The 576,716-nt window shown below is 38.6% G+C and overlaps 3 protein-coding genes across 9 annotated transcripts; 1 reads left to right on the top strand and 2 right to left on the bottom strand.

The window, feature by feature from the left end:
• The first annotated feature begins 137,189 nt into the window (after nt 1–137,189).
• PDE7B (phosphodiesterase 7B) lies at nt 137,190–474,367 on the top strand. Of its 3 annotated transcripts, XM_030853384.2 has the most exons (13): nt 137,190–137,517; nt 251,823–251,883; nt 389,942–390,025; nt 429,412–429,563; nt 431,558–431,621; nt 433,562–433,657; nt 435,708–435,808; nt 437,250–437,381; nt 452,593–452,684; nt 458,001–458,145; nt 460,284–460,380; nt 465,246–465,326; nt 470,736–474,367. In XM_030853384.2, exons 1-13 carry the CDS (start codon nt 137,497–137,499, stop codon nt 470,969–470,971), a joined length of 1,362 nt encoding a protein of 453 aa, XP_030709244.1. In that variant the 5' UTR covers nt 137,190–137,496; the 3' UTR covers nt 470,972–474,367. The 3 variants fall into 3 exon arrangements, with proteins under 3 accessions (XP_030709244.1, XP_030709243.1, XP_060139798.1); XM_030853383.2 differs by lacking the exon at nt 137,190–137,517 and having other exon boundaries at nt 251,802–251,883; XM_060283815.1 differs by lacking the exons at nt 137,190–137,517; nt 251,823–251,883 and adding an exon at nt 324,352–324,708.
• Nucleotides 474,368–507,545: 33,178 nt separating this feature from the next.
• On the bottom strand, nt 507,546–523,932 carry MTFR2 (mitochondrial fission regulator 2). The gene is made up of 8 exons (XM_030853393.2): nt 523,803–523,932; nt 523,065–523,177; nt 519,048–519,152; nt 518,481–518,593; nt 516,947–517,182; nt 515,123–515,474; nt 509,837–510,011; nt 507,546–507,735 (listed from the first exon to the last, which is right to left on the bottom strand). Exons 2-8 carry the CDS (start codon nt 523,125–523,127, stop codon nt 507,700–507,702), a joined length of 1,080 nt encoding a protein of 359 aa, XP_030709253.2. The 5' UTR covers nt 523,128–523,177; nt 523,803–523,932; the 3' UTR covers nt 507,546–507,699.
• Nucleotides 523,933–533,446: 9,514 nt separating this feature from the next.
• On the bottom strand, nt 533,447–563,082 carry BCLAF1 (BCL2 associated transcription factor 1). 5 transcript variants are annotated; one of them, XM_030853380.2, is made up of 13 exons: nt 562,935–563,082; nt 556,567–556,670; nt 554,692–554,805; nt 552,924–553,829; nt 550,980–551,645; nt 550,667–550,836; nt 548,198–548,303; nt 547,019–547,103; nt 544,380–544,555; nt 543,086–543,266; nt 541,856–542,002; nt 536,284–536,496; nt 533,447–536,130 (listed from the first exon to the last, which is right to left on the bottom strand). In XM_030853380.2, exons 3-13 carry the CDS (start codon nt 554,793–554,795, stop codon nt 536,125–536,127), a joined length of 2,760 nt encoding a protein of 919 aa, XP_030709240.1. In that variant the 5' UTR covers nt 554,796–554,805; nt 556,567–556,670; nt 562,935–563,082; the 3' UTR covers nt 533,447–536,124. The 5 variants fall into 5 exon arrangements, 4 of the variants coding, with proteins under 4 accessions (XP_030709240.1, XP_030709237.1, XP_030709242.1 ...); XM_030853377.2 differs by having other exon boundaries at nt 552,924–553,835; XM_030853382.2 differs by lacking the exon at nt 541,856–542,002.
• Nucleotides 563,083–576,716: the final 13,634 nt, after the last annotated feature.

Consider the following 576,716-nt stretch of genomic DNA (forward strand, 5'->3'; position numbering starts at 1 on the left):
GGAAGGTAATTTTTGTAACAGTAGAAAATATGCATTGGGTGTGTCAGGAAACTGGAAGCTTGCATGCAAGCTAGGACAGTATTTTCTAAATTTAAGGAAGTGGTGGTGAAGGCCTTGATCTGGGCTGGGACAGTAGGGATGCAGCAGAGGGCAGATAGAGATGACCAGGGCAGCATCTTGGACACAGAGCGAGGGCTCCATAAATGTTATGTTTCTGAATGAATAAATGGAATATCTAGGAGTGGAATGAATTGGGCTTGATGGCTGATGGGATATTATAACTTAAGGATAGAAAAGACTCAAGAACTATTAAAGTTTTCAGCTTCATGACTGATTGTACAGCAACGCGTAGGCCCAAGCATGAAAAATAGGGAGTGTGGCACTTTATGGGTGAGGATGTCAGGTTCAACTCTGGGCATGTCTCTGGGGCTTATAAAGTTGGAGTGGTACCTAGCATTATGGAGGTTCCTTAAAAAACTAAAAATAGAACTACCATATGAGCCCGCAATCCCATTGCTGGGCATACATCCTGAGAAAACCATAATTCAGAAAGATACATGCACCCCAATGTTCATAGCAGCACTATTTACAATAGCCAGGACATGGAAGCAACCTAAATGCCCATCGACTGACGAATGGATAAAGAAGATGTGGCATACATATACAATGGAATATTACTCAGCCATAAAAAGGAACAAAATTAAGTTATTTGCAATGAGGTGGATGGACCTAGAGTCAGAGTGAAGTAAGTCAGAAAGAGAAAAACAAATACCGTATGCTAATGCACATATATGGAATCTGAAAAAACGGTACTGATGAACCGAATGGCAGGGAAGTAGTAAAGATGCAGATGTAGAGAATGGACTTGAGGACACAGGGGTGGAAAGGGAAGCTGGGATGAAGTGAGAGAGTAGCATTGACACATATACATTACCAAATGTCAAATGGATGGCTAGTGGGAAGCAGCTGCATAGCACAGGGAGATCAGCTCAATGGTTTGTGACAACCTAGAGGGCTGAGATAGGGAGGGTGGGAGGGAGGCTCAAGAGGGAGGGGATATGGGGATATATGTATACATACAGCTGATTCACTTTGTTGTACAGCAGAAACTAACACAACATTGTAAAGCAATTATACTCCAATAAAGATATAAAAAAAATAAATTTGTAGTGGTTTTGGCAATGTGGTGTGAAGGCAGGGTCTAGGGGTCACTGGTAGCACTTAAGGAGTTGTTGGAATCATGTGAAGGGATATGATTGGTCAGAAAGAACTTTTAAAGCCAGGAATGGAGTCCAGTCCTTGAATACACTGATTTTTAAACAGTAGATAGAAGAGAAGAGGAAGCAGCAGTGTTTGTCAACTAAAAACTGTTCCTGTTTTAAAACTGTTAAAAATTTACCCTTCTTTGGAATGTCCCCTTTAGATTTCTCAATTCCCAGTTTAGCCATTCATCTACTTGGAGGGTAGGGAGATGAACAGAGCACTTTTGAGAAAAACTGCAGAAATCAGGTTGTGTGGAATGTACAGAATTCTGTGGATCTGACTCTTTGAAACATGGACTACATGTAGGTGAATGACCTTGTGACATGAGGGGACCTGAGTTGGAACCTAGACTCACCTAATTTCTGTGACCTTGACCATGCAACTTCTTTGAGGTACATATTGAGGTTAATTATTTCCACCTTAAAGAATTTTTGTGATTAGATGAGATAATTCTATATTATATATATATCGTACCATATATATGTCTATGTGCATATATATATATATATATATATATATGGCACTCGGTGGTCTCTAGCACACAGTTTGTGCTCAGTAAATAGAAGTTGTTATCATGAAAAGAGCCAGAAGAGTGACACACAATTTTACCAGATACAAATGGTTTATATTGCAAAGATAATCATGTGGACTTAATTTTTTCCCCTTAGTTCTTCTGCACTTAAGAAAAAAGTATTTTGCTTCAGTAAAATCAGTTTCGGTTTTTGTAGAGAAGAAGTTTTTAAAACTTTCAAAATGACATTTTATTATTTCTCTGCTTCAACATACATGCTTATCATTATTCAAAATTATTCTTAGAACTACCTCCTATTATGGCACCTCTAGGTAACAAGCATTTATAGGGTGCCTACCACATGTCAGTTACTGTGCTTGGCATGAGGATCCAAAGATAAATAAGGCTGCTTCTCTTGAGAAATTCGTTCACTCAATAAAATATTTATTTAGCACCTATCAAAGGGCAGAGGCTTGTCTTAGTGGTGGAAACGTGGCAGAGAATAAAAGCACTGAGACTCTGAGCTTTGCCAGGCTATGTTTCAATGAAGGGAAAGGCCAGGAAATAATAAACAGATAAAGAAGGTAAATGTAGATGGTATTTAATGAAGAAAAGAATAAAGAAATAATAGGTAGAGATCTTATTTGTAAAGCAGAAATAGAGACACAGACATAGAGAACAAACTGACGGATTCCAAGGGGGAAAGGTGGAGGTGGGATGATTTAGGAGATTGGGATTGACATATATACACTACTATGTATAAAGTAGATAACTAATGAGAAGCTACTGTATAGCACAGGGAACTCTACTCGGTGCTCTGTGGTGACCTGCATGGGAAGGAAATTCAAAAAAGAGGGGATAGGGCTTCCCTGGTGGTGCAGGGTTGAGAGTCCGCCTGCCGATGCAGGGGACACGGGTTCGTGCCCAGGTCCGGGAAGATCCCACATGCCGCGGAGCGGCTGGGCCCGTGAGCCATGGACGCTGAGCCTGCACGTCCGGAGCCTGTGCTCCGCAACGGGAGAGGCCACAGCAGTGAGAGGTCCGCGTACCGAAAAAAAAAAAAAAAAAAGAGGGGATATATGTTTACATATGGCTGATTCACTTTGCTGTACAGCAGAAACTGACACAGCAGTGTAAAGCAACTATACTTCAATAAAAAAAGAAAAGAGAAGAAAAAAAATAATAGGGAGTGACTGGACAAGACCAGCACGTGTGGCCAGGTGAGCCCTCTGGGCGTGGGGTGACGTGGAGGAGCATGACAGTAATGAGTCCGACAACTATTATGAACGCAACTATTGCATAGTTGGGGGCAAAGGAAATTATAGACATCATAAAAACAGCCCAGGGGGAGGAAAAGCTATCAATGCTTTAGAAATAAATTACTTTTGAAAGAAATTTTAGTCATTTTATAGGTTTTATATGTTCATGCCTTTCAGTTTACCCTCATTCTTGAACTAGGGGTAAAACTTAATATAGGGAAAAACATCAGCTTTCTTAGGTTCTCCCAAATATGCACTTTGGGTAAACATTCTGATTGTAGATTAACCTCAGGAATGTTGGATATAATTTTTGTTATAAGTGAGGTTTTTGTGTCAGTAAATCCCCAACCAAATAAATCTTCATCTTCTAGACCTTTAAAGTCTAGGCTGAGTATCTTTAAGATTCTTAATTATCCAACCAGCATGTAGAATCTAAGGTGATATTTAAAGTCATAGGACTTTGGCACTGGAAAGGACCATCTTGTCTAAGTCATCCTTATTTTGCAGAAGGTGGAATGGAAAGAAATAACAGAAAACAAAATAACAGAAGTAAAAAAAAAAAACACACACAAAACAAAACAAACAAACAAACCAACAACAACCATAATTGGCAGAACAAGAACAAAAACCTTGGTTTCGTTATCACCAAATCCAGTGATTGGTATCTTTCCAGTTTTCTCATCCATTCAGTGAACTGGTGCTTCCTATGTTCCAGGCACTGTATTAGGCTCTGGGTGCCTAGATGAGTAAGGAGTTCTTTGCAGGAAATCACTCTCTCATGCCCTAGAACTTCGTAGATTGGCAAAAGATGTCTTAATTAAGCAAATTATAGTTAACAACCTCTCCAATACAATAGGCATTATAGAAAATGTCAAACTGATACATAAGAACAAATCCTTGAACAGACTTGTTCTTTTTCCTTCTGCATTAAGATTTTTAAAAATGGTATTTTAAGGGAGAAGGCTTTTGTATTATAGATTTTGAGTTATAACGCAGACTCGGAGACTTACTAATTTCTGACCTATGCAGAGTTGCTGAGCTTCAGTTTCTAGAGACAAATTGTAAGTCACCAGCCCAATGCCAGGAACATATAGTAGGCACTCAATGAATGCTTACCTTTTATTTTCCTTTGTAATTTTATGATTCTGACAAGAAGAAACTGTGCTTGTAGAAGTGTTTGCAAGATGGAGCAGTGGTATCTGATCTATTAATGCAGGCAATGATTTTTACTGAATATAAGACTTAATCGGACATTTAATTTTTTGCCAATATTATTACTCAGTTATTTGGGTTAATACAGTGATAATTATGCTTCTGTGATTGAAAATTGATTGGATTTGATTGATTTTTCTGAATTACTAAACTTCTTTTAACCTTGCTATACCAAACACAGACCCATTTTGTTTGTATTTCATTACTATTATGCTTGTTTTATTCATTGCTAAGTCCCTGACACCCAGTAAGTGTTCCATAAATATTTATGTGATGAATGAATGGTATTATCTATAGAGGTTATAAAATATATATGTATATATTTTAATTAAGATGTTTTGTTTCATTCTAAGCTTTTTAAACCCATTTTAAATCTGTAGATAATAAGTGGCTTTTAGGTCAAGAAGGGAGTGGGAAGATATATTAAAACCACCTGCCATGCTCTGAAACGAACAAAAAAAATCACAGACCATTATTTTTACAAACGTTAAATGCAAGCCATTCTGCTCAAAAGAAAAGAGAGAAATTGTTAGGGGTTAGAAAAGAGGAAGTCTCAGAGTGGGGACTAAAGCTGTGTGCCGGACAGCAAGCCAGGACCAAATTAGGACAGAAGGGCCTGGGGTTTCAGTGTCTGCTCAGGAGGTGGAGCTGACTGTGTGCTGGCCACAGCGCGAGGCAGGGGGGGACCACCAGGGGAAAGCTGCGGGGGACCTTATAGGGAGTGGGGGCCTGAATTAGTTCCACTCGGTGAGAAGGAAGAGTCACCATGAAGGATTGGCTCCTGGCCCACATCCCTTACATGGGGTTCCAAATGATACAATTTGTGTAGAGCAGGATCCCCAAGGCTCTAATTTAAGCCCAAGTTTGGAGCCATGAAACCCAGAGGGCCAGACTGTGGCCCATCAAACTCATGCTAGTGGTTCCTCTCGGGAGAGGGAGGGGGAAAGGGCGGTGGTCAAAGAGGACTTCAACTTTATCTGCAGTATTTGTTGGGGAAAAAAACGAATATGAGAAGATGTTACCAATTTTCAATTATTGGTGAAAACATGGGTGTTTTTCTGTTATTCTATGTATTTTTCAGTCATTTTAATATGATAATTATTTTAAGAAGGAAATATTTTTTAAAGAAATAAGATAGCTTCCCAATCTTGTATAATAATTCTAGCAGCTTAGGTCTGTTTCCTATAGACTTCATTTGGTAGCATCATTAAAAAAAGAATAAATGCCAGTTAATAAATATAAATATATATTTCCTGTTTTTTGTAAGTATAATGAGTTACAGTCTGTTAAAAAGTACTCTCTTAGGATAAAAGTTTTAAAAAGTATGAAATCTAATCATTTTCTTTGCCTCGATCAATAGTGATAGCAAACTTGGAAGGTATTCAAACCCACAGGACTTCCTAAGCAATTCACATCATATGGCGTTTATAGTGAATGAGAATTGAAGCCAAAAGAAGCACTTAAATATTCTTGGACATTTACATGTGATTGTCAAGTAGACCTTATGTTGGCTGTGTGGTTTTGTGTCCGTGTGTGTGTTGCTTTAGATAAAAACTTTGAACTCTGTTCAAAAAGCAATCCAAGTTTTTTCTTACTCAGTGATAATTGCTCAAGTGTAAATCTGGAACATTTATTTGCTGTAGATCTTCCTGAGAATTTCTATTGGGTGCAAGAATCAATATGCTGTTAATCTGTTAATATTCTATACAAAGAGCAATGTGTTTCTAATAGCAAGTGGTCACTTATGCTAATACTTCGGGACTAAAAAAGCTCTTACATCTTCTTGAATGCTAATTTGGAATAAGAGCAGCTTTATTATTCTGCCTCATATATTGTGCTTTCAGATGTGTTTTGTCTCTTAAAATATTACCTTAAAAGAACATTCTCTGTGAGAAAATATTCTTAAAAGAGTATTCCCCTGTGAGAAATAATCTCCACTCAAAATGTCATTTTAAAAAATATGCTTTGAATCATCCTATTGCATCCCTGTTCATTTTTTGCTTTGGCTCACTGTATATTTGAAAGCAGCTAAATAGACCTTACTCAGATTTTCCAAAACAATTCTTTATTGGAAAAAGACCAGGAAGCAGAAACATAAATGTTTGGACCCAAAAATATTCTTCCAAATTTTAAGAATTTGATAAAACTGGATGTTTAAAATAAACTTTTTTTCTTTTATACATTGAACTGGTTTTTCCATTGTAATTACTTGACATCTCATGTAAATGTATGTAGAGTCAAATTTTATAATTTTTATAAATTTGACTTGCTTGGATATTATATCCAGTCTTGGAACTTGTGATCTGGGATGACAGCCCAAGCTTGCTTCTAAGAGAGTGATTATCTATTCCTCTGTCACATACTACATTTAGGGTATGTGGATATGTTAATGTCTGCAGAGCATTTTGAGATATTCGGAGTAAAAGTTTATTAATTCCAGACTTGTGACCAAAGATGGAGATCGTATAAAATGGCCGTTGGGAAAACCAGAAGATAGAATTAGAAGAAGCATTTTAACCAAGGAGTGATGAGGAAAGTTGTGAGAAGTAGAAACAGAGAAGGGAATATAAACAGAGAGCTGGATCTGACATAATCCCAGGAATAGCATGTCTAGGAGTTCTAACGATAGCTAATAATGTTTTTAAATTTGTGTTATCAGTCATAATTGTGTTTGAAAAATTATACAAAGCACTGATAATACTAGTATTAGTGATGGGCTTGGGGTACATGCCGTTCTCCTAGAAATTTTAAAGCATGAGTATAGTTTTCGTGAAATAAGTGTGAGACATGGAGGCTTCTCTTCAGGCCATCACAACTGATAAAGGTGATTATGTTAATAAACAGGAACGTAATTAGAAATGAGTCCTTTGAGATGAATTAAGTCACTTTGATTAATACAATTATTTTACTTATTGGATGCCTCAAGGTTAAACTCTAATGTACATCCCCAGATCACGTGCTAGAATTCTTGTCTGTCTGAAAACCAAATTTTGGAACTTAGTTCTCACATGGATTCATTATCCTGGTGTCCCCAAACCTAGCTAATCATCAGGAACAGCTGTGGAACTTAATGAAGGGTCCAGATTCATGGCCTCCACCCCAAACCGCTAACTCAGCATCTTTAAGATGGACATTGGGAATCTGGCTTGCTTTTATAAATTCTCCAGGTGTTTGAGAACGCTTGCGTAACAGAGATGTGCATCAAATATTTTAAAAATTCATAACTTTGAGTAATTTATTAACATTTGGTATATGAATAAAACCTATCACTTATTGTGTGTGTACTGTATACCAGATGTCGACATGGGTTTTCTTTATCTGCAGAGTAATGCTTCTAGGAACTAGAATAGAAGCATTACTATTCCCATTTTAAAAATTATAAGTTAATTAGCAGAGCAGGTCTGTAGCTTGTCTTACAGTTAGTAAAAGGCAGAGCTAGGATTCCAACACAGTTCTGCATAACTCCAGAGCTTGTGAGCCTCTCAGAATAGCACAGATATAATGTTCTGCTTTCTTACAAATGTCCTGACCATGTGTATTAACTCTTGGTTCTGGCATATTTAGTAAGAAGAGCTTTATATTCTAAAAAGTCCCAACAGTGGGGGCTTCCCTGGTGGCGCAATGGTTGAGAGTCCGCCTGCCGATGCAGGGGACACGGGTTTGTGCCCCGGTCCGGGAAGATCCCACATGCCGCAGAGCGGCTGGGCCCGTGAGCCATGGCCGCTGAGCCTGCGCATCCGGAGCCTGTGCTCCAAAAAAAAAGTCCCAGCAATGTTTAGTGTGCCATTTAAGTATCATCACTGTTCTCTCGTGCTGTTGAGGATTTTGAATTGTGACATGGTACTAGAATTTTGTGCCTGTTTCTCATGATCTTTTAGCTGGTAGATTCTTTGAGATTTGTACTTTGATATTGACAGGGAGAAAAATTTGGAAAATATGCAATGTACTTTCTCTTTGCATATGAAAGAGAGAAGAAATATTGTATATTTTTAGGAGCCTAACATTCAATAAAGTATCCCAGTGGTAACCTCCTCTCTCTTTGCCCATTTCCTACTCTTCTTCCCGTGGTGGCTAGGTTTGCGTCCATTCCTCACAGTGCTAGGTTTGGGTCCATTCCTCCCAGTTGAGGAGGTATACTTCGACTATGGGGAAGAAAGCTCACTTAGTAATGTTCTCTCATCCTTCTATGAGTAAAGAGCACTCAGGCTTTTCTACAACTAGGCAGAACTTTGAAGATTGGCAGGAGGGTTGAGACCTCCCTCATTTCTGGGTAATACCTTTAGGTTTCCAGCAGCTCATTTCAATTTTTGTTCCCATGGTCCATTCTGTGTAAGGTTATTTGCAAATTTGATGTAATCTCTGTTGTATTGTAACAAACCACAAACCAAGAATTTCCTAATGTGCATTCCTTACAGAAAGGCAATGCTGTGAATAAAAATCCTGTCAGAAATAAGTCATCATGATCAGGCTTCATAAAAGCAATCAAATATCCTCATCCTTTAACATCAGTGTCCTGAAATGTGGAATCAGAAGATGCAGGAAAATTGAAATGAAGAAATTATGCTTGCTCATGAAGGAAAGGCACTCTTTAGATCTTTAGATAGATCCTCCTGCATCTATGTCCAGGATTGCGTCGTTTAGATTTTTATCTCTCTGCTTCATGCTGTGCACCAAGTAGACATGGACAATTCTGTGTATTAGAGGAATGAAAATGCTTTCTGGCAATCTGGCCGCCGTGCTGGGGAAGTGCATTTCGCATTCACTTATTCACTCTCCCAAAGTCATTGTCAGGCTAATTTCATACAAGCTGATGTTTACAGTTTGGGGAGGAGGGGAAAATAATTTGGCTAATGTGTGCTGACATCAGTGGCTTAAATCCCAGTCAGTTGAGGTACTCTTCTTGCTTAGCAAATGCCTGCTTATTTTCTGGTCCAGCTGAAAAAATGCTGAAAGTTGTCTTGCAGATTGTATTGGGAAAAAAGTCTCCATCTTTGAAGCAAAAACCCTTCTGAGCACTAGCACAGTATATGTGTGGTTAAATTACATGTGTCTCTCATATAAATATACAAACTTAATGGAATAACAATCAAATTTCTGTGTGAAAGAGGAACAGAAATAGCATTTATTTATTTATTTTTTGATGTGGACCATTTTTAAAGTCTTTTATTGAATTTGTTACAATATTGCTTCTGTTTTATGTTTTGGTTTTTTGGCCGCAAGGCATGTGGGATCTTAGCTCCCTGACCAGGGATCGAACCCGCACCCCCTGCATTGGAAGGCTACGGCTTAACCACTGGACCGCCAGGGAAGTCCCAGAAATAGCATTTAGATTGCAGCCTGGTTGTGTGGCATATATAATAGAGCTTCACCCCACCCACCTCCAGGCTATCAGTATAGACTTTTCTTTTCTTGGTCAAATTTTTGTATCACATGAAAGTTCAATATTTTGAAAGAATAAAGGACTTCCCCTTCTCTGGCCTTCTTCCATGTCCTGATCTAACCTTTGGTAATATTTCTTCTTTAAGGATCTTTACTCTGGCATCGTTTGAATTACAGAGCAGAACAGTTCAGCTTAAGATGCTCAAGAATAGAATAATAAAGTGTGAAAATGTCAACTTTTCAGAAATAGATGCAAACGTTCACTTCTCCATGATCACAGTTGAAATTAGCAAAATAAATGGAAAGTATTGCTCTTTATTTTGTTCCTTTTCAAGAAACCTAACCACTGCATAGAGATAAAAAGATGTATAAAGACATAATTATATTACAAGCCAGAATATGATGAAGAAAAACTATAAAAATGTTCAAGAATATAGGAGATTACAGAAGGTAAATATTCATCTTAGGGGGCCTCCTTTCCAGAATCAGGGTGGATAATATACAATAAATATTTTCCACACAATATAGTAGAAAGCTGGATAAAGTATAACAAATATGTTTTAAAATACATAGTTGATCATGCAAGAAAGTAAGGTAAATTTACGAATAGCAGAGGATTAAAGGGGAAGTTTGAAACCAGAATGAACTGACACTCAGCATAAAGCTATCTTGGGGAAATAAACTGCTCTCAGTAACTGAGAGTGTTGAATTTTAATGGGTGCACTTGTCAAAGCTTTGGGCCAGTGCAAGGTGGAGAAATGTATCCCTATATAAAGCCAGAATCCTTCCAAAGCTACATATTCAGTCACTGAAGGGGTGGATTACAAAAACAAACACAAAAGAACTTTCAATTACCAATAAAGGAAGAAGACAAGGAAATTCACTGAGTCTCAGTGGGTGAAAATCCCCTTGTAAAAGCTGGTGACTGCCGGCGTGTCCTTATAGCGCAATTTGGAGACCCCCAAGTGAAGATACTGACTTTAAGTGGTGCTGAATTGGTAGTTCCCCAGAGTTCCCAGTAGAAAAAAAAAAATCTTACTAGGTCCAGGAGGAATGCACTACTACATATGACTTGCAGGATTCACACAGAAAAAGCTCAGAAAAACATGAACTAGCAATATAAGAGCAAGCTTACACAGAAAAACAAGCAACCTTGCACTTGTTTGCGCAAGAACGATTTGACTCCAAAGACTTTAGATACTGGATTTGCTATAGCCAAGATAAAAATTTTAAAATATTTAAGTAAATTATATAGAAATTTAATAACCTTAGCAAGGAAAAGGGTATTATAAAAAAAGACTGACAAATGTAAGAACCAAATACAACTTCTAGAAATTAAAAACAACTTATTAAAATGAATTTTCCATTGAGTGGGTTACACAGGTAAGATATAGCTGAAGAGAATTAATTAGATATAAGATAAATCTAAATATATTTCCCAACGTGCACCAGAGAGAAATGGAAACATGGAAACTATGAAAGAGAGATTAAGGAACATGAAGAATAAAATGATTTAGTGCAATAAACATCTCAGTATTTTAGAAGGTGAGAATTTAGGAAAGGCAATGAAAGACTTTAATCCTCAATTCAGAAAACAGAACAAATCCCAAAGAGGACAAACTAAAAGAAATGCACACCATGAATAATTATAATTAAAATATGCAGAATATCAGAGGCAAAAATAAAATCTTAGAAAGACAAGATGGATTATCTACAAAGGAGTGACAATTAGACCAAGAGCTGACTTCTCAATAACAATAATGGAAGCCAGAAGACAGTGTAATAGTGGCTTTCAAATTTTGAGAGGAAAAAACTGTCAACTTATATTAGCATACGCAGAAAACTAACCTTCAAGATTAAAGGGGAAACTATGACATTTTCAAGCAAACCAAAACTTGAAAGAGTTTATCACTAACAGTCTCTTGTAATTAATATTTTTCTGAAAGAGGAAAAATAATCCCAGAGCAAAAGTCTGAGATGCAGGAATAGGGAACAAAGAAATCTGTAAACTTGTAGGCAAAGCTAAACAAGCATGTTATAAAGTGTACAATTTTCGAAGTTTAAAAAAGACAAGCTATCGTGGTAGTCAGAATAATGAACTCCTAAAGATGTCCATGTCCCAATCCTTGGAATCTGTAAACATTAAGTTATATGGCAAAGGGAAATTTAGGTTGCAAATGGAACTAAGGTTTCTGATCAGCTGACTTCAAAATAAGGAGGTTATCCTGGATTATCTCCAGGACCCAATATAATCAAAAAGGTCCTTGAAAGTGGAAGAGGGAGACAGAAAAGAGAGTCAGTAAGAGGGAGATGTGACTATAGATAAAGTAAGAGTGAATGTAATGTGAGAAGGACTTGACCAACCATTGCTGGCTTTGAAGACAGAGGAAAGAAAGGGCCATGGGCCAAGGAATATGGGTGGCCTCTACAAGCTGACAAAAGCAAAGAAAAAGATCCTACTCAGAGCCTGTAGGAGGGGGTGCAGATCTGGCAGCACCTTGATTTTAGCCTGATGGCATCTGTGTTGGACTTAAGCTCCCCAGAACTCTAAGATGATAAAATTTTTATTAAGCTCCTAAGTTTGTGAAAATTTGGTATAGCAGCAATAGAAAACTAATACAGATACCAATAATGTAAAGGAAAGGAGGAAGGCATTTGAAACAAAAGCATTTTAAGGTGCGCTTTTTTGCAGAAAGGTAGAAACCCGATTAATTTGTTAAATGAAGTATGCATATTAAACTTCTATGAGCAACCATGGCAAGGATAGATAAGCTATATAATTTCCTAACCATAGAAGGAAAATATATATAAAAGATTCTAAAAGTGATCATGGATGGAGAAAATAAGAAACAATAAAAGCAGAATGAAGTGGAAATTACAAAATAAGATGGTAGAAATAATTACAAATACATCAGTAGTGATCATGAAAATATAAATATATTAAATTCACCAGTTAAAAGAGATGATCAAACTAAGTGAAAAATCAGAGTCCAGCTATTGCTGTTTACAGGTGACATGCCTAAAGTGTTTGATCATTTCAAACTTTTATATACCTGATGGCATACCTTTGAAACACCCAAAGCAAGCCTTGACAAATTGCAAAGAAAACTTAACAAGTTTACCAACATAGTAGGAGGTTATAACATACTTCTTAATGACTAACAATTCAAGCAGAAAAATTCAGTAAATTGAACAACATAGTTAACAAGCTAGATCTAATAAACATATAAAAAAGCCAGCAACCGAAAATGAAAGAACACATGTTACATTCCCAACCACACATTAAACATTTTATAAAATGTTACCATTTATATTCATACATAGATCATAATAAATATAAAATATTATAGTATGCAGAATTGATTACCTGATCAACTGAAATTAGTAATCAACAAGACAATTTGAATAAACTTATTCATTTGGAAGCTAGAATTTAAAAATTCATAATTAGTTTATGAGTTAAGGAAGAAATTATAAAGAAATTTAGGAAGCACTAAGAACTGTACAGTGTTATAGACACTCAGTATTGAAATTTCAGAGACAGAGTTAGACCATTAAATGCTTGCATTAGGAAAGAGGAAAGCCTGGATAGTAATGAGATAGACATTCAGATTAAGAAATTTCAAAACGAACAATGGAAATTGCCCAGGGGAAGTTGAAAGAATTAATAAAGGTAAGGACAGAAATTAATTGAATCTGTGACAAAGGAGAGGAGAACAAAGCCAAAGCTGTTTTATTAAAAGAAATACTGATAAGTAGATAAAGCTGTAATAAATTTGAGCCAAGGAAAAATAGGAAATAAAAAACACAAATAATATTAAAAATAAAAAGTGCAACATAACTACAGAAACAGCAGAGATTTACTGTTTCATAATGTAATCCTAAAAAACAACTTTATGGCACTATATTTTAAAAATTAGGGGGAAAAATCCCTAGAAAGATATAGCTTATAAAACTGACTCAGAAAGAAGTAGAAGGCCTAAATAGAATTATAAGTAATAGGGAAACTGAAATCAGTCATATGACAGAGATTGGCTGGATGCTCAGCAAGGCCATTTCCTTTCCCTAGAAATACATCTGCCTTTGAGTTAGGTTGAATCCGTAAGTCTGGTGCTAGCTGGTAGAATGAGTACAAAAATGAGTATAACACAGGCCTGTCACCCAAAATCTTTCTTAGGGTTCTTGGCTTGCTTTCACTTGCAGCTGAAGGCAAAAAAAATTTTAGGTGGTAGAGCCATGCAATAGAAAAAGCTGAAAGAGAGCTACCCAGGAGAGGCACTAGACCAACATCCAACTGCTACACGAGTGAGGAAAGACAAAGAAACCTTCTGTGTGGGAAGCAACTGATATTTAGGGAATGTTGACAGTAGCTGCTGTTATAATCCTCCCCACCGAAAAACACACAAACACATCTCAGATAATTACACAGACAACTTTGACCAATGTTCAAGGATCACCTAATTCCAATCTTACATAAATTATTCCAGAGAATAAGAGAGTGATGAGGCTAAAATAACCTTAATACCAACACCAGAAGAAAACTGTATGAGAAAAGAATAATATGATTTATGAAATAGATGGAGAAATTCTAAACAACATAATAGCAGATTGAATCCAAACAAAATATATTTGTGTTTATACACATGAACAAAATCATTCATCATTTAACAAATATTTTTGAGCCAGTATGTGCCAAGCAGCAACATAACAACTTTAGACACATCAGAGAACAGGTACACAAAGATCTCTTACAGTCTAGCAGAAAGAAAGAAATGAGAATCTGTAAATAACAGAGTTCCTAGTATCAGCCTTGACTGAGACAGTGTTTTCCTTACTGCTGCCCAAGATTGCCTTCGTTCTGTAAAACCACATCTTACTGATGACTCATACTGAGTTTATAGTTAAAAGGGATTCCCCAACTTTTGTTTCACATGAGCTGTTACCAGGTCTCTTTCCAATGAAGTTATTATGACATATATCAGATATACAAAACATCAAAAAAAGGATAAAATAATGAATACCCAGATATCCACCTTCAGCTTAAAAAAACGAAACTTTAAACTTCCAGTTGGACCCCCTGTGTTCTGCTCTCTGCTTCTGTTTCCTTCTCTCCACGCAGAGCTACCTCTAACCTAAATTTATTTCCATTTTTACTACGTATTTATGTGTATTTTCAAGCAATAGAAAGTATTATTCGCATATTTTAAAGCCTTATATAAGTATGTTTGAGGAATGTAACAAATGCTATTTGTCTAGAGGGTTTTTAGCGTGAAATAAACACTATCTACCAAGGTAAGCCGGGAAAGTTAATTCGCAAATTTGGTAAAACCAAAATGCAAAAGGATAACAATTATTTGTTCCTTACAAGAGCACCTGAATAAAAGGACTTTAAATGTTTAATCACAACTATAAAAATATAAACTATATAAGAATATAATAAACATAATAGCCACAACTTACGGAGTGCCCGTAAGGGCCTGCATCCTCTCTAAACTCTGTGTGGATTATTTTATTTAATCTTCACAAAGACAGCTATGTTTTAGGCCTTCCTAATGACCTTCAAAAATGTTTCATAATTATATCTGTAAAGACCATGCTCATTTTTTAGATTCCTAAGTACTTTCTGATTCATTATGATAAATGATTATCACAGTATATTGTCATTCGTTTTCTATTGTTGTTGATTTCTGTTGATGTAATGGATTCCTATACTGATATATATCCAGCCACCTTGTTGAACCCTAAAATTCACTGTATTGATTCTAACGATTCTTTGGTAGATCCTCTTGGGTTTTCTATAGATACAATTATATTTTCTGCAATAAGTGACAGTAATGTTTCTTTACGATCTTTGTATTTTTTACCTCTTATTCTATTCCTACTGAGATGAATCCTCCAGTTAAATGTTTAATTGAAGTAGCGGGTGTATAGAGGGTGTATTAGTTTGCTAGGGCTGCCGTAACAAAGTACCACAAACTGAATGGCTTAAATAACAGAAATTTATTATGTTACACTTTTGGTTGTTAGAACTCAAGGTGTTGACAGCGATGGCTGTGAGGAAAGGTTTTCTTCCAGAATTCTTTCCTTGGCTTGTAGATGGCTGTCTTCATATTAACACTCTCCTTGTAAAAGTGTCTGTCTCCAAATTACCCCTTTTTAATAAGGATACCAGTCATGTTGGATTAGAGTCCACCCTAATGACCTCATTTTAAGTTGATTGCTTCTGTATAGACCCTATCGCCAAATAAGGTCATGTTCTGAGGTCCTGGGAGTTAGGACTTCAATTAACTTGGGGGCACGGACACACAATTCAACCCATAACAGAGAGCATCCTTGTCTTATTCCTGATTTTAAAAGGAACACTGTTAACATTCACTTTTAATTGCATTTGTTATAGATTTTATCAGCTAAGAAAGTTCCCTTTAGTCTTTTATTTGTCAGGACTTTTCCTCATACATAGTCTTTTAATTTCTACTGCAGAGCCAGGACATCAAGTAAACCATGTGACTCCAGCACTCTTGCTGTGACTGCTGTCCTAGACTAGCTCTCCACGTTAAGCCCCCACTTGGCTAAAAATGAAGGCACAAGAGATGTTTACTTGGGAAATATCAATAGGAAGCAGTGGTTAAAAAAATAAAAATTAAAAAAAAAGCAACAGGTAAAAGAAAATAAAAAAGGAAGCAGTGGTAGCAATATGAATTTCAGACAAAATAAAATTGAAGCAAACAGCTTCATTTAATCTTATGACTAAAGAGGGTCTTCCCGGACCAGGGCTCGAACCCACGTTGACTGTATTGGCAGGAGGATTCTTAACCACTGCACCACCAGGAAAACCCAGCAATGCCCTTTATTAATGGTAGGCATCTGAGCAAGTCATTTAGCCTTCCTACGCCTCAATTTACTCTTGAAAGGGGGGATGATAGTATTATCTACCTTCTAGGGGTACTACTTGTAATTATTAAGAGGGTCCACTACGTGAAGTGCTTAGAGCAGCCTGTTAGGTAATGTGGGAAAAATTTTACCTGCTATCAATTTTATTACCAGTGATTACTCTCAAGGTTTATGACAGCAACTCTGAAATATGTAACTAATTCCACACCCTAGGAAGATATGTGGAGTGTCCAGTTCATTCGCAGAAGCTGTTAAGATCTTTGTTCTATGTAGTTTTTTTTTTCTTTAAGGAAGAGAGAATCAATAACATTATGTCACAAAAATGTGGACTTCCTGTTAAGTACATTTGCACCAGCCCTGGGACTGGGTATTCCTTCTTGGGCTGCATCATTCCTCTCCTAAAATTGCTGCTCTACTAGTCAGTTCCTCTCCTCCCTCTGAGGTTCTGCTTTCTCAGAACTTGGCTTATGGATACAGCTTCATTGATCCCCCCCCCCACCCCCCCACTCTTTTTCTTCCACAGTATCCTTCATCATCTGTTTGAGCCTTCTTCTAGTTCATATTCCTAAGAAGGGAATATGATTGGCTCAGGTCATCATATTCTGCCCTTCTTCAGATATTTCGGAGAAAGAGTCACAGTTACCAAGCATGATCACCTAAATCCCAGGAGCTGTGGCTGGGACAGTTCCCTAAGAGTGTGCTGTGATGAGCAGGCAATAATTTATGTCTGTATGAAAATATGTATGTCAAAAAAGCGACAGAAGTAGCACATAGAACATCAGATTCATTTTGCTTAAGGATATGAGTGGAATATTCCTCAGTAGAATCATGATCTATGTGAACGTCGTCCCTGCGGTTGTGCAGTGCACAGCAGCTTTACGCGGCAGTCCTGCCCACAAGCCAAGACCCAACATCGTATTTACTGGGTGGGCCAAAAAGTGCCTTCGGTTTTTTAAGTAAAGATAAAACACACGTTTTTCATTTTCATCAAGAACTTTATTGAACAGTGTATTCACCCTTCTGTTCCACTACCTTCTGCCATTTTTCAGGCAACTTCATAATTCTGTCTTCCCAAAACTTTTTATCTTTTTGAGCAAAGAACTGTTCCAGGTGCCTTTTACAGTCTTCCAGGGAATTGAATTTTTTTCCATTAAGAGAACTTGTAAAGACCAAAATAAATGGAAATCCGAAGATGCCATGTCTGGTGAATACGGCGGATGAATCAGAACTTCCCAGCCGAGCTGAAATGGTTTTTGCCTGGTCGTCAAAGAAACATGCGGTCTTGTGTTATCCTGATGGAAGATTATGCATTTTCTGTTGAGTAATTCTGGATGCTTTTCATCGAGTGCCACTTTCAGTTGGTCTAATTGGGAGCAGTACTTGTTGGAATTAATTGTTTGGTTTTCTAGAAGGAGCTCATAATAGAGGACTCCCTTCCAATCCCACCATATACATAACATCACCTTCTTTGGATGAAGACTGGCCTTTGGTGTAGTTGGTGGTGGTTCATTTCACTTGCCCCACGATCTCTTCCATTCCACATTGTTGTACAGTATCCGATTTTCATCACCCATCACAATTTCCTTTAAAAACAGAACGTTTTCATTATATTTCAGTAGAGAATCACATGCAGAAATACAGTCAAGAAGGTTTTTTGACTGGGAGAGGCCACAACAGTGAGAGGCCCGCGTATCCCCCCCCACACACACACACAAAAAAGAAAATCATACATTTGAACCACTATGAATCTAGCCTAAAAAAAACCAAAGAAGTATATCAAGACTTGTATATATGATCCTATTTTTATTTATGAATTAAATCAGGAATAAATCATTATGTTCAGTGATAGAATAATCGAGAAATAAATTATAATGCCATGTGATAGAAGTTTTAGAATACTATTTAGTGACAGAGAAATAGTATTTAGTGAAAGAAAAAGCAGGATACATTTGCTTTATACGGTGTATACAGTAGACTTTTTTGGCATTTAAAAGTGTAACAACTGATTATTTAACATTTGACTTATTTGTGAGGGACTTCTATGGTCCACGATTTAGAGTATGTTTTCATTTGGGGAAACTACATGTGAAAGATTTCAGCTTCTTTTCTAGTCTGTGATTGTTTATATGTCTCTTTAACTGTCCATCAACTCATTTGTTTTTATGTCTCTACAAAAAGAGTCCTAAATTCTTTGATATCAAATACTCAACAGATGTGAACATTTAACATATTTTGCTTTTTCTCTAGTATATCATCATCCACAACCACCATCTCCCTTGCAGGTTAGGGTTAGAGGTGCTGGCTTGGAGAGAGAGCATTAGGCTGACAGAATTTGACTGTTATGAATGCAAGAGACCACTGATGGCGCAGCGCCCCAGACCAAGTCACTGAGGGTGTGACTGCTTGGGATATGGGCAAACAGCTGTCCCTGCAGAGTGCTCTATTTTACCTTTTTTTTTTTTTTTGCGGTACACGGGCCTCTCACTGCCATGGCCTCTCCCGCCGCGGAGCACAGGCTCCAGATGCGCAGGCCCAGCGGCCATGGCTCACGGACCCAGCCACTCCATGGCACGTGGGATCCTCCCGGACCGGGGCACGAACCCGTGTCCCCTGCATCGGCAGGCGGACTCTCAACCACTGCGCCACCAGGGAGGCCCTGGAGTGCTCTATTTTAAAGCACAGCAACAAAAGGAATAAAAGAAGTCTCCAGGACTTCCCTGATGGCACAGTGGTTAAGAATCTGCTTGCCAATGCAGGGGACACGGGTTTGAGCCCTGGTCCGGAGGATCCCACATGCTGCGGAGCAACTACGCCTGTGCGCCACAACTACTGAGCCTGTGCTCTAGACCCTGTGAGCCACAACTGCTGAGCCTGCATGCCACAACTACTGAAGCCTGTGCACCTAGAGCCCGTGCTCCACAACAAGAGAAGCCACTGCAATGAGAAGCCCACGCACTACAATGAAGAGTAGCCCCCACTCGCCATAACTACAGAAAGCCCATACGCAGCAACAAAGACCCAATGCAGCCATAAATAAATAAGTAAATAAATAATTAATTTAGAAAAAAAAGAAAGAGAAGTCTCCAAAGCCAAGGTCTCTTACTCATTATTCCAAATCCATTATAGTTATATAATGGATATAGCCAATCCATTATAATCTCAGGGCTATATTAGGAAGCAAATCAGTTTTTTATGAATAATTAATTTGGGTGAAATTGAGGTCAGAAACACTTTGAAATCTACATGAAAGCTAAACATTCCTTACCAGCTAGTTAGCCTCCCTAATTCCACCTCAGACTTGCGGTCTCAGTTGAATGCCATTTCTTCTAAAAAGCCACCTTTTACCCCCAAGGGAAATTATTTTCCCTTCTCACACTCTCTAGTAGCACCCTACTTTTCTTCTGTCACAGCACTGGTTTGGAGGTCAAATAGCCTGCATTCAAACCCTGTGCCCTTGTATACCCCTGTATGGGCAAAGTTCTTGACTCTCTGAGTCTCAGCTTTCTCATCTATGATACCTACCTCATATGGAAATTGGGAAGAATACATGAAATCATTTATTTAAAGCACTCGATGTATTACATGGTACCTGGTAAGCATTTAGGCAATGTAAGCCATTTCTGTGATAGGAATATATCTGTTCATATGCACGTTTATTTGTTTAATATTTTATCTCCGTGAAGGCAGGGGCCATGTCAGCTTTGTGCTCTAGTTTATACCTTGCACCTAGCACACTGCCTGCCACCTAGAAAACACAAACAAATGTTTGATGAATGAAGAATGAATGAGCCAAGATTGGAATGAACCTACCTTAAATTTTAGGATCAGCCATTTGTGTAAGATGAAATCTTTCATCTTCTTGGTCATAAGCTTTCAGTTTTATTACTTACACCTCCTATCTTCATTGAGACCCAAAATGTGCATAGAATGAAGAAAGGGTGGACATAATGCTGTTATTTAATGGCTCCCAGTTTCTGCCATGGTATCTTGGACAGACCTATTCTCGGAATTTGAAGCTGGGGTAGGTGTTTGGTCTCATAAATTCTGTTCATTTATAAGAGCGTAAAACTTTTATTTTAATGGGAAATGACCTTATTATTTGGAGTGACAAATGACTAGGAGGCATTAGGACTGAAAAACCAACTGAAGATGAAATTAGTATTGTTCAAGTAGGATCATAGAACGCACTTAAATATTTTGCTTGTGTTTTTCTGATGATCAACCTCATATGAGCTCATTTAGAAAGAATATAACATGTAAAGAGGAAGAAAAAACTATACATACTCCCTTATCCAGAACCAACCAGTGTTCAGCTTTTGGTGTATTAATTTCCTTTCAGTCTAGAATAAAATATTTTCAGCACTAAGAGAGCCCTGAGAATGCATCTAAGGCTCATTCTAAGTTAAGTCTCCTATCTCCCTGTCTGTTGTCCTTTCTAGTATTTCGTGCTGCCTTATGAAAAGAATGAAGGAAAGAACAAGTTGGGGAAGATAAATCAGGCTGGAAATATGGAAAGCATAAAATGATAAGAAAGAAAACACAACCTTCCAACATTTTAGTGTCACAGGAACTTGAATTTGTATAGAGTTTGAACTCCCCTCAATTAGAACCCACTGGTAAATGATTATAGAATTAAAAATCCGAACTATATCACAGCAATCAAACCAACCAAATATCCTGCCCATTCCCCTCATTCCCACCAAAGTGATCTATGAGAATGACCTGCTCAATTTATACTACATCTTGATTGGTAAGTTCTTAGGTGAAAAACACTGGAGACAAATTTAGTTATCTTGCTTTTTTATATTTACATGATATTTCATGAGCAAGTAACAAAGCCTTTGATTCAGACTTAAATGTTCAATTGGTTGGCCATTTGAGATGAAGTGATTTTAGAAGATGTAAGATAAAGTGATTGTGGTAAATAAGCATGGATCATACAAACAATTATTTCCATAACAGCAGTGACTGGAGAAGTAAAAGATCAGAAAAAACAAAAATGTTTTATAATAAAACTTAGTTAAATAAATTATTGAATTTTGATAAAATACAGTGATATCACTGAATGTTTAATAGCATAGGAATATGATCACAATATTTGAATTAAAAAGCTATAATAAATTACTATGTGCAATATGATTCTATTTGTGGAAAAATGTATTGTTACTTGGAAAAGAGACTGGGAGAATACACATCCAAATGATAAGCAGAGTAATGGAATCATGGTGATTTTCATTACTTACATGGGATCACATGGGATCATTTGTGCTTTTTAGTATTTGCCAGATTTTCTACAATGAGTATATATTTCAGTAGATTGTCCTATTCAGACAGGCTGACATTCTGAACTCAGTTGAGCCATCAGGCATTCTTCACCCAGAGTGCTTGGGCTCCAAGAAGGTCCATGGATAGGTGTCAAAGAATTTGTGAATCCTATGACTTGCTGTGCACGATGTTGTGTGTGTGTTTGTGTATATATTGTTCTTAGAAGAGGATCCGTATTTCACCAAATTGTCAAAGTGGTCTGTGACCCTCTAGGCCTAAGGAAAAAACTGCTTTCCAACAACCTGTTCTAAATCCTGTCATAATGACATTTCAAAGTAGGTGTCTCCACACTTCTTATTTCAAAGACCGTGTTTATAAACTCTTTGGCCAAGTAGGCCTTTCTCATTAAATTTTAGTGTTCTCTGTGTATTTGGAGCAAAGCCAGAATATTCATGGGTGTAAATAAAATTAGCATTTACTGGAAACTATAACAGAAAATGTAAGTTATCTACTGTGTGATAACTATATCTTTAATCAGAATTCTAATATTCGATATAGCTTGACTCCTATAAGAATCAAAATTTCATGTTACCACTTAAAAGCATAATGACTTAATTATTAATCTTTCTTATTAAATACGTTTTGAACCATTACTACTGAGGAAGCATTCAACTTTGCTCCCTCTTGATTTTTATTTAAATAACCATATGACGATGACTTTACAAGACTTCAAATGATCTTCGGCTGATAGTGATAAAATCCTAAACTGATCTTTATAAACTTAGTTGTATTTCCCTCTTGTGAATGGAGATAGAGAGGTACTCAGAGCTGCCCTGTGCTTCTTGTTCGAGGAGGCTAAAATCTTATGGGGGCAGTGCCAGCACCACCAGCATATGTGAAACCCTGAAGGACATTAATTTGTTTTTTGTTCAAAATTTAAGTTTCTTGAAATATTTTTTCACTTTGTTCTTACACTTTCATTTTGGATAATTACACACACAGACTCACAAAATACTTCTTTCATTCATTAACTGATGAGTTGCACTCTGGCTACAAAGACCACATCATAAGTACTTACTAAAGTTATAAGGAAAAAGAAGTGGATTCATTTTTAATTTATTATTCAATAAAATTATTATTTCCCATTTGGGACAGATACAGAATTTGTGGCTTTTTTGAAATACCAACCTGCAGCCTCATTTCTGTCCAGAGAACAGTACAGCCTTTTTGAGTCTGACCCTATAAAGTGTTTTGTTTATTTGCTTTTTAATTCCAGGGTTGATCTTGCAGTCTTTACACACACTGTTTCATGGTGAACATTGGAAACTTGCCTCCATAGTCTTTGGGGGAAGAAGGTGTGTGGTGGTTCTCCTTTTTTAAAAAAAAGTTCTTCCCAATACAAAGCAGCCAGTTTGGATTTTGAAGAATTTTGTCTAAAACTTTGACATTTTGTGGATTTTTGCACATTGCAATGTCCCCTTCACTAACCCGTTGATGAGGAAGGATGGTGCTGCCTTGCTGTGACACACTTCCTGTTTCTATTTGGTGACTGGCCAGGCCCTACAGTAGACAGCACTAAAGTTTTTGGTATAAATCTTTAACTCTTAAAGATTAAAAATGCTGTTCTAATTGACATCGATCTAAGAATTAGTCCCCCAGGTCTATAATAAGGATTATGATCAGAGGATTCTGATTAGGCCACTAGGAATAGCAAGGCAGAAAGGCAGAAACCAAGGATCTGAGAACATATGGAAGAAGAAGTTTCTTTAAAGATACTGCTTGTAATTTTGCTGTGTTTGGCAGGATAAGTTTTAAGAGTAGAAATAGTTCAACTTTTCAACTTTAAAGAAACCTTTTAAACTTTTTCCTAAGCTTTAAACTTTTGAAAATCTGAGACACAGGGAATCAGAAGCAATGTATGGAAAAGGCATACATTTGGTTAATATATTCCATTATATGTTAAATGTAGTTTCCAACTACTGATTTCAATAGATAGAAAATTACTATAGTGTTCAAAATAAAATGGGATCAATATCATGTTATAATCATAACAAACAATAGCATATAAATTAATAGCAGTTAATTAATATCAGTAATTAATCAAAATTATTATAATTTTCGCTGTCATGGAATATTGCAAAAATCTTTTCAATGGAAATATGTCTCTTTCCTATAGACTCATGAACCATGGAGATGAGGTTCTAATGCCCTTCATACTTTGCCCAACCGTATCACTAAACATCCCAGACTCTTCTAAGTGAATTCCACCTAACAAGAGAGTACTCATCTTTCATTGTCACAGTCAGCTGACATCCAGGAAACACTCCAGCATTTCTCTATAGCTTCTGTATGGAAGCACACATCTGCTCTTCATTCTTCCTGACAGTACAATGACTTCAACACTACTCTTTGTTTTTCTTCCAACTCTCTGACCTTACCTCTATCTTTACAAAAAGCACGATTTCCATCTCCATTCTATTTAGCCACTCTCTCATCATAACTCTCATCATCATTTAGAACTATTTTATTGCTAATACCCCAAACTCTAACATTTTTCCCCCCCACAGAGGCTTTTTTTTTTTACTCCACTTATTTTCTTACCTCTGCTGATCAATTGGTTATCCCTGTTTTCTACTTCAGTTCCTTAATGATCCTTCAGTCTTCTAGTTCAGTGGCTCTCAAACCCTAGTGTATATCAGAATTGCTTGTTGAAACATAGGCTGTGAGCCTCACCTCCAGAGTTTCTGATTCCATGGATCCGAGATGGGGCCTGAGAATTTGCAGTTCTAGCAAGTTTCAAGTGATGCTGATGCTGCTGGTCTGGGAACCACCCTCTGAGTCACTGTTCTTGTTCAGTAACCAAACTCTTATTCTATTAGAGAAATAAGTGGTTAAGAGCAGGATCTTTGTAATCAAAGAGACCCAAGCTCATTCTACCTCATCCATTTTCAATATTTTAAATTCTTTAAAATTTTAGGTAATCTCTTGGGTAAAAAAATTGGTATCTCACTTAGTCAGTTGGAATATTATTTTATTCCATCATTACCAGTATGGCTGAGCATGGTTTTTAATATTATCATTTGTTTGCCTTTCGTTTGTGTGAGCTGACAATCAGTCTCACATCTGTTTGTCTCTTTCGCAGTGATTGTTAGGAATTTTTATACATTCTGGGTGCCAATCCTTCATTTGTTACTATACAATAATTTTATTTTATTGCAGTCTATTACTTGTGTTTCAACCATGTATATGGTATCTTTTTAATATAATCAAGGTCATCAGTCTTTTACACTATCATTTTTTGGCTTTTGTTTACTATTTAATAAGGCCTTTTCTACCCTGAGGTCATGAACTGATACTACTGTCTTCTTTTGATGCTTTTCAGGTTTAAACACTTTTTATTCTTTATTTATACTTGCTGAAATTAATTTTTCCATATATTGTAATGTAGGTATCTAATTTTTATTTTATCCTTATTAATGGTCCATCTTTTACCATTTTTTGAAACGCTGCCCCTTTCATTTATCAATACCATTATAGGAATGAGTCTGTTTTCTTGGGCCATTTTATCTAATATTGCACCAATGCCACACTGTTGCGTATATGTTTTGCTACCTAGTAGAACAAGTCTGCCCTGCCCCACCCTACCCCCACTTACTTTATTCAAGAAAAATTCCAAGAAAAATCTTGTTGGGATTTTTGTTTAGTATTGTGTTGACTTCGTATATTAGTTTGGAGAAAACTGATATCTTTAACATGGTGGGTCTTCTCATCTGTGCACGTGATAACCTCTCCACTTATTCAGGTCTTCTTTTATCCCTATCGGGGAGGTTGTAAAATTGACTCCACAAAAATTGCACACACTTCTTTGTTGTTTGTATTATTAAATTCATTCCTAGATACTTAGTATTTAATTGAAAAAAACCCCTTCCTTCAACGTAGTTCCCTCTCCTACTCTCATTCTGCTACTGTAATTCCCTAAACTGTCCATTTTTTGAATGACCAGCTTGGAGATTCTGTTTCCCCCATTTCCACGCTATTTACTTTATTCCCATGCAGTGTGGCTTCCCTTTCCATCATTGTAAAAAGCTACTCTATATTATTACTGATGATCCCTGAATTTCCAAATCCAATCATTTTTTTCTCAGTCTGTGTCTTCCTCAGTTTCTCTACATTGACTCCTACGTCCATCTCAACATTCCTCCATTTGTGTCTGTGGCATTTCAGTCTCCTGGCTTTCCTTTTTATTATCCTCTCTTTGCCTCTTATTTAGCTTGCTATTCTCCCAATTTGCAAGCATAATGTTGTTTTTGTGACCTCCTTCTCTTTCTGTGTGCTTTCTTCCTGTGCGCTCCAGAATGGTAGGAATTTCCATGTGCTTTCATCAATGATATAAGCACTTGGCATATTGTAGGTGACGAATAAAGGCTTCTTAAACAAATTAATGACTCTAATGACAACTTCCAAACTGTTATCAACACCAGTGTCAGGCAATTATTGTTCAGATTTGAACTCTACTTGCCATTTGCTTTGTTAGGGTCTCATTCTACTTTTAGTCTTATTTCACTGTTATATTCTAATCAAACAAGGTATTCACTATTTCCCTAATGTTGTCTTTGTTCCTGATGTTTTCTCTATCTGGGATCCCTTCCATTTTTATTTGTTGAAATTCTATTACTTAAGGTCTTCTTTTCTTGGCAGTCTTTTCTCATTCTCCTTGATTTGATGTAATCTCTTCCACTTTTGAATCTTCATAGATACTGTTTGATTTCTGCTACTCTTATTGCATTTATATTCATTAATAATAAAAATCTATCTTTAAAGCAGGGACAGATTAAAAAGAATGATAATTCCAAATCTTGGTAAGGGGAAGTCTCAAGCCTTGTTGGTAAGAATTTCTAGAGGATAATTTAGCAACATATATCAAAACCTTAAAAATGTAAATAGTTTTTGGTGTAACAATTTCCATTTCTGCGAATTTTTCCTAAGGAAAGTTTTAGTTTGGCAAATTTTGGAACATAGTATAATAGAAGACAGTAAAACCAAAATAATCACGTAAAAGAATATTTCCTTACCTCAGAAAATATTCACGGTATAAAAAAACAGGACATGAAATAATTTTTCCCAGTATAATGCCCTTATTTCAGAGGAAGATAAATATGCTTAAAAATACTAGAAAGACATATAGCAAAATGTTAGCAATGGTGTTATAGATTGTGGTTGATATAAATTTTTAAAATGTTGTGCTTTTCTGTATTTTCCAAATTGTCCTGTGCGTGTATTTTGTTTAAAAATTTTTTTAAAGTGGCAGGAAAATTGATGCTAACATTTAAAATGGACCATGTGGTATGCTGCCCAGATTGCTTCTCCTCTCTCCCCACTACTTCATCGTTTAGGACCAAAGTGCTCATTCCCCTGCTGCTAGAGGTACTGAAGGCTGGCCACTACCAGCTGGGACCCCCTGCCCTCGATTCTAGCAATTGCCCTTTACCAAAACTAAGCTGCAGCTGAAAAGAGTTGCCTCTTCCAAGGTTAGGTCCCTGGCCCTTGGGTAGTTTGCCTCCAATGGCTGCAGTTGTAGAGTTCTAAAGGCCTCACTCCCCTCCCTCAATTTGAGAGATCGCTGCAGGGCCATCCAGCTCCAGAGGTCCCTGTGCTGAAGTCTTTGTTGGAACTGCCTCATATCCAATCTTCTTCCCCTGTCCAGTCCTGCTTCCTTCACTCCCCAACAGGTGTCAATTCTGAGAGCACATCGTAATCAACTTCCTAGGTGGACATTTCCATTTCCGAGTCTCTTTCCAGGGAAACTAACATGGAACATCTACTGTTTGCTGGGCACTTTACATCTGTTGCTCCCCAAAAGTCTTGCAATAAGATTTTAAGGCAATCATTGATATCCCTGTCTTGCAAAAGAGGAAAATTATGTTCAGAAAAGACACACTATTACCAAATGTCACAGCCAAGTTTGAAAGCAGTGTGTTCGGGTATAAAGACTGTGCTTTTTGCATTAAGCCAAATAGCTCTCTCTAGTCCACCTTGTGTTTTACTATTTTTGTGCTTTTCTTGTTCTCTCGGGTAGATGGTGAATTCTTTGGCTGCAGGGATTTTGTCTTATTTATATTTGAACCCTCTACAGAGTATTTCATGGTACCTTGCGCATAATAAGTGCTCCACGTTTGTGGAATTGACTTGAACTAGTCAAGGTTTAAATTGTAGTCAATTCTACTTCTGTTCCATAAGAAATGGATTTCCTAGCAGGAAAAGAAAATCATAATGGTAAGATGTAGCAACTGTAATTCAATTTATGTTTCATGAAATAATTTTCTATAAAAAAGCGAAACTAATTTTCTTCTCCTCCTTCCTCAATATTAGACAACAAAATACTATTTTCCAAAACTTTGCCTTTAATTACTAAAGTAAGCAAACCAGTGAGGTGTAATAAACTTATATTGAACTTTGATGACAAATATCGTAGTTAATGCCTTACACGTTTGATTCAGACTTCTGCGAAATCTAATTTACTTGAGAAAAGAATCTACTGAGTAGAGAAATGTAACAAGGAGAAGGTAGTTTCTAACACAAAAATTGAAAGTACGTATACTAACAGAATTGAAGTTTTTGCGGCAGCAGATGGAAACTCCTGAATGAGGTTTCCAGCACCCATTAGAATTTACAATTGCAAGTTGAATTTTTCTTAAAAAGCAATCTGCCAGATTTATTACTTTAAAAATATAAAAAATTAATATATCAACGATGGGTTGTGTTTTTAGGAATAAAATAGCATTAGATCCAGCTTTATGTTTAGGGAAGGGAAGTTTAAAAATAAACTACAAAAGGAGAAAAGTGGAGAAAGTTTTCCTATTTGAATAAGTTTTATTATTCTTGCACTGCCAGAGAATCAGTGTGAAAGGATATTTCTAACACTTTAAGGGTCAATAAAGTTAAAAATTGTTAACGCTGTAAAGGTCCAGCAAAGAACATAATGAGACCATATAGTGCATTACTGGTAACTGACCCAAAATATGTTACAAAAGTGATCAGTATAATAACCTGGATGTTTTCCTAGTAGGTGAGTATACAGCCATGTAGGGGTGATGCTTTCAGGTGCCACCACCCCCATGAGTGGGTCCAAACACTTGAATTCTAAAATGCCAGTTGGGAATTTATTACTTCGATTGATTACTATTTGCTATTAAAATACACATCTCCCTAAGAAGTTAATACTCATCAATTCTTTAAAGTAAATGTGTCTTTTATTGGAGTAAAGCACAGGAACAGAGGCTTGAAGGCATAAAATACAGCTTTGAAAATTGAATAAAATAGACCATAGTTATAGTTACATATAGTTTTGATCAGTGTTGAACCTTAAATTCTGAAGCCTAAAATCAGTCTAGCCTTCAAATAACTTACTTTCATCTGTCTCATATACCTTCCTTTTTTATTTTGCCTTATTCTAGATGTTCTCTGAAAGTTTCCCTGTAAAATATAAGCAACCATCCCTAATTCTGGAAGATCAATTGTGTGACAGTGTTTTCCCCTGGACTCTTAATTCTTCCTTCTGAAGAAATATTATGGTCTTTGAAAAAAGCACCATACCCTCTTCCTTTGCCCATTATTATAAAATTCTAATAACAGGGACCTCCTGAGTACATAGGTATTTATGTTAAAGTGATAGCAAGCTTACACTTTAACATTTACTTATTTACTTACAAACTCCATATACTTTTTTTTTTAACATCTTTATTGGGTTATAATTGCTTTACAATGATGTGTTAGTTTCTGCTTTATAACAAAGTGAATCAGTTATACATATACATATGTACCCATATCTCTTCCCTCTTGCGTCTCCCTCCCTCCCACCCTCCCTATCCCACCCCTCCAGGCAGTCACAAAGCACCGAGCTGATCTCCCTGTGCTATGCGGCCGCTTCGCACTAGCTATCTACCTTGTTTGGTAGTGTAAATATGTCCATGCCTCTCAAAGGACCACTATTGGGTTGCCTCCATTCTGTTCCCAGCTTCACCCTATCAGGCTGAGATTGATGAGATTAATGTCTTCCAGAAAAAGCTTAGAAATGTTGAAATTTCTATTTTATTGCATAAGTTGAAATATCTCAAATTCGTGAACCATTTAGACTAACAGGCCTCTTATTTTAAAATCGCAAATATCAGTCAAATATAATTTTATAATTATTTTAACTTGGTATAAAATATTTTAAGCAATCGATTGATCCGAATTCCTACCTGAGATCACCCACTGAAAGAATAAGATTTTTACTTTGATAGAAAGAGAGAACATGGAAGATGGGATGGTAAAAAGATGTTTGTGTGTGAAGTTCTTAGGGTAGCGCACACACACACACACAAAATAAGACTGGAGTATAGAAAAAGGCATGAGGTAGTTAGTGCCAGACCAACTTCTTATTTCCATATTTTGTCTTAAATGGGTTTTGATTCAGATGAGAGAAATTCCAACTTTTATCTCTTCCTGCTCATTGATTTCTACTCCATCTCCACCCCTTTATATCCTCACCTGGGTCAAGTGTCCCTCTACCAACGGGAGACAGACTAAGCCTAGTTTTTCTAGAAATAAATTTAAACTACTTTATGGGTTCATCGGTTTTTGCAGTCTGGGTAGCCTTCATGGTGCCCACTTTTTACAAAAGATGTCTTTACAAATCTGAACAATGAACGCACAGGAAGCATTTACAACCAATTGATTTCTAAATCAGGCACACGGTTACAGACACCATTTTAAGCAGAGGAAGCACCTACAAAAGAAAGATGATTTAAACAACTGTCTCTACTGAGCAAGTAGAAAAGAGGGTGAGCTCGTTGATTTGACAGAGCATCCCCATACGGCAGGGCAGGCCAATCAAAGAGGGAAACGTGGGCTGGCAAAATTTCGTAACTATTTAGTGTGTATAAACTTTAGCTATGGAGATATTTTATCAGTTTAAAATTATCAATGAATTTTATTGGAGTTCCAATGATGTGTATGCACTTGGGGATAAAAAGTACAAAATGTACATACAGCAAATAAAACGAAACAGTGAAAACATTGCTCCACACACTCAGAAAAGCTACTTGGCCGTATTCTGTGAACTTTCAAATATATGTTATGTTCATTGAGCCTTTGGCTTCTGTACCTTGTTCCCTTGTTGATTATACCCCTTCCTCCCCCAAAAGAGCCCCCTCCTCTTTCCCTTTTCTTAGAGGGCTATTTTCCCTAAGATAATTCTGCAGTTTATTGCTTCATCCTTGCACCTTTCTAGGGAGGATGATATATGAGAATGGTGGTTTTTTCCTGCTCAAGACATTAACTTCATAAGAAACACACCAGGTAAAATCAGTGGGAGTCTGCCCTTCCCAGCATGACAGCTGTCAAGGTTATGTTTTCAGGCAGAGTTTATGGTTGGTACAGAGAGGTTCAGAGTCTTAACCATGACATTATGGAGCATATGGAAACTGAAACTTCCGAAGGAAACTTTCCACTCCAGTTTTTGGCAAAGAAAATAAGACTGAGAGAAGAGAGAGAATTAGATCATGACACATGTTACTTGGCAAAAGAGAAAGTTAAGGAAAATAGGATGAAAAAAAGCCTAGGAGACAAAATGCTGGCGTCACTTTTGTACCTACGACTCTCCTCTTTCTTTTAGCTGGCTTCTAAGGTAATTTTTTTATTATTCTTACTGTCTTTATGTTCTTCAATACTTCATACTTAATGAAACACATGTTGAAAGCCATTTAGTTATTTATTTTTCTAGGGAGTTCTTCCTCCAGTTTTGGAGCTCTCTCTGATATTTGTGGTTATTCAATCTACTTTGATTTTTAAGAATTTGACTAGGTTCCCAAAGGCAATAGATTGTCTTATTTCCACTTTTCAGCTGTGCTCAATTTTTGGATTATTCAGAAGGCGGAATATTTTGTTTCCTTTTTGGTGCTTTCAAATTGTATATAATACCTTAAAAACACAAAAACTAATATTGTAACGTATTGGCTAAGTAAATCTGGCAACAAGAAGAAAAACATAAAAACCTGGCCCTCCAAACAGTAATAAATTATTTCTGAATGAAATTACATTTTCAAGAGGGTGAAATTATATCCCAACTATAGGACCAAGAGAAAAAAGAGAGTTGGTGTGTGCCAGTATTTTAGGGGATATGAGAAATAGGAATTTGAGTAAGCTTTTTTGTTTTCTCTTTATTATAGAAGAAAATAATTCTGTACATGCATTGAAAATTTTCCATTGGAACACATATTTTACATAATAGTGTATAAAATGTGTATGATGCTGATAAAGATTAGTCTGTTAACATTTAATGAATAGAACTTTCATAGAATTACAGAATGAAATACTTTTGCCAGTAAAAATACAGAATTCACTAAAGTCAGAAAAAGTACATAAATAGTCTCAAGATTCAGAAACTTTTATGTAAAATATTGGAAAAATAGAGCTGCATGTTGGGAAGAAATTCTGTAATTAAAACTATAGAATAAGGAAGATTATCCTGATAATCTTGGGTTAAAAATTATATATTTATAAAATATTTGGCTTTTTCATATGATGAAGGTATCTACTTTCGTCTAATGAGGGTGTGTGCTTTAGCCTGAAAAACACATTTTTCTGTTATTATATTCTCCCTTTACTATGACTGTTATTACTTAGATCACCATTTCTCTTTTTATCATGATTTTATTTTAAAAATTTAGGTAGAGAGAGTATTAATTCATTATTATGGTATGATATTTTAAGGACAAGTATATTTTTATAGGAACGAAATCTGTGAATATAGCAAATGCATAAAACTATGGAAGGGAATGTCAGCAGTTTACCAAAATATATCTCCTCTTCTTCATGCGCACGGAGTTATACTACATTTCCCAGCTTCCCTTGCAGTTGGGTGCAGCCATGTGACTGATAGAGATGCCATCTCTTATGCCAGTGCTGAATGTAAAAAGCATCTCTCTTGGAAAGATAGACTCAGCTGATTGAAATACACTGAGTTATGAATAAAACTGTCTTCAGAGGATTCTCAGAACTCCTTCTTGATCTATTCCATTTTACCCTTCATGCTATCAACTAAGAACAATAGTACCTCCTTGACTATATGATAATATTAGTTAAGTGAGCCATTTACCTTTAGTGCTCCAGTTCTGTCCAGCCAAAAATGATTTTCTGCACATCAGTAAGCATGTGCTGGTTGTCTTCCCTGCTACCAGCCTCCCTCCCTGGGGAGGCTGGATTAAGTTGGCCCATGCAACGGGGTACCCTTGACCAGAAACAGAGGCAGAATTGCCTCTTTCCTGGGGGCTGTGGATGTTAGGATCAGGGGAGAGGAGGATTCCAACTGAATCCCAGACAGGGAGCCAAAAGAAGCCAAGGAAGCGTGCTCAAATCATCATTACATCTGCAAAAGCTTGGAGTTGGCAAGCCGGGTGAAAGGAGCACCAGCAAGGAAGGATTGAAAGAGAGGAGAAGGTGGATATCTAGAGAAGTGCCACTTGGTCAAATGGAGTCCAATCAAAGGCCAGTTATTTGAGGAGGACAGTTTCAAACTAACTCAGTAAGCTTTCTGTGATTCCAAGTTTACACGTACCTCAGGTATAATCAGTATTCACAATTTGGGCTTCCCTGGTGGCGCAGTGGTTGAGAGTCCACCTGCCGATGCAGGGGACACAGGTTCGTGCCCTGGTCCGGGAAGATCCCATGTGCCGTGGAGCGGCTGGGCCCGTGAGCCATGGCCGCTGAGCCTGCACGTCCGGAGCCTGTGCTCGGCAACGTGCGAGGCCACAACAGTGAGAGGCCCGCGTACCGCAAAAAAAAAACAAAAAACAAAACCAAAAACACAATTCATTGGTCATCCATATTAAAATACTACAGGGACTATGAGTGAACACCAGAAAAGGTAATTAAAGAAATACTTCAGCTACTCTGATGGACAATTTGAAAGCAAGAAGAAAAATATGCACTACTAATCAGCATTTTCAGAAGTATTTTACTCAGTCTGCCAATGGAAAGATAAAGACTTCAAAGGAAATATGGGATGTTGTTTGGTGGGTCAAAGTAGTAATATTTTCTTAAATGTTACTTCTAAGCATAGAAATGTTAAACCTGGTATTGTCATACAAATAACTTTGGCCTCAAGAAGCCAGAGACCTTGAGGATTGGAAGAAATTTTGACTAGTACTGTAAGATTCCGTCATCACCTATATGTAGATCTTAGCACCAAATCACAAGGTGGAATGCCCAGTAGGGAATTTCTGGGACATGTGTCCATTGGTGCTGCAGTGACATGTTCTATCATGTAACACTGCTGGCAGGAGCGAGCACAGAGCATGGAGGATTGCAGAGCCACAGTTCTATGCTGTGAACACTCTCATCATTCAACTAATCAATCCACAGAGATAGATATGAAGCACCAAACATGTAGACGGGGACCAGAATCACACTGGTTTGCCTAGCAAAGTGTTTAAAAGAAAAAAATAAATAACTTTATGTTTTGAGATTGGACGGCAGATGGTGAGAAAAAGAAAATTGTGGGAAGAGACAAGTAGAAATAATTACTCCAACCTTTAAAGAAGAATCTTCATGTGCAACTAATGTAGGAAGTAATTTGGATTCAATATTGTAGATAGAAATTATCATATAAGTTCAAATAAAAAGAGAAATGCTATACTTCATTTTATTATATAACCAAGTGTCATTCTACATTTGCAAGACACAAAGCAATTTTATACTCTACATGAATACTTTTAAGACCTTGAATTTGGCCTGACTCTCTGTGTAATATATTTTATAGCTCTATCTTTGAATGGAACTAACTTCTTACATGGGATGCTTGACTTAACTGTGAGCAGATTTGTTATGTCTCAGTATCTCTTCCAGCCAATTTTTCTTTGCTTCATGTGTCTAAGTTTCTGTAGACTCAAAGGCCTAAGCTCAGTTCAACTGAGTCAAGGGAAATCTTGCCACTAATAACATAGTAAACACAGGGCATCTACAGGGATTCTGGCTGAAAATGTTCCTCCCTCGAGGAAGGACAGAGTCTGTGTCACTTATGATGGCACTGTTTGTGAAAAGGCAACACTTTTATAACATTAACCTTTTTTTTTAAAAAAAAGTCAAAGTTCATAGCTTCCCACACATTCTGAATTTATAGGACCTGGGAATATATAGTAAACATCCATCTAATCCCAAAATAGCCCTAAGTGTGTGTCAAATAATTCTACAAATTTCCTACCTGCCTTCTGCAGGTTTTTCTGATTTGTCTTTGAATTTTCTGGAAACTCAATATGAAAAAAAAACTCTTTATTTTTCAGCCATATCTTTATTTTTCCTGCCCTAGAATTTTAAGACTCAGCAAGGAAAAGGTACCTGCCTACCACATTCAACTCGCATTTGAACATCACACCAACGAATATACTGAGAAGCCACCCATCACTAAGGATGTCTTCTGTTCTCTTTTGCTATATGTTTTAGAATGTACCCAGGATTTTGTTTTCATTCAGGTATGATGAGGCCAACAGATCAGGAGATGATTGCCATTGAAAAGATGGGTTTTTTCTCACAGTACCCAAGAGGAGCGGGCCCACACACCATGCAGAGCCCCATGGGGAAGCACCAGGATCTGTCAGGAGGCAGGAGGAGTGAAGGGAAAGCATGCGGGTTTTGCAGAAAGAAATGGGCGAGGCATGGTAGGCAAGCTAAGCAGGTTTAGGGTTGACTGGTTTGAATGATTTTGGCTAGATCTGAGCTATAGTGGTGGTCCCTACTTGTCTAGTGCCTGGGCCATGGGTGATTTAGAGCCCCAAAGCGCAGTATCCTGATAAAAGAAAGCAGGTACAGGTATGGACTCCAGATTGGTTGGTCTGTATATCAAAAATATGCTCACATGTGTTATCTCTGGGTAGGGGCAATCCCTCCCCAGTCAGCAAGGCCCCAGATATGAGAGCATCAAGAATACAGAAAATAAGGGGGCTTCCCTGGTGGCGCAGTGGTTGAGAGTCCGCCTGCCGATGCAGGGGACACGGGTTCGTGCCCCGGTCCAGGAGGATCCCACGTGCCGCGGAGTGGCTGGGCCCGTGAGCCACGGCCGCTGAGCCTGCGCGTCCGGAGCCTGTGCTCCACAACGGGAGAGGTCACAACAGTGAGAGGCCCACGTACCGAAAAAAAAAAAAAAAATATATATATATATATAGTTAATATACGTCATTATCAGAGAACTAAGCAACATATTAGAAGCTTCAATCCTTGAAAAATTAATTGATTAATACATAGAAAGTAGTTGCTAATTCCACAAACTTCATGCGTTTTGTCCTGTATATTTAAATTTCCACTCACTATGCTCAGTATATGTAAAAAGTAGAAACTCAGTCTATCAGTTGGCCTTACCTGTCTAACAGATAGTCTCATTAAGTCACCATATCTCTGATCTTTCCCATAGTTAGAGTTCCTCCCTCTACAAACCATCTTTCTGATGACATTTATTCAAATATGGGCTAGGAAGATTAGTTTAAGATTTTACTTCATTTCTTGATACATAATAGATTAGGAAGCCTGAAAAAGTTTTGAGAAAACAAAAAGTAGTGGTGAACAACTTTAGATAGCAAAAGTTTAGTAATAAAGTTTGAGAATCTCTTAGCTCGTCTCTAAGTTTTTAATCTTACAGTTTCACTGGTCCCCTTATGGGTACAGCAGGTTTAGAGGAAATTATGTGCAGGACCAGGAAGAAATAATTCATTTCCTCAAAGCCTGTTTTTCACTTATGCACAAGTATTATGTTTAAATGTTAAATAGGTCTCCTTGGACCTAATCATATTTCTGTTTCTGTTCTACAAATTTGTCTTTCATTTTTAGTTGTCTTAAATTATTTTTGGACAAGAAAGAAATACAAATAAAAAAATACAAATAAACATGTAAATATGTAAATATGTATCTTTGTATCCAAGAAAAAAGTGCCTTTTCAGAAAGAAGATGTTTTGGTAAATGAGTAAGTCAGTGATGGAGTGAGAAGTAGAATTATTGATTTTTAAAGAGTTTATACTAAATAGGAGCTGATTTGTAAGCTAGAAAAGGAGCCACAATCAAGGATGTGGAATTGGGTTCCATTGGGGTTCTGGAACTTTCCCATGTTTTCCTTAGAGTTACTACAGCAAACCATAGGGGCCTCATATGGGGCCTGGCACATCAGATCAACATGTCTTGGGCCTGCTTCACATAGAGGTTTGGTCTAATCACCAATAATTTCCCAAGAAGACCCCTCCGTACCCAGTTCTGTGGCCCAGGTGTCCCTCACCAACAGTGGTAAACAGAATAATGCTCCTCCCCCACCCTTGCCAAGGTGTCCATGTCCTAATCTTCAGAAAGTGTTAATATGTTACCTTATATGGCAGAACCACAGGCACAATTAAGTTAAGGGTCTTGAGATGGGGAGATCATCCTGGATTAGCTGGATGAGCCTTAAATATAACCATAATGGTCCTGTAAGAGGGACTCAAGAAAGTCAAATGCAGTAGTAGGAGATGAAATGACGGAAGCAAGAGGTTGGAGTGATGTAAGGAAGAGGCCATGGGCCAAGGAATGAAGGTGGCCTTTAGGAGCTGAAAAAGGCAAGGAAGTGGATTCTCCCCTAGAGCCTCGAGAAGGAAACAGCCCTGCCAATAATTTGACTTTAGCCTCATGGCATAGACTATTTGTGTTCCCCCAAAATTCATACGTTGAACCCTAATCCCCAAATTGATAGTATTTGGAAGTGGGACTTTGGGGAGGTGATTAGGTTATGAGGGTGAAGCTTGCATGAATACCATTAGTGTTCTTACAAAAGAGACCCTAGAGAGCTCCCTCACCCGTTTCCGCATGTGAGGACAGTGAGAAGATGGCCATCTATGATAGCTGAACCAGGAAGGGAACTCTTACCAGACACTAAATCTGAAGGTGCCTTTATCTTGGACTTCCCAGCCTCCAGAACTCTGAGAAATTTCTGTTCTCTTTAAGCCAATCAGTCTATAGTATCTGTTACAGCACCTGAAACAGACTAAGACACCTTGTAAGACTCATTCTGGACTTCTAACCTCCAGAATTGTAAGAGAAAAAATTTGGGTTGTTTTGGCCACTAAATTTGTGGTAATTTGTTACCACAGCAGTAGGAGACTAATACACCAGCCTGACCCCCATGCTCAAATGATAACACTCAACTGTCCTCTGGTAAAATTTCAGGTGATACTTTATATTTTTAACAATGTTGAAGAAAAGACATGTCTTTTACATGAAGAATCTTCTGCATCCTGTTTCCTCCATACTTCAAACAACTTTCTCCAATTAAATATAAGCTTTCATAATAAAGAACAATCATCTGAAACATTTGAAGTTCCCAGAGAGGAGACTCATGATTGTATATAAATGAATGCAGAATCGATTCTCATGGAGATTTGGAGATTTTATGTAAACATACACATATTTCATTCTAAGTGGTACATATTATATTAAAGAATATAAATAGATGTGCTTTAATTTATGTATGTGTGTATAAATGTGTATGTATCTATATCTGTATTCATATATTAAGCTAAGAGGAATAAAAACCCAAGCTAAAAACAATTATCAACTTCCATATAGAGGCCATGTTACTAGTAATTATTTTATTTTTTTGTGGTACGCGGGCCTCTCACTGTTGTGGCCTCTCCCGTTGCGGAGCACAGGCTCCGGACACGCAGGCTCAGCGGCCATGGCTCACGGGCCCAGCCGCTCCGCGGCATGTGGGATCTTCCCGGACCGGGGCACGAACCCACGTCCCCTGCATTGGCAGGCGGACTCTCAACTACTGCGCCACCAGGGAAGCCCTAGTAACTTTTATTCAAACATTATTTCAAGAGGAGAGTTTGGCAGTGCCTGTCAAATTTGAATATGTGTATATGTGACCCAGCAACTCAATGTTTAGGAATTTAATCTAAAAAAATACTTTTAGGGCTTCCCTGGTGGCGCAGTGGTTGAGAGTCCGCCTGCCGATGCAGGGAACACGGGTTCGTGCCGCGGTCCGGGAAGATCACACATGCCGCGGAGCGACTGGGCCCGTGAGCCATGGCCACTGAGCCTGCGCGTCCGGAGTCTGTGCTCCACAACAGGAGAGGCCACAACAGTGAGAGGCCCGTGTAACACACACACACAAAAAATTAAAAAGAAAAGAAAAATAAAAAAATAATAATTTTAAAGTTGTAAAGATACATGTATATTAATGTTCATTCCAGCACATTGCCTTGTAACAATAAATTGAAAACATCTTTCATTATTTAAATATATTTTACTGTATCTCATTAAAAGCAAAGAGAGAGGTTAGAATGAACTGGCATAGAAGCAAGCCCATGATATATTGTTGAATAAAAAAGGATATTTTAGGTTAAAATACATCATATGAGCCATAAAAATACATTTAGATGTACTGAAAGAATTTTCTCAGGAGCATAATTACTTTAAAAATATATTTTAAAGACATTAGTATATATTGCTAGTGTCAAGAGCAGAGTAAAAGAAATCTGAAAGTAAATGGATTTAAATTTCTGTTTCCAAAGTTAAAGTCACAGAAATACTGTTGTCTATTTTTTTTTTTTAAAGAGAGCAAGACATAGATTTACACTGTGGAGTCTGGGAAAATGTTAAGTCTCTGAGTAACACTTTGAACATTTTAGTCTCTTGATCTCACCAAGAGTCGTAAAATAATATGTTTATTTCTCAAAAAAATAACTTTTTGTTCTTTATTTCTAAGTTTTAAATTTAAGAACAAAATCAAACTGTAACTTTGGGAGAAGGGTCTGGGAGGCAATGCTTTACAAAGATATACTAAACAGATGGATGTACAGTTTCTTTTTCCATTAACTTTTTTTTAACATCTTTATTGGAGTATAAGTGCTTTACAATAGTGTGTTAGTTTCTGCTTTATAACAAAGTGAATCACATATACATATGCATATATCCCCATATCTCTTCCATCTTGCCTCTCCCTCCCACCCTCCCTATCCCACCCCTCTAGGTGGTCACAGAGCACTGAGCTGATCTCCCTGTGCTATGTGGCTGCTTCCCACTAGCTATCTGTTTTACATTTGGTAGTGTATATGTGTCCACGCCACTCTCTCACTTCATCCCAGCGTACCCCTTCCCCTGTCCGCAAGTCCATTCTCTACGTCTGCATCTTTATTCCTATCCTGCCCCTAGGTTCTTCAGAACCATTTTTTTTTCTTTTTTAGATTCCATATATATATGTTTGCATATGGTACTTGTTTTTCTCTTTCTGACTTCACTCTGTATGACAGAGTCTAGGTCCATCCACCTCACTACAAATAACTCAATTTCCTTTCCTTTTATGGCTGAGTAATAATATTCCATTGTATATATGTGCCACATCTTCCTTATCCATTCATCTGTCATTGGACACTTAGGTTGCTTCCGTGTCCCGGCTATTGTAAATAGAGCTTCAATGAACATTGTAGTACGTGACTCTTTTTTTTTTTTTTTTTCTGGTATGCAGGCCTCTCACTGTTGTGGCCTCTCCCGTTGTGGAGCACAGGCTCCGGACGCGCAGGCTCAGCGGCCATGGCTCACGGGCCCAGCCGCTCCGCGGCATGTGGGATCTTCCCGGACCAGGGCACGAATCCGCATCCCCTGCATCAGCAGGCGGACTCTCTACCACTGCGCCACCAGGGAAGCCCCATGACTCTATTTGAATTACGGTTTTCCCAGGGTGTATGCCCAGTAGTGGGATTGCTGGGTCGTATGGTGGTTCTATTTTTAGTTTTTTAAGGAACCGCCATACTGTTCTTCATAGTGGCTGTATAAATTAACACTCACACCAACAGTGCAAGAGGATTCCCTTTTCTCCACACTCTCTACAGCATTTATTGTTTGTAGATTTTTTGATGATGGCCATTCTGATGGGTGTGAGGTGATACCTCATTTTAGTTTTGATTTGCATTGCTCTAATGATTAGTGATGTTGAGCATCCTTTCATGTGTTTCTTGGAGATCTGTATGTCTTCTTTGGAGAAATGTCTATTTAGGTCTTCTGCCCATTTTTGGATTGGGTTGTTTGTTTTTTTGATATTGAGCTGCATGAGCTGTTTATATATTTTGGAGATTAATCCTTTGTCAGTTACTTCATTTGAGACTATTTTCTCCCATTCTGAGGGCTGTCTTTTTGTCTTGTTTTCCTTTGCTGTGCAAAAGCTTTTAAGTTTCATTAGGTCCCATTTGTTTATTTTTGTTTTTATTTCCATTTCTCTCAGAGGTGAGTCAAAAAGGATCTTGCTGTGATTTATGTCATAGAGCGTTCTGCCTATGTTTTCCTTTAAGTGTTTTAGTGTCAGGCCTTACATTTAGATCTTCAATCCATTTTGAGTTTATTCTTGTGTATGGTGTTAGGGAGTATTCTAATTTCATTCTTTTACATGTAGCTGTCTAGTTTTCCCAGCACCAATTACTGAAGAGGCTGTCTTTTCTCCATTGTATATTCTTGCCTCCTTTATCAAAATTAAGCTGACCATATGTGTGTGGGTTTATCTCTGGGCTTTCTATCCTGTTCCATTGATCTATATTTCTGTTTTTGCGCCAGTATCATACTGTCTTGATTACTGTAGTTTTGAAGTATAGTCTGAAGTCTGGGAGCCTGACTCCTCTCAGGAATCTTTCTCAAGATTGCTTTGGCTATTCAGGGTCTTTTGTGTTTCCACACAAATTGTGAAATTTTTTATTCTAGTTCTGTGAAAAATGCCATTGGTAGTTTGATAGGGATTGCACTGAATCTGTAGATTGCTTTGGGTAGTATATTCATTTTCACAATATTGATTCTTCTAGTCCAGAAACATGGTATATCTCTCCATCTGTTTGTATCATCTTTTTTTTTTTTTAACATCTTTATTGGGGTATAATTGCTTTACAACGGTGTGTTAGTTTCTGCTTTATAACAAAGTGAATCAGTTATGTATATACATATGTTCCCATATGTCTTCCCTCTTGCGTCTCCCTCCCTCCCACCCTCCCTATCCCACCCCTCCAGGCTGTCACAAAGCACCGGGCCAATATCCCTGTGCAATGCGGCTGCTTCCCACTAGCTATCTACCTTACTACGTTTGTTAGTGTGTATAGGTCCATGACTCTCTCTCGCCCTGTCACAGCTCACCCTTCCCCCTCCCCATAACCTCAAGTCCGTTCTCTAGTAGGTCTGCGTCTTTATTCCTGCCTTACCCCTAGGTTCTTCATGACATTTTTTTTTCTTAAATTCCATATATATGTGTTAGCATACGGTATTTGTCTTTTTCTTTCTGACTTACTTCACTCTGTATGACAGACTCTAGATCTATCCACCTCATTACAAATAGTTCAATTTCATTTCTTTTTATGGCTGGGTAATATTCCATTGTATATATGTGCCACATCTTCTTTATCCATTCATCCGATGATGGGCACTTAGGTTGTTTCCATCTCCGGGCTATTGTAAATAGAGCTGCAATGAACATTTTGGTACATGACTCTTTTTGAATTTTGGTTTTCTCAGGGTATATGCCCAGTAGTGGGATTGCTGGGTCATATGGTAGTTCTATTTGTAGTTCTTTAAGGAACCTCCATACTGTTCTCCATAGTGGCTGAACCAATTCACATTCCCACCAGCAGTGCAAGAGTGTTCCCTTTTCTCCACACCCTCTCCAGCATTTATTGTTTCTAGATTTTTTGATGATGGCCATTCTGACTGGTGTAAGATGATATCTTCTTGTAGTTTTGATTTGCATTTCTCTAATGATTAATGATGTTGAGCATTCTTTCATGTGTTTGTTGGCAGTCTGTATATCTTCTTTGGAGAAATGTCTATTTAGGTCTTCTGCCCATTTTTGGATTGGGTTGTTTGTTTTCTTGTTATTGAGCTGCATGAGCTGCTTGTAAATTTTGGAGATTAATCCTTTGTCAGTTGCTTCATTTGCAAATATTTTCTCCCATTCTGAGGGCTGTCTTTTGGTCTTGTTTATGGTTTCCTTTGCTGTGCAAAAGCTTTGAAGTTTCATTAGGTCCTATTTGTTTATTTTTGTTTTTATTTCCATTACTCTAGGAGGTGGGTCAAAAAGGATCTTGCTGTGATTTATGTCATAGAGTGTTCTGCCTATGTTTTCCTCTAAGAGTTTGATAGTTTCTGGCCTTACATTTAGGTCTTTAATCCATTTTGAGCTTATTTTTGTGTATGGTGTTAGGGAGTGATCTAATCTCATACTTTTACATGTACCTGTCCAGTTTTCCCAGCACCACTTATTGAAGAGGCTGTCCTTTCTCCACTGTACATTCCTGCCACCTTTATCAAAGATAAGGTGTCCATAGGTGCGTGGGTTTATCTCTGGGCTTTCTGGCTTTCCTGTTCCATTGATCTATCTTTCTGTTTTTGTGCCAGTACCATACTGTCTTGATTACTGTAGCTTTGTAGTATAGTCTGGAGTCAGGGAGCCTGATTTCTCCAGCTCCATTTTTCGTTCTCAAGATTGCTTTGGCTATTCGGGGTCTTTTGTGTTTCCATACAAATTGCAAAAATTTTTGTTCTAGTTCTGTGAAAAATGCCAGTGGTAGTTTGATAGGGATTGCATTGAATCTATAGATTGCTTTGGGTAGTAGAGTCATTTTCACAATGTTGATTCTTCCAATCCAAGAATATGGTATATCTCGCCATCTATTTGTATCATCTTTCATTTCTTTCATCAGTGTCTTATAATTTTCTGCATACAGGTCTTTTGTCTCCTTAGGTAGGTTTATTCCTAGATATTTTATTCTTTTTTTGCAGTGATACATGGGAGTGTTTTCTTGATTTCACTTTCAGATTTTTCATCATTAGTATATAGGAATGCCAGAGATTTCTGTGCATTAATTTTGTATCCTGCCACTTTACCAAATTCATTAATTAGCTCTAGTAGTTTTCTGGTAGCAGCTTTAGGATTCTCTATGTATCTGCAAACAGTGACAGCTTTACTTCTTCTTTTCCGATTTGGATTCCTTTTATTTCCTTTTCTTCTCTGATTGCTGTGGCTAAAACTTCCAAAACTATGTTGAATAAGAGTGGTGAGAGTGGGCAACCTTGTCTTGTTCCTGATCTTAGTGGAAATGCTTTCAGTTTTTCGCCATTGAGGATGATGTTTGCTGTGGGCTTGTCATATATGGCCTTTATTATGTTGAGGAAAGTTCCCTCTATGCCTACTTTCTGGAGGGTTTTTTTTTTTTGGTGGTACGCTGGCCTCTCACTGTTGTGGCCTCTCCCGTTGTGGAGTACAGGCTCCGGACGCGCGGGCTCAGCGGCCATGGCTCACAGGCCCAGCCGCTCCACGGCATGTGGGATCTTCCCGGACTGGGGCACGAACCCGTGTCCCCTGCATCGGCAGGTGGGCTCTCCACCACTGCGCCACCAGGGAAGCCCTCTGGAGGGTTTTTATCATAAATGGGTGTTGAATTTTGTTGAAAGCTTTTTCTGCATCTATTGAGATGATCATATGGTTTTACTCCTTCAGTTTGTTACTGTGGTTTATCACATTGGCTGATTTGCGTATATTGAAGAATCCTTGCATTTCTGGGATAAACCCCACTTGATCATGGTGTATGATCCTTTTAATGTGCTGCTGGATTCTGTTTGCTAGTATCTTGTTGAGGATTTTTGCCTCTATGTTCATCAGTGATATTGGCCTGAGTTTTCTTTCTTTGTGACATCTTTGTCTGGTTTTGGTATCAGGGTGATGGTGGCCTCGTAGAAGGAATTTGGGAGTGTTCCTCCCTCTGCTATATTTTGGAAGAGTTTGAGAAGGATAGGTGTTAGCTCTTCTCTAAATGTTTGATAGAATTCGCCTGTGAAGCCATCTGGTCCTGGGCTTTTGTTTGTTGGAAGATTTTTAATCACAGTCTCAATTTCAGTGCTTGCTCTGTTTATATTTTCTGTTTCTTCCAGGTTCAATCTCAGAAGGTTTTACTTTTCTAAGAATTTGTCCATTTCTTCCAGGTTGTCCATTTTATTGGCATACAGTTGCTTATAGTAATCTCTCATGATCCTTTGTATTTCTGCAGTGTCGGTTGTTACTTCTCCTTTTTCATTTCTATTTATTTTGATTTGAGTCTTCTCCCTTTTTCTCTTGATGAGTCTGGCTAATGGCTTATCAATTTTGTTTATCTTTTCATGAACCAGCTTTTAGTTTTATTGATCATTGCTATTGTTTCCTTCATTTCTTTTTCATTTATTTCTGATCTCATCTTTATGATTTCTTTCCTTCTGCTAACTTTGGGGTTTTTTGTTCTTCTTTCACTAATTGCTTTAGGTGTAAGTTTAGGTTGTTTATCTGAGATGTTTCTTGTTTCTTGCGGTAGGATTGTGTTGCTGTAAGCTTCCCACTTAGAACTTCTTTTGCTGTATCCCATAGCTTTTGGGTTGTCATGTTTTCATTGCCATTTGTTTCTAGATAGTTCTTGATTTCCTCTTTGATTTCTTCAATGATCTCTTGGTTATTTAGTAGTGTATTGTTTAGCCTCCATGTGTCTGTATTTTTTACAGATTTTTTCCTGTAATTGATATCTAGTCTCATAGTGTTGTGGTCAGAAAAGATACTTGATACAATTTCAATTTTCTTAAATTTACCAAGGCTTGATTTGTGACCCAAAATATCTATCCTGAAGAATGTTCCATGAGCACTTGAGAAGAAAGTGTATTCTGTTGTTTTTGGATGGAATGTCCTATAAATATCACTTAATTCCATCTTGTTTAATGTATCATTTAAAGCTGTGTGTCCTTATTTATTTTCATTTTGGATGATCTGTCCATTGATGAACGTGAGGTGTTGAAGTCCCCTACTGTGATTGTGTTACTGTCGATTTCCCCTTTTATGGCTGTTAGCATTTGCTTATGTATTGAGGTGCTCCTGTGTTGGGTACATAAATATTTGCAATTGTTATATCTTCTTCTTGGATCGATCCCTTGATTATTATGTAGTGTCCTTCTTTCTCTCTTGTAATAGTCTTTATTTTGAAGTCTATTTTGTCTGATATGAGAATTATTACTCCGGCTTTCTTTTGATTTCCATTTACATGGAATATCTTTTCGATCCACTCATTTTCAGTCTGTATGTGTCCCTAGGTCTGAAATGGGTGTGTTGTAGACAGCGTATATACGGATCTTGTTTTTGTATCCATTCAGCCAGTATGTGTCTTTTGGTTGGAGCATTTAATCCATTTACATTTAAGGTAGTTATCGATATGTATGTTCCTGTTACCATTCTCTTAAGTGTTTTGAGTTTGTTATTGTAGGTCTTTTCCTTCTGTTGTGTTTCCTGCCTAGAGAAGTTCCTTTAGCGTTTGTTGTAAAGCTGGTTTCTCTTAGCTTTTGCTTGTCTGTAAAGTTTTTAATTTCTCCGTCAAATCTGAATGAGATCCTTGTGGGAGAGAGTAATCTTGGTTGTAGGTTTTTCCCTTTCATCACTTTAAATATGTCCTGCCTCTCCCTTTTGGCTTGCAGAGTTTCTGTTGAAAGATCAGCTGTTAACCTTATACATACAAGGGGATTCCCTTGTATGTTATTTGTTGTTTTTCCCTTGCTGCTTGTAATATTTTTTCTTTGTATTTAATTTTTGATAGTTTGATTAATATGTGTCTTGGTGTTTTTCTCCTTGGATTTATCCTGTATGGGACTCTCTGTGCTTCCTGGACTTGATTGACTATTTCGATTCCCATATTAGGGAAGTTTTCAATTATAATCTCTTCAAATATTTTCTCAGTCCCTTTCTTTTTCTCTTCTTCTTCTGGGACCCCTGTAATTCGAACATTGGTGTGTTTCATGTTGTCCCAGAGTTCTCTCAGACTGTCCTCAATTCTTTTCATTCTTTTTTCTTTATTCGCTCTGCAGTAGTTATTTCCAATATTTTATCTTCCAGGTCACTTATCCATTCTTCTGCCTCAGTTATTCTGCTATTGATTCCTTCTAAAGAATATATAATTTCATTTATTGTTTTGTTCATCAGTGTTTGTTTGCTGTTTAGTTATCCTATTTCCTTGTTAAATGTTTCTTGTTTTTTCTCCATTGAGTTTCCAAGATTTTGGATCATGGTTACTATCATTACTCTGAATTCTTCCTCAGGTAGACTGCCTATTTCCTCTTCATTTGTTAGGTCTGGTGGGTTTTTGCCTTGCTCCTTCATCTGCTGTGTGTTTCTCTGTCTTCTCATTTTGCTGAACTTACTGTTTTTGGGGGTCTCCTTTTTGCAGGGTGCAGGTTCATAGTTCCCGTTGTTTTTGGTGTCTGCCCCCAGTGGCTAAGGTTGGTTCAGTGGGTTGTGTAGGCTTCCTGGTGGAGGGGACTGGTGCCTGTGTTCTGCTGGATGGGGCTGGATCTTGTCTTTCTGGTGGGCAGGACCGTGTCCGGTGGTGTGTTTTGGGGTGTATGTGACCTTATTATGATTTTAGACAGCCCCTCTGCTAATGGGTGGGGTTGTGTTCCTGTCTTCCTAGTTGTTTGGCATGGGGTGTCCAGCACTAAGCTTGCTGGTCATTGAGTGGAACTGGGTCTGACCCTTGAGATGGAGATCTCTCGGAGAGTTTTCGCCATTTGATATTATGTGGAGCCGGGAGGTCTCTGGTGGACCAATGTCCTGAACTTGGCTCTCCCACCTCCGAGGCACAGGCCTGACACCCCACTGGAGCACCAGGACCATGTCAGCCACACAACTCAGAAGAAAAGCAAAAAAAAAAAAAGAAAGAAGGAAAGAAAAAAATAAAATAAAGTTTATTTAAAAATTATTAAAAATAAAAAAATTTTTAATAAAAAAAAGAAAAAAAAGAAAGAAGAGAGCAACCAAACCAAAAAACAAATCCACCAATGATAAGAAGCGCTAAAATCTCTACTAAAAAAAAAAAGGACAGAGAGAACCCTAGGACAAATGGTAAAAGAAAGCTGTACAGGCAAAATCACACGAAGAAGCATACAAACACACGCTCACAAAAAGAGAAAATGAAAAATATATATATACCTATATATATATTGAAAAATAAGGAAAAGAGCATCGAAATCAATAAACAAATCTACCAATGCTAATAAACTCTAAATACTAAACTAAGATAAACATAAAACCAGAAACAAATTAGATGCAGAAAGCAAACCCCAAGTCTGCAGTTGTTCCCAAAGTCCAACGCCTCAATTTTGGGATGATTCGTTGTCTATTCATGTATTCCAGAGATGCAGGTACATCAAGTTGATTGTGGAGATTTAATCCGCTGCTCCTGAGGCTGCTGGGAGAGATTTCCCTTTCTCTTCTTTGTTCGCACAGCTCCTGGGGTTCAGCTTTGGATGTGGCCCCGCCTCTGCGTGTAGGTCACCAGAGGACGTCTGTTCTTCTCTCAGACAGGACGGGGTTAAAGGAGCAGCTGCTTCGGGGGCTCTGGCTCACTCAGGCCAGGGGGAGGGAGGGGTTCGGGGTGCGGGGTGAGCCTGCAGCGGCAGAGGCCAGCATGACGTTGCAACAGCCTGAGGCGCGTCATGTGTTCTCCCGGGGAAGTTGTCCCTGCATCACGGGACCCTGGCAGTGGGAGGCTTCACAGGCTCCCAGAAGGGGGGGTGTGGATAGTGACCTGTGCTCGCACACAGGCTTCTTGGTGGCAGCAGCAGCCTTAGCATCTCATGCCCGTCTCTGGGGTCCGTGCTGTTAGCCGCAGCTCGTACCCGTCTCTGTAGCTTGTTTAGGTGGTGCAGTGAATCCCCTCTCCTCGCACACCCCAAAACAATGGTCTCTTGCCTCTTAGGCAGGCCCAGAGTTTTTCCTGGACTCCCTCCCAGCTGGCTGTGGCGCACTAGCCCCCTTCAGGCTGTGTTCACACCGCCAACCCCAGTTCTCTTCCTGGGATCCGACCTCTGAAGCCCGAGCCTCAGCTTCCAGACCCCGCCCTCCCCGGTGGGTGGGCAGACAAGCCTCTCGGGCTGGTGAGTGCTGGGTGGCACCGGTCCTCTGTGCGGGAATCTCTCCACTTGGCCCTCCACACCCCTGTGGCTGTGCTCTCCTCCGTGACTCCGAAGCTTACCCCCTCTGCCACCCCCCATCTCCACCCGTGAAGGGGCTTCCTAATGTGTGGAATCCTTTCCTCCTTCCCAGCTCCCTCCCACTGGTGCAGGTCCCATCCCTATTCTTTTGTCTCTGTTTTTCCTTTTTTCTTTTCCCCTACCCAGGTACGTGGGGGATTTCTTACCTTTTGGGAGGTCTGAGGTCTTCTGCCAGCGTTCAGTAGGTGTTCTGTAGGAGTTGTTCCACGTGTAGATGTATTTCTGATGTATCTGTGGGGAGGAAGGTGATCTCCACGTCTTAATCCTCTGCCATCTTGAAGGTCTCCCTCCTCATCTTTAAAATGAGACTAATAATACCTTTGAGGTCCAGAGCTGATGGTCTGGGGTTCACCCACAGTGGCCAGCAAGGGATCTGAGAATTGCTCCCTCTTTCCAACTCTGGAATGATAAAATGGAGCCCAGGAGAAGTGATGTTGCCAGGCCAGGTTTATTCCATCCGCCCAGTTTAAAGACCACTGCTCCAGGAATTCCAAATATTTCTCAATTTATCTCTCTCAGTCTCCTCTCTCGGCTTCCATTCTTCTTTTTCCAAATATATGAATTTGTACACCACAATTAAAGGCCTATTCTTTTTTCCTCTCTTAATTTTTGTTTGTTTCTTTCCAGTATTTTATACCTGGTAGTGGGAGCCGGCTCTGCGTGTCGGACATGGGGGGCCGGTGGGGTGCCCCAGCTGGAGGGCTGCTGGCTGAGGGGAGGTGTTGGGGGCGGCCCACTGGGTGGGGGTGAGCAACAGCCCCCTCCGTGCTGTGCAGCCTCCGGCCAGGGGTGTGCATGTTCTCCATTAACTTTTTAGGTGAGTTACTCTCGCATTGCAAGACAGCTTCTAAGAATGCTGTTTAAAGGAAAGGAGAAATATCAATTTGGAATGTTTTTCTTAGAAAGGAAGGAGTAAACATAAGTGGAGTGATGCTATATGCCTGGCAATTTTAAAACATTACTGTATTGCATGGTTATGAATGCCTATTGACCATTAGTCACATTTTTCTGAGGAGGTACAATTGTCCAGGAGCACAGGGTCACCTTGTCAAATGTTCAGACATAAAGCTCATTACTCTTTCCCTGTAACACAGGACATAAAAATATTCTATGGTCTTATGCAAACTACTAGTGGAATTATTTTTCTGAAACATGTATTTGCTAAAGCTGAGCCTTATCTTGGGCAAGTCCTGTTAGGAATGTACGAAGTGGTGTAGCCATTTAACATATCTAAGTTGATAGCTTGTGCTTGTGAAATTTTCTTGCTCTAAAAAGAAGAGTTCAACTTAAAGTGTATACCTTGAGCATTTTTCTCTTAAAGACTATCATTAGATATTTTATCTTAGGTGCCAGGAGATTAGAGCTTTATATTATCTGTTTGCAAAATCTACATCTATCAAAATCTGAACTTAGGCCTATATCATGGGCATAAAATAGGCATTTTTAGACAAAGCTCACATTATTTTCTAATGCTAACCACCCTGTGTTTCTGTTGTGTAGTTTGGATCTTATATTTGTGTTGTAGTCGGATATACACTTACCTGAAATTTAGCCAGGAATATGTAAACAATTGAGGATGTTATTGATATGAATAATACCACAGCTCCTTCTATAAGAACTGAACATTCTCATTTATGGAAGAAGAGTTGTTGTCTAATATGGGCTAGAATCTCCTTAAAGAGTGCTGTCAGCACAAACAAAAATAAATCCTGCTGCTGTCAAGGATTTCACGGTTTAGTGAGAGAAAACCCTTTCCATTAAGGCAGCACACTTATTGCTGAATATATGCTAGGCATCATCATGAGTACCTCTGAATTCGCTCATTTGCTCACAATAACCTGATTTGGACAGGGCTTTTCCTCTCCTTAGAATGAGTGTGCTCTTTTAGCTCTTGGAAACTCCCATTCACCCTCCAGAATCTTACTGAGATGGTTACTCTTGAACCTCTGTGTATTTCTATGACATAAATCACATCGAACTGGAGTTTCTTGTTTATCTCTCTCCGATACAACAGTGAGACTCTTAGAGGGAAAGGATTTTGTCCTGTTTTGTTCATTCAAGTTATCCCCTCACACTACTCCACTTGATTAATTACTCAAATCTTCAAAGTCTAACCAGCTGACATCACTCATATCTCTTCTCATCCTCACTGCCAGTACCTGAGTTCAACATATAAAAATCCATTTCCTTGGGCTTCCCTGGTGGTGCAGTGGTTGAGAGTCCACCTGCCGATGCAGGGGACGTGGGTTCGTGCCCCAATCTGGGAAGATCCCACATGCCGCAGAGCGGCTGGGTCCGTGAGCCATGGCCGCTGAGCCTGTGCATCCGGAGCCTGTGCTCCGCAACGGGAGAGGTCAGAACAGTGAGAGGCCTGCGTACCGAAAAAAAAAAAAAAAAATCCATTTCCTTTTAGGAAGCTTCTGTGATTCCCCAGGCTGACCAATGTCCATCACAATCTTCTGAAGTCATCCATTTGCTCCCTTGCATCCTCCAGTAGACAATAGGGTAAGAGCCAAATCTCATTTGACTCTTTCTCTGTCTGAATAGTTAACTGAAGCCTAAGCGTTCATCAGACTAAACACTTCTCCTTAACCTATTCTATTTTTGAAAAGTAAATTTTATTGAGGTATAATTTGCATCTGATAAAATTCACATACTTTACATGAACAGGTAGATGACTTTTGACAAATAGATACCTCTGTGTACCCATCACCCAAATCAAAATATAGACTATTTAAATTTCTCCAGAAAGTTTCCGCATGCCCTTTTATAGTCAATCCCCTACCTCTTGCTCCAGAAACAAGAATCTCCTTTCTATTACTATAGGATAGTTCTGGCTATTCTAGAAAATCATATGAATAGAATCACACTATGTATACTTTTCATGTCTGGCTTCTTTGACTCAGTGTAATGTTTATGAGGTTCATCCAGGTTGCCACATGTGGAAGTAGTCCCTTTTTCTTGTTGAGTAGTATTTCACTGTGTAAATATAGCACAATTTCTTTAGCCATCCACTTGCTGGTGATATTTGATTCATTTTTATAGTTTGCATTTCTCTGCTGAAATTCCCCATCAATTCATTCATTAAGATCATATTTTTCTTTAATTATTTAACATGTTTTCCTTTAAATTTTGAACGTGTATAAAAGCAGCTTTAACCTCTTTATCTATTAAGTCCATTATCTTGTCCATCTTGGTTTTGGTTTCTATTGTTCCCTTTATTTTTCCCTTGACTGCTTCTTTGTATGTCTAAGGAACTGTTTACTGAACACTGGGTCTTGGAAATAATACATTTTAGGGATTCTGGATTCCATTATATTTCCACAAAGGATGCTGATATTGTTATTTTAACAAGGAATTCAGTCATTTTGAATTCGTGTAGGGTTTGGTTTAATTGTAAGTCTTGGATGGTGCTGCCTGGTGCAGGTACAGCCCAGCCTCTGCTAGGTACCTGCAGAGAACCCACTCATAGAATTTTAAGATTCCTTCTATTCCAATGCCATGCTTCTCAGATTTCAGCTGCTTAAGCTACCCCACCCTCTTAACTCAACTTCGTTGGTTCAGTGGGACTGATGGGCTAGAGTGGCACCCTGCTGTCTGTGTAGCAATCAGGAAATTGTCTTTAAGCAGAGATTCAAGGACGTAATGGAACTAACCTCATGAGCTATTCTTCTCCAGAAGTCACAGTACTCTCTTGGCCCTTTGTCCACTCCCTGAAAACAGTTAACTCATATACATTGTCTAAGTTTATAGATGTTTGTCGTAGTAGGGCTAGTCTGGTACTAGTTACTCCATTCATAGCTGGAAATGAAAGTTCCCCTACTCTGTTATTTTTCCTTTTTTTTTAAACATGCACCTCTTACCTTCTAACATATTAAATAATTATTTATCAGATATTCATGGATTGTTGTCTGCCTCTTCCCACCATCCTGCCAGAATATAAGCACGATACAGTAGGGGTATTTGCCTGTTTTGTTCACCAGTGTATTTCAAGCATCCAGAACAGTACTTGGCATATAGTTGGTGCTTCATCAATATTTGTTAAATGAATGAATATATTATCTTAGCCATTTTACAGATAAGGAGACTTAGATTCAAAGGTCATATATATATAATATATATAATGTATATTATATATATTTATATACATATGAATACATATATGGTATATACATGTATTTAACTGTCACAGAGCTAGCAGGTGATAAGACTTGTTTCTGTGCTTGTTCTCAAACTTGTGACTCAAAAGCCTATGCTCTTCCTATGGCACTACTCTTCTGCTTCTTCTAGTTTCTAGCATATGACCAAGAAAGGGAAGAGATTGAAGCAGAAAATGAGTAGGAGGCAAAATACACCACTGTATATCTATTAACTTAAGATGCTGATTATTGGTTATTTACTCATTTAATAACATACATTCTGTATTCTATATGTAAAGCTTTGTACACACTGATGAAATCTTACTCCTGGCTTAGGATATTGTGCTTTTATAATATCATTTGCTTGTGATTTTATTTATTTTAATTTTTAATTTTTTTACCAAATGATGCTTCTTTGAATGAGAAATTGAGTTCTAGTCATGATTCTGCTATCTACCAGCTCTGAAACTTTGGAGAAATTGTATCTTTTGTAGATCTCAGTTCCTTCCTCCCTCCCTTCCTCCCTTCCTTCCTTCCTTCCGTCCTTATTGCTCTGGTAATACTTTTTCCCACAGCTCATTTTAAATGTAGGCCAAACAAGATAATGATTTTTAAGTTATAAACTCTTATATAAATATTAAGTATTATTTAGCTATTTAGAATTTGAAGTTAGTAAGCGTATATAATGAGTTATAGATTACAACTATAGTGATATGTAAATAGCAGCAGCAATATCAAAGAACATGTATCTATTTTTGTGTTAAATTGTACTTTGTAGCATGCCGTAATAAATCAAACCAAAAGAAACATTTCTCTGACTTACTAACTTAAAAAGAATATTATGATACAGATTTACTTCAAATCTCTTCAGATCCTGCCACTGAGCTTTTTTTTTCTTGGTATAATTGGGGATTCTTGTACTAGTATAAAAAGAAGATAATAAAAATAATTACAATAAAAATGAAAACCTAATTTAGAAAATAAGGACTTGGATCGTGTTTTTATTTGAGAAGCTTATTCAAGAGATTGGAGGGAAATATAGTTTTGCTTCCAGTTACAAACTAGTATGTTATAAAGTAAAAGTTACATGAAAGTGAAACTCTTTCAGTTGTCCAAGAGGAAATGCTTTTCTTTCACATATAAACACACTTTAATAATTTTCTTTATTGATGTAAATACTTGGTCTGCCTGCTTTAGAAAGTCTTAGGTGGTTAATTGTAGTCCTCTTCTCTTCCTTTGGAAATGCAATGAGGAGCTGGTTATATGTACAGTTTGTAAGCAAAATGTAGTATCTTAAGCTGAAACTATATTAGCAACCAGTAGTTGATGAGTTAGCACTACCCATTCCAGAGACATCAATTACATAATTCTGGATTTAGTAAATACTTCTTCAAGATCACATATTAAAGTGTTAAAATCAAGTTGTGTCTTGGGGATGTTGAGGAAGGGATAATTTTTTTTTTTTTAAGAGAAAAAAAACAGAGGAAGGACGGGCAAAGTAAAATCTAAATATCTTGACAAAAGTACTTTGGGAGCAGGAATAATTAACATTTTCAAACTAGTGCAGTAACTGAGAACTAGGTAAATCTGTTGAATAGGAGATACATGCACCAGGGCTGGTAAAAGTGATTTATAATTAGTATATAAATTATGTGTAAGTAAATATATGTTTTTAAATTACTTGAAGGTACCTTAAATAGTTTCTTTTAAATAATTTTGAAAATCCATTTAAATATTCTCAAATATTATTTTCCTCACTGCGTGGTATGTTTGTGTTTGTGTGTGTGTGGAAAGCCCTTATTCCACAAAGAATGACACAAAGGTATATGTATCATATTTGTTCTGGTCCTTTGAAGTTAAGTATCAATGGAACTGTGATAAATAATATTCCTCTAAGGGAGTCTAAATCAGCATTAACACCTTCTCCAGGATAAGAGTAAAGGAATCACTGATTATAATCTCAAGATTTTAAAAAGTCATCATGGGTATAGTCAAAAGAGTTGTAAGTCACAGTAGTCCACTGCAAGGTGTGGTGGTTCAGTTCAGAATGTAGAATGTCATAGCACATCTGTAGCAGATACTGCTCACTCTATACTCACTTGCTACAGAATCTCAGTTTTCTACTGGTGTACACCCATACTTCGTGTTATTTGGGAAGCGCTGATCCCATCCTTGCCTTGGGTAAAAATTAATTTGGTCAAGCCAGTTATGGTAGTTAATCTCATTCCCCTTGCCACTGACCAGTTGGATGATGGACATGGGACTCATTTCTGGTCAGTGTGAACATGGGGGACTAGGTTTTGTTGTTTTTGGAAAAATATCCTTCTTTTTCAGTTGAAGATACCAGAAGAAACAGTGTAGCTCCTGTACGGATGTGATGCATAGAACTGTGGCAGTATCTTGCAGCTCTGAAGAAAACCACCTGTATTCATTCGTTAGGGCTACCATAACAAAATCCCACAGACTGGGTGGCTTAAACAACAGAAATTTATTTTTTCACAGTTCTAGAGACTGGAAGTCCAGGATTAAGGTGTTGGCAGGTTTGATTTCTTCTGAGGCTTTTCTCCTTGTCTTGCAGACAGCTGCCATCTCACACATCCTCACGTGGTCTTTTCTCTAAGCACACACAGCTGGTGTCTCTTCTTGTGCATTCAAATTTTCTCTTATATCAGTCAGATTGAATTAGGACCCACCCTGAAGACCTCATTTTAACTTAATCACCTCTTTAAAGGCCCTGTGTCCAAATGCAGTCCCATTCTGGGGGATGGAAGGTTAAGGTTTTAACATGAATTTGGGGAACCACAATGCGACTCATAACACCATCCTGTGGGCAAACCAGCTCACTGACAATAGTAGAGAAGATCAATGAAAATAACCTGGGTCTTGGACATGAGATAATAAATATTTTTATACTGTGTAAGCAAGTTGAGTTGGTATTTTCTTTTACTTGAAATTGAAGACATCTACTAGAATCTAAGAGCCATGGATTAACTGTAAAACCCATTAATGTCACCCTTTTTCTTAGACCATAGAATCTCACTAGTTATTCTATAATACTAAAATATAATGTGGAATCTCTTTAATTGAAGAAAACACCTACAAGAGTCTTCTGAAGCAGCAAGAAATCTTCCTCTTACAGCATTCTCTAAGAAAGGTTTTGTATTCTTTGGACCTAAGGACAATTCTTCAAATTTTCCACAACACATCAAGACTCAAGATAGGTACATATAGATTTACACTATGCCAATGGAAGTAATTTGATATTTGGAAAATGTTATTTAGTCCTTTTATGTGTTTTTTTCCCCATGGCAATACAATAAAGTGAATATTAATAGTCAAACAGTTCTTTAATGGTTGGAGAGCTAGCAACCAGGCTCTGAATGTTCCAAGTAAACAAAATTCTACATAGTTATTTCTTGTAAATATTTTATTAAATAGTTTAATGAAAAATTAATAGCTTGCATGTTTTAGTTCTTGCACAAAACATTTTCTCACACATTATTCTATTGAGTCAGGACACCAGAATGAGATTTGTAGACTTATTTTGCATACCAAGACTTAAGTTAAATTGTTCATGATCAGTGAGTAGTAAGGATTGGAGCCAGGAACCACAGGCAGATTTTCTGACTCCAATAGGTAGGAATTCCAATTTGTAGTACAAACATACAAACAAAAACATAATTCTGACCATAAGCATGCTATTTAAGATTCTTCTATGAAGTGGTAGACATTTGGCCAAGTTGGAAAAAAAAATGAATATACAGACATTTTATTTGGCTATAAGAGAAATGAAAGTTATTTTTAAAAGAATCAGATGAAATTTCTAGAGTTAAAAAAAATCTGAGATGAAAAAATCTCTGAATGGGCTACATACAAGGCATATTTCATCATTTTTTGTAAAACCAGTAATATAGAAACTATCTTTTAAAAAATGAAAAAAAAAGACATATTACATACAGGGGAACAAAAATAAGAATGATCGCTGAACTGAATTATAAGCTAGAAGGCTACAGAGTGACCACTTTATTTACTTTTTAAATTTTATTATTTTTTAATTTATTTTAAAAAATTTATTTATTTTTGTCTGTGTTGGGTCTTTGTTGCTGTGTGCAGGCTTTCTCTAGTTGTGGCGAGCGGGAGCTACTCTTTGTTGTGGTGCACAGGATTCTCATTGCGGTGGCTTCTCTTGTTGCAGAGCATGGGCTCTAGGCATGCCGGCTTCAGTAGTTGCAGCACGCAGGCTCAGTAGTTGCAGCACGCAGGCCCTAGAGTGTGCGGGCTTCAGTAGTTGTGGCATGTGGACTCAGTAGTTGTGGCGCACAGGCTCTAGGGTGCGCAGGCTTCAGTAGTTGTGGTGCATGGGCTCAGTAGCTGTGGCTCGCAGGCTCTAGAGCACAGGCTCAGTAGTTGTGGCGCACGGGCTTAGTTGCTCCGTGACATGTGGGATCTTCCAGGGATTGAACCTGTGTCCCCTGCATTGGCAGGCGGATTCTTAACCACTGCGCCACCAGGGAAGTCCCTGGAATGACCACTTACATGCAATAAAAGAAAAAAGAAATTTGTCATCCTAGAATTCTATATCCAGTGAAAATATCCTTTTTAAGATAACATAAAGGCATTTTAACACAAACAAAAGCAGAGAGAATTTGTTACTCTTCTTCAAGCTGAAGAAAATGATACCAGATGGAAATTTGAATCTACAGAAAGACATAAAGAACCTCAGAAATGTAAATATGTGGGTAAATAATAATTTTTTCTCTTTCTATGGTGTCTTTAAAATAAAATTGACTGGTGCATAAAGAATAATAAGACTGTATTATAGGTTAAAATATATGAAAATAATACTACAAAGAGCAAGCGTAGAGAAACAAATACAGTATTTTTTATCACATTGTCTCAAATATTGCTATAATATTTGATGGTAGATTGTAAAAAGGTAAAGGTTGAAAATTGTAATCTCTTGAGTAGCCACCTAAAAATAAAGCAGTGAGGTATAGCTAATAATCTATAATAGAGGATAAAATAGAATACTAAAAATAATTCATTGAAAATAAGAAAGGAGGAAAGAAGGAGCGAAAAACAAATGAGACCAATGGACAAAAAGGACACTATAAGATATTCTGTATCCTTTGTAATCAGGAGAATGCAAATTAATGCCACAATGACATACCATTACATACCCACAAGAATGGCTGAAACTTGTTTTTTGAAAATGCTGGCACAAATGTTGAAGACATGGAACAATTGGAACTCTCATTCATGGCTGATGGAAGTGTAAACTTTTACAGCCACTTTGGAGAACTCTTCAGCAGTTTCTTATAAAGCCAAATATGTACCTACTTTTTGACCATTTCTAAGTATTTACCCCAAACATATGTCTATTAAAAGATTTATTCAACAATATTCGTAGCAGATTTATTCACAGTAGCCTAACTGGGAACAACTCAAATGTCCATCAGTAGGGGAATGGATAAAGATTTTTGGTATATTCATTCAATGAAATAATACTCAGCAATAAAAACAACAAACTATTGATACATGCAGTAACATGGATACATCTCAAGGATATTACAGTGAGCCCAAGAAGCCAGCCTTAAAAGAGTCCATCTTCCATGATTCCACTTAAATATAATTCTACAGCAAGAAAATTAATCTGGAGTGACAGAAATCGTATCAGTGGTGGCCTGGGGCTGAGAAGGAAATGGTATGGAATTGACTTGAAAGGGATGGGTGAGAACCTGGTGATGTGATGGATGTTCTGTAACTTGATTGGAGTAGTGTTACACAAATGCTTACATTTGTCAGAATTCACACTGTACATATAAAGTGGGTACAGTTTGGATTTTTTACATCGTTTTATTGATGTAAATTATACCTCCATAAAGTTGATTTTAAAATCATAATGAATCACAATAATTAAGGTATATATAAACTAATATTCTATATTAATATTACCCACTTGTTATTTGAATCAGAAACTGCCAATCTGGAAGAATTCCATGTTTACCTGAGGTAGTCCCTTTAACTTCCTCCTGCCCCAGTAGTCCTTCACTGAACTACCGATTAATATCTTTCAAACCTTCGTGTTAGTTAGAAATAAAGTCACAAATTTATAGAAGATTTTTATAAAGTCACACATTTCCCAAAGTGTCTCACATAGTAAGAGTTACATATGTGTGTGGTATGAAGAAGTTGTAGTTACAGCTGCTCAGCTTGCAGTGAACTAAGCTTTTTTTGACTGTTTACAATGCATAGAGAGATGAGAAGGAAATTAGCTGAAATTTTACTTCTCAAGATAAGTTTGATCGGCCTCATGGTATATAATAAGTATTATAGTTGTTTGGCAGCTGAGTCTGAAGTAAGACAAATGTCATGAATCAGTCAGATAGCAAGAGGGTTTCCCACATTTAGTTTGAAAGTAAATTTTTTTAAAAAACACACATCATTTGGTTTGCATGTGACTCTAGAATTAAAGTTTGTCATTGTTGGCAATAAAAAAATACCAGGGGACTTGTTTGTCTGCAAGAATTACTTATTTCTGCCCCCTGGTTCTGATTACTTATTATGAGCCAGAGTCTCATCATTCCGCTTCATTCCTATCGTCTGTATCAACAGGAAATGTGGAAAGTAAAGAAGTTATTGAATTCATGCTTGACAACAGTAAAGTTTAACTGATCATTGAAATTTCTCTCATCACTGCCAAACAAGCTATTAGACTTGTGATCAAAGATTAAAACTTAATAATTAGAATTTTATTTTGTTCCCTTTCACAGGTACTAAATGATAGGTACCAAAGAACCAGAAATCAGACTGCTAAAATCTGCTTTTTCCTTTCTCAGTTAACTGTCTGTCAGATCTCTAAAATTAGGTAGTTGAATTTAATCTTGAAAGACGTTTTTACTTTAAAAATTCTCTCACTAACTGAAATTGTGATGTAGAGTAGAAGAAAAGTAATATCAAAAGTAACTGCTTCTTACTGAGCCTTCAAAAATATTTTCTAACATGCACATCTGATGAAAATTTACTTAGAGAATTTATTAAATTATCTAAACAAGTTATATTCAGACACTTTATAATATATACAGATGGATAACAATTTTAACAGTCAAAATGTGATCCATGATATTGGAATAATTTTTTTATATTGAAGTAGATGTTAAATTGATACTGATTATATTTTAGGAAAAAACATATAGTTTTATAGTAATTTCCATTAATACCATTGAATTATGTAAGATTGTAAAAAGTATAGGCATGTCACTTTTGTTTTTATTTCAGAACATACTTCTATGCAGATGAGTAAATAATAATCTTATATTTCTTTGTGGTAATCAGAAAAAATGCAGACTACTCTTATTTATGCTGATTTAATTGTCATATTTACATATTTTCTGCCTTTTGATTGGCTCATACATCTGTTCTTAATGTTTCTATGAAAATTATATTAAAACCACAAAGTCAAGGTTTTGATGAGTCGCTGAGAAGCAACCCAAATACAATATAAACACTAGAACATAATGCTTCTCATGGCTAGTAATGGGACAGGGCCATTTTGCATGGAGCCTGCAGAGCCAAAGAAGCCAAAAATTAGAAATAAGTCAGCCTCAAAGTTTAAGATTTTTTTAGATAGTTAAATGCTTCCAAATGTGCAAGTTTACTCAAAGCTACTTTCATTTTATTCTGTTCCTATAGCAGGAATAAAACTTTCCAAGGTAGATTAATACTTTCTTATAAAAATTCTAAATCATCATAAGAAATGTCAGGTCAAAAATTCTCTTTAAAGATAACTTGGTGGTAGCTATGTTCTTGCATGTGAGGAAGGTGAAAGCATAAAGAGAGATCTCATGAGCCATTCAGTGAACACATAATGAACAATGTGCTGGAAATTGAGAAAAGATACTTCACCATATTTTGAATCTAGACTGATTCAAATGGTAACAAATAAATTTAAGAACCATTGAATAAGAGAATTAAGTAACATATAAATCAGAAATTATAGATAGTGCTGATTGTTTAATGTAGACTCAGGAATAAGCATTTATCATTTGTCTTTTTGCAGTGGCTCAAGTGCTTGTCCCAAATAGACATTAAAGTGCTGGCCTGTAACCTCTTTGTTCCTTTGTCTTCACATCACTAATAGGTGGCGACTCAACTAGTTAGGTTCAGCGAACTCAAATATATCATTATTCTATTATCCTAAAATATGTAGTCTAAAAATGGAATAATGAACCAGAGGACATGTCCATGTCACTTTCAATTATGAGATTCTTGGTCATTATCATTGTTTGATTTTGTTTTGTTTCAATATTGAGACCAAACCATAAAGAATATAAGCACCAAATTGACAGAAAATTTAGTATTTAATGGTATCACTTTCTAGTCACCTTTCTTCCATTCTCCACCCTCCAATAAGATAGATCAAGTAAGAGAAGATAAAAAGGAAAGAAAATTCATTATTTTTCACCTCTGATTCCCTCCCTTTTTGTATTTAATATAAATAGCATAAATCATGATGTTTTTAAAAATACATAAAGGTGTAGTGGTATAAATTGGTTCCACCAATTTGGATAGTAATTTGGTTCAAAACAAGTATCTCAAAAACATTACATTGGAAACACAAAGTTGCATGGAGATACACTTGGCATGATACTATTTTTATGGTTGAAAACATTGAAAACTATATCTTTTTTTTTACTAGGGACATACACATGTAAGGATAAAAACATGCATGTAAACAACAAACATGTTATCAGAATCGTGTTTATATTGGGGGAGAGAAAAGAGAATTGTATCTAGAGAGAAAGACAGAAATATGCAATTATATTGATAACGTTTAACATTTTTATAGCAAGTGGTAGATTTGGGGGTGTTTATTACAGTAAACATTTTATAACTTTTTGCATTTCTGAAATATTCCATAATAAGAAAGTTTAAAGAAAGCGAGATTATTTAGCTTGAAGCTAGAAAAGTGATTTAATTTTTATATGAAACATGAGAATCAGCTGTTTTCTGCCTTCATAACAATTAGAAATTTAGTTAGGGCTTCCCTGGTGGCGCAGTGGTTGCGAATCTGCCTGCCAATGCAGGGGACATGGGTTCGAGCTCTGGTCTGGGAAGATCCCACATGCCGCGGAGCGGCTGGGACCGTGAGCCACAGCTACTGAGCCTGCGCATCTGGAGCCTTTGCTCTGCAACAAGAGAGGCCGCGACAGTTGAGAGGCCCGCGCACCGCGATGAAGAGTGGCCCTCGCTCGCCGCAACTAGAGAAAGCCTTCACACAGAAATGAAGACCCAACGCAGCCAAAATAAATAAATTAATTAAAAAAAAAAGAAATTTAGTTAAATATAAGTCTCGCTTCCCAAGTTTTATGAGTTCTTAAATATTACCACAGGTTGCAAAGACAAGCTTCTGTGGCTCTTTCTGTGCATATTGAAAATGAGGCTGGATTCTTATCTTTCTCAGCAGCTTGGATGGCCCTAGCTAATATGGACTACGTTACTTCCCTACTTCCTCTAACTTTTCAGTTCTTACTGTAAGATGATAGTAGCTCAAGATGAAAAAAGAGAGGAGGGAAGAAGGAACATTTGTGAGTACAAATTATCAGAGAGCAAAGCCCATAAGGGAGATCAAATAAGAAACATCATTGGAAATAGTCTTCTTTCATTTTTGTCCTTTATCATTAGAAATGATTTCTGAGCAAACCATCTATATCTTCAGTGTGTTTTCAATGTTTTAAATCAAAGTTTTTATTTGTATAGGAAGTCTCCTGGGAAAGGACATTTCAAATATCCCCAAATAATCAGCCAGATGATAGACTCAGTTGGAAAGATCTTGATCTTTCACTTTGCCATTTTTGTGTCCAACTGAGATTGTTGCAGACTATCCAGGTTCGTTACCTCTTTTACTGAGACAAGATTTAACCTGATCCTACATCTCAAAATGGGATTAGATTAGACCTAACACTAGTATTTCTGGATGAGGTATGACATTTTCAGGGTCCATTTTCTAAGTATAGAAAGAACAGACATTTCTTCCGTATCGTTTATCAGTTATTAGCGTGTAAATTTATGTTTTGGTGTGACAGATATACTGAAATACTGCCACTTCTGTTACAAATTTAGGAATCAGCCTGCATGTTTGCATAGATGGGGTGAAATTTGGTTTCTTTCCTTCTGAAAATTTACTTCCTAGGGCTGCTAGGAGACCTGCCAGTTAGGAAAAGTAGGAATCGTGATCCTAAGGTTTTTTACATTGATCCCTTATATAGACACACTTCCCAGAAAATCACTTTTGCCAACTTCGATCAGAAAACAAAGCAAGCTCTGTGACTACCAGGATTTTTGTCTGTTTTGTTCACGGCTACGTGCCTGATACCTAGAACACTGACGGCACACAGTTCGTGTTCAAAACGTATTTGTTGACTAAGTGAATGGATTACAGTCGTGTTTCCTTGCAGGAAACCTTCCTAAAGATTCCAAAAGATTTCCTTATTTCTATAAATGTTAGGATTTTGGTGGATCTCTTTTTGTTCCCACAAGATGTAAGCAAAAGTGCTTTTGACCTCTCAATAATAAATGTTTATAGAATAAAATTTTAACCTAAGTGTTATGTGGTGAAATAATTTTTTTAATGTTAATGGAATTTGGAGCTTTTCCTACAATTTCAGTAATTTCTACAGTAGTACAAACATTGTCATTTACATGTGTGTTGTACACACACACACACAGACACATCTGCTAGGGAAGAAAATAACATATACCCCTAGAATAATATACTCATCTATAAAACCTGGCTAACAGTATCTATCCTGTTTTACTCCAAAGTCTATGGTAAGAATCAAATGTAATTAAGTATTTTAAAACTCTTTGAAAAATGTAAAATATCAAACAAATGCTAGGCACAACATATGTTCTTTACACAATATCGTGAGGAAAAGAGTTGCAAATAATGAGTATATTCCATAAAGCTCTTTATTTTAAAAATGAAACAGGTAAATTTAATCCCAGATTTTTTTTTGGTTTTTTTGGTCATATGTTTTAAAAAGTTAACCTATTTCAACTATAATTAAGGAAATAAGAAGCTTCATTTTTTGACCACACCCATTTTGAAACTAGTAAAAACCAGAGCTTTTTCATATTATCAAACCAGTTCCACAAGTTGAAATAATGATCTCCATTAATGAGTAATGCCAACTTTGAAAGTCTGTATGCTCTAAGCCAACATATTCAAGGAGTATTATCTATTTTACTGACAAATAGGGATTTCCCCACAATGCAGTGCCATTGCAGGGAAATTAAATTTATGGTTAGTATACTTCTCAATTGTGAACATTTTGCCTGGCTCATTAGGTTATATGTCATAATATTGGTTTCTATTTCTGACTAAAAAATATGGATCTAATACTTCTATTCAAAAAGACTGGGATTTAATCCAACCTATGATAATTTTTTTTCAAAACACACACAAAAAATATATTTACTAGAGAGTTATTTAAATAACAAGTTTTTAAAATCAGTATTTTATTATTTCAATATCAGATTTATAGCCAGAAAGTTGGATTTTAGTTAGCTGTGCTTATCTGTGCAGGATTATAGCAAATAGAATCATAATAAAATATTAGCATGTTTTTATCTATTCATTTATTTACTCAAAATAATTTATTTTGAAGAATACCTATCACCCTGCTAGCTAATGCTCAATTATTCGTTAATGGAAAATTCTGTATAACTTGAGTTTTTTTATTTGCATTTTAAGGCAACAAAACTTTATTGCATAATAACTCAGACTGTGAAACTCCACTAAATATTCTCATTAGTAAATCCTCATATTTTGGATGTAATAAGAATAGTGAATTCTAAAATTATCCCAGGTGCTGTAATCATTTGTTGAGCATGCAGAACAGGCTTGGGAGCTACAGGTTTCTGTAAGCACAAAGACAAGAGAAATTTGCTTTAGAAAATTTGTCTTCTGTTGTCAGTTCAACCGGAACCATGAGTGTGTTAGCAAGACAAAGACATTTTTTTCTGTGTCTAGTGATTTAACTGCATTTTTAAGGTTTCAGAACCATATGGGACAATTTCCCTTTGAATTAATATAAATTAGCAAATCTCTCTACATGCTTTGTTTTTTCCCTTCCATAGCACAGAATCTCACAGCAGTTGAGTTCTTGGAATTGTAAAAAGTATGTAATTCTTTTTAAAACAGTTTAAATAAAAAGATTGTATGTGCAAAAATGATTCTACTAAACCCATTAAAAAATAACATTACCTTTTCTCAGAAAAAGCAAATAAAACTGGCTGAGATTACAATTACTGGATGTAAAAGAATCTAATCTTGGAGGATTTGAAGACAAATATTTTCCCAGACACATAGGAATAAGCATATCCAAATGTTGTCTTTCTAGCGCAGAATGAAGTAAAGCTACATTCTACAAACCTAAGTATGTAATGTGTCAACAAAAGGACTAATGTGTATTTCAGAAAATAATCTTGAAATAGTTTAAAAAATTATTTAGAAAAATTCACTTCCATAAAATTTATTTATATATTTTATTTGTTTATTAAACGAAAAGGCTTCACATTAACATTACCACAAATATTTAGCAAGAATGCCAGCTGCTGATTATAGGCCTATGACAGAAAATTTGGCATATTTCCAATCAGGTGCCTCTACTGTATCCAAAACAAAGCATTTAAAAATACAGTGCTTCTCTACTGAAGATGTTAAATCCACAAATGAGCATATTTGAGAGAATGCAGTCTAAGCATTGCTGCTAAACGATTAGACCAGGATGTTTTTTTTTTTTTTTTTTTTAAACATCTTTATTGGAGTATAATTGCTTTACATTGCTGTGTTAGTTTCTGCTGTATAACAAAGTGAATCAGCTATACATATACATATATCCCCATATCCCCTCCCTCTTGCATCTCCCTCCCACCCTCCCTATCCCACCCCTCTAGGTGGTCACAAAGCACCAAGCTGATCTCCCTGTGCTATGCGGCTGCTTCCAACTAGCTATCTATTTTACATTTGGTAGTGTATATATGTCAGTGCCATTCTCTCACTTCGTCCCAGCTTACCCTTCCCCCTCCCCGTGTCCTCAAGTCCCTTCTCTACTTCTGTGTCTTTATTCCTGTCCTACCCCTAGGTTCTTCAGAACCCTGTTGTTGTTTTTTTTTTTTTTTTTAAATTATATTTATAATTGACCTACAACGTTATGTAAGCAACTTTTACACGACACAGTGATTTGATATTTCTATACATTTCAAAATGATCACCATGGTAAGTCTAGTTACAATCTGTCATCATACAAAAATGTTATAGCTATTGACTATATTCCCCACACTGTATATTTCATACTCTTGACGCACTTATTTTGCAACTAGAAGTTTGTACCTCTTAATCTCCCTTACCTATTTCTTTACTTCTCCCACACCCAACGCCTGTGGCAACCATCTGGTTTTTTTTTCTCTGTATCTATAATCCTGCTTTTTGTTTTATTAAGCTTGTTCATTTATTTTGTCTTTTGGATTCCACATATAAGTGAAATCATACAGTATTTGTCTTTGTCTGACTTATTTCACTTGGAATAATACCTTCTAGATCCATCCATGTTGTTGTAAATGGCAAGATTTACATTGTGTGTATATATATATATGTGTGTATGCATGCACACACACACACACATACACACACACACACCCCACATCTTCTTTTTCCATACATCTATTGATGGGCACTAAGGTTGCTTCCATATCTTGGCTGTTTAAAATAATGCTGCAATGAACATCGGGGTGCATATATCTTTCTAATTAATGTTTTTGTTTTCTTCATGTAAATCCCCAGGCTAGGTCATGTGGTAGTTCTATTTTTAATTTTTGCGGGGACTCACCATACTGTTTTCCATAGTGGCTACATTAATTTACATTCTCACCAGAGTGCACAAGGGTTCCCTTTTCTCCACACCCTTGCCAACACTTATTTGTTGTCTTTTTTGGTAATAACCATTCTGACAGGTGTGAGGTGTTACCTCATTGTGGTCTTGATTTCCATTTCTCTGATGATTAGTGATGTTGAACATCGTTTTGTGTGCCTGTTGTCCATCTGTATGTCTTCTTTGGGAAAATGCCTATTCAGGTATCTGCCCTTTTTTTAATCAGGTTGTTTGTTTTTCTGCTTTGTGAGTTCTTTGCATAATTTGTATATTAACCCCTTTCCAGATATACTGTTTGCAAATATCTTCTCCCTTTCAGTAGGTGGCCTTTTAATTTTGTTGATAGTTTCCTTTGCTGGGCAAAAGCTTTTTAGTGTGATTAGGTCCCATTTGTTTATTTTTGTTTTTGTCTCCCTTGCCTGAGAAGACATATCCAAAAAAAAGAAAAAAAAAGATTAAAATTAATGTCAGAAAGCTTACTGCTTATATTTTCTTCTAGAAGTTTTATGGTTCCAGGTCTTATATTTAAATCTTTCTTTTGTGTTTCTTGCCTAGAGAAGTTCCTTTAGCAGTTGTTGTAGAGCTGGTTTGGTGGTGCTGAACTCTCTCAGCTTTTGCTTGTCTCTAAAGGTTTTAATTTCTCCATCAAATCTGAATGAGATCCTTGCTGGGTAGAGTAATCTTGGTTGCAGGTTTTTCTCCTTCAACACTTTCAATATGTCCTGCCACTCCCTTCTGGCTTGCAGAGTTTCTGCTGAAAGATCAGCTGTTAACCTTATGGGGATTCCCTTGTGTGTTATTTGTTGTTTTTCCCTTGCTGCTTTTAATATGTTTTCTTTGTATTTAATTTTTGACAGTTTGATTAATATGTGTCTTGGCGTATTTCTCCTTGGATTTATCCTGTATGGGACTCTCTGTGCTTCCTGGACTTGATTAACTATTTCCTTTCCCATATTAGGGAAGTTTTCAACTATAATCTCTTCAAATATTTTCTCAGTCCCTTTCTTTTTCTCTTCTTCTTCTGGAACCCCTATAATTCGAATGTTGGTGCGTTTAATGTTGTCCCAGAGGTCTCTGAGACTGTCCTCAGTTCTTTTCATTCTTTTTTCTTTATTCTGCTCTGCATTAGTTATTTCCACTATTTTATCTTCCAGGTCACTTATCCGTTCTTCTGCCTCAGTTATTCTGCTATTGATCCCATCTAGAGTACTTTTAATTTCATTTATTGTGTTGTTCATCGTTGCTTGTTTCATCTTTAGTTCTTCTAGGTCCTTGTTAACTGATTCTTGCATTTTGTCCATTCTATTGTCCATTCTATCTCCAAGATTTCGGATCAACCTTACTATCATTATTCTGAATTCTTTTTCAGGTAGACTGCCTATTTCCTCTTCATTTGTTAGGTCTGATGGGTTTTTATCTTGCTCCTTCATCTGCGGTGTGTTTTTCTGTCTTTTCATTTTGCTTATCTTACTATGTTTGGGGTCTCCTTTTTTGCAGGCTGAAGGTTCGTAGTTCCTGTTGTTTTTTGTGTCTGTCCCCAGTGGCTAAGGTTGGTTCAGTGGGTTGTGTAGGCTTCCTGGTGGAGGGTAGTAGTGCCTGTGTTCTGGTGGATGAGGCTAGATCTTGTCTTTCTGGTGGGCAGGTCCACGTCTGGTGGTGTGTTTTGGGGTGTCTGTAGACTTATTATGATTTTGGGCCGCCTCTCTGCTAATGGGTGGGGTTGTGTTCCTGTCTTGCTAGTTGTTTGGCATAGGATGTCCAGCACTGTAGCTTGCTGGTCGTTGAGTGAAGCTGGGTGCTGGCGTTGAGATGGAGATCTCTCGGAAATTTTTGCTGTTTGATATTATGTGCAGCTGGAAGGTCTCTTGTGGATCAGTGTCCTGAAGTTGGCTCTCCCACCTCAGAGGCACAGCACTGACTCCTGGCTGCAGCACCAAGAGCCTTTCATCCACAGGGCTCCTTAATTTGGGATGATTGGTTGTCTATTCAGGTATTCCACAGATGCAGGGTATATCAAGTTGATTGTGGAGCTTTAATCCGCTGCTTCTGAGGCTGCTGGGAGAGATTTCCCTTTCTCTTCTTTGTTCTCACAGCTCCCAGGGGCTCAGCTTTGGATTTAGCCCCGCCTGTGCGTGTAGGTCACCGGAGGGCGTCTGTTCTTTGCTCAGACAGGACGGGGTCAAAGGAGCCGCTGATTCGGAGGCTCTGGGTCACTCAGGCCCGGGGGTAGGGAGGGGCACGGAGTGCGGGGCGGGCCCGCGGCGGCAGAGGCCGGCGAGACGTTGCAGCCTGAGGCGCGCCTGTGCGTTCTCCCGGGGGAGCCGTCCCTGGATCCCGGGACCCCGGCAGTGGCGGGCTGCACAGGCTCCCCGGAAGGGCGTGTGGCTAGTGACCTGCGTTCGCACACAGGCCTCCCGGTGGCGGCAGCAGCGGCCCTAGCGTCTCATGTCTGTCTCTGGGCTCCGCACTTTTAGCCGCGGCTCGCGCCCGTCCCTGGAGCTCTCTCAAGCAGCGTTCTTAATCCCCTCTCCTCGTGCACCAGGAAACAAAGAGGGACGTAAAAGTCTCTTGCCTCTTCGGCAGTTCCAGACTTCTCCCCGGACTCTCTCCCGGCCAGCCGCGGCGCACTAACGCCCTGCAGGCTGTGTTCACGCCGCCAACCTCAGTCCTCTCCCGGCGCTCCGACAAAAGCCGGAGCCTCAGCTCCCAGTCCCGCCCGCCCCGGCAGGCGAGCAGACAAGCCTCTCGGCTGGCGAGCTCCGGTCGGCCCGATCCTCTGCGCTGGAATCTGCCCGCTTTGCCCTCCGCACCCCTGTTGCTGTGCTCGCCTCCGCGGCTCCCAAGCTCCCCCACTCCGCCTCCCGAAGCCTCCACCCGCGAAGGGGCTTCCTAGTGTGTGGACACTTTTCCTCCTTCACAGCTCTCTCCCGCTGGTGCAGGACCCGTCCCTATCCTTTTGTCTCTGTTTAGTTTTTTCTTTTGCCCTACCCAGGTACGTGGGGGGTTTCTTGCCTTTTGGGAGGTCTGAGGTCTTCTGCCAGCGTTCAGTAGATGCTCTGTAGGAGTTGTTCCACGCGTAGATGTATTTCTGGTGTATCTGTGGGGAGGAACGTGATCTCCGCGTCTTACTCTTCCGCCATCTTCCTTCTCATCCAGGATGTTTATATAAAGCTGAAAAGCAGGGACATCTCTGCATGATGTGGCACCATTAAAGACCAGAGAGATTATAGCTGCACACATACAAACTCACATATACACACATACAGAACAATAATAGCTAACATTTTTGAATGCTTACTCTGTTTAGGCTAAGTGATTTACATAGACTAACTCATTTAATCTTCACAGCCCATTCTTCTCACCATTTAAGAGATAAAAAACTATGTGGCACACTGGATGTCACATTATATGTCCAAGGTCTCAAAGGCATTTTGACTTCTGAGCCCATACTTTAAATCACTGTGTTATGCCATGCTACCTCACATACATGCACATACAGATGCAGAGAATAAAGATACCAACCAGACAATCCTACCATCAGATTACGCGTATATTACTCAGGAAGTGGCCTCTCCAGCATGATGTCACAAACTGGACTGTATAGGTTTTATCACACAAAGCCTTTTGTCTTTCGTTTAATCATCACTGTGCCTAGGATTGGCATTTATCATATGGCTACCTTTAACTGCTATAAACAAACACCCATAACTTCAAAGTTGACTCCTGCAAGGGAATACCTAAGCAGGAACAGAAAGGCTGCACATGGGACTGTTCTGCCTCCCTGAGGTTGCTATCTCCTTAAGGTTTCTGGCTGTCAGATGCTGCTTGCTCCACTGTGGCCTCAAATTTTTACACTACTTTTCACACCGTGGTCCAAGTGTGCACAGTAGACTCCTAACAAATATTATAACAGCCACCACTTATGGAGCACTATTCAAATTATCTACATTTATACTGACCATTTGTCATACACTATTCATTTAATCCCAAATGAGGCATTATTTTCACTTTTCCAGATAAGAAAAAAAGACGTCCAGATGGCTTCACAGGCAAATTCTATGAAACATTTAGAGAAGAACTAACACCTATCCTTCTCAAACTTTTCCAAAATATAGCAGATGGAGGAACACTCCCAAACTCATTCTATGAAGCCACCATCACCCTGATAGCAAAACTAGACAAAGATGTCACAAAGAGAGAAAACTACAGGCCAATATCACTGATGAACATAGATGCAAAAATCCTCAACAGAATACTAGCAAACTAAAAGGATCATACACCATGATCAAGTGGGATTTGTCTCAGGAATGCAAGGATTCTTCAATATACGCAAATCAATCAATGGAATAAACCATATTAACAAATTGAAGAGGAAAACCCATATGATCATCTCAATAGATGCAGAAAAAGCTTTTGACAAAATTCAACACTGATTTCTGATAAAAACCCTCAAGAAAGTAGGCATAGAGGGAACTTACCCCAACATAATAAAGGCCATATATGACAAACCCACAGCCAACATCGTCCTCAATGGTAAAAAACTGAAACCATATCCACTAAGATCATGAACAAGACAGGGTTGCCCACTCTCACCACTATTATTCAACATAGTTTTGGAAGTTTTAGGCACAGCAATCAGAGAAGAAAAAGAAATAAAAGGAATCCAAATCAGAAAAGAAGAAGTAAAGCTGTCACTGTTTGCAGATGACATGATACTATACATAGAGAATCCTGAAGATGCTACCAGAAAACTACTATGGCTAATCATTAAATTTGGTAAAGTAGCAGGATACAAAATTAATACACAGAAATCTCTCGCATTCCTATACACTAATGCTGAAAACTCTGAAAGGGAAATTAAGGAAACACTCCCATTTACCATTGCAACAAAAAGAATAAAATCTGTAGGAATCAACGTATCTAAGGAGACAAAAGACCTGTATGCAGAAAACTATAAGACACTGCAGAAAGAAATTAAAGATGATATAAACAGATGGAGAGATATACCATGTTCTTGGAATGGAAGAATCAACATTGTGAAAATAAATATACTACCCAAAGCAATCTACAGATTCAATGCAATCCCTATCAAACTACTAATGGCATTTTTTACAGAACTAAAAGAAAAAATTTCACAATTTGTATTGAAACACAAAAGACCCCGAATAGCCAAAGCAATCTTGAGAAAGAAAAACGGAGTTGGAGGAATCAGTCTCCTGGACTTCAGACTATACTACAAAGCTACAGTAATCAACACAGTATGGTACTGGCACACAAACAGAAATATAGATCAATGGAACAGGATAGAAAGCCCAGAGATAAACCCACACACATATGGTCACCTTATCTTTTATAAAGGAGACAAGAATATACAGTGGAGAAAAGACAGCTGGGAAAACTGGACAGCTACATGTAAAAGAATGAAATTCAAACACTCCCTAACACCATACCCAAAAATAAACTCGAAATGGATTAAAGACCTAAATGTAGGCCAGACACTATCCAACTCTTGGAGGAAAACATAGGTACAACACTCTATGACATAAATCACAGCAAGACCCTTTTTGACCCACCTCCTAGAGAAATGGAAATAAAACCAAAAATAAACAAATGGGACCTAATGAAACTTCAAAGCTTTTGCACAACAAAGGAAACCATAAACAAGAGGAAAAGACAGCCCTCAGAATGGGAGAAGATAGTTGCAAATGAAGCAACTGACAAAGGATTAATCTCCAAAATTTACAAAGAGCTCATGCAGCTCAATATCAAAAGAACAAACAACCCAATCCAAAAATGGGCAGAAGACCTAAATAGACATTTCTCCAAAGAAGACATACAGATTGCCAACAAACACATGAAAGGATGCTCAACATCACTAATCATTAGAGCAATGCAAATCAGAACTGCAGTGAGGTATCACCTCACACCAGTCAGAATGTCCATCATTAAAAAATCTACAAACAATAAATTCTGGAGAGGGTGTGGAGAAAAGGGAACCCTCTTGCACTGCTGGTGGGAAGGTAAATTGATACAGCCACTATGCAGTACAGTATGGAGCTTCCTTAAAAAACTAAAAATAGAGCTACTATATGACCCAGCAATCCCACTACTGGGCATATACCCTGAGAAAACCATAATTCAAAAAGAGTCATGTACCACAATGTTCATTGCGGCACTGTTTACAATAGTGAGGACATGGAAGCAACCTAAGTGTCCATCGACAGAGGAATGGATAAAGAAGATGTGGCACATATATACGGTGGAATATTATTCAGCCATAAAAGGAAACGAAATTGAGTTATTTGTAGTGAGGTGGATGGACCTAGAGTCTGTTATACAGAGTGAAGTAAGTCAGAAAGTGAAAAACAAATGCCGTATGCTAACACATATGTATATGGAATCTAAAAAAAAAATGGTTCTGAAGAACCTAGGCACAGGACAGGAGTAAAGACGCAGACATAGAGAATGAACTTGAGGACACAGGGAGGGGGAAGGGTAAGCTGGGACAAAGTGAGAGAGTGGCATGGAGATACATACACTACCAAATGTAAAACAGATACCTAGTGGGAAGCAGCCGCATAGCCCAGGGAGATCAGCTCGGTGCTTTGTGACCACCTAGAGGGGTGGGATAGGGAGGGTGGAGGGAGGGAGAGGGAGGAGTTATGGGGATATATATATATGTATAGCTGATTCACTTTGTTATAAAGCAGAAACTAACAAACCATTGTACAGCAGCCATACTCCAATACACATGTTAAAAAAAAGAAGAAGAAAAAAGGCCCATGAAGTTTAATGAACTTGCCCAAGGTTACTGAACTAAGAAGTGGTAGAACTGGGTACAAATTCAGCTTTATTTTATTTCAGTGCCTGCATCCTTCATTTTTACACTTGAACTTCTTCTTCCCAAACTTCCCAAGGGATTACACCGTAAAAGAAACTTACGCAAATTTATATTTTAAAATGTTCTAGGTGCCAAATACTGCTCTAGGAGTTTAGGCGCTAAGAATATATCAATATCACTCTTTTTAAGTTTAGAGTCTACCAGGGATGAAACACATAAAACAAGTACTTAATAATGTCAAATGATTTGATAGGGTTAGGGCTGCTAGTGGAGCAAAAACAGGAAAACTATTCCAGGGTAGGAAGAGCTGACAAATGACGTAATCAGCCAGGTAAAATGGAGGGGCTGAAAGGAGGGAGGACTGAAGTATAGGTACGAAGGCCATAGGTACGAAGGACCTTAGAGAACATGATATTTTGAAGGAACTTTTATTTTTTAGCATTTTCCACCACTTATTCATGTTTTCAAAAACAGTTCAACTCTTCTTACAAAACAAAGATAAAATAGTACATACTAGACACACGTATCACATTTTTCCTCTTATGGCTTTAGCCTACTCCTGCCCCGTCAAAAGAGACCAAAAAAAAAAAGAAAGTCCCCAAACAACTCTATCTGACCACATTCACAGAAAACGATGTCAGAATATATTGCAGAACAGAAGGATGTGTCATCTGTTTTGTATCCAAAGGTTTCTTCTCCATTTCTCGTACTAGGCGAGTAACCATCATTGAACATGCTGTGTGCCAAATTAAAACATAACTTCAACATATGTCAGATTTCACTAGAGATAGTAACTATAGTAGAAATTGGCATTTTTTCAGCAATATTTTTCTTTAAGTAACAGGTATGTCCAGTGCCGGATCATAGAATGAAAGGAGATAGCACAGTGAGTGAAGTTCAGTAGTGAGCAGAGGCCAAATCATGTGGTACCTTGTAAATAGTAAAAAGGATTTTCTTTTTAAAAAACTAAGTGAAGCTGGTCACCATACGGCAATGTCCTGATGTGTTGCATCTAGAAGGTTATTTTTGTGATATTCCTGCCAAAAATGTATAACCTGAATCTAATGAGGAAATGTTAGACAAAGCCAAATTGGGAGATATCCTTGAAAATAAATGACCTATGTTCTTCAAAAATACCAAGATCATGTGAGTCAAATAAAGACTAAAGAACTGTATTAAATTAAAGAAGATAAAGACATAGGTTAAAGATTAAAGACAAATGCAAATTGTGACTCTGGATTGCATCCTGGATCAGGTATGGTGGTTATGTACAAGAGTATTCTTGTTTTTAAGAAATAGTGTGGAAGCATTTAGGGATAAAGTGTTATTATGTCTATAACTTATTCTCAAAAAATCAGAAAAGTTACACATACACATATATACACAGAAAGCAAATATAAAATATTAATTGGGAGAATCTGAGTGAAAGTATAGGAGAAATCTTTGCACTATTGTATTTTTTCTGTAAGTCTAAAATTATGTCAAACTCACGTTTTTTCAAAAGGTAAGAAATTATTTGAAAGCACGGCTTGGAAGCTGAAATAATCAAGAAGGCTTTATTAAGAAACAGCATCAGGGAAACAAATACTAAAGTTACAGATATAGTCAGAGTGGCATATACTGATAAGATAAAGCAACTTCATTCATTTTCCTCCATGTGTAGGAGACTGTCTTTAACTCTACTTTTCTAGAGCATTTCTTAGACATATATAATCTTCAATCTAAATTGGAAGAGAAGTTTAGACATAGATTATATTTTTCTTTCTAAGGTCTATTGTCTCAGTTCTAGGTTCTTCTTTGTGGGTTTTTTCCCCTCTATGTACTCCACACACAAAATCTCCTTTCCACAGGATTGAGTTGTCCTTGAAAGTTTTCTTAGGAAAAGCAAATCAGAATGCAGTCCACCCCGGTATCTACAAAAGACATACAAGAGACTCACATTTTACCTTGGGGCTAAAATTGAATGCATTGTAGTCAAAACTACCCTAGAACAACCTTTAAATATCCCATTAAGTAGGGGATCATTGATTTGTATAGTCATTTTTATGCACTGTAAATTTTGACAACCACTGAGCGAACAAAAGGAACAAAATAAAAACTTACATGCAAATATCTGAGCATTCAAATGGTTCTGCTTTTAAGATGATCAAACCCTCAGCAGTTTGGGGTGAAGAGGGGGATGAGAGACAAATTTTAAGTGATTCTGCTTGCTGTGGAGTTTATTCCATTTGGTTTAATATTAAGTCTCTAAAAACATAATATATGTAAATAGATTTGTTTGTTTTAAGGATTAAACAAGAATAGAGCAAATAAATTTTACTTCTAGCCTTGATGAAGGAACTGGTATCACAGTAGGCCTCCTGCCATAAGCAACTATAAAACTGGAAAAATACATGTGAAATCACTTCTTTTAGATGTTGAACAAAAGGCAGCACAAGACTGTGACCCCTGAAAGAAGGGCAAAAAAATGAGATGAGCCCTGCAATTTTACTGGCTTTCTGCCTGGCATCACTTTCTAGACTGTGGCTCAGGAAAGAGGGAACCCAAACAGAGCACCCCAGTCTCCCTGAGCTGAGGAGACAGAGGTCAGAACTCACAGCCAGTGAGGTGGCTGGAATGTGTATGGCAAGGTTCTTGAGGGAAGTGAGCTGTGCAGAGAAGCAGTTCCAGAAATCTGCATAGGGGACCCCTTGAATCTTTGGCTGAATAGTAAGCAGTGTATACGCAGGTTGAAACTCCCTGAGGTGGGACAAAGTATAATGCTAGAAAAGAACAAATACTGAAGGGCAGAGAATTGATCTCCCAGAGCTAGACAGAGCAGGTAGATATTTGTGTGCTGACCTGCCAAGATGAAAGGACTTTATGAACAGTGCAGATGCAGTAGAAACTCCAAAAAGGCTAGGCTAGTCCTAGAAAAAATGTTACTCTTGACCTATTTATCAACAAAACTTGAAAGAATCAGATTCTACTGCAAGTAAATTAACTGCATAGAGGAACAAAACTCAACACTCTATTAAGGAAAACAATAAAATTCAGTCAACAGTAAAGCATCTGTAATGTCCAGTGTATAATTAAAAATTACTAGACATGCAAAGAAGTAGGAAAATGTGACCCATAGCCATTATAAGAAATTATTCAATAAAAACAGACCCAGGAATGACACAGATGATGAAGTTAGTAGACCATGCCTTTACAAGCGCTATTATAAAAATACTCAAGAATTTAAAGGGAAAAAAAGATTTTAAAAAGAGAAATATGAAATCTCAACAGAGAAATGATAACTATAAAAAAGGGGATACTAGAGGTAAAAAATACAATATCAAAAATTAAAAACTCACTGAATGGGCCTAACCTCATGTTAAATACTGCAGAAGAAGCGATCAGTAAACTTGAAGATAGAGCAATGGAAATTATCAAAACTAAAACATGGGAAAGCAGCTGAAAAATAATAATGGAATTTCCATAACTTATGGTATAATTTCAAGCAGATCAAGAAGCTCAACAAATTCCAAGCAGAATAAACACAAAGAAGTCCATACCGGGGCATAGCAGGATCCAATCAAGTAAAAGAACTACTATAAGTGATATACATAAGAAATTTATTTTGAGGATTAGACCTTGTGCATTGTGGGAGCTCGTTAGCAGTCTCCATAAGGCTGTTGCCTCTGTGCTGGTACTGGGCCTGAAGTCAGCAAGGAAATAATAGACATGAAGTAGAAGAAAGCAAGGATGAACCTTGAAGGAACCTGTGGCAGAAAATTGAAATCTATGAGGAAAAACTAGAACCCACTAGAACAAATAAAACGTGTGTTTATCTCATCCCCTTCAGTTTTGATGATGTGAGTGAATTAAACGCTAAGTTGTCAACTTTTTTAATGAAGATTTATATGACCCGGCCTGGGATTCACAGGATCTGAAAGAGCGGCTCTGGTTAGAACTCTAAGCCCTCCTGTTGTTCCCCAACACCAGTAAGGTGGACCAGCAGATCAGTAACTGCACACACGAGCTGCAACATGCCTTGCCCTATGCCAACCTTCAGTGTGTGAAAACTGGCTGTTGCCTCTTTTCCACCTTCCTAACCTCACGCATATCTTTGTTGTGGCCAATGATACAGTGAATGTAATTCTGAGAAATGGTTCCAGTTTAGCTAAATTGACACAAAACAAAACTACCACAGTCCATCCCTTCACAACTTGGCACCCATATATACCTCTTTTAACCATACTTAGTTTCCAAATAAATGTAATAGTAAAAACATCTTTCTCCATAACATAAAAATATCTGATACACAAATAAAATCATGCTAACACTCTCCCAAAAAGAAGATATAAAATCCCTTTACTCAATTTTTGTTAATGTTCATTTCTCTTCTAGCTGAATCGCATTCCCTCTTTGATATACTCTAACTTAAATCCTGAGATATAAGTTTAGCTACTCTTAACACATCTTATATGTTGGAGGGTGAGGGGAGAAAAAATATAGCTGGTTAATAAAAATACAAATTATTCATATAAATATAACGAAGAAATACTCAAACATTACAGTCTTCATTTCTGCTACTGGTCACATGTTTTCACTTAGTATTTGTAAGCTTCATTTTGCCACCCATATCCTCTTTGCGCCTTGCCTGGTCATAATTCTTCGCCTAGTGGGATAAACCAATTCTTCACCCCTGAAAGGTATAAACCATTAGCAGTTTTGCTATAGTTTTTCACTAACTTTTACCACAGGGCATGGAAGTACTAAGATGTGTCCTGAGAGATTTTATGAATTACGGACACACTCCTCCTTACCCTCCTAATGCAGTGGAAAATTCACATCCTGTTGATAGAATCAATCAGTCCAGCCAGATTAAAATCCTTCTCTACTCACTGGTTCACTACCATGAATATTTTTACATGGCTAAATGACAGTGTCAAATTCCCATTTAATGGAACCATTTCTGTGTCCCCCAGTGGAATCATACTTTTCTTGAGAACTAAGACCTTTAAACCAGAAGAACCAAGTTTGTGGAGATGAGAAGCAATATTTTTGTTGGTGACTCTTTAGCAGTTAATAGTGACATGAACCACTCCTACTTCTCTTCTGATTCCCAGACCTGTGAGTCCTGGCTATGAGAGGAAAAGCACCATAAACTGAACACTGACCCAGACTGTATACCCCATCCTGGATGACGTTACTCCAGCCCTTCAAGGTGTTGTCATCCATCTGGCATGGATGCCAGTCTTCAAAAGGCCATTCTGTCAGGTCAGCTGCTTCAGAGTGATGGACAAGATAATAATACAAATGAATTCCATGCACACCAACCTAGTGCTGCCCTTCCTTAGCTGTAGAATGATTTCCTTGGTCAGAAGCTATGCTGTGTGGAATGTCACGGTGGGAATAAGGCATTCCGTAAGTCCACAGAGGGTGATTTGGCAGAAGCGTTGCAGGAAGGGAAGGCAAATCTGTATCCATAGTAAATTCCTCTTCCAGTGAGAACAAAGTATCCACCTTCTAGGATGGAAATAATATAATCTACTTACTACCCTGTAGCTGGACTGATCCTCCTGGAAATGGTATCCTATTGGGGCTCAGTGTTAATCTCTGACAGCAGACTGGGCACTCAGCAGTAGCTGTTGTCAAATCAGCCTTGATGCATGGAAGTGTACATAGCTTAGCCTGTGCAAAACCTCTTTCCCTGCTGCCCACCGCCACTTTGTTTATCAGCCCACTGGACAAAGACGGGGGGAGCTGCAAAAACAGGTTCACTCATGCCCACAGAGTGGATTATCGTGTCCTCCTCTGCTGCTCAAGTGGCTCTTGTGGGAGGAGGTCATGAGAGATTGTGACCACCAGTTGACCTGCTGCAAGCTGGACCCAGACAATCTGCAGCTCCTCACTCCTTCCCCATCCTTGGAATGTGCATTCTACTTGCCTTCCCTGCGCTAGAAGCTGTCCCAAGGACACAGTCTTGAGAGATAAACGCGTCATTGAGCCCATCTGGACAGTTTACATGACTGAACCTGGTTAAGGCCTCTAGGTAAACTTTTAAGGTTATGGCAGGTGGATGCAGAGACAAATCTCCTAAGTAAGTTCCCTTGTTGATTAAAACTACCACCTCCCAACCTGGAGTGGTCTGCTTCTTTCTTTGGTCTCTCCTTGCTCTCTGTGTCCAGGGGCCGGTTTACAAATCAACAGCTCTTTTGTGAGCATTGACGTGGGACTGAACTATCCTCATGATCTATACCCAAAGTCTATCTACATACCTCTTCCCAGACCTCACTATTATCAATTTTCCAATCACATTCCTTTTCACTGATGATCATCCAACCAAGCCGTTAGCCACAGCCCATGTATCAATATATATCTAGCCATCTCTTTCACACAGAACTTTCCCTAAGGATTAGGAAGTAGGCAAGAATGTGTTCTTTGTTCAGTAAATTCAGCATTCTACTAAAAGTTTCAGTCAGTTCTATAAGATGAGCAAAAAAGAAAAGACAGAAAAGAAGTATTCTAATTTCTAATATTAAAAAGAAAGAAGTAAAGCTATCTTTATTCACAGGTAGCATGATCAAGTGTGTAGAAAACACTAAATAATCTAAAAAAATACAACTGACACAAGTGATTTAAGCAATGTTGCAGATACAAGGTCAATATAAATATATCAATTTTATTTCTATATACTAGCAAAGAACAATTGGAAAATAAAAAACATAATACTATTTATAATAGCATCGAATAAAATAACATGCTTAAGAATAATAGGTGCAAGATCTGTTACACTGAAACTAAAAATATTACTGGAAAAATAAAAGACCTAAATAAATAGAAATATATATCATGTTCATGTTCAATATTTTTAAGATGTGAATTGTGTCTAAATTTATCTATAAATTCAAAGTTCCCAAACTAAATCTCAGCAGGGTTCTTTTTTTTTTTTTTTTGATAGAGGTTGACAACATAATTCTAAATTTTATGTGGAAATATAAACTACTCTACCCAAAACAATCTTGAAATAAAATAGTACTTTGGAGTATTTATACAATTTGGTTTCAAAAGTTACTATAATCGAGATTGTGTTATATTGCATAAACAGAGACTTGTAGATAGATGAAAACAAATATTGAATCCAGAAGCAGATCCACATTTACATAGTCACTTGATTTTTCTTTTTTAAACCAAAGTACCAACATTACTTAATAGGGTAAAGAAAGTCTTTTTAACAAATGGTTTTGCAAAAGATAACAACTTATATGAAAACAAAAATACCTCAAACCATACCGAAAATTAATTCAAGATAGATCATAGTCCAAAATGTAAAGGATAAAATTCTAAAACTTCTTGACGAAACAGAGGATTTTTTTTTGCAACCCTTGGAGAGAGAAAAATTTCTTAGAGCACAAAATGTTCTAATCATAAGGGGAAAATTTGGTAGAGTGGACTTGATCAAAATTTAAAACTTCTGCTTATCAAAGCTAACATTTAGAAAATAAATATGAAAGCCACAGATTGGGGGAAATATTTGCAACCCAACGGACTTTTATTAAAAACCTACAAACACTCTTACAACTCAATAATAAGACAACGCAATAAAAATAAGTAAATGACTTGAATGGATACTTCATAAAGAAAGATATGCACAACAATTTATAAGCACATTAAAAAGTGATCAGTCCTATTAATCATCAGTGAAATGTAAATTAAAATGATCATGATATAGGACTACAAATCCACTAAAATGGCAAAATTAAAAAGACTGACAATACCAAATGTTGGAGGAGATATGAAGCAACTGAAATTGTCATACATTGCTGATAGGACTTGTAAAATGGTATATAACAACTTTGCAAATCTGTCTAGCAGTTTCTCATATACCCTACCGTAGGACCAGCAGTCCTATACTTAGGCATTTATCCAAGAGAAATATTTTTCTCATATACATAAAATGACTCGTACAAAAATGTTCCAAGCAAATTTATTCATAAATAAACAGAAACTAGAAACAACTCAAATATCCATGTACAGGAGAATGGATAAAGAACTGTGGTGTATTCATACAATATATTGATGTAACTCATCAATTACAAGAACTAGCTCCTGATACTAACAACAACACGAATAAACTTCAAAAAATTATGCTGAGTCAAAGAAGCCAGAGCAAAAGAGTACATACTGTGTGATTCTGCTAATCTATGATTGAAGATATCAGAATAGTGGTACCTGTGGGTAGAGGGCATAGAGGTTGATTGGGAAAAGGCATGAGAGAACATTCTGGGATTATAGATAGGATTATAGACTCAATAGAAATTTGAGATTCATGGTTATATACAGTTGTCAAAACTTATCACAATGCATAGGCCTTTCATTTAATCTTTGTCATTTTACTGTATGTGACTATATTTCTGTGAGGTTCATCATATAATAAGTGCTCAAATATTTGCTTAATTTGAGACTAAATTATTTTTTATTATGCTCCCATACACAGTTGTTTTTTTTTTAAGTCGTGAACTATCTTCAGCATCTGTTTCCTGCCTTTCTAAGTCAAAATTTCCTGTCCAGGCCCTGCTAAGCAGTTACTATTCTCATGCCCTTGTTTGTTTCAGGACCTCTTAACAGCTCTCACTGAGTTCTTGTGATTGACTAAGTATTCCAGAATAAGGGAAGTTACTAAGATCAGAAAAGTCAAAATGATGCAGAGAATGCATCTGCACAATAACTGTTCAAGTTCACCTGTGCACCAGGTTAGACTGAAATTCGAATTTAGGAAATACGTCCATCATTTGCAAACAAGCTAAGCAAACCTGGCGGGATTATCTAGCATGCATTCTCATTAGTTAGGCAGCTTTATGCATACTAAGATTCCTCTTGCCATGGTTACGTTTGACACCCAGAAGCAGACTCAGAGCCCATCTTCACGAGCTGCTTCCCTGGGCTACAATTTCAGTGACCACTAGTTTATGAGGGGCTGTTAATCTGTCGAACCTAATAATCACTAATACTGCCCATAACATCTGCTGGATGACCTTACCGTGCTTAGTCAATCAATGAATGAAATCAACTCCTAGGACAATAAACAAAAACTGCAATACTTCAATAAAAGATAGTGAGAGAAAATCTGAAGTTTTAAAAGAACGGAACAAAATAAAAACCAAAAAGCAAATTTAAGAAACAAAAAGAGAAACAGGATGAGGAGGAAAACACACGCATACTTATTATGAAGCACATAATGTCCCCTCAATCTGTGTTCTTACAAGATGCCTTTGAATAGTTGCATTGAATTTTTCTTTAAAACACATAACTCTGTTATCCACACTGAGAAACAATTTAGGCCTTTAGAACACACTTCCATGATTTGACTGCTTTCATTCAGAAAATTCTCTCAATAACGAAGAATAACATCTTTTACAAAGAATCAAGTGCACTAATAATCTAGTGAGTAAGAAACTATTTAAATCCTGGCTTTATGTCCTCTCATAAGCCTTTCAGTATGCCATGGTTTTTCATGCTACAGTTTGGAGTTTTCAAAAATTCCTGATTCATTCATTTAAATTAGTTTGAAATATTTGTAAACCCTGGAGCTACTCCGTACAGTAATATGGAGAATATTCTTACAGATTGCCTCCTGACCAAACTAAGTATGAACTAGGTATTTGCTATTTTAAAAAAATAGATTGAATTTACTAGGTGGGAGATTTCCATTAGGAAATAGAATGCATCATTTTCCGAAGGTCCTCAGGGTTTTCTTCACTTTCTGATGTACAAATGACCTTGAAGTGTGGTCTTCTTTCTGTCGTGTCTGTCATTCTGACAACTTTATCTGGCGGTATTGCATTCATCTATAGATCCACCAAGCTGTAGATACTCCTGTCTGCTCCCTTCCATTTGTTCATTAATCTGACAAATAGTTACTGAGAGCTCACTGCTGCAAGCACTGGTGACACAGCTGTGAACAAGACAGATGTAGCCCCACCCCAGTGGAGCTTAGAGCCTCTTGTCACACAAGGCATTATACAAATGCTTCTTTAATTGTAAATATGACAGATATCATGAAGAAAAAGCAAAGATATGCCTGAGAGTGTATTATTACGAGAGTACAAATTAACCTGGTTGGAGGTGGAAATGGCACTTTATCAAGGTCCCTTCTAGTACCAGCAATTAGTTTGAATTTGGCAGTACACTATTTCCAGGTATAGTTACTTTGTGACAGCATTGTCAGTTTTTGGTCATATTGGCTCCAGTCCATCTGCTGGTGTTGAACAAATACCATATTGACTTGATACTTTTGCTCAGTATGGCAATGAACTAGTTTTTATTGGTTGGATTACAATTATTTACAATTTTTTTTAACATCTTTATTGGGGTATAATTGCTTTACAGTGGTGTGTTAGTTTCTGCTTTATAACAAAGTGAATCAGTTATACATATACATATGTTCCCATATCTCTTCCCTCTTATTTACAATTTGATTGAAAATTTCATCTACCATTTATTTAAAACTTATTTATTTTTCGCTGTGTTGGGTCTTTGTTGCTGTGCGCCGGCTTCCTCTAGTTGCGGTGCGCGGGGCTACTCTTCGTTGCGGTGCGCGGGCTTCTCATTGCGGTGGCTTCTCTTTGTTGCGGAGCATGGGCTTTAGGCGCGTGGGCTTCGGTAGTTGTGGCACGTGGGCTCAGTAGTTGTGGCCCACGGGCTCTAGAGAGCACGTTCAGTAGTGTGCGTGGGCTTAGTTGCTCCGCGGCATGTGGGGTCTTCCTGGACCAGGGCTCGAACCCGTGTCCCCTGCATTGGCAGGAGGATTCTTAACCTCTGCGCCACCATGGAAGTCCCTCATCTACAATTTTTTAGGCTTGTTTCTCCACTAATTAAGTACAAAATTAATCCTTATTTTCTGACTCAAGAAAAAGTCCAGAGATAAAATACATAATTATTAAATGTTATTTCCTCAAAGACAGTATTTTGTGACCTTAGGAAAATTATATTTCTTCATTCTTTGGTGGAAAACAGTGGGAAAAAATTATTTCTTTATAGAATAAGATGCTAAAGATTGATACAGTTCTGAGTTTTATAACAACCAAATAATTTATATGTTTTCTTATCAAACAAAAAAATCATTACTCTTGCAAGTTTTGTTTGATGTCTCTTAGGTACAAATCATACTGCAAGTGCAATTGTTACTTAATTTGCTCAATTTTATTGACCTAATCATATAACTATATTGCTTAACTATGGAACTACATAGTTAATATTGCTTAACTATAAATAATTTAATAAATCTCAGAAAGCAAGATTCTTGTTTATAAACTGTCTAGAACTCATGAACGTTTTTTCTTTACTTTCAATTTCTTATCAATTTCTACAGATCTATATATGATAATGAACAGTCTTGCTACACCTTATCTGGAAGTTAAAAACTATGCCAGAACTTGAATGTCGTTGCTGAGATAGTCCTAGATAAGTTTTAAGTTGGTTTTAATGAGATTTCAACTGTCATGTTCATTTCATGGTATTTCACAGATAAATACCCAAAGCAAAAAGTGATCACAGTTTTGAATACCCCAATATAGAAATTTATTTTGGAAAACTTAAAGTTGTATTATCTTTATTTTGTGCATTGCCCAATTTACGAATAACTAGCTAAACGTTTTTCAAGAAAATAGGTTCGTCACTGTATTAGTTTTCTTGGACTACAATAACAAAATATCATAGACTAAGTGTTTTAAACAACAAAAATTTATTTTTTCCTAGTTCTGGAGAGTGGAAGTCCAAGATCAAGGTGCCAGCAGGATTGGTGTCAGGTAAGGCCTCTCCCCTTGGGATGCCAGATGGCAGCCTTCTCACACGTGCTCACATGGCCTTCCTTTGTTGCATGCATATGGGGAGAGAGCAAAGAGTGTGAGCTCTCTGGTGGCTCTTCTTATAAAACCCTAGTCCTATTGGATCAAGGCCCCAGTCTTACAACCTCATTTAACCTTAATTCCTTCCTTATGAGTCTCCATCTCCAAATACTCCCAAACTGGGGGTTAAGGCTTCAATATATGAACTGAGGTGGGGGAACACAAGCATTCGGTCAATAATGGTCGTGAAAATGTCAGTTTGGTGTAACTCCAAAATCAATAATGCATTGCTTTATGTAACAGGAATGGACCAACCTCTGATTCTCAAAGCTCAGGTTCTCATTAGGTCATTGGATCAAACAGAAATAATTTTATGTTCAAGATATTATATAAAAATGCTATAAACTGAATATCCTAGTAAGCTATTGATAAGCTTACCTTATTAACAGTACTCATAAAAAGATATTTTATTAACTTTTGTGTAATGTTCAATGTATTAGGGATTGCTATTAACGAAAGTATAATGACGTGCTACCAATAAGCCATATTGTTTTAGAACTATATCGCTCGCTTTTCTGGAGGAAGAGCAAAAAGAAGCAGCACTGTATAAAAAATTAGCATTTCCTAAATGAAGTAGTGATTGAAGCAATTTTATAGGTATCGCAAAAGAAAAGTTGTTAAATGAGGAAAATAGATTTGGGTGTGAATTAACTTCCATTTCAGCTTTTGCTTTCATTATAGAGTGCTAGCATAACTACCATAGGATAGAGTACTGTGGAAGCAGAAGCCTCAAAAAGTTAGAACTTAGATGTCCAAACATGAAAGACAAAAACAAGCCTGAAAAATAGTGCCCTCGAAGAAATTAGAACTACACAGAGATGCTTTCCAAAGTTAAAATTTCTGTGGTGGAATAAGCACCTCATTCTCATGAAAATGATAACTTCTTAGAATGGATACCAAAAAAAAATAGCAACCGGGTATAGCTGGATTGCTGCCTTGGTTTCAGTGCAAGAGTTCTGATGTTTTTCAACTGAGAGGCCAGTTGTCCTTAAGTTTTACAGAGAAAGACCCCTCAGCTCTGGTGGACCCCTCACCCACTTGTCTGTGTGTACATTCTTCGTGTAGCTCTGTTCTGTAACTGAGTGCTTCACACAAAGTCATATAACTCCCCTAGGAAAGGGGGCATGAGAAAAGATAAAAGGGAAGCCAAGCAGAAGGCCACCTGACAAGTAGAACATCAGTTAGGGCCCCGCTCAGTGGGATTTCACAGTGTGTGTTGACACAGGACCAAATTAGCTAAGCCGGTAATTTAGGCATCAACAGGACATAAATCAAGAGGATAAAGTGGTTAAAGTCGAGCTTTAAAAAAATGAGACATTTCCTTGCTAATGAAATATTTTCTAACAGGTAAAGGATATTATTATTATATATATATTTTAATGATACTCATTATGAGGTGTTTCTATGACCTGGATTGCCAGTCTGATAAAACTTTAGTGACGGAGCCAGTGTTGGTGTTTTTGGTTTGTTTCTTAAATAGAGCGTCAGTTAAGTAGATCTGGAGAAAAGAGAGCTACAGAAAAGTCATTAGCGATTTGATCCAGCCTTCAAATATCAGCTCTTGAAGTAAAAAATAAATTTCTAAACTGTAGTCATTAACCAACTTATAAGTTATAAGAGTGTCATTGCATATGAAAAAGTGTTTCATCTTTCCTGCAAAAGAGTCATGAAAATGAATAGAATGAATAAAACACAGTCTTATAAAAGTAGTCACTAGTATGCTAGTATGTCATTTAACATAATTTATTCAAAATTTTAGCATCTTTAACCTGAATATAGGAATATTGAAAAGTTTATGAGAAACTCAGTAGGAAAGATGAAACTCATAAATCAAGGCAGACGTATTGCAGCCTCCTGCACCGCGCTTGTCCCATAATAGCTTCCCTGTAAAGATTTGTTGACACGCCGACTGCTTGGCTTGAAGACCATAATAGTACAGCATACATTTTTTATGAGGTGCTTTCTAAATATCTTGCATTTATCTTCTAAATGTAACTTTAGCTGTGTGGTAGGACTGACTCTGCCCTTTATCGTGTTGTAACTACCAGACACAACCTGGAGTTATTAGCTTTGCTTTGCTTTGCTTTGCTTTCTGTATTTTCTTTTAAATCTTTATGAGGAATAGCACAGGAACTGTAACGTTTACATTTCACATCCTCTCAGCCCATCGTATGTTAGAAGAGGGTGGAGAAGGAGCCGTAGGAAGTTACATGAAGGGTGCCTCAGCTCAGAGCCAGAATTCGTGTTCAGACTTGGCTGGGGCTGAGAGGCAGGTAAGAGCTGTGGGAAACAAATGGGAAAGTAAGAGATCAAGAGATCCGTGTGGGGAAGGCTGCAAGGCTTCTTGCTCTGGAGGCAGAAAGGTGTGGGTTAGGATCCTGGTTCTGCCGCTTAAGCTAAACGCGTCTCCGTTTCTTCACTGATGAAGAGGAGCTGCTACTGAGTGTGAAGGTTAGAGGAGATATGCTTGGGTTCTAAATATAGTAGGAGCTCACAAATGTTATTTTTATTATTCCAAAGAACGTTTGATATAAAAATGTAATAATAGGGCTTCCCTGGTGGCGCAGTGGTTGAGAGTCTGCCCGCCGATGCAGGCGACACGGGTTCGTGCCCCGGTCCGGGAAGATCCCACATGCCGCGGAGCAGCTGGGCCCGTGAGCCATGGCCGCTGAGCCTGTGCGTCCGGAGCCTGTGCTCGGCAACGTGCGAGGCCACAACAGTGAGAGGCCCGCGTACCGCAAAAAAAAAAAAAAAAAAAAGTAATAATAGATGTCATCTAGGAAATATAGGGGATTCTGGGCAGGTTATGGTCTAAACACCACTCCCAAAGCCCATTCATGAGCAAATCACGGTGGAGCTGAAAAAAGCTGGGAACTGTTGAGGTCTTGAGCTTCAAGGGAGTCGTGGAGAGCTGTTCTCCCACAGGTTCTAAGAAACTGGCCAGGGAGCTGTTGCCCTCAGTGTCTGCTGAGTAAGGTCCAGACCCAAACGTGATGGCTCTCTGTGACCTGTGACAGCAACACCTACTGGATGGTTCTTAGCGCTTCAGGCGCCTGAGTTGGTAGCAGTCCAGACCCCTGGGACACTGTAATTTTCATTTCTGTCTGGGAGTGGGGAGAAAAGAGTACAGAAGGGACAGGCAGACTCTTCGCCCTCTAGCGAGCTTACTCTCCCAGCCCTGCCATCTCTAGCTTCCTCCATCCCAGCACCCCTCCTCCACTGACTCTGCAGACCTCCTGCATCTGGCAAAGGGACTCATGAAAGATTCTCATTGCTGATGCCCTAAATCCCACCTCTGGCTGCCAGCCATCCCCTGTCTCTCTAGAATTGGAACTTTTGCAATCTCCATCTAGAGGATTACTTTAAACATGGAAATTAGGTTAGTTGCCCATTTGGCATGTTTAAGTAGGACACTTACCAATGGATAAAGCCCTCATTTCCACCTGCAGCAGGTACATGTGTTGCTTGTTCCACAATTCAGAATATCTGAACTTGTAGTTTAAAACTGTTTGGTGGTGGAGCTGGAGTTCACTCATACCTAGCGCGCTCTGGAGTCTACGTTTTCATTTTCATACTGTACCACTTCCCTCTTACTCGGGTGGATTAGAGGGGATGGGGGGATGGGGCGAAAGAAGCTAAAAAGGTGGGTTAAAGTTGTATAGCGTCTTGAAAGCTAAACCAAGGAATTCCAATCTTACCATGTAGGCAGTCTGAAGTCAGAGAGATGAAACAAAGTGGTATTTGAGGAAAATTAATCTGATAGCAGAACGCAGGATTTAATAGAAGGAGGAAGATATTTAAAGCCTGAGAGAATGTCTAAGAGGGTATTACATTAATCTAGGGGTGACAGGATGGAAACTCAGCCTGGGAGGTAAGATGGGAATTAAAAGGAACCGATGGATGTGAACAAGGAAACATTGACTGATTGGAGTGGGAAGTAAAAATAATGACTCTGATTTTACGGCTAGATAATAAGGAGAACTACTAGAAGAAAAACAAATAAATCAACAAACAGCAACAACAACAACAACAAAAATAGGTAACTGAGAAGCTGTGGTTAATGAATTATTTAATCTGAACCTAAATTTTATATTCCTCAGTTTAAACTTCCTCTTGTGCTATCGTCAGTGTAAACATTGCTGTTTAAATTCCCATTAACTGCTTACCCTTTCAGCTAAACGATCCTGATATTATCATTTTTCTCATTCCCCATTTCCCAAATACATATTCATATATAGGTTTATTATGGGGCAGAATTAACATGCTGTACTCTCTGCCACCTCCCTGTAAGGGGAAGCACAAAAAGGGATTCTGGAGAGAAAAATGGTAGCTCTCCCTTACTGAACTCTTATTATGTACCTACCTCTGTGCTGAACTTCTTATATATATCATCTATTTAATGCCCATAGCAACGTTATGAGATAGGCACTACTATTATTGCATTTTACAAGTGAGAAGGCTGAGGCTTAGAGGAGTATAGGAACTTCCTCAAGGTCAAAGGAGCCCAAAGTGACAAGCCAATAGTGTATCCCTTGTCTGTCTCCTCAGAGCCCATACTCTTAGCCACTATTAATAACGGAATATGATCGTTGGTTCTAAATTCATTTGGAAAAATATCTTCTAACTGAAAAGAAAAGTCTGACATTCTTTTTTATATAATGGCTTATTTATTGTTATAGTTTACCTGTCAAATAAGAATGTTGCAGTCGTTTTATTTCAGACTTGTGTGTGAGGAAGACTGTCACCACACATTAATGTACTAGAACGTAGATGTAACGTATTTCCTATGAAAGAGAATTTGATATGATTTAGAAAATCTTGCACCCCATCCAATAATTTATCTTTTTAGCCCAGATGTAAACATAAAGTAGTTTCAAGGTGTGCACTTACGAACAGAATGTCAGTGTGTGACCTACCCCATGAAGAGGTCTGACTATATAAAACAATTACTATATGCCCAATTAAAGAAGTTTTAAAAAGACCATGTGAATCAGAAATCAGAGTGTATAGAGGTCAGTAACTTAAAGACAGCATCTCCAAAGTATGGGGATGGCTTCGGTTGATGATTTTCATGTTATCATTAATCAACTCGTCATTTGAAAAACCCTCACAAGGGAATTGTTGGAAGAGTAGGTATTCACATTTAATTTCTTCTAAAATGTCTTCCCTAGTTTCAAACACATTTTTCAAACCTGGTGTTCAAAGTTGCTACTGCTTTGGAATAGCGGTAACAATGGGCTTACGAGGCTCCTAAGTGGCACTTATTCGGTGGAGTAACTGGAAGCAGCAATGGTTATGCAAATAAATGTCCCTCCGAGGGAAGAATGAGAGATCTGCCCTGAAACTGCAGCTGTGAAAAGCTGGTGCTAAATGGAGAAGAGACTAGAAGATAGAGAATGGGAAATAAGGTAGAAATAACTAATGAAGATGACTGTATACAGCTGTAAGGTAACGGTGTTCAGGGTGGATAGTCAAGACTTTATGTGTGGAGCAAGTACCCATCTCAACCTGTAAAACAAAGTGAAGATGAAATGTAGTTTTGTTTTTCTATAAAGTACCTTTTAATTTAATTTATTGTGAACCCTCATTCTACCGAGACAGAGCATGGTCATATTCCTCAGCAAAAAAAAGCACTCCAGATGCCATGTCTGCAAGTCCTCACACTCACCGGGCCATCAGTTTTTCACTTCCTACCTCATCAATGACTTTGAACTTTCTTTTATGCATATTTTGTTATTTGTTAACACTCTCTTACAAGTGATTTTCAGATAATCAAAAATACATTCAAGGAAAAGTTTATTTGATTCATTTGCAAGGCAGAGTCCGTGGATTTCTTTCTGCTGGTCCCCTTTGCACTTTCAGTGGAACAAACAGTGCAATTTTTATCCTTTCCATTTTTAGAGCTGCAGCTGTAAAAGTAATTAATGGCTAAAGAAACTCTAGCACATCCTGCAGAAGGCCATTCTGCATTCAGCACGAGCTGTGAAACCAAAGCCGCTGCCTCTACATGCTAGTAGACCTCAAGAGAGCATCCTGGCGAATGCCAGAGGACTCCTATCTTAATCTTGGAACCTCCGAAGCACCCTGATTTATTTTGGCCACTGACACCCATAAAGGAAAACTTGTATCAACAGGTGTTTTCATTACTATTTCAAATGATTACTTCGGTGCATGTAAAAAATTTGTTTTAATCTCTGGAAGTTGACAGTGATGACCTCAGACTTTCTTTGCATTATTAGTTAAGAAATGAGGTTAGTCACAAATTTTATAAAAGGATGTGCATTTCCCTGTGATTAGTTTTTCTTTTCCTTTTCAATCTCCACTTTTTTCTTTTTGTCTCTCTACCTTCTTTGCAAATACACTTGTGCCAAAACATGCCTGCGGTTAGGTAATTTCAGATATAATGAGGAAACCAGCAAGGTGTACTATCTGCATAGTCAGTGGACCTGATGTGGGATTGAAATCAGATGAGCTGCCTTCCAGGTGTGGCAAAGCTCTTACTACCTGTGACCTTGGGTAAATTGCTCGACACTCTGGATTCTCAGTTTTCTGATCCATAAAAAAGGATAGCAATACTTGCTTGGTTTACTTCACAGTGTCCTTGAGAGATAATGAATGTGAAAGTGCTCTATAAACTGTGACATTCTATACAAACACAAGGAGCGATGGTGTTGTCGATGGTTTTTTTTTTTTGGCCGCACAGGGCGACATGTGGAATCTTAGTTTCCCAACCAGGGATGGAACCAGGCTCCCTGCAGTGGACGTGTGGAGTGTTAAGCACCGGATTTCGACAGAACAAGACTCTCCACAAACAGTGGTGAGAGAAAGGAGTCAGTCGAGATTCCTTTGTTCCATCTCATTGACTCATCTAATAACACTGAGGCAAGGACTCTACGCTGCATTTTCCCTGGTGTACGGGAGAGCACACATTTATCAAATATAGAGAAGGAAGATGAGCCTTCTGAACTCCTTCTTGCTTCTGCCTCTGGAGCCGAGCCAAGCTGCATCTCCAGAGGAGGTCACTGGTCCAAGAACACTCTGCCTCAGCTTTGCTGCTGCTCCTCTGCAATGCTCAGCAAAGTGATGTTCAGTTGTTATGGCTGTTGCTCCACCCTTGGGAGAATACCCAGGGGATATGGACGCCCCCAAGGCAGCCCACAGGAGGCTGGACCAGAAAGTGCAGGGTCACCATGCACCCAAGTGCCAGCATGCAGATCTCTTCTCCACCACATACACCTTCAGTGGCCTCTCCTGCTAATGTCCGCTATTTGACGTTTGAGAAAGATGGGGCTATGTTTTGTTAGTCTTTTATTCACCATTGTAAAAAGATAAGCTAACATATACCCAATGGGAATTGGATAAAATTGGAAAAATTATGACTGAACTCTAGACCCGGGGCCTAAAATTATTCTGACTGTGGCCAAGTAAAAACATTAAAAATTGAAAATAACATTGAAGATATTTGTGAAGATTCATTTTTGGTTTATTTTTTCCTTCTCTTGCTCAGATATGACTGTAAGAAGAATTGAAGAACCCTGTAAAAACTGTAAAAATGCCTCTGCCAAACTGTAAATAACAGTATTCACTTAACAAAAGTGTCTTACTTTTTGTAATGTCTCTAAAATAGCAGTTCTCAAACTTCTTGGCCTTGGAATCTCTTTTAAATTCATTAATTATTTAGTACACCGAAGGGCTTTTGTTTATGAGGATTATATCAATAAGTATTTACTAAATTAAAAGGTAAACTTGAGAAGTTTCTAAATATTTGTTTATTTACTCAAAATTAGCAAAAAATAAACATACTACTTGTTAACATCAGAGCACTGACATCATATGTCATGTAGCTACTGAAAACCTAAACTGTACATTCATGAGGGAATGAGAGTGAGAAAGGCAAATAATTTATTTGTATTTGCTTTTTGATAACCACTTTAAGAACTTACCTTCTGAAGTATTTTGATTTTCCTAAAAAGGTATCAAACCCAAATAAGGAACTACAATGTATTATTTTGTTTTTAAAGAAACAAAATAATTTTTACAAATTCTATTTTAGTATAGTTGATTTACAATATTATATTAGTTTCAGGTGTATAACATAAATTTTTATAGATTATACTCCATTTAGAGTTATTACAAAATAATGGCTATATTTCCCTGTGCTGTATAATACATCCTTTTTGCTTTTTTTTTTTTTTATAAATATAGTTTGCATCTGTTAATCCCATACCCCTTTCTTGCCCACCCCTTCCCTCTCTCCACTGGCAACCACTAGTTTGTTCTCAATATCTGTGAGTCTGTTTCTGTTTTGATATATACATTCGTTTGTGTTATTTTTTTAGATTCCACATATAGGTGATAACATAGACTATTTTTTTCTCTGTCTAACTTATTTCACTAAGGGTAATATCCTCTAGGTCCATCCACGTTGTTGCAAATGGCAAAATTTCATTCTTTTTTATGGCTAATAATCCTATGTATGTATATCACATCTTTTTTATCATCTGTTGATGGACACTTAGGTAGCTTTCAGATCTTGGCTATTATAAATAATGCTGCTATGAACATTGGGGTGCAGGTATCTTTCCGAGCTAGTGTTTTTGTTTTCTTCGGAAATATACTCAGCAGTGGAATTGGTGGATCATATGGCAGTTCTATTTTTAGTTTTTTGAGGAACCTTCATACTGTTTTCCATAGTGGCTGCACCAATTTACATTCCCACCAATAGAGTATTAGGGTTCCCTTTTCTCCATCCTTGCCAACATTTGTTATTTGCAGACTTTTTTATGATAGCTATTTTGACAGGTGTGAGGTGATATCTCATTGTGGTTTTGATATGCATTTCTATGATGATAAGCAACATTGAGCATCTTTTCATGTATGTGCCTGTTGGCCATCTGTATGTCTTCTTTGGAAAAATGTCTGTTCAGATCTTCTGCCCATTTCTAAGTTGGATTGTTTGGGGGTTTTTTACATTGACTTGTATGAGATGTTTATGTGTTTTGGATATTAACCCCTTATTAGTCAATATCATTTGCAAATATTTTCTCCCACTCAGTATGTTGTCTTCTCACTTTGTTGATTATTTCCTTTGCTGTGCAAAAGATTTTAACTTTATTAGGTCCTATTTGTTTATTTTTGCTTTTGTTTCTTTTGCCGTAGGAGACATATCCTAAAAACTATTGCCATGATTTATGTCAAAGACTGTACCATCTATAATCTCTTTTGGGAGCTTTATTGTATCTGGTCTTACACTTAGGTCTTTAATCCATTTTGAGTTTATTTCTGTATATGCTGTGAGAAAATGTTCTAATTTCATTCTTTCACATATACCTGTCCAGTTTTCCCAGCACCACTTATTGAATAGACTGTCTTTTCTCCATTGTGTATTCTTGCTTCTATTGTCATAGATTAATTGACCATGGGTGTATGGGTTTATTTCTGGGCTTTCTATTCTGTTCCTCTGATCTATAGTTTGTTTTTATGGCAGTACCATACAGTTTTGACTACTGTAGCTTTGTAGTATAGTCTGAAGTCAGAAAGCATGACACCTCTAGATTTGTTCTTTTTTCTCAAGCGAGAAATAAAATAATTTTTAAGTTAGTTTCATTGATCTTAAAAAGTAGTTTCCATTTTTATAACTGTGGGCAATGATGTTTGAAGCCCCATCCTGCCACCAACTGATTGAGTGATGTTGGGCAAGATATTTAAGCTTCCCAGACACAGTGTCCTTATCTGTAAAATGAAAATGGTAAAAGTATACCTACCCGTTGGGATTGTTGTCATGAAAAAAGTGACTCTATACATATATGTGCATCACAGTTCCCCAGACATACAGAAAGAGAGAGACAGAGGAGAAATATATTTTATTTTAAGGAATTGGCTTATGTGATTATAGAGGCTGGCAAGTCCAACATCTGTAGGGTGGGCCATCTGGCTGGATATCCAGGGAAAAGTCAGTGCCACAGACCTGTCCAAAAACCATCATGATGGAGACCAAAGGAAGAGCCAGTGTTATAGTTCAAGTCCAAAGGCCATCTGCTGACTGAATTCCCTCTTGCTCTGGGGAGGTCAGTCTTTTGTTGTAATCAGATGTTCAGCTGGTTGGATGAGACCCACCCACATTAATGGAGGGAAACCTGCTTTACTCAAAGTCCAGCAATTTAAGTGTTCATCTTATCCTAAAACATCCTCACAGAAACATCCAGAATAATGTTTGATCACATACGTAGGCACTGTGGCCCAACCAAGTTGACATGTAAAATTGACCGCTGCAATATACAAAGCACTTTGAATCATTTCTAGCATATGCAGACTCTCAACAAATGTTAGTTATTATGTATGTTAGTATTGAATTATCATTTTTCTTTTTATTTTTTAACATGTTTATTGGAGTATAATTGATATACAATGGTGTGTTAGCTTCTGCTTTATAACAAAGTAAATCAGCTATACATATACATATATCCCCATATCTCTTCCCTCTTATATCTCACTCCCTCCAACCCTTCCTATCCCACCACTCTAGGTGGTCAGAAAGCATCAAGCTAATCTCCCTGTGCTATGTGGCTGCTTCCCACTAGCTATCTATTTTACGTTTGGTAATGTATGTAGTATATGTACATGCCACTCTCTCACTTTGTCCCAGATTACCCTTCCCCCTCACTGTATCGTCAAGTCCATTTTTTTGTTTTGTTTTTTTAGATTCCATAGATATGTGTTAGCATATGGTATTTGTTTTTCTCTTTCTGACTTACTTCACTCTGTATGAAGGTCTCTAGGTCCGTCCACTTCATTACAAATGAAACTCAGTTTTGTTCCTTTTTATGGCTGAGTAATATTCCATTGTATATATGTGCCACATCTTTATCCATTCATCTGTAGATGGACACTTAGGTTAATTCCATGTCCTGGCTATTGTAAATAGAGCTGCAATGAACATTGTGGTACATGACTCTTTTTGAATTATGGTTTTCTCAAGGTATATGCCCAGTAGTGGGATTGCTGGGTTGTATAGTAGTTCTATTTTTAGTTTTTTAAGGAACATCCATACTGTTCTCCATAGTGGCTGTATCAATTTATATTCCCACCAAAGGTGCAAGAGGGTTCCCTTTTCTCCACACCATCTTTGCATTTATTGTTTGTAGATATTTTGATGATGGCCATTCTCACCGGTGTGAGATGATATTTCATTGTAGTTTTCATTTGCATTTCTATAATGATTAATGGCGTTGAGCATGCTTTCATGTGTCTGTTGGCAATCTGTATATATTCTTTGTAGAAATGTCTATTTAGGTCTTCTGCCCATTTTTGGAATAAATTGCTTGTTTTTTTGATATTGAGCTGCATGAGCTGCTTGTAAACTTTGGAGATTAATCCTTTGTCAGTTGTTTCATTTGCAGATATTTTCTCCATTCTGAGGGTTGTCTTTTCATCTTCTTTATGGTTTCCTTTGCTGTGCAAAAGCTTTTAAGTTTCATTAGGTCCCATTTGTTTATTTTTTGTTTATTTTTCCATTTCTCTAAGAGGTGAGTCAAAAAGGATCTTGCAGTGATTTATGTCATAGAGTGTTCTGCCTGTGTTTTCCTCTAAGAGATTGATGGTGTCTGGCCTTACATTTAGGTCTTTAATCCATTTTGAATTTATTTTTGTGTATGGTGTTATAGAGTGTTCTAATTTCATTCTTTTACATGTACCTGTCCAGTTTTCCCAACACCACTTGTTGAAGAGGCTGGCTTTCTCCATTGTATATTCTTGCCTCCTTTATCAAAGATAAGGTGACCATATGTGTGTGGGTTTATCTCTGGGCTTTCTATCATGTTCCATTGATCTATATTTCTGTTTTTATGCCAGTACTATACTGTCTTGATTACTGTAGCTTTGTAGTATTGTCTGAAGTCAGGGAGCCTGATTCCTCCAGCTCCATTTTTCTTTCTCAAGATTGCTTTGGCTATTCGGGGTCTTTTGTGTTTCCATACAAATTGTGAAATTTTTTGTTCTAGTTCTGTGAAAAATGCCATTGGTAGTTTGATAGGAATTGCATTGAATCTGTAGATTGCTTTGGGTAGTAGAGTCATTTTCACAATGTTGATTCTTCCAATCCAAGAACATGGTATATGTCTCCATCTATTTGTATCACCTTTAATTTCTTTCATCAGTGTCTTATAATTTTCTGCATACAGGTCATTTGTCTCCATAGGTAGGTTTATTCCTACATATTTTATTCTTTTTGTTGCAATCGTAAATGGGAGTGTTTTCTTAATTTCACTTTCAGATTTTTCATTATTAGTGTATAGGAATGCAGGAGATTTCTGTGCATTAATTTTGTATCCTGCTACTTTACCCAATTCATTGATTAGCTCTAGTAGTTTTCTGGTAGCATCTTTAGGATTGTCTATGTATAGGATCATGTCATCTGCAAACAGTGACAGCTTTACTTCTTCTTTTCCGATTTGGATTCCTTTTATTTCTTTTTCTTCTCTGATTGCTGTGGCTAAAACTTCCAAAACTATGTTGAATAATAGCGATGAGAGTGGGCAACCCTTGTCTTGTTTCTGATCTTAGTGGAAACGGTTTCAGTTTTACACCAATATGGATGATGTTGGCTGTGGGTTTGTCATATATGGCCTTTATTATGTTGAGGAAAATTCTCTCTATGCCCACTTTCTGGAGTGTTTTTATCATAAATGGGTGTTGAATTTTGTCGAAAGCTTTTTCTGCATCTATTGAGGTGATCATATGGTTTTTCTCCTTCAATTTTTTAATATGGTATATCACCTTGATCGATTTGCATATACGGAAGAATCCTTGCATTCCTGGGATAAACCCCACCTGATCATAGTGTATGATCCTTTTAATGTGCCATTGTATTCTGTTTGCTAGTATTTTGTTGAGGATTTTTGCATCTATGTTAATCAGTGATATTGGCCTGTAGTTTTCTTCCTTTGTGACATCGTTGTCTGGTTTTGGTATCAGAGTGATGGTGCCTTGTAGAATGAGTTTGGGAGTGGTCCTCCCTCTGCTATATTTTGGAAGAGTTTGAGAAGGATAGGTGTTATTCCTTCTCTAAATGTTTGATAGAATTCGCCTGTGAAGCCATCTGGTCCCGGTCTTTTGGTTTTTGGAAGATTTTTTTTTTTTTTTTTGTGGTACGCGGGCCTCTCACTGTTGTGGCCTCTCCTGTTGCAGAGCACAGGCTCCGAATGTGCGGGCTCAGCAGCCATGGCTCACGGGCCTAGCTGCTCCGCGGCATGTGGGATCTTCCTGGACCGGGGCACAAACCCGTGTCCCCTGCATTGGCAGGCGGTCTCTCAACCACTGCGCCACCAGGGAAGCCCCTGGAAGATTATTAATCACAGTTTCAATTTCCGTGCAGTGATTGGTCTGTTTATATTTTCTATTTCTTCCTGATTCCGTCTCAGAAGGTTGTGCTTTTCTAAGAATTTGTCCATTTCTTCCAGGTTGTCCATTTTATTGGCATACAGTTGCCAGAGATTACAGTAGTAATCTCTCATGATCCTTTGTATTTCTGCAGTGTCATTTGTTACTTCTCCTTTTTCATTTCCAATTCTATCAGTCTGCGTCTTCTCCCTTTTTTTCTTGATAAGTCTGGCTAATGGTTTATCAATTTTGTTCATCTTCTCAAAGAACCAGCTTTTAGTTTTATTGATCTGTGCTATCATTTCCTTTATTTCTTTTTCATTTATTTCTTATCTGATCTTTATGATTTCTTTCCTTCTGCTAACTTTGGGGGTTTTTTGTTCTTCTTCTCTAATTGCTTTAGGTGTAAGGTTAGGTTGTTTGTTTGAGATGTTTCTTGTTTCTTAAGGTAGGATTGTATTGCTATATACTTCCCTCTTAGTACTGCTTTTGCTGCATCCCATAGGTTTTGGGTCGTTGTGTTTTCATTGTCATTTGTTTCATTGTCATTTTGTTTCAAAATCTATTTTTTGATTTCCTGTTTGATTTCTTCAGTGATCTCTTGTTTATTAAGTAGTGTATTATTTAGCCTCCATGTGTTTGTATTTCTTACAGATTTTTTCCTGTAATTGATATCTAGTCTCATAGCGTTGTGTTCAGAAAATATACTTGATACTAATTTTCCTAAATTTACCAAGGATTGATTTGTGACCCAAGATATGATGTATCCTGGAGAATGTTCCATGAGCACTTCAGAAGAATGTGTATCCTGTTGTTTTTGGATAGAATGTCCTATAAATATCAATTAAGTCCATCTTGTTTAATGTATCATTTAAAGCTTGTGTCTCCTTATTTATTTTCATTATGGATGATCTGTCCATTGGTGAAAGTGGGGTGTTAAATCCCCTACTGTGATTGTGTTACTGTCGATTTCCCCTTTTATGGCTGTTAGCATTTGCCTTATGTATTGAGGTGCTCCTATGTTGGGTGCATAAATATTTACAATTCTTATATCTTCTTCTTGGATAGATCCTTTGATCACTATGTTGTGTACTTTTTTGTCTCTTGTAATAGTCTGTTTTAAAGTCTATTTTGTCTGAGATGAGAATTGCTACTCCAGCGTTCTTTTGATTTCCATTTGCATGGAATATCTTTTTCCATCCCCTCACTTTCAGTCTGTATGTGTCCCTAGGTCTGAAGTGGGTCTCTTGTAGACAGCATATATATGGGTCTTGTTTTTTAATCCATTCAGCCAATCTGTGTCTTTTGGTTGGAGCATTTAATCCATTTACATTTAAGGTAATTATCGATATGTATGTTCCCATTACCATTTTCTTAATTGTTTTGGGTTTATTATTGTAGGTCTTTTCCTTCTGTTGTGTTTCCTGCCTAGAGAAGTTCTTTTAGCATTTGTTGTGAAGCTGGTTTGCTGGTGCTGAATTCTCTTAGCTTTTGCTTGTCTGTAAAGTTTTTAATTTCTCTGTCAAATCTGAATGAGATCCTTGCTGGGTACAGTAATCTTGGTTTTAGGTTTTTCTACTTCATCACTTTAAATATGTCCTGCCACTCCCTTCTGGCTTGCAGAGTTTCTGCTGAAAGATCAGCTGTTAACCTTATGGGGATTCCCTTATGTGTTATTTGTTGTTTTTCCCTTGCTGCTTTTAATATTTGTTCTTTGTATTTAATTTTTGATCGTTTGATTAATGTGTCTTGGCATGTTTCTCCTTAGATTTATCCTGTATGGGACTCTCTGTGCTTCCTAGACTTGATTAACTATTTCCTTTCCCATATTAGGGAAGTTTTCAACTATAATCTCTTCAAATATTTTCTCAGTCCCTTTCTTTTTCTCTTCTTCCTCTGGGACCCCTATAATTCAAATGTTAGTGCATTTAATGTTGTCCCATAGGTCTCTAAGACTGTCCTCAATTCTTTTCATTCTTTTCTCTTTATTCTGCTCTGCAGTAGTTATTGCCACTATTTTATCTTCCAGGTCACTTATCCGTTCTTCTGCCTCAGTTATTCTGCTATTGATCCCTTCTAGAGAATTTTTAATTTCGTTTATTGTGTTGTTCATCACTGTTTGTTAGGTGTTTAGTTCTTATAGATCCCTGTTAAACGTTTCTTTCATTTTCTCCATTCTATTTCCAAGATTTTGGATCATCTTTACTATCATTATTCTGAATTCTTTTTCAGGTTGACTGCCTATTTCCTCTTCATTTGTTTGGTCTGGTGGGTTTTTGCCTTGCTCCTTCATCTGCTGTGTGTTTCTCTGTCTTCTCATTTTGCTTAACTTACTGTGTTTGGGGTCTCCTTTTTCGCAGGCTGCAGGTTCATAGTTTCTGTTGTTTTTGGTGTCTGGCTAAGGTTGGTTCAGTGGGTTGTATAGGCTTCCAGCTGGAGGGAACTAGTGCCTGTGTTCTGGTGGATGAGGCTGGATCTTGTCTTTCTGGTGGGCATGTCCACGTCTGGTGAGGTGTTATGGGGTGTCTGTGGCCTTATTCTGATTTTAGGCAGCCTCTGTGCTAATGGATGGGGTTGTGTTCCTCTCTTGCTAGTTGTTTGCATAGGGTGTCCAGCCCTGTAGCTTGCTGGTCGTTGAGTGGAGCTGGGTCTTGGTGTTGAGATGGAGATCTCTGGGAGATTTTCGCCGTTTGATATTACGTGGAGCTGGGAGGTCTCTTGTGGACCAGTGTCCTGAACGTGACTGTCCCACCTCAGTGGCACAGCCCTGATGCCTGGCTGGAGCATCAAGAGCCTGTCCTCCACACAGTGCAGAATAAAGGGAGAAAAAGAAAGAAAGAAGATAAAATAAAATAAAGTGATTAAAATAAAAAATTATTAAGAAAAAAATTGTAAGTAATAAAAAAAACAAAGGAAAAAAACAGAGAGACAGAACCCTAGGGCAAATGGTAAAAGCAAAGCTATACAGAGAAAATAACACACTGAAGCATACACACACACACTCACAAAAAGAGAAAAAGGAAAAAAATATATATATATATATATCGTTGTTCCCAAAATCCACCGCTTCAATTTGGGATGATTCATTGTCTATTCAGGTATTCCACAGCTGCAGGGTACATCAAGTTGATTGTGGAGATTTAATCCACTGCTCCTGAGGCTGCTGGGAGAGATTTCTCTTTCTCTTTTTTGTTCGCACAGCTCCCGGGGTTCAGCGTTGGATTTGGACCCGCCTCTGCGTGTAGGTCGCTGGAGGGCGTCTGTTCTTCGCTCAGACAGAACGGGGTTAAAGGAGCCGCTGATTCGGGGGCTCTGGCTCACTCAGGCCGGGGAGAGGGAGGGGTACGGATGCGGGGAGAGCCTGCGGCGGCAGAGGCCGGCGTGATGTTGCACCAGCCTGAGGCGCGCCGTGCATTCTCCTGGGGAAGTTGTCCCTGGATCACGGGACCCTGGCAGTGGCGGGCTGCACAGGCTCCTGAGAGGGGGGGTGTGGATAGTGACCTGTGCTCGCACACAGGCTTCTTGGTGGCGGCAGCAGCAGCCTTACCGTCTCATGCCCGTCTCTGGGGTCCGCGCTTTTAGCCGCGGCTTGCGCCCGTCTCTGGAGCTCCTTTAAGCAGCGCTCTTAATCCCCTCTCCTCGCGCACCAGGAAACAAAGAGGTAAGAAAAAGTCTGTTGTCTCTTCGGCAGTTCCAGACTTTTCCCAGACTCCCTCCGCAGCTAGCCGTGGTGCACTAACCCCCTGCAGGCTGTGTTAACGCTGCCAACCCCAGTCCGCCCCCTGGAATCCAACCGAAGCCTGAGCCTCAGCTCCCAGCCCTCGCCTGCCCCAGCGGGTGAGCAGACAAGCCTCTCGGGCTGGTGAGTTCTGGTCGGCACCGATCTTCTGTGCGGGAATCTCTCCACTTTGCCCTCCGCACCCCTGTTGCTGCGCTCTCCTCCGTGGCTCCGAAGCTTCCCCCTCGGCCACCCGCAGTCTCTGCCCGCGAAGGGCTTCCTAGTGTGTGGAAACCTTTCCTCCTTCACAGCTCCCTCCCACTGGTGCAGGTACTGTCCCTATCCTTTTGTCTCTGTTTTTTCTTTTGCCCTACTCAGGTACGTGGGGGAATTTCTTGCCTTTTGGGAGGTCTGAGTCTTCTGCCAGCCTTCAGTAAGTGTTCTGTAGGAGTTGTTCCACATGTAGATGTATTTCTGATGTATTTGTGGGGAGGAAGGTGATCTCCGCGTCTTACTCTTCCACTATCTTGAAGCTCCCCGTCTATCGTATGTTTTTAGATATTGTTGCATGAAAAATCAAGTAATCCAAAAAAAAGAAAAACCAAACCCCGTATGAGAATGTAGCATGAGAATATGTATACATGTGAATATATATGTACACATATCCATATATATATAAATACATATGCACACACACTCATATATATTTTTTTTAAAGTTTGGGGAAAAGTAATGTAGGTCAGCTTGGTTTTTCAGGCATAAAATAGTTCATACTTTTGTGTCAGCTTACAAGAGAATTCAGACAAACCAATGGGAAAAATATATGTAGCCCAAAGTACATCTTAATATATATAGTGATATGATGCAATAAAAATCACAAATCATTATGGAAGTTGAATCAATTATTCAGTAGACAGCATTAATAAAAATTGTTTAATTATTTGTCTAAAAATCACTTTACATCATCACTTTATTCCAAATGCAGAATTAATTCCAATAGGATTTAAGAATGAATTGCTAAAAAAAATTACACTAAAAATACAAAAGATAATCTATAGATTTATCTGTAAAGTCTATAGATAAATATTTAGCTTATCTCTGGGTAGGAAGGAGTTTCTTAGCTTAGAAATCATTGGAGAAATTACAGAACATCCATATATTGATTACATTAAAATTACCAAAGTTAAAATAACTAATTGAGAAGGAATATCCACACAAATATAACATACAATGGTTGGTGTATGTAAAACACAATGAGTTTGTACAAATTGATAAGAGCAATCTAAAACCCCAGGAGAAAACGTGGCAAAGGTATCATACTGGTCTCTCAGCTTCCTTTCATTCCACGAGGATGAAAGAAGTACAGGTTATTTATTATACCGGAAATTTCTGTAGGATTCACAAGAATGTGAAGTTAAAGAAAATATTACAGTCAGCTTGGATCTCACAATCACCTGAACTAGAATAGAGGGTTGGTTGTACAGATAATTATGAAAATTGTTCAGTTGGAGAAGAAAATCTTTTTGTTTACCTGCATTTGTACTTTATAAACATCAAACTTGATTAGATGGTTCAGTAACACTGGATGGATGAAGGAAGTTGATTTATGGGAGTGCATTCTGGAGAAGATTTGTAACATCAGTAGATAAAAAAGTGGATGTTCTCCTAGACTTTCTACTGTTCTAACTCAAATGAAATAACTGGTTTAATTTAATTTAATTCTCCCTCCCCCTGCTTTTGGTGAGATCTTACAGTCTCATCAGCTATGGTTCTTTTCAGGACGGTGACCCCATGACTGATGAGGACTCACTGTCTATGCCTTGCCTCTGTTAAGTGCAACACACACCCCCATGTCTCAGCACCACATATGAGAACAATTGTCTTGAAGGATAATTGATACTTTTCCAGAGGCGTTTGAAGAGAAAGCCAAATTCCTGTTGCTCCCTTCCCCTTGCATTTCCAGAAGAGGCATTGCACAGGTTGACTCTCACCTCCAGTTGCCCCATACCAGTATAAAAGGTCTGGCTTGACTCATGGAGATTGGCTTTGGCTGCTGGGCAAGGGAGCCAAGCCCTAATCCTGATGATTGCATAAGAGACTTCTGTGTGGTCTCGTGGAAGGAATACTCAGCCAGGAGTCAGGAAATCAGAGATCTGTTCCTGGTCCAGTTTTGAGGGCGAATGGCAGGGTCAACTTTGCTGGACTCTAGTGGGGCTTGTGGGCCTCGAGCCTTCGGATTTCAGTGCTCCTTGAAAAAGGAAGGCCTTTGAATTCACACATCTTTTCGTTTGAATCTCTGTCACTCATGAGCTTCTGCTTTCAGGTTTACCTCTCTGAATCTCAGTTTTCTCACTTATAAAATGGAGAAGCTACCTACATCATGCCATTTAAGTGAAAACTAAGTGAAATAATATACATAGCCTTGTACCATATTGATACAGCATTATGCTTGGCGTATAACGATCTCAATAAGTGAACTTCTCTGTTTTTCCTCTTAGAGCTGATCTCACCATCTTGTTCCCTAACAAATCCACTTTTGATTAATTTTCAGAGAAAAGGTCATATAAATTCAGCTTGTGTATTATTGGCTAATAAGGCATAATAACGGTTTCTTCCCAAGTATATTGGCATTTTAATAAGGAAAAATGAGAAATTATAGCTATAATGGTCATATTGAGGCAGGAAGGAGAAACCAATAGGGACTGTGTGTGGAGATACAGGAGAAATTATCCAGGAATTCTTTACATTATAGCATTTTTGATTCAGTCTTTTGAGTTAAGCCTTCTAAAACTTAAATGGCCAATGTTTTGAAACAGGTAGGATATCAAGATCATTATCAGTTACACCTTAGTATGGTTTAGCTTTTAAGATCCTTTTTCAGAAGGGAAATTTTAATCTGTGTGTGTTGAGGGGAGTAGGATGCAGTTCATATAACCTGAATAGTTGAGGAGTTAGGCAGAGCAGGAAGATGGGAAATGTGAAAGATAACTTGCACATAATTACACTTGAACCCAGAATTGTTAGAACAAAATAAAATGACTGGTATAAATCATTTTGTATGAAACGGTTTAAAATGTTAATGCATAGTATTTTTATTTATTATTCTTTATTTTGAAATTTTCTACTCAAAAGCACATTTCAAATACCCATAATCATCATTATGCTTCCCCACTTACCGTAAATGCCCACAGAAAGTCACACATTTCCTTCCTGTTGAACTATTGCTCTACAAATCATAGTATTTTACTAGGATTTTACCATTTAAAGTTTCATTGCAGTATTTGTGGTAAACTCTATTGTGTATGGTATTACATGACAACAACGCTGCATAGTGCCTAGATGCTATAATGACCAGCTATTCTGTGGTCAGTAAAAGGAAATTATATAACATTAGTTGCCAATGTGCTCTTAAGGGAAAAGTCTTCACATTGCTCCAGCCCACCCCCTGCTCCGTCACTTGCCACTAATAGTAGGTTTTACAAATAGGTTGAGGGTAAGTGGACCCTGGAGTACCGTTCACTGTACCCCAAAACCATGCCCAACCCTTCCGCCTGGTTATTTCAAATCAGTGGTGGGCAAGTTTTGGTGTATTTAACTCCCACACAACTTTACTCTGTTCCGTCACTGTGTGTGTCTAGTACTCTCAATCTAGGCATTTTCATTATTACGCTATTTACATAAGACATTTTTTAAAAGAATAGTTTGACCCAAGATACAGGTCTTCTCGAACTTTCCCATCATGTTCGTTCTGGTGGTGGTGGTTTTTGTTTGTTTGTTTTTCAGTTTTTGGAGCATTTACTGTTTAAGAGGAATGAGAGCAACGGTTACTGTTTCCACGTCCCTTTGAGATTTACCCTTTATATCCGCTTCTCTTTCACAAGTAATTGACTTTCAAATAAAATCTCTACCACTCTCCCCTGTAGAAGGAGCCACTCCTCCAGGAAGACAAGGCCCAGCCCTCCATCAGCCAGCGCTGGCCACATGCTCGCCCTGACCCTGTGTCTGGCTTGTGTTGCCCATGATTATGGCTCTTGCTGGCAGCTCAGTGGCGCACGGCTCAGAAAGCAGAAAAAGAATTTTGAATTACAGGGGAAATGATGCTTAAAAAGGCAACAGTTTACTGATGTCTATTTTTTTTCACTGTAAGATATTTTCATACAGTTTGTCCTTCAGTTCAATCAAGTATGGTTGGTCACCTTTCTTAAGGAAATTTATTTCATTACATAGTGAGTCTTGGTGAAATAATACAAGAAGACTCTACTGAAAAAAAAATTATATCTCCACAGCTTTCTTCATAGAACATGTGACAGAATAGATACTGAGGATGTTAATATTAAAAACTTTTTTAAACATAAGGAATAATGTATTTTGCTTGGTTAAAATGTATTGATTGGGCTTCCCTGGTGGCTCAGTGGTTGAGAGTCCGCCTGCCGATGCAGGGGACGCGGGTTCCTGCCCCGGTCCGGGAGGATCCCGCCTGCCGCGGAGCGGCTGGGCCCGTGGGCCGTGGCCGCTGGGCCTGCGCGTCCGGAGCCTGTGCTCCGCAACGGGAGAGGCCACAACAGTGAGAGGCCCGCGTACCGCAAAAAAAAAAAAAAAAAAAAAAAGTATCGATCACATTATGCTATACTTTTTGTTCATACTAATCAGTCATTTCTATCCATTTTATGTGCTCCTCCATGCAGTGAATCTCTTTACGCATTTGATTCAGTGCTTGAAAGGATATGGATGCCTTAAAAAGAAAGTTAATAGAGATTAAATAGTTATGCCCATTATTTTTATCACTGCTTGATTTTTTGAAAACTGCTAATAATTTCTTTGTTTATAGAATACTAAATGTAATTATTGGACCAATATTTCCAGTGATAAAAAGTTTAAAACAGAAATTCTCTCATTTACATTCCTCAAAGTTAATTATTCATTACTTTCCTTCTCCTCAAATATCAAGTATTATCAGTAGTGATGCATTTCCTTATGTGTTTCTTATCCTACCGGGCATGAATCAATTAGATTCACACACCTGAGATGAACCCCAGGCCCCGGGGCAGCTAGAAAATCGTTCAGGAATGCAGACTTATAAGTAAGCAATTAAAGCAGGCTCTGGAGCTCTGTAAGGCATGTGGCATTCATACTAGGCAACAGGTGATATATTTTCCATCACTCCTTCCTCTTGTCCCAGATATCTTCTCTCAAAATAGATGTTCTATTCTTTTATTCTCCCAAGTGTGTGTGTGTGTGTGTGTGTGTGTGTGTGTGTGTATAAAACCTTTTCCTTCCTAGACATTTTAATGGAAGTAGGCAGAGAGTAAACAATAACTAAATAAGAAGTCATGATTGCTCATTATAATTCATCACTGATTGTGTGATTTTGTAATATAATTCCTATTCAGGCTCCTGATGACTGGATCTTGTGCTTTTCCTGTCCTTCTTCCTTTTAGATTTTGTGTGGACCGTTTTCTCTATTGTTTTTTTCCTGAGACTTTCAAAGTATTTCTGAAACGTGCATCAAAGCCGCTTGTGTACTTGCCCAAAATGTTTCTAGTCCCCACTTCTTACCCACTGCCAACAGAATCAGGTTCTCTGGAAGAGGGACCTGGAAATGTGCATTTCCAACAACTACCCATCTCCTCCCCAGGTAGTTATCCTTCCACGGTTATCCTTCCAGTTGAGTCTTTTTTCTGCACTTTCTCCTTATTTGTATAACGATTCCTCCATTTTCAAGGGGATTTGTGAGCCAGTGCAAAACAGTATTGCTTGGTCTTGCCCACTAAGTCTATATCCAGCCTTAGACTTTATCAGTATTAGCAATCATCTAACCAAAAGATCCAGCCCCGATCTTACTCATTTAACACAATCTTAGAGAGGGCCTCAGGGATACCATGGCGAGAATCACACCATTGAGTAGATCACCGCTTAGCATCACAAAAGTCAAATTGTGTTGTGAGACTGAGTTGCACATGCCTGAAATAACAAAAACAAACAGCAACAAAATTTCATACTTGCTGAGTTTCTTCTTTTCATACCTATTTTCAAAATTCCACGTCCCCCCAGACTCCAGGTTCTGTGCTATGCCTCCTTCCCACTGAAGCTGTCTCATACCACCCTCATTCTCATATTATTTACATGGGAAACACTTAGAACAGGGTCTCTCACAAGTGACTCATCTATAAATTTTAGTTGTTACTGTTATTAATATTTTTCAAAACTACACTGAAGTAACATCTCGGCTCGTAGAGCAATCACAGATGAACTGTGAAAGCCCCAGGCCTGTTTGATTTCTCATCAGGCTGGTCCCACTTTCTGAAGCATTCTGGGGACTTTCCTCAGTCTTCACAGCTTTAGGAGGATTCCCCTGACCTTGTTCTGACCTCTTTACCCAAACCCTAAGGGCCCCTTAAGAGAGGACCAAACACCACATGTCCTTGTGAGTGTTTTCTGTCTATCGTTCTAACCTTCTTGAGGTCGTGAAAACACACTTTTTTCTCTGATTTATTTTATCTAAGTGTCTTGGACAGTTCCATAAATGGGTTTGTTGATAAAAACTATGAACGTGTTTTCTTTTAAACTATCTCTCTGATGAGTCTTTGGTGGCTTTAGAAAGAGAAGTTTTTGCATATTAGCATAGAGTATTAAAACCTGAAGGTTAAATGTATGAGGCTGACTTTGCATGACCTCGCTGAAGCAACACTGTGCAGAAAAAAAGTCTTAAGGTTTAAATGTCTTAATAAAATAAAATACAAAACAAAAAAAGTTTAAATGTCTTGTATTTGATAGGGCCACAGAAAGGCTTTTCCACCCAGTGCTAGACACAAGCTTATGGTTCCATATTGTCAATCCCAAGTCCATAAACTTTCCAGATTTTCCAAAGGGATAGATCTGTCGTTTAGGCTTGTTGGGTAGGTGGAGCAGAAAGGTCAGGTTTATCATTTGACTGGGTGATAAACCTATTTTGTATCCGGCCTGACCAAGAACATTTTTGGAAGGGACTTCTCTTTTATCATGTTTTTTCTGTTTTCTCTCAAACCGTCTTTAAAGACTGCACTTGGTTGGCATCAAGGTGGGCTGCCACTGAGACCCCCGACTTTAAGCAAACTTCTGGGCAGAAGACCCCAGAAGAAGATCACAATGAGCCCTTAATCTGAAAGAATTGGTGAAAGAATCCAGAGTGACAGGAAGAGCTACTTCCACCCAAGAGGGCTGGCCCGAGTGCAGTGAGTAAGCCCTCCTGGAACTCATCTGTGAGCACAGTGCAAAGTATTTGGTATGCATTCAGTCTTTTTCGTTTTTTTGAATAACTTAATGACTGAATGAGCAAGTTCATTCATGTTCATCTCTGATCAGGATGTAGGGCTCTATTGCTGAGCCAGACCTGGAGATGAGTTTCTGGATCTGGCGGTCAGCACTCCCACACTGTTCAGTCTTCAGATATCTCCTTGAGTTAGACCAGTAACTCCAGGAAGTGGCAACAAATGTCCCTCTGCCTAGCACGTTAACCATGCCGAGGCCAGTTTTGTGAAGCAGTGTATTACAACCCCCACCTGCAGGCGGGCAGTGAAGAAGCCTGCAGCTGAAGCCCTAGGTGCGGCTGAATGGGAGCTAAGATACTGGGCAGGGCCTTGTCTGTCTGGCCCTTGAAAGTATACCCGAGAGATAACTTGGTGAGGAGTGCTGCCGTTTGGGGGGCCTGGTCCCAGGCTGCACTTGAAGCCTTTCTTTCATGAGTCGAAGGACCCACGTCTTAAAGATGAGTGTCTTCTTTTCTGACTGATGGGCGGCAATTTCAAAGCAATGTCCTTACTGCACAATTGCTATAGATTTGTCAGGGCTGTTTGTGCTATTGAGGAAAGACCTGGCTCGGCTGTGGGCAAGTAAAGAGGACTTGCATGATCTCTAAGTCTCTAAGAGGCAGTTTCTCTGAGGACAAGACAAAGAAAATTGGAGAGCAAGACCTACGGCTCCTGACTCCTTTCTTTTTGTCTTTTTTTTTGGCCACACCATGAGCATGTGGGATCTTAGTTCCTCCACCAGGAATCAAACCCATGCATGCCCCCTGCATTGGAAGCGCAGGGTCTTAACCACTGGACTGCCAGGGAAGTCCCTGAGTCCATTCTTTTTTTTTTTTTTTTTTTTTTTTTTTTTTTGCGGTACACGGGCCTCTCACTGCTGTGGCCTCTCCTGTTGTGGAGCACAGGCTCCGGATGCGCAGGCTCAGTGGCCATGGCTCACGGGCCCAGCCACTCTGCGGCATGTGGGATCTTCCCGGAGCGGGTCACGAACCCGTGTCCCCTGCATCAGCAGGCAGACTCTCAACCACTGCCCCACCAGGGAAGCCCCCTGACTCCATTCTTAAAGTGGACTTGCTCCACTTAGGCCAAGGACTAAAATGTTAACACTATGTAGTCCAATGACTAAGAGTCAACTTTCTTAGGAGTTTGGGGGCATTCATCAGGCTTACAAGTTAATGTTCTTCCTCTTCTAGTCTATTATTTCAGGCTTACATATCAATGAATGGCTTTACTGTTTAAGATTTTAGTTGAAGGGAGGAAGGTAGGAATGTAAACTGGTGGGGGTGAGGGAAGAGCAATCAGCATCTATAAGGTACCCTGGGGGTTGGCAGGAGCTTGGACCACAGAGTGGAATGAGAAGGGCTGAATGAAGCTCTGTACATATCAGTTACTCTGAGGAGGGAGCCAAGAAGTAGGTAGCTGGCATGTGGGCTGTCATAGTATCTAGGCTGCTGGGAGACATGTTTAAAGAAGAGCTATTGCTTTACTAGAAGCACTGACCAGAAATGGCTGATGAAATAGAATGAACCCAGGGTAGCATTTGTATATATGTGGAATCTTTGAAGAACCTATGGAGAGGTCAGAACGAAAGAGGAGATGTTAGGAAGTTCATTTGAGAGCTAGGAGTGGGAAAGGTCGATTGCTATGATGATTCGAAAAAAAGGGAGATCTTTAAAAACAGCTACAGCCCCTTTTAAGTGTGACTAATAGCTATCGTAGAGAGGTGATATTTGCGAACCAGGCCATAGCAAGAGCTGAAGAAATTGCCTGCCCAAAAGTCAGACATCTAAAGTAAACATAATTTTATAAAGAGAGTGCATATATATGTGCATTTTATAAAGTATAAAGAATGTGGTGTGTGTTTCTTTGAAAACTTTTATTTATGCCGCTAGCATTCATAGACTTTTTTCCTCAAACTGTCTGACTCATCATATTTGGACTAGTTAAATTCAAAAATAAATAGGTATATTGGTGTGTGTACAGCTTCCTAAAGTTGCATCTCTAAGTATTTCCCTATCTCCCCTTCACCCATACACACACTCAACTGATAGCAGAATTGCTGTCTTGTGAAAGTCTGGTGATTTTCACTTCTTGGAAGTTGGGTGTTACCGGTTGCTCATTGCCCTTCTGGGAAATGTGGTCTACCTGTCATAAATGAAAATACTGTCAAAGTGGCTCCTACATTGCTAAAAAGCCAAAGGGGAGGAAATGTATTTTATAATTGACAAAAGAATAGAACCAGTTCTTATATCCTTGCTGGGGGGTTCAAATCCAGACTTAGCAACATACCCACTGACCATGCTGTTCTAATTAAGATGTATTATTAACATTAATGCCAACTGTGACTGTGAATATCCATACAAATGAGGTTCATCAAAACAAAGAGTGTGTGGATTCCACATAAATGTTTGTCACTATTTTTTTTCTGTCACTATTTTGATTTTAAATGAGCTATGCAGAATACACATAAAAATGCTATTTCTACTTTCAGTATTAATATCAATACTTATCAATATCAGTACTTTTTCTGGAGACACTTTAAAGGACTCTTGTGTTTGTCTCTCCATCACTCTTCCCCCTAGTCCCACCCCACTCCTCCAGGGCACCCTTTTCTTTTGAAAGCTGACCATTCATTCCTCCATGGTCACCTTGTGGTAACTGCAGGAGCTACCATGTTACAGGGTCCTGCCCCTCGTTTGGCCCCAACATGAGCCACCCAGGCTCTTCTTTGGTGTAACTTGGAATCAAACAGGGTATGAGGAAGACCCTCCCCCATGGCAGAAGCTGTGGAATGTAGAATTTAGAAGGTATAGGTAGCCATTGTTCCTGCCATGTATGGAAAACTGCTCCAAAGTGAGAGAGATTGACACTCCAGGAGAAACCAAGGCAGGACATGGAGGATAGTCCTGTTGGTATTCAAGGCCCTGGTTCCACTTATTTCTCTGGATCGCTGCCGATCCTGGTATTTGGTTAGTTCAACACGTCCTTGGGTTACCTGAGCCAATAAATGCCCACTTGTCCTAAGTGGGTATTGCTTGGGTTATTAGTCATTTAAATAAAGATTCCCATTCAGAGGATTTGGCAAAGTCCTAGGTGTGAAAATGGAAAGAAATTCTGGGACAGATTATTTCAAGGAACAGTAATCAGAAATATTAATCCATAGCCAGACCTACCCATGGCATGAAGTATAGATAGGATATGCGTCCTTGGCCCCAACCCACATAGGGTAATTTTAAAATATGTTGCAAATTCTTTGACATTCCACACCCCTTCGTAAAGTGGGATATAATTTCCCCTCCATTTGACTATGGACCCAACTTAGTGACTCGCTTCTAACAAAAAAAAGTATGGCGGAAATGATTATGCGTCTTCTGACACTAGGTCTTAAAATAGATAGTTTCCACCTAGCTTCCTCTCTCACGAGCCACTTTGTCTGGGAGAATCTAGCCTCCATGTCTTGCAAACACTCAAGCAGCCCTGGGAGAGGCCCCATGGAGAGCAACTGAGTTCTCCTGCCACCTGCCAGCACCAACTTGCCAGCCCTGCAAGTGAGCCATCTTGAAAGTAGACCCTCCAGTTCCGGATAACTGAGCTCTGGTCAGTACCTTGACTGCAACCTCATGAGACACCCTGAGCGAGAACCACCTCGCCAAGCCCTTCCTGAATTGCAGACAAACGGGAATAATCAAATGTTTGTCATTAGTTTAGGTCTCTACATTTATGGAATATTTATTAGACGGTAATAGATAATTAATCCTATATCCAAGACTAAAAGGGATTATTTTGAAGAGGTTAGTAAATCGTGTTCAGTAGTAAGTGATGGCAGGAGATCCCCCAATAAGCCACCCAATCATAGAAATAACTGGAGCTCGTGATTTAGAAATTTGGGCCCCTCTAGCTAAGGTTAAAGGTACAAAACACAGTTACTGAAGAACAAGTAGGAATAGAATCATCTGGTGTAATGAAAGGGAAATAGAATAATACAGTGGTCAAAATGCAGAGTTTTGTGGTCAAATATATTTAGGTTTGAATCTTGGCTCTGCTAGTTTCTGTTTGAACTTATTACTTGTCCATATTTTTTAGGGTTTTATTTCAGGGTAATTTTAGGTTTATAAAAATGTTGTAAGAATTACTGAAAGAGTTCTGGAGCATCCTTAGCGTAGCTTCCTCAGATGTTAACATTTTAGCAGTAGAAAATATAGCATAAGAACATAAGAAAAAAACCAAAAAATGAGTTCTAATACCATATCTCTGAATAATTTTTCTCATCAATGGCTGGAATCTCAGTTTGTATTCATACAAAAGTATATTGTGTTAACTTATCCTGTTCCCTCTTTCTCTTTTCCTTGGTCCTGCTTTTTACAAGGCACTTGGGTTGTTGTTTTCTCCCTGCTGTGTCCAATTGTTCTCTTCCAATGAAAATTAATGGGTCCAAGATAATTTCTCTCTTCAGAAGATGCAGCCGTGAGCTAAGAAGTCAGCCTAAAGTTTCTCAACCTTAGTTTCTCAGTATTTTAGCAAACACAATTTCCATAATGAATGATCCCTCTCCACCATGCCTCACACCAAAAAAATTTGAGTAATTGACCATAAACTTCTCAGAAAAATGATAATTCAAGAAATGTACAAAATATAATAAATTTTCAATATGTGTATCTTTTAAAGAGAGCATTCTTTTTTGTCTCATGACATAAAGGAATTTGTTTTCAAAACTTGAACTTAAGAACTATTCAAGCAGAAAAATGAACATATCAGAGTTAAGTCATAGATAACACCAGCCATATATACGTGTCAGCTGTTCACCTGTCTTCCCCACCCTGAATGTCAGCTCCTTGCGGGCAGGAAACATACACATTATTCAGTTCTGGGTCCTCTGTATCTAACATGGTACCTGGTACATAAAGGATGTGCTGATTGACCTCAATATGATAGAGAAATTTTCTCTTAAACATTCCATTTCTCAACAATTGATTCAAAAGTTTAATACACATTCTCTAAGATATCTAGCTCAAAAAGGGAAAAATTCTTTTGAAAGGATCATTTCAGATATTCATAAGTGAAGCTCAGCTGTCAGCTCCATGAACAGACCGGTCCACCAGTGTGCCTACAGGATCAGTTCATGGTGCAGGTCAGCCCCGCAGAAGCTCCATCCTTCAGTGCTCTCCTCAGAGTTTCCTCCATAGAGTTCATCCCTTGCTAGCTTGTCTTCACATCTGGCTGCAGAGTAGAACTCAGTCCAGAAGGCAAGTCAATGGCTCTCTTTTTACTTTATTTTAATGTTTTTTAGAAATATTACTGAGGAGAAATAAAAAGCAAACAACAGAAATACAAACATGGTGAAATGACAGTTACGGTCCACATGCAGTTTCCCTAACTTGTGGCTGAGAAAGAGCTCCCTGTCTTTGGCCGGGCCTCCCTTCCTGCACGCACCATGCTCTGCCTGGTTCCTTTCTTCTTAGGTTTGCAAGGTATCAAAGCACCTTCATGCAGGACAGGGTCTTATCCTTAGTGAACATAGCACTAGGCAGTATCCACAAGTAGTAATGATGCAATAAATAGTTGTTAAATGGCAAGAGAATGAACCATGTGGCTAATTTTTCATCGATCTGACTGGGTTAAGGGGGTGGGGGGCGCCGGGAGAATAAACGTAGTTGGGAGGAGAGACACAAGGCCGATCACTGACATTATAAATGCAAAACATTTGCAGCAGGAGTTTGACTTCCTCACGTAGTAATTCTGTGTCATATTGTGTACATACTCTATAGCTTACTTCTCAAAACATATTTGTGGGTACATTTTTGCCAATGCTACTTTCGTAAGACATGTTCCACACAAATAACCCAGAGCCGTCGGAAGCAAAACCCACCACGTCCTGATTTGTTTCTTTTTCTCTCTGTTAATACAGGTAAGACTCAAGATAACTAAGCTAATACTTTTCCCACCTCAAATAGAATTCTCGTATAAATTCCTCAGCTAGGCTACAAGAAATTTGCCTTCATGTCTATGGAGCAGAAAGCCAGTAGGACGGTCCTATTTTGTATGTGTGTGGTTACCGCTTTCTTGGCACCCAGTTAAGGATATTTTTGACTCTCTGCTGACATGAGCTATAGAGCCCAGTTGAGAAAACCCTCCAAGTGAAAACAAACAAAAACTCACCAGAACAAATTAGGGACAGGGGAACTTGGAAGCAGTGTAAGAGTTGTGAAACCATCAGAACGTGAGGATTTAGGATGCTCCTTTAAAGTTCTTGAGAATTTCTGAGAACACTCCTCGGGAAGTGTTTTGTTTTCGTGGAAAAGTTGTTCTGTGCCTGACAGCATGGAGAAGCACATGAAGACTAGAGGCTGTGAAAACATTTTCAGCAAAAGCCGATCTAGTAGCAAATGTCTAAAAATTGCACTTCCACAGCTCTGTCACAATGTGCAAACATTTCTTGTCCTTATCTACTTTATGAAATTAAAAATGATATAAGGCAACTGACACCTCTGTTTCCTCCAAGGCAAAAGTAGATTTTGCAGAGTTCTGGCATATATCAGTGCATGATTTCTTCAGATCATCACTTCAGCTGGAATATACTGTTGTAGCAAAGCTTACCTGATAGGCTTTTGTGCATTCATTCAGCAAATCTTCATTAAAGTCTCATCAGAGAGGATAGCCATGGCCAAGAAAGAGGTAGATTTAAAATTTTTTAAATTGAGATATAATTGGCAGGTAACATTGTGCTGGTTTTAGGTTACAACATAATCATTTGATGTATGCGTATATTGGGGAATGATTACCACAAATTTAGTGAACATCCATCAGCACACATAGTTACAGATTTTTTGTATGTGATGAAAACTTTTAAGATCTACTTTCTTAGGAACTTTCAAATACACAATACAGTATTGTTATAGTCCACAGACTATAGTCACCATACTGTACATTACATGCCCAGATTTTAAATTTTTAGCAAGTCACCATAGTGTAGAAGCATAATAAAGCCTATCCAATTCTGATTCCACCATTAACCTGTATCCGAAAGAACAGGCAGGATACATTTTAGTATATCAGTTAGGTAACCTGGATATTAGCCATTTAGGATATGAAATAGGACAAAGAAGATCGCAAAGATTTTGAAATTATAGATGGAAACAATCAGATATGGGAAAGAGCACAGATCGCATCTTTCTGGATTAGCTGCATTTTGATGCATGTGAAGTGAAACTAATTTAGAGAAAAGGAAAAAGGAGAATTTCAGCAATCAGGTTGCATGAGGAGCAGGTTGCAGCAGATCTGAGTAGTGCCAGGCTGGGCCAGGCTGGGCCAGATGTCCTTAGATAATCAAGTGCGGCTTTACTGGTACAGTTATTATCCCAGAAGGGACCTGCTCGAACAAGCCCATCTCTGCTGTCGTACAGTGTGACCTTTGGTGCTTTCATTTTCCCTTTCTTCCTTGAGAAGGCGAGAGCTACAGCATAATGGGAAAGGGCACATGCTTTGTGGCCAGCCCTCCCTGGATTTGAGTCCTGCTCTGACACTTACCAGCCAGCCATGTGATGTGTGTGAGCTTTGTAGCCTTTATGCCTCCAATTTCTGCTTCATAAAATGGGCCTGGTGATGCTCACTTCACAGACCAGAATGTATTTGATTCCTACTAGCTAATATCTCTTGCAGGGACATCAAAGACACCACCTGGCATCATAGGTCAAAAATCCCTCAGCAACTGGTTAGCACTAATTATAAGAAATCTTAAAATTAGTACTATCAACACAACATTGTAAATCCACTATACTTCAATAAAAAATAAATTAAAAAAAATTAGTACTATCAGCATATATTTAGGCAGTTACCAGCCACTAATTCTTCCACGTTTAAGCATTTCATAGTGGTGGTCTGTCTACAGCAGAGCTTGAAAAACAAAAATAACTTCAGATTTTATAAAGAAGCTGTAGATTGCTTTATTTATTTCAGAAAAGACCACTATCTGAATAGTGTTCTAAGAAAAATACAGGCATCTTTTGAAAGTACCTTACATGCACTGAATAGTGAAAGGGGAAAAATGTACATTATTGTTTTAAAATACAGTAAAATCATATTAAAAGCCACACGGTAAGTTTTGTGATGATTTCGCCACTGGGTGACTGCCAGGGTTTGTCTTCTTTTTTGACCCCCAGAGACCCCGGCACCTGCAATTTAGGTAGTGAGGTGCGTGGAGGATTTATTCTCTCACTTAAAAGACATTTCCGTTTCTTAAAATAAACAAATAACAGATCAAATATTTTGCAATCTGAAGTAACTCACTGGAAATTTGGGATGAACATAAAACTAGAGGTCCCCATCTTCCCTCGCTGTTTCCCTCAGGTTATAAACAGACTAAATTCATCCGAACCTAAAGTAACTTGATTATGACCTGGCAGCCTCCTCAAGCTGCGGCTGCCCTCACCCTCTCCTCTGTAGCCAAGAGAACTTAGTCCTCTTTGACTGTATCCATCTCGTCCGCTCCCATTCACTGCTCGACCTTTTGAGCTTCCTGCCACCCTCTTAAAATTGCTCCCCACAGCCCCTGTAGGCCTCCGCGTTCTCCTGAGCTGATATTCCAGGAACAGCCCTCTGTGAGCCCAGCCAGTGGTCACACCATCACCCCATCACCGACCCCTGCCCTCTGAGGTAGGAAGAGGGTGAGTTGGGCTTAACTATGGGATGCGAGCAGGCATCCGTGGAAAGACAAAGGACACATGCCCGGGAGTCACACAGTTATGCCCCAAAGGAAACATGGGTCATTTGTCATCAAAGCCTGTGTTCATTCTCTAAGAATTCATCTGTATTTTGAATGATCTGAATCTCAAATTATGTGAGTTCCTTAAAGTTACCACAATCATATTCGTTTAATTTCAATCAATAGATTAATCTCTTTGCTTGATAATGGTGCTTGGGTTTTCATTTGAAAAATTTACAGGAAGAGCCTCTCTGTCTTTAGTCGACTTCCTAATTACACTAATTTTATGTGATTGATATATTAGGCTCTGGGGGAAAGGGAAAACGGGCAGGGAGGCCACAATACAATCCCTTATTCTCAGCTCCAGACAGCACAGGAAATCCTCAATCAAATTGTACCACTTCCCTCAGCACTCAATTACATACACGCATTATATTTAATATCTTTAAACCCATTCGTAATAGTGATTTTTGTGAAATGGGTGAAGTGAATTCTTTCCTTCTAGACCTTCTTTTTATTATTATTACAAAGTAATGCATGCTTCCTGTGAAAAATAAAAATTTGAGAAGAATCAATCATGAAAAATTAAAGTTTCCTTCTGTCTCCCTGAGGTTTTCATTAGAAAACTTCCTGAAACATTTTCTCTCAGTTCAGGAAGGTAGATAAGAGGACCTCTACTCACTCACAGCCAGAAAACTATGCATTTAATATTGTGCTGGGACTTTTTCTTGACAGGTTTGAGAGGGATATAAGATTCCCCAGACCCAGGGAGGACACAAATGCGGCAGTATAGCATCTCAGACAAGGGAGAGAATCTGGCCATGCTTACGCTGTAGAGTTTTTTCTCGTGATGTGAGGTCTGACTGAGAACAGTGCTTGCCTGGTGCGTGCCCTGTCAGGAAGGGTTGGCTGGACCCTGACACTTAGTAGCTTGGCATGTAGCCTTCTGAGTCGGTGGCCCAATAAGGGTCTGGAATGGATTTTCTTCCCACTTCTGCTCCCCAGTTTGGCCTGGGCCACCGCCCAGGTGAAGGTTAGCTGAGGAAGAGCTGTTTGCTTTGGGAAGCGTTCCCTTCGCCCACCATCCATGGCTGAACAGCACAGGACCTAGAGGCCTCGGGGGATCACAGCTGTGGGCAGCACATTTACTTTGTGGTGAGCATCTGAGAAATGCCAGCCCCACCTCCAGGACTGGCTCAGTCTACCGAGAGGGGATGGACCAACCCTGTCTAGTTCCACTGTTCTCTTCCCTGACCTGTATCTGGGTGTTGCTTCCCCCAGAACTGTGTCTGTGACCCTCTGTGTGCTCCTGGGTACCCCACTGAGGTGAGAATTAAGGCCTCTTGGTCCTGACATCAACTGGCTCGCAGTCTTAGCTGCCAAACAGCATTAAGCCTGTACCCATCCTGGTAGAGAAAGGAGAACTTTAGGTTAGACTAAAGACAAAAAGGAGGCAAGAAAGGCAGAGATTCAGGGCAAAGTGCTTTCCAGAAGTGCTATTTATTTAGACAAGTATTTTATCTCTCAGAATGGCACTGAGTTTTGGAAGGGTAGAACCCCTGGCAAACATACCCCCTTCACACATTGTCAAAACATTCTCAGAGACTGTTCTAAGAAACCACCCTGATTCTGTGATAGTCCAAGTTTCCATAGCTTCTCTGTGGTAGAACTGGAACAAATGGCAAAAAGGACAGCATTTCTCAAAATTCTGTAATCCTGATTGTCTCTGATTGGATTCTGAGGAAGCAGAAAGGAAGGTGGTAACCATCAGGATCCGGGTACCTCTAGTGGTCCCGGATCAAGAATTTTAGATGTCCAGAAAACTCTTTAAAAATCTTCTCCAAGGGCTTCCCTGGTGGCGCAGTGGTTGAGAGTCCGCCTGCCGATGCAGGGGACATGGGTTCGTGCCCTGGTCCGGGAAGATCCCACGTGCCGCGGAGCGGCTGGGCCCATGAGCCATGGCCGCTGAGCCTGCGCGTCCGGAGCCTGTGCTCCACAACGGGAGAGGCCACAACAGTGAGAGGCCCACATAGCGCAAAAAAAAAAAAAAAAGAAAAAAGAAAAAAAAACTTCTCTAAAAAGTTCATCCATTTTAATGACATTTTTAGCCTCAGAAGTTTATTTGGATACAAAATTAGCCTAATGTTTATTACACGTATGAAGATAATATTTTAGCACTAAATCTGATTTATACTAATGAGAGAAAATTGCTGTTAGTCTCAGGATAGATTATTTTGACTACTTTAAAAGATGTTTGAAGTTCTTTAATCATCTTGATAGTATCTCGTTCACTCAGAATGTTGTGTTATCCGGATCATGGACACTGGGACTCAACTGCCCCTAGGAAAAGGGAGTAGACATTTACCTTCTTGTGCCCCATTGCATTGCAAATGCACTTTGTACACAGTGAGTGCTCAATAAATAAATTAATTGGTAGGGGCCACTTAAAGTGCCAAGAGTTTTAACAGTCTCACAACCTGAGTTCTTAGTGATTTAATCTTTATACTTTGCTCTTCTGTTTAGAGAGGAAATAGAGGGAAAGGTGTGCTGCTTGAAGAAGCACTCGAGTTTAAAATCCTAGTTCCTAGCCATGTGCATTTGGACAGGTTAGCATTCTCTCTGGGACCCTATCTGCTTATCTGTAAAAGGTAGATAATGATACTTTCTCACAGAGCCACCATGGTGATTGACTATGGTCACGTGTGAAAACACCAGCACAGGACATGTTCTGAGTGTGTAGCAAATGCCATTCCCTTCCTTCTACCTCTGCATGGTCCATCGACCCATCCTCTATGGTGTTAACAAAAGAGTTGTAATAAACAGTCAGGCAACGTGTTTTTTTTTTTCCCTAAGTTACAGTAGAAGGATAAAATACATATATTTATGCATTCACGCATTCCTCAGCTCATCCACTGAACCTCTTAAACAACGCTCTCTGGGTCCCTAAATCTGCCAAGCATGGTATGAAGCAATGCAAAGAAATATAAGACAAAGAAATATAAGACATGATTCCTCCTTTGAGGAACTTACCGATTCTCCTCACTGTGGTCCATCTGCTTTCCAGCTTTGGAGAGAAAGGAGAAGTAGACCAAAGAGTTGGGGGAAAAAAAAAAAAGTAAAAACAAAAAGAAAAATTTGCTTTTGTTACATTCTTGAAAGTTGATTGATATAAAAAAATGAATTTGTAAAAAATAATTATAATAGAGCTAGTTATGCTGTATATAATGAAACAGAGAAAACTGTGGCATTCACTTCTGTTTGGGAGTCAAGGCAAAGTTAAACTCACCTTTGATTTGTGGAATGTACTCTGCAGTTTTCAGTGAAGTGAATAATATACTGCTGTTTAGCCCACTCTATTTTCCTAGCATTTGTTTGAATTGTTCTTGTCTGAGTTGACAGACATTTTCCAGGATGTAATTAGTTGATGTCATCCAATTCATAAACTCTTCCTTTTCAAGAAATGTTCCTATCATTGTGGTGAGTACTAGTATGTTCCTTTATACTCACTGGGTGTGTTGATATTGAAGTCAGGATGTGCCCAGAGTGATGGCTTCTGAAGTTCCCTTTACACATTTTTGCTCTCTTTTGAGACTATCTTTTTCCCAGCTTTAAATTTTATACAGATCAGGAACGAAGCCCATGTCTCTCTCAGGCATATCTGATAGTGACCTGCTACTGAATAAGAAATATGTGGGGCTTCCCTGGTGGCGCAGTGGTTGGGAGTCCGCCTGCCGATGCAGGGGACACGGGTTTGTGCCCCGGTCCGGGAAGATCCCACATGCCGCGGAGCGGCTGGGCCCATGAGCCATGGCCGCTGAGCCTATGCGTCCGGAGCCTGTGCTCCGCAGTGGGAGAGGCCACAGCAGCGAGAGGCCCGCGTACCGCAAAAAAAAAAAGAAAGAAATATGTGGGCTTCTGTATTTGCCTGACTTGGGAGAAAAGGAGAAGAGATACTCCTTCGATTTGCTTCAAAATGTTGAAACGATGGCAGAGGCAAGAATGTTTCCCAGAACTCCCTTCTGCTCTGTCTACCATCCCTACAGTGTGGGAGGGAGCTTGACTCTGACAGATGTATGCAGGGAGGAATTTTTAGCCATTCTCACCTGTAGTTATCTGTCACTGTTGGTAGCATGATTTTTTTTTTTAACATCTTTATTGGGTTATAATTGCTTTACAATGGTGTGTTAGTTTCTGCTGTATAACAAAGTGAATCAGCCATACATATGTATATATCCCCATATCCCCTCCCTCTTGCATCTCCCTCCCACCCTCCCTATCCCACCCCTCTAGGTGGTCACAAAGCACCGAGCTGATCTCCCTGTGGGTAGCATGATTTTTGAATATGGAGATGGGTTCTTTTTCATTGGGAAAGCCTCTTTATATCCCAAGCTTAGCATATATTTTTGTGAGAAAAAAGAAGACAGTCTGATAATTAAAACTATTTTTGGTGTTGAACCCTATTCTTGACCCCAGCATAAACCAAACTGATCCCTAAAGAACATTCATTCCCTAACAGGTTGCCCTTCCTTCCTTCCTTCCATTAGAGTCCTTCCAGGAAGTCTCAACTGGCTGTACCCTGAGAGCCATGGGGACTGAGGTATACACTTGGCACCATGCCATGCTCAAGGTCACAACTGCCTGCAGTCCCAGTGGCATCTGTGGGGCACTCATCTCCTTGCCTTCTTCAGCTTTAGTCTCTTAGGCACCCATGCTCAGGCCCCTCAGTGCCTTGCCATGGGGTCTTTGAGCAAGGGCCGTCATATCTGATTCCTCACCTAACGGTCAGAGATCTACCTTCCCTTCTTCAGTTCAAAATAAACAAACAGCCAAGATGATAACATGTCAGAAATTACCTTTAGTGTCTCTGCTGCTCTTAAGTAAGTATAGGCATTAAAATAGAACATACCAACCAACAAAGCATTGGGTAAAAACAGTTATCCTCAAAGAAAATTTTTGATCATCAAGGACCCTTTTCTGTTTGTTAATGGATACTACAGTTTTGAAAGATTTCATCTGTAAAGAAAACTGCATACTGCCTTAATTAAGTTTGACATCCTCCTTAGGTTTCTCTTCATATCACATAAATATATCCCCTTTTGCGATAGTAATAGACATGTTTTCTGTTTTTATTATTTAAGGATAAAAGTAACAATCTATCACAGCTTTAAGCAGCACAAGATGGTAAACAGGGATTTGCTAACTAAGTTAATAATGTTCCAGCCAAATATGAAGAACTTTGACAATTTTGGGGGGCTGTGATGGCTTATTTTTGCAATTTAGCTTTTTTAAAGATATAAAAACTGCTCTAGGATTCCTTTCCTCCTCTGCAATTACTGTTCTTACTAAACCCCAGGTTTTTGAGCTTCTCAAGGTGGGGATCCCTGGTTAGAGTTTGTCAAAAATAGACTTAGACTTTTACTGTCCCATTTCTGGCAGCAGCTTCAGTTTCCAAGGGTTGATGCTCACAGCGGGGTCAAAAAGATACAAACATGATTCCCTGTGATCCTAATACAAGGGTTATCTATTGCATGAAGTGTGCCAGGATCCTTGCCCTACATAGACTGGGATGGAAAATGTAGGAGGAAAAAAAGGATTAGGAAGAGAAGGACCTGAATTGGAAAAATGAGCAAAATTCAGCCTCCCCCCTATAGATTTTTTCACTCGAAGAGCCATTCACAGAAATTTGGTATCCATGGAGATGAGTGCTGTACATGCTAAGGTTATGTATTCTCTGCAGATACAACAGGCTGGCTCTCCAATCTGATGCGACATTTAGGAGTAGCAGAGGGAAAGTGTTTGAGAAAAGTGTTGAATAATTAACTGAGTACCTATTACATGCAGGGAACCAGGATTTGCACAATGAAGGATACAAACTATACAACAAATGATGATAAATATGGACCATTTGTTTCTGTGTAGGAGTCTTGGCTATCTTTAGCATTCTAGCTTTTCTTAAAGCCATAATACTACCTATGAAAACATGTGAAAATGTTCCTCTCATAAATTTGCGTTTTATCTCCTGCTTTGGGAGAAAACAAAATGTTGTCATACGTAAGATGGAATGTCCCTGAGATTTATTTTATAATTGAGTGATAAACACGAAAGCAAGGATTCCCAGAAATTGAATAAGAAGATCATAACAGCCTTGCAGGCTGGTGACCAGAAATGGGGCAGAAGCGGGGGCAACGGGAAATAACTGAGAGAAGCAAGTGTTGTACAGCCTGACACTTTAATCAGGGTGAGAGAGCTGTCATGGCAAGAAGAAAAGCGTGTGTTCAGGGGAAGAGAGGGTAAGGAGTAGTTTGGAAACAAGAACCCATTCAAAGAAGTCAATGTAGATTATGACCAGGAATGGGAAGTTCACGGAGATTTCAGTGGGAGTCAGGGGAGGAGGACCCCTGGGGATGATAGGAATTCCCTGGGCTGCAGTTCGGCCTGAACTCAATAGTAAATCAGCTAGAAAGTTTCCGTTAACTCTCAGTGCAACTGGGTGAGAGAGTTCTGGCATAGCCTTGGGGAATAAGCCTGGGAAAGAATGGAAAGCTTACCATTGTTCAAATTAGACTCAGAGAATGATATATATATAGGATCAATTTTATAGCTTCTTAAGAAATGAGAAAGTTACAGGCCCCCCCTGCTTATTCATTGGTCAGCCATGTGTATGATAGGGAGAAGGTGCGAAAATCAGTATTGATTTGAGATTATGCAGCATAGAAAATGTGCGGATGGCTTGTGTCATGGCAGCCAGCAGACATGGGAGATAACGGGAAAAAAATGGACCACTCTAGAGAACAATTCACCCATATTTTCAATCTCTTGCTGAAACATGTCCCTAGCTATTTTTTAACCTGAGAATCAAGAATATTTTCCTGTTGACAGATGTCTACCTCAATCAGTAAGGTGAAAGAGCCATTCTAGGCATTGAAAATGTTGTATGCATGTGTCTGTATGTTCACATAGTAAACACTGGAAATAGCTTTCATGTCACAAAATTAATTTTAATGTGATTTACTTGATGTAAACATTTTAAAATAAATTTTACATAATACATGAGTTATAGCCAACATGGCAGGATCCACACTGTACCCGGGCATCTCCACTTGCCGCTCTCTTCAGATAAATGTTCAAAATCACCACAGTGTGATTGTAAATCTAAAGAGGGAAGTCATCACACACCCCTGGGGTTTTTAACAGAGGGATTCTGTAGTATATGTGGTAGGGACTTAGCCATATGTAGGTAGATCTGATAATATTAAAAGTTAGTCATCTCCTCGGTCATGAAGCTGCAAGATGTACACACTTGTTCTATTTCTTAAGTGATTGGTTAAAGCCAGTTAGTGACACTGAGTTAAGAGACCCGAGATGAATAAATTGGCCCCTCTAATACAAGGATCTATTCCTCAGGAAATATCTGGCTTGCTATCATTAGAATTATCTACTTCTCATTTTACTGTCTACACCCACATTATGCCAGTTCTGCATGTATTTCCATTGTTCTTCTGAGGTCCCCAAAATAAATGTAAAGGTGGAGTTTCCGGCTGCTAGCAACACTCCCTGAGACGTAATTTCTTATAGCTTTAGTTTAATGCTCAGTGGAATATTTGTTCCACTGCCCCTCCCCATCAAAACCTTTGTCCTCCTGTAAAATAAGAGCCCCATGCCTTGGCCACTCAGTAAAGTATCCAGCTTCTTTTCCCTGGGTTCACATAATCTGGACTCCCAGCAGAGTTTAACCGCTCCTGCGTTACTGGATATGCTGTCGTAAGGACCTCCTTGTAGTCTCTTTGAATTACATCCTTTGACACACATTAATTCTCCACCTACTCTCGCTTGTTCATCAGTTCAGTCATCAAAGAGAGCTACTTATTGATGGCATCAGGTTCTGTACTAGGTGCCGGGAACATATAACATATCTAGTTAGACTTGGTTCAATGACCTCATAAAGCTTACTACCTGATGGCGGTATATTACTGAATACTTAAGAAAGATGTGTATGTGCTTTCCTAAAATACAGGTAAAGTGTTTTCCTGCTCACTAGAAGACTACTAAAAAACAATATGTGAGTTGAACTTTTCTTAAATGGAATTCAGATTTTAAATGCCCTTGTGCAAGCTTGCTATTTTAGAGAATCCTATAAGGTTAATAATCAAACTTTAGTTTTAAAATTTTTATTATGAATCTGAACTTTTGCAGTAATAATCATTCTTAATGTTGGTCACTTTTATAAATAGCTCAAAAAATTCCAGCATTTAAAAAAATGCATAAAAGTAAACCTTTATAAATGGAATCTCTATTTTAAATGTTCCCAGGGTAATTGCGATTTAAAGGAATCCTGATATGACAATGCAAAGAAAGTAACTAACCATTAACTTATTTTTAATGTTAGGACTTTAAAATTATAATTTCTGTATTACAGAAAGCAAAAATTTTAGCAATATAAAAACTTAATAGGAAAAACAAAATGTAAATTATACATTTGCAAAAATATACATTGATACAATGAAAAGAAACACACAAGCTGCCCAATACAAAGGACCTTTATCTCTTGTGTTTGAGGAAACAACTTTCCCCAAAGTCTTTGCCATAGGACCTATGTTCTGCCATGTATCAGTCTGCTAGGGCTGCCATGACAAAATACCATGGACTGGGTGGCTTAAACAACAGCAATGTATTTCCTCACAGTTCTGGAGACTAGAAGTTCAAAATCAAGATGTCAGCAGGGTTGGTTTTATACTGAGGCGGCTTTTTATGGCTGGTAGATGGATGTCTTTTCACGTTGTCCCCTTTATACCTGTAAGTATCCTAATCTCCTCTGCTAATAAAGACACCTGATTTTAGATTGGAGCCCCATTTTTATGACCTCACTTTAACTTAATTACCTCTTTAAAGGCCCTAGCTCCAAATGCAGTCATATTCTGAGGTGCTGGGGGTAGGGCTTCAACATCTGGATTTGGGGCCACAATTCAGCCCATAACATGTCTCTGGATTAGACAATTCCATTTCAAAAATAAATAGCCATAGAAGTCATGATGCAACCTTTCTTTTCTCCTATAAAAACTTCAGTGTTGAGTAGGTTATCAGATAACTGCTACATTCACAATAGACACTTTCTGAAAATTGGTTGATGATGTGGTAACAGCTCCCACTATGGACAGCAGAGATAAGAGGAACGGAAAATGGGCCCAAAATGGGTGGAAGATGAGTGGAAGAATTGGGCTCGAAAATGCTGCCAAGGAGCTGCCTTCAAGAAGGTGTGCTCACGGGCGGCTGGATGAAGGCGAGGAAGGCAGAGCTGCAGAAAATGTCTCCTGATGCCTGCAGGCTGAGAAAGAGTCCAATTACACAGGAGGAAGTGTGTAATTGAAGCTAAATTGTAATTTACAAATTTGCCCTGGTGGGGAATGGTTAATGTTAAACATTAAATGGTAGAGTTTAGAAGTTCTTTACTTCTTGTTTTCCAGTCTTTCTATTTGATGTTTTTGCCATGGTTCTGAGCTGAATTAGCACTTTGGAGGCACGATCTCCAAAAACTGATTTAGGAAACAGTTTTGGTGAAAGGAGAGTAGTGGTAGAAGGAAAAGAGAAGATGATTTTAAATGCATAGGAGGAAATCTGGTAGTGGGGCAATATTTCTCTCTCGTCAAAATTTAAGTAATTCATTCTTAATGTATTTTGTTGTCGATGATATAAGCCCTGGCTCATAGTAGACGCCTAACTCAATAAATATTTGTAAATATTATTTACTTTATGCTTACCAATAGCTTTCCTGTAAAGAAGTAAAAATTCCATTTTCAAAGGCATTAAGATGTGCTCTTACTGCCCCACTATTCTATCACCAACAAGGAGAAGGATTCAGATTGGCACATAGGATTATAATGAAACAGAAAGGAGAGGTTGGTATGGAATATAGGTTCAGTTGACCGAAATGGCGAGTTGATAGATTTGGAAGGGTGGCGTGTGTCCAAAGGGTCAGGTCCAGGACACGAGGGTGAGGACCAGAGCCTGGGGACTTTGTACCAGGAGAGATGGGCTGAGAGGCTGAGGGGCTGCCCTGGACCCCCTGAGGGTGTTAGGGGTTATACCCATCTTACCTTTCTAAAGTCTTAAAACATGTGAATTTTGAAACCCTGGCTGTTTTACCTTTCTCAAAGCACACATTTGGGGGGTTCTGTGATACAACTTTCTTTCTTCCCATCTTAAATTGCTACCTTTTACAGGCTTCTCTTCCTTTGCCTACCCCTTAAATATTGGTGCTCCTTTTTTCTCCCAGACCTTCTTTTCTGGTTTATAAATCTGAGAGTGATATATTAATCTATAATATTATATATTATATGTTTATTACAATGCATATTATATATGTTTTATGTAGGTTGAAAATACCTTCATTTACTAAGTAAATTCTTTCTCCACTCATTTAAAACACCATCTTTGTCATGTACTAAGTTTTGGTGTATACACTGATTCTCTTTCAGACTATTCTGTTCCATTGGTTTATTTTTCTATTTCTTTATGTCTACAGAAATGCCATAATGTTATAATTTTTATAGCCACTTAGTAGATATAAAAGGTGTTCTTCTGTTTCCCTCTTAGCAGATTAACATTTTTACACCTTGAAACACATTTTTCCTTAGATTCTGTAACGTCACATTCTCTTCCTTTTTTTCTCATGTTGCCACTTTGTCCATATTTTTATAGGCTTCTCTTCCTTTGTCTACCCTTTAAATATTGGGGTTCCTTTTCAGTTTTTCCCCAGACTCACACTAGGCACACTTGCTGAATGATCCCATTGACTCATATGGCTTCTCTCACCAATATCATGGTATGAAAGCTTCTAGCCTAGTTTTTCTGCTGAGTTTTATAACAACATATCCATCTTCACTTTGATGTTAAGTTTGAAACTGAACTTATTATCTTCCCTGCCAGCAAGTGGCACCCATTTGTCACTCCTGGAACTTGCCATCCTTGACAGTCTCATTCCTTATTCTCATCTCACAGTAAATCTTTCATCTTTTTACCTTCAATCGATCGCCAAATCTTATTGATGACATTTCCTAACCAACTGTTAAATCTGCTCATATCTCTCCTTACACATCACTACCACCCTATTCCAAGCCACCATACTTTCTCTTCTGGTCTTCCTGTCTCCAGACTTCCTTCTTCCGGTCTCCACACAACTGTCAAACTAATATTTCAATAAACTAATACTTCAATACAGATTTGGTCATGTTCTTTGTTGTTTAAAACCCTCCCGTATATCCCCATTTCTCTTGGAACAAAGTCCAAATTTCTTAACACGATTAAAAGTCCCCATAGTGTCTTCACTGCACTACAGCCAAACTGAGCTCGCTTTGGTCCCTAGAATGAACCATGCTCATCTTCACCTGTCTGTCTTTGTGTTATCGTCTCAGCGTGCAATATCTTTGCATCCCTGGTACCCCCTCTTTTTATTGGCATTTCTCCTACTCATCTCAAGTATCCCTCCTTTTTACCAGAGTACCTTTTACTTATCCTTTAGACCTCATCTCAGATGTCACTTTCCTCAGGGAGAAGTCTTTTTGATTTAAAAATCTGGTGTTGATTTCTCTCCTACATACTCTCAAATCACCCTGAACTTCCCCTCTCGCATTACATATTCCACCATATTGTAATCACCATGTCTGTATCCAGCATGAGGCCATTTTGCTAATAGTATTGATAATACACTAGTGCTATTTTAATTCGCTATTCACAAACCTTTAGTAATCCCTCATTCCTTAATCAGTAAAAGTCAGATTCCAGATTTAACTTTCTGTAATTCTTCACTAATCTACCATGTTGGGGTTACAATGTATTATTCTTTTCATGTTCCCATTATATTTAATGTACAGGTCAGTCCCTCAACATAATGTGTGTCTTCTTATCCGGGACACACATTATGTTGAGGGATGAAATCTCCAACATTATGCAAAGTCTTCCCATATTCCCCCAGGTAAAAGTAATCTCCCTTTTCTCTTTGTATTGTATTGTATTGTACTGAATTTCCATTGTATCTTTTCTACTTTAAGAGCACTTGTTGCATCTTTCCTCTTATCACTATGACATCACTATGAAAAAACATGTGTCTTCTTTTTGAAGCCAAGTATATACCTTTTAAAGTTAGAGATCACATCCTGTTGATCCCTGTTGACCCCAATAGTATCTTGAACATATAGCACTGGATTTTGCCAGTAATATATACTCAGTATTTCTAGAACAAATTTAACATCTATAAGGTCATTGAGAAATTTATCTTCCTAGAGATACAGCAAGAGAAGGATCATATTTTCTATTCTATTAATAGAGAAAATAGAGAGTTGAATTGTAAAGCAGAGAAAATGACTAAGAGTGGTCATTACTATGAGTCATAGGCTATTTAAGAAGGGGATTTGGGAAGAAAATGAAGAGGCTGAAATTAGGTGGGTCCTTTAAGATTATTTTTAAAACTAATAAATTGGGGCCTTCCCTGGTGGCGCAGTGGTTGAGAGTCCTCCTGCCGATTCAGGGGACACGGGTTCGTGCCCCTGTCCGGGAGGATCCCACATGCCGCGGAGCGGCTGGGTCCGTGAGCCATGGCCGCTGAGCTTGCGCGTCCGGAGCCTGTGCTCCGCAGCGGGAGAGGCCACAACAGTGAGAGGCCCATGTACCGCAAAAAAAGAAACAAACAAACAAAAAACCTAATAAATTGTAGAAAATGTGGTCACTCCAAATCGTGTTTCAAAGAACATTCCAAAGTATGCATTAAATATTGATGCCTGAGAAAACCAGTTAGTATTTTAAACACAGTAGTCTCAGATGAATATTACTGTGTTTGGTAAAAATGGTTAGATAGATATAGATATATCCTTAAAGTTTTCTTGAGCTGCAAGTGCTGTAGTATTTATATCAGGGAGAGAAGAGTCACCTCCAGGAAACATTGACACTGTATATTGAATCTGTTAGGACTCTTCCTGTTGTAAGTAACAGAAAGCCAACTGAAATGGCTGCAGGCAAAAAAGAGAATTCATTGACTCCCATGATTGACTGGGTTAGTCCACTCGGGTTGTATAACAAAGTATCATAGTCTAGGTATTTAACCATTGAAATTTATTCTCTCACACTTCTGGAGACTGGAAGTCCAAGACCAAAGTGCCAGCAGAGTTGATGTCTGGTGGAAGCTCTCTTCCTGGCTTGTAAACAGCTGCCTTTTGGCTATATCCTCACATGGTAGAGAGAGATAGAGTGCCGGTGTCTCTTCCTTCTCTTAAAAGGCACCAGACCTATTGGATTTAGGGTCCACCCTTACGACCTCATTTAACCTTAATTACCTCCTGATAGACCCTAACTCCAAATACTGTCACATTGGAGGTTAGGGCATAACTCTGTGTTTTGGGTGGAGTGGGGACAGGGGAGACACAGTTCAGTCCATAGCACTGACTGTTGGAACTTGAATTCTGAGAGACCACTATCTTGGTTGTGCATCTACCTCTGTGGATACTCCTTTGTGGTTTCCGATCATCCTCAATTTCACAATATCTAAACATTGGGAGATCCCAGAGTTTAGACCTTGAATCTCTTCTCATTCCCTAAGTGATCTCATGCTCACCCATGGCATTCAATACATTTTATCTGCCCTTGGCTCTCCAGAATTATATCTAAATCGCCCACGTGGTCTTTCCATTGCGATGTCTCATGCATATTGTAAAGGTCACATGCTGTGTGGTATCATTTTTAGTCATGACAACTGAACTCAAATATGCCCTTACTGCTCTTGATCATTATATTACACTTCTTTGATAATTCCTGCACTTTACTCTCTGGATGACTACTTCACATATTGTCTCCTCAAACCTCCACCACTTCTCCTATCCTTTCTCTTAGTCAATGCTCCTAACTCTCATTCCATTGAGCAATTAGAAGTTACAGAGAACTTCCGTTCACAATCTTGTGATACCACCACAATGCACCCAGCACTAGCTCTGTCATTTACTCTGCCTTCTCTTCTGTTTCTATGGATGAATCATCCATGCTGCTTTCTAAAGCCAGTCACTTTTAATTAGTGTTTCATCACTGCTGTAACAAATTAACACAAACTTAGTTCATGGATCTGTAGGTGGACCTGGCTAGGTACTCTGCTTAGAGTCTCACAAGGCTGAAAACAAGGTGTCAGCTGGGCTGTGTTCCTTTCTCAAGGCTCTGGGGGAAAATCCATTTCCAAGTTCATTCACGTTGTTAGAAGAATGCGATTCCTTGCAGCTATAGGACTAAGGTGACTGTTTCCTTGCTGGCTATCAGTGGGATGGCCTTTAGATTCTAGAGGCCTCTCTCTGGTCCTTGCACATGGGCCCTACATCTCAGAGACAGTTGTGGTGTGCTGAATATTTCTGATACTTGGAATTTCTCTAACTTACTCTGCTGCATCAATCTTCTGCTTCCAGCCAGAGTGAGTTCTCTGCTTTTAATGGTTCATGTGAAAGCAACTATACTCCAATAAAAATGATTCATGTGATGAGATTGAGCACACCCAGATAATCCAGAACAGTCTCCTTCTCTTAAGATCCATAACCTCAATTGTATCTTCAATTATACCTCAATTGTATCTTCAAATTCCCTTTTGCCATGTAATATAATATATTCAACTGATTCCAGGGACTAGAGTGTGGACATCTTTGGAGGGCCATTCTGCCTATCCCACACTCCATTTGTGCTCCAACAATTTCCCCCTCTCTTCTCTTCAACATTGTTTCTCTCACCTGGATTTTTTTGAACAGCACACAAAATGCTGATATTTCTCCTATATTAACAATGCTTCCTTAACTTCACTTTCCCTTCCAATTACTGCCCCATTTCTCTGTTCTCTTTGGAGAAAACCACCTTGAAAGAATAGTTTTCTATCTCCAATTGTTCTTCCATTCTCTCTTGATCTTTCACCCTTTCTAGCATATTGAACCTGATTTTGTCATGCGCACAAATGATTTTACACATTTTAAATTCAAGGGTCAATTTTCACTCTTCATCTAACTTTCATTTTGCAAAACTCATCATTGAAAATTTCATTTGGCTTCCAAGACATTACCCTTTTAGGTTTTTTCTTAACTCTTGGAGACTCCTTCTCAGTCTCCTTTACTGGGTCTTCCTCATGTTCCTGACTACTTAGACTACCTGAGGCTTTTCTATCTGTGCTCATTTCCTTGGTAATCATATCCAATCTCATGGCGTCAAATACCGTGAATATACAGCGACTTCCAAATTTATATCTGTAGTCTAAAACTGTCCCCTGAACTCTAAGCTTGTATATTCAACTACCTTTTCAATATATTCATGTAGCTATCTTATAGGCAAAGGTAACATGTTCACTGTCAGACGCCTCGTCTTCCCTACAAAGGCTGTTCTTCCTACTGTCTCTTGGTCAATGCCAGCTCCATTCTTCCATTTAATGGAACCCAACATTTTGGAAATGTTACTGGCTCCTCTCACTAGTCTACCTCCCTTAATACCTAGTGTCCAAGCCATTTAAAAAACCCTACTGTTTCTAACACCAAGATATAATCAGAAGCCAAACCCTTCTAGCCACTTCCACCAAAGCCATCCTGGTTGGCACCACCATGATGTCTGGCTTGTTTTATTGCATTAAACCCTCCATCAGTTCCCCTTCCTCCAGTCTGACCTCCACACAGCTGCCACAGTGAGCCTGTTAAAATGCGAGTCAGATCACCTCCGTCCTCTGCTTAAAACCCTGCTTCTTTCAGAGTAAAAGCCAGTCTTTAGGATGACCAAGAAAGCCCTACATGATCTGCGCTCACTAGGCCTATTGCCATCTCCTGCTCACCTGCGACACCCCCCACCCCCGACTCAGAACACTTTCCCTACATCTTTCCTCATCAACTTCAAGTCTTGTTCAAATATCACCTTTGCAGTGAGACCTTCCCTAGATATTCAGTTTAAAATTGCAAGCCCCCTTCTGACCAGTAACCCTTCCTTATCATAATTTTTTTCTCCACGATATTATCACTATTCAATATCCTATTATAGTCTGTCTCCCCTCAGAAGAATCTAGGGAATCTAGTTTCATGAGGCCAAGAGCTTTTTGGTTAATTTGTTTGTATTTTTCACTGCTTTATCCCCAGCACTTAGAACAGTGCCTGATACGGAGTAGGCAATCAATAAATATTTGCCTCTGTTGAACGAAGGTCCAAAACCACTCTTTTTTTTTTTTTTTTCTAGTACTTGGGCCTCTCACTGTTGTGGCCTCTCCTGTTGCGGAGCGCAGGCTCCGCACGCGCAGGCTCAGCGGCCACGGCTCATGGGCCCAGCCACTCCGCGGCATGTGGGATCTTCCCAGACCGGGGCACAAACCCGTGTCCCCTGCATCGGCAGGCGGACTCTCAACCACTGCACCACCAGGGAAGCCCCCAAACCACTCTTTAGTTCACCTCAAAACCAGATTCTTCCCCTAGTCTCCCCCATGTCAGTAAGTGGCAACTCTATTCCAATTTGCTCAAGCCAGGATCCTGGGAATTATCCTTGATGCCTCTCTTTCTCTCACACCCCACATCTTGAAATCCTGCCAATTCTATGTGCACATACAGGAACAACACACACACACACACACACACACACACACACACACACACACACACACACACACACACACACACACACACACACACACACACACACACACACACACACACACACACACACACACACACACACACATCCAGAATCTGGCCCTCTTACCTTCACTGCTTTCACCCAAATTCAAGCCATTATTGCAAATGGCCTCATTACTGGTCTCCCTGCCTCTACCCTGGCTCCCCTAGAGCCGTTTTCCACTCAGAAGAGAGAGGAAATCCCATAGAATTTATGTCAGATCCTAGGCTTTCCATAGCTCAACGCACTCTGATAGGTTTTCCATCTTGGAATAAATTCTAGTCCTTTACATGGCCTGTAAGATACTTCCTGATCTTGTCCCAGACACATCTCCCTGAACTCATTTCTTCCCTTTGCTCATTGTCTTCCAGCCGTTCTAGTTCCCCTTTTGTTTCTTGAATATGCCAAGCGTTCACCTGTCTCAGGCCTTTACACTGCTTCCCTACCTGGCATGCAGCGCCACAGGTGACCTGCTTCTTCACTGCATTCAGCCCTCTGCTCCCAGTTGCTTCAAAGGTGTGCTTCCTTGATCGTCATTCCTGAAACAGCACACACACACCTCCGTGCCCTTACTTTCCTTTATTTCAAAGCCCTTATGATCAACTGACATTATATATTTACTTCTTTTTATTGCCTGTCTTCCCTCTGCCCCCAAATGTAAACTCCTGTTTCAGTCACTGCTGTATCTTCAGCGTGCACTACGGCTTGCTTAACCCTAGCATGTAGGATCGCAGGGAGGTATAAATACCTTCTTTCTCAAAGAATCAGCATTCGTATTTGGAAAAGGACTCACCTTTCTCGAACGTTGGGCTTACCCCAAAACATTTTCCGTGTCGAAAGCAACGGAAAAATTGGATTGATCGGTCTGGTTCACGTGCCCCTTATGGTTCTTTTGGAGGGAGGGTCTTAGGGTGAAGGCTATGCAATCTCTAGATAGAGGAGGGAACGGTTCCGGAAGAAAAAAAAGAGGTTCTGTTAGCAGAATGGGGTGGGGGGAGAAGGGAGAGGATATGGAGAAGGCAGAAACAACAGATGGCCACCGCCGAGATTTTCCAGAGTGGGAAGAGAAATACAGAGATGAGCTGGGGGCCCTGGTAGGGGAAATAGCCCTGAACAACTGTACCTTCGCACACTTTGGGAGAGAACGTGCTGAAGCCCCAGGCACGCTTGTGTGGCCCTGCTTCTTGAATGACTCTCTGTGGGGAGTTGCAGGCGGGATCTCCCTGGCATGAATAATCCTGACGCTTCACCACAGAAGCTGGAGGAAAGAGAGGAAAGCAGGACCAGCAGCATCAACATGATTTCTGTTTTTCACTGCACGTAATATTGTTCACCAGCTCGTTTGCGCAGGTCTCCCTCCACAGCTCTCAAGATTAACAACTCATTTTTAGGTAAGGGTAAAAGCGAATTAGTTCAAACACAGGCAACAGCTGGGAAGTGGGCAAAAGTACATACACTCACATTGGAGAAAAATATAAATCTTGCTGCTATCTTTTAGCTCAGTGTTTCTCGTCTATTTTGTTTTTTTGATACACCTCACCACAAGGTAGTTTCAATTGTTAAAATTTTTTCCTGAAAACAGAAAATGTCTCTTGGGTTCTCCCGAGAGCGGGGTGCCCAGGCACACACACATTCTTCCCATAGCACAGCACTTTAAAATTAATAGCACATGCAGAGGAAAACTAAACCCTTTGACGTCACTCCTGAAATGAGGAAACAGACACAGAAAAGGCTCCACTCCAGTAAGCTGCCAGAGTTGAAGCCGATTGGTCTCCGCTTTTCCTTGCCTGTGGCAACTGACAGCACCTCCCAGCCTAGCAGGCCGGCTGCCTGCTCCCCCAGCCAGTCGGTGGGTCTGGGCACTGCAGCAGGCTCGGCTCCATCCCAGCACTTACTTGCCTGGGAGAAAGAAACGTGTTATACTCACCCAGAGAGAATTTCTTTCTACCTTCCTTCCTCCCCGATCTCTCTGTGTGCTTTTGTGTTACTTTTTTTTTTTTTTTTTAATTATTTTCCTAATCCTGGATGAAGTTGCTGGATTCCGCAGCACAAGTCTTCATGAACAAGCAGCACCGCTCAGAGATTTCACGGCATTCAAAGGTCACAGAACTGCCACTATGGTTAAATGTCTTGTTTAATGGTTGAGGTAGGTACAAGAGATTTCAGCGGCAACTCATTTTTCTTGAGAGAACAGAGTCACAGAGAGATGGCAGGAGTTTTATTTTAAATGAACCTGTATGTATATATTTTTTGGTCTGTGATTGTTACTACAGCAACCAGCTTTTGAATTTCCTTCCTTTTTCTAGGCGAACTGACTAAACATTATCACTTACCCTGAATTAACTGTTTCATTCCAAGCAGCCTAATGAGATACTCTGGCCTTTTCGCTGCACTTTGAGCCCCTCCTGAGGAGGGTTGCTTTTTTTCCTTTGGCTTCTTTTTTAATGAATGCAATATTTCTTCTCCAATGTAAATCTTAGAGTTGAGTCAATTTTTCTTTTTGGTGGGACAGGACAGGAAAATATTGGTAAAGAGATTAGTGAGGGTTGCAGAACAGAGAAAAAGAAAATCCTTTTTTCTCTTGAGTTTGTCATGTTGGTTGATAGAAGATGAAGAAATTAGTAGGAAGAGAGGAGGAAGCTAATAATGAGATTGAAGGTAGAAAAACCTATACGAGGTGTGTCAGAAAAATGAACTCTTGAGGAAAATGCACTTTATCATTTTGTTGCATTTTTTTTAAATGTTCTGGATTTAGAAGTCAACAGGGGAGATGCAGGTACTGAGTTACATGACCAATGATTTAGATCTCATTATTTATAAAGGAGAATAAAACTTCTTTATTAGCACTGCAAATTTGCTAATTATCTTTTCTTACAATAGTTGAAAGCAGAGTGAGATATTTAATTAGGCACTTGAGTGATTGAGCCTGGGGACTAATTAATCTTCTATAGATTCTGTTCTTCATGTGTTCAGCCAGCATGACTATTAAAATGTTACAGTAAACCTCTTTGCCCCTGAAGGCAGGCATATGCATTTATATACAGTAAACCCCTAAACGTTGCCAGGGTGGGAAGCAGGGCAATTAAACCCAGGGCTAATATTGTTTTCAGTGACACATTATTATTATGGGTTGAGGGGGACCCCTGCTAAAAATCATTCCTATCTAGAGTCAGTTATTGTAGGAGCAATTCAAGTAATATATGGTTCACATGGATTTCCTTATTACCCTTCTCAAAGTTATAAAATAGCAAGTAAGACAGGGTTGTTTGAAACCCTTACTGTTTCCAGAATTGCTTGATTTTTTTCCCAAAGGTTTCTATTCTCAACGTTAAGAGAAATTTTTAAAACTGGGTCATGTTAGCAGTAAGATTAATAACCAAGTGTAAAACACATAGTGAATTTCAAAGAATTAATGAAATTAACTTCATAAGAGTGTAATGTACCAAGTTAAGAACTGCAAAAATATTAGGTCTGAAATGCAGAGGATGTGCTGTGAATGGACAATTGCTTTTCTGCAGCGCCTAGTGGGAAAACAAGGACTTTGTGTGTTGCAAATGCCTAACTGCAGCTCCTCCATTTCCTCTGCTTTATCTTTTATTACTGGCTGGTGAAACAAAGACGGGTGTCAGTAGTAACGTCTTGATTGACATTTTCTCTAATAAAATGAAGTCGCTTTTTGTCTGAAGTAGAAGCCCAGAGTTGACGAGTTGCAACTCCAAAGTCTGTATCCTCTTTATAAGGGTTTTTACCTGACACTGTAAGCTGTATGATTTCAGAGTGTACTCAGTTGACCATGAGACAAAATCAGTGGTGACTATATGTCAGCCAGTTAGCTGGGAGAAACTCTGTTTTGAATCAAGTTACTTAGGGCAAGGGTGGAAAAATCCAAGATGTGTCAGTAGCAGACACCAACTTTGGGAAATTAATTGCACCAGTACATCTTGTAAGGCCTTTCACGATGTTCAGCACAAAGTTACTCATTGTCAGTTCTCAATAAATACCTAGTTAAAATGTTCGCTGAGAATTTACTACCCTTCATATATTGTAAATTATTTAAATAAATTTCAAATATGGCATTTTCAACTGTCTTTGAAAAAAGCTTTTGTGTTAGTCCAACCTAAAGTATAATCTATGTAGGAGGGCATTGCAAACATTGACTGGTGTTCTTTTCAGCCAGAGAACCTTGTTACCCCAAACAGATGCAAAAGTAAAATGACCAAGTTTCCTCAAAGTGAGCATGTACCACATGGAAATGCCTCTGCCTAGTAATTAATCTTCCAAAGTTGAATTTGTTGTTAAGCAGGCTCAAATCACAGGGGAAGCTGCTTGTTGACTGACAGAACATAGTGCTGGAAGGAATTTATTAAGCAGTAAACTAATCCCAAGCAAGACTAAAAGGGCCTCATTATATTAAAATGAAGTGTCAAAATTAAGAATCAGAATAGACTTTAGAACATCTAAATGTAGAAGCTAACAGGTATTCTAAGTGGTTCAACTTACCTTGACTTTTGGGGGGTAACTCTTTGAAGGACCCTCAATGTTCAGAACTTTTTACCCAAAGACTCCATCATGCCATGGATTCAGCTTATATATCCCAGAGAATTCACAGACAAGTAGGAATCTCTCTTCTAGGAGGCAAGTCTAGCTAAAGAAGAAGAGATTTGGCATTTGGAAACGAGATGAGACCCTCTCTCTCAGCGCCGCCCCGTGGTGGCATCCCCATTCCTCCTCAGAGCTTCCCCTTGGACATCCTCACTTCTCCTGAGAATGTGTCTTGGGGAGCACGCCCATCCCTCTTGTGGGAGGAAGCCTTGGGGTGCTTTACAGGCATCAGCACCATCGGCTTTACAAGCATCCTAGGTGGCTTTGTCAACATGCTAACTTTGATTCCTGAGGTGATGCATACTTGGTATATTAGCAATCTTTAAAGTGGTCAATATGGAAATTTGGGGAATAGAAGGGATAAAGGGATGTAGAAACCCAAACTGACAATATCTACTACGTTCCAGGCATTGTTAGAGATTTGAACAAAGAGTACAACAAAATGCGTCAAAGTTCTAGTGTATAATCAATGTAGTTATACTTTCCCAAGAATCGCTTAGGTATCTACATGATTTAATTTGTACGTAGAAAGTGATTGCATGGAGCACACTAAAAAGAGCAGTAGATAGAGGCAGGGGACCAGTGGGCACCCTTATTCAGGATCTAACTAGTGGGATGACTCTGAGCCACTTGCTCACCCTTGATCTCAGTTTCATCACCTGTAAATGAAACTGGTTGTATTGGGTTATTTCTAACAATCCTTTTTTAGATGAAACTTTTTACAGTATTCTTATTTGGAGTTTTTTTTTAAAATTCCATTTGTATATAAAAATGTAAGTGTTAAACCTTTATTAAAAAAAAATTACTGTGTGCTTTCAACATGTCAAGGGCTATGTCTACTGAGGCAAAGTGAATAAAAAGACAGATAAGCAATGATTCCCACCTTCAGGAAACTTACATTCTGGTTGAACTTAAACAAATAGTGGAGCCTGGGCAGAGAAATGGAGGAACAGAGAGAATTTGGAAGGGAGGTGGTGATGAAGAAAAACAAAAGAGGTGGCTTTATGCAACTGAATTCAAGAAAAAAATCTAAATTTTCCATCTATATAGATATTTACGCCTATTATTGTAGTCTTTAATATGACCAACGGAAGCATTGTCATTCTTTTGAAATGATATATTTGTAATGGTGTCCTTAAAAAATATAATGTGAAAGGAAGCCAAAGTTTTCCCTTTTGTTGATTAAGCTACTGTATAGGTTTGAAATGGTGAATTAAATCAGTGCACTGATATCTTCTCCATCATCACTTGGACTTGGAACCCCTAGGAGTTCCAGAAAGCAGGAGTCCTTTGAGAACTTCGACAACAGCCCCAGGTTCCAGTAGCCATTTGGTGCAAGCAAGGAGGGTTCCCAGGCTGTGATGGGCTTGACCACTGATGCCTTGTAGTGTCGCAGGAATGTTCTTGGTGGCAGGAAACCTCCCAAAGTGGCTCAGAACTTTCAGAGAAGACCTGTGTGAGTTAAGGCAAATTTCTTAAACTTTGGAGGCCCTAACTGCCTCCTCTTTAAAATGAGGCTTTTGGAATACTTCTGGGATGCCTTTTTCCTTTCCAGATTCTGAACTTCACCCTGACAAGATTAATGTTGACTAGTTAGCATTAATTTCTTTTTATTCTCCCACCTCTCCCATCCTTTATTTCTACCATTTCCCTTAAAAGTTTGCCTTTACTCAGTTATCCAAATTTATGCAATTTCACCTCCAAAATACCCTCATTGCTAAGGAAAAACAAAAACAAGTCCCTGGGTTTTGGAGAATTTCTCCGCAGGAGGACTATTGCTCCCCAGGGAAGACCACCTGTCCTCGCCCCCTTTCTCTCCTCTGAGGCTGATGTGCTGCTCTGTGGCTGTAGCGCCCCTTCAGACAGTAAAGGGATGTGCTTTGTGTTCACTGTAGCTGGAGACTTTAATGTGACAAGTGTCTTTTTCCTAAGTGCCAATCATTGTCCTAGATTTTCTGTGCTATCTCACTTTAATATCTCTTCCGCTCCAATTCTGGTTTCTTTAGGGAATAACTGAAAACTTGATAATAACTAACTTGGAGGAATCCTCAGAAGAAAGATGTTTTTGGTTTGGTTGTCCATTGAGTATCTGCTCTGAGACCTGGGGCCTATGGTACAAGGTGGCTGCCTCATCCTGCTGGTGGAATTTGATGCAATTGAGTTACTCTAATCCAGGCACTGGTTGGATCCTACTTGGGTCAGAGCATTCCTCTGGCATCTCCTCTGGGTATGGTTTACAGATAACGTCTCAAGCTTGGAGAATAGGGGACAGGGTTTGTAGTTTTGGATAAACCTAAAAATAACATGACACAAAACACACATAAGTCTATTAAGCAATATATAATTCTTAATATATTAGTGTATAAATACCCCAGTATTGAAAATCAAAACCCTTTCATGAATGCTTTATAAATTTATTTGCATACAGTATAGAAGTATGAAAATAATAGCCTTAGTCAATATACCAGTAAAGAAAGTTTATGTCATACATACCCCCTCCATCCTTCACGCTCCCTTCACCCTTCCTTTCTTCCTTCCTTCCTGCCTCCCTTTCTTCCCTTTCTTGCATTTGTAAGGAGAAGATGGAAAAAATTAAGATTGGTAATGAGATTTTGATGGAGTTTCCTTTTGTAAAATTTGAAGTAATGTTTGTTTTAGTTTTTCTTTTCTAATTGTTGGTGAATATGTGCAAAATTTTTCATTAAAATTCCTGCTCAGATTCTTGTCTTATTAATACCTTTTTATGTTTTACATTCATATTTAACATGTAAATAAATATATAAGGTATCCTTTCTACATGATGAAAATCATCATTACCTTCTCACTGCTTCAGACATACAAAAAAGGATTCAGTTCAAAACAGGAGTTTGTACATAATTTAAATATACTGAAGGATATTTAAGAGTTTTGAGTTTTAAAAAACATTCTTCTTTTCCCCTGGGATGGGAGGTCGGGTCCAGGGTTAGTCTGGGGTGAGAGGTATTTCCATGGGTTCAGGTGTAGACATAAGGAGGTTAACATATACCTGAATTGGTCAAAATTTGATATCTAATATAAAGATATCAAATTTTCAATGTTTTACATATTCTTTGACCCTAGTAAATCTTAGTCTAAGAACATATCAAATTATGTTTATTTTTGCCTTTTTTGTAATATAAAAACTCAGAAACTACCTAAACTAATAATAGGCGAGTTGTTGAGTACCTTATTTTGAATCCATACAATAAAATGCTATATAGTTACTTAAAAGAATAAGCTAGATCTACATGCACAGTCTGGAATGATTTTCAAGATGTGTTAAGTGAAAAAAAGCTGCATTAACATTTGTATAACTACATATACACATTCACACACACTGATGGAAAATTTCTAGAAATTCAAATAAAAAACTTAGCAGTGGAAGCCTCTGGCAGGAGAACTTTGAGCATGGGATGGGGACGACTGTCTGTTCAGGTATATACTTTAGAATTGTTCAGCTTTTCTCCTCATAAGTTTATTACATACACAGTGGAAAAATTATGTATATTTATTTATTACTGCGTGATATTTAAATTAAAATTGAGAGGAAAATTAGAAAGTAAAAGAAGAAAGACTTCTGTTTTTTAATTGCTTCATTAGCTTCTTCCTTCAATCATATTGAATTTCTCCCGTGTGCCTTTAACACAGGTAGGGAGGCCATCGTGCCCCGGAAGAAAGAGTCCAGGAAGTGAGGAGATAGATAGCCCAGGTCTCCTGCGTGAGTAACTTTGGGCCAATCATCTCTCAGGGCACCAGTTTCCTCATGTACAAAAGGAGAGGCTTAGTCAAGCTCAAAGTTCCTTCCAGCTTTCATAGACGTTTCAAAGTTTTCATAAGAAAACTTTTTGGCCCGTTGCCTGCCCAACTATTTGAGACCTTTCTCCATAAACTAAATGTACATATTTGACTATGTATTTTATTGCTTTGAACACTTTAACTAAATTTTCTCTTTTAGAATTGGTCAATTTGGTTTAATTTTTCAAATTAATTAAATATGCACAATTTATATTTATTCAAATAGTGTTTAAGGAAACCACACATCATGGACTTTTAAAATTAAAGTATGCTATAATACCATTTATTCATAAAACAGTAGAAAACACTGTTTGTATTAAGATGTGTAGTTTGTGCAGTAATACAAGCAACTAATGCTTCAGTTTCAATATGATTTATACCTTTCTTAGTTTTTCAGGAGAAACAAAAAAAAGACTTTCATTTCCCTTTGCCATTATGCCACTTGCCAACTGTGTCCAGCCAGATGAAAGAACTCAGTCATTCACAAAAGTGTAGATGTATTCTCGTAAAAGGAGATGCTGCAGTAATACAGAGGTCTAAAGAATGCCTTGATTTAGAAAAGGTCATTAAATTTAAGGAAAAAGTTGTTTTCCATGTCATAGAAATATAGTATATTTCCATGTCTTTCAGACTAGTCTTCTTGCTTTTTCAATGAAATGAAAACAATTTTAATTTGGTTTTTAGTTTGATTTGGAAAATATAAGTATTAGTTATTTTAATTATTTAGTAATTTTTATTTTCTATTTTTCTAGACTTTTATTGTGTTTGGAGTAAAGAACAATCTTTAAGTTAAAACAAAAGGGATAAACACAAAACAGATCGGAATTTGTATGATAGGAGTTTTTTTTTTTAAACAATCTTATTGAGGCATAATTGACACACAATTGACTGTACATATTTGAAGTGTACAATTAGATAAGTTTGATACTCTTGTGAAACCATCACCACATTCAAGATAATTAACATATCCATCATCCCCCAATTTTTTCCTGTGCCTTTGTAGTCCCTCCCTCTACCCCTCTCTCCATTCTGAAACAACTGCTTATCTGCTTTTAATGTATGATAGGAGTTTTGAATGACATTCTAAATTTTTCTCTACAAATCCTTTTTAATTTTTTTAAAAAATTATTAATCATTTAAAAGTAATCCAATGGCTAATAATAAAGTAATTGAAAAATACTATCTTCTTTTTCATTAATATGTTGCCCCTGAGTGTCTCTGTGAGTGCATGAGAGAGACAGAGGGCAAACCCTTCTCAAACTTGAAGACAAATGTATATACAAACTATATACTGCTGTGGCCTCTCCCGCCGCGGAGCACAGGCTCCGGCCGCGCAGGCCCAGCAGCCATGGCTCACAGGACCAGCCTCTTCGCGGCATGTGGGATCCTCCCGCACCGGGGCACCAACCCGTGTCCCCTGCATCGGCAGGCGGACTCTCAACCACTGCGCCACCAGGGAAGCCCTATAAAAACTTTTAATGGTATTTGTGTCAAAAACAGTCAGTTGGAGAATATAGCCTACTTAAAATATGTCTCCTTTAACGTAAATCTTTTTAAAAATAGGTCAGATACATTTATTGAATTAATTGGCAACAATATGTAATTTATAAAAATGTGTATTTTATGTGGAGAGAGAAGGGAAAGCAGGAAGAAAAAAATGAGAATCAAACTTTTTTCAAGGAACACTGACCTTGTAACCTAAATCCCTGCGTTCAAGCTCCGGATGCTAGCCTTACTAAGTGTAATACTTTGGGCGAGTTATTTAGCATTTTTGACTTTTTAAGTCTCTTAAATGTGAACTTAAAATGAGGTGCCTTTATGTTCTAAACTTTCGAAGGTTTACTCACTACACACGCAGATGGATTAGCTTTCATATGTAATTAGTCGCTTAGTTCAGGGCACAAATGTCAAGTCACTTCTTTCTTACAACATTCCTATTAGGAGAGGATTCATTATGCCCACTTTTTTTTTTTTTTGCGGTACGCGGGCCTCTCTCACTGTTGTGGCCTCTTCCGTTGCGGAGCACAGGCTCCGGATGCGCCGGCTCAGCGGCCATGGCTCACGGGCCCAGCCGCTCCGCGGCATGTGGGATCTTCCCGGACCGGGGCAGGAACACGTGTCCCCTGCATCGGCAGGCGGACTCTCAACCACTGCGCCAACAGGGAAACCCCATTATGTCCACTTTAATGGCAAGGAAATTGAGGTTTACAGAAGTTAAAACTAATAGAGTTGAAATTCAACCCTAGCTTTTTTAATGACAGTTTTTTATTGTTTTTATACGTTTCAAATGCACTGTGTTTAAATCCATCTTCGATCATTCTAAGCATGAGTTAGGAAAAGTCTTTTTAAATTATTATACAAAACATAAAAATATCTATTTCAAAATGTTAAAGCAATCTACACAATATATTTATTTATATGAGGTTCCAGTGTATAGAGGAAACATTATTTCATTTTAAGTTCATCCACAGTGGGTGAATCTGACACTTTAAACTTCAGAAGTTTTGTTCTGAAAGGCAGTGTAACCGTAATGATGAACAGTGCAGAATCTGGCACCATTCATTAGCTCTGGGATCCTAAGCCAGTTAATCTCTCTGGCCCGCACTATACTTATTTATAAGATGAAGGTGTTTAAAATATCTGCCTCATAAGGTTGTTGAGAAGATCAAATGAGTTTTGTTTGTAAAATGCTTAGAACGGTGCATGAAAGGTAGTAAGCATCATGTGTGTATCAACTGGTATTATTTGCTTACAGTTATAAAAATTATTTCATGGAGTTGTAACTATTTTGGGCGTAGTCCTGTTGGATGTTTTAAACATTTAAGAGAAATATAGTTTTTTATTTTATTTTTAAACTATAACACACATACAGAGAAATACCCAACATATAAATGTACAGAATGATTCACTAATTTTAAGTGAACAAATATATAACAATTACCCAAGCCAAGAAATAGAACATTATTACATTATTGCCACCTCAGAAATCCCATCAAGCCTCCTCCATTCTTTCATTCACCATTATACAGTGAGACTTACTAGGTTGTTGCATATGGCTCTAATTTAATTTCATTATTGCATAGTGTCTAATTATTTGAATATGCAACAATTTATTCACCCATTCTACTGTGGAAAAACATTTCAGTTTTATCTAGTTGTTAATATTATGAATAATACTGGCCTGAGCATTCTTTTGATACACCTGTACATGTATTTCTGCTGAGCATACACCTAGGAATTAGTTGCTGGGCCACAGAGAATGTTTCTGTTCTACCTCAGTAGAAAATTCAAAACTGCTCAAGGTGGTTAAAATAATTTACACTCCCACCAACAATGTATGTATGATAATTCCCTTCCTCGCTAACCTTACATATTAGCATTTAGGAGGTGTGTAGTGATAGCTTATGGTGGTTTTAATTTGCATTTTCCTGATTATTGACAAGTTTGAGCACTTTTGCACATATATATTGGCCATGTAAATATCCTCTTTGTGACGTGTCTAAACAAGTCATTTATATATTAATTTATAGGAATTTTTGATATATTTTAATATCTTTGATTGCTATGTATGTTATCTCCCATTCATAAAATCTCTTGTTCTCTTCTTCAAGATTATTTTGTTCATTCTTCATTCTCTACATTGCCATATAAATTTTAGAATTAACTTAAGATTCTTACCTAAAACTGAAATTTTGGTTATTGATCAATTTTGGAAGATTCGACATCTTTCCTGAGTCTTTCAATTCATGAACATAGTATATCCCTCTATTTATTTAGGTCTTTGTTAATGTCTCTCAATAATATCTTCTAGCTTGCTTTGTGGTCATTTTACACATTTCTTGCTAGATATATTACTAAACACTTAGTATTTTGATGCTATTCTAAATATTATCTCTTCAATTTCAATTTTTACTTTTTGTTACTAATATATAGAAAACCAATTAATTGTTGGTGTGTCAATTTGTTATCAGCAGCCTTACTAAACTCACTTGGGAATTCTCAAATATTTTATCTGTAGATTCTTTTTATATTCTATGTAGGCAATCATGCTATCCAAGAATAATGGTAGGCATATATATTCTTTTTTAATACTGACAGTTTTGTCTTATTGTACTGGCTAGGATTTTCAGTAAATTGTTGAAGAGGTAACAGTGGGTAGTGTATTATTTTCAGTCTTAGAAGGAAAGCTTTCAACATTCTGTCATTCAGTATTATAGTCTCTATAATATTGAGAAATTTTCTTCTATTTCTAGTTTGCTAAGAGTTATCATGAATAAATATTTGATTTATCAAATGTTCTTTCTGATATCTACCATGTGATTTTTCTCTATTTTTCTGTTGTGGTGGTGACTGATTTTACAATGTCAACTCAAACTTGAAGTCCTGGAGTAATCCCAATTTGGTCATGATGTGTTATGCTTCTTTTTTTTTAATTCATTATTACCTTGTTTCTGGATTGCTAATAATTTTTAGGATTTTGCAACTATGTTCATAAAAAAATTAGCCTAAAATTATTCTTTCTGGTAACAACCAGGTTCCATTGACCTCATAAAAGTAGTTAGAAAATATTACCCTTTAAAAATTTGGAGGAGGTAGATTTATATAGATTCATGTTATTCCTTAAATATTTGTTAGAAATTGTAAACAAATCCATGTGGTCCTGGAATATTTTGTGGGCAAGATTTTAATTACGGTTTTAATTTCACTAATTTTTATGGGTTATTCAGGTTTTCTACTTTTATTTTCAGTTTCAGTAAGTTGTATATTTCTAGGTCAACTATCTTATCAAAATTTTGTAATTAGCATGAAGTTGTTCATAATTCCCTGCTTTAATATTAGTCTAACTTTCTATTTTTACTATTAGTTTACTGTGCCATTTCTGTTTTTATTGTTTTTCTCCAACAGTTTTGACAGGATTATCAACTTTATTAGATATTTCAAGTAAACAACTTTTGACTTTTTAAATCCTCTTTTTTTTTTTGTGGTACGTGGGCCTCTCGCTGTTGTGGCCTCTCCCGTTGCAGAGCACAGGCTCCGGACGCGCAGGCTCAGCGGCCATGGCTCACGGGCCTAGTCGCTCCGCGGCATGTGGGATCTTCCCAGACCGGGGCACGAACCCATGTCCCCTGCATCGGCAGGCGGACTCTCAACCACTGCGCCACCAGGGAAGCCCTAAATCCTATTTATTTATGTGTATTTATTGTCTATATGTATTAATTTTAGTCTTTTATTATTTCCTTTTTTTCTTCTTTTCTGAGCTTTTTTTTCTATTTTCTCAGGTTTTTTTTTTTTTTTTTTTTTGGCTCATAACATTTCAGTTTTTCTTCTTTTTGAATAAATACATCTAAACCAATAAATTTTTCTCTAACAGAGTTGCATCCCCAAATTTAGAGTTTCCATCATCAGGTAGCTCAAAACAATTTCAATTGTAATTTCTTTTTGGACTTAGATTATTTAGAAATGCATTTATTAATTTTCAGACATACTGAGGTTTTCTAGTTATCTTTTTGTCATTGTTTCCTAGTATAATTCTACCATGGTCATAGATCATAATTGATCATACCTGATTTAGATCTTTGAAATTTGTTGTATCTTATTTGTATGACTCAACATATTGCCAACTTCTATAAATGTTTCATATACATTTGAAATGAGTTTGGATTCTGTGGTTGTTAGGTACAGCGCTCTATACAAGTCAATTAGAAAATTATTAATTCAATAATTCAAATCTAATAGTTGGTTCTCAGGAAGCAAAAAAATCAATACATATCACAATGGTCTATGGCCTTCCAAAGAGGGCCATATGTATATAATCTGTACATAAACAGATATACAGTGTATATGGTATTAAACTCTTTTGGAAGGAAGTGATTAGGAGAAACAAATCTAAAAAGTCTGCTTAAGGAAATGGGATGATAATGGAAAAAAGGTTGACAAATACTTAGATACAAATTTAGAACTGTTATATCATCCTGTTGAATTGAAACTTTTCTCATAATAAAATATCCCTTTTTTTCTCTATTAATGATTTTGCCTTCAAGTCTACTTTGACTAATACTAAAATCTGTACCACTAGCTTTCTGTTAGTGTCTGTGTGACTTATCTCTCATTCTCTTAGTCTTTAATTTTCTATATGTTTATGGTTTAGATGTCTCTCTTTACAAGCATCAGATAAGTAAATATTGTTTTATCATTCAGTCTGATATTTGTCTTGTCAGTGGAGTATTTAGTCTTTTTACATTTAATGTCATAATGATATATTTGAGTTTAAATATGCTGATTTACTATGCTATTGGATTGGCCAAAACGTTTGTTCGGGATTTTCTGTAACATCTTACAAAAAACCTGGATGAAATTTTTGGTCAACCCAATATTTGCCCTTCCTGTTCTATATTTCTTTTTATCTCTTTGCTTGCTGTCTTTGGATTGAGTATATTTATAATTACATTGCCCCTTTCCTATTAGCTTGTTATTTTTACATTCTTTTACATTGTTTTACTGGTTACTATTGAGGTTACAGGATTCACCTTTGACCTAATGAAAGTACAATGCAAATTAGTACTTTTATCACTTTGTGGGAAATTTGAAAACCTTAGATGAATACCTTAACTACTTTTGTGACTCTTCAGAATTATATTCTGTTTTTAGGTATTTAATTTTATGTAATTTAAGCTCCATAATGATTATTGTTATTATGGTCTCATACAGTCATGTATACTCTTCTTCCTTCCTGCATCTCTGAGATTACATAGAGGATTTCCTTTAGTATAGTGACAATTTGGTTCAGTTTTGTTTTTTCTATCTGAAATATATTTATCTTTTTTTTTTAATACATGCACTTTTCCTGGGAAGAAAATTCTACATTGGTAATTTTCTTTCCCCACTTTATAGCATTATTACATTGTCTTATAACTCACTGTTTTTGTTAATGTCAGAAAATACTCTTTTAAAAGCAGTCTGTCCTTTTTTTTGACTGTTTGTAATTCTTTCTTTATATCTTTGAGTTCCAGTATTTCTACCATGATTGCTTAGGTGTGGTTTTCATTGTATTTATTATTATATATATACATATATATATATATATTTAGGTTTTATTTTATTTTATTTTTTAACATCTTTATTGGAGTATAATTGCTTTACATTGTTGTGTTAGTTTCTGCTGTATAACAAAGTGAATCAGCTATATATATATACATATATTACTATATCCCCTCCATCTTGCGTCTCTCTCCGACCCTCCCTATCACACCCCTCTAGCTGGTCACAAAGTACCGAGCTGACCTCCCTGTGCTATGCAGCTGCTTCCCACTAGCTATCTATTTTACATTTGGTAGTGTGTATATGTCAATGCTACTCTCTCACTTCGTCCCAGTTTACCCTTCCCCCTCCCCATGTCCTCAAGTCTATTCTCTACATCTCCGTCTTTATTCCTTGTCCTGCCACTAGGTTCATCAGAACCATTTTTTTTTTTTAGATTCCATATATATGTGTTAGCATATGGTATTTGTTTTCCTCTTTCTAACTTACTTCTCTCTGCATGACAGACTCTAGGTCCATCCACCTCACTACAAATAACTCAAATTCGTTTCTTTTTATGGCTGAGTAATATTCCATTGTATATATGTGCCACATCTTCTTTATCCATTCATCTCTCAGTGGACACTTAGGTTGCTTCCGTGTCCTGGCTGTTGTAAATAGAGCTGCAATGAACACTGTGGTACATGACTCTTTTTTTTTTTTTTTTTTTTTTTTTTTTGTGGTATGTGGGCCTCTCACTGTTGTGGCCTCTCCCATTGTGGAGCACAGGCTCCGGACGCGCAGGCTCAGCGGCCATCGTTCACGGGCCCAGTCACTCCGCGGCATGTGGGATCTTCCCGGACCGGGGCACGAACCCGTGTCCTCTGCATCGGCAGGCGGACTCTCAACCTCTGCGCCACCAGGGAAGCCCCATGACTCTTTTTGAATTATGGTTTTCTCAGGGTGTATGCCCAGTAGTGGGATTGCTGGGTCATATGATTGTTCTACTTTCAGTTTCTTAAGGAACCTCCATACTGTTCTTCACAGTGGCTGTGTCAATTTACATTCCCACCAACAGTGCAAGAGGGTTCCCTTTTCTCCACACCCTCTCCAGCATTTATTGTTTGTAGATTTTTTGATCATGGCCATTCTGACCAGTGTGAGGTGATACCTCATTGTAGTTTTGATTTGCATTTCTCTAATGATTAGTGATGTTGAGCATCCTTTCATGTGTTTGTTGGCCATCTGTATGTCTTCTTTGGAGAAATGTCTATTTAGGTCTTCTGTATTATTATACTTTTTTATTATATTATATATTCTTATGATGATGATGATGGTAATTTTCAGTCCTAGAGTCTGGGTTTTTTTTGGTAGTTTCTAGATCTCTGGAAAAATTCTCAATCTTGTCTATCATATCCTTGTATATATTATATGTATTATTTTAAAGTCTTTGTTTTATTTATATCTTATAAGTGTCTGTTTCTGTTGTCTGCTAGTGCTCCTGGTTGGTTCAAATTTCTTGCCTTTCTTATGCTTGGTTATTTTCGATGGGGCACTGGACATTATAAATAAAAAATATGGAGATAAATTGAGGCCTAGTGTTATATTATCTTTCTCCAGATAGGATTTACATTTGTTTCTGCCAAGTAACTGGTGGCACTAATGGTCCTGATTGTCTTAATAGTCCTGATTTTGTGTTGAATGAATGTATATGACATGCTTAAAACAGTGGTTGGCACATACTAAGTACTGTGCAACTGTCTCTTTTTTCCTTTCATTGCTTCCTCTAAAGGATGTGGAAAGAGAGAAAGGGAAGAAAGAACTAAGGATAACATACATGGCATTAAAAAACTCCAGTATGCACCAGAAGTAATTCTCATTTTTTTTCATTTTATTGCCTTTTTCTTATATCTGAAATAAATTTAAAAATGAGAAGTTGTATTCATCAAAATCATGAACTAAGTAGATAAAGATAAGTATGTGTTTACCTCCCATATTTCACTACGGGCATATATCCATTACGTAAAATTTGAAAACAGAATTACGATTGCATCAGTATAATTACCTTATTTTATAATTATTATTCGCCAGTAGTACTTTGAGAAACATTATCATTTTGGAGATTGCTCATATCCTAAAGAGATCTTGGGTCAAATAACTATTTGTTAATAGACAGTTTTCCATCTGCACCTCACATTTCCAATCAAGGATACCTACCAAAATGTATCATTTAAGTCTTGATTTATGGCTTTTTTGCATGGAAGCTAATGTTATCTTATATAGTAGCTGATATAAATTAGGTACGATGAGCTATTAGCAACTTTCTTCATTATCCAAATTGTTTCACAGTTTATAGCTCCATGCAAGCAAAATCTAATGTCTCTGAATGAGACGTTATGTGTTAGTCCACATGTGTTGTAAACACTCAAAAAATTTTATTTTCAGTACACTAGCTATGTCCTGTGGAATGAGCAAATTATTATTTAAATAGTTGCAAGAAAAATACTCTACCCAGGATTAAACTTAGCTACGCTAGAGTCAAATCCTCGTCTAGTTATGTAAAACCAGGTTTTTGGTGTTCTGTATTTATCTATTGCCTCTGCCAGTTTGCTGGCTTTTCTTGGGCATTTGTGTTTTCCTAGTACTACTTTATGCCGGTTTTCCAGTGCTGGGTTATCTTTGGAGCACAGGTGAACTTGAAATTATAGCTAATAAATGCAAAATATGCTACGTCCTTAACCTAGCGTCCAATCATTAATTATTTACAAGCAATTTAAAAATAGTTAGAAAATATATATTTTTAGAGAAAAAAACAGTAAACAGTTAAGAAAAATATGCTTGAAATATCCTGCTTTATTGAGTTTCTTTTTAAATAGGTGTGTTTCTAGTTTTCATGTCATTTTTTTCTTTTTAAAATAGAAATTGAAAAAAATAGGATTTAAAAAGAATCAGTGTTTAGCCTACTATATGTATGCTAAAGCATATTAAATTAAAAACATATTAAGTGGTATGTTTTTATAAAATATGCTGTTTTGAATTGATAATATCATACATTACAGGTAACAGAAAAGAAGGAGAATTGACTTAATATTTAAGCCAAAAGACTAAGTTTTATGTGTTACTCCGTGAATTTTTAAACTGAGAAGACATTTACGTTATAGAGTAACAACAAGGAGTGATTACAAACTGTTGAGTAACTAAATAGCACTTTTGCACAGTTTTTAATTGCAAATTCTTGTGAAAAGGTACATGAGTAATTTATTCTGTTTCTAACACAGGTATTTAGTTTCTTCCTTAAGGAAATCAAAAAGGAAGTCATAAATAATTTTTAAGCTAATTTAATGTGTTGAATTTAAAAAAAATTTATAAACCTGGTAATTTTGACCTGCATTTAAGTTATTCATGCAATCTTGAGCACACAAGATGACTTCAATTATTTTCTAGCTGTGAAACAGTCCTAAAATTATGTCCCTATTTCCAAACCAGAATCTGATATCATAGCTTTTTTTTTTTTAATTATAGTTTCAGGCTAGGAGAAGTTTTCCTGTATGGCTGAGATGAGTTTCATGTTCCACATAGTGAGGGTTCTCTGCATCCTTGCCCTCGTCCTGAGCCAGTGTTCTACTGCTTGATGCCAGGATGGTCATACCCATCTTTTGCCTCTGGTCAAATTACTGGTTAAATATTTTGACTATCATTCCTTTTAGTGCCTATATTTTATCAAGAAGCAGGCTTGACAAATCAGCATGTGGAAACGATTTAAGAAGAATATTGGTTGAGGGGCTTGCGTGAACACTCAGAGCTGTAATATGGTGGGTCTCTTCTGACTTTCCCATCATGCACAGGCAGCATCAGAACCGTGCCCAGTATTCAATCCAAGTGAATTTTTACACAGGCTTAACTGAAATTGAATTTTAGGCCAAATATTTTACATTTTCTCTTGTTTAGTTTGGCCTAGATGCCTTAAGTATGCTGGCTCAATTATTTTTTTTTCTATGAGTGCCTCAGATAATCATATGCTACAAGTTTATGTACATATGTGTGTGTCCATGTGAATATATATAGGTAGACAGGTATAGATATATAAATATAGATACAGATATAGCTAGAAATATCTATATATGTGTGTATATACATGTACACATATGAAAGTATATAGCCCGATGATGATTGGCACATAATATTAGTACTTTAATTAAGATAATCTAGAATTACAAGTAATTGGGTTAGGTCTTAGAAGTGGGATAGGTATAGACTTCTTTTAATTGATTTGAAACGTAGGCTGTGCACATATAACAAACTATTAATCAGCCCAAAACTTTCGTATATTATATTCACGAGCACTAAGGTCTTGAGAAAAATCCTAATTTCTGCTTAAATCTCTAAATATCCTCATAAAATCTTCAATACATAGGTATAATTGTCCCCTTTTAATGTGCAAACTATGTCTCCCATTGATTAAATAATTAGCCTAAGGTCACCGCTTTCAAATGACAGAGTCAGGATTCATTTATTCAACCAACAAGTATTTGGGGACCTAATGTGGTATAGGGACTGGGGATATAAAAGTAGAAAAGACAAAGTCCCTGTCTCCATGGACTTGCATTCTAGTGAGCCTGACAGTTAACATGTAAACAAGTAGATAAGACAGATCATTTCAGATATTGCTAAATGCTGTGAAGAAAATAAAGCAGGGTAGTGTGATGGCTAGCTGCTGGCAGTAGAGATGTGGGCATGTAACTGGGAGGTCAGTGGAGTCTTGTCTGTGTCTGAAATAATTAAATGTATGCAGCCATGCAAAGACCTGGAAGAAGAGTGATCCAGGTGGAGGAAGGAGCAAGAGCAAAGCCCTAAAAAGAAAACAAATTTCATTGTTTGAAAGACAGAAAGGCCAGGGCTGCTGGAGCAAAATGAGATGCTAGGATGGAGGGAGATGTGTGAGCCTAAGAAGGCAGGGCCCAGACCGTGTGCACCTTCACCAGGCATGGTCTGAGTTCTACTCTTCTCACAGGGAATGGGAAGCCACTGAAACCAAGGCGACAGGGAAGAGATTCAACTGATTTGTGCTTGAAGTGATGACTCTGGCTCCCGTGCAGAGAATGGATTGTGCAGGCTGGGGTATAGAAGCCGTCATGGGCAGCTGTCGGCTATTGCAGGAGAGGAGAGGTGAAGGCAGCCTGGATTGAGGCGGAGACAGTGGAGTGATGGTTAGTGTTCAGATGTGAGTATCTGACAGTATAATGGATAGGAATGGATGGCGGATTGGCTGTAAAGGAAGGACAGCATTACACAGTGCTTATGAGCCCAGATTCTGGAGCCAAGCTCCCTGGGTTTATATTCTGGCTCAGCCTCCTACCAGCTTTGTAACCTTGGACAAGTAACCTTGTTTGAATAATCTATTCTCCAACTTGTAAAATTGGAGGAAGAAGCTAACCATGCCTACCTTATAGGATTGCTATACAGATTGAGTGTGTGTCTGCGTGTGCATCTGTGTGTGTGTGTACTTAGGACTCGGTTCAGTAGTCAGTGCTACTTATATTGCGTACATGTCAATTAAATAAAGAACAATTGATGAATTCTAGATTTTTGGCTTGCATCACTGCAGGTACCGTTGACGAGATGGGGAAGATTGAGGGACGATGAGGTTGGAGAAGGGAGATGCAGGAAGAAAGTAGGAGTCCTATTTGGGACGCATTAAGTTTGAGGTGCAGTGTTCAGGGGAGAGATCAGAACTGTACTTAGATCTATCAATACATTAGCTATTTAAAGCCTTGGCACTGAATGAGATCACCTAGGAAGACAATGTAAATAAATAGGAAGAGGTTGGAGGACTGAGCCTTCCATCAACATCAAAAGGTGGGGAGAAGGGGAGGAGCCAGGAAATGATTCAAATATATACGCATCTGGGTTTTACATGGTGCTGCCTATATTATTGGAGCCTTGCCAGAGCTTGTGCTTCAGAAGACTCTGTAGACATGAAAGCCTCTTTATAAATTCCTAACATGAAGGGGCTGAGGCTTCCAGCTTGGACCCCGACGACAGGAATTTTCCATACATACTTGAGAGTAGCACAAAGAAACTGTGGTATAAATATGCCGCTCCATGTTCACTCGTAGATGTTTTTAGGTACAATCACAGTTACACGTGGCCCCTAATGAGAGCTCAGCTGCTTTAAATTGTGCCATTATTATATATTTTCCTTAGCATGAAAGTATGGCGCCTCCAATTTACAAAGACTTTTGATACAAAAGTCTAGAACTGGCAAAGAATCATTCCCTAGACACTATATTATATTATTGATTTCCAGTCAGCCCACCAAAGCCTATGTAACCCACAAGGATGTGAAATTCAAGTGCAAAGAATACGTAGACCCTAAACAACAAAAGGAACAACATTTATGGAAATATTTGCTTTGGTTTCTTAAGATACTAGGCATACGTTGTTCCTCTCCTCCAAGTAAGGATAGAGAGTTGCCTATTGGATGGAGATGTCGGGGGCAGATTACTGTGCTCCCGTGACCACGGTCACTTACATAAAAGATAGTCAGTGATTGTAAAAAACACAGGTATATGAATTGAGGAGAAGAATCCAGGGGAAAGATAGGAAGCTCAAAATCTAGTCTTGGCTTTGACATTCACCAAAGCTATGACTCCAAGGAAGTCACTAAGTGTTCTGTGGCTCAGTTTCCATTTGTTTTATATTGGCTATAATAATCCCTCAAAGTGTTATTTTAAAAATAGATTCATTATATGTATATGTATTAATTATCTGTATGTATATATAAACATATGTTGAGATACATATATATGTAAAATATGTATTTGTGTGTGACTGTGAATGGTAGAAAAATCTAAGTAACTATTAATTACTGTTTATCGTTATTGTTATCTCATATCCTCATACCATCTCTTTGGTTTTTATTTTAATTCATGACATTTAGGAAAATATGAATGGCTGGATTTTAATAATGTGGAACAATAATAACAGAAATGAAATTTGAAACAACTAATTCCAACAATACAGAATAAGTTCTATTCATAATAACATTTTTTTAACATCTTTATTGGAGTATAATTGCTTTACAATGGTGTGTTAGTTTCTGCTGTATAACAAAGTGAATCAGCTATACATATACATATATCCCCATATCTCCTAGGTCACCTCATTAGCTCTTCCAGTCTTTCCTAACAGATGGCTCAGTGAGTTGTCAAAAATGATCTAATTCCAGCTTTCTTAAGGGTTTGAGTGCTTGCAGAGAAGAGTTCAGTTGCCTTAGCAAGTTTTGTCTTATGTAAATATAATCAGTAGCAGCCTTATAATTTACCTCAGGAAAGCAATCTAGAATTTCATTACAAATCATTATTTAGTATTTTAGTGCTGCCCTGTGTACTCAGCCAGGGAGAATTACTGTTTAAGATTTCATAATTTTATCAATGACTTTCCAACATGGACACTACTTGAACTTTTCTCATACAGTATTGTCCACATCACACTAACTCTGCTGTTGTCTTTTTAGGATACTTTCGATATCATTTAAGGTACTGTCAGACATCAAGGACAGGTGTTCATAGAATATTTTAAAATGGTTAGAAATCAGATGTTTCCTTTTTATTCTGTCTAATTAATGCCCTTTGCTTCAAGACAACACAAGGAAGGAAACACAACTTTGCGGAGTGTCCGTAATTAAAGAAGTCTCATAGAGCAAATTCATTCTATGTTTGAAGTGGGTCTGTTAGATAAAGACTACCAAGAACTGTGTGTGTTAATTGAAGTCTACCACAGTAGTTTCACCTGGAATCTCGCTTTTCTGCCCACTTACTCGACTTTTTGGTTAGTTCATACGTAATAAATTGTACTCACTGTGCGTGTGAACTTTGGAAAACATAACCTGAGTTAACACCACCATTTACATATCACTATAGAGTGAACATGCAGTATTTCTCATTTCTTCATATCCAGATCTTTCACTTATATTGTTCTTAAAAACCTCACAATCAGCAGATTACAATTATCTTGGACTAATGAGGATTTTTCTCAGTTTATATTTTATTCTATGAATAAAAAGGGTTCTATGTAACAGAACCATTTTTGTGTCTTGGTGTATTGTCTAACGCATTAGTATTTTGATCATCTGATTTTAATTAATTTTCTGTCATTCTTCCTGTATTAATGAAAAAATTTTTCAAGCATGAAAAATTCACTCTGATAACAGTTCATGTACACAATCACTGCCTACAATAAAGGTATCAGATTATTGTACTTACACCGAAGATGGAAGGACAGAGCAGAGAGCAAAACTGATCCAGTGATCTAGCAATAAGTGGCAACTATTGTTTCATTTCCTTCCCTCTTCTCTACCACAAGCTTCTAAATTTCCCTGTCAGAAAACATATCTGAATTCCTGAACCATCAGCAAACACAAAATGACATGATAGATGAAAATATCTAAGAATGGGGGTAAAGATATTTTCCCTATACTTTCAAGTGACCCTTAGTTTCTAGGTTTTTTGGAGTCAACATTTGAGTCCACGAATGTTCTCAAAATTTTTTTCACTGAAATAATACAGTATCCTGTGAATATTTTGATTATGGAGTTTTTTGCCTAAAGTGTTTTTAAAGGATTCTTAAATGTTCTTTTATTGCAATCTTTAATATAGTATGATATAGTTCTGGAAATTTCACTAATTCTGGAGAAGAACAGGTGCTTTAAAACAGTAACAAAATTTATTGAATATATGAACTAGGCATATATGATTTGTTTTGGTGGCATTACTTTCATTTTGTTGTGATTATAGAAGCAATATAAACGTAATTGGAAAAATATGAAAGTGTAAATATTGGTAATCATTGTTAATACTTCATAGACCTAGATATTTTTCTTTTATTAAAAAAGCTTACATTTTTAACTACAAATATTACAAATGTACAGAAAAGTATAGAAAATGATGTGACAGACATCTGTATATGCACCACCTAGATAGCTATAAAATCATTTATTTAACAAACATTTATTGAAAACTGCTAAGCTAGACTGTTCTAGGCACCTGTAGACTCAGCAGTGAGCAAAACAGATAATGGGGGAACACAGACAATAAGTAAAATGCATGTGTAAAAGATGATAGCTAGTGAAAATTGCTGTCCAAAAAGGAGAGCAGGGAAGATGGTTAGGGGATATTGGGGAGCTGGGCATGAAATATTAAACAGGTTGCTTGAGAAATCCCACTAAGTGACTTTAGAAAAGACATGGGAAAGTGTTGGGAGAGTGAACCATGCAGATACCTGGGGAAAGAAAGTTCTAGACAGAGGGCACAGCAAGGCCAATGCCCGGAGATGGGTGTGTGGCTGATGTGTGGAACTTCTCCTTTATCTCTTTTATTCTGCCTCATTAATTTCTGTCTTTAATCCAGTGGTTTTCTTTCTTCTACTGACTTTTGGTTTACTCTATTGCTCAGTTTTAATCTTTCTTCCTTTCTAATTCATACATTTCAAACTATAAATTTCCCTCCAAGTGTATTTTTAGCTGGACATTGTAATCTTGGAAATATGATATATTCATTGTGGTTTCTTTCTAAATATTTTGTAAATTCCATGATTTTTATTCTATTCAATAATGATTTAGAAGTGGTTATTTTAAATTTCTAAGTGTGGGGAGTGAAAAGGAGATTGCTGTCCTTTATTGTTGATTTCTAAAATTGATGCACTGTGTTCAGGGAATCCTGCTTATGTAAAATGATTCTTAGATTATTTTTATTTTTAGAGAGTTTTGAGACTTCCTTTGTAGCTTAAGTTGCTAATTTTTGTGAAAAAATCAATATGAGACAGAAAAGAATATATTTCCTGTAATTGTTTATATAAAGTCGTCAGCTCCAGCCTATTAACTGTGTTGTCAAAATGGTCTATTCCCTTGACTAGTTTTCTGACTCTGATCAGTGATGGCAGTAAGCATGCTAATATCTCCTGCTGTAATTGTGGATTTGTGAATTTCTCCTTGTATTTCTGTCAATTTTTGCCTTGTGCACTTCGAGCTTTGCCTGGTAAGTGAATGAATGTTCAGAATGATTATCTTCCTGGTAATCGTTATTCTTATTTCTGCTATGAAGTCTATCCCATCTAGTATTAAAATAGTACTAATATTTTGAAAATATTCTAATATTAAAAGCTGCTATTCCAGTTCTTTGGGGTTACTATTTCCCTGACATATCTTTTTTTCATCCTCTTGCTTTCAACATTTCTGTGAGTACATATTTTTGGTGTGTCTTTTTAGATAACATATAGCTGAATTTTATTTTTTTATTTAAAAATAAAAAATAATTTAATTTTTAAAATTTTAGTTATTTTTAAACTAATTTTATTTTTAATGTATAATTTTAATATACATTAAAATTTATTTATTCAATTTAAACTTTGGTTTTCTATTCATCACATTTTTCTGTTACTTCTTATTTACTCTTTCTGCTTTCTACTGGATGGATTTGAGGATTTTTTTTTAGTTGTGGTATAGTTGATTTACAATGTTGTGTCAGCTTCAGGTGTACAACAAAATGACTGTTATATATATTTTTTTCTGAATATTTTTCATTATAGGTTATTACAAGATATTGAATATAGCTCCCTGTGCTATACAGTAAATCCTTGTTGCTTACCTATATTTTATGTATAGTAGTTTGTATCTGTTAATCCCATACTCCTAATTTATCCCACCCCACCCCCTGGATTTGAGTTTGTTAATTCATTTTCTCTCCACTAATTTGGAGATTAGACATTTCATTTTTTTATGGTTTCAGTGATTACCCTTAAATTTTTAACATTCACAGTAGAGTTAAAATATAAGTAAATTTATATGTATTCTCTATTAACATCACACCCCAGAATAATATAAGGAACTTACTTAAATCATCTTAGATTATGTCCACACACACCCCAACTATGTTATTTTATCTGTATTTGAGTTCTACCTCATTTTTAAACCCTGAGCTATCATCTTTTAAAATTTTTGTAGTGAATACTTATTTAAATTTACCTATGGTTTCCAACATTGCTCAGTATTGTTTCCTACATCTCATTCTTTCTTTTTAGGTTCACATTCTTTCTTTGAGGATCCGAAAGTGGTAAATACTTTCAATGTTTAGACTGTCAATATTCTTTTTAATCCTCACTCATGAATGATGATTTAACAGGATATAGAATTCTCCAAGTATGAGTCATTTTCTCTCAACACTTTGAGGGTAATATTCCCTTGCATTCTAGTCTCTATTGTTGCTGATAAATTTTTTCTGTGAGTCTAATTGTTGTTTCTTTGTAGTGCACTGTCTTTTCTGGTTGCTTTTAAGGTTTTTCCCTCTGTGTCTGCTCAGGCCCTCTGCAACGTACATTCCAAGACAGAAATACAAAGGATTTCTTGGGGAAAATGGATAAAGGGCCAAGGGAGCAGGAGTAGATGGTGAGAGCCTTCAAACCACAATACAGATCTGACTCTGCGAAAGGCGTTTGGTGTAGGAAGAGACTTAGCCTGCAGGGCAGCTCTGAGATCCTTGGCCAGGCTCGTGGGGATCTCCTAAGTTGGAAGAGTTTGGCATGGACCAGAAGGGTTCGGCTGTGGTAGCCCATCATGCCCCACATTGGCTGGGAGCCATCTGGAGAGAGTGGCCTCCGTGAGACCACTGTTGTAGAGCCTGAAGGTGCAGCCACTGGAGGCTGTCAGTTGACTGCCCTGCTGGTGGCAGGTCCTCTCTTGGGATGAGAGCTGAGGGTTGCCACCCTCTGTCTTTCACATTCTGCAGGCTCACTAAAACATCTAGATTTATTTATCTCGCCTTATACTCTTATTTCTCCTATCCTACGTTTCACATATGTCATCAAATATGGTACAATTTTAGCCACATTTTTTTTGAAAATTGTATCTACTACCCTTTCTCAGTTTCTTGAATGTCTGTTACAGATATATGTGCTGCATTCCCATTCCATTATCCGTTTTTCTCAAACACTCCTTCATATTTACCATATCTTTATTTCACTAGACTTTATTGTGAAAATTTTCCTTAAATTTCTCTTCCAGCTACATAATCTTTTGAGCTAGGTCTAAAGGCTTCTGACCCATATTTGAGTTTTCTCTTCAATTATCTTATTTCTCATGTCTTATTTGGAAAAGTTACCCATTCTTATGTCAGTGTTCATGTTCCTTCCCTATAATTTTGATCCTTTCATTAATCTCCAATAATGTTTAGCCTACTTGTTTTATGGATTCCTTCAAAACGTTCCAGTTCTCCTGTCTGCTGACTCTTTCTTGATGAATTTTCTTTCCTTTTTATTATATTTTTCATTGCTTAGCTTATATTCAGCAGTTACTTTTTTCATGTCTTACGTGTTTTGTGTTTTCTTCCAAACAGTGTCCTAGGAATTTTGCCATTGTAGAGCCAGTCCACACATTCATTTTTTACACTTTACGATCCTATACCATTCAAATGCCAGGCTCAGGTCTTGGTTTTCCATTTCTCATGTGAGTTTTTCTATATTCCCTTTATAACAGAAAGAGAAACTGGCTTGTCATTTCCCTGGAATGATGAGCCAAGACCTTTATTTCTCCTTTCCCCGAGGGACAGCCCAGCGTCATGCTACTATAAGCCTCTCGGTTCCAGTTTTCTTCTGAATAGATAGTAAAACCACAGTCCTATACCCTAGATCTTATAAGTCATTAACATCTTTCTTAGTTTTGGTTCCCTCAGAAGCAAGTCCTGAGACAAGGACTCAAGGACATATAGACCCTTTGGGGGGTACACAGAACCCCAGTAAGACAGAGGGAAAGTGAGTGGAAGAAAGGTGAAGGAAACCAATAGGCTGTGTCCACCAGCTATGTCAGTGGACAATTAAAGTGTTAAACTCTGGGAAATGGTTCAAAACACATGCCCACAATTAACCCACCACAAAGGGTGAGGGAGCTGCTATATTTATATGTCATATCTGAGGAATCACTGGGTGAGGGTTACTAGGGCTGGGGGAGAAGGAGATATCTTTGACATTTCCAAAATGCCATGTGCATTTAATCAGAGCAGCTTCCAGAGTTCTAGGGAAAGAAAGCCCGAAGTCAGAGATGTGGATCCTGGCCACTGAAAAGCAGCAGGAGCACCCTAAGAGGCCCGAGGGATGTGTCCTGGGAGCTCACAGCATCTGCTACAGCATCCCGCTGGTTGCCACAGTTCTCTCATGACTGGAACACCTGGATTCAGGTTCCCTCTTCACTCTGGTTCTTAGGGACTTTCATTTATTTATTTGTTTGTTTATTGATTGATTGATTGATGGCTAGCTGGCTGGCTGCATTGGGTCTCCGTTGCTGTGCACGGGCTTCCTCTACTTGTGGCGAGTGGGGGTCTACTTTTCATTGTGGTGTGCGGGCTTCTCATTGCGATGGCTTCTTTTGTTGTGGAGCACGGGATCTAGGCACGTGGGCTCAGTAGTTGTGACTCGCGGGCTCTAGAGCTCAGGCTCAGTAGTTGCGGCACACAGGCTTAGTTGTTCCATGGCATGTGGGATCTTCCCGGACCAGGGCTCAAACCCATTTCCCCTGCATTGGCAGGCGGATTCTTACCCACTGCACCACCAGGGAAGTCCTGGGACTTTCTTTTCTTTTATATTTCACAAGATATTTACAACTTCTGTTACATATTTAATCAAACTTTTATTTTTATATGTGTTTATAATTGGAAAGAGGTCTGTCTAGGTCAGATTTCATGTTGCTGAAACAAATATTCTAAGATACTTAAATGTACACTTTAATTTTATAAAATAAGGTCATACTAAATATGCCATCATAACTTGCTCTTATACTTAAAACAACTTTGACACTTTTTCCATAACCAGACATATAGGTAGGTCTACTCATTCTTTTAAATTTATTTCTCCAAATTCTTACAGTTAGATAATTTTTTACAGATGTCGCTATTACAAAGTATGCAATAAACATTATTTCACCTATATTCTTACATATTTATTGATAGTATATCTCTGGAATAAATTCCTAGTACTGGAATTTATGAGTCAAACTTTTAGCACAGTTAAATTTTAAAAGATATTACCAAATCCACCTAAATTTTTTTAACCATTTTTATTCTCACCCATAGCAAATGAAGGTTTTTCCCTTATCTTTACCAAAAATGTGTAATATCAATCATTTGACTGATGATCTTAAGAGTGAAAGTAATAGGTTACTTAATTTGTTTTATTTTAATTGTTAGTGAAGACAAGTAATTTTATATGCTTCTGTTCATTGGTATTCACTTGTATGACTTTTGCTAATATTTTTATAGGTCTTCTCATTTTTAAATTTGATTCATAAGAGCTTTTTTATATTATGAACACTACCCCTTTGTTATATATCTCAAATATATTTTTTGAAGTTTATATTTCATTTTTGAATTTGTTTATTGTGTTTTATTACCCATGTAAAATTTTATGTAACCAATTTCATCCAGTTTTGATTTTGTGGTTTCTCATTTTCATATCATGCTTTTAAAAAACCCTTCTATAATTATTAATTATAAAAAGAATGTAAGCAGTTATTGAATACTCACTATGAACTGTATATACCGTGGCATGAAGGAAAAGGACAAAGATGAATGAGAAGCCTTTTATTGCTTCAAAAAGTATCATATTAAATATAAAATATTTTGTTCTGTAGAAGGAATGAAGTAAATAGACCTTTTCCCCTCTACAAACAAACAAGGGAACAGATAACAATTCTCCAAACTTGTGTATCTTTTTTTAAGGAAAATCGTAAACCAGTCAAAACATCAACACTTGCAGTAAATAATAATATTTAGAAGTCATCAGCAAGAAAACCCAGGCCTAGAACTCAAGGTCTGTTTACATACTGATACTTTAAGACTGTCAAACAGTGCCACTTCTTTATGAGCTGAGGTAAATCCTGAAAGACCTACAAAAAGAGGGGTTTTCTCAAAATGTATTTTTTTGTATGTTTAACCCCAAGACTTATCTCAGTAGCATTTTTATACACCTACTGTAATGATCAGATTTCACTAAATGTTGATGAAAGGGAATACTGTTTAAGACACAATCCCTTCCCTTAAGGAAATATATAACAGGGGAGGCAAAATATCCATAAATGAAACAAAGAATAATTTGAAGACAAATAGTGTGGGACAGACCCTATGTATATACACATACTGACAGCTTAGGAAAACAGTACTCAGTGGCCCTGTAGCGATCGACAGTATTATACTAGTTCAATGCAGAGAATCCTTTAGTTGTATTCTTGTAGACCATGTTGACATTTGCTGACATAAAGAACTTTTGGACAGTGGGAAAGATATAAATATAACTAAGTTTTTATATGTATAAAATTATGTAAAAATATAAATATCTACCAAAAAATTAAAGAAATAAGGACAACCCCAAAATCTTGATTTTTTTATGTTAATGTAGTAGAGCAGAACAGTGAGTAAGCCATGAAGGCAGATGCCCTAGAAAACTCACTTATCTTTGTTTTTGTATATGTAGTAAAACTCCATCCCACAAATCACATAGTGACGTTGCTGACAGTCACTCCTCCTACACTTGCCCAGCCTGACCCTCTTTGGCTTGAGTTGCCTGTCAACATAAGGGGATTCAGAGGGAAGATCAGAAGGAGAAAACAGTGGACTACAGATAATCCACCAAACGGAAAATCTAATTGGGGAATTCTCTGCTCTGGGCCACATACTTTGGAAGCAGAAATGTTGGTGTATAACTGAGGGAGTCATGAGTTTATTCATCTAATAATCACTTACCAAATGCATACTGCAAGCACCATATGTTTAGATGGGTGGGATCAAGAGTCACTTTTTAAGTTAAGAAGTGATTTGTCAGGCAAGAGTAGGATAAATTGGAATGGTAAATTGGATGTGTGGATCTAAGGAAAACACCACAGAAATAGTCTGATGGCGGGGAAGAGGTTTCAGATTGACAGTGGGAAAACTGAAAGCAAAACAGTGTTGAAAGCAATGCTTGGAAGCTCCATCATGAATATGAAGAAGTGAATTTTTATTTTTCTGTCCTGGAGCTTAAGAAAAAGAGAATTTGGAGCTGATCTTCCACTGGCCCTGAAGTTGAGGAAGGCAGAGGGAGTTAACGCCAAGTTTCCAACATAAAAGAAATCCTTCAGCAAAGGGGATTTCAAAGAACTTAGCTGAATAATTTCCATTTGGGGCTGGTAAAGAGAGGGAGAGTTGCATTCAGGGGGGTGAAACAAGCAGGAAGAAGGCAGTTGTCTGGATATTTTCTTTGCAATCTAGATAATACTAGAGCTCAGCAAATGAATAAACAAAATTATAAGTTTGCTAATAGTTCCAATCCCAGAGATGCTGAAGAGGATTTTTTTTTTCTTTTCCAAGCAAGAGTCATCTCAGGGTAAATCTCAGACCAGGTTTGGTGTTTGCACATTTTCCTCAATGTATTTCAGAGGCCCCACAGAGAGGTTGTGCATCATTTCCTTTCATGACATTTCAGTTTTGAAACATGCAAGTGGCATGTGCTGTTTTATCATGTTACATGGGGGGGCATATCTTTGAGAGAGTTTGTGTTAGAAACACAATATATAAAAAAAATAGTAAGTCCAGTGCTGGAGGCTGCATGCTAATATCCAGGTCCTGCAATATGTTTTTAATAACAAATACCTACTGGAGTGACCTGTAAATCTAGAGCGGCCATTGGCCTAAAGACCAAAGGGGCTATACACTAATAAAGCCAAAGTTTAATGTAAATAAAGCAACGTGCTGACCCCAGGACCCAATTTGTTAGCAAGTCGCTAGCATCTCTGGACTTTTCCCTTCTCTTTCTGTATGCTATATGGGATTTTACTTTAGAGGGACTCAAAATATTCTAGAAGAATGCAGTTGAAATAATTGTATCATGTAATTGAAGTAATTACACAATTATTTCATGACACATTGTTTAAAAATGTTTGAAAATTTTTCTAAAACAAAATTGAGAAAAACTTGTTTACCTTAACCTCCTCTATCCTCCCACTTGCTTTAATTTGTGGAACAGGGTTAGAATAAGCGTACAGTTGACCCTCTATAACCGCGGCTTCCACATTACCAGATTCAGCCAACTGTGGATCAAAAATATTCCAAAAAAAAAAAAGAAAAATCAGAAAGTTCCAAAAAAGCAAAACCTTAATTTACCTCTAATAACTATTTACATAGCATTTTCATTTTATTAGGTGTTATAAGTAATCTAGAGGTGATTTAAAGTTTAGCGGAGGATGTTCATAGGTTATATGCAAATACTATGCCATTGTATATAAGGGACTTGAGAATTTATGGATTTTGGTATCCGTGGAGGGTCCTGGAACCAATCCCCCACAGATAAAGAGGGATGGCTGTACTCTTTATTATGTAGAGCTAAAATTCTTTTACTATATTTTTAATAATATGCTTTGGAACCATTCCTTAAGTCAGATTGAAATTTGCAAGTGATTAGATTTGGGATGGGAAGTAAGGCCAGCAGGAGCAGCTGGCCTGATTCGTCTAGAGGAATCTCTCAAAGCCCGTTAAGTGTAAGATTTGCAGTTAATTCTCCTATTGGATATCCACAGCACACCAAGTTCTTGTTTGTTAGCATGCAGTGTGACCACCTCGGAACAAAGACTTTTGTTAAATTGTCTCCTGTTTCCCTGAGTTCCTCATAATGCTGACTAAAATGTTCTATGTAATTCATGTTAAAAAAAAAAGTCTTCAACTGAGAAAAGGTTGTTTTCAACTTTCTTTCCCTCTGTGTTTCTCCTGCTTCCTGCCCAATTTTTGTTTGTTTCCCTTCAATATCAAATCAGAAGTCACTGTTTCTTTCAGTTTGAACATTCTCAATTTCTCCCTTGCCATTCATCAATTTTTCTGCCACTTTCCCTTAAGAATTTCCCCAATTTAAACCTTATTCAATAACAAACATACTTCACAGACTGAACAGATGGATTACAGGACTTTTTCCCTTAAGATTTCCATGTATAGCAATTTTCACTTCTCAAACAAAATAATGGTGATGATGATAAAGTATTCAACCCTTGCAGAGTGTCTACGCAGGTTTTTAAAGCAGTTTTTGCCCTGTGTGTGCCATGCAACTTCAGAAGGCAAGATCTTTACCATCCTTGTTTGTAATTTTTATTTTGTTACCTAGATCTATTTTATAGTGAGAATGAAGATTTTCACTTTTCCCTATTAGAAACTTCCAGTGACCAGTGGGGACCCCGGTATTTCACTAGAAGGCCAGTAGTTTGACATTTCCAGTTATTATAAAGTATCCGTTAGACTGAGCTGAAATCCATGTCTATGTTTCTCTGTTACTACAACAGAGAACAAATGTCCTCTCCCTTTCATAAGGCAGAGGTTGAAACTGGGAGATACATCTCCCACTCTTCAGACTAAGCATCCTTAATGACTCCAGGCCAAGGGATCTCAAATGCCAAAGGATCCAGGTCCTTCATGTTCATGGTTTCCTTTTACTGATACACTGAAATTTGTCAAGTTTCCTATTTCAATCTTGTCTTTGATCTGGGGGAATGGATTGGTCATACACAACTTATGACCGCCATTAAAATATTAATGTGTATCCTAAAAGTGGGACATTCTTCCCAAAGACCTGTTAAACACATAGCCCAAGAACGTGGGTCACTGTCAGCTAAAGAAGATGCTGCATCAATTGGACATATACTAGGTGTCCTAACAGCTCTTTTGAAGGTGGTGACATTAAGCCCTCAATGGGAGACCCTGAAGGCTGCCCAGCCCACATAGGCTTATGTTTTCTATCAATCAAATAATTCAGCAAAGCTAAGTGAGACAGAGCATCTCTTGATGTCTAATCTTTATTAATAAGCTATATTAATTCTCCTGGGCCATCAAGTCATTGGAAAATAAAATAAATTTCTCAGAAAAGTGCTTTCTAATTGTGTCTGCAAAATCTGATGATGTTTATTGCTTGAAATATGGGCCTGGAATAGACAGTGCTTTAGTCAACAGGGCAATTATAGTGAAGAAGCTTTGTCAATGAGATTAAGGAGAAACCTGCTTTATTCAAAGAACTTTCATCAAGAAAGTTCTTTGAACTTTCTCAGTGGACCAGCCACTGAGCTAAGCTGTGTTCTCAGCCCTTAGTGCAGACTCTTATAGGGATTTAAATATGGGTCAAAGTAAACAAGGAAAATTCACATAGTCTCAGGTCACAAAATGTCCTCCACTGAGACCTACAGCATTTGTTTCAGGGCCTCCCTGGCAGTGCTGAGCCCCTACCCTCTGGGGCGCTGCACTATGATATACTCAGATCACCAGTGAAGGGAGTTGGTTTCTCTTCAGATTCTGCCCAGCCTCACCAGGTTGAATGGACATGACTAATCTGCATGATTGACTTCTATATCAGCAAAGTCTTTCAGGTTTCAGCTTTGCTTTGTATTCGTTAGGAAGAACTCATTTGATACACAGAATATGACTTTATTTTTTAAATGTTTTATGTAAAATAATCTCTGAATCTTAGTATATATAGATAAATTCTTGCCCATTCTGAATCTTAGCAGCTCCCATCCCACACATTCATAGAATTTGGGTGCCAATACTGTCCATGTGGAATAAACATAGAAAAACCTCTCTATATTTTATAGATTCACACTAGCCTCATATTTCCCTTAGACAACAGAGGTGATTTACACTAGATAAATTGGATCTACCTAGTAACCATTTAGTATGTATTGATTTTTCATAATTTTCATAATTTTTCTGATTCTACAATACAGAAATGCTTCCCGAGATCCCTGGGCCCTCCACACTCAAACTGGACCCTTTCTGTACCCTTCCTTAATCATGGCTCTTGGGTTTCATGCCAGAATGTGTACGCTGGTCCCAATGCTTCCTTAAGGTCACTGGCATCCTACACACCAAATCCCAGAGCCCTTTTTGGGTTTTATTCTCTTTTAGTAACTGTAGCATTTCATATTGTTGGCAACTAGCAGTATTTCTGGAACCCTCCCTTCCCTGTTCGTGGGGACATTCTCTATTTCTGATCTTACTGATTAGTCAACAGGTGTTTACTGAACACTAAGGTCCTACTTGTGTATATCTTTCCTATTGTCTTCTCCATAGTTCTTCATCATCCCTGAACTCGTATCCATTGTTTGTTTTTCATGCTCTTCGTCTGAGCTGTCTTCCTAAGAGTCAAATTAGTAAAATTATAGAAACTCGGACTTAGAAGGAACAATAGTACCAGTTAACCCAAGTAGCATTCTACAGATGAGGAGATTACACCCAGTCAATTAGGTGTCTTCCCTAAGATCTTGCAGCTGGTCAGTGGCAGAGCCCACATCAACTTACGTAAAAGCCAGAGAGTTTACACGCTGTATCCTCAACTTGTGCAGAACGTCATTCAGTATCTTCTAAAGCCCAGACCCAACTCTCCTTTTGATTTTCTTGTTCTGTCACCACATTTCTATTCTTCTAGATTTCAGAGCCTTGATTTTAGTCACATTCAGCATCTCCCAGTTTCTTGCTTCCCTCCGACCCTTGGAGCCAAATATTTACAATGTCCAGTAGAGCCTTTCTTCACGATGCCTTGAGAATCTGCTTTTTTTTTTTTTTAATTCACTGCCACCACCTTGGCCTAGAGCTGCATCTTGATGAACCTGTACGTGTAACGTTAAACACCTTTTCAGTGATCTTCCAGGCTTTGGTCTCTCCATCATCAGCCCATTCTATGCTTCAATATTTGAAATATCACTTTTCCTATATCAGCCTGTCAGAAAACCAGTGTTTATCTCCATTTATAAACAGTTCTCTTTAAATGTTTGTAAACGTTCAGGAAAATAAAAGACAGCCCTTTGGGGAGGCAACATCTGTGACAAATAGACCTCTCTGGGAGAGTAACAATATTTTAAGGGATATTTCCTTCCTTTTCCTTCTTTGCTTCCTTTCTGTCTTCTTTCCCTAGTCAAATATTTGCACGTATTTGCTGAGCATTGGTACTGTACAAGGCCGTGTACTAGGGACTATATATATAAAACAACGTCTCGCTTTTGAGTATCTTACAGTTTCTCTGCAGATTAATTGCATAGGCCTAAGAGAAAAGAATTTTTCCCTAAACTCTAATCCTACCAGGAAAAATAAGAGAACATGAAAGGATCTGTTTAGTATATATTAAATACACACTGAGGTGTTGGTATGTATTTAAATGTTTGTACTGTAGTCTGCTTTCAAAATTGTTAAGCAAAAGCTTCTACTTAGTAATTAACCTGTATTTATGAAGAATATTTGAATTAAGGGCTTTTCTTGAAAACGCTTGATTGGTTATGTTAATCTGTGTCCTCTCAGTTATCCACATTTGGGAAAAGTGTAGTTAGTTGCTCTAAATGAGCATAAGTTATGGCAGTTTCTTGCTGTAGTCAAGTCTAAACCTATAAACTAAAAAATCTCACATAGTCCTCTCTCAATGGATTCTCATTGTTTTTAGCACCAAATTCAGTCTTTCAGCCTGTTTCAATTTCTCCATAATCTGGTCACAACCTGTCTTTTGATAATTTATCTCCCACCACTCTCTAATGCTTTATTCCACCATGCTTATGATTTCCCTGGATATATCTTTTTGTTTACTTACATCATTTCTTCTTTTGGAATGTCATCTCTTAATTCTCTCCACTATAGTACTACTGGCCTTATTTAATTCTTACTATATGTCAACTACTGCATTGAGTGCTTTCACCTGTATTATCTCATGTAATTGTTATGGTAGCCTATGAACCCAGTGAACCTCATTATAAAGATTAAAAATATTAAGGCTTAGGGAGACTAAGTAATCTGCCCAAGGTCACACAATCAGTAAATGACAAAACAAAATGAATCAAATCTGTCTAACTGCAAAGTCTAGGTGTCTAACCATTATGTTCTGCTGCTTCCAAGGACTTACAGCTCTGGGTAGTTATCTTTGTACCTCAGAAAAATCATCCAACATCTCTGAGCCCCAGTAAACCCTTAAAATAGGTTCTTGATATTTCATTTATGGTTATTACAGGTATAAAACAAATGTCACTATCCTGGATTATTTAGAAATATAGATCAAAGAAGTAAAACTAGTGTCAACAGTGAAGTATGGTAGCTTTGTTTTTGTTTTTCTGTGTTTGTAAATCTGTTTCCATCTGTGTAATTCTGGGTACCCAGAAGATAAAAGTGATTGATATGATCTACCCCAAAGAATATACACTTAAGGAAAACAAACATAGATGCTATAAATATATCTAAAGTTTGTGATTTCTGAAAGTTAGAAGTAAACTCTTTAAAATATCCAGCCCAGATGCTTTTTCCAATTATTTATCCCTCTTGGTTAGAGAAAATGTTTCTGAGAATAGTCTTGGTACTCTTGAAGAGAACTTAAAAGCATTAATTCACTTATAACTTCATTTAGGTGAAAAATATTCATTGTCACCTATTTTGAGCTAGCTTTTCTGCTAGGCTCAGGAGACATAGTGGTGAAAAGACAGAGTTCTTGTTTTCATGGAGTTGAGGATCTGAGGAATAAGCATTAGATCGATAATCACACAAATAGCTATTTGCTTACAACTGGGCTAAGTGTTTTAAAGAGACGTGTATGTTATAACTGGAGTGTTTAAGTGGGGGAATAAATAATGGGTAAATCAAGAAGTTTTTCTTGATGAGGAGACATTTATGCAAGGAGGGATGCAAGAGATGTGTAGGAGCTGATCAGCTGAATCAAGTCGGGGAGAGACATGGCTGACAGAGGGAATAGTACCTACCCAATTTCATAAGAGAAAGAGAAGGACTTCCGAAGAAAGAAGGGAGAGGGTTCTCAAGTGGCTGTAGACAAGACTTGAGTGCTAACCTTCTAGGTTATGTTATGTTTTCCAGATTTTAGTCTAAGAGAAATGGGAGGCAGTTAAAGGATTTTAAGAATGTGTGTAAAAGGAGGCAACATGATCATATTTTAAAATGTATATATCTTTCTCTGACTGGTGTGTAGAGAATGGATTTGTAGGGAGCTTCTTGCAGTCAACCTTGGAAAGGATGGCTGTACTAGGGTGGGGGGAAAGGAGATGGAAAGTAATTGACAGATTGATGCATACCTTGAAGATAGAATTAGCAGGAATTGGTGAATGTGGAATGTGACAAAGAAAAGGTATCAAGTATGACTCCCAGGTTTCTGGCCGGAGCAGCTGAGCATATGGTATCATTTACTTTGATGGAAAGACTGGAGGAGGATGAGAAGAAGGTGGAAGCATAAAGAAAGGGAGGGAGGGAGGTGTAGGGAGAGGGAGGGAGAGAAGGAGGGAGGAAGGAGGGAAGGAAAGGCGAAAGGAAGGGAGGTGGGGGAAGGAAGGGGGGCAAGAGATCTTACAGGGAAGATTATTGTTCCATTTGGAGCATGTTTTGGAATGTAAGATCTCTATGAGATATCCAAGTGAAGTATTCACGAAGGCAGTCAGTATACTACTATACCTCTCAAGAGAAGACAACGTTACAGTTATAAATTTGGAAATTAACATCATGACTATGGCATTTGAAGTAAAACAACATGAATGAGAAAACAGTAAAGTTAGAAGTGAAGAGAATTTAAAAACTGAACCCTGAGAAACACCTTTTTTTTTAACATATTTATTGGAGTATGATTGCTTGACAAGGGTGTGTTAGTTTCTGCATTTCAAAAAGTGAATCAGCTATACATATACATTTATACCCATATCTCCTCCCTCTTGCATCTCCCTCCCACCCTCCCTGTCCCACCCTTATAGGTGATCACAAACACCGAGCTGATGTCCCTGTGCTATGCGGCTGCTTCCCACTAGCTATCTATTTTACATTTGGTAGTGTATATATGTCCATGACACTCTCTCACTTCATCCCAGCCTACCCTTCCCACTCCCTGTGTCCTCAAGTCCATTCTCTATGTCTGCATCTTTATTCCTGTCCTGCCCCTAGGTTCTTCAGAACCATTTTTTTTAGAATCCATATATATGTGTTAGCATACGGTATTTGTTTATCTTTTTCTGACTTACTTCACTCTGTATGACAGACTCTAAGTCTGTCTACCTCACTACAAATAACTCAATTTCGTTTCTTTTTATGGCTGAGTAATATTCCATTGTATATATGTGCCACATCCTTTTTATCCATTCATCTGTCGATGGACACTTAGGTTGCTTCCATGACCTGCCTATTGTAAGTAGTGCTGCAATGAACATTGTGGTACATGACTCTTTGAATTATGGTTTTCTCAGGGTATATGCCCAGTAGTGGGATTCCTGGATCATATGGTAGTTCTATTTTTAGTTTTTGAAGGAACCTCCATACTGTTCTCCATAGTGGCTGTATCAATTTACATTCCCACCAACAGTGCAAGAGGGTTCCCTTTTCTCCACACCCTCTCCAGCACTTACTATTTGTAGATTTTTTGATGATGGCCATTCTGACTGGTGTGAGGTGATACCCCATTGTAGTTTTGATTTGCATTTCTCTAATGATTAGTGACGTTGTGCATCCTTTCATGTGTTTGTTGGCAATCTGTATGTCTTCTTTGGAGAAATGTCTATTTAGGTCTTCTGCCCATTTTTGGATTGGGTTGTTTGTCTTTTTGATATTGAGCTGCATGAGCTGCTTGTAAATTTTGGAGATTAATCCTTTGTCAGTTGCTTCGTTGGCAGATATTTTCTTCCATTCTGAGGTTGTCTGTTTGTCTTGTTTATAGTTTCCTTTGCCGTGCAAAAGCATTTAAGTTTCATTAGGTCCCATTTGTTTATTTTTGGTTTTATTTCCATTTCTCTAGGAGGTGGGTCAAAAAGGGTCTTGCTGTGATTTATGTCATAGAGTGTTCTGCCTATGTTTTCCTGTAAGAGTTTTATAGTGTCTGGCCTTACATTTAGGTCTTTAATCCATTTTGGGTTTATTCTTGTTTATGGTGTTAGGAAGTGTTCTAATTTCATTCTTTTGCATGTAGCTGTCCAGTTTTCCTGGCACCACCTATTGAAGAGGTTGTCTTTTCTCCATTGTATATTCTTACCTCCTTTATCAAAGATAAGGTGACCATATGTGTGTGGGTTTATCTCTGGGCTTTCTATCCTGTTCCATTGATCTATACTTCTGTTTTAGTGCCAGTACCATACTGTCTTGATTGCTGTAGCTTTTAGTATAGTCTGAAGTCCAGGAGCCTGATTCCTCCAGCTCCATTTTTCTTTCTCAAGATTGCTTTGGCTCTTCGGGGTCTTTTGTGTTTCCATGCAAATTGTGAAATTTTTTGTTCTGGTTCTGTAAAAAATGCCATTGGTAGTTTGATAGGGATTGCACTGAATCTGTAGATTGCTTTGGGTAGTAGCGTCATTTTCACAATGTGGATACTTCCAATCCAAGAACATGGTATATCTCTCCATCTGTTTGTATCATCTTTAATTTCTTTCATCAGTGTCTTATAGTTTTCTGCGTACAGGTCTTTTGTCTCTTTAGGTGGTTTATTCCTAGGTATTTTATTCTTTTTGTTGCAATGGTAAATGGGAGTGTTTCCTTAATTTCTCTTTCAGAGTTTTCAGCATTAGTGTATAGGACTGCAAGAGATTTCTGTGCATTAATTTTGTAACCAAATTCATTGATTAGCACTAGTAGTGTTCTGATAGACTCTTTAGGATTCTCTATGTATAGTATCATGTCATCTGCAAACAGTGACAGCTTTATTTCTTCTTTTCCAATTTGGATTCCTTTTATTTCTTTTTCTTCTCTGATTGCTATGGCTAAAACTTCCAAAACTATGTTGAATAATAGTGATGAGAGTGGACAACCTTTTCTTCTTCCTGATCTTTGTGGAAATGGTTTCAGTTTTTCACCGTTGACGACGATGTTCCATCTATGCCTACTTTCTGGAGTGTTTTTATCATAAATGTGTGTTGAATTTTGTCGAAAGCTTTTTCTGCATCTATTGAGATGATCATATGGTTTTTTCTCCTTCAATTTGTTAATTTGGTTTATCATGTTGATTGATTTGTGTATATTGAAGAATCCTTGCATTCCTGGGATAAATCCCTCTTGATCATGGTGTATGATCCTTTTAATGTGCTGTTGGATTCTGTTTGCTAGTATTTTGTTGAGGATTTTTGCGTCTATGTTCATCAGTGATATTGGTCTGTAGTTTTCTGTTTTAGTGACATCTTTGTCTGGTTTTAGTATCAGGGTGATGGTTGCCTTGTAGAATGAGTTTGGGAGTGTTCCTCCCTCTGCTATATTTTGGCAGAGTTTGAGAAGGATAGGTGTTAGTCCTTCTCTAAATGTTTGATAGAATTCGCCTGTGAAGCCATCTGGTCCTGGGCTTTTTGTTTGTTGGGAGATTTTTCATCACAGTCTCAATTTCAGTGCATGTTATTGGTTTGTTTATATTTTCTATTTTTTCCTGGTTCAGTCTCGGAAGGTTGTGCTTTTCTCAGAATTTGTCCATTTCTTCCAGGTTGTCCATTTTATTGACATATAGTTGCTTATAGTAATCTCTCATGATCCTTTGTATTTGTACAGTGTCAGTTGTTACTTTTCCTGTTTTCATTTCAAATTCTATTGATTTGAGTCTTCTGCCTTTTTTTTTTTTTTGATGAGTCTAGCTAATGGTTTATCCGTTTTGCTTATCTTCTCAAAGAACCAGCTTTTAGTTTTATTGATCTTTGCTATTGTGAGAAACACAACTTTTAAAATTCAAGTGGAGGAAGAGTTGTGAACAAAGAAGAATGACCAGTGGCCAGAGAGAGAGGATGAGAAACATAAGCATATGGTGCCCCAGAATACAAAGAGAGGGAACATTTCAAGAAGCAGGAAATGAGTGGCACTTCTGGCTAAAGTGACATGAAGTGGTCGGTAAATTCTGTCTCCAAAATGCAAGATATTCAGATAGCCAACAGGCACATGAAAAGATGCTCAACATCATTAGTGATTAGAGAACTGAAAATTAAAATCACAGTGAGAGACCATTACATACCCACTGGAAATGGCTAATTCCAAAAAATGTGACAATACCAAATGTGGGTGAAGGTATAGAGAAACTGGAACTCTCATACCTTTCTGATTGAAATGTAAAATGGTACAAGCACTTTAGAAAACCAGTTTGACAGTTTCTTAAACAGATAAATCATGTTTGCTTACCATATGACCCAGCAATTCTACTTCTTGTTATCCACACATGAAAAATTCACACAGATGTCCACACAAAGACTTGTATGTAAATGTTCATATAAGTTGTTGGCTGTCCACAATAGCCAGTAACTAGAAACAATACAAATGTTTATTAACTGACGAATGGATAAACAAAATGTGGAATATCGATACAACAGAATACTATTCATCAATTGGATAACCTCCAAAACATCATGCTAAGTGAAATAAACCAGACAGAAGACCAGATATTGATTTTATTTATGGAAAATGTCTTTTAAAAGGCAAGCGTATAGAGACGGAGAGCAGATGAGTGATGAGTGACTGTGGAAGCTGGGTGTGGGGACTCACTGCAATCTTGACAACAGGTAATTTAGGGGATGATAGAAGGTTTCTAAAACTGGATTGTGGAGATAGTCGAACAACTGGATAAACTAACTATCATAGAACTTTAGACTTACAGTGGGTGAATTTTATGGTAAATAAATTACACCTCAGTAAAGCTTTAAAAAAGAAAGATGACTAACCTATACTGACTAGCCTACAGTGAGGGAGTCCCTATATCTCTTGTCTTTCTTCTACCCCACTTAATTTTAATATTTGTTTCTAATCTTCCTTTACTATGATAGCAACATATTCTACAATACTTGTTTTTGAGCTGAACTTGTTTGGAGCAGAACAAACTATCTGGAGTTTGCCTGAGAATATAAATGGAATCTCTTCTCTCAACAGTCTGATCTTCCATGGGTCAAGCCAATTTGCAGATTCTCAAGAACATCTTTAAGTTCTCTTCAGGAAACTGGCTCATTCTAGAGAAGTCCTGAGGTTTGGATAATATGATCCACCAACAGAGGCCCCAGGCTTACATCAGAGTGTAGATCTAAATGCAATCAGGCTGTTGCTGAAGCGGGAGGACCCTGGCTTGGCCCATCCCATCCAGCTTGCTCCAGCTGGAGGATCTCACTTCTTTGTCATACCAGCCTCACAGTGTGACTAGATCAGGGACATGAGGGTACCAGTTATATTCCTTTTTTACTCTGTATTACACATGATTCATAAGAATTTATAAACTTGCTGTGATAAACCAATGACATTTTCAAAAAAGAAGTTCTATTATCAGAGATTTCTGAAGAAGCATAATGTTGGGATGTGGTGAACAAGTCCAGAGTTTCCCGACAAAACTGGTTTTTACTCTCTGATTTATTAACATAGTATGTTTATTAGACAGATTCTAGGCATTCCCTGTGGTGTTTGGAGCTGCGGGTCTTCTGTGCATTCAAACTGGCCAAAGAAGCAGACCAGGGCACTGCTATTGATTTGTTTCACTCTGGTGAGTGTAAATGATTCATGGTCAGCAGGACATGTCCTACCAGAGATAAAACAGAAGGAAGAAAATGTGCATAGCTTCAAAGGTGCAGCTTGATTCCACCGGTAACCCAGCATGGCAATCAGTATACCTGGCATTTTAAAGTATGCATCATAAACTCTCCAAGGAATCAGCACTATCCTCCCTAAAATTGCTATAGATCGACAAAAATGAGTAGGAGGAGAATGTGGAGAAGGATCAAATGAAGAAGCCTCCCCTTTTTTGTTGGTGTGAGATAAGTTGCATTAAGTCCAGGAAAGCAAATATGCACTTTTAAGGTCCATGGAGGAAAATGCAAATTGCTAACGTGAAAATGAGTCTGGTAGACTTAGTACTATGATATTTTGGGTGCCCCTGCTCTACTCGTGCCTCTCTACTCATGAGCAACCCGTCCTTCAAGAAACAACTAAAAGTTGAAGTGTTTATTCACATGTTATTGTTAAAAGTCAATAGTATAAAAGAAAGGCATATTTTCCTTTTCTGTAATCAGAAGCCACATGGCAGAAAAGCTGTTTCACCTGCTCCCAGGATTCAGAGGATTTCTACTGCAAATAGGCTAGGGATGTATACCCTCCCACAGTACCATGTGCCTTGGCTTTACTGGGACACATTCCACAGGTAATGCTGCATTTACAGGTACAATATATTTTCTCCCAGCCCAAGCCAAAGAGTGGAGACAGTCTTAATCTTTCTGATTAACTTAACTATAATATCGTGCTGAGTTAGGGAAAACTAGATTTCAAAGTGGAAGCAACAGTTATAAAGAATAATAAAAATAGTGGATGAAGAGAATCTGAAAGAGTGAGGCTCATTAAAATGAACATCTTTGTGGAGATGAGTGCACGTAAAGTCATAGGTCATTAGGACCAAAGGAAGAATGTATGTGCCTGATATTGAAATGGCCAGTGAGTTGTATCTTTTCTTACCACGGGTTAAGAATTCTATCTACATGTCTCAATAATGCTGGGAAAAACAAGGCAACCTTCTGAGCATTATAAAGTTATGAACGCATTGTAATGAAGTCAGCAAACCAAGACAAGCAATTCGAACGACTTCTAGACTAGGAGTTCTTAACCAGAGGTCCAAGACAGAATCATCTGGAGAGAGCCTTTCAAAATGTTCAATCCAGGGTTCCACTGTCAGTCGTTTTCATTCACTTAGATCTGGAATGAAACTCAGGCATATGAATTTTGAAAACTTTTCCCCAGGTGATTTTTATGATAACTCTAGTTAAGGAAAAGAAAGCATTTTCTACCTTGTAGTTACATATCTACCATCTTCACTAGATCACAAACTCCTTTGAAAGGAGCCTGCCATTTTTACCTTGTGTCTTTTGCTGTCATTAGCCCACCAAGACTATGAGCCTCAGAAAAGAAGAGTGTGTGCTAGTTTTATTCATTACTGTAATTTCTCATGCTCTCCCCCACCCCCCCAGATAGAAGAGCATGAGGTCTGTGGTTGGTGCCCAAGAAATTGAATTTTAAAAGTGAATACTAGGGGGAATTGACTGGTGGTCCAGTGGTTAGGACTTGTGCTCTCACTGCTGAGAGCCCAGGTTCGATCCCTGGTCGGGGAACTAAGATCCCACATGCCATGGGGCCAAAAAAAAAGTGAACAGTAGACTTTAATTATCTATATACAGACTTAATTTTTTCTTTTCTCTTGTTATTATTACTCATTATATACTTAATGGGTCTCAAATGTTTGTTGACTGAACATCCTGAGTTTTGAAAATTAGACAGAAGTTTAAGGGGTTTTTGAGTGGTATTTGTAGAAATCAACCTTATTACTTTATATTCATGTTCTCTCTTTGGGCTATTGTAAAATACATCTTTGGTTTACCAGCCTTGGTGAGAATAACTCAATTGTACCTCCTTTCAGAAACTTGGGAATCAAACAACTAACCTGAAGCAACAAAACACACAGATACAGTTGATGCTATTACTTCAGGTACCTTCCTAAATAGCATTAGTAATCAATCTTGCCTCCCAGGACTAGCATACTGCTTTATTTTTATAACACATGCATCAAAAACTATTTGAACCATGACTTCTAAGATCCTGTAAACCTTCTTCTGTTATGAGGAGATACTTCTTATATGTTCTAGTGAAGTACATGAAAGGAAATAAGAGCCGTTCTAGTCATTGAATAATTACTGCAATCAACAGTGGCATAGTGTTGGGTAAGGTAACACAATAGCCCATCTTTTCCATGTTATTTGAATACATTCACTGATAACTGAAAATAACCAGGAATGATAAAATTGATCAAATGTGGGTTGTTATTATAATCCATCAGCCAAGCTCATATATAGAAGATATGAATTGAAATGCTCAGCTAGTTAACATCACGGAATTATAATAAGATATTGAGACTATTTCTCAATGTCTTTATTAAAGATGCTTATGCTTTAGGTGCAGTATATTTGCAGTCGACCAAGTAGAAGATGTATAAGCGAGATGTGTGTTTTGTTTCCACCTTCACTATTGAACTTACGTGCCATAAAGTCTTCCCTATTCTCCCTCTACCTATGATCTTGCCTCTCTTTGAACCCACATACACTGATTCTGTAGCTCATTTATGCACTTACCTTGTTCTGTCTTCTTTTAGACTTTCTACCAAATTGCAAACACCTGTAGAAATAGGAGTCACTCTTATTCATCCTGGGTCTCCTGCTATGACAAGTGCATAGCAGGTACGCAATTATAGAATCTTTGACTTGATAATCTGTTATCCAGAAATTAATAATGACAATATGTACTTAATCCCAAGAATAATTACACCATTGTCAGTGAAGTAAAAAGAGAACATTTAACTTTGAATTTGGAAGCCTTTTAAAAATAGATGCTATAAGCTGATTTAAAGTGGCTCTTTTAAGCTGTCACCAAAGGCATTTATTCTAGTTAAAAACCTGATCCACTTATATATTCATGCATAATTTATATCCCACCTACTTCCAGAAATTAATTGAAGGAGCCATTAAGGTGATGCCAATTATGAAAACTACTGAAATACAGTAACAAAACCAATCACAAAATAGTTCTATTCCCAAACTTACCTTGATGTTGGTATTTTTAAATGTTTAAATTAGGTCAAAACATTGACCATACCTATATGCATTATTTCTACATCAAATAGAGTTTGGGGAGGTGTATTTGTTAAATATTGTAAGCTAGTTATTATGATTCTGTTTCAAATATAGCATTTTATATTATTTTTTAATCCATACCATTAATTTACACTATTTTAAATGCTATGAACTGTACAGTGAATTTAAATACCTTGACTCCTGGCTTCAAATGAGTTTAAATATGGAGAATTCCAATGGGTTGGGAAGTCAAACACTTTAAGGTCTCAGCAAAGCTACATAACAGGAATTATAACTTGTTCCCATTTTTCTTGAAAGGTGATTTAAGGTGAGGACTCCAAGGAAACAAGAGAATTCTATTCTAAGAACGACATGAGGCAAATGGAGACACAGGGAGAGAGGAGACCCCCAACAAAAGGCTCCCATCTTCCCTCCATCCAAAGTGCACTTACCAAATTGCATGATTCCAGTGAGCTTTGCACAATTAACCTGTCCAAAGGGTGTGGCAGAGATTTAACTCTCCGCCTAGCTATGTTGAAATGTACAGTACATATTGAACGTGTAGTTTAAATTGAAAATGAAACATTTAGACACCTCAGTACAAGATGGATACTGCTAAATGTGGGAACATTTTTACCCAGGTGGGTTCAATCAAAATTTCTACACTATGAAATAAAATTCCAATCTAGCTTACAAAACTACAAAGTGATTTTAGAGTTTTTTAAGGAAAATTTTCACAGAAAAAGAATTGTAGATGGCCTTTAAATATTGGATCATTTGATTTAATGCCTTTTTATTTTAGGTGAGATTACAATAAAATTTTATTAATGAATTCTCATTAAAAATATGGTTAAGCAGTCAGATCAGATAAAGCAGACAAATCCTGTTTGTTCAATAAAGACAGTCACGTAATTTTTAAAAATTAAGGAATTAGATGAACGTATGTTTGAGATTTAGGTTCTGAATTGACAATAACTTGAAGGTTGCCCCTCAGCTTTTAGAAGGCCCACATGCAAGAAGAAAAAAAACTTTATATCATCCAGAAAGAAACCAACAAATGATTGGAAATCTACTCATAATTATAATGAGCAGGAAAAGCGAAGGATTTCACGTCCTAAGTCAATGCTGTTTCATCAGGCCCTGGAAAACAAACTCAGGTTTACTTCTGCCACAGCAGATGAAGTTGCTACCAAACGTGAGGTGCCATGATAACTGGATCAGGGAGAGAAAGATCTGCCTTTGGACTAGAAAGAGACCCAGTGCCCCGTGACCTCTCTTCGATAGCTGCCAACATTGCCGGGCCCGTGGGTGATTCAGTTACACTAGCATGCCCATTCTTAACCCAGAAAGAAGTCCTTTATCCAATGTTCTTTAAGTTCAGTGCTGGCCTGCCAGTAAGAGTTTTAACAAAGATCAGAATTAAATGTGGTTGTACGTTTCTTCAGGGCTGCTATGGGCAAGAACGGTTTGGGAATATTGGCTAACAGGTACACTCATTGTAGCCTGGGAATGGAAATAAGGCCTCATGAAAACACGTAAAGCATTAGGACCAGGCAGAGCTTTCTACCTGTAAATAAAATCTGCTGCTGCTAACTGAGAGCGCTTGCTAAGTCATTCGCTTTAGTGTTCTGCAACGGGCCAAGAGAAGGTAGAAAGCGAAAAGAATACAAGGGGGATTTTGACAGAAAAAAACATAGCCTTGTATTTCGTACTTCTCCTTCAACCACTCTCTTCTACTAGCCCACGCTCCGTCACCTTCCATATCTCTGCCCCAAGTGTTCCTTCCTGTTCAGCTGTACCAATCTTCTTACGTCCTGTGAAACAGACATCTTGAGAATGTCTCACCCTTTTCCACGCATCTTTCTCTGCTTCTGATATATTTCTTTGAAACTAGATTTAAAACTTAGAGCCACTTATGAGAAGTTTAACTGTTGAGCAAATAGAGGACAATTTCTAGAGGTTGGACCTAGAATGTGCCAAGGGACAATATATGTGAGCAAGTGGGCAGAGGACAGCTCCTTATCCTTGCTTTGGTGAATTCACGATTGCGGAGGATTGGAGCCAGAGATAGAACTAACGTTTATGAGCCTTAGTTCACATGAACCTATTCATACAGAATAGGTTGACTCAGTCCTTTGGGTGACTGCCAGAAACATCTTCCTTGGGTCCCAAATAGCTACTCTAAGCCACCGCTCCCTAGAATTGGCCCAACGAATGCCACTGTAAGCACCTCGTTAGGCCTTGTGACTTTAGCACTAACATTCACAGCCCAAATTCTTATTGTACCCCTGTTCCCATCTGGCCAAGTCAATCTTCTGCTTTAAAAACTTTCCGTTATAATCATCGCTACCACTTACTGATTATCGACTCTGTGTCTGGAATATGTGAGATGCTTTACATGTATCTACTGTAATGCTTGAAACATATCTACTAAGATCATTGCTACTTAAAGTATATATTGTTATCATCATTTTATAGATGAAGAAAAGGAGACATGCATGGAGTGATGAAAGAATTTGCCTAAGAGTGCAAAAATGGTGATATAGCTGAGAATTCAGCCAAAATAAGTCTGGCTTCAAAGTCGAGGCTCACTGCTGTCAAACTCATACCATGTAACAGTTCCTCAGCATGCTTCCCAGAGCCCCCTACAACTCTGCTGCTGCCTGAATGCCAGCACCATCTCCCGCCCTCCCTGCCTTTCACTTAATGCTACAGTAATAGTTAAACACTTGTAGTCCACCAACTCCGTCCTCTTCAGCGTGTATTCATGCTCTTTCCTCTGCTTGAAATACTGTCACCAATGTAGCTTAGCACCCCTCGCTTTTCAAGACGTGGGTTCCCTCAAGAAGGACTTCCTGGTACCCCCCTTATATACAGCAGCTGATGCGCATCCCCTCCCAGAGCACTCGCAATAGTATCGTGTCACAGTGCCCGCTTTCAGGTGAGTTCCCACCTAGGCAATAAGCCTCAGGAGGTAAGAAGGTATTTCTCACCTTCACATTTGCAACCCAGCACAGAGCTTGGCACAGGCAGAGACTGCGAGTGCTTGCTGAATGCAGCTTATTTGAAGCTTTAAAAGGGTTTTCCCATTGGTGTGTGTGTGTGTCTGTGTGTGTGTAAGAGAGAGAAAGAGACAGATACAGAGGACAAAAGTGTGTGCTTTCATCTTCCCAACTTGATTTCATGTCTTGTGAGAATAGGAACAGTGTCTTCCAGTTTTATATCGTTCTCTTTCAAAGCCCCTTGCCTGCTGAAGGCACCAGAATAAATGGCCCTATTTTCAAGTCAGCATTGAATACACCCATGAGCGTGCACTCTACAGAAGAGAAAGGCAGTGAGGGGGTAGATGGCAACAGAGAAAAGTGCACATTTATTTAGTATTTGGATTTCACCAACTTGCTAAAGGATTTGAGATTCTAACACAATTAAACAATGTAAAGCTAGGCAATTGAGAATAATATTGGACTGAGACAACATAAAGGGAAGAGTTCACTTGGAATGAACTACTTACTTCAATTTGGGCACTTGATTTAGTAATGCTCCCTAGCAACTAAAACAAAATCAGAAACCATTCAGTACCATGGCTTATCAGTATTCATTTGCCTGCAAACAGTAGGAAACCTGGCTCACAGTGGTTTAAACATATAAGAGTTTATTCCTCTCACGGAGGTCTGAAGTGGCTGCCAACCTTGACTCAATGGCTGAATTGTGCCAGGGCCAGCCAGCATCTCTGCAAGACTCTTGGTCTTTTCCTCAGGCTTCTCACCTGTAATGGTTTCAGGATTGCTGCTGCTGTTCCAGACATCACATCCAGGTTTAAGGCATGAAGAAAGGGACACTTTAAAAACCATGTTTGCTGCTTATATCAGGAAAAGGAAAAGCCTTTATAGACTCCTTCCTACGTTTTATTGATTAGAACTATGGCAAACTGTCACTTCTAGCTGGAAGACAGTCTTAAAAGCATATGTCCTCCAAAAGTTTAGTTTGTTGTACACATGAAATTTATATTATGTTATAAACCAATGTTACCATAATGAAAAAAATAAAATAATAAAATTTTTAAAAATTTTATTGGGGTATTGTTGCTTTACAATATTGTGTTACTTTTTGCTATACAGCAAAGTGAATCAGCTATATGTATACATTTATCCCCTGCCTTTTTGGATTTCCTTCCCATTTAGGTCACCACAGAGCACTGAGTAGAGTTCCCTGTGCTATACAGTAGGTTCTCTTTAGTTATCTATTTTATACGTAGTAGTGTATATATGTCAATCCCAAGCTCCCAATTTATCCCACCCCTCTTTCCCCCCTTGGTGTCCATACGTTTGTTCTCTACGTCCATGTCGCTATTTCTGCTTCGCAAACCGGTTCATCTGTACCATTTTTCTAGATTCCACATATATGCATTAATATACGATATTTGTTTTTCTCTTTCTGACTTACTTCACTCTGTATGACAGTCTCTAGGTCCATCCAACCTCTCTGCAAATGGCACAATTTTGTTCCTTCTTATGGCTGAGTATTATTCCATTGTATATATGTACCACATCTTCTTTATCCATTCCTCTGTTGATGGACATTTACATTGCTTCCATGTCCTGCCTATTGTAAATAGTGCTGCAGTGAACATTGGGGTACATGTATCTTTGGGAATTATGGTTTTCTCTGGGTATATGCCCAGTAGTGGGATTGCTGGGTCATATGGTAGTTCTATTAGTTTTTTAAGGAACTGCTATACTATTCTCCATAGTGGCTGTATCAATTTACATTCCCACCAACAGTGTAGGAGTGTTCCCTTTTCTCCACACCCTCTCCACATTTATTGTTTGTATATTTTTTGAGGATGGCCATTCTGACCGGTGTGAGGTGATACCTCATTGTACTTTTGATTTGCATTTCTCTAATGATTAATGATGTGGAGCATCCTTTCATGTGTTTGTTGGCAATCTGTATATCTTCTTTGGAGAAATGTCTATTTAGGTCTTCTGCCCATTGTTGGATTGGGTTGTTTGTTTTTCTGATATTGAGCTGCTGGTAAATTTTGGAGATTAATCCTTTGTCAGTTGCTTCATTTGCAAACATTTTCTCCCATTCTGAGGGTTTTCTTTTCATCTTGTCTATGGTTTCCTTTGCTGTGCAAAAGCTTTTAAGTTTAATTAGGTCCCGTTTGTTTATTTCTGTTTTTATTTTCATTATTCTAGGAGGTTGGTCAAAAAAAGCCCAGAGATAAACCCATACACCTATGGTCACCTAATCAATGACAAAGGAGGCAAGACTATACAATGGAGAAAAGACAGCCTCTTCAATAAGTGGTGCTGAGAAAACTGGACATCTACATGTAAAAGAATGAAATTAGAGCACTCCCTAATACCATACACAAAAATAAACTCAAAATGGATTAAAAACCTAAATGTAAGGCCGGACACTATAAAACTCTTAGAGGAAAACATAGGCAGAACACTCTTTGACAAAAATAATAAATTTTTTAGAGCACATCTGTCCTACTATGGCAGGACTCATTGCTATCCAGGTCAAAACTGGCATTCGTTTTGCAAGGAAGAAAAAAGCAGTATGTATTGGATAGGAAACTGACACTCGTAGTTTGTAGTTTTCATTGTCTGCCAGTAAATATATAAACTCCAGCAGAAATTTGTCACACACTTCAATAATTATTTGTTGAATTAATAAACACATATTTGGTCCCCTAACTAAACTCTTCGGAAAAAACACAAACTTTATTTTTCTGCTTATAAAAGTAACTGAAAATTTTGGAAAATAAATTTGTAAAATGTAAGGCAATAAGGATCTATAATCATGTCCTCTGGTGATGAGTATTTTATTTAAAATATTATTTTCCTGATCTTGAAGAAGGCAGTTATATATATTATTGTAGAATACTTAGAAATTACTCAGCACATAGCATATAATTATCTCCTACAGTTCTACCATCCATAAAACATAGATAAATTTTAGCCATTTTGATGAGAGAGAAAGAATAACATTTTCACAAAATTGAGATCATACTTAAAAAACAGGAAAAAATCATAGCCATTTATCTTGACTAGAAATTCCTACACAGCATCGTCTGTCATGGTTAGAAATTTGTGTACAAAATTTATTTAATCTCCTATTATTAGACATTAAGGTTGTTTATGTTCCATTATAAAGCACCCTAGGATTAATAATATTATAGTTACATTTGGGAGTATATTATTATTATTTCCTAGGGAAAAAAATCCTAGAAGTAGAATTCTGATGACAAATGTTGTAAACATTTTCAAGATTTTTGACACATACTGCCAAATTATGCTTCATAATTTAGTAAATAAGAATCCCATTTTCCCTGCACCCTTGCCAACACCATATGTATAATCTACCTTGCAGTTGAAATCTACCTTGCAATTGAATAAGTTAAAAACTAATAAATTTATAGTTTTGCTTTTATTAGTTTTACTTTTATATACGTGATATACTTGTATGACTAAACATAGTCTAAAATGGCTTATTAAAATTATATGTGTTTTTGTCCATATTGCCTACTTATATCCTTCATCTATTTTCCACTGACATATTTATATTTTTTGTATTGATTTATAAACGCTCTTTATTATGAATAGTAATTTTAATTATGAAATAAGAACAAGGATATAACTATTTGGTTTGGGACTCAATTTCGTTCATAGTAGTGTTTGATTCCTCCCTATTTCATTTGCAACAAAGGCCGTTTGCAAACTTTTAAAGAAATATCCATGGGCAGTATATTTTCAAAGCCATTTCACATACCACAAAATCCTTCTGTTGGTTTCACGTATGTCCATGGATGACAACTCTCTGCATCTGTGATTCTTTATTAGCCTTCATTTCATCTCAAAACTCTCGGTTATTTCCTTACATGACTTCTGGAATTTCATGTTGTATACAATTCTTTGTTAACACCCTTTTAAACCTCCAATTCTAGCTGTTTTCTATTTGACTTCAAGAATTTGATGTTGTCCACAAGTGATCTAAAATTAGTCTAAGATTGTTCCTTTGTTACTAACTTTTCCCTCTTGTCTCCTGTTTTTCATTTAAAAAATTTTTTCTTTATTTTTTAATAAAGGAAAAACCTCTGGCCAGGTCATTTGTTAGCACTAACACTTCTCTTTCTTACTTTTTAAATTTAACTTCTTAGGGCATAGCGAGCATGTTCAATCTGAGTCTATGTATCTTTTTAGCACAAAAAATATTTCTTTAGCTGTGTCTTCATTACTCCATGTTTTATTCTTTAGGAGCATCAGTTGTTCTTTCAGGAACAACTTTAGGTTGGATTTTTACCATATTGTCCTCCATATCTATCATATTTGCCATCATTGTTTTCAGGTCTTTTTTTAAGCTGCATTCTTAGTTTCTTGTTTATTCTATCTCTGATTCAATTTTCTACAGTATTAATTCTGATCTTTATTCTTCCCAATGAGAATTCAGATATTTCTATTGCACTTACAGCTTTCTTTCAATTCTACCCTATTTCACCCAGTTATCTTTAATTCAGCTTGTTGTCTTTGGTTTTCATCCTGATTTTCTTTTTTTGCCTTTTCTGCATCCTTATGTCTTTCTGCTCCTATTTCATGAAAGGCAGGCCTACTTGCTGCCTGTTTTAGGAGCCAAATTCTTAAATATTTTTTCTTAGTTGTGACAATAATTATTTTTCTTATGTATTTTTAGATAATTACCTTATTCTGTAATATTTTTCAAAATCCTCATATATAGAATAGCTTTGCATACTCAGTTTTTCCAAACTGATAGAATATTTGATTGTACTTGGACCTTCTCACATTTCAGTGTTGATGATCGGTGGCAGATCCTCTTAGCTCCATTTCTAGTGTCTAGGTAATATTCAACTGGATTACTTCTGTTAGATTGATGCAATATCTTCTATTCTCAATATCTGGCTCTTTGACACCATGAATCTGAATGCCCTTGGGCCTTCAAAAGCCTTGCCCAGCCTTTTTCCCCAAAGATTTTTGGATGCCACAGTCCATGTAGCACCAATGGCTAGAGTGGGGAAAATTAGATGTTGAACCACCACTTACAGGACTGCTATGTATTTGACCATCACAGACATTTATCAAAGAAACTAAAGTGACAACCACTGCTAGGGTCTTCAAACCAGATGGCCACAGAGGAGGTGACCTACTGCCAATGACGAATGCTTCATTTTAGGAAGAAATGGAATGGAGCTAAGCAGCAATGAGAGCTTCTCCTATGGATTTAAGTTTACAAGGCTAGTTAAATAATAGGTAATAATTTATACTCAGGAGCCACGTAAACCTGTATATTCTCCTATGTATGTGAGATGGACGATTGCTGAAATTGACTGTGGTTTATATGGGATCTTTATTTGGTGGGAGAAATAGTAATTATATAACCTTGTTAAGTGATTCTTTAAACTGAATTTGAATATGTTTACAATTGCTGGAAGTTCACAGCCCGGTTCATAGTAGATGTTCAATAACTATTTTTCAATGAGTGCCTGAATGAGTAGAGACCATAACTTTGGAAAAATAAACCTAAAAGAGGTAGAGAGCTGAGGTGAAGTTGGGGCTACTCCCTTCTTCCTGTCCCCACAAGGTAGCATCTCTGAGCCGTGGGGAGTAGGACACATGGCGCTGAGAAGGGCCCAGGTGAAAGGTGCAAGCTCCATGTTTATCTGCAGCATCATCTCCAGGGAGCAACTGTACCCAGCAGCCTCCAGTTGTCTCCACAATCTATTCAGTTCCTACAGACCATGTTCAGTTTGTTGTATCGCAGCAATTGATAAATTTTGCAGTAAACAAAGCCCCTAGTTTTCAAGGACAGTCACTTCAGTGCTTGGGATTTATATAATGAGAGATAAGTGTAGAGAAACTTTGATTATTATATGCCCAATTGCAAGGAACTGGAAAGCAGAATGCCTGGGTTCTAACCCTGCCTTAGACCCTGTCAGACCTTGAGAATATTTCTGAATCTTTCTGAACTTCAGTTTCCATATCTGAAAAATGGAGAAATTGAACACGATCATCTCTAAAGGTGCTTTGGCTGTAACACCCTACAGTTCTTTTTTCAGAAAACACACAGTTTCCTTTACTTGGACACTAAGAAGGTTTGTTCTGTGAATGTGTCTCTCAGAACTTTATACGTGTTTGTTTAGATGTAAACAGGAAAATTGCTTAGAATGCTCCTCTCCCCACTGTAGTTTGAGATTCAAAGGGTGCATTTTTTTCAATATGTTCAGTTTTCAAAAGACACGCTGGAGGAAGGCAGCCAATTTCTGCCCACACAACCTCCAAGTGACGTCAATGGAAGCAGAGCACACAGATCTCTAGGCAAGCTTTGGCTCATTCTGTGAGGGTTTTTTTCTTTTTCTAAAGAACAACTGCAAAAATGATTTCTCTCAACTTAAATTACACAATTTGTTCTTCTTTGTGCCCTGAGTCAGCAATAGACATAATGTGGAAAATAAAGCAAGATCTCCTTTTTTACACATCAAGTAAAACAGGACTTAGTTGTGTGAAACACAGGATGTCTGAGACTCTTGAACACTCTTTAAGTAACATTCCTCTTGCCATACCTCCTCCTAAGTTTAATATAGAAGGCTGATAAATAATCATTAGATGGACAACTGGAAAAACACACCTAATTATTCTTATTTTGATCCTAGTTTTGATCACCAATCGTGCTATTGATTTTATTATACATCTTGAGTTTATGGTTTAGCTCTTGAAAATATTTTAAAGGACTTTCCTGGCAAGAAGTTATAACTTGTGTTTTGTCCTCAGCTCAGCTTCACACAGTAAAGTCAAATAGATCTGGTAATTGCATTCTACGTAATACAAATAAGGCTATAAGAAAAAGAATAGTTGACACTCACGTGGCTCTTAACATGTTATAGGCACAGCCTGGCTCAATTCTCACAGTAACCCTGTAAGGTTGGTGTTGTTAGTCTCCTGATTTTTCTGACTAGGAAACTGCGGATCTGAGAAGTGAGGTCATTTGTCCACAGTCACACTGCTGAGCAAGTAGCATTCGGATTCCAAACCAGGCAGTCTGGCTTCAGAATCTAACCACTGTGCTATCCAGAGAGTAATTTGTTTATTTTTCCATTCAAAAATCATTTAATGGTACCTGACCATTCTAGATTCTGAGAACAGTCAGTTACTAGGTGATGTGGAATAGAGACATGGAAACAAAGTGAATAGATAGGGAAGGGAATTCAGATTTTGTTTGCATCTGTACTGGACCAGACACTGTGCTAGACGACTCCCATCTCTTTAATTTATATAAAAGCTGTATGAGCAAAGTTGTATTGGTGACATTTTATTGATAAAGAAACTGAGTTTTAGGGAGGTTGTCACTTGCTGAAGATCACAGAGCTGATAAAGCCTTGAATTTTAACCCAAGTGTGTGTTTCTACAACCTGCACTTTCTTCTCTACACACACTGCCCCCATGAGCATGAGTGAACAAAATACTTAGGAGCTCACTGTCTTGGCTAAAGCGGGGGGGCACGCACAAGTGCCTCCAATATTTGGGAAGGTCTTAGAATTGTTTTAGAGGTGCTGCTACCAAAGGGTATTTCTATGTTTGAGAATGTCTGTTATTATATTCCACTGTAGTCTGCATGGCCCAAACAGTATTGGGAGGACTGCATACAAGTCTAGGTCCAAAGTGGTCCACGGACAAATTTTAACATAATTCTGATTAATAGTATCTATTTGATCTAAAAAAAAACATCATAACATTAAATTCCCTTTTAAAGCAATTGTGAGTGAATTCACTATTTTGTATATATGCTCTGGTATTTTTAGATGAATTAATAGAAATTTTGAGTTAAATTGCAGTTTTCTATGAGTATGTGCAGAAATGGAAATCAGCATCCAGTATATGATGTCCTAGAACAACCATTCTATAAATATTAAAAGGTGAAATATATGAGAAATGTTTAAGTACTTTAAGTTTTTCAAAATCAAAATGTAATATACATTTAAAGTTATTCTATTTTTCCTCTATTTGAATAGAACACTTTTCCTCAAAAATATTACCAATTAAATAAAAGGCAGTTTGGGTTTAAATTGTTCTCCTTTCAGAGTTGGTTCACATCACACCAAATGTCTTATTTATATTTAAATACCACAGGGAATGGGCAAGAAATTGTATGTTTAAACTGGACTTTTTCAAGACTTTTAAGGCCAGAATATCTGCTTTGCCAAAGACCAAATTATTGCAAAGTGGAGCAAGCACCTGATCTTGTGGTGAATTAGAATAAGTAAATACCTCCACCTGGAAATGGAAACAAATGTTCCTGAGACCCGAGACACCATCTATTAGCCTAGGGACAGCTGTTCCCTTGTTAGTAGTGGGGCTGGATTATACATATTGAGAGTGAGGGTCTCCCGGAGAACCTCTCTCCCTAATTCATAGCCCACATCCCTTATGCATTTGATCTTGCAAATTTCATCACCTTCCAGGCCACCACAAGCTCTTGAAAACCCAGAAATACTTATAGACACCAAGTCACCTCAGTCAATACTTTACCCATGTTTGAATGGACATTCTGCTAAGAAATAACATTTCTAAACAACTTTCACCCAAAATGGGCTCAATAAACAGTCTTCCCAACTATATCATGGCCTTCCAACAATATATTAGCTGTAGTGTAATATTACATCGAATGTTATGATGTAAAGTACCTTTGACATGTGTAGGAACATAGTATTCCCTTTAATCACAGCATCAGCACAACTTGAATGCAGTTTTTAACTTCTCTGTCCTTCCTGGGATATACAGGGATCTCTGAACAGGTCTGCATACACCCAAGATCAGAGATAAGCTGTTCCCGTTCATCTCGCATGAGTAACGCAATATATGACCCACTGCTGTTCATTAACCTCACAGAGTTCATTTACCTTCTGTGGATGCAAAGTTTATTTATCCTTTGTAAATCTGGGTTCTAGAACTTTCAGCTTCCTGCAAGTCCCATTCAGGGCTAGATTATGGGAACACGACCTGAGTAGTTGCACAGGCCCCATACATGGTTTAACACTCAGAAGGGTTTAGCGCTCAGAAGGGCCCATACTTGGTTTAACAGTCTGTTGTGGGATCTAGAAATCCTTGAAGCCCCTTAATGAACAAGGGGCTTTGCATTTTCATTTTGCTGTATTATCTGCAAATTATGTAGCTAGTCCTGGTCACATTGTAATGTTAATGTAGCAAGTACAAAGAGTTGATTTAAAGTATAAGAACTAAAATGAAAAACTAACTGAAGTGCCACTAACATATTTGAGAGTTTCCCCAAGTAGGATGTGTCCCATTTAGTAAATATACTTAGATTTTTTTTCTATTTTTTAAACTGATCTAATTCTCTAATGTATTATGTGATACATGTATATTGATGTATATATACAAGCTCTGTAAATTGAGCGGGAGGGAAGTGAGAAAAGAGAAAGACCAACCAGATTCCAAAATCTTTTAACTTAGCTAAACTCTTAAAACATTCAGTACTGTCTCCTTTCAGGATAATCATTACATGACTTCTTCTCTTTCAGAGAATTTATAATCCTCTCTTATTTATTTTTGGACTATTGTTGTTTATAAAAATATTGCAAATGTGCAATGTCACCAAAGTTGAGATTGCATATGGCCAGACAAACAGGGGCCTAAAGGCCTTCTTAGCCATCAGCGAGCACAGTCTTACCATGTTTCTCTTTCTTTCTCTGTGTGGGTGCAAGGGCGTGGGGAGTGGGCCGACATGACACTCAATGCACTGTGCAAAAGCCAGCATGAATCCCAGGCCTTCATGTGCAGAGAAAGGACTGATTGTGTGCCGAGCCTCTGGAATGCACGCCGGTCCCTTTCTGGAGCGGTGTTAGCGGACATCGTTTTGCTGGATCGTGCAAGGAGTGGCAGAACAAGGACAGAAAGCAAGCCTCCCTCTCTGTACTTCCGCGGCCCTGTAATTCTCCTCCTCTTCTTTGTTCAGATTATAAACAGGAATCCCATACATTCAGAATTCTTCAACCCAGTTTTCTCAATTGGATGCTGTTATTTCGAAAGTGCAAGCCTCCCTTTCTGGCTGCTTGGACGTAGACGGTTCAGTAAGTGTGCTCAGAATGACATGATAGAGGACCCAGCAGAACAGGGCCCTGTAGAGACTCAGGGGGCATTTCAGTCAGTCGTATGACGAAGCCTGAGGTGGGAGAGTAAAAAGCCCTGTAACAAATAACATTTTAGAGAACTTCTTGTACAGAATCGCAAGAGAAAAATTCAGAATTCTTTTCAAGGTATCTTAAAGTTTATCAAAAAATATTCAAAATTCTTTACAAAACAGTAATCAAAATTTTTACTATTGGTCTGCTTATAGATCCACTGGCTACAGTGTTACACTGTTGGAGAAATGCCAAGTTCTGCTTTTATCCTGATGCTTGGTATTTGGCCAACACTTGGTCAGTCTGGGTCTCAGTCCTCTGAACATTCAGCATGCTACACTCCCCCATCCTGCCACCAAAACTCAACTCCTACCCACACAGTCTCCTCTGCTGAGAACTGACCTTATATATAAAACATTCCCTGAGAAAGAGGTTCCTTATATCTTCCCTATTTTGCTAGTTTTTGTTGGATTTTATTCTTCGGTTTAAGAGGGAGTTGAAGTTCTGGAGTATGTATCATTTTCTCTGTAAGCATATACTGCAAAAAACAGTATGAACATACTTACACAGTGTCCTCACATAATGAATCACACAAATATTTTCAATGACATGAATATTTACATTTCTTATTTTAACTTGGATTTTAACGAGGCTTTGTTTTGAATCCTCTAGGCTTTTCTCAGGATGTCATTTTGCCAATGTGGTTAATGAGGTGTCTCTAGAGCCCATGTGCGTTTTTAACTTCCACATTACAGTTGGTAGGGTAACCCAACTGAACCAGCTAAAATGACTCCTAATTGCCCATCCCACCTGCTCTTGCCAGCTCATGAAAAGCTTGGTAAGAGAAGAATGACTTGGTAAGTCAAGAGGCCAATAACTGATGTAGCCTCACAGTTGGTGAACTTCTCATACCAGGAAATCTCTGCTAAAATCTTTGCCTAGTTTTGGTTTAACTCCTGCCTACAGCTTTGTGCTGCTTCCTGTAGGATTCTTGGAGACGCTGCCTGCATGTGCATAATTTAAGAGTTAGCCAATAACTTAAGAGGAATTTGTGCAGAGTTTTTAGCGTTCCTCCCATATGGCTTTTTCTTTTTTGGAGTTCCCTTCGATTTCCATCTCTTCTTGAAGCCCTAAACTCTGACCTCTTGTTTCCTTAAACCGTAAAATTGTGCCTTTCCACTTGAACTTCTTCCCTGGCACCCCAAAGAAATATGGAGCCCCCTTCCTTCAAGGATCATTCTCATTCCATTTGCTGCTTGCTCTCATTGCTGTGCAGTGCCTTCAGTCAATCGTTTGCATTTTAACTAGGATTATCTAGCTATTATCAGAAGGAAGTTTTGTCCAATACGAGCTACTCTACCATGCTCAGGCCTGGAATTCCTGAATTACTATAATTAACAAGAGAGTATTCACAATATACTGGCTAAAAAATTGAATATGCAACATCAACTCCATTTCTATATACCCGGAAAAAAGCAGTTAGACAATGTAATTTAATTTACATTTATAATTTAATAGAAGGGTATAAAGGACCTGACAACACTACAGAAGATGTATAAGAATTTTACAGAGAAAATGATGAAATTTATTGAATAAACAGTTTTGGAAGAATTTAACTAAAAAGATATGTGTCATGTTCTTAGACGAAAAAAATTAATTCCCCCATAGCGGAAACATGGGCAAAAGATTGAAAAGGCGTGTCACAGCAAAGGAAATAGAAAATGGCCCATAAACATTTGCAAAGATGCTCAATTGCACCAGAAATCAGGAAATGTAAAGTTAAGTTCATAGGAGATATTATTTTACACTTACCAAATCAGCAAAAATTTGAAAATCAGATAACATCAAGTATTGTGGAGAAGCAAAAAGGCTCATCAGCTGCTCATAGAAATATATATTATTTCAGTTTCCTTAGAAAATATTAAGTCATCATCTAGTTTACAAGCCAGCAATTTTATTCCTAAGTATTTACCTGGAGAAACTGTTACACATATGTGGATGAAAATGTTCATAAGACTATCATTGCTAATAGTTAAAAAAAAAAAAAACTAGAAGCAACCCAAATGTCTATCAACAGCAGAAAGGATAAATATGTTGTAGCATGTTCACGCATTAGAGTACCATACCACAGTAAAAATGCAAAAAAATACAGCTGCATCCGTGGAGGGAGCTTGGAAATGTATATGTTTGGAAGAAGGAAGCACAAGTATTCAAACTGTTTGTTTCTATTTGCGTAAAGTTCAAGACCAAGCACCATGAAGTAACAGATTATTTGGGGGATATCTATATGGATGGGTCTAGTGAAGAAGAAAAGGGAGATAATTATAATACAAATTTTATAATGGGTGTTTCCTCTGGATGGATGGAAGGGAATGAGGGGGATATGAGTGTAGAAGAAAACAGAAGGGATCTTAAAAATGTGGTGCTGTGATGTTCTGTTTTCTATGCTTACAGAGGGTACCTGGGTGCTTTATTACCATATTCTTTAAATTGTGCATAAATATATATACCCTCTTCTCTGGGTATATATATACAGATTTCACAATAATATATGTTATTTTCCATATTTCTATTTTTATTTTATCTATATAATTTTTTTAAGTGCTCTCCGGAGTTGCTATGGAAAATGAAGTGTCTGGGCAACAAGGGCCAGTGGTAAGGTAGGGTACAGAGCCCAGGGCTGCTGGAGAGAAGAATGTAAGGGTCAGCATCTAAAAGCCTGCAGCTGCAGCATTGGGACCCTCAACAAACATGCAGGTGTGATCTTGGGAGTGGTTCTAGGATGAGTAGACCACATCTAGCACTCTGTCCTGCTTACATATACCAGAAGCTATCAGTTATCACAGTAGTAACATACTTAACTGCTTACATAAGCCAGAGTGAGTTCCTGTTGCTTGCGACCGGAATCCCTGATTGACGTATTGCTTTTGAGGTGTCTGTGAAACGGGTGAGGATGTTCAATATCGCCATTAGAAATACAAGCTTGAAATTTAGGAATGATGTCTGAGCTTGACACATAGATGTTATCAATATGCAGTCGAAACTAAGACTGCAGATGAGTTCACACCAGGGAGTGTGAAGCATAAATTCCAAAGAGGACTCACTGCAACATCCAGCATGCGTCCAACTTCTCATCTGCCAGTACCTTGTGCTGAGATGACATTGGGGCAGTCTTGGTACCCACGTGTCCCACTCCTCTACAAACCAAGATCACAGTCAGTACTTTAGGAATATAGGTGCCACCTATGGATACACTCAAATCCTCACTAACTGTATTTTTAATCTTTCTCTGATTACATGATTGCTACACAGCCAAGGATATTATTTTATGATCTAAAGAAAATTTCTCTAAGAGTGACCACAGTGTTAAAACATATCAGAGTATTACGCTGCGTAATTAACCTACATTCTTGTGTCAGAAGCATGACTAAGAAAGAGTTAAAAAATAAGTTACTAACTAATAAGTTAGTATATAATTACATAATAGTAATTATATAGTTGATAGCACAAGGTTCTACCAGGCCTGTATATATAAATAAAGAGTACAGAAGGAAAAATATTTGAAATGTTAGAATAATAGAAAAAAGCAAAAACGTTTGACTATGAAAAAGGATTCAGTAATTACAGTGAACACCTCATTAAACATAGTCTTTATTTGCAAGAAGGCTGGAGAGCTCTAATTAAGTCGTAAGTTGTCCCTATGAGTAATTGACTGTGGCAGGAAAATTCTAGGTGGTCTATTAAATCTCCGTACCCACAGCTGTTCAGGGGAAAATATAAGCAAACCCAACATGTGCTCTGATCTCAGACGGGTAGTGAATTTTTCTCCTATTGGATGGTCTCGTCCACCACAGGTCATACACATCGAGTTGGAATTAAGAAAAGGAAAATATTTCATGAATAATTTTATATTAATTCTATGTTGAAATGATAACTTTTTGACTGCTAGAAAAATTTGGCTACTAGAAATTTTTAAATTTCATCTGTGGCTTGTATTTGTAGTTTGCATATATTTATGTTAAAGGGCCTTTTGGATTTGTGGGCTGAAAGCACATGTGGAAGTATTTTTAAAAAGAAGTCAGAGTCTGAGAGCTATAGAATGTCCAACTAGAAGAGACTTTCAAAAGTGAATGATGTAAAAGTTCTTATATGTTCTCACCTTAGCCCCCATTTTCCACCATACACACTCACACAAATTTCCATGCATCTATGAGCAGTCTCAGTGAAGAACTGATATAAAAGAGTTCGACATTATTGGGAAGAATCTCCTACCTAGTGTTTCTAAGTGTTCTATGAGACATAAGTTGGAGACTTAAAAGAAGAGCATAACTGAAAGAAGAAATTGAGAGGACAGGCAAGCGAGATCATTGAGGGAAAATAGGAGGGAAGGTAGAAGGGCATTCTGGATAAGAAAAATAAATTGAGCAAAAGCTGAAAGAAAAACATAATCTTGGGTCTTTAGGAGGAATAGTGACAAATGTGCTATTGATAACAACAATTAATATTTTTAAATAGCTTTTAGATTACAAAGATTTCATCTCAGGCATTGTTTTATTTCATCATCATAGAAATCTGTTTTTATTATTCCCATTTTACAGATAAGAAATTGAGGCCCAAATTTAAGAGTTACCTAAGATCAAAGTCAGTTAATGGTGGGTCCAGAACTTGGGAGACCAATGGTCCAGTTTGCCCAGGACTGGGTTTTCCCAGCACACCAGAGCTTCAGTGCTAGAAGAAGGAATGTTCAAGGCAAACCAGGGCGGCTGGTCACCCTCCGTTGAACCTATATCTTCTGACTCTTAAGTCCCATTCTCTTTGCATTACTAATAATTACAAATATTTATTGAATATTTTCTGTGTGCCACAAACTCTATAGTAAGTACCTCACATAATTATCTTTTAAATCTGCAAAACAATCTCATAAGTTTACCTAATTTTTCTCTCCAAAAAACCGGGACAAAAAAAAAATTAAGTCTCCCAGGTCATTGGCAACTTACCCAGTCACACAGCTGGTAAGTGCCTGGATTCAAACTTGATTCAAACTCAGGCCATCCCAGTGCAGGGCCAGCACTGCTACCCACCACGCAAGCTGCCGTCTCATACGCTGGCACAGGACCACAGTCCCCACTGGGCCTTCTGCCTCATCCATTTATTGTTCTGTCATGTTAGTATGAAAACCCAGCTTAACTGGAATTCATAGGTTTCATCTCCAGCACCCAGCTTCTACTGCAGCTACTCTTTACTGCATGAAACATTCCCCCTGGCTTTTATCCTGCCGGTCTCCATTTGAAATAACCTCTCTTATTGAAATCCTGCCAATGCCTGTCCTACCTTCTAGTAGGTGTTCTGATTCAAAAGGAGTTCTTCGAAGGTACATTAAAAAAAAGTACCCTTTCTCATTTGACATGTACCAGAAAGAGTCGCCACACAACTTGTTTTTAAAATTATAAGCAATTATGCTTGCTTTAGTAAAAGCCTACTTTTTGTTATCCTCTCTGATATAGTTTGCTTTTTAAAAAAAATGTTCCTTGAAGGAATATGCATTATTCACAGAACAGAACTTCTTGGTGCCATTTGAGGTATGAAAACAGATATGTAAGCTTACTCCATGTTCCTGTTGTCATTATGTGAATGACAAGCTTGTCGGCAAGCTTGTCCGTTTCTTAAAACTATAAATTCCTGGATGACGGTGTCTGTGTCACTTTCTTTTCTCTGTAACCCATTCATCACTGGCACAGTGATTAACGTAAAGTTTTCCAGAAATGCAGAATTGAGTGGACAATAGTGTTCACCAGAGATCTTGCTGGCCCATGGCTGAGGCCAGAGGATTTATTTGATTCCCTTATTTACCTATGGCTTTAAGCCCTGTCGCTTCTTTCTCCTCACACCTCAGTCTTCCATAGTTGCATGTTCTAAGCAGTGTTGCCATGTAGTTGCCACTTCAGAGGGAAAAAATACTTACGTTGAATATTCAAATTGTTCACCTTTTTATTGAGGTTTAATTACATCCACTAAAATTCATCCTTTTGAATTCATTGAGTTTGAAAACTGCACACAACTGCATATAGAACACAATCAAAATATACATTTCCATCACTCCAAAAAATTCCCTGTGCTCCCTTATTGTCAATCCCATTCATCACTCTGAGCCCCTGGTACCAGTGATCTGCTTTCTGTCCCTATCGATCTGCTTTTCTGAGACATGGAATCATGCAGTGGGTAGCCTTTTGAACTGATTTCTTTCATTCTGTATAATGTTTTTAAGATCCATCCCTATTGTTGCATCTCTCAGCATTTACTTCTTTTTAGTGCTGATTGTTATTCCAGTGTATGGATATACCAAAATTTAATCGTCCATTCCCCAGGTGATGGACATTTGGAATTTTGTCTCTTACAAATAAAACTGCAGTGAACAGGTCTTGGCGTCGATGTATGTTTTCCCTTCTCTTGAAAAAATACCTAGGAATGGTCCTAGGGTGGGTGTATGTTTACCTTTATAAGAAGCGGCCAAACCGTTTTCCAAAGTCGCTATAACACTTTGCATTCCCAGCAGCAGTATGGGCAAATTCCAGGTTCTCCACATCCTTGCCAATACTCGGCATCTGTCTTTTTAATTTTAACCATTGTTGTAGACGTGTCTGGTAGGTGTATTTCATTGTGGTTTTAATTTGCATTCCCTTGGAGATGTCACTAATAGGTCTCTTTTTTGGGCATAATTTGTATACAGGTCAATGGTCTCACATGATACAGTTGGGTGAGTTGACAAATGCACACCCCTTGTGTAACCCACACCAGATCAAGGTATAAACCACGGCCAACCCACCAGGAATCCCTCGTACCCTTGTCAGTCTCCCGCCACCACACAAACCACTGTTGTGAATTGTTTCCACCAATAGATTATTTTTGCCTATTGTAGAACTTCATATATATGGAATTAGGCAGAGTATACTTTTTTATGGCCAGCTCCTTTTTTTCTTTTCACACACACACACACTGTATTTTATTTTTACAAGAGATAAATAGACTGACACCAAGCATTGTAAATGGATGACCACAACAAAAGCAACAATGATTGCAATTACCAAACACGAAACACACTCATACTAGGTCATAATATTGACATATTATGTTGTGTTTCCCACTTAGTCCAGTAATGCTCCACTGTAACAGCTCCTTTACTTTGCAGTGAAAATTGATTTGTATATTTTTTGCCTCTGAGTCCTTGTGGGATTTTTATTTTTATTATTCAAACAGAAAGTCACAAAAATTATAATCATCCTCATCAGTTCACTCAGTGCCACGTAATTAATTTTTTTTTCATCTTGATCTTTTGTTAGCACTTTTATGAGTTCATCAGTTTTCCATTAGAGTTCTGAAAAGGCTTATTCATTCAGTTCAGCAGTATAGTCAGTTACCAGAAACCTGTACTTGTCAGTCTTTTCCGTGAATTCCTTGAAGATGAAACCCTTTTATAGGAACATATTTGCAAGAGCATCAGAGTATACCCAGAACTATCTGTAAATGACAAAAGACTTAAAAATGACCACGGTTAAAGATTTGATGAAAGTTCATAATAGTGCAATTGACAAGGAAATTTAGTTATTTCTGAGATATAAATTTTAAAGTAATAACTAGAATTATCAAATAACATTATACCAGAACATATAAGATTTTTAGAAATTTCATGTAATGTCTAAAACATTTATGTTAACATATTTCCATACAAATAACCCAAAGAAAGTTTAGTATTAGTTGTTTTTTCAGTTTGTTTATACAGCAGGTTCTTATTAGTCATCAATTTTATACACATCAGTGTATACATGTCAATCCCAATCTCCCAATTCAGCACAGCACCATCCCCACCCCACCGTGGTCTCCCCCCTTAGTGTCCATATGTTTGTTCTCTACATCTGTGTCTGAAATTCTGCCCTGCAAACTGGCTCATCTGTACCATTTTGCTAGGTTCTACATACATACGTTAATATATGATATTTGTTTTTCTCTTTCTGACTTACTTCACTCTGTATGACAGTCTCTAGATCCGTCCATGTCTCAACAAATGACTCACTTTTGTTCCTTTTTATGGCTGAGTAATATTCCATTGTATATATATACCACAACATCTTTATCCATTCGTCCGTCGAGGGGCATTTAGGTTGCTTCCATGACCTGGCTATTGTAAATAGTGCTGCAATGAACATTGGGGTGCATGTGTCTTTTTGAATTATGGTTTTCTCTGGGTATATGCCCAGTAGTGGGATTGCTGGATCATATGGTAATTCTATTTTTAGTTTTTGAAGGAACCTCCATACTGTTCTGCATAGTGGCTGTATCAATTTACATTCGCACCAACAGTGCAAGAGGGTTCCTTTTCTCCACACCCTCTCCAGCATTTGTTGTTTGTAGATTTTCTGATGATGCCCATTCTAACTGGTGTGAGATGATACCTCATTGTGGTTTTGATTTGCATTTCTCTAATAATTAGTGATGTTGAGCAGCTTTTCATGTGCTTCTTGGCCATCTGTATGTCTTCTTTGGAGAAATGTCTATTTAGGTCTTCTGCCCATTTTTGGATTGGGTTGTTTGTTTCTTTAATATTGAGCTGCATAAGCTGTTTATTTTATTTTGTTTATTTATTTTTTGAGCTGTTTATATATTTTGGACATTAATCCTTTGTCCATTGATTCGTTTGCAAATATTTTCTCCCATTCTGAGGGTTGTCTTTTCATCTTGTTTGTGGTTTCCTTTGCTGTGCAAAAGCTTTGAACTTTCATTAGGTCCCATTTGTTTATTTTTGTTTTTATTTCCATGTCTCTAGGAGACGGGTCAAAAAGGATCTTGCTGTGATTTATGTCATAAAGTGTTCTGCCTATGTTTTCCTCTAAGAGTTTGATGGTGTCTGGCCTTACATTCTGTTTCGAGTTTATTTTTGTGTATGGTGTTAGGGAGAGTTCTAATTTCATTCTTTGACATGTAGCTGTCCAGTTTTCCCAGCATCACTTATTGAAGAGACTGTCTTTTCTCCATTGTATATCTTTGCCTCCTTTGTCATAGATTACTTGACCAGATGTGCATGGGTTTATCTCTGGGCTTTATATCTTGTTCTATTGATCTGTGTTTCTGTTTTTGTGCCAGTACCATATTGTCTTGATTACTGTAGCTTGATTACTGTAGTCTGAAGTCAGGGAGTCTGATTCCTCCAGCTCCGTTTTTTTTTCCCTCAAGACTGCTTTGGCTGTTCGGGGTCTTTTGTGTCTCCATACAAATTTTAAGATGATTTGTTCTAGTTCTGTAAAAAATGCCATTGGTAATTTGATAGGGATTGCATTGAATCTGTAGATTGCTTTGGGTCGTATAGTCATTTTCACAATATTGATTCTTCCAATCCAAGAACATGGTATATCTCTCCGTCTGTTGGTATCATCTTTAATTTCTTTCATCAGTGTCTTATAGTTTTCTGCATACAGGTCTTTTGTCTCCTTAGGTAGGTTTATTCCTAGGTATTTTATTCTTTTTGTTGCAATGGTAAATGGGAGTGTTTCCATAATTTCTCTTTCAGATTTTTCATCATTAGTGTATAGGAATGCAAGAGATTTCTATGCATTAATTTTGTATCCTGCAACTTTTCCCAATTCATTGATTAGCTCTAGTAGTTTTCTGGTAGCATCTTTAGGATTCTCTATGTATAGTATCATGTCATCTGCAAACAATGACAGTTTTACTTCTTCTTTTCCAAGTTGTATTCCTTTTATTTCTTTTTCTTCTCTGCCATGGCTAGGACTTCCAAAACTTTGTTAAATAATAGGGGTAGCAGTGGACATCCTTGTCTCCTTCCTGATCTTAGAGGAAATGGTTTCAGTTTTTCACCATTGAGAATGATGTTTGCTGTGGGTTTGTCATATATGGCCTTTATTATGTTGAGGTAGGTTCCTTCTGTGCCCCCTTTCTGGAGAGTTTTTATCATAAATGGGTGTTGAATTTTGTCAAAACCTTTTTTGCATCTATTGAGATGTATATTGAAGAATCCTTGCATCCCAGGGATAAATCCCACTTGATTGTGGTGTATGATCCTTTCAAGGTGCTGTTGGATTCTGTTTGCTAGTAGTTTGTTGAGGATTTTTGCATCTATATTCATCAGTGATATTGGTCTGTAATTTTCCTTTTTTGTAGTATCTTTGTCTGGTTTTGGTATCAGGGTGATGGTGGCCTCAAAGAATGAATTTGGGAGTGTTCCTCCCTCTGCAATTTTTTGAAAGAGTTTGAGAAGGATGTGTGTTAGCTCTTCTCTGAATTTTTGATATAATTCAACTGCGAAGCCATCTGGTCCTGCACTTTTGTTTGTTGGAAGACTTTTAATCACAGGTTCAATTTCATTACTTGTGATTGGTCTGTTCATATTTTCTGTTTCTTCCTGGTTCAGTCTTGGAAGGTTATACCTTTCTAAGAATTTGTCCATTTCTTCCAGGTAGTCCATTTTATTAGCATAGAGTTACTTGTAGTAGTCTCTTAGGATGCTTTGTATTTCTGTGGTGTCTGTTGTAACTTCTCCTTTTTCATTTCTAATTTTATTGATTTGAGTCCTCTCCCTCTTTTTCTTGATGACTCTTGCTAATGGTTTATCAATTTTGTTTATCTTCTCAAACAACCAGCTTTTAATTTTATTGATCTTTGCTATTGTTTTCTTTGTTTCTATTTCATTTATTTCTGCTCTGACCTTTATGATTTCTTTCCTTCTGCTAACTTTGGGTTTTGTTTGTTCTTCTTTCTTTAGTTCCTTTAGGTGAAAGGTTAGATTGTTTACTTGCGATTTTTCTTGTTTCTTGAGGTAGGCTTGTATAGCTATAAACTTCCCTCTTAGAACTGCTTTTGCTGTATCCCATAGGTTTTGGATCGTCGTGGTTTCATTGTCATTTGTCTGTAGGTATTTTTTGATTTCCTCTTTGATTTCTTCAGTGATCTCTTGGTTATTTAGTAACGTATTGTTTAGCTTCCATGTGTTTGTGTTTTACGTTTTTCTCCCTGTAATTGATTTCTAATCTCATAGTGTTGTGGTCAGAAAAGATGCTTGATATGATTTCAATTTTCTTAAATTTACTGAGCTTGATTTGTGACCCAAGATGTGACCTATCCTGGAGAATGTTCCGTGCGCACTTGAGAAGAGAGTGTAATCTGCTGTTTTTGGATGGAATGTCCTATAAATATAAATTAAATCTCTCTGGTCTATGTGTCATTTAAATCTTCTGTTTCCTTATTTATTTTCATTTTGGATGATCTGTCCATTTGTGTAAGTGAGGTGTTAAAGTCCCCCACTATCATTGTGTTACTGTCAATTTCCTCTTTTAGAGCTGTTAGCCGTTGCCTTATATATTGAGGTGCTCCTATGTTGGGTGCATATATATTTATAATTGTTATATTTTCTTCTTGGATTGATCCCTTGATCATTATGTAGTGTCCTTCCTTGTCTCTTTTAACATTCTTTATTTTAAAGTCTATTTTATCTGATATGAGTATAGCTACTCCAGCTTTCTTTTGATTTCCATTTGCATGGAATATCTTTTTCCATCCCCTCACTTTCAGTCTGTATGTGTCCCTAGGTCTGAAGTGGGTCTCTTGTAGACAGCATATATATGGGTCTGGTTTTTGTATCCATTCAGCAAGCCTGTGTCTTTTGGTTGGAGCATTTAATCCATTCACGTTTAAGGTAACTATCAATATGTATGTTCCTATGACCATTATCTTAATTGTTTTGGGTTTGTTTTTGTAGGTCCTTTTCTCCTCTTGTGTTTCCCACTTAGAGAAGTTCGTTTAGCATTCGTTGTAGAGCTGGTTTGATGGTGCTGAATTCTCTTAGCTTTTGCTTGTCTGTAAAGCTTTTGCTTTCTCCATCGAATCTGAATGAGATCCTTGCCTGGTAGAGTAATCTTGGTTGTAGGTTCTTCCCTTTCATCACTTTAAGTATATCATGCCACTCCCTTCTGGCTTGTAGAGTTTCTGCTGAGAAATCAGCTGTTAACCTTATGGGAGTTCCCTTGTATGCTATTTGTCGTTTTTCCCTTTCTGCTTTCAATAATATTTCTTTGTCTTTAATTTTTGCCAATTTGATTACTGTGTGTCTCGGCGTGTTTCTCCTTGGGTTTATCATGTATGGGACTCGCTGCTCTCCCTGGACTTGGGTGGCTATTTCCTTTCCCGTGTTAGGGAAGTTTTTGACTATAATCTCTTCAGATATTTTCTCTGGTCCTTTCTCTCTCTCTTCTCCTTCTGGGACCCATATAATGTGAATGTTGTTGCATTTAATGTTGTCCCAGAGGTCTCTTAGGCTGTCTTCATTTCTTTTCATTCTTTTTTCTTTATTCTGTTCTGCAGCAGTGAATTCCACCATTCTGTCTTCCAGGTCACTTATCCATTCTTCTGCCTCAGTTATTCTGCTACTGATTCCTTCTAGTGTAGTTATCATTTCAGTTATTGTATTGTTCATCTCTGTTTGTTTGTTCTTTAATTTTTCTAGGTCTTTGTTAAACAATCTTGCATCTTCTCGATCTTTGCCTCCATTCTTTTTCCGAGGTCCTGGATCATCTTCACTACCATTTTTCTGAATTCTTTTTCTGGAAGGTTGCCTATCTCCACTTCATTTAGTTGTTTCTTCTGGGGTTTTGTCTTGTTCCTTCATCTGGTATATAGCCCTCTGCCTTTTCATCTTGTCTGTCTTCCTGTGAATGTTGTTTTTGTTCCACAGACTGCAGAATTGTAGTTCTTCCTGCTTCTGCTGTCTGACCTCTGGTGGATGAGGCTATCTAAGAGGCTTGATGGGAGGGACTGGTGGTGGGTAGAGCTGACTGTTGCTCTTGTGGGCAGAGCTCAGTAACAGTTTAATCCGCTTGACTGTTGATGGGTGTTGCTGGGTTCCCTCCCTGTTGGTTGTTTGGCCTGAGGCAACACAACACTGGAGCCTACCTGGGCTCTTTGCTGGGGCTAATGACAGACTCTGGGAGGGTTCACACCAAGGAGTACTTCCCAGAACTTCTGCTTCCAGTGTCCTTGTCCCCACGGTATAATAGAGCCACCCCCCGCCTCTGCAGGAGACCCTCCAACACTAGCAGGTAGTTCTGGTTCCATCTACCCTGGGGTCACTGCTCCTTCCCCTGGGTCCCGATGCTCACACTATTTTGTGTGTGCCCTCCAGGAGTGGAGTCTCTGTTTCCCCCAGTCCTGTCAAAGTCCTGCAGTCAATTCCCACTAGCTTTCAAAGTCTGATTCTCTAGGAATTTCTCCTCCCATTGCCGGACCCCCAGGCTGGGAAGCCTGACGTGGGGCTCAGAACCTTCACTCCAGTGGGTGGACTTCTGGGGTATAAGTGTTCGCCAGTCTGTGAGTCACCCACCCACCACTTATGGGATTTGATTTTACTGTGATTGCGCCCCTCGTACCTTCTCATTGTGGCTTCTCCTTTGTTTTTGGATGTGGGGTGTCTTTTTTGGTGAGTTCCAGTGTCTTCCTGTTGATGATTGTTCAGCAGCTAGTTGTGATTCTGGTGTTCTCGCAAGAGGGAGTGAGAGCACGTCCTTCTACTCTGCCATCTTGGTTCCTCCTCCAGAAGCCATCAATGGCCAGCTTCTTTCACCCAGCCTGATGTGTTCAGAAGGTCATCCAAGTTGCAACGAGTATCTGTTGGACATTTCCTCTTATTGCTGACTAGCATTCCTTCATACAGATAAATTACAATTTGTTTATCCATTCTCTTGTCGGTAGACATTTTAGTTGTTCCCTGGTTTTGTCTACTATGACTAAAACGCTTACAGATATTTTTGTTCAAGCATTTTTGTGAAGACACATTTTTATTTCTCTTGAACAAATAGCTAGCAGTGGAATTACTGGGTCATAGAGTAGGTACGTGTTTACCTTTAGAAGACGTTGCCAATCTGTTTTCCAAAGTGGCTTTCCCACTTTGCATTTCCACCCACAAAGTATTAGTTTCAGTTGTTCCACATCCTTGCCAAATTGTTTTCCTTTTTTTTTTTTTTTTAAAGTTTAACCCTTCTAATGGGTGTGTGGTGATATCTCATTGTGGTGGTACTGCATTTCCCTGATGACTAATCCTGTGCTATTTGCCTGTTTGTATATTCTCCTTGATGAAGTATCTGCTCAGGTATTTTGTCTTTTTTTATTGGGTTATCTGTTTATTCCTGAACTGTAATTCATTGACTGAGTTGTAGTTGTTTTTTTTACATATTTTTGTATACAATTCCTTTGTCAGATATATGTTTCTCTCTGTGTGTGTGGCTTGGAAAAAGCATAATAAAATATAAGTAAATATAATGTAATGTAATATATGATATATTAATAATATAATATTGTATATTACTTGTATATCTACATAATGTATTTATAACATATAAATGTAATTTATAATATACATTAATAGATATATTTTATAAAATACAAATATATGTTTCATGAGCAAATGTTTCAATTTGATGAAGTCTAATTTATCAAAAATGTTTTTAAGTTAGTCTTTTCAATATTCTATGTAAGAAATCTTTGCCTACGCCAAGGTTGCAAAGATATTCTATGTTTTCTTCCAGAAACTTTGTAGTTTTCACTTTTACATTAGGTCTGAGATACATAAAATTATTTTGTGTGTATGTATGGTAGAGCAATACTACACTATCGTGATTATTGAAGCTTTATAGTAAAAGTTAAAATCAAATATCCCCCAACATTTTTCTTTTCAAGATTGTTTTTGCAATTCTAGAACCTTTGCATTTTCTTTTTTATTTTTAAATATGATTTTATTTAATTTAATCCTTTACATACTGTTTGGGCCTTGCTATTTCCTCTTACCAAGTGTCATAGCTATCTTTCATATCATCTTTTTTTTTTAATATCTTTATTGGAGTATAATTGCTCTACAATGGTGTGTTACTTTCTGCTTTATAACAAAGTGAATCAGCCACACATATACATATATCCCCATATCTCCTCCCTCATGCGTCTCCCTCCCACCCTCCCTATCCCACCCCTCTAAGTGGTCACAAAGCACTGAGCTGATCTTCCTGTTCTATGTGGCTGCTTCCGACTAGCTATCTGTTTTACATTTGGTAGTGTATATATGTCCATGCCACTCTCTCACTTCGTCCCAGCTTACCCTTCCCCCTTCTCCTGTCCTCAAGTCCATTCTCTACGTCTGCATCTTTATTCCTGTCCTGCTCCTAGGTTCTTCAGAACCATTTTTTTAAATTTTATTTTTAGATTTCATATATATGTGTTAGCATACAGTATTTGTTTTACTCCTTCTGATTTACTTCACTCTGTATGACAGACTCTAGGTCCATCCACCTCACTACAAATAACTCAGTTTCGTTTCTTTTTATGGCTGAGTGATATTCCATTGTATATATGTGCCACATCTTCTTTATCCATTCATCTATCAATGGACACTTAGGTTGCTTCCATGTCCTGGCTATTGTAAATAAAGCTGCAATGAACACTGTGGTACGTGATTCTTTTTGAATTATCGTTTTCGCAAGGTATATGCCCAGTAGTGGGATTGCTGGGTCGTATGGTAGTTCTATTTTTAGTTTTTTAAGGAACCTCCATACTGTTCTCCATAGTGGCTGTATCAATTTACATTCCCACCAACAATGCAAGAGGGTTCCCTTTTCTCCACACCCTCTCCACATTTATTGTTTGTAGATTTTTTGATGAGGGCCATTCTGACTGGTGTGAAGTGATACCTCCTTGTAGTTTTGATTTGCATTTCTCTAATGATTAGTGATATTGACCATCCTTTCACGTGTTTCTTGGTGATCTGTACATGTTCTTTGGAGAAAAGTCTATTTAGGTCTTTGCCCATTTTGGGATTGGGTTGTTTGTTTTTTTTGAAATTGAGCTGCATGAGCTGCTTGTAAATTTGGAGATTAATCCTTTGCCAGTTGATCCGTTTGCAAATATTTTCTCCCATTCTGAGGGTTGTCTTTTCGTCTTGTTTATGGTTTCCTTTGCTGTGCAAAAGCTTTTAAGTTTCATTAGGTCCCATTTGTTTATTTTTGTTTTTATTTCCAGTTCTCTAGGAAGTGGGTCAAAAAGGATCTTGCTGTGATTTCTATCATAGAGCATTCTGCCTATGTTTTCCTCTAAGAGTTTTATAGTGTCTGCCCTTCCATTTAGGTCTTTAATCCATTTTGAGTTTATTTTTGTGTATGGTGTTAGGGAGTGTTCTAATTTCATTCTTTTACATGTAGCTGTCCAGTTTTTCCTCTTGTTGAAGAGGCTGTCTTTTCTCCATTGTATAGTCTTGCCTCCTTTATCAAAGATAAGGTGACCATATGTGCATGGGTTTATCTCTGGGCTTTCTATCCTGTTCCATTGATCTATATTTCTGTTTTTCTGCCAGTACCATACTGTCTTGATTACTGTAGCTTTGTAGTATAGTCTAAAGTCTGAGAGCCTATTCCTCCAGCTCCGTTTTTCTTTCTCAAGATTGCTTTGGCTATTCGGGGTCTTTTGTGTTTCAATACAAACTGCGAAATTTTTTGTTCTAGTTCTGTGAAAAATGCCACTGGTAGTTTGATAGGGATTGCATTGAATCTGTAGTTTGCTTTGGGTATTATAGTCATTTCACAATGTTGATTCTTCCAATCAAAGAACATGCTTTATCTCTCCATCTGTTTGTAACATCTTTAATTTCTTTCATAGTGTCTTATAGTTTTCTGCATACAGGTGTTTTGTCTCCTTAGGTAAGTTTATTCCTAGGTATTTTATTCTTTTTGTTGCAATGGTAAATGGCAGTGTTTCCTTAATTTCTCTTTCAGAGTTTTCAGCATTAGTGTATAGGAATGCAAGAGATTTCTGTGCATTAATTTTGTATCCTGCTACTTTACCCAGTTCATTGATTAGCTCAAGTAGTTTTCTGGTAGCATCTTTAGGATTGTCTATGTATAGTATCATGTCATCTGCAAACAGTGACGGCTTTACTTCTTCTTTTCCAATTTGGATTCCTTTTATTTCTTTTTCTACTCTGATTGCTGTGGCTAGGACTTCCAAAACTATGTTGAATAATAGCGGTGAGAGTGGGAAACCTTGTCTTGTTCCTGATCTTAGAGGAAATGGTTTCAGTTTTTCACCACTGAGAATGATGTTGGCTGTGTGTTTGTCATATGTGGCCTTTATTATGTTGAGGTAAGTTCCCTCTGTGCCTACTTTCTGGAGGGTTTTTATCATAAATAGGTGTTGAATTTTGTCAAAAACCTTTTCTGCATCTATTGAGATGATCATATGGTTTTTCTCCTTCAATTTGTTAATATGGTGTATCACATTGATTTGCATATAGTGAAGAATCCGTGCATCCCTGGGATAAACCCCACTTGATCATGGTGCATGATCCTTTTAATGTGCTGTTGGATTCTATTTGCTAGTATTTTGTTGAGGATTTTTGCATCTATGTTCATCAGTGATATTGGCCTGCAGTTTTCTTTGTTTGTGACATCTTTGTCTGTTTTTGGTATCAGGGTGATGGGCCGCGTAGAATGAGTTTGGGAGTGTTCCTCCCTCTGCTATATTTTGGAAGAGTTTGAGAAGGATAGCTGTTAGTCCTTCTCTAAATGTTTGATAGAATTCGCCTGTGAAGCCATCTGGTCCTGGGCTTTTGTTTGTTGGAAGATTTTTAATCACAGTCTCAATTTCAGTGCTTGTGGTTGGTCTGATCCTTTGCATTTTCATATATGGTTTAGAATTAACTTTTAAAGTTTACAAAAGTCTGCAGGGAATTTTTAAACTTTTTTTTCTTTTTGTGCTTCAATTTTGTGTAGTTTTAATTTTCCAGTTTTCACTGTCACTTGTTTTTTTCTTTTGCTATATCGAATCTGTTGCCAAGCTCCACCAAGCAAGTGTTTAATTTAGGATATTGAGTTTTTCAGTTCTAAACATTTCATTTAGTAGTCTTTTTCAGTTTTCCACTGAGATTTGTCATCTATTTATTCATTATATTGATCTTTTTCCTTTGAATCCTTTAGCATGTTGATATTAGTTATTATATTCTTTTTTTTTCTTTTTTTTTTTTAACATGGTAAACTCTTATGCTAGGCTTCTAATGGCTTTTTGCTGGAAATAGACTGGCTTTTCTGCTAGAGACAATTATGGCCCCTGCCTTCAAAAACTTACTGTTCATTTAAGTGAATAATACTGTTTTGCCCAATATGGAAGGTTTATTGAGCAAACCATCTCGTCAAGGCCAGAGCCTTGAAGGCTGAGTAAGATTTAGGTATAAAAAAGAGGCGTTTTGGAGTGTTAGCTTTTCCGCTGATTCCAGCATCTTTGTTATTTCAGGTTGCCTCTGTTGACATTTTTTCTGGTTGCAGGTTAAATTTTTCTATTCCTTTGTACATTTAGTGTTTTGGGGGATTGTTTTTTGTTTTGTTGGGGGGGTATGCTGGATTTTTTGAATTCTAACTTGCTGTGAATCTGAATTTTGTTGTCTTCCTTTAATAATTATCGAATTCTGTTCTCTAGAAGGTTAAGTTATTTATGAATCGGTTAACTCTATTAAGCCTTGTTATTAAGATTCATTAGGGTAGGTTTTGTATAACCCTTACTCTAGGAAAAGAATGGCCTTCCTCCTAAAGTGTGGTGATTTTCAGATCTCAACTGTTCATCAAGAGTGTCAGTGAGGCCTCTCTACTCTAGCTGGTGAAACCTCCTACAACTCCCAGCCCAAGGTACCCCTGGCATCTTCCTTCTGCTCCCAGCTCCCTAGTAGCTCCACCCTGCTGTACCTCACAGGTCTTGCCCTGGGCATGAGCAGATTCGTATTTTTCCGAAGCCTTAAAGCGACCTTCCTGGATGTTTCTGTTGTTTCTTCTTTATGCACTTCCCAGTTCTCTTCTCTCCAGGAGCCTCCTCCAAAATTCTAGCCACTCCATCAGCCCCAAGGTGTATCTGCCTCCTTAGCTTGGCAAGACCACTGTGTGCTGCTTTGGCTCCACGTCCCTGTGTCTATGCATATATCTGGGATAATCAAGGAGCTCTCATCATGTGATTCCTCCCTCTCAGCGACCATGGCTCTGTGCTAAGTATCTTCCAATATCCAAGAGCAGTTGCTTCACATATTTTGCCATCTTTCCATTGTTTATGGCCAGATGAGCTCATCACTATTGGTTCCTTCATTGTGGCTGGGAAGGGAAGCTACCCATTGTCATTTTTTATGAATATGAAAAAAAAGCATATGAAGCCTTAGGCCTCAGACATTTCCTCCATCTTTCACATTTGATGTCATCTCTGAAACCAGAATTCCGATTTTGTTTCTTTACTGCTACTTATATATGTGCAACTATAAAGCAGAGTGAAAGTATTTTCTAGGAGAGCATATGTCCTGCTAAAGTTTATATTCCTGTAGGATGCGATTCTATGTTAGAATGTATTTTATGAGGGAACTTTGAAAAATATTTGAAATTTCAATTTTAGTTGAAGCAAATTTACTTTTTTATCATAGACAGTTCTTACGTATGATTAATAGAGATGTCACAAAGGTATTTGTTTAAAGTAGACATACAATAACTATGGCTTTTAAGACATTCCATTTCTGCTTGGGCAGAGAGTAAGTACAGAGTCCTATCATGTTTGAAATAAAGCATCTAACATTTTATAAAGAATGAAACATTCCCAATCAGATTATCACTATAAGTCTGCTGTTATGTTTTAACATGGGGAATGTTTTGGTTGTGTTTATTTCCTCTGTGGTCTTATGGGAACTTTTTAAAGCTAACTGCCTTGTGTACTAATCTAAAACACTCCCCAAATTATTATTCCTAATAGGGGGAAATATGAAAGCATCAAGATATCATACCACATTCTCAGGTCAACCACATGTGGGAGTCATTCTCCAGGGTAAATGTGTGTTCAGCTTGTAGAAAGAATCACAAATGTCTTCTCAAAATAAAAGAACTCCTCCGGCTATAATATGAGAGGATAACAATCCAAGCCAATCTTTCCACCTGTGCTACCGTACGCCTCCTTTTTTGAAAGCCTCTTACTTCAGTTTCAATTGAAAATTAAGGGCAGCAGATAATGAACATTCCATGCCTTTTGATCTAACAAGGAGCCTTTCAGGAGGCTCACCTAAGGATCCAGTCTTCCGGATGTTACGTCTGTAACTTTGTCTTGTTATGACTTCCTGAATCTTGCTAAGAGAAGAAAGTCTAAGATACAGCCATCTAATAAAATGTTATTACAGAATATGTAAATTATACACTTAAGTAATCAATTTGCTGCAAATTGCTCTATCTCTCCCTAGAACCACTTTTAGATATATTCTTTTCTCAACATGACAATAGTACACTCCTGCTGTGATTGCACAAGCCCCATTAGAGCACTTGTGATTACTACACAGGCGGTCTTTAGGCAAAACACGCTGTATTTTGTTTTTCTTAATATTTCAATATGAACTTTACAGTGGGAAGTAACTCCAGAAACACAAGACCCAAGTTTAAATTCAGACTCTGCCATTTAATAGCTAAGTGACCTTGAGCAAACTATTTAACCGTTCTTTGACTCACTTTATATGTTAAATGGTTATTAGGATAGTACATGCTTCACAAGAGACTTGTGAAAATTAAAGGAACTAATTCGGGTGGCAATACTGCCTGGTATTACTGCAAGCACTCAGTAAAACTTAACCTGTTGCTTTAATCATCATCATTACTATTACCATGTACAAAGCTCTTTAAAATTAGATTATTTGGTCCTTACAATAGATTTTTCAAGTAGATATTGTTATCCTTATTTTATAATAAGAAAACCAAACTTAGCTGTAGGTCTTCTAACTCTAAAAGGCTGTATTTTTGTCTCAGCTTTCCTCTGAATATTAAAACACTCAGACATTTTTCATGCTGGTGACGAGCCTTTGCTAAGTGTAGCTTGGTCATCTACTTAACTTAAATAATAATTTAATAAGGATATTTTTAGTGTCAACCAAAAATTTCCTTCATAGAAGAGAGTTCAAGATTATGATGTATTTCTACGAATAGACAATGTGGCTGTATCTGTTGAGTCCCCTATAACATCCTTTACAATTAGAATATAGAACAGCTTACCATAATAGATGAAAAACAAGTTAAAGGTGCAGCACCTCAGCTGGCATATAGCATGCCAATTCCTCTCCATGCACCTTCTTCCTTCTAAATAAATATATACAACTTTTTGATTTCTTAATCTTCCGAAAAGTTATTTCTTTGATCCTAGGGTTCAGCTCCCAGCTACACATGGTCCCCTCTACCAATGTGGATAATTTTCCTTTCAAACCATTTATGGCTTGACCTCTGGCAAGATAAGTCTCTCTCTAGGACTGATTTTGTGTGTTATCCATGTATGTCTTCTTAAGCATTTTTCCATTCCCATAGCAAGGCTCTACTAGTTTAACGATGTTTCAGAAGGAGATTCACCTAAATATCAGTAATTATAGTTAACTTATTGACCCATGGAAAAATAATCCCAGCACATGAAATTTCTTGGAATCCTTCTAATACCGATTTAGACTGAGTCTATGATTTAGGTTACTTTCCACTTCTTTTATGAGTAACCTAGTAAAGGAAAGGCCTTTGAAGTGTGAGCTGGTTGACCATTTCCTGCAAAGAGTGTCCAATCCAGTTGAAAATGTCTTGGAAACGTCTCCAGCTTCATCAGCAAGTGCTGGGGGATGACATCACTGTGGGATTTCTACCGAACTTTATGTTCTGATAAACAATGTGGTGCTGGTAGTTGCCACTGGTGAATTCTTTTTCTCTTAGGAGGAACCAGCAAAGTTCCTAATTCATTTTTAAGCTTTGTTTAAAGAGCAACAGAGAGTAAGACAGAAAGAGCTTGGGAGTGGTCAGACGCCACCTATGAAATCACCTATTAAAATCAGGGAGCGCTGAGGACAATATTTTGGTTTGGTTTCACTCCTCTTTGAGTACAACATCAGTAAAGAAATGGAGTTTCTTGGAAAATAAGCTATTTCCAACTAACCACCGCTTGTCTCCTGTTTCAGTCTCCATCCTAACACTCTGTGGTAGAATCCAGATGGCAAAGGTTATCTTGGAATGAACGCTTTTCTTAGATGAATGGGAGTATTCAGGAGGCTGATGGGGTGACGTGGTGGTGGTGAAAGCTCCCCCAGTGGCAACAATAACAATGAAAGGAACCAACAGGCGGTTTTGCAAGCTTTATCCCTGAACAAAAGCCAAGAGAACATATTGCTTGTCACCAAACTAGGAAGAAAAATAATAGTAGAGTTTTTACAGAAATGAGCACATGAAAATTCCCTGCTTATTAAACTGTTTCCATTATGATAGGTTCCCTTATATTAAAATTTTCATAACAGAATACATACTAGATACTCCAAGTGTTGATATTTTTATTTTTTCAAGGAAGACTACCTGAGGAATTGTTGTTTATAGGAAGGGATTTTCATTTTCTTCAAGAAACAAGGCTGATATGCTAATAAAGATGAATAAAATATAGCTCACAATTTTATTCAGTACCTTCAGAGAATGTTAAACTAGGTTCCAAAAGCTACACTTACTTGTAGGTTGTGAGGGCTTCAGAATTTGGAGGAATATTATCAAACCTCAAATAACAAAAAACTAGGGTCTCTTTCTAACCTGTTCTCCATTTCCCTTCCAACTACCAAAGAAAGCTTCAACTCTCCCTTGTATTCTCATGCCAACCTCTAATTTCAGTACTCATTCCCTCTCCTATCCCTCCCAAGATCATCCCTAAAACAATGAAAAATAAAATGTACGGAGTCAGACTCAGCAGAATAGGCAGCTGACTGACTCTGCCTCCTGCAGTTCAACATCCACGAAATGAGCATTGGCATTAGAACTCAGTTCACGAGGGTTATTTTCACCACATGAGGTAAATCTTTCCACTGTGTAAGGTAAAATTTGAATCCAAGTTCTTCTTAGCTAACATTGTTCATTCTAATTCCTATGTCCATTTCTTCTGCAGACTGCCACTCTCAAGACCTCTCACATCAAAGTCTTTATTTCCTCGTGTACAATTCTGGATACTGTAAGAGAAAACACAGGCCCAGAGTGGTGTTTTTTATGGGTCAGTGAGTTGCTTCTGGGTCCCAAATGGCATGGGAACCAGGGAATCATTTTGAGTTGCAGGGTTCAATAGTGAAACTCTATAGCTTTCCTGGCCCTTACAAAAGCAGGTCACAGCTGCCTGGCTTCCTAATTTGGTTTGATGTGCTGTGAATTCCCAAGGGGATAAGTCACTCTCTTCTTCATATGTAAGTACAGGAACCATTCCAGAATAAATAAATAAATAAATCAGTCGGAGTTCAGCTATGATTTTAAATGCTGTCTACCACCCTGCTATACAGATCATCTAGGGTTGACCCTCAGTAATTATTTATCGTACTGGAGAGGAAGTATATGGCATTTTCATCTTCTGAGATATATAACTTCATTGCTGTGCCTGTTCACTAAGATGATATTCGCAGAGGATTTCTTTTCATGCTTTAAGAGTGTTTCATGGAAAATGGATATCTATTATAAAACACCGAATATGAAACCAAACAGAGAGAGAGAAAATGAAAGTAGAAAATTAATTACAAAATACCGTAAGAGTCTTATGCCAAGTCTACAAAATAGCATTATTATATATTTTTCTTGTTACCTACTAGGCTCACAAGGACATCATAAATCACCTTGCTTTATAAGATTTGATGAGGCAGAAAGATCTTTCCTCTTGGTCATCAATTTAAGATGCAGTACGATTTTACATGTTGTTCCGTCTCAGAATTTGGCTGTGTTCTATCTCTGTGATTTCCCAGAGCCAACCACTTCAGGTTGTTTGGGTCTATGCCAGGGGCTGTGACACAGATGCTTTCAATAAAAGGATGAAACCACCTTCTGGAAAATCTCCTTGCTTTACTAGAACTCTCAAGAGATATCAATCCTGTTTTATTAGTGTTTATTTAAAAATGAAAGAAGGAAAAGAAACTAAAGTAGCTAACACAGTCTATGTAGCCTGCTTTGTGCTCCTCCTTTTGTTGCACAGAACAGAACATTTCTCATGAAAAAAGTTCATGCAATTCCACAACTGTATGTTGAGTGCCTGCTATGTGCCAAACTCTGCACTAGGTATGGCAGACACCAAGAAGATGTCTGGCCTGTTTTGGAGGAGCTCCACAGAAAAAACTGAATCAAATAATCAAAAGTAATTTATGAGATGTGTGGAGATATCTGTATAACGTCATATTTGGTGGAGTATTTAAAGGTGTATAAAATTGAGGCTAGATGACTTTATTACATGGGAAATTACCTAATATGTGGTGAGCAAAGCTTCACAAGCAATGAGAACGTGGTGGATCATTCGATAAATGGTACAGCAAAAACTGACTATTTAGAAAAAAACGTAAATTATACCAGCCTCAAGCAGAACACCAAAAAAAGTAGATTAATAGTCGATTGTACATATTAAGAACCATATAAAGTAGAAGAAAATATTGTATATATGAAATGGTCTTAGAATAGGGAAGGAATTTCTAGGTATAAAAGTCATGGAGGAGAGACCAAATGTTAAACTTGATAGTATAAAAATGTAGAAGTTGTATGTAGAAATTTTATAAAATTAAAACAGAAATGCAAACTTGATAAAATACTTACAAAATATGACAACAAATTAATATCCTTTATAAGTGAAGATTTGATATGAATCAACTAATACTACTAACCATGTAGTAGAGAAAAATAGCAGTTAGAAATACATGGTGAATACATTAAACTTCACTAGTAATCAAAGAAATCTAATTAAGGCAACAATAATAATTTTTTGCTTATCAAATTGACAGTTTTTTAAGATACATGTGATTAATATTATGAAGGTGCACAGTCAACCTCATTCAATTCTAGTTGACACTAAAATACATTTTCTGGAAATCTGTTCGACAGTAAGTATTAAGAAAATTTTTAAATTATAATATTATTTGATCCAATAATGCCAGTTCTAGAAAAGTGTGTTGAACAAATAATAAGACATTTATGTAAAAATACAGGGCGCACGGGGCTGGGAGGAGGCGGGCAGGCTGGTGGGCTGGGGGCTATGGGCGGCCAGGAGCGCGCGGTGGACTCAGTGGCGGCGAGTAGTTAGCTGTTGTTAGTCAGTGTCAGTTCCTCGGTGGCGGCGGCTGTGATCACCAGGAAGGGTACAGAACGGCCAGCGAAGGTAGTCACTGCAGCGGCGTGTGAGCCCCTCAGGTATCTGATCAAACTGGAACTTACACTGTAGACATTTCTTTGTGGATTTGTCTGAAAACCTAAGACTCTACTGTCCTAGGTTAAGAACTCTTGGATTAATATAATGGTATTAGCAGAAGTCATATTGCTGTGGACTGGGGAATGAATTTGTGTGAGGGCAAAGACGAAAGGGAGGACACCATAGGGATCTCACCAGTTCATCATTGTACCTGACCTGGTAAAAGATTCCCTAGGAAGGGGTGTTATTTGTGTGGCATTTGTGTCCTGAAGTGTGATGATTGGGGTGTTGAGGGATGGCATGTTGTAAACGTTGCTATCTTCAGAAAATAAGTTAAGGAATGAGAGGCAAGGAAGAAAGGACATTCATCTTGGAAGGACCCAAAGCACTTTGAAGTTTAAAGGAATGTAATGATAGCTGCTAAACCACCTTTGTCACCGAAATGGATGAAGTACTTGAAATTTAAATGCCATGTGGCTGACAGGGTCTTGGTGCTCTGGCCTGGTGTCAAGCCTGAGCCTCTGAGGTGGGAGAGCCAAGTTCAGGACATTGGACCACAAGAGACCTTCTGACCCCATATAATACCAATCGACAAGAGCTCTCCTAGAGATCTCATTTCAGCACAAAGATGCAGATCCACCCAACGGGCAGCAAACTCCAGTGCTAGAAGCCCCATGCCAAGCAACTAGCAAGACAGGAACACAACCACACCCATTAGCAGAGAGGCTGCCTAAAATCATACTAAGTTCACAGACACTCCAAAACACACCACCAGATGCATGCCTGCCCACCAGAAAGACAAGATCCAGCCCCACCCACCAGAACACAGGCACTAGTCCCCTCCACCAGGAAGCCTGCACAGCCCACTGAACCAACTTACCCACTGGGGACAGACACCAAAAACAATGGGAACTACGAACTGCAGCCTGTGAAAAGGAGACCCCAAACACAGTAAGTTAAGCAAAATGGGAAGACAGAGAAATATGCAGCAGATGAAGGAGCAAGGAAAAACCCACCAGACCAAACAAATGAAGAGGAACTAGGCAGTCTACATGAAAAAGAATTCAGAGTTATGATAGTAAAGATGATCCAAAATCTTGGAAATAGAATGGAGAAAATACAAGAAATGTTTCACAAGGACCTAGAAGAACTAAAGAGCAAACAAACAATGAAGAACAACACAATAAATGAAATTAAAAATTCTCTATAAGGAATCAATAGCAGAAGAATAGATAAGTGACCTGGAAGATAAAATAGTGGAAATAACTACCACAGAGCATAATAAAGAAAAAATAATGAAAAGAATTGAGGACAATCTCAGAGACCTCTGGGACAATATTAACTGTACCAACATTCGAATTATAGGGGTCCCAGAAGAAGATGAGGTAAAGAAGGGATCTGAGGAAATATTTGAAGAAATTATGGTTGAAAACTTTCCTAACATGGGAAAGGAAATAGTCAATCAACTCCAGGAAGGGCAGAGAGTCCCATACAGGATAAATCCAAGGAGAAAAACACCAAGACACATGTTGTGCAAACTATCAAAAATTAAATACAAAGAAAAAATATGAAAAGCAGCAAGGGAAAAACAACAAATAACATATAAGGGAATCCCCATAAGGTTAACAGCTGATCTTTCAGAAGAAGCTCTGCAAGCCAGAAGGGAGAGGCAGGACATATTTAAAGCGATGAAAGGGAAAAACCTACAACCAAGATTGCTCTGCACAACAAGGATCTCATTCAGATTCGACGGAAAAATTAAAACCTTTACAGACAACCAAAAGCTAAGAGAATTCAGCACCACCAAACCAGCTATACAACAAATGCTACAGAAACTTCTCTAGGCAGGAAACACAAGAGAAGGAAAAGACCTACAATAACAAATCCAAAACAATTAAGAAAACGGTAATAGGAACATATACATCGATAATTACCTTAAATATAAATGGATTAAATGCTCCAATCACAAGACATAGACTGGCTGAGTGGATGCAAAAACAAGACCCATATATGTGCTGTCTACAAAAGACCCACTTCACACCTAGGGACACATACAGACTGAAAGTGAGAGGATGGAAAAAGATATTCCATGCAAATGGAAATCAAAAGAAAACCGGAGTAGCAATTCTCATCAGTCAAAATAGACTTTAAAATAAAGACTATTATAAGAGATAAAGAAGGACACTATAATGATTAAAAGATCGATCCAAGAAGAAGATATAACAATTGTAAATATTTATGCACCCAACATAGGAGCACCTCAATACATAAGGCAAATGCTAACAGCCATAAAAGGGGAAATGACAGTAACACAGTAATAGTAAGGGACTTTAACACTACACTTTCACCAATGAACAGATCATCCAAAATGAAAATAAATAAGGAAACACAAGCTTTAAATGACACATTAAACAAGGTGGACTTAATTGATATTTATAGGACATTCCATCCAAAAACAGAATACACTTTCTTCTCAAGTGCTCATGGCACATTCTCCAGGATAGATCATATCTTGGGTCACAAATCAAGTCATGGTAAATTTAAGAAAATTGAAATTGTATCAAGTATCTTTTCCAACTACAATGCTATGAGACTAGATATCAATTACAGGAAAAAAACCTGTAAAATATACAAACACATGGAGGCTAAACAATACACTACTAAATAACCAAGAGATCACTAAAGAAATCAAGGAGGAAATAAAAAAAATACCTAGAAACAAATGGCAATAAAATCATGATGACTCAAAACCTATGGGATGCAGCAAAAGCAGTTCTAAGCAGGAAGTTTATAGAAATAAAATCCTACCTCAAGAAACAAGAAACATCTCAAATAAACAACCTAACCTTACACCTAAAGCAATTAGAGAAAGAAGAACAAACAAAACCCAAAGTTAGCAGAAGGAAAGAAATCATAAAGATCAGATCAGAAAAAAATAAAAAAGAAATGAAGGAAACAATAGCAAAGGTCAATAAAATTAAAAACTGGTTCTTTTAGAAGAAAAACAAAATTGATAAACCACTAGACAGACTCAGCAAGAAAAAAAGGGAGAAGACTCAAATCAACAGAATTAGAAATGAAAATGGAGAAGTAACAACTGACACTGCAGAAATACAAAGGATCTTGAGAGGTTACTACAGGCAACTATATGCCAATAAAATGGACAACCTGGAAGAAATGGACAAATTCTTAGAAAGCACAACCTCCTGAGACTGAACCCGAAAGAAATAGAAAATATAAACAGACCAATCACAAGCACTGAAATTGAAACTGTGATTAAAATCTTACAACAAACAAAAGCCCAGAACCAGGCGGCTTCACAGGCAAATTCTATCAAACATTTAGAGAAGAGCTAACAGCTATCCTTCTTAAACTCTTCCAAAATATAGCAGCAGGAGGGACACTCCCAAACTCATTCTACAAGGCCACCATCACCCTGATACCAGAACCAGACAAAGATACCACAAAAAAAGAAAATGACAGGCCAATATCACTGATGAACATTGATGCAAAAATCCTCAACAAAATACTAGCAAACAGAATCCAACAGAACATTAAAAGGATCACCCGCCATGATAAAGTGGGGGTTATCCCAGGAATGCAAGGATTCTTCAATACATGCATATCAGTCAATGTGATACACCATATTAACAAATTGAAGGAGAATAAACATGATCATCTCAATAGATGCAGAAGAAGCTTTTGACAAAATTCAACACCCATTTATGATAAAAACTCTCCAGAAAATAGGCATAGAGGGAACTTACCTCAACATAATAAAGGCCACATATGACAAACCCACAGCCAATATCATTCTCAATGGTGAAAAAATGAAATCATTTCCTCGAAAATCAGGAACAAGACAAGGGTGACCACTCTCAGCACTCTCATTCAACATAGCACTGGATGTTTTAGCCACAGCAATAAGAGAAGAAAAAGAAATAACAGCAATCCAAATTGGAAAAGAAGAAGTGAAACTGTCACTGTTTGCAGATGACATAGTACTATATAGAGAGAATCCTAAAGATGCTACCAGAAAAGTACTAGAGCTAATCAATGAATTGGGTAAAGTAGTAGGATACAAAATTAATGCACAGAAATCTCTTGCATTCCTATACACTGATGATGAAAACTCTGAAAGAGAAATTAAGGAAACACTGCCATTTACCATTGCAACAAAAAGAATAAAATACCTAGGAATAAACCTACCTAAGGAGACAAAACACCTGTATGCAGAAAACTATAAGACACTGATGAAAGAAATTAAAGATGATACAAACAGATGGAGAGATACACCATGTTCTTGGATTGGAAGAATCAACATTGTGAAATGACTCTACTACCCAAAGGAATCTACAGATTCAATGCAATCCCTATCAAACTACTACTGGCATTTTTCACAGAACTAGAACAAAAAATTTCGCAGTTTGTATTGAAACACAAAAGACTCCGAATAGCCAAAGCAATCTTGAGAAAGAAAAACGGAGCTGGAGGAATCATTTCCCTGGCTTCAGACTATAATACAAAGCTACAGTAATCAAGACAGTATGGTACTGGCACAAACACAGAAATATAGATCAATGGAACAGGATGAAAGCCCAGAGGTAAACCCACGCACATATGGTCACCTTATCTTTTATAAAGGAGGCAAGAATATACAATGGAGAAAAGACAGCCTCCTCAATAAGTGGTGCTGCGAAAACTGGACAGCTACATTTAAAAGGATGAAAGTAGAACACTCCCTAACATCATACATAAAAATAAACTCAAAATGGATTCCAGACCTAAATGTAAGGCCAGACTATCAAACTCATAGAGAAAAATATAGGCACAACACTCTATGACATAAATCACAGCAAGATCCTTTTAGACCCACTTCCTAGAGAAATGGAAATAAAAACAAAAATAAACAAATGGGACCCAATGAAACTTAAAAGCTTTTGCACAGCAAAGCAAACCATAAACAAGACCAAAAGACAACCCTCAGAATGGGTGAAAATAGTTTACAATGAAGCAACTGACAAGGGATTAATCTCCAAAATTTATAAGCAGTTCATGCAGCTCAGTATCAAAAAAACAAACAACCCAATCCAAAAATGGGCAGAAGACCTAAATAGACATTTCTCCAAAGAAGATATTCAGATTGCCAACAAACATGTGAAAGGATGCTCAACATCACTAATCATTAGAGAAAAACAAATCAAAACTACAGTGAGGTATCACCTCACACCAGTCAGAATGGCCATCGTCAAAAAATCAACAAACAGTGGTAGAGAGGGTGTGAAGAAAAGGGAACCCTCTTGCCCTGTTGGTGGGAATGTAAATTGATACCGCCACTATGGAGAACAGTATGGAGGTTCCTTAAAAAACTAAAAATAGAAGTACCATATGACCCAGCAATCCCACTACTGGGCATATACCTTGAGAAAACCATAATTCAAAAAGAGTCTTGGGCTTCCCTGGTGGCGCAGTGGTTGAGAGTCTGCCTGCCGATGCAGGGGACATGGGTTCGTGCCCCGGTCCAGGAAGATCGCACGTGCTGCGGAGCGGCTGGGCCCGTGAGCCATGGCCGCTGAGCCTGCACGTCCGGAGCCTGTGCTCCATAATGGGAGAGGCCACAACAGTGAGAGGCCCACGTACAGCAAAAAAAAAAAAAAAAAAAGAGTCTTGTACCAAAACGTTCATTGCAGCTCTTTTTACAATGACCAGGACATGGAAGCAACCTAAGTGTCCAGGGACAGATGAATGGATAAAGAAGATGTGGCACATATATACAATGGAATATTACTCAGCTATAAAAAGAAACGAAATTGAGTTATTTGTAGTGAGGTGGATGGACCTAGAGTCTGTCATACAGAGTGAAGTAAGTCAGAAAGAGAAAAACAAATACTGTATGCTAACACATATATATGGAATGTAATAAAAAAATTTTTAATGGTCCTGATGAACCTATGGGCAGGACAGGAATAAAGACACAGATGTAGAGAATGGACTTGAGGACATGGGGAGGGGGAAGGATAAGGTGGGACGAAGTGAGAGAGTAACTTTGACATATCTACCCTACCAAATGTAAAATAGATAGCTAGTGGGAAGCAGCTGCATCTCACAGGGAGATCAGCTTAGTGCTTTGTGACCACCTAGAGGTGTGGGATGGGAGGATGGGAGGGAGATGCACGAGGGAGGGGATATTGGGGGTATATGTATACATATAGCTGATTCTCTTTGTTATACAGCAGAAACTAACACAGCATTGTAAAGCAATTATACTCCAATAAAGATGTTAAAAAAATAAGTAAATAAATACATAATGAGCAAAAGATAAAAAGTTCAAGAAAATACATTAATCACAGTGCTCTTTATTATTTAAAAAACTGGGAACAGCTTAATTGTTGTGTTATACGGAAATATAGATATTAAAGTCTATCCATAGGATGAAATATTTTTAATAACAATGACAAGAGAGAAGGCTCTTGAGATATTAAAAAGTGCATAAGTCTCAGAAACACTAAAATAATTTTTTAAATGCATGTATTCATTCAGTAATTAAAATTCATTATACATTTACTATGTGACAGGCAAATTTTCTAAGTGTTTTATAGACTTTGTTTTTCTTCACTGTAGTTTTTTTCTAAATAAATTATTTATTTTAAAATTATAGTTGGTTTACAATATTATATTAGTTTCAGGCGTATAGCATAGTGATTCAATATTGTATAGATTACACTCTATTTAAAGTTATTATAAAATGTTAGCTATATTCTCTGTGTTGTGCAATATATCCTTGTAGCTTATTTTACACATAGTAATTTGTACCTCTTATCCCCTATCACTATCTTGCCACTCCTCCCTTCCTCTCCCCACAGTAATATCTAGTTTTTTCTTTATATCTGTGAGTCTGTTTCTGTTTTGTTACATTCTTTTTTTTTTAGATTCCACATATAAGTGAAAATATATAGTGTTTATATTTCTCTGTCTAACTTATTTCACTAACTATCATACCCTCCATGTCCACCCATATTGTTGCAAATGGCAACACCTTATTCTTTTTTATAGCCTAGTAATATTCCATTGTAGATACATACCACATCTTCTTTATCCATTCATATGTTGATGGACACTTAGGCTGCTTCCATATCTTGGCTATTGTAAATAGTACTGCCATGAACATTGGGGTCCTGTATCATTTTGAATTAGTGTTTTCCTTTTTCTTTGGATATATACCCAGGAGTGGAATTGCTGGATCATATGGTAGTTCTATTTTTAGTTTTTGAAGATCCTCCATACTGTTTTCCCATAGTGGTTGCACTAATTTACATTCCCACCAACAGTGTACCAGGTTTCCCTTTTCTCCACATTCTTGCCAACATTTGTTATTTTTTAGAATTTTTGATTATAGCCATTCTGACAGGTGTGAGGTAGTATCTCATTGTGGTTTTGATGTGCATTTCTCTGATGTATAGATATGTATAGAAACTAAGAAGTTGTTTAATCGTGAACACAGGTTATGGTTATTTAAATGTGACTATCAAAACAGTCTTTTTGTCTTTCTGGGGTTTCTAAATCCTGTCGCTACATGCCATTTAACTTCTGTCAATGACTAAAAACAAAATTGCCAAAAGAAGCAAATTTCTATTCGCAAGAAGCAAGCTATTAGTAAGATGTTTTCTGAAATAGTGAATTGAATGTCAACACTAGGTGTTTCTTAATAGACTAACAGAAGAGTTCCCATAAGGCAGTGAAATATCACATAAAACACACAAAAAATATAAACCAAAACCAATATTTTGTTATCATTCCACTGGATTATATTCCATCCAGATGGAAAAACAGGCCTTTCTTAGACTTTTCTTGACTTCAGTGATTTGTGTGTATCCATCAATTTTAAATAGAGTATATTTTTAGTAGTTCCTATCTTGCTAAGGTGGAATGAAATTTCAGTTCTAGACTATTTCTCTAGGCTACAGTCTACAATACAGAGTGCTACAAAGAGTCACATTATATTTTTAAACCACTCTTTTCAGCACATTTATAAAAGTACAGTAATTCCTGTAGTTCATAAGGTTAGTTATGTTTGTTAATACTGATCTTGGGAGGAGAAAATTTAGTTGATAGTATATTTTGAATATTTTTCTGATGTGTAAAAGTTGGCAAGATGAGTGATGTTTTACAGAATTACTGGGAAATTCCCTTTTTGTTAAAAATATATGAACTCTGCCAATTTTAAATCTGGTCATTGCAATATAATATTCAAATTCATTTTCCTAGCTAATTTCAATCATTTTCCTTGAATTAAAAATGATTCTTTTGGAAAAAAAATCAGAATATGTAGTCACTAAAGGGCTTACTGCTTACAAAACAGTATACTTCTAGTCAGACTGCTTTTCTACGTACTTGATGTACCTTGCTTGTACCATGTACCATGAGTGGTAAGAAACCTGCCTAAGGTCACAGAGCTGGACCTGGGACTCAGGATTTCTATATTCCTGGGACTTGGGGGCAGTTTGAAGGTCTGCTCCTTGCTTATTACTAGACTATGTTTGGAAGAAAATCACAAAAGAAAAAAAAATTAGGATCAGAAGGAGTTGAGAAACATCTAGCCTAACTCTCCTGTTTTCCCAATGAGGAAGCTAAGGCTCACAAAAGCCATGGAATTTGCCCAGGATCAGAGCTGGCTCTAGAACCCAGATCTCCTCACTCTTAGAAATGTGTTCTGCTTTGCCAGCATCTCCCAAGGTAACATCAAAGGATACTATCATCAGCATCACCAGGAGTGCTTCTTAGATGTTTAAATTCCTGGGTCCTCTTCTTTTTCTCTCTCATGGTACAGCCCAGGACCACCCATTTTAGCAAACACATCAGATAACTTTTATGCCAAATAGAGTTTGAGAATCAACACATCTTACATATCACGCAGAATATTTTCTTTAAATACAAAAAGTATATTAAATAAAATATATATTGAAGTAGGCAATTTGGAAAACTGATCCAAATTAAGAGAGATTAATTATAAGAGCCTTCTTGGAGGAAGGTATGTGAGCCAGTGAACTGTGCCATGGTCCCACATTATTGAGGTCAGATGAGGTAAGAGTTCATCTTGGATGAATGCACAGAAGTGGTTATGAATAAGTCATATATATATGGAGAATATTGTATCAGTAGGATCCAGGAATCATTCTGGGAAGCGAGGGAAAAAAAGAGATTACATAGAAAGGGATTCTCAAGAGATCAGCGTTACTGTGTAACTGCCGAGTTTTCATGCTACTAGAAGCCTTGGAATTTTATTAGTGTTATTAGTAATGAAATGAGAAACACAATAGCAAAAACAAATAAATGTTTGTTATTTTTATTTGTCAGAGATTTAATTCAACAATTAATTGTGTTATCTAGGTCATGTTGTGGATCCAAAGAGAAGTATTTCCACCCTTTAATGAGCTTAAAATCTAAATAGGAGTAATGAATCCTAGCATAAAGATGTTGCTTATAATGCAGACAGTGCAGCTTAGAGAAAAATGAAAGTTGGCCTGAAGATCTGGAGAAAAGAGAAATCACATATGGCTAATACAGCAGTGTGACGTGAGGGGTGGGGTGATAGACCAGGAAGGTGGTCTTTAAGCTGGATCTTGTGGACAGGTGAAATTTATTCACATGCAATGATATATCGATATCAGTCACCTAAAAAGGCCACTGTCTCTGCTTAATATTGAATTTGTGTTTTAAATTTCAGCCATTTTAAATGAAGTCGCCGCAAATAGAAAGTGTATCTTTTTCTTAATTGAATTTATTTTTCAAAAACATATAAAATTTCCTTATCTCTTTTGGGTGGAGAGTAAGCAAAAAGACAGAGTCTAGTTCACAAACTAAAAGTGGCAAGACCATAAAATTAACATGATAATTATACGTATTTTAAAACTTGCAAGTGATCAGATATTTGCCTCATAAAAATTTGTAACTACTTGTATAATTTTTTAGCTCTATGTTTAGTCATATATAAGATTGGTCCCAAAATATATCAGTGTGTGCTGATATGGAGAAAGGAGGTACTTAGTCTTGAAATTTCTGATCGTGACGGTTTTTCTTTAATAAATCTAAACTTTAAAATGCCAACAGATCATGCAAGTTATGTCTCTGTATTTGCACAATGAGCAGAGGTCCAAAACTAAAACCAATCCCCCTACACTGGGTTCTGCTCTTTTTTAATGATATTTTTGGGTGCTGTTAACAAATAATAAGGATGTGATGCACCTAGCCTACGTTACTGTCAGTCCCAAAAGTCTTTGTTCTTCAGCAAGACAAAAACTCTGGTATCAAAAAAGTGTCAAGGGTTTTTATTGTTTATTTGGCTGTTGTTTTGAATTCAGATTTTCTCATACTTTGGACATACTCTTGGAGTGCTAGGTAGACTTCTGTTTGTATTCCCTTTTGTTCTATTAGTGTCATATGTCCTTCTACCCCTGCTTCCTTCCTTCCTTCTTTCATTCAGCAAACATTTAAGTAGGAGGCACTGCATTAGGCACCAAGAAAGTAACTGGAAAAAAGCTGGGAGCCTTACCTGACTTTTGCTCTAGGAAATGACATCGGTGTGATTAATGGGTCCATAGATGTCTATCCTGGGTGCTACCAGGACACTAGGAAGAGGCACTCAGTAGAACCTTGAGGTTGAAGAAGGCCCGTAGGAGGAGCAGGTGATGTCAAAGCTGTAACCTGAAAGATAGATAAGGAGGAGCTTCACCTTGGTGAAGGTGCAGGTGAGGCAAAACAGTAAGGCTTTGGAAAAGTAGCTTAGTAAGCCTAGAGCAAGTGTACAATTGGGGAGCAAGAGCCTGTGGATGAAGGGCCTTGTGTGCCAGACTAAGAATTCTAGGTTATGATGATAAGAAAAGTAGCCGTGGAAGACTTTTAAGCAGAGAAGTGGTGGAATCAGACTCAGAGACCATTCTAGCTGCTATGTGACAATTAGAATGGAGGGAGGTGACACGAAGAAAAGATGTATGAGGCAGCTGTGCAGAAATCTAAGCACAGGCTGAGAGTGCTATGGGAACTGAAGTGCTGGAGGTGGGACAGGGAAAAGTAGATGGATTTGAGAAGTAGAAACAAAAGCACTTGAAAATTCATTAAATTGTTTTGAGGCTGAAGGAGATAAGAGTGGGAAGCAGCAGGAGAAGGAAGAAATCAAGGAAGACACCTAGGATGCTGGCTTGTGCAACTGAGCTAGCAAATAAGGGAGAAATCAAAAATGTTATAAAATTATTGCCCAGATTCCAAATATTTTAGTGGTGTATTCATGACAAAAAGTTTAATATACATTTACTTTATTACTCACCATAAGATTTCTGGGCTACTTGGGTTATATGGGCAATTGAAAGTCTGTTATAGTTCATTTTTTCAAAGTATCATTTGCCAGAACTCTTTGGCTTTATTATTCTGACCATCGAAATAGTTTCCTTATGAGGAATCATTCTTGCCAACTCACCTAACCACTTATTTGAAACATCAGTTGTTAATAGGTTGGCTGATACTTTGTCTTCCTTAAAAGTTGCCTTACATTAAAGGTTTTGCACATTAAAGGTCAGAAAAGATGTTAATTTTCCTTTTTAGGGAGTAGAAGCCACATAAAGGTCTAAAATTTGAAAATAAAGACTAGTAATTATTTCATGAAACTAACACATATACCCAATGAGTCGTTAACTTAAAAATACTCAAAATCACATCTTGATTTTAGAACTTTATTTTTAACCAAATTTCATAATTTTATTCCTTTGTTCATCAATTTCAACTAAGTGCTCTCTTTAAAAGAATATTCTTTATCTGATGTAGATAATAGCATATGAAGTACTGATGACCTGTTTGTAGAGATGACATTGAAAGTGTTATCCAACATCAAGATCGTTCATTTTGAAAATAAAAAGAATTACGCTTGGGGTTTAGATGAAGAAATGTTTCGGGAACAAAGGGCTCTAAAAGAATGTTGGCAGCGGTAAAAGTGAAAGGTATGAACGGTGGCAGGCCAAGAAAGCAACTGACTATTACTTCCTTGATTCCAAAAGTTTAGTATTTTCATTTGTAATAAGTGAGTAACAGTGATCGAAAATTTTCCTGGAATAATAACAAAATATATTACAGGAAGTGTTACAAGAGAATGTGTCCTCTCTTAATCACTTCAAAATAAATAGGAGATTTCAACATGAAGAACAGAATTCCACAATGAGTTTAACACTGTGTACTACATATTCTTTTTTGGAACATTTTGAGGTTTTAATTCCAGACTTTAAGCCCATTGAAATATACATGCGTGTAGGTGTGTGTATGGGGGTGATGATCGGTGTATAAACACGCACATATGCGCACAAAGAGAAACAAACATCTACCTCAACATCTTTGTAGACTAAGGCAGAGTAGTAACAAGATTTTAAAGACAGATGCTTGTTAAATATTTTTCATTACCATATACATAAACACATACACACACGCGCACGCACACGCACGGAGAGAGATATATACACTATTCCAGAGGCTGAATGGGAAATAAATGGAATAAGTAAATAAAGTAGATCTGGATTTAGGTCTTAATCCAGATGGCCTAATAGACAAAGTAACGAAAATGTCAAGTAGAAAGTGGAAGGTGGCGCCCTGTGATGACCTAGATAGGTGGGATGTGCAGGGGGTGGGAGGGAAGTCCAAGAGGGAGGGGATATATGTATACATATAGCTGATTCACTTCATTGTACAGCAGAAACTAACACAACACTGTAAAGCAATTTTACTCCAATAAAAAAAAAAGTGGAAGGTAGCTACAAGAATTACAGGAAATTCAGAAGAGAAAAAGGTTAACTTAGGCTCCAAAAAAATCTAGAAAGCTTCATAAAGGATCACCATTTTATTCGGACCATGAAAAATAGGGATAATTTGAACATATGGAGAAGGAAAGATACTGAAGTTAAAAAACTAGAGCAGAGATAGATAACTACATAGATGTGTTCATATATGTCATAATACTGTGGATCCAAGAATTTTACTGATAACGTCTAATGCTCGGGACAACCCTGTGAGGTAGATTTTATCACATTAACTTAGAGAGAATGAAGCAAGTTCAGAGGGTTTCTTGAGGTCACATGGCTGGTAGACATCACCCACCAGCCGCTGGACTCCAAAGCCCAAGCTCTCTGTTGCCACTTCTTTACACTTCCTCAAAGATTTGCAGACATGAACTTGCAAGACAAACTCAGGAAACAGCAAATATGCACTTTGATTGGAGGGCAAGGTGAATTTCACAATATCCAGAGTGAAAAGGAAGCCTTTTCCTTCTTTGTTTATTTGACCTGATGAAGGCCAGAGGGTAAGGGTATCATAGTCATAGATGGCATATGTTGTCCACTTCCTGTGTACCGGGCACTGCGCTAAGAATATTATGTGTGTTATCTCATTTAATCTCCTAACAATTCTGTATTGTCTCAGTTTTTTAGGTAAGGAAACAGGCTTAGAGAGAAAGAGTAAGCCAATTTCCAAGGTCAAAGTGCTAGGAAATGGTGAAGCTAGGGTTCAGACTCACTGTCAGGAGACTCCAGACAAGAGCCTGGACTCTTAACTGCTAAACTACAATGCCCTAGAAAGCAGAGTTATGTGATATACATCATGTATGTGTATGAATATGATATATATAGTATATGTGTGTATACATATGTGTATATGCACACACACACACACACACACACACACACACAAACACGTGTTTCATACCTAACAGTGATATCCAGAAATGCTTGTGTTGATATGTCTTGAGTTTAGTAGAACGTTAGTAGAACCACATTCCTTGGTTTGTGTTATTGTCTGCATTCTGCCATGCATTAAAGAGCATTTATTGGACACTAGTTTTATGCCAAACATTCTGCCGGATACCAGAATTCAAAGCTAAGACACAGCCTCTATAATTAAATAGCCTACCCTTTTGAAATTCAAGGTTGCTAAATTAATACAATGGATCTATAAGCATTACTTTATTTCTAAGGTTACTTGCTATTATTGTTTCAAGTTCTCTCTTGCTTTGCTAAAAATACATAGAGAAAACAGTTTTACGTCATTAGGTTAAAAAGATTCAGTATAAGCCGAAACCTACTAGTTTGCCGAGCATTAGTTAATTAATGAGCATTATTATTTGATGAATGTATGTCATACTGCAATGTCAGTTTCACAGGGAGATTTGCTGGGAAGCTAACAAAGCATGATCTTCAGTATTCCTCGAGTTCACTGACACCATTAAGAATTAAATCTTAAATCAGTGATCATCTCTACGTGTAAGAAGGCTGCAGAGGATCTTGAGGCAATAAAGTGATTAAAATGAGAGCCATAACTTATCAACAATACAGCCTGTCCACATAATCCCCAAGTGACTTTTATACAATTCTTCTTCTCAGACATTGGAAGCATTTTGCTGATTTAACCCTTCAGCATATACTCAGGAGTTAAAATATAGGTATTACCTCTATTTTCCTGACATGGACTCTGACAAGGAGAGTTAAGAGAAATTTTGTTTCATTGTTTAATTTTAGTAATATTTGTCAGTGGAAAGGGCAGCTGGTTAAAGAATAGAAGCATTTATGATTCTTGCTTTCCCCAGGGACAATTATCTTTCAAAGCTATAATACTTGGAGAAATCTTTGCCTTCAGGTTGGACTCCACTTAAACGAATTCATAGTATATAGATTCACTGCACAACCCCAGATGCCAACTTCTTAATGGAGTAATGGCATCAAAACTTGCAAATGAGTTTATTTAAATTTTAAGTATAACTTTAGTCCTTTATTCTTGTCTTTCAATTTAAATTTACACCATCTCACAGATTTTTAACTTGACTGCTATATAGTAATGAAGGGATTGGGTATATTTGTGTCCCAACTCATTTGTTCATTCTTTTTTCAAGCAATATTTATTGAGAGCCTAGGATGTAACAGACCTTGATCTAGCTGGGGGACAGCAGTGATCTAGACCAAAAGTTTTGACCTTCATGAAGTGAGAGAGACCCAAGAGGAGGTGACTATCTAATATTGCTCTTTTCAAAGTAGGTTGTGAGAATGAGTAAGCGATACCAAAGCAGAATATAACTGTTAGCAAAATAAACACTTATTTTCATGGATTTTCATTTTCACTTGCAGCTTATAAAACCCGTCAGGTTACTTCTCCAAGATATTGGATTTTCCAGCTCTAGCCTGGGGTTGCCACTGATTGCCAGTAGAATTTACAGAAAGCTCCTTTCTGAGGCCAGAGCCATGTCTCAGAGCTGTCCACATGGAGATGGTCAATACAGTTTGACCAGCAATAGTTTTTTGATTGTCTACGGGAACATTTGGATCTTTGACCTCACAAGTCGTTATACAACAGGCCCTTATCCCTGTGGAAAAGTGTTTGTTCCTTTGTGGCTCAGAGGCCCTGTGTTTGCATGTTACGCTTGATGTTCTGGAAGTCATTTTCTCTAGCACTGGGGTTATTTAATTCCAAGGACTGGTTTGAATTTCTTTTAAAACTATAAGTGTATAGGATTACATTTAATTGTTGGTTTATGTACAGGAGCATTACTGCCCTGAGCTGCAGGGAGCACATTATAAGTACTCCTTTGTCCTGAGTAAATATTCATTCAGTTACAGGCTGGATGAGGTCCCATGAATCTCTGAATCATGACGTCTGTGCGAGGATTTGGAGATACTGTTGATATTATCTATTAAGGTTTTGCTGTCTATAGGGTCATATAAAGTAGCTTGGAAATTGCAATGTAAATCAAGAAAAACAATGTCTAAAGCTTGGACCCTTCGACCAGATGGCTGGAGTTGAGCCATTGTGAGTACATATTGTTGGCAGCACACAGGTCAGACAAAAAGGCTGTTGTTCCAGGCGCTCAGCGTCAGCCTTCCAGGGGCAGCGGGAGGACAGAGTGGGGCATTGCTGCACGTTGCGTCGGCCTGAAGGGCAGGAACGTGGAGTCCTGTTCTGGTTCAATTTCACTCTGGAGGTGACAGTCCAATAAAGGAACGATTTTCTTGAAGTACAGCATGCTTTCCCAGTCGTTTCTGAGATTTCTTTTCAAGTGTTAGGGAAGGACTTTCGCTCCAGGCGCCTAGTTCCTCTACCTCCTGGCATCCAGGGTCTTGACTGCTAATAACCCCTTTCCATGCCTTCCCAGCCCTCACCATACTCAGGAGTTGAAAGGCCCTGGTCTCCATAATATATTCTTGCCAGACTCGGAAATATAGCAAGTCACAGTCTCATTTCCATGATCTGCCCTTCGTAAGGGTCATATGGAATGCACTAAATCTAGAGAAATCCATCTGATTGCAAACACCCTGTGTGAGGTAATACTGCAGAGTGAGAATGGGTGAGCAGTTCTGTGGAATTCCCTGCCTTCGTTGAGTGCCAGAAGTATTAGGGATAATTGGGATAATGTCATTAAACACTCAATTATAAGATGGTGCTTCCCTCACGTAGCAGAACTCTCTCGCCACCGAAGGGTACTGCCAAGAGTTGTGAAGAACAACACGGGTCAGCAAACGTGTATTCCTGTTACAAAAGCTTTCTAAACACTGTTGGGATTTCTCTACTGCCTTGAACAGATGGCTCATGACCTGCAGTGACTTCTTTCAGATCCAGGGTCTACAGAATCCAGGCTGCTGTCCAATCACTAAATGGAGTCCCACAGGGCCGTGCATGATGTAGTCCCTGCCAACTTCCCCAGCCTCCTGTCTCTCCACTCCCCAGTTCTCCTCATTCTCTGAACCTCATCTCCTTCTAGCCATTCTTTTTTTTTTTAATTTATTTATTTTTTTGTTTATTTATTTTTGGCTGTGTTGGGTCTTCGTTTCTGTGCGAGGGCTTTCTCTAGTTGTGGCGAGTGGGGGCCACTCTTCATCGCGATGCACGGGTCTCTCACTGTAGCCGCCTCTCTTGTTGCGGAGCACAGGCTCCAGACGCGCAGTCTCAGTAGTTGTGGCTCACGGGCCCAGTTGCCCCGTGGCATGTGGGATCTTCCCAGACCAGGGCTCGAACCCGTGTCCCCTTCATTGGCAGGCAGATTCTCAACCACTGTGCCACCAGGGAAGCCCCCTTCTAGTCATTTAACTTCCTTCAATTCTTCAATCGCCTTTAGGCTTTTGCACCTACAGTTTATGGTACCTGGAAGAGACACCCTTCCAGCTTATCGCATGATCTTCAACACCTCCCCCTGCCCACTGAGGACTTGATTAATAACAAGTTCCTCTCTCCCCTATCCAATCGGAATACGCTATTCAGAAGCTTTTCCACACCCATCAGGATGTAGCCAGTGTACCTGATCACCTATGAGAAATCTCCACTTCCCCAAACTTATTTGGGTTCTTCCTTCTTCCTTGATGCCAAGGATAAGGGTGCATCGGGCAGGGCTAGATAGTCCCTGGGCATTAGTCCAGTAACCACATGGTCTATAGGAACCTCCTACAGTCAGCAGCTCCACTACACAAAAAGTCTGCTTACTCCTCCTTAATTAGGACTTCAGACACACACAAGAATTATTTGAAAATAATGTAATCAAAATGGAGATAGGTTCTACTGAACTTAATAAATAAGTTCAGCATAAGCAGCTGACTACAGATATGTCAGCATCTTTACTGAATTGGAAAGCCCCCAATGAAGTTTTGCTGAATGGATATTTTGAATGAAATATTCAGTAAAAAAAATGAGACCTGACTTTAGACCTTCAAACACTTCCCTTGCAGGAACTGGAGATAGTTGTCTAGTAAGGATTGGTCCAGTTTTCAATCTGCTCTTTGCCCTCTGATTTCCCATTCATTCATTAAATAAATATTTGTTGGGCACTCCCGTCTAACAGGTACCGCTGGCTTCTGTCCCTTTATGCATGCTTCAGAGGGCCTGAGCCCAGGGCAATGGCTCAATGTCCAAAATAAGGAGGTAACATGGAACATCACTGAATGGCAGTTGAAAAAGCTATGGTTTTCATGGCTTCTCTGCTTCTAAATAATTGTATACTCTTAAAAATAATAATTTATTGGGTACTTATTTCTACCAGACACTATTCTAGGTGTTTATATTAATCCTCATTTGATCCTCGTGAGGAACCCAGGATGTAGGCAGTAGTGTTATGTCCATCTTACATATGAGGAAACTGAGGCAAAGAATTACTGAGTAACTTGCCCAAGGGGATGCATCTAGTAAATACTGAAGTCTTGATTTGAACTCAAGAGCCCATACTCTGATCATCATAACACCTTGGAATGGAAAGTCACCTGACCCCACAGGGACTTGTTTGTTTGCTGCATCTGTAAAGTGACTTAGTTGGCCACAGTGGTCTCCCAGATCCCTCCCAGATTAACAGTGCTTGTTTATGGTACTGGAGCTGCCCTGTCCAATGTGCAAATCCTCACACAGGCCCTCTTCCTTTTCCTGCGTTCTTTCAGATCTGCACCTCACACTAGACTTTGCTTTTTCTCAAATACTTTCTCAAAGGCTGCTGCTCGTACCCAGCCCGAGCTTACTACTTCTGTCCTGCCCCACGGACCTCTGTTCTCTAGACCTCTGGTTTTGCAGGTTACCCTCTGAAGGACCAGTGCTCTCCATTGTGGGAGGAGCAAACGTTTTCTCCTCATAAAATCTCTCTCTTGTACACAGTACCACCAAACGGCCCTCTCCTACTTCCACCTGTTTTGTGGAAGAAATTCCACAAAACACCGAACACACCAGGCCCCATGATGGGTTTCAGAGTACACAAGGTGCTTTCACACATATTACATTATTTCAGTAGAAGGGTGAGCATTGTTACTCTCTCTTTTCTACAAGGAGGTTCAAAAAGATAAGACATGCCTAAGATCACACAGCTAGTGAGGGATAGGGTTGGGATTTGAATCCAGATATTCTAAGTTCTTTCCACTATATGTACCAATCTGTCCTCTCTCTGTACTGCTTTCTGTTTGCTCTAACACAAAGCGTCCATGGACTTCACCGTTCAGAAGTCCCTATGTAGAGCGAAATGGTTATGGGTTTAGTTGTTTGCTTTCACAGAAGTGTCTATCTTTCTCACTGAAAACTAGCCATAGCTTGTTATCAACGCTTGGGGCTCTGAGAGGATGGAAGATGAAATTATATTGCAAAATTCTGACACAATTTTTGCTCTGTTTATCAAGATTTGTGGCATAGTTATTTGTGTCTGATGGAGGAGAGTTCTCAGAGTTCATACCAGAAACCCAAAGTGCGTTGGACCAAGATCCCCACTCAGTTCCTATAACTGGGTGCGTTAGAGAGATACCCCAGTTATATTCCACATGCCATCAGCCCTCACAGGTACAGGTTCTGCTAAAATTGGGCTTACCCAGAGGCTATTGCCACTGTTTTGCATGATGAAAAATGTGGTTTTCAATGTGCATTTTGATGTGTGCAGTGGAGTTCAAGACTAAAAGTGGTACGAGGAGAAGGTCTGCAGGAACCGAAGGGCGTAAAATAACCTAACACAGTGATGCTGAACCTGTGAGCCATCTAATCCCAGGATCTCCCTTGAGGGGGGCCCAACTGCATGTTAGAGATACAGCATTCCTGGTGCCCTCTACTGTCCAGGACCGACATGACAGGAAACACAGTTCTGTATTCTGGATGTTAGTTTAATAACTTAAAAAAAATAATTTACTCTTGGGCTGACATTGGGTTTTCCAAGTTTTGGTTTATAATAAGTAGTTTTTAAACATTTAAAAACAGGGGTGTGTAATAAAATGCTGATAGAAAGCATACGCATTGAGCTAACATTTGACTGAAGAAAAAAACAAAGCTGTTAAAAGCTGGTAGGCTCCTTTTCCAACAGCAATAGCATTAATATCTTTCAAGTCACTCCTAACCATAGCTAATTAGAGGTTTATGAGGGATGGCCCTTCCTGATGGGTCACCTCAGGTTAGGCAGCCCACAGATTTGCTATTGACTGTTGGCAACAATGGCTTTGTGAAGAATTTCTGCTCAGCTCGAGGTGATTATCTTTTTTCTTTCTTCTGCTGGTGCGTCTCTTATTTTGACTGGCTGAGGTTGGGTTGGACGATGAGGCCCCGATTCACAGACAGTGCCAGGTCGTTGCTGGAGATCTGCACTGACAGATTGTTGAAAACTTGTTAGTCTGACGTTTTAACAGCCTGCAATGGGGTGGAAATCTGCTCTTTCACTGGAAAAACTTAGAAAGGAAAACATGAGCTTCAGCTGAAATCATCCCCAGGTCCAAATCCGCCGTCTTCTGGCACCAGGGTGCCGAGGGCTGCACAGTCGTTAGAGATCAAGGCCTGACTATGCCACCCACAGGGTAGAAGGGACTCGGCCACTGGGAAGTTGGAGCCTCTGAAGATGCACCTCTGGGAGCTGGGGATCAACACTGGGTGCTAATGGCTCCATCAGTAGCAGAAGTCGGCCTCTCGTGAGGTTTCAGCTGGGTAGTTAGGGGTTGTTCTTTTGGCCGTAGGCATATGATCCAAGAAAAAGGACTTAAAAAACACCTCAGTCTTGGTACCTTTTTTGAGGTAGAAATGGACAGAAAGATTGCAGCCAATACTGTTGGTGAGTGATGTCTGGTACGATAGTATTGTAATTATTTGTCACCTTGCTAAAAGAATTCATTGAGCATCTTGGCTCTTCTAAAGCAAACCCAGCCTCACTATCCCAGCCAAGAAATATATATGTATTTATATATATATATATTTTAGAATCACTGTTATCCTCTACTTTCCTCCCATCTACCAGTGATGGCCACTTTGATTAAGCCCTTCGCCCTGACCCATCACAGTTTTACTTCCATCCTGGGAGGCCACTGAAGGATTCTAACAGGGCTTCTGGGCTTTGCACAGCCAGCTGCCTCTGCCAGGAGGAGCCCTCTCTTTTGCCAGCCATCTTCTTCCTGTTGTCATCTCTTTTTAGAAGCCTTCTGGTAGCCCCAGGCAGTGTTGGGTGCCCACCATTGAGGGTGCCCATAGCCTTTCATATTCTGACTTAAGACCAGGCTCTAAACTTCCTGAGGACAGGATCTAGCCTAAATCTCATTTGATTTTTTTTTTTTTTTTTGGCCATCCTCACCATATAATGCCTACATAGAGTAGGCACTTGATAATGGTGTCTTCTTGAATATTCATTCATTAATTTGACAGATAGTAATGTAGTCCCAGGCTTCCAGGCCCTGTTAGACTTTAGGGAGTGCAGTCCCTTAACAGAACCTATCTTTTTATGATCTGCAGACCTAAGCCATGTTCTCTCCAGGCTGATCTTCCAGGAGTCTGTCTTTAATTAGTACCATTCAGTTCTTTGTTGGGGAAAATGTGAGATGGGAAGTGACCCAGATGTTTTGAGATGTCTTCTCAATGTCAAGTTTCCCCTTCACCACCCCTTTGCAGCTCCACATCACATGGCTGCATCTGATGGCAGCACTCACTGGTGTGTATACATAAATAACCAGAAAAAATCTCCTCTCATGCTACCCCAGATAATCCCAAACCTCAGCTGTATCCCACAGAATGCAGCACTCACTGGTGTGTATACATAAATAACCAGAAAAAGTCTCCTCTCATGCTACCCCAGATAATCCCAAATCTCAACTATATCCCACAAAATTGCAGTAAAAATTTATTTATTCACTTATTTAATTAGCATTGAGAGTGCCGTTATGCATTAGTCATAACGTAAGGGATGATCAAAGAAAACAGATGCATCAGCATACAGGCATTTGCCTTATTTACTAAAAACCTCACTAGAGAAATTCTTATATTGAATGGCAAACTTGCAGAATCCAAGTACTTAAAGATGGGGTGAGGGTGGAATGAAGGTAACTTGTGCTGAGGACGTGCCTCTTCCAGGTTGTCTCGGTTGCCTCTGGGGGCAGATGAGATAAGCTTCCCTTTCCACCAGTGACCATGATTAGCACTTTTCAGATCAGGAAACTCAGTTTTCTTTTTATTTTTTTTCTTAAAAAAGGTCTAATCATATGTCAGAGGCTCTTTTTGCTCTGTTTGGTTGAATGCTCCATCAAGTACAGTCATGGAGATGTTGGGTTTTCTGAAATCTACAGTAGCCTCCAACATTCAGTCACTAGCTCCGTGGGTGTCAAGAGGCAATTGTGCCCAGAGCTATCTAATCCCTGGATCACTGCCATGGTGATGTGACCTTGGACCAACAATTCCAGCGATGCCTTCTGTTTGTCCACTTTCCCAGTTGTGGCCCACCATCAGCTCCCCTCACGAATCAATTCTGCATTTTTGTCTGAGTCATTCCTGGAGGCCCAGCCTATAGCCTGCTCGTCCAATGATTTTATAAACACCTAATTTCCTTTACTAATTTCCTTTCTGCTTAAAAAAAAAAAAAAAAAAAAAAGGCTATAAGTGTGGGAAGGAAATAATCAAAGAATCACAGCCTATTAATTATTTGCTAATAACATTTAACATTACCTGCTTGTGGAAAACAGTTATTGCTTCAGCTGATACTGGAGAAAACCTCCAAGCCAAAAAGATTTCTGTCTTGGATTTTATTTGTTTGCTAATGTTTCCTCCCATCCAAAAATATCAAGATACCTGACCTGAAAAGACTAGTTGCTGCAGGCCTGCTGAGAGAACAACATGGGCATACCTCAGAGATATCAGGGGTTCAGTTCTAGACCACTGCAATAAAGTGAATATCGCCATAGAGCGAGTCATGAATTTTTTGGTTTCCCAGTGCATATAAAAGTTAGGTTTACACTATACTATCATTTATTAAGTGTGCAACAGCATTATGTCTTTAAAAACAATGTACATACCTTAATTTTACAATACTTTATTGTAAAAAATGCTAACCATCATCTGAGCCTTCAGTGAGTTGTAATCTTTTTGCTGGTGGAGGGTTTGAAATATTGTGAGAATTACAGAGACACAAAGTGAGCAAATGCTGTTGGGAAATGGCATCAATTAATTTGCCTGACACAGGGTTGCCACAGACCTTCAATTTGTGAAACACACAATATTGTGTGTAAAACACACAATAAAGCGATGCACAGTAAAATGAGGTATGCCTGTACATTCAAGTGCTAACAAATATTCAGAAAAAAAAGAGTATGAAATCTTATGTGAAGCAAAAAAAAAAAACATTAACTGATTTAAGAAAGTTAGGAGTGCTGCCAATTGAACAATGTGTAAACTTTTCACTATCTTTAACTTTTTTTCTTTAGAGTATAATCTGGTAGTATTATTAATATTTGAATATTATTTTCACTTCAGATATAACTTTCCCTTAAGAAAACAGGTTTGCCGAGTACTTAAATGTGATTTTTTTGAATCACACTTAATTTTTCACAACTAATTTTATGATGAAAGTAATGGAAAATATACAGTCCACTTAAGAGAAATACTTTATTGTACATTTTGCTGGAACACATAATTAAACTAATGAAAATTAAGTGTTTTTGATATAAATTTTTAATGTATTAGAATAGATGCAGTATTTTATAACATCCATCTTGTTCTTCCTGACTAAAAGGTAAATTTAAGATTTAATATAGAAAATTCTTAGTAAATAAAATTAGCAACTAACTTGTGAAATAGTCTGACTTTTAAAATTAGAAGTATTTCTTCATTTTTAATCTTAAATAATAATATGGGTATTAAAATCAAATTATAATGAATGAGTTCAATTTATTAATTCATATTTTTGTATTATTATGTCATCTACAGTAATTTAAATTGGTACATTCTTGCTTATAATTAAAAACTAAACTTGCAATGATACTATGATGTAGATAATATTACCCTACTTTACAGATGAGAGAGCAAGTTTAGCAAACTCATTAAATTGCCCATGATGATATAGTCAGTACGTGCATGAAGCAACAGGATTTGAACTTGGGTCAGTCTAATCCAAAGCCTATATTCTAATAGCTGGCAACTCGTGCAAACAGCAGTGACTAATGAGTGAGAGGAGGGGCTGTAAATAGACCTGGTGTACTTGGCCAAGGCAATATCGAAGCCTGCAGTAGCCAGTATTTGGGAATCTAGTCAAGCATTAAGTAAGCTGTCAGCTTTCATTCTCTCACTCATTGGCGAGGGTGCGGGGGGGGGTGCGGGGTGTATTCTATAGTGAGTAGTACTCTCTGTGCCTCAATTTTCTACTCTCTTAAAAGGGTATGATCAGAGAACAAGATGGTAGATGCATAGCTTAGCCCATAGAACAGTGCTTAGCCCACAGTATGGGCTAAAGAAATTTTAGCTAGTTCACAAATATTTATTAAGGGTCTGGTATATATAAGGCACAAAGGTTATAATAATGAGACATGTTAAAAATGCTAACAGTGAAAGTGGTTTGATTCGTCATGGTCTATGAGGAAAATAGGCATACGAACACCTGAGCTCATATGTAGCATAGCCTCTGTGCTATGGGAGGAGAGCGTGTACCAGGAGACTCCCTGTTGCTAGCAGGGCTCCAGCCCCTTGGATAGGAATTTCAGTAACCATGTCGTTATTTAGGGGCGTTGCTAGCTGGGAGTGATGGAAACAAGCAAGGCAAGGTGGTCTCATTATTTTAGGCACAGAAGACAAAACAAAGATGGAGATTCTTTGGAGAGATGGGATTCTGAGAATCAGGCAGAAGCTTGGTAATCAGAACCGGATCAAAGCCAGGGTCATCCAGCAGCAAGGCACTGGGTTGGGGAGTCCCAGCATGCATGACCAGGAAGAGCCGCAAGCGAGGAGGGCTGCAGCCCTGAGAACCCAGGGAGGCATGGGACCTTCCCCCATGGCAGATCCTGTGGTCTTCTGAGACTTGAAGCCTGTGGCTTAGCCCAATTAATCTCCTAAACTGGGTCATCACCCTGGGTTGCACGGCAAGCAGGAACCTGGCAGCAAACGCCCTGTAAACACTGGTATCAATGAGTAAAAGCACTGGAAAAAATCTGGTTTCTTTCAAGTCCTGAGAACTGAGAACAATCAGATTCCCTTCTGGGCGTTGCTTTAAAATCTGGTACCATCATCAGGTAACTTTACAAAGCAGGGCAATTACAGAATTAGTTAGAGGTGCCTCAGCCATTTCCCAGATAGCCAGGGAGATGAAGACAAGGAAAAGGACTGTCTTGTGATCATTGGAAGGGCCACTGCACCCACTGTTGCTGCTTGGTCATTAGCTTGCATGGTCACTGAACCCAGGCAGGCCATGGCTTTTAATGAATGCAAGTTTCACAGGAATTTTACAAACTTCTCCTGGATTTGTTAGCATCCAGGAAAGGGAGCAAGACCCCCATGGAACACCCACACCCACACCACCTGCATCTAGAAGGGGTATATGTAAGGCTGCCCTTGGACTTGGGTAGCTGTGGGAAGTTAGCCACCATCCACTGCAAGTCCCTGCAATTAAAGAAGGAAAGCTCTTCCATCCTAGCACATGCGTGGGCTTTCATCCTTAACAAAGGGCAAGCAATCACTCCAGAGTTATTTCCCTGTAGGACCCAGAACATGGACTGATAGAGCTTCCTAGCACTTTGTTTCACCAAGAGGCTGAAAACACTTTAGAAACATCTGATCTTTCAATTAAAAATAATGATTAACTCAGGTCATAAAAAAAATACCACTTTAAAAAGCAGGTAATACAGGAAATGGATCTTAGCAACTCGAAAGGGTTTAAACTCTGCCAAAACACAAACAAAACAGCAACAGTCAGATCAGACTCCACGGATCATTAATCCTCACATTTGCTCTCTGATCTGACTTTGTGGCATCTATTAGCCTCCCCATGTTATTTACAGAGAAATGAAGTCTGAAGAGATTAAATACGTGATAAATATCACATGATATTTAGTTCAGCAGAGTAGCCAGGGAAAAAGTTCATGCTATGTACTTTCTGTTTAGTATTCAGTGCACTTTTGCAACCTTCGGGTGCACCCAGCCTTCCTCCTCCACAGTCCATTCGCTTGACCTGCCAAAGGGAGTCTAACGAGCCAGCAGCTTCCTTCCTTTTCGTGGTCCTGAACCAACTGTCCATCTCTGTGCACAGTGTAGGTCATCCCAGAAAATGGGTTGATTTGAATGTAGTTGGGTCATCCTTTCTCCTCTCAACCTGTGCCTCTGTGTACCAGGAGGTTGCATCATTAGGTGTGAAGAATATGAATTCTTTCATCTGGGAATCGTTTTGCCCAGAAATTACTTTGTCTTATAATATTTTAAGTGTAAGTACAATAAAGATTGACAGGAGTGGAATTAACCAAGTTGTGAACAGTGAAAGAAAGAGGAAAATGGACCAAAATAGATGCCCTCAGTCTTTCTAAGGACAAGGAAATAAATGGTAAAAACAAGTCCAGCCTGGTACTAAATGACATCCATAAGCCCATGGGAGACGTGTGTAGAGAGGCAGAATATGACGGGACATTTTTATATTCACAGTGTTGCAAATGGGGACAATTCTTTCCTATTATGAAATATTTCAAGCACAGAAAACAGAGAATAAGGAACAGATCATTATAGAAAAAGTTGATAACCCCTGTATGCCCTCCAACATTTCATTACTCTGTATATCTTCCCCCTACCCTGAATTTGATGTTCCTTATTCATTGCCTGTTTTTATGCTTTTTCTGTAAATTAATGTATCCATAAACAACATGTGCTATGTTTAGATATTTTTAACTTCATTAAAACATGGAGACAGTTTTTTTTACCTAGCATGATACTTTTACATGATATAAACATTATATATGTTCGGGTTTTTTAATTAATTTATTTTACTTCTGGCTGCGTTGGATCTTCATTGCTGTGCACGGGCTTCTCATTGCAGTGGCTTTTCTTGTTGTGGAGCACGGGCTCTAGGCACATGGGCTTCAGTAGTTGTGGTACACGGATACAGTAGTTGTGGCTCCTGGGCTCTAGAGCACAGGCTCAGTAGTTGTGGCGCACAGGCTTAGTTGCTCCGCGTCATGTGGGGTCTTCCCGGACCAGGGATCGAACCCGTGTCCCCTGCATTGGCAGGTGGATTCTTAAACACTGCGCCAACAGGGAAGTCCCTAAACATTATATATGTTTTATATGATTTGAATATTATATATTTTACATGATTTGAACATTATATATTTTATAAGATTTAAATATTATACAATTTGAATATTATATATTTATATGTGTATATTATACATATAACATGTTTTTACACTATATGTAGCCCTAATTCATTTTCACTTTTATTTTTATTTTTTTAAACTTTTTTATTGCAGTATAATTGCTTTACAATGGTGTGTTAGTTTCTGCTTTATAACGAAGTTCATCAGTTATACACATACATGTATCCCCATATCTCTTCCCTCTTGCATCTCCCTCCCTATCCCACCCTTCGAGCTGGTCACAAAGCACCGAGCTGATCTCCCTGTGCTATGCAACTGCTTCCCACTAGCTATCTGTTTTACTTTGGTAGTGTATATATGTCCATATATACACTACCACTCTCTCACTTTGTCCCAGCTTACCCTTCCCCCTTCCTGTGTCCTCAAGTCCATTTTCTAGTAGGTCTGTGTCTTCATTCCTCTCTTGCCCCTAGGTTCTTCATGACCATTTTTTTTTTTTTAGATTCCATATATATATGTTAGCATACGGCGTTTATTTTTCTCTTTCTGACTTACTTCACTCTGTATGAGACTCTAGGTCCATCCACCTCACTGCAAATAACTCAATTTGATTCCTTTTTATGGCGAGTAATATTCCATTGTACATATGTGCCACGTCTTCTTTATCCATTCATCTATTGATGGACACTTAGGTTGCTTCCATGTCCTGCCTATTGTAAATAGAGCTGCAATGAACATTGTGGTACATGACTCTTTTTGAATTATGGTTTTCTCAGGGTATATGCCCAGTAGTGGGATTGCTGGGTCGTATGGTAGTTCTATTTTTAGTTTTTTAAGGAACCTCCATACTGTTCTCCATAGTGGCTGTATCAATTTACATTCCCACCAACAGTGCAAGAGTGTTCCCTTTTCTCCACACCCTCTCCAGCATTTCTTGTTTGTAGATTTTTTGATGATGGCTATTCTGACCAGTGTGAAATGATATTGCATTGTAGTTTTGATTTGCATTTCTCTAATGATTAATGATGTTGAGCATTCTTTCATGTGTTTGTTGGCAATCTGTGTATCTTCTTTGGAGAAATATCTATTTAGGTCTTCTGCCCATTTTTGGATTGGGTTGTTTGGTTTTTTGATATTGAGCTGCATGAGCTGCTTGTAAATTTTGGAGATTAATCCTTTGTCAGTTGCTTCATTTGCAAATATTTTCTCCCATTCTGAGGGTTGTCTTTTCATCTTGTTTATGGTTTCCTTTGCTGTGCAAAAGCTTTTAAGTTTCATTAGGTCCCATTTGTTTATTTTTATTTCCATTTCTCTAGGAGGTGGGTCAAAAAGGATCTTGCTGTGATTTATGTCATAGAGTGTTCTGCCTATGTTTTCCTCTAAGAGTTTGATAGTGTCTGGCCTTACATTTAGGTCGTTAATCCATTTTGAGTTTATTTTTGTGTGTGGTGTTAGGGAGTGTTCTAATTTCATTCTTTTATATGTAGCTGTCCAGTTTTCCCAGCATCACTTATTGAAGGGGCTGTCTTTTCTCCATTGTATATTCTTGCCTCCTTTATCCAAGATAAGGTGACCATATGTACATGGGTTTATCTCTGGGCTTTCTATCCTGTTCCATTGATCTATATTTCTGTTTTTGTGCCAGTACCATATTGTCTTGATTACTATAGCTTTGTAGTATAGCCTGAAGTCTGGGAGCCTGATTCCTCCAGCTCCATTTTTCTTTCTCAAAATTGTTTTGGTATTCGGGGTCTTTTGTGTTTCCATACAAATTGTGAAATTTTTTGTTCTAGTTTTGTGAAAAATGCCATTGGTAGTTTGATAGGGATTGCATTAAATCTGTAGATTGCTTTGGGCAATAGAGTCATTTTCACAATGTTGATTCTTCCAATCCAAGAACATGGTGTACCTCTCCATCTATTTGTATCATCTTTAATTTCTTTCATCAGTGTCTTATAGTTTTCTGCATACAGGTGTTTTGTCTCCTTAGGTAGGTTTAATCCTAGGTATTTTATTCTTTTTGTTGCAGTAGTAAATGGGAGTGTTTTCTTAATTTCACTTTCAGATTTTTCACCATTAGTGTATAGGAAGGCAAGAGATTACTGTGCATTAATTTTGTATCCTGCTACTTTACCAAATTCATTGATTAGCTCTAGTAGTTTTCTGGTGGCATCTTTAGGATTCTCTATGTATAGTATCATGTCATCTGCAAACAGTGACAGCTTTACTTCTTCTTTTCCATTTTGGATTCCTTTTATTTCTTTTTCTTCTCTGATTGCTGTGGCTAAAACTTCCAAAACTATGTTGAATAATAGCGGTGAGAGTGGGCAACCTTGTCTTGTTCCTGATCTTAGTGGAAATGGTTTCAGTTTTCCACCATGTTGGCTGTGGGTTTGTCATATATGGCCTTTATTATGTTGAGGTAAGTTCCCTCTATGCCTGCTTTCTGGAGTGTTTTTATCATAAATGGTTGTTGAATTTTGTCAAAAGCTTTCTCTGCATCTATTGAGATGATGATATGGTTTTTCTCCTTCAATTTGTTAATATGGTATATCACATTGATTGATTTGCATGTATCAAAGAATCCTTGCATTCCTGGGGTAAACCCCACTTGGTCATGGTGTATGATCCTTTTAATGTGCTGTTGGATTCTATTTGCTAGTATTTTGTTGAGGATTTTTGCATCTATGTTCATCAGTGATATTGGTCTGTAGTTTCCTTTTCTTGTGACATCTTTGTATTGGTATCAGCATGATGGTGGCCTCTTAGAATGAGTTTGGGAGTGTTCCTCCCATTTTCACTTTTAACTGCCATATAGCACTCCAATGTATGACTAACATTTATCTGTTTTGTAGCTGAACAGTAAAGTTTCTGTAGTTATCATTCTAGAAGATGACCTGCTATGTCATAGTGTATGCACATTTCAACTTAGTAAGAATGAAATCTAGTAAGTAATAAGTATAAATCTAGTAAGATTTTGCCGGTTTTTCTCCAAAATGGTTCCATCATTTTATACTGCAACCCACAGTGTGTGAGAAGATCCATTTCTTTACATTTTTGATAAACTTGTTTTTGCCAGATTTCTAAGTGTTGCCAAATCAATGGGCTCAAAATAGGCTTCGTTTTATCTTTTATTTGCTGGTTCCTGATTATTAGTATGGTTGAATATATCCTCTCTGTTAGTGACCATTCAGTTTCCTCTTCCATGAATTGCTTATGTCCTTTATCCACTTTTCCATTGGATTATTTGTTATTTTCTTATTGATTTGGAGGATTTATTTATACATTCAGGTACTAACCATTTGTCAATCATATACATAAATGTGGTCTATTCTTAAATAACTGGTTGTATCTCTGGAGTTTGCCCTGTACAGAAATGTTAAGATGCAAGTTAAAACTGAGATGTAGATAAGAGAGTTGATATTTCCATGAGTCGATGCTTCTGGAAAAGGATTGTGAATGCCACTTTTTCATCATTTCCTTATTTGTGCAGAGAGTTCAGAGTTCCCAAGTTCAGAGAGTTAAGTGTAGGCCACCTAGGTTGTACTTGAAAATGTCTGTTTGCTTGCAGAGTAGGTAGCTTAGGATAATTTCAGTACTGAATAAGAGCCAATTTTGAGAGTCATTCACCTCAGATTACTAGATCTAATAGACTGTGTATCTTCCATTGAAATAGAAACTGTTGGACACTGGGTGCGTCTCTGGCCATGACCCCTCATAGGAACACACAGATCAGCTTGAGGCAGGGGCATGAGGCACGCAGGAACAGTCTGTCCCCAATTTACCTCTCCAATATTTTGCTACGAGGAAAGTCTCTGCTCATGACATAAGTCCCTAGACTCAGGCAACTAAAGAAAACATGAAGAGCAGAATAATGTCATGGTGATGTCAGGTTGCATGGACATGTTGCTTTGGGAAACCTGATAGGAAATCTTAAAATAATGATGGCTTTCTTTCTATTTCAGAGGTGTGGCGAAATCTTGTTTGAAAACCCTGATCAGAATGTCAAATGTGTTTGCATGCTAGGTAAGAAGTCTTCTCATTTAAAATCTATTAAGTATGCTGATGTCATGTGAGCTTACTGTTGTTCTGTTGCCTTAGTGATTGTCTCTTGTTCCATATTGCAGAGGCTAATAGGCTATTTTATAGGTTTATAGACAGCTATAACACATTTGTATGTGGAACACTTGATGATACAGAAAGGGTTTGATTTTAATAACTGTCAGTAAGTCAGGAACCATGCTTCTGAGTCTTTCAAATTTTTTCTTGGATCATCAACATAACATAGTATTGGGTGCTTTGTATTCAGGCAACTGTGATGAGAAAGTAAGAAGAATCACATTGTAATTCCTAAACTAGAGATCATACGCTAGGCAAGTAAACTATTAAATATTTACACCACAGCACAAAGCCCTTACTTACAGTGCCTGGGAGGAATATACATTTGAACTAAACTGAAGTCAGCACCGCAGTTACCCACACTGCATTTGTAATAAAAATTGCAGCATCATAATGAATAATCATTTGTTCTTGTGGGATGATATATCATCAGTGCCTTTCACAAACTCTTTAATGTATAATATTCCGTTAAAAGATGACGTTGATATTATTTTCCTCATTTTATAGAGTAGAAAACTAATACAGAGCATATAAGTGATGCACTTAACCTCAAAATGAGAAATGAGCCAAATCATGATATGAAAGTTTCTAATCTGTAAAAATTTAGGTCTAGTGTTTAGATCTTATTTGAGCCACTGAACTATGTTCAATGAACTTTTAATTAAGTAACTATAGTAATAGAACAAAGCAGTAGCATGAATAAATAAAAATAATCCTTAAATTTGACTTTCACCAAAATTTCACCCTAATCCATTCCAACTTTGAACCATACTCATAAGCAAAGAAAAAAATTATTCATTTTAGCTCCTTCTGTTTTCTCTGGCTACCTCATATGTTGGCAGCCTAGGTTATTGGTAAGATGGCTCAAAAGCAGACAGCAAGATAGAGGCAGGGGAACATCTTGGTAATTTATAATTCAAGATAATCAGGTAATAAATAATCAAAAGTTGCTCATTACCTAAAAACAAACCAAAAACAGAAACCAGACACAAACACTGTATTTTCCTGGTCTTCTGATCTTTCTTATTTTCTTGTGCTAGTATTTTAAACCTTTCTGATGCAGTTCTTATATGTTTTTATTTTAATTAGGATGGGGCTATATAGTAACATAGCCACTGGAAAATGAACATTCTATTGGAAGCACATGAACAGTGAATATAGCATAGCATCCATAAATCCATTTCAAATGTCCAGTATTCCTTTCCCTTAACCATGAAAATGCCTCAGAATGCTAAGTGCAGGGTACAAACCACAGAGAGAGAGAGAGAGAGAGAGAGAGAGAGAGATGGAAGCAGAAAAACTTCCTTTGTCCAGCCATATATCCCAGCTTTGGATGTGGGAGACCATCTCATCACCGCATCAGATCTATTCATCAACTCACTCATTTAACTTTCACAATAGCAGTATGGTTTGGTGCTATTATAATCCTCATTTTACAGAAGGAAATTTGTGACAAATGATCGAATACTATAGGACCTTAATCCCACTAAAATATTATTTGTTTATAGCTTCTACATGATCTAGTAACATGAATCAGTTTTAATTCATGATGACTTTAAGCACATGAACACATAACTTATTTTGATGAATTTTTCCTTGTACGAGCTCTCATGTGAGTTGCTTGATTAGTTTATAGCTAGGACAAGGACAGCAATAGACTGTCTACTACTGCCTATAGACTTGAATTCACTTAAAGTCAATCATCTTTCCATCTCTTCTGGATAATATGGTGTGGTTTATAACCCTAACCGGAAGACACTCCTGGCCACCAAATGCATTCCCCCAATGAATCTGCCAAATTACACAAATTCCCCAAATTAGAAGAATATTTATATAAATCAGCTTTCTGTTACTACCACTGTCATAAGATTTACAATTAACTGAGTACTTAAATATGTCACAGATGAAGTCCATCCAGAGTACCTTACATAGTTAGATCATTTATTCTAAGTAAATTAAGACATAGCCTCTCCTTCAAAATATAGATATCTTTGGCAATAGCAGTATATTATTAAGCTTGTAGGTTTCATTAGTTTATTAGATTTCTATTTTCTTAGGAACATAGAACTAAATAATATAAAGGAACCATGAAAATGGAAGTTTTTATTAGTTTAAGGGCGTGGGATAATTAAAGATGGAATAGGAAGAACACTCGTACATTTTACCTTTAAAGCAGATGGTAAATATTTATTGAATGTTGAAGATATTACTATGTCTAGTGAGCTGGAGTTACTCCGATCATGAAAATTATGCCCTCAAGGAGCTTACACATAAGAAGGCTTAGACTTTTTCCTACTTCTCTTTTTAAGAGGTTTGCTACAAAATGTAACTGAAACATTTACAGAGTCCTTTGAAATCTTAGATGAAAGAGAATACCAAAATAAAACTATTATGGGTATCAATACAGATGGATCAATCCGCCATGAGCATGTGTCCACCTGAAGCCAAAGGCTACCATTTCACAGCAATAGTGTGCAAGATAATGAAAAAAGTTGAATGATTTATTCCCTTAAAAGAAACAAGAGAAACTCAAGGCATGAACTTGTAACTCACTAGAACTGAGACCACATCTTAGACCACATATTTATCAAGAAGGGGCATCTGCATAACACGAAAATAACAACAAACCTCCGCTTCACCACTGTCTGAGGTCTTATCTGAGTTAGTTTGTTGCTTCCTTTGAGAGGAACCTGTGATCGTGCCCTTATGACTTCCCGAAGCATTTCTTGAGAAAACTTTATATCTTCAACAGTAAAGGATAAGGAGTCTCTGCTGCTTAAAGGGACTGTTAAGTTTTCTAAGTGTTTCTAAGTCATGAATGTAGTTTGTGTTTTTGCAGATCACATTATAACCTTTTTATGAATAAATCAAAATTTTGAAACAAGAAAACCAAATATATAAAGTCTGCATTTCCAAAACTTCACTCTGATCTTTATGCCACCCCAATATTGAGATCCCTAATGGAGGCCAACCTAAGACATTCAGAGCTTTGAAGTGTCAAGTTCTTGGCTCACCCCCTCCGGCATTCCCTCTCTACCCACTCACACACCAGGTTTGGGGCCCCTGCCTTGGCCCCAGCTGTGCTTCAGCACGTTTGAGATGGAACAGGGAAGACAGTCACTAGCCAGGCACACCATTTGCACTTTTCTTCTGTCCCACCAGTGTCTCCCCAGACCTTTCTGAAAAATACAATTTTTATGCTTCGAGTCGTTTACCTCATGACCTCCATGAACAAGTCATCCTCATAAAACTCATACTTCTGGCTCATTACATTCAATGAGACATAAGTGTGAAATTCATCTGAAGTTACTCTGAAGTACTGAATTCAAAGCAATTTTAAGTGAGAGCAAACTCTTGTCATATGTGGGCCTTACAGGCAATCATTTCTATGTTCAGGGGAATAGTTCGTGTTGGATATGAAGGTAAATAAAGATGTAGTGCAGAGCTGGCTACACTGAGTATTTACTATTTATTCCTTAAAATTCTGTCAGAGGGATAAAATGTAGACAATGTTAAGTACGAAATTGTAATAAATGCGGCTTTGTTCTTTCCTTCACCCTTAAGGAGTTCAAAACTGCTAACTCCCATCTCCCTCCTTTTTCTCAATTTAGCCATAAGATTTCTCTCAAATCAAGATAGACCTCAAAGTTTACAGAACTATATCAAAGGGTACTCAACTGTATAGTAAGATGTGTACCTTAATTAGGTATAATGAATTGATAACCAAGGGAAGAAGGAAGTGAAAGAGAAATTCTCTCTCATTACACAATTGACGTATGAGGTGTGGCCGGTTCCTAAAAGGATTTTATTTTTCAAAGTATAATGAAAGTGCTAGGGTACAAAGAGCCAAGAGTATTTAAAGAAACTACATAAAATGATCGATGTTAATTCACTTAGTTCATTTGCTAACTTCTGTCTGGGAAATGCTAAATCCTGGGAAAAGAAACTTTCTAAAAAGAGTTCCCGATCAGACTTGGTGCCCTTCTTTCCCTTGTAATTTTACAATTTGAAATTTTCAGTGGCCCTGCTTTTGTTTCATGGGTGATTCCTTTCATGCTGATTGGTGTCATATCATTAGAATATAAGGTCGTACTTTCTTATCTGCCATGGCTTAGAAAGGGGTGTTCATATTGTCAGGTTTCTGTTTGAAATTTTTTATAAATCATTTCAAGAGATCGTCAGTTTTCAGAGAAATAGAATACCATAAGATCAATATTTTATTAACATTTAACATGAGCACAGAGAGACTTGCTTTGTAGTCCAACCTCTGAAAAATTAACTGTGTACTTTGAGAAGTTGCTTCATCTTTTAGACTTCAATTTATAGTTTTTCTGCAAAGTGGTAATAAAAATGTCTGTCCCTTCCAGCCCAGGGGTTGTCCTGGTAATACAGAATGTGATGTTCTGTGAGGAGATGTTCCCAGCTATGGTGCCCTAGATATGGTTTATGCATCAATAAATTAATAAATAAATAATAACAACTGAAAATAAGCAAATTGATGATAAATAATAATAAACAGTAAATTATTTATTTATGACATTAACAGTGTTTAGAAAAGCAATTGAAAAGACAAATCTATGCAAATGTGAGATCAATTTCAAAAAATATTAAATATGTTCTTCAAAATTTTGTCATATCTCAAAGGCATCATCTAATATTCATTCAAAGGATATTCATTGAGCATTTACTATATGCAAGGTACTATGCTAGGCACTGGGAATGCAAAGACCAGTGGAGCACAGGCCCTGCACTCAGAGGGTTTACATTCCAGGCAGAGATTCAAGCCCCAAACCCCAAAATCTGCAATGCTAGCTTGAGAGTGACAAATGATAGAAAAGAAATAAAGTGTGTTGGAACTTCAGAAGATGAAAAGAGTGCATACAATTGGGATATGAAGACACGTGGATTGATATGCAAAGACCAAGAAAGAGGCAGCATCCTAGGTAGATACATGACCATTTTTAAAAGCCCAAATACAAGAAAACTGAGGAGTGGAGAAGGAAGTAAGTGTTTCAGGCCACAAGCAGTATAAAAGGATAAATTGGAAAGGAATTTGAGGCCTTATTATAGACAGTTTGACTGTTACCACTAGCTATAAAAAGGACAGAAGTACCAAACGAAAGAGCATTCTGGTCTCTTTTATTTAGTCAGTTAGAGAGCATTTTTTAATTTACATAGAGGGTATTATAGAATATTCTATAAACTAGTTTCTGCGGGGCAGTATTGAGTACAGCTGTTCACCAAATACTTGTGAAATTAAATAATTTTAACCCAATGTATATTTGAAACTGATGGCCTGAATTCTAGGCTTGATTATTTTAATGAATATTACTTTTGTCTTTTCTCTTTGATATCAGATACATAGTATTTTATTTAAGAAGTACAATATTGTCATCTTTTATACTGGAAAAAAATTGATATTTTTTCACTTTTTCATCTAATAAAATTGGGAGTTTTTTTATTTTAAAATTTTGCTCTTATCACTGGCATCTGCCTGTGATTTTTGTATGTGGACAATTTTGAGGTCTATACATTTTTTCTTAGAAATTAATACACAGTCTGTTTGAAGGCAACATAATATCTGTTATCAAAGTAGGTCACTACTTTGGTGGCATAGTGGAAAGAACAGGGCATTTAAATATCTGGACCAGCTAAAAACTGTGTGGTCATAGGAAAGTCACTTAAGAGTTATAGATCTCAGTTTATTCCTCCCTAAAATGGAATAAGAAGTAATAATAACAATATTATTATCTACCTTATTAGGTTTGTTGAGGATCAAATAACACAACAAATATTAAAGCATTCAGTAAACTGTTAGAAGTCCTAGAAATATAAATATTATTTTATTTATACTAATAACTAAAATGTTCTAAGTTCTTGCATTTAATTTAATATTAGTAGTATTTTTTATGCAAACTGACAGCTTTGATATACTTTCAATATTAAACTGTTTCAGTTTGCTTCAAGTGAATAGATATTTTCAAGTACATGTTTGCAACCTAGAAATAAGCATATTATCATCATAGGTTATTAAAGAAAGATTATTGTAAGGACTATTTTATGTGCACTTAACTTTATAAAAGTGAAGGTCTATGTTCAAAGACAAAAGCTTTCAAGTTGCTTAACTTTGATTTACTGAGATTAAAATGCCTTGGGAATTTGAATTAATTTTTTAAAATTTTTATTGGAGCATAGTTGCTTTACGATGTTGTGTTAGTTTCTGCTGTACAGCAAAGTGAATCAGCTATACGTATACATATATCCCCTCTTTCCCATTTAGATCACCACAGAGCATTGAGTAGAGTTCCCTGTGCTGTACAGTAGGTTCTCATTAGTTATCTATTTTATACATAGTAGTGTATATATTGTCAATCCCAATCTCCCAATTCATCCCATCGCCCCCTTTCCCCCCTTGGTGTCCATACGTTTGCCCCCTATGTCCGTGTCTTTATTTCTGCTTTGCAGATAGGTTCATCTGTATCATTTTTCTAGATTCCAGATACATGTGTTAATATACGATATTTGTTTTCCTTTTTCTGACTACTTCATTCTGTATGACAGTCTCTAGTTCCATCCACATCTCTGCAAATGGCACAGTTTCATTCCTTTTTATGGCTGAGTAATATTCCATTGTATATATGTACCACATCTTCTTTATCCATTCCTCTGTTGATGGACATTTAGTTTGCGTCCATGTCCTGGCTATTGTAAATAGTGCTGCAATGAACATTGGGGTGCATGTATCTTTTGGAATTATGGTTTTCTCCAGGTACATGCCCAGGAATGGGATTGCTGGGTCACATGATAGTTCTGTTTTTAGTTTTTTAAGGAACCTCCATTCTGTTCTCCATAGTGGCTGTATCAATTTACATTCCCACTAATTAATTTCGTCTTACACTTACGAAGCACTTCATTCTTATCATGTGAGTACATCATTTCACTCTATATGCATGTCCAAGGATGATATTTTCTAAATCTAAAAGAGAACAAATTGAAACCTGGACATTCCCAAGGGAGGACAGAGACAGCATTATCCTCATCTCTCACCCAGGGCCTGGCCTTGTTTTACTTTTCAATGTACTCATCACCAAATGATGTTTGTTTGTTTGTTTTGTTTGTTTTGTTTGCGGTACGCGGGCCTCTCACTGCTGTGGCCTCTCCCGCTGCAGAGCCCAGGCTCCAGACGCGCAGGCCCAGAGGCCACGGCCCACGGGCCCAATCGCTCCGCGGCACGTGGGATCCTCCCAGACCGGGGCACGAACCCGTGTCCCCTGCATCGGCAGGCGGACTCTCAACCACCGCGCCACCAGAGAAGCCCCAAATGATGTATTTTATATTCGTTTGATTTGTTCATCGCTCTCTCCCAGTCTCACTGCCCCACACACCCATATATACAGAATGTAAATATCATGGAAACAAGGAATTAGTTTATTTACTGCTAAGGGTCCAGCATCTGGAAGAGGGTCCAGCCACCTAGCCCCTCACTGGAGCTTAATATTTGCTGAAGAGATACATGCTGATGCATTTGTCAAAACAGCACAATTGTCTGTAAAGCATGGCCCAGATGTGCCAAAGACTGATGGGTATAGCATTTAAAACCCTCTGCTAACTCAGCCAAGGAATGGATCATCTCCTAATTGAACTAAGTGAGAGTTTCCCAAGCATACTACTCTGGGTTACAGGATGAGAAAGACATAGTTCTCTACAAATAGGCAATTAGAACATATCCTAAAAATATAGGTGATTACCAATTATTTCTTGAGCACTACTCTATGCCTACCCCCCTACTAGTGTTACTCTGAAAGTTGATGTAATAGTGAGCTAGGTAGAATCCCTGTCACCACCCTTTATTCTGCAGCTGGAACACTGGGTTAAGAAAACAGGAGGAGGATTATTATTTCGTCTTCTCTATATTTACAAGAACATACAAAGTATTATTTCACCCTGAGATTTATCATTTAAAAGGCTTTTACATTCTCTTGCTGCCTTTCAAAAATTTTTATTTGGAAATCAATATTGTCTTGCATAAGGAAAATAAGTTTGCTAGTTTCACAGTTGTTTTCCGAGGAATGTGGCAGCATTTCCACAGCAACCAAACACCACACTTTTGTTTGCAGCTGAAAACCAGAACTCAGATAAGAGCTAGCTGCAGAACAACAACACAAGCAAAGGTCAGACTATCAGAACTGAAGTTATCAAACGCCCAAAATATAAATGTGCCAGTCTTGTATTAGCTTCATTTTCGGTCTGAAGGAAGAGAAAATGAGACCTATCATCCTTCGCACAAAGCTACACTTCAAAAAAAGTATTCAATCAACCAACATTTATAGGTACATACTGTGTGCCAGTGTAGGGATACGAAGACATTGAAGTTCTGGTTCCTACCCTCAAGAAGCTCCCAATCCAGTGGGGCATGGACAACGACACAGGCAATGACAACATAGCATGAGAAACCATAATAAGGATGGGCCAGGGTGTTATGGGAGGGAGAAGGGTGTCAGGACAGGTCTGTGCAAGTGGTGATAAGGAGCTGAGTGTCAAAGAGAAGCAACTCACAGCCCTGTGAGCCTGGAAAAGGGCAGCCTGCTGTGAAAGGCATTGGCAATTCTAGGTAACAGGAGCAGCGGGTACAGGATGCTTAATGTGACCAGTTAGAGAAACTGGAAGTCATTATACCTGGAGAACAGAATAAGAGGAAAGAAATGATAAGATAATTAGCATGGAGAGGAAGGTGGGGCAGATTATAAGGAATCTTATAACAGGGTAAAGACCATTTAGGGATGTTTAAGCAGGGGAGCTACAATGTGAAATACAGTTTTTAGAGGGATCACCTGGTCAGAATAGAGAATGCACTGGAGGAGGACAAGACTGAAGAAAGAAACCAGCTTAAGGAACTGCAGCAATAATTAGGAAAGAAATGATGAGTCTGTGCCTGAACTAAGACAGTGTCAGGGAGGACAGAAGGTATGAGATTCAGCGGACTTTGAGAGAGGATGATAGGACTTTACAATGGAGTGAATGTAGGAAATATAGCTAAGTAGATAGAGAACAGATAGAGATGTGTTTCCCCCCACCTACTCCCAGTGGAGAGTATTCGAGAATCAGATTTGCAATGGGGGAAATGATGAGTTCAATTTGGGCATAATACACTGAGATGCCCAAGGACTTCTCAGGTGCAGAAGAGAGTCTGGAGCTCAGAGAGTGATCTGCTGGTAGGCAGTGGTGACTACCTATCAACGATGATGACGCCCCGGGGAAGGCGAGGAGTGAGATGGAGATGCACCTTAGAACACTTGGAAACACCACTGGAGAGTTGGGCAGGTTCAAGAGGAGTCTAAAGAAGCCTAAGTAGGTAGGAGATTAAGATTAAGAGAAACAGAAGGAAAAACAGAATGCTATCATCTTGATCAAGATGAAAGACTTCCAAAGGAAGGTCATGCTAAAAATGTGAAACACCATAGAGGTCAAATGAGATCAAGCCTAAAAGGTGTTCTTGGACTGAGCAACCTGAAGGTAGTATAGTATCAGCAAGAGCATAGCTAGTGGAAGGACAAAGGGTCAGGAGGGTAGCATGGAGCTAAATAAAGAGAACCGAGGAGGGGTGCTACTCTCTCAGGAAATTTGTCTTAGAAAGGAAGGTGGGTAATCTGACAGTGCCTGGAAGGAGTTCTCAAGATGGGAAAGGTTTGAGGATATTTTGATGCAGAGAGGAAAGAACGAGTAGAGGAAGTGGTTGGATATTTCTGAAGAGAAAGAGAGTAATTGTGAGCCTTAAACCCCCCTCACACTGTGACTGGGCAAAGGTGGTGATGGTGGACAAGGAAGTGTAAGGATAGAGACACATCTCTCGGAGTGACACATATCTGAGGGCAGAAACTGAGACTAATCCATCTAATTGTTTCCCTTCTTTCTAAGAAGAAAGCATGATATTCTGATGAGAGTAAGGAGAGTAGCGGAGGCAAGCAGAAAGTGGTAGGTGAAGGTCTGAAATTAATGACGGAAATGAGAAAGAACCAACTAAAGAGGGGTAAATGGGTAATTATTTGAAGCAGTTCTAAGGTTAGAATTTATGAACTAATGTCCAGTCACTAAACATAAAATGTAAAACGCAAGCTATGTGTTCCAACACGCATTTCAGATGCTCCCTGTTCACGGACACCCTACCCTTTTCTCCTTTTGATGCCTGCTCCTTCTGCAATGGTCAGGGGGCTGCCTTCCTTGACCCTAATTCACAAGCGCCTCTCTCTCATACTGCAAATATTGAATTATTTCTCCATTCCTCCATCTAGCCTGCATATTTCAAGGGAGCAGGTGTCCATTTTATTTAAATATCTTTGTATCCCTAGCACCCAGAATTGGCCTAAAACTTCAAAGAAGCACCAAAAAAATTCAGAATGAAGATAGAAGAAAAGCGTAAGGTTATGTATTCGCCTCTTAAGTCCTCCTCTGACCTCGTGGTGCGTCAAGAACTCTCTTTTCTGACTTGCCCTTTCATAAAGGGCATGCCTCTACCTGTACTTCCCAGTTGTCAAGGAGACCAAAGGTGCTAAGCCATTTGAGCTCTGACAGTACCAATGTCTCCTGAGCTGCGCCCACCGCTGGCCAATCACATCCAAACTCCCTCTTCCTCCTCAGCTACTCCTTCTCCAGTTCACTTTCCCCTCTCACAAATTTCATTCAAAGGCTTTTTGATCTCAGGATGAGTCCCCCTAGGAATCCTTGTATTCATCAAACTGCATTTTTTATAATGTTCCAGAGAAAATGTTATCTCTGTTTTGACCCCAAAACAGTGTTGGGCTTTTTACTGGAAGGAATACAGATTATAATTGTATTTCCCTGTAATAGTTCAATCTTTTTAACAGACAAATTATACATGATAGCTAGCTATTCAGCATGGCTTAAGAGGTCCCAACTTGTCAATCTCAAACCACCTGCCTTGCCAGCTGTAAGTATATAATATTTTCTAATGTGTCTAGATAATAAACATTCACAAATATAGAAATTTTCAAAGAATGAGACAATGTAATGTATATTATCAAAGATACACCAAAAGATAATTTTAGATGAAATAAATATTTGCTCCCATTATATCAATTGCTGTCTTTGAGCTATAAGATTTTGTCATATCTAAATGTCAAAAGATATTTTATTAACTTGCCAGGATATCAGTTCCAACGAGACAGCTAACTGGTAATAAAGAAAAGCTCAGTTTCCATAAACCCAAAGCTTTTACACTGACAGATTAATGCAAGTTTTCAACTTTTGTGAGGCTAGCTTGGACACTATCAAAATTAATTACTGAGTTTTTACTGCAAAAATCTTAAAAGCAAATGTAAAGGTATGTTATATATAACAATAAGCAAATGCAAAGAATTTGCTTTTGCCTACGTTTGGGTAGTCAACCACATATGAGTTTACTACATTTGCTGTCTAGTCAACATTTAAAAGGTTTTATGGCGTGTAACCTAATGAGGTAGTTAACATTATGAAATCTTGTATATTTGTCATTTTATCTTTAACTAAATTCTGGACTCTGAGGGTTCTAATTCTATTTGGCACAGCAGAAAACTTCATTCCGAAAGAGACCCTCACATTCATAAGTGTAAGAAAATAACGCCAGAAATGTTAATAGGATATAGAATTCCATAAGATTGGAGAACATGAGTATCTTCAGTGATCATCATAAACTACAAATCTGAGAGTTTCTGCAATATGTATAGTAAGTTTATAAAAATATTTCCCATACCAAGCTTCTTTCTAAAATCATATTGCACAGATTCAAGAAGTACTTGAATTGTGCTCTGCTAGACTACAAAATGCGGGGGAGATTATAAAGGTAAAACCCACAAAATTATATAAGTCATTTGTCAAGAATTAGCATTGGAGCTGGTGAGAAGTAAGAGTGTTTATTAAGCAAGGATTGAGGTTGGAAATGATTGCATAGTTACAAGGGTAGACCTTGAGATTCTGAGGTTGCAGCTGGCATCTGCTAGCAGATATTGTTTTGAGAACAGCTGGTGATGTCCTTGAGTCTGATACAGTTCAAAATATTCAAGTTCTCAGTAATACAGGAACGTGTCTGAAACCACATCCACCATGGCCACCTACTTCCATTTTGGGTGCCTGAACCACAGTTACTCCATTTTGATTTTTAAATGCATTCTTTTCTTTAATGGTTCAAACAGATGCACAATGCATGTTTAATAGGCCACAGACAGGCTGTTTTGGTTAGCCAAAAGTTCAAGTTAAATCATGTATAAGCCAGAATGATTTCCCCATACCTCAATATGTGAAAATTTCTTCCATCAATACAAACTTCCAGTTATGAGATGAATAAGTTACAGTGTTCTAATGTACAGCATAGTGAGTATAGTTAATAAGACTACTGTGTACTTGAAATTTCCTAAGACAGTAAATCTTGTATTCTTACCACAAAAGAAAAATGGTAACTATGTGAAGTGATGGATGTGCTAATTAACTTCACTGTAGTAATCATTTTGCTATATATGTATATGTTAAACCATCAGGTCATAAATCTTTAACAGATTACATTGTGCAACCTAAATATATACATTCTTTAAATTGTACCTTAGTAGAGCTGGAAAAAATTTTTTAAACCATAAAATTATATAGCAATGTCAAGAGAATGCATTTCAATATTTTGTCTTCTTTTAGAAAATCAAATACTTGGAAAAATGTAGTTGAACGTTTTGGAAGTAGATATTGAATTCAGAAATACATTTTCCACATTTCTCAGGAAAAGTACAACATCTTATTCCTGAATTACTACTTTCTTTATAGAACGGGTTTGTTAATGATTGATTCTACCAAGCAGTCAGTGGGAAAAGGTATTGTCCTCTGTCTGCTGTCTCACTTTTTGTGTCAAGGAGTCTTCTTTCATGGATCATGCGTACAACATGGTCGATAATGAAATGCCAAGATGATTCTGGGAAGCAGTATATGAATGACTATGATCACGTTGTGGGTAATTTAGCAAAGACATTTGGAACTTGGTCATCACAGAGGCTAAAGCAAATCTCTCAATATTTGAAGGAGCTTAGTTTTTTCAGATGTTGCTTTCATAGGCGTTTAAGATTGAAAGCAGCTTTGAGAGTCAAGTAGGAGAAGGAGCCAGTCATTTCTCTCAACCTAATCCACCTGCCTGGACTCCAGAAGTTCAGGGTCAGGGCTCAGACTTGTAACCACACAGAGTTGTGTAAATTTTAGGCCATTACAATAAATAAAGAATTTTTTCCCTGTAGCAATTGTACTGTTGGAAATGGAGAAGTGTCTGATTTTTTTTAAAAAAAGAAAGTTTGACTATGCATGTCAATTTTCTTTACTTTCTTTTAGGGAAAACTTCTTGGAAGATGCATTTCAAATGTTAGCATCTTTAAAAGAGCAAGTTTTCAATTAATGTATTTAACATTGGTATATATGAACTAATATGTGTACATGGGTCCAAGCTTATATTTATCAATAGCCTGATATCCCTCAACAATTGAAATTGTAGTTCGCATATTTATTGGCACTTCTAACTCCCCTGCTATTAGTTTGTTTAGCTACTGATATATTTAGATAGAAAATTTTTTCTTACATTTTATTGCAATATAGCTTAAATTATGATAAATATCCAATTTTTAGGTGTACACCTCATTAATTCTTGCAAAGTTAACACATGCATGTAAAACCACACAGACCAGTGTAGACAGCTTCACACACACCTCCTCCCAGACATCACCTCCCAAAGATCCATACTAATTCACTGGCTTCTATCACTATCCCCTACCTTTGAGATTTTTATAAATGGAATCAAAAAGTATATATATTTTTCTGTCTACCTTCTTTAACTCAACATTGTCTATGAGATTCATCCATGCTGTTGCACACAGTTATAGTTCATTCTTTCTCTGTTTTCTTTTGTTACAGAATAGAGATCAGCAAATAATGACCTATGGGCTAAAGTTGGCCTGTCGCTTGTTTCTGTAAATAAAGTTTTATTAGAATATTGCCATTCATTTATATATTGTCTAAGGCTGTTTTCGCACTGCATTGGTAGAGTTGAGTAGCTGTGTTAGAGACCACATGATTTCCAAAGTCTAACATATTACAGAAAAAGATTTCTGACCACAGCTGTAGACTGTTCCAGTGTATGTGTATGTATGTGTATGTGCATGTGACTATTTATTAATGCTAGTGGTAATGAACATTTGGCTCTCCCTAGTTTGGGACTGTTACAAATAATATTGCTGTGAACATTCTCGTACAAGTCTTTTTGTGCACAAAATTACACATTGTCTCTTGAGTACTTACCTAGAATTGCAACTGTTGGGTCATAGGGCATGTCCATATTCAACTTAGACTGATTCTGCCAAACAGTTTTCCAAAGAGGCTGTACCCACTTACCCTCCCACCAGCTGTGTATGAAAGTCCCATAAACAATTTAACACTCGATAATTATCATTGAGTAAAAGTTAGAATACATAAATCATCGTTCAACTCAACACAAACAACATTTCATGTAATAGCCTTTAATGAAGATCACGATTAGCATTTATGTAAACAGATCATCACGTTGATAATAGTAGCAATAAAACAGGTACATTTAATTTTTTGATTATCAATGAACATTAATGAGATGATGGAGTTTGTTGCTTAAACCAAACGAACAGTTATTCTTTGTTGACCACTTGGAATTAAATATCCCACAAATGATCCTAATTAGTCCTTCCCCGCCCACAGCAAAACCCCAGTTCATAAATAAACACTCTTTTTTGTTGAGATAAATCATTTCCTTTTTTTTTCTTTTGCTAAAAAATACACAACTATCATTTTTACAGATCTAAAGTTATAAAATAGAAGTTATACTAGAAAATTATAATTACAGCATCTAATTCTGAAAAATCAAGAGGCTAGTCCCTCACTATGAAATCACATGGCCATAGTGATTCGAAGTTTAACCCTCATATGTTGTTTTCGTGGGTTTTATTCACACTTGCTTTAGGAATGAAGCAACAAATCATTTTCATTTTGCTCTTTTTGTTTGTTTGTTTGTTTGCGGTACGTGGGCCTCTCACTGTTGTGGCCTCTCCCGTTGCGGAGCACAGGCTCCGGACGCGCAGGCTCAGTGGCCATGGCTCACGGGCCCAGCCTCTCCGCGGCATGTGGGATCTTCCCGGACCGGGGCACGAACCCGTGTCCCCTCCATCGGCAGGCGGACTCTCAACCACTGCGCCACCAGGGAAGCCCCATTTTTCTCTTTTTATGAGTTTCTCTCAGTATTGGGTATGTCCAGGTGGAGATAGGAAGCTCACCATTGGTCAATATCAGAATTGAGTCGAATGAGAGAATTATAATTTCCCAATACTCAAGAAGTGTTTTTGGCTACCTGGATATTGGGATAATGGATGATTTTTATTTCCTTCTTTTTGTCTCTCTATATTTTTCAAGTGTTCAACAAAAATTAAGCATTCATTTTGTAATAAGAGAGATTTTAGGCAGATTTTTTCTGATTTCTAAGGATACAAAGATAGTTTCTTATTGTTGTTTCCTTTACTAAAACCTACACCTGACAAGTGCCAAACTTATTCTGGTGGCGAACTAGACATAGATGAAGAGGTGTTTGTAACATGAACTGTGCCTTGGGGGAAGCACTACTCCGTTTGCTACATCTTGGAGATGAGTTGGGCTCTTATTGAATTCTCTCTCACAGAGTCACCTTCTCCCAAACAAATGGACTTTCTGAGATCAGCCATTCCCTTTGCAGAATGCATGTCATCCCAGCAATCCTGTGCCTTGTGTCACAGATTAAAGTCCCATCCAACCTACTGTACAGCACAGGGAACTCTGCTCAATACTCTGTAATGGCGTATATGGGAAAAGGATCTAAAAAAGAGTGGATATAGGTATATGTATAGCTGAATCACTTTGCTGTCCACCTGAAACTAACGCAACATTGTAAATCAAGTCTACTCCAATAACAAATTTTTAACTAATAATAAAAAATAAATTGCCATCCCTTGAAACACAGCCCATGAAATAGCACAGAAGTCGCCAAACAATATGAAAGTCAAGTAACTGAGGTTTGTGGTTCTGTGGCAAATGGAAGCCTTCCAGAACAAACACACTAAAGAGCCCATTGCATCAGGGATGGGAGAGAGCTCATTGCACAGATGCTATAGACCAATGCAGAACAAAACATTGTGGAACTTCCTTAGGTTCTCAGAATTATAAGATGTAACATACACACAGATACACATGCATGCAGGAACACACACACACACACACACACACACACACACACACACACACACACATCTGCCTTCACCCCAGAGATCCCCTCGAGGTGGTACCAAGAAGTGTTTCAGTTATTTCAAGAGAGTGCAGCTTTCATTAGGCTAAAAACGCACAAAGGCAATTGCCCATTTCCAAGCTCAAGATCTCTATTTTGTTCCTTTCTTCTCAGCTGGGACCCAGAAACCACAAGGTTTTTGTCTAAGGGAATAAAGGTATGTAGGTAGTTATTTTGCACCACCAGTTAGTTTACTTGCAGTATTTGGAGAAAAGACAAGGAGAAATGTTTAATGGCTCTGAGTGTCCTAAAGTCTGTCTCAAATAAAGGAAGATTCTGCTGATGTAAAGCTATTTAAAGAACTACACATATACTGTGGTTTTCCAAATGTGAAAGGTTGCATACATGCGTGTATAATTTTTAGTGGTAGGGAAAAAGTTTACTTGGTTCATCATATTTTTCTGTATTTCACAGCTTTCCTACCATCAGCATGTGTTACTTTTATTTATTTGTATTTTTTTGGAAGTGTGTGTGTGTGCGTGTGTATTTCAAGTGTGTATTACTCTTATAATAGAAAAACATAAACATAAAAGAAGGACCTTAGGGCAGTGAAGATACTCTGTATAATGGTGGATACATGTCATTATAAATTTGTCCAAAGTCAGAATGTGCCACACTAGGAGTGAATCTCATGTAAACTTGGAACTTTGGGTGATGATGGTGTGTCAGTGTTGGTTCATTGATTGTAACAAATGTACCCCTCTATGGGGGATATTGATTATGGCGGAAGTTATGTATATCTGGGGAGGGAGGCTGCTGGTAACTTTAAAAACATTAAAGAGGGGTAAAAATACATGGGGGGAGGCTGAAAGCAGTGTGTAGTGGTGCTTCGGCGAGCTCCGCAGAGGCTCTCAGAGACTGTCCAGGGACAGGACCTTGGTGTCAAGCTTTTCTGAGAACTAAGAGACAGGCGAGCCTTTGTTCAGGCTCTATCATTTACTGTCTTCTCACAGGCAGCTTAAAATGTGTTGTGACCCCTTTAGCAATCCATCTGTTTTTCAAATAAGAAGGGTTTTCTGGGTTCATTTTTAAAGTAAACCGTCCACTGGAAGGAAATTCAGTGACTTCCCTAAAAATACACAGCTTCTAAATCGCACCCATAACCCTTGTCTTGACAAAATTGTGTGACATTTTGCTTATAATATGAACCTGGTTAATCCAGAGTTTATAAAACATAATATTGTATAACTATATGATCTGATAATGCTGATTTGTCCAACAAAAATAGGTATTGAGTACCTAGCAAGTGTGTACACTCTGCTGTGCACTAGAAAAACAGCAGTGAGTAAAACAGACAAAACTCCTTACCTAACAGAACTTAGATTCTAGGGGCATATGAGGGTGAGGGATGGGCTGTAAATAATATAAATCTTATATTGAATTTTAAAGATGACAATGGAAGAAATTCTACTAAGGAAGAAATAAGGCAGGGTGCCTATGAAGGGTAGAGTAAAGATGGTTAGGGTGGAAGCGGTGGTGCAGATTTTAACTAGAGCTGACAAAGCTTTCCCCAAGGTGAGCATAGCCAGGCTCTGCAGAAGAGTGTCCTGAAGCAGCAGGCAGCCTGGACAACCCAAGGAGCAGAGGGAGAGGAGTGCGCAGAGGCCCAGGGATGAGGAAGAGAGCTGAGAGGTCCTGGGAGCCAGGTCCTTGTGAGTCATTGTGAGGCCTCTGGATTTATTCAGCCAGAGAGGAGGAACTATCAGAAATTTTTGAGCACTGGGGTCACATGAGCTGACTTCCATTTTAAAGTACTGGATATATTATGTTCGTTTTAAAAAATAACAAAGTAAGGAAAGAGTGCTTGCATTATGGTTTTGGAGAAGTATGTTCCCATTGTCCTGAAATGGGTACTTGAAAGGATGTATTTAGGAAAATAACAGTGAACAGATTTAACACCGTATGTTATATACATGCGCCAGATATGTGAAATGGTTAATGTTCATCTAACTTAGAAAGTTCAACTAGAGGAACTATCACTTTAAAGTGATTAGGATTTAGAAAAGGAAGGTGATTGGCAATCTCACCTCTAGAAAATTTTCCCTCCTTAAGGGAGTTCTTTCTTTATTTAACTTGTCTTTAGAGTGGCTTTTGTTTGTTTGTTTGTTTGTTTTAATGGAAGGACCCATCTCTGTTACATTTCCCTCTTAGACTCTTTACTTTCCTAAATAGTAGCTTGGAATCATAGTTAATGGTCTACTCAGGAAACCAGTTTCATTAAAAACCAAAGGAAAGGGAAAACTCTCCTTTTTCTATTATCTTTAAAAGTAAGTGTTTTCATAATTCAAAAAGAGTCATGTACCACAATGTTCATTGCAGCACTATTTACAATAGCCAGGACATGGAAGCAACCTGAGTGTCCATCGACAGATGAATGGATAAAGAAGATGTGGCACATATATACGATGGAATATTACTCAGCCATAAAAAGAAACGAAATTGAGTTATTTGTAGTGAGGTGGATGGACCTAGAGTCTGTCACACAGAGTGAAGTAAGTCAGAGAGAGAGAAACAAATACCGTATGCTAACACATATGTATGGAATCTAAAAAAAAAAAAAAAAAAGGTTCTGAAGAACCTAGGGGCAGGACAGGAATAAAGACGCAGACATAGAGAATGGACTTGAGGACACAGGCAGGGGGAAGGGTAAGCTGGCACGAAGTGAGAGAGTGGCATGGACATATATACACTACCAAATGTAAAATAGATAGCTAGTGGGAAGCAGCCGCATAGCACAGGGAGATCAGCTCGGTGCTTGTGACCACCTAGAGAGGTGGGATAGGGAGGGTGGGAGAGAGGGAGACACAAGAGGGAGGAGATATGGGGATATATGTATACATATAGCTGATTCACTTTGTGGTACAGCAGAAAATAACACACCATTGTAAAGCAATTATACTCCAGTCGAGATGTTAAAAAAATAAATTTAAAAAAGCTAAAAAAATAAAATAAGTGTCTACAAATACTAACAGAGTTAAGCAAGGCCCGAGAGTCTTATGGCAAAGAGCGGAGACACCGGGTTCTTGGAAGGCGGCACACCCACAAGCCCCACCGTGCCCTTGACCTAGACTGGAATGTGAATGGCGCCCCCTGGAGTTGCAACGTGGGCCCTGAGAAGGAGGATGAAGTACATCGTTACGGACTTGGCTTCTCTGAAGCCCACTTTGTCTGAGAGCCATGGACAGATGCCAGCGTGTTCTTTGACTTATTCAGTTAGAAAATGAGAATACCATCATTCTTCCGCTCCCATTCACTTGAATTTTACCTCGAAAGAAAGATGTGTGAGAATTTCTTAAGACAAAACAATATAACGTAACTCAGAGAAAGAGTCCCAAAACACAATATACAGTTGTCCGTTCAGTTTAGCCAACAATAATTGAGCATCTACTGTAATCCTAGAACTAATGCTTCATAGCAGAGATAGGAAGAAATAGTGATGTCCCCCTTCCCCAACCTTCTTATTTTCTAGCATTATACCATCCGCCCCTTCGGCTCTAAGGATAAAGGCTGTAGTAGCAGAGAATGGGGCATGATTGGTCCCTTCCCTGCAGTGGCATTTTTCTTAAAAACATGTGGATATTCATGGACACACATCAGCCCAGGACCTGGTCATCCCCTCTGAGTTGTTTCATGCTAATCCTGGTGAAGCACTGATGGCCCCAGAAAACTCTAATGGATGTGTTAAATTGAGAGTCCAGAGACCTGATTTCATGTCCTGCCTCTTCCCCTAAGAACTATGTCACAATGTCTCTCTGTCTCAAATGCCTTGTCCTTCAAATGTTCCGAACAACCCCCTAACCAACTCCTACTTTAACTACATTGCTTATGAGTGTGAAGATAAAGTGGTATGAGTAAAGCACATGGGAAAAAAACAATTGTCTAGACCCAGGTAAGGTAGTTGAGTGAACTAGCTTTTGCTGTAGTTTACCTTCAGTGCAAGATAACTAATTGAACAGACTTGCCATCACCAATATTTCAACTTTCAAAAAGCTGAGACAGTGATCTGAAGGAGGCAGTCTTGAATCTGGGATCAGAAGTGACAACATTTCTGCCATCGGGCACTGCCACTAGCAGACTTGGCCAGCAAATATCCCTGGAATAAATTTCCTGATTAACTTTTTAGGGTCTATGTCCATATTTGTCCTTTTTAAAAATCACCGATGCTTAATTTGTATTCAGTTGAATGGTTTGGCTTATCTCTGGTTCCAAAAATACACATTGATGCTGTAGGAAAGCTTTTGGCAGAATGAACCCTGGGATAAAGAGGTAACAGCAAGAGATCACGTGAGAAAAGACATAAGTGAGAACAAAAGAGAGCCAGGGCCACTTGGGCTGGACCTGAAGGCCCACTGAGACTGCAAGTGCCCAAGCCCCCAAGCCAAGGTAGCTGAGAAAAGAGAAAGTCAGTGACTTCTGAAGAAATATTCTGTTCAGAAGACTTGGCAAGAATACTGTGGCTTTTGAAGAAAGGCCTGCTTTTGACCACACCGAAGCAGATTTAAATTCATATTGAAACAAACGACTCAAGAATCTCAATTTAAAATGGCCTCTTCCTACGCATCATATACACGTATTAAAATATGTATTTTTCTAGGGATAGCTTTAAAAAGAACCTTCTCTGTAAGGAAGAACTAATCAGAGCTCACTGGTACTTAATGGTATTTCGGAATCTTCCTTGTCTCATTAAAGAGCAAAGGGGTCTCACAGATCAAAAGATAAGGTCACTATTTTGTAAGCACAGCTTGAAATGTTGCTACCATCTGTGCTGAGTTTACTGCCAAGATCTTATAGTAAGATCGGAGTTTTAAAAGTTTCTTAGATTTCAAAACTTCAAGTTCAGAAGTTCTAGCCAGTAACTACCGTACAATAAAATCATTATTAAGCCTATATTATTTCACGTTGTTTTGGAAAGTTTAGTAGAAGCTGCCTGTTTTATCATTCCTAGCCATTCTTAATGTACTGTATAATGGAAAATAACCCCATGGCTCTTCCAATGAGGAAGGAGGGGAGATGGGATGAGAAGAGAAGAAAAATAACCCAAGTGGGATAATTATGAAGAGTGGTAAATTAGTAAAAGGCCATGCTACAGTCAACAGTAGCCTGAGCGTTTACTGAAGAAAATAATTAATTGAATCAGCACCAAAACAACGACCTATCTTGTACCAAAAGTCTAGATATTTATCGTTTCAGCAAATGTTTATTGAGTACCTACGACGTGCCAACCATTCTTCTCTGCCTAGGAGAAAAATAGCCATGAGTAAAGTAAGCCAGATCTCTGATCTCGTGAAGTTTACATTTGATTGATGGAAATAAATAAAACTTACGTAAACACATACTTACTCAATTTCAGGTAGTAATAGAGACTATGCAGGAAAAACAAAGCAGGATAAGGAGGATACAGAGTGACATGGAGGAGGTAGCCTTAGAGATAGGAGAGATGGAGATAGGGTCGTCTCTAAGAACGCATTCCAGGCAGAGAGAGGGAGCCAGAAAGGGGTGGGAACAGCAAGGCCAGAGTCTGGAATGGGAAGAACAAGAGTAAGAGTGGTGGGAAGGAGTTGAGCTGGAAGACACACATGGGAGGTCCTGCAGGCTTCTCTAGGCCGGTGCTTCTCAAACTTTAAAATGTATACCTATCGCCTGCGACTATTGCTAAATGCTGATTTTGTGTCTGTAAGTCTTCAGCGGGGCCCAGGATTCCATGTATCTGACAAGCTCCCAAGTGATACTGATAGAGTTTGGAACACATTTTAAGTAGCAGGTCTTTCATCCATGACAAAAAGTTCAGATTTTGTTCGAAATGCAGTGTTTTGAACAGGGAGTGGCATGACATAACCTGTGTTTTAAAGAGGTCACACTTGCTTCTGTGCAGAAAATAGATTCCACGTAACCGCTGGAAACAAATGATAACGTTAGTTCAAGCAGATTAGTAGTTTGGGCTAGGAAAGCTGTAGTGGGGTAGTGAGAAGTTTGGAATCAGGCAACATTTTGAAGGTTGAGCTGATGAAACTTAACTGATGAATGGGATGTAGGAAACAGAAGAAAAGAGAGAATCGTGAAGAGTTGGCCAAAGCAACTGGCCAGACGGTGATGCCATTGACTGAGATGGGAGCAGGAGGTTGAAGGTCGAGAGAGACATGCGTTGAGGAGGCAGGTGTTCAGGACTGAATTGTGTCCCCCCGCAAATTCGTATGTTGAAGTCCTAACCCCCAGTGCCTCAGAATGTGACTGTATTTGGAAACAGGGTTTTTAAAGGGATAATTAAGGTAAAATGAGATTATTAGGGTAGGCCCTAATCCAGTATCACTGGTGTCCTTATACAAAAAAGAAATTTGGGGCTTCCCTGGTGGCGCAGTGGTTGAGAGTCCGCCTGCCGATGCAGGGGACACGGGTTCGTGCCCCGGTCCGGGAGGATCCCACATGCCACGGAGAGGCTGGGCCCGTGAGCCATGGCCTCTGAGCCTGCGCGTCCGGAGCCTGTGCTCCGCAACGGGAGAGGCCACAACAGTGAGAGGCCCGTGTACTGAAAAAAAAAAAAAAAAAAGAAAGAAATTTGGACACACAGATATGTGTCTGTAGGGATAATGCCATATGAACATGATGATGGCCATCCACAAATCAAGGAGAGAGGCCTAAAACAGACCCTTCCCTATAGCCCACAAAGGAATCAACCCTTTGATTTTGGACTTTAGCCTCCAGAACTGTAAGACAGTAAATGTCTGTTGGTTAAGCCACCCAGTTTGTGTTATGTTGTCATAGCAGCAAACTAAAACAGTAGAGGAGGCACTGTTTGAGGCAGACCCTATCTGGGCAGGAGTCGACTTTAATGACTGGGGAAGGAGCATTCCAGGAAGAGAGAACAGCCCATGAACATGTGTGAAAGCCCTGACATGGGAATGGGTGGTGTCCAAAGGTAAATTTTATTTTATTTATCTATTTTTTTAACATCTTTATTGGAGTATAATTGCTTTACAATGGTGTGTTAGTTTCTGCTTTATAACAAAGTGAATCCGTTATACATACACATATGTCCCCATATCCCCTCCCTCTTGTGTCTCCCTCCCTCCCACCCTCCCTATCCCACCCCTCTAGGTGGTCACAAAGCACCGAGCTGATCTCCCTGTGCTATGCAGCTGCTTCCCACTAGCTATCTGTTTTACATTTGGTAGTGTATATATATCCATGCCACTCTCTCACTTCGTCCCAGCTTACCCTTCCCCCTCCCCGTGTCCTCAAGTCCATTCTCTAGTAGGTCTGCGTCTTTATTCCCGTCTTGCCCCTAGGTTCTTCATGACCATTTTTTTTTTGTTTTTTAGATTCCATATATATGTGTTAGCATATGGTATTTGTTTTCCTCTTTCTGACTTACTTCACTCTGTATGACAGGAAAATTTTATTTTAAACCCCAGAAAGTAGTGACATGATTGAGTTGCAGGGTTAGAGTACAAAGATCCTTGGATCAGAATTCAAAAGACATAGTACGTTCTAAGTCTGCCACTTATTTTTTGCACGATGTTGAGGGAGTCCCTTCGACTCTCTGAGCCTTAGTTTTCTCATCAGAAATGGAAACAAGAGTACCCATGGCACGTACCCCACCAGGCTGCTGAGAGGTCCAAAGCAAATCAAAGTACAAGTGAAAGTAGTTCACAAAGTACAAAGCCTTATGTAAGTGTGAGTTGTGGTGATTGTTTGGTTGTTGCCGCTGCTGTGGTTATTGTTTCCGCTCTAATAGAGACTGTGCTCTAATGCCTTAGTGAATGGACATTATGCACACCCCAGACATGCAGCTCAAGAGCCGCGTGCCTTGATGTTATGAGGACACTCCAGAGCCTCTCTTGGCGATCATCAAGTCATCCATCTTGTTCTTTAGAAGCTAAAAAATCGAGTTCATGTGATTTTAATTATAACCATATTTTTATTTAAAGTGGGGAGCAACAGAAGATTGTGGTAGCGTAAATCACTAGTCATCTAATCTCATTTAGGTTACATGAAAACAAGATGGAAATCTTTGAAGTTAGTGTGTTTATTTGCTAAATCACTCCCCCTCAAAAAAAAAACAAAAACAAAAACGAGCAAAAACTCACATTATGTTTCTCAGAACTGTTTGGATGGGAAGTATTATTTTTTGTAGGAACTCTTATTTAAAAAATAAGCCATGTCAATTCTATAAATCAGTACTGTGTTGGTTGAAAGTGAACCATTTTAGCTACCACTGTTGCATCAAATTATGCAGCTCATTGAAATAAGCCATGAGGTTTTCCTGAGCTTTGGTGATGGACTGAATAGAAAGGAAACCCAAGGCAGATAGATGACAGCTATGATGCTCTTGGCCCAGTTAAGGTGGGAAGGGGGAGGGTATGGGGAGAGGAAGGTACAGAAATTGCAATTAAAACAATTGTCCACTCCGCCCAAGGTCTTGGGGCTTATTTTAATCCCTTTAATATTGTCTTTCATTCTGTGTAATAAATTATGTTTTGTTAGAAGATGACCGTTAGAATTGTGACAGTTTAGTCACCTCATGCAGAACAATTACCAGACTGAGGCACCACCAGCTACTTCTGCTACCTGGCTCTTTGAGCCCCACTTACAGGAGCAGGAAGACGATTCAGTCTCCATGTCCAAGGGGTCCTCAGCCCCCGTGTGGAGACTTGGAAATTCCAAACTGGAGAGTGACACCAATCAATGACCAAGACTAAATCACCCCTAACATCTTAACAATATAGTGTTCAAGATAGGTTCTTTTCAGATACTTAGAGCAAGGCTAATCTATAAACTAACTAACAATAGCTAACAATTACTGGACTCTTTTAGTTGCCAGACTGTGCAATGTGCTTTCCATGCATTATTTTTCATCAATCCTCAAAATATACCTGGAATATTTTAAATGCTATCAATTTCCTCTCATTCAAATTGAACGAAATGTATATATATATATATATATATATATATATATATATATATATATATAATCTCATCCTCTTTATCTAACAAATACTAGATTTTCTTATTTTCATTCTATGGATGTTCACTTTGTCCCCTAAGACACTGACCCTGAGATACCAGGCAATTACTGCTGAAAATTTTAGTGATTTATATTCAAAGATGTTGCTGGTTAAGGTGAAAGAAATGAAAGTAGACTATTTCTCCCCAGTGGCTCAGACTGAACAAACTGGGAAATAGTCAGCATTGTATATGCAGCAGTCTGGCTCTCTTTTATAGGCTGGGTGGACGCTTGATAAAATAACAAGGCACTTAAATCCCAGAAAGTGTATTCTCAATATGTCAGGAATATGTGACAGACATTTCTTGTACTTGAACAAAATCAAGATTTATAGTTCTTTAACTACAGCTATATAATCACTGTTATCATTCAAGTCTAGAGTCCTCCTCGTGTAACCTTTTCTCGTCCAAAGATTCAAAATCACATCAATTCAATAAGCATGTGTCAAGTTCTTATTGTTTCCAAATATGGTGCTGCTGATTCTATGAGTGGATTTGCAAACCTCCAAATGTCCCTCTCCAGGGATGCTCCTGGAGATCACACACTCACATGCCTCCAGGCCAGAGGCGTGATGTATAAGAGTGAAACTGAGTGGCTTCAATACAAGGCACGGTGGCAGCACTGAGGCCACCTGGAGAGTAAGTGTCCCGCCTGCAGCACGCAGCTCAGCTCCTGCACACGATGCCAGGAGGGAATGCCAACTTCACGTAGCCAAGTCTACGAGTTTTCCAAGAAAATCTGGAAATTCAGATATCTGTGCAAATACCCTGATTTGTAAATGATGGCAGGTCATGTCATTTTCCTTTCTTTTAAATACAATGCAGCCAAGTTCACTAGGCCACCATTTTGCAACTTCTGCTTTAGGGATTCTCAGGGGGAAGAGAGATGTTCCAAAATGTTTCTGCCCCACTCCCCTCAAGGGCTTTTCCTCTCTGCTCTCACATCACAAGAAGCAACCTCCCTTCCACTGGGAAGGGTATAAGCTTTGGAGAAAGTGAAAAGTAGGTCCTTTAAAGACCCAAATCCAGCCCCTTCCCTCCTGCCTTTGGATAGAGCCATATGTAATTTAACACCATCACAGACAAGAGTGAGTGCAGGTTTGAATTTCTCCAAGGAGGGAGAGCCTTACAGCGTTCACATGCCCTTAACAGATCACTGTGGGGCCTCTGACAGAGACAAGAAAGTCAGGAGAATGAAAACAAGATCTCTATTTTCAATGTATCGGGCTCAAGGGAAAAGCAAGCCTTCCAAATTAAGTTTAAGAAATTTAGGGTAGATTTTAACTGAAATACAAGTCTCAAAATTACAGATTTGGGAGCTGTGAGAGTGGAGAACACAATTAAATCAAGAGAACCGATATAATTCCCATAACAAATATGGCGCCATCACCAGGACTGGGGTGGTAAAGAAATGGACCTGACCTAGACTCACTCACAGTGGTGAGATATTACAGTAACCTACAGAGGATGTCTCCAACCAGGCAAAGGAGTGAATGGCAACAGAAAGCAGCATTTGGTAACGTTGGGAAACCCCATATGAAGATTTTTTACTGAAAAGCAAGGCTCAGAGAAGTCAGAAATGGTAGCGTTCTAGTATCCAAACCACGGCAGACATCGGAGAAATCTATTTATAGGGGGCCCTGAAAACAACCCATTTATTAAATCACAGGTAATCAAATTACAGATCTTTCTCAACTTACAATGAGGTTATGTCCCAATAAACCCATCCTAAGTAGGACATGTTCTAAATCAAAGTGCATTTAAGGCACCTAATCTACTGAACATTATAGCTTTAGCTCAGCCTACCGGAAACGTGCTCAGAACACTTACGTTAGCCTACAGTTGGGCAAAAATTATTTAACACAAAGCCTGTTTTATAATAAAGTGTTAAATATCTCATGTAATTTATCGAACACTGTACTGAAAGTGAAAACAGAATGGCTGTCTGGGTACAGAATGGTTGTAAGTGTATCAGTTGTTTCCCCTCCTGATTGCGTGGCTGACTGGGAGCTGCCACTGCCCAGCATCATAAGAGAGGATCTTCAAGCATATTGCTAGCCCAAGACAAGATCAAACTTCAATATTTGAAGTATGGTTTCTACTAAATGCATAATGCTTTTACACCACTGTAAAGTCGAAAAATTGTTAGCCAAACCATCATCAGTCAGGGACCTTGAGTATTTTAAAATGAGTTTGGCATACTCATAGAAGCCAGGGAACTATGTAATCCCTTAGAACGATTTTTATCAAGGAGGATTGAACTGAAAATTAATTCTTTCTGAACTTTTACTCTTTATTCCTTAGCTAGTGTTCTCCACAGTTCAAGTTTTGCTTTCCTGGACCACTTGGGGAGAAGAGGGAAAAGGGGGAGCTTTGAGGGTCCTCTGGTCATCACCATAGTCTCTCAGCTCTCACAGTGGTCCTTAGGGGCCAATTTCACTGTTTCTCTGATGACTGCTTCTGGGAGCTCTGTTCCACACCTCTCACAGGGGAGACTCTACAGTGATAAGACACCTGTTAGCAGGGCAGAGAGGAAGCAGGTGCAACAGAGCTCCAGGAAGATGCAGGATTCTTTTTGTCTTTTTTTTTTTTGGTCTCTGGAATTCATTTGTTATACTTTTCCCTGGATCATTTTAGATCTCTAGACTTCATTTGTTATACCTTTCTCTGGATCTCTGAAAAGGCATCTAGACAACTTAAACAGTGAAATGGGAAGGTTTCTTCAGTCATCTTTTAAACAGCAGCAAATGTCAGGAAATGTTTCAGAGGTCCTGTGTGATTTCTTTACCTGGAGTTCAGTTCTTGGGCTATTTTCCCTAATTTGTTTTTTTGTTTGTTTGTTTTTTTTTGTTTTTTTTTTTTTTTTGCTTTGGCAGTCAATTCCTCACGATTCTCAAATAGTCTGTGATATCCAAGGAATACAGTAATGACTTTGGCAATATCAGCATTAACATTCCCTTGGTTTGGGCTTCTTGCTGGTTCACCCAGGCTATATTAGGTCCTGAAATCATGTACTCTCTACCCATTCATTATCTAGAAGTCCTTACATATAAGTACTACATAATGGGCATTGGTGACTTTACCTAGCATTAGACCTCTATGAGCATGTTCAGATACAGAGGAAGAGAAATCTATCCTCTGAAATCTGTGTATTCTAATAGAGCTTAAGGTCAGCTTGTCACAACTATCAGTATTATGGTTAACATGGTGGAGAAAAGGAGCTGAGATCAGCAAGGGCACAAGGACAGGCCCCTGCAGGAAGCCAACAGTCTACATCACGTGGTCCAGAGAGACAGAGTCATCCTGCTTCTGGTTAATCCAATGGCAGTAGCCAACCCATTGGAGCAGATGAACAGTCTGGAGTATGAGGGAGGGACTTCTGGGAGGTTCATAGTATCAGTGATGACTATGGGATCATAGATCTGGGGATCCAGCCCTGGTCATGTGAAGATGGGTGGACACATCACCCAGCTCCAAAGAAATAGGCTTGAAGGAATTTGATGAGGGGCCAGAATCCTTTTGCCCTCTGCTGGGATTCAGATTTGGTTACATATAGCTCCACCAAGAAAACTTGAATAGACTCAAGTATCCAAAGACCCAAGCAGAAAACTAGTCAAACAGGCTTACTTCTCTTGACATTAAAGGATGCCACCTCTCACTCACCCAGACCCTAAAGGTTATGCTCATCAAAGAGAAAGTAGCAACAGAGTAGCTTCCAGACCCTAGTCAAAGGTGAGATGGGTCTTCTAACGTGATTGACAGAGCTCTCATTGGGTCACACTGGGGACAGAGACCAATTTATTATCACTAAGAGCTGGTGAGGCCAAGAACAGGAGCAGTGAATAGGATGAGGTAAGAAAGGAGAGAAACGGAGAGGAAAGTGGTGGGTAGTTTAAAAAACACTGGCCAACTCAGATGACCATCTCTCAAGCACTCCGAATTTGAAGTGGGATTGCTTGAGATTAGCATAAAAATGCACTTCAAAAGATTGAGAACAATACCTCAGTTCATTAGTTCAGAAGGTCTGTGGAGCATTCACACATAATGAGTATATTATCGCTTGTGCCTACCTGGGCTAAATCAGACAAACCTGTAGTTATATTTTGGCCCCTACCTGCCTCCCCTCTCTAGACCCAACTCAGACTCATGCCAGCTTTATATATTAGGACTCTTGGCCCCAAGTATCAAACATAATGCCAAGCTGGCTTAAGCACAAAGTAAGGAGGGGTTATTATAAGGACCCAGGGGGGCTTTGCGGAACTCACGGTTAGTAAATCTTTTGGCCAGACTTGGAAGGAACTGGAAATAGGAATTAGAGAGCCTGTGTCTGCTTCTCTGAACCTCTGCTTCGTTTTTTTTCTCTTTCTGCAGACCAGCTTCCTCTGACTCTGAGGTCCACATGTTAGCTTCTCCCTCTCTCCCTGTCTCTTATTTGCTTTTGTCTTAATATAGAAATACAGAGTGAGAATTTGATTGGCCCAGCTTGGATCCGGTGTACATCTCTTGCCCAATCAGGACCCACTAGGGGGTGGTTCACGTATGACACCATAACTCAGAGGAATCCAGTCTTAGAAACCCGTGCTTCTCAAACTTCAACGTGCATACAGATCACATGGTCATCTTGTTTAAATGTAAATTCTGATTAAGTCTGGAATAAGGCCAGAGATTCTGCATTTTTAACAAGCCCCCAGGTAATACTGCTGCTGCTGGTCTGTGATTCCCATATAGCAGTTATGGAATGTGGGCTGGAGCGTTTCCCAATACAGTGACTCCATTTTTTTCCCTGCAAAGTGTAGCACATAACTTCATGGCCTTCTTCTGGCCCCTGGGTGCTCATCTCCCCTTGTCATGGAGTGGAGTTTATTCAGGGGTGCCTGTCCTCTCTGAGAAGACCCTTATGTTCTCTAAATAATTAGTTTCTCACCATCCTCTAACAACTCACCTCCTCAAAACTCCCAATCCCTAAGTGTTGGTTCTCACCTAGTTTTCATGGAGAAAAGAGATTTGATGAACCAATCCACATCATTAATGGTAATTTAATTGGCAAACATTGATTAAATCAAAATATTTAAGAAATATTTGGATATTTGCTTTTTTTCTTTAAGGGAATATGCTATATTCCCAAAGGAATGAATATCTAATGGAGCCATTTCAGTCACTGTGGCAAGTAGATAAAGAAAAATCTTAAGACAAGATAGGCACAGTGCTACCCATTGTCTCAAAATATTACAGGTAAAGGTGCACAAATTTCAGTTGGGTCTACAGAAGCCATGGATTCTGGCTGGCTCAGCAATACCTGTGGGGTTCTGAACCAGCATCAGAACCACGGATGGTAGCCAAAGCGTCCTGGCTATGTCCCAGCTGAAATTATCCAGGTAATTTATGCAGAATCTGTCTCCTACATTCAAAACTACATTTTGATGTGCATAATAGCAGCTGAGCGTTTTCAGGAGGAAAACTACCCACATTATGTAAACACTCTGCCAGCAGAAGAATAAGGAGGGGCAAGGCTGTGCACCTGAATTCTTAGTCATTGCAGGGTTTAATATGCGTCTTAAGTAACTACTGAGTTTGTCTTAAAGCCTGTTAAAAAAATGTTTAAGCCAACTTAAATACTTTGGTCATGGCATTAAACTTTTCTAAATAAAAACTCCTTTCTTTTTCCTGTCTCATATCTGAGCATTTTAATGAAAATACTTCCCAACTATCCTATAGGCATTTCTCTAAGCCTTCCCAAATCCTCTGCAGACTCTGTAAGATTTCATTGATTCCTAAAGATAAAAATGTATTGATCTTCAGTATAAACACCTGGAATCCATTGCAAAACGCTCCAGGCATCTGTTGCCTCTTGCACCCGGGGCCTGAAAATCTTGGAAGATATCAGTTGCTGCCATCAAGGCTCAGTGTTTATCAAGTTTCTTCACTTCCCATACGTGTGTGCTTGCACGCCAAGCCAAGAGCATTTACTCCCGTCGTTAGTAACCTCTTGCAAAATAGACTTCCTCAATATTCTACAAATGCTGAAGGAACAGGAACGAAGCAGATAAGCTTGGTGTGTTTTTCTTCAGAAGCAGATGCTCCTGCAGTGTGTTTTTAGCAATTCTTTTATCCACCTATTAGACCAGCCGGAATGGGGGAAAGTGGCACGCTTTGAATAAGAATAAAACAATTGCAGGAAGATTTTTCATCAGCCAGCGTTGTTGATAAAACAGTCTGCTTGAGGTAAGGAGTGACGCATATTGGAGTCCCTGCCTAAGACATCAAGGTTATTCATCAGAAGACCTGGAAGCAGATTGTAATCTCCCAGTTTTTAAAAAAAAGGTTCATGTCATTCAGATGCTAGCACACATTCAGAAATGATAGCTCCTGGCTACTGCTAACTTAGAACCTCCCAGACCATATTTCTATTCTCTTTCAAAATATCTTCATCTAATCTAAGAGATATAGACATTTTCAGTTTGAACAGTTAATTCCCCTGATTACAGAAATTGGTTGACAAATGCTTATATTAATTTGCCAATTAAAGGGGCCCATGGGATGAATGACCAGTGGTGTCTCACATGGCATGTGGTGGCTTTTGTACAGACCCAATCCAGGGCCATTCCAGGCCAAAAAAAGAGTATTGAATTTTCATATAGAAAGTAAGATTTAGACTGGGGTTTAATGTAAGAAAAATGAGAAGAGCAAAGATGATTCCTTATTGCAGTTGTTACAGCCTGGGCTCTGGAATCAAACATGAGCTTGAATTCTGATAACAAAGTTCCTTGCTTGTAACATGCTGGGTTCGTTGCCTGCAATTATGGAAACAGTCACTGTGAGGGTACGCTGAGATCACGTGGGTGAAGTACAGAGTGGGCACTTGGGGAGAGCTCAGAGCACTAAGGCTGGTGCTACACAGCTCTGATCCCACCTGCCTAGCTCCACCCAGTCTTCACCAATCCTAAGGAAAACAGAACAGAAACAAACAAATAAAAATTCAAAGGTTACATGGAAGGGAAGATGGGAGGAGCTTTGGAGAAATTTCTAGAACCACTGTCATCCCCTTAGAAGCCATGGAATGAAATTAAAGTCTTCCGTAAGCAAACTGGACACCACCACCCATTTCACCTGCCCTTTTGCTACCAGGCTAACCCTGCTTAAGCACCAGACTTTACACTTTGATCATTTGCATTCCTCTCTCTGTGACTGTTCTTGAAAGGAAAGAGAGTGTCGTGTTACTGTATTTGCCACAAATTCAGAGGGGAAACCCCACTGGGAAATTAACAAAACCCTCCAAATAGTTTGGTTTCCCCTATTCAGCCACAACTGTCCTATGGTGCCCTCTGCCCTCCTGGCTGAGCAGAACCAAGCTGTTGGGGGCCCCAAAGACCCCCAGGCTGCAGCTTTCCGCAGTTGGGTAGGAGAGAAAACTAGAAGTCTTCAGCAGTCCCAAAAATGTCACTACTCTGGGGGATCCAAAGTATTCTACCATTTTTCTAGACTGGTGGAGAAATGAAAATGGATGGGGAAGAGGGGGCTGGGAAGGAGCAAAAAGATTAGTCCAAAGATTCTCTTTCACATCTCGAAAGGGAACGATTTCTTTGGACATAGACTCCACTTTGGCAAAGTTGCTACATCAAAATAAAAAAGTAAAGTTGCTCTGGACAATTTTAGTTCATCTAACCACATTTCTTCATCCACACAAAAGATAAGACAGATAAACATAGTTTGGAGTGCCCAAAAGTATTTCTGTCCCCTGGATGGATTTGGAATGTAGGAAAGATAGAACCAGTGATCTTTTAGCTAGCTCAAGTCAAGCCTGGCTTAATTCTAAGCATTCCATATTCAGAGCAACTGAAGACTTCCTCAATGCACTGGCAAGTTTATGGGTCAGAGAAGCACCCTTGTTGATAGTCCTGATCAGGGCAGCAGCACACAGGAGCCACTGAGCCCTGGAGAACAGCTTTTCCATCTCCGGATCCCGTAGAGCAGGGTATTTGCAAGGCTTGTCGCTCAGGCACCCAGCTGATGCTCTCAACTCCCCTCCCCTCCCACTGTTAATAAAACTCCTGGGATCCAATTACAATGCAGTTACTTCTCTAGCAGAGATTTCAGCCTTGCACGTTTTAGAAGGTACCCATGCTGCTCACCAGAGACCCTGGAATCAAAGCTCTGTTCAGTGTCTGCTTCCTCGTCGTTGCTGAAGCTTTCGAATTACTGAATCTGCAGAGAACACAAACCTAGCTTGTTTTGAATACGTGCGGGGAAGACTGGCTGATGGCTGTGTGAGCTGCCTTGACTCGTTTACCAAAATATCTCTAAAAGGAGTGTAATTTCAGTAACTGAGGTGATGACATTTTCCTTTTCGTCCTCTCCTCTGAGTGCATTGTGTGAAAATGTCCAAACCAAAATGTTCTTCCTGAACACTGCAAAATGGTGGACTTTGGGTCAATTTATTAATATAGTTTATTTAAGGGAAAACATTTAGAAAAGTGTAATGGCAACAAAGTTAAGCAAGCATTTTACAAACTGGATACTAAAGAAACTTGATCAAGCTTTGCTTACAGAACAGGACCAGGCTAGTGTTTAGGAAGTTAAAATACGGTTATGTCTTCAGTGTCGGCATCCTCACGTGATGGCTCCACGCAGGGTGACACAGGTACTCTGTTCATATTTGATGCTAAATATGCCCTGGACAGCTCCATCTGCCAGGTCTGAAGAACACAGGAGAAACGAGAACAATACAATCACAATTCTTTACCTGCTTATTTTTCCCAAATCTCCTTTATGTGGTGAACCTGTATTCATGTCAATTTCTTGAAGAAGCTTCTTTCAGAAAGGGGTGTTATGAAGGAAACAAATTCTGAATGTTGATGTTCCAATAAAATGTTTTATATTATTCATCAAAGTTCTAATCATTAGGATAGCCTATTTTTTCCTCCCAAAGTTCCAGTCTGTCTCAGACCAAGAATCTGATGAGGCTGGCCACAGTTTGGGGGAGAAGAGAATAAAATATCCCCATTCTATGATCTGCCTCATCTTAGGGACAGTCTTGTTACCAGTGGAGCAGAAGGGGTGAGAAGAGGAAACAAGATTATTGTTGGTACATTTACCTCCAAATAAGTTTACTCTGGAAACCTCTAGGAGGGAGCTATGATAATCCTGTGAACTTGCTGCTCTACCTTATTAAAGGAGGGTGTGTGTAGACCTAATATCTTTGAAGTAATAACTCTGTCCAGAATAGGTTATCTTTACTAGTAACTGAAACTTTCCCCGCAGTAACAAAAGTGATCCTTAACCTTGTAACAGATCTGTAATGGTTGACACGTTTAGAGGAACAATCATGAACAGAGTTTAGCCATTTTTAAATGACTCCGGATCATAGTCTCAGCTCAGGTGAAAGTTGGTCAGAATTGCAAGGAGTGCCTCTGAGTTAACGGCAAGGATAAGGTGATGCCAATTCACAGGAATTGGGGGCACGATCCCTCTGGAATCTGTACTGAGTGTGAGTCCCAGGCCTCCGACTTGTGAGATGAATGGTGTGGCTCCCGGATTAGATTATTGGGGATTTCCCTGTACAGTTAATATTAGAGTCCAACACTACATACACATGTATTGTATCTGTGACTGCAGTGTGTAGAGGCAACCAGACCTGAGCCTTCCCTCCTTGGACGCCCGCAGACAGTGGTAGTTGAGTTAACTTGCATATGACAGATCCCACTTGTTACTGGAGATGTTTATCTGCTCCCAAGGTAGGCTGTGTTCATGATCACAGTGATGACAGCTAGTAACCTGGTTGCAAAAACTACTCCCACTTCTTTCTTCCAAAGGAGAAAGAATAAGACACTTTAACTGAACAAGGTGCATTTCTCCACATAGGGTGGCTCATCTTTCTGCTTTGATTCACTAATAAATACATAAGAAGGTGAACATTTGCCAAGCAGGAAACAAACAATAAAGACATATGCGTGTGTGTGCATATATGTGTGTGTGTGTGTATACATACACACACACATATGCACACACACACACATTTATTGCGTAAGTGATAAAAGGGAAGGAAACTGTATATCAAAGCTGTCTATTTTCAGAACAGTCATAGAACTTCAAAGTGAAAATTATAAATCATAAGCAAGATTTCAAGGTATTTGTGTATTTTTAAAATTCAAATAATCTATTGAGTAAATCACAGTAATTTCACCAAGCAGTCAAAATTATATTTTCCCTCTCTTTTTAACTGTCTTAGTCTGTCTGGGCTGCCATAACATGGACTGGGTAGCTTAAACCACAGAAATGTATTTTCCTACAGTTCTGGAGGCTAGAAGTCTGGGATTGTGGTGGCAGCACGGTCAGGTCCTGGTGAGAGCCTGTCTGCAGAAGGACCCCCTCTTGCTGTGGCAGAGAGGGGGAAAGAGCAAGCTTTGTGGGGTCTCTTCTTATAAGGGCAGTAATCCCATTATGAGGGCCTTATCTTCATGACCTCATCTAATCCCGTTACCTCCCCAACCCCCCATCTCCACATCCCATCGCAGTGGGGGTTAGGGCTTCAACGTATGGATTTGGGGGTCAGGGGACCCGATCAGTCAGTCCATAACACGTGCTTATCACATTTGCGAATTACACAAAGTCTTAAAGAGGTACTATTCCCTGTAATATTATGCCCAAACTAAGCACTCTAGATCATGTGGATTGATGAAAAGGAGAACTGCATCTAGAGAAAAGAGATTAACCAACCAAAGTACTAGAAATCATATCATAAGCGGTATTGATGTTGAAGGAACCAGAGCTCTTTGAAGCTAAGAAGGAAAATCTGAGAGGACACAGCCCACAAGTATTTGTTGAAAATATTTGAAGACTTGCATATTGAAGAAGGACTTGACTTCTTTATAGTTTCAGAGTGGAATAAGTGGAAATTAGAAGGAGGTAGATTTTGGAAAAGTATAAGACAGAACTTTCTAATAAAGAGAACTGCCCCCAAATTAGATAGTAAGGTCTTCAGCCCTGAACTCATTCAGACTGACAGTGTTCTTTCAGAGACATTCTAGCGGCAGACTTTGAATCAGGCAGAACCTGGGACCAGATCTCTCCACAGTCCATTCTGACCCTAAGATGCTATGTTTTAAGAGCTCAGCCTCTAATGATAGTCTTTAAATGATCCAAATGTGAGTAGGAGAAAGAATATAAGGGCCAAATATACAATATTATTTTGTGTTAAATGAAGGGTAGGAGAGGGCATCCAAAATGTGCTCTTCCTTTTAGGGATGTGCTTAGGATAAAGCATTCAAAGGAAATATAATTTTCAGACCAAGTGGTTGAAAAGAATTATAAACCAAGGAATTGGTTGATAATTAGGAAAAACCTCATCTCAAGTGAATCATGAGATAAGAGTTTTATTGTTGTTGTTTTGTTTATTTTGTTTTAAGGGCATACGTTTTGTTTATTTCATGAACTGTGTATTTTCTATGGAAAGGACAGATGGATGGAGGTTCATGACGCCAAAAATAGTAACTAAGCCTGTTGTAAGAAAAATTAATCTCAATCTAAGCTAAGATTGGTCTGTCTTATCAGTTATCTGCCAGTACTAAGGAAATGTATCCCTTATGTAATCTTGCCTACTTTTAAATAATCGAAGTTCTAGAATAAAGCACCCGGTCTCTCTTTTTTCATATTGGAAATATATGAGTTCACTTTCTTCTAACAAAGATACAAATTAATTTACTCTCTCTTCTGAAAAATTCAGTTCTGTTTAAACCAACTGAAAATCCAGCCAACCTAATGGATATCGATTAGACCTTGATAAAATGTGTGTGGTTCCAATGACTGACTAAACCTACTAGAATTTGAAATAATGAAGACAGGACAGTATCTGTTTTATCCCTCACTGTATTCCTTCTTGTGTTTTGTGGTGCCTGCTACCAGGAGCTCAATACAAATTTATCAAATTAATGAAAAATTATTTTCAGAGCGCTAACGATTCATCTGATGAGGTATTTAAAAACATATCAATCAGATTCACACTAGAAAGTTGCTTCAATTACAGTGGTCCATGTTGGTTTTTCAAGAACTACCCACTTAGTGCATCATCCAGGGCCTTTTGTTTCTTTCTGTTTTCTTCCTCCTGTTTGCTGTTGCGTTATTGCATGAGCAGCAGATGTTTAATAAGATGTGAAATTCCAATTAGATTTGAATATTGGTTATGCCTCTTCTAAAAAGTTCAGTTAGATTTAGGGGGAAATTTACTAACAGATTCCATTAACGGAAGAAAGTTTGCTTCATTGAAATGCTTGTGCGTCAGAAACAAAGGTTATAAAAAGCAAAAGCATGGATAATACAGATTATATAGGGAGTGCATGGTTGCAGACTATGGTTACAGTATGAAAAAGAAATTGAGACGAAAAAATATGCATTTGAATGCCTTGAAGTGAGAGAATAGAACACACATTCTCATTATATGAAGGTAGAGAACGCAGTAAGAAAAAACATTGGCCTGGTAATAGGAACCCTAGGTTTTTATCAACACTTTGGGTGTCATTTAGCATCCTGGACCCCAGGTAGCTCATCCATAAAATGGGAGACAAGACAAAGTCACAGAAGGTCAGTCTAAAGTGATGGTGCTTAAAGTGTTTTCCTTCAGCATCACTGGAGATTTTGTTAAAAATGCAAATTCTTTGGCCCAACATGGGACCCATTAAATCTGAAACTCTGGAATTGGGGCAGGGTAATCTGTTTCGACATCACTCCTTGTGATTCTGATGCACACTCACTTTTGAGAACGATGAGCTTTGTGTTCTCTTGGAAACCCATGGTGAGGGCTTTACAGGTCCTATAATAATAGATTAAAACAGCTCATGGTTAAGGTAGTATTTTCTGTGGATGCTATTTAGTCATGCGTAACAAATCATTTTCTAAGTGTGATGACAAACAGGAGAATACTAGCTGAAGGCAGAAAGAGAGGGGTTCCAATGATGGGAGTGATCAGGGAGCTATAAGAAAAAAGAGGCTGTGAACTTTCAAGACTTTACAGCCATGCCTTGAATTACCTTCAGCAAGTGTATTCATTTGAAGACCTTCATGAAAACGGATTCTTTTCCCCCCTGTAGCTGCAAAATCAAACTGTTTTGTTTCATGTGATTCTTGAGGATTTTTAGTTTGTTTTTATTTTTATTGTTGTTGAATCCACAAAAGAACTTCCTTGCCGAAGAATACGTCAATCAAAATTGTCACTGTAATCCATAGTTTCTCCATCTTCGTCGTTACTGTGATAAATCAAAGCAAGATTGAAGGTGGCTGCCTCTCCGTTCCTTCCCACTTAGGTTAGTCTAGAAATTTTCACCGAAGCAGTCTCTGAAAAAAATTCCACTTCATAAGTAGTCTGTTTCAGGTGACAACTCCAGATCATTTTAGATTTCAAATATGTATCATTTATTTGTGCTTCAGTTTATTTTTAGTTTATAATCTCTTTAAAGTCAAATTAAGCCTGCATTGTACAATGCCTAACACATAGTCATGGGCAATAAATATTCAGTAACATTTGTGATAATATAATACTTTAGGTTTTCTCTGTTCTAGCTTTGAAATATCAGAATAAACAGACTGGCTTTTCTTTTTTACTTAATTGTTCCCTGTAGCTAGATTTCGTGAATGGTTTACCATCGGGATAAATGATAACAAATGTAGGAAAATATGATGCAAGATATGAGCTACATGTCTGTTCATGTTTCATCTACAGATATTAAAATATTATTTTCCAGTGTTTGGTCCATAGAAAGAACACACAAGACACTTCAAAATAACTCTGTTACACAAGTGGGAATATCACCTTCAATGAAATATGAAACTTTAGAGTTTATAAAGTGCTTTCAGGGACGCAATTTCATGTGATGCTCCCCACAGCCCTGTGAAGTAGGCATGGGGTTATTACCTCTTATGTACTTGACTGGAAAAAAAGAGTCTAGGAAGATTCAGTGGTTTGCCCAACGTCACACAATGAGTTATGAAACCAATTATTGGCCCAGATGCTTGTGTCACCCATGCTCAGTTACCTCATCCATTGTCACTGTGAGCTGAGCTTCTCCCAGCCCCACTCCCCCAAGTCTGGTCAACCTCCACAGAATTGGGCCAGGTCACATTTCAGTAGGTGGCATAAAAGGAAAGGAGAGAGCTCTCTGATAGGTCGACTCTTGGTTGGAGGGAGATGGAAGCTATCCTGTATCTGACTCTAAAAGTAGACATGGAAAGTCTAGTCTTCATCAACATCTCAGCCTGCCACAGTAACACTGAAAGTATCACCTATGTCCTCTTTCAGAGGAGTATATCTTCTTGGTCCTAAACTCAGTGATTTTTCAATCCTGACTAACCCTTAGAATCACCTGGGAAGTTTTTTTTTAATTCAGATGCTCTAGCCTCGCCCCTGTGCATCTAAGATGGGGCACAAACATTGATATTTTTTAAAGCTCCCCAGGTGACGAATGTACAGCCAGGATTGAGATCCACTGATACAGCTGAAATGGAAGCGAGGCTGTTATAAACTGGCACAGAAGCTGCCTCTTTTCCTCCTCAAACTAGGTAAAAAGAGCATGTCTGTTGACAGTCCCAGCCATTTCTATGTGGAGGCCTTGTATAATTTCCAAACAAGCCAGAAAGTTGTGTCTACCAGGGAATTCCTGTGGGCTGTTATTAAAGGGCTTATGGTTAACTGATGGGCTGAATTAATGGTGAGCATTAAGGCAGATTGAACCTCAAAATTCGGGCAGATTAACAAAGTGACCAATGTGGAGGTACAGATTTCAAGTTTAACTTTGAGTTTCCTATCTCTCACAAGACAAGCACTGGTGGTAATAAAAAGGATGCTTTCTTTCCTTTACCAGTCAAATGTGCATGGACCAGCCCTTTTAAAAACTTGGGTCTATCCAGATAGACATAGGGGGAGAGCTATAATTAACTTGAGTAAGCAAAGTAATAAACAGCAGCCTGAAAAACAACTTCTAGAAATCTAAGAGGGACCTAGGGTCTGTCCTTAAACTACCCCTTCCTTTATTAATCCCCTGCACAAGGAAACCCCTAGAAATTTTATCAGTAGTTCTTTCCTCTCCCTATATTGGATTACGTGTACATATGTGTGAGAGAGTCCCATTAAGGAAACACCTAAGAACAAATAAGTTTATTAAAGTGGATGAGTAGAAAGAAATAATTCATTTCATATAAAAATGAGGAGATGAATGTATCATACAAAGTTACAGTACTAGAGGAAAAAATTAGATGGTGCTCCTTAATAGGGTTGAATATACAAATTGCATCTGAAGTTTCTATTTCACCAAAGATATGTTTGACTGCACCCTACCTGGAGTAAGGAGATACCTAATTACTAATTAACCTTTTGCAGCTAAGCCCTTATATAAATGGATTCATAATCAGAAAACCATTGACTCATTCAAAATCAACTGAAATGTCTCCACGATTTATAGAAGACGAACCCACAATACAGCAAAAAGAAGCAACTGGAGTAGACTTTCTAAAGCCAAGAACTTGCCTTTATTACATTAGAAGGGGAAAGAGGTTCATGTTTTTAATTTTATCCAGCACGTGCTTCTTGAGGATCCATCATGGTTTTGACATTGCTGAGAGTAAAAAATAACATAGGACCTCCTCATAATAACTACAAAACACATATTGAATAAGCAGAGAATGCTACACAATATAATAGACATATTATATAAGACAGCAGATAATAAAGTTCTCATTTAAATCTATGCCATTACTGAAGAAGAAATGTGGAATAGAAACAGTAAGTACTGTCAGCAGTTGGAAGGACAGAAAACAAAGCTGGTCAAGAGCCCTAGGGCTCAGTTTCACTCTTTGCTCATTCTAGCAAACTTTTATAAAACAGCGCTCTCATCAGTAGTAAGTACTGGCTGCCCATTACCATCAAATCAAGTCGAACTTCCTCACCCCAGAATCAGATTATTCAGAATTAGACCCATTCATTGTGATTTGTCCTGTGTACCCCCCGCCCCCCAACTCCGCAGTTTATAGTCAATGAGACCAAGCCCCTTCACAGCCCCCTCTGCCCCGGCTCCTTCAGGCCTCAGGGTCCTCTGGCCCCCACCTCCACCTTCCAAACGTTAACCCCCCAGCCACACACATGCTTAGACCTAATTAGTTCCTACTTGTCCATCAGAATCCAGCCCCAGACCTGAAACTTGCTCTGACAGGTCCAAGAAAAGGAAGCAGTGTGTGTCCCTAGAAATGTGCCTGAATCCCAGGATCTTGAAAACATTAAAGATTCTAAAAGAGCTATTTTTTTAAAAGGTCCACTTCTGAAAGAGATACAAATACTATTTTTTGTTGGAACCATAGCCAGTAAGAATCCTTCTTGTGAGCTAGTTCAGGGGTGACAGTGGGCAAGGAAAGCCATGTGTACAAATGGAAATTTGGTCTTTTCTGAGGAGAACAGAAAAGTATTCCCTGCTGTTAGAAAAAGATAGCCATGGCGAACTTCTTAAAGCTGACTAACGTACCTACTGTCTCTGCCATGTACAGAACAAGGTACCTTCTGTCCTGAGTGGCTGACTGGCCTGAAACAGATAATCTTACCAGCCCAGTGACACCAGTTCAAAGCCTTGGCCATTATCTATTACATATAAAGGCTTTTTACTATAACATAATTTTAATGAGTTATAAATAAATATTCTAGTTAACGTATTTGTCAGCGGAATAATTGGGTATACATGAAAATAAAAATTAGTGGAAAAGGAATTAAAATAAACTTAAAAGTTTGTTTTCTTTAAAAGCCTGTTATATAGGAATTATTTTTTAATTTAATTGTTAATTAACACTTAATTTCTCAGTTTTCTTTAAATAAAGGGACACACACACACACAGAAAGAGAGAGATTGATTTAAAAAATTGTTCCTCCAAGTTAATTAAATCTCATTTAAAGTTCACCCTTAACTGAGAAAAACATCTCTACTTGTTGCTGATATATGTTTAGCTGTAAGAACCTTTCCCAGAAGACATAGATTCCTTAGTGTCAAATATGCAAACATAAATAAATATGTTGAGAATAATAGCGTAGAATTTTCTAATTTCAAAATCATGACTTTACATTTTGACATGATTATTGGCTCATTTATAAACAAGCCTGTCTTTCAAACTGATTTTTCTAGAGTTCTAGCTTTACTTATTCAAATAAATCAAGCAATGATACTCGCTCTTATTTAGGTCATAAATATTTTTGAGCAAAAATTAACCTCACTCAGAAACCCGTTGATTTACCAAATGATCCAGCCACCAACTACTTTATATGATATATTTAGATTTCCTTTAAATTATATATTTGTATAGACTCCCAAAAGCTAATAGAGAAAGTAATATATTAGTATTCTACCATTACAAAGGACAGGAAAATGACAGAGACAAAAGTGCAGATTTTTATCAATATAGGACAAGGCGGAGTGTTTTGTGACTTTGTTCACTGTTGATTTAACCCATTTAAACAATCTAGCTTTGTTGCAGAGAAGAGATGTGTCCTATCCTCTCTTTTAACTCATTCTCTGTCCCATTGTGGAATGCTAAACAGCAGAAATATACCCATTTGACCCCAAATGTAGTCTTTTATCTTGACCTGGTTGTTTTGATCCAATACAGAGAAGAAAAATCCAGCTAGTTACCCTAATTCTTTTCCAGTGTGCACAGCAGTTGTATGAGTAAATCTGAAGGGCCCAGAGCAGAGTACAGGGAATATATTGTTTGGCGTTCTCCCTCCCTAAGAAATAACAATCCCCACTTAGAGCACAGGGGTGCTGTGAGGGTTAGTCACAATAAATTCCAATTACAGTTCTTTAGAAATATAATACTGTGGCCAAATATTAAGGCTGATAAGAAACACTCAGGCACATCACTCAGGTCCATCTTCCGGGTCCAGAAGGAAGCTGGGAATCATTGTTCGCTTCAAGCCTGTGCTCCTGAGCTAGACTGTTACTGTTGCTGTTGTTTACTGACTGTGTAATAACTTCAAGAAGCAGAGGAAGTAGTTCATTTGGGAAAGATAACATACGCATTTGTTCTTTTTCTGTAATTCCACTACTAAGAATTTATCCTAAGAAAATAATCTCAAATACATAAAAGGTTTTTGTACAGAGATGTTTCAGCAGTGTTATTTATAAGAACCAAAAATTTAATGACAATCCACATGCCTAGGAATAGGGAAGAGATGAATTTAATTATCATAGGAGCATATGTTGAAACATCATGCAGCCATTAAACGCTACATTTGTGAAAAGTTTTAATGACAAAGAGAACTGTTTTCTTACAATGTTAAGTGAAAAAGAACACAGAATGGTATACATGATATCATGCCAACTATTATATATGTATAATATAAAATATATGCTATGCATGTATCAGGATAAGACTAGAAAGAAAACAGGAAATGTTAACAATAGTTGGTGGGCGGGGGATTATACATGATTCTTCCCGTCCTAATATTGTCCTTTTTATTTCCCACTTATTACACGAAGCATTTCTCACATTTTACAAAACGAACAAATACACACACACAGGCACGCAACCACTAGAAATGAAGTCAGAAAGCTAATTTTCCAAGTTATCCTACCATTGTAAATTGCGTGATGTTAGGAAAATCTCTAATCAATGCTCTATTCATACACTATGGTAATTTTATCTCATAAGACTATGCTAGAGTTAGCTGATATAATGTATTTTGAAACCATTTTAATTTAAAAATCCTAGGGCTTCCCTGGTGGCGCAGTGGTTGAGAGTCCGCCTGCCGATGCAGGGGACACGGGTTCGTGCCCCGGTCCGGGAAGATCCCACATGCCGCGGAGCGGCTAGGCCCGTGAGCCATGGCCGCTGAGCCTGCGCGTCCGGAGCCTGTGCTCCACAACGGGAGAGGCCACAACAGTGAGAGGCCCGCGTACCGCAAAAAAAAAAAAAATCCCATATGATTATATATATATAATATATATATTTCTTGGAGGTAGAGGAAGAGGGCCTTTCATAGTTTTTGCAGGTCAGCCTGTATAGTGAAGACAGTTTGGCCATCACTCCTTCTGCCACCGGTTGGAATTCTGACCACAATGAAGGAAACTGTGAAGACTGTAGTGAGCCTGGTTCCTGTAGACTAAGTAAAAAACTAATGCAAATTAGTTATCTTAATAAATGAAATGTTTCCATTTATTTATATAATGTGATATACATTTTGCATTATTTTTCAACCTTTCCTTAAAATTGACAGCCATAGCTTTAAAACTCCAAAAAGTGATACTAGAACATTACAATTCTCATTCCTTTTCTATCACTGATTCAAACAGTGGAAAGAAGGAAAGAAGGAAGTAAGGAAGGGAGGGAGAAAGGAAGGAAGGAGAGAAAAAGAAAGAAAGAAACAGAAGGAACTCAGAAATATGGGTCCCAAATCTACTACAAGGGAGGTTGGGAAATATAATTTTCCTATATGCTAAGGAAGAGGAAACAGAATGACCTTTTCTGTGCTGCAGACTCCTAGGTGAAGAGGCAAGTAACAACTCTTCGGAACTAGAAAAATCAAAGGATTTTGGCAGCTAGGTTGCCTGGGGGTCAGTCTAGTTTGGGGAGGGAATAGATAGTGTATATCCTGAGAGATATTTCTGGAAACTTTCACAAACCACCAGGTGACAATTAAAAAAAAAAATCACAGAGTTCATAAATCTTTGTTTGCCTTTTGAGGTCAACACTTCAACAGTCTATACCAGGATTTAGGAACTTCTAACCCACAGGGGCAAGGGTAGGCATTGGACCTAATTCCATTCCTAGACCCTGCCCTTCTTCAATTCACATTCTAGCTTTTTTCTTCTCTCCTAAAAGAAATATTTTAGGCTTAGCCAATAATTTGACAAAGTTAATAAGATGTGAAGTCAGCTTCTGGTTTGTTAGCTGAATCAAAGAGAGCAAGAAGCTCTAAACGGAAAGTAAGGTCAGAAACACAGCAATGAGAAATGGATTCCAGAACTGGGAGCATAGGAGGTCAGGGTCAGAAGGTTAGGGGGAAACCATCACAGTCCAAGTTCTAGGGCTAGAACAAGGTCAGGCCAGAGAAACAAGTCTGAGAGTCCAGCCCCTGAAGGCCTGTTGAGGTTGCACGTGCGCTCCCAGATTTCCTGCAGGGGAGGTTCATTCACCCAGAATTCTAGTCCATGTCATGTGCTGAATGGACCACTTTCCCGTTGAATTTACATTTTACTCGCATCTCAGGCCTAATCACAAACTGAGGTTTGTTTGCTTTACTTTTGCACATGGTTGATGGGGAAAGAAATTCATCCTAATAGTGCTTTTTCACTTCTAACAGTAAAAAATAATATATATATATAGTTTTTACTTTCCTTTTTCTTCTTTATAGCAGAAATATGTGTACAATTTGCCCTGAATTCCCAAGCCACTCTGTTACAGAGTTGGCTGTACTCAGTGAGTCCCAGTATTTAGTCATCTCCCTTCTCGAGTGAATCTTAAACATGGAGCATCTTTCCTCTCAGAGTAAGACTAACTTGAGGTCACAAAAGGCTCAGTTATCACTCTTTATTTGAAATATTACAGGATCTGAATCATATAGAAAAAGTAATGGAAAATATAATTATCATTTCATAATAGATCCTTTATTATTAGCAGCCTGACCTTGGAATCACTCTTTTGCCTGACTGCAGTATCCCTGTGTCCAAATGTGGATCTTGGCCTTTTGAATAATATTCTCCTTTTTTACCCGAACTTGTCTATCTTGGCTAACCAGAGGCTTACTGTGGACGGATCAGAGTTGGGAAGCATTAAGGTGTGTGTATATTTCTAAGTGCCTGAACTAACATGGGACAAGCCGTATGGATAGTGGCTAACTTGGTGAAATAGCCTCAGTTAGGTCTTCATCTCTGATGTTATCCAGGGTTGTTGGGCTTGGATTCATAGGCTGTGTAGGCATCTGTTGTTAGATTCTTGTTTTAAAAAAAAGGAAAAGAAGAAGAAGAGGAAGAAGTTTAAGAGTGTAGCTTTTATTGGATTGGGGGAATTGAAGTTTTTAGGAAATGATAATGGTTTAGAATATGGTTTATGTGTCTCCCTTGGTTAAGACTTTAGTGTCTTTGTTCTGTGTGTGCCTGTCTCATGAGATGGCAAATCCAATTCCAAGCCAATAACATATCTGTGACAACTGAAGAAAAAAATAAACTAAGAAAAGCACTCAAGCGACCCCTTCACGTCCCTGATTTACCAGCTTCTCCCTCAACTCAGTACCTTCCACTGGGGGCCCACTCCCTTCCCAGCCCACGGCCCACAGTCACCTTCTCACCTTCTCTTTGCTCAGGAGGAGCCACTGTGAACAAAATGAGGCCTTCGGGGCTCACTTTTTCCTATGACTCTCTTTGCACTCTTCTGGTCTGGTTTCGGCCCCATGCACTGTGAACTGTGGCTCCTTCGCAATATCAGCAACGTCTAGAGAATGGGAGAAATCAAGACTCCTTCAGGGACAGACATGCAGACTTAACCTAGAGAGATGCAACCAGACTGACTTAAGTAACTGCTTACTTTGACCTAACTTACTCATTTTATGAATATGTCTGTTCACAGATGGTTTCAGAGTTGTGATATGGAAAAGTTAAGGAGTGAGGAATATGTGTTTCATGTCTTCTCCCCTTTCTTGTGGGTGCTTACGGAGCCACCTTTCAACCATACTGTGGTTTTTCAGCAATTCCGTCATTTTAGCTAGGAACTGAAGAAGGGAAGTGTGAAAGTCTATATGCAGAAAGAGCTAGTTAAACATATAAGAAAAAGAAGGTTATAATTCCTTTGGTTAAAGAGAATACTCTGACCAAAAAAACTCTAATGTGAAAGTAATTTTCTCCATTTTAATTAGTAGCCAGCTAACATCTGTATTTCGGCATGATCTTGTTTCTAACATTAACTTCACTATGGCGAGTGAAATTAGCCCCATTCTACAGTTAGAAAAATGGAGACACAGAGCATTCAAGGATTTCATCCAGTATAACAAAAGAGCCAGACAAAAGCTAATGACTTACAGATGTAGGATATTTTTCAAAGAAGAAGCACAAATCATGTTATCTTTGATGTAACATGTGTAGAACTATCAGAATGCCTGCCTTTGAGACTTACAATAGTCAGAGGGGAAAAAAATCTTTTTCATCTTTTTTATTTTAAAATTCCTCTGTGTATGTAGTCATTTCTCTAAGACAAAGCCAAGGTGTTTTTTATGAATAAAAAATTTAACTAAATAAATTATGCAACAAGTTAAATTAAAATTTCCTTGTAATAAATCTTAAAAGTTTCGTTCACTCTCTTCTTTTATGGGAGAAAAACACAAGGCATGATGACAATGACCAAGACTAAAGTCTTTGTCTTTCTTCCCAAATCCAGTAGAGAGAAAGAGTTGTTGCATTGGAGAAGTCACAGCAGTTCTTATCTAGTGAGTCAGACTTACTGTGTGCCAGGTACAGAGGTCTCTGCCTTCAAGTGGTTTTCAGATCAGAGGTTATAGGTAAGATAAGCGTGCTCTTAGGGGTGAACATGGACGGCCGTCCATGTTGGGGAGCATATGGGAGGCCATCAAACTTGGTCTAAGGATCAGGATACAATTTGTGGAAGAGGTGAGGACCAAACTAAAATATGTGTAGGAATGAGCCTGGTGAAGGAGTGTGGGTAATGTTCCAGAAAGGTGGAACAGGATGTGAGAAGACCTAGAGATGAGAGAGCTGGCAGCATATTGGTTAGAATCCAGAGAAATCCAGTGTGACAGGCGTGGTGGGGAGCAGTAATAACTTACCTGTTAAGAGTCTCCCTTTTGCACTTTTTGAATACATTAAATTTATGAACACTCAGTAGTGTGCTAGTTAAATAGATAAGACTAATTTTAACTGCTGACACACCATACAAACTTGTGAATAAAAAGAAAAACTAGATATGGATATGGACAAAGACTTTGAATATTTTCCTTAAATGATAGGTTTTCTCTGAGCTTCCTATTATAAACTGGGTTCAAACTCAAGTTCTATAGGACTGGCATTTATGTCATTAATGTCGAATCCCAAAAATTTCAAAGGAATTTTTTTAAAATAAATTTTATTTATTTATTTATGGCTGCATTGGGTGTTTGTTGCTGTGCCTGGGTTTTCTCTAGTTGCAGCGAGCAGGGGCTACTCTTTGTTACGGTACACGGGCTTCTCACTGCGGTGGCTTCTCTTGTTGCGGAACACGGGTTCTAGGGGTGAAGGCTTCAGTAGTTGTGGCACGTGGGCTCAGTAGCTGTGGCTCACGGGCTCTAGAGCGCAGGCTCAGTGGTTGTGGCACACAGGCTTAAGTTGCTCCGCGACATGTGGGATCTTCCTGGACCACAGCTCAAACCCGTGTCCCCTACGCCACCAGGGAAGCCCAGGATTTTTTCTTAAAAGCTCTGACATTTGCTTTCTATCTTGTCCAGTTAAATTTTATAAAAATATTTGAGATTATTTTCTTGATTTTGGACAAACTACATATTCATTTTAGGAAACTTGGAATATAGAGGAAACCTATATAGAAGAAAATAAAATTACCTACAACACCACCAATGCTGATAACCATCGTCAGTATTAATTTGCATAGAATATTCATTATATTATTTTCTCAGGTTTTCTATAGAAATATTTCATAATAAGTTTTTTAGCAATTTAAAATGTTAGCAATGTAATATATATTCCATTTATTTTTAAACCAATTTTAATTACATAATTTACAAGTACATTCTTATTTTGCAGTTTTTTGTAGAACTATATCTAGTGTGTAACTTTCAGCCCAGTTGAAAATAATTCGTAAGCTATAAAGCTGTTGTATTTCAAAGAGCCTTGGGCTCACGCCAGCCTCTATTCATTAGTTTTAAGACACCACTGTGAAATGACGTAGGTGGCAAGTATTATTATCACTGTATTGCAGATGGGGTATCCAAAGCAGACAGCAATTGCATAACCAAGGCAAAGCTAGAAATATACTGGGGTTATTGTGAAAGTAGGTAGAATATAAATTATAGGTGAAATTAAAAGTTGGTGATTTATATTTCTATTCAAAAGCCTCATCTCTTTGAAATGATAATGCATAAATCATACCGGCCCTCTGTTACTTTTCCATGAATTAAGAAACAAATCTGACCTTGGGGAGTCCACATGGGTATCAATGGAAAGTTAAGCCAGTTGCATATGAAGAGTTACTGCCAGGCTCTTGCCTGAAAGCTTAAATGGTGTGTTAGAGCTACAGGGAATGCTAAAAGATTACGTTGAATATGTATGATGAAGTTAAAATACACATAGGTGTGCCCATGTGCAAACATACAGCTACACACACAGAATTTTAAGACCAAAAGTAGCACCAGGGCCCAATTCCACGATATTTTTATTAGTAATCTTTACTTGGGCACAATTTCACTTGAAGCTAGTGGGATTTTTTTTCCTGAGTTAAGCCTGCAGAATCAAGTCTGTTGGGAGTCAGCAAACCACAACAGACGTCATCAGATCTCTGGTGCTTCAGGATATACATACTGATCACTGCAGGGGTTGGGGAAGATTTTTTTTTTTTTTTTTTTTTGCTTGCGCAGGCTTGCACAGTTGTCAGAGGATATAACCCTTGCCTTTCTTTGAAGTGTGAGTTATCAAAAACTAAATAAACCAGATGGAGCTGTTTTCTGACTCAAGGTGACAGAGCAGACCAATGCCTGAACGCTATTTCTTTTTAAAGATGGAAATAGAATTACAAATTTACTACATTGAATTTGCATCTTCCTTTGAAAAGGTGGAGCCCCCAAAAGAAATTTTTCTCAAGTGCCTTTTCTCCTGAGAATAAGTAATAAAATTGAAAATAAGAGAAAGGTAGGATGATTGACCACACGGTACAGGAAATTAGCAAGAGAATGAGGGGGAAATTGCCAACTATGACAGTGACAAACACTGAGTCGGTGGCGTTCAGATAACCCCTATTCTCCTTGTGACCAGATAAATATACATTCTTGATTCCCGGATATTTTCCATACTTGGTGAAATACTTGAAAAACTTTTTGACCAGGTTTTTGGCATTTTCATCTTTTCTGGGAATACTTCTAAGTGACCTAGGGGAAATTTTCTAAACCAGAGAACAGTTTTGGCAGCAAAAGCAAGCCTCAGTATGTATTATGATTGAAACAAAGTAATTTAGCCTTTTACTCATGCAAGGATCTATGAGAACATCTGTGTTAAGCAGAATAAAATGAATTTGATCTCTATTTTTAATATGTGGACAGATGCTTTACATTTTATTATTTTAACTCCATAAGAGAAAATGTGATGATTTGCCAATAAACAAGAAGAAATTAACTAGATTATTAATGTCAGTGTTGTAATTTACTCTTACAGAATTAAGTTCTCAATTGTACTGTATGTGTTCTGTTTATATGGCTGCTTTCTCTGTTATCATGTAAAAGAAAATATAAAACAACCTCTCTGGGCCTTTACTTTTCTCATCTGTACAATGGAGATAATAGGTCCCATTTCAAAGAGCTGTGGAGATGATTAGATGATACAATATAAGTAAAATTTCTAACCTGGTGAATGTACACAGTAGATTCTTTCTGATGCATTCCTTACTATCTTCTTGTTATTTTCTATGGCATTTGAAAAAAGTGTGTGAGGATTTCAGTGGATTAATTGTGTTAAGTCCAACTGGTAAGGGCACAAAGCCAGTTATGTCTAAAGGAGCTACCATTTATGAGTGCTAACTGCATACCTGGCACATAATAAATGCTCTATAAATGTTAGCTATTATCATACCACACACCTCGTTTTATCCTCACAATAACTCAGAAGAGTGTTTATTTTCATTCTCATTTTCCAGTCGATGAAACTAAGGCTTGGGAGGTAAAGTAACTGCCCAATGTCATACAGCAGGATTATAACAGAGCCAGAATTTCAACTGAGATCCTTTCCAGAGCTCCTGGCCTTACCCTGCACATGCCACACCTACTGAAGTATATGAAGTATTGGTCAGGCAGGCCTTGGGTGAATTCAATCATCTGGAACAGAACAGGGAAATCAGAAGTAAACCAAAATAAAATAAAAGACAAGGTAGCTGGCATTCTCACCTGTGCGTTCTAAGAGAAAGTCCCAGTAGCTATCTCTAAGCCTACTTATTCACAAGCATAATGCGCTTCAAGGATACTTAACCAGCTTGGTTATCTCGTCTCACAGCCTCTAGAAGATTTTTTTTTTTAATTGAGGTATAATTGATATATGACATTCCACTCAGGTGTACAACATAATGATTCAATATTTGTATACAGTGAAAATTATCACCACAATGTTTAGTTAACATTTGTCACCATAAAATGTTAAAGGTTGTTTTTCTTATAATGAGAGCAACATTTAAATTTGCAATACAATATCATTGACTATAGTAACCATAGTGTACATTACATCCCTATGACATATTTATTTTATAATGAGGAGTTTATATCTCTAGATCTCCTTCACCTCTAAAAGATTTGAAGCAACAGAAGGTAGGGACAGGTTTCTACAGCCAATTGCCTTGAAAGCAAGAAAAGTGACTTCCAAAATCCTGCCAAATGCTGACCCCAAATTTTTAAAAACCATAGTAGCCTGGATCCATTTAGCATAGGAGTCCTTGAAGTAATTGTCATAATAAAGTCATTTAAACTGTTAAATTGTTAGAAGAGAAATGTGTTACACAGTTCATATAAAAAACAAATTCCATCCAAATATTATTCTTTTTGGGTCAGGGACTTAAATAAGAAGTATCAGCAGGAAAAAAAAAATCACTTAAATACACTTCCTCTGCTGGTAGTATTAGCTAACTAAAGGATTTTGACAAAATTAATTTTTTCATTATTAATCCTGAAAATTTGACCACATAAGCTAATTTCTGGCTTGCGGGACTTTATTTCACTATGTATAATTTTTTGAATTGGTTGATCAAAGTTGTACCAAAGGCAATTCTTACATCAGGCAGTATTCAAACATTCACTGACTAGCATGGGAAATGGGTTCTTGCACCATTTAAGAAGGAATTGGCAACTTTTATCATAAAGTATGGTCAGGAAGAAAATGAGCACATTGTCTGGAAACAAGGAGACTCCTAAGAATTTTTACCTTGAGCATTTTTTTTTAACATCTTTATTGGGGTATAATTGCTTTACAATGGTGTGTTAGTTTCTGCTTTATAACACAGTGAATCAGTTATACATATACATATGTTCCCATATCTCTTCCCTCTTGAGTCTCCCTCCCTCCCACCTACCTTGAGCATTTTTGACTGAACAGGTTCTTTCAACAATCTTTGACAACATTAGCTGACAGCCCTGAGAAGTTAGGGACTATGATGTCTGTGGATAAGGTAACCAGGGAAAATTTCAATTAATTAAAATTTTGTTAATTATTAAATAGTAACAGGATTTTTTAAAGCATAGTTGTCTTCTGACTTTTATCTGTAGCTTTTCATGCGTTTGGGAACAAATCATTTGATCCCCAGAAGAATTCCAATCCCAGTATGATGGGCAGACATAATATATTCAGCCCCAGAATGCAGATTACTGAATCCAGCATAAATCAGCAAGACACACCTCCCCCCACCCAACCAGAGTCCTTGAAAAACTAATAAATGAGGACCGGACAAAACATCACCTGAGAGATGGACTGATTTTCCTTTCACCTGTCTCTTTGTTTAGAGCATTACTCCAACACGTTCCCTGTTTAGTCTCAGACTCCTATTATATATCCCAATTTCCTGGTAGCTCCAGGCTGATTAGATCAATAGGTGATCACTCTGGGACTACATTCTTCCCCTGAAGACTTTTGGTCCTTATCCTAGGTGGTCTTAGACAGACATGGAAAAATCATACAGTGGACTTAGCACCTGAGCATTATGGCCAACCTGACTAAATGTGATCAGCCCCTCAGCATCATGAACAATCCTGATCCCAACCCAGTCAAGAAAAAGGAGGCCAACACTTAGCATGTATCTGGACCATCATGACATTTAAAGTCAAATGGAAACCTTTGAACCCTTTAAGCAACGAAGAGAACACGGCACCCCCTCATCTAAGTAATTCAAAACAAAACAATAAAGAAATCTTCATCTCCTTAAAGAAGTCCAGCAGGGCTTCCCTGGTGGCGCAGTGGTTGAGAGTCCGCCTGCCGATGCAGGGGACACGGGTTCGTGCCCTGGTCCGGGAAGATCCCACATGCCGCGGAGCGGCTGGGCCCGTGAGCCATGGCCGCTGAGCCTGCACTCTGTGCGCCGCAACGGGAGAGGCCACAACAGTGAGAGGCCCGCGTACCGCAAAAAAAAGAAGTCCAGCAAAGTTCTGATGTTTCTTAAGATATTTATTTCCATACTTTAAAAAAATATATATCAAAAAAAAAATCTTTATTATAAGAAAATTTTGGTGACCCTGCTTCATTAATCCCCTAAATATGGATTTAGCCTATGTATTAACTGATCTTGGTGGCCAAGCACCTCTCACCTTCGGTGATGTATGCCTGGTTCCCCCCCTTCCCCCAGAGGCCCAGTATTGTCTCATGGCCACCCATCCAGCTTACTCTCTGTTTTTATAAAAATGTAGTCTCCGCTTGTATCCACTTCATGGAGTCAATATGCATACTACTAAGTGGATTTTTTTTTTTTTTAAATACAATCCTGGAAATAAATACTACAGAAATGCCAAGTATTGTTCTTAAAATTGACCGGCTTCTGAGGTTAGTAAATGACTCTCTGGGAATAAATGGTTCAACCCTGTAAGATGAATAAAGTAAAGGACATTCCAGGACTCTGTAACCAACGTTCTTCTGGTAAATTACAGGGTGCCTTGAGAGAATTACATTGTTTTATACGATTAAGAAATTAATTCCCAGAAAACAAATTTTTAAATTTCACAAAGAGTGAAATTAAGTGACAAAGAAGTCAAGCATCTAGTATAGCTGTCAGGGCTGACATTGATACTTTTATCACCCAGCCACAAGAGGCTCAAAATGGGCACCTCCAAATACGCCTTTTCTCATTTTCCCCCAAAGTACTCCACGGTTTGAAATATTTTGTCTATGAAACTGTTTTAATTTGGCAATAATTATTTCATTTTTCCTTTTCCTTCTTTATTAACTACAATCACTTAGACCTTATTTTCAACAAGGTGTTAACAATTTTATTTCACTGAGCTGATATAACTAAAGTTAAAAATTTGACTTTTTTGGCAATCTGCGTAAGGCAATTTATTTTATTAATTTATTAGTGTATCAAGGCTAAATATTTTATTTCTAGTAGACATATGTATAATGGGCTTATAAATATATACATATCTATATATTAAGCCATTTACTATATTGAAATATGTATGATAATATAAGATAGCTTTTAAATATATCAGAAAAATAACTTACAGACCATGATTCCCTATCTTACCATGTCTCTGGGGCAAGAAACTGCTTTCAACTCAATCTTCTCTTTTCACAGAGGAGAATAAGTCCTAGAGTGATTACTGCCTTCTCCAAAATCAAACAGCCATTAAAAATGGAATTTTCCTTTGTCCATAAAACTTCTGCAACCAATCCCATCTACTTTCTATGGTCTCTAAATAAGCTCTTACTTTAAAAGCAAGGAACTCACAAGAAAATTGTTCCTATCAAATGACTGTCTTTCAGATCACCTCTTGTCTCTGCTGTCCCTGGCCATTCCAGGAATAATTATTTGTCCCACAGTATAGCTTGCTTTGTATCTATTCCTTCCTCCATTTTACCATTGCATTATGCCAGTCATACACACTTTGTTCTGCCCCTCCCTCTGGGGTTATGGGCTTTCTGATCTCTTTACCTTCAGCACTTACTGTACTTAGTTCCATAAGTGTTGACTTGGGATGGAAGCAGTTGGACTGAACTGGACAAAGTGTTTTGTTTTCTTTTCTTTAAATCCCTTCATATGCCAATAATTCCCAAATTAATATGTCAGGACTGACTTTCCCCCTATACTCTATACTGGGACTATCTACTTAACCTTGACTAGGGTATCCGAAAGGCATCCCAAACTCCCAATATCCAGCTAAATGCTTGACTAGCACCACATCTAAATATAATTCTTCCCATTCCAACAAATAACTAGGATACTAGAACTCAGCCGCCCTCTTTCCCTCACATGCCAATCCATGGGTATATTCTATAGACCTACCTCCAAAATATTTCCTAGAAGCATTTTTCCTTCAGCCTCACCCTAGACAAGCCATTGTTCTTTCTTTCCTGAATTTTATTAGCCTGCTAGCGAATTTCTGCTTCTGCTCTTGATCCTATAAAATCCCTTCCCAGCAGAGCTACCAGCATGATCTTATACAGACTACATTTGATCACGCCACTCCTCTGGAAAGCTTCTAACGGTTTATCATCCCACTCGAAATGACATCCAAGATCATCTCTAGTCTACGCAGCCCAACATTGTCTGCTCAGAACCTCATCTCACACCACCTTCTCCCTCACTCACTGATTCCCTGTCACCCACTCTTCTTCGTTTCTCAGTCACAACCAGCTAGTTCTTGCTTTAGGGTCTTTCCCTCGGTTGTTCCTTCTGCCTAAAATCTTCTTCCCCAGATCTCTGCCTGGATGGCTTTTCCTTGTCATTAATTTTCAGCCTGAACATCACTTAGTTCAAGAGGCCTCTACTGACCATACAGTGAAAATACCCCCTTAGCGTCTATTAAGTAATTAATTAATTTTGTTTATGATGGCTCTTATAACGACCGAATATAGTCTTGTTAATGTATTTTTGTGCGCGTTTATGTGTTTACTTTGTGGCTCTCCTCACTGGAATGTAAAGTCTGACTTGTTTAAAGCTTTGCTTCCTGCCTAGACTAGTGCAGGCTCATAAGGTGCTTCATAAATAGTTGTTGCTCAGCGCTGTTCAGTTTACCTTCCTGCCGTGGCTGCTGACAAGCGCAAGATGAATGAAGTCCTGTGCCTCAGAGTCTACCTGAAAACCATTTGTCATCTAGGGTCAAAAGATCTCATCTCTTTTCCACCCTCGAGCACCTACTCAATGTTTCTGTGAAGACCTATTGTTAATGTGTAGTGACCTTTTGTCCCCAGCAGTTGCATTCTTTGGGCCCTGTCGTTGATTTTCCTCATCCTGGCGCCTGTAGAGCCAGAGTGATCCCTTTTGTCCCATTGCCCTGACCATGTGCAGGGATACCCGCAGTGCAGGAGGTGGAAGCCACCGCTCTTCAGGTATCAGAAGGGCTGACCTCCCTGCCCGGCGCCAGCAGCTTGGTGGGGGCTGAGTGCAGAGCCTGTGTGTGCCGCGCACAAAGTCCTGACCTTTTCCCAGAGTTGGCCTGAGGCCTCGGGTGGGTAGTGACTGAGCTCCTTCTGAGATCAGATTTACTTGTCCCACTAGAGAGTGCTGGCAGAGCGGGTGGGAGAAACTACAAAACACTACTTCTGTTAAGTCTCAGAGGTTACAGGTGGAAACCAGAAAGAGAAAGAAAGGGACAGAGAGAAACAGGGTGGTCTCAGAAAAAACAAATCAGCTCACTCATCCATTTTACCCCACTGCCAGGAAACCCTGAAACCTTCTTTCTTTCCAACTGTTTGCTAATACAGTCCTACACTGTCTGAGTTACCATCAGGCCACTGTGACACTCCTGCTTTTTTCCCAAATTATGGAACTGTTTTTAGTTGCCCATGAGGCCCCTTGGGGGTACATGGTCATTCATTCACTGAACAGGTATCTACTACACCTGATGAAAACAGTCTGCTCTGATCGATGGTATGGTAGTAATGTCACTCTTGGTCCAGGCTCATCTCTCAGTGCAGAAGACCCCAGAACAGCAGGATATTGCCAGGTCTGACAAACTCAAAGATATTCTTCAACCCCTAAAGTGGGTTGAACAGAACCCTAAAGAAAAGTTGATGCTTAGAACTATTCCATTTGAATCTTTGATGTAGGACTGAGGTCCCCAAATCTCCCGAGTTGTCCCCTGGTCCCACACCACACTAGTCTCACCAACAACCCTTCTCCAGTCTTCAGTAGAGGGGCTGAGGAAAGGACAGTTCAGAGTGGTTCTATAACTACAGCTCCCCAAAGCTCCTTGAACAGAGCACCTTTCCTTCACCATCCTGATCTCCTGGTGGTGGAGAAGAAAGCCATTCTCTTAGTTTGTTTTAACACAGTCAGTTTCTACAATCTCTTTTAGAGCAAAAGTCAATTCACACTCTCATAAGAAAGCTCTGAGTTCTCTTATTACAGGAACCGTCCTATGGCAAAAAAAAAAAAAAGAAGTCTTTTTGAAGTTGCTTTACCTTTTTCAGACCACAGGGATATTGTTTAGAAAATTGGTACTTTAATGCCCTAAATGATGTTCTTAAGGCCTGAAGAGGTAAAGGAGTTTCCCAGAGTGCTTTAATTACCAGCCAGGAGCATGCTTCTTGCAAAGTCCTAAGGGGCTGATTTATAGATGACTGTGCCTTACCAAGAAAGATTTGATACTTCAGTAACTACATCCTTTGATGGAAAGTGAGGAAATAATGACTTTAAAAAAAATTCTTCTCTAGGAATAATTACATTGTAATGGGTTTCTAGAGAGTTAAAGAGAAACTAGTTCAGTACTCAATGTCTATGGCTGTCTATTTAGACCACACTAGAAAAAAATAATTTTAACCCATGTTTTATAGAACTGGATCTGGAGAACCTTCCAGATGATCAGAAACTCATGTTAGAAGTTAGAACATGAGAAAAAGAGATAGAAACAGACCACTATTGAACAGAAGGGCCCAGCAACTGATGTTTTCCAGGGTCCTGGAGTAACCTTTATGATCATTGGTAGTGAAAAGCCATACTTTTTTTTCTTTTGTCTGTAGTTTCTTTTTTTTTATTTGTCTTCTTTTCCCCCATCTCCTTGACCATTCCATACCAAACACACACACCCTTTTTTTCCCTTAGTTTTACTTCTTTTTTAAAAATCTTTTATTAAGGTATAGTTTATTTACAGTGGTGTGTTAATTTCAGATGTACAGCAAAGTGATTCATTTATACATATAGATATATTCTTTTTCAGATTCTTTTCCATTATAGGTTATTACAAGATATTTAATATAGTTCCCTGTCCTATACTGTTGTTCCTTGCTGTTTATGTATTTTATATATAGTAGTGTGTATCTGCTAATCCCAAACCCCTAATTTATCCCCCCACCTCCACTTTAACCTTTTCTATCTTTTACCCTCTGTATATCACTTTCTGGTTCTACCAATAACACCCAGAGCTAAAGGGGCTATTGGTGCCAGCTCCGTGCAGAAGAGAGCAGATAATTTGGAGGAGATGATCATAGCTGGCTTTTACTGAATGCCTACTTTGCGCCTGGCCTTGCGCTACATACTTTCCGCGAATGCTCTCACTTAGTCCTCTCAATTGTCCCAAGAGCTCAGTCTAATTTTTCCAACACCCTGGTTCTACTGAAAGATAGAGGCTATTTTGGTTTTTGTTTTGTTTCTGAAAACTCTAGTTCCAAAGATTGTAAAGGAAAAGTTCCCAAGACATGCCAACTTGAAGAAAATCAATGTAAGAGGCACATTTGTCCAATAGGTTAGAGATAAGAAACAACTGGGTAGGGCCTGTAAGAAATCTCAAGTAGATTTCTGTAACCAATCTTTTATTTGCACATTTGTGCTTTTGGAGGGAAAACGTGACTTTACCAACCATGTTAGTGGGGAAAAGTTCTGACCCTTCAATAATTTCAGGAAAACCAGTATATGGTTTAGGTCAAAAAGAGTACTTGATTTTGCAACACCAAGTATCCCTTCTGAGGTTTCCCAGAAATGCAGTGGCTATGCCCCACAGGATTTTCTTCTTATTTTTACCACAGAAACAATAGTGCTATTTCAGCATTCATTGTAACCTTGACCACTTGAGAGGTGCTCTAAGGAAGCTATCAAAGAAACGAGTACCTGTACTCAATGTAACATCACAAAAATGAAATACAGAATTTACATGCAAGATGAACACAGAGACAACTGTTAAATAAAACAAGGCATCGGTTATAATGGACAGAGGGACAAATGTGTAGAAGGACAAATGGAATAGTTAGACTTAATTGGGTCTTGTCAGGCAAAGATTTAGAGTATTTACTCTTATTTCAAATAAGTGAATTAATTTATTGATAAATTATTACTGGGGACAGGACCAGGTGAATACCAAAAGAAGCTGAGCATTCTGCACATCGGAATGATTTGCCCCAGGGTTTGAACTTTCCTTTCTTTAGGGACATTTCTGAAGAGTTCTGTCACTTTGCAACAACTTATAAAGAAGGTCCTATATAAAGATGTTGTGAAATTTATAGGTTTATATTTCCCTAGCAGAAGGACTGTGAATATAAATGACTAGGTAACCAAATCTACCATGTGGAAGTAAAGCCAAAGAAAGGAGCTGAGGCAGAAAACAGAAGATGCCTGGCCCACTGGAAACGTAGCTGTCCTCAACTTCATCTCTGATCTATTACCCCAGGACAGAAATCAGCTGGGGACCAGATTTGGATTCCCCACATGTATCGTACATACAAAAAAGTGACCCAAGTCGTTTCCTTAACACTTGGAAACACTTTAAGGCTCTTTTTTCCCCCATTTCTAGCCAAGCTGTTTAGAAAGCACAGATGCAGCTGGCACTGTGATATTGTAAGCAGCCTTGCTAAATGACTCCAAAAGGAAAATATCCCTCCAATGTCTTGAGTAAATCTAGTCGTCTCCATTCACCAGTTTCACATCATTGTTCTCTGGTTCTTCAGATCCAAGATTTAGGTCAGAGACGGCAGAGTTGCTCCTGCAGTTATGTTTAAATCACATAGAAACTATTCTGATACTCTTCCATCACTACCCCGAATAGTTCCAGCGCAAGGCGTTGGCAATCACAAGGGATGGTATGGGTAAATCAAGTCACTTTTCATAAGGGATAAGGTAATTTTAGGAGTGTACAGTCTGGTTTGAGGAAACCATCCCATTACTGAAGGGAGACCGGACGTTCATCTAATTTTTAAAAAAATGTCTATGTGCACCACGTCGTTTCTCTCCAATCATCCTGAGAGAGGAAGACCTTCTTCATCACTTCCTGGATGAAGGTTGTGGCAGAAATCTAAAGTCCAACCTGGTGGCTACAGTCATGACCACAGTGAATATGGCTTGAGGAACACAAGACGTAATCCTGCCATGCGGAACAGTTATAGAAATAGGTGCTGGGGTGTCATAATTTTTCTTTCTTTCCTTCTGACTTGCCTCACGTAAATGTTTATGATACAGCCAGATATGGTTGCAGTCCATGAATCCAACAGAGTTCCTACTGCTTTATACAACACCCAGCCACACAGATAGCGTAGCGTAGTGTCAAGAGAGCATTCTCTAGAATCAGCCTGCCCTGGCTCAAGTCACTCTTCTAAAGCTTCATAGCATTTGAATCTTGAGCAAATTACTTTCGCAGGGGATCACGATTATACCTACCTCATCCTGGTTCTTGTAAGGATAAAATAAGGCATTTCATATAAAATGCTTAGTACCGTATTGGGTACATAAGCACTCAAAGGAAATGCCTAAGCTCAGGTCTGTGAGAATCCAGGGCTTATGCTGTCATTATCGGTAAAATTAGAAAGTGATCTTCTATGGATTGAATGTTTGTGTCCTCCCCAAAATCCTATCTCGAAACCCTAATCCAAATGTGGCGAGTAACTGGGTCATGAGAGTGGAGCCCTCATGAGATTATAAGAAGAGACCCGAGAGAGATGATCTCTCTCCACCACATGAGGATATAGCAAGAAGGCAGCCTTGGGATAAGGGGCCTCACCTGCCCCCGACCATGCTGACACCCTGATTTCAGACTTTCAGACTCCAGAGCTGTGAGAAATAAATTTCTGTTGTTTAAGCCACCCAGCCTGTCATCAGCCTGAGCTAAGGCATGATCTAATTGAAATGGTTAATTTATCTCTAAAGTCCCTTAAAACCCTGGCATTACATGATTTGTCTTTCTTGGCTATCTAGGAGCAAGAACTTTTCCTAAGCTGCCAATTCACTAGGAACACGGTGCCACCTCACCTGAGAAAAGTGGTGAGAAGATTCTTGAAGTTTTAGAAGTCATTACAGCTAAACTTTAAAGAAATCCTATCAGCACGTAAAAGATAACAAAAATATAATCAACTATCCATGTTATCCTGGAGATATACAAACTCTATATAATATAGTTCATGATTTTTTGTTTGTTTTAAAAGGAGTTCTAGACATTGTCTTAATTGTCAAGATAATGAGAAAAAATGTAATGAAGAAAGTTGGTTTTCATCGTTATTAATAACAAACACTAATTGAGACCTGTTCTGTCCACAATTATATGTTAACACTACAGTTCACTGTGCTTTATGGTTAGTTATATATATGTTTGTTTCTCCACTAAATTTGTAAATAATTTTAAAGACAGGGACTATGGTTTGGTATATAAAGCACTTAGCATGGGACACTCAGTAAATTATTAACCACTCAGTAAATGCAGAATGAATGAAGGAAGGAAGGATACATCACCAGGATTTTATGTTACAAAGTATGAAACAATGCAGTCTAAATTGAAAGACAAGCCAGAGCATCAAAGGCAAATAGTGATACAAGTAAAGTTATCTTACAGATAAATAAGATGGATGAGGTGCTGCTTTATTTAAATAAAAGAGGCAATTTGAAGTGGGGCACAAAGACTTCATGAAGAAAGTGGGACTTTTTTCAGATTAGGTGAATGGGAAACTCTTTCCCAATAAAGAGAAGAATAATGTGAACAATAACATATTAGTTTTCTATTGCTGCTGTAGCAAATTACCGCAAACTCAGTGGTTTAAAACAAGCACAAATGTTTTATCTTGTAGTTTTGGAGATTAGGAGTCTAAAATGGGTGCATTAGGCCAAAATCACAGTGTCTGCAGCTCCGCATTCCTTTCTGATGGCTCTAAAGAGAATCCAGCTTTTGCCTTTTTTTTTCTTTGAAAGGCTGCCCTCATTCCTTGGCTTGGGGGTTCCTTTCTGTCTTCAAAGCCAGCACTGGCTAGTTGAGTCTTTCTCGCATCCCGTCACTCTGACACTGACTCTCCTGCCCCCAGAATCCACATTTTAAAACCCTTGTGATTACACTGGGCCCATACAGGTAATCCAGAAGAGTCTCCCTATTTTATCACCAGCTGATTAGTGACCTTAATGCCATCTGCTACCTTAACTCCTCTTTGCCATGTAAACTAACATATTCACAGGTTCTAGGGATTAAGATGTGGACATCTTTGGGAGGCCATTATTCTGCCTACCATGCAAAATGTCACAGTGCATCTAGCATGTATGGGCAACAATGTGATTTCCATAGGAATTTTGAGTGTTAAATGTAAATTTGAGTGAGTTTACAGGACTAGGTCAGTGGCAACTTATTTTTGAAAACATTGAATGCCCAGCAAAGGGATTTGTACTGTTTCTTTAAGTAATAATTCTCTTTGTGTCGAATTAGTACTAATATCTGCCATCACTTTTTACTTGTTACACATTAGAAAATGACATGATTATAAGGTATGTCTAATTCACAATACCAAAACTTTTAAAGATAAATAAGACTTCACTGAACTTTTTTTAATGGTTTATGAGAGACTTGAAAAACACGTTTTAGAAGTAGCTCAATCAATTTACTCCTCAAACTTTGAAAGCAAAGAAGTAATAACAACATTAAAAAGGTATTTATTAAAAACCTAGTTATAGGTGGTTCTGGAGTTGACCCCGTATACTCTAATCCAGACACACAAACCTAAGAGCCGCAAGGTATGTGAACACATGCAAGTCAAAGGTAGGTATTTTTACCTTGCACTAAACAGGCAGCAGAACATGAATGTCAAAAACAAAGATGTATAAGAGGACAAAGAATGCAAGAAGTCTCATGATCAGACTGCAGAACGGATTCAGGGAGAAGGTCATGGAAGACAGAGAGTAGGAGGGTCCAGAGGTCCAGATGAGAAAATAGAGTGAGACCCATGGTAACGATATCTTAGAGACAGAAAGATTTGCAATCATTTTAGATATTTTATGGACTAGAAGGAGCAAATCTTAGAATTTAACTGTGGGATGGAAAAGAAAGTTACCACAATGAAACTCTTAGAGAATCTTTAGACGGTTAAGATCTCATACGTGTACCAGTGTTGTCGATTACTCCAGCGTGCTAGGCTTTCTTTCATTGATGATACTGCTGTTATTCTTCTAGCAACACTACATATCAAAAAAGCGAGGTGGGGCAAACGTAAGGTAGATAGCTAGTGGGAAGCAGCCGCATAGCACAGGGAGATCAGCTCGGTGCTTTGTGACCACCTAGAGGGGTGGGATAGGGAGGGTGGGAGGAAGGGAGACACAAGAGGGAAGAGATAGGGAACATATGTATATGTATAACTGATTCACTTTGTTATAAAGCAGAAACTAACACACCATTGTAAAGCAATTATACCCCAATAAAGATGTTAAAAAAAAAGCGGGGTGGGGGAGGGGGTTCCGTTGGATCCCCTGTACCATACTACACAGAGAGTAGTATGTATTGTCTATACATTATACATTAAAAAGCTTCACCTTTACTTTTCACCCTTGATTCTCCTGCCATCACAGAGGAAAACAGGTTCTAAAATTACCTTAAAAATAACCATGATATATATTCATTTTTAATCCATTATCTTCCAGCTTTCCCTTTTTTTTTTTTTTTTAAGTTACTCCTGTAGATGACAGGAAAATAGGTGTTCATCACTGCAGCAAAGCGCTTAGCCTTAGAAAGAACCAGGGAAGACAACGGGAAAAAAATACAGCAAACTGTGTTTCCAATTACCAGCAGATGCTTCCATTTATTCTAAGCGTTCTTATTCACTTAACTGTACAAATTTTTAATCATATAAACCTGGTAGTGTTCGAGCCTTGTGCTCTGGATTTGCTCTTGTCTTCCAGTTGGTTTCACATGCCTTTTGCTTCTGGCATCACTTTCCCACGAATACCATGCCAGGAGCTGCATGAATTCCAGGTGATACATGGTAAAGAGCGCAGCCCATTGCAGAGTTTATTTATCTTTTGTGTTTTGTTTCGTATTTCGCCGAGGCTGTGAAACTACAGTACATCTCTCTGAGTCAGCAGCACCATGGGCCACTCGCTGGTTATAGTGCCATGAATGCCTACTTTCTTTTCTTCCATCTTTGCTTTGTGGAATCATCTGGTCACCATTCTTTCATGCATGGAATATTACAGTGGGAAAGATTACCAGGCTTCATCCAAAGACCGCTTTACATAGACTTTAATAAATCAAATGAAGGAGTAGGTCTTGGTGAGAATATCCCTGATGATGAAGATCAAAGACTCAGAGCCTTGCCTGTATTTCAGTCCTTCTGAAAATAGCAATAGTAGTAGCCCAACAAAATGCTGGAAAGACAGAGGGTTGGCAAAATTGGCCTAAGTAAATTTTGTTTGACATTTGGTGAGGAAAGACTTTCAAAAATTACCATTTGGTTTTGAAGTTGACTCCATTGTATATATTCTTCATCACAGTGGCCAATACTGGATGTTCAACCTTATCTTTAAAGTTAATTTCTAAGGGAAAGAAATTAATGAAACAAAATTCGAAAGCCAAGCAGTGGTTCAATATCATGAATGTCCCTGCACATATAGCCCTTGCTCTTATATTGCAGTCCTGGTTGCTTATTTCCAGTTGAGAGTACTTATCCTGAGCCACTATTGATTGTTTTCAAAAGTCTTAACACATCTGTGGCCACCTAGAGGGGTGGGATAGGGAAGGTGGGAGGGAGACGCAAGAGGGAGGAGATATGGGGATATATGTATATGTATAGCTGATTCACTTTGTTATACAGCAGAAACTAACACACCATTGTAAAGCAATTATACTCCAATAAAGATGTTAAAAAAAAAAAGTCTTAACACATGTTCCCGTAAAGGTAGGCACTTCTGCTGCATTTTCTTTCATAAATAACTAACATGGAAGAGGCAGAAAATACCTGCCACATGGTAATCCTCTAGCCTTGCTACTCAGCGTGTGGACCGCAGACTAGCAGCCTTGTCATCCCCAGAGAACTTCATGGAAATGCAGGGTCTCAGGTCCCCAGCCAGACCTGCCCAAACAGAATCTGCATTTTAATAGGATCTCCAGGTGATCTGTTTGCACACTAACATCTGAAAAGCATTGCTCAAAACAGCATCTGAGAGACACCTTTTGGCATAGATGTTTTATGTAATTCATAATCACCAGGAGGTAATAAGTGAAAGAAAGAGGGAAAAATAAATAATAATTTGAAGAGGCAGTAGGATTACACTTCATACACATATAGTTGAAACTTCCTTCTTCCAAATTGACTTTGAACTCCGTAAACATAAACATAAATGAATGCCAAGGGGGAAAAATTGGTACTGTTAGAAGGTTTTATTCCTTACCATTTTCTCACTTTCCTTTTATGTTGTTTATACTAATAATATTTTTCTATCTTACTAGTTTATTTTGATTATATTAAGAGGGAAAAATCCTCACTCGGGCATTTCCCAGCAGGTCTTTGAAGATGTCTGGACAATCTCCCCTCCTGCCTCCTTGAGGTCTTCTCAGCCTGGGCTAATTCTTGAGAGCTTCCAGAATCCATGTATCTCACTTGCAAAATAAATGGTATAGACAATCTTATTTACAAAGCAGAAATAGAGACACAGACATAGAGAACAAAGGGGGAGGGGGGGATGAATTGGGAGACTGAGATTGACATATATACACTACTGATACTATATACAAAATACATAACTAATGAGAACCTACTGTATAGCTCAGGGAACTCTACTCAGTGCTCTGTGGTGACCTAAATGGGAAGGAACTCCAAAAAGGAGGGGATATATGTATACATGTAGCTGATTCACTTTGCTGTACAGCAGAAACTAACACAATATTGTAAAGCAACTGTACTCCGATAAAAAATTTTTTAAAAAAGAAGTAAAGCATATGTCAGACTGTTTTTAAGCCACTTTTGAAACACTGTATTTGGTTTTACATACTATACTACCTTGAAAAACACTTGTCAATTAAACGGAGATGAGCTAGGAGCTGTCAAAATTATTAAAACGTTTGAGGAATATAGACCCCAAGCAAAAAATTGGAGGCCCACATAACTTGTTTAGAGAAATGAGGCCGGGGGAGGCATAAGACGCATGTTCACTGCCACAGCACACGACACAAAGCTGTACAGCTCATGAACATCAAACATACCCATTAGTCACTGTGGTCTGAAATTGAAATTCCCAATCAAGGGAATCGATACAGAACACTAAATAACCCATGGTAAAGCAGGGTTGCAGGCTTACACCCTAGACAGGATTCATGACCGTTATCACACCTCCAAAATGCAGTTACAGTGAACATTTATCCTACTGGGACCCTTCTTTTAACACATACTTTGTCCTTTATCTGTCTACTCTCATTCACGCGTCAATCGCTTTGCCCACCTTTCCTCACCTTTGTACCATTAAATCCCTCACTATCTCTCCCATGGGGCCACTCTCCAATACTCTCTCCAATACCCCTGTCTCTGATTTCCTCTACTCCTCCATCCTCATGGGGAACATGAATTTCCAAAGCGGTACCTAACTCAAGGATGGGGGGTTTGACTTGTCAGTTTTCTTATAGATCCCAGGAAAGTAGAGCCAAAATTTGAGTTTAGATAAATTGTCAATTATGATTTCTTAGCTTAAAAACAATCACTCAAAAATTTTACAGCACACTAGTGCTTACGAATCACTCACATTTTAATCTTATTTTACTCTTAGAAGATCCCCATGTGATAGATGAGGTCGTTACTGCTATCATACCCATTTATAAATAAATCTCTTACGTTTGAGGCAAAGCTCAGTGGTGAACTGAGACTGAAGTACAGTTTTTATAACCCTAAGATAAGTTGTCTTGAAGGACTTCTTGGAGATTTCATCATTGTAGCTATTTTTTTAAGAAGGTGACATGCCCTCAAACATGAAATTATGAAAAATGTACTCTACCACCACTTACAATCTTTGACAATCAGAAATATTTCTGAAATCCCAGGAAGGTTTCAGCCAGAGGATGCCATCATCACACAGCAAAGCATCAGGTGTTTAGTCCTGGAAAGAACAGCAGGGAGGAGGAGCCAGATGGAGAAAATCAACTCTTCCAGCCATTTTTTTTTTTTTTTTTCCGGTACGCGGGCCTCTCACTGTTGTGGCCTCTCCCGTTGCGGAGCACAGGCTCCGGACGCGCAGGCTCAGCGGCCGTGGCTCACGGGCCCAGCCGCTCCGTGGCATGTGGGATCTTCACGGTACGGGGCACGAACCCGTGTCCCCTGCATTGGCAGGTGGACTCTCAACCCCTGCGCCACCAGGGAAGCCCCTTCCAGCCATTTTGTTCTCAACCCTTGTGTTATTGGACTCATTTGTTGTGGGTTAACTGTCAGAGACAGTAAACAGCATTAGTTAGATATCTGAGAGCCAGGATAGAGATCTGATGCCAGCTCAAACTCTGATTTCTCTCTTCAAATGTCCAAAGAAAAGTAATAGAAGACCTAACCCACAGTGAAAATCAGAATCGAGGTGAGGGAGGCCAGACAGGTCCCAGTGCCTGAGAAAGGACCCAAGGGCTGGTACAAGAGGTTCTCTCCTCTGCTGTTGCTCTAGCTGTTAATACATATTTGCAGAGTGAATAAGGGAATAATTGGTTGTAGTTTAGAAACCTGTTGTGAAATCAAACCATGAATCTGTCAGCTCAGCCCCCTTCTACTTTCCCCCACCTCGCCTTTCCTCATCTTGCCCCACCGCTCTCCTCCCTTTGCACGCGGCGAGGGAAGTGTGTGCTGCCTTCTGTGGTCGGTCTGTAGACCAAGTCCTTTTCCCTGCTTGCTGGCATGATTCCTTGAGATTAGTTAAGGCCACAGTTATTACATTTCTATTTCTCCTGAAGGACACTGTAAATTGTTTGAGCTTCTTCTACTTAGACTACATTAAACAAAGTTGAAAGACCGGTTTTTCCTCCCTTGCTCGTTTTGAATTTCATTTGAATTGCATTTGTGAAACCTCGGGTGGTCATGTGTGTGTGTGTGTGTTTACACATCCGTATTTGAACTGATGGAGAGAAAAGGCCAGGACAAAATGAATAAACTCCCACGATAGTTTGAAATTTTTCTTTAAATATAGAAACAGGATGAGGGTTAATAAGCATTTAAGGGCTTCCCTGGTGGCACAGTGGTTGAGAGTCTGCCTGCCGATGCAGGGGACACAGGTTCGTGCCCCGGTCAGGGAAGATCCCACGTGCCGCAGAGCAGCTGGGCCTGTGAGCCATGGCCGCTGGGCCTGCGCGTCTGGAGCCTGTGCTCCGCAACGGGAGAGGCCACAACAGTGAGAGGCCCTAGTACCGCAAAAAAATAAGTATTTAAAATACTTGCAAAATATCTGAGTGAGAATACTTTAATTAATTAAAATGACGTTTTGTGAAAATCTATTGCTAGACTCAAAATAATCTAAAATTGAAATGAATGTGTATTTCTAAGTTTCCATTTTTAAAAAATGTACATTCTCTAAAATGATTAGAAATATTTAATATTGTTAATATTTTCTTTTAAAAATCATATATAATAAGGGCTTATCTGCCTAGCCATAAGTCCACAAGATTTTTACATAGCCCCCAGAACACTAGAAATTCTCCAAGATAATCCAGGTTCTATAACATTATGTCTTCAAATCTTTTTTCTTGGTCATATACTTCAGCATTGTGGTTATCAGTTCTTTCCTTTATAGCTGCAAACACACAGCAAAGTATTTTTGATAGAATTAGGTATCCATTGGAACAAGTGGTTTTGACTTTGTTAGTTCTCATTACATTTCCTTCACACAAGAAGAGGACTACGCTATTTCCCTCTTACCGGGATGTTAGGTTGACTCACAATGCCTGAAAAAAAATGCAATTATTTTGAAAGTCCATTTTAAATTTCCTATTTGTAGCACATTAGTTACAAATATTAAGACTTATAAGAATCTTACAAGTCACAGAGTCACATAGACCTCTTTGCTCCATGAGTCCTCAGGGCACAGAACTTCCCCATCAGCCCCTTCTCCCCATCCCTAGTATAATAATAGGTGAATGATGTTCACTGAGTAAGGGAAAAATCATAGGTTTACAGACATGCTCTTCTAAAGTAACTGTCTTTAAGACAAAAGAGATGCCAGCCTACAGAATGGAACAAAGCCACCTTTCAGAGAATTTGTGAGGGATAGCAATATTAGTCCAACAAGTGCTAGCATCTCATCGGTTTATCCCACTCTCTTGAACCTGCAGTTGAGCCAAAATTCTCCTGAGCCAAGCTTTCTCGCAAGATTTCCTGTACTTCCTGTTTCTATGTGAGCCAGAAATACCATGAGAATGACCTTCCTTGTGGTATTTCTGCACTTCTACCCTGGAGTGAAGATAATCCCATGTTGGGGAGAATTTTTGGTTTTAATCATGCAATATTTTTAATTTTCAAATATCCAGATGAAGGAGATTCCTCTTTGAGAATGAAAATTTAAGATGGTATTTGCTTGGCCCTAATTCATTTCCACGAGGAAGTATTCATGTTCAGTGATTCAACGTTTTGCAACTTCTCTAAGATATTTTTACGAGGAAATACGTAAGACAATATAGAAAATACAGTGGAAACTCATATCCTTGGATTTTTTAAGGAAGCCATTCTTGAAGAAATACATGCAATGAAGAGTTATATTCTTAATACATTAGCGTATGTGACATATTATACCATATACTTGTTTTCTTTGTTCTTAACCCCTTTGTTCTGAGGGTCAGGATATCCTGATGCAAAGTACTATTGCAAAATAACTGAACAAAAATAAAAATAGTCAAACACTTAGGAAACTCTTCGGTTGTTATGTCAAGGAAGTTTGTGACTGAGGAGTGAGTATAAGACATTATTCAGGAAATATGCTAATAGAGTACAACAGCCTACATGTGCTTATTAAATAAAAGTGTCTCAATTCTAGAGAGCCTGAATGCCTCCATTCTGATGGAAGGGTAAGATAAGAATTGGGAGGGCTGTCAAAAGTGGTGAAACTGTCAGACTGAGGCTTAAATCCCTTCATCCCTTATAAAGAGGGAAGTTTAAAAAGGCACATCTTTCTCATAAGTGGATCATTGATTATTCCCTAGTTGGGTTGTATGAATATCTGGTTGTTAATAGGAAGAGCTGTTTGATCGATATTTTAATCGTGAAACTCACAAGAAGCAGTGTCTTAAATGTCTTTTATTGTTGTGTTTTATCCTTAAAGGATGTTGACCCTTCTTCGCCTATTAGGAAAGACAGTAGGTTTGCCAGTGTACTTTTCCATCCAGAAAAAAGAAAAGCCACTTAATTCAGTGTGGAAAACTAAACTCCTTAACCATGGGTTTAGGGGAATAATAATAACAACAACAACAAAATTACAGTAGCCTTTGCTAGTTTCAACTTTTAAAGTAAGGGCAATGAAAAGAATACACACCCTACAATGGTCTTTCTCCTCTCCTCCAAGTCCCCTCTGCTCTCCCCTAAAGAAACATCAGATGATTGTGTGATAAAACAGCCCCAAAAAGAATGTAGAGCAGAAGCAACAGATTGTACATCAGCAAAATAAAATGCCAAGCAAAATAATGCACTTTGCAATACGGAGACATGAAAAGGAGAGAAAGATGGGATTGTTACAATGGCCTCCCCAAGAAAATAGGAGCTATTCACGTGAATAGCACAAGTTCAAATTGTTCCTACAAACCCAATTTGCTGGCAAAAGTACCAAATATAATAGCATCCCACTTTTGTTTGTGTCCAGGGCTTTGCACACTAGCTCCAGGGGCCATCCCTTTCTGTTGCACGGGTTCTGACTTCTAGGGTAAGTGTCTCCAGCTCTGAGCCTCAGGATCCAAGACACATGGACCGCGATCGTCCTCAACTGAACCACTGTCAGGTGGGGGGAGCAGTTTGTGGCCAAAATACTATGTCCACAGCGCTCTGTCTCTGGAAAGTGAACCTTCAACACTTTCTTTTCACTGTCATTTATGCCCCCAACAAAGCTAGTTTAAAATTATTATTGAAGGAAATTACTAGTCCTTTGAAATGAGTTTTTAACCATGCCCAGCTATTTGTCCAGACTCTGCAACTGCACCGCACGTTTGCACGAGGACCTTGATGCTTCCCCAATTCACTTCTTTCACAGTTAGCTTTGGAATGTGATTCAGTGTTATTTCCCTTCCAGCTGAAGGTTACAAAGGGATTTGACTAATAGGCCAAAACCCAGTTAAGTTTGCTGAAAAGCAAGTGACAGTGAAGGGGGAGGGGTGTGGAGGAGGGGAGTGTGTGAACCGTGGTGCCCAGGACCAACCCAAGAGCCTTCTGAAGAGCCCCAGTCCAGCGCACACTGTGGTGAGAGGGTAAGGTGGCCCCCAGCCAGACCTTCCGGAGAGAAGCAGCTGCGATGCTGAGCTTCCCCTGTTTTCTCCTTGATGCTTGCAGGGCTGGAGCCAGGGAAGCGTCTAGGTTTCCTGCACCACAGGGGTGACTCCTTACCTGACACCTTCAGGTAACTGGTCTCTGGAGGACCCCCTGGGAGGCAGGCAAAGGGGCGCCGCCCCACATCTTTGCCTGAAGTCTCTGAGGGCTAAACAAGCCACTTGACAAACTTTGACAAGCACCAAAAGAGACTCGAGAACGAATAAATCAGAAGAGAGAAAAAGCGAAGGCTAAAGCCTCCATGGCCTTTTTCCCCCCTGCTGTCGTTCCAGCTGTAGCCTGGGATTAATTAAGTGCTGCAAAGTCAGTGCCTGAGAGAGAAGGGGGAAAAAAAATGCTTTCTCTCTCTAAGGCAGGAGGACAGGAACCGTTCTCACCAGTGAGAAACCTTGGGAAGTGAGTCGCTCTCATCGTCAGTGTTTGTGGAGGGACTGGAGGGACAGGGCTTTGCCAGGCTGGAGGAGGCTTGCCTTTCCGAAGCTGGAGAGGATTTTCCGGGGGTTCGCCTTCCCCTGCCTGGGAAGAATTTCCCCTCTGGTAGCAGCCGCAGCAGCAGCGCGACCTCCTCTTCTGGAGACCAGGGCAGAATGCCTGTGCTCGAGCGCTATTTCCACTCGGCAGAGCTGGGCAGAAGGTGGACGGCCCCAGAAGGTGTGCTGCCCTCCTCCCTGGGCAGCCGGCCGGTGTGCCAGCAGGGGCCGCTGCCCTGGGACTTGCCAGAGATGATCAGGATGGTAAAGCTGGTTTGGAAATCCAAAAGTGAGCTGCAGGCGACCAAACAGAGAGGCATTCTGGAGAATGAAGATGCTCTCCACAGCTTTCCAGGTAAATCAGCTGTGGGAGGTGTGAAAGGTACCAGGGCCAAGTCTCATGACTTTCAGTCCCTTTCTTGGAGAGCCCACGAAATAAAAATGGGAAAAGGAAGGAAGACAAACTGCAGCATAGGGCCCGAGGGCTGTGGTTAATGAACGTTTGCTCTATTATAGAAATGCATCTTAAAATTAAGAGCGATGTGGGAGTAGGAGCATGAACAGACAGACAATCAAGAAACCTGGGATCTGGGCTTAGCTTGTCACTTGTTTGCCCTGTGGCTTAAACAAGTGAAATTTCCTAAGTTTCAGTCTCCATAGGGAGGGGATGAAATTGCGTGCTCTTTAAATTGGGTGTCTGTCCTGCCTCTGCAATTTCTTATTGACAAGACAGTTACCTCTGAGAGAATATTCTTCTTGGGTTGCTTTTTTGTAATGCTTTATAGAAAGTAAAATATATTTTCTCATTTTAAACTGTGGAACTACAGCATGTATAAATCTTCCCAGGACTGAGTTTGGCCTGGTTGTTTTTTATGTCATGAGAAAGTTGATAAACTTCCTTGCCTCAGTTTTCCCTTTTGACAAATGACAATAATACAGATTTCTCCATTGATATCAGGAAAAATCAACTCACAGATCTGGAAATGATGGTTCATAGGAGCTTTGTTATGTTATAAGAATGTGCTGTGTTTGGGACAGTTGAGGAGCACTTTGCTGTGTTTTTAACAGGGGGTACCACACCACAAACATACCTAGGATCCCTGTGGAGGATGGGACTCCGATAACTCCGTACACTAAGAATATAGGATGCACTCTTCCTTAGGGGAATATGTTGGTAGATATTTGGAAAGTGATGGTTTGCTTTAGAAGAACGAATGTGAGCATGTGTTTATGCATTTGAAGTTTTGGCTAGCCCTATGCACGGAATCCTGACATGCCATTGTTGGTGAGAGATGGGGACCTAGATGGAAAAGCAATACCAAAAAGTACCTCTCTTTTTTTCTCGTGGAAAAAGACTAGGAAATCAAAACTCGGCTAATCTTGTTTTTAATCATTTATGCAGAAACCTTTTTTAAGTTGCCTGATGATCTAAAATGAACATTATTAAAAAATAATGCTCTGGGCAAGAAAAAAAAAGATTGGAAAGGAATTAAAAAAACAACAGTATTGGTCTCTAGTAAACAACGAATACTTAGGAAAGAGAAGGAAACCAATGAGACTGACGTTTATGTGGCATTTGGGAGATGGATGCCCAGGGAAATGGGTCCTGGTCAGAAAAAATGAGGTAATGCTAAAGCCATCCCATACTTCATGTGAGTACAAGAAAAATGGAAAAACCCACCTGGGCAGAAAACTTAACTGTGACACTTCAACTTCTACTGCTCTGGTTTGTTTCAGTATATTAAATGATTAAAATGCATGTTTCAAATTACACTTTTGGTAAAACTACTTAATTTAACAGATGTTAGCATGTCTGTAGAGATATGTGTGTATTATTCTTTATATTATATACTAGCAGGTGTCTAATTCCTGAAAAAGCAATACTACGGAGAGAAAACAAAACCCCTATAACTTTTTGTCACTTAAAAGCTACATTTTTCTGGATGTTATGAAGTTGAGCTAACTGAGTCTTAATGTGCCCCTGGACCCCTGCCTCACCCTTTGTGGAATATATCTCAGCAGCCATGCTGCTTCCCAGGGAGACTGCCCCTGCTTTGTTGGTCCCTTCATCCTGCCTTCCAGGAGGCCAAGCTCTATTTCAACACCTCCCCACAAGCTATCTGTTTACCTTCTCTTCTTCCTTCCCTGCCTCCCCAGCCTCAAGGAGATGAGGGGCTCACACTTTCTGACATGGACATAAAGCCATTATCGTTCATATACGCAGCATGGGGCCATATGTTGAAACCTCAAAGGCAAGTTGCTTCACTTTCCAAATTGTCTTATTGTTTCTCTCTTCTTGTTGCTGAGGCTGCATTTCCTCCTCACATCAAGTTTTTGTGCCATTCTCACCGTAACAGCGTGATGGTGAGGGTAGAATATTTCCAAAAGCCTGGAATCTTTCCACTTTTAGAAGGAGATGGTTTAAACTGTCTTCATTTTGAGTACAGGGGTGTAAGTAGAAAACACCAAGACACATGGTGGTCTCTCTCTCTTTCCCTCCCTCCCTCCCGCCCTCCCTCCCTCCCTCTCTTTCTGGAATCTGACCCTTGCCTCAGAATCCTCGAACAATTTATGCTTTGACGACATGGGACAGTTTACTATTCATCACCATGCATCAATTGGTGCCCTACCTCTGAGCCTTGCCTTATGCTTAGAATGTCTTTTTTTGGCTTGGGCCATTGAAAATTTTTATACAAATACAAAGTCCAGCTCAGGCATCCCTTTCTCTGTATTGACTTTTCTGATCTCCATCCCCATCCCCAAATCTTCTCCCACAGTCATTTATTCCCTCTCCTTTGCTCTCTTTGCCTGTAGGAACTTAACATCTTACACTTACAGCACACAATTTTTTGCCATGCTAGTAACTAAAAACAGGAACATTAAATACTATAACATTCTATGTATATTTCAACTGCTTGTGATAACAGATAAATGAGTTTACATTTCTAAAAACCATGAACTTGCAGAACTTCTGAAGAGAACCAACAGTCCAGAGAACTTTAGAGACGGATGTCACCGTTCTTAATAAGTTGAATTTAACTTTAAAAGTTCTAGCTTTTTTTTTCCTTAGTGAAGGGCATCATTATTTGTACTCATACTCCTTAGTCAAGACTGGAACTTTGTTTCTCATAAGGGAAATAGAAAAGTGTTCTGAGATTTTGCTTAGGTAATAAAGGGAGAGAGCAAAAGGATTTATGGAAAAATAAATGCATACATATATATTCATGAGAGAGGTTTAAGATGAAATATACTGAACTGAGTGATGGAAGACAGACAGGAACAGAGTCCCCTGAAGAGAGCAAGGACGAGCTAGGGAGGAGGAAGTGGGAACATCTTTGCTGGAGACTAAAGCGACTTTTAAAGCAATAGGTTGGAGGAGGGAATGGGGGATGATAGGAGGAAGAGAGGCTCTTCAAAGTCACACCTCCGGGTGCATGCGTCTAAGCGTGCCCCCAGGAGCTGGACATGGGCAGAGGCACTGTTTGCCCTGGAGAGGGACTCTGGAACGTATCGGCATGCCCAAAGTTGGAGTGTCAGCTCAGTTCATTACCCCTTACCCAAGTATTTAATTGTATTAATACTCACATCATTTTCCCTCTATGAAGCAAACAAAGGATGGTCTAACTGTCTAGTTAACACAAACGAGGCGAATAATGAGCTAGAGACTAAACAACTTGTCCAGACCTTGACATTGTGTCAGAACCAGACCATCTCAGTCATCCAAGTCTAATCCACAGAACGGACATGATTGAGGCACAAGCTGGGTAATTTCAATTTAAACCAAGATATTGTTTTACTGATTACATGTAGCTGGACAAACACGGAGGCTGTGGATGCAATATAAGCCTTGGTCAAAGCAGAAAAATAATATTACCATGGAAAATAAGTCAAAGAATTGTGCCTCCTTTACATTTTTAAACTCATTCTGTGGGCTTTAGTTTTAGGTCCAAGTTTCCAGTGCTGAGAAGATTCCCAGGGGGAGATTATCCATCTATTACCAATAGAAAATAAGCTTCAAAGCATGGTGGTCAGAGCGTGCCCAGAAGTGGGGAGTGAGGAGAGGGAAGAAGGATGGGGAATAAATAAACGGTTTCTTAAATGCTCTGAGTGCAAATATTATTCTAATGGTTATTCTAGTCAGCAACCTAAGACTAGACATCCCCTAGCAGGACTTGGTCTTAGTTGAATAAATAATTTGACTTCAGAATTCAACCAAATACCTGCAAACTCTGCAGCTGTGGAACTTACCATTCATTTTGGTATCTCTGGTCTAAATTTTACATTATGTTTTACTTATTTATTAAGCTTGTTTCCATTTCAATAGCCTTTGGTTACAGAAATGTATAAAACACACACCTCCCTCAAAAGAAAAAAGCATTCATTTTCCCCATAGCCATTGTAACTTGTCCTGTCTTCAAGAAGAATAAAAATGTCAGAAATTTGCTTTATACTGAACCCTAAAAATCAAACAGCTTCGGAAGGGAAAATCTCTGAAACAATTCACTGATTCCAGAACTATACAATTCAGATTGACAAAGAGGCTATTTTTAAATATCTCAAGTGTCAAGCATGATATAAATTAAATATGTTGAAGACTGAACACTTTTATTATTATAAATCAAGGAGCATTTATTAGACGTGTAGTGTATACCACGGACTGTGGTAGGCACCAAAGATTCAGGGAGCAATCAAACTTAATAAGAAGAGAACAATTATGAGTTTATGAATCAGAATTCTATCTAGAACTTCAGTGTGAAAACAAGCATTTGTTAGTTTCAACTTCTATGTCAACTGAAAGTACTGGCTATAAAAATTGGCCAGTAAAATTCAAAAGCACTAGTAAAAACTTCAAGCGCACTTTCAAATACTCCTCAATATTAATGATTTCATTCAAAGCAGGACAAATTGCTTTGATCAAAGAATCAATTAGTCTTAACAGTAGATAACTTGACATTAATTCAAAGCATTTTTCTATGTTCTTGTAGACATTAGCCTCCACTCATCCTGTAGCTATACTAGATAATAACCATCGACAAGTCAATCCATTCTTTAAATGTGAATGCAAATTTGAGTGAAAACTGGGACACGTCATCACTCCTTGAACTAAACCTGTGCTTCACCAGACCTCCTAGTTTTCATAAATGGCATCACTCCTGCAGAAACCCAGATTCAAAACTGCTCCCTCGTACTTCCCAGTTCATGTGGATTACATAAACCTTCACTTGTTCATTTAAAAAAAAACAAAAACAAAAAACCGCTCCCACCAGTTCTCCAATTCCATAGAATAGGTTAAGAGTGTCGTTGGCAGAGTTGAGATTTTTTTAATTTTAAGTCCTGCCTCTCTCTTATGGACTGTGTGAACTGTGCAAATTACTTCACCTCTCTGTGCCTCTGTTTCCCCTTCTTTTAAAAAACAGGGGAATAACAGCAGCACCTTTGCAAAAGGTGAGTATTAAGTGAGATAATACAAAACAGTGCCTAAAAAAGAGCCTACATCCTACCACAGGCTCAGCAAGTGCTCACTAGCATAATTACTGATATCGCTGCTATTTCCTCAACAGCTTACTCACATTCATTGCTTTCTTTCTATTCAGTTACATGGCCCTTAGCCAAACCTCATGTTGTTTGGTCTAATCTTCCAATAGCCTCCAACTCCAGTACTCTCTCCACCCCTCTTCTTTCTCCTCCATCATTTAGATCAATAACATCAAAAGAAAAATCAGAATAGATCTCCCCCCTCTTCAGAATCCTTCAATGATTTTTCCATTGTCTGTAGAGAAAATCCAAATTCTACCATCCTGCATTCAAAGCACTCCACACTCTGAAACTAGCTAACTTTTACCATCTGATTTGTCACTTATATTCCACCCGGATAGGACAAGCATCCCACAGCTTCCTACGTGCTTTCTGCTCATTGTTGCCAATGCCTAAAATTACTTCCCTCCATGTCCCCAACTTCTGCCATCTTTTAAGACCTCACTCACACGCCGTTCCCCACACAAAGCCCTTCTGAGATTACCGAGGAAGGGTGTGCCTTTCTCTCCTGAAGTCTTACAGAATTTTCTTTGTATTTATTTCACAGGCAAACCACTTTATTTTATTATAATTAATATACATTTGCTTCCTCCCCTCCTAGACTTTCAGCTTTTTGAGAATCTGGAGAAAATTCTCTTTTCTTTGTGTTCTCCCTATCATCTTCCACACGTCAGCCACTCAATACACTTTGATAAGTGAAAAAAAGAAAATTATCGGAAGGAATAAAATAGCTTATGAGTTGCCATTAAATGCATGAATGAACATTCTTTTCTAGGCACGATTACTTAAGAATATAAATTCTATTTCTTGCTTTTAATGGAGTCATTTTTAAACTTATATTCTGGCAGAAGATCAGTATTAGTCATTACGGCTTTTAAAGTAAAAGAAAAGAATACACAAGAGTGGATGTCAGAACCATTTAAAAGGTATAAAGTATGTGCAAAACTAATACGAGACAGTTCTCTCTTCATATAGAAGAGTTGTCATTTACTGATAATTACCAAATTTTAGAGTAATGCATGTAAATTATGCCTGCTTTTATATACTTTTAAAATAATTACTCTGTTCATAAATCTTGGAACATTTTACATCAACTAAAGTTTCAAAAGTTGCTTCTTTTACAGATAACAGTCTGTACATTCCTCAATGTAATTTCAAAAATAGAATGCGGAAGGTGTGTGTTTACCCGGCTCTACAAATGAGCTTTTGGGGGCATGGAGCTGAATAGAGGATGTTATTCCCATGTCCCCTGCTCTTTGCCTGGAAACAGCTTCTCTTTTCTTTTTTCTTATTTTTTTTTAACAAGACTGGTTTCACTGAGCAGCAAAGCATTGACTTTTGCATCTAATTTCTAAAAGGAAAACGTTAGAAGCTTTATTGTTAAAAGACCAAAAGCAACTCAAAGTGTGTGCCCTCTCCTATTATCTGATATTTTCTGTCTTTAATTATCAGTCTACTTCATAATACATAGTAGTGCGTATCACCATATCAAAAATATGATAGGGAGCAAAGTTCAAAGTACTTGTGATTTAATACAATGCTCTAGCCTAGATGTACACACAATGTAGACCTTATTCTTTGTTTTTCTGTTTATCTCTCTCTGCCTTTCCATGGATTTCTATTTAGAATTGACTTCCATCTCCAAAATGTTAAGAGATCACCCCAAGGGTTTGGATTTGTATCTGTGCACTTGTCTCAGATTTCCTCAAAATACAAAATTATCAGAGACCCTTCCTTCAGAGTACTTCTCCTCACCTAAAATATCCGCATGGCATGAAATTTTATAGATTATAAAGCAAGCCCCTGTCCTGAACATTTTGTTATTCTTGGGCTCTCACACAGTGCTAAGGGAACACGACAGTCTGTATCATTAGTAACAAGATAAAACCTAAAAGTCAACCTTGTATGCAATTGGAAGGCATACTTGACAAAGGCAAAGCAGGGTTTAGCTGTGTATGGCCTTAAAAGGAGTCCAAGCGTCCAGGACTACTTCAGAAAGACAAAATCCCTAGAAAGAAAAGGACAGATTTCAAGAGAGATTGAGTAGGATGCGGTTGCACGTACCCGGTAGTAGAAATTGAAAGGTGAAGAATCCAGAAAATTGTAAAGTAAAATGACGGTGAGAGATATAATGGGAATGAATGTAAAACTTTAGTCAGGGTATTTTAAAAGAAAATTCAATAACCAAGGGTAATAGGACATATAATGTAATCGTTAGAACTTTTCCCATTAAATCTCCAGATGTTCCTCGACCTCTGGAATTAAAGCCAAAGCACAAGATTCTCTTTCTTGCTTCCTTCTCCATCTCTTTTTTGGATGGCACAGAAATCTACAGACTTGATGAGCACTTAGGAAAACCCAAAGACATACTCATTTAGAGGATCTGTGACAAAAAATGTATTCAGAAAAGTAAATAGAACTTGCTGAAGAAAATGATTGAGAAAGAAAAGAGAAGGAGACAGGTGGGGCCAAGCGTAGAGCATCAAGGAGAAGGAAGTGAGGTGAGGACACTGCGAAGAAAGTGGATCCAAGTGTAAGAAGAGGAATCAAAAACACATACAGAAATGAAGAGGAAACAGTTAAAAACATCTGTCACAGGGATCTCAAATTCCCACACTCAAATGTACAGTACATGTAGCCTGTTTCTTTTCTTCAACTAATCAAAGCTTCCTTGAACCCACCCTAATGAGGGGTAAGAAAATTTGAACTCGCTAGTTAACGAGGTGGTGGTCAGTCTCTTCTGGATTAAATGACTTCTTTTGGATAAATACTTTCCTTCCCCTTGCTCCTCTCCAAGGTACTATCTGGTGAATGTGTCTTGGGCTCCCGCACTCTCAACTGAATGTTTCGACCACACGCAACATAAAGTGCCGGTCTGAGACGGGGAAGCATGTCCATCTGACCACTGGGCTCTGCCTTTGCTTCTCTTCCCACAGTTCTTCAGGGTGTCAGGAGTAGATGGCCTTACTCTGTGCCATATCCTCTTTTCCAGAAAGAAGGCTCAATGTGGAAGGGACAAGAAACCGTATCCACAGCCTACCTCTCAATGTTAATGAGACCTGACAAATGACTGTAGAGAGTCTCTTTATCTTTCCACAAAGACCAGTTATTAAGATCATTGTTCTGCTACAAACTCTCTCTCTCTCTCTCTCTCTCTCTCTCTCTCTCTCTCTCTCTCACACACACACACACACACACACAAATGAAAACAAACAAAAATGAAAACCCTTACTCTGAAGATGAAATTATGAATATTGACTCACTCTCCTTTCCTTCTTGCTATAGCATTCCTAATCATCCCTAATGGTTGCCTCTGGTGGGACGGATGGGGAAGATACACACAAGAGAGGGCAAAAGAAAAATCACATGGATATATTTCCAAAAACATGCTCTCCGTTATCCACTGGTTGTGCTACCATGTGCTGAGCCCTGTACTTGAGTACCACGTGCTCAATATTATTTATTTTAGTTACATTCCCATGCATGTGCCGAACCCAGTCATTCTCCGCTTTCTACTCCCTCTTTCACGTTTTCCAAAAATATGCATGTGCATTTCAGTAACCATCTCAGGACTCTGACACTGAAAAGTTCAGCTGAATGATCGTAATGCACAAAGCAGGATGTGTGCAAGTCACACCTTTATGATCAGGTTCCACATTGAAAGCTGAGGTTTTCTATCTAATGCAAATTAGGATTGTCGTCATAATCATACAGTGCGTTGTACTCTGGTCAGGTCTGCTACATTATCATCGCTTAAATGTGCTAATTGGAAATTTCTAGAGTTCTTCTCCTTTCTCTGCACCTTGGCCCCTAGGGAGAAGATGGGGTGGGAGGCATGTACTGGTAGAAAGAACAGTAGCCTTACATATGATAACAGGGATCAATATTTTTTTCAAGTGTCATCATAGGAGCCATTATTGCCTCCTTCGTGGTAGCTGGTACACAGAAACTGCTGTCTCCTTCCCTATCCTCTCTGTAACTCACCTGAGGTTTAGGTACACCTATCTTTTTTGCCCTTGTTATCTCTCTTGAATATTAGTTGAGTTCTGCACTGTTTTTCTTGGATCAATCCCTAATTCTACAGTAGAACAAAAGAAAATATTTCCTTGTCAATTAAACTGGTATACAAAATCAAGAATTGTGAATTCACTGGACTTTATAAACTCTAAAGCAGATGATTTCTGCCCTCTCTCATCCTAAATGCCCTATTCTTTGATTTGGTGATAAATGCACCTAGAATGTGAATAGACAAAATTGGACTAAAACAAATTTTGCTTTGAAAATATTTTTGAAAATGTCTCCAACACTCCAAAAATAATTAGGAACATTCTAGGTCACAGAATAGAAAATGATGTTTTGATGTTACATACAAGTATTTAGCTTATTCTACCGTACAATAAGTATCAGTTGAATGGGAATTTATTCCCCATTTAGAAATAGAAGAAATTGAGACCTATATTTACTGGTTGTTTATTCAAGATACTTAGAAAAGGAAGTAAATAATTCAAATTTCTAGGTTTATTCAATTATTCAATTGAATAATTATCTTTTGAGTGTCTCCTCAGTGTGCAGCATTGTTAATGTACCAGGGAGGAAAGCAGAAGGAAGGGCGATCACGACCTGTTAGAACACACAGATCTATAAGTAACTTACTGATACCGAGGCAGAATGGCATATGTTTTAAGATACAGTAGAAATAATACTCTCTGGGAACACTGAAGAAAGATTAAGACTGCTTATTCAACTAAGATTTTTAGTGATTATCATGCGCCAGACACCGTTTTGTTTCCTTAAAAAAATAAAAATTCATGAACCAAGAAAGTTGAGGTAAATGGACGAATGAATGGTTGGACAGACAGACAGTCACAGATAGATAGATAGGGCAGGCTAGGTAGGTGACATATGTTACACTGGAGGTAGCTACACAAAGTCTGTGCCAACACACAAGGGAGCGATTAATTCTGTCTGTATTATGGATGGTAAAGATGTTTTCAGAGAGGAGGTTATTTTGAGGTACCATTCAAAGTAAGTTATATTTCTCCAAATGAAGAAGAAATGGAGGACATTTCAGGAAAAAGAAATAGTAGGACCAAATGCAAGAAATTCTGGGCAATGCCAAGTCGTGAGATATGAAGTATATCAGGAAGACGGCTAGGGATGAGACTAGAAAGGCAAACTGGGGGACAGGTTACCAAGGGCTTCATCTGCCTTTCTAAGGAGTATTTCCTCCAGGCAGTGAGAAGCCTTCAAATAATTTAAGTGGGAAGTGATAAATTTTAGTTTCGAAAGGTCGCTCTAGCAACAATGGCTGGTGGAGAGCTGGACTTGGGGTAAGGATACCAATGGATTTTTAACCATCAGTTTGGTGTTCATTGACCGTATTAGGTAGATATTGAGAATTTTGAGACGATGAATATTTTTTCTTTAACTTACAAACCAACTTTCCCAAGTGCTATAGCATTTTACAGGAAATAATACACAAATCATCAAGCCAACACCCTGTACCACCTGATACCAGCCTGTCCTGAAGGATTTACATCCTTAATGTTCTTTCATCCAGACCTCCCATTCAAAGTCGTGCTTATCTTTTCCCCAAATTCAAAACCTGACACAGTTTATCCTCACAATCTCGGAACAGCCTATCCCTCCTAATTTGTCAAGTCACGTTTCTCCCTGAATTCAGGTTGCCATTTTTTTTAAGCAGACTGTTCTTTCAAGAGAAAACGTATAAGAAAAACACAATTCTTATGTAGCTTATAATGTATTGAGTTAGGTAAAACTACTTCCTCAAATATAAACCAAGTGTGACAGATAATCCATGAGGACTGGATGTTAGTTAACTCATCCCTCTCTAGAGTGACCTACAAAGGCTTTGTGTGGACTGGTCATTACAACTATGTCTTTAAAATGGTTAAGATCTCAACAAGGTGTAACAAGGTGACTTTCTTGGTGAATTAACATGAATGTAGGTACAGAAGCAGAAAATCACAAGAAATGATGGAGAAATGGAGATTAGTCAAATTAACTTGGTCTGATGTTTGGCATAAAGAATACAGAAAAACAGAAAGACATGACATTAATAAGACCAGGTTGCCCCTGAACAAGAAATGTTAATTTTTGCAGAACCGTTGAAAACTGTTAAGTGGAAAGTAGAGGATTCTTTGCATTGTATAATAGAAAGTGCCTTTAAGATCTTCTAGTTAAACCACTGCATTTTCTTAAGTAAGAAAATTAAATGTACTTGGAGGTTATAACATGCTTGGAGACAATTCGAGGTTCCTTGATGTACAGCTGTGCCGTTGACTCAGTCATGCTTTCTGCCGTGGTCCAAACTTTGAGTCCCCCAACTCCAAAAATGCCTCTCTACGTGATAATCTCTCTAATTCTAATTTTCTGTCCTTTTCACTGCCGAGCGCCAACATCTCCGTGATTGCGTTCTATAGCGTGTGGTGTTCATCTTACACGAACAAGAGTTCGTTATATATGTACCCATAAACGCATACTTACGTGTGTATGTATACACATCTTTTTCTTGTTTTCATACTTTGACTGTGAATTGTGGTGGGGGGCATATCCCAAGCCCTCTCTTTGTGAGTTTCCCCATCTAGAGGGCCTGCGATGCACTGAAAGGTGAGTTGTTCACCAGGAAAGAATACTAGAGCTGAGAATTTAAACAGGATCGTGGGGTTAAAGGAAGTTACGTATGAGATAAATAGAGATGGTAGCTGCTGGTTGCTAAAACCATCATAAATGAGATGCTTCTGTGATCCTGTTCCGTGGTTCTTCTTTCCGCCTGTCGCTTGGAGATAGAGTTGCAGGGGGGTGTGGGCCAGACAGAGCCAGTACGTGTGGCTGTTGGAAGCTTGGGTCTGCAGTGCATTTGCCCATAAACCATTGAGGGTTAACCCCTCAATCCCTCGGGCTGTCTTTGCAAACACGGTGCCGAGCTCAGAAAGCAAGTTGAAGATTTAGCAACGTTTAGGCAAGATTTGATGAAGCTCATCCTCAACCGCCCTTTTTTTCTTTCCTGCTTCTAGAAGGTGTTTGTGTTTCCAGAGGAAAAGTGTAGGCTTTCGAGGCTGTTCTTCCTCCTTTTTCCTCCGAAACTGTCTGCCTTCTCTCAGCAGCCTCCTTGGCAGCCTGCATTTTACCAGGCACAGCCTGCCTGCTTCTTGTCCCCCAAATAAGGTAATAGTTAGAAACACAATTGAAGGGGCTTCTTTTTAATGAATAATAGACCTCGTTCCATTAAAAATAAGACTCTACTCTGAACCATTACAGAAACTTTTTCTGATGTTTAAGAAGAAATGTCAGTGACTATGGGGGAGTGGTGGCGGATAGAGCTTTGTGATGTCGTTCATTATTTTTACTTGGTGCTCCCTGTACCTCTGGCTCTCCCTGAGACAGAAGCGGTGAGATGCCATAAAATAACCCTCTCTCGAAGTATATTTGGCCTGACAGGAAACAGGAAATACCAGAAAAGATCACAAGAAAAGCTGTAATCATAAGATTTCTAGCCTAATTCTTTTGACGTCAGCAGTTTAGATAGGTCAGATAAGCAATCACAAGCATCCGTGAGCGCTAGAGTGCCAATCCAAATACCCCAAGTGCATCTTCAACCCTTTTGAACTCTCGCATTGTTGTTCTGCCCCTGCCCTCTTCTCTTTCCCCCCAAGAAGCATATCCTGAAATTGTGAATTATGGATGAATGTCAACATGAAGGTATTCAAAGATATTACACAGAGCCTCTACATTGGTCCCATAGTGAATTCAGCTTGCTTCGTGCATTGTAAATCTTGGATGAAGCTGACGGTTAGTAAGACGTAGGAAACTAACTGGTTTGTCTCAAAATGAGTTTGCTTCCCAAAGTTTAACATTTCCAATCTTGACAGCTAAGCCTTGGCTATGAAATGTCTCTGATAATATGCTAAAAGATACATTACTGTACCCAAGATACGCCAAAGTATTCAGTAACTCCAGTCATCATTACTATCACCTTTCTTTGGGCACCACCACCTCCATTCCACAGCAATAAAATATGTATGGGTTGGTTAGATATAAATGACATGGGGAATAAATTCCCCTGTGAAAAGTTTTCATAAGTTCGGAACCAAAACTATGGAACTCAACCATTAGATCATAAGCAGAGGAACATGTATGGGCTGTCAGAGGATGAGGTAAGAGAGTAAATCAAGATTTAAATCAATATTGCATTACATGTAAATTTAAAATAAAAAAGGTTGAGAATAAGAACTTATTTATATAACATCTATTTCTAAAAAGATTTGTAAGCTTCTAAGAAGGTTATAATAAAACATAAGGACCCAAAGACATAAAACCATCGTGTCCTGATAAAAAACAAAAACCATACAGTAAAGTAAGAGGGAAAGAGAACAAATATGCAAAGTAATTGAGCAAAACTGAGATCTGAACTTACCAGCAGGCAAGGTAAAATGGGAAACGGGATGGTTACAGCGTTCGTTGTAGCTGGGAAAAAAGAAGTTTTTCCTGGCTTTGGGTATGTGGAGCAAGTTTTGACAAGAGCTCTCTGTATAATAATGGAGGATGTCCTTCCAAGGAGTTTGATATGCAGCTGTGAAGAGGTGCCTCACCACGAGGGAGTTTTACAGACTTTCTCAGTGAAAGATGGTTCCATAGAGACCATTCGTTGGGAGCCAAAAGTGAGGTGGCCTCATTGTGGCTTTGGGGTGGTCTGACATAATAAGGAGTCAGACATAAAACAGGGTCAAGAACATGTGTAAAACTGTGAGGAGTGAGAATGAAAGCATGTAGCTTCAGCGAAGGGTTCAGCTCTTGTGAATGTATTAAGTTAGGTCATAGCCCCTGGAATGTCAAACAGTTCTACCAGTCTCCTAATGGTCATACCTGCCATTATAATCATTAAAATGGAAAGAGAAAAATTAAGAAGCAAATTCCTGCTCTTAGATGGTAGAAGTGTTTTTATATTTGTCTCTGGTTGTGCCGGACATTTGGCTCTAATTAAATATACATCGATAAGGGGTCCTGATTAACTCATAGGTGAGTCTTGACTCTTTACCAGGTTTTTTACCTGATACGCTTTACTTTGAGTACCACAACTAAGCCCTTTATTTCATCAGTGTTTCTACAGTGTATGAACCCATGTAGACAACTCAAAACATACATGTTGTATTAAAAGTTCAGAATTAACAATATCTGAATGCATATTTCATTTTATTTGAAACCACTTCCCACACTTCGCCTAACATTCTGCTCAGTCAAAATCATTTTAATACTTCCCAAGGATTCAGACAACTGGAAAGAATGTATGTGTCTAGATTAAAAGATAAATACTATATTCAAGGAAGCACAGTAAGTATTGAAAACAAGTGGATTGGGCTTCCCTGGTGGCGCAGTGGTTGAGAGTCCACCTGCCAATGCAGGGGACGCGGGTTCGTGCCCCGGTCCGGGAAGATCCCACATGCCGCGGAGCGGCTGGGCCCGTGAGCCATGGCCGCTGAGCCTGCGCGTCCGGAGCCTGTGCTCCGCAACGGGAAAGGCCACAACAGTGAGAGGCCCGCGTACCGCAAAAAAAAAAAAAAAAATGGATTTATTCCTACTCAGTGCAAAAGTGATGAGCAGCTGGGTATTAAGTGTATTGAGAGGTGCAGTCCTGACATCTTTTCTGAGACCACTTCCAAATAAACTTACCGAGGAGGGTTACCAGTGTATGTTGGGGCAGATTAATGTCAGAAAGAAAACAGGCTTTTGCTTTGTCCAAGTATAATATACCAGACGATGATCTTGCAAAATAAGTAAGGAAAAGAATAGAAGACTGAAAGATGAGGGGAAGCATAACTGAGCAGGGTAACACCTGCTTTCTGAAAAGAACAATGGGGTTTAAAAAGGAAGAAAGAGGCCTGAGCTGGATAATGCCAAAGGTGGCACAGAAAATAGAGGAGGTGGAGTCTGGATGCAGTAGAAAGGCTTGTTACATATACTATATCTTCTAACTTCTTAGAGCTGAGATGCGCTTCCTCACAGCTCGCCAAGGTCAAGGTGAGCCCTTTATTATCAACAGTTGCTATACATTTGTATTAACAGTCTTTGCCAAACTAACCAAGTTGAATAACTTTGCACTTTAATTGAAAACCAAACTTAAACTAAGGACCGACCAACATGCATGCAGACCATGTGTGCGGTATACTCACTACTGTAAGATTACTTTGAATCAGGATAATTCTGGACCTACCTGTGAGGGTGCTGAGTTCTTTCTGTAGTCATTGTTGATATTTGCTATTGCCCCCCGCGAAGCTGAAATTTAAAGACTATAAAGAGCTGCACTTCTCAGAGAGGCTTCAATTCTCAACTCCTTGGGGAATAGACTCCATTTTTATAGGGTTTATGCTTCTGGTTTATGTTATTTTCTTTTAATCTTATGAAAAATTAATAACTGCCTACTACCCTACACTCCCCTTTAGCCCTGTCATTGGGAATACTTCATTATCATGGTTAAAAGATGGGCTCTGGAGTCAGACTGCTTTGTATCTTTACTAAACTCTTTGGACCTCAGTTTTCTCATCTGTAAAATGGAAATAACAATAGAAACTGATTTAGGTGCAGGATTAAGTCAGATGATCTCTGTAAAGAAACTAGCATACTCCTAGTACATAGTAAGTACTCTGTAAGGGTTAATGATTATTATCCCACACTGTTCTTATTTCTAATAATTACCCAGAAGTATTAAGGTAGCTTTTTAGTTTATCATTGAAAAAGCAGGGAGCACTTAATTAATATTCCCTCATCTAAGGTGCATTACTCTGAGTCATAAATAAAGTGGGAAGAAAAGTCATAGAACAGAATTTTGGCTTAATTATACTTGCAATTCCAGTGATACAATCTTGAAAGTACCCTTTACTTATCATTCTTAATCAAACTTTCATCCATTATACATCAGCATATACAATGAAAACTAATACTTCTAATCATGCAGTTGCCAAAATGTTGTGATTGATTTGGGGTGAAGTAATGGAATTTAAGTTTTGGTTGGGTCAAAGTACATGCAAAAGTAATTTCTAAAAGCACACTGAATTTGCCAGTATTCATTTGTCAACTAAATCCTTAGCTAAAATGAGGTAAAATGTGAGAGGCTTGTGTTCTTATTTTTGAGTAGTCAATTATTTATGGCATGAATGGCCACTTAACATCAAAAACCTATTTAATCACAAAGGGTTTTTTACTTGAACCTAGCCTCTAGATTACCATTTTGTTGGGACAATATCTACTTAAGACTTATTAATCCAAAAAGCCAATTCATAACAGGTTGCCCTTAGAATTCCAGCCACAGCTTTTTAGGAATCAAGACTGATCACTTTTGACAAGCAGCAGACCTATCCAAATTACCACAGGGAGAGAAACTTCTCAGAGACCAGGGGTTTTGTAAGGAGATCAACGTAATAGCTCATTTCCTAATGAAACTGGCAGGAGTTGATGTCTTCTAGTTATGCCGAAGAAAAACCATTAGATTTCCTCATGAGATTTCAGAGGTCAGACGATCTTCAACTGGAGACAAAGGACACCCTGAAATCATGTAACATCTGCTCTCCCCAAAATGTCCAAGGACACCTGAAAATATTCAGAACTACCAGCATGTTTGTTGAACAAAGACTGTGCCTCCACCCCACCTCCAAGGTCTCTTTCCTGGGAACCGAGCAGCAGGGTAGAAATAACAATCAAAGGGGATTAAGAAAAAGAATATCTGGCTAATTGCTTTTAGGGGAATAGGACTAGTAAAAATTATCCCAGTTGTTCAGAATGAACAACTCATTTGTAGCCCTAGTATATGATATTCCAACATTTTGAGCAATATTAGTTTCAGGAAGCTTATATACCTCACCTCTTATCAGCTCAAGTCTTGGTTGGTATTCGCTCGTGCTGTAAAACGTGGATTTGGGAAAGATGAAAGGGAGGGGCAGAGGGAAGAGGGATCTTCATAGGTGGTATTTAACGGAATGCAGAGGAAAACATACTATACCATGTTTATTTACTTTAAACGTCTACTAAACCAAAATGAATTCCATTTGAAAGAAAAAAGTGATTTACATAAAAAATCGTTTAATAGAATGTAAGGCTTTTAGGTTCTTCTATGAAAGTATCAGAAATAGGATTGGGAAGTCAGCAACCTAAATACACACAATCTACTTTTCAGATGCATGAATTATGAATGAGCCACCCTGAGCACTTGTTCAGCCTGAGCGGTGTTGACATGTCAGGTTGACCTGTGCTTTGGACCAGAGATGGTGTAATAGTAACTTTACAGGGTAGGAATTAGAAGTGACTCATTGTTGAGGCAGAGAGAAGGCAGAAGAATGTATGCAGACTCCATCCCTGGCTCTGATCGCTCTGTAGTTCCTCAATGCAGTTATGCAGAATTAATCAAATCCCTGGATGTGGAATCAAAAGGCACCTTCCTACTTGCTATGCAGATGTAAACGTTCCTCTCTCTGCACCACAGCCAGCCGAAGTGTGAACCGTGGAGATCGGAACTCTGGTGGAATCGTGCCAGGAGGGCACAGTCACTTGAAACCGAGCCCACGTTTGATTTAAGCTCAGAATGACAACTTGGCAAGGGCTGGGGTAGGGGTGAGGGGGTGTTTTGCTGCATTTGATCAAGACAAACCAAGGCACTAGGCATAAATTTCTCCATTTTAATTATGCAAACTCCAAGAACGTAGTGGCTGTTTGAATACTATCCTAAAGTCCACTTGATTAATCTCCCCAAATCATGCTTCTCAGTTTTCATAACTATTTCACATTCAGGATTTTAGCTCTCACCTCCTCACAGTTGAAATAAATGAACTGCTTCCATAGATAAAAGGCTAAAATCTTATTTTTCAATTAAGAAAATAGTGATGATGCTATTAGGAACATTGAACATCACTTTACTGAAAGTATTTGCTATAAATTGATCATTCCCCATCTACCGAAACTTAGACCTCTGCCAAACTTGGAGAGGGATACAAAGAAATACAGATTACAACCCCTCCTCTTGAGAATTTACAGTGCAGTTTGGAATCAAGAAATTGAGCATGAAACATTAAGTAGCAATTCAAACCCTTGTGTTCTGATGTAGAATATTAGTTTGAAAAATTAGAATGCATCAGAATCAAAATGCATCATTATTTTAAATTTAATTGATAAAAATGAATATCTAACTAATCCCTCCTTCTTCCTTAGCTAATTACCATTTTGCAGAGCTTTTTTTCTTGAATAAGGGTTATTTCTAAATCTGGGTCATAATCCCAGACATTCATCCTGTCCCTAATTTTGATGGAGGAAGGGGTGATTCTTTTTGCTTACATTTGATTTATGTCATTTTTTTTCTCTCCCTGTGTTTTCTTTTCCACCTGTCTCCTCTGCCCTCTCTTCTTCACTGCCCATCTTAAGAAAACTTAATATATTAAAAGTCATATTTGTAAATAAACAGCCAAATTAGGATAGATAGTGGCTTTATGTAAGAAGCTAACATGACAGATGAATGGATAAAAAGGTGTGGTGTATACATATATAATGGAATATTACTCAGCCATAAAAAAGAATAAAATAATGCCATTTGCAGCAACATGGATGGACCTAGAGATTATCATACCAAGCGAAGTGAGTCAGAGAGAGAAAGACAAATACCATATGACATCACTTACATGTAGAATCTAAAATATGATACAAATGAACATACCTACGAAAGAAAAACAGACTCACAGACATAGAGAACAGACTTGTGGTTGCCAAGGGGGAGGGGAGGTGGGGGAGGGAAGGATTGGGAGTTTGGGATTAGCAGAAGCTAACTATTATAAATAGGATGGATAAACAGCAAGGTCCTAGTGTATAGCACAGGGAACTATGTACAATATGCTATGATAAACCATAATGGAAAAGAATATGAAAAAGAACATATATATGTATAACTGAGTCACTTTGCTGTACAGCAGAAATTAAACACAGCATTGTAAATCAACTGTACTTCAATAAAATTTTTTTAAAAAGAAGCTTACAAACAAGAACCTAAAATCACTTTATTAACAGAATAAGAAAGGCAATAAATTAGAGAAAAAGAATGAATTGTAAGAAAATATAAATTGTGGTTAAAAAAAAAAAGCTTATTATAATGGATTCCTTGAGATAGAGGTTTAGTGTGTGCAAGGAGCTTTCACATTTGTAGCAACTCCTTTAATCCTCATAACAACCAGTGAGGTAGATACAGAATTATCACTCCACTTCATGAACGGGAAACCGAAGCACATAGCTGATGCACGGATAAATGAGAAATAAGTCTTTGGATATGGAGACAACATATAATGTCTTTCTATGGATGAATGGATTTTTTAAAATGTGATACATATATATTTATTTTTAACATATATACATAAACATATATATGAAATTATTCAGTCTTAAAAAAACAAGGAATGCCTGCCATTTGCAACAACATGGATGAACTTGGAGGACATTACGCTAAGCAAACTAAGCAAAACACAAAAAGAGAAGTACTGCATGATCTTACTTATATGTAGAATCTAAAATAGTCAGATTCATAGAAGTAGAGGGTTAGGATGGTGGTTGGCAGCACCTGTGGGGAGAGGAAAATGGGGTGATGTTGGTCAAGGGGTACAACGTTTCAGTTACACACGGTGAAGAAATTCTGGAGATCTAATGCACAACATGGTGCCAACAGTATACTGTATTGTATACTGGAATTTGCTAAGAGGATAGATCTTAAGTTAAATCTTCTCAATACACACACATACGCATGATGATAGCTACATGGAGGTAATGGATATGATAATTAGCCTGATTATGGTGATCATTTCACGATGTATACATACAACAAAACATCAAGTTGTATATGTTAAATGTATACAATTTTTATGTGTCAATGAATCTCAATAAAGCTGTTTTTTACATTTGATAATAATAATAGTAAATGAAAAGGCTTTGAATAATACCTGCCACTGAGTAGGTGCTCAGTAAACTCCAGGTTTTATCACTCTACAACAGAGTAGGGACCGTAATCCTCTGCATCTGATTCCAAGTCTAGGGTTCTTTTCACTTCTCTGATACATTCTACTTCTATAAGAAAAGTCAAGTCCTTTGAGTTGTTTTGGTTGCTCTTTCAGGGCAAACCCCAGCGGGAGGATTGTCACACTGTTTCCTAGAACATGATGCTGTGCGTGGTGGCTGCCATGTAATAGATGCTCAATAATGATTTCTTGAATTCATGAATGTAAATGAATGAGACAAATGACGGCCACCCTCTGTTTTATTTGACGCTTAAATAAATTCAGTTCTTAGCTAGTAGCATAACAAACAGCTTTACTTCCGAATGAATCAATGTTACTGTTAATAGCATTGTTTACAGGGGAGTCTCATCAAGAGAATAAGAAATTCTGCACCAATTCGAGGATAGTTGTTTTAGATTAGAGAGGCCTGAGAACTAGTCTAAAATCAGGAATTCTTAGGCAATGAACTTAACCTTTAATGACTCTTCTTCCTCTCTCCCTCCCCCATCTAAGGAAAAAGGGGCTTGCCTGCCAAATCTGGAAGTCAGAGAGGTTGTGAAAACCAGGACAACAGTACCTCTCAATGTTTTCAGCTACTTAGCAATACCCCACAGAGGTCACATGAGATGTATTCAAACTCGACCCCCCATAGGGTAGAAGCCATCAAACTCGTTCATCAAGCATTAAGCATTAAATGAGCATCTAATCCATGTTGGGCATTGCACCAGGCCCCAGGGGGTACAAAAATGACTAAGACTAGGATACTGCAGGCCAACGATTGAGAATGCCGCCCAACATACCCAGCTTTGAATCCTGGTCTGTTGCTTACTACGCATGTGATTCTTGGCAAGCCATCTAACCTCTTCGTCCTCAGGCTTCTAGTGTGTAAGTTAGCGCAGTTCCTGGTACATTGCCAGACCTCAAACATGGGTTATTAGCATTACTGAACCAGCCCTTAAGGAGCTCATGGTCTAGTGAAAAGACAGAAATGGAAATAATAAAATACTATGTGATGCTTGTTGTGATAGAAGGCAAGGGTCTGTGAGAAAACAGAGGAGTGAAAGCTTAATGGCCTTGGAGGATGCAGTGTGGTGATGAACTAAACTGTGTTCTAATGTTTTACATCCTTTCACCACCCTCATGAGGTAAATCCTATTATCCTATTTTGTGGATAGGGAAATGAAGCCACCAAGAGGTTAGGATAGTTGTCTTAAAGCCACACAGCTAGTGAGGCAGAATTTGAACTCACATGTGGGGTCTCTAGAGCCCACACTTAACCAGGATGGCACAAAGCCTCTTTCCGTGGAGGATTTTCAGAGGATCAGAGAGCTGCCAAGTAAACAAAATAGAAGAAGCCCATTTTAGGCCTGAGAACAGCAGCTCTGGGGTCCTGAAAAGATCCCTTCCCTCCCACCACCCCCTCCTCTCCACCTCCAATGCCCAGCTAGGCTCTAGGCCAACCTCCAAGTCCAAACCCCTCTCGAGAGTGGATCTGCAGTCATTTCCAAGGCCCCAGATTGAACTGAAGGCTGAGATAGTCCTAGGAATGCACTAGAATCTATCAGTTGATTCTAGGCCATCCTGAATTCTTGTGGGGCAGAAGGTATGGGGAGGAGAAACAAGGGAAACAGGAACCGACCACACTGATCTGCGTTTGGAGTAGATTTCCTGTGGCCATTCCAGAGTCTCAAGATCAGCTTGAACCCTCAAAATTGAGGCCGATTGAGAGACAATAAGAAACAGTGAAAAAGAACCTTTAATCGAGTATTTGTTACAACCTTGGGCAGGTTTTCAGTAAAATGAGACTAATATTAATTACCCTGCCTGCATAAACAAGGCTCTATAAGGGACAATATATGTGAAAATGAATTTCAAGTAAATACAGGGAAAAAATAATGCAAGGAATTACAAAATTGTAGCCAGTGGCTTGGAAGAGTAAGCAGAGTTTGCCTGAGTTAACAGCATCTGATTAACTTAGGCACATAGAGAATCTGGCTCAGTAGCTGATAAAGCTCACAGATAGCACTTGAAAACCACAACTGGATATTTTGAGATTAAAAAGTAAACCAGAAATATCTTACAAAGTCAAAGGAACTGTATACAACCATTAATATCTTTCCCACCCACACACTCCAGCCCATGTCTCCCACCACCCTGGGAAGTCAGGACCTCTTTATTTCATACATAGATTGCTGCCCTAGTCCTCTATCTGAGTTCCCTGCTTTCAGTACGTCCTAAAGACGAATCCATCCTAAACACAGGTTACCCCATCCAAGGCAGAGTTCTGCTTATACCACTCCGCCGCAGAGTCTTCCAGCGGCTTCCCATTCACCTGACATCTGAGACAAACCATGAGCTGGCCCCACTCCTTACTCCACTCTTCTGCCTCACCTCCCCTTTGCACCAGCAAAACAGAATACTTTTATTTCACATAATCACTGTTATTTCCTCCCTCTGAACATTTACTCAAAGTTATCTCCCGTGGACGTTCATGCTTCATCCCCAAACCTCTAATTTCCAGATGCCTTTATTGTCCAATGATCAGCCCAATCACCACCTTCCTGTCGCCTTCCCTACTATCTCAGTAATAAACACCTCCACACCTGTGACCCATCGCGTTGTCTTTTTTACCTTCTAGCTTGTGCTATAGTTATTACTGTATATTTTATATTTCCCTGGCTACATAATAAATTTCCCTCCAACACCCATTTGTCCCAGGCAAGGCAGGTACCCATTAACGTTTATTTAATTAATTAATAAGGTTGAACGAAGAACACAATCTTTTTTTTAATACAACGTGTGGAATAGCATCTGGTTTAGGATTCTATTACCATGTGATAAAACGATCAAAATGTTCACAACTTCTTAACTGTACATCTTTTTACCCGGGGATTTGTTTTCGTGTACAACAGAAGACTATTAGTAGCTAAAATTTTTCTGAAAGTGCAGCTGTATTAACCTTGCAGCCCTAAAGGAAAAGCACAAACAGGTCGAACAAATGCTTTTAAAAGAAGAAAAACCAAATTACCTCTAATGACTTTCTGTCTGTGCGTGAGAGGAGCCCCAAATCACCCAACAGTAGGCAAAAAAAAAAAAAAAATTCTCGTAAATGCAAAAGCTACCCGCCTGCTTCTCTGTTGGTGGCAAGTTCATTGGATACGAGGCTGGCGACAAGGGGCTCAAGAGGAGGAACCGACAACAGGCCACTTCTTCCCTCAAACATGGGGCCTGAGTGGATACCATTCTTCTCTTGAAGCTCTGAGGGTCTCAGATTGAGTCCTATTTGGTTCCCTGGCCTGATCTGACCCCTTCTCAGCTGTCTCAAATAGTTGTCTCTACCTTCACGTCTGGAACCTCAACCAAGAACTTGACAATGAGGTGAGACAATCAGCTCCATTTACTTCCCCTCCTAAAAGGGAGTCCGTCTCACAGCCCATAAAGCATTGCTTTCCTTGTCTTTAGTTTAATTGTCACTCTTTCCAGAAGATCTTCCCTGATGCCCCTGATAGGTTAGGTCTCTAAGACATGTTCCTGTTGCACCCTCCCTTCTCCTTTATGAAGCCGGTAATTATATGTTTAATTTCTACCTTTCCCCAAAACACTGTAAGCCCCTTAGGGACAAAAACAGTATTTGTCACTGCTTTGTACCTGGCACATGGTAGAGTCTCAGTAAATATTGGTTGTGAATAATGAATAAACAATGCAAGTAACAGAGTCCAACTGTTTGTAGGTTTATGAGGGTGGCATGTGTATGTGTGTGTGTGACATTTACACTTAGCCTTTATAGACAACAAGCCCAAGTACCACAGAGCACAATTTCACATGTGCCTAGACGTCCATGGAGGAGACACCTACTTAGACTCAGCTGGGGACGGGAGAATTTAGCAGCAGCTCCCTGGGAATGCTGCCGAAACCTGGGCTTGCAGGGTTTTCTCAGTTTACCTTGAAGATGTCACATCATTATGTTAATAACCATTTCTCCTACAAATAAGCTTATCAAATTAAGCATCCGCTTCACAAAACTACCTTTGAGGCGAAGTCCCAGGAGTAAAATGACATGAGAAAAAACTGAAATTGACATCCTTTTTCCCTCATATGAGAAGCCATGCGAATGCTTGTGAACGAAGAGACCTTGGACTTGATTTGACTATTTTGTAAGTCCACTGCTTCTATTGTAATTAATGATAGTCTAATGATCTTCAACAAGCATCGAATTTGATCCCAGGTGCCGGGAGCGTTGTTCCCTTACCTCCAGTTTAGGAAGCATTGAAGGACTCTGTTCAGAATCTTCCCACCACTTCCAAATACCCTGAGGCCAAAGGTGTGGGCTTCCTTTGGGTTGGGTACACCCAACCCAACCCAAGAAGCAGACAAGGAATCCACGGTGCATGGCTGTATATGCAATAATGTTGTTAAATTACACAATTCAGTATATCTGATCAGGCGGAAAGGTGGTTCTGTGATGTGTTCATCTAAATATTTTGTTCTAGATAAAAAATATGTTTGAGTAGGATTTTCATAAATCTCAGAAAATCCATTTTCTAGAGTAACAGCTGTCATTGAGCAGTTAAGCACTAAGCTATGCTCTTTATTTTTATCAGTTCTTAGTAATAATACAAAAATAGTATTTCCCCCTATGATTTTCAGAGTTCTAACCGGTGGTTTACGATCAGGTCATCAATTTCACACACCACTGCCACAGGGCTTCCTCAAAGCGTCTTACATTCCAATGGTTTCCATAAAAGTTTTTCTTTCTTTCTTTTTTTTTTAAGTGCTATCCAGGCATGTCCACATGTGGCTCTTTTCTTATTTTCAGTCAGTCTGACGTAGTCGCAGTCCAGGAGGAAGTACCAGGGAGGCAGTGCAGTCGTCCGCATCCTCCTTACACAGCAGCACTGAGAGCTGTGCCCAAGTTTTTGTCCTTGAGGCAGGGCAACCTGCCCTCCCACCCCAGGATGACTCAGTGAGCCCTGAGAACAAAGGTGCACCCTGGATGTCTTGTTTGCCATTTGGGTTTGATTTGGTACTTCTAGAAGGCAGCTGTATGGTCAGAGAATGTGGGACGATTCTGAACTAAACCCTGAACAGAAATGAAACCTTGTTGATGCTCATATACAAAGCCATCGTTTTCTTATTAGAGCATCCTTAAATTATGAGAAATGCAAAGCCCTTAGAGAATCTGATGCTTTGGACAAATTAATGGAACAGGCATGGCCTAGGCAACAGAAAAAATAGTTAATCAGCCCTCACTATGCAAATGCAAACCAATTATGGAAAAAGACATCTAAAATAAAAGGGAATTTTTAAAAAAAATTGTCAGGTATGCAGTATATTCTGTTACATACAGTACCATGGTAAATATTCTTTAAAAAGAAAAATAAAGTTGTACAACATCACATAGCAACCAAAGCAGAAGAGACGGGGAGATAGAGCACAAACCAGCCAGTTCTGGCTGCATCTTTGTCAATGACTCCCAGAGTATTCCTCTGGACACCCACTTCTTATCTCTGTAGGAAAATTCCGTCACACATTAGAAATAATGTTTTTTTCCTTCATTCTCAGAAACGTTTCAGATAAAAAGATAAAGTATGCATATAAAATGTTTCAGCCCAAGACATCTTTATAGTAACAGTTTACCCACTTTTCTCCAGACTAAATAATCCCAATTCTAAGTGAGACAGCATGAAATTTCTGTTTCTCAACTCTAACCATCTGCATTTGTTGTTTTCTACTGTCCACTTTCACCTCCATCTCACTGGACTCCACACTCTGTGAAGAGCTGTACACCCATAACTGAGCATAAATATTTTTTAACATAAATATTTGTAATCAAAATGAGTGAATGAGAAGTGAACAGTATTTAACTTATAAAACTGAAGATAAATTAGGAGTTTAGGATTAACATATACACACTACTGTTATTTAAAATAGATAGCCAACAAGGACCTACTGTATAGCACAGGGAACTATACTCAATATTTTGTAATAACTTATATGGGAAAAGAATCTGAGAAAGAATATATATATATTCAGTATAACTGAATCACTGTGCTGTGCATCTGAAACTAACATGATATTGTAAATCAACTGTACTTCAATAAAACAATTTTTCATTTAAAAAATAAATTTTAAAACCGAAAACGATATAGGACATTCTAATTAAGACCTGAATAGCAATGTGTAAGGACTTCTGTGCACCAAACATTAGAATGAAGGTGTTTTACTACTTTTTCTTCTTTTGGTTTGGTTTGGTTTTCCATTTCAACTATTGCAGATGTGACTTTGACCAGCATTTCATGTTGATATAGATGTGGCTTCACATCTAAGCAAGGAAGGTGTTTTTCAAGTTGCTGGAAGTGAGCCGCCCAGTATTTCCCACACATCGGACCCTGTTTTTTCAACAACTTGTGGATCACTAATTGGAGTTTGCATAATTTACCGCCAAATTGCAATCATTCCTTTGAAACGAGTGCTGCACACACTTCCCTTTCAGAGTCAATGAAAAGAGAAGGTCAGGAAGAGGAAAAGCAGAAAACAATGATCTTCTAATTAATGTAGAAGGAACTGAAATTCTCGTTCTTGATTTTCTTCAGGAGAAGAAGAAATAGAAATTCAGTCTGAAAGGAAAGTTCGTGATTTATGTTTTCATCCTAAAAACAGTTCAATGGTTAGCTGCCCCACATCGCATTAATCCTCATAGCAAGGGAAAAACAATCTTGAAATAACTTGAAAATGTGCTCTCTATGAAACTTTAAAGGCAGAGGAGCTGGAAGCAGTAAGCAAACAGGGACAAATCATAAGAGAGAAAATGCTCTCTGCGCACTGTGAATCAATCTTTAAACCATTTGAAAGACTGCGTGTGACTGCACGCGTGTGTGTAAATACGGACACGTGAGGTCATGTTAGATCACACTCAAGGAGGAATTTGAAAATAATCGGCAGTGAACGTGTCCTCAAACAGAAAGTCATGATTTTCCCCTTCAACTTAAATCCTTGAAATAAACCAGTTTAAACCTGTCCCCAAAAATGCATGACTGGTATCTTGCAAAGCATTTGGTTATATAAATGTGCAGAGTTTTGAGGGCATTCAAGAGTGCAGTTAGTAAGGTACTGTCTATCTTAAAGGTTTTAAATGGATATCTAGCCAATTAAATTAAACTGGGTCTCATGAATGAACTGCTTCCAACATTTTTGAAAACGTTTTTCTATAATATACAATCATGAAATATGAAAAATAATCTTAAAATTTAGTTTATTTCTCTGTTTTTATTACTGTGTTAAAATCACAGTATCTCCATCAGGAAATAACTCAGAGATAAATTGCCTTGGTAAAAATATCACAAAAATGAATGTTAAAAAAATAAATTCAGGGCTTCCCTGGTGGCGCAGTGGTTGAGGGTCCGCCTGCCGATGCAGGGGACACGGGTTCATGCCCCTGTCCGGGAGGATCCCACATGCCGCGGAGCGGCTGGGTCCGTGAGCCATGGCCGCTGGGCCTGCGCGTCCGGAGCCTGTGCTCCGCAACGGGAGAGGCCACAGCGGTGAGAGGCCCGCGTACCGCAAAAATAAATAAATAAATAAATTCAGAATGGTAAATATAAGGTTTAAAGTTAAAGAGGTGGTATATCCTCTCTCTATCTCCAATCTGATTCACCATTAAGGAAAAGTGTTATTCAAACAGCAAATCTAAGCTAAACTGAGCACAAAAGTTACCAAAATTTGAATATTAAATTGATAAATATCAAAAATTAGAAATTCCCCACTACCACCACTGGTCAACTCTTCCTGAACATACATATTACGCTACAGACAATTTAAAATATAGTGCACTGTATTTTAAAGAATCAAAGCCTAAAAAAGCAGAAGCAAGATTTAAAACCAATTTGAAGAAACAGCTACCTATACTCAAAAACAGGTGGTAGCATAACATACTGATGTGATACCAAGAAAGGTTTAATTAGAAGGGGATTGAGTCTTCAAATTCCAATTGAACAGGAGAAGGAAATCCATCCCATTTGAGTTCCTTTGGATGAGATTCAGTAGGTTAAGGCAAATTATGTATAATTTCACAATGGTGTCCAGGTAGAATATTTATTAAACTCTATGAATACCCACACAGTTTGCTTTCAGACCTACATTTTTCACATTTTGTATGATTATATTAATGTGTGGTTCTCAAATATTAGTACTGGCATAATTGGATCTCATTAATGACAATATTGTTCAAAGGAAAAAAATATTAAGTGTACTCTAATCTCCTTTATTTAAAAAGGTCAGTAATTGATCCAGCTGGAAGAGCATTTTAGACATTCATTTATGCCATATTTTTGTATACTTTAGAACACAAAAGAAAAAAAAACTCCCTGATCATTTAGAATGGCACTCTGACTTTTTTTTAATTTGCAGCGTATTGACTTTTTTATTATCAGCAAACTAAAATACCGTAATATTACTTGAACACTTACGACTCAAATCAAAAAATCTAAAGTCAGTAGAAAGCAAGTTATTTGGGCTTAGTAGGAACCAAACCCAAACTCCTACCCAAAATGAACAATTGAAATTCCTGTTGAGGTTTGAAAAAGTCTCCACAACCCCCTCAAGTGTCCTACTTTTCATGCAGCTCAGCACTTCCCAACCGAGCCAGAATGAGGAGCCCTGAGATCCCTGTGGTTGACTGTTTCCCAAGTATTCCAAACCCACGCCTGGACCAAGAAGCTCCAGGAATCTCATCAGAAACCTTGACCCCAGGAGGTTTCTAGTTAGATTTCCAAACCAGAGAGGTTTGGAAAAGACTGCCTTGAACCTTCGACCCACTCATGGCTTACCCATCTGTATTTCAGATTCAGGCACTCACCTAAGAGTACTAACTCCTTTCACTATACCTGCATAGTTAATGTGCCATTTGCACTGTAAGAAACTTGGCTGAGGAAGTCAACATGGTTCAGTTTACCAACCAATAAATATATTGAAAATAACCAATGAAAACAAAATCACACAGGCTGTTTTGTAGCTGAGCTGCCATGGTTTCTGCAGCCAACCTTCACCTTCACCTCAGCATTTCTCTAAGTTTAGAATCACTAAAGCATCAGAAAGCTTGGACAAGAGGAAGAGATGGGGCAGGTAGGGGGAAGCCACACATATGCATATAAAATAAAGCTGAATTCCAAAGTATTAGGAATTTTATTTTCAAAGTACTAGAGAGGAAACGAGAGATAGTTCATTCCACTTTAATTACAGGAGCACCAAGAAATGATACTTCTCTGGGCCTCAGTTTTCTCATCAGAAAAATGGTGTTCAGAATACATCATTTTCATATTTTAAGATTAAATGAGATGAGTTTATGACAGTGCCTTATAAGGTACACGGCACAGTAAGAACTAAATAGATATCAATTTCTTTCCTTAGTTTCCATTGATATTTTTCATTAATTTCCAGTCACTCAACAAATATTTTTTGAACAACGATTATGCAGCAAGCACTATAATTGGTTCTGAATATACATTGGCGAACACAACAAATACAGTTCCTGCCCTCGTGGAAGCCACAATCTGATGAGGAAAACAGAAAATAAGTAAGGAAGGGGGAGGGTGGGCGAGAGACAGGGAGAGAGACAGATCGAAATTGTCATCAGTGCTATGAAGGGATTGAACAAGGTTCACAGATAGGAAATAGCAGGGGAGGAGGGGACCTGATTAGGTAGCTCAGAGCATTAGCTGATGCTTGAATTTTGTTGCTTTATTTTTCCACTGATCTTAAGAAAGAAAAAACATGTCTTCCAAAAACTTATCAGTTTTAGCATAAGTTTCACAGTGCCACATTACCCTTTGGAAAGACTGTGACCGACTGGTAGGACAGAGTATTTCAGACAGAAGCTAGACCACTGAAGACTTTTCTGGACATGGATAGTCCGGCTAGCTTTCACTTTGTCATTACATTTCCTCTTCTGAGAAAGGTCACAGGAGGGGTTTTGACAGGGTGATGCTATTGATATTTGGAATCCTGACTTTCTTGATCCTTTTCAGTTGAGCTGTAGGGCAGCATGTGCAGTGGAAAATGGCCCGGTTGCCATGGTGGATAATGTCTTGACAACAGACATGGGTCAGGTGTCCATTTTGGACTTTCGGGCTTGTCAGCAGCTCTCGATAAAGCTGGTCATGTGTTTTTTATTGGCTCACCTGTACATTCTGATAGGAACAGCTAAGAGCCACTCAGCTCACCCTCCTCTTTTTGGAGAAGTCCCAGGGAGTAGTGTTGCTTGTGGCTGGTCTGCTCTGAGAACAACGTTGGCTCTTACGTCACTTTGGCCTACTCTCCTGGTTAAAGCGTGTTAACGGAATATCTGAAGTGGCAGTGTCAGTAGGGGCAGCTGCCCTTACATCTGCCTTCCATTTCACAATCCAGGTCACTGTGGCCCTGTTCCTGTCCCACAATATCACACAACTAGGGCCACAACCGAGGATCTCCATCTGAATGATGTTGAGGAGGGTGTACATAACTCAAAGTGTGTTGCTGAGTGCCTCTCTATACCAGGCATTGTGGTAGGTCTTGGGACAACATATATTAAAGACATCCCCCCTTTTGTGTAAAGAATGTGATTGGGTTAAATAAAGGTGAAAATTTTCTTTCCTGAGTCCCAAAATAAGGGCATCTGTATTAGCTTGCTAGGGCTGCCCTAACAAAGTACCACAGACCAGGTAGCTTAAACCATGGAAATTTATTTTCTCACCGTTCTGGAGGCTAGAAGTCCAAAGTATCTGCAGGGTTGGTGTCTCCTGAGGCCTCTCTCCTTCGCTGGTAGATGGTCATTCTCTCCACATGATCATTCCTCTGTGCCTGTCTGTGTCCAAATTTTCTCTTCTTATAAGGACACCCGTCATATTGGATTAGGATCCACCCTAAGGTTCTTACTTTAACTTAATTACCTTTTTAAAGACCATATCTCCAAATACAGTCACATTCTGTGGTACTGGGAATTAGGATTTTAATATATGAAATTGAAGGGGGGGGCACAATTCAGCCCATATCAGCATCTTTATAGCCACATATAGTATAAATCTAGAAATAAATCACCAAAGTGTATCAGAGTATAAGTGGCCATGGGTGGTGATCATTTAAATCTTTCTAGCTAAGAATCTCAACCTATTTTCTAAAAACTTGTTATGAAAGTAAAATGCAAACAGAAAAAAATGAAATTTCACCAGAAATTCCATATGTGAATCAAATGAAAACTTTTACTCCCCACATGCTACCCAATAGACCTAATTCCTTGGTAGAGAATCCATTCCCACCCCATTCCAATGACAAAAAGAAATTTGGGAAAACTAGGTTTCTTTCCTCCACGTGAGATCATTCAGTTGTTAACTGTAACGAGGGAAAAGTTCTGAAACAACTTCACAAATCAAAGACTTTGATCGACATCTTTGTTAATGGATAAAATGTTTTCAAGCCACGGTCTCCCTCAGTCTAATGTCTCTGATTCTCCTCTCCTGAGTGCTTCTCTTTAGCCACAGCAAAAGCATATTTTAGACTCTTTGAAACTTGAATTGTTCAAAACATTAAAGCACTGGAGGAATCAGAAAATTATCTTGGTGTCCTCTGACAGCTGCAGTATCATGTAAATTATTACTCATGTGCCAGGATTACAAAGCATTAGGCAAAGTGAAAGACCCGCCCCCTTGAGATTCTCAAAAAAAGGAAAGTGTGTTGAACTGTATTGCTTAGATCTGTTGATGACTTCTCCTTTTTGTACATAATAAATGAGATATTTTAGAGCTGGCACAAAGCTGTGACACATTCATGACCACGATGCTCTCACTGTCCCACATTATAACAAGGATGAGAGCTGTGCCGTCTCTCCACCAGCTGTATGGGGTTTTGTGTGTTCTAATTTGCAGGGGCACCATTTTACCATTTGAGGACCTAATACTGGGTGAAGTGTGGTTGCAGATTACAATTCAGAATGCCTACAGTACACATATGGATTGATGGCCTTTGCTCCCTAACTGCCCCTTCCCTTTCATCCTTTCCCTCTTCTAGGAACCCCTCTTGTTAGAGTGATCCCTGGGAATGGTACTCACCGTTGAGAAGAGTTACCTGGGTTACATAACAAACCCTCAAGGACAGACAATGCCTCAAGAAAAGGCAGGACTGCTCAGAGGCAAAGAAAGCAAACCTTGGCCCTAACTACGTCACTCATTTAGCTAGGGTGTTGATTATGTATCTTATGCTCTGTGTCTCAATTTCTGCATCTATGCAGTGACAACATGTTTTGTGTTTACTTTTTAATAGGGAAGATAAATGTGGTAGATGGAACACACCTGTTTATCCCAAAAAGCCCATGATGGGGCAACAGTAAAAAGAAATAAATAAACCCCCAAAGACATAAGAGTGTAGGAGACACCAGTAAGCAAGAGATACATTTGGCGGATGGAAAATGGATGGGAGGGTGATGCCTGAGTTATGTTTACTTCTTAGTACCACTAAGTGCAGAAGGGGGAAACCTGGGCAAACTAAGAAGATTTGTGTCTCAAACCTTAAAACCCTCAGGAATTGAAGCCATCAACAAGGGGTAAAGGAGATATGAGAGTGCTAAAAATAAAAGAATTGGTACAAAGTCTATGTGGGTTGCAGTTAGATCCCCAGATCTCTTCCCTACACACACCCCCCACATACACACCCAAGCAAATCCTCCCCTTCTACCCTGGCATAATACTGGGGTTTACTGTCTGGGGAGGTTGAGCCAGCAAGGTTCTGGACAATGGAACATGGAGACACCTGGGGAGAGAGTAGGTCACCATTCTAAAGTCACAGGAATGAAGTCAAAATATGTCTACTAACTAGCAGCACTGAAATCAGTTCACTGTGGAAAGTGGTCCAGCCAGGAAAAAGATCTCAAGTTATTCATATTTGGGAGTCCCTGGGAAAAAAATGGCTAAGTCCCTCTGAATCCCTGACAATGAATAAAGATGCAACAAACCATATGTAGATATGCAAGATGTCAACTTTTTTCTCCTCATGTACTCTTTGTCAGGGAGCTTGAAGAGAATGTGTTCCATCAAATCAGGATATAAACAAACATAGAGATAGATGATGGAGACAGAGATGCATGTGTGTGTGTGAGAGAGAGAGAAAGAGAGCGCAAGCAAAAATTAGAAAATCCAACACAGGAGAGAAGGAGAGAATGACCAGGAGAACAGTGACAAAGAGCTATAGGAAGGAGGTCTAAAACAGAATGAACAAGATAAGAAAAATATCACACCTGTTGTGCTGGACAATATTAATGTGGTTTATCATTATTTAGGATACACAGAAAGCTAAGCAAACTAAAAAAAAGTATAAAGAAAATGTCAACATAGTACCCAATGTGGCTCAGCTGTGAAATATTAAGGCTATAATAATGCATATGATTTAACTCAAATTGGAATGATTAAAGAACAGAAAGCGTGGGGGAGAAGGATGTATAAGAGTGCTACTTCCTAATTGTCTAAAACTGAAAATCAAGATACAGAAATATAAAAATATTATTTAGAAGTATGGAGGTAACTATCATTTAAAAAACTGAAACTCTTAAAAGTAACCACCAGCAGCGTGTCTGACTGGGGACTGGGAGGGGATGGTGAGAAAGGGGATGGCTTTTTGATTGTTGTAAGCTTCTTAGTATTACTTGATTTTTTAAACTATGTGCCATATTACTTATATAAAAGTTTAAATTAAATTTAAAATATTAGGTTAATTAGCCCATATGAAGTACATATTTCAACATGGTTCTAAATGAAAAAGTATTTTTAATAAATATTAAAGATTCCAAAAAGCAGAATTTTATAAATGTAAGTCTTTAAAATTATTATCACATTGTATAATGTTCCTGTAATTATGCCTGTAAAGAGGTTCCGTCAATCCTGGATTTTTATGTTTTTCATGTAAGGCATATTTTCTTTTGCTGTTTATTGAAAAGCTGAGTTCCTTGATCATGAACATGAACATTGAAGGTCCAGTCTGGCTCACACACATGCACAATGGTTTCCATGATTATTTGAAATCCTATGTAGTCATGCATCGCTAATTCAAACCTGGCCAGGCTGCCTGATTCTAATCTCATCCCAGGGTGAATTGAGGTTAGCTACTAGACGGAATGTTCAGTTCAGTTGACTGTGAGCCTGGCGCTGAGCTCCGTGTGAGCTGAGCGCTTCAGGAAGCCAGGTGATAAATCGAAGAAAGAAAGATCACATGAGGTTGATGTTTTAGCATAGGTCCTCTTCTGCAAGAATACTGAGCAGAGCTGTAAGTTAGGTACAAAGAGGATATATACGGCTTAGCAGGACTTCAAAGGACTAACTCATCTGGAAAAAACTCCCTATGCCAGTGAGGGCTGAATACAGGCTATACTCGTCTTTGGATAGGTGTCTGGTGAAGATTGCATTCTTAGAATGCCTTTCCAACATTTAGCTAAGACCACTCATCCTTCACAACACCTTTGATTTAAGGAAAATAGACGAGTGCCCACCTGACAACTCTTATGATCAGACATTAACGCCTCCTGCACCCACCCCAAAAAGATCCTATCTAGTCCACACCTAACTGATTCCCTGAAAAACCTCAATGTTAAAGTAGTCTTGGATATCTGAGCATCCCAGCTCCAGATGAGTGACGATACTGCAAGGGTATCCCAGAATTCCAGTGATGGTGAAAAACTTTAAATACCCTGGAAAAAAAAAGCTAGTATCTGAAGGAGACAAGGGGAAAAAGAATCTCTTTGGTTTTTTGATTAGCAAGAGGGACACCCAACTTTGTGTGCGAAAACCTACCCCAACTCCTAAATAGCCTTTTTGTTTGTTTGTTTGTTTGCGGTACGCGGGCCTCTCACTGTTGTGGCCTCTCCTGTTGCGGAGCACAGGCTCCGGACGCGCAGGCTCAGCGGCCGTGGCTCACGGGCCCAGCCGCTCCGCGGCATGTGGGATCTTCCTGGACCGGGGCACGAACCCATGTTCCCTGCATCGGCAGGCGGACTCTCAACCACTGCGCCACCAGGGAAGCCCAATAGCCTTCTTTTGGTCAGTTTAAATCATATCATAAGAGGTAGCTGAATTTATGTTTAAAAAGTACATATACATTTTAGACTAAATAATGTTGAAAGATGTACACTATACATTCTTATAAAACAGCCTTAAGTTTTTTTAATTATACATTTTTATTGCAGATATTTTTTAAAAAACAGAAAAGTACGAAGTAAAAAATAGCCCAAATGCTATCACCCAGGAAAACCTATTTTGTTAATACCTTTCCAGACACCTCTATATGAACACACATGCAATTTTATACAAATGGGGCCATGCCCTTCATACTGTTGTCTAACTGGGAGACTTCTATACTCTTAACAGGTAGATAAACTTCCATCAGGCATGGTAGTACCCTGGCTTTTTTCTCCTTTTTATTTTTTTTAATTTTTTTTCTGAGGTGAGGGTACTTCCCTCAGTCTCCTGCACATTTTATTTTTTTACGTTTTTTTATGGTAGGTCCTTGTTCGTTATCTATTTAAAATATAGCAGTGTGTACATGTCAATCCCAAACTCCCAATCTATCCCTCCCCCACACCCTTCCACGCTGGTAACCGTAAGTTCATTCTCTAAGTCGGTGAGTCTCTTTCTGTTTTATAAATAAGTTCATTTGTAGCATTTTTTTTAGTTTCCTCATAGCAACAATATCATATGATATTTGTCTTTCTCTGTCTGCTTATTTCACTCAATATGATAATCTCCAGGTCCATCCATGTTGCTGCAAATGGCATTATTTCATTCTTTTTAATGGCTGAGTAATATTCCATTGTATACATGTACCATATCTTGTCCATCGACAGATGAATGGATAAAGAAGATGTGTTCTCCTTTTTAAAAACCGTCCTTTTGCACGCTCAGGGTATCTGTTTTACACATTAATACCATATCTTGAAACTGCGTTGTCCAATACAGTAGTCACTAGCCATGTGTGACTACTTAAATTTAAATTAATGAAAATTCAATAAAGTTTAGAATTCAGTTTCTGAGTTACACTAAGCACACTTCGAGGGCTCAGCAGCCACATATGGCTACGCTATAGGACAAGACTGAATAGTTTCGTCATTGCAGAACATCCTATTGGACAGTACTGTGTTGGAACCAGATGTTTCTCAGACACAGACCACTTAAGGGCTGAGGTTTTATTGAAACACCTGAATTTTCCAAGGGCTCTGACTTTTGACTCTTGTCAACATAATGCAGGGTTAAATCCCACTGTAGAAGCCAGAAGTCACAACTCAGCAACCAGCCATTTGGATAAAGAAGGCAAAGAGGAAGCCTTTCCCACCATTTCCAGTGATTTCTCAAAGATCCTGACTTCCAGATGTTCTTGTGACCAGAATAACGCTCTTCATAACACTCGGCTCCATTGATTGAGATATCATGGCTCTTGTTCACTCAGAATGAGTATGAGAGTTTGAGGGTAGGTGCTGCCTGGTAGATTGGGTCCCATCCTACTTCAGCGTGGGAAGATCACTCCAAATTTCAGAATATAAATAAAACAAGGACAATTAATGAGCAGCAGGGTCTGGGAACTGGATCCAAACCAACCATCCACCTGAAGTTCCTCTAGGTCTTATGCTATAACGATGAGGAAAAGAATAGAAGGGGAAAAAAACGTGTTCAGTGTCATGTTCTCAGGCTGAGCAAATAACCCCTCCCCCTTCTTGGTCCCTGTGTCTCTAGGGAACATAATACACAGGCTTGTTCCAATAATTTGAGAAGATAAACTTTCAGATTTTCAAAATTTATGTGCAGCTTGAATAAGCACCTAAAGTTACATGCTCTCCAGTCTCACACAAACTCCCTTCTTAAATCTCTGGAGACTAAAAGTTTGGCAGTGAGAACAAACATTCTCACAGAAGGTTTCTTATCCTTCCTCCTTCCACTTAAATTTTAACTTCCTCCAAATGGCCTTTGGGATTTCATTTCAACACGTCTTCCCCCAGTCCTAATAGGAGTATGGAAATATGAGAAGAAAATATTAGCATGAAAAGCGATTTTCAATTTCTATAGGTTCCCAAAATGGCCCAGTTTGAGGTCTGTAGGAAGACTTGGAGTCATTTCTCATTTGATATGAACTGTCTTATCTCTGCTTATGAGCCATCTGTGTTCAGTGATACCCATGTGACATGGAGGTCTTTCTCATCTCTGCATCCTAAGGAGCAGTCTTTGGAAGGGCTCTTGTCTTTACTTATTAATTTGTTCATTCCTTTGCTTAATAAACATTTATTGAGCAGTTGCTATGCACCAGGGAGAGAGCCATGTCATTTTTACAAACATTAATAAGAAATGGCTCCTATCCTTAAGAAGCTCTAAGGAAAAAGAGAAGTAAGATGTGATGAATGCTAAGAGGGAATACTGCAAAGAGGAGAGGCACCCACTGAAAAATGGGGGAGGGGGAGGGGGTCTAAGAAAGCTTCCTCCAGGAGGGGATGCTTGAACTGAGTCTTAAAGGATAGCTAAGAATTAGCCAAACAGTGATGGTGGGAAGGACTGTCCCAGCACAGTGAAAAAGGAGAATGGCACAATGTTTGCAGAAGGGCAGATAACGTGGTGAGGTTGGTACAATAAACCAATAAGGCTGGAGGTCAGACAGGGTCAGATGATGAGAGACCCTGTATTTCATTCTGAAAGTGATATAAAGCCATTGAAGGCTTTTAAGCATGGCAATGACAAGAGAGACTCATAATTTCAGAGAGATTTATGTGGTGTGTTTGTAGGGGTTGGACTAAAAGGGGACACACATGAGAAGAGAGAGAGAGAGAGACAGCATACTGATTGTGACTACAGTGCCTCAAATGAGAAATTAATGCTTAAATTAAGGGAGTATTGAAGGTCTAGGAAGTGCCCAGTGATATGATTTCAATGTTAGGAGGTAAAATTTTCAGGATCTGATAACCAGTTGGACAAATGGAAGGGAACTAGAATAGTTTCAAGGATAACTGAGTGATTATAAAATAAACTAGTCTTTTAAGAGTTGCTTTGAGGGAGGGGTGGCTATTATCAGAACATCTACACTGGCATCTGAAATATGAAATATTGAAACATTCTTAAGGCAAGAAACAGAAGAAGAGCACATTTTGGATGTTCTGTGCACATCACAACTGATTCTCATTATCCTTGAAAGCCTTGCCTCTCAGATTAGTGTTCTGTTTTCTAGACTTCAGTGACTCTCAAAACAAAGAAATCTAAGACATCATTTGCTGTGTGCAATATTTTTAATTTTGGCATCAACCTATATAAGACCCTTTCAGTCATTTAGTCAACAATGTTTACTGAAGTTTATTCTGTGCTAAGAATTGTAAGTACAAGAGAAAATAGACCCTTTATTCAAATCGTTCTTTATCTCATTTTTATTTGCGTAGTTATTTGATTGTTTGCTAAAATCTAGTTATTATCATCATACATTGGCACAGTGGTTCTCAAACTATAGGATGAATAAGCATCAGGTGGAGAGTTTGTTAAACTAATTTCCTGGGCCTTAATCCCAGAGATTATGATTCAGGAGGTCAGTCTGTGTAGGGTCCATGAATGTGCGTTCCTGGCAACTTTATAGTCGCTACCAATATTGCTGGCCTAAGGACCACACTCTGAGCTTTGAGTGAGAGTAACTCTGATCTGTGAAGCAATGTAAGGTTTTCTTCCTGTGGTCCTAAACAATTCCATATCCATAACATGGAATTGACGTCAATGGGAATTACATAGGCCACAAAGTTGTCACACTGAGGCCTTAAGTGTTTATGGCTATCCCCTCACCACCCAGCTCTCGCCTCCTGTTTATCAGCTGTATTCCCCCTTGGGCACCGCTGTCGCTATTGGTCTGTAAGTTGCTGCAGTTACGGCTCTTGATGAGATCAGATAGTCCCAGCTGGAGAGACTTGAGAAATGGCAGCAAACGTTCCTCTGTCTGAACTTCTATCCTACCTGAGTTTAAAAGTCAAAGATCAGTAAACCTGGAGAAAGTGGCAAGGTTTGCCAAATATTGCCAGACACTGGAAGGGCTGCAGTGATCATCTCAGGTCCAGTCATGCAGTTGGCCTGGACCACAAAAAAGATAAATGGGGAAGAACCTGTCTCACGGTGTCATTGTGAACGTAATGGCTTGCCAAATGCCTCACTATGAATTTGTTTTCTTGTGAGTGGTTTCGAATTGTGGATCGCTTCTAGGCAGAGTTAAGCTCCTTCTGTTTACTCATGATATTCAGAAGCTTTTCTGGTCTTTGCCTTTCAGGTATATGTCTTTCAGTCTCTCATACAGGAAAATCAAGCAAGAAATTCTTGAGTAATTTGGGTATCAAGTGAAGAGAGAGCAATGGGAGTGGAAAGAAGGGACAAATTTAAAGAATATTATAAAGAAAATGGTAAAAGGCTTGGCTTCTTTGACATGGGGGCTATATGGGATGAGACAAGGTAGTTGAAACGGACTCTCAGGTTTCCAGCTCTTTTGACCAGGAGAAGGATGGCATCAGTTACATAAATGTAAAGATCGAGGAAGGATTGGTGTAGGTACAATGCTGAGTTCTGTCTTGGACATCTTGGTGATAGTGGGGCAATGAAGTGGAAGTGTTTGGAAATCGTTGGAAATCTAGGACTAGAGTTTGGGTAAGAACAGTGGCTTGGAGGATCCTGCTGGGTCACCCCTACTTAGAAGTGAAAAACTGAAGCCCTGTCAATGAGGAGTTCACTGAGAGAGGGTCTGTGAAGAAACAGTGAGAGGATTGAGGACTGAACCCCAAACAGTCCTTCCGGAAGGTTCCAAATAGGTTCTTCTTGGATTTGATACCTTTGTGTATTTTCGGCTCGTGTTTTGGTTAAAATGTAAATAGTATTTCTGGAACACAGGCTAGGGTAGCCTATGGATAGATACCCCATACATCTGAGGGCGTGCACATGCCCACTTGCATTTGTGCCCACCTGTATAGAGAACAGGGCTTCGTTTGCATGGTATAGATGCTGCCTTGGGGACATTTTCAGTCCTCTCAGAAAATTATAATAAAATAGTCTGAAATGGCATGCTAACGACTATTAAAATGTCTATAACTTCTCTCTTTCTTTCCATATCGTTCATGCCATGTGATATTGATGTGGGGATACTTTTCAGCCACATTTGAAAAGCCTCCCCTGAAGTTGCAAACCCATGGTTTGGAAGAGAGTGTTTAAATAACTCAAAATATACAGTGTAAACAAGCCGGCCTTTTAGTATGAAGTGTCCTGAATTAAAGAAACCAGATGCTTTGGTTGGCTTGGAACAGCTGGATTATGATTGGCTCTCCTTCACTAACCATTTTCTTTGGAGCCTCCTCATGTCCTTCTCCTCCTCCTTTCTCCCTTCTTGCCCTCCTCCTCTGTCTTTCTCTCCCTTCCTCAGCTCCCCTGCTCTATCTGGTTTTCAGACAGCCATAAACTCATCAGACGCAGGAGACATAGCTCCCAAATATCAAACGGTTTCTGAAAATAGAGTTGGTGAATTTAAATTGTTTGCCTGTGCTCATAAACACTTGCTTACTGGAAACCTGGTGTGAGAATCTGAATCACACCTCCAATCATAGTTGTGAAGGACTTTTCTATGTACAATTTTGTATGAAGGAATTTTCTATGTACAATCATAGTTGTGATGTGAAGGACTTTTCTATGTACAATTTTGTTTGACTTAAAAATTAAACATTAAAATATTCCTCTTTCAATAGTACTAACTGGGACATTTTATAGAGTCTCTAGGAAGTCACTTCGATCCATAACATTTTAAAGTTATTTATTCATATAAAGTCATGAAGCCTCACAACCTTCTGAGAAAGAGAGTCAAACCCAAATATCCCAGTTCATTAAAAGTTAGATGAGGGCTTCCCTGGTGGCGCAGTGGTTGAGAGTCCGCCTGCCGATGCAGGGGACACGGGTTCGTGCCCCGGTCAGGGAAGATCCCACATGCCGCGGAGCGGCTGGGCCCGTGAGCCATGGCCGCTGAGCCTGCACGTCCGGAGCCTGTGCTCCGCAACAGGAGAGGCCACAACAGTGAGAGGCCTGCGTACCGCAAAAAAAAAAAAAGTTAGATCAACCTCAATGAAATTGAGTGGTCTTCCTGACACAGAAGCTTTTACTGGCCGAATCTATGCTATCTCAAATCAATTGATACCATGGGAAATTACTTAATATGGATTGAAATGCACTTACATATGAAATATCAAGAGAACTGTACCAGAAATGTACTTTCAGCTTGAAATCTAGAGATAAGATCTCCAAGAAGGGAAGGAAAGAACAAGGAAGAGAAACTTCACAGCCTGAAAGATCAACACTATTGCCTCAATGATTAATTACCTCATAGTTGGGGGCAATTTCATGTTTCTGAGATTTAAGATAAACAACAGTAGTCTCTGTCAGAATGGTTAATTATGGCTTAGCTAATATAGGTGGTTGTGAAACATTTTGTAAGTATAAAGTGTTGTATAAGTATTAGGGGTAGAAAGCTAGTGCCAGACACTGTCTCAGAACTGTGAAATCTATCGTATTTCAACTGGTTTAGGGAATCTTTTTGCAGGCCAGGGCATCTAAAATGTACAAGTATTTATGTTCTCCCTTTAGGGAGAATTTTTTGTTATGCTTTAGTAAATCAAAGCCTAGGAATAATACGGGTTCCATATAATCTGGGGGCAAGGAGACACTAATTTCATCTCATTTCAAGGAGTGGAAAAAACACTCCACAAGTTCTCCATGCCCTCCTTTTCTCTCCAAAACACCCATCACCACCTCCCTTTCTCTCCACCCTCCTTTACCTTCCGGGTCTCAGCTCCAGGCCGGCTGATGGCCGGTCTCTACGGCTTAGTTCTAGTACTTGCAGGAAAGCCAGGTGGAATGGGCAGGGCACATCCTGGAGATGATCGTTCCGGCATTTGTCCCACCCCAGTTAAGCCTGACAATAAATCTTTTCAAAAGTGCACTATTGTATTGAGACACGTTTCATAGGGTCTTAAAGCAGTAACCGAGGCACCAAAGATATAGGACCTTTTTGTTGGTGAGCCTTTTATGTCACAGTCTGACTTCGCTTCCCAACTCTGAAACAGGAAAAGAAAAATTCTACCACTCTTTCCTGCCACACCATTCACTTCTCAGAAGCAGGAGGAAAAAAAAAAGGAATTTTTCTTTTCATAGAAACTACACATAGAGAATAAGTCAGGAAATTCTTTTTTGTGTCTTGACTTTGCATTCTTATGCCAAAAGTGCTGTCCTGGTACTAGTCTGTTTTTGAAATTTATGGGGATTTGTGAAAAGCAAAGGCAAAAACTTCTAAGCTGGTAGCCCAGTTGGTCTTGTTTTTGTGATGCATGGGGCGGCTGGGTGTTCAGATAAACAGCTCCCTGCCAGGCTGACTTTTGGCTGCTGGACTCAATTAACATCCCCAGGCAGATTTGGAAATCTTGACTTTCATCAGGAGGATGCTGGTTATGCAGGGGATGCAGGGCTAAAGGCAAAGAACTGAGGCAAAGTGGTGGAAAGAAAAGTCAATATTGAAAAGTAAAATGAATTTATGAAGCTCTCACCCTTTTCCCAGAACAGCTCCCCATGTAATACTGGGAAGTGAATGTTAGGTGTTGTATTTACTGCGTGTCTTTGCCCACTTTAATCCCTGGTTTCACTGTACTCTACCTCACTGGGCAGAGATGACAGAGTCTGACTGAGCTGCAGAGACCACACTGTGGACTCAGCAGTATTTTAGAATTCATGTCACCTGCAGGTGATTATTAAACTCTGAGCTTTGTAAGATTTTTGGAGTATTATCCACAAAATGTTTACCCCAGATACCTTTATGGTGTTGCTTTATCGGCCAAGTTTTACAATCCCCTGCTAGGCTGAGATTGCTTTCTTTCTTACATAGGTATTTTTAATTATTGTCCAACAGACAGTTCTTTTGCAGCACTTCCCGATAGGCCCCATCAAGATGTGTTTGTGTCAGAAGAGACCTTTTCCAATTATTGTATTTTCTCTGTTTGTATTGTGTATCTGGGTAACTGGAGTTATAACTCCTGCACTTGGAGAATATTCTAGTACTCTGCACCACTCCGCATAGTCTGGACCTGTCTTGCATCTCCCCCTATGCTAGTATTCCTTTCCCTGTCTACATGCAACTTACACTTTCAGTATTCTAATTCATTTCTTAATGACTTTTAAATATTCCCATACACTTCTGCTTTCTCCTTCACTCTTCTTTTATTCCACTTCGGCCTCAAGTTGAAACTTTTCCAAAAGGCACGTATCACAATATTCGTAAATATAGAAATCCAATTTCTCTTTTCCCGACCACAGTAATTTACAGAAAGCTTGACACTGACCTGACTCTGAGCGTGCCTTTCACCCTAGGGTTATTTTTCATTGCACCCCCTTTGACTAAGGGTCGAAGATGCATGTATTTTGCTCAGAAGAAAAAGCGTAAAATGGAAAGTACTGTTATTAGAGACACTTAGCAACAGCCTGAGAACGTCAGCGGCTAAAGCTGTGTGCAACCAGCGCCAAGGTGGATGCGGCAGCTGCTGTAGGAGAATATTGAGAAGCCAGCTGTTATTCCCATTGGCAAGGGAATGCGCCAATCACCATCCAAGCTGCAGGAAGGCTGGGCCAAGTTCTGGGGGAAAGAGCGCCTTCCCATGCCAACTAGAAAGGGGCCCTATCGTGTCTATGTGTCAAAATTATAGCAGTTACTTACGTCCTTCCCTTTCTTTAATCACGCATTCTCCCTTCACAGGTTGGAATGAGAAAGAGAGGATACTGAAGAGGGAAACAATGTAAAATCTTTCATTTTACATTGTTATAACAAATAACTTTACGGTTTAAATATTGATTATAGCCTGGCTGGCATCTTTGGTTGATGAAGGGTGCAGATATAAACAAACACAAGCGAACTTCAAAGGGTGACTAATGCACCAGCCCATATGGGTCAATCCATTTTCTCAAGCTCGCTAGCTGGGAGCCAGAAATTTTGGCTAACAAAAAGCAGTACTTCGAAATTTCCCTAAGAAACTTCTTTTTTACCTCCAAGCAGAGAGGACAAAGTACATTTTCCTTTAAGTTTGTTTACCACAGAGTAGGAAGAGCAAGAGATATTTTCCCCAAATTTTATTCAGGCTTGGAATTTAAGTCAATTCTGTAAACATGAGGCCTAGTTAACTTTCACTTTGGCTGTACATAAGCAGTTCTTTGAGATCCGAAGCGTTAACTTAGACAAACAATTAGAAAGTAGTAACCTCATGTCCCTCCTTTCCAATATGTCTAAGGCATGCAAAGCTTCCTAATTAAATAGCATAGTCTTCTCCAAAAGGGCAGTAAAAAAGAATGCTCATACATGCATATGTCCCTTTGAGAAATATATACATATGCGTATTCCTAGTTTGAGCGCAATTTGTTCTCATAGGCCTGTTTAGATGGTCATGCAGTGTGGATGTGCAGGAAGAGGAGTTATGTTCTACAACTGAAATTGGTAAATCTTTTGCTCTTAGAACTATCTCAGAAAATCAAATAAATAGATAAGTAAAACGATCATACTTTCCATGGTTTCAACAAGTCACTCCCAGTGGGAGGAAGTCTTTTCTCTAAATCACATAAGGAAGAGTAGACCATTGGTAGCATTCCTGTGGAGTAATCCATTCTATTGCCAGCATACCAGTATCCACACAACTTGAAGTTCAGTGTTATTCTGATTTCTTTTACCAGGATAGCTTCAAACCAAGCAAGCAGGCTGCTAAGGAACATTCCTGAAAATTGGACAGAATAGAGATGGGAGCAGACGGAGATAGGTGTAGTGAAAGCTTAGGACAGGAGATGAAGACCTGGGTTTTTAGCATGTTGTCACACGTACTGTACATGTACTATAGGTGTTATGAAGTCTCATCGTGCTGGAGGGAGAAGAGACTGCTTCATGATGCGGGAGTGAAGCGGGATGACCTTCTTTAGAGAGAGATTGCAGAGAACTTCTCTTTGTAGTAGGAGAGGAAACAAGAGAAGCTGGTTCAGAATTTCACAAACACTGACTGAAGGTGTGCCGTCTCTGCCGGGTGGCCCTCACTCAGGGAGACCATAAGCTACGTGAGGCGAAAAGGCAGGGACACACTGAAAGTTTTCAAAGCACAATAATGCAAGACAACATGACTACAAATGTCATAAGACAAAATGGGATTAAAAGCCAAGTGAACAGGGGCTTCTCTGGTGGCGCAGTGGTTGAGAATCTGCCTGCTAATGCAGGGGACACGGGTTCGAGCCCTGGTCTGGGAGGATCCCACATGTCGCGGAGCAACTAGGCCCGTGAGCCACAACTACTGAGCCTGCGCTTCTGGAGCCTGTGCTCCGCAACAAGAGAGGCCGCGACAGTGAGAGGCCCGCGCACTGCGATGAAGAGTGGCCCCCCGCTTGCCACAACTAGAGAAAGCCCTCGCACAGAAACAAAGACCCTACACAGCAAAAATTAATTAATAAACCCCTACCCCCAAAATCTTCTTTAAAAAAAAAAAAAAAAGATGAAATTTCTTAAAAAAAAAAAGAGCCAGGTGAACAAAAGACCACATCTTATATGATTCCATTTATATGAAATGTCCAGAACAGGGAAATCTGTGGAGACAGAAGTAGATGAGTGGCTGCTCAAGGCCAAGGAGGGCGGGGATAGAGGACTACGGGGGTAATAACTGAAGGGTACGGGGTTTCTTTTCGAGGTGATGAAAATGTCGTAAAGTTGAACATCCCCCGTCATGATGGTTGCACATATCTGTGAATGTACTAAAAACTATTGAATTGTACACTTTCAATGGGTGAACTGTGTGGTATGTAAATTATATCTTAACAAAGCCATTATTTAAAAATCTAAGGTAATTTAAAAATTGGAGAAAGAAAAGCCAAGTAAATGAAAGGAGCCATAAGAACTCCAGGGGTGGAGTCTTCCCTGTCAGGACCCTGACCCCACAGCCTGCCCTCTTTTCTCACCTACCCACAGGGAACAAAACAGAGGAAGCTGTGAAATGCTCTTGCTTGCTTAGAAACAGTGAAATACTCTTCAGAGAACCCGCTTAAGTGTAAGGCTCGATGAGGTCCCAATTCAGTCCTAGGAGAATTGTGAGCCTGTGAATTATCGTCCAGCATCTTTTCCAGACAAAAGCGCTTTAGCTGACAACAACACAAGCTCTTGGATGAAAAGAGTAGACATTCAAGCTCTCTGAAGCCCTCTCATAAATAACAAAAAAGATTGGCACCAGGTAGGTCTTACCAGAGACTGCAGCATTTACAAAGTTCTTCTATTTGAATTTATTTCAAGCAGTCAATAAATAAATGGTTCCGTGCTATTAAAAATGGAGAAAAGAGAAGACTACAAACATGTGCTTCTACCTCCTGCAATTTGGTCCATTTCCCCGGCTCCCTTCTCAGAGAAAGATGCAGTTGTTCACTTGATGACCCTGGTACCCAGCATATTTTCTTTGGGGCCATCTTTTGAATATTATTTTTGTATAAAGCCAAGTAAATGAATGGGAAAGTTGAAAAACAAAATCAGAATGTTATATTGACACCGTTGTAGATTTTCCGAATGCCGAAAAACAAGAAATGAATGGAAATGAGTTTGCCAAAGTGAACATTTTATGCATCTTTATATCGGGCATACTCCCAAGTGGGAAAAAATGCATTTGAATAAAATAAAATAACAAAATATTTATTGAACATTTTTAATTTATGACATATATTTGTCACATTTAGGCAGAACTCTCACCCTCGGGGACTTAACATTCTAAACATTTCCTTCTTTGTGTGTCTTTTTCTCTCTTCCTTATTTTCTATTTCTAGTGCTCAGAAGGCACTTTTAGCTATTTGGAGTTACGAATATTCTGCCCAGTCACAGGCATATAATCCCCCTGGAACTGTCCGTCTTTCTGAACTGTCTGTCTTAGTGATACACACAGTGATGGCTAGTGATTGTGTAGACCCTCTGAGATAACTGCAAGACACCAAATGAGGTTTTTAAACTAATCCAAAGAGTGCTCTATCAGCGTTAACCTTGAAAACCCAGAAATGACTGTTCAGTTTGTACCCTCAGGAATAATATCCTTCCATTGACGGGGGAGCATGGGGCCATTCACTTAGCTGTGAGAAAGCCCGAACATGTGTGGAGCATTAAGGTTTAGAGAAAAAAGTGACACTGAAAATTCTAGAAAAGATCCAAAAGTAAATCCTCAATAAAGCTGGTAATAAGTCGTTGCTAAAGTTCTTTGTTTAGGAATTTGGAGAATTTGTGCTTCTCGTTGGAGGGATTATAGAGATATGAGATGGCTTCACAGATGCTGTATAATAAAGTTAGGCTTTGGATCGTTACCTGTATTTTTCTTCAGAACCTGAATTGTAACTTCCTTATACTATATAATATGAAACATACCTGTACCTTATTGCACTCTTAATCTTGTCAGTAAACATTTTCCATGGTAGTATTCTGTATTATTTTTGATGTAGTTTTTCTTTGAGTGTGAGTACAGATTATTGTTGACAAAGTCCTTCCTCAGCTCTGATTGCCCAATCCAAGAAAAAATGTGCCAGTTCCCCTTCTACATCTGAACCAGGCCACCTGTGGAGCACCCTAGTTTCTGCTCAGTGACTGAGCTCCTCGTTGGAAGGCCAAGGGTCTTTATCTCCCATTTCTCTACTACCCACCCCCTGCAAATTCTCTTTCACTAAGCAAACCACTCCTCCATCTATTTCTCCATTTGCTGCTCTGGCCCTTCTTCTTCCTGGTCTGTGAATTCATACCCCAAATTTTCACTACCTTTTTCTTTCAGAATGTTCTTTAAGTTGATTTGTTCCACAAAACCTCTCCTAGCTCACCAGAGCAGTGACAATCCATTTCCCCAACTAAGGTGCCCAAATCCCACGAGACACAACTCAGAAATGCCCAAAGATGACGCCTAATATAAATATTTGCTTCCTGTACTGTTTGCTTTTGCCTCATGTCTCATCTCTATTTTGCTGGATGATTGTGCTTTGGGATGTGTCCTTTCACATATGTGCTCAGTTACAAAATGGGATACTCATCAGTAGTTCCTACCCATGTCTTCCCATTGGAGCCACTGGGGAAGCTTTGTAAAAATACCTATGCCCAAATTCACCCCAGACCAATTAAGTCAGAAGATGTGATTGAAAACAACTGATCTTTGATGGTTGTGAAACAGAGTAGAATGTTAGTCTAATTTCTTTTTCGCTCCCATCCTGGGATGCAGAGGGAAAATTCTGACCAGTTTGAAAGTATAATGGGAAAAATAATTTTAAGTATCCTGCTGAATCATATGACTAGAAAGTTAAAGGTAGGCAAGAGCTTATCTTTTTCCAGGTCACTGCCATGTTAGTTCAGAGAAATAAAACATTTGCTTTCAATGACAGTCCACTCCTTCTACTCCAATCTTCCATGACCTTCACCCCACCCTGCCCAATCCCTGCTGATGAATAGTTTTCTGAAGACTGATCCTATGATTCTGTGAAGTCTGTTGACCTCAAGAAGTATATATTCTAATAAATCAAACATATGATAAGCTATTCTGAGGGCTGTATCCAGGTAGCTTCATCTTAGTTGTACAGATCAGTGTTCCCCAACCAATGTGCTGTGAATGGGTTTCCAGTGTGCTGAGATGTTGAACACCCTCAGTCCCCGGGGTATCCAGGCAAGCGGGGGGCAGCCAAGATCCCAGTTCTAAAGGCTCTCAACTTGAGCAACCAGGTACATTCAACCCAGTGGAATCAAATGTTATTTTCTATGTATGATATGAGGTGAAAAAGCAGGGAAGTCCTGGAGAAATACAGATGATAGAATCTTGAGTGTCTAAAGTGAGAAGCAATACAGAGCACCAGGTTTTACTCAGTGCAGAAGGAATTACATACTGTGCCAAAATCCATCCATCAGTTACAATCATACTAAGAGTAAAGCCATAAGCAGCAGCATATCAGATATGAAAAACTAAGCAATTAATACTAAAAGACTTGTCCCCCAATATCACTTGAGGGGAACATTATATTATATTGCTCACAAATTCCTAATATAATAATACATGAGTACAATAGATTAATAATTGGTAGTCAGTGAACATTGATTGAAAACAAATATTACTGTTTATTCATTTATCATCTCCAAAAGAATGAGTTCATATATTTGGATCTGTTTTTCAGTTCCAGTTCTCAAATTCAAACAGATTAAAATCACATAATTGGGTTTGGACATGAAGAACTGTTTCTCTGGGTTTAATTATCACAAGAGGAAAATGATGTAGTGAAAGGAATTCGGGACATTGTTAGACTTTAATTTCATAAAGGGAAATGTATATTGCCATCAAAATAGATTCTAAAAGGCTGTAAGACTTGATAAGGACAGAAAAATCTAAAATACAAACTTATTAGAATGTGTATTTATTCATTAAATTCAGGCATAATTTTCCCAGTGATAGCTAAGATGTATTCTCGGACTTCTGGGTTTGTAGGAAAGAAACGTAGAAATCACATTATATCGAGATCACAAGGTATCTCAGTAAGCAAGAATAGAGAGGTTTACCTGAAGAAGTCAATGAAGGTGTATAAAAAGTTCTCTGATGAGTTCAAATATTTTTTAAACTATTAATAACATGCACAAAAGACAGAGGAAGATTCATGTAACCAAAGGCAAACACAAATGCGTGATGCAAACCAATGAGAAAGGATTTTTTAAAGGATTTCTTAAAATGCTTTTTAAAGAACAAGAATGGAAAAGAACCAGCCTATGGCCCAGGAACCACCCCTTTTTTTTTCTTTCTTTTTGTCCAAAAGAATGAATTCGAAGTAGAAGAGGTATAGCTTTGTTTTAAACAGGGTCAGTGTAGAGGGTTGGAATGGAAGCCCAAGAAAGCAAAAAAACAAACAATAGACAAAAACAAGGGCCACTTTGCAAAAATTCAAGTTTCTGGGTCTAGTGAATTATAATCCCAACTATTCGCAGATATATCTGCTAAACTCCTGTCAATAATCCTGGTGGAATTATGGAGAGTTGGAAAGTGTCAGAAAACTAGAAAAAAGGCAAAAGTTGTCTGAATATTATTTGGTTAAAAAAAATCAAATGATCTCTGTTTATAAAGTACCTCTACTTCAGCTTAGTCGCCAAGGGTAATTATGATGGCTGTGTAAACAGGCAAGGGAGTAGAGTCCTGAGTGGGCAAATTAATGTATGTTCCAATCAACCCTATCGTAAGTAAAGTCCAGGCACAGAAGGGCAGGTTTCAGGGACCGTTTCTTTAGGAGCCAGTGTTTCTTGAGTTTTATATTTTATCTGCTTCTTAAATAGTTCCTATTCCAAGTCAGTATGCTGCAAGGTCTTTCTTCCAAGTATATATTCTGCTAGGACCAGTTTAATTAATTTTACAGATAATAAAATATTCTAAAATACACCTCTCCCTAAAATAGATGTATTTGTATCCTACGTACTTATAAATTTGATGGGAACTTGTATGAATGAAGTAGCCACATGATCATGTGACTTGACCAATTTTCTGCCTTCTCCATGATGCCAGAAGAATGTTGATTGGGCCTTAGCCCCCTTTCCTAGAGAGGGCCCTGCATATACACGCTTTAATAGAGCGCCTACCCCTGCTGAGTGATAAGACCAACTCTGGGGATTGGGGAGCGGCACACAGTAACAGGCCTTGGTGGCTGACTGGACTTGTCATAACTAGGACACAAGACAGCACCTGGGTTAGAGGAAAAGACACCACATTTGTTTGGGAATCTACTAAATGTATAAACTCCCCAACAGTCTATTCCCAATGAGGCAGGAGATAGATGGGCTGAGCAGCTGGAGTTTGTCCCCTGTGGACAGATATTCCCAAATAGCAGGAGGGAGAGAAGAGCTGAGCCCCGCCCGGGTAAAAGACAGAGGCCACATATCTCTCATTCTCAAGCTCAAGGAGACCTTCCCGACTATACACGCGCAGAGAGGCTCCTTGGAGGCCAAAAAGGGAGTGATGTCAACCTACCCAAAGCCCTCTTCGCTAAAATCCATCTTGGCTAAGAGAGGCGCACACCAACATGGGAGGACCCTGAGATAAACCAAATACGGACTCAGAACCAGGCAAAGAAAGATGACTGGCCCAAGGAAACTGGAAGAAATGCCCCGTATAAGTGATTCAAACTACCACAAGTGACTCCTTCTCTGAGTCCGCCCGTGTGTCTGTCCACACATACCCTTTTTTTCCTCCTAATAAACACTTTACTTGATTCACTTCTTTCCGTCTCTTTGTGGAAATTTATTTCTACAAAGCTGATGGGCCAGGGCCTTGTCACTGGCCACTGGCCATCATAGTCTAGTGGCTAAGATTCAGCACTCTCACTGCTACGGCCTGACTTCAATGTCTGGCCTCTGGCCGGGAACCGAAATCCTGCTTCAAGCCACTGCAGACAGAGGCCACCCGAGATCAGCAACAGAGCTGCCAGGGCCATCCTTTAAAAACATTAGTCAGATCATGTCACTCTCTATTCAAAACCTTCTTGTGTCTCCGTTTCTCTCTGAGTCTCTAAGCTATTGATATTTCTGACTCCCCTCCTTGCCCACCCCTCCCCACTTGTCATCTCTCTGCCCTTATCTCCTCCCCACACTCTCTCTGCTCCAGCATGCTGGCCTCCTTGCTATTTCTAGAACATATCAGGCTTGTGCTTGCTCTTCCCTGAGCCTGAAATGCTCCTCCCAGATGGCCCCATGGCTCCTCTCACATTTCATTCAGGTCTTTGCTCCAAGGCACCTCCGAGCAGCCCTCCCACACCCTCCTCTATTTAAACCTCAGTCCCACCTCTCACCCGGCCCACCCAGAACTCCCTCACGCCTTCCCTGCTTTATTCACCCCAGAGCACTTACATCAGGTCCCATCAGCAATGTATTTGTTAATTTTGTCTATTATCTGTCTTGCCTCCACTGGAACCTGAGCAGGCATGTTCTGTCTGTTCTCTTCACTGCCATATTCTCAGAGTCTAGAACAGGGCCTGGCACATAGTAGGCACTCAAAACAATTTGAGGAATAAATGAATAAATATCCAGTTGGTCTGTACCCCAAGAAAGCAATTAGAACCAGATGTGTAGACTTAGTCATACAGGACAAGAATGCAAAGAGTGATGGTACCAGAGAAGGGCACTAGGGGACCTCTAAGCTCCTTCCAGTGCTGAGATTTTGACCTAAGTATTACACACACACACACACACACACACACACACACACACACACACAGCACACACACGCTCCATGTAGAACAGTATATACCCAATTATTTTGCTCAAAATAGTCATCTTAGAAGGTACTTGAAAAACGTGTTTTGTGGACAAAGGTGTTTGGGAAATTCTGTATGATCTCACCTTCACAGTGAAGCTCAATAATTGGAAGAATCCAAAAAGTCTCACACGTATTAGTCAGGGTTCTTCAGAGAAACAAAACCCTCACTAATAACAGATTTTGGTAACAAGAGTGGTTCGAGAGGAACAGAATCTTAAGGATGGGTTTTCTCAATTGGTCTGGGCTGTCTGGGATCGGCTGTCTAATATGATTAGATTTAAGGATGCTAATTATTCCCATTAGTAAAGGGAACACTGATGAGTTCATAGAGTGATGTGGCAATAGAGATATGCAAAATATCAACAATAGATTCTCCTAACCAAACATGTATAAGAGGCAAGTTTCTGGGTACGCATGTATGTAATCCCTTCAAATTTTTTGTCAAACTAACAAGAATAATGAGATTGGCTGGTTACTCCTAACGTTACTGGACAAAGTGGGAAAAGAAAAGAATGACTTCAGGGATTCAAATTTCCAGCTCAAGTGCTGTATAAATGACCCTGAAAGCTTCTATGTCTGCCTTGAAAGAGACTCATTTCCTGTAGCTGCAAAGCTGAGATTCCTGAGCCCAGAATCTCATCCGGCTAATGGCTGAATTACAAAACAAACTGAATTTCCAACATTGGAGGGTGTTTACTATTAAAGTGAGGGCCTTGAGTGGGAAGGAATGGGACCCTGAAAATTGGAATGGAGACATATGAGAAGGCCCTGATGAAGCTGGGGACATTGAACCTCCAAATTCCGACGAGTCTTCTTTGACAGTAGAAGCAGCCTTTCTACCTAACAAAATACCATAGACTGAGTGTCTTAAATATCAGAACTTTGTTTTCTCACAGTTCTAGAGGTTAGTCCAAGATCAAAGTGTCAACATGTCTGGTTTCTTCTGAAGCCTCTGTCCTTGGCTTTCGGATGGCCACCTTCTCACTATGTCCCCGCATGGCCTTTTCTCTGGGCTTACACAAAACTGGTGTCTCCGTGTGTCTAATGTCCTCTTTTTATAAAAACACAAGTCAGATTGGATTAGGACCCATCATAATGGCCTCATTTTAACGTAATCACCTCTTTAAAGGCCAGATCGCAAAATATAGTCACAATCTGAGGTACTAAGGGGGTTACACGTTCAATATATGAATGGAGGGCACAATTTAGCCCATAATATTGCCACTTTTAAAAGTTTCATTTTATTAAACCTCTACATTTCACAAGCACATTTGACTACAGCACCCTTAATTCACATTTTTTTTTAGATGTTGGGGATAGGAGTTTATTAATTAATTTATTTATTTTTGCTCTGTTGGCTCAGTAGTTGTGGCTCACGGGCCTAGTTGCTCCACGGCATGTGGGAATCCTCCCAAACCAGGGCTCGAACCCGTGTCCCCTGCATTAGCAGGCAGATTCTCAACCGCTGTGCCACCAGGGAAGCCCCAACTCACATTTAATTATATATCAAACAGTAATGTTACTCTGTTTGAATCTATTTTAACAATGACCTAGATTTATATAGCAATATCAATAATATTATTTATACCATATATAAAATATAATTCAATATATAATTTATATAATGTGTAGTATATTATGTATGTTTAACTTTTATATAGCAATATCAATAAGAATATTCTTAATAATAAACTTTATGACAAGACGATTGACAAAGCACTTTTATCCACATGATTTGATTCCTACCTTCTATGAGGTATACAGAGCAGATATTATTATCCCTATTTAACAAAACAGAAGATTGAATGAAACCCAGAACGGTTAATAGTTACCAAGTTCATAGAGGTAGTAAATAGTTTCTCATATTATTGGTTTCTTCTTTGTGATAGTTTTTCAATACTACATAATACCCACCCTCCCTTAACAATATACCATGGCTCTCACTTCAGATCAAGACATATTTGAACAGACATATTGTACCATATTAGTTGAAAACACAGGCTGTGGAGCCAGTCATCCTGGTTGCAAATCTGCCTTCACACTCACTGACTACATCATCTTGGAAAAGTAATTTAACACCTCTGTCTCCCAGGTACGACATAGACAACAGTACTTATTTAAGGGGGCTATTGAGAGGATGAAATGAGTTAATTCATGAAAAGTACTTCAGACATTACCTAGCACATACTATATGCTCAATAAATGTTAGCGATTACTATAGAAATATAAGTGACAGGTTTTAATAGCAAAATAACATCCTATAACATGGATGTAACATAATAGATTCAACCATTTCCCAACTCAGTCCAGTTTTTGCCATCTGTTTCCCTTCTGAAAAACAAAAAATGAACAACACTTGGAGTTTAAAAGAATCTCCAGTGCCATGTTGGCACGGATGCCTGGAATGAAGAACTCCCAAACACCTCCTAACCCTGAGCAGGCTCCAGCAGTGAGTGTGGTGGCCTGATGGTCCTTCTGAGGTCAGCAGACTTCATGTGGAAGTCTCCTAAGAACAGGCTGTCTCGTGGGACTTTGAGTATTTCCTGCCCGTGATCAGCAACATCTTTTCTTGCAGTATTTTGGCAGGTCTGTCCTTGTTCCCGGCCAGAATCAGGAAGTTCAGAAGCACATGAAAACAAACAATACATTGAAACACTTCTCTCAAATTATTCAAAGTTCAAGAAAACAAGAAATTATTCAACAATATTAGGACTTGGTATTTTATCTTATTAATTATATTTCTTCTCGTTAATGTGCCCATCCTTTTCTTCCCAACAAGTACTCTCCTTGACACTGATTTCCAGGAGACTATTTATTTTTTCTTGAAGTATATTTAGGTATAGGAAGTGATTAGATGGGGTATCACTATATTTTGCAAAAATCTGCAGGCATTTTCATGACCAGGGCTGTTTTATCCTCTGTGCAATTTTCAAATTATATTTTGTTATTAATATCAATCTTATGGATTACCAATGTTCTTAAGATCAGCATGATTTTTTTCCTTAAAATCTCTTCCCTTCATTTCAATCATCATAGCTGGATCGACTGCAAGCCAACACTGTAAAATTTCAAAATTTTACATATCTTTTAAGATCATCTAAATATTGGCTCTTTAATAAAACCTTCCCAATTTCCCAACTCCATGTGATGCCCAAAGGACTCTGCTTCTATTTCACACTACTGTCACTCAGCTAAACACAATGGACTTTTTTCAATCCTCCTTTCACTTACGCTTTCAGCAAGATCTATCTGAAAGCCATTCCCTCCCTCTTGAATTACTCTCTTCCATGACAAAATGAGCTTCTGGATTTCTTCCTATCTTTATGGCTGCCTCTTCTCCTTTACAGACTCCTCCTCCAGCAAGATATTAAATGTTAGAGTTGCTTAACCCTGGATGCCAGGCCCTATTCACCTATCACTTCATTTCCTAGGCAAATTTATACATGCCTGTAGTTTTATTTGATTTATAAATTTATATATTCATCCTAGACATTCCCTATGGGTCCAGACCCATATGTCCAACCGCCTACTTGACATTTTTGCTTTGAAATAACAGTAACACTTAAACTCAGTGTAGCCAAAGTTGATCACATGAACTTCTCCCATATCTGGTCCTTTTAAAATTCCCTTTTTCTGTGGTTAGCATAATCAATCATCCAGTTACGAAAAGCCAGAAATCTAGGAATTATCCTTGATATTTCCCTCTCCCTCAGACCTCCCAGGCAATTCCACATGTCATTTCTACCTACTAAATATGTCTAAAGTCTATTCACTTCTCTGCCAGGACCACTACCATACTCCAAGCCACCACTTCTTCTCACCTGGACTACTATCAATACAATGATCCCCTAACTAGTCCTTCTTGCCCCTTCCAATCCTTCTCTATTGTGCACCCAAAGTTGTTTTTTTCAACATGCGAATCCAGTTATATCATCTCCCCCTTAACACCATCGCATGGCTTCCTAGTTCTTTTGGAATAAGGTCAAACTCCTCAGCCTGTCCTGCAAAGCCCTGACACCTCTCCAGCCTCATTGTGCATCATGCCCCACCACATCTGCTTTGTTCTTTCCCATGATACACACTAGGTCTTGTTACAGGAGCTCAGACACACCATCCTCCTGCAATGAAGCCTTTGGACATGCACACCTGTCTGCCTGGATTGCCGCACTCGGGGTAATCATGTAATGTGTGATCCAATCAGAATACTTCCAAGTGTGAAAGGGGCACTATTACTGATTACACCAGGAGAGACAATAGGCCTAAATCAAGACTTTCCAGGGCAAATCGGGACATATGTTCACCTTAAATTAACTCCTGTTTATTCCCAAGATCTCAGATCAAATGTCACCTTCTCGGGGAGGCTCACAACCACCTCCCTAGCAAAGTGAAGTTCATTGTAACTTTCTTGACATCAATAGACCTCTCTTTTGTTCCAGTACCCAAAGTTGCAACTTTACATCTATGCATATAATTCTTCTATGCTGTCCCCTCCAAGAGAATGTAAACTCCATGAGGCAAAGACTGTTCCCAAGGTTCTTCACCATTGTATTGCCTGCCAAAAATATCATGTCTCATAAATATCATTTATATTAAATATCATTTATCAAATGAAGGACATGAAATGACTCCTCTGTGAGAATTTCCTTTTTCTGTGATGGCTACAACCAACCATCCAGTTATGCAAGACAAAAATCTACAAATTATCTCTGATGCTTCCCTTTCCCTCAGCCGCAGGATTCGGTCCCTCCCTGTGTCCGTTTTCTTTGTAGCCTCTTCTCTCTCTCCTCCTCTTCATTCTGTGCTTCTTCCTCCCCCACCTCTTCTGCTGTATGTATATTTTTTTTCCAGAAAGCTAACATACTCATGAAATCCAAAGGACGTCTCTTCCTAGTGACAAGTGGTTTCAGAAAGAGTGTTCTAATTTAAATTATTCACCTGTACCCACAGAAATTTGCTTACTGAAGACCTGGTATGACAGTCTAAATCACACCTTCAATCATTGTTCTAAAATGTGAAGTCCTTTTAAATGTAAAATTATATTAAATTTTTTAATTGAATGTTAAATGATTCTCTTTCAGTTCTACTAACTGCAACAGTTTTGTAGATGACTAGGAAGTTATTTTAGACCCAGAAATGTGCAAGTTATTTATCCATATAAAATCAGAAAACCTCACAGCACTTCTGAGACAGGGATCCAAACCCAAATATCCCAGTATCACTAAAAGTTAGATTCCTTCTGGCTTTATACCATATTTACTCATTTCTATGAATCTCTTCTAGATTATTAATGATCTTAGTGCCAGGATGACATCTTCTGTTCATTTGTGTTTCCCTTTCCCCACCTACTTTCCAACACTTTGTATAATGTTTTGCATGACAATTTATCAAAAGGAACTGAATTAGTCTAGGGTCTCCTCAGAGCCTGCTCTAGAATTGGCCCCTTTGCTGACACACTTACCCAAAAGTTCTACTTCCCTACAAGATACCTAGCTCTCCAATGGAGTCTAGACTCCCTGTAGTCTAACCTGCATCATCTGAGACTCGTGGCTTCTAGTGTCATGATCTGTGGCACCCCCTGTGGTCCTGGGCTTATAGTACAGACATGAAGCATCTTGATTTCCTCAGGACACAGCTTTGGTACTGACTTTCATTAACCCTGACCTGCCCAGCAGAGGGAGGAAAAACACAGCCTTGGAAGGTCAAGAAAGCCATGAAAAACATTATGGGTGATCTGACTGGTCACTGTTGTAAAGAATGGAGACATTGGCTCTGCACAGCAGTGGTTTAGAGAGCAATGGCTCCGAGGCCACCTGGCTTCTGATCCCAATTCAGTGACTTACAAACTCTGTGTTCCTCAGCACAACATGGACGTTAGACATACCTACCTCAGGTGGACAGTTATGAGGACTAAACCAGCTCATACATGTACAGTCCTTAAAACAGTTCCTGACTTTGAAATTCTCCTAAATAATACCTACTGTGGTGGGGGAGGGCACAGGAATCTCAGAACAGCAACAAAATAATAATAATAGCTACTGTTTTTTTGTAGGTTTTTTTGAGTGCCTATAACGTGCCAGGCATTGTGTGTGTGTATTATACATTTATTAAAAAATAGCAAGCTTTGCTTCGGTGAGATTCTGGAGGTAAAAAGCGTTATCCCAGAAATAAGTGAATAATGTGCAAGCTTACACTGGTGTTTTCATTACTTAAGGCAGATCCAGATCACGTATTCCCTAAACTGACTCCTCAGATTATTCCCCTTATTCTCAATCTTTGCAAGAAGACATGTGCTTGGTGTCCTTTTAAGTCCTTTTACAGCTTCTTGGAATTCTCTTTAGGCATTCCTGCTGCTTCTTGTTCAATATCTTTTTTTATTAGTCTTCTGTGTTCCTAGTGATTGTAACTTTTTTTCTCATTTCCCCCTGTAAAACCATCAAGCTAAAGAATGTCTAGTCTGAGTTAAAACATACCATACCCGCCTTAAAAAATAAAAGCACTGCTATTTATATATTCACTTTTGCAGCATTTAAGTCCCAAAATGTGCATTTGTCACGAAGTATTTAATAATTCTAAAGCTGCAAGGTAATAAAGTACAGGCAATAGAACATTAACTCTAACTTGGTGAAATTTCCCTTTCTCTGATTTTGACAGAAAGTACAAGGTTTTTTCAAAGAGAAGAAAAAAAAGGACTTTTTGCACATGCAAGGAAAACTTTATATTGTTCCTTTTGCCAAAAGCATGGTTTCTGGACAAATAACTCCTGGTTCCTCTGTTTCCAACACACAAAGCTCTCTCAGCGACAGCCCAGAAAGACACAATTAGTGCAACAGACCACTGGAGAGGTTCTTAGTAACGAGACAGGCCCAGCCCCACTCAGGAAAGTAAAGCAGAAGCTTGAACCTCTGGGTGGGAAACTGGGGTGTCATCAGCCATCTTGGATCTCACGTGGGCTCACAGTACTCAGAACGGCCCTCTCTGCCTGACTCATCTACACTGGCTGCCTGTCCTATCCCATAAATCTGTGGAGTGATTAAATTGCACAAACTTTCTCCTTTTTATTTGGCTAGATAAACGTCTTAGGAGAAATAATTCACTTTGCTAATTGAGAGTAGTCATCTGAAATATTCACAGCCGCCAGCTCTGGGGCAGTGCAGCCTGTTGAAAGTTCCAGTGTGAGATTTGGGGATCTGACTTCTCTCTGCCTTCATTTTGCAAGTTTGTGGCAGTGACATGAATTAGAAATGTCTAAGGAAGCGCAAAGGGATACCTTTCACGGGAGCGTCTTCTCTCCTGCCAGAATGGTGGCCCAGTAGCACCTTTCTGACTCTACGACCATCTTCCTCGTTCATTGTGGTGCCCCATGAATGTCTATCCCGTGGTCCCTGCAGCTGTTCTCGTTATCTTCTTCCTTCGTCTCAGAGGCCATCAGAGCACAGTAGCTACTGCTCTGTTCCTTTCTCGCTTCTTTTCCCCACCCTGAAATGACCTTGACACCATGACTGGGGCCAAAGTCTGGTTCTCGTCATGTGGCCCGTGTTTCAGCCACTGTAAGTTGTCATCGCTGTCAGCGTCTCCACCCTCTTTGCCAGTTACATAAGAGGCCACATAACGTCTACTCCCTCCCAAGCTTTTATTAAGCAGAAACGGCCTGAGAGGCCAAGTGGGCAAGAGGTCCATCCTGGAACCTCGTCCCCCGGGAGGGTGAGTGGCTGTCTCAGCTCTCTGCCTGTGTTGGCAGCTTTAAATACCCGAGGACGACATGTTATGTTTTCGGCCTGAAGGGGCAAAAGAGAAGCAGCCCTTTCAAAATAAGAATTCCCCCGCTGTTTGTTTCCTTTTGGCACACAATAAGAACAGAGCGAGGACACGATTCTGAGCTGTCAACGCTTCCTCCCTGCTTCCACTGCACCTTCCGTTTGCCAGAAAAAAATTTGCTTCAGTTAAACAAGGGTCTAATGAATAGTCAAAGTAATTGTTTAGCTTGGATATAAGGCCTTAGGTAAACAGATGATTGCTTGAGACCGTGGGCCAGTAAAAGCAGTGCAGTAGGACGCCACTCGTTCTGTTCTTCGGACCAGTGGCCTCTGCTCCTCCAGGAACCATGGTTACTGAATGATTTCTCTCTTCCCACGAGCATATTGAAGCAATTTAATATCAGAAGGGGCTCATGAAAGCAGGGAGAAGGAGCAAGAACTTTCTATATGAGAAATATATACTGAAAACTTTCGTTTTACCCCATTCAAGCTTTGATTCAATAGAACACTGAAGCTACGGAATCTTTGGTTTGTTTGTATTTAACTTTTCATGTTGAAGAATTTCTAAAATGCATTGTTAGCCCACTTACAGTTGTCCTGCCTCCTGCCTCATTAGTATTTTTAATATGATTTCATCCTTCTTCAAAGCAATTAGCTGCCACACCTAAAGGCCATCGTTAGGTTCATGAGTATCTGCTTCCAAGACTATAATAATAGTTACAGAAAGAATAAACACTGCAACGGAACCTTTCGGGTTTTGTAGTTTGTTGTTGTTGCTGTTGATTTGTTTTGTTTGTTTGTTTAGGTATCTTTTCTATCAACATGCTTCACTGTTACTTGTCTCTTTTTCTCAGAAGTGGGCTGGCATCATAAAAAAATTATCTTAATTAAGAGCTTCGGTAAATTAGTTGCCAGGTCATTTGAGTTCTGCTGAATAATACTTTTAATAATCGCTTTCCATTTCTTACTTGAAAATAATAAATGCCTTGTTGATCCAGAGCAGGATTTGGTCGTCTTATTCATGCAGCCCATTTCCACTGAACTGCTATTTGAATAAACAGCATCTATCTGATTGAATCTCAAATTCATCAAGGGGGTAGATTCCCCTGGTATTTAGTTTCCTGGAATCATGATGAATATATATTTGGTTTATGGGCAACTAGCAATCAGAGCATACATTATGCAATAAAAAGTTAATGCTTAACTGTTTATACAGTTTTTTTATCCTGATGCTATAGGAGCAGGGTTGGTTAAGAACATGGGTTTTGGAGCCAGTTCTGAGTTTGAGCACGAGCTCCCCACTCACTAGCTCTGAGCACAGACAAAATATCAAATTTCCATTAGCTTCAGTTTCCTCATCTGTGAACGGTATAATAATAATACCTCCTTCATTGGGTTGTTGGGTAGATGATATGAGATAACGCATGTGAAATGCTCAACACAGCATAAGTATTCAATAATGTTAATCGTCATGTTATTTTTCAGGCACCTGATAATTTCCTCACAACAATCCTGTGGGGAGATGGGGGGGAATGCTATATAATGCAAATTTAAATATTAGAAAACTGGACCTCGAAGTAGTTATTGATTTGCCCAAGGTCACCAAGGTGGCAAAATTCTGATCCTCTCAGTAACAAGAGTTTCCTGACTCTCAGCGTATCACCACCACCCCCCCCTTTACCCGTTCCGCCACCTGGTGCTGTCTCCTCACGATTTATCTAAATCTGAAGTCTAAATCTAAAGTCATGAGGACGGGCCACCTCTGCCTTAGACCCTCAGATGGACAGATGGAATAAACTCTGGAAGAGGCTTTAAAACCCACATTGATATTAGACAGAAAATTTCTGGCAAAATAGTATCTTCAGAACTACAAAGTCAGGATGAACTCTTTGGTAACACTGAGAAGCAAATACCAGTGAGGAAGTGAGTTCCAATTAGTGAGCTTGCAACCCATAGGAGAAGCCCAAAGGGATGACACAACAGGTGAACAAATCCACAAGCCGAGCCAGCTTTAGACCAAATGAAGACAGTCTCATCTCTGCAGAGGTTTTCTTTTATTATTATTTATTCATTTATATGGTTGAGCCAGGTCTTAGTTGCAGCAGGCTGGCTCTTTAGCTGTGGCTTGCTGCCTCCCTAGTTGTGGCATGCAAACTCTTAGTTGTGGCATGCATGTGGGACCTATTTTCCTGACCAGAGATCGAACCCGGGCCCCCTGCATTGGGAGTGCGGAGTCTTAACCGCTACACCACCAGGGAAGTCCCAGTCTTTCTAGGTTTTCAAGTGTGTGTCTATCTTACTGTCACTCATAAAATATAAATTCATTCAAAGGCAGTGCTGCATTTGTTGTATCATTTTTAACATGCTGTATTTTCTTGATAAATACTAAAAGCACAGCTTCTATCATGTGGAGGTCTATGACTTTTTTTTAACTTTAAAAACCAGGTGCGCACACTTCATAGACAAAAAATCAATGGTATTGAGAGGAGAGATCTTTGCCTATGAAGTTTAACAAGCTAGATTTAAGGACTGGCCCTGCTAATTATAAGCTTAAAGCACCATAAACTCAGGCAGTCAATTAAAGTCAATAGACAAATGGATAAAGAAGATACGGTATAGATACACAATGGAATATTACTCAGTCATAAAAAAGAATGAAATTCTGTCACTGCAGCAACGTGGGTGGGCCTAGAGAATGCTATGCTTAGTGAAATTAGTCATACAGAAAAAGACAAAAACTGTATGATATTACTTATATGTGGAATCTAAAAATTAATACAAGTGAATGTATATAGCAAAACAGAAAGAGACAGATACAGAAAACAAACCAGTGGTTACCAGAGGGCAGAAGGAAGAGGGGAGAAAGAAGAAAGATAGGGTTATCAGATTAAGAGATGCAAACTACTATGTATAAAATAGATAAGCAACAAGGATATACTGTATAGCACTAGGAATTGCTGTCATTATCTTGTAATAACATTTAAAAGAATATAATCTGTAAAAACACTGAATCACTATGCTATACACCTGAAACTAATATAATATTGTAAATCAACAACACTTCAATATAAAATAATAAAAGTTTAAACATACATAAAGTCAGTCTACTGAGTGCCTTTAAGGGGTCTGAGTCCTGAGCTGGGGCCAGTAGGGTGAATAGCAATCGTTCACCCTCTTTTCTGAGCCTCTATTTTCTCACCTACAAAGTAAGGGTAATAATATGACTCTCCTCACAAGGCTATTGTGAAGATCCAATGAGAAAAACAAGAAAATAAATATACAGTGATGTTTGTGAAAGTGCTTTGTAAACTCTGTAGAAAGTTACAAACATAAGGTGTTGAAGACAACTCGAGGAGAGGAAAACTCCTCAGCTTTTTCTGGTGGCTTTCCTATGACTATTGACCATCCAGCCCCACGAATTTATCAAATACTAGCATTCTCTTTTTTAATGTCAGATTATATTCATATTTTTAAATATACTTTTCCATCTCTTCTCTCCTCCTCCCACTTTACTGTGTTCCATAAATTGTAATGTTCTTTAATATCAATATGACACTACAGTATCAGATTATACAAAACATTAAATAAAGCATCAGTATAAAATTCAAAGCAAAGAATAGCCCAAGGGCTCACAGCTTACAGTTTACAAGCCCATGTGTACACAAGGCCCATCTGTGAGGGATATTTTAAACACTGTCAATTGCATGGGTTATAGCTGATGGAGATCTCATCCAGGCTCTGGTTAACTCCAGGAGTTAATGAGAGAAGACTGTTCCTGCTCTGTACTCGTAGGCTGAGGCCCTAGTGCCACCTCTTGTCTTGGAAAGAGTGGTTTATGGAAATGGAAGCATCACTCTTGGAACTGAAACCTTCCCCAATTCAAGTCTTCCGGAAATATATTAGGTCTACTATATTTTTACCTCTCCTCTGATTCCGTATTATATGTACTAATTGGTGAATTTGGTCATTATATCTATTCTTGTTAACAGAAGACATTCACTTAGAGTTTGCTAAGTACCAGACAACACACAAAGCACTACAGAGAAATGCAAAACACATAATATGCATGATCCCTGCCTTGCAGGATTGTAGAAGGAAAATCAGCATTTATTTCCAGGCAGCAAGTGTTATTTCAGATTCTCCAACCAATGACACCTTGAAGTGAAGTAACTGAGGCTCAGAGAAATACATTTTCTAAGCTCACACAGCTAGCAAGTGTCTGAGCCAGGTTTATCCAAGGTCTACCTTGTTCTGAAGTCCACGTGAAACCTTTCCACTCAACTTCACTAGTTTCCTTAATCAGGGAAGGTGAACACAGACATTAAAGGAAACCTACAAATGAATAAGGGCTAGAAATTCTACAGACTCATAAGTGCAAGGGAGACTGAGGGTCTAAAGTACCCGGAGCTAGACTGGCCCTGATCTGAGCAGATTCTCAAGCAGGTCAATGAATGATACAACCTGAGAAACAAGTAAGGTGGATGCCAGCCGGAAAAAAAACAAAAACAAAAACTGTGCTGAAACCAAGAAAAATAGCACTGTGGGCAATTAAAACTTCTAATTAGAATAAAAGCTATAATCCCAGCACACCGTTTTGTCCTCCAGATTAAGATGCTTCATCTTTATGGCACTAGGAAGAATAAAAAGGACTATGGAAACTTTGTAAGTTACCAAAATGTTCACAGACCTATCTTCCAGGCAAATAGAAAGGAGTGCTGCTTCATTTGTTAGAATATTGCCAAGTTCACTACACTCAGCATTCATTAAATATCCCTTCCCACATAGCGCTCTCTTAAACAAGGTGAATGGAATCATTTTTCCCCTGTTATTTGGTGTAGGTTCCAGTGACATAAGTGGGTAGGAGGATTTACAGAGGAAAAGTGAATACACTTGGCAACGTTTTCAAACATTTGCTTGGATTTTGTTTTCTAGGAGATGTACGACTGAGGGGTCAGACGGGGGTTCCTGCTGAACGCCGCGGCTCCTACCCATTCATTGACTTCCGCCTCCTTAACAGTGAGTAATCAAGTGTACCTGGAAAGGAACAAATGTTTCCTTGAAAAAAAAATTCTCATTTCCCTCTGAACTTCAAAACCCTTGGAGGTCCGCCTTCCTTCCTCCATCTCTCCCTGCCCAGTTGCAAATTAACCCTTGGTCTTTAGATTTCCTTAGTAGTGAAGTCATTCGGGCCCTGCCCTACCTCACAGAGCTTCAATGAGGGTCCAGTGAAATCACGCCAGCTTTAGAAACGTAAATCTTGAAAACAGTGAAGCCTGACACGAGGAAGCTATTCCTTTCATTATCCAGGACATTCTCTCCACCTTCAGCCGGGACTAGACTAGAGGAGATTCTATTTTATTTTTAAAACCCCACAGGGTAACCTACTGTACAGCTGCCCTTAGTAACCATCCATTATCTAATTTTACTTTCTTTATCTAATCTAAGTCCTGAGGTCTGTTCTTGCATCCCTGGTAAAACGCTTCACCACGGCAAAGTCCTTTCAGCCTGCACTTGCTGCTGCTTCCTCCAGTGTGACTACTTCAGAAGTTCATTTATTTCTAACTTTCCCCTTCATATACTATTCCTCCTTTGGAGATCTGCTCCACCTCTGATTTATAATTCTCTTAATTTCATGTTCCTTTGGAAACCTGAACCAGTACCAGTCACCCCTCCAGATTTCATGTCTTCTAACTGTCACAATCATCCTTCACTTGGGACTTGGGGGTGGGGAATGAAGAAAATGGATAAATTTCACAACTTGCTCCAAGATTTTCGGTATGTGGTTCTCATAGCGCTTCTCATCCATAAATTTCAAAGTGCTGGGTTGTACCCACAAAATATTACTTTCCTTTGGCATAAACGAGTTCAACTCAAGAGGTAATTTGATTTACCTTGACCCCTGAAAATTACTAGGAGAAATTGCAACTTGCTATTTCTGATCCTTAGATCTGCCAAAGGCCAGTGAAAGATGGACATGTGTATTTCTCCTGGTTTGTCCACCTCCCATATCACTGTACAGTATCTGTTTTTTCAGCTCTGTCAGAGACACAGGGATTCGGAGTAACTCTTTTCATACTAGAGACCACTTCCCCCACCCAGACCCAAAAAAATGCATTTTAGAGGATACAGTCGAGTTCCTAGACTAATGCAATATTGGTTACAGCCTATGGGGAGCTCTGATGGTGTCTCTTACCCCGCCTTATAACCCTAAACGCGTTGTTCCAGCTACCCATGGAAGTTATCCTTTTGACAGCCCCTAGCCTGTATGGATTTCCAGGTCCCAGCCATATGGTCCCACCAAGCAGTGCGGGGATAAGCAAGGGTCCAATTCACTGTCTTATACAGACCAGGACTCTCAACGGCATCACATACCTAGGGTCAGAGGCAGAAAATAACCAAAAAGCCTCTTTTCAATAAATGAGATGTTATATCATGGGTCCTAATATACGCCATGAACAAATTAGGAAAATAGGAGACATTTCTCCTTAAAATTCCAAGGTTCCAAATGATAAACTTTTTCTGTTTATCTTAGTGTTAATGAGCAACATCAACTACTAATGATAGTTATCCTTGCAGGTGGGATTATGGAATATTTAACTGTCTACATCTTAGGTTTCTGTAACACTTGGATTTTTTTTTAATACTTTGTTTCACTTTTTAAGCTGAAAAAAACTGGAAATTATAAAAATTTGAAGAGAAACTCAATGCAGATAATACTTCGCTGTTATATTATTCACAACATAATATTAGACCATCTGTAAGCAGATGCCATCCTGTCATCCCTCTGCCGTAGGTCCTCCAGGAACTTCCTGGTACCTGGACTCAACCCTAGCCTCCTTCCCCTGACTCTCTGCCCTCCATCCCCATTTCACCTTGCCTGTTGCTCATGACCTCCCACCTGCCGAGTGAGTGTTGGCCATCCATCCTGCAATTCCCTTTCTCCTCTGCTCAGCACTCCACTCTGGATAACTCTTTCACTCGTATTTCTTTATCAGTAACATATGCTAAGGCAATAATAATTTGCCTTCACTGTACTTTGTTTTCTAAGTGGTCTCAATTTTTTTTCCTCTATACAGAAAACCACATCCCAAGATAGACTACAAGATCCGAAAGGATATTCTCTTTAGAGTTATTGACATCTTAGTAACTCCTGTTAACTGACCAATTAAAGGGTCCCCTTGAAAAGATTATATTAAATAATTATAAATGTCAATCATCCTCTTCCTTTAACCAAACAAATCAGATAGAACTGAAGCCCTCTGAGATTTTTCCTTATTTGTGATACTACCCATTCCATTGTCTAGAACCAATGACATTACTGTGGTCACTCTCCACAGTTTCCTTAGTCTACAGTTAAAGCAGATTGTCACCAAGTAGCAGCAGATGTGTGCATATCTATGTTATATAGAGTCACATAAGATATAATACATGTGTCACATCTCCTACTGCCTTATCATATACAGTCTACTTAATTCTCTTTGATCTCTTTCATGTCCTTGCTGTGGTTTGCCTGAGTTGTTAGTGTGTGCTTTCTGCCTAAAGGGAAACATTTTAAATATAACTTTATAAAAAATTTGAAATAAACCCCTGAGAATATTTTGAGACTTCCTCCTAAAGCTTTTAGTTTTACCAGCTGATTCCAATTCTACGTGATAAGTGCCAAACTAAAGTGATTTTTAAATGTAATTTACCTTAATTTTGAGTCAGTTTTTTCGAAGAATAGGCACAGACACATTTTCCTCAGGTGCTTGCAGTTCTGCACACTCTCCCAAGGTAGAATCTCATCTAGGACTTTAAAAAAAAAAAAGCTTGTACGAAAAACTGAATCACCGTAGCCTCTCTTCCCTGTGTCTGCATCCCTACAGCATTCCTCCTGAAAGGCTTTTTGAAACCTACATGGCTGCCATTCCCTGTCCAGAGTGTCCCTGATGGCTTACCCTCCACCACCCACCTCAGCTATGCCTTGAATGGCTGAAACATGCCTAAGCAAAACTGTACACTAAGTAGTAAGACCCATTGTACTTCTCCATGGGCCCCACTAGCCACAGCCCCCAACCTGTCACAACAGGACAGGAGACATCAGAATTCATATCTAACATAACTTTCCTTCTATCAGAACAGTCTCTAGATATTCAAACAGAGAACTAGAACAAGGATGGGCAAACGACAGCTCATGCGCCAAATCTGCGTCCCTACCCTGCCTGTTGTTGTCAACAAGATTTGATTGGAATGCAGCCATGCCCATCCATTTATATATTGCCTACAGCTACTTTCACCCTACAACAGCAGAGTAGTTGCAACAAAGACCATATGGCCCGCAAAGCCCCAAATACTGAGTATATGGCCCTTTACAGAAAAAAGTTACCAACGTTTAAGTTAGATTTTTAATCGGGGTAAAAGAGTTTATGACATCAATATAGGCACATTTAGTCCAGTCTGTTTTCCTTTGTTAATGTCATATTTTTTTCCTTTTCAATTCCCAGTGCCATCACGTTACATTAAGAATGGTCTCACATTAACCAAATTTACATGCAGTAGAAGTATAAACAAAAAGGGAAACTCTTGCTGATCCAGATTTTAAACTCCGCAAGTATAATTTCTAAATGCACACATTTTTCTTGCAAGAGGTGCTCCTTTCCCCATATTCTGTGAGGGCATAGTACTACCATGCCCATGTACCTGTCATCTACATTTAAGGTGACAATATATACCTGGTTTGCCGGAGATGGTCCTAATTTACACCTGTTGTCTAGGCATACCCATTAATAATGCCACTTTTCAACTCCCAAAACATCCTTATTTGGACAATAAATTACAAGGCCAATGGATTGTATGGTTTTTCCCCCAAAAAGTACTCTGAGACAACACCCCTCCTATGTCACATGCAATCTGAGAATGAAGATCAGAAAATCCTCCTCATAAGGAATTCATCCAGATCAATAGAAACATGTGAGATAAAATTACTTGTTAATAGCCAGTTTCAGGTCCTATTGATATTTCATACAATTTAGAAAAGAGGCATCTATGTGAATTTCTAGAAGCTTCTCTGGATAAGTAGCAGGAAACTGTGACTTCAGCACCATTGTGTGGGACACAGGAATTATAGACTTTTAAAGAAGAGAGTCATCTTTATCTCTAAGCATGGAGGGGCAGAACAGAATGTGAAAAAAGGGTGACAGTTATTTTTAATCCACATGAGGTTCTAAAACAGAGAACTGGAGGAGGGCAGGAGGGATGGGAATGTAATGGCTCATCTTATCCCCATGCTGATTTCCTATATACTGACTTCATTTACTGACTTTGGGGGGAAACGAGAGAGGGGAAAATGTAGAGGAGTGTTCGGAGAGACGGGTGGCCAGAGATGAACGTCGCAGAAGCAATTACAGTTTCTGCAGAGCAGGTGGCTCCAGTGACCCCTGCTACATCTCTGTCTCCTGGCTTAATATAATCAGGAGCCTGAGTAGATAATGACTAGGTGGAGATGTTCCCGTGGCAACCACTTCAGAGCAACACGATGTGATTTCCACACTGGCTCAGCAAAGGAAGTGACATACAAAACAAACATGCCCAGTGACTGTGGAGCTTGAGAGAAAGAAGGAGCATCAGCTGGAGGTTTTAGGGCACCAGATATCAGCTGCCACAGAGAGCCTGGAGCTCGAGACCAGCCCCGGGGCTGTGCAATAGTAGGTTAATTGGCTATTTGGCTTTTCCTGTCAGTTAATTTGCTAATCTCGATGTTTAAAGTTCTATTCCTCCAGATCTGCCTCTCCAGGCAGGGCCATTTTAGCTGCACAAGCATGAGGTAATTTTAGTAGCACTACCAAAATATTTTCCTTTGATCATTATTTCCAACACAGAATATTTGCAAACATATATATATTGACCTTTTTATGAAGAATTGACCCAGAGACTCAAATGCTTTTTTTTTTTAATGCTTTTTTAAAAGCTTCCATCTAAACACATTACACCCTGCAGAAATATAAAATACATTCACAAAATGAGTCACCCAAAAGCCACCCTGCATGTTACAAACCATCTGGTGCTAAGTGATATCCCCATCTTAAAGAGGGAGGGGCGGCAATTTGATTATAAACTCCGTTTTCTAAGAGAGAATTCGTGGCAGATGGTAACAGCCTTTCAGTAATCTTCTAAAAGATAACTTTTTTTAAATTGAAGTATAGTTGATTTACAACATCATGTTAGTTTCAGGTGTATAGCACAGCGATTCAGATATAGATATAAATATAAATATACATACTATCTTCAGATTCTCTTCCATTATAGGTTATTACAAAATTCTGAGTATAGTTCCCTGTGCTACACAGAAGGTTCTGGTTGGTTATCTATTTTGTATATAGTCGTGTGTATATGTTAATCCCAACCTCCTAATTTATCCCTCCCCTCACCCGCCCTTGAATGATAACTTTTAATGTTACCTATGAGAGCCACACAAAATGTAAAGAACCTAAACTACAATGTGACAGCTGACATATTGTTTAGGGTGCAAACTTGCAAGTAATAGATGCATAAGTTCTGAAGATCTAACGCACTGCATAGTGATTTTAGTCAACAGTACTGTATTATATACTTCAAAGTTGCCAAGAGCTCTTAACTGTTCTCACCACAAAAAAGAAATGATAACTAGGTGAAGGAATGGAGGTGTTAACTATCGCTACAGTGGTAATCATATTGTAATACATAAAGGTATCAAATCAACACGTTTGTATACCTTAGACTTACACAATGTTCTATGTCGTTATATCTCAAATTGTTTTAAAAAATAAACATTTAAAAACAGAAAATAGACACTTCCCTGGCGGTCCAGTGGTTAAGACTCTGTGCTTCCATTGCAGGGGGCATGGGTTTGCTCCCGGGTCGTGGAACTAAGATCCCACATGCTGCGCAGCGCGGCCAAAAATATATATATATTAAAAACAGAAAATAAAATAAAAACATCCTTTAAAAAATGTTACTGTGATTTGAAAGGAGTCATGCTCAGAGGATGATATCCCACCAGCCCCAAACCCCGGCCCCCAGCCCTGTGCTCCCCAAACAGAGGAGGGAGGCGCTGGCTGGGATCAGCTCAGACTTCTCCAAGGTTAACGCCCCACAATTTCAAAGTTCAATATTTGCCTTCCCCTGGGAGAAAGGCAAGGCGTTGGTTGTGGTTGTGGTTGTGATGCCTTCTGACTCACCTGGAACGTACTCCGTGATGGGCACTCGGGGTTTCTGGCTGCAGGCTCCCAGCACTTCAGATGCGGAAGCGCCAGACCAGTAGGATGGTCAGCCACCGAAACGCCACTGCACTGCAGAAGACAGACCTGATGGTGTCCACACTGTTTCCCTCGCTCCCGTTCACTGTTTATCACTGGCCATCAGCGGACTACTTCTTAGGATAAGCAGTATGCCAGGCCCCAAAGACACGAATATACGTGAGACATAACCACTGCCTTCAAGGAATTTACAGAGACATAAGCAAATACATTTTGATATGACTGACACATCTAATAATACATGTGTCTAGAATAAGAGTACACATAATACGAGAAACATATGTGTAAACGAGATTCGGAGGAGAGCGTGATCAACTTGGGGGAAGTTAAAGAAAGGAAGAATTAACTCTATCTTGGGAAATGAGAGAAGGCTTTCCGGAGGAACTAAAACATGAGCAGCTCTGAAACAACGATGATGTGAAGGAGGGCTGCACACAGAGGCCAGTGTTTAGGGCTTCAGGACCTCAGGAACCAGGAAAGAGTCGTCCACCCTTCTACTCCACTAGCTGTAAATGTTATTGGGGGATGCAATATTCAAGGAGGAGCCAGAGAAGTCAGGAGAGATCATGCAGTAGCCCTGACTGTCTGAGGAAAACCATATTCAAAAAGAAAGAGTTTTCACCCTCTAAAGCCAGAACTGCCTTCTATTAACCTGGCTGACATCATTTAACAAATTGATTTTTTATCTGAGTGATGAAAAACAGAAAATTGAATCCGTGAGCCCAGTATTTCCTCTGGGCTGTTATCCACGCCTTCACCAAACATTCGCTCTGTGCCCAGCAGGCCGTGAGGCCAAGGTGCCGTGGGCTGAGACAGCGTTTTACATGATGGCTGGCTCCTGTCTCCGATGACAATGGACTGGAGTCTGCCGGATGCACCAGACACAAATATCCAAATAATTCCTTTCCAGGCAACAAGGACTGGGGGTGGTGGGATGGCACCTACTACATCCCTGGGCTGAAGATTCCGAGTGTTTAAAAGGAAACTTAGATATTCCTCTACCCTCAAAGAACTAACAACCTTATTAGATGGATAAGACAAATATACATTATACCAAGGACCATACAAGAGCATAAATGAACTAGTTCTTAAGTAAATGACACTGGACAGTAAATCAGAGACAAGAGAAGGCAGAGATTACGGAATTGCCCTGAGCAGGAGAACAGGACTTTATGGTCTCATGCTGAAATCTAAAAGATACAGCAGTGTTGGCTGGTTCAGGAGTTGCCTAGAAGCGAGACTGAGCTGACATATGGGAGATATTAAGCACTGAGTAGGAAGAAGGTCCAAAAAGTAGTAAAATACGTTGACTAGAGAGAAAATGAAAAGACTTGGAATGCCAAGATAGAGGATTTGAACTTGATTCATAAAGCAAAGAGGATCGCTAGAGAATTTTAAGAAAAACGTGAATTAAGTAGTGTTTCAGAAAATTAAGTCACATCCGTATGTTAGGGGGAACAGACCCAATGAATCAAAAGGAATATAGTCAGGTGGCAGGCTATGATGGCAGTAGAAATAAAGTATAAATCCAGACATGATGTGGAGAAAAGGAGATAAAATGCTGATACTGAAGACTGGGCGTTCCAGGGGTTGGTCTGGTCATCTGAAAATCTGGAGGTGAGGTCAGTGGTGAGGAAAGTGGAGGGTGGTGGGGAAAGTATAGTGAGCTCAGTCAGGACAAGTTGTTTGCAGGAGAGTCAAGTGGAAATGTCCAGGAGAAAGCTGGAAATAAGGGATTGCAGTGCAGGGCAGAGAGGCCTGTTTTGGAAGCTCCACTTGGGAGTCACATCCGTCCATGAGCCATATGGCCAGAATAGGTATCACAAAATCAACGACTACTTTGTTCAAATGCTCCTAGAGTATTAGTTTAGAATAAGCTTGATTTAGCAAAGCACAAGACAGTTGACAAGAAAGCCCACAAGGAAGGAAGTTTCACCAGCAATTTCTTTTCCTCTGTGAGAAATAATTTAGACATCACAGTTCAGACACCTCTCCCCAACCCTCCCCTCATGGATTCTATTTGGTACAAACGTGGCTGCTTATATCAGAGCCCAGAGGGTTTGCTGACTCACCTGAACACAGCACAGAGAAATGGCAATTTTCTACTGCAGCATTTCCTTGAATAAAACCCTAACCCACCTGGAGTATTTCTGGCATAGTGGTGTCTTTGGATTTCTGGAGACAGTAAAATATAGAGGGAAGCAAGAGTAAGTCAAGTTTTTTTGACTGAAGTTTCCCTCTGAGTCACTGAGCTAGAATGACTTGTTTGTTAAATAAAATTAAATTCAACCTACCCAGAAGCAGTCACAGCCGATCTCTTGTGGCTTCATTAAATAAACAAAATGAGGGGTTATGTCCTCTGATTGCCACCCTACTCTCAAAGTTTCAGAAGATCTAAAAGACTCACCATGGTCCCCATTGAACTATATATGGAAAAATACAGTGTTTCCATCCTTAAAATCTTTTGTGTGTTTCCAAACTGAGATCTCACGGTTAACACACAAGATCAAGATCTTGATTTCTTTCTAACTAGCAAACCAGATTGCCTTGGGGCACCTGGGTGGTTTATTACTGATAAGTAACCTTAGGACGGAGGGCAGTAGAACACATGCGGAGGAAAGGGGCAGCAATTACAGAGGAAAATCCCAAGGGAAGGTGGCCAATGTCACTGCACCTAACAACGGTCACCACAACAGCCTTAACCTAGGAGGTGCTTAACCCCAGGTCCAGGATGCAGGTGGCTGGCGGTGGAGCCCTCTCAGGCAAGGCTCCCCAAGGCCGAGAAGCACAGGAAGGCTGCTGCGAGCACTAGAAATAAGAGGCCTTCACACCCCCGCAGGCTGCTTCTCTGCCGGGTCCACCATGGCTGCCCACCTAGATCCCCGCACCCACTGAACCGCAGTCAGCAAAGGAGACTGGCAAAAAGACGATGAACTTGCAAGTCAGACCTGAGTTTCAATCTTACATCTTTTGTGAGTGTGGGAAAGATGCTCAAACTACTTTATGTCCACACATATGGAAGGACATTGTAACATCAGACTCATTGGGTCACGGTGAGAGGTAAATGAGATCAATGTGTCCAGCAGCCCGTCTGGCTCCTAATAGGTCCTCAATAGATGTAGTTTAACTTTGGATGTACCTACTGCCTCTGCTGAGTATACGCCTACCTGGCCACCTCCTCCTAGGAGACATCTACATTCGTCCCTCCGTATCCACAAGGGATTGGTTTCAGGAGCCCTGGGCCACGCGGATACCAAAATCGGCGAATGATCAAATCCCTTACAATCCGTCCTCCTCGTCCGCAGATGCGGAACTCGCGGATACGAAACCTGCGGATAGGGAGAGCTGTCTGTCTGTCTTCACCGCTCGAGCTCTGGCCCAGCATTATGACCTTTGTGAAGACTCCCTCAACCCTCCCAGCTAACTAATTATTCCCGCTTCTGTGCTCCCACCATATCTCCAAGAAACTATCCATCACACTGTAACTGCAAACTCTTTGAACCTGAATCTCCAGATAGTATATTCTCAAAACATCCTGAGGTGATCTGATGCAGCAAACCTGGACCTTCTATGAGTATTTGGAAACCACTGACATAGGTCAGTTATGCCACACACATATCATATCAAATGATAATAATAATAGCTAAGATGTGTGGAGCCTTTAGGTTCCAGACATTGTATTACATACTTTGCACAGATCGGCTTATTTAATCCCCACAAGATCCCTATGAAGTAGGCACTGCTATTTAAAATGAGGAAACTGAAGCCCAAAGAGGAGAAATAACTCTCCCAGGAAATAACTTGTTAGTCAGAATTCAAACCTCAAAAATACAATGCCAGAGCACAAGTTCTTAACCATCCTGGACTATAATTCTTCTTTATATATGCATTTTAATATTCAAAGGCAATACATGTATGCCATACATTCCTTTTAAGTGCCAGTTACTCATATGAAGTATTTTTCTTACATTATAATCATTATTTTCTTTTTATAGTACATTTAGACAATTCCCTTTTTGGTATGAAATGCTTCAATATCATTGAACAAATGTTTCTATAACTTAACAAGAAATGTGTAATTATACACCTAAATACTAGATTTTGCAACTTTTCAACTGTTTTTCAATATTCCTACTGTTCTGGCAGAATGTGCCGAGTGACAAATTGCTCATTTCATCACCCGACCTTGTGTTCTTTGATAAGAAAGAGAAGGGTGTGGTGGTGACAGCTGAGGACACTTGTCAACTGTCCCCACGAAGAAGGAAATGGAATCACTATTGTGACAAATTTAAGTCAGATTTGAGGCTGCCACCGGTTGCTTTAATTTTTCTCCAGGGGGAGTTGGTTATTTCCTGTCATGCAAACTGCAACGTTGAAAGACAGTTTCTCAAAATGTTTATAATACATGAAGTAAAAAGAAGCAGGATACAAATCGCGTAACTTAAAAGAAGATCTCAGTTATGTTTTTAAAAATACACCAGAATTTTAACAGGGATTATTTCTAGATGATTATTATTTCCCTCTTTTCTTTTTTTCTATTTGTTATATCATAAGCATTTATTCCTCTTATATTCAGAAAAAAAAATGAAATTTTATTGAAAAGAAAAAAACTCAATGTTGACCAGAAATAGAATCTTTACCTTTTTTCCTAAATAAAGTAATATCAGCACACAGCAAATGAAGTTGCAGCCGTGGTCCAGAAAACATTATTTACTGGGCTCTCTTGGAAAACTGATTGGAAGTTGTGAGGTTGGGTAGTTATGGAAGCCACGTATGGTACTTCACAATGATGGCTTGTCCTTTAAAGATGAAGTGTATTCCAAAGAACATGAAACCAAACTTCTAATTCACATTTAAACAGCACTTTACATTTGACAAAGCTTTTAAATGAAGGCACTCAAGAGATCTTTCAGCCCCGTTTTTCAGTTTTACAAGCAAAAAAAACAACCAGCAAAACAACAGAGAGGCCAAGTGACTCACTGCAAGGTAATGAAAGAGTAAGGATTCAGGCCTTTTGACATTGTTTTTCCACACAGTCACACGGCCTTCCTTATTTAAACGTCAACTTAAAGATATAAAATAACTTTTACCACTTGTGATGAGAGGAAAGATAAAACAAGGATTCTCCCTGAAGCTGGTGGGAGCCAGCTGCCTGGGTTTCGATTCCGGCAGCAGGGGCTGCCCAGACCTCTCTGTGCTCCAACTTCCTGGGCCGGAAAAGGATTGAAGAGTACAGACCTCATAGGCTTATTGTGAAAAGTAATGGGTAAATGTGTGTAAAGTGCTAGCGCAGTAGCCATCCCAGTACAGGTCCTCAATAACTGTGGGCTTTTATTATTACGGTTATTCATATTTGTATTTCTCTATGACCATATGTAGAAGTGCTTTGTGGGAAGAGTATACAATACATAACACATTTGACTTACACTGAAGGCAGTGATTCACTAACCCTTTTCAGTTTTTCATCCTTTCACTTATTCGTTCTCTCAACAAATATTTATGGAGCTTCCCCCTGCAATGCCAGACACATCTCTTTCCCAAGCACGTTTCTAAACAAACTGGTAGAGAGAAAATGGTAGCTGGAAACATGGGACTGGAAGTATTTTGGTTTTGTTTTTGCAAGACATTGAAGCATAATGAAATTATGGTGAGAAAGATCTAGTTGAGAAAAAACAATGGAATATATGAGAGAGAAAAGTCATAACTGGGAGTCGTTATTTAGGGAGGGGGAAATTCCCCCTCTACCCCTCTTGAGTTCTTGTGGAGAGACAAATAGTAACATGGACACAAGACAGATGAAAAGGAGAAAAAGAAACAAATTTTAATTCATGTGCATGAAGGACTCATAGAAATGGAACCTAAGAAGTGGCCAAAGCAGGCTACTTTTATACTTTTTTACACAGAATAAATTTGTGAGGAATTGACAGGATGAAGAAACTTAGGTTTGAGGTGCCCAGTTAGTGAAGAAACTAAACAGAGTTTGGGCTTGTAAATTAGAAGAAGAAATAAGGTTTGTTTATGCAAGCGTCTCAGCCCAAATTCCCAGTCGTCCATGATCAGGGTGTCCTTCTACCTCCAGATACAAGGAGTGCACCTTTCACGTGAGAGGTTGATTTCCTGCCTTCAGGGCGACAGAGAGGAAAATCAGAGCATCCCTCTTACATTGGCCGTTTCTTAAGTAATTTTAATTCAAAATAATCAATATGCCATCGAGGCATATTTTGGGGTGACCTGCCTGGGGCCCCAACAGAGCAAACTGTCCTGGAAACATAGTAGGGGGACTGGCCTTAGAAAAGGAGGCAGCTCATCTAATAGAATGGATAGAACGAAGACAAGAATGTCTGCAGAGTAGGAGGTTTTATAGGTTTTATAGCAAAATGGTAAGGAATGTCCCACCTAGTGACTTTCAATCTCTCCATGAAGTAGGAAGCAAGGTGGAGGGTGGTAGAGACAGGGACTGGAGGACCCTCTGAGCTTGATGGCCATGCATTTGTGGCCCAGAGAGAGAGTTCTGTGCTCCACCTGGCCACCAGCACTCAGCGTCTGCTGGACCACAGCTGTGGTGCCACTAAAGGAAAATTCCAGCAACAACATGGTGGCCTGGCCCCACCTGGGACAGCTAAGTCGGTGTCATTGCTTTCCCGTTTTCTCACAGTGTGGACCATTATAGATAAGCTTGTCACAGTATAGATAAGCTTGTCACCATTCCTGCCCCCCCCCCGCCCCCGCTCTCCCACATCTCCCACAGTGCAAAACTGAAAACAAAAGAAAATGATAACCTCCTGTCAAAGACTCCTCTCTTCTTTCCTGGGCTTACTTGTGCTCTGTGGATAATATAATCTGTAAGGAATGTCGATGAAAATAAGTTTTACTTCTGTCTCCAGTGTCTCTGCCCTGCACACCCACCCCGTGACCACCCACAGGAGCCAATTCATCACATGAAGACAGCTGTGGCAGCAGCTAGTTTATGTCTAGGCGGGGGTTGGGAGACGTTTCCTCCTTGCTCTTCCTCCCCCAGTGGCTGTGGATTCTGTGGCAACGTGAAGATTTCTAGCACCTTCTCTCCCAAGAGTCACCAAGAATCAGTCAAGTAGAACAAACTTAACCTTAGTGTAGATTGCAAGCCCTAGTACCCCCCTTCCCTCTCCCACCTACCATTTTTTGACAATCCTTGCCAAGTGAAAAAGCAAAGTCCCCCCATCTCCTCTCTTCTTCTTTTCTCATTCTCTCCTTTTGTGCCTTAGCAGATTTGCTTTGCTTTCTATTTTGGAGACAATTCTTGGTAAAGACCAGGAAACTAAAAATCCACCCAAAACACCTTCTCCTTGGAAGACCTGGAGTAAATCTCTCTCTCTCTCTTTTTTTTAAGAAGAAAAGGTAAACTAAACAATTCATATTTATCGAGAATATACTGAGTGCCAGGATATGAGCTACAGGAGATAAAAGATAAACAAAACATTTGGGGAAAGGCTGGTACACAACTCAGACAAACACCAGCGAAATTAACACCAGATAAACTGACAGGTGCCAAGGAGGCTCCCATGGAGAGAGCATTGGTCATTCTAGTGAAGGACCTCATGGAGGGGTTGGCATTGGTACTTGGACAACAGTTGGATTTTTATAAGTAGAAATTTTTTTAAGTGCATTCAAAAGAAAGACCAGAGGTGGGGAAAAGCTGGGTTCATTCAAAAGCTGAGTGCCTTCAAATCCTAGAGTGAATGTGCAGTGCTGAAGGGAGAGAGCTGCACAGTTGGAGGGAATGTAATCAGAATTGATGTAAAATTAGGCTGAACTTTTACTAAACCATGGGGATTGTTTAGAACTATACCAGGGGCTGTCTTGAATATCAGTTTGTCATTTACTCTGTAAAAAATAAAATGGAGACTCACTGAAGGCTTGTGTGTAAAGAAAAATACGTTTTCTCCTCCCTTGTTCCTTGCACAGCAAGTGGTTCTTCTTTTTAATATTAAAACTAAGCTACAAAGGAATGGCCAGTGATTCCCGGCTGTACAATGAAAGTGCGTTCTGTACCACTTCAACACCTTTAGTCCGATCTCCTATACCTAAGGGCAAGACTCCTTTAATGACATGCTTTATAAAAACCCCACATACTGCTCTTGATGTCCAATTCTATTTCAAATTGTTACATAGAAAGTCTAGGATCTCAATCTGATATCAATATAAAATGTATCATTATAACTCAAATTAGCTGATATTTATTGAGAGGGTTCAATGTGCTAAGCACTTTTTTTTTTTTTTTTGCGGTACGCGGGCCTCTCACTGTTGTGGCCTCTCCCGTTGCGGAGCACAGGCTCCGGACGCGCAGGCTCAGCGGCCATGGCTCACGGGCCCAGCCGCTCCACGGCATGTGGGATCTTCCCGGACTGGGGCACGAACCCGCGTCCCCTGCATCGGCAGGCGGACTCTCAACCACTGTGCCACCAGGGAAGCCCCTAAACACTTTTTATGTATAACCTTTTTTATCCCTCTTAACAATGTGGTAGGTTCTGTTAATTTTTATTATCTTCAATTGACACGAGGCAGTGGAGGCACCAAGAAGATGCAGAAGTCCACATAGCTGTATGGGACACAGTCAGGTTGCAAAGCCACACAGTAGATTCTAGGGATCATCCCCCATAACCCTCTGCTGGAAGGCTCCCCACCACGCGCCCTGATGACGATGGCATCCTCCTTAGGCAGGTCTCCAGACACACTAAGGCTGCTGGGATCCTCTTTTTCATTGATTTATTCACTAAATAGATATGTATTGAGCACCTACTCTGTCAGGCAGTGTTCTAAGGGCTTAGCTCTGACAGTGGAAAGGAAACAAACAACAAACTTCCTTCTTTTAAGGGACCTCTTCTCTTAGAGTATTTTCTCTACCACATTTGTCCCTCTTGATTATAGCAACAATTATTTAAGGGGAAATATTAGGTCTCCAAAATGTAAACACTATTCTTGATACCACTGCCAAAGCATCTTAATCTTCATGTAAAAAATTAGTTTCAAAGACAAATAAATGATAATACCTCAGAGGGAAATGTTTTAAAAGATAAGTGTTTATCAATATATTGAAAGACAAGCATATTCTAGTCAGTTGAATATTCTCTTAATTGGGAATTGCCAAACACAAATAACCTGTTTTGAAAGAATTAAAATAGAACCAAAAATTCCTAAAACAAAAGCTATTTGAGATGTAACTTTTAGTTTTTCTTCAGTGACTCATGACTTCTCAGAATCTTAGAATTCTTCAGAGTCAATTATTTTTAATAGCAATTATTACCTGGAACTTCAAAACAATCTTTGTGAAGACTTTAGCTTCCTTATGTGTAAACTTCCCATTTGCTGAACTTGCACAGGCTAGTGGTACCACCCGAGACTTTGAAAATAATCTAAAGCAGTGGGTTTTTATTTCAGCTGTTTGGAAATGACTAACAGAGTAATACAATGGATGAATTTCATCTAACATTAATAGTTGGGTAAGTAAAAAGCACCCACTATATGGAAATTAGTAAGATGTCACTATAGTCTTATGACAGGAATGTTCTCTTAGAGTATTTTTGAGCTACCTATTTAACAGCTCTTACCACCTTAAATCACCCATTGGTATTATGTTTTAAGTGTTTTAAATAGAGAAGATGAAGAGAAGGCACATTATACTCCTTTAAATGATAATTAAGAGGCTCTGATAACCATTTACCAATGATATTAATGGCATGAATATTAAGGAAGGGTGACTCAAGGTGATTTAAGGACAATTTAAATTGCATATGAAAGATGAAAACTTGAGCTGAAGTATTAAGGAATTCTTAAATTCCACTTCTTACATTGTGGAGTGGAATTTTAAATCAGGATGAGACATATGTGCAAAGCATCAACAAAATAATATATATATATATTTTTAATTGAAGTATAGTTGATTTACAATGTCACGTTAATTTCAGGTATACAGCACAGTAATTCAGATATATATATATTCTTTTTCAGATTCTTTTTCCTTATAGGTTATTACAAATTATCAAGTATAGTTCCTTGTGCTATACAGTAGATCCTTGTTGGTTACCTCTTTTCTATATAGTAGTGTGTGTATGTTAATTCCAAACTCCTAATTTATCCCTCCCCCACTTTTCCCTTTGGTAACCATAAGTTTGTTTTCTATGTCTGTGGGTCTAATTTTGTTTTGTAAATAAGTTCATTTGTATCTTTTTTTTAGATTCCACATATAAGCAGTATCATATGACATTTGTCTTTCTCTGTCTGGTTTACTTCACTTAATATGATAATCTCTAGGTCCATCCATGTTTCTGCAAATGGCATTATTTCATTCTTTTTTATGGCTGAGTAATATTCCATTGTGTGTGTGTGTGTGTGTGTGTGTGTGTATGTATGTGTGTGTGTGTGTATATATATATATATACATATATACCACATGTTCTTTATCCATTCATCTGTTGATGGACATTTAGGTTGCTTTTATGTCTTGGCTGTTGTAAATAGTGCTGCAGTGAACATTGGGGTGCATGTATTTTTTCAAATTATAGTTTTCTCTGGATATATGACCAGAAGTGGGATTGCAGGATCATATGGTAGCTCTATTTTTAGTTTTTTAAGGAACCTCCATACTGTTCTCCATAGTGACTGCGCCAACTTACATTCCCACCAACAGTGCAAGAGGGTTCCTTTTTCTCCACACCCTCTCCAGCATTTATTGTTTGTAGACTTTTTGCTGATGGCCAATCTGACCATCACCAAAAAGTGATACTTCATTGTAGTTTGGATTTGCATTTCTCTAATGATTAGCGAGGTTGAGCATTTTTTCATGTGCCTATTGGCCATCTGTATGTCTTCTTTGGAGAAATGTCTGCTTAGATCTTTTGCCCATGTTTTGATTGGGTTGTTTGTTTTTTTGGTACTGAACTGTATGAGTTCAACAAAATAGTATATTGTTAAAAGAACATTAAACATTAAACAAAAGAACATTAAAATCACTTTGCTGTATAAAATTATGCCAAATGACAGTATCATGTGTGCACATCCCCTGATGCCAAACTTAGTCTTCCTTCTTGGAACTAATGAAAATCAATTTTGCTTTTATTCCCATCTTATGTCAATAAAATATAAGCTACACAAGGAAAGAAACTTTATCTTGTTCACTGCTGTATCCTAGTGCCCAGAACAATGCTTTGCACGTGGTAGGGGCTTGACAAATATTTGTTGAATGAATAAATATATTATTTAAAGTGTTTATTCAAAAAGACTTGTTACTATGGATGGCATATTCTATTTTTACTAAAGTTAATTTGTACATAATATGCTGACAACAGTGGCTGAAGGTTTGCCTTGTTACAAGAAGTTTTTCAAATAAGAGTTCAGTAAAGAGTATTTTCATGAAGACTAGCAACATTATGTGGTACAGCTACCATATTACATATATTCCATTCTAAAGTACTCGTATTTGTGACACAGCATTAATACTTGAAATGCAATATATAGGATATATTTTAGCAAAAGGAACATATGTTCTTTGTAAGGAATAAAGAAAATTAAAACATATGCCTGGGGCTTCCCTGGTGGCGCAGTGGTTGAGAGTCCGCCTGCCGATGCAGGGGACACAGGTTCGTGCCCCGGTCCGGGAAGATCCCACATGCTGCGGAGCAGCTGGGCCCGTGAGCCATGGCCGCTGAGCCTGCGCGTCCGGAGCCTGTGCTCCGCAATGGGAGAGGCCACAACAGTGAGAGGCCCGCGTACCACAAAAAAAACACAAACATATGACTGAATCATCCTTTGCCCTTAAGCTGTATTTTCAAGCCTATAGCCTTCGTTTGTATGTATCATTTATAGCACCATTTCCCAAAGTGTGATGTACATACCAAAGGGTACACAAGAAGATCTTCTTGTTACAGGAAGATCTTTTCCTTTAATAGTTACATATTTATTTTAATGTACTAGGGAAAATGTAACTAGCACATCAAATCTATTTTTTATTGATACCAAATTAATACAAGATACACTTAAGTAAAAATGAACTCACTTGATTTAAAGAAAGGTACTAGGTACACAGTGGTGTAAGTAGATATGGTAAAGACCATAATAATGGCTGGTGGATGAATGAAACTGGGGGAGACTCTGACTTTAGTTCTTGCGTGGAGCAAGACACATCCTGCATCCTTATGAGGACCGTCTTACAAGACTGAAGTCTGTTGCTTTACCACCTTCACCAGCTAAGTTTTTATATGGTAGAATGGCTTTTAACCTTCTCAGACTCAGTGCTTCCATTTTATAGCACATAATTTATAATGTCCTCCTATACTATCTTGAAACGAAATCTGTAACCTACTTACTTGTTCACGTAAGTTCGAAAAAAAATCAATCTAAGGTCCTGGCTGTATTAGAAAGCAAAAGTACAATACAAGCAACATGTGACTTAAATCATGTTTTCAATATGTAAATCCTTGGGGATAATCACCTTAGAAGGCACAATGATGTAGTTAAATACTGCATCTCCATGCAGAATCGCTGTGAATGACAGCTCCTACTACAGACTGGCGCAAGGGTGTTACGTAGGTAACGCAATCCAACATCATAAGCAGTTTTGCCACTGGTGATTTCCCAAGATGGAGAACAACTTCTGATAGAGTCCTGCCCACCACCCCTCCCTGCCAAAATTCCATTCCTCCCTTAATTTGCATAGTAGTTGCATTCCTGAAAAAGGAATATTAAACTTTGCAAAAGAATATTTTGTGCTTGTATGTAAAACAAGGAAACAGGATTAGGTTCCAGGTTCAGATAATTATAAACAGACTTTTCACCTACATGAATACCTGAGTGGCCGTTGAAAAGTTGGAACAAGATACAGCACAACTCTTTGATGTGTGGAACTATCCCACACCCTTCAGCACATCCAGTGTTCCTGGCTCCCTACCACTGAATTCCGTTCAGGCTCTTTCTGTCGTTGTGGTGACCAAAAATGCCCCCAACATTTCCCAAGTGCCTCCCACGCTGATCTCATAAATCCAGTAGCGCTCCTGGGTTTCGCTGTTTAAGCTCTTCACTGCTAACTAATGGGTAGTCATTAATGCACTTTGAGCTTTCTGTTTATCAGTGATAGCATTTGGTTCTAAAGTATCTTAAATATAAAACATTAGCTCTATGGCTTCTAAAGCAACTATAAAAATATTCTATTTTATTATTATTACAGGAGTTTTATTGTTTACAGCTTGTTAACTGGAAAGTTTGTTGGCTTACAGTTGGTAAAGAATAGGTACTCAACGTAAATTTCAGAGAGTTTGTTGCTTTTACGAAAAATATTTCAGAGTTGGGGCTCCTAAAAGAATCTGAAATTCAATATAGCTAGAAATCTGGTTACTGAAAATCGGATACTTTCCGAATTATCTAAGCCTCCTAGGGCTGCAAATTTTGACAGCATAGCTTTAAAAGCAGATTCTTGGCATAATTTTGAGTGGGTTTTGACCAAGTCATGCTGAGAAATTTGCAACTGCAGCATTCATTGGGATGTACAAGAAAGAGAAAAAAAAAATTAATGAAAACTTTCCAGGGTGAGGGACCTTAAACTTAACTGAACTTCTGAACTTTACGCCCTGTTGTGATCTTTCTGACACTTTGAAGAATCGTTCTGGAGAGTCTCCAGAGAGCACACTCCTCACTCTTCATTCTTAAACAGTGTGAAATCTGTCAACCCAACCAGGTCATCAAGAGGTCAGAGTGTGACTTGTCATAGAGAGGGATGTTCTCTAGGACACTGAAGAAGCTGGGCAGATTTTGCTTTTTACCAAGAGCGAGACCCTGGCTTTTTGAGAAAGGGACTGATTTCTATACATTGGGAAAGCTGGCTTAGCACATACACTTGAATCAAACACAAGCTACCCAAGTGACATTTGACATCCATCCTCTTAATTCTTATCAGAAAGCTGATCATTGAAAACAACTAACAGAGCTTTATTTGCAGAAAATGAAAAGTTTAAAACACCTCAGCTGAAGCAGAACCTGATTTTTTTAAATTATTAATTCTATTGTGGGAGACAAAGAAACAATATCAGTTACTGAGAGGTGGGAACTCTTGATGCCTCTTCTTCTACTTGTTCTAGGTTTTTGTTGTTTTGGTTTTTTTTAACCGAGTTCTTTAACCTTTCGGTACTCTGTTTCTCTGCTTATAAACTTGGAATGAGGATAGCTATTATTAGTTCAGGGTTTTGTTGTTGTTGTTGGAGAACTGGGAACTCTGGGCAAAATTACCAAATCGATGAAGTTTTTCTTTGACTTTCACACCTTCTTTAACTCATTCCATTGTGCTAAATGCTGGGGATTAAAAGGTCATTAAGGCATAGCTCCTGCCCTCAAGGAACTAACATTTTAGTGGGTGAGAAAACAAGTAAATATGACAATTCTGCCGTGCATGAATAACTGCTTTGCTGAACAGAGAGGTGGGGTTGCTATGGGAACCCAGTGCAGAACACCAGCCACCACTGGGAAGGATGGAGAAGACTTTCCAACATCCTCTATCTCCTCTCTCAGCCTCTCCACCCCAACTTCCAGCTCTCCCCAAAGCAGAGGCTGCCCTTCTGAGATAGAACCCCAAGCTTGAGACTGTTCCTTCTGCCCCTTCCATCAGAATCTGTTTGATGTTGCCTATCTAATTGTGAACTAAGTCAACTAAGGTATTCATTGATTGGTTAAGTGACTCTTCCCAGATGATAGTTGCATTCTGACTAGGGCTGTCCTTACCCATTCCACTAATCTTTATTGAGCATGCACTGTGTGGATTAATTTCAATTCTTTTACCCAGAAGACTGATGAATGGGAAAACCAAGGCTTGAGCCTGGTAAGCTCACTATAGACCAAAGGCTCTTTCCTTGGAATTACACTCTTTTATCACAGTCTGTTGGCTCTGCCTAGCTAGATAGCCCCACTGGCTGAGACTCCAAGTAGAGCGGTAGGATCGTGCTAACACGGCTCACCTACGTGAAGAAGGGACAAACGCTGACACAAGCACCATCACGGCGTCATAGCCGCTCCTGGAGACCCAGACACCCTGAGGGCACTGCTTAGTTACCCAGCGACACTAGCTGCCTGCTAGAAGGGCAGTTGGAGGTCCCAAGAGAGTAGAGATATCACCCTCCAAAGCCAGGATTACAGTTTTCTACTATTACTGCCGTGGAGGAACAGGAGTGGGCTCCCCTCTTGACAGGGAACTCTCTGAGGGGAAGAGGCCATGTCATCATCATCTCTCACCCCCAACACCACCCAGCGTCTGGACCAAAGTAAACCCTTATTTAATGTTTGGAGAAGGAAAGGAAGGAAGAAAGAAGGAAAGGGAAAGGAAGGGGAGGAAAGGAAAAGGAGAGATGAGCTTTTGAGACAATCACGGACAGTCCTTCTTTGGGTCGCTCCACAAGTCCTTTAGCTGAACTGATTCCACAGCTGTCATGTCTCTGCCTTCCCTCCCTCTCTGCCTCTTCCTTCAGGCGCGTCAATTAAACTCTTCGCTCTGAGCAATCCAGTGCTAAAGAGGAACGATGGGGAAGGCAAGAGAAACCTCAGCACAGACACTTCATATACTTCTTCGTGCATTTCTTTGTCACTCCACTTTCACTCCTTGCCATTTGCATCTCCACAGCTCCTACTTGAGTGGGGTTTTCTACAGCTTTACCAGGTTGTACGTATATTCACTTTTTTTTTTTTTTAACACAGGCTGCTATAAACTTGTTTTTAGAGCTCTATGGACTCTATAGTCCTAAGAATAAGAACATATTTCTTACTGACTACTCTACCCCTGCAGTTAGGCTTCACCTCATCTGGAAGAACATGCAAGACCCAGTCCATTGCCAGGAAAAACATGACCTCATTGGTAGGAAATCGCAAACCCATATGGGACTCAGAGGGTGCTACAACAAATTCCTTACATTTCTTCTCAGATTGGCTTTCGTTAGTACAGAGACCACCTCCAATGGGTGCTTGTATGTCCCTCCTCTTTTTTTTTTTTTTTTCTCTACGCGGGCCCCTCACCGCTGCGGCCTCTCCCGCCGCGGAGCACAGGCTCCGGACGCGCAGCCCCAGCGGCCACGGCTCACAGGCCCAGCCGCTCCGCGGCATGTGGGATCTTCCCGGACCGGGGCACGAACCCGCGCCCCCCGCACCGGCAGGCGGACTCTCAACCACTGCGCCACCAGGGAAGCCCTGTCCCTCCTCTTTTGACCTCCCTGCTTCATTCCTTTTCTCCTGCTCTGTCCTCTCACCCTGCCACGTCCCCTACGTACATCCCAGGCACCATCTAGCCTCTATCCCTTGTGGAAAGATAGGCTTCTGACTCCATCCAGGGCAAGGGGCAAAGTGAATCATCATATTCTTGAGCGTAGAGCCCACTAGACAAACAATCTTTCTCTTGCTCATATTTTCCACTTTATATGATAATTTCGAGGCATTTTTATATTGAAGTATCCCTTACCCACCACAGCTGAAGTAGAAACAAAAGTAATGAAGGTGATGACGAGGCCATCCCACCACCTTCCTCTGAGTAGTTGAGGGCAGAAACACTGTCTTGAAAATTCTGTGGATTCAAGTGCACAGTAGCTTGCACAGAGTAAGTGCTCAATGAATATCTGTGGGTGGGGCTTTCCCAGTGTTTACCACACTGCTTAGATCTAAGCACCAAGAGAGACTCAGAAAAAAACCAGCCAATTCATGCCTAAAGGACTTCATTTTCATTCAGTGACACCTACCAAAGGATATTAGATATTTATTAAATAACCATTCCTGGTTAGAATATTATTTAACATTATAGAGGTAATTAGAAATATTCAGAAAACACATAAAAGATAGATGTGTCTTCTAGAGGGAAGAAGACAGGAGAAAAGGAGAGAAAGCCCACGGGCCATGTGAAACAAGTGTAAGATTACGCTCTCAGACCACGTCGGAATCAGCAGACGCCCTTCAGGTAAAAATCCTAGGAGACTTTAAGGCCCGGCTCAGAAATGGTTAAACACGAGGCCTGTGTGCATCCTGTCACAGTTTTATTTTGAGCAGCCTGTTTGCCCAAGTACCTCCCACTCTTTCCCTTCCCCAGAAACTGCCGCTCTGTTCTATGTACACAACAAAAATGTTTGTCTTTTCCAAAGCTTGAGGTACTAACCAATGTCTGTGAATTTCTTTGTGTAATAACATAATAATCAAATCACATTTAAGTCAGTGTCAGTAATACATGTGTTTTCAATTTTAAAACCCACAAGTGATTTATTATTTACCTCCCAATATTCCATTTGTACATTTAGTGAGAGAAACAGGAAAGTTACATACAAAGAATCACTTCCAAGTTTTGCTGTGAATTTATTCCTCTGGTTGTTTCCTGGTTATTTTACAGGTTGTCTTTCAATATTAGCCCTACAGTATTTCTCACTCTGACATTCCTGTTCAATGATACCGATTTTAATCTTCAACCTTTAAATCTTTGTTTTTAAAACACTTGTATTTAAAACACAATGTATGAATTACATTGAAATGTCCGTCTTTTGCTTTTGTTTTACTATGTTTTTAAAAAAGGAAGGAAATCTGAGATTCCTTGAGTACTGATGCATCACTGTGCCTCAGGGAAAATAGGATCCCGTGCTGGACTGCCACATGTCCCCTACCCTTTGTCCTTTCCTATAAAGAGCAGAATATAATGAACAGAGCATCTTGAAAGATCAGATAGACCAGGGTTCCAGTCCCTGCTCTGCTACTTATCAGTTGTGCAACTTTGGATAAATTAGTAAACTTTTCCAAATCCATTGCTTCATCTGTAGAATATACCTAGTAATACCAGCTTCACAATACCCACTTTTCTGAAAATTAAGTAGGATGACATATGTAAACTAACTAGTAGGTGCTCAATATTTCTTAGTCCCATCACCCCCTTGCCCCAAGCCCTGTTTTTGCTTGGAATAGGAGGCCAGGGGTGCTTGTTCTAGATTAAGTATATCAGTTATACCTTTGGGGACAGTTCAGGTACCCATGCAAGTGGACACTGGAATAACCATCTAAAACAATTCCTTCTTCTCTCTGATCTAACTCAATATGGAAATCTATAGCTTTCCATGGCCTGTTAATGGTGTCTTAGTGGGAGCGTTTCCTTAACAGTGTCCTACACCAAGAGCTGCAGGTGTGATTACAACTAAGATGCCACTGTAACCCACAGACAGCCATGTGCCATAAGAGACAAATCTCAATGTACAAGTAAAAATCTCAAGCTTTACTAAACTAGAGTGGATATTTGCATTTAAAGAGTTATATTCCACCTTCATATAATACCCACTTGATTCAATCCATTAAATCAGAGGATTCACTCAAGTGAACTATAATTCAAGCAGCTATCGTAACCCATAAAGAGAAAGGAATTCACTTAGATGAACTTCCTTTCCAAAGAATAAAATATAAATGATCCTTTTCCGAAAGCTTTTGGAGATCCATGTTCCTATCCAGGCCTCTACTGATGGATACACTTAGTACTAATCTACCACTATTCTAAAGATATACTTAAAATCATTTCAGAAAACCCAACAAATTCAGAAAAGAAATAGAAGTTCAAGTTCTTCTGCACAGGAGATCACCCTGTTATTTGTTGTGTAAGATGAATGAATCTTCCCTGCTCTGGACAATTCATTCAATTCAACAACTCTGTGGTGGTATCTATCATGAGAAAGACAATGTGCCACAGGAGAAAGGAAAAATAAAAAGTTTACATCTCAACCAATCACCTTATTCCATAAAGAATATGTGAGATATATAGATATATATAGATATATATACACAATGGAATATTACTCAGCCATAAAAAAGGATGAAACAATGCCATTTGCAGCAACATGGATAGACCTAGAGATTGTTATGTTAAGTGAAGTAAGTCAGAAAGAGAAAGACAAATACCATATGTTATCACTTATATGTGGAATCTTAAAAAATGATACAAATGAACTTGTTTACAAAACAGAAATAGACTCACAGATACAGAAAGAAAATTTATGGTTACCAACAGTGATGGGGTGGAAGGGGACAGGGAGAGATAAATTAGGAGTTTGGGATTAACATATACACACTACTATATATAAAACAGATAAACAACAAGTACCTACTGTATAGCACAGGGAGCTATATTCAGTATCTTGTAATAATCTATAATGGAAAAGATTCTGAAAAAAGAATAGATGTATATATGTGTATAACTGAATCACTTTGCTGTACACCTGAAACTAACACAACATTGTAAATCAACTATACTTCCATTTTTTTAAATGGTTAAAAATTAATAATAAATAATCACCTATTCCTTCATTCCCTCATTCAATGAACACCTTTTAAGCCAGCCACCTTACTGTACAAGACATGATCCTAGCCTGACAGGGCTTACAGTAGTGTGTGCAGCAACTGCTACATAGCAGGAGAGCTAAGAACGCAGGTTACTCCAATACCAACTGTAAAGCATTAGGGGGACTCACAGAGGATCTGAATGCATCTGACTGGGAAGTGAGAAGGAATTACTTGAGGTGGGCTATTGAAAGGCTGATGGCATTTCAATAGATGGAGATAGTATTCAACTGAGAAGGAGTATGGGAATCATACAGAAGTTTGAGGGACCTGGCAGGGGAAAAAACAGCAAAAACAGAGACCTATCTATCTGCAAGGGGACTGGTGGGAGACAAAAATGGAAAACTAAGTTGGCATCACATTGTGGAGGACCATGAATACCAGAATAAATATTATAAATATAACTAAGTAGACATTGGGGAGCCAGTGAAGAATTTGGAGTGGGGTGGGGGGTGCTGACATGGTAGGAGTTGAGCTTGGGGAATAAATCTGTCAGTGGTAGGTGAGAGAGATTGGAGGGGACAACTGGAGACAATCAGAGGGTTAGTCTACTCTCCTGGCGTGGGGAGTGTAGACCAGCAGACAGTGAAAGGCAAGGAGCAGACGTACATTACAACACACATCTGGAATTTCTGTAGTGAAATATAACAATCCAAACACATATCACCAGATAAAAGACCACACTTATTTTAAATATATGCTGAGAACTAGGGAGTTAATGCAGCAGTTTTTAACCTCTGGAGACTTAGAATCAACTGAAAGTTTGGTCACCTCAATTTGCTCACCACAAACCATTGCCCTCAAAATTTGGGATTTGCTAAACATTTCAAACTCTGAGAAGCAGAGGGTTCAATAAAACCACATTGTGCCTGGCACATAGTTCTCCTTTAAAACTGAGGAAATTTGATCTGCTTACTAATTCATTTAAATTTCATTCAAACTGGGATTTTGAAAAACCTCTCTATTGCCCAGAGAAATCTTAAGAGCTTATTTTTAAAGACTTTTCCCCTCCTTACAAAAAGGAAATAATAGTTTTCCAACTATCCCTGAACCCCAGAAGTTAGAGATTCGTAATCCATGGGTTGGAATGGAATTTTTGGTAGGCAAAACAATAGACTAAAACCAGCACATTTTGCCAAAACCCAGTGCATTGGATGGTTGAGGAGGACAAGAATTTTGACCCTCTTGAATACTTTCTGAACACGTTTTCTAGAAATGAAGCAGCAGGTGTGGGTACAGTGAACTGGGGGAGTTTATTCTATGACTCATGTCAGCCATATTGGTCTTCTCTTCACTGTCAAGAACATAAAAGAGAAATGGCAATTTTTTTTTAATCTTAAAACAACAATTTATTATTGCTTATGAGTCTGAGGGCCAGCTGGGTGATTTGGTCCTGGCTGGACATCTGCAGTTGACCCTTCACTTTTGTTCATTAAAAAAGTTTTTTAAGTGAAAATATAATACACACACAGAAAAGTGCACATACCATGAGACTGCAGCCTGATAAATTTCCACAAGCTGATCACACCAGTGCAACGAGCACATGGATAAGCTACAGCACCCAAGACTCCCCTAGTGTCTCCTTTCAGGTATTTACCTTCCAAAAATAACCACTGTTCTCAATCTGTCACCATAGCTTGGTTTGGGAAATGGCAATTTTAAAAAATAAACATGGGAAATACGGATCAATGGCACAGGATAGAGCCCAGAGATAAACCCACGCACATATGGTCACCTTATTTTTGAAAAGGGAAGCAAGAATATACAGTGGAGAAAAGACAGCCTCTTCAATAAGTGGTGCTGGGAAAACTGGTCAGCTACATGTAAAAGTATGAAATTAGAACACTCCCTAACACCATACACAAAAATAAACTCAAAATGGATTAAAGACCTCAATGTAAGGCCAGACACTCTCAAACTCTTAGAGGAAAACATAGGCAGAACACTCTATGACATAAACCACAGCAAGATCCTTTTTGACCCACCTCCTAGAGAAATGGAAATAAAAACAAAAAGAAACAAATGGGACCCAATGAAACTTAAAAGCTTTTGCACAGCAAAGGAAACCAAAAAGAGGAAAAGACAACCCTCAGAATGGGAGAAAATATTTGCAAATGCAGCAACTGACAATCTCCAAAATTTACAAGCAGCTCATGCAGCTCAATATCAAAAAAACAAACAACCCAATCCAAAAATGGGCAGAAGACCTAAATAGACATTTCTCCAAAGAAGATATACAGATTGCCAGCAAACACATGAAAGAATGCTCAACATCATTAATCATTAGAGAAATGCAAATCAAAACTACAATGAGATATCATCTCACACTGGTCAGAATGGCCATCATCAAAAAATCTACAAACAATAAATGCTGGAGAGGGTGCGGAGAAAAGGGAACCCTCTTGCACTGTTGGTGGGAAGGTAAATTGATACAGCCACTATGGAGAACAGTATGGAGGTTCCTTAAAAAACTAAAAATAGAACTACCATACGACCCAGCAATCCCACTACTGGGCATATACCCTGAGAAAACCATAATTCAAAAAGAGTCATGTACCACAATGTTCATTGCAGCTCTATTTACAATAGGCAGGACATGGAAGCAACCTAAGTGTCCATCGACAGATGAATGGATAAAGAAGATGTGGCACATATATACAATGGAATATTACTCAGCCATGAAAAGAAACGAAATTGAGTTATTTGTAGTGAGGTGGATGGACCTAGAGTCTGTCATACAGAGTGAAGTAAGTCAGAAAGAGAAAAACAAATATGGTATGCTAACACGTATATATGGAATCTAAGAAAAAAAAAAAAGTTCATGAAGAACCTAGGGGCAAGACAGGAATAAAGACACAGACCTACTAGAGAATGGACTTGAAGATATGGGGAGGGGGAAGGGTAAGCTGTGACAAAGTGAGAGAGAGGCATGGACATATATACACTACTAAACGTAAAATAGATAGCTAGTGGGAAGCAGCCGCATAGCACAGGGAGATCAGCTTGGTGTTTTGCGACCACCTAGAGGAGTGAGACAGGGAGGGTGAGAGGGAGGGAGATGCAAGAGGGAAGAGATATGGGATCATATGTATATGTACAACTGATTCACTTTGTTATAAAGCAGAAACTAACACACCATTGTAAAGCAATTATACCCCAATAAAAATTTTTAAAAATAAAATAAAATAAATAAACAAGTTAGAAAGTAGAGCTAGAGAAACAATTCTCCTTTTGCCTTAAAGAAGACTCCTCTTCCTCCACCTCTTCCCACTCTGTGGCAGTGTTGAAGCAAAACTCTTCTTCTAGTGACAGCCATCAAGAAGTCGTGAGTATTTGTCATACGTAGAAGAGCTAATGATGTGCAGCTTTAATACATCTCTGTCCAAGACCTGAGTTTAGAAAACTTAAAATAACTTAGCTCCTTTTAACCCAAATTGATTTTCCAACTTCAAGTTAAATTTTAAGGTAATGATGAGTTTTCTTTTGGTTTGGGTTTGTTTTCCTTTTGTTTCTTTCCTTTTGTGTGTGTGTGTGTTTATTATTGTTAATGTTACGTTGTGTGTATTTTTGTTTGTTTTTTGATATCACAACTGATTTTCTCACTTTTCTATTAAAGACCTTAGAAAATGCTCCAGATTAAATTCTCCAGAAGGAATTTAATTTACATTTTATCTCAATCCAATTACTCCAGGATCTCAAAGGTCACTTGTACTGACTTTGTCTTAAATATATGTTGACCCACGTGAGAACAGTCTCCACACTTCATGTTACAGGAGAAATAATATCTTTGGTCATTATTAGTTTCTATGCACCATTTTCTGACTGCTGGCAATATGTACAGGAAAAATAAACAAATATGGTCATTTATGAGCACTGATGCTTTTTAAAAGATCGGGATAGATATGGTATTTTCTTTTCTTTTTAACATTTAATACCCCCTTCACCCATTTCTCTCACCCCCACCCACCACCTCTGGCAACCACCAATCTGTTCCTTATATTTATGAGCTTGATTTTTTTTTGGATTCCACATATAAGGGAGATTATACGGCTTTGTCTTCCTCTGACTGATTTGTTCCACTTAGCATAATGCCCCTGAGGTCCATCCATATTGTCACAAATGGCAACACCATTTATTGAAGAGAATCTTTTCCCTGTTGTATAATTTTGGCTCCTTTGTCATAAATTAATTGACCATATATGTTAAGGGTTTATTTCTAGGTTCTCTATTATGTTCCATTGATCTATTTGTCTGTTTTTATGCCAATACCATACTGTGTAATTACTATAGCTTTGTAAAATAGTTTGAAATCATCAAGTGTGATGCCTCCAGCTTTGTTCTTCTTTCTCAATGTTGTTTTTTCCTATCCAGGATCTTTTGTGGTTTTCAGATTGTTTGTTCTATTTCTCTGAAGGATGTCATTAGAATTTTGATAGGAATTGCATTGAATCTGTAGGATGCTTTAGGTAGTATGTAAATTGTAACACTATTAATTCTTCCAGTTGATGAGCACAGAATATCCTTCCATTTATTTGTCTCCAAATTTTTTTATTAACGTCTTGCAATTTTTAGTATACAGATTTTTCACCTCCCTCGTTAAATCTATTGCTCGGCATTTTATTCTTTTTAATTGTATATGGGATTACAATTGTATATGGGATTACAATTGTATATGGGATTACAATTGTATATGGGATTGTTTTCTTAATTTCTCATTCTGATAGTTTGTTATTAGCGTACAGAATGGCAGCAGATCTCTGTGTATTGATTTTTTATCTGGCAACTTTACTGAATTCAATTATTCTAAGAGTTTTCTGATGGAGTCTTTAGGGCTTTCTATATATATCATGTATCAAAATCATAATATCATTTCTATATTTTAAAGCATCTGGTTATTTTAGGAAGAAATGGAGACTTTAATGTCTAGAGATACTAATCTGTGAAAGCTGGGATTTGACTGAAGCACATGAAACTGAAGTCTTTAATACATGTTGAAATGAGCACTTGTCTCATTCAGCACCTCGTCAAAAAAACTAGAAGTCCACATTATACACTTTTGAAATCCACTGATATTGTTTTCTACACATAACCTCTTTACTAGGTTTTTTTTCATTTTTTTAAAGTAGTCTACTTAAAAATTATATCTACAGGGAAACTGCATCTTAGCATGTGGTTGTTTCAATCTTAAAACCCTCATGAATGTTTTCAAGAAAATTGCCATCCTGGACAACTCCACTAACCTTCCCACTTTGCAGGAATCCTGAATCCTAAACTAGTAGAATTGGCAATAAAAGAGAAAGAGCTATACTGTAAATCTGCTATTTGTGCTTCAGGGCCCCTAAAATCACACTAACTAACTTTTTTCATCTTTTTTAAAAACTACATATTTAAAACTAGAATCTCAACCTGATTTCTCCAAGACTCATCATTCTTGAACTTAAAACTGGAGCACAGACACAGGAAAGTTATTTAATTCCATCATCATATATTTAACACCTATATCTTGCAGTATATTGTGGAAATTCAAAGAAAACTAGCAGGAATCTGGCCTCTGAGAGCTTACAGCCTAATAAGAAAGTAAGATGTGTAAATAAATTTGCAGTCACACGGGGCACAATGTTATAGTGGAGGTCACTCACAGGAAATGGCAGTAGCAGGAGGACATGGTCCCTGGAACTCCGTTTGCGGGGTTGAGAAAATGATTTTAAAAGCTAAGGTACAGGGACTTCCCTGGTGTCACAGTGGTTGAGAATCTGCCTGCCAATGCAGGGAACACGGGTTTGAGCCCTGGTCAGGGAAGATCCCACATGCTGCGGAGCGACTAAACCCGTGCGCCACAACTATTGAGCCTGCGCTCTAGAGCCCTCGAGCCACAACTACTGAAGCCCACGCACCCAGAGCCCAAGCTCTGCAACAAGAGAAGCCACCGCAGTTAGAAGCCCGCGCACTGCCCCCGCTCGCGGCAGCTAGAGAAAATCCGCGCACAGCAACTAAGACCCAACAATGAAGACCCAATGCAGCCAAAAATAAATAAATAAATAAATAAAATTTTCCAAAAAAAGCTAACGTACAAGTGTAAGTTTTAGAATCACACTTTACAAATTGGCTTATTATTTTAAAATGATATTTCTATAAACTAATTGAGAGAACTGATTCAGATTAAAGCAACAAATTTTGTATGGAGCTTCCATTATGAGCAAGATTATGCACTAGATACAAAGGGTTACAAAGTTTGATAAGATGGTTTCTGACCTAGAGGAGTAATAAGTTATTTATACCAATCTCTCTATAGTACGACATATTTAAAATCCTGTAAGAATATAGAAAGCATATGGATAGCCACTAACCCAGCAAGGAATTTCATTATAATTATTATGATATAACAATTATATATAATTATATAATACTTACATAATATATAAGTATTATAATTATTAGTACAATAATTATCAGATTAGGGCATTTATTTATTTATTTATTTTGCGGTACGCAGGCCTCTCACTGTTGTGGCCTCTCCCCGTTGCGGAGCACAGGCTCCGGATGCACAGGCTCAGCGGCCATGGCTCACAGGCCTAAACGCTCCGCGGCATGTGGGATCTTTCAGGACCGGGGCACGAACCCGTGTCCCCTGCATCGGCAGGCGGACTCTCAACCACTGCGCCACCAGGGAAGCCCTAGGGCATTTATTAATAACATTATTTTAAGTATTCAGTAGAATTAATGGTCTGAAAGTATTGATATTAGGTTTGTGGAGTTGGGTCTCCATGTTTGCTTGAAGCAAGTTCTGCTCATTTAAACCTAAAAGCGCTTTTCGTTCTTACTATCACCTGAGCTACTTCTGCACCAATTACTAACTATTCAAATTCTGGGAACAGTAGATATAGACATTGCTGGAGAACTATGTATACAGTCGACAGAAACAGCCTCATCATATAAGTGTGCTTATAACTTTTTTTATCCCAGATACTTATTCTAGGTTTAAGATTTCTCCAAGTACCAAAATTTATCAGCCCCCCGTAAAGAGAATATGCCATAGAGAAGATACTCAAAATGAAAATAATTTTTATTAACATTTTTTGCATTTAAGCCGACCCCAACTTGTGAAATTTAAAACTTACCATATCAGCAGTGCCAATATAAACTTCATAACCCTAAAATTAGTTTCTAAATAGTGCAGAAATGTGTTAATATGCACAATTTGTGAAATTTGTAAAAGAACAAGTAAACAGAAAATGAATTTCACAATCAGGGTCAATGTGCACATAGATTAGGCAATGAAACATTCTGGAGCACCATTTTATAACTTCCAAATGAGACTATGGAGACCCATAGCCTATAAAACAACAAAATCCAAACAAAAAACACCATTAAGATAGCTGTGAATGCCTTTAAATAATAAGGGTTTAATTATATAAAAGTATTAAATAAACCCAGTATTTTATTATTACGTACATTGTTAAGATTCTTTAAATTTTTGCAAGCTGATTTTAACTGAACTATCTGCAAAATTTAGCTTAGCTAATCATTTAAATTTCTTTCCAGAAATGCCTATCACTTACCCCTAATAATAAAAGCAAAAATATGCTAGTTATTCACTGAAAGTCCTTTTGGAAACAAATGTGTCAGGTCTTATTCAATAACTGTATAAAACATTTTGGCACTTCGAAAAGTAATACTTAGGATTATTATACAGCATGGTGATTTATTCACAATTTGTTCTTTATATGGATTTTTTCTCCCAACTATACCTTCAGTTTATATCCTACTTTTCCGTTATCTCACAGCACAAAATGCTCCCTAAATGACAGTTGATAAATTAGTTATCAGTATTGTTTTAAAATAAATTTATTTTTCTTTCATTATGGAATGCTCTTCTTCTTTAGAGAGCTACCTTGAGGATTTTATTTTTCATTTAGCTTTATGAACGTCCTGACATAAGAAAATTAAGCCCTATTGTTTTTATAAATGGTCACCCAGCATCACTTCTGAATTATTTTCTTGTGCATTAAGGAATAACCCAGATAGCAGTACTAAATGGCATAGTCATGACTTGCCTTGGTATTTTAGAAAATATTGGCCACCAATGAATACTGTAACTTGGCAGATATCTACCTGCTCATCTCAGACAATAAGTTTGAAATTGCACAAGTAACAATACACATCATTACAGCTAATTGGTTCCAAAACTTGGAAACTCTCACGGTGAATGACATTATATGCTACATTTTTTTAACCTACACACTACCATAAAAAATTAAATATGAGAAGTTTTTATAAATAAATCTATCTATACATAGATTTATTTCAATATTAAATATATTTTACATTATCTGAGCTTTTGCTGCAAAGATGCAAGACAGGGCCAAAACTAGGTTGGGACAAGTGAGGCACTTATCTCAGGCTCAAAATTTTAGAAGGTACCAAATAATTCAGTAATTAAAATATTTCATTTTTTAACATAATATTTTTAAAATAAAAATTAGGACAAAAAATATCAAAAATTGAAATAAAGATTGAAAGAGATATACATTATCATGTTGGTAGACTATCATCTATTTGACAAGCTGAAAATAATAAGTAGGGAAGGAGAGAATCTTGCTGTTTTCCTCTTTGATTAAGGAAAGAAAACGGCTCTCAACTTGATATCTCCAGCTCACAGCATCATTAGATTAGCAATATTTGAGGCAAAATGATAATTTTAGTGGCTAAAAACCATTGTTTCCTATCACCTATACTTACTGTATATGACAAGTGTCATTATCTTAACTATGACTCTGCTTAAAATATTATACCACCTGCAAAGCTGAATGGAAGTTGACAAAGAAATAATCCATAATTTCAATTTGCTATGTTCGTGGCATATTTCCATAATCCAGTCTTAAGTTGCTTGCTTTACATTCTATTATGTAAACACAGCATGCTCTCAGCCACATAGGAGATTCTCTTTTAGTATTTTAAAATTGGGCGATTTTCATAGACTATAAAAAAAAAGGAATAGATCATTGTATGGATATTTCCTTTTAGGTTTACATAACACAGGAATAATTAATTTCATTTCTTTACTGACACACTTGATTTCATTCTATATAGTTCTATATAGAAATATCGCCAAGTTTCTTTGCTCCCCTACGTAGCAAAACTCCTTGAGAGCTGAATATACTCCATGTCATTGCCTCAGATTTCTCCCTTCCCATTCCCCCTCTTTTTAGACTCTTTATTACAAAATAACTTCAGATTTATAGAAAATTTGCAAAAACGGAGCAAAGAACATTCATATACCCTTTACCCAGATGCACCAATTATTGTATTTTGCCCAATGTGCCTTGCTGCTACTTTCTTCGTAACCACTTGAGAGTTTGTTGTACACAGCATGCCCCTTTATCCCTAAATATTTCAGCATGTATTTTTCTAAGAACAAGGGATTCTTTCATGTAACCACAGTTCAGCTATGCAATTCAAGACATTTATAGATAGGATATTATTATCTCATACACAAGTCCATATCCAAATTTTACAAATTGTCCTAATAATGTCATTTATGGAAATTTTTTTCTGATCCAGGATCCGGTCTGGAGCCGTGCATTGCATTTAGCGCACTATATCTGGTATCCATTATTATGAAACAATACCTGAGGTTCTCTTTGCCTTTTATGACATTGACTTTTTTTTAAGAGTACAGGCCGAGTGTTCACTTATAGGGTATGCTTCAGCTTGGGTTTTTCTAATGTTTTCTCTTTTGGGGGATGGGATGTGCATTTGGGGCAGGAACACTGAATAGGTGATGTTGTGTCCTCAGTGAATTACATCAGGAAGAGTAAGATGCCAGCTTTTCCTATGACCGGTGATGTTAACTTTGAATAGTTAGTGAAGATGGTGCCCCCTCTATATTTGTCCATTTTTTCTTTTCCGATTAATAAGTTATCTGTGAAGAGATACTTTGATGCTATGTAATTATCCTGTTGCTTTTTAAGCTTTCACTTAACAATTTTATTGTCCATTAATGATCTTGGCCTGAATCAGTTATTACTATAAAGGTTGCAAAATGGTAACTAACTCTTATTATTTCTTCTACCTTATTGGTCAGCACTCATTGCAAGGAAGAGCTTTCCCTTATTTATTTACTCGCTTGCTTACTAACGGTATGGACTGCTGGAGTCTTCTTTCAGTCGATGGTTTATAATCCACTCTTCTATTATCCATGCTGAGTTTCAGCTTTTCCCGTATTTGTTCAGAGGGACCCCCTTCACATTGTCTCCTCTGTCATTTTTCTATGAGCCCACCATTTTTTGAGCTCTCCCTTATTTTCTGGCATTACGAGAAGTTACAGTTCATCTTGATTCTGCCTGCCCGAGTCCTAGACTTGGCCATTTCACCAAGGTTATCTGGTTCATTTTAGTGATAACTTGTATTTAAATAACAAAATTTGAGTGCTAGATGTGCCTGTAGCTACTGGGTGTTGTTGCTTCTAAACATACAATAACATGTGCTCTTTTCAGGGCATAGTTCAATGAATTTTGACAGATGTATACACCCATGGTCAATTCTCAGTCTTCATTATACTTGATCTATTAGTAGCATTTGAAACTGAGGATCAAATATTGCCTCCTTGCAATATTGTCTTCACTAGGCCTCCAGGAAATGATACTCTTGGTTTTCGTCCATCCCCGCAGGATAACTTCTTCTCAATCTCCTTTGGTTCTCTCTACTCTTCTCCACATCCTTTTAAGTTGAAGTACTCCAGAACTCAGATTCTGATGCTTTTCTCGTCTGTAGTTACACTCCCTCCCTAGGTTAATCTCATCTGACAACTCCCAAATTTGTATCTCAAACCCAGTCTTCTCCCCCAAGCCCTGGATTTTTATATCCACTTACTTCTACTTGACATCTTCACCTGAATCTCCAGTTGACATCCAAATGCAACATGTACAAAACTGAAATCCACCCACAGCTGCTCCACCTGTAGGCTTCCCCATCTCAGGTGATGGTAGCTCCATTCCCCCAGTTATTTAGGCCAAAAACTTGAAGGCACTCAAAGTATATTCAGAATCCCTCCACTTCTACTCTCCACTGTTCCCCCCATGATCTAACCGGCCGTCATTTCTTGCCTGGATTATTCCAATAGCTTCATAACAGATCTCACTGCATCAAAGCTTGCTGCTACAATCTCTTCTCAACACAGAAACCACAGTGACCCTTTTTAAATGTTAAGTGTTTCCATATTACTCTTCCTCTCAAAACTTTGTGGTGGTTTCACATTTCACTGACAGTAGAGCCCAGGCCATCACAATAGCTTTCAGGGCATAATTCTCACACACACACCCATTTTGCTCTATGACCACATCTCTTACTCCTTCCTCTTCCTTTCCTCCCCATCCACATTGAACTGCTGCTCACCCCACATGCCAGCCAACCAAGCACGTTCCCACTCTAGGGTTATTCGAGCTGGTCCCTCTGTAAGGAAGGCATTTCCCCAGATATCTGCTCGGCCAGCTCCTTCATCTCCTTCAATTTTGATCAAATCGTAGCCTCTAATGAGGCCAACCCTGACTACGCTAACACAGAACCCTGGATCCCTCATTCCCTGCGTTTCTTCCTTCACCCTTTCACATACCAGCTTCTAATACATTTTTATACATTACTTCTTTTTTGTTGTTTATTGTTTATTGTCTATCTCTCTATGTTAGAACGCAAGCTTTTGAGGACAGGGATCTGTGTTTTGCTCACTGGAGGATCTAGAACTGAGGGATCTCACCAAGCATCTAGAACAGTGCCTGTTCCTTAGTAGCACTCAAAACTTTTTTTTTTTTTTTTTTTTTTTTGCGGTACGCGGGCCTCTCACTGCTGTGGCCTCTCCCGTTGCGGAGCACAGGCTCCGGACGCGCAGCCTCAGTAGCCATGGCTCACGGGCCCAGCCGCTCCGCGGCATGTGGGATCTTCCCGGACCGGGACACGAACCCGTGTCCCCTGCATCGGCAGGCGGACTCTCAACCACTGTGCCACAAGGGAAGCCCAAAACTTTTTTTTTTTTTTTTTGGCCATGCCAAGCAGCTTGCAGGATCTTAGTTCCCCGACCAGGGTTTGAACCCGGGCCCCAGCAGTGAAAGTGCCGAGTCCTAACCACTGGACCATCAGGGAATTCCCTCAAAACATTTTTTTTTTTTTTTTTTTTTTGGCTACGTTGGGTCTTCCTTGCTGTGCACGGGCTTTCTCTAGTTGCAGCGAGCGGGGGCTAGTCTTCGTTGTCATGCACGGGCTTCTCATTGCGGTGGCTTCTCTTATTGCGGAGCATGGGCTCTAGGCACGCGGGCTTCAGTAGTTGTGGCTCAGGGGCTCTAGAACACAGGCTCAGTAGTTGTGGCGCACGGGCTTAGTTGCTCTGTGGCCTGTGGGATCTTCCTGGACCAGAGATCAAACCCGTGTCCCCTGCATTGGCAGGCAGATTCTTAACCACTGCACCACCAGGGAAGTCCCCCCTCAAAACATTTTTTTTAATGAATGAACCACTTTATCCTGTACCTTAACTTGATAAACAAATAGAAATGAGTGAGAAGCCATCAGTAGAATTGAGTCTATATATGCCATTTTTAATACTGATGTGAGCCTAAGCACCTAACTTCAGTTTACGCCTCTTATCTCCTTATGTTTTTGTTTACATCTCCCCACACATGAAATCTAGAACCATTTTAAAAATAAAAAGAATTTTAATCAGGTGGCATTTTCAGAAAGTAGTAGGTGTTGTCTGCCCTGAATTAAGTCCTTGCGTGCATAATTAATCCAAGTAACGAACTGAGTTTGGTCACTCCCTGCCCTTGGGGAGTGCCACATTGCTAAGGAGACCCTTGCCCATTGATTCCTGGGCTTCTAATATCCACCGTGATTTTGAGTTCTATAAAGGAAAAGGGGACATGGGAGGAGGCACGAGAGAACCCAAAATTTCTTTGTATATGAACTGTACGTTTTCCTACTAGGACTGTTCAGTTGACTCCAGATCTGAAATTGGCAGCAGACGTCACTTATGTGGCTGAGTGATTCATAGAATTTCAGCTGAGATGAGACATACCTTGACAGACATTCAAATAATGTGCTTGGGGTATTTCTGGACAATCAACAGTCAAGTTTTAAAAGGCACATGTGACAGGAGTATTAAAATATCTGTACTGACAGGATCAGATTTTTATGGCCACCAGTAAAAGAGAATATACTCCATCAAGAAATAAGCACCCACTCTGCCTCATGTCATGGCAATCTAGGTCACTCTTGCGCTGAGATTTTTAATTCCTTTACCGCTGATGGTCCTGGGACATTAGGAAACATCTCCTCATGTCTAAGCTAGTGTATTCTCAGCTCTTCTAATTCAGGTGAAGGATTTCATCAGACTAGAGAGAGGATAGGATGAGAACGTGTTCTAAATTTTGGAACCTCAGCTCCAGTATAGCAGGAAAAACAGCATAACTGTTCCTTTAATGCATGCAGAAGGATGTGAATTCACTCACTAAGTTTACCAGCGTCATTAATAAGAAAATGAAGTTTTTAATTCATGTATTTCATGTCTTCCAAAATCAGTCAGAAATATCTCATTTTAATGAATGTAACATATACGAAATATCATTTTTTCTAGAAAAATTGCAAATGCAGAGTTAAATGGTCTGTATTAAGAAAGTACTGGAGAGCATCTCTTGGATTTCTCTCCTTTATATTGTACTTTGTAGTTTTACATAGTGGAGAAAAATGGGGCTTTTTAAATATATAACTTCTGAATTTGACTACTTTCCACAGATACAACACACTCAGGGGAAATTGGCACCAAAAAGAAGGTGAAAAGACTGTTAAGCTTTCAAAGATACTTCCATGCATCAAGGCTGCTTCGTGGAATTATACCGCAAGCGCCGCTCCACCTGCTGGATGAAGACTACCTTGGACAAGCAAGGGTGAGCTAGTTACCCCTCTGTCGCCTCATACCAGGCCAGTGGCTGAGAGCATGTGCCCCCCTCTACTCCCCATCCCTCCCACCCCCACCCCCCAATAGCGCCTAGGTTTGAGTCTTTACTTCTGTCACTGAAGAGCTCCGTGCCTCTGGACAGTTATTCAACACATCTGGACTTTTTCCTTAAATATAAAGTGAAGTAATAGAAACGCTCACCTCATGGGGTGGTACAAGGATTAAACAAGGCAAAGCATGTTTGCATGCTTAATATACTCATGCCTAGCACATGCTAGCTATTTTGATTTTTATAAATGTGCAAAACACATCTGCACAACACTAAATAAAATGAAGTTTTGGACTGGCCGATTACCAGTGAAGGAATAAATTTTTTAACCCGTTGAATTATCTCACCGTAATAGCTACCCTGAAATTAACCCAGTAATTACCAACTCTTAATTACACTTTAGGCTATCAATACAGTGCACTGTCTTTTTTATAATTTTTAATTTATTCAAAAAAATTTTACTAATTTGACAACTATTTTTGCAATGCATTGATCCAACAGAGGGTAGAAATCTAATGTGTGACAATCTAAAAAAAGTTCAAAGGTTATCTCTAGCCCAAACTCCCAAAGGAATTTAAATTTCAGGAATAAACCACCTCAGTTTAAACAGAAGTCAAAGGTGATATCTTATGGTTCCTATGATAAGGAATATTATGCTGTCTATATGCAATTAAGAAATACATTCTAATGGTATATACTATTAAGAAATAAGCAGCAAGTAATGTTAGAAGAACTAATTCCCCACATTAGGTCTACAAAAAGAAAGCAAATATCACTCCTTCTAACAGCCCAAGGTCTGAGATTGAGTGAATGGTTGGTTGGTTGGTTGTTTCATTTGGTGAGAGGAGGAGAAAGCAAGGCTAAGCTCCCAGTGCTGCAGCATCCATGACAGAGCACTCTCTGTGGGGACCTCTCAAGAAGGACAACGGTGAGATGTAGAAAGAACAACAGACCAGAGGTCAGGATCAGAGGTCAAATTTTGGCTCCGCCTTTAGAATTGTGTGACTTTGGGATAAAAACTCACTCAAACTAGACTTCACCAAAAACCTACTATCCCTTCATTTTTCTGATGCTGTTCTGAAGGCCTTTGTGTGCCATGATGAGGCCGTTGGATTTTATCAAAAGACACAGGGAGGCCATTCAAGGGCAGGTAGAGGAGAGTGAGCTGGTCCTTACGGGAAGCAGGGCCTGTGAGAGGAGAGGAAAGCAGTCGCAGGAGCTACAGTGAGGATAGAATCAGCAACTGCAACTTTGTGTCTGAGAGTTAACACCATCTAATTCCAATCAGGGGGTATTATGAAAAAGGAAAATAGCACAGTAAGTCTACATTGAACAGTAGGTCTTTAAAGTACCCAATATTTTCAATTGCCCACACTTCAGTTTCCTGTCTGTTACAGGGGTTAATTTCACATTTCGTCCACATTGAGCAGAGTAGTGTGCTCATCAGTCATCTAGGTTTCTTTTTTTTTAAGTTCACTGTAAACCTCCTCCCGTAAGTGCATAGTAGTTTGTGATGTAGAGACTTAACGGAACTACAATTTTAAAAGGTATCTATCGTGTGCTTACTATGTACTCACACCGCTCTAAGCACTTTTACATGTTTTACCTTATTTAATCTTCACAACAACCCTCTGAAGCAATAGTATTATCAGCTACATTTTTCAAATTAGGAAACCGAGGTACAGAGAGTTAAGGAACTTGCCCAAGGTATCACAGCCAGTAAGTGGATGTGGCGGTCTGATTCCGGAGCCTGTCCCTTTAACACTGTTGTTATTAGGCTGCAGAGTAAGATTTGTCTTACTACAAACCAGTTGTACATAGATAGTAGTATGCTATTTTCAACTGTTTAATTGTTTAATTCACGATGTCTCAAAGTAAATATTTGAGTCTCCGATATGATTCATGAGAGTGCTGGCTTTTGTTTGTCTTTTCAGCATATGCTCTCCAAAGTGGGAATGTGGGATTTTGACATTTTCTTGTTTGATCGCTTGACAAATGGTAAGTCACCCAAAAGAATTCTCACTAAAGTACACACCATTAAAGTGGGATTAATTTTGTGAAAAACAAAATATATTTTTAAACACTGTTGTTCTTTTTTCTTTCTTTTCCCACATTCATAAATCTACAGCCACTCAAGAAGGACCAGGGCAAGGGAAAATTAGTTCAAATGAAGAAGGAGGGTTGAATTTGGACCTCAAATCTTAAGACAGTTTCCTTCTGGTCTTGCTGTTTCCAAAGCAATTTAGAAACCACAGATTAGATTCCTTCCTTGCAGAATACTTTGGCCACATGCAAAAGGAAGGAGTTTGTTGTGAGTCAATGAAAACTAGAAACATAAAAACACATCTGATCAGTCCTGACTCTTACTGGGCCAATGGTTTTGCACTTTTATTAAGTGAGCGAGTCTGCCCCATTACAGGTATTGTTCAGATATGTTTGGCATCATGAGAAGAAAACAACTCCTGAGGATAGAGTGTAAACACTTAGGCTGCAGCTGAAGGGAAAAGTAGACCTTCTTATTGTTTCCACTTTTTAAATTTTTGTGCCTATAGAGGCTTCCCTTAAGAAAACAACAAAATCCTATAATATTTTCATCTGCCCATTAAACGAATGCGGATAATAGGGAGCCAATGAAAGACGTCACGTTTAATGCTGACCGTCACATGTCCTATCATCTACAGGCTTGTGTTTTAAGTCATTACAGATGGTTTTCTCACCATTCTGTTTCTTGACAAACAACACACAGTGGAGAGAGGTACGGCCTAAGACCATGACACTGAGCTTTACACTGTGGAAAGATAACTAGACCATATAGAGCTGTATCTCATAACCTTGCATTTCGCTTTGCTCAAATCAGTTGAGAGATGGGGACCAGTATATGAAATTAACCATGAACAAAAGAATTTGTTCAATGGTATTTGTTAAAAAGAGAGTATAATCACGACTCTCATAAAGATATGAAGTGATCACATGAATGATTTTATTAAACTCAATTAACTAGAGATCCAGTAAAATGTTACAGCTAGTTCAAAGGAATATTCAAAGAGCCATACATATAAAAGCAGAAAGAAATGCCAAAATGAATTTGTAAATAGGTGAGAAACTGGGAGGGGGAAATCGATTGTATTTCCACCTCACTACTTTCATTTGCATGTATACAGCCAAGAATCATCTGCAATAATATCAGTTATCTACAACTTTGATTGTTGTGAAATAGCTCAAAGATGATGAAAGCTACAGAAACACATAGAACCAGGTACCCTGGAAGAGTGTGCTTGGGCAACACCTAGTTTTCCAATTAAGACAGCCAGTCATCTTCTTGGTACATTTCAAAGTCTTTCATAAACTTTATAATGCTTTTAATATTTAAAATCCTTATCTCTAATGAACAGTATTTCTTGAATGCTTACAAGTTATTGTAGCTTCAATTTTGCACCTCTGCTGGCTTGAGTTATAAAATATCTCACAGTCAAATTTCATCTTCGGTGATTTTCCAAAAGAAGAATAGGCACTGTGGTGGCTTAGATACCCCTGTAAATGTAAGAGTCAATTGGAAGCAACTTAAGACACATTTCAAGTGACCATTAAACTATGTCTTTAAAAAAGTAACCATACAAACACACACACACACACACACACACACACACACGTATATGTGTCCCTGATACTGCAGTAGGCAGACTCCTTTTAACTCTTAATGTTTTCATTGCCTTTAGCATAGGGAGAAGGTCTGAGTTAATTTTACTTGTACAATAAGAGAAAATATGGGACCAGATCATAGTAATAATATCTTTATACTTGAATAATTTTAAATCTAAAGGGGAAAAGAAATGATCCTATCAGAGAACTTTCATTACAGAAACTTTGGATCCTATTGCTAGTCTTGATATTTTAATGGTGATGAAAATGGATTAAAACAGGTGGCTGTTCCCCTATAGGAAACAGCCTGGTAACACTGCTGTGCCACCTCTTCAATGCCCATGGGCTCATTCACCACTTCAAGTTAGATATGGTGACCTTACACAGGTTTTTAGGTAAGTCCTTTTATCCTTATTTCTACCCCCTTGCCCCTGAAAAATGGCAGTCTACAATATTCTTTAACATAAATTGGCAAGAGCCATAGCCTGGTAGATGAAGACCTCATATTAGTCTTAAATTATCTCATCTTAATTTTAAAATAAGTTTACTTATTTAAATCACTGGAAAAAATGCTTACCTGATTAGTTATGTTTAAAAGAGATAAAGGCTATGTAAAGACAACCTTCAAGAGCAAATAACTGTCACAGAAGTTACTGATCTGCTCACGGATGAACAAAATCCCAGAAAATATTCCTCAAATAATGCCACTCTGGATATGAGTTGTTGAAATATTCAACAGGCTTTTTTTTAATGATAAGAACTACCACGTGTGTAGCACCCACCGTATGCAGGGGGCTTTTGGTATGTTATTTCTAACAGCTTCAACAACCCTGCAAGTTGGCCATTATCACCATTTGGCCCATAAGTAAGGAGAAGTACAAAGAGGTTTTGTAACTTGCTCAAGGTCAACAACATATAATTGGCAGAGCTGCAGTCCAAGCCCAGGTCTGTCTGATTTGAAAGCCTACCGTCTTCCCACTCAACTCCACCATCTCTCCTCATCAAGAAGCAGCCCCAGATCTCATCTGACTTCATGCATCTTCTTATTTATCTTCCAGTGAATTATCCAGGGCACATTTTTAGTCACCAAATGACTTTCCTCTGCCTCGTAGTGTGTTCCTGGCTTCTTTGACTTGGCACATGGCAGTGCTTTGCATTTGGAAGCTGACTTGACGCATCAAGGATAAAATAATGGTGATGGTGATAACAAGAGTAGCAGCAACCACCAGGCTTATATAGTGTTTACATGTGCTGGGAAGTCTTCTAAGAACTTGCATATATTAACACATCTAATCCTTACAGCACCTCTTTGAGATCAGAGCTGTTGTTATCCCTATTTTATAGAGAAGGAAAGGGAGGAAACTTTCGGTTAAGTAACTTGCCCAATACAGATAAGTAATAGAGCCAGGGTTCATATAATAGTCAAATAAACCTGCTGATTAAAAGGTACATGTGGCACAACAGAAATACTGGAAACAAGCCAGAGCATGGCTCATTCCAGAAACACAGATAACCTCAAGCTAATTGTGTTCAGATTGATTGAGCAAAGTAATGGCCATGAATAGAGCCAAATAATCTTGATTTGTCTAAAGAGGGAGAGCACAGATACTTTGGACGTGTGTATGCACCCAGAGTACATGGGGAAAAGGCAAAGATTCAATGACAGAAATAACACTGGAATCCAGAGCCAGAGTCATAGCTGGGCTGAGAGAACAAAGCCACACTTGAAAGCCAGGACATTCTATATACACTGAATATATTGCATCCTAGACATTGCCTTAGTTATTAGCTGAAGCAGGCAAGTAGCTTCTGTAAATAGCAAATTCAAATTGCCTTCCTTGTGTCTCTATTTGGTTCCAAGAACACTCCGGTCCCTAGGTTGGAAGGGCAAGAAAGATGATCATTTAATCTGAATAAGATAGAAATAAATCCAAGGATTCCTCAGCTGGATCTATGAATTTCTGCCTGAAGAATCCCCAGATTTGCTTTGGTCAGTATTTGTTACTTAAGTGATAAAGCAACCTTTGGATGAGAGTAGGTCTCTTTAAAAGGAAACCTCTTTTATTGGCACATTATTCTTAAATGGCAGCAAACTTAAATAATTAAACTATAGTGTGAAATAAAGTTGCCCTTTTCCTACATATTTATTTTTCCAATGAATGAGAGCCTTCATGAATGCCAGAGAGGGGTGATTTATGAAGGTGGTGAGGAATCCCAAGGGCCTCACAAATCCTTTTAGCCTTTCTTCCCTCTTCCCTCCCCCTCCTTCTCCACTGAAATCAACCCAGTAGAACTGCCAAGCTGGCAAATCGTGTCCATTTCTAAAGCATCCCCAGGCTGCACACTTCGGAGACACTGTTATTTTTAAGCAAAAGGGACCCTCAATAAGTCTGAGCTAGTATGTCCTTTGTGTTTAGCTGATTGAGTTATCTGTTTACCTCCTAGTCATGGTTCAAGAAGATTACCACAGCCAAAACCCTTATCACAATGCTGTTCACGCAGCCGACGTCACCCAGGCCATGCACTGCTACCTAAAGGAGCCAAAGGTAAGGCAAGACCCGCTGCCTCCTCGGCCATCTGGAAATGCCATGTAAACTACCTGCCGGGTCCCAGATCACCTGACATATCAGAGCCACTGGGTTATGGGCCAATTTATAGCATGAATACATATTGCTTCTATTAAGGTTTCAGCATCAGCTCTGAAAACTGGATAATAGTCATGAAAGAGGATGTAAGTTTTCAGAGGTTCTGTTTCATAATTTATATATTTTCAAGGCTGCATTAGGATGAAAACAACCCTCTCTATGACAATCTACGTCCTAGATCTCTTCAACCATCACAAAAGTTAGCTGCTTTTGCCTTGAACCTTTGCCACCAACAGTACCAGAACTGAACTTTTCTAGGAAGTCTCCCACCTCGTGGTTTTTGATCAACAAATAGAATTAAAACTCCTCAAGACTCAGCTGCATTTCCTACTGAGGCGACTAGGCATCCTGATTCAGGCCCAAGAGAAATTGTGAGCATCAAAAACCTCTTTAAAAATATGCCTAGATGCAACATATTAATCCAAAATTTAAAACATTATAGTAATGCTCGTTACTTAAAATCTAGGCATTTCTTAGCCATATAAAACCTAGCTGTTAAAACATACAGGATGAGGTTTCTTTAGGGTTATCCAACCCTGGATAGCCAAGGAAAATGATATCTCAGTCCAAGACTCTGTTTAGTTCAATCAGTTTTAACATCAACCACTAAATATACAGATGCCAGATAGGCATTCCCAAGACAAAACTGGGTATGCCTTATCCTTATAAAATATCCCAAAGACATTAAAGGTTTTGTTATTTAATCCCTAAGTAATTTGAAAATTGTATAGATTGCACAGTTGTGTATTTAAAGCTAACACTAGATTCCCATTTTCCTGCTTGTTTTCCTAGCTAGCCAAAAAAAAAAAGACAGATTCTCACACATTCCCCCACTTTATTTATTACACATTGAAGAAATATGCAAATTTTGCAATTCAGCCCACTGTGGATTTCATATTCGAAGAAGTGGCAATGATATATTGGATGGTTGAAATACACAAGGGATTTTTTTCCATCGCTTTGGCTTCAGCTTTTTCCTTCACTTACAGCTTTCCTAGGAGCAAGGCTGATTTTAGACTCTGCCTTCTCCCCGCCCACTATAGAGCAGTGTTGCCAACAGGTACTACTACTACAACAACAAAACAAGACAGTAGCAGCAGGAAGGGGAGGCCACCTGGATGAGCTACACAATTTGAGTTGCTTAATTCCTTTCCTCACAGCCCTTTCTTTATTCCTGCGATTCCATGGTTTTATTACCTTATTGACAGCTTCAGAAGGTTAAGGTCTGGATGAAAGGCCTGAACGATACTATGATGATTCATTCAGTGCGATTTAGCCAAAACAAATGCTAACCTATTTTTGGAAACACACCAGTCAATCTCCCCATTCAATTCTTTAACAGCTCGCCAGCTCCCTCACACCTCTGGACATCATGCTTGGACTGCTGGCTGCCGCAGCCCACGATGTTGACCATCCAGGGGTAAACCAGCCATTTTTGATCAAAACAAACCACCACCTTGCCAACCTGTATCAGGTAAGGGAGCCAACATGATACAATATGGTTAACTGCTTTAGGCCCAGTGCTGTAGCCTGAATCTCACCCTTGGAGATAGCCTTCATTCAGGGTCAGCCTCAATGATGACCACAGCCAAAGAGCATGGGTTTGAAATAGGTTCAGAGTGTCCCCCAGGGAAGATTAAATTGGTTTACAAGGATATCCAAGGAATTCAATTTGCTCTGAAGCAGGTTTGAAATTGTTCTAAGTCAAACAGGATTCCTGAGTCTACTGTCTCATGGTCTGAGACTGTCTGTCTCCATAGGAACCATCTAATATAGAATGGCCAGTTGAAGCCAGTCCTCGTAGAACTTCTATAAATGATACTACCAGGTGCAATCCTAATTCAGATTTACGTCTCTAGGGCCATTTCTTTTTTAATCATGTTTTTATTTTTTTATTGAAGTATAGTTGACTTACAATATTATGCTAGTCTCAGGTATACAATATAGTGATTCAAAGATTTTACAGATTATACTTCATTTATAGTTATTATAAAATATTGGCTATATTCTCCAGGGCCATTTCTGAACATTTTGGCCTCTGAGTCAGAGGTATGTTATCGAAGACAATAGGCGTACTTCGTTGTTATAAAATTGTTCAACAGCACGAGTAGATTGGCCCAAAGAACTCTTATCTGTGATATTACTTCAGATATTATAACCCTATATCATAAATGAATTATTCCCAGAATTTTCAACATGGTTTGGGGGAGACCTTTGGTTGTCATTAACAAAATCACTGCATTCAAAGGAGTCATTGATCTCAATTTTAGTGCATCTTTTGAAAAAATTCAGTATGGGAAGAATTTCTAAAGGATTCCCGTAAAACAGTTGCGTTATACAAAACAGTGCAGCTTGAGGATAAAGTACAACTGAAACATGAAACAGAGCTTTTTTCCATCCAGTTGATTAGCTTTTGGTCCAGGTAGGAATTGTCATTCCGAGGTTAATGGATCCCCTGGGACATCATAATTCAGCACTCGGCTCTCTTGGTCTGTCAGCCAGCACCTGGAGCGGGGATAGAAATGACCATAAAGAGGGGACAGGGTGACATAATTTAGAAAAACTTTTGATGATGAGCTGAAAACTAAACAAATAAAATGAAAACTAAACTTTCTAAACAGTCTCAGAAGCTAAATTTATTGCTTGGGGAAAACATTAAAAATTTGACCAGCAGAAAAAAAATGAATGACTGAACTGAGAGCTCCCAAATAGATTTTCTATTCCTGTCATATTTTAATTCTGACTTTTCAAATGTCTTTAATTAAATAAAGAAAATCAAGCAACAGGACTGGCTACTTGATCTACTTCCATATAATGTAAATGCTTACCTAATTCTAATTTCTTATCATCAAATAGATCACATCAATGGAGTTTAAGAGAGTATGTACTGCTACTGACTGATTTGTCCATGAAAATAAGGATCATAAAGCTGTGCTTTGACATGTAGTGTATATAAAACACGTAATGAATGCACATTTAGACAGAAAGTCGGAAAGAAATATGCCAGATGTTAAAGATGTAAAAACCAAGAATGTAGAATTTCATTAACTACTCACTGCTAATTAACAAAAACTGATTCTCAAAAGAAAGATACTGCAATTACTTGTTCATATACTAAAAATGTTCTCAAATAAATGGATTCCTTACTCAAACTTTTGAAGTACAGATAATTTTTGATAATATTTAATCTCTTTGTTAAAAATAAACAAACATTCCTATACAACCAAATTCTGCAGGCTTTTCAACACAACATACAGTCTTGTATATTTTGAACTAGCAACTATTGATTGCATGCATCAGATGACATACTAGGATCTAGGAGTACAAAGATAAATAAAATATAATCCCAGCCCTTGGACATTGGTTCAAACTCAGATGCTCAATATGTGCAAAATCCAAGAAAACTTAATCCCAGTTTGAAAAGGTTTAGAGGAGTTAGAGCCAAAGATACGCATGGATATCTCTGTATACATACCTAGAAACAGCTTTTTTTTAAAGCCTCTGAAGACAAAATTTCCCCATGCTGTTCTTTGTATCCAAAGATGTTACAACAATAAAGTGAGCTATTTTTTTTTTTTCTAGCAGTGAATTTATCCATCTGAATTGTCTGGCCTGATGCTCGATAGGAAAGAGAAGGATCCTCTTCATAATGACTAGACAGAAGTTGGCATATAGGACTCAAAAACCACATTCAAGAGACTGTCTTCATCAGTCCCCTGCTCAAATGGTCTTAGGCTCTCTTGGAGGCTAGAGATCCATGTCTCTAAGTTTTAGGAACAGTGTTGAGGGCAAACCAGCATCACTTAATGTCATAAAGATACTTCCAATATCCTAGAGCTGGCTAGTATAAAAGATGAAGAAATTTTATCAGCCAACTTGGGACTTTACATATTAAAGTAAAAATTGTTAAGAGGACCTAAAAATAATATGAGATTTTAATTTTGTCCAAAAATATATATATGATGGCTTTTACATCTGGCTATATACCGTTCTTATTAACTATATGAAGGAGCTCCAAAAAGATAAAGAAAATTCCCTTTAAAATTCAGTTCAATGAATTGTATAACTAACCTTTATTCAACACTTACTATGATTCAAACACTGGGCTAAGTGATTTTATCTATTATATTATTTAATCTTCACAATAGCCCAGTTAGGTGGGTACTATCATCATACCTATTTTCCAGAAAGAGGAAAATTGTTATTAGGAAATCCAAGTGGGTTTTCCCGAAAATAAACAGCTAATTAATGGCAGAGGTGGAATTAGAACTCAAGACTGTTATCTCCAGAGCCACATGTGCCTAAGCACCACACATACTGCCTCTAAAATTCATATTGATCACCTGTGATGTGCAGGAAAGTAAGAGCTCTCCTCCAGGTTCTCCTATCGCAGTGAGAGAGACAGGAGGGTTATAGACGTGTATCAATAGCTTAAGGTGGGAGAGCCTTTGCTAAGTGCTCTACGGTAGTTAGCTACAAACAAAATGTGATGGGAAGACAGAGGCGAAAGAGAAATTGATTCTGCAGATGGTTTCTGGAAATAAAAAAAATTAAAACAAAAAACAAAAATCAACCTCATGGAGGGAGAGTAATATAAACTGGGCCTTGAAGTGTGAGTAACATTTTGAGTAGCAGGGCAGAGAGTGTGACACCAAAGGCAGCATAAACTGGTGTACTTTGGGGATGAAAACCCACAACTCCAGAGTAACTGCAAATGGACTGTTTCTGTGTCCTTGAGCTGAATATAGTCCTGTCATGAATGGCCCCTGCTCTCTGTTCAATGACTTGGGCATGTTATGATGAAGTGTATATTCTCCCTTTTGTACACACTGTAGATTAGCTGTACAGAATGTGATCTGGGTCAGAAAATCATTTCACATTGTCAGTGAAGAACTGGCATAACTCTTTAGGTTTTCAATTTCAAGAAAAAAAAAATCGTGTTACATAAAATATCAACTCAGCAAGATCATTAACAACACATGATACTTTAAAATCTTTGGAAATACAGCCTTTTAGCCTACCAAGGGCCTGTTGGTTGAGACATAAATAAGCTTTCAGGAAACTATATGCAGCTTTTCAGACGACGTACCTTTACACATTTTTCTAGGGAGAGGATCCATGACTTATATTTTAAAATGAGTTATAGATCCAGAATATATTAAGAACTGTGATAATGAGTGAAAAAATATATATACACATCATATATATACATATATATTACACAATACATATACACATATTGTGTAATATATGTGTGTGTGTGTATATATATATATACATATATATATATACAAAAACTGTACATGCACATGAACACACATTTGGTCGAGAATAGCCAAGAAAATGTGCCAGGAATTATGGGGCTTTGAGAACACCCTGTGCGTGACTTTGTACAATCCAGACTTACTATAAATGAGATAAAATGGAAGAGGGCTTCCTCTCCCTCCTTTTGTTGGCTGTGCTCTTTTAGTTCTAATAAATAAGAAGATCATTGCATAAGGCCCAGCCTGTGCTTCTGCCCTGAGATAAAGAGAGAGCCAGGGCAGCTGGAGTGAAGGCCAAGTTAAAGGGCTCTCTCCCATTGTCCTCTGTCTGGGCCAGACTCACTAGCTGAACTGCCAACCCAAGTTCAACATGAAGACCATAAAGGCATTTCCACCTGGCACCACTCTCATCAGACTGGAAGCAGTCCAGGTGTCCGTGGTGGACTGAGTGTACCTAACAGGATGTGAGAGATACAGCTGAGAATTTATTTTCTGTCCCTCCACCCTCCAATCCTCCAACATGGGGGTTCAGCAGTTTTGCAAAGTAACCGTTAAATCAGACATGATATTGCTTATTACAATTGCAAAAGGAATTGCTTTCAGTTCAATTTAAAATCTAGAATATGATACAAATGAACTTATTTACAAAACAGAAACAGACTCACAGACATAGAAAACAAACTTATGGTTACCAAAGAGGAACCGGGGGGAATGGATAAATTAGGAGTTTGGGATTAGCAGATACAAACTATTATATGTAAAACAGATAAACAACAAGGACCTACTGTATAGCACAGGGAACTATATTCAATATCTTGTAATAAACCATATAAAAAAGTTAATTCCTTTTGATAGAGTCCAACTACATATTAACTAGTGACAGAACAACCTAATGAATAAAATAATTAATAATTAGTTGTTCCATGAAACATTGTATTTATTACATTCTCTATTTGTCTTGCAGAAGTTTATAATCATTTTTCTTGGTCACTTATCACAAGCACTTAGAAGAGGCCAGCATTTTTAACCACTTTTTATTCTTAATGACTCTGCACCATAAATATGAAGTTAGAGCCAGAAGACATGTTCCTTCCATATGGTCCTATAACCTCTACTCAAACAAGCAATTGCAAAGATTATATGTAACCTCATGATTTCTGTCTCATGAAAGGTGTTTTTGGAAAGTGGAGTGAAAATTGTAAAAAGGAGGTTCAAATTTGAGTTTCTGTTTCATAAAGTTTCCACTGTTCATAGTGAGGTAGCTGGCATGTGGCACATCCATGGCCCTGATCTGAACACAGGCCCGCCCCGTGGACAGCAATCAATGTTCGGGCTCCCCGTGAGAGCAGTGTCTTCAGCAGATGCAGATCAAACAAGAGAAAGACATCTTCCAGCAGGCAGTAAACATGGCAGTGCTATAGTTTCCTCAAGGGCCAAGATCTTGTTTAGGACTCAAGGAGCTTCTGTTCCTCTGAGACCTCCTGGGCTGGGGCCCTTGCAGCGTTACCAAGGAGACCACTGGGCTTGTTAGGGAAGAACTCAGTGACTTCATTATCTTCTGGAGTCTCGCCTCCCGGTTTCGTGAGCAATTAAAAATGAAAACACAGACTATGTTCCTGTTGTTGTTTTTCTTCCTGCCTCCACTGGTTTAAAAGGTATAATTGACTCTGAGTCTTGTTGTACACCAGACTCAGTTTATCAACGTCATTCTAAGTATTTTAATCAAAGAAAGTGTCCAGTAAATAGGAGAAAACAACAACAACAGTTTAAAGCTGCTCTGTATGATAGCAAATCTGCTCTGCCAGATTCTCTTTGACAAAGAGACTCTCGGTTTAACTTGAAAACCTGTGTTGGTGGTTTATTAAATGCCAGATGTGTTGTTATTCTAGAACAAAGAGATTGTTTTCTTCTTAGGGTGGAAAATACTTGATTACTCAGATAAAAGGGGAAATAAAGGTTTTGCAGTAGCAATTTGAAGAGTTTTATTTTGTTCAAAATAAATTCTGGTAGGTTTTGTTGCCACAAAGGTGGATGCTTACTCTTTCAACTTTACAGTGAAGATTATTCTTACTAATAAAACTACAGGTATGAAGAGTTTGTGACACTAGAACACATTCTCATTGGAATGATGTGAGATTGCTGAGCTGCTGCTTCTGAAAGTAGAGGGATGTTGTACCTACTGTGGGATTCCAAAACAGTGCTGGGATTCAAATGGCTATTAAAGCAATCTCATCTCATCCTATGTTCAGATCTCCATGAGCATTTCTGATGAGCATCTCCTTTTTTTCAATCTACCTTTTGCTGATATTGGTCTTTGAGCTGCTGTGAAAGCCAGTGAGTCTGTAGGAGCAGAGCCACCTCCCTCTTAAGAAAGACAAAGATAATTTGGCCATTGCCTATGAAATACCAGTACCTCCCAGCCTGCTCATGCCAGATCCTCCCCTAGAGCAGGGCACCATCATCTTTCATCCTGTCATCTACACTCAGCCTTGCCTGTCTCCAACCCTTCCGCCACTGTGCAGCCAGAATGAGTTTCCTGAAACTCAGCTGTGACACTTAGATGCCCGCTTAAAATCCCACTGCCCTCGGGGTTAAGTCCAAATATCCTAACCCAGTTTACAAGCCTCGTTATGATCTGACCCTCACTACGCTTTCCAGTTCCACTTCCCACCGTTACTCTCCCAGGTTCTATGCATCATCCAGTCTGAACCGCTTTCAGAATCCCAGAGCCGACATATGTGCCAAGTGCTGGCAGTACAGAAGATAAAACAAAACAAATAGAAATCCCTGCTTTCTACTAGGGGAATCAGAAAATAAGTGAAATATGTAGTATGTTTGAAAGTGATCATTTCTAATGATTAAAAAATAAATAAAACAGGGAGGGAAGGTATAAAGTGTCCCTCATGCTCCAGGTCTTCACACACGTGCTCTTCTTCCTTCCGCCTGTTTTAATGAAATGTAACCATGGCAGTGCTATAGTTTCTGTACTGCCTGCATTCCCGGACTCCTCTGTAACTTACTCGTCCTTTTGATCCCAACTTGGACAGATCTTCCTCCTGAAAGCCTTCTTTTTCTTTAAAAATCCATCTTCCGTGCCCCTGCTATATGATTTCACAGCCCTCTCTTACTTCCCCTATCACGGCGTTTACCTCTCTAAACTGCCATTTCCTGATCAGACGTCCATATCCCCCGTCGCCTGCAAGCGTCTAGGCATCTACCTCGTCCGCTGCTGTATCCTCAGCCTCTGGCACAGCCCTCACGTTTAGTGAATATTCGTTGGGTGGCGGGACGTTTGCTGGATGAGTAAGTGGATGGATAGATGGATGGAGAGACGGATGGACGCACAGTTTGGACCCATGCAGCAAGAAAGACAGAACCTGAGGAACACTGAAAAATGAGGAATATTGGCCACAGTGAGCACACACAGGGACCCAGAGGGGAAATCTGAGAGACAGCAGCACACAGACGAGAAAGCACATCCCCGTACTGTCCACTTAGTAGGTACTTGTGCTAATTATTGCATTATTACTTCCCTACATCAAGAGTACACCATGAAGACTGAGAAGCATCGTGGAAAATTCTTCATAATGATCTTCCTATTTGTTTACCTTGCAATTGACAAATGCTATCTGATATATGTTATTTCTGGAGTCGTCTACCTGATCCTGGTCATCTGTGAGCGAATAGTGAGAGAGCCCATTGCTATAATAATTGTAAAAGCTCTTTGACTTTTACCTGAGTCTAAGGATTTCACAGCAGGAGATTCCAAGTCTGGCTTTTATCAGCTATTGACTAAAAAATTAACAGGACTCTGGTACTTATACAATTACTTAAACTTTTGCAGTTACGGAACTTTGGGGGTTTGGAGGTTAATGGCTTAGTATCCATTCAACAAATATTTATTTAGATGGCACCGTGCCACATACTGGTGCACAAAGATGAATAAGATATGCTCCTTGTTCTCAATGGCAATCGTGTATGGCAGCAGCTTCAAACCAGGCATGTGTGCCCGTGGGGATACGCGAAGACTTTCCCAGGAGTACACAGGCATGAATAGTGCTAACAGAATTCATTTTCAGCTCCTCAAACTGAACCACCTGGAATGTGCTTGCAGGACAGTCAAGCCAGTTCTACTTTCCACTCCTCTTTCACAGTTACCCTGTTCCCACCGTACAAAAGAAAGACGTATCTCTTATCCATTCTGCGTATTGCATCTTGCTCCAATTGCACTAATATTGTATATTGCCCCAGTGTGAAAAAATACCAAAGGAACAACTGAAAATATTCAAGGAAATCTCCTATAACTGAGGTACTATAATGCTCCCAGCCATCTCATGAATAAATGCATTGTCAGAACATTTTTATTCTTTTTATTTATTTATTTATTTATTTCTGACTACTGTTCGTTGCGGTGTGCATTACGATGGCTTCTCTTGTTGTGGAGCATGGGTTCTAGGCACATGGGCTTCAGTAGTTGTGGTGCGCGGGCTCTAGAGCTCAGGCTCAGTAGTTGTGGCACACGGGCTTAGTTGCTCTGCGCCATGTGGGATCTTCCCAGACCTGGGCTTGAACCCGTGTCTCCTGCATTGGCAGGCAGATTCTTAACCACTGCGCCGCCAGGGAAGTCCCAAAACATTTTTATTCTTAAGCATAATGTTTTCCAAATTTGCAGTATACGTGTATTTTCGTCAATTAGTTACCAATAGCAATTGCATTGTAAACCCAAGCTGGAAAAATATTTACTACTTAGAGCCTGATGTCAAGTAAATTTGTTAAATTAAAGATTCAATTTATATATCAATACTTATTTTTGTTTCAGAGAGATATGATAGGGTGATGATGAAAGAATTTCACACATCAAAATATATTGCATTAAAATAAAATTCTATGGGGAAATAGAATGGAAATGTAAGTTCTAGAGGGAAAAAATCAATTTAAAATTTTTGACTTAAAAAATAAATTATTCATGTGTTTTCTTAAACACGTGATTAATAGGTATTAAATGCCATTGGTATTTTGATTCCCTTAGATACATTTAATGCATAAAAGAGTTATATAATGATTTTATATTAAAACACCAATATTCACAAAAATGCAAGACATTATTACATCTTTTGTTACCATAGAAATTTGTGATTTTAGATATCAATTTTTAAAAGCATAGGGAGACCATAATTTTTCAAGACTATTTTAAGAGTAAATGAACAAAACATGTGAAAATTACTTATATGTAGGAGCAAGGCCAGTGAACAAAGTTGTTATAAGGTGTTTTGGACAGTAGGATAGAAGCTTGGGTTGGGAATGGGGAGCTAGAAGAGGGAGCTGTCAGTTCTGTTTGGAGAACCAGGAAAGTCTTTCCTAGTAGGTGGCAATGTTTGATCTCAGAAATAAGAAGTGTGTGTTTGTGTGTGTGCGCCCTCGCGCAGATGCGCGTGAGCCCACGCGTGCGTTTCAGACTTTACTAAGGTGATTTCACCTCACTCTTTTTTAGTTATAAAATTCTTTATTAAGATTCTTATGCAAAAACCAAGCATTATTCTAGATTAAGACATTGAAAAGGTCTTTTTATCAACTCTTTTGGGATGATATGGAAGATAATAAAGCAACTTTAAATAATGTGGTGTGTTAGTGACTTAAACAAGGGTAGAAGTTTGTTTCTATCCTTTATAAAAGAAGTTTGGATACTGGCAGTCCAGGGCAGGCGTGGTGGCTTCACAAAATTAAGAATGAGTGACCCAAGATCCTTTCAGTTCTTCAATCTGCTATCACTGGGGTATGACACTTGTCCTCATTGCCCAGCTAGCTGCTGGAGCTCTAGCCATTCCTGCTGCATTCCAGACAGTGAGAGGGAAGGAAGGGATAAAGCAAAAGAAGCCTCTCCCAGATGAAACAGTTCCCTTTAAACAACTTTCCTTAAAATCCCACACAACATTTCTGCTTACACTTAATAGGTCAGAATTTAGCCTGATGATTCCACTTAGCTGTAAAGGAGACTCGGAAATGTTATCTTTATTCTGGACAATGATGAGACTCCTCTAAACACTGAGCCATCCTAGCAGAACCAGAAATCAACCATCTCACCACCTCCACTTTCCTCGTCCAAGCCTTTATCAGCTTTTGCCTGGATAACTGCCCTCTCCCCCCACCTTCTACACCTATTTCTACCCTTATCCCCTACCAAAGTCTATCTTCAGCATAGCAACCAAAGTGATCTTACTTACGGTTAAGCCATATAATTTCATTCCTCCCAAACTTCTGCAGTGGATCCTTATTTCTCTCAGAGTAAATATCAGAATCCTTACAATGGCCGGAAGACCTCACATGATCTGGTATCGAATTACCTCTCTAACTCCTTGTACCGATACTTCTCTTCCCTCGCTGCACGTGGACCTCACAGCTGTTTGCTCCCCTTTGGGGGCCTTTACTTCAGCTGTTTTCTCTGGAACAGTCTTCCCTCATCAGCATGGTGAGCTCCCTCCTACCTTCAAGTCTTCGCTCTCATCTCACCTCTTAACCTGACTACTTTACCTTCCCCATCCCACCCCTCCAAAGACTCTCAAATCCCCATTATTCTGCTCTACTTTTCCTTCTTTCCATGCATTTGCTATCTTCTGGATGCTATACTTTTTTTCCCCAAAGTATTTCTTGTGCTTATTGTTTATTATCTATCTCTCTCTATCCCTGCTACCTCTAGTTCTCTGTCTCTTTTGTTCACTGATATATTCCAAGCACATATTACAGTGCCTGGAACATAGTAAGTGTCCAATATGTTTGCTGAATGAAATCAAGTAATTTGTTCAGTTATATACTTAGCAAATTAATAGAAAGCACTTTCTCTGTGCAAGGCACACAGTTGAGTGGATACAAAAGGAACGAGGCAGGGTTCCTGCTCACATACAGTTTATAATCTAGTAAGAAGAACAGGAAGTACATACACAACTGTCACACACATCAACGGGACTGAGACCAACTGGCCTCAGGACTTGAGGAATGCCGAGAAGAAGAGCTATAGGACTCAGAGGAGAGCAAGTTCGCCTCTAACTGGACTCATTGCAGGTGGCTTTGTGGATGGAGTGTTTGCATTGGACTTTGGAAGACAGGTTTTAGTTTGATAAGGAAACATAGAGGAGTTTGAGGAACATAAACTACCTTGAAAGGCATGAAAGTGGCAAAAGGAAAGGACATTTTCATGTATTAATAATTTAATAATGTAAATAATAAGTTATAGTTTTATTAATATGGTGTCATTTATTTGGACTATAAGACCTTTGTAGGAAAGGAAAGGTAAAGGTATTCAATTATCTCAAACATATAGGAACAGAATGATAGTTGGGACAATTTTTAGGGAGCACTGAATGCCGAGCTAAGGAGTTAAGCTTAATTTATCTGATAGGACACCAAGGTAGAGTTTGGAGCAGGGCATGGAAGAAGGCAGATGGCACAATCATAATGAAGTTAGGTGAGCTCCTTGAGGGCCGCAATTTTGTCTTATTCACCTTTAGACCCCCAGTGCCTGCCATGGCACCTGGCATATTAGGAGGTGTTCAAAAAAATATTAGTTTATATTTCAACCAATGATTAGGGAGATGGTAAAAAATTTTGTCAAATAAACAAGTCACATTCTGGAAGTTGTAGGGAGGATGAATAGAAGGAAGGATAATTAAGGATAATAAAGCACTAAAATACGGTCACTTCAGTGAAAGGAAGGGATGGGTATAAGAGACGCCATGATGGAAGAACCAACACAACTCAGAGACTGTTCAGATGTGAGGGTCGAGAGTGGCTGAAGGATGAATTCTCCCCCAAGACAATCTAAATCTCCTCAACTCATAACACACTCAAACTACAAGATTTTTTGAAGTGACACCAAATTTGGAGGTATGTGCAAAGATTCCAGTGTGGATTTAGAAACTAACATCTAACTAAAACAATCAACCATTGACTTTTAAAGCAGCAACTATAGATGACTTGGGGGAAAATTAAGTATAACTGTAGACGTTCATCAGTTTATAAATGTCAGGCCTCTGAATGCTTGGATGTGGGTGAACAGAGGTAATTCTTAGGAGACAGCAAGTGGAGGTGTGCAAAGCTTAGGTCTTGACGCCTGGCAGACCTGGGTTGAAGGCCTTTCTCAGTTACTGACTAAGCTATGTGGCCTGTCAGAGAAACCTGGGGTTTCATTTGCTGTGAGTTAATGATTAAAACAGTAGACAGTTATGTGAGAATTCAATGGGATCATGTAAAGGGCCTGGCACACAGTGGGTGCTTCAGAAATGTTAATCCCCCCTCCCTAAACTTCTCTTATTTTCTTCTTCTGCATCCAGTGGAGTACCCCTACCTCCAACACAATTCTGGCCAAAACATACTTTATTTATAATGACAGCTCCATGAAAGGTTGTGTTTGTAATATGTATGCTATTTTCTTTTATTCTGTGCCAGCGTCCAGGCCCCCTCCATTTCCTCCCATTTTTCTGGTGCTAACCTCCAAATATGGTTTCACCAGCAAATTTCCCAAGTATCTGTTTATTCTGTCTTCAGGAAGATTATTAATGAAGATGTTAAGTCAGGCTGGCATAAATAACAATGCTTAAGACAATTCTCCAGACGCTTTTGTTCCACTCAACAGGGATATGGCGTCATTTATCATTAGGTCTTGTTACAGTTTTCTGGCCCCTTGAAAAACTCACGTGAGGGCACTCATGTCACATCCACTTGAATTAGTCTTGCAAGTGAATGCTCATGAGTGACTGAATTAAATGTCACAGCAGGGATAGAACATCTGTTACATCACACTAACCTATTACTCTCTGCTCTCATAAATCTTTACAATCAAAACAAATTAGTCTAGTATGTTATTTCTCATAAACATTGTCTTTTGCTGTGTGTAGCTCATGCCCAAAAGGAGATAATAGACTGGTTGATAAAAGTAACAAAATCTCATCACAGGTTCAAACCTGGTCAAGTGGTGCATAAGGAATAATGACTCCTTGGCAAAGAGAAATGAATGGCAATAGAGCAGCCTGTACAGAGAGTTGGAATAAGACTCCACCTCGTGAAACTCATTCTACAAAGTCCTGGGGAGAAATCATGACCTGGTTTTACAACCAAGAATAGTTGCAGTTTTCTTGAACTTGTTTTTTCCTAATAGACCCTAGATTGTGTCACTCCTGGGGGATTCTCTTTTCCCATTTGCTGAAGAAGTTGAGCATTACACTCATGAAGAAGTTGAGCATTACACTGATGGCACAGATATAGTGGCAAGAAAAGTGGGGTTGCATAATGATGGAGTAGTTTTCAGTGTCTGTCCTGGCTCCATCAGTCTCCATATTATTTTCCTTCCTTCTTTCCCCTCACTTTTTTTTTTTTTTATTTTTTTGTGGTACGTGGGCCTCTCACTGTTGTTGCCTCTCCCGTTGCGGAGCACAGGCTCCGGCCGCACAGGCTCAGCGGCCATGGCTCACGGGCCCAGCCGCTCCGCGGCATGTGGGATCTTCCCGGACCGGGGCACGAACCCGTGTCCCCTGCATCGGCAGGCGGACTCTCAACCACTGCTCCACCAGGGAAGCCCCCCTCACTTTTTTTTAATTGTGGCAAAATACACATAATATAAAATTTACCATCTTAACCCTTTTTCAGTGTACAATTCAGTGTACTAAGTACATTCGCACTGTTGTGCAATCATCACCCCAATCAAGCTGTAGAATTCATCTTGCAAAGCGGAAACTCTGTACCCACAAAACAATGTTGTGTTGGCCAAAATATTCTTTCGGGTTTGTCCGGAAGATGGTGTGGAACAACCCGAACGAACCTTTTGGCCAACCCAATAACTCCCTACTCACTCAGCTCCCCTGGGAACTTCCATTGTTTCTGTCTCCATGAATCTGAATCTGACTATTTCAGGTACCTCATATAAGCAGAATCACACAATTGCCCCCTACTTCTTTCAACTTAAGTATAGTTGATATACAATATTGTATGTTACAGGTGTACACTATAGTGATTCACAGTTTTTAAAGGTTATACTCCAGTATAGCCAGTTACAAAATTTTGGCTATATTCCCTGTGCTGTACAATATATCTTGTAGCTTATTTTAGACATAACAGTTTGTACCTCTTAATCCCTTTCCCTTACATTTCCCCTCCCCGCTTCCCTCTCCCCATTGGTAACCACTAGTTTATTCTGTACATCTGTGAGTCTGTTTCTTTTTCGTTTTATTCACCAGTTTGTTGTATTTTTTTTTAGATGATTCCACATATAAGTGATATCTCTGTCCTTGTCTTTCTCTGTCTGACTAATTTCACTTAGCATAGTGCCCTCCAAGTCCATCCATGTTGCTGAAAATGGCACAATTTCATTATTTTCTGTGGCTGAGTAGTATTCCATTGTGTGTGTGTGTGTGTGTGTGTGTGTGTGTGTATATATATACACACCACATATATATGTATGTATATACACCACATCTTCTTTGTCCATTCATCTGTTGATGGAAACTTAGGTTGCTTCCATGCCTTGACAATTTAGCCTCACTTTTAATAAATGCTATCTTCCCATATTTTTTGTAAGTTTATAACACCTCTTGAAACAAAATGGAGAATGAATAAATAAATAAGAAAATAAAGGGAAAAGATTTCTTGGGGACTAGAAGAGTTCTATTCTCTGTAAATGAAGTCAGTGGTAAGGCCATAATGTTTGCTAATATAGAACAAAACACAATAGGTTGTAAGAAATATTCATTATTTAAATGGTTAGCTAATGTTCAGACAGGCAGCATACTCAAGGTCAAAGGAGAGATTGGATGTAGTAGAGGTTTCCACAAAGGAAGAAATATCAAGATAGTTGAACAAGGAAGCAACTGTAGATTCAAACCCAGACCTAATGGGCTAAGTGCCGATATACTGATCACGAAGATTACTGACAGTGGTTCTCAGACTTTAGTGTCCACGATAATAAATCACCACAAAGCCACCAAAACAAGACTGCATTGACTGGGGCACATATCACACCAGAGGTGGTGAGGCCTGCCTCTGTTCCGCTGAGTAGTGTGATTTGGGATTATATTAGGCACATAGCCCTACGGTATCCATTACTACCTACTGTTACTGCCTCACTTTCTTTCTTCTACACTGTTACCTGAATGCGCTTGCAAAACCAGACAGAGACAGGACTGCGGCTGCTAGAAATAGACCCGCATTCAGCCCTCTGGTGGAAGGTCAGCGGGGCCTTGACCCACACACACACTATTATTATAGCCTTGAGAATAGGCCTGCGGTTGTTTTATTTTGTATTTCTGCTCTGCCTCTATGTCATCAGGTACCAACTGGCCAGAGGGAAAATACTGGCCTCCACGGAGCTGTGTTCAGTGAGAGAGATCGGTATCTGGCTTCTCCCCCATTTATAGTTTTAATTTTCTTTCTTTCTAGAATATGTCTGTGCTGGAGAATCACCACTGGCGATCTACGATCGGCATGCTTCGAGAATCAAGACTTCTGGCTCACTTGCCAAAGGAAATGACGTAAGTGACGTAGAGATGAAACATACCGATGTCCACACATTAGAGATAAGCCGCTTTCTCTTGGGCTTGAGACCGCCAGGGTTAATGGCAGGGAGCCAGCCCGCTGTGCTTCCGGCCCGTGCTGCCTTGGTTGCCTATCAGAGGAGATGCGGTGTCAGTTACAGCAACCCAGAAACCAGAATCCCTCTGTGAACTCTGAAAGGGCCTGGAGAGTGTAGGACCTAACGTCAGGAAAAGAGATAATAAACAGCTCTCAGCTTTCACACTCTTCGGCATCAACGCTGTGCTTTGCCAAATTCCTGTCTTTTATGTTAGCAAAATTGTCCTCCTGTGTAGATCCAAATAATAAATATTTATCAAGAAGGAACACAGGAGTTCCCAAGCTAGATTGAAGCCTAGTTCAATAAAGCGTGTTTTGTTATTGCCAGTCTTAGCAAAAGGAGAAGTCAGGAATTCTTTTCTAAAATGTCTTTTGTTAAGTAACTGAATTGGCCCCAGCAATTTTTTTCACCAGGAATTTACCTATGTCTCTTGCATTTTAAACAGAAAGGGAAATACTAGTTTCCTGGTCCACTGTTTGTTAGCCCGGGTATTTAGGTCGAGTCCTACTAAATCCAAGACCATGGCCTCATTTCCACCTGGCCTCAGTTTAGCTGCTGTACCATATTGGCCTTAATTTAGCTGCTGCACTGTCTTCCAAGGTCACCGCTAATTCCTATCTGTTTAATTCAAATGCACAGAACCCAGGGTAGCTAGGAGGGAAAAAGTAAATAGATCCCTGTACCATGTTTCTGAAGGGCACAAAACTTAAGGTCAAGGACCACGTGGTGTCTCTCGGTAAAGCAGGCAGGATGCTCTGGGCTCGCACGTTTACCCCTGGCACGCTGATTCTATCTCATGCTGTTCCCTAGCACCCAGAAGAAAGTGGAATTTGTGGAAGGAACTTCAATTCTGATAACATTTTACCCCCGAAACCAAATAAAACCAATCCTCACACATGGAATAAAAACTCGTGCCTCTTACTAAAACAATACATTGCAAAGATCGAAAGAATTAAGTGCAAAAAGAACTAAAAACTAGAGCAAAAAATCAAGTAAGAAGGAGGAGGAAGGAAGAGGTGAATGGTAAGGAAGCCAAAGAAAGAGAGAAGAAGGGAAGGAAGGAGAAGGAGACAGGAAGGAATAAAACAACAGGAAAAAGGGAGGAGGAACCTGGGACCAGATTTGTCCCTGTAACGCCCTCCTTAATCCTGCTCGTTGCTCAATTAATATTCATTTCCTAAGATACTTCTACTCATCCCTATGGATTCCAAATAAAAATACTATATTTTATATGTTTTTGTGGAACATAGTGTTATAAGTTGCTTTTGCTAGAAGAAAAACTGTTATGCAATAATATACGTGAAAGGACTTTATAATGAAATTTACAGTCATCCTACTCATAGTGAGTATCCTATCCTCATGTAAATGCCTTCAAATCATTTTTCTGATTCTGAAAGACAGGTTAACCACACATACTAAGGAAAAAATCAGAAAAGTATTAGTTTGCACCATATGAAGTTGCTGTTTTTGAGCCCAGAACAGTAGAATATTGGCAGTTTCATATGATTCAACCTAATAGGAAGAAGAAAAATGAGATTACTGGTAATCCGGCAGTCCAGGAATAGCAAATGTTAACCTGGCTGGTTTGTTTCCTTTTAGTCTTGTTTTCAGTACAACTATATTTTAAAGAAATAGGGAAGTTATCTCATACAGTGTATGTCCTGCTATTTTTCATTTACTGTAAAGGTCTTTTTCCATATCATTAAACCTGCTGCTAAAATAAAGTACTGCATTCCATTGCATCAAATTGTATTGACTATTGCCTATTGTTGGGAATTTAGATGATTTCCAAATTTATGTCATTACAAATAATGCTTAACGAGCACCCTTAAACATATATTTTTATCCCAAACTACGATATTCTATTTTCTCAGAAACTGTTTGTGGTTAGGAGTTATTGCAGAAAGAAAGGTGTGAATTTTTAAGGTTCTTGTTGTATACTATCAAATTGCTTTTCCAAAAAGCTGCATCTATCTGTATTCCCACTGGTAGATTATGAGAAAATCTACCAATGTACTGTCACCAAAATTGAGTTTTATCTCTATTACCTTTTTAAAATATTTGCAGATTTGACAGAGAGAGAGAGAAAGAAAGAAAGAAGGAGAGAGAGAGATTCATTGATAACAAATGAGACTAAAAATTTTTCATGTATTTACTGGCCACTGTTATTTCTTTAGAGAACAAAATTTTGCGTTTGATCTTTTCTTATTTTCTTATGAGTGTTGTTATTCATTTGTAAGAAGTTTTTGTATTTTAACTACAGTAACCATTTGTTATATGTTGTAAATATTATTTGAAGCTTTTAGTTTGCCTTTTAACCTGGTTCATGAAATATTTCACCTAACTAAAATAGTTATGTTTCCTGGTTATAAATTTAATAAATATTCGTATTTTTAAAGAATTCATACAATATTGAAAATTATTTTTTAAGTGAAAATCATTCATAATTCTCCTATATGTCTTTCCAAATTCTTCTCTATGACCATAGAGATCATGTCTTACATACTTTGTATCCTGTTTTTAAACATAACAATAAAACATGGTATTTTTCCATGTCAACAAATATAGCTATACATCATCATATGAAATAATTGCATAGTATGCTTGTAACATGGTTCATTTAACCAATCTCCTGTTTATGAATTCTTGTGATATTTTTCTCCCTAGAATGTTTCATTATTTTAAACAATAGGATAAACATTCTCATAACATATATCTTTACTAACTGTATCTTTACTAACATGTTCATAGTAAATTTGTAGATGAACTGTTGGTCAAATTATTTATATTTATTGCTTTTAACACTAATTCCTAAATTACCCTCAGGAACACTGCACCAGTTTATACTCTGGCTAACAGAGAATAAGAAGGAAGATTTCCCCATATCATCAACAGCATTAAGTATCACAATCATTCATTAATTCATCATATTATTTAGCAGTTGCTTTTAATCCATGCCAATAAAAGTGTGGGAAATAGTATCACATAGCTCTTTTAATATTTTTTGTTACACTAAGAATATTTAATATCTTTTCATATTTTGGGAACATTTTAAAGTTCTTTTGTGAATTGCCTGTTTTCTGAGATTATTTCTAATGTCCAGGAGTAGATTAAAGATGTGTATGTGGCTTAAAAACAAAAATGTTAATGATGAAACTATAAAGCTTTTAGAATATAATGTAGGGAATATTTTCATCAGAGGTAGGAAGGATTTCTTAAATAGGAGAAAAATATTAACCTAAATAAAAATATTTTTAGGTTAAGCTATATTAAAAATTAAGACTTCCTTTCATCAAAAGACATCATAAAGAAAACAGAAAGACCAGCCACAGAGTGAGAGAAGATATTTGCAACACATAAGTGACAAAAGACCATTATTGAAAATATATTAAAAACTCTTAGAAGCAATAAACAAAACAGAAACCACCCTATAGAATAGTAGGTAATGACTAGAATAGAAACTTCACCAAAAAAATAGAAATGGCCAATAAACACATGAAATATGTCCAACCTCATTAGTTATCAAGGAAATTCATATTAAGATTATAATGAGTTGCGTGACATTGGCAAATGGGCAAAAAAAAAGTAAAGTGTAAGACTATAAAGCAATGAGAACCTCATCTATTACTGTTTGGAGTGTAAATTTATACAACTGTTTTGGAAATAATCAGCAATATCTAAGAAATTGAAGATGAACATCTCTGATCCAATAATTTTATTCCTGGATATAGTCCCTAGAGAAACTTTGCACATGTGTAACTGGAGGTACATGAGGGTGTTTATTGTGTCATTTTTTCCATAGTAGTCAAAAGCTAGAAACTACTCAAGTTACCATCAAAAGTAGAACAGATAAATACATTGAAGTATAGTCCTACAATAGGATACAATATAATCAAGAAAATGGATGAACGACAGCTCACACATCAACTTAGGTGACTTTCAAAAATATGTTAGGCTATGGGCTTCCCTGGTGGCGCAGTGGTTGAAAGTCCGCCTGCCGATGCAGGGGACGTGGGTTCGTGCCCCGGTCCGGGAAGATCCCACATGCCCCGGAGCGGCTGGGCCCGTGAGCCATGGCCGCTGAGCCTGCGCGTCCGGAGCCTTTGCTCCGCAACGGGAGAAGCCACAACAGTGAGAGGCCCGCGTACCGCAAAAAAAAACAACAACAAAAAAAGTATGTTAGGCTAAAGAAGCAAGTCACAAACTGATAACTTATCACATAACGTGCAAAAGCAGTTAAAGTTAAACCGTATTATTTAAACATGCATACACAGGTGGTAAAATTGTTATAAGTAGCAAGGAAATTATTAAAACAAAGGTCAAGAGAGTGGTTACTTAAGGGGTTGAGGGGAGGTGGGGTTGGATGAGAGACACAATGAGGACCTTCTGGGGTACTGGCAGGCAACGATCTTGACCTGGATGGTGATTGTAAGATGTTTATTTGATATTTATTCATTAAATTGTATATGTGTACTCTATGCTCTCTACTTAAGTATACTTCATTTTTAAAGGTGAATTTTAAAAATAGGTACGGATATTCCTCCCACTGATTACTTTCCATATGTGAGGATAAGCTCTGATTTGTTTTAGCTTTCCAAAATATCCCATTTTTCCATATACCATCTGTTGACCAATATATTGCTTGACCACTGCTTTTGAATGGTGCCTTAATCAACTGTGATTTTTTTTTAAGTTCCAGTATCTCTTTCCAACCTATCAGTTTTGTTCCCTTGATGGGTCTTTCCATTCCACAGAATCAGTCGCTATTATTGTCTTCATTACTGTTACTATTATCATGCCCATTTCTCTCCCCATGCAAATCTTAAAGTTTGAGTTGGTTTGAACTCTATAAAAAGCACAATTCAAATGCCTGTGATTCTGTGAGTCTTTCTGGGTCCTCCTTAAAGCATACATTTCTCGTTGGCTTTCGATCTTCCCACCCATAGGAACCATGGGAATGTATAAACTGCCACAACTCTGTTCACCCATGGTTTCAATCTCTCTGTCCAGTCCTTGACATACATCCCATCCAAGGACAGAAACGATGGTGGGTGAAAGAATCACCCTCGGGCTGCAAGGACTGGGATTCTGTGTAATAAACAGAATCAGAGGCAGAAATGAGAGTACAAGCCACCTGTTGATGACAGAATCCATCACCCTCCTCAAAGGAATTTGCTTTGTGTGTGTGTTTTCTCTTTCATTCTTGTGGATGCAGACAGAATATTGAACAGCAGCTGGGCTCCTTGATCTTGGCAACAGACATCAACAGACAGAATGAATTTTTGACCAGATTGAAAGCTCACCTCCACAATAAAGACTTAAGCCTGGAGGATGTACACGACAGGCACTTTATGCTTCAGGTAAACAACAACAACAAAAAGAAGTCATTACCCTCACTGGGTATAACACTTAAGGACACGATCCATCATTTTAATGCATCTGAGAAGAAAGATCTCCCATGGTATAAGCTAGAGCGGTGACCTACTTTATTAAAAACTTTGAGACATGAAATTTTTAAGTGGTTTCCAAGCAAGTAAAATCTGGGTTTCACGTCAGTAAGTTGATAATATCTCATTTTTCCTTGTTTGGTAACTGCTTCACCACAACGTAGTTGTGTAGTTGCATGCAGTAAGAATCTACCACATTTTGTGCCTTGATATAGAGCTGATCACTATCACACCTGTGCAATGTAGAAAACTGTTTCTTTAATACAAAAGTATATTATGTTAACTACAGTACTAACGAAAATTGAAAAACAAGTATCCTTCCTCTACCTAAAGCCTATTTAATTAAACCCCGCTTTCCTTCCTTTTACTACCTTAACTCATATTTTCATCTGAGGCTCAGACGTGTTTACCTAGTCTTACCATTTTTAGGCACCAATAAATAAATGATTTTAAGTTTAATTGAATGCATTGAATCATATCAAGCCCAACCCTTTCTGCTTCCTTCCATGGCAAAAAGCCATTTGTGAAAGTTAAGAAAGAACAAGATGGGAAGTGGACCTTGGAAGCAGAAGTCTGACCTGCTGTATCCAAACCAGAGGCTTTTGCTTGATCTTCCATTTTCTCTCATTTTCCTTCTTTCCTTTTGGCACAAAAGACTGAATGGGTGAATCCTGGATGCATCTAGATAGGCCAGCTTTAACCACGGACGTGGACCTGCACGTGGGAGACTGAACCATACTGTTTCTTCCCTTCCATGCCTTCAGGCTGCCTTCGGAAGCTGTCCAACTGCTCCATCCTTTTAAGGAAATACCCTCCTCCCAGCTGTAAAACTGTATCTCCCTCCATCTTTCTTCCCAAACTAGTCTTCTCGTCCCTGAGTGCCACAGACGCCTGATTTTAGAGACTCAAGCCTAGTTGTGACTAGCTGAAAGATTTGGCCTGGACACTTGCATTTCAAAAGGAAAGCTTGCTAACACACATGAATCCCTCAAGGGCGGAACCTGGAGAGGACTTCTGCCCCTGACCTACTCCAACATGTACTGGTGTCCCCATTCACCAGGAAATAAAGAACCAACCAGGTTTGCAACTTAATATGATCCAGGCTCTCCCAGACCCCAGCACTGCTAGCAGTTCTATGATCCCAAAGAACTCGGTCCAAACCAACAGACCCTGCTGATGGACGGGCATGCCACCAGAAGCCCATCTGCGCAGTGGGCTCTTTGCAGCTGGTAGTTAAGGGGGAGAACTTATTTCTCTGGAAATCCAAGGAAACCCTCCTAGGGTCAGCATCTCTGACAAAAGCTGGTATCCCAGATGCAGAACAGCGTGGGCAAAGCCAAGAAGGCCCAGATTTATCTCTGCAAACCAAACACTCCTAGGCTTGATATGACTCAGCTCCCTGGCTGGCAGTCTGAGCTTGTTCACACAGACACGGGCATATAAATGCAAACACAAATAATTTAATGTATGGACTCGGTCAGTGTGGCCACTGTGAGAGTGAGGTCCCAGTGTGAGCAAAGCCAAGAAGGCCCAGATTTATCTCTGCAAACCAAACACTCCTAGGCTTGATATGACTCAGCTCCCTGGCTGGCAGTCTGAGCTTGTTCACACAGACACGGGCATATAAATGCAAACACAAATAATTTAATGTATGGACTCGGTCAGTGTGATCACTGTGAGAGTGAGTGAGGTCCCAGTGATCTCACTTGAGCCTGGCTGCGGCCTCCCTGCCCACAAGGAGTGGAGCAGCAGGAACAGGCCACGGCTTTCCTTGGCCTGCCTGTCCCAAGTCTCCTCCAGGTAGCTCCGTGTCCTTGGACGATGGCTCTTCTCTCCTTCTCACTGCTATAAAGTGGGAGTTCTGAATGAAGGTTTTGTGCTGTGATGAATAAGTGCTGTTTTCCTGAAGGGGCACGTCAGGGAGGCCTCTATAAATACAGGACTGGTACCATGAGGCCGACTGGCAGGTCTGATGGCCCCTTGGGCTTGGGGTGCATTTGCTGCTCAAAGATCATCCTCTGACCCTCTCTCCCTGCCCTGTCATTTCTCAGATTGCCTTGAAGTGTGCTGACATTTGCAATCCTTGTAGAATCTGGGAGATGAGCAAGCAATGGAGTGAAAGGGTCTGTGAAGAATTCTACAGGCAAGGTTAGTAGTGACCCGGCAGCTGACTTTTCATTGCCCCTTCTCCTTTCAGGCATTTATCCTAAGAAAACAGGGAATGGATCATCTATCATGACATTTGTTCTTTCATCAACTCATATTATCCCAGCCTTTCTCTTTTAACCCTCTTGCGAACCATCCAGCCCTTTTCTGGAAATAATTTGAAAATATTAATAAATAACACTGATTTACCATGGAAACAGGTAGTAATGAGGTACAGTAAAAATGAGCAAAAGGGGGATATATATATATATATAATTTGTTAATGGTTTTTCTCTGTGGATGTAAGAATGTGCAGGACTGTTTGATTTTTACTCTGACCTTCATTTTTATGAGCTGAGCACAGCCTAAAGGCTAAATGCCATTTGGGATCAATGTCTTCCACTCTGACAGAAGGACTTAGACTTTTTTTGTATTCCTTTCCCTCACTTTCTTAAATAAAGTGAATAATGAAATAGAGCACAGCTGGCCAGTGTTCGTCCTCTCAAATATATACAGTGAAAAGACAAGTGGCCCCAAGTTAGGGTATAAATTTTAAGAGATTAACCTCATTCAGAAGTAAAGCAGTGAATTAACAGCAGGATCTTGATGTTGGGTGGGATCTTGGCCTTTAAACACAGCTTGTTTCTTCAGGCCCGGTTTCAGTGCTCGGGATGTTTTTTCAGGCACAACAGTGCCCTGATGTTAGTGACAGGATCAGGTCTGAGAGGCTGAGAACAAATAAAGCCTGAAGTGTCCCACATACCAGTTCTGTGGGGAGGTCAAGTAGCAACAGTGAGCCTTTTGGAGAAGCCTCCGTAGAAAGATGTGTCAGTGACACTGAGATGGTCCCAAAGACAGAAGACAAAGCAGACGGATAGGGTTCACGTGGGACCAGCAGGCTGTGCTCTGCATCTCTTTCCTTTGAGTAAAAGCACTCATGGAGCTCCCTCTCTGTGTACTTTCACTTCAAATGAGTGTGAGTGGTTAGAAAACAAAAGGCCAGTTCTACTTGCCCATGATATAAAATCTCCACTGAGAGAAAAACAAAAGGAAATATGATGAACTTAGAGCAAGGAGGTTTCAGGTTAGATAAGATAAATACTTTCTTTACTATAAGATACAGAAAATATGGAAATAGCATAGTGAGAAAAGGGCTGGGATCTTCATCCTTGATCAAGCAATGATTCTACTCTGTCCCTCTTGGTTTTGACTCAGTCATGCGTTCTTGTTGGCACTGATTGGAGTTTAACCCTTTCATTTGCTTATCTTGAGCCCTATTTGGATTATGAGCAGTTTGGGGCCTGGACCATGTCCCCTGGGCAGATGGTAAGGCCCACAGAGCTGGTGAGTGGAAGTTGTTAACTAAGTGGCATCAGTGGGATCTACCAATAAAGGTAATCTGTAAGACGTCTTGGCAAAAACTTGTCCTCATAATAATCTGCATGTGCAGCATCATAAGATAGAACAACCTAGAATATTTGTAACTCTGATCACTAAAGGTGAGCTTTCAAACACTTTGCTGTGGCATGTTTCCTAGCAGAGAAAGGAGAATTCAGAGGGTATGTCGGGTCCTTTTTATTTAATAGCCTTATGGTCTAGCAGAAGTTCAGCTTATTTAAGGGAAGACCAGACTCTCGGGTTATCCAAACTTCTTGTCCTCCATACTGAATTATTTTTTTAGAAATTCTGTAAAGCACCATTTGTATCACTTTGACTAATCTTCTTCTGGCTTTCAGTTTAGGATTTGGGCTTCCACAGACTGCTAACAGTCCCAGCCAAAGTATCTTTAATGATTTGTGATGTTGAGCAAAGGAAAAACCCTAAAATCAAGGTCAGGGACAGAAGGGGAAAGGAAGATGAGATCCCATGAATTAGGAAGACAGTGTTAAATTCTCAGAACAGACATAGGATTCAAACATCATTCACCCTCGTCCCCTCAGTGCCTTAAAAAAGTAGAATTTCTGTCCTATTGTAACTGCAGATTGGTATTTCTCAATGAACCAAGATTCCCAGAAGTTTTCGTCGAACATCTGCTTCCAGCCTTGTCTAATCCTCAGCAAAGCTGTGATTTTCCTATGTGCAAAGACCCACTGGGGGTGTCATGAAGGAGGCAAAGAATTATAGTTAATGTTTCATAAGCTCAAAATACTAACCAGTAGAGTTCCTGGAGGAGAGAAACTCCAATCTTCCTCTTTGTATTCTCTACATTGATTAACAAAGTGTCTGAAATGTGCAGTGCTTTGTAAATATATGTTGAAATAAGTGAATGACTAAATGATCCAATTGGAAGACCAATTATGGTCGAGGTCACAGGAGAAGACCTAGTGCTGAGGATGGCAGAATCTGAGCTGGGTATTCAAGGATGTGTAGTGACTGCACTTTCCAATAGGATAAACATGAGGCACATGTAGCTAGTTAAATTTAAATTAATTAGGTTAAATAAAATGGAAAATTTAGTTCCTCAGTTTTCTTGATCTGATTTCAAGGGGCTACTATAGTGGGCAGTGCAGAGAACATTTCCATCATTGCAGACAGTCCCAGTGGTCTAGACAGAGAGGAGCAGAAATGGACAGAAGCACTGCAGACCATCCCCCTGCCTCGTAGACCAGCTTGATCCCATAGAAGGTGAGAATATGAGGATCTGTTGAGGCCCCTGTACACCATGCTAAAAGCAGAGAACATGGCAATGGGAGTCATCTTAGAAAGTACAATTAGGGCAACATGTATAACTGAAGCAGAAGAAATACGAAAGAAACTAGCTAACAAGCAAAAAACCGGAATGAGTTATAAAGAAACCAGATAAAGAAAATGTGGTGTATGTGTACAATGGAATACTACTCAGCCATAAAAAAGAATGAAATTTTGCCATTTGCAACAACATGGATAGACCTGGAGGGTGTTATTCTTACTGAAATAAGTCAGACAGAGAGAGACAAATACTGTATGTTTTCACTTATCTCTAGAATCTAAAAAATAAAACAAATGAATGAATATAACAAAACAGAAACAGACTCACAGATACAGAGAACAAACTAGAGGCTACTAGCAGGGAGAGGGATGGGGGAGGGGCAAGATAGGGATAGGGGATTAAGAGGTACAAACTTCTAGGTATAAAATAAATAAGGTACAAGGATGTGGGACTTCCCTGGTGGTCCAGTGGTTAAGACTCCGTGCTTCCACTGCAGGGGGCGCAGGTTTGATCCCTGGTCAGGGAACCAAGATCCCACATGCCGTGCAGCCAAAAAAAACAATAAAATAAAGATAAATATTAAATTTTTTAAAAAGGTACAAGGATGTAATGTACAGCACAGGGAATATAGCCAATATTTTATAATAACTTTAAATGGAGTATAATCTATAAAAATATTGAATCACTGTGTTGTATACCTAAAATGAATATAATATTGTAAATCAACTATTTTTCAATTTAAAGAAAGAAAGAAAGAAACCAGGCTAGAGTCAGGCAGAGTGAAAGTAGGGAAAATAGATGTTTCAACAGAGGAGTAAACAGGATTTGCTTCCTCAATACAGAGGGTAGAGGGAAGGGAAAAATCAAAGACAACTCCTCCAAAGTGTCAGACTTAACTGAAAAATCACTATTAACAGAACTATGGAGGTGAGGAGTAAAACCAACTTTAGGAGAATTCATTTTAATATTAAATGGTGTCATGCTCTGCCCTCAGAAGGCTATTATCATCTGACTTCCCTGAACTCCTCAGTTAAGCCAAAGTGATTTCCTCACATCAGTTTTGAGAATCACGAGGGCCCGAGAGACCATGGGAGCCATGGCTAAAGTCTTAGGGAAAATGACAGACATGTGGCATCTCAAAAGATCCTAGCTTAATGGTTAAGTGCAGACCCTCTGAAGCCAGACTTTCTGGGTTGGAATCCAGGCTCCCCTCTTCACTGGCAGAAGGACCTTAGGTCAACATATTTCCCTACGCTTCATCTCAATTTCCGCATCTGTAAAATGGGGGTTATAGTGAGGCTGTTATGAGGATTAAATTAATTAAATAGGTAAACTGCTTAGAACGTGCCTGACACACAGTAAGCATGATATAAATGTTATGTGTTTCTCTCCTCTAGTTTAGAGGAGTGCACTCACAACTGAACTCAGCTAAGTGTTTCTGAGACCCAGCTTCTGTACTGATTAACCAGATTGTTTTTCCCAATGAAGTAATTATGCACAATTTTTCACCTTCAGGAAGAATTGATAAAATACTTTGATAAAGCTTTGCATGATGTATTTCTTTTTTGCTCTAGCTGATGGAGACATTAAAAAGAAAGATCATCCTGAGCTTTATACTTTCTTTAACCTTCATTTACACTAAGTAAAACTTTAAGGAGTAAGAATGAAAGATACCAGACCCTTATTTTGGATTAATTTTGTAGCTACAGAGATGCTCTTCAAATGAGATCTTTCTACTTCCTCTTCCCGATTTCCTGCCTACTAATTATTCCCGGTTGTTCAGGTGAAACCAGATGAGGGTCAGGCAGAGTGAAAGGAGGGAAAAAGCATAAAACCTGTTTTCTTAATCTGCAACTTAAAACCAGAACTTCCATCTCATATTAGGAAACTGGCCATTCGTTTTCTTGTTTTTATAGATTTTTGTTCAAAAGCTTATTCTAATCCCAGAGCATACCTATTACAATGAGCCTATTGTAAATGATCGTCGATACTCTGATATTTTAAATTTTCGCAGAAGCTACCGGAGCAGGGCAGAGCCAGTTGTTGCTAAAGGGTTCCTAGTGATAAGGCAGGGAACAGTAATTCCCAGATAACTTCATCCAACTAGATCATTAAAACTATCAACACTCATTCTTATAGGTTCTCGATTACCAATGTGTTTCTTCTTTTTTCTTCTTAGGTGACCTTGAACAGAAATTTGAACTGGAAATCAGTCCTCTTTGCAATCAACAGAAAGATTCAATCCCTAGTATACAAATTGGTGAGTTGAATTCAATTTTAATTTTAAATCAACAGTTTCAGCACCTCTGCTAAGAGTCACTAAGAAGATCTACACACAGCTTTCTCAAGATCCAAACGAGAGGTTTAATCAATGGCCCTTTGAATGGCTGAGTCCAAATGAACACTCTAGTCATGACTAATTACCAACTGAGATGAAAAATAGGGTAAAGGCTTTGTTACAGACCCTTAATAACTAAACTGTATTAACTTTGTAGTTCAGAATTGAATCAAAACCAAATGAGTAGAGGAAAGTAACAAGAATCAACTATTGGCTGCTGAAGATTGGATTAGCTCGCACTCTCTTTAGGACATGAAGGGTGGGAAATCTGCAGTTCAGGATCCTTCCAATTTGGTCATTACCCTTCATCCTCAATGCTCAATACTAGGGGCTTGGTCTCCAGGCCCAGGCCCCACCAGCCATGTGACATGGGATCCCATGCTTCTCTAGTCTTCACTTCAAAATGGATTTTCAGTCTCATTCTCTTAGGACCACACTCTCAAGTGTCAATTGCACTAAAATGTTAAACGGTGATGTTAATGCCTCTAAAGTAATTGTTTGTTTCTATCACTCCTTGAAACACTCTACCAATTCCATCTATGTTTAAAGCAAGTCTTTCTGTTCCTTGCAGTTCCCTCCAATTAAAACCAAACTCAGCTGATGGACACTTAGGTTGCTTCCATGTCCTGGCTATTGTAAACAGAGCTGCAATGAACATTGTGGTACATGATTCTTTTTGAATTATGGTTTTCTCAGGGTATATGCCCAGTAGGGGGATTGCTGGGTCATATGGTAGTTCTATTTTTAGTTTTTGAAGGAACCTCCATACTGTTCTCCATAGTGGCTGTATCAATTTACATTCCCACCAACAATGCAAGAGGGTTCCCTTTTCTGCACACCCTCTCTAACACTTATTGTTTGTAGATTTTTGACAATGGCCATTCTGACCAGTGTGAGGTAATACCTCATTGTAGTTCTGATTTGCATTTCTCTAATGATTAGTGATGTTGAGCATCCTTTCATGTGTCTGTTGGCAATCAGTATATCTCTTTGGAGAAATGTCTGTTTAGGTCTTACGCCCATTTTTGGATTGGGTTGTTTGTTTTTTTGACACTGAGCTGCATGAGCTGCTTGTATATTTTGGAGATTAATCCTTTATCAGTTGCTTCATTTACAAACATTTTCTCCCATTCTGAGGGTTGTCTTTTCTTCTTGTTTGTAGTTTCCTTTGCTGTGCAAAAGTTTTTAAGTTTCATTAGGTCCCATTTGTTTCTTTTTGTTTCTATTTCCATTTCTCTAGGAGGTGGGTCAGAAAGATCTTGCTGTGATTTATGTCATAGAGTGTTCTGCCTATGTTTTCCTCTAAGAGTTTTATAGTGTCTGGCCTTCCATTTAGGTCTTTAATCCATTTTGAGTTTATTTTTGTGTATGGTGTTAGGGAGTGTTCTAATTTCATTCTTTTATATGTAGCTGTCCAGTTTTCCCAGCACCACTTATTGAAGAGGCTGTTTTTTCTCCGTTGTATATTCTTGCCTCCTTTATCAAAGATAAGGTGGCCATATGTGTGTGGGTTTATCTCTGGGCTTTCTATCCTGTTCCATTGATCTATATTTCTGTTTTTGTGCCAGTACCATACTGTCTTGATTACTGTATCTTTGTAATATAGTCTGAAGTCCAGGAGCCTGATTCCTCCAGCTCTGTTTTTCTTTCTCAAGATTGCTTTGGCTATTCGGGGTCTTTTGTGTTTCCATACAAATTGTAAAATTTTTTGTTATAGTTCTGTGAAAAATACCATTGATAGTTTGACAGGGATTCCATTGAATCTATAGATTGCTTTGGGTAATGTAAAAAAATAAATGAAATAGATAACTAATAAGAACCTGCTGTATAAAAAATAAATAAATAAAATTTTAAAAATAAAAACATGTTGCCACATAAGTGAAATATAGCAGTTAAAGGCTGCATGTTAATTTCAAGATTTGTTAGAGCAGAGATAATAAACTTACAAAAAAAAAAAACCTCAAAACTTTAACTCTTTACTTATAAACTATGGCCCTGACATGTACCATTTCATGTTCTTCACCAGTTCCCACAGACCTCAGACAGCTTAACACATTCACAGTGTTGCAAACCTCTGCAAGCTCAAGGCTTAATGCCTGGAGATTGGGAGTGAAAGGGTCACCTGAAAACATCAGTTGAAAACTGAGAAAACCAGAGCCAGTTAGAAAGATATGCTTCCAATTACTGAGGGTCAGGTTGAACCCACAGTCCCACAAAAGAGTCACAAAGTCAACCTAAGGAAATAAGAACAAAATTTATCTAGTTTAAAAAATTTGAAGGGAATATACAAATGTTAAAATAGATGTGTTGGAACTCTGAGATTACTGGTGATCTTTTTTTTTCCAAAATGCCCTTAATATCGTTACGTTCTTTTTACAATTAAACCGATTCATCCACCTGAAAAAGGGAGAGGGGTGTTGTTATAAAAAATAAAACCCTGCAAGAATCCAGAGCAGATGAAGCTACAGAATTGCAGGGGAGGGGGAAGGGCATCAACATCAACAGAAATGCCTCTTTGGATCCAATGCCCTATCAAGTAGGAAATTCTGCAGATGCAATTCAAAAGGAATAGACCCCAACCAAAATCCTCATCCTGGGACCCAGCTTGCTAAATTCTGGCTAGAAAGAAATTTGCCAGGCACCTGTTAAAGACATTTTGAGCCCCCAGAGAAAAGCATTCACATTATTAAGCACACAACCTAGATTTACAAGACAGACTTGATTTCGGAGATTCTATTCTCTTGTTGTCATGAGAACACACTTATTTTGTCAGATCATATGTCCTGATTTTCAGCTCAGGAAAATGTGGTTACCATAGATACCTGTTTTTAAAATGGGATGGGGATTGAATGAAAAGGAAAATCCCATGGATGCTACACCAGCACACCAATAAAGAGAAAGAGGTGATTATAAAACAACCCTTAGTAGATAAATCTTTCTGTCTCTGTTCCACATCTCCCAGCTCTGTAGGTTCAAGGCTGGGAGGTGTGGTGTGCAGAGGTAGATCAGACTAAACTGGAAAAACCCAAACAGATCAACAGAATCTAATGGGAACTGTGGGCTCCAGGCTCCCAGACAAGGATTTTTCCAGTGGGTGCTAAATAATGCAGCTAGTTCCTCCGTTCTGATTACCCTGGGATTGAAAATGTCCCCTCTCTTTTTCCTTTCCCAATCCACAGTGAGGATTTCCTGAGAGCCATCTCAGGCTTAGACCTGATTTTCTGTTTAAGTAATTCATATTTACCCAAGTGAGACAGGGATTTAATATCCACCCCACACACACACCCATATTCCTCCCCTCTCCCCATCAAACTCTACATTTTAAAAAGAAGGCATTAAATCAGGGCTTCCCTGGTGGCGCAGTGGTTGGAAGTCCGCCTGCCGATGCAGGGGGCGCGGGTTCGTGCCCCGGTCCGGGAAGATCGCACATGCCGCGGAGCGGCTGGGCCCATGAGCCATGGCCGCTGTGCCTGCGCGTCCGGAGCCTGTGCTCCGCAACGGGAGAGGCCACAGCAGTGAGAGGCCCGCGTACCGCAAAAAAAAAAAGAAGGCATTAAATCAAATGAATCTCTAATTGGTGCAGCCTATAGAAAGATGAGGAGAAAGAGGCTTTCCTTCAATCCCTGTGTACTCTGAAGCCATCATTTCTCCCCTGCCCCACTCCCACCACTCCAGGAAGACAATATCCCGGCAAAGTCAGGCTCTACATCGCTTGAATAGAAGAGGGAGGTTTGCACAAATACACAAGGAACCTATGGGGCAGGCTCCCAAGTGCAGAAGCCTTTTTCATGTGAAAAACTGCCTCATGGTGTTTCTTCAGACTTTAAAATCACTCTTCTATCTCCTATAAGAGGTCTTTATATCTGACGAGTAGAAATACAGAGGTGTAATTCCAGAGTAATTTCAGGAAGAAAATGAGTTGATTTTTAAGTACTGGATTTTTAAATGTGGGATTTGTAACTTTTTTTATACTTAAGGTAAACCTGATAAATATTCACAACTTAAACTTCAGAATAGTATAATATTGCGCACTATCTTTTTAGATACCTAATATCTAATCTCTCTTAAGATGAAAGATATCAAAATTAGATATGGAGATTGTGAAGGAGGTGAAGAAAATTCAAGAATAGCAAGCAAGGACATTCCAAAATGAAATCCTTTCTTGCTGACTCCCTGTATGACCTTATCAAGATGTAGACAGTAAGTCACTGGCTTAACCTTCCTCCTCAGGTTCAGGTAATCTAAAATAATCTTATACTATTCAAATCATATTTCACATCTGGTGAGATGATGCAGGCATGTACAATAAAATTTTGCTTTGCTGCATTCTTTTTTCATCTCTATAGCATCCTCAAAGGCCAAGTATCTGCTGTTCGTCCAATAAAAGGATAATCAAATCAAGCCTTATAATTCACATGCCTGTAAACATACAGGGTTAGTTGTTGGAAGATTTCGTTAGCTGAAAAACACCTGCCTTTTCTCCCCATACCTACATTTCAGGGAAATACAATAAAAACTAAATATATCCAAATTTGTGATGAGTCCAGTTATTCCAGCCTAGACTGGAAGTTATCTTTGCTTTAATAAATCATGTTTAATATGGAAGGCACATTAACAGTGAAACATGGTTAGAAAGCAACAAGGCTAAAATAATTAAGAGAACAGACATGCAAACAAAGAAGTCTCGTATCAATCCATCTTATCTAGTCATTCAAGCAGAACATTTATGCAGGTAAAAATCTGTATTGAAGATGAATGAACTTTTATTACCTACACCTAGTTGTTTAACATAATTGAAAGTAAGACAAAACTGTGAAACGATAATCCTGAAAAAATACCCTACGGAGTAGATGTATCAATTCTTCAGATGGTCTAAAGCAACGAGGTGCCCCTTCCTGGTATCATTTGCTCTTTCCTCCCATCCCCCACCCACCGTCCTTAGTTCTAGCACAAACTTTTTTTTACTTTTTTCTTTATATGTCTTCTCCCTTCTTCAAATAATAATAGCCAATACTTATTGAGTGTTTATTATGTGCCAGGAGCTTTCTAAGCATCTTCACATGTGTTAAGTCATTTGATTGTCGTAACAACCCTATGGGTTTGGTACCCTTCTTAACGCCTTTTTACAACTGCAGAAACTGAGGCACTGGGAGGTTAGATGCCAAGCCCAAGGTGACATATCTTATGCTTCGACACTGAGGGCAGGGACTGCATCTTGGTGGCCTTCTTACGCACGGGCCCAGCACATCGTGGGCCCAGTCATGTTTGTTAGGGAGGACGAAGTAGGTCTTACTGCCCTGCTGGTGATGAGCTTGGCCTTGCCTGTTCCAGGTTTCATGACCTACATCGTGGAGCCCCTCTTCCGTGAATGGGCCCGTTTCACAGGACACAGCGCCCTGTCTGAGAGCATGCTAAGCCACCTGGCGCACAACAAAGCCCAGTGGAAGAGGCTGTTGCCCAACCAGCGCAGAAGCAGCAGCGGTGGCGGTGGCAGCGGCGGCCCAGACCACACCGGCCCAGGGACCGAGGCTGAGGGGCAGACCGTGACCGAAGGCGACGCCCCGTAGTGCCAGCCAGGCCTGCCCCCTGCTCTGCACACTGAGAGTGCCAGCCTCCTCACCCAGAGGCCTCTGGGAGGGCAGATGCTCTGAGGGGCTCTTGCCGGTAAACCCAGCCCCTCTCTGGGTGTCGTCCTGGGGCTCTTTGGAACGCCACCCTCCTCCCGCTCACCTGCCTCCCTTTTTCCAAGTGTACAGAAGCCATCCGTCACCTCAGCATTAGCTGCCGAGATAAGCAGCTCCATTCCGCCATGAGGGAGCTGATTCCAGGGGCCGGCTTGGCCCTCGAGGTGAAGACTGGGGAGTAAGAAAGAGGTGCTCCTGCCGTGGGCCCCTCGGGTCCTGGGTCACACTGAGACAGGCGGCACTTCCTAAGTCCAGAGCATTTTTAGCGTTGGCCCTCGGACTGCTGATCTGCATGACAAAAACACCAGCATATTTGGAACTCCAAGGATATTGGTTTCAGGTGCAAGAGCACAAATGAGAGCGTGAGAGAAAGTACCTTCTATTTTAATAATAATTATTATTATAAAAATAATAATAAATCTTTTTAACTTTTCTATTTTATGCACTAGACAATGGATCTAAGACTATGGGCAAACATTACTCAATGTACCCAAACTCGAACAGGGGGTTCACTGTTTTCTTACGGACTTTATGCCATTTTGGGTCAGAGATTTGGCATCTTCTCAATTAAGAAACCACGTTTCCTATCCGATCCAAGGGGAAGGTGCTGTACAGTTCATTCCTCTGCACCATTTGCCAATCTGTCTTTTATCGATAACTCAGATTCAGTGACATGTTTATATTCACACCTGTACATTCTCTGTAAATATCAAGCGCTACTGATTCCCATGCCAAAATACCTGAGTATTATGGGATTGCTACCTGTATAAACAATGGCACTGTGAACAGAATACTGTTAGTTTTAATACAAGAGAATGCATTTGTAAATATGGTATAGAGTTTATTAATATACTATTGTTTGCAGATAAAGGCCTTAACTTTAAACATCTTTCATCTTCTGTAAGCTGCCCAACTTAAATCCTCACAGATGTCCTTCTGAACTGCCTTCCCATGTCCATCTTTATGCTTTCCAGCTAAGGTCACAAAGCAAAACTGAATAAAGTCTTTGAGGAAATATTTTGGAAACTTCACATGCATTCCGCTTGAGACCATAGTGTTTAATCTGTGGCACCAAGCATTGTTTCCTCAGATGAACAAGACCCTTCAGCAAGCCTGAAGTCACTATCAACACAGCGATGTTGCACTCTGTTTTAACAAGCCAGCTGATAAGCTTGTGTTTATACGACTCTTGTCATGGACATGGCAGAGTGTCAGCCTCGCGGGACACATAGCAGGTCTCACAAACCTTCCGTGACCCCGTCATCTATCCATCAGGGACTTCCCTGCTCCCCTAGCACGCTGTCGTCTGTTCTGGCTACAGTACCAAAGCATCTCTGGTTTATGGTTGGCGTGCATTTCTTTGGTGTCAATAGTAACTGGATTTTCCTTTTTCCTTCATTTCATGTGAACAACTACGCAACTGTTTAGCAGACGTTAACATAACTTAAGGAAAGAAAATATTTCAGTTGTCTGATAGAATTTACCTTCCTGGGTAGGTTTTTGTTGCCATTTTTTCTGCATATACTTGGCCGGAAAATCAATTTATTACAGCATTCTTCTCTAGTCAGCTAAACTCTGTGCATTGAACATTTTCTTTATAAGCTCTAGCATAACTAATGTTAGATGAAAATTGGCAATGCCCCCTTTCTTTTTACCTTAAACAATGTGGTAGTGGGAGAATGATACTATGATTGTTTCTGCCACTATCAACGTGTTTCGCAAGCTGATAGAATGTCAGCTAACTCTCATTTCCTAAGTGCAACTCTTTTTTTTTTTCTTTCCTCCTAACGTACAAATGAAATGTTAGAAACTTGACTGGATTGTATTAAGTTCCTGCAGAAAGACTGAGGCTTGCAGAATAAAGGTTTAGAGGAAATTTGGAAAGTTAGTCGTACTTTCATTAAAGCAGAAGAGATTGTCAGATGGTACTAAAGAAAGTGTGAAAACTTCATGAAATGGGTGGATGATAAGTTGAAATTATTGATATGGGTAAGAAAGGAAGTTGTGAAAACGTAACACTAACTTTGGGTTTTTTCCTGTAATAACTATGAACTGACACATGATTTTTTATTGCTTTAATACTCTGAAGCTCTCAGCTTGGTGAAGCCCCGAAAGAGAATGTATTGAATGTATTTCTGCTTCCAAACCTCTCTTATTTTGGTTTGGGTTGGGCTTTTGAGTAGTCTATTTTTAATGTACATGAGATCAAATCAAGGAAAGCAATTACTGGGGAAGATACAGTAGAGATAAGAAAGAAGATGCTATTTTAGCTAATGGAGCCTCTACTTTGAGTTTAGGAAATGGACTTTGTTTAAACTATATTTATATAGTAATTTAAATAAATAAGACTGGACGTGGTTTTAGTAGTTCCAAATTTATAGGACAAAAGTGTATTAGGTCTTGAAGAAGAGCTCACAGAGAAAACTACCAAATATCTAACAGTTGAGCCTATGAAGCAGCTACTAGTACAATACAAATTTGAAGCAAAATGAGATGTGATGTATAAACTAGATACATTTGTCTCCTTCTTTCAACCATCTGGAGATTTCTTGAGTTTCTCATTTTTTGACAAAAAAGAAAAAAGAAAAAGAATATGAAAACTCTTTTTTTTCCTGCCTACTGGTGGCTCTCTAGCAATATTTCAATAGAAGGTGTCCAGTGTCCAATTACTAGTTAAGACACAGCTGTTGGATTATCCGTGGGCTTTATCTTCACATTCTTTTTCTCTTAGTCCCTGGACCATCACAAGCTGACTTTCCGAGTTTAATTCCTTCAATGCTTGAGAAGAAAGGAATCAAAAAGCTATTTTTAGTAAGTGAAAGCTAAAGTTAAAATCAAATTAAGAGAGAGAGAATAGATATCACTGCCAGGCCTGATAGGCAAAGCCTTTTTCTTTTTACAGCACCTGTGAACAGTCAGAACCTTGTTCCTGGAACGCTGACCTCCCCATAACTCCCTGCTAGGCTGAGTGAAAATCCTGCTCTGTTTCTACCTGCCTAAGGCTTCCCGCAATGGGATGTGGAGCGTGTCCTGCAAAGCTGTCACCAGGTAGTGCTTCCTACAAGCCACAGACTTGTTTTGTAAACTTTTCTCATGTTGAATCAGATCTGCTCACTGATTTGAACATTGGTTATGAGCTTGTATCTCACTGTATTTCTTATGCTTTGTTCTTTTACGCAAACCCTTACAATTGTGTTGTTTTGTGTACACACGTGAGGTTTGGAAAAAAAAAAAACACATCTTGTGAATTTTTGCTCAAAATGTGGCCGAAATATCCATTGGCATGTCTAGATAAACAATTAAAAATAAAGATAATTTCTTAAAAATATTGCAATATGAAAATATTCTGATTCTCACCAGGTAACATGTTACCAGCCAACCAATCAGATTCAAGGTCAAGGTCAAGAGCACAGATGCAGCCATGATCCACGGGACTCATTCCACCAGGGGCTGCAGAAACAGCCATGTCCATGAAGCCATCATTTGCCAGTTAGTACCAAGATAGGGAAAAAGGGCCACCATTCAGCTCTGCATTTCCCCTGAGTTCTGATATTTTTCTGATCCACATTTGTCAAATTCATATATGAATGAGAATGAGGTACAATGTTTTAGGTTGTGGAAACATAGTGGACTTACTTGTGAAAACTATGGTCTTGCATTTCAGGATTGAAAGCCAGCAAGAACAATAGAACAGTTCAGGCAGGACAACTGAGTGTCTAAATCTATCTGGAAATGGAGGAGGAAAAAAAAAAACCCACCACCCATGGTTCCCAGGAACAGTCTTATATCTTTACATAGTCTCCTCACGTACATTTTGTTAAGATTTGTATTCAGAATCTCACTGATACCCTAATGCTTCTCCATGTCTGAATGCAAAGTCACTTTTTTCATTTGTCCATACTCCGTATCATCCAATCAAAATCAAAAGTGGGACCCCAGGGCTTCCCTGGTGGCGCAGTGGTTGAGTCCGCCTGCCGATGCGGGAGACACGGGTTCGTGCCCCGGTCCGGGAGGATCCCACATGCCCGCGGAGCGGCTGGGCCCGTGAGCCATGGCCACTGAACCTGCGCGTCCGGAGCCCGTGCTCCGCAACGGGAGAAGCCACAGCAGTGAGAGGCCCGCGTACCGCAAAAAAAAAAAAAAAAAGTGGGACCCCCAGTGGTTTCCCAAGTAAAGGTCAGACATGACTTTCAAATGTACCCAGGAACCTAGCAGACACATCGTCAAATAGGCCAAGCCTATGTAAGCAATTGAATTTAAATCAATTTTTTTTAAAGAAAAATCTTTTATTGCAATAAATATAGTATATGCTGTTTCATACCAAAGAGGCAAAATAGAGCTATTTATTTGTATTTATATTTAAAGTATATTTTTAAAGAATAGTTCAATTGGCAAATTTTTATTATCCAAATATTAATATTAAAAATGACAGAAAATGTCTTAAGTGTGAAAATCTACGTGGTGCCAATAAGCAAAATATTTTGTAGTGTCCTTTAATCTGTTTTGTGTGTATGTATGTGTGTGTGTGTGTGAATTTCCATAATACAGAAAAACACTGGCATTCGTTCTTCTCTTTGGTAATGTATGTTCATTTGTGTAAAACTATAAATTTCAACAAACAATATTTGTTGCTCTCAGTCTCTCACAAAATATCTTTTTATTTACATGTAGAAATGTAAGCAAGTAAGTGTATTTGTACAAGCTGTTTTGCTATGTCACACAGTCAAAAATTTGGAAAACAGAATTCACTAAAAAGAAATTTCCGTTTGACAATTGTTAACTCCTGTAGAACTTATGAGACCATGGTCTTTCAAGTCAAGGGTCTATATTCCTTTCAGCTTACTGCAACATTGCTTGATTTAAACTTCGTCATGATTGCAATATTGGTCACTGCCATAAAGTAGGAAATTCAAGGGAAAAAAGAATCTATTTATTGTGTAAAAGGTGTTGACCTAGGATTGTAACACACACATGAACTATACAGGGATAAGTAAAAGCAAATGCCATCTGGGCAGTCAGAGTGATTCCATAACTGTGTAGCCTTACCCCAATGAAAACAGGATTGGAAAAATTAGGACTATCACAACCAAAGTCAGTAACCTTGTGAGATCAGCAAGCCACAATTGCCTTTTCCTCATTGGAAATTGGAATAATGTAAATCAACAAATACTGATTGAGGATCTACTATGTGCCAGAGGTTGGGCTAGATACTTGGGATATAAAAAGACCCAATCCCTCCAGAGCGTTCAGACTTGTGTCAGAGATTGGCACTACCAGTGAACTCTTCTTAGAGATTTCATGAGGACATCTGTGAGGGCTTACCTCCTGGAGAACAATGTAATATAGTGCAGATAAGATGTGGAGACAAAAGTGGTCCCAGTCTTGGTTCTGTCACTAACATATTCTGTGACTTCAGGCAAGTTACTGAACCTCTACAAAATTATTTCTAGACAATAATGGTTTTGTTACGGTTTTGGTGTTGTTTCTGGTTTTGTTAGGGCAATTAAAAGAGATTGCATACAAAAAGCACCTAGCACTCTGTCTGGTACATGGTAGGCTTTTCAGAGACGCAAGTTCCCTCCTCTTAAATTATAAGATGCTTTACAAATAGCCATTCACACGTGGTAAGAATGTGGAGAATATATGGAGAATAATGCAGTAAAGAGATGCTAGTGATCTTACACTGGGAAGACAAACTCATTTCTATATATTTTTTTAAAACAGATTGATTAGTTTATGTACTCATTTATTGCAAGATTGGGTAAAAAGATTACTCAATGAAAACTCTTGCCTCAACTACAGCCTACTTTTCTGTTTAGTCCTCTATATTCTAGAGTAGAAGATAGTGTATCTTTTGTTACCAGTTTTGTCAGAAATTTCTGTGAAGGAAACAGCTCCCAAGAACAAAATATGAGGCATTTATCTCCCTTTCATCTATGCCACCAAAGCCCCAAATCCAGCTGGTGATAGCTCTGGTCCTCTGCGTCAGTCCCCAAAAAGTTTGCTGGGCTTTCACAGGCTCTGCAGGAGCAGGCATGGGCTGGTGCTTCCAGGATACACTTGGTTCACTCATTCACACATCTCCAAATGTGTTCTCAGCTAAAGTTTACTGCCTGCCCTAGAGCAGGGCGCGGAATGCAGAGGCATTTCCTAACAACGTGTTGGAGGAGGGAGAAGACTCCGTCTTGCCTCCGTGGGAATGTAATAGACAAACATTTGAATAATGACTAAATGAGGAGCTTTTAGCTGTGAAACAGTCCATGATTTTTTTTTAAGTAAACCAGAGAGATTATTAGACAAATTTTAAGTTTTAGCTGATATGGTTTGCAGATGCATGATTGCCTTGCTTAGTTAGTCATCTAAGCAAGTGTATTTTTGATTCAGTTGCCTGAAATACTTTAAATTCTAGTATTGCAAGTGCTGATTTAATCTCCAATAATTTTTTCCTTTTAAGGAAGTGGTACGGTGGAGTTTCAAAAGTGAAGGCTTTGGAGTCAGACAGACCAGAATTCAAATCCCTCATTATCACATGCTGTTTAACCCCAGGCAGTCAGTTTAACTTCTCTGTGCCTCCATTTCCAAATGTATAAATCGAGAGGAACACGTACCTCCCAGGGCAGTGTGAGGTCAAAATTAGAGGACATAGATAAACATATAGCACGGTTTCTAACAGAAAGAGGGTACTCAGCAAATATAAATTCTTACATCATTTAAAGAACAAAAATCTACAAAGTGGGAGTTGGGATATGACTTTTGCTCTCTCTAGGTTGTACTTTTTTGTGCAAAAGAAAACACAAGACCCATTACTAGACATTGAGCATGATTGTATATACAGATGACCAGTTTGACTATAAAACAATCCTTATAATATGGACAAAATATTGTAAAAAATGATTATAGAGGAAGACAGTGTCCCTAGGGTACTAAGGATACACTAATAAGACCAGGGACAAACAAGGAACTGTCTTTTCTGACTGTAAAGTAAGTACTCCTCAGCCCAACCAGAGAGAACCAGTCTGTCAAGGCTTTCCTGGAGGTAATGATAATACAACCCGGTTATTTAGTTAACAAACAAAACTTGATACACTGTCAAGTTTTTCATGAATTCCATTTATATCCTATAAATTCTATCCATAGAAATTTCCAGTGGCCCTTCCTCTTGTAATATTAGATTCTGGCCACTGACAGCAGAGGTTGAGAATCCAGGAGAGTCTCTGTAAATAGATGATCCTAAAAGAGATTCTCTTCTCCCAAACTATGCTTGATAATGCATATGCTAAAAGATGCTAAGTATTCCTTGAAAAAAAATGGCTTCATAGCCAAAGATATTTAAGAAACAATGGATTAAACACCCAGGCTCCTCTCCTGCATGCTTCTGTGAATCTCCCATATGCTAATGCACAGTTCCAAGAAGACAATATAAATGATATTGTTTGGATCTAATTTCGGTTTCATATCATGAAGGATTCCTTGACCACAACCCACAACGTTCTCCCTGTTTATCATTTGCTTTAGTTTTGTCAGTGATTATTAATTATTTATTATTGATATGTGTGTGTATTTTCTGCCCAACTTGAGATTTAATATAACATTGTGGTTAACTTGCTTGAGTTTGTGGCTTGAATTTACCACTTACTAGGTGTCTGACCTTGGGCAAGCTTCCAAACTTTTTGTGCCTCAGTTTCTTTATCAGTAAAATGATGATAAAAAATAATACCTATTTCATAGAGTTTCTGAAGATTGAAAGATTTCATGCATATAAAGCACTTGGAACAGTGTCTGGCACACAGAAAGCACTCAATTAAGTATTAGCAAAACCCAACATCTCCCTCGCCCCCTGATCTACAGGTTCCTTGATAACAGGAATAATTATCCTTTTTAATATATTCTCCACAGTGTAGTACAGAAAGTACAAAACAAATGTTTCTTAAATGAAAAAACACATTTTTGACTGATAAATTGAAAATCATATCAGAAAAATATGTTAACATTTAAATCCAAACAAACAAGTTCCTATTGGAACAATAAATGTCCCGATAATTTGAATGCAGATGTTGTTTTTTGATTTTGCTGATTTCTATCCAGTAGACTTGCTTTGTTTCTAGGAAGATGATTTAGGAAGACAACAGGTTTTCTCCTCCCAGTTTATGAGCCTACTCTTCTGAGTGGTGAGGGCAAAGATAATTCCCCTGAAAAAACTTGATGCCCAAAGATTTCTAGTTTTTTCCCATCCAAATAGAAAAAAACCTACAGAAGGACCACTAAATTACTTCCTTTGCAGAGCTAATAAGCTTTGCAGAGCTAATAAAAGTAATACACAATCCAAGAAAAGACAGAGATAAATCCCAACCCTCATCTTTACAAAGGAACATGAGAGCAGCAGATGAATCTCCTATTTTATCTTTGTTTCAAGCACTTGCAATCACACATAACTGACTCCTGCTTTTTTTTTCCCAGGAAGCAACTACATGTGCATTTTTTAAGTTGTCAGCAAAGTATGCCTAAGGGATCAAAATGAAGGGTCAGTTCTTGGGGTTATTTATCCCTTTCCACTTCCCACTGTTACATTTTTGTTTGGACCTTTCTAACCAGAGAGTCAGACTTAACATATCAATGGACTTTCATCCACACTTGAAGAAAAATAACTTATAAATGCAAACAAAATACCAACAGTATCACATACTAGCATAAGTGAGAAATACATTCTAGAATTACAGAGGAATTTTCAAGTGTTAACCTGACTGACTTGGGGAAGAACAAAAAGTTCTGATAGATCTTTCAATTCTCAGGTTACGTAACATGATGTGAAATAGTTCTTAGATGCTTCTACTGACGTTAGTTACTAAAAATGTATCAATCATCCCACTAAAAGTTTACCAAAAAATAACTTTTTGCAACTGAAGCTTTCTTGATCTTAAACTCTAATGGGAAGGCTGAGATATTTTTTTCACTCTGATCAACTTTCACTTTAACAGCAGGTTTCCAGTTCTTAGCATGATTGAGGGAACATTTAACTCTACCAACCACCTACATAAGAGCCAGGCAGACAGCCAAAGGCCATTGCCCTGATGGTGATCGCAGTCTCTACACAGTGAATCCCGGAGGCCCCAGTACCAGCCTCTGAGCAAGATGAGAAGAGAAGAGCCTCCAATGGGGGAAGCAGCCCACAGAGCAAGGGCTGTGTACGCTTCAGTCTGCGGAGAGTTTGGGTCTGTGCGAGTGTCATGGAAAATTGCCTTGGGATTAAGGGGGAAGGGGAGGACACCTGACTTGAATATGTTAATAAAGTTTTATTGGGGCCAGAAAACAAAGCACGGAGCAAGCAATGACTGGACATAGTCCTTGTTTCCTCCTTGTTATATTTAGAGCTGTTTTAGGGACACAAATTTTTTACACATGGTTGGCAAAGGCTCTGACCAGATGGCAAGTATATCATTCAACTTTGTCCATATAAAACAAATCACTTGTAAAAAGTGATCTTTGAGGCTTAATTTTGCTTCAGAAACAATAATAATAGAGCCTATTTTGCAGCTTTGGAGTGAGAATTAGAGCTAATGTACTCGGAGTGCTTTGCACACTATTTTGTATACTATTGCCACTTAGTAGCTTTTATCAACTAAAAACACTGGTGGAGCTATGCTCCGTTTGCTGCAAGAGGTTATTCAATTCTTCTAACTCAAATGAGGCTGTCGATGGAGACAGGAGGCAAGGAGGAGAAATGGCAAGGTGAGTGAGCTTGTATTGATTGTTCTTTAACATGTGAAGGAAAATAAGCATTTAAGGAAGAATAACCAAGCAGAAACAAAATTACTACTCCCCTGCTGTATCAGTGTCCTAGGGCTGCTGTAGCAAATTACCACAAGCCGGGTGGCTTAATACAACAGAAATGTATTCTCTCACAGATCTGGAGGCCGAAGCCTGAAACCAAGGTGTTGTCGGAGCCTGCGTGCTCTAAAGGCTCCAGACAAGAATCCTTTCTTGTCTCTTCTAGCTTCTGGTGGTTTCCAGGTGTTCCTTGGGAAACCAGTCATGGGATCAGGATCCACCCTAATCTAGTCTGACCTCATCTTAACCAATTACATCTACAAGACCTTATTTCCAAGGAAGGTCACATTCTGAGGTTCTAGGTGGACATGAATGTTGTGGGGAAGGGGGCTGCTGCTCAGCCTTGACACTCCTCACCCATCCACCCTGTGCTTTGCCTCCCATGGCATCGTCCCCAACACACACACACACACACACACACACAGCACCTACACGTCTTCCAGATTTCCCCTGAGTGAGGCTACTGGGACAGATTGCTTCAGGTCTGAGATATGGTTGTTTTTGCATATTTGGGGGGAAAGTCTGGAGAAGTCTTACAGGAAGGAGGATCGAAAGCACATCTTTGTTTCTTTCTCCTATATTCTTCCCTTACTAATTCAGATCTGTCTTAGAAAAAAAAAAAGTCTTGAAAATCCCTCTAGCGTCTGCCATCTGGAGATGACAATGTGATTCTTATTCCACATTTCAGCTTCTTCACTCTCATCATCATTAATGTTCCAGATACTCCAATCTATTTATTCATTTATTCTTTTGGAAGCAAAGCAATTAGATGTAAGGACAGATCCAGGAGCGTTGGCCACAGGAGTGGGTAGCTTCAGGACATGGAGGAGAAAGTTAAGGTAGATAAGAAAAAAAAGGACCTGGTGGCAGATGAGTTATCGACTTGGTAATAAAATCGTGACACACAGGATGGCAGGACTTGGGGTGAGAAGCCTGGGACCTCTCCAGTAACTGAAATAGAGAATATGGAACATCAGTGATGGCAGAGACAAGGGGGTGGTACTGCTACATGTCAAGAACCCCAGGAAGAAGAGTTTTAGAGTTTTTGATCCCTTAATGAGGGTAGAGAATTAATGGTCGAGAAGTGGCAGTAAGATGTAAGGGGGAACTGATCCTATTTCCCAACACTGACATGAAGGACAGTTGGCAACGAATGGCCTCCATTTGAGAGGCATCTTGAAAGCAGAGTCTTGGGGGTGGGACAGTTTTTCTATTGAGGCATAAAGGATAAAGGAATGTCAGGTGCAGAGATAGAGTGCATAATTGTGTGTTTATCCTATTCTGGGAGCTCCAGAGAACATAATATAAGGGTCAGGAAGGAGGACTCTGGTAAAAGAAGGTTAGATCAGAATAACATGGGGTATGAGGCAATGGAATAAGATAATGAATGGAGGAAGCATTATTCTTAGGTGGTAAAACAGGTGGGGGAGGGTGGGTTAAGCCGGACATTCAACTGCCCAGAGAACTGGTCCGAACATTCCCTCTGTGGCTGAAAGGAGACCCTCAGGGATTTACAGAGTCCTCCTAGATCCACTTCCAAGCCTTAGGGGAAAGGGGAGCCCGGAGCTCTTGGACGAGGTGACTTATGGTCTGGATTGACTGTGATGGTCCCAGGGAGGTTCTGGGCATCAGCAATTTACATGCAGTTACCCAGAGAGTGGTTAGGGGCTCCAAACCCAGAGAACCTAGGCTAGGAAGGGGTGGTGGGATCAGGCTCTTTAAGAAACAGCAATGACCTGGAGATCTTGGCATACAACCAGCTCTGCTTCTTCTCTGGGGACTCCAAGCCCAGCAATACTACTGTTATAGATTCTGTGTGTAGTCTGGAGGCAGAGATAGGGTCTGTAGCTAACACTTTTTAAGTCTCCTTTGTACTGTGTCTCCAGAGATCAACTGTGAGCCCAGGCAGCTTGCTGTAATAGGAAGGGTCATCAAACCTGCCAGTTTTCTGGATAAAATGGAAAGCTAGAGTAAGTCTGAAAAATTGAAAGAAATTTACCCCTGACCAAGCAAGTGGGCCACTCTTTAATGATGGAGAACATCATGTAGCAGCAAAGACTAAAAGAGGATACTAATAAGTAAATGATTTTTGATAAATACTTACATTGGAAATGCATGTAATCCCTTTGTAAAGTATAAATCAAGCAACATCCATATTTTAATCTAAGTTCAGGGTCCTGTGCCCGGCCACATTCAGTTCAGGGAGAAAAAGAGCCCCAGATAATAGCTGGGAAAAAATGGCTCCACTCAAGCCCTCTTACGTTTAATCAGAGTTGGCTCTCAAAAAGCAATGGAGAACATGAAGAGAAAGAGATTGCTTAGACAGCAACCCCGTGTACAGTGATTTCTTATTAACATTTAATTTAAGAAAGAGGCCATTCTTGAAATTTGAGAACTCGCTAGAAAATATCTCTTTTTCCCTGGAAGTGATCTTGCTGCCCAGAAGCCTTCAAGCCTTCCTGGAATTTTTATTTAGAATCCCAGAGAGTTCAGTCAAGATTTTCCAATGCAACCACATCTTCTGCTAACATTATGTGCAGAGGCCCTCTTCCTCCTAGAATCACAGGGTCTATAATCCAATATTCTCTAGAAATGAAAAGGTTATATGGTAATTCTACTACCAACAACAAGCACCAATTTCAACTACAGTGTAATTTCCAAATCAAGACCCAAGTCGGTAATCATTACACTGAAATACAATGTATTGAAGTTATACTAGGACGTTGGATTAGTCCAAAAAAGCGTTGGTAGAAAAATAGAGGATGGCTTTAGATGGCTACTACCGTTTCTCACGCACCCAAAGAATGCAACATTTGAGATGTAACTCTTCCCTTCCCCCATCCCCCCATGATTAATGATTAATGAGCAGTTGTGTACCACTCCAGTGATTTCTAGTGGTGAGCAGTGGAGATGCAGCATAGAGGAGGGGTTACAGGCAGATTGCCTGAACTGGAATTCTGGCTCAGCCACTTACTAGCTGTTTACCCCTTGAAGGGTTTCTTAATCCCTCTGTGTCCCTGTTACATCAATGGGGTAATAACAGTACCACACATGGGTTTGTTACAAGGATCAAGGGAGTGTGGATCACATACCAGCAGCTTAATAAGTTTTTTCGTTGTTAAATGGTCATATGAACAGGAAACATGAAAACATGCTCTCCTGACCTTCTCACCTTGCTCAGAGCTTAAGGAGGGAGGGTTACTGTATGCAGTATTTTCAGTATATATTTCAGTTTTTGCTTCCATGGTAGATGTTGCAAGATTACTGTCTTAACTTTGGGGTCGATGCTTCCAGATACCTGTCTTCCCTGAAACTGTCTGATTCATCTCTTCAAACCCAGAATAGATCAAAATGTCTAGCAGATAAAAGGTCCTCCAAGAATGATTGTTCAGCTAAATGGAACCTCAGACAAAACAGTCATAGAAGACTTAAGGTTATCAAAAGGAGAAAGAGTGCAAAAAAAAAAAAAAAAAAAAGGAAATATCCAGGAGCGGCCAACCAAGGACTGGGCAGAGCAACCTGTAAACCAACACCTGGGAGCAGAATTGTAACTCCAGCTCCTGTTTCAAGTATCTCCTACCCGATCATGTTCCCTTCATCATCGTTTGCCCATGCTGGTAAAGCATAATCACTAAGTTGCTTAGAACAGAGCCATACAACTTACTAGGAATAAATGAGGCAAAATTCCAACGTCTTGGTGAGATGGGAGCAAAAGCACAACATTTGGAAGAGTCCCAAACAAGACACAGACAGCAACTGCCAAGGAGGATGGAGCCCTGTCTGTGCTAATGAGGACTCTCTGCTTCCAGTGGCAGAGGTACTCTTCACAAAGCTCCAAGCAGAATTCCTTCATCTCTTCTCCAGTTCTCACCTCATGCTCTTCTCTGATTTTTCCTCCATTTCCTAAAATTTTTAGTTGTGGTCATATTTCAGATTTTTTTTTAATTGAAGTATAGTCGATTTAAATGTTGTGTTAGTTTCAGGCATATCCTAAGATGTTTAAAGGCCTTTTTTTTTTCATCTTAAGAACTCTAATAGCTCAATACTGCAAGTATTCATTTTCCAGTCATGTAGGAAACATGTAAAGGAAAAATAACCATCAGAGGCTTGCACAGTTTATGGAAAGGGGAATGAGAAAGGACAACTTCCTAAACCAGATTCAATGGGATTCAAGGGCCAGGTCGTCCACGGTCTTGGCTCAAATAAAATATGTTCACTTAGGGAATCATAAGAGCTTATCAAAACATAACCAGATATAATTTAGGCATAGAAAAGTAGAAAACTTACCTTTCCCTCACCCAGGAACCTGAGATCATTTTCACTTCTTGTGTACATTCTACAATAGTTGGCACAGAATAACCAAGATTGCAAAAAGACTAGAATCTTGTTATTTAAAAAGCTCTGCAAAAGATCCTATAGCTCTGCCTGCACTTCTCATGAACTCTTATCTTCTATCTTAAAAGTACCCATTTCCAATAAAAATTTAAAAAATAAAATAAAAATACCTACATCTCAACCAAAAGGAAACCAACCTTATTTTTAAGTGGGAAAAGAACTTTAAGAGAACTTTCTCTAAACATGTACAAATGGCAAGCAAGAGCATGAAAAAAGTGATCATCACTCTTCATTACAGAAATGCAAATAAAAACCACAGCAAGATACCACTTGCCAGGCATTCAGATAACTAATATGAAAAAAAAAAAAAGTGTTGATGAGGATGTGAAGAAATTGGAACCTGATGCATTGTTGGTGGGAACATAACATGGTGGAGCCACTTTGGAAAATATTGTGGCAGTTCCTCAAGAATTAAATATAGAATTACCATATAATTCAGCAAGTCTACTTCTGAGTGTATATCAAAAGGATTAAAAACAGGGACTTGAAATAATATTTGTAAACCCATGATTGTAGCAGCAATATTCACAATAACCAACAGATCAAAGCAACCCTCGTTTCCATTGGAGGATGAATGGATAAATGAAGTGTCGTACAAACATACAATGGAATATTACTCAGCTCTAAAAATGAAGAAAAATTTTTCCAAGTCCTACTGTATAGCACAGAGAGCTATATTCAATATCCTGTGATAAACCATAATGGAAGAGAATATGAAAAAGAATATATATATCATAACTGAGTCACTTTGCTATACAGCAGAAATTAAACACAACATTGTAAATCAATTATACTTCAATAAATTTTTTAAAAAAGAAAAAAGTGCTCCTGAAACGTCTCATCTTTCCAAATTCAGAGGGCGTTTCTATGCTTACCTGACATGCTCCCTGCACTGTCATTTGGGGCCCACTCTTTCTTCCTTTGAACACTCTTGTTCACATCATATTCTCCAGATTGTTCTCCCTACATTTTCTAGCCATTCCTTTCTGGGGCGACCATCCCAGTTCGTCTGAGACCATCCCAGTTTGAGCACTGAAAGTGCCTCATCCCGAAAAACCCCTTACTCCAGAGCAAAGTGGGGCAGTTGGTCACCCTAGTCTTAAGTCTCCTTTGAAGTCTCTGTGTCTTCCACTCACTACTAAAATGTCAGTGTCCCAAGGGTACCATCCTTGGCCCTCTGACCCTTTCACCCTATAAAGTCTCGTTGGTGACCTCATTCAACTCAAGACTTTAAAAACTATTGATATATTTGGATGATGGTTACCAATCTACATCTTCTCCAAACCCAAACTGCCAATATAGCCTAATGTATCAAAACAGAACACATCTCCACAAAAGAAGCTTCTTATTTTCTATCTTGGTGAATGATCAAGGTGTCCATCCACCTAGTCAGCCAAACCAAAACAAATCTGGAAGTCTTTTATAATTCCTCCTTCTCTCTCACCCTATTGATTCTACCTTTTAGATATTCATCCCTCGCCCCTCTCCATTTCACACATACAGCTTTTGTTCAGGCTTCATAATTCCCCATCTGAAATATATCACAGTCATTCTGCCAATCCAGTAGTCTTTCTAGAATGCTAAGCTAATTAACCTTTCTGCAACCATTTAATGGTCCCCCCTGTGGCTTTTCATGGAAAAATTCAACTCTTTGGAACACTAAGGTCCATACTCTGAATGCTTGCCAATCTCTATAGCCTTCTCGCAATCACTATCCCACCCACCCTCCCTCTTGCCTCCCCAGCTCCCCCCAGTCTTGAGTCCAGTCAACGCTTGCTGATTTCTGAAGCTCCCGTGTTATTTCCCATCTATGAGCCCTCCCACCTGCATTTTTCTCCAATGGGAATGCTCATTCTTCAACTCACCCTTTCTGGACCAATTCAAACAATTCTGTTTGATTTGGCGGCCCTCCATTGGACAGCTATAGCACCCTTTACCATAGCACTTACTATTCAGTATTCTCACCATTGGTTATGTGTATGTCTCACTGACTGGACTTTGAGCAATTTGAGAATATAATCTGTGTACTATTTGCTGTTAGAAACCCAACACCTAAAACAACAGTGCTCAAGTAAAGTTTGTCAAAATGAAAAAATGAATGAATGAGCAAATGATTTAATACCTGGAAACCAGATTGGCTGGCTGTAAGAGGCTTCATGAGCTTTATTCCTTTAATTTGATGCTTCCATATTTTTCCACATTTCAGAAGTCAAAAAAGATTCTGGAGTTGTAAGAATGAAAGCAAGTTTCCCACTGACGAGAAAAGATATGTGCGTGAACTTAGTTAAAAGTATCTATGAATTTATAAATGGGTTGTGAGAAGGATTTTTACAAGAACTTGTTCAGTAAATAGTAAAACAACAAAGCAATCATTGTACAACTGTAGGGCCAGCGAAAAAGCCACAACAGGCCCAGCTTGAAGGTGTAACCATGGTCAAAGGAAAAAGGTCCTGCTGGAGTGCTCAGGACGTGGGGGAAATGGTGTTGACTAAGTGATTAGCCCCCAAGATAAAGCATGAAAGATAAAGCAGAGAGAGAGAAATCAAGATATTTTTGTTTCCTTAGCAACATAAGAACTGACAGGGGGAATTTGGAATGCTTCATCTTCTAGGAGCCCTCATTGGCTGGGAGCTCTCAGAAGTTGGTGGAAGGAAGGTGGCCATGGGATGAGGTATCGCCAAGCTACAAATCTGAGAATTCAAAACAGAGAGCAGCGGGCCAGAGGATGGGACAGCAGAGCAGAGGAAATCTAAATTCTCTGTGAAGGAAATCTGTATTTACGGAACACATTTTGTAAAAGAGATAATGCATTATCATATAATCAAGAAAATTAGGCCCAGTTAGTAATAATAATAAGACTATAGAAACTACAGAAGTTTCCAGGTAGTAGTAAAGGGGGACTTTGATAATCTACCAAGACAAATGTAGAGCTGAGCTTTCCAAATAGAACAAATGACTGCTTCACGGTCACTTCTGGAACTAACAGACAACTAGTCACTGGGGCAAGGGTATCTGGCAAACGGGAAAGGCCTGAAGGTAAAAAGGCAAATCCACAGAGAGAGACGAGACTAGAAAGCTTAGTCAGGTGTCCTAAGTTTAATCACACAGAAATTTTATTCCAAAGTGAAAAATGAGCAAGTTTGTATTTCTTCATGTTTGCTTTCACATACATTATTTCAGCAGAATCTCAAAAGGGCCCTGTCATGTAGATAGAGTAGGACTTACGATCCCCATTTTATAACCAAGTAAACTGGGACTTGACATTAATAAGTTACTTGCCCAAGGTCCCACAGAGAGTAAAATGTGGAGCTGGGACTAGACGTCTGGTTTTGAGTTCAGCCCCCTTTCTCCTATAATGGGGGCCCTCTCTGATTTAAGCCCTGCCCTAGAAAAATAGAAAATAAGAGCTGGTGAAGGGATGGGAGGCAGGCCTGGCAGGGACCCCCATATGAGAAGGTAGGGTCAGTAAGGGGCAGTGTGATGAATGGAGAGCCCTGAAAGAAGAGCAGCAACCTCGTTCACAGGTGTCTGTTGGGGTGACAGAGAGTGGCAGGGTGACCAATACTCTGCTTTGTCCAGGTCTGTCTCCATTTTAAAATGGAAAGGCCCACATCCTGGGAACTCCCTAAGTCTCAGGCAAACCCAGTGATTAGTAGCCCTCAATAGAGCAGAAGCTCTGGCATCAGAAACAAGGCCTGGGTTTCGGACTAGGTTCTGTCACTTAGCTTGCATGGCCACCTTTTCTGTTTAGTAGAGTCTTTTAAAATTGCCTTTTTTTTGGAGGGGGTCAAAAAGGGTCACAGATAATTATTATGCTTCTACCTCATACTTCATAGCACAGTTTGGAGGACAAATAAGATTGCGTCCATGAGAGTACTCAGTAGACAGTAGAGAGTTTACAAATAGAATCATCATCATTATTATAAATGACCCTTTATTGTCAATAGCAAAGTGGACACAGGGCTGGAGTGAACAAAGGCCTCGCTCAATGTGGAACCCTGATTTTGTAATATTTTGACAACTTCCAAGAAAATGACGACTCCTTTCAATTTTCTCATGTAAAATCCTGCCCAGGATTAACAGTCATTGTGACATCTACCAGAGAATCGAACAGCAAACCAACAAAACCAAAGGGCTTTGACATCTGGTTTGCTCTTTAAAACAAGAACATGTTTCTAAAATTGCATTTTACGTATGATCACAATGAAAATAAATAAACACATTCACAAAAAGACTAGTGAAACCAGAAGCAAGCCACAGAAATGACCCTGCTGAGATCACTGGGAAATATTTGGGGAACATACAAAGAAATGAGACCATATTAACTTTGCGCCCACCCAGAAATACTTGTGTAATTAATTGGGTGGGAAATGTAATGACACAGCTTCAGTCCCATACACATCTCATAGACAGGCAGAAACAAAGGAGACAGAGCCCCATTCCTTAAAAGAAGAAGAAAAAAGGAAGGAGTAAAAAATGCAGGCTCTACAGAAAGGGCACAATCTGTCTTCAGCGCCAGACATGAATGAGCTCAGACGGCGAGAGCGATTTAGAGCTATTGAAACAGGCCCCTTTGGCCAAAGGCAGCTCTGTGAACCTTCGTGGAACGCTCACAGGCAATCTGTAACAAGTACATAGCCTCTAGGAAACCTGAGTGCTTCAAACACCCGCATTGATTTTGCAAAAATGACATAAACAAAAACTACCAACAGAAGCCCCAGGCCCCGAGTGGGTACTGCCAGCCACACCATAATGAAAAGGCAACTCACACACCCACCATCTCCATGTGGAGAAAAGGACTGACCATACTCCCATGCCTTGTTTCTGCTATTTGAATTATATCTACACGTACTGATGTACGTGTAAATATAATTTGCAAATATTGCCTTTGTTCCCTTTGCAACACTGAAAATTGTCATCACCTTTAGGAAAAGCAATTTTTCAACCTCTGATGGAGCACAAGCTGTTTTATACACATGCAGCATTCAGCTAACTTTGGCAGTTGGTACTACTGCCGAAACCCTTTCGGAACATGGAAAAATGAGGTCAAGAGCCAGGCCAATTAGTCAGTTAGTGGGGACACCTGCTCCTCCTTGCCCACCGCTTGTTTGCCTGTGGCAGTACACTGGCAAGGTCCCTGCAACTGGATCTTGGCTAGGGACAGTCCAGAGAACGAGGCCGACAAGTGCAATCACCCCATGCCCCAACCTCACGTGTGCACTCACGCACGCACACACTCACACACACTGCTGGAACTATGCACACTGCTGCGGTCTTACTAAGAGGCAGAGAAGAACTCCACACTGGAGAGAGGACACAGCATAAGCCCCAGAGAGTCTCAAATTTTGACAGCTAACCCAGTGGCAAGTTATACAGGGAATCAGAGGGAGAACTCGTCACAAATGTCGACCCTAACTGAAATCCAGTGACCTGAGATGCTACTCAAATCAAAAGGACCTAAAATGTGAAAGCGTCGCAAGCCTCACTGAGGTTCTCAGAGAGCCTGCCCAGAATTCCAGGAACAGGCCGACGATCACGATAATGATAACGGTTAACATTTATTAAGCACTTTTCAACGTATTGTTTTAAGAGCTTTGAATGAATTAACTCACAACAGCCCTGTGAAGTTGGTCCTCTGGTTTCTTCTAGTGTGAGAAAACTGAGGACCAAAGGGTTAAATCACTGTCTGCGGCACTGAGACCAGGCCACCTGGCTCCAGAGCCTGACAGGGTTGGACGGCCCTTCAGACTCTCCCTGAAGAGTGCCCTTGCTTGAAGTCTCCGAAGCAGGCAAGTCTTTACATCACCAGCCAGCGCTGGTCATGAACTTCCTCAGTGTGAACTGGGGTACCGTTACATATGCCTTTTTTGTCAGCAACTGCACTTCCAAGAATTTAATCCACAAATATGCATGTAGACATTTTTTGGTACAAGGTTGTAGTTTGTACAGGAAATAACCCAAATTTCCATCAGGAGCTAACTAGTTAAATACAGGATTAGCCACCCAGGGCTCTAGTCTCTAAAGCTGACTCCTCTGCTCTGCCCCTTTGCCCCCTGCAGACGCGCGGCTCAGAGAATGGATAGCGTCTGGTGGAAGTAAACCATGCCCTATTTTCTAAGTGGAAGCAGCCTCAGGGCAGGGTCCTTGCACAAACCACACATTGCACGCAGCAGCCCTATAGCCTCATAGCAGTAAAACAGAAAGAGGCGCACATACGTCCACGAATAGAGTGTGCCTAGACTGCTTCTGGAAGGACCTGATGACCACAGTTGCCTCTGAAGAGGGGACCTGGAGAGCTGGGGGCTGGGGAATGTGGTTTGATTTGTAAATCTTTAGGTCATGTTTACATTTTTACATATATGTGTGAACCAAGCATACCTTAAAAAAACTAAAATTTAAAATGTTTAAAAAAGTAACCCAATGAAAATAAAATATTCATTATTGATCAATCGGAAACAAAAGAAAAGAAAAAAGCAATCTAAGTGTCTAACAACTGGGGGAATGGATAAGTACATAAGAGGATACGTCTTCAGTGGAATACTGTACAATCACTAAAAGTTGGAAAATGTTTAGATGATAATGTCAATGAAAGAGCAAAATACTGTATGTGCAGTGTGATTGCAATCGCAGTAACATAAACAAAAATTGTCTTCTCAGCAGCTGGCATGAGCATTTCTTCTGAAGGTGGGATTGGGGACCTACCTTGGCTGGGAAGTGGTTCAATAAGCCCTTTGGGGCAGAAGCTGAACCTATAGGGCTTCTCCTCCAAATTCTCAGGGAAAATGTCAGTAATTTCTACTTTACTCCCAATGACTAAATTGAATGGATTCTTTTCACAAAGACGGCATAGAAAGACAAGAAGCAACCAAGCCTAGGTTTTCCCACAATGTACAAAAAAAGGAAAGGGGGCCGAAATAAATTACGGTAAATTGTTAAGTAGTCATATTAGCAAGGGATTCCTCAAATTTGCTTTATTTCCTGATTTGGGATAATATGATTTTATTACCTCTATACTTCTAAAAAAAAATCAGTGTTTAGCTGTATAAAGAAGCAACTCTGTTCCAGCTGCAGAAGGCAGTGGGAGGTACCGCAGAAGAGATTCATAGGAAGGCTTAGTAATGAACCCTTCATCTTTCTCAGATCCTCAGGGGTTTTGGTTCTTTCTGCCCTCGTGTTTGGAAGAAAGTCTGAGCTGCGGGAGTAGAAGGAAAGGTTGGGGAGCAGGAGAGGGAAAGAGCACCTCAGACGCAGAAACAACTGATATTTTTCCCTACGTTTTTGAAAACATCTAACCCCAGGAAGGCATCTCAGATGGATAACCAACACTCATAGAGAAAATAAGGTTCAGTCCAGGGGAAACGAGGATTTCCCGGTTATATCTGTTCAATAGCACATACAACTACATAGTCTTGAGGCTGATGTCCCTAACAAGCTCCGCCTTGGCAACCACAAGTCTGTTCTCTATATCTGTGAGTCTGTTTCTGTTTCGTAGATAAGTTCATGTCATATTTTAGATTCCACATATAAATGATATCATATAGTATTTAAGACTTAGCTAATATTATTTGATACATCTGAGTCACTGCAATGACTAGTTCCCCAGTCTCCCAATGTCCAGTCTGTGGTCTTTCAATTCATCACAACTGCCCCCGTCACATCAGGACAGAGGAAAAGGAAACGAACCACTGTAACAGAATGCACAGGAGCCCATTTTAATATGCTTTCCTAAAACTCTAGTTCTGAAATTATGTGGAAAAAGACTAAAGCTGGAATTCTTACAAAATAAAGTTTGCACTAAAAACTATGAACCTGGGAATTCCCTGGTGGTCCAGTGATTAGGACTCCACGCTTCCACTGCAGGGGGCCCGGGTTCAATCCCTGGTCGGGGAATGAAAATCCCACAAGCTGCGAGCCAAAACAAATTCAAAAATAAAAACTATGAAACTAATACTTAACACAGCACGTAGTAGGTGAAATGTACAAAGACTGGTAGAATTCAAGAAAATAGTTTTTTTCACGTTCAATTGATTATCACCAGTGTCAACAATTTATGAGTTTAGGGATTCCTGACCACAGGCAGATTTCATTAAAGGAAAAGAAATCAACATCTGTGATGTTTTACCTTCCATCTACTTTCTTAATGACTAAATTTGGTCAGAATATTCAGTTCGAGTAGAAAATAACAGATAGGTATGAAAGTCCCACATATATCTTTAAAAATATAGGAAAACAGATGTATTTATGACGTAATACTTCGGTAGCTTTTATCAAAACTAACCTGCTTTGGACCCAAGTAGACAAGAATATTTTATCTTCATCCAAAATTTTACTCTATCATCTGTTAAAATTAACATTTTAAATCTTGGACCAAACACCTATCCAAGCAATACCAATCACAGAACATGGATGATTTTAAAGTCCTATGACTGATGCACTGACACTTCTATCAGAAATTCTATATTTAAAATATTTTAAATGAGTATTTTGCTTCCAAAAGTCATCCCGGATAATGTACCCAATGTAGCCATTGCTCAAAAATATTTTTGGAACCAGCCTTCAGGAAATGCCTTCAGGGCCAGATTACAACAGTCCTTGCAAGAAAAATCACTTGAATTACTTGCAAGTCGTAGGTCACTCGTGACCAGTCATGACATCATCCAGCTTGATCATCCACTCATTCATCAGATTTGGCACTTGTCTATTTCCAGAAATCAAATTCATCCTCAGAGGAGAAAAAGATACTCTTGCTGAAGTAGTTTTCCAAAGACTCTGAGGCAATTCTTGAGCAGGCTCTCCTGTTATACATCCTGGGACACAGATCTAGCAGAAAGTGGGAGGGAATCTAGGCGGGGCAGACCTGCTCACCAGGGTCTGCGCATGGTCAGGGGTGTTAACCAGGGGCCCAAGGCTGGTGGTCCTGTGAGGGCCGAAGGCCTCACCATCCCGTGGGTGGTTCAGGCAGTCAGTGGTTCCAGCCTGACCTACCGGCCAAGAAAGCCTGGCCTGAGCAAGCTCTTTCCCTCCAAACACGTGCCACAAAGACTGAGGGCAACAGCCCTGGCCTCAGCAGCCCTGGTTTAAACCCCAGCTCTGAAATCTTCTGGCTTCCTGAATTTCAGCAATTAACTTGCATTATTTTTTATACTTTTGGATAAAGTCTGTTACTAAATAACAGATGCAGTTTTAACTAAATACATTTAGGTCAAGTCATTTTCTATCACATTTGTCAACAAAAGACGCAGAGTCCAATAGTTACATGCACAGGCTCTGAGGTCAGACAAACCTGGGTTCAAGCCCAGCTCTTCCAGTTGGTAGCAATTCTCTGAGCTCCATTCTTGTCTGTAAAATGATAAAAATATCTCTCTTGAAGAGTTGTGATTAAATGAGATAACTTATATCCTAAGCATCGTTCTTAACACATCGAAGTGCTCACTAATTGCTGCTATGATTGCACTTGGATGTAGAAGGAAATGAGATGAGTAAGACCCAGTTTCTACCTTCAAGTTGTTCAGAAGCACCCAGTGGAGTTGGGACAAGCCAGCCCCAGAAGCAATTAGAGAGAAGAGCCCGGTTGATGGTAAGTGGTAACATCTGCTGGAGGGTTTAGAGGAAAGGGAGAGTCAGAAAAGGCTTCCAAGAGGACTTCCCTGGTGGTCCCGTGGTTGACTCCGTACTTCCACTGCAGGGGCATGGATTCGATCCCTGGTCAGGGAACTAAGATCCCACATGCATGGCCAAAAAAAAAAAAAAAAGGCTTCTGAGAAAAGTGCTGTCTAAACTGGGTTTTAAATGAGTAGGAATCCTCATACTGCAAAAACAGTAAATGCCATAGCAGAGTTAGGCTAGCATGGCGCTTTGGGGACCAATATTACTTGTTGCCTTTGGAGGTTAGATGAGGAAGTGGTTGGTATCTGTTGAAAGGGGCTGGTTTATCATGCAAGAACTCAGAGTTTGAACCCTAGCTTAGCGGCTTACTAGTAAAGTGAATGTGGGTAAAGTACTTAACCTCTTTGCTCTTCAGTTTCCTCATCTGTAAAAAAGGGAATATGACTTACCAAGTTAATACTTGTAAAGTGTCTAGTGCAGAGACCAGCACAAATTACATGTTCAATGAATTTAGCTACCATGACTGATTATCATCACCACTGACCATAGGCAGCAGAACCATGGAGGGCAGAAGACTTGCTCTGGTTTCCACAGAAGAAGGGCTGGCTAGAGCAGACACAATACAGGCTCCCTGGCTACCAGCTGTTTAGGGCAAGGCTGAAAACCTGACCGTGAGGGGGGAACTCAAGTGTCCTTAGTTGGGGGAACTAGGCAGAGACCTAGTCAAAGCCTGAAACCACATGGGACAGAGTGCCATCCCACTCAGGGGACCCTCCAGTACCACACCATTCTTCCATGCCCCAGCAGGTGGATCTGAAATCACTGATACCCCTCTCCGGATTAGCTTTTGACAAGGCTTATCTCAACTGCAGGAAGATGCCGGGCTAACACAAAAGTGGGGGAGGAATGGAGGGAGGGTGATCTTCTAAACAATTATAATGTCTTTGCAACACATATTTGCAAGTGTAAGTTATGGTATACCTAATAAAAATTCCACCACTTTAAGGTACTAATTATTACTGGAATAAAAGCAAAAACTATAATCCTATTATTCATAATAAGCCTTGTGCTTTTCTCTAGTAGTGAAATAATAGCTGTACTCATACTGAAGAACTTAGGAGAATCTCACTGCAATCTTTAAGTTTAGCAATTAAGTAATGCTATCTCTTGCTTTTATCTTTGAATTATAGAATATTTATTTTTAGTTGGGAAAAGAGCTGAATTACAAAAACATACATGCACCTCAATGTTCATCTCAGCACTATTTACAACAGCCAAGATGTGGAAGTAACCTAAATGTCCATCAACAGATGAATGGATAAAGAAGATGTGGTAAATATATACACTGGAATATTATTCAGCCATAAAAAAAGATTGAAATAATGCCATTTGCAGCAACATGGATGGACCTAGAGATTATCATTCTAAGTGAAGTAAGTCAAAGACATATGTGATATCACTTATATGTGGAATCTTTAAAACATGATAAAAATGAACTTATTTACAAAACAGAAATAGAAAACAAACTTGTGGTTACCAAAGGAGAAAGGAGAGGGGGAAGGGATAAATTGGGTATTTGGGATTAACAGATACACACTACTGCATATAAACAATATGAACCTGCTGTATAACACAGAGAACTAAGTTCAATATCTCATAATGACATACAATGGAAAAGAATCTGAAAAAGAATCTGATTCTGTTATGTACAACTGAATCACCTTGCTGCACACCTGAAATTTTTTAGATGAACTATACTTCGATTTTTTTAAAAAGTTGAATTAGCTTGATAACATATGTAATCTCAGATTGATAAAGGCCATGGTCATTTGTAATTCATTATTATGCTTTAAAATAAGATGCTTTTGCACGTTATACTAAATCCAACCCCATTTTTTCTATAACTTCTAAAAATTTGACATTCAAATGTTATTAACTAGTTAGTAGCTTTAACATCAGCCTAGGTGCTCTCTAATGCTATACTTCCCTCTTGTGGCAAATACAGAAAACTGCAGTATATAGGTTTTTTCCCTCTCAGTTTATTTTGCCAGGTTTTATCCTGCCTTAAATACTTTCAAGAAAAAAGGCAAACTCTAAACACCCAAGTAAACAAATTTACAAGATGGGCAGTGTTTCCCAGGGGTTAGATGTATGTGTTTGAAAATATATGCGTGTGTGTGTGTGTGTGCGTGTGTGTGTGCTTGAAAACCCATCTGCCTGTGTTCAAATCCCACCTCGGCCACGTACCAGCTGTGGAAATCTGGGGGAGTTCCTCCGGTTCCCCACTTCTAAATCCTCATCGTGAAATGAGAATAGCAATAGTACCTTGTCTTGTTATGAGGATTAAATGAGTCAATATATGTTAAGCACTAAGAGAACAGGAGCTGACACATCAGTGCCATTCAAAATGACAGCTATTTGCTATCACCTGAAACGTAAATTACAGCCCACTCCCAAGTAACAGAAGTTTTCAGGGACGCACAGACAATTTCCCCGCAGTGTCCACGCCAAGACCACATCTCCTTGGTAAGAATATTTGGCACAGAGTACAGAAACTGAAATGGCAACCATTTCTTTTTCTTTAAAATATCTTTATTGGAGTATAATTGCTCTACAATGTTGTGTTAGTTTCTGCTGTATAACAAAGTGAATCAGGTATATGTATACATATATCGCCATATCCCCTCCCTCTTGTGTCTCCCTCCCACCCTCCCTGACCCACCCCTCTAGGTGGTCACAAAGCACCAAGCTCATCTCCCTGTGCTATGCAGGTGCTTCTCACTAGCTATTTTATCTACATTGGGTAGCGTATATATGTCTATGCCACTCTCTCACTTCGTCCCAGCTTACCCTCCCCCCGCCCCGTGTCCTCAAGTCCATTCTCTACGCCTGCATCTTTATTCCTGTCCTGCCCTTTTTTTTTTAGATTCCACATATATGTGTCAGCATACGGTATTTGTTTATCTTTTTCTGACTTACTTCACTCTGTATGACAGACTCTAGGTCCATCCACCTCACTACAAATCACTCAATTTCGTTTCTTTTTGTGATTGAGTAATATTCCATTGTATATATGTGCCACATCTTCTTTATCCATTCATCTGTCGATGGACACCTCGGTTGCTTCCATCTCCTGGCTATTGTAAACAGAGCTGCAGTGAACATTGTGGTACATGACTCTTTTTGAATTATGGTTTTCTCAGGGTATGTGCCCAGTAGTGGGATTGCTGGGTCGTATGGTAGTTCTGTTTTTAGTTCTTTAAGGAAGCTCCATACTGTTCTCCATAGTGGCTGTATCAATTTACATTCCCACCAACAGTGCAGGAGGGTTCCCTTTTCTCCACACCCTCTCCAGCATTTATTGTTTGTAGATTTTTTGATGATGGCCACTCTGACTGGTGTGAGGTGATACCTCACTATAGTTTTGATTTGCATTTCTCTAATGATTAGTGATGTTGAGCATTCGTTCATGTGTTTGTTGGCAATCTGTATATTTTCTTTGGAGAAATATCTATTTAGGTCTTCTGCCCATTTTTGGATTGGGTTGTTTGTTTTTTTGATATTGAGCTGCATGAGCTGCTTGTATATTTTGGAGATTAATCCTTTGTCAGTTGCTTCATTTGCAACTATTTTCTCCCATTCTGAGGGTTATCTTTTCATCTTGTTTATGGTTTTCTTTGCTGTGCAAAAGCTTTTAAGTTTCATTAGGTCCCATTTGTTTATTTTTGTTTTTATTTCCATTTCTCTAGGAGGTGGGTCAGAAAGATCTTGCTGTGATTTATGTCATAGAGTGTTCTGCCTATGTTTTCCTCTAAGAGTTTTATAGTGTCTGGCCTTCCATTTAGGTCTTTAATCCATTTTGAGTTTATTTTTGTGTGTGGTGTTAGGGAGTGTTCTAATTTCATTCTTTTATATGTAGCTGTCCAGTTTTCCCAGCACCACTTATTGAAGAGGCTGTCTTTTCTCCATTGTATATTCTTGCCTCCTTTATCAAAAATAAGGTGACCATATGTGTGTGGGTTTATCTCTGGGCTTTCTATCCTGTTCCATTGATCTATATTTCTGTTTTTGTGCCAGTACCATACTGTCTTGATTACTGTAGCTTTGTAGTATAGTCTGAAGTCCGAGAGCCTGATTCCTCCAGCTCCATTTTTCTTCCTCAAGATTGCTTTGGCAATCCAGGGTCTTTTGTGTTTCCATACAAATTGTGAAACTTTTTGTTCTAGTTTTGTGAAAACTGCCATTGGTAGTTTGATAGGGATTGCATTGAATCTGTAGATTGCTTTGGGTAGTAGAGTCATTTTTCACAATGTTGATTCTTCCAATCCAAGAACATGGTATATCTTTCCATCTGTTTGCATCATCTTTAATTTCTTTCATCAGTGTCTTATAGTTTTCTGCATACAGGTCTTTTGTCTCCTTAGGTAGGTTTATTCCTAGGTATTTTATTCTTTTTGTTGCAATGGTAAATGGGAGTGTTTCCTTAATTTCTCTTTCAGATTTCTCATCATTAGTGTATAGGAATGCAAGAGATTTCTGTGCATTAATTTTGTATCCTGCTACTTTACCAAATTCGTTGATTAGCTCTAGTAGTTTTCTACTAGCATCTTTCTGATTCTCTATGTATAGCATCATGTCATCTGCAAACAGTGACAGCTTTACTTCTTCTTTTCCGATTTGGATTCCTTTTATTTCTTTTTCTTCTCTGATTGCTGTGGCTAAACCTTCCAAAACTATGTTGAAGAAGAGTGGTGAGAGTGGGCAGCCTTGTCTTGTTCCTGATCTTAGAGGAAATGCTTTCAGTTTTTCACCACTGAGAAGGATGTTGGCTGTGGGTTTGTCATATATGGCCTTTATTATGTTGAGGTAAGTTCCCTCTGTGCCTAATTTCTGGAGAGTTTTTATCATAAATGGGTGTTGAATTTTGTCAAAAGCTTTTTCTGCACCTATTGAGATGATCATACTGTTTTTATTCTTCAGTTTGTTAATATGGTGTATCACATTGATTGATTTGCATATATTGAAGAATCCTTGCATTCCTGGGATAAACTCCACTTGATCATGGTGTATGATCCTTTTAATGTTCTGTTGGATTCTATTTGCTAGTATTTTGTTGAGGATTTTTGCATCTATGTTCATCAGTGATATTGGCCTGTAGTTTTCTTTCTTTGTGACCTCTTTGGTTTCGGTATCAGGGTGATGGTGGCCTCACAGAATTAGTTTGGGAGTGTTCCTCCCTCTGCTATATTTTGGAAGAGTTTGAGAAGGATAGGTGTTAGCTCTTCTCTAAATGTTTGATAGAATTCGCCTGTGAAGCCATCTGGTCCTGGGCTTTTTTTTTCTTGGAAGATTTTTAATCACAGTCTCAATTTCAGTGTTTATGATTGGTCTGTTTATATTTTCTATTTCTTCCTGGTTCAGTCTCAGAAGATTGTCCTTTTCTAAGAATTTGTCCATTTCTTCCAGGTTGTCCATTTTATTGGCATATAATTGCTTGTAGTAATCTCTCATGATCCTTTGTATTTCTGCAGTGTCATTTGTTACTTCTCCTTACTTCATTTCTAATTCTATTGATTTGAGTTTTCTCCCTTTTTTGCTTGATAAGTCTGGCTAATGGTTTATCAATTTTGTTTATCTTCTCAAAGAACCAGGTTTTAGGGTTTTTTTTTTTCTTTAAATAAATTTATTTATTTTTGGCTGCGTTGGGTCTTCGTTGCTGTGTGCAGGCAGGCTTTCTCTAGTTGAGGCGAGCGGGGTCTACTCTTCATTGCAGTGCACAGGCTTGTCATTGCGGTGGCTTCTCTTGTTGTGGAGCACGGGCTCTAGGCAGGCAGGCTTCAGTAGTTGTGGCTCATGGGCTGTAGAGCGCAGGCTCAGTAGTTGTGGCGCATGGGCTTAGTTGCTCCGCGGCATGTGGGATCTTCCCAGACATGGGCTCAAACCTGTGTCCCCTGCATTGGCAGGCAGATTCTTAACCACTATGTCACCAGGGAAGTCCCCAGCTTTTAGTTTTATTGATCTTTGCTATTGTTTCCTTCACTTCTTTTTCATTTATTTCTGATCTGATCTTTATGAGTTTTTTCCTTCTGCTAACTTTGGTTTTTTTTTTTTTCTTCTTTCTCTAGTTGCTCTAAGTGTAAGGTTAGGTTGTTTATGTGAGATGTTTCTTGTTTCTTGAGGTAGGATTGTATTGCTATAAACTTCCCTCTTAGAACTGCTTTTGCTACATCCCATAGGTTTTGGGTTGTGGTGTTCTCATTGCCATTTGTTTCTAGGTAGTTCTTGATTTCCTCTTTGATTTCTTCAGTGATCTCTTGGTTATTTAGTAGTGTATTGTTTAGCCTCCATGTGTTTGTATTTTTTACAGATTTTTTTCTTGTAATTGATATCTAGTTAATAGCATTGTGGTTGGAAAACATACTTGATACAATTTCAATTTTCTTAAATTTACCAAGGCTTGATTTGTGACCCAAGATATGATCTATCCTGGAGAATGTTCCATGAGCACTTGAGAAAAAAGTGTATTCTGTTGTTTTTGGATGGAATGTCCTATAAATATCAATTAAGTCCATCTTGTTTAACATATCATTTAAAGCTTGTGTTTCCTTATTTATTTTCATTTTGGATGATCTGTCCATTGGAGAAAGTGGGGTGTTAAAGTCCCCTGCAATGACTGTGTTACTGTCAATTTCACCTTTTATGGCTGTTAGCATTTGCCTTATGTATTGAGAAGCTCCTATGTTGGGTGCATAAATATTTACAATTGTTATATCTTCTTCTTGGATTGATCCCTTGATCATTAGGTAGTGTCCTTCTTTGTCTCTTATAATAGTTTTTATTTTAAAGTCTTTTGTCTGATATGAGAATTGCTACTCCAGCTTTCTTTTGATTTCCATTTGCATGGAATATCTTTTTCCATCCCCTCATTTTCTATCTGTATGTGTCCCTAGGTCTGAAGTGGGTCTCTTGTAGACAGCATATATACGGGTCTTGTTTTTGTATCCATTCAGCCAGTCTATGTGTTTTAATTGGAGCATTTAATCCATTTACATTTAAGGTAATTATCAATATGTATGTTCCTATTACCATTTTCTTAATTGTTTGGGGTTTGTTATTGTAGGTCTTTTCCTATTCTTTGGTTTCCTGCCTAGAGAAGTTCCTTTAGCATTTGTTGTAAAGCTGGTTTGGTGGTGCTGAATTCTCTTAGCTCTTGTTTGTATGTAATGGTTTTAATTTCTCTGTCAAATCTGAATGAGATCCTCGCTGGGTAGAGTAATCTTGTTTGTAGGTTTTTCCCTTTCATCACTTTAAATACGTCCTGCCTCTCCCTTCTGTCTTGCAGAGCTTCTGCTGAAAGTTCAGCTGTTAACCTTATGGGGATTCCCTTGTGTGTTTGTTATTTGTTGTTTTTCCCTTGCTGCTTTTAATATTTTTTCTTTGTATTTAATTTTTGATAGCTTGATTAATATGTGTCTTGTCATGTTTCTCCTTGGATTTATCCTGTATGGGACTCTCTGTGCTTCTTGGACTTGACTATTTCCTTTCCCATATTAGGTAGGTTTTCAACTCTAATCTCTTCAAATATTTTCTCAGTCCCTTTCTTTTTCTCTTCTTCCTCTGGGACCCCTATAATTCAAATGTTGGTGCATTTAATGTTGTCCCAGAGGTCTCTGAGACTGTCCTCAATTCTTTTCATTCTTTTTTCTTTATTCTGCTCTGCAGTAGTTATTTCCACTATTTTATCTTCCAGGTCACTTATCCGTTCTTCCGCCTCAGTTATTCTGCTATTGATTCCTTCTAGAGAATTTTAAATTTCATTTATTGTGTTGTTCAACATTGTTTGTTTGCTCTTTAGTTCTTCTAGGTCCTTGTTAAACGTTTCTTGTATTTTCTCCATTCTGTTTCCAAGATTTCAGATCATCTTTACCATTACTCCGAATTCTTTTTCAGGTAGACTGCCTATTTCCTCTTCATTTGTTTGGTCTGGTGGGTTTTTGCCTTGCTCCTTCTTCTGCTGTGTGTTTTTCTGTCTTCTCATTTTGCTTAACTTACTGTGTTTGGGGTCTCCTTTTCGCAGGCTGCAGGTTCATAGTTCCCGCTGTTTTTGGTGTCTGCCCCCAGTGGCTAAGGTTGGTTCAGTGGGTTGTGTAGGCTTCCTGGTGGAGGGGACTAGTGCCCGTGTTCTGGTGGATGAGGCTGGATCTTGTCTTTCTGGCAGGCAGAACTACCTCCAGTGGTGTGCTTTGGGGTGTCTGTGACCTTATTATGATTTTAGGCAGCCTCTCTGCTAATGGGTGGGGTTCTGTTCCTGTCTTGCTAGTTGTTTGGCATAGGGTGTCCAGCACTGTAACTTGCTGGTCATTGAGCAGAGCTGGGTCTTAGCATTGAGATGGAGATCTCCGGGAGAGCTTTCGCCGTTTGATATTATGTGGCCATTTGATATTACGTGGAGCCAGGAGGTCTCTGGTGGACCAATGTCCTGAACTCGGCTCTCCCACATCAGAGGCAGAGGCCTGACACCTGGCCGAAGCACCAAAACCCTATCAGCCACACACAATGTGTTCTTTTAAGAGCACGCTTAAGTAACATCCTGATTGTGTGCGGTACAACTTTACTTTCAAACTGAGAGCTGTGGTGGATGGGATTTTTGCCTTCCCCAGATGGTTGAAAGTTACAATTTTTGTTTTTGGAAACCCCACCACTTCCTTATTTCTATTATTATTTTTGCAAGAAAACTATAAAGAGAGTTGGAATGGAGGTGAGATTTGTGATCAGGAAAGCCCTGGATGCCCTCCTTCTCCATCTTCTGCCTCTCTCTCTGATTAGTTCCTATCCAGCAGTAGATTGAAGCAGGAGATGATTCTCCATTTCAATTGAGCTATGATTATGTCTCTTTTTACCCAAGCAAGTAAGTCATAGAATGTTAGTATCACACATTGGACCCCAGGGCACACCCTGCTTGACCTCTTCATTTTCCAGTTGAGGAGCTTGGGGTCCAAAGAAGTAATAACTCAGTCCTCCCGGCACATTTCCAGCACTTCTTCCATTGGTTCCCAATGCCACACAATGAGATAACTGTTTAATGCTTCTGAGTCCTTGGAAACATTAGTAATTTCCATGAAGAGAAAAGGACAAAGCTGTGAAAGACCAACCATAGGTTACCCACACAGAAACCCTGGGGTGGGGGGTTTTGAAGGGGGATATTTGGAGACAGAAAGGCATTCTCACCTCTTTCGTCCCCAACTTTTAAAGTGCAAAAATTTTAAAGAAAATAAGTATAAGAACTAGCCTGGGAGAAGGATGACAGGGTAATGGGTTCTGGTAATTCTGGACAGTCAATACTACTGAAGGCTAATGGCAGTGGAAGGCAGGCTGGGCCCTGCAACATTTTTGGAACCCATGTCTTCTGTGGATGGCTAATCTTCTAATGGACTGTGATGCACCACTATGATAAACCTCTTGTGGAAATGCCCTTGGCTGAAGGATGCCTTGCTCAAGGTCATGCCCCACTCCTCAATGTTTGGTCAATGTAAAGACATAAAGACCCAGCACCCTCAGAGCAATGGGAGACGACTATGAGGGCTACCCCAGCTTCAGAGCACCCTCCAGGGTGTGCTGAGGCCCTTGCCGAGGATGCATTACAGCCCAGCTTCTCCCTCACCCAATTCTGCTTCCTTCCCTTGCAGGGAGGTGATCCTGAGAACACACCCAGATAGACTTCCTCACATTGATCGCCATCTCACAGTCCACCTCCCAGAGGACCCAACCTGCAGTAGCCCTTTTCTGACATAAAAATTTCACACCTCATTCCCACTGACCCATTTTTCGTTTTGTTTTATTGATTTTCAATTTATAAGAAACGCAATTGCATATGCAACCTCTCTAGTCTAAGGAGAGTCTGTGCTTAATATCCAGCAAAACACATTTAAAAGTCTTCTTTCCCCATTGCTCTCATCTAAATCATCCTCCAAGTAATTCTCTCCCAATCCAATTTTTATGTAAATTTCATAATTAAAGCACAAATGCATTCTCATTGTAAAAGCAAAGTCTTTTGATACTCCATCCCCATAACAGTCCCATGCCAATATTTTCAATTTATGGGTGCCCTCCAGATGCTGCTACATCCTCCTAGGAAGTCCCATCTCCCCTCCCTGCCTTGACAATCACTGCTATCATCTGCACATCTCAACCAGTCAAGATTTTAAACAGCTTTAACTTCCTGTGGTCTATATTACCAAGCCAGTATTTTTTCCAATATAAAATAGTGTTAGAATGTTTTGTCAAATGCCCTGATTCTTTTCTAGGGATTAACTAGCAGCCAATCAAGAAAGAGAATGCAAGTTAGTTTAAGGCATCCAAGGAAAAGGGAGGAGAGAGGAGGGACTCTTCTAGGGCAAGTGGGAGGATTAATGCTTTAGAGCCAGGAAAAGAAGTTGGCGTTTATATACCTTGCAAGAACAGAAAGTGTCAGCACTCACTATATGTTCAGACAAGTTTAAAATAGAGTAAAATGTTATAAATAACACTTAGGTATTAGATAATTTACAGATAGATTCATAATGAAAGCCTAAGCCCTCACGAACTCTACAGTCAACATTAAGTCACCAGGAGCCCAAGTGTAGGCTATTCAGAAGGCCTCCTGAAGGGGACTTTCAGGGCATGGTCTCATGTCCCCCAGGACATCGGAAGTGAGACTTCTAAATTGAGGTGAATCTAAAGGCAACTCAATCTTGATGCATCGTGGTGCTGACATGTGCTTTGGGCAAGCAGGAAATTCATTCTGAAGTAGAACAGAAAAGCCCCCCCAAAAACTAACTTGAGGTTTCTTAAGAAACAGATTTCACTCAGCAGAAAATGGTATCTTCCAAAGGTTTCTGCTGGCTGTTGGGGAGGGGTTGTTCCTTAAACATTTCTAAATAAGGAAACGATAAAACTGAAAATGCAAGACTACCCCGGGGGATAAAAAGCAGTTATTTCAGAGGAAAAGGACTCTAATTACAAGGACAAGAGAGAAGAAAAGGCAGGGTGGGAGCAATGTCTAGGAGGGGCAGGAACAACAGCAAGAACAAACTACTGACACAGGATAAGAAGTATCAGAAAACTACACAGAAGGAGTAGCAGGCAGGTATGGAAGTCACACTGCTGTACTTGCTGTATCATCATGAATGCTTCTGGCTGCAAGTAACAGAAAACCCACAATGCATATTTTTTTATTTCTCTTTCTCATGTAACAAGAAGTGTGGAGATGGCTCTTGCTGGTGTTAGTTCAGCAGCTCAGTGATGTCAGGGTTTACATCTCTGTGATTCAAGCCCGTTCCTCATGGCTATAAGATGGATGCTGCACAGCCACCCTTAACTGGAAGGTGCCAGGAGAAAGGGGTCGGAAATAGGGGTTACCAGGCAGCCAACTCTCTACCACAATAACATGAAACCTGTGAGCAAACTGGGCTCTTCCGAAAGGGGAGAGCCTGTAAAATGGGTGGGTGCTGAGTTCCTCCAAATGGAACCTAAGCTCCATTTCTAGGGAAACATGTAAATTCCCACACCACATTAGTATTGGCAGAAGGACAAAACACCTATTCCAAACTTTTCTGTGTTTCATTGCATTGACCAAGAAACTAACTACAGAACCCTCTTTCCAAAAACAGTTCAGACGTTCTAAATGTAGTGAGGAGAGAACGTGAATTGGAACTGCTATAAAACACAAACAAGTTCAAAAAATCATATTTATTTACAAAGGAACAGAGGAAATAAAGTGGTAAGCGTACATATTTACATAGCTAGTGTAGGCAAAACTTATCAAGAAGATTCTTTAAATACTTCTACAATCTAGCATTTAACGGTCAAAATCAGCTTCTAATTCTTTTATCACCTCAGGAAGATTTTTCAGGAGGTTCAATCTATGATTCAAAGTATGACTATCTTAATGAACAAATTATAATTTTATATTCTTTGAAAATCTCCAAGTTGCTGGAGGCCAAGTGAACCAGATCACTACCAATTTTTTTTTTTTTTTTTTTTTTTTTTGCGGTACTAGGGTCTCTCACCGTTGCGGCCCCTCCCACTGCGGAGTACAGGCTCCGGACGCGCAGGCCCAGCGGCCACGGCCCACGGGCCCAGCCGCTCCGCAGCATGTGGGATCCTCCCAGACCGGGGCACGAACCCGCATCCCCTGCATCGGCAGACAGACTTCCAACCACTGCGCCACCAGGGAAGCCCCGATCACTACCAATTTTTAAAAGATTCAAAGGCTCTTAAGTTAGAAAGTCATAACTGCTTTAAGAAATTGTTTTTAAAAATCCAAATGTACTATCATCTGTTGAGTAGTACAATACAGACTTAGTTTACATTTTCTTAATCCATTAAATGGCATCTGTCACCTTATAATGAGACCTTACTGTTCTCTAATGAGAAACATTAAATTATTTACTATTTAGCTCTTAGGAGAATCACTCAAAGTATACATTCAGCTTTTAATAACATTAACATACATGGGAAAAAAAAAAAGATCCATTTCCCTAACTACCATCAGTAGCCAGTTAACTGCTGGATCTTCTAAAACCAGAGACAGGTATTCTTAAGAGTCAAGATCCTTCAGACCTCTGCACTAATATACCTCAGTGTATAGACTACATTTAACTTCCTTAACAGGAGGTGAGATCCTTTCACATGTAGGGATACGTATGCTGGCATACTTCTGCAATCCTGCCTTGTAGGTGCAGACACAAGCCCTGTAGCTCGTGGCTTGGGCTATACCTGCTGTGTTTGTCAGTTCTTCCTTTAGTTCAATGTCCTTCTGACTGTGAAATATGGTGTCCAAACTGAAATGAAGCAAATATTTAACACAGAAACTATTCTGATGTAAAAAAAAGAATGGCAACACAAACACCAAATAACCCTTTGAGGCTTAACTCATTCAACAGTAAGTAATTGTTTAAGAGCGGGTTACATGTCAGGCACTGTGCTCAGTCAGGGCTGAGGACATGAAAGTGAGCAGGACAGTCACAGCTGCACAGACTGAGCTCTCCGTAGACTACAATTTGAGTCTCTATGTGCCCATCCCTAAGCAAGGTGCTATAAAATTTACAAAAAGAGATGGCTCTTTCTCTAAGATGCTTGTAGTTGGCTGGAAAGAAAATGTGAAAAGAACAGTGAACAGTGTAAGACAAACCAGTAATACCTCCTTGATCCACTATCACTGGGAAACTATGTGTTCCACCTAAGTGAATTTCTGAGATAACTGAAGGTTTTCAAATATCCTAGAATTTTAATAAACCAAGTTCTATTCACTGCTCTGCCACTTAGATGTCAGATGGCAGATCACTTAACCACTTTCACACTCATTTTCCTCATGTGTAAAAGAGGGAATATTGGCAACCCAAGGACCATCAACGGATCATTGGATTGACAAGATGTGGTACACACACAGACACACACACACACACACAGGAATATTACTCAGCCATAAAAAAGAATGAGATATTGCCATCTGCAGCAACATGGATGGACCTATAGCATATTATGCCTAGCAAAATAAGCCAGACAGAGAAACACAAATACTGTATGATGTCACTTATATGTGGAATCTAAAAACAAAACAAAACAAAAAGAATGTATATGCAAGACAGAAACAGACTCACAGATATAGAAAACAAACTTGTGGTTACCAAAGGAGAGAGGGAAGTGGGGAGGGACAAATAGGGGTATGGGATTAACAAACTATTATATATAAAACAGATAAGCAACAAGGATATACTGTATAGCACAGGGAATTATAGCCACTATCTTGTAATAACCTATAATAGAGTATAAACTGCAAAAATACTGAATCACGATGGTGTACACCTGAAACTAATACAATACTGTAAATCAGCTATACTTCGATAGAAAAAAATATTGCTGCAAAGGTCAAATGAGATGAGTAAAAAAAGTACTTTGCCAGTTACAAATTTCTATGCAAATGTTGAACACTTAGAAACATTTGTAATTTTAATTGTAACAGTTCTAAAGTAAACTATATACTTTTTTGCCTTCTTAGAGTTAAGAATATAATCTTCTGAGTCAACATGATAAGCATCAGCTATTGTACAGGCACAACGGTAACTTAGAAACCACACACGCGCTGAAACTGAGTAGAATGATTTTCTCCTGCTCTGTTGTGCTCTTTGAGTTGCCATCTGCTTTTCAGTTTTTCCATCTCCTTTGCTGTCTGACTGATGTCCGCCACTCTAAAGCCACCCACTGGACTGTATATACTGTCCATCTTTCACTCTCCTCTCATTCCTAAGGCTTATTCTTATTTACTACCTCAACTAGTTTATGAGATGGAAAACCACCCCCCCCAGATTTGGATTGTATCTAAACCAAAGAAAAGACACTTCAAGAAAGAAGCAATCTTAAGGGTCAAGGGTTGAAATATGAGTTTTTTTAAGTATCCAATGAGCATGGTCACTGAAGTAATTATGACCTCATCTGCTTTGTTAAAAGCACAGTTAATGTCCTATTTATCTAAATAATTCAATCTTCATATTTGACCGGAAAAAATATTGGGAATATTCACATTTAAATATGGTTAGGTTGAATCTATCACACCATTTTTCTCTGGTCCTCTCAAAGTTTCAGACACCCAGTTCATACTGCAGACAGCAATGTCAAGTTAGCACGTGCCCAGGATAAACCATTATAAACTTATGCACAAGTATTTTTCAAATCAAGTGTCTCACCTCAAAAAAACTTCATAGTACGCTAAAAGCTAAAAATGAACGTGAAAGTCAACACAAACAACAGAAACATTAGCAGCACACAGCATCAACAATTTTAAGCCCATTCTGCATAATTAATTACTTCAAGGAACTTGAAGGCAAAGATACATCACGAACAATACGCATTAGAAAAACTGAAGATTTAAACTTATAATCTCACCCTTGAAGTTTCTGGACTAGAAAATGGAGAACACTCCCAGGAATTATTTTCCTTCTCAAAGGAATCTTCTTCTTGGAATGCAAATTTCTGCTTAAGTGCATGGGATATTAAAGACACTGGATCCCAAGGTGAGTCTTGTCTTTTCCTTTTATGAATGGGTCTGCCCCCAGGGGACCTTTAAAAAAAAATGGAATAAATTAAAACTTTGTGTAATTTAAGTTCCTTATTGACAAACACAGCAGAAATATAAGCATAATATATTACAATCTTCAAGAGATTGGAATGTTTTGCCTTGTAAAAAAAAACAAATCTGGAGGGCACAATGGATTAGTAATCAGAAAGCTGAGAGCCCATGTGAGGCTCTACCACAATCCGTTGTAACCTGGGATTTATCAAATATCATCTTTATTTTTTATTTTCTAATTTTCCAGTCGGTAGAAAAATTTAAAGAAATATTTAAGAGCTTTTAAAAGGACTATGGAGTTCAAGAAAAGAAAAACATCAGGCTAACTGTTCATTCATTCATTCAATCTTAATGCCCCCTATTTTACCAGGTTCTATGTTACGCTTCAGGGGTAGAGCAGTATCCTACTTCCACACACTCTGGTGGCAGGACAGTGTTACACCAAAACAAGTAAGCAAGAACATTTTGGACAGCAATTATCCAGTGCTGTGGATAAAATAAAAGAGGGAAATGTGATAGTGGCTAGGTTGAAAGCACTTTCAATGAGATGATGAGGAAAAGCCTCTTAAAGGAGGTGACATTCTCTTTAAGGAAATGACAAGCAGTCAATTTTAGTGTAAACATCCAGTGGATGCATCGCAAGGAGGTTGGCACCTGTGAGAAAAGAAAAAAGAAAAACAGGTATAGCTGGAGTGCAGTTAAGTAAGATGGGAAGTAGGACGTGAGGTCAGAGAGATAAGGGCTGAATCCTAGAGAGACTTCCAAGCCACAGCAAGGTGTCAAGATTTCATTCTAAGCGCAATGGAAAACCACCACAGGATTTTAAGCAGCGGAATGGTATGATCTGACTTCAATTTTTAAAGGTCACTCTGGTTACTATATGAAGAACAGATAAGGAGGCAAGAATGAAAAGAGAGACCAGGTTGGAGGCAACTGCAAAAGTCCAAGCTATATAAGATAGTGGCAAGGGGCTTCCCTGGTGGCACGGTGGTTGAGAGTCCGCCTGCCGATGCAGGGGACACGGGTTCGTGCCCCGGTCCAGGAGGATCCCACATGACGCAGAGCGGCTGGGTCCATGAGCCATGGCCACTGAGCCTGCACATCCAGAGCCTGTGCTCCGCAACGGGAGAGGCCACAACAGTGAGAGGCCCACGTACCGCAAAAAAAAGATAGTGGCAGGACTTCCCTGGTGGTCCAGTGGTTAAGACTTCGCCTTCCAATGCACGGGGTGTGGGTTCAGTCCCTGGTCGGGGAGCTAAAATCCCACATGCCTCCTGGCCAATACACCAAAATATAAAACAGAAGCAATATTGTAACAAATTCAATAAAGACTTAAAAAAAGAAAGGTCCACATCAAAAATAAAAAAAAAAAGATAGTGGCTTAGATTGAAAGGTGGCAGTGAGGACCACTGAGGGTACATAAATTTGAGCTGTATGCTGACAGAAAGGATGTGGGATAGAAAGGAAATGAAAAAACAGGATGATTTCCAGATGTCTGGACTGAGGGTGATATTGTTGCCATTTGCTGAGAAGCAAAAGACTTGGGGGAAGAACAAGTTTTCAAGGTAGAGGACGGAACAGGTAGGAAGGAAGAGTTCTGTTTTGGACATGTGAAGCATGAGGTACCTGTGAGACAGGCAAATGAAGATGTGAAGTAGGCATGGGGCTCAGAGGAGAGGTCAGGGCTAGAAAAATAAATGTGGGCATCATTAGCATTTAGCTGGTATCTAAAGCCTAGGACTAGATGAGATCACCCAAGGAAACAATGTGGGTGGAGAGAAGAATGGGGCTGAGGGCTGAGCCTTGAACATGCCAACATTCAGAGACCAGGTCCAGAAGAAAGAATCAGCAAAGAAATAAGAGGTGGACAATGAGGTAAGAGGAAAACCAAGCATGATTTCCTCAAGGCCAAGTGAAGAAAGTGTTCCAAGGAGGTGGAAACTGAGGACTGTATCAAACACTGCTGAGAGGTCAAGTAAGAAGAGCAATGAGAATTGACCACTGACTGGATTTAGCAACATGGAGTCACTGGAGACCTTGAAAGAACAGTTTTCAATGGAGTGATGGGAACAGACACCATATTACAGTGACTAGAAGGCAGTGAGAAATGGAAACAAACTATAAACAACACCAAGAATTTATACCAGACAGGGAACAGAGAAACTATAATAGCTGAGGGTATACATGTTTTGAAGATGGGAAATGCTCAAGTGTGAAGAGAAGAATAAAGATGGAAAATTTGATTGTGCAGAAGACAGAAGAGAGAATTTTAAGTGAAATGCTTAGAGAGAAGGGGAACCAGTGACTAAGGGGAGAGCAATGGACATGATCAAGGATGCTTCATTTGCAATAACAAAATGGAAGGCAGAGAACATGGGGAGTAAATTTGTAAATGTAAAGATGTGGGAAGTCTCGTCGGATTTAGCAGTAATGTATGAAACAAGATCAGTTGTTAGAAAAATGAGAGAATAGAGGGGTGGAGGGTGGAGTCTACTGGCGTTTCAGTCATTTCTCCAGTGATGGTAACAGCCACAGAGTCATCATTTTACACTGACTGTGCCCGACGATACCAGTAAGAGATCTAGTTGGGACTAAATGGGTACGTACAACCGTAAGATTTTTCTATGTACTAGCTGCCTCATACAAGGATCAATCATAACCTCATTGATAATGAAATGACTTATCTGTCCTAACACTATTACACAGAAAATACATTTATTTTCTCAGCAAAACTTCATTGAGGAATTTCCAGGTGAACATGGCAGATCTCTGTGAAAGCCTACTAAAATGACAGCAAAGAAATGAAAAAGATGTACACCCACAAAGACAAAGAGATTACGAGAGGAGAGAGTAGATAAGAATTGCAACAAAATGTTGAAAGCTGGAAAGCTGATGACAGTGAAGAGAATGGGAGGTAAGCTGCCTTCCTGAAAACAGACGGATTGAGGAAAAGTCCACATATGGAATGATATGCTCCTCCCTTGCCCTTTCCCCACTCAACTCTCAAACTACCTAGCTTGCACCACCTGTGAAATCCCCAACTCTTCTGACCAAGGAGAATGAAGAACTTTCTAGAAAAACTCTCTAGTCCCAAAGAAAAGACATACAGCTACTGAAATATGGGATCTGGCTAACAAAATGGCAAGGTTCTCTCCTCAGTCACTAAATTGTGAAGCCCACCAGCTGGCAATCCCACCTCACACAAAGAAACTTCAATCAGCTTTTCCGTACCTCACTTTTAAATATAAATGCATAGCTGCAAATCACCAGATACTTAAATAAGGCTCCAAAACTATAAATGGAGACCAAAATCAATAAGAGGAAAAAGGAACTCAGGAAAAATGAACATAATTCAAGAGCAGAAGAAAACTAAGAATAAAACTGTAGTTAATATTTTCAGTAGCATAAGACACACAAAAGCAAGAAGACATAAAAAAGGAGCACTCAAAGAAAAAGAAATGGGTCTCACAAATTAAAAATATGATGATGGGGGAAATTCCCTGGCAGTTCAGTGGTTAGAACTCCACACTTTCACTGCCGAGGGCTTGGTTCAATCCCTGGTCAGGGAACTAGAATCTCACAAGCTGCACAGTTCCCCACACCCCACCCACACCCCCAAAAAACAAGTGATGACAGGAAAAACAATAGAAGAGTTAGAATTTTCTCAAAAAGTACAATAAAAAAAAGCAAAGAGAAGAAAACAGTAAAGGAAAGATAAGGCAAATAATTCTGGCATTCAAACTTCTAATAGGCTTTCCAAGAAAAGAGAACAGAAGGAAAGAATAGAAGAAAATTATCAGAGAAATGTTATAAGAAATTTCCAAAAATAAAGGACATAAAACTCTAAACTGATTGAGTTCAATCAATAAGTGAACTCAGCATAAGGAACTTAAAAAGAAGTAAATGCTCAGCACAAGAAACTTAAAAAGAAATCTCCAGGGCACATCACCATGAAATTTAAGAACACCAGGACCAAAGAGAAGATCTTAAATGCTTCAAGAATGAAGAAACAGGGGCTTCCCTGGTGGCGCAGTGGTCGAGAGTCCACCTGCTGATGCAGGGGACACGGGTTCGTGCCCCAGTCTGGGAATATCCCACATGCTGCGGAGCAGCTGGGCCCATAAGCCATGGCCACTGAGCCTGTGCGTCCGAAGTCTGTGCTCCGCAATGGGAGAGGCCACAACAGTGAGAGGCCTGCATACTGCAAGAAAAAAAAAAAAATGAAGAAACAGGTTTCATACATGGCATCAGGAATCAAAACGACATTAACCTCTCAACAAGAACACTGAGAGCTAGAAACCGATGGAAAAATGTCTTCAAAATTCTGAGGAAAAATGATTTTCTGTCAATTATATACCCAGCCAAACTAGCAATTAAGTGTGAGAATAAAAGAAAAAGAAATTCAGATATACAAGGTCTTAAATCTACCTTTCATGCACTCCTCAGGAAGCTGCAGGAAGAAGATATGACACCCAGGAAATGGGTGATGCGACACAGGACAAAGAGAATGCCCATGATGACGAAGGAAATTCTTAGGATGACAATGTAGGAAGTTTAGAGCAACAGGTGAGATTAGAACAGGACAGAGGGCTCCGTGAGGGGATTTCCGGGGTGGGGGGGATTCAAGGAGGCAATTATTAATTTCAATAAAAAATAAAATTAGTAACAAAAAAAATGTAGTCATAGTATATGAAATGGCTTACCTGTGAATGTTTACTGTTATAGTAAGGATATAAATTCTGAACACGGATTTAAGGAAAGACTGTGACTTAACCATATCGGGAAGATGTAATAAGAAGTGTGTGTGCACGTGTGTTAGGGGGTGGAATGTCTAAGAGAACGTATTCCAGATTTTTAACAATTGCAAGTAAATATAACTAAAATATCAAGAAATAGCAAAAATAGTACGTTGTTTCAAAAATATGGAGATAGGACACTAGAACAAAGAGTCACAAAAAACTGAAAATGATTCTCTCTCGAGGGGTATTTGGGGTAAAGAGGAATCAGAGAAGACTTATATATGTTTACTTTGATAAATATAATAATTTCTTTAAACACCATTGATAAAATTTGGGTTCATTTCTCAAATTATGACAACATACCTTTCAATAGCACGTAGCTTAACCTTATTCACATCCTTCAGAACATCCAACATGTTTGGAACATCTTTATGGTTTTTTGAATGATGACTAAAATTGGTTTTCCTAGTATCTGGGTGCTGTTTTTTCACTTCAGTTGCTGAATTATCTGATGCACAAATATTATTAGAGGCTGTTTGCACGAGAGGAGAACATGGAGGCCGTAGAGAAGAAACCTGAGGAGGCGGTGGTGGAGGAGGAGGAGAAGGAAACACTGAACTTGAAAACGAATCTGGTTCGACACTCAGTTGAGTAGTCCCTGATGATGGCATGTGTCCCAAACCACTAGGTCTGTCGTTCTTCAAGTCCAAGGAGCCTAAAGAAAATGTGGTCTGTTGAAAAACCATGCAAAATTTTCTCCAATGTAACACGTAACACTAATTAGAATCAAAACAGGAACAATTCTGTAATGCTACTAAAATAATGATACTGTGGCCAGGAAGGTGAAGCAATCCCATCTGCTTAGTAATTTCTGAAAGAGTCAAGCAAACAGTAAATTCATTTTTAATCCAATTAGGATTCTCTGTGTAGGGGAAGGGGGAGAATGCACTTTAAAGAGAAAATTAAAAGTGCTTTTTTCACATACAATCTGAATTTCATCCTCTATTTACAAAAGCTAAAACACGATCAACAACTTGTGGCTAGAAACATGCAAACTGATATATTCACTCTAATGATGACATTGTAGAAACACCCAGGCATATATTTTCTAGGCAGGAGCCTACGACGGGTACCAAATACTTAACTTTTTCACAACAGATCTGCTCCTAAAATCATGTGTAACACGACTGCTTTTAAAAAAGTGTATATATCATACCTCATTTATTACCCAGTAGTATATATAATATTTAATATAAATTATAAATATACAATACTATATAAGTATTATGTTATACACAAATTATATATATGTTTATATGGATGTTTTTATATACATACAGATAGTGTGTGTGTATGTATATTATTTAAAGCAAGTCACATCTCTAAAAATTTTAAAAAGAATCATCTGGAAAACAGTATTCACCTAGATTTGGTGGAAGTATAGCAGCAATAACTTCAAACTACAAATATATATATATGAAGCCTCAAATCTATACTCTTGTCTCAAATTAATGCATCCCTCCGCTTAAATGTCCAACACTTTTCTACGGAGTTAGAAAAGCTTACAGTCAGCCCTCCATATCCTCAGGCTCTACATATGCAGATTCAACCAACCGCAGATCAAAAATATGAATTAAAAAAAAAAAAACTCCAGAAAAGTTCCAAAAAGCAAAACTTGATCCTCCATGCACTGACAACCATTTACAAAGCATTTCCATTATATTTATAACTACTTGCATTTTATTAGGTATTATAAGTAATCTAGAGATGATTTAAAGTATATGGGAGGATGGACGATGTGTATAGGTTATATGTAAATATGCCATTTTATATAAGGGACTTAAGCATCCTAAGATTTTGGTGTCCACAGGGGTCCTAGAACCAACACCCCACGGATGCCAAGGGACAACTGTACTTAGAAAACAGGCTTTTAAATACAAAACTACAATCTTGGGCAGCATAGCTAGCTCTTCTTTAAACCAAAGCCATCCCTGTCACTACAAATGCATCTTAATTTATTCTCAATAAACATCAGAGGTAACACATATATACACCCAACATCGTTTCATATTTAATTTCATTCATAAGATACATTAGCAGCAAACATTCTTTTCTTACTCAGAACCACACTGACTGAAATACTAAATGAGTATCATCCAACTGAAATAAAAATCCAGCGTTACTCACCAGAATTTGTACTGTTTCTCAGTTCTTGCCTTCCCACAATTGCAGCAATCTGAGAGCGAAGAAAAGCTAGCTCATCTTCAAGGGCAGCTATTTTTTTAATTGCAGCTTCACTTTCAGGCCAATCACTTTTTGTTGGTTTGTTATGCCTTAGAGCAGGTGTCAATGGATCTTCAACTAGTTGCAAAGGATGGAAAGAAGCAATTTTCTCCCCTTCTTCATTTTTCCATATACTATTTCTGTAGGTGGAAGGAAAAAATGGAAAGAGAGAGAGAAGGAGGAAGAAAAATTTTCTAGAAATAAATTCTTTCAGTTAAAGAATAAAGATACCAAAACAAAACCAGAATAGCTCTCTTTACCCTATAATGGTCTCTAGACTCACTGAGGACAAACAACATCTTATGTAACTTTATATTCTCAGTACCCAGAACAAATGCTGACTTTAATAGGTGACCAATAAGCGGTCAGTGAATGAAGGAACACATCTTGCTTACAGACTGTAAACCAAAAATAATGATCCTATCTATTAACTTCAAACACAGTACAAATTGATTTATTTAGAAATAAAGTTAATTTATTTAGAAATTCTACATATTCGGAATATAAGGTCCTACAGGATTCCTTGTTATGTTGGGGTAAGTTTACCGTATTCTAATTTTTTGAAAATTTATAAACCAATTTGATATAGAATAAATTTAGCCAGTTTTTCTGAATAACTGACCCTTTTGTACTTCAGCCTGTATCTGAATACACTAACAGCTAAGTTAGTATTACCAAGCAGTAAAACATCCAAATGTTGAAATATATTTAACATCATTGCCTGGTAAACAGTAAACACTATATAAGTTTTGGCTAAATATATAAAATAAATATAGTATTTAGTATAGGAAAAAGCTTTCTCCAAAAATGAACATGGTGATTTTTATATCCTTTTAATATCATTCCTTCCTAGGCCTGGGGTGAGGATTAAATGTGCATTAAGAAAGACTAGCTAGGGGCTTCCCTGGCGGCACAGTGGTTAAGAATCTGCCTGCCAGTGCAGGGGACATGGGTTTGAACACTGGTCTGAGAAGATCCCACATGCCGCGGAGCAACTAAGCCCGTGTGCCACAACTACCAAGTCTGCACTCTAGAGCCCATGAGCCACAACTACTGAGCCCACACACCACATCTACTGAAGCCCACATACTCTAGAGCCCGTGCTCCACAACAAGAGAAGCCACTGCAATGAGAAGCCCTCACACCACAACGAAGAGTAGTCCCAGCTCACTGCAACTAGAGAAATCCCGCGCACAGCAACGAAGACCCAACACAGCCAAAAATAATAAATAAAAATAAAATACATTAAAAAAAAAAGAAAAAACTGGCTAAAAATGAGAAAACACCAGTCATCCCTATTAGGAAGACACTAGCAGGACACAGCGCAGTACAGAGGTAGACAAATAAAAAGGCTCGATCAGTCGGAACATACTTCACCATGTGGAAGAATTCAGATTATAGCCCACACCCCACTTTCCAAGATAAGTAGAAAAATTACCGAAATCTGAGATAACTGGCTTCTTCATCATTCGTCACATACAAAACGTCAGCAAAAGATGGGACTACAGATCCACAGTTAGCTGGGTCCACAGAGTTCAAGAGTGGGATCAGCTAAAGGAAAAAAGAAAGTCAGGGAGTCGGGGAAAGACACATGCCCGTGGAAACTATTTGTGTAAATTAAAAATCCACAAGAGTGCAAAGGAAAAAGGATATGCAATAGAAAAACACACACCTATTAGCGAGAAAAAAAACTGAGGAAAATAATTATTCTAAAGTCTACACATGTGGCAATATTCTCTTCCTTAGTGAATGTCATCCAACATAAAACACAAACTAGAAGAATGAAATAAGCTACTCAGGGGTTGCTTCGCATCTGCCAATCTTTGGATATAATTACTTAAAAAAATAAAGACAAAGACACACGTGAAATGACTTGTTTCCAGGATAAACTAAAGGTTTTTTGGCTTGCAGGAAACATTTCTTCTTTTGTTCTACCCTATGTCCCTAGGAGTACCTGGGATAATTTTACACATGGTACTTAAACAATGCATGTTGACTGACTTACCTCAAAATTAGGCCTGGGACAAGGTTCTAAAGGAAGAATTTTCCCAATAATACGAACAATACTCCGAGCTGATCCATAGTCTTTATTTTCCCAAATCTGCAAAACCTATTTAAACATAAAGCATTGTTTAAAAAGTAGTACCCTATTGAGCATGTTTGTATTGATATTATTTATGGAAAAAATGTAAAATATGCAATAACATTTATTTTTAAAAAGAAAATATAGAATGGCATACTTCTAAAGTATTTTCTTCAAAGAATTAAACTTTATTCATATCTGTCTTTAAAAACGTGGGAAGCAGGGGGATGGGAGTTAACATATACAGATTCCAGGAAGAAAGATCTTTTGAGAAAGCACCACAAATTCATTCTGTTTTATTTCTGATAATGGCCAAATATCTTGGGGAACTTTATTCAGAAAAATTGTCTCCCCTCCTCCCAACTAAAAATCCCATCTTTGGGCCCAATGAAAAATGGACAATTTCAATTTTTCAAGCAGTGAAGTAATATAGAGTATATTCATGTAATTTCCTTTAAAGGAGGAATAAAAAGGGGAATAAATGAAGCAGGCCCTAAACAGTTTAAGGATGCTTTACTTACTGTTGTACTGGCACAAAGAGACATATAGATCAATGGAGCACAACAGAGAGCCCAGAAACAAACCCACACATGTGCAGTCAATTAATCTACAACAAAGGAGGCAAGAATACACGATGGAGAAAAGCAAGTGGTGTTGGGAAAGCTGCACAGTTACATGAAAATCAATGAAGTTAGAACACTCCCTCACACCATACGCAAAAATAAACTCAAAATGGTTTGAAGACCTAAATGTAAGACATGACACCATAAAACTAGAAGAGAACATAGGCAAAACATTCTCAGACATAAATTGTAGCAATATTTCCTTAAATCAGTCTCCTAAGGCAAAAGAAATAAAAGCAAATATAAACAAATGGGACCTAATTAAACTTAAACGCTTTTGCACAGCAAAGGAAACCATCAATAAAATGAAAAAACCTACAGAATAGGAGAAAGTATCTGCAAACTATGCAACTGACAAATGGATAATCTCCAAAATATACAAACAGCTCATACAACTCAATATCAAAATAACAAACAATCCAATCAAAAAATGGGCAGAAGACCTAAATAGACATTTCTGCAAAGACATACAGATGGCCACCAGGTACAAGAAAAGATGCTCAACAGCCCTAACTATTAGGGAAATGCAAATCAAAACAACGAGGTATCACCTCATGTGGGTCAGAATGACTATCATCAAAAAGTCCACAAATAATAAATACTGGAGAGGGTGTGGGGAAAAGGGAACCCTCCTACACTGATGGTGGGAATGTAAATTGGTGCAGCCACTATGGAGAACAGCATGGAGGTTCCTTAAAAAAATACAAGTAGAGTTATCATATGATCCAGCAATATCCCACTCCTGGGGAAAACTCTAATTCAAAAAGATACATGCACCCCAATGTCCACAGCAGCACTATTTACAATAGTCAAGACATGGAAACAACCCAAGTGCCCATCAATAGATGACTGGTTGAAGATGATGTGGCAGATATAGATATAGATGTAGATATACATACATACATACATACACACATACATACACACAATGGAATATTACTCAGCCATAAAAAAGAATAAAATATTGCCATTTGCAGCAACATGGATGGACCTAGAGAATATCATACTAAGTGAAATAAGTCAGACAGAGAAAGACAAATATTATCATTTATATGGGGACTCTAAATAATACTACAAATGAATCTATAAACAAAACAGAGAAAGAGACTCACAGACGTAGAAAACAAACTTATGGCTGCCAAAGGGGAAAGGGAAGGGGGGGTTATATTAGGAGTATGAGACTAACAGATACAAACTACTGTGTGTAAGACAGAAAAGCAACAAGAATCTACTGCATAGCACAGGGAACTATATCAGTATCTTGTAATAACCTATAATGGACAATAATCTGAAATATTATATAACTGATCACTTTGCTGTACAGCTAAAACTACACAATAGTGTAAATCAGCTATATTTCAATTTTTAAAAAGAGAAAAAAAAGAATGCTTTACTTACAGTGGAATACATTTTCTAGTAGTCAGTTCTTAAGATAACAGAAATGAAATGTGCTTCTATAACTCAAATAATAACTTTGTTCTTTAGCTTGGAGTTTCCCCTATTAATGTAAACTATTCCCACAGGAAACCTCCCCCAAAATATGACATAACGTTTGTTCTTTTGGAAGTGATTTCAACACAAAGGAGGCATTTTCTCTCTTCAAAAAGCATTAAAAATTGGACTTTTCATTTTTCCTGAGATCCCATAAGGAAAACGAAGTTTATTATAAGCCACAGATACAGAGGTAGCATCCTATCAGCATCCTCATGGAAACATCCCGTAAGCAGATGGATACACAGTTCTAGAACTTAGGAGACAATCTGCATTAGAAAGATGGATTTGGGAATCATCAGCATACAGAATACATGACAGGTAAAAATCGAAGCCATAGGACTAGTTGAGAAAAACTGGGGCTAGAGAGAATGATTTGAAAGTCATCAGCTCATAGAATCTTCTGCACAAAGTCATGCCATTCCTCTGCTTTTAAATGGCAAGGGTTCTGAATTTATCTGATCATATCCAAGCACCCGGCTCTAACCATTAAATACTGATTCCATCAGGCAGCCTCACAACCTTCCATCAATTCTGCCAGCTCAGTTGCCATAACATACTCCATGAATTGCGTATTCATTCTCCAATCACTCTCAAAGGTCCTCTGCCACTTAGCCCTATTCTATCTATCCAACTTAATTTCCCACTATCCATTAACAAGAACACATGCTCTTTTGGGTTAAGCAGTTTTCCTTCAGATTGATGGCCTCTCTCAATTTCTTTTCACAAACTTTTCAAAAGAAGGATGCTGATGCCACTTCCCTTCCTCAATCATTCTTCAAACTACTACAGTTCAGCTGCCACTCTCCACCTACAGAAATCCCTAAAGGCATCAATAATCTACTGATAAGCAAATCTTCAACAATCACTCAGTCTTTGTTGTCTTTAAATCTCTCCAATTCTGAAATTCAAAATGCTTCAATAACATCCAGTGACATCCTCCATTACATGTCATCAAAGTCAAATATCAAAAGAATGTCGATCACTCCAAATCTGAATCTCTTTTCTTTCCTACATTCCAGAACCATATACCCAATTATCTGCAGGACCTTTGTATTTATATATTCCAACAGCACATATGACTTATCTCCCTACTCAAAGTAGTTTCACGTATGGAATTGTCCATTTATATTAATGGCTCCATCATTTTTCAACTTTTGTTTAAAACATTTTAATTATCCTTGTCTATTCTAATTCACAACACCAAACAGCAACAATTTGCCCATTTTCTGTAAGCCCCCCTATTATTTTTGTGTCTCTCTTATATTCAGTCCTGTATTACAGTTATCTCTATACGTTTCTTATATCTCATATTATATTTTAAGCATCATGAATACAAGAACCATGTACTGCTACTCTGCATCACCTACAGAAACAAGCATATTGTGTTAGATGTCATAGCTACTCAGTAAGTAGACAAAATTTGATTTGCTTATGCTTCTCGCACCTAAGCCAACCTCTCTCCTTAATATTTATTCTGAATTTGCTGAGCTATAACTTGCCATTCTATATCCAAGTATCAAACTTAAATTACCTTAAATAAAGCCACTAGATATTTTTTAAATATTTTATCTATGAAGGTCATGTCTATCTTTTGCTTCGGTTGTATCTTTCGTTGGCATTTGACCTATCAAATAAATGGGTTCCTGATAATCTTATCCCTTTTTTAACTCAAACTATCAAAGCTATACTAAAGGAAACTCGCCTTTGTTACACCTATAGAGAAGTAACAATTTTGCCTTGAGTGTTGACATATAAATCATTTCTAAAATAAGACCTCAAACAAATACAACAGGTTCATTCAAATCCATTAAAAGATATTTACCTGGTTTACAGGAACACCAAAATATTCCAGCATCTCTCTTAAGATACTCAATATGAATGACATTGATGAGGCAAATACAGAAGCAAATTTAAGGAAACATTGTTTCTTGATACCTTAAGGGAAAAAAAATTAGAAAACATTATTCTTGATAAATAACTGCCGCACAAAATTGTATTAAATAATTGGAAAACTCCTTTGGTTACACATTACACCATCAACTAATCTCTCTGGCCAGCATTATTTTAATGAGAGGAGAGAAAAAGAGGAACGGGGGAATGGGGAAGGGTTGGTAAAAGAAACTTCAATTTATCAGTTAAGTTGCATTAAAAATTCATAGGATTTTTTTGAGCCTCTGAAGGGACCTGGTTAATAAATATCAATCAGCGAAATTGGAAACTTAGCAGGGAAGCCTTCAGGTTAGTTGCAACAGCGATGCGCCCTCTCTCCGAAAGCTTTGGGCTGAGACTCTTAGAAGGGATGAGTTCAACCCATCCTTGAAAGCAGTCAGGGGGCCGACTCAAGGCTTTGACAAAAGGAACGGTAGCTCTTCCTCACTAACGTATCGGAGTACCACCCACCTCCTTGCTTATTTTCAAGAATATGAACCCCAGATAGGCGACGTGACTTAGTCACCTAACTACTAAATAACAAGCCGAGACTAGCGCCCAGTCACATCACTCGCTTTGGCCCCAAGCTCCCTCGGCGTCTCTCCTAACCCAGCATGGTCGCCTGGCTTACCTTCCTCCGAAGCCCAGCCTCTCGGCAATCACGGGAACTTCAAGCAGTCGTTAAGGAACCTTGCCGCGGAATCCGCAGAGGACTAGGCCCGGCGTGCACTCGTCCTGGTCCGGGAGCGCTCAGACGTCCACACGTGTCCGCCCGTGCGCCTCGGCTTGCCTGCCACGGGCGGTGACGACGCCTCCACTGGCCCAGGGCTTGGCCCTGTAGCCCCTCACTCGGCCGGGGCAACTCAGCTGGAAGCGCGGCCCTCCGCCCGTGCGCCACCGAACCTGTTCCTTGCCTCCACAATGGGCTCACCATTTCCGGGTCTAAACCCGCGACTAAACTTAAACTCCGCGGGCCATGACCCGTGCCCGACCTCATTGGACAAGGCTGAAGATCGTTGCTTGTGACTGGTTACGTAATGACGTCAGGTTACTTACGGTTATTTAGACTGGCTACTGAGTGTCTTCCTCCTTCAAGAGGGCGGGCCTTCAGCGAGGCAGCCAATAGAAGCCTAAAGGCACAGGTGGGCGGGGCAGGCAGCGCAGGGACGATGACGCATGCTCAAGACTCGCCTTTGGGTTTCCCGGGTGCTCCCATAATACCGGTGTCTACAGCCCAGAGTATGGAGCCATTATGGCCCTTGGATCAGGCCCACGATCCGGAGTTCGTGCCCCACACAGATCTTCGCAGGCAAAGTGTGTCATCCTCTACATACAGACCCGAAGTGGGGCCGCTCTCCCAAGTCCGCTTGCCGTGGAATGTCGCGATTTGTTTAATAATTCATTCGTCTATTCAGCAAACATCTATTTTATGCTTATGCGACTAGCAGATGCTAAACGCTGTCATCGAGGAATCTGCAGCATTGCAGTACTTACAATGTTCGTTCATGAAACGCTCCAGGTTATCCAGGCTGCCAATGCTGATCTGGCCTAGCCTACGATGGTAAAGTGACCACCAAGTCCTGGCAGGTGATATCCCAATTTTCAATTCTGATCTGAGGTTACTGGCTTCATAAGAAACAACAGCTACTGGGCTTCCGTGGTGGCGCAGTGGTTAAGAATCCGCCTGCCAACACAGGAGACACGGGTTCGGTCTCACATGCCGCAGAGCAGCTAAGCCCGTGTGCCACAACTACTGAGCCCACGTGCCACAACTACTGAAGCCTATGCGCCTAGAGCCTATGCTCTGCAACAAGCCACAGCAATAAGCCCACGCACCACAACGAAGAGTAGCCTCCACTAGCCGCAACTAGAGAAAATCCCACGTGCAGCAACGAAAACCCAATGCAGCCAAGAATAAATAAAATTATTAAAAAAAAAAACAGCTATTGCTTCTAGCATTTCAGTGAGAAATGCATTGGAGTGACATATAATTTAGGATCAACTGTGTCTGCTGCTGAGCAACACTGTCAAAAACTGGGAGAATTGGGGCTTCCCTGGTGGCGCAGTGGTTGAGAGTCCGCCTGCCGATGCAGGGGACACGGGTTCGTGCCCCGGTCTGGGAAGATCCCACATGCCGCGGAGCGGCTGGGCCCGTGAGCCATGGCCGCTGAGCCTGCGCGTCCGGAGCCTGTGCTCCGCACCGGGAGAGGCCACAACAGTGAGAGGCCTGCGTACAGCAAAAGAAAAAAAAAAAAAAGGGAGAATTTTTCAAGTAATTTCTGTGTGTCCATAACATTTATTCATTAAACTAACATTGAATGTACTATGTCCCAGGCATCATTCTAAAGCACAGGGAATGTAATGAGCAAGGCAGCTGAGGTCCTTGCCCTCCTGGAGCTTACATTCTAGTAGAAACCTCAGAGACGATTCCTCTGAGCAATATATATAAAGAGCATCTCTCTCCACGATTTATTTTTCCTTATAGCACTTATACCGTGTATATTTATGCTCCACCTACTGCCAAACAAAACTCCAGAATAGGAAATTTGTTTTGACCCATGCTGTATCTCCAGCGCTTTAGAAGACTGCCTGGTATATTTGATGGGCGTTCAATAAAATGGTTGGATAAATTATTTGAGTATTTGTTGAATAAAATAATTGGATATGGAATGAGAGAAAACAGACACCAAGAATGATTTGAAACGAAGAAACCGGCAGAACAACAGTGATTATAGTGACAGGCCCAGTAGTCTAGGCTAGATAAGGATTAAAGGAGCAGGAGAGGGGTGCTGGACAAATGTAAAAGAATGCAAATGGATCAGCGACCCTACATAGCATTTTCTCAAGTTCCTTGTCCTTCCCTTTTGCCTTCATAAATAATGATCTTATAACCTTCTCCCTTTCCAATCTGATATCAAACAGCACACAATAGGTGCAAAAGGAGAATATCCCTTGAGAGCATGAGAAGGGAAACCAGTGGTACTAAAGCCTCCTTCAGGGTGCATTATTATTATTATTAGTGTGTGTGTGTGTGTGTGTGTGCGCGCGCGTGTGTGCGCGTGTGTGGTATGCGGGCCTCTCACTGTTGTGGCCTCTCCCGTTGCGGAGCACAGGCTCCGTACGCGCAGGCTCAGCGGCCATGGCCCACGGGCCCAGCCGTTCCTGGACCGGGGCACGAACCCGTGTCCCCTGCATCGGCAGGCGGACTCTCAACCACTGCGCCACCAGGGAAGCCCCAGGGTGCATTATTAATAGAGCTCAATATTCAACTTTGATTTAGGTAACAACACGGTGGGCCCAGGTCAAATGCTACATCTCCATGAATGCTTTGCTGACAATTTCCCTCTAAAATTAATTCTCCAGTGATCCTTCCTCCATTTTGTTTACTAAAGCATTCATACATACCACATCTTGACAACCTTTTACGATTTGACATTAATATTTTTCTATTACTTTTAAGTGAAATTACTTCCGTGAACTTTTAGAATGATGCAGAATTTCAGTAAATCTTTTCTACCTTTTCTGTCATTTTTGTGTTCAAATATTTGATGGCATGCTTTCTAAGATTTTCCTGGCTGTGTTCCCCTCCCACAGTTGAATCTAGGCCCTCTCAATCCACCGTGTCTACCCTGCGAATTAGGATTCCACTTTCAGTTCTTTCTCCTCAGTGTGGGGTCCCGTCCTTAAAAGGAGTCTTGCCTTGACAGGTCCATTTTGAGAGTTCACTGAGGTAAAGTATCCCAGTCTCTCTAATCCTTACTGTGGGTACCTTGTGCTCACTATTGGAGAGGAAAAACTCCGTTTTAGTAGGCTCACTTGAGATTCTCCTTTTCAAGCCTGTCAGATGCTACCCCAATTCTTAACTCCTACTCACATAGAAATCAGTACCAGGCAGGTTGGTGTTTTGTCCCCATCCCGATATTTGTGGGTTCGTGGGAAAAGCTTGTAACCTAGTTTAATTGTAAATGCTGTCCAAAAATAACTGGTTTTGTTATCTAGATGTATTTTTTCCATTTTCCCAGAACCATTAATAATACATTATAGTTAATTATCACACTATGTACTGGATCCCCGAGACCAATAATTTATTCACTTTACAGCCAATGCTAGGCATACTTTCCCAGTGAACAAATGGAGGCTGAGGGCTGGCTTGAACAGAGGCTAGAAAGATGTGTACTCAATCTTGCCAACTGCCCAGTTGAAACCCCATTAGCCTCTGACACAAGGCTAAGTTTTAGGTGATTAGGAGTACTCGAATTACTATAATTATCTTAATGGGGCAGGATACAATGTAACATTCTAACAAGTAGGCAATAGCCTCTCCAACCTTAACCATAGGATGTCATGAAAAGGTGATATCCAGATTGGGATGCACATGCCCAGCCCAGAAAGTTCACTTAGTTTTACATTTCAAAAAAAATAATACTTAGGGCCTTTTTCCTTCTGTTCTGCTACCTATGCTTGAAACCTCTCAGAGGCAGTAGTAATGCAGTACACTTAAACCAACCAGCACTATTTAAAAGATTACATACTTCTTAAAGGTGCATTAAAACTTTACAATTGTTTATTCAAAACTTTTAAGTATTAGTTGACATTAATTAGGACCAAGATTTTCCTTGATATTAAAACCATGTTTCAAACTAAACTGTCCTGAAAATCTCTGCTTTTTGTATTGACAATAAAAATGACGAAGTAACGTAAAACACAGTTGAGAACTACTACCTATGTATCTATACCTACTATATATCTATAAATTGCTATTTACCTGTGATATATTAAAATTACAAAATCTAAGTTAAATAAGTCTAAATGCAGGAATTATTTTATTTGAACCTTTAAATAACATATAAAAGCCTAGGTTATTGCAGTGTTTGAATCCAAAGGTCTTATGTGTTTATTGGCTACTTATACTATTTTTGAACAAAAATATTTAGACCTCTCTAAAAGCATAAAGGTGAATGGCAGCTTGATTTTTCTGGTTCCATTAGTTTTAGAAAATCCATATGACTTAATAGATTCTATACTGTTTTCTGATACAATCGTATGTCCACAGAGATATGCCTTGACTTTCTCAAACACTTAAAAAGAGTTGATTAAAACCTAGAACACAGAAAACATAGTTAAAGGATGTCCTGGTTTTACTCTGCTTCTGGATCATCCAGACAGTCCAGTTAAACATCTTTACTCCTAATACTTCCATTTAGTCCTTTTCATTTTTTAGCAATAATCATAATTTTCAAAACTCTCATGGTCTGAGTAACAGGAAAAAGAAAAAAAAACTCTACTCCATAAAAATTCCAAATAACTTATATTGTCTTACAGTAGCAAATAATTTGCTACTGTAAGACAGTCATCAAAATATTTAGCATATTTCAAAAAAGAATACGGCATAAGTCTTAAATATTGAAGTTCATTCCTATCACACTGAAAACTGTAGCAATAATACAGCATTTCTTTTTAATTATCACAGGTAATTTCAGTTGATAACACACAGTTTAATAAAGCAAGCACCTGAGAGTAAAATGTAGTTAAGTAGTTCAGACAGCTAGAAAAAAGTTCAGCTTCAGGTAGCCCAGTATTCCTGCTAGGGAGATATCCAGATTCTCCATACTTCTATAAGCAGAAAACTATGATATTCACAAGCTGCCTACTCCTTTAATTTTACTTTTGATTGAAGTATAGTTGACTTACAATGTTGTATTTATTTCAGGTATACAGAAAAATAATAATTTATATTCTTTTCCCTTATAGGTTATTACAAAATATTGAGCATACTTCCCTGTGCTACAGTAGGTCCTTGTTGGTTATCTATTTTGTATCTGCTAATCCCAAGCTCCTAATTTATCCCTCCCCCACCCTTTCCCCTCTGGTAACCATAAATTTGTTTTCTATGTCTGTGGTTCTATTTGTGTATTTAAGTTCATTTGTATTTTTTTTTAAGATTCTACATATAAGCAATATCATATGATTCCTAGGTCCATCCATGTTGCTGCAAATGGCATTATTTCATTTTTTTATGGCTGAAATATTCCATTGTGCATATATATCACATCTTCTTTATCCATACCTCTGTCGATGGACATTTAGGTTGCTTCCATGTCTTGGCTATTGTAAACAGTGATGCTATGAACACTGGGGTGCATGTATCTTTCAGAATGGTTTGCTCCATATATATGCCCAGGAGTGGGAGTGCAGGGTCACATGGTAAGTCTATTTTTAGTTTTTCAAGGAGCCTCCATATTGTTCTCTGCAGTAGCTGCACCAATTTACATTTACATTCCCACCGTGTAAATGCGTTACTTCTTCTCCACACCCTCTCCAGCATTTATTATTACTAGACTTCTTGATAACAACCATTCTGACCCACATGAAGTGGTAACTCATAGTTTTGATTTGCATTTCTCTAATAATCAGCCATGTTGAGCATCTTGCCATGTGCCTTTTGGCCATCAACATTTAGGTCTTCTGCTCATTTTTCCTTTGGGTTGTTTTTTTGATATTGAGCTGTATGAGCTGCTTGTATATTTTGGAGATTATTATTAGTTGGCTTATACCAATCAAATCTCTTGTTGGTCGCATTGTCTGCAAATATTTTCTCCCATTCTGTAGGGGTTTTGTTTTGTTTGTGGTTTCCTTGCTGTGCAAAAGCTTTTAAGTTTAATTAGGTCCCACTTGTTTATTTTTATTTCTATTACTATAGGAGATGGATCCAAAAAGATATTGCTGTGATTTATGTCAATGCCTACTCTTTTTAAATATCTGGTTATCAAAATTAATTCACTGAGTCAACAAAAGTCTATATATCTATGATTTTAATCCACTGGCTCTGGTTCTGCCCTCCAAATATGGAACATGTTAAAATGATGAGGCTAGGCAAAGTGATATCAAATGCTCTTCCTGGTCCTATGTGATCCGAATTTTACTGTATTTCCTCTTCTAAGGGACAGCCCTTTAAGTACTTGAAGACTGCTATCAAGGACTCATCCAGGTCATCACTTTTCTATAGTAAATGTACCTTTTCCAATTATTCATATGACAATATTTCAGACCTCAAGCTTCTGGCTCTCCTTCCTTTAAATATACTAAATGTTTTCCCTTAAAATCACAGTACTCCAAAACAACACACAAGAGGTAACTTGAGCCGTGTATAAAAAGATTAAGGTTCCAACTCTTCTATTCATAGCAATCTGAACTCTCTCCAGTTCAGCTCATTTTTAAGGTGGCTTAGATTGACTTAAGTTTTAGCAGGAGCCGTTAACTGACTCATACCAATCAAATTTCTATATATCCACACGCAGTTAACATGCTTTCTTTTATACACTCAAGGAGCATTTATTGCATACCTATGGTATGTATGTCTTACACAATACACAATGCTAAGTACTAAACATTTATTCTAGCAAAGCATGACACATACACAGAATGAGCTGCCAGCCTAAAGGAATGAGGACAAGAGGAACTTTTAGGATTTTTGGTAGGGTGTAAGATTTTAGGATAGGTAAGTGAACAAGGAGTGGGATAAGGCAAAAGGAAAAAAAAAAAAGCTGCTCACAGGAAATTCCTATAGTTCATCCTAAGATTTAGGCAACGAGAAGTCATCGAAGAATTTTTAGCTTAAAAAAGACAACTTCCAGTTGAAAAACATCCCACAGATGGCAATTAAAAGGTCAACAGAAGACTATACTGCAGCAACTGGGGCAAATGATGAGCATCTTTACCACAGTTATCACAGGGGTGAAAAACAGCCAACACGTTGATTTTGAAAGTTGAGTATCACCAAATGAAGGCATAAAAAAATAACTGTATACTGACATTAACCAGTTAAATTCTGTATTGTAAGTATCTTTTTATGTCTACATTTGGTGATACTCAATCTTTCAAAAATATTCCAAGTGTATTTAACATTACCCTCATGGCAGGCTTAGAAGTACACTGGAAGCTTAAAGTTTCTAGGGAATTCCCTGGCGGTCCAGTGGATAGGATTTGGCACTTTCACTGCCGGGGACCGGTTTCAACCCTTGGTCAGGGAACTGAGATCCCACAAGCTGCGTGGTGCGGCCAAAAAACAAAAGGCTTCTAGTTTTCCCCTCCCAGTACAAGACAGAAAAAATTACGACCTCCCATACTCAAGGACTAGACTGGGTGAGAGTGGTATTCTTAATTTTAAGTGGCGCTTTACAAGCCATGGAATTTGCAATTACTATGACAATACCAAGAAGTTATCATTGCCAAATACAGAGTTCATGCTGTGAAAGTACAGCCTTTCGTCACCTAACTGTACGGTGTACTTAACTATCATCTACTTTTATTTTGCTCTTCCTAATTTATTTTGGGGGGTAGTTTTTGGGGGGGGTTGTTTTGTTTTTATTTTATATTGGACTACAGTTGATTTACAATGTTGTGTTAGTTGCAGGTGTACAGCCAAGCAACTCAGTTATACATACACAACTATCTATTCTTTTTCAACTTCTTCTCCCATTTAGGTTATTACAGAATATTGAGCAGAGTTCCCTGTACAAATACAGTAGGACTTTGTTGGTTATCTATTTTAAATATATATCATCTACTTTCATTAAAAGGAGGACTCACTACTGAATCAGGAAGTTGGGCAACCCTAAGAGATTACTAAGAAAAATCTGATCCCAATTCTTAGGAGAATACCATTAAAACCACTTACCCAACCTTTTTCTACTTGCAAGAATCAAGATTAACATCTGCACTTTAAGAGCACTGTAAATCGGCTCACTGTTGTGAAATGCCTAACACATCCTTGGGAAAAAATCTTTATGTACAGATCATTATAATTAAGACACATTGTTTGGAATTTTTCTCCTAGTAGTGGTGGTAAGTGGCATCCTAATGCCTGTTCTTTTTTAACCAGTGGGATCCATTTTTAAAAGCTAAAGTACTAGGAGGTAATACAACAATATAAAGAAAGCTAGCACACTTAATGTACAACTTTGGCTTCACTTGCGTACCTGACACACTAATCACTACTGAATGCTTCTAAAACATGAGTCCAGCTCATAAATTTACACCTCTACTAAAGCTCTCAAGTCAGACAATGGAATAACTAATTTCAATATATTCCTGAATTCGAAGAAACTAGTAACTTTTTCACTTAAAACTTCATTAACATAGACTCCAAATTTTTAACATCTACCTCAATAAACCGAACAATTAGACCCTTGACATTCAGATTTAACAATAATGGCTTCAACTATTTGAGAACCCTAAATGTATGTAACAGATAATATTCTAACATTTTGTTAAAGGATGTATCACAATCTACTACTCACAGACTGAGTCTAGTCAAATACAATCCCATAAAGGTGAAGTTTATTTCTCCATGTCCCTTCCCTATTCAGCAACTTCATAAACTTAGGTCTCTGTACTTCTCTTTCTGAAAGTGAAAGAAATACTGTTCCATATGGAACAAAGTATTTCCCAAAGGGATTCCAGTTGAAAGCCAAAGCCACTGGCGGTCCAGTGGTTAGGGCACTGCGCTTCCACTGCAGGGGGCAAGGACTGGATCCCTGGTCAGGGAACTAAGATGCCACATGCCGTGCCCAAAAAGAAAAAAGGAAGAAAAAAAAAAAAATCCAAAGAGAAAAAGAAAAAAGCAACTAACTCTCTTTAAAAATAAATGTCCCTAATAAATAAAATAGCACATTTTTATGTAGGTAACTGGTACATAGTGTTAAAATTACCCAGTATAGTTCAGCATACATGTACAGAGTTCTTACTTCTTTAACAAAGTTTTGAGGAATAACTTGTCATTTGTATTAGTTAAAATGTATGTCTTAGCACACAAATTTCTGTGAAAATGCGAGGGGCATGGTAAGAATCACACCAGATCTAAATCAAAGTGAACAAAGACTAAGTTAAAAAACCAAAAAAACCAAAAAAACCACTTTTTAGTTATTGACTGACTACTATTTCTAGAAAGAAAGAGAAGTAATGCTGATTTCTCCATCATAATATTATGGCTGACAAGTTCCTGTATGAACACAGGAACAGGAAGGCTAGACTAGAAGTCTGAAATTCCTGTATTAACAATGGCTTATAATTACCCACTGTAAAATTTCCCATTTTCCCAGGAGAAAAAATAAAAAATAAATGGGGATTTGAGCAGTTTTATAAAGTATTTATCAACCCTCAAAAAGCCACATCATCCCTGTTAATAATTTTACTAACAGATAAGCTGGTATTCTAAAATGAGACATAAGCCATTGCCATCAGTTGTACAGAACACACACAGAAACAGTCTCAAAATCAGGTAAACAAACAACAGCTATTACCACTTATGACATTTTATTGGCATATGACAATTTACAAGGGTCCCTGTTGCATTATACATCACACTGAGTAAGAATCAGTTAGCCATCTACATTCATTCTTACTGGATATATTTTTACTCAAATTATAACTGAATTCCCAACACTTGATTTTAACTGTGACAAAAGGGGAAAAACAGTAATTCCTTAAAGTAGGCTACAACTGGAAAAACAAATTTTGCTTTTTTAATTAAAATTCCTACGATGTTGAAAGGTGTACACACCTAAGGACTGAGTCATGGCCTTCTTAAAACAGCTTTCTTAATCCCTTCTGGAAATATCCTTTGGTTCATTTTTATTTTCCTTCTCTAAGCAAAAGGAAGTGTGTTAATGCAGGTTATCAAGGAGTTACTATTTTCTAGCACTTGTAAACAAATATCCTTACCAAGAGGAACCATTCAGCTTTTATAACATGTCATGAAGTAGGGTGTTAAATTGCGGTTTAAAAAAATTCACACAGGCTTTTTATATGCTTGGCTCTAAAAAAAAAATAACATCCACAATGGCATTCTATTGCAGTGTTTTCACAATCACCCTTCCTACTATATTCTAATAGGATACTCCTTCCTCAATTTTATTTAATAAAAGTAACCAAATCATTAACATATTTGGGTTAAAGCAACGCATTTGCACTTAAAATATAACCTGCTGGTAGGACTTGGGTAGCTTTATTCCTACTCCCTAAAGTAATTTCTCAGTAGGTTCCCCTTTCCTGTTGTCTTACATGGAAAAGCAAAACTGCACATTTATAGACATGCATAGAGATTCAGTATCTAACCAAATAATAACTGTTAAAATAAAAGCTAAATTTATTTGTATAAAATAAAATGGTCGTGAAAATTCTCCTGTGTCAGAGATCAAATCCATGTTGCTTTAGCATGTAATTAATTATTATTCTGACTAGGAGAATATTAGTTATGCCCTGATTAATGCAACACATAGTTCCTTTGACAGTATTTCCTCTGCTCAAACCATTTCAGAAAGACAAAATAAAAATAATGATGCAATACTTAAGGATCTTAGGGCCATGAACATCACATATACTGAGTTTTGTTTTCATGTTTTTCCCTCATACAGCTCTTAGCTAATGCCTCTGACTGCAGTTAAGGTGCTAGAAGAGCACCTGTAAACAAACCATCAGTGAGGATGAAAGAGCCATACACTTAAGATGTTTAAAAGTTTACACTAACAGAATAAGCATTATCTCCTTTTAATGCAAACATAAAAACTAATTCAGTTGCTGAATTAACAAGTGAAATTTGACTACTTTTATATATGCTCTAAGAGCAGACAGACTTAAACACTGAAATTTACTATTTTGGATTTTCATTCCTTCTAAGAGATATCATCATAAACATAAAGGCAATTCACATTTGAAAGATTATCTTCCTGAACAATAGAACCCTTGGGAAGAAAAAGAAAACCCATTTTACAAACTGCAACTGAAATATGGAAAAAAATAAAAAACAAGTTAGATCAATGCTGTGACAAACTTCCTGTCAGATCTTTTTATTGGTGACATATGAAAAACAAGTTACTTAAAATACCACTAATGAGCAGTATATTCTGTTCGCCTATTTTTCCTTATGGTTAGACTACAAACTAATGATTTGGCTGTCCAAAAGCTCAAATAAATATGTAAGGTATGACATCAGGTACACGTCTTTTTAATGTATCAAGTTACTCTGCAGAATAATCCTCTTCCATACCAATGCCAGGATTACAGGTTTTGTTCTGTTTTTGTTTTTTTTTAAAGTCTAAGACGTTCAGTAGGAAGGGAGTTTTTATTTGTACTATTGCAAACCAGTTTCCTCTCTCAAACAATAGCTGATATCTAAGACCATGACTCAAACTTTCAGGGAAGAATAGAAAGAGAATATTGAATTTTGAACTCAAATAGTAAAGGCTCCTAAGAATGGTTTGTATATAGGCCACTGCTTGCTTTCAGTTAAAAAAAGAAAAAAGAAAAATATTCTCATACTTTTCAATCTAACTTTTAACAGCTTGTACTTTTTTCACGATTGGCAAAGTTTCTTTTTCCTTCTTAAACATTTGCTGAGGTGTTAAACTAGCTTAGTTTACCAAAATAACAACTTTTTCCATGGTACACTTCAAAAATTAGTCACCCTACAATGTAGTGTGTTTGAATTAAGGAGAATGTTAAACAGATGTATACAGTTAAAATAGTTAGTGTGGTTTCTATAAACAACTGCTATTCAGGGATTTGTATGTAGAGCTAACGTTTACTTCAGAATAAACATTAACAAACAGGGAGGGAAGAGAATCATAACTTTCACAGAGCTGTACTTGACCATATCTTATAGACAAAGCAGAATTACAATGCATGTAACAAAAACAGTAAAAGTATTTTTTTTAAAAGTTGATAGTTACAAATATGGTACGTAACAATTTTCTACTTTATTTCAGTACAATTTCCAACATACAGTCTACTATTTTTCAGGATATTTGAAGACTTAAAACAAAATTTCTCTAGACTACTACTTGCAAACAGTAAAATTTAAGTAAAATGCTTACATTCTTATTTGAAAACAAAAATCATGTAAAAAAATGGTGGGTGCAAGTTCTGTTCTCTGTTGCAATCTCACTTCAGATTTACTATTCCTAAAAAAAAAAAAGAGAGAGAGAAAGATTAGCAAAGATATGAAGAGTGAAAATGATCCAAAATAATCATCGTTCCTAAAAATTAATTAACTGGCCCACCAAACCCATAACATAAGAAAATATAAGAATCACTAACAAGTTGGAAATTTCTACCTTTTCTTCTTTGCGTCTGTCCTTCTTTTCTTCATTATTTTCCATGGTCTCTTCTTCATCTTCAACAATCCCGTCCCCTTGATATTTGTCATGAGTCCATTTTGGACTGCTACCTGATTTTTTGAAGTTAAAGCGCCCTCTGCCACGTTGAAAAGTACCACGACCTCTTCCTCTTTTGGCCCAATAATCCACACCATCATCTCTGTCATCATGCTACAGAAAGGTTAAAAACAATCATCAATGAAATGTCTTTCTTGTAAGGAAGATGATTATATCCCCAATCATAAGTCATGGTATAAATTGTCTGAAGATTGGGTAAATGAGATTGGTACTGTTCCAAAACACAAAACAAAACCAATAAAACTGAATTTTTCAACAAAAACATACTCCATCATGAAAGCAAACAGTTATATCATTGCTTCGTAACCCAAGCATTTGAGAGCTGTCCAATTTTTTTGGAGAATCTCAACTGCTAAATTACTGCCAATTTTCAAAATTTTTATTTTTGCTTTCCGTTTTTATTTCCGTCTAAGTCCACTTATTATTAATAAGTATATTATACTGTGTATAAATGATAAAATAACCGATATTTTTCCCCAAAAAATTACCTCAGTCATAAATATGCAACAAAGCATAAAAATATCATTACATTATCAGTAACATTTACTAAATAAAACAGGTGATAAGAATTATAGTTTACATATAGCAACAGATTTTAAAAATCCTACTGAGATTTAAATCTAAATCAATGTGTATTACACATCAGTCTTCTTGGCAAGGAAATTTCACAAGCCAAATCATGATGGCGTGGTCCCTAGAGTAATATCTCAACTTCTTTCTTCTTCACTAACCTAAAATACTGCAGTTATTACAGCCCAACCTTAATTTTTCATTAGCTGCATCCAAAAACAGATGTTCCCCAAGTTACAAATTGTTCCTTTAATCAAAACATCTGCAAAACTGAAAAGTACTTGACTTTGTCGACAAGCAGAAGAGTATTACATCCCAAAGTACAAAACAAAAAGCCAAAGTTCTCCTGTAATGTAATTTAACTGCTGCCCACCTCAAACTTACTTTTAAGTTCGTACCTACAAAAATGGGAGTGACACCCCTTTATGAGACAACAGGCATAATGCAAACAATGTTGCATACTGTACACAAGTAAAATCTACATACATTAAGTACAACTTATGGAGTACTGATATTGATCAACTGTCCAAAGGTCACTAAAACTTTTCAAACACATAATATGAACACATTTTCAAAACATGCAATGTGCCTTTGTGCATATTCATGTAATACAGATCACCCTCCTGAATCACTTGAAAAGTTCACACATGTAATTAACAGACTATATGAAAGAGTCCTTACCCACTTCTAATAATCTAGCTTTATCAAACCAATAAAAGATGACTAGGCAGAGGTGTGCATGACTCAAACAATGAACTTAGGAACTATCAAAAGTGTAAATTTCAGTATGTCAGAAAGTTCAATTGTAAACCCAAAATAAACTATTTTAAAATAGTCTGCCACTCAAAATAATATGCACACACAATTACATAATTTCAGGCTCCCTTTTGGTATTAACACAACTAACTCTATATAGCCTTTATGCTTTCTTGTTTGTGGTGTTTACACAGTATTCCATGGAGTTGTAGGAAGAAGCAAACAGCCACTGAAGCCAGAGGCATGGGTTTAAATCTTAACAGAAACTGTGTGACTTTACTTCCTCATTTAAAAAAACCAGAGATAGCCTTGAAGAAACATAAACGATCTGTTAAAAAGTGCCCAGCCCAGTGCCTGACAAGCAAGCAATCAACGGTGGTGATAAAGTTTATATGGTGCTTATTACTCATCTAATTCTCACAACAACCCTGTAAAATACTGTTACTAACCCCATTTTAGATATAAAGAAACTGAGGCACAGAGAAATTGAGTAACTTGCCCAAAGCCACAGAGTCAATCTTTTCCACTGCCCCTTATGCCCATCATCCACAGAATACGTTTTCTAGGTATCTTGGTGACAGTAAATAGTTACCGTATGAGGTAGCTAAGAGCTGAAACAGAAAAAGCAGTGGCAAAGCCAGACACTACAGTTAAACTAGCAATTACTTTTAAACATACAATCATCTGAAATTAAAGAAAACGAAAGCTCCAAGATCACACTGTGTTTTTCAGAGGGTATCCCGGCAGATACCTAAGTGACATTTTGATGCTAAGCACACTAACTTTTTAATTTTTCTTTTCACCGCGCCAAGAGGCATGCGAGATCTTAGTTCCCTGACCAGGGATTGAACCCATGCTCCCTGCAGTAAAACCACGGAGTCCTAACCACTGGACCGCCAGGGAAGTCCCTAAGCATACTAACTCTTAATCCTCAAATTCCTACATCCAAGATTTTAGTCCTGTTACAGACTAATTAAAATTAATTACTTCATAGATGACAAAGAGGATGTCAGATAGTTATAATACACAGCCAACAATATGTTAACAAAGGAGGCCATGTTAGAACCAAGACCTTCTGAATCCTCTGAACTCTTCTGTATAGAATGATCAAGTTTCAAAGAGTGAATTTATTAAAGCGCCAACCCAAACGTCCTTCCCCACAGGGATTTTCTCTTCCTCAGATGACTTCAACTCAACATGGAGAACTTGCCCATTTTAGTACTTTTCCACTTGCTCCAACTCTTCACGTACTCTCACCTCTCCAGAGAATTTCAGGTTCTAAAGACTATTATCTCTCCTGGAATACTTATTATTGAAAACATTACCTTATCTTTGCATAAATCAAACTTCTGAGAAGGTAAATTTCAGATTAAGAATGCAACAAATGTTACTATTACTCAGTACTGGAGGAAAAATGATACGAGCTGTAAGAACCTTTTGGAGCCCAAGGCATGGGTTCAAATCCTGACCCCACTCCTACTGGCCATGTACCTTTGGTCAAGCTGCTCAATCTCTGTACCTCTGCGTTTTCCATCTATACAAGTGGAATAATGGTCCTACCTCAAAAGGACTTCATGAGCATGAAAATAAATTCATATATGTGAAACACTTAGAATGGTGCCTACCATAATATATGCTCAATAAATGCTATCCATTATTTTTACTAAGTATTAAATGCTTCATTACTCTGGACAAAATTTCCATGTGTGTCAAAACCTAGGGGAATCTATAATTTTCAACTTCATTTAGTCTCAAATTTTTTTTAATATTTCTATTCTCAACACTAGCTGTCTGAAAAGTCAGACCTATTCAGACTACGCAAAATATTTTAACTTTAAATTCCCAGGTAAAAACCAGAGTTGTCATTCCAATAGCTCATTAATTAACAAAATAATGAATTTTGGAAACTGATTTATAAGAAAAAATGTGATGCGTTAAGTTTACTTCTAGTAAGCATTAGTCTGTGACAAATGCACGTGTATGCCTATATTTATATAGAAATGGAGGTTTTAAAACATAACCCAGAATAGCAACATATAAAATGTTAAATAACACTCTTCTTAATTACTGTAACGCCTAGCTGTATGACAATAAAAAATAATTATGTCCCAATTTAAGATAAAAACTATGATACTGGAGACTGAAAGAACACCATACAAAAATGAAGGTCTGGCCTAAATTAAATATTCGTAAAATGTTTAAGGGTGCTAAACAATTACTATCTACTTGTTCACCTCTCATTTCCCTCTTAACTTTTTGTCCTTTCACATTTGCTCTATTTGTCTGGCATTTTTACAATCACTCACTCCTCACCCCTCCTTTGCAAGGTTGGCCTTTTAATCTCTTCAGACTGGATGATCTTACTGTGGCTTTGTGACTGAATGATGGCTCCTAGACTTTTTTCTCTCTCGATCTGCATTAGCAACTGCCTACTGCACACTTCCACTTAATTTCTGCCTGGCACTTCAATAACAGAACTTAATCTTCACCTCAAATTAGCTGCTTTCCCCTTTATTCCCTATCTTTGAGAGATTCCATCTTCTCACTACCAACACCCGACTAGTGGCTCCCTGAATAAGCCTTCATAAATGTTCCTTAAACTTTTTCCAAACCTATAGCCCCTTAGTTCAAACAATTATTTCCCAGATATGTTTGTCACAACCATGATTTTCCAAACTCTGCTTAACATCCAAATTTATTGAAGTATTATGGCCTTCTAAAATTTGGCTCCCGCTTTTTCTTAATTTTCCCAAACTTACACCAATCATCTAGCCATCTGAGTATTGGAGTTCTCTATTTAAGGATGTTTCACTCCTGCTTTCTTACAGTACACCTGCTCATGTTTTAAGCTCAAGATTCAATCCAATATCGTCTACGAAGTCTCTTCTAATCAGTATCTCCTTTGCAATAATCCACCATATGTATTTAGAATGTTCTCCATTACTAGGTCTCGTAAGCCAAGAATTGAAATCATATTTATCTTTCCATCTACAGCATAAACAGCAGTCTATTCATAAATTCTTAAATCGAAAAGGAGATAGGTCTTTTAAACTTTTCTGTAACTGAATAAAATGCCTTTCACTTTCCAGACTGTCAACTCAAGCATAAATTTCTCCTCACATGAGCATATGCTGTGCAAACATTATGCTTAACTTTTTCAGACTCTTGGTCCTTAAAGTATCCCAAAAAGAGGCAAATGGAAATTAGTTTTTGAAACAGCTACAATGCCCATTCTTCAAACAAAATATAGATCTACTTCAGAATACAGCTCTATAACTCTAATTTAGCTGATGGCATGGACATTCAGGTTTATTCAAATATATTCATAAAAAGCCAAATGAAAGATACATTTCTATAAAATCCAGTACTATTTTCCTCCCTGCTTCGACAAAACAATTAGTCTTCAGAAATAGTCTCTAAAACATGACTTCCCTGAGAAGCTATGACAAAAATGAGTATTCTGGTAATAGTTTTTGGTGTTTCCTCAAGTTTCTATAATACAGGAAAAAACCCTCTTCTCCCATGCCAAAGTGCAGAAAATTTCCATCATTACCTAGAGAATCTTTCAGGACCCACCTCCTCTGGCTTCATCCCTTATAAAACTACTTCAGAGAGAAGAGCATCACAAGGAAGCACTAAATTAATGTGTATCTAGCAACTTTTCCATAATGTAATTTTTCATCTTCCTTTTACTCCAATAAAAGTTAACAGCCTCCTGAGAACCTTAATTACATGTACTGTGAAAGAATTCTTCTCCTTGTCTTTCAATTAAACAAATAGCTGCGATGATGAAAAGTAACTCTTAATTAGAAGCTTCTACAACTTTTACCGTCTTATAGACAGATACGAAACAAGTTACTGTTCTTCTCTGAATGTGGCTATCAAATCAGGTATATTTTTACTTTACCCTGATCAGCCCATAGGTGATATCAATAAAGTATAAACAGGACTAAAGGGACCCACATTTTCAAAACTTCAAAATCATCTGGGTAATGATTTATTTTAAAAGTTTCCTATATGATGGTGAAATCTTCTCATAGTAGTGGATACCTGTACTCAAATGTATTCACCCAGTATGCTTTGAAAATTAATGCAAACCAAATAAACAGAGATTTCTAACACCCACCAAGAAGTACTTCTTGCTCTTTGGGGTATATTCTGGATCCCATTCCTCTTCCTTCGGTCTCTTTTGAAAAGTAGTATTTGAGTTGTTTGGACCAGTATTTGTCCCAGCAAAAACTCCTCTGGCTCTTCCTCTGCCTCTAATTCGAAACTGATTAACATTAACAAAGTTGTTTAGTAGTGAAATCAAGAGGTATTAAGTTACATGCAAACTCTAATTTTACTGCAGTAACAAAAAACATTCCCTAATTTCTTTCCTAAATCTCAACTTCATGGCCACTGAGGCCAGTAAGGAGGCAAAAAATTCTGCCTACTGAAAGCTGAGTAGGTTAAGAAGAAATGCAGTCAACCTAATTAGTTAACAGTGCAGTCAGAATGCTGCACTTTCAAGGCCTGAACTAAAATTTTTAAATAATCAAGTTGGTTTGTTTCCCTTCTACTAGCCAAAAGAGTTGTCTAATTCCTAACACTAACATCCCAAGTGTTCAACTACACCTATCACCATACAGGCAAAGCTCTTCTCTTTCCCAAATCATCTAATTAGTGAACCCCACTAATAACAAACTGGATACTTGCTCAAGGTAGGAATCTGAATCTAGAAATTAAAGAGTCAAGAAGATGCACTACTATGAAGTCATTAAATTAACAATTGTAACAAATTTATGGAAACATGGGAATAATGCATATGCTATGTAGAATAAAAAGAAAAGATATAATTTCTATGACTGATACACGGATAAACAAGAACTTGAAGATAATAGGCAAAAATGAAAATAGCTGTCAATACAGAGATGAACATATGGATTTTTTTGTTTGTTTCAAGACTTTTTTCAAGGACTAAGTGATTAAAGAAATGGATCTCAATCACTAACTTTGCTTGACTCTTGGGTCTCTAAGCACTATGTACAGTTACTGATTCCAATGTTAAGAAAAGTTATCTAGTTTATATAGATGCTTCTAAATCTCAAAATGGCATTTTATTCTTTTAAAATCAGGCAAAAACATTTATTTTTTACTTTATATACAAAGAAAGCATCATCCCAGCTCCAAGCCCTTCCTCACTCCCCCTAAATGGCATTTCTTAATGACGATATATCAAATACCATTTTATTTTTCAAGGCTATACGAGTAATGACTCACACAACAATGTCTAAAACATATATTTTACTTTCCTTATGTATAGTACTCTTAAGTAAAGTTCTACCAAATGATCAAAGATAATTTTATTACTTACAAAGGTTCCTCGTGGTCGGCTAACTCCTCCAAAGCCTGAGTATTCTTTCAGTTCATGGTGAGTTTTAAATTCTTCTTCTCTTTCCTTCTTACTCTCCTTTTCTTCTCGAGAACTGGGAGAAGAAGGTGATGCTGAAGAGGATGAAGATCGAGAATGATCTTGCTCTCTACTTTTATGTTTACTGCAAAATAAAGCAAACAAAAAATGTGTGCTATTTTTTAAAAAGATAAAAAGACCCCCTGTTGAATCTTATAATAAGAGGGATATTTTTCAAGTCAAAAAAACTATCCCCTATTAAAATTATTATGCAACTAAAATGATTGGGTGTTAAACTCTGACATAGTCTGTTTCCATTCTCCTTCAATATTTGTTTTACATGACTACTGAAAAACATGGTATGACATGCCAGTTAGAAACTAGCAGTCTGGCAACTTCAAGAATAAGGTTCAGTTCTTCAATATTTTAAACTTATTTTTATTTTAAGGAAAGGAAGAGAAGAGTAGGAAAAAGTAAGAATGGTCTTAAGGCCATGTTTCAAAATGAATGCAGTTTGTACACCCTGGGTGAGAACAGTTGATATCGTTTAGGCCATAACTCCGTTATTGAAATAAAAAGCATATGACATTACAAATACCAGTCATAAATTAAAAAACACAAGTAAAATCCACCATTTACCTAATGAATAGCAAGGAAAACAATTATCTATAATACTTCTTAGTATTCCTGTTATTTATTTGACTCTATGATGAACAATTTTACATGATTCTAATCCAACACCCGAAAAGGTCATACCTGCGATAACTCTTACCACTTCTAACAGTATCCATGGAAACATTACTTTGAAAGACTAATACACATTGCTATTTCAAAAAAACTAGTCCTTCCTCCCCCCCATCTCTCCCATGTTAAACCACTAGACATCAGTTTAAAATTCTTGTACTCTGGGTGTTATGAGTTGAAAAAGTGCGGAATCAAGCATAACGAACCAAAGTTCTTACACAAACTGTTTCTAGAAATGCACTGCATTGAAGTCCAACCTCCTGATGTAGCCTGGATAATAGGACACATTAATTTGTCATTTTTTTTTTCAGTGTTAGCTTGCTATTCCAAAGTTTTTGTCCTCATCCACCATAAGCCGTGTAAAAGACAAATATATTTTTGCTGTAAAACAAATAATTTTAATTGTTTAAATTTAAACATTCGATTACACAGTCAAAATTGAAAGCAATTAAGCTGACAATTATTAAAGGCTAATTAGAAGCTAAAACCTAACTCAGACAGTTTTAACAGTTACCTGTCATCTTTGTAAGATTTGTATTCCTTGTAATCTTTTGGAGTTTTTTCCTGCTTTCTTGATCCACTGGATTCCCTGGAGCCCTTGGAATCCCCCCGTTCTTTACTTCTTTCTTTTCTCCGACGATCAATGTCATGCCGAAGATCAGCAGAATCACACCTTAATTTTTTATCTCCCTATAAAAGACAGATATAAAATACAGATTTCAGGGAAACTATAGGGACAAAAATACGTATATATGTGCGTGTATGTACGTGTGTGTGTGTATATATACACACACACAAAACCAAATTTTATGCCAATTTCTAAGCTGGCATTTTAGTATCAGAAAAGAATGAGTAACTTACTACTTCCATACTTAGTTTTTGTTTAAAAATGTACTTGATGTTTTCACTAAACACTTGTGTACGCAAGTATAATGGGACTGGGGAAATTATTAAAAGGTAAATCATCTTGAAAATGTCATAGGTTTTTGTTCAAAGCAATCCATAATAAACTTTCATACAGTACTATGATACAATTATTTTTGTACTCAGCACATCCTCATTTATCCTTCAAAACGGTTTTTTATATAGTTTAACAATGATAGAGGTTATACTCAGTTGTGGGTGTAGCCATCTGCCTATAAAGCTAAGGGATCCTAAAGTAATGGTTCTCATTATTTAAGCCTCGTCATCAAGCTCTTCCCATATAAGTTGACCAACCCAATAAAAACCGCTTCAAAAGTTAAGTATTCTGTAATTTCCATAACATGCAAGCGTAATATGATTAATGAAACCAACTGAGGTTGAACAAGGGTAGAAACAAAGCCAGAAAGATATTATTCCCAATCCTGTACTCAGTATCTGGGCCATATACTGCCCTTTCTCAATTCAGGTATTGCAACGGACATTAGTTTAACTGGGTCACAATTCACCTCCTTCTTGTTCCATTGCTTTTTCAAATACTATATAATTTAGGAAGATGGAAAGAGGCATCTAGGAATGAAGAAAAATTATACATCAGTAAGATGCTAAGCAATGTGGACATCCTTGCTACTATTCAACAATAAGAAGTACTCTGGGAAGTCTAGCTATAATGTTCATAAACATTCATATCTCCAAATGATACCAACTACTCACCCATTTGCTCCCACTGTAACAAGAAAAATCTAATCAAGAGCAAAAATCTTCCTATTCACCTAGTAATACATTATTACCAAGTCCACAAGTAACAATAAAAGTGAAAGTATTTTGTAAAGGCCAAACTATATATATACACACATATATATATGCATACATATATATATACATATATATAAACAACATAGTACTAAATATATGTTAATTGTTCACTCAGATAGGAAGATAAAGGATAAAAAGCAATGTCATATCCTCTTGTCCTTCCATTAGTTATCACTATTTTCTCTCCTCTCAATCAAAATCGGTCTGAGTAACGGAGAGAAGGAAGATACTCACTCTGTCAGAGTACAAGAATAGACTAAATTGTGGGCAAAACAAAATTAACCAACATTGAACCCAAGGTATTGAAAGTAAAAGCCAAAATTAGCATTCACTTCTCAGAATCTGGTTTTCCAAGATTAATGTGCCCCATGCAAAGAAACCACTTTCTTCCTAAGCTCTAAATTTCTTATCTAATGAATTAATAGCATGCCTAATTAAAATGGTTATATACTACAACCATTAATAACAGCTTCTAGTAATAAAAATGCCAATGTTTTCATAACAGCCCAATTATTCAACTCTGCAAGATAGATGTATTCTCACTCTTCCTATTAGAAAACCAATGTCCAAGAAGCTAATTACTTTCCTAATATCACAGAGACAGTACTTGGTGATGGCCAGAATTGGAACCAAGCAATACGCTTCCAGGTTCCCTAGCCTTTTCACTACAACAGACAGTTGCTCCCTTTTAACCTTGCTCCATATTTCAACTAGACTTTTATGGACTGTCATATAATCTACTTTGAAAATGTCAATTTCAAATTATCAATTAATCAGATTCCCTTAACGACTGAATTCCGTATTCAAGAGTCCTCCGACCCCAACGCCAGTAATTCCAGTCATTCAGACTCCTTTCTCAAGTTTAAAAGCATTCTTCCCCACAATCCACAAAAACTATAACACAGTTTTTGTTCCAAATGTTCATTTGTAAACCAGTTCTTAGAATGCTTATTTCTTAGTCCAGATCAAAAATGCCCAGTAGCATGGAGATTACTTCTTGTTCTCTCTGTGAAGAACCTAGAGATATTAATTTAGGCACACATAAATCAAGGAATATTCTGGCTCATCCATTTCACCTCTAACAGAAACCCTAATATAATTTATATCTTTGCTTTTATAATTTTCCTTTGTCTACTCATTGATTCTTTGCCCTTTTCTTAGAACTAGTTTCTTCCTTTCAGTAGCATTTAAAAAAATCATTCTTGGTTTAACTTAGATATATAGTACAAGTGTCAGCTTAATTTCTTCTAGGAAAGTACACTATATATGCTACCATAAATATATACATAATGTATTTACAAGTTACAGATGATATCCTTAAACATTTTGCCTAAACAAACTATGCTTATTAGTACAACATCATTAACTAAGCTGAAGTTAACATGAGAAAAAAAAAAAGGTCCATTCAAAACATACCTTTTGATTTTCTTCTTTAAAAACTCTCTCTTCCCCTGCTAAACGCGTGTGCTTCCTCAGGGCACTTGGAGAGATGTCAATTCTCCTTAATGTAAAATAAAATCTATTTGTAGTCACATTAACTTTATGGTTCCACAAATTCCTAAAATTGTCCATTTTTGTAAAGGAAATACTAGACAGTTGTTTCTCTCCCAGTTGTCTAATTTAGCACAGCAAGATTATTAATCTAATTCCTAATAGATAATTAAGAAATAAAAACTATATTAAAAATGAATTAAAATGCTTCAACCAATTTTTTATATATAAATGAAGCCTGACCTTTCAAGATATCAAGCTTACTTTAACCATCAAAAAAAGGAAAACATGTTTTGATTAAATTGGACATTATCATTTTAAGTGTTAATCATCATACAATTATAATCATTGTGTATCAATGAATACACAAATAGGATTATTTGTTAAGTATCTCCAATATTTTTACAGATTCAGTAGATCTTTAGTTTTATTCTGTGCCTCTCCTTGCCTTTTTAAGCTAGTGTCAGTTTCATCTTCTCAGTGCCTCTTCAGCAGTGACCACCAAAACCATACCTACTTTGTATTAAGCACCGAACTAGATGTTTTATAATCAATACTAATTGTCACCACCATCCTGCAAAACAGGCACTGTTATTCTTGTTTGTAGATGGGAAAAACTAATGTTAAGCGATTAAGTAACTTTTTTATCACAACGCAGTTAAGTGAGAGAGCAAGGACTGGAATACAACCGTCTGACTTCAACATTCACGATCTTTTCATGAAAAACAATTCTACCTTTCACCAAGCATTTTAATTTTACAAACTTACTGGAAGTAAATCTAATTCAAGGGTTACTTACTCTAGGCATCCAACCCCCTCCCAACATACAGATGTTGTAACTAATTTCATACTGGCAAGTGATAAGAATTAGTGTTTTAAGTTCTAACAACCAGTTTAAACCAAATAAAACTGAAAATTAAAAAGAAACAGTAAATTACAAACTTTTCAAGATTGGAAATATATTTATTCAAGCTACAAATCAAAGTTCGTTTGTGTCATAACATCCACGTAGTTCCATATATCTTGTCTAAAGTTCCAACATAAACTTGTTTGAACAGCGTCTTCCTATCAAAACAACATTTTTACATGCCCAGTATACATTACCTGTGTATCTCAGGGCTCTTTTGCCGGGCACTATGTTCTTCAGTGGCTTTCTGATACGAGGTGAACCTCTCGTTTAGAGTCACTGCAGCTGATTTGAAGTATTGCTCTGTTGATTTAGGAGAAACACTGCCCAGTTAGTTATCTTTACTTTAAGAGCGATTTTCATTTGTGACAGAAGGGCATGTAGCAGGTGAAAAGAAAAATAAAAATACTCAAGAAACCTAGCAGAAGAGAACCAAGTGTTACAAAGAACTCCTACCCTGTCCCTTGTAACTTCTTGTACCTCAACAGGTAACTGATGCAAAGTTCCTCACAGGTCCCTGTCAATATTGCATATAGACCAAGAACAATAAATATATTAAATTGAGTCTCTAATTCCATTTCAATAATGCACTACACTTCCTCAAACAGAACAAAAAGGAACAATATGTGAATGTCCTTAAGCCTTGCCAATATGAACCAATGAAGTTAACTTCAAGTAATCATTTGCAGGAAACAAAAAATGCTACGGTAACTACACAGCTAGTTTTAGTAAGCTAATCAAAGTATTTCAGCAAGAACTATGTTGACAACAAAAACTGGATTTAAGAAAAAACTGAATACTGCCATTTCAATTGGAAAAATATTTTTTAAATCAATTAACACTAATTACTCCAAAACTCTGGCATCTTGGCAAACCTGACAGCACATTTGATATTATTGTCTTGTCTTTCTTTTAACAACTTTAAAATTAGTAATAGCAATACTGATTAGTTTTTAAACCATTTCAAAATATGCTGTAGATGTAATATAGAAAGACGTATAAAGTCATGAAATGTTACATTATGAAGCAAGCTATCTGCTTAACAGGTCAACATACATCTGTGTCAACTTACCGCCCAATATCCAGCACATGTCTCATAACCAATCATTAAAACTTGAAACGGCCACTACAAGGGTAGTGCCTCAATCATAATTCCATGAAACCCAGGAATTTGAGCTAGCAACTCAGTTTTTATGCCATTTTTGCCAGGAAGACAGAAGATTCAACTTTGCCTGTATCTTTCAACAGCTATTTTACTTTGAAACATGGATTTGCCATTTCAAAACATATTCCAGGACCTAGTTACAATGAAAAAGAAAACATCACTGGGCATTTTCAGCTCTATGTTAAGTAAGAGCTGTTCAGATCGGTTGCACAATACGAATAATGAAACATAACTACAATTCTTTTTCTTTTTTAAAAAAAAAAGGAAAACGAAAAAGGAAAAATTTTATGAAAACCTGATCTCAAAATTCACCAATAAATTGTAAAATGTGGAGACAGGTCAAAAAAAGGTGAAAAAAGAAAAAATGTTAACGTTTCATATTCTATGCACCACAGTAATATGGTCATAAACTGGTTCACAAACCTAGTTATAGCCAAATAACAAAACTCTTTTGTTACTATGTTTAAATAATTACAGTCAAAATGAAATTCATTAACTAGTCACTGTTTTGAAATATCAAATGCATAAAGAATTTGCTAAAGGCAAGTTTCAGCTATTATCAGTTGTTCTCACATCCAAAGACAAACTTTTCAGAAAACGGCTTTTCAGAGCAACAGCCATGGAGATTCCTGGGTAAGAAACTATTTCAAAGTAAACTGCCTTTCAAACACAAAACCAAAATAATAAAAACAAGTTCTATTTGCCCAAAAAGTCACATGCTAAAACCTTTGAAAATTATTAGTAACTTTGAAACTAAAACTACGTACTAGTGAAAATAGAACATCACTACTCAGTTGAAACGAACACCCTTATCAACCCCAGGACCTAAAGAAATGTCATAATTATTATCCTAATCAGTCACTATTCACAGAATCACTACTTACCCAACATACTTATAAATTTCTTGAAATTCTTCCCCTTGAAAACTCCTAATAATGTTTTTTCTTGTTTATTTATCATATAAAAAAGCCAAATATTATAACAAGTTAACTAATACAAAATTAACACAGGAAATTAATACTGTTTTTCCCCACTGGTTTCAAGTTTCTTTAAAAGTTAAAAAGAAATTCTTAATAATAACAATACTGCCCCACTTTGTTATAAATCCAATGCCAAGAGTACATTAATACAAGTCCCATGCATGCAATCAAAGATAATCTGTAAGCACCCTGCACTTCAAATACAGTATTACGGTACATTTCAAAAAGACTTTTAGCGTTGTATAAATCTACGTCATGTTTTATCATAATACAGATTTTTAGGGTATGTTTTAATTCTATTTAGCATTTTAATCACTTTATTAAATATTAAAAATCACTTTACTAAATAGGTCTTAATGTTAACCAGACTGTTAGCTCTTTCGTGTAGTGCTATTTTTCCAAAAATTTAATAGTCTATATATACTTGCTAGTCCTGGGGTGCATTAATCATTACACATAGCTGTTCATTTTTTTACTTACAAGATAACTTTAATTCACGGTAAGAAACATACTAAACATACCTTTAACATGATGAACCAAGGACACAATGTGTTGAATAAATGACTCTGAAGTGCTTTTGCTGGCTTGTGGCAACTTAATGTGGTCAAAGATGGATCGGAATTCTTGCTCCTTCTTGACAGAATGGACAAGTGTACTAGCAAGTAGCCTGTCTTTAGTCAAGGAAGCAGGTCTGGAGCATATCGGTAACAGACACATACAAACAAAATATACCATTGGTTTGAATATGAAAATGGTAAGTACATTCAGAAAATAATTAACTGGATTATTAACTAACCACCCACAGATTATTTATTAGGTATCAGTGTGGATTACCTGTTAGAATCATCAAGAGGAACAGGTGCCATTTTGAGTTTGACTTCAGGACGATGAGAATCACTGGCTATCATTTTGATCCTAAGTGGACTCTCCTCTCTGAAGGTAGACTTTTCTCGTGCATCCAGATTCTTGTGTAGAGGGGGACTGTAATCAAAGAGGTCTTTGAGCTTTTCAGACTTTACCTGCTCAGGTGACTGAGTTTCTTTCTTTACTGTTATTCTTTCAGAATTTTTGTCGTCTTCCTTGTGCTTATCTTTTGTAGTGCTAGGCCTTTCCACTACATATCCAGTCTCTTTAAGTTTATAATTTTTTTCTTCTCTAAATCCATCACTTTCTCTATTGCCTTTCAATGAAACTTTGGACTTGTACTTGGGTCCTTCCTCCTCAGTATTCCGGTGAGATGTAGTAGCAAAATTTTTACCCTGATCTGCAAGAACTGACTTCCTGAACTGTCTATAATCCTCTGTCTCCTCTGTGTCATCCCCTTCTGAATCATTAAACTTTTGTTTTCCAGACTCTTTATCACTGAAGTAATCTAGAGCTTCCTGATCTTCCCATTCTCCCTCTGCCCTCCCTTTCTCTGATCCTTTCTCCTTTGGAGCCTCTTTATCCCTGGTATTACCCCTATCAAGCAGGAATACTCTAGACTCTTCATCTGTGAACCTGTGAATAAGCAAAGAAGAGGATGGTAACTCTGGATTGCATTCATTGCAGATCACTTGCATACTTAATTGTGCTTCCCAATATCACAGGACCAGTAATAAGAGGAAAAAACCCTACTGAAAAGTGCTTTTTCAGATTCCACTTTTAAAAAGCATTAAAAGCATCCATACAGCTTATGTACTGTTTTTAAATAAATTTACACATTAGACTTCCTAAAGTTTAAAAAAAGTAAAGCCATCTCAAAAACCTGTTCTATTTATAGTCCACAATTCTGCACTAACAAATCCAAATTTCCAGAGATTCTAGAACATACAACACAGCTTAATTTCTGAGGCTAAAAACCACTAATAAACAATATACTTATCTATTAAAATTCTACTTATGATTATACTCAATCTCAGACTATTTCACTTATCTAATATAAATAAGAGTTCAAAAAAGTGGACTTCAAGGTAATTAATATTAGATATTTAATAGTCTATCTAGACCACAAAATAGTTCATATATACTTTGCAGTAGAAAATGATGCTTTCTGGCAACATTAAGTAGAAACTATGTATCAGTCCACTAAGAAAATTAATTTTAGATTGTATAGCACTAAATCATAAATAGCATGCTTGCAGTATTCCCTCACTTGTAAGTCAATCACACTACCTTAGCAACCCATTTTCATTAAGCTTTTTAGTAACCTTTAGCAATGCTTGAAATTAGAATTCAAACCAAGTATCTCTCTGAAATGTTTACTTGAGTAAGAAATACCATTTATTATCTTTTCTACAGTCAGGCACATTCGTTAAAAACTGGTAGCTGGACTGTTTATAATACCACACAAGAACATGTAATATAATTGCATTATTTATGTAGGTCACTTTATAATGGTGAAGAGTACAAAATAAGCTAACACTTATAAAATTAATCTGTTTTTACAACATGTTAACCATTAGTTATATTGTTTTTACTGTTTTTACAACATGTTAACCATTAGTTATGCTTTATGCTACTCAATTTCTCATTTATACTCTCAATTCTGGACTGACTAAAAATGGATAAAATGAAAAGGAGGAATATGAATTAGCTTCATAAACATTTATTAGAATACTTCACTTCCAAAGTTAACAAGATACGAATAAAACCAACTTGGAATTATCTTATAAAGAAGGAAGTCAGGAGTAAAAATAGCTAAATACACATCACAATGCAATTTTTAGCCTTAAAATCCAAAAAGAATTCAAAGATCAGAAGTATTAATATTATAATCTAAATTCTCTTAGTTCTTACCTTTTTAAGAATTTTCCTGTCTTTGCAGTTTCCTGATCCCCACCATCAGGATAAAATGAGGAACGTCCCCTAGCCTCATCTCTTGGAGCATTCTGTGGTGTGATTGTCTTTGCAGGGCTTCTTCGTGAAGGGATGTGATGAATTGGACTATTCTGAGAAGGACTGTATCTACTAGATCCATTTCCAACAGAACCAGACCCAGACCTTTCAGGACTATGCTGAATGGAATGTGAATGCTGAGAGGGGGTGTTTTTTGCAGAGTGTACTGTACTGAGCATGGGGGCATCAGAGCAAGATGAACTCTGACTAGGTGGTGTAGCAATTGGTGAAGGACTATGGGGTGATCTGGGACTATTATCATATGCTGAAAGGCCAGGCCAAATATCACCAGATGTGGCTGATGATTTATTAAACTCATCAATAGATTCAGATGGGTCATGTTCAAATGTATCTTTCGGTTCCTCCTGTGACTTGTTTTTCAAAGGACTCTCTTCTTGGGGCTCCCCTTCAGCTTTTTTGGTTTGTTTTTCCTGAGACCCTCGTCTTTTAGAGACAGGAGACTTGCTATACGGGGACGAAGAACGAGAAGAGGATGATCTTGGAGACCTAGATGATCTATATGACCGGCGAGATCTGCTTCGGGATCTTTGAGAAGAAACGGATCTTCTTTTTGGACTCCTGGAACGTGAACGACCTCGTCTAGGACTCCTGGAGTGTCTTCTATTCCAAACAGGTCTATATCCACCTCGATGATATCTACCTCCTCCTCCTTGATAATACCCTCTACCCCTTCCTCTGTACCCATAAGGTCGTCTCATTCCTCTATTATTTCTGTAATCTCGGCGATAATCTCTAGAATACATGCGATCTCTACTACGAGATCTTGAATATGTCCTGGAACGAGACCTAGAACTAAAAATGAAATAAATATCAATCCAAGAAAAATAAACTATTACATCCTACCATCCCAAATACTTCTGGTTGAATATAACACGTAAATAAAGTGTCAAAGCCAAAAATGTATTATTTTTTAAAAAGCCCTCATTTATACAAAAGTAGAAGTTTACTGTTTTCAATGAAGAAAATCTCAATTCTAAGGTAAATATTGAGAAATAAAGGGCTTAGGAATGAAGGCACAGAAAACAGGGGAAAAAATTGACAACCAACAACAGGACACACTAACAAATTACAGTACCTTTATGCAGGCACTTAAAGTGATAGTGTTAAAAGAAAATGTAATGCCATGGAAGAATATTCACCAGTGAAATACCATTGGCTAAATGCATGCATAATAAAAACTTAGGCCTAGAAAAATAGTACAGGAAAATCATAAACAAGTATTAATTCATAATGAAATTATGGTCACTTTTATTTTCAACTTGTGGTCTCTATTTTCTATGTTAAGTATGTATTACTACTTAAAGAAAGACAACCAGAGTTTATAATTTTTAAACAATAAACCTATTGAGACCTCAGAGTCAGAAATGAGAAACTAAGAAACAGTATGCAAAGACTGCTTACTGTCAAATAATTCTTACATTATCCAATTCATCTCTTAACATTACAGCAGTTCCCGCTTATCTGCAGGAAATACATTCCAAGACCCCCAGTGAACTAACTCTAAAACAAGGATAACAATAGATCCATTCACAGGGTTCTTTGAGAATAAAACATGTTAATGAATGTAGCACTCTGTGTAAGCACTTCATAAGTATTAGCTGATATGATTATTATCATTATTTAAGGAATTAAAAGCACAGTAATTCACCTGTATCTCTTCTTTCTAGAGTGTGATCTTGATCTTGATCGTGAACTAGACTGTGATCTAGACTTTGATCTTGAAGAGTGTGATCTAGAATTGGAGCGACCCATTTCTTTTCTCCTAGTCAAATGAGAGAGTGAAAAAGGTTAAAATCACAATACAAGTGAAAATGTTTCAATTATTTAACTTATTTTCGGATACAAATTGAATTTACAAGACGTAAGTTTCTCAAAGGATATTACTCATCATTATTCATATGAGTACTAAGACAGTCAATTATCCCTAACTAAAACTGTATTTTCACCTACATGACAGGTACTGTATAGTGAAGACACAACAGAAGATTTCTATGGACTGCCCCACCTATGTGCCTCAATCCAAAAAGGCAGCAGCTGCAGAAGCCAGAAAGAGCAATGATATCAGACTACAGCAGCATGTTAGATGTTATTCCATGCCCAATACAAATGCCTACCTCTCCTGTAAAAAAGATAAATAACATCAGAGTATTACAGATAACGAACCTGAAAAAAACAAAGTACAAGTGGCGCAATACTAAAAAATACAGAATAAACCTACCCGACTGCCATCATAAGTGCTTTATGGCCTTGAAATGGGACTAAATTGACCACTCCATGTATACAATACTGCTTGGAATGGTGATGGATAGTCTCCTAGTAGAATAAAGGTCACTAAGTCTGAACAGCTGGAGCCATGGCTCTGCTTTCAATAGTCATGACTGCAGAATAAAAATGGACTTATGTGACAATGCCTAGGTTCACCCTGTAGCCTTCTGGTGAGAAGATGAAAAAGGATAAAAGATGAATAAACTGAAGAGATTGCTGCAAGAAAGAGATAATTTGGAACTACACGAAAAAGAGAACTTGGGCACCAGTATTGTAACTTTTCTAAACACTACCTAGTATCTAATACAATAATCAGACCTCACAGAAATCAGTAACAGGACTAAATGATTTATAAGATCTACTCTTCACAAAATTAAACATATACATATGCCTCCCAACTTTATTCCTGCTACACTATTTCCAAATTTCCACTAACTTATACAAAATAAGTAATTTTTTCCATAAAAAACAACTCATTAAACTTTCTTAATAGCCTGCAATTGCCATATATTTAAACCATTTCTCCTACTACCAAAATGTTTTAGGGCACTTATTTGACCTACCTAGACTTTGCTCAGTATTATGAAATACTATTTGAAAGTACTAAGATGAGCTGAATTATAGAGGAGACAATGATGTCTGCATACTTCCTCACCAAAAAACCACATAAATGACAAATTCAAGGGGTGTCAAGTATTTATTTTAAAACAAAACATATCTATCTTCAAAGAAACAAATACCAGCTTTGTCTTCTCTCACTCTTAATTCCAAGTAACTTAGGAAATACATAAAGACAGTACTCTCCTCAGAGTTATAGTGAGGATTAAACAAGTTGATACATGTAATATACTTAATACAATGCTTAGCACATAATAAGCAATCAATTTTAATTACCTTAACACCCACATAAGGGGAAAAAAGCTAAGTTACAGACCTCCTCTTGCATGCATAAAGGAAGGTAGTTAAATAAGCAGAGTTATTTTGTCTTGTTTTATTTTTAAATAACTTTGTGTGTTCTGAGTCTTTAAGCAGATGTGTTTATAGAAGTAGAAGCAGGCACACAACCTAGAAGCAGAAGAGATAGACAATCTTTTCCTTAAAACTATCTTTTAAAATCTGGCTTACTTCATACAAGCCACCAGAAAGCCCCCAAGAGTTTCAGACCACATCACTTTTAATCAGTCTAAATCATGAGTTCAGAAGTCACATTTTCTTAAATAAGCCAAAACTGAAAACTAGAATAAAGGATATTATTTACCTTGGGTTTTATGCAGGATCAAGCAATCAAGTGAAGTCTTTGAGATACTGTAAAATTCTTCCTGGAGAGAATGTTCTGAGAAATTAAATTCTAAATTCAAACTCCTAGCAAAGATAAAAAAATATGAATTTGAATTATGGTAAATTAAAAATCCACTGTTTACAAGGCATCACACTCAACACTGCTATAAAAAACTCTTAATAAAGGCACTAAATATTTCAGGGAATGGAAAACTGATTAAGGAAATAAATTTTTAACCACAAAAGCTTAAAGGAACTTAACTTTTTTTGTTTCAATCAAGCAGTGCATTATGAAACTGAAGCACCTTTAATTCAAACACCTGAATTCTAATTTTAGCAATTTGGGCTTTAGAAAACAGAAGCTATGCTGTCATCCTATCAGAAAATTCCAAAGTGGCTGGCATAAGTGGCCATCTTGGTATATCAAAACATGTCGTGTATCTATAGTTAGTATTCATAACGCTACAGTTCGTAACTTAAGTACAATATGAGTTTATTTTAGTGCTCTGCTATTTACCTTATTCTCTCCTGGTCACTTCCTTTCATACAGTTTAGTTTCATTTGAAGCTGTTTTTTTAAATTCGTGTAACAGCCATCACAGTAATTCTAATTTTGTCCCTAAAAGCATTTTGATACATGTACAGATGTTCCAATAAAAGAACAGCCAGTAGATGAAACAAGTATCTATTGGAAGCCAATGCTCTTCCTAATTTACCATTACTATGCAAATAAATTTAAATTCTGCACAGACTATTAAGCAGTTTCAGTATTTACTGAAAAACTTAGCCTAATGAATAACATTCAGTGATTATCAATTATGTGCAAAGAACAGTCAAAAAACACTAGGGGAGCAGAAACTAAACAATTAACATTGTACATGCCTATACTCAAGGAATTCATAAACCAGCTTGAATGAAAAAAAAACATTAATATGAAAATCTGTGAATCTTACCAAGTTATCAATCCAATGAAAAATGTAATAACAATGAAAATACAAAGTAGAAGAAATTAAAATTAAACTGGTAAATCAAGAATATGTCCCCTAAATACCCATGGCCCTACAGCTGAGGGGATTAAGAGATCTGAGCTTTCAGAAACTTAGCAATTAAGGGAAATACACCAAAATAAAAATTAGCAAAAACAAAAGGTCATGGATACAGAAACAAAAAGATTTCTAAAGTCCTTGCATGTTTAGTTTTAAAAATATCAAATCCCCCAAGTGGGCAGAGGAAACCTCTCATCATCTAAATTGGTGCGTTGTTATGAAACTTTATGCTGACCTAGAAGTCCAATACTACTGATTCACTGCTGGAAGTGATACAAGGCTCATTTTAGCTAACTCTTCCCCCAAACAATTCTAAAAGGCTAATTTTAATTTCTATATATCCAGAGAAGAACCAACTGCCAAATCTCTCTTTACTCCAAGTGATGATTTTCTGAAGTTCCAAGAAAATATACACTAGAAATAGCAGTGAGGAAGGAGGGGCTGTAGGCTGTTAGACTAGTAGATGAGACATACATTCTTGTTCACAATCTATGAATACATTCTCAAGTATCCATACCAAGAACTCAATGATCATATATAAAATGTCACACAATATACTTAATAATATATAATGTAAATTATATTTAACATTTAATAATATATTAATATTTAAGATAGTACAAAGACTGTAATCTGCTCCATTTTTTTTTAATGAAATCTATGTACAAAGCACTGTGCTAAATATTATGGGAGACATAACTGTAAAAGGTCCCTGCCCTCCCAAAAACAACTAAAGAAGAACAGAAATCAACAAATTACAGCAAATTTAACTACCAACCATGTGCCCAGAACTGTGCTAGGTGACTTTAAATAAAATCACCTGATTTAATCCTCATAATCTTAGAAACTACATATTTAACCCCATCTTTCAGATGAATTTAAGCTTTCAGAATTCATATGAATTTACAACAAAGGTGCCTATCACAAGCCAGGCACAACTATTCTAGTGTAGGAAATATAACACTTTAAGTGAGACATTAAGTTCCCTACTCTCTTGGAGCTTATGTTCAAGCTAGGGGAAGAGAGAAAACAAAAAAGTAATATGTCAAGAGGCGAAGAGCAGGACTACTACGGTGGGTCCTTGAACCGTGTTTAAAGAGGTAACAGTTAAGCTAAAGACAAGGAACATTGCAAAGACCCAAGAAAAGAAAAGCATTCTAGGCAAAGGACACAAATGTAGCAAATTCAGGACAAAAGACCAGTAAGAAGGTTGATCAAGGAGAGGGTATAAGATAAAACAGGAGAGACAGGAAAGGAGCAAATCAAATAGCATCTAGTAAGTAGGCCAGAGTAAAGGGTCTAGATTTTATTCTAACTGTAATGGGAAAGCCCTGGAAAGCCTGATCAGGGAAGTCACACCATATGATTTAAGATGGCTGCTGGGTAGAGCACGAACAACTTGGAAAGAAGAACTTGGAGACAAACTAGAAGGTTGAAGTTCAATATAATGGTTGCCTGGATAAAGTGGTAGCAATAAAGAAAGAAAAAAGAAGCAAATCCAGAATCTGGTTTGGAAGTACATAGAGTCAACAGTACTTGCTCACAGATTGTTAGTGGTATGAAGCACAGGGAATTCAAAAAAAAGAAAACGAAAAATCAATGGTGCTCCTAAATTCTAAGTTTTGGGCTCAAGTATCTGGAAGAAGTGCAAATTTGGGGGCAAAAACAGGAGATTTGTTTGCCCTTTTAGGCTGCCCATGGTCACAGACTGTAAAAAGTTAATCCAGAACTTGACCAAGATCTCCTATGCTCTCTCCGATACCCTGACAGGTGCCTGATGTGGCCATAACCTACATATATAATTCAAAATGTCAAATCAATCTTTCCTCTATTCTAAACAAGATCACTTACTAACACACTGTAAAAAGAGATAGAGAATAAAGTGCTTCATGCACCTTTATCCAAATGATTCACCAACCAGTGAAGAACACAAGAGAATGAGTCAGGCTTTATTTTTTTAAATAAAGTTCTTAAAGAGAGTTCCCTGGTGGCCTAGTGGTTAGGATTCTGGGCTTTCACTGATGTGGCCCAGCTCAATCCCTCGTCAGGGAACTGAGATCCCTCAAGCCAGGCAGCAGGTCCAAAAATAAATAAAGTTCTTAAATATCTTAACAGAGCATATCGTTTATGGAATAATAATAATAACATAATGATCAGCTAGAACACAAGTGATGGAAAGAGCAAAGACAACTGGGCTCAACAAAATACACAAGTTGAAGCTCCTCCAGAAGATATTCTTTAGGTTACCCTATCAAGCATACTTGAGCTGTCTTAATTTGATCATACTCAGGGAATCTGGGCTCCAGATTTTGTAAACAAATTATTGCTATTCACATCTTCAATAATCCTAAAATTAATATCCCATGACTCTTACTCCAACTGACTAGGTTCAAAATTCTGGCTTGACCATTAACTAGCTGTCCAACACTGGACAAATTACCTTAATCTCTTCCAGCTTCAGTTTCCACATTTATAAAATAAGGTTAATTACGATACTTACTCATAGGTTTAAAATTAACAAACTGAACTAATAAATGTAAGCAACTTAAAGTTTGGCACATGGTATGCATTCAAATGTTAACTATCATTATTGGTAAACCTGGTCTGTGACAGTCTTAACTGCAGTTTATTAATTCTGCTTCAAATGATTACTATATTTAAGTTTGATATTTTTGATATGGCATTAACCAGCATTACAAAAAAGTAATTTTGCTTTAAAACACTCCAGAAGAAATGAATTTGAAGAATGGGTATATGCATATGTATAATTGAATCACTTTGCTGTACACCTGAAACACAACACTGTTAATCACCTATATGCCAATATAAAATAAAAATTTTAAAAAAACAGAAAAAAACAAATATTAAAATTGGTAAATGCTGATAATTATTTAACCTAGATAACAAACAGTTCACTATTCTACTTTGTGCTTGAAAATTTCCACAAGTAAAAGCTTTAAAAAATGATAGGTTTAGCTGCAAATTTTTAGTTCTTTGTCCAGCTCCTTGTCAGTCTGCTTTAAAAAAAAAAAAAAAAAAAAAAAAAAGCGCACAGAACTGAGAAAAAGAAAGAATACCTTCATTCTAGACCAGGGTGTGCCAATCCCTGGTTCATGTAGCCCTAAAAAGTTTTCTACCTTTTTTGGCCTCCACCTAGTATAAGGACAAATACTGGATCAAGTAAAATTAAAGTGTTTGAAAATTCCAAAATAATACACAAATGTAGGCCTGTATTATTACTGCATTAATGTTTGTAGACTGTTTCTTTCCCAGCCCTGAGGACAAATAAAACATTAAATATTTAAGACTCCAACGTAATACTGATGACCACTGTTTAAGAAACTGGAGTTGAAAAATGAACAAATTCCTAACCTACAACTATAAACAACATTTACACTTACTACCCAGAGATATAAGTTGGACTTCTTGATTCCCTTACCTACTTCTTGTTGTTTAATAAATCACTGTAAGTTACACAGGAGAATTCAGCTAGTAGTCAACTAATGATTTCGAATGTAGCTTCTGGAAACTCCCAATCCAAAGCTCTATGTAGAACTGAAAAGACTTTCTTCGTTTCTGTTAAGTCGTGACTCACATAGTTAATCTAGTACAGCTAGCTGCCCACATTAAGTCATTCAATAAACTCAACTAGACCTGAGCCTACCAAGTGACAAGTTTTTACAGGTCTATTTCCAAGTACTAAAATACTATTGTTCTTCCAAGTCAAGAATCAGCTCTGCCTAAAAAATTTCCTTTGCCACCATTTTAATTATCTGAATCAAGAGGGATTTCAATGTTTACCACAATGTATCAGTGAAAGTGTGGTATTTAAAAAAAAAAAAGCTAACTGCCATCAGTAAACAGGCTTTAGGTTGTTCACCTAAAGTGAGTTATTTCAGACACACAAATCTTCGATTCGATTACCTACCCTAAATTGGCTAGGATCACATAATAATGCAAATAAACTGGTAGGGGTTTTTCCTCTGTAAAGGTTCTTTATTGTCTGACCTGCAGCCCAATCCTTCTTCCCAGCTACAGTCCAATCGGAAGGAAAATTCACATTGAGAGATAAGAAATTTTGTTTTGCTTTTTAATACCAAAAGAATTTTAAAGGCGCTGCTGCAAAAAGATACAAGTTGAAGCAGCTAATCTCTGTACATCATTTCTGGTCATATCTGCCTCCAACTTTAGTCTCAGTTTTTTCAATTCAAAATGATTTATAAAAAAAAAAAATTTGACATCGAAAAGTAGCTGCCAGTACTGCTAATTGATTCTGACGAGATAAACCTTAAAAGTAAATAAAGCCAACTACGGACTTAAATAAAATGAGGGCAAAGTCCTTAACCTCAACTCACCACTCCGCTCCATGTATACCACCAACTGTACCAACCACGGCTACAACATTTCTAACGAGGTACAAGGGGCTGAAACTCTCGCAAAAAGGACGTGGCTTCGCGTGTACTACACAACTGCCCTTTAGGCCCGGGGGTGGCGGGGCCGTTCTTAGATCCATCGACTAAGGCCCGCTGCCCAAACTAGGAAACCGTGATTAGGCACCAACTCCTACAGTCAAAAGTGCACTTTCGCTTCAAAGCAGAGTTACCGGGGGGCCCGATTAGATTAGCTCCGAAGACAATTTTCCCGCAACCCCGGAGGCGATGCCGGGGTCTGAAGAGCGGAACAGGATCCTAAGACAAAGTGAGGTAACCAAAATAAGGCGTAAACCGACTGGGAGCGTGAAGCCGGGGAAAAGGAGTTCAAACGACGCGGAAAGGGGTTAGCTAACCTACCCAAAGCACTTCGCTGCACGTCAGTGATCCTATCAAAGCCCCAAAGGCCGGGAAGAAAGGTGGCGAGAAGCGAACACAAGTTGTACCTCGGGCCGCCTCAGGGGCCGTAGGCGGCGAAGGGAGGGAGAAGGAAGCGCGCGTGCGCGAGGCGAGCGTTCAGTCGGGCGCGAGCAGAGGTCCGGGCTGAGGAAATGGGGGAAGGGATTAAGAGAGAGATCTGCGCAAGCGCATGAGAAGGCCGCGCGGTCTGTGGGTATCGAGCCAGGCTCGGAGCCGCGTGCGCGCGCGCGCGCGCACACCGTTCTCGCTGCTCACCCCACCCCCACCTTTTCGGGCCGTAGTGCCTCGAAAACCTGAGGGAAGCTGACCGGGAAACGCATAAATAACGGCGCAAGGTCTCCTGGGTTCTCCTGTCGCCGCCAACCCGCCACTACCAACAAAAGGTTCAACAATATTCATTCCTCCTCAACATACACTGCCCTTTGAGTGATTTGAATGCAACGCAAGGCCTACCTGACACGCCGAAGCACGGTTCCCGGGACTTATCTTCCTCGTAACTACACCGCGGCCATTTCCCGACTCAAGCACGGGAGGAAAACCATAGAGGTATCTTCGACGCGCTAGCTCCTCTCCGTCACTTCCGATTTGGGGCGTGGCCTCCGGTGCCGCTAAATATATGGGCAGGCCCCGCCCACCCCCTCCGCCCTAAACCGGCTCCCTGGCCGTTAAAAAGATGTTTCCCGAGGATTTCTGGGAAGTCGCGTGGCTGGTCTCGCGCGATGATCTGGCGGCCCCGCCTTCCGGCTTTTAGCAGCCGCCTCCGCCAGGGTGGCGGTAGACAGTGGGCGGGGTCTTGTCGCTCGGCCCTGAGGTCGATGGTCCACAGAGTTGGGTACGCTGGCCTCTCTGCCTTGCGTTGAGGGAACCCTCCGGACTTTTCTGTCGCCCCCACTTTTTGTTCGTCTGGTCCATGCTTTCTGTGGCGCCAACTCAGACCAGGCCAGAAGCAAAAGGATAATCTCACACTGAGGAAAAGACGCGGAGGCAAGGGGCTGCTCTGTTCGCACACTGCGTCTCTACGCCAGGAAGCGCCGAGTTCTCCGACGCCAACTGGAAACCAGGAAGTGCTGCTTTTGCTTTGATAGAAAATATGTCAGACGCACTTAGAAAGGAGAAAAATGGCCACGATCTAAGTCCCTTTTTTGAGTGGCGTCACACCAAGTCTGCCGCGCGTAGCGGAGTTCACGCCGCAGTGCTCCGAAGCGGCTTAGGCTTCTTGGCTGTTTAGCGTCAGAGGATGCTGCTTTTTCTCGGACGTGGTTGAAGCGTTACCACTTCGGAACCTAGGGACGTTGGCATGAGCATGAAAATAAAGCAGAGCACGAAGCTTAACGATCAGTTGTGCCGGCCGAGAAACACAGTCTAATCTGCCAAAAATATAAATCAGGTTATAAATAGGCAAGCCACATTTGATTTGGATAGAATTTCAGCAGGAGCCATATAGCACGTTTCCTATTAATACTTTGCTGCACTTACTTCCTTTGGGCCTAAAATCGTTAGAACTTTGTTCTTTAGGCACGTAAACTGCCTTAAAGGATTTCAAAGTTGTAATTAGCAACCAGTCTTCGGTCAGTTAAATGTAGTCCAGTATTGGACCCTAGTTGTGAATTTAACACTGTACTTAGGGGGTTCTCTCCTCACAATCCAATATACCAGCTCAATTGGAAAAAATACGTGATTTTCATGGGATGTATTCTCAGTTTTCTCTTGTTGTACAGCCTGCCCCTCACCCCATCACCACCATCAGAATGTGGAAACAGTAATCTTTGGCCTATGTGGTGCACTGATAAGTCCCAAGCATTTAGTAGGTGCTCAGTAAATATATGTTGAATGGATAAACTATATTAAAAGGGAAAAAAAAGAAAACCTAACCATTGATGGCTTAATACAAAACTCTACTATTCTGCAGGTAAAGGAGGGGGAGGGTGGACCCCTTAGGGCTAAAAGCCCTTATCCATTTTTTCAAAATACACAAAAATCTGACAGCAATGCTTTGCAAGCTCGGATATTATCTTAAGCCTTTTTCTGCAATTCTATTGCAAATGCATTGAAAATGAAGTCACCTTTCAATGTGAGGTAGTATAACTGTGCTTTCAAATAACCTGAGGTAATAACAAAGGAGACAAGACACATTGGAACACTTTAGCGGTATTCTTGTCATTACAATAATGACTGCAAATTGGTTTATACTCACCTTCTCTCAAGTAAAATCTACCGAAAATTCCTCTGTATCTGGTGTGTGTAAATTTTACTGCACTTACAGTAAACATAAAAACTTTCTAAATTTAGTAAATAGTAAATACCTCAAAATACCTAGAGGTACGTCTCAACCACTAGTGGTGTGAGAATTGTTTCAGCTCTCTGCTTTAGCGTCTTCAAATACATTTTCTATAACAGAATCTTCATTCCAAATTAATATCAGGTATTTCGAAATCAAAAGAAAAAAGATCAGTTCTATACCAAGATACAGGTGTTACTGAATACCTGAAGAATTCAATAAAAAGCAGTCCAGGCTTCCCTTGAATTAAATCCATTTGATTTGAGATACTTGCTTTTACCAACCTCCAAAATTAGAGGATCTTGAATTTAGATCATGTTTTATGTACTTCACTGTATTGTCTTCTTTTACTTTCAAAACCTGAAATTCCACCATTACAGTTGCATTCTTTGTTCCATTCTCTTGTTTCCTGTTGAAAATACAAATAATGTGGAGAGAAACATACGGGGAAAATCAAGAGCCCATTTAACAAAAAGACATTGAATAAAAATAGAAAATTGTTCCAAGAAGAAATATAAATTGTAAACAAATGACTAACCTTATTAATAAGATAAATGCAGGCCTTCCCTGGTGGTCCTGTGGTAAAGAATCCGCCTTCCAATGCAGTGGATGCAGGTTCTATCCCTGTAGGGGAACTAAGATCCCACATGCCTCCAGTCAACTAAGCCCCTGCACCACGACTACTGAGCTCGCGTGCTTCAAACTACAGAACCCACGCGCTCTGGAACCCTTATGCCACAACTAGAGAGAAAACCTCCATTCCGCAACTATAGAGAAGCCCACGCACCACAGCGAAGATCCCACAGTGCAACGAAAGATCCTACATGCCACAACTAAAACCCAACACAGCCAAAATAAACTAATTAATTAAAAGCAATTAGTAAATAAAAGGTCACTTAAAAATAAGATAAATGCATACAAAAGGAATACTGAAATATTTTACATCTAATAAATTAGTAAACTAATTTTAACTTATAAGTCATTGACAATTTACCACAAATGTATTTATAAAACTCTTTCCTTAGGGTTTTGGTTTTGGTTTGTTTAAGATAATTGAAAGGGAGAACAGGAAAAGACGTGATGTCTGAAAAGGACAAAGAAGATAGGAATGAAAATGGGGTTGGAAGGCTAGACCACTAAGGCAAACTCCCTCATTCTACTAGTTTTGCTTGTTTTATTTTGTTTGTGCTTTTAGGCTGAACAATATTGGAACTGTTTTCTTATTTGGGGAAATTAAAGTTGAGGGGGGATTTGGAGTCCCTGTCTCCTAACTCCCTGAGAATAGTGACGTTGCTAACCCAACAGTAGTAGTGAGAAGCAGGCAAAAGAGGAAATGGGGCCAACAGAGGTTCCATTAAGACTGGGGGCGGGCAGTGGGGAGGGGGTTGGCTATCGTTTCTGCTGCCTCCTCTGTTCCTATCCTTCCCAAGGATTTGCATTCATTCCTTTTTTTTTTTCTTTAGTTGTGGTAAAATGTGCATTGTACTTTGAGCTAGCTGATATCTTTCAGTAAATTTCTTTTCTGAGTGAGTTAACCAGAGTTGGTTTCTGTTGCTCACAAACAAGAATCCTCAATTGCATACTTTGAGTAGAGTCAGTTTCTGTTTATGAAGACATTTTTCCAAATGGTCTGGCAGTTTTCCCTATTTGTACTATTGAAATAAATGTTTCCCCTTGCCTAATCTATTTCACTTCCTACTGGTGAACACAAGTTGACTGGGTTTTCCATCCCCCACTCTTTCTATCCTCTTTTGCCTACTAAGAATGTGAAAGTTTTTTGTTTTCCCCCAAGATTTAAAATTACAAAAATTATTTATTCAAGAATTATTTATTACAGTATTGTTCCTTAATATTCATTTCTCCATTTTGAAAGATAATTAAAATATCAAAGTGCAACTGGTAACCATTGTTCATAAGTCCCACCAAGATTAACGTGCATCTTCCTCACAAAGATTATTGCAACAAATGGAATATGTAATACTTTCAAAGTTTTCATAAGAAATCTTTGCCCCAAAATTATGCCAGCTGGCTATTTAATGTAACTACTAAAGAGCAGAGAGGAAAGTCTACTTAAAATGTGGTAATGGAATTATGATTAGATTCGTCACCAAAAATCATTTCTCCCTTAAGAGAGGCTATAAGAGGAGCAGAGCATCTCCTTCTTTTAAAGCAGTTGTCTACACAACTGCAGACAAATATTTCTGTGTCTGTTCCCTAAAAGGTCTAAATTCTCAGTTCTACACATACAATTAAAAAAAAATCAATTGACATCACAAGCAGAGGGCTAAAACTACATAGAGGGCTCAAAAAATATGGTGATATCCAAAAATGGGGAAATATTACATTGGGGGAGGGGGACAATAACCCTTTGCTCTCCAGACTTCTTGGGGTGTTGAAATTTCACCCTCATTGCTTATGAGAACTAAAAATTAAGCCTGGTGTAGAGGAGTCACCACAGATATTGACAGGCAGTACCATTTTTTTCTCAAAGTGTGATACAAAAATAACCTGGGTTGCTTATTTTAAAAATAAACCATGACACACACTGAATTTCAGATCACACTTACTAAGGCAGAATCTGTGAGGGCAGGCACACACATTGAAATCTGAGAACCACTGATTTATTGAGTACCTATAATCGTCCAGATATCATGGGAATAAGACATCGTTGCTTCTTCTCTGTTGGAACTCAAAATCTAGCAGAGATAGGGTATAACTCTCTAAACAAAGGAAACAAAAGGATAGCTTCATGGGAGAAGTGCCAGTGGTGAAAGAGGGAAGGCCTAGCTTTTAAAGAATTGGTGGGATTTCACCACATGCTTATTGATTCATTCATTCATTCATCCATTCATTTAACACACGAAAATGAAGTATGTGCAGTGTACAGACACTGAGCCAGGTACTTGGGACAGAGTGGTGACAAAGACTAACATTGACAGTGCTCTCCAGGAGGCTGCCAATCTAATAAGTGGGACAGACAGAACACACGGAAACAGACATAATACAAGGTCTGATACTGGTAAGGAAGTGGCAGAGAATATGAGAGGGAGACTTACTTCAGAGAGGATGCTTCATCAGGAAAGTCCTCGTGAGGAGACAAGATTTAAGGGAAGAACTAAAAGATAAGGAGTAGGAAAAATAGGAGGAAGAATATTCCAGTTAGAGAAACTGACCTGTGCAAAATACCTGGAGCAGAAAAGATCTCCTTATGTTTCTGGAATGGAAAAAATGGTACTGAGCATAATGAATCAGGAGGAAGGTGGTTCAAGATGAGGGTAAATAGATAAGTGCAGGTCATGCAAAGCCTGTAAACTACATAAGTGGTTTGGATTTCATTCCAACTGCAGTAGAAAGTTATCGAAAGATTGTAATCAGAGGTATGACATGATTTATTTGAAAAAGATCATTCAAGCTGCTATCTCTGAGAAATGGATTGACAGTGGGCAGGGAGACCAGTTAGGAGGCTGTTTCAGTAGTTTAGGTGAGGTAACAATGATCATTGTGAGAAAAGGAAAATGTAAATAATTGTAAATCTATTTTGGAAACGGATGGACAGATCTTGCTGCTTTATTGGATTAGGAGTTTAGACAAAGAGGAATTAGTGTTGCTATCTAGGTTTGGGCCTTAATTAACTGGATTTTGATACTGTTATAATAATTGGGAAGATTGGAGAGAATGATAGGGAAGGAAAGAATGAACAGTTTAGGAGAAAGAAAGGAAATTAGGAATTCCATTTTTAATATGTTAGGTTTAAGATGTCTGTGAAACGTCCAAGTAGAGAGGCAAGATACGAAGTCGAATATGTGGGTCTGTAGTTCAAAGGAGAATTCCAGCTCAGAGATAAAGCACAAAGATGATACTTAATATCATAGTATGACAGATATAGAGAGACAAGAGATGACCCAGGACTGAATCCCAAAGGATTTCAACCGTTATAGATTTGTTAAAAGAGGAGGAGGAACCAGTAAGGAGATAAATAGAGAAAGACCAGCCAGGGAGGTACGAAATAAATGAAATCAAGTGTATTAGTTCTCTGCATAACAAAATTTAACAGCTTTAAACAACAGGTACTATTTCACAGTGGCTGTGGGTCAGGAATCTGGGAGGGGTTATCTGGATGGGTCTGGCTTAGGGTCTCTAATGTAGTTGCAGTCAAGCTGTCAGCTGAGACTGCAGTCATTTGAAGTCTGGAGATTCACTCCACGATCACTCATGTGGATGTAGGCAGGAGACCTCAGTTCCTCATCACATGGACCTCTCTATAGGATCCCTGAGTGTCCCCATACTATATCTGGCTTCCCCCCGAGTTAATGACAGAAGAAAGGGGAGCCCAAGACAGAAGCTGCAGTGTTTTATAAGCTAATCTCAGAAGTGGGACACCATCACTCTACTGTATTTTATTGGTCACCCAGACCAATTCCTGGTACAGTATGAAAGTAAACTACACGAAGGTGTAAATACCAAGAGGTGAAGATCATTGGGGACCATCTAGGAGACTGACTACCAGACCAAGGGAAGCAAGTGCTTCAAGTGTGTGAGGTCAAAAAGACAAGGACAGAATATGCTTATGTGCAATCTTGTCTGCAGGAATTACTACATGAATGCAGTAACTACACCCCACTGAACTGAACTGGGTTGGAATACTGAAACATACAAACACCTCCAACACCTACCAGCTACTTCAACTCACACTCATCCTCCGTTCATGTTACATCTTTCCTTCTGATTTCAGATTACTCTCCTTCTACCACTTGACAACAACTCACAACCCTCCTGATACCCATCTCTACAAGTAAACTTCAGGTATTTTTAAGATAAAATATTATTTTATTTTAGTATTTATGTATTTCTTAACCACTTAACATGTGTAAAAGTCTGCTACCATATTTGTTGGGTTCCTATTTTTTTTTTCATGTGTAACTGATGAAGTTTTTGAGTATTATACCCCAAACCTATTTTTACCAAAAGCCTGGTGGTTTTTATTGTGATTTTGCCTAGCACATTTATTTTTTTTAATTATTTTATTGTAGTATAATTGATTTACAATGTTGTGTTAGTTTCAGATCTACAGCAAAGTAATTCAGTTATACATATATATATGCGTTCTTTTTCAGATTCTTTTCCATTATAGGTTGTTACAGGATATTGAATATAGTTCCCTGCGCTACACATTAGGTCCTTGTTGCTTATCTATTTTATAAATAGTAGTATGTATCTGTTAATCCCAAACTCCTAATTTATTCCTCCCCCTCTTCCCCTTTGGTAGCCATAAGATTGTTTTCTATGCTGTGAGTCTGTTTCTGTTTTGTAATAAGTTCATCTGTGTCATATTTTAGATTCCACATGTAACTGATATCGTATGATATTTGTCTTTCTGTCTGACTTACTTCACTTAGTATGATAAACTCTAGGTCCATCTGTGTTGCAGCAAATGGCAATATTTCATTCTTTTCTATGGCTGAGTAATATTATATTGTATATATGCATATATATATATATATTCACACCACATCTGTATCCATTTATCTGTTGATGGACACTAGGTTGCTTCTCTGTCTTGGCTATTGTAAATAGTGCTGCTATGAACATTGGGGTGCATGTATCTCTTCTTATTAGAGTTTTCATCTTTTCCGGATATATGCACAGGAGTGGGATTTCTGGATCATATAGTAATTCTATTTTTAGTTTTTAAAGGAACCTCCATACTGTTCTCCATAGTGGCTGTATCAATTTACATTCCCACCAACAGTGCAAAAGGGTTCCCTTTTCTCCACACCCTCTCCAGCATTTGTTTGTAGACTTTCTGATGATGGCCATTCTGATTGGTGTGATTGATTTGCAGTTCTCTGGTATTTAGCAATGTTGAGCATATTTTCATGTGCCTGTTGGCCATCTGTCTTTGGAGGAATGTGTTTCGGTCTTCTACCCATTTTTTGATTGGGTTATTAGGTTTTTTGATATTGAGTTGTCTGAGCTGTTTGTGTATTTTGGAAATTAATCCTTTGTCAGCTACATCATTTGCGAATATTTTCTCCCAGTCGGTCGGTAGGTTGTCTTTTCACTCTGTTTATGGTTTCCTTTGTCGTGCAAAATCATATAAGTTTGATTAGGTCCCATTTATTTATTTTTGCTTTTATTTATTTTGCCTTGGGAGACTGACCTAAGAAAACAATGCTATGATTTATGTCAGAGCATGTTTTGCCTATGTTCTCTTCTAGGAGTTTTATGGTGTCATGTCTTATATTTAAGTCTTTAAGCCATTTTGAGTTTACTTTTGTGCATGGTGTGAGGGAGTATTCTAACTTCATTGATTTACATAAGGCTGTCCAGCTTTCCCAACACCACTTGCTAAAGACACTGTCTTTTCTCCATTGTATATTCTTGCCTCCTTTGTCATAGATTAACTGACTATACGTGTGTGGGTTTATTTCTGTGCCCTAGCACATGAATTCTTATGAACAGGTATGTTTCATTACAGCAGAACTGACTGTATATAGTCTCAGTTTTAACAATAAGGAAATTGAAGCTTGGAGAAGTAGAGTATCTTGCCAAAAGTCACATGAAAACTAAGATTTTTTTTTTTTGCGGAACGCAGGCCTCTCATTGTTGTGGCCTCCCCCGTTGTGGAGCACAGGCTCCGGACGCGCAGGCTCAGCAGCCATGGCTCATGGGCCCAGCCTCTCCGCGGCATATGGGATCTTCCCGGACAGGGGCACGAACCCGTGTGCCCTGCATCGGCAGGTGGACTCTCAACCACTGTGCCACCAGGGAAGCCCGAAAACTAAGATTTTATCAAATGTCCATCTGTCTCTAAAGACCACCTTCTTTCCACAGCAGTATTTAACCACATAAACACTTATAATAGAGGTAATATTAGATCAACCTGACCTCGTTTTGTTCCTCTTATATGCAACTTGGTTAATAGTTCCCCTATGTCTTATTCTAGGTAGCAGGATATATCAATATATTCTAGCATGTGTACATATACATATATATTTACTTATCTGAACACTTCTCTTATTACCCCAAAATAAAGAAATTTAGAAATTTCACAGTGTCCAAGTAATGATTAAATTGTCTTGATAGATGAATGATGCACAATATAATTCTACCTTAAGTAATTTAATTTTAAGTATTAGTGTTTTCTGTCATTTCAAATTTCTTTTTTCATTTATGCAATTAAGGCGCAAGGTAAGTAATAATATTACGATTCTCCCTGCAGTACTGTGCTTTCCCAGCAATGACAGTGTTGGGAATATCCAGCTCTAGCTCTTACCTGGACCACTCATCTCATATACCACAACACTACTGACGTTAGGGAAGGCTAAGTAGTCCCCAGATCTGGGCCACAATGATGTGCTGCACAAGGGTGTACAAAAGGATAGATGTGAAATGGAAATCTGTAGGGGGGTTTCAGGTCAGTGTATTCATAAATGCTGTAAGAAAAGACATGAGAGGTAACAAAATGAGCAGAATTGTCAATTCACTGGTCCAAGGGGACTATATAGTAATGATATCCTCATTCAAGCCTAGACAGCTCAAGGGTGAATTTAGTGTGCACATTAACTGGAAATTAAATGTTTAAAGCATTAGAAAAATGAGGCACTAAGGGTATACACAATGGAATGACAGGTGTGGGAAAGAAAGCAGAATTAAATAATCTCTCTGAGAGGCTGGCTCAGTTATAAATATATGAATTACCTGCATGGAAGGCATATGCCCTCCAACTTTCCAGAGATAAGCAATTGTGTCAATGCCAAAAAAATGATAAAATTTTGAAAAGTAGATGAAATCAGCTAGGTGAATCAGGATGCCATATTTTAGTGTGTTACTCGACACATTTTTCATCAAGACAGAAAATAAATTGTCAGTGCCATACCTGAATCCTCTATTCTGCCAAACCTTAGGTTATGCTTTGTTTATGAAAATGCCTGACTCTTGCCCCATGAAACTGAACGGATTTAAAGAGCAAATGTAAGGAAGGGGACTAAATCTTCATCTAGGCTTTAAAGTTACTGGGAGTCTTGAGATAAATCCAGGTCACATAAGCAAAATTCTGGCCATCTTTGCAGATGGCTTGTCTTTCCAGTGTAAGTTATATGATCTTATACAGGCTCATAATAATTTTACCTTGAATATTATCTTAGATGTTCTACAAGCATTATCAGAGACCCAACAGTTTAACTCTCCATCCTGTAGCCATTCATAAAGAAAACTGCATTAGAATTTTATAATGAACTAGTTATATAATGAGAATATACATATATAATCATTCTGTAACACAAAATTTTTTCTTTTTTTCAATGTAACACAAATTTTTTTCTTTTTTTTTAATGGAAAAGACAAGGACTTCCCTTAACTACTTTATCTTATTTCTAATATTATGAGTCTCATGTTCAATAAATATTTATTTACCACAAGAACCAAAATGTAACACTTTGTTCTATAAAATAATTGTTTGTAGTATACTTCACCAAATCTAAAAAGCCAGTTGTTAAGATGCACTATTATTTTCGTACCAGTAAGAAAGAAAAAAATCCTTCACATGAATAGTGTTGCTCACTTCTAATATGCGTCTCAGTTTTAGAGTTAAAATGTGCAAAAAAGCACACCTTAAAATAATGAAATATGGTTTTTGATTATATCATAAAGTTAAATTGTTAGTATCCATAACTACAGCGATTACAGATAGAGCATTCTCATAACAAATTTATCGTGAGTTTACCTCAATTTATATATTTCTTTGACTTCGAATGAGTTTTCCACGTAAGTTAAAGAACCTTCCAATTAGTTCATAGTTTACTAAATGCTATTTAAAGAAGAAGACGAGTGAAAGAAGTGAGCCAAGGAGAAAGTGCCTGAACTGTGGAAACAAATGGCAAAAGTGGCTAAGTCCATCTTAAAACAGAGTAACCAGAAAGTTATCAACTCATTCCACGCTTCAGAAATGGTAAGAAGTAAACAGCAAGAAATTAAAAAGCTACAAAATTAAGAAAACTGATCTTATTAAAATGACTGGGAGAAAAGAAAGTCTCTTAAGCCAAAGAAACAATTGGGGAAGTTACTTTAAAATATTTGAAGAAAAATTAAATAAATAAATAAAATAAAATATTTGAAGAGGGCTTCCCTAGTGGCGCTGTGGTTGAGAGTCCGCCTGCCGATGCAGGGGACATGGGTTCGTGCCCTGGTCCGGGAGGATCCCACATGCCGCGGAGCGGCTGGGCCCGTGAGCCATGGCCGCTGAGCCTGCGTGTCCGGAGCCTGTGCTCCGCAACGGGCGAGGCCACAACAGTGAGAGGCCCGCGTACCGCAAAAAAAAAAAAAAAAAAATTGAAGAAATATAGTTAAGTGGTTAGCTTTCCTTTGCTTCTCTAGAAAAGTGAAACGGTGTCAATTTGAACAGCAAATAGAGTTATCCTTAGCATTAAGGATTGGGGCTGGATTGATGAAAATGGAGGTAAAAGGGAATGATATCTATTAAATAACTACTTTGTGCCACATTCCGTGTTAGTAGTTTTATTCAATATTCACAAACAATCCTCAAAGAAATATATCCTCAAGCTCCATTTTATTGATGAGGAAACCAACATTTTTCAGTTTGACGCAAAGCCTATGTTCTTTCTACAACTTTTTGGTTGAGAATTTGCCGTATTGGAATGGGAGATTGTAATCTCCATCCTTCCAGATGTGTTTGAGATTAGGTCAGAAAACACTGTTGGGTAGTATTTTGTGAGCGTTATGCTTGGAAGCAGTCTGAATGGATGTCTTTCAAATTACTAAGCAGCTCTAACCTTTTGGAAAACTGCAGAGACAATTGTGTCTGTATTTGAGTAGTTTAGGAGAAATATCCGTTGAGCCCAAAAGGCCTGTTTTTTTCCCTTGTAGCTGAAGTTCATTTGCTCACTTATTTTGTTTGAAAATGGCTTATCTCTGAAGGCGAAGTTAGTATCTGTAAGTTGTTAGATAGGGGTTTTTGTCATGTGTGTTTTACCCTTTTCCTCTTCAACATCCTGATGTAATAAACTGGAGCAATAGTATGAACTTAGCTTTAAAAAGGCAAGGGTTTTATGGTTGCTCAACTGTAAAATTACATCTTAAAAAAGTACATTTGTGGAAACAAACACAAAAGTGAATAAGTCCACCTTAAAACAGGGTAACCAGAAAGTTATCAACTTGTTCCACACCTGGGAAATGGTAAGAAGTAAACAACAAGAAATTTAAAAGCTAAAAAATTAAGAAAACTGATCTTATTTTGCTATAACTTCTCAGGAAAACAATCACTAAACTTCAGAGCAAAAATAATATAGCCTTGATCCCAGTGAAAATCACAAAGAAATAAAAGACAATAATAACAAAGCATTTTGAAAAACTGTACAAAGACAAGATTGTCTCTTTTATCTATTAGTTAATCCAAGTGAGGATTACAATAAAAATCCCTAAAAAACCCTCTGATTTAAGAAGTTATATGTATATTTGTACAGACTAGGCAAGAAGAATAAAGCTCAAAATGATACTGTAATTCTATTTGGTTGCCCACATTATAGGTAATTTTTAAACAATTTTCTTCCTTTGCTTTTCCATATATTCTAACATTTCTACAATAAGCATTACTTTTATAATACAAATTTTTTTTTAATTTTAATAATTTAATTTTACTTGAATTGTATAAGATAATAAGGAACTAAGAAAAGATTTTTTTGTATGGGGTTCTTATAAATCAGGGCCAAAACTATACTTTAATAGAGAAAAATAAAATATTTGTTAGTAAATCACCGTTTTGATAAACCTAACTCAAAATTACTGCTAGGGGGATATTTGCTTCCAGAGAGAACCTTTGAGTTTGTTTCTTTTTCCCTATGTCCTATAGTACTTTTTTTGCTTAATGATTTTTTTTAATGATCTTTTTCCCCCATTTATTTCTAGTATCTTTTTTAAAAAATATTTATTTATTTTATTTTTGGCTGCATCAGGTCTTAGTTGTGGCGTGCAGACTCTTTAGTTGTGGCACACAGGCTCAGTAGTTGTGGTGTGTGGGCTTAGTTGCCCTGGGGCATGTGGGATCTTAGTTCTCCAACCAGGGATCGAATGCGTGTCCCCTGCATTGGAAGGCGGATCCTGGACCACCAGGGAAGTCCCAGCTTAATGAATCTTCTCGAACAATGAAGGGGAGTACTATAGTTCAGTGAGAAAACTATAAATGTTATATTGTTTGCTTCCATTTAAAAGGAATCTTTATACTGAATTCCAACCAACCATGATATATATGCCTAAAAATGGCTTGATCTTTGGCAAAACAATTATTTTCAAAATTCATTTTGTGATACTAGGATCTGGCTAGTTGGGTTTAAAGCTAACACCACTGCCTCGTTTTTAAATTCAGTTTTAGAAAGGATTGTAAAATTATGGACCTGACTTTGTTTTTCTAGTGGTGTGCCATTATTTTTTTTTTATGTCTATGACAAAACAAAAAAATACAAAAAACCCCATTAACATTGTACTGTAACTAGGTTAATTTCTGCCAACACAAACCCATCCAGTAGCTTTGCCTAGACACATTCAGTCTCCATTACTTATTCCAGGGAGATATTTCTGGCAATGGCGTATGGGATAATCTGTTGCCTCTATGATAAGATGCTCATGGTTTGAAAACAAGTTCATCAACATGCTTAAATATTATTTAGGAGCAAGGGTCATAAAAATATTTATCATTATTGGTCATTTACAATTTATTCATAAGGATCCAGCTGGCAACCATCTGGCGTAGAAAACTGAAAACTGGAGGAAAAAAATAGAGTAAAAGTCACTGGAAAAACATAATTTAGTCTCCACATGTCTTTGGTAAATATTAAGTTAGTGAACTAGATGTTAGTGGAATGAGATGAATGCTCTACAGTAGAGATACATATATGGAATTTAACACAAAGGTAAGTTGAAGTTTTACTCAAAAGTGTATGTTG

This window comes from Globicephala melas, chromosome 14, assembly GCF_963455315.2.
Source record: "Globicephala melas chromosome 14, mGloMel1.2, whole genome shotgun sequence".
NCBI classification, from domain to species: domain Eukaryota; kingdom Metazoa; phylum Chordata; class Mammalia; order Artiodactyla; family Delphinidae; genus Globicephala; species Globicephala melas.

Excerpts from the sequence above, each read along its gene's own strand:
- PDE7B (XM_060283815.1), top strand. The coding sequence starts at position 324,471 with ATGCCTGTGCTCGAGCGCTATTTCCACTCGGCAGAGCTGGGCAGAAGG. Across the intron at positions 324,709-389,941 it reads TGCTCTCCACAGCTTTCCAG|GAGATGTACGACTGAGGGGT; the intron begins GTAAATCAGCTG and ends TTTGTTTTCTAG. Across the intron at positions 435,809-437,249 it reads GCTACCTAAAGGAGCCAAAG|CTCGCCAGCTCCCTCACACC; the intron begins GTAAGGCAAGAC and ends ATTCTTTAACAG.
- MTFR2 (XM_030853393.2), bottom strand. The coding sequence starts at position 523,127 with ATGTCATTCATATTGAGTATCTTAAGAGAGATGCTGGAATATTTTGGT. Across the intron at positions 517,183-518,480 it reads GCCAGTTATCTCAGATTTCG|AAATAGTATATGGAAAAATG; the intron begins GTAATTTTTCTA and ends TTCCACCTACAG. Across the intron at positions 507,736-509,836 it reads CTAGTCCAGAAACTTCAAGG|TTTGGACACCATATTTCACA; the intron begins GTGAGATTATAA and ends GCTTCATTTCAG.
- BCLAF1 (XM_030853377.2), bottom strand. The coding sequence starts at position 554,795 with ATGGGTCGCTCCAATTCTAGATCACACTCTTCAAGATCAAAGTCTAGA. Across the intron at positions 551,646-552,923 it reads ACAGGAAAATTCTTAAAAAG|GTTCACAGATGAAGAGTCTA; the intron begins GTAAGAACTAAG and ends GCTTATTCACAG. Across the intron at positions 536,497-541,855 it reads AGAGCAAGAAGTACTTCTTG|CATGATGACAGAGATGATGG; the intron begins GTGGGTGTTAGA and ends ACCTTTCTGTAG.